This window comes from Saccopteryx leptura, chromosome 6 (assembly GCF_036850995.1).
Source record: "Saccopteryx leptura isolate mSacLep1 chromosome 6, mSacLep1_pri_phased_curated, whole genome shotgun sequence".
In the NCBI taxonomy this organism is placed as follows: Eukaryota; Metazoa; Chordata; class Mammalia; order Chiroptera; family Emballonuridae; genus Saccopteryx; species Saccopteryx leptura.
The window spans coordinates 23,986,131-24,546,470 of NC_089508.1; the positions used below are offsets into that span (position 1 = coordinate 23,986,131).

At 46.0% G+C, this 560,340-nt stretch overlaps 15 protein-coding genes and 3 non-coding genes across 24 annotated transcripts; 11 read left to right on the forward strand and 7 right to left on the reverse strand.

Annotated features, from left to right (window-relative positions):
• The first annotated feature begins 17,058 nt into the window (after positions 1-17,058).
• On the forward strand, positions 17,059-17,804 carry LOC136376966 (mitochondrial import inner membrane translocase subunit TIM14-like). The gene is made up of 2 exons (XM_066343525.1): positions 17,059-17,112; positions 17,595-17,804. The coding sequence occupies exons 1-2, from the start codon at positions 17,059-17,061 to the stop codon at positions 17,802-17,804; spliced, it is 264 nt and encodes an 87-aa protein (XP_066199622.1).
• A 17,806-nt stretch (positions 17,805-35,610) lies between these two features.
• On the forward strand, positions 35,611-66,221 carry SNW1 (SNW domain containing 1). Its single transcript, XM_066341629.1, has 14 exons — positions 35,611-35,678; positions 40,511-40,664; positions 44,142-44,303; positions 51,565-51,660; positions 51,935-52,041; positions 53,588-53,692; positions 54,785-54,854; positions 55,700-55,765; positions 57,590-57,706; positions 59,037-59,178; positions 61,140-61,236; positions 63,284-63,401; positions 65,311-65,474; positions 65,554-66,221. The coding sequence occupies exons 1-14, from the start codon at positions 35,665-35,667 to the stop codon at positions 65,750-65,752; spliced, it is 1,611 nt and encodes a 536-aa protein (XP_066197726.1). The 5' UTR covers positions 35,611-35,664; the 3' UTR covers positions 65,753-66,221.
• Positions 66,222-66,223: 2 nt separating this feature from the next.
• Positions 66,224-74,478, reverse strand: SLIRP (SRA stem-loop interacting RNA binding protein). Its single transcript, XM_066341634.1, has 4 exons — positions 74,327-74,478; positions 70,610-70,668; positions 66,939-67,046; positions 66,224-66,333 (listed from the first exon to the last, which is right to left on the reverse strand). The coding sequence occupies exons 1-4, from the start codon at positions 74,439-74,441 to the stop codon at positions 66,262-66,264; spliced, it is 354 nt and encodes a 117-aa protein (XP_066197731.1). The 5' UTR covers positions 74,442-74,478; the 3' UTR covers positions 66,224-66,261.
• A 50-nt stretch (positions 74,479-74,528) lies between these two features.
• On the forward strand, positions 74,529-99,514 carry ALKBH1 (alkB homolog 1, histone H2A dioxygenase). The gene is made up of 6 exons (XM_066341632.1): positions 74,529-74,711; positions 76,929-77,037; positions 83,325-83,487; positions 91,605-91,695; positions 95,831-96,024; positions 97,592-99,514. Exons 1-6 carry the CDS (start codon positions 74,529-74,531, stop codon positions 98,019-98,021), a joined length of 1,170 nt encoding a protein of 389 aa, XP_066197729.1. The 3' UTR covers positions 98,022-99,514.
• Positions 99,515-121,595: 22,081 nt separating this feature from the next.
• On the reverse strand, positions 121,596-121,671 carry TRNAI-GAU (transfer RNA isoleucine (anticodon GAU)). Its single transcript has one exon. It is a non-coding gene; the product is annotated as a tRNA-Ile (tRNA).
• Positions 121,672-147,183: 25,512 nt separating this feature from the next.
• On the forward strand, positions 147,184-249,326 carry SPTLC2 (serine palmitoyltransferase long chain base subunit 2). The gene is made up of 12 exons (XM_066344477.1): positions 147,184-147,475; positions 171,042-171,236; positions 185,884-186,038; positions 188,585-188,733; positions 189,446-189,570; positions 196,940-197,033; positions 200,444-200,549; positions 201,189-201,408; positions 203,612-203,738; positions 241,591-241,726; positions 243,736-243,865; positions 248,943-249,326. The coding sequence occupies exons 1-12, from the start codon at positions 147,338-147,340 to the stop codon at positions 249,060-249,062; spliced, it is 1,695 nt and encodes a 564-aa protein (XP_066200574.1). The 5' UTR covers positions 147,184-147,337; the 3' UTR covers positions 249,063-249,326.
• An 8,062-nt stretch (positions 249,327-257,388) lies between these two features.
• ISM2 (isthmin 2) lies at positions 257,389-285,640 on the forward strand. Its single transcript, XM_066343602.1, has 7 exons — positions 257,389-257,407; positions 263,014-263,492; positions 275,628-275,786; positions 279,321-279,684; positions 282,239-282,379; positions 282,580-282,660; positions 284,069-285,640. Exons 1-7 carry the CDS (start codon positions 257,389-257,391, stop codon positions 284,584-284,586), a joined length of 1,761 nt encoding a protein of 586 aa, XP_066199699.1. The 3' UTR covers positions 284,587-285,640.
• On the reverse strand, positions 265,866-265,941 carry TRNAD-GUC (transfer RNA aspartic acid (anticodon GUC)). The gene has a single exon. It is a non-coding gene; the product is annotated as a tRNA-Asp (tRNA).
• Positions 285,641-289,024: 3,384 nt separating the features above from the next.
• AHSA1 (activator of HSP90 ATPase activity 1) lies at positions 289,025-299,455 on the reverse strand. The gene is made up of 9 exons (XM_066341633.1): positions 299,226-299,455; positions 297,720-297,910; positions 294,736-294,818; positions 294,234-294,351; positions 293,120-293,208; positions 291,186-291,314; positions 290,645-290,746; positions 289,528-289,579; positions 289,025-289,414 (listed from the first exon to the last, which is right to left on the reverse strand). The coding sequence occupies exons 1-9, from the start codon at positions 299,303-299,305 to the stop codon at positions 289,242-289,244; spliced, it is 1,017 nt and encodes a 338-aa protein (XP_066197730.1). The 5' UTR covers positions 299,306-299,455; the 3' UTR covers positions 289,025-289,241.
• Positions 299,456-299,899: 444 nt separating this feature from the next.
• On the forward strand, positions 299,900-333,468 carry VIPAS39 (VPS33B interacting protein, apical-basolateral polarity regulator, spe-39 homolog). The gene is made up of 20 exons (XM_066341631.1): positions 299,900-300,017; positions 303,872-303,964; positions 304,619-304,721; positions 307,860-308,003; positions 309,113-309,151; positions 309,485-309,549; positions 310,260-310,316; positions 318,005-318,097; positions 318,558-318,591; positions 319,084-319,186; positions 320,662-320,689; positions 324,047-324,120; positions 326,444-326,519; positions 326,962-327,096; positions 327,672-327,713; positions 328,433-328,522; positions 329,802-329,888; positions 330,458-330,547; positions 331,393-331,497; positions 332,460-333,468. The coding sequence occupies exons 2-20, from the start codon at positions 303,872-303,874 to the stop codon at positions 332,478-332,480; spliced, it is 1,479 nt and encodes a 492-aa protein (XP_066197728.1). The 5' UTR covers positions 299,900-300,017; the 3' UTR covers positions 332,481-333,468.
• Positions 317,426-317,501, forward strand: TRNAP-AGG (transfer RNA proline (anticodon AGG)). The gene has a single exon. It is a non-coding gene; the product is annotated as a tRNA-Pro (tRNA).
• Positions 333,469-338,236: 4,768 nt separating the features above from the next.
• On the forward strand, positions 338,237-349,046 carry NOXRED1 (NADP dependent oxidoreductase domain containing 1). Its single transcript, XM_066343530.1, has 6 exons — positions 338,237-338,391; positions 340,530-340,735; positions 345,870-346,050; positions 346,646-346,797; positions 347,457-347,676; positions 348,589-349,046. Exons 1-6 carry the CDS (start codon positions 338,237-338,239, stop codon positions 348,764-348,766), a joined length of 1,092 nt encoding a protein of 363 aa, XP_066199627.1. The 3' UTR covers positions 348,767-349,046.
• Positions 349,047-351,221: 2,175 nt separating this feature from the next.
• SAMD15 (sterile alpha motif domain containing 15) lies at positions 351,222-367,211 on the reverse strand. 2 transcript variants are annotated; one of them, XM_066341539.1, is made up of 3 exons: positions 365,310-367,211; positions 363,799-363,897; positions 351,222-352,682 (listed from the first exon to the last, which is right to left on the reverse strand). In XM_066341539.1, the coding sequence occupies exons 1-3, from the start codon at positions 367,182-367,184 to the stop codon at positions 352,473-352,475; spliced, it is 2,184 nt and encodes a 727-aa protein (XP_066197636.1). In that variant the 5' UTR covers positions 367,185-367,211; the 3' UTR covers positions 351,222-352,472. The 2 variants fall into 2 exon arrangements, with proteins under 2 accessions (XP_066197636.1, XP_066197637.1); XM_066341540.1 differs by having other exon boundaries at positions 352,553-352,682; positions 366,245-367,211.
• A 139-nt stretch (positions 367,212-367,350) lies between these two features.
• Positions 367,351-403,797, forward strand: TMED8 (transmembrane p24 trafficking protein family member 8). The gene is made up of 7 exons (XM_066341541.1): positions 367,351-367,649; positions 389,224-389,305; positions 395,035-395,164; positions 397,475-397,601; positions 397,802-398,104; positions 399,608-403,325; positions 403,684-403,797. The coding sequence occupies exons 1-6, from the start codon at positions 367,532-367,534 to the stop codon at positions 399,823-399,825; spliced, it is 978 nt and encodes a 325-aa protein (XP_066197638.1). The 5' UTR covers positions 367,351-367,531; the 3' UTR covers positions 399,826-403,325; positions 403,684-403,797.
• GSTZ1 (glutathione S-transferase zeta 1) lies at positions 403,354-423,267 on the reverse strand. Of its 2 annotated transcripts, XM_066341543.1 has the most exons (10): positions 423,130-423,265; positions 419,609-419,697; positions 419,279-419,330; positions 417,610-417,677; positions 417,012-417,092; positions 416,527-416,652; positions 415,365-415,443; positions 414,544-414,596; positions 413,744-413,793; positions 403,354-413,009 (listed from the first exon to the last, which is right to left on the reverse strand). In XM_066341543.1, the coding sequence occupies exons 2-10, from the start codon at positions 419,624-419,626 to the stop codon at positions 412,883-412,885; spliced, it is 654 nt and encodes a 217-aa protein (XP_066197640.1). In that variant the 5' UTR covers positions 419,627-419,697; positions 423,130-423,265; the 3' UTR covers positions 403,354-412,882. The 2 variants fall into 2 exon arrangements, with proteins under 2 accessions (XP_066197640.1, XP_066197641.1); XM_066341544.1 differs by lacking the exon at positions 419,609-419,697 and having other exon boundaries at positions 423,130-423,267.
• Positions 423,268-423,509: 242 nt separating this feature from the next.
• POMT2 (protein O-mannosyltransferase 2) lies at positions 423,510-465,066 on the forward strand. The gene is made up of 21 exons (XM_066341538.1): positions 423,510-423,825; positions 427,727-427,811; positions 433,870-433,974; positions 435,962-436,070; positions 437,766-437,874; positions 439,417-439,576; positions 440,848-440,954; positions 441,808-441,890; positions 444,350-444,459; positions 448,389-448,455; positions 451,677-451,746; positions 453,799-453,877; positions 455,835-455,986; positions 456,399-456,490; positions 457,562-457,638; positions 462,104-462,175; positions 462,480-462,539; positions 462,629-462,734; positions 463,650-463,790; positions 463,941-464,055; positions 464,826-465,066. Exons 1-21 carry the CDS (start codon positions 423,578-423,580, stop codon positions 464,929-464,931), a joined length of 2,253 nt encoding a protein of 750 aa, XP_066197635.1. The 5' UTR covers positions 423,510-423,577; the 3' UTR covers positions 464,932-465,066.
• A 6,163-nt stretch (positions 465,067-471,229) lies between these two features.
• Positions 471,230-476,796, forward strand: NGB (neuroglobin). The gene is made up of 4 exons (XM_066341802.1): positions 471,230-471,536; positions 473,335-473,446; positions 474,064-474,183; positions 475,558-476,796. The coding sequence occupies exons 1-4, from the start codon at positions 471,448-471,450 to the stop codon at positions 475,690-475,692; spliced, it is 456 nt and encodes a 151-aa protein (XP_066197899.1). The 5' UTR covers positions 471,230-471,447; the 3' UTR covers positions 475,693-476,796.
• Positions 476,797-485,729: 8,933 nt separating this feature from the next.
• On the reverse strand, positions 485,730-559,379 carry TMEM63C (transmembrane protein 63C). 5 transcript variants are annotated; one of them, XM_066343111.1, is made up of 25 exons: positions 559,315-559,379; positions 541,988-542,172; positions 524,579-524,641; positions 520,692-520,866; positions 520,097-520,176; positions 519,570-519,651; positions 515,327-515,364; positions 509,422-509,564; positions 507,983-508,031; positions 505,758-505,866; positions 504,430-504,503; positions 503,740-503,820; positions 503,501-503,624; positions 502,613-502,746; positions 501,070-501,192; positions 500,475-500,628; positions 498,977-499,083; positions 497,928-498,014; positions 497,313-497,378; positions 495,350-495,512; positions 495,008-495,113; positions 494,421-494,588; positions 492,626-492,735; positions 491,066-491,134; positions 485,730-487,877 (listed from the first exon to the last, which is right to left on the reverse strand). In XM_066343111.1, exons 4-25 carry the CDS (start codon positions 520,851-520,853, stop codon positions 487,671-487,673), a joined length of 2,436 nt encoding a protein of 811 aa, XP_066199208.1. In that variant the 5' UTR covers positions 520,854-520,866; positions 524,579-524,641; positions 541,988-542,172; positions 559,315-559,379; the 3' UTR covers positions 485,730-487,670. The 5 variants fall into 5 exon arrangements, with proteins under 5 accessions (XP_066199208.1, XP_066199207.1, XP_066199206.1 ...); XM_066343110.1 differs by lacking the exon at positions 559,315-559,379 and adding an exon at positions 555,093-555,232; XM_066343109.1 differs by lacking the exon at positions 559,315-559,379 and adding an exon at positions 555,009-555,090.
• Positions 559,380-560,340: the final 961 nt, after the last annotated feature.

Below are 560,340 nucleotides of genomic sequence, written 5' to 3' on the forward strand. Positions count from 1 at the left end.
TTTCAAGGATTTGCCCTTCCTTCTATAGTCATTTATTATAAAACTATAAAAATTAAGACATGTAACAGTATAGGAGTAGACAGGGGAGGAAAATGATACAGCCTAGAGAGCCCAGAAACAGGTCAGATAGAGAGCTTCCCCGACCAGAGAAAGCTAAAGGAGCATGACCTGTGGTGGCGCAGTGGATCAAGTGTGGACCTGGAATGCTGAGGTTGCCAGTTCGAAACCCTGAACTTGCCTGGTCAAGGCAGATATGGGAGTTGATGCTTCCTGCTCCTCCCCCCTTCTCTCTCTCTCTCTAAAAATGAATAAGTAAAATCTAAAAAAAAAAAAAAAAGCTAAAGGACTTTCTCACACCAAACCAGTACTACATGAAATGTTAAAGGGTCTTCTTTAAGAAGAAGAAAAAAACTATAAAAAATATGAACAATAAGCCTGACCTGGAATGCTGAGGTTGCTGGATTGAGACTCCGGCTTGCCTGGTCAAGGTACGTATGAGAAGCAACTGCAAGCTGATGCTTTCATTCCTCCCTCCCCCCACCTTTCTCTCTCTCTCTCTCTCTCTCTCTCTCTCTCTCCTCTAAAATCAATAAATAAAATCTTTTTAAAATAGATGAACAATAAAATTTCAATAAATATATATCTATCAACAATTGAATCTAAAAAACAAAATAAATGAATAAGCAGAATAGAAACAGACTCAAAGAGAACGTTTTGATGGTTGCCAGATAGGAGGGGCTTTGGGAGGGTGGGTGAAAAGGTGAAGGGATGAAGAAGTACAAACTGGTTGTTACAGACAGTCATGGGAATGTAAAGTACAGCATAGGGAACACAGTCAATAATATTGTAAGAACTATGTATGGTGTCAGATGGGTACAAGACTTATCAGGATGACCAGTTAGTAAGATATGTAATATCTCATCACTGGGTTGTACACCTGAAACCCTGAGATAGTATAATATTGTATGTCAACTGTAATTGAAAAGCAAAACAAAAAAATGATTGAAAAATAAATAAATAAAGTTTAAAACTGGCAAATAAATAAGTAAATAAAAATGGACACTTTATTTTACTCATTTATTTTTTTAAGTGAGAGGAGGGGAGATAAGACTTCTACATGTGCCACAACTGGGATCCACCCAGCAACCTCCCCATCTGGGGCCAATGTTCACAACAGAGCTATTTTTAGCACCTGACGTGAGGCTTCATGAAGCCATCTTCAGCACCCAGGCTGATGCCTTGATCCAATTGAGCCATGGCTACAGGAGGGTAAAAGAGAAAGAGTGTGAAGGGGGAGGGAAGAAGAAGTAGATGGTTGCTTCTCCTGTGTACCCTGATTGGGAATCGAACCCAGGACATCCACACATCGGGTCGATGCTCTACCACTGAGCCAACCGGCCAGGACTATTTTTTTTACATTGATTTGTTTTTCCACTTATTTATACAGACAATTTAAAACCACAGAGGATATAAAGGTGAACAAAACAGACAAGGTCCTGGCCCTTAAAGAATGTCATTTGGCTGGGGTGGGGTAGGAGGAGACACACAATAGACAAGCAAAGAGATAACAGGATAGGTGCATGATATAATAAACCCTGTGAAGGAAGGAGGCTGGGGAAGTGGTAAAGAGTAACTGGACTGCCTGACCAGGCAGTGGCGCAGTGGATAGATCGTCGGACTGGGATGCGGAGGACCCAGGTTCGAGACCCCAATGTCGCCAGCTTGAGCGCAGGTTCATCTGGCTTGAGCAAAAAAGCTCACCAGCTTGGACCCAAGGTCTCTGGCTCAAGCAATGGGTTACTCGGTCTGCTGAAGGCCCACGGTCAAGGCACATATGAGAGGGCAATCAATGAACAACTAAGAATGTCATCACAAAAAACTGAGGATTGATGCTTCTCATCTCTCTCTGTTCCTGTCTGTCTGTCCCTATCTTTCCCTCTTTCTGACTCTCTCTGTCCCTGTAAAAAAAATTAAAAATAAAAATAAATAAAGAGTAACTGGACAGAGTAGTCAGACAAGGCCTTTTGAGGCTGCTATAACCTGATGAGTGAGGAAGTCAGCACTGGGAAGATGAGGAACCATATTGCAAGCAGAGGGAACAGCAAGTAAAAAGGCCCATGGGTAGGAAAGAGCTTGGTATGTTTGACATGTTTTCAACTGAGATGGGATGTGACCAGAGAAGCTAAATATAATCTGCACAGAGTATTCAAAACCATAAAGTGAAGCAACTTATTTCAGAACCTGCCAGAGTCCCAGTTGTGTTTCTGGGGCAGCAAGGTCTGGGTTGGTAAACTGAGTATTTGGAATACTGTCCAAGTAAGGTTTTCATGCAAGATACTGTATATCTTGTCCCAGAAGTGGACCATCTGGGAGAAAGTATCACATAGCAGCCAACCAGAGGAAAAACAAGAGAAAGCAAAGTACAAGGTTCATCCTTAAGGCAAGGAGAAAAGACCACTGCAGAGGAAATAATAAAGGAACTGTGTCCTATGCTGGAGGAAAAAGCCTGAGGCCTCTGGTAGGGGAAGCAGGAAAGCCGCATTTGGTTCCAGCAGCATCTGAAAGGTGAGCAACACCCTACAGGGATCGCAGCCTGTTGGGCAGATAAAATATATTATGCTCACTTTATTAAAGATGGCGCTGCCCACATAGAAGCCGTCACCCAGGTGATATTAATGTGTGCTGGGGGCAGGCTGTGGGCAGGCAGGATCGTTCCAGCCTGGGGCTTGGTTTTGGGATTAAGCCTTTCCTACCCTTTTTGATGTGGGGTGGTACAATCCAATCATGCTTCAGAGAAGTGACTTTGTATTAGAGCAGGGGTCCCCAAACTATAGCCCGGCCCCGCGGGCCGCATGTGGCCCCCTGAGGCCATTTATCTGGCCCCCGCCGCACTTCCAGAAGAGGCACCTCTTTCATTGGTGGTCAGTGAGAGGAGCATAGTTCCCATTGAAATACTGGTCAGTTTGTTGATTTAAATTTACTTATTCTTTATTTTCAATATTGTATTTGTTCCCATTTTGTTTTTTTACTTTAAAATAAGATATATGCAGTGTGCATAGGGATTTCTTCATAGTTTTTTTTTATAGTCCGGCCCTGCAACGGTCTGAGGGTCAGTGAACTGGCCCCCTGTGTAAAAAGTTTGGGGACCCCTGTATTAGAGACTTCCCTATTTTGTATATTGGATTAAAGGTTTTGAATCTACACTATAAAATGGGGGCAGAACAGGAGCTTGCGCTCTTGGTTCCTGAGATTATCATTAGAGGAGAGAGCAGAAAGAGGCCATGTGGCCAGGAGAAGCAGCCAAGATGGCAGAGTGCTGAGAGAGAAGCCAGTTTGGGCAGGGTTTGTGCAGGGAGAAGGAAGGATTGGGGAACAGAGGTGAATAAGTCTGGTGAGCTAGAAACCTTTGATTCTAGGAAACTCGGATAAATCAGTAGCTTTGTGAGCACTGAATGTGAGTGGGTTTTGGAACCCAGTGTGTGTTTTTTGCTTGCCCGCCGGGTGCAAGCTAGGATTAAAGACTATGGCCCATCGGTTTTTGGCTCCGTTGTTTCTTTACCGACTGTCCGAATCCAATACAAACCTGCATGGGCCTGGCTGCTGTGATAGTGGTGGCCCTGGCTACTGGCTTTACACAGCCATAGAAGCAGGAAAGGAAGGAATTATGGGCTAGAGACCAAGAAGCCTGTGTTAGCGCCTGCCAAGAACCAAGAATGTCCAGCAGGACAAAAGCAGTCAACTCCAGACTTAGGGCCAGAAGGTCGGGGTCCTGCTACCCCAGAGGGCCAGGTATCATTTGCCAGGGAATTGGCAGGCCAGTCCATATACCATATATACATCTGTGAGCCAGGGTGGAGGGAGAGAAGTGTGCTAGCTCTGGACACATCTCAGTTTCCATAACCATGACGTGGAAAATTGTTTGGCCTGCCCCCTGAGCTGGTCAGACAGGCCTGTACTTGATGAAAGGCTAAATGGAATATTTTATATCTGGGAGGAAGCAAGTCAAGGTGAGTTATCTGGAATTAGTTTGCAACCCAGGGCTAGAGTGATATGAACCACAGGGAATCTTATCTGCCTCTGACTGGCTGAAGAATCCCCCAAAAGACTCTTCACCCAGACCCTTCAGGGTGGTTTTTATTTTCATCTTTATTGAACTATAACTGGAATACCCTTAAGTTTTCTTAACTTCCCTAAGGGAGAGGGGAAAATCCTTATGAAAATCAGCTGCTATATCTCAGTAAGCAATAAAAACCATATGAACTCATAACCAGAATTCTAAATCAATTTATTAGAGATACATATATCCCATATGCATTTATGTACAAATAAATGCCTATATATGCTATCATTTATCAAGTACTTATTGTTTAAGTGCTTTAAGTATATTTTCTAATATAATCCTCATGAGCTATAAATAGATATCTTTATGATCCCCATTTTATAACTGAGCAAACTAAGGGACAGAGAATTAAGTCACTTGTCCAAGATCACTCCATAAGGGCAGAGCTGGGATTCTACCCCATGATTATGACTCCAGAGCCCATATTCTGGATTGGGCAGCCCACTCTGATCATAGATGTATTGAGAGAGGGCATCATTGGAAGCAAGTATCCAGGCTCAAAGTAAACGATACCCTGAGTTCTTTGAGTGATTTTAACAGGAAATAGGCAAGCTGGCTCAGCAGTAATCTTTTATTGCCAACCATTAATTGACCACGTCTCTCAAATCAAGAGGTAGGATGGACTGGGAGTTAGACAAGCTGGGTTAAAGTGCTACCTATGCTACTAACTGGCTGCCAGCCTCGGACCGTGGACCTGCTAGTCATTGTCCCTTCCTGGGCTTCAGGATCCTCCTTTGCAAAGTAAAGGGAGTTTGTTGACAGAATTCAAAGGGCTCTTCCAACTCTCACAGTCTGTTGGGCAGATAAAATGTATTATGCTTACTTTGTTAAAGATTACGCTGCCCACGAGGAGGCCATCGCCCAGGTGATATTAATGTGTGTTGGGGTGGGCTAAAGGCAGGCAGAATCCTTGTAGCCTGGGGCTTGGTTTTGGGATTAAGCCTTTCCTACCCTTTTTGATGTGGGGTGGTACAATCCAATCATGCCTCAGAGAAGTGACTTTGTATTAGAGACTTCCCTATTTTGTATATTGGATTAGAGGTTGTGAAGCTACAATATAAAATGGGGACGGAGCAGGAGCTTGCGCTCTTGGTTCCTGGGATGATTAGCATGAGAGAGCAGAGGGAGCAGAGCAGAGAGCAGAAAGAGGCCATGTGGCCAGGAGAAGCAGCCAAGATGGCGGAGTATTGAGTGAGAGGCCAGTTTGTGCAGTTTGACACTGGAGAAGGAAGGAAATAGGGAACTGAGGAGAATAAGGCTGGTGAGCTAGAAACCTTTGATTCTAGGAAACTCGGATAAATCAGTAGCTTTGTGAGCACTGAATGTGAGTGGGTTTTGGAGCCCAGTGTGTATTTTTACTTGCCCGCCGAGTGCAAGCTAGAATTAAAGACTATGGCCCATCAGCTTTTGGCTCCGTTGTTTCTTTACCGACTGTCTGAATCTAATGCGAACCTGCATGGGCGGGGCGGCTGTGATAGTGGCCCTGGCCCTGCCTACTGGCTTTACACAATCCCCATTTATTTTGAGTTTGTAAGCAGTGTCCTGCCTCCTACGGACTGACATGGAGGGCACACTGAGTAATTGCCTGTGCTAGTCTCCAGTCCATCCTCCCCAGGGCTCTCTGCACCCTCTGGGCCCTGCTGTGCCGCAGGACTCTGACTGGCACAGCTTGCTTCCCCAGGGTTCCCCTGCCTTCTGCCTCTAGTTAAGCCTGACCATGAGCAGGAGACAGGGAGGCCAAAGGAGCGAGAAGTCTAGATGTTTGTTCACACACACACACACATACACACACACACACACACACACACACACACACACCACCTTACTCTGTGACCTGCCCGTCCTTTCTGCATTGCACAGCTCCTGTCAGGGTACCTCTGCCCAAGCCCCAACCCTTCTTGCTGGGCTCAGGAACACTGTTCCTACATGCTGCCCCTTTAGACGTAGGGGTAGTGATTGCTTCCAGCTATGTTTGTGCCAGCTGCTTCCCCCACCATTTATGGGTTCCCTTAATTGCCCATACCTATTTATTCTACACAGTCCATTCATTCAACACTGCATTCCTGTGCGACCCTGACTGCCCCCTGGTGGTGAGATGGCTTTCCTCCTTGTTACTACTACCATGATGCTGAAAATCTCTCAACCTGTCACGAACCAACACAAGAATCCCAGACTTCTGGCAAGGAACCTATAAATAGGCACTTTAGGTCCTGGCCAGTTTGCTCAGTAGGATAGAACATCAGCCAGACATATAAATGTCCCAGATTCAATCCCCAGTCAGGGCACACATGAGAAACTACCATATGTTTCTCTTCCCCTCCCTCTTCCGCTTCTGTCTTTCTTCTCCTCCTGCAGCCAGTGGCTTGATTGGTTCGAGCATTGGCCCCAGGCACTGAGGATAGATCCTTCGGTCTGAGCGTTAGCCTCAGGCACACTGAGGTTAGCTCGGTTGATTCAAGTATTGGCCCCAGGTGGGGGTTGTCAGGTGGATCCTGGTTGGAGCACATGCAGGAATCTGTCTTTCTATCTCTCATCCTTTCACTTAAATAAAAATAAAAAATAAAAGAAGTCGGCACTTTCAGGGAGCAGGATTCCTCCATTTTCCCATAGTGGTAGGAGTATCAACTTTAATGTTCTATTAACTGAAGTCTATAAAAGCTTCTCAGGTTGTCTTGAGAGAAGCAACATGTAGTCAGACACACCTGGGTTTGGATCCTGGCTTCAATTCACTGGGTTTAAATCCTAGATCAGCTACTTATAGGTTGGGAGAACTTCCTGTGCCTTAGATTTCTCATCTATAAATTGGGGATAATAGTACCTGCCTCTCTTTGCTGAAAAAGATTGAATAGGACAGCCTATGTGAGAGCTAGTCCAATGCCTGGCACATATCAAATAGATGCTCAGTAAATGTTAATTCCTTCCCTCTCCATTAGGCAACTAGGAGGAGGAGAGAGGAAGTCATGAAAACAATTAGGTGAGGTGAGCAGCAACTCCAGAAGTACCACACCTTCTCCTTCAGTTCTCCAAATGGAATAGCCAGGGCTGGAATGGCAATGGACCAACGCGGAAAGAAAGAAAAGGAAAGAAGGAAGGAAAGAAGGAAGATGGAAAGAAGGAAGGAAAAAAGGAAGGAAGGAAGGAGGGAAGGAAAGAAGGAAGGAAGAGAGAAAGGAAGGGGAAAGAAAGAAGGGAAGGAGGGAGGGAGGAAGGAAGGAAGGAGGGAAGAAGGAGAAAGGAGGAAGGGAGGGAGGGCAGGAGGAAGCAAGGGAGGGTGGGAGAGAGGGAAAGAAGGAGGGAGGAAAGAAGGAAGAAGGAAGGAAGGAAGGAAGGAAGGAAGGAAGGAAGGAAGGAAGGAAGGAAGGAAGGAAGAAGGAAGGAAGGAAAGGAGAGATGGGGGAGGGAGGGAGGGAGAGGGAGGGAGGGAGGAGGAAGGAAAAGAAGAAAGAAAGAAAGAAAGAGAAAGAAAGAAAGAAAGAAAGAAAGAAAGAAAGAAAGAAAGAAAGAAAGAAAGAAAGAAAGAAAGAAAAGGAAAGAAAAGAACAATTCATCAAAAACCAGGCTTTGTCAAAAAAAAAAAAAAAAAAAGAAAAAAAACAATGCTCAAACCCAACTGCCGCAAGCAATTAGGGAACAATAGCTAAATACTTTCTATAATTAGAGAGAGAAACCATCGCAAGTGATCAGAGTGCCTTTGTCTGCACTGACCCTCTACACCCAGTGAAGGTCTTGGCTCACGTGTAAGATGGAGACTGGGGATCTTTGTGTCTTTTTTTTAGTTTTCTTGAGAAATTAAATCTCACAGCACCCCTTTTGTTGCCAAGAAAGGAGGGCAGAGGAGACACTGAGCACCCTCTCCTCAGAAAAGAAAGGCAATTGGAACTGTGACTCATGTCAAGGCTAATTTGATTCTGAAAGAAGAAAGGGTGTTGTAGCTTCCCCTGAGAGCTCCTGACAGACACCCAGGTCCTACCCTGCTCGTGGGCCAGGTGGGTGGGTTGGCATTTCTGTAGGAAGAGAAAGCACATGTGCTTTTTCATCCATTTATCATGCCTCTTTTGCTAAAAATCTGAGGAGGAGCAAATCCTTATCTTTAGCAATGGAAACTCTAGACTAAAGCAAAGAAGAGGATCTTCCCACAAACATTAGTGTGAGAGAATTGCTCTCTTGGTCTTCACAGAAGCCCCCTGGCCTGAACCTCTGCACCTGCCCAGACACTGAAATTTTTCCAGGACCCCCAGTTTCAAACTCAGGTCCTCCTTCTCATTCTTCTCAGTCCCTCATCACTACCGACCTCAGCCTATTGGCGCTTCCTGCTCTAGACCCTTTCCATCATCCCCTTCCTCCCATTCCTCTCACCACAAACATTGTCAAGCTCTCCCTACATTCATGTCTAGACTTTTCCACAGACTTCCATCCAATCCCCCTTCCTCCAGAATCCAGCTCCTCAAAAACATCTCACAAAACACCACCTATGCCATTCTCTATATGGGGACTTTCTAAACTATGGGTGAAGTGCCCCTGGAGGTACACTGGATAATTTTAGGTGGTGTGGTACACACGGTTAGTATCCTGCCCGGGTCGCCTTTACCAGGCCAGAACCCCACCATTCAGAGACTGTGAGTGTTGGCTGCTAACAGTTCACACCTGCCCCATTTTCTGGAAAACGGACCGGACTGAAGGGAGCTGTCTCCGCAGGATGTGTCTGGCCAGTCACACCCTCTCACATTCCCCCATTATGCTTTCAGGAAGACATTCTGATTCCTGAAGACTGGGATGCTACAAACTGTTCTTTTGGGAGGAAACCAGGTCAGTGTTGGAAAATCAAGGATACCTGCAATTCAGTTCTGTGAGCGGCCATACAGACTGAGTTGTCTCCCTGATTGGAAGGAGCAGTTATCAGGTGTCTACTATGTTCCAAGTACTGAGCCACTATTAAGCACCAAGCCTTGTTCTGAGAATTCTGATATAAACAAGATGATATCCCTGCCCTGCTGAGAAGCCTATAAGCTGGTAGACACAGATAACTTTTTTTAATTTTACAATTTCTAAAGTGCTGTATAGACATATGTATAAAGTAATACTGGGTGGGCGGAGGGATCTACTCTGTTCCTGAGTGTAATGAAGTTCATGATCCCACAGCTGGGGTCCAGTTTAGACTCTCCCAATTACTAGCTGAGAGACCCCAGCAAGTCACTGACAGTGTCTGTGGGCAAAAAGAGCAATTAAAATGCCCTTGAGAAGTCTGAACATTGTCTCAGGTTAATAGGATTGCAAGTGGTTATTATTTTCTTCTGTTTTCTTTTCTATTTTTAAATTTATTTTTCTTGACAACAGAAAGCAACAGAATAAATCCTTTCAAAAACGGGAAATAGGGAATCACTAAAATTTTTAAACATGGTTTAATTCTCAGAAGTATACTCCAAGGTCCACCCTATTGAAGCATACTCCTCCTCCCCAGACTCTGTCTGGTCACGTGCCTCAAAGGGTGGCTGGTAGGGTCACCATCTTTAAAATCACTTAGATTGGAGGGGAGCCCAGAAATCTGTTTTTTAACAAGTTCCCTAAATGGTTCTTTTCTGTACCCTAAGCCTGAGAACCACTGTGAAGAAGAATGAAGCATTATATTTACATTAATTTTCTGAGTAACTAGGGCTTATTCACATATATACCTTTTTGAAAGTTTTGCACATTTTTGTAAAGTTTGCTAAACAGCGTGTTTTCTTTGTGACTGGGGCTCATGCCCATGATATGGAGTGGACATTCCTTTTGAGTTCTATGGGACTATGTCCCTGACTCTAAAGGGGTCCTGGGCTATGACACTTTTATAGTTCTATGTATTTTTTACCGTTATTCACCATCCTGTGTCTTTTATGCTTTTATAAAGCATCATTTATTTATTGCCTCCTGGGACACAGATTGTCTCACTAGAAGAAAAGGGCACTACTTTGAGAAATGAATCATTCCAGATCTGAAGGTAAAATAACTACGATGGTCCTGGAATATCTCATAACAGAAAGCACGGAAGTTATCAAAGACAACTGGGGTTGGGTCAGAAGGACTCAGAAGGCAACATGAAGAGCCTCCCACTTGCTGAAAGTGGGACAATTTGATCATCAATCAACTGAAAACATAAATGAATTAAAGCACATCAAGTATGTCTAACTCCATGAGTTTATATTGATATTTCAAAAATAAGTCACTTATGAAGAATGCTAGGAAACCACCTACTTATTTTAAAAACTAGATATTAGAGAAAAAAAACAAGGCATTTATTCTCTTTGTTGTCTCTTCCAACTGGTAATCAAATCGTTGATGAAAGGAAAATCTCCTTTACAGAAGTATTCCAGCTAACAAATGAAAGAGAAATGATAGAACATCACCAGTTTGTAATTCCTAACGGTTTATGGTTGTAGCAATAAGCATAAATGGCTGCTAATGTCACAGGAAAGACTGCCAGACTTTGAAGCTTCCAGATAGAAGTCAACACGCTGTCTCTGAAGTTGCTTTATCCCTCCCACACCTCACCTCAAAAACAAAGCAAAATGAAACCCTGAATCTGATCCAGCCTCTAGATCTAAGGAAGAATTGACAGCAAATGACAGAGGAGGAACAACATCACACAGATAAAATCAAGGCTATGGAAAACCTTACAAGGCAAACAACCTAGCTTCTTCAATAAATTATTGCATGAAAAAAAACAGAGACAGATGGGAACCTGTAAAGTAAAAGGGTTATCAGACATATCAACTAATCACAATGATTAAAACTTACTTGGATCTCGATTATAGATGAATAGATATAGTTTTATTTATTTCATAGATACAGATGGATCGATAGATATATTCAAAAAGCAAAACCAAGAACACATCAAAATATATAAAACATAAAAATGTTAAGACAATCAGGAAAAAGCCAACACTGATTGGATATTTGATGATATCTCAGTGTCCAAGAATCAGAATGTCTTTCTGAAAGCATAATGGGGGAATGTGAGAGGGTGTGGCTGCCAGACACATCCTGCGGAGACAACTCCCTTCAGTCCGGTCCGTTTCCCAGAAAATGGGGCAGGTGTGAACTGTTAGCAGCCAACACTCACAGTCTCTGAATGGTGGGTTTTGATATTAAGGAATTAATATTTTTTTAATTTAGGTGTGATAATATAACTGTGGTGGTAGTTTTTAAAAAGGGATTTTTATCTTTTAGAAACACATGCTGAAATCTTTAAAAATAGAATATGGCCTTTGAGATTTGTTTCAAAATAATCTGGAGGAGGGAGAAAGAAAGGGTAATAATATAGACAAGATTGGCTCTGGGTTGAAAATTGTTATAGCCTGTGATGAATTTATCAGGTTCATCTTTCTAGTTTCTCTATTTTTGAATAGGTTTGAAATTTTTATAAATAAGATATTCTGCAAATTCATGGTTAAAGCTTAAAGATTTCAGAAAAGAAAAGAAAATATAAATTATCCATAATCTCACCCTGCAGAGATAATCACTACTATCATTCTACAGTATATTCTTCTAGGTTTTCAAATAATATGTAATAAAAATCCTGCTGTGAATATTGTTTTCTATCTGCTTTTTTAACTTAAGATACTATATTTTTCCTTGTTAAAAATTCTGAAACATTATTCTTAATAGTTGCATTAGTATTGTAGTTCCTAACATTTATTTAATCAAAACACTATCTTTGCTACTAAACATTTTACTGCTATGAACATCCTTGAAAACCTTTATTTTGGAGTAGGTACTACTCATTTTTTAAAAGTAGAGTTTAGTTGTTAAAGGAATATAAATATGTTTATAATATAAATATTTTAATAAGTACTGTCAAATTGTTCTCTCAAAAGCTTATATTCAGGCCCTGGCCACTTGGCTCAGCGGTAGAGCGTCGGCCTAGCGTGCGGAGGACCCGGGTTCGATTCCCAGCCAGGGCACACAGGAGAAGCGCCCATCTGCTTCTCCACCCCTCCCCCTCTCCTTCCTCTCTGTCTCTCTCTTCCCCTCCCGCAGCCGAGGCTCCATTGAAGCAAAGATGGCCCGGGCTCTGGGGATGGCTCCTTGGCCTCTGCCCCAGGCACTAGAGTGGCCCTGGTCGCAACAGAGCGATGCCCCGGAGGGGCAGAGCATCGCCCCTGGTGGGCAGAGCGTCGCCCCCTGATGGGCGTGCCGGGTGGATCCCGGTCGGGCGCATGCGGGAGTCTGTCTGACTGTCTCTCCCCGTTTCCAGCTTCAGAAAAAAAAAAAGAAAAAGAAAAAAAAAAAGCTTATATTCATTTATGTTCCTTCTAGTAGCAAGGTAGGATTCCCCTTTTCCCAAAACATGCTCTTACTCTTTTGAAAGCATTTAATTTTTCCTATTTAATAAAAAATTTTAAGTCAAAAACAATTGATAACTATGTTGGACTCAGACAGACCTATATCTGAATATTGTTAGCTGTGTGACATTGAGACTTACCTAATATCTCTGGTCTGGAAAAAGAATAATATTGGGAAGTCATGGACATTGACTAAGACAGGGGTCGGGAACCTATGGCTCATGAGCCAAATGTGGATGGCTGCATCTGGCTCGCAAACAAATCTTTAATAAAAAATAATAATAACATTAAAAATATAAAACATTCTCATGTATTACAATCCGTTTATTTTTTACTGCTTATGTTCATGGTTGTGGGTGGCTGGAGCCAATCACTGTTGTCCTCCGGGACAACACCAAATTTTTATTGGATAATGCATAATGTACACAGGTTGTTGTATAACTCTCATGGAATTACATTTTAAAATATGTGGCATTCATAGCTCTCTCAACCAAAAAGTTTCCTGACTCCTGGACTAAGATAATAAATGTAGAGATATATTATCTGTACATTTCTTTTTTTTTTTTTTTTTTTTTTTTTTTTTCATTTTTCTGAAGCTGGAAACGGGGAGAGACAGTCAGACAGACTCCCGCATGCGCCCGACCGGGATCCACCCGGCACGCCCACCATGGGGCCACGCTCTGCCCACCAGGGGGCGATGCTCTGCCCATCCTGGGCATCGCCATATTGCGACCAGAGCCACTCTAGCGCCTGAGGCAGAGGCCACAGAGCCATCCCCAGCGCCCGGGCCATCCTTGCTCCAATGGAGCCTCCGCTGCGGGAGGGGAAGAGAGAGGCAGAGAGGAAAGTGCGGCGGAGGGGTGGAGAAGCAAATGGGCGCTTCTCCTGTGTGCCCTGGCCGGGAATCGAACCCGGGTCCTCCGCACGCTAGGCCGACGCTCCACCGCTGAGCCAACCGGCCAGGGCCTATCTGTACATTTCTTAGCACAGTACCTGGCTTGGTAGATGTTAGGTATAACTATCATCATTATCATTATTATTCCATACTGCCTTCCTATAAAATAAAATTCATAGTGTTGGGGACAGCTATGTTCTTTTTCATGAAGGAGGCTTTTTACTTGCTTCTGCATTCAAGTTTATATGTAAGATAGCTTAAAGATGTTTTTGGTTGCAAATAACAGAAACTCCAAGTCAAACTGACAGAACTGCAGCACTCAGAAGTAAAAGGGACACAGAAGACCTGGTCTGACTCTGTTTTCACTGATTCCCTGAGCTCTGCCCTTCTCTGTTGTTTTCAAACCCATATTAATGTCCCTTGAATAAGGCAACTTTCAACAGCAACTAAATCCACATTCTTCTTTGTTCATTTCCAGGTGGCAAAGAAAGAGCCCCTTCCAAGTAGATGCTGAGATGTAGACTGATTGGGGAAAATATTTATTTATTTACCTATTTACTTATTTACTTATAGGGGTAGAAATTGATAAGCTGATTTTCAAAGTAAAGGGCCAAGACAAAGCACATTATTGAATAAGGAGAACAGGGCAGGAAGGGTTGCTCTAAGAGGAACCGAATGAAGAGGCCCCAAACAGATACGTACACACAGACACTTGCTACACAACAGAGGTGGCCTGCAGATCAGGAAGATAAGAGCAGACTTTATAATGAATGGTGCTGATAAAATTGAGAGTCCATGTAGGAAAAATTGAAATTACAAACCTATCTCATATCATACATAGTAGTCAATTCCAGGTGAAATTGACATAAGTATAAAAAAAAAACTATTAAACTTTTACAAGGTAATAGCTGGAAAGCATATTCAAGACCTTGGAACAAGGAAAAATTTCTTAATCAAGAAACAAAAAGGACTAACCATAATATAAGATTCATAAGTTTGCTTACTTAAGAATTAAAATTTTGGGGCCCTGGCTGGTTGGTTCAGTGGTAGAGCATCAGCCCAGAAGTCCTGGGTTCAATTCCCAGCCAGGGCACACAGGATAGGTGACCATCTGCTTCTCCACTCCCTCTCTTCTTCTCTCTCTCTCTCTCTCTCTCTCTCTCTCTTCTCCTCCTGCAGTCATGGCTCGATTGGTTCAAGCAAGTTGGCCCCTGGGGCTGAGGATGGCTACATGGTCTTGCCTCAGGCACTAAGAAGAGCTCAGTTGCCAAGCAATGGAGCAACATGCCAGATGGGCAGAGCATCGCCCCATAGGGGGCTTGCCAGGTGGATCCCAGTCAGGGCGTGTGTGGAAGTCTGTCTCTCTGCCTCCCCCTACTCTCACTTAATAATAAAAAAAAAATGATACTTGCTGTAGACAAAGGACTAGTTTCCAAATCACATAAAGAATTCTTACAAACCAACAAGAAAAAGACATTTAACCCATTAAGAAATGGATGAGAGGCTTGAACAGAAACTCCCCAAAAGATGAAATCAAAGTAGCTGCCCTCATTAGTAATCAGGGAAATGCAAATTAAAATTGATGCCACCATTACATACCAGATGTAAAACTGTACAAGATGAGCATATCACGTGTGTGTATGGGAGGGGGAGCTATAAACTGAATCAACTGCTCTAGAAAATGGTTTGACTTTATCTAGAAATAGGAAGAGGCCCTGGCCGGTTGGCTCAGCGGTAGAGCGTCGGCCTGGCGTGCGGGGGACCCGGGTTCGATTCCCCGCCAGGGCACATAGGAGAAGCGCCCATTTGCTTCTCCACCCCGCCCCCTCCTTCCTCTCTGTCTCTCTCTTCCCCTCCCGCAGCCAAGGCTCCATTGGAGCAAAGATGGCCCGGGCGCTGGGAATGGCTCCTTGGCCTCTGCCCCAGGTGCTAGAGTGGCTCTGGTCACAGCACAGCGACACCCTGGAGGGGCAGAGCATCGCCCCCTGGTGGGCAGAGCGTCGCCCCTGGTGGGCGTGCCGGGTGGATCCCGGTCGGGCGCATGCGGGAGTCTGTCTGACTGTCTCTCCCCATTTCCAGCTTCAGAAAAATACAAAAAAAAATAAAAAAATAAAAATAAAAAAATAGAAAAAGGAAGACCCGCAAACCCTATTACTCTATAATTCCCTCCTAATATATTGAGAAAGTGATGCAGAAATATTCAAAACCATATTATTTATGAATAATCCGAAATTTAAAAGTTTATCAATAGCAGAACAGATAAAGTCATGGTGTGTATATGGGTATAAAGACTCTTTTTTTTTTTTTTTTTTTTTTTTTTTAACAGAGTCAGAGAGAGAGTCAGAGAGAGGGATAGACAGACAGGGACGGAGAGATGAGAAGCATCAATCATTAGTTTTTCATTGCGCGTTGCAACACTTTAATTGTTCATTGATTGCTTTCTCATATGTGCCTTGACCGTGGGCCTTCAGCAGACCGTGTCGGGCCGTGCTGGAGGCCCACCCCTTGCTCAAGCCAGCGACCTTGGGTCCAAGCTGGTGAGCCTTGCTCAAACCAGATGCTCAAGCTGGCGAGCTCAGGGTCTCGATACTGGGTCTTCCGCATCCCAGTCCGATGCTCTATCCACTGCGCCACTGCCCAGTCAGGCTAAAGACTCTTCTTTTGGAATCCTGTATTGATGGGATTTTTGTGGTGTAGTCTCTGAGGGTACCTGCGTGTCTGGTGACTCAAGAAGAACCTAGGCATGTGAATGCAGCTGGTATATGGAGCTAGGAGGTCATTGAAGGTGTTCAACCATCTTCTCTATCGCAGGGACGAGAGAGAAAAACCACTGCCCTAGGAAGAAATCTGTGTAGGAAGGTCAAAGGCAGGTCAATAAATCAAAGAAGAGACAGAAGCTGCTGCTGCTGCCTCTGAGCCCTTTCCCATGCTGTTCCATCTGTTTACACAGCTCCCCCATTCCACCCACCACCCAAACCTCTGACACTGTCCTTCTGGGCCTCACCAACTAATGGCACATGATCGTGGTCAGGAAGCATCCTCCTGACGCCCCAGACTGGGCTGAATACCTCTCCCTGGTACTTCCAAAGCATCTTGGGCTTGCATCCAGCATGGCACTTAGCACACTCTGAGGTTATCTTTCTATATTAGGGTCCTGCAAACTCAAATGCCTACAGAAACCAAGAAGATAATAAAACAAGTAAAGCAGATCAAATATGAGAATAATCCTGGTTTTTAAACTAAAAATGTCATCCATTCTTGACCTATCTTTTGTTTTCTTAGGAGAGCATCATAGCATTTTATTTCTACCATAAGAAAAACAGTGCAAATGAAACAATGAATGGCCACCAGTGCCCCCAGCTGAGGAGTGGTGGAGACTGTGGTCCCATTCCCACATGGCAAACTACATTCCCTGAGAATGTAGACCAAGTGTTACCAGCTGTGCTGGTTTTTCTAAAGAAGCTGAAAGTCCAGATTTTTATTAACAAAATCTTTCAATCTCCCAACATTTAAATGTCTGCAACTAGGTCTGGATGTTTTGTCCCTGCTCATCACGGCCACATTGGTAGAAGTGAGGTGGTGACTGCGGTCTCTGGGCTAGCTGGGCTGACCTGCGCTCTCCGCAGAAACGGGGGAGCCAAGGCTGAGCTGTGGCCAGCACAGTGGTTGCAGCTGGACGAACCATTGCCGCTGCAGGATTTGCAAGCTGTTATGTTTTACAAGCCATGAAGCATCTGGAGCCTCAAGTCAAACAAGTTTTTCAAAGTCTACCAAAATCTGTAAGCCTTAGCAAACATTTTTGCTAATTCTTTGCTGCCCTTGCATGAAGTCTAGAACTCTACCTAAAGAGGGCCTTCTGGCCCTGGCCAGTTGGCTCAGTGGTGGAGCGTCGGCCTGGCGTGCGGAGGTCCCAGGTTTGATTCCCGGCCAGGGCACACAGGAGAGGCGCCCATCTGCTTCTCCACCCCTCCCCCTCTCCTTCCTCTCTGTCTCTCTCTTCCCCTCCCGCAGCCGAGGCTCCATTGGAGCAAGGGATGGCCCGGGCGCTGTGGATGGCTCCTTGGCCTCTGCCTCAGGCGCTAGAGTGGCTCTGGTCGCAACAGAGCGATGCCCCAGATGGGCAGAGCATCGCCCCCTGTTGGGCAGAGCATCGCCCCCTGGTGGGCGTGCCGGGTGGATCCCGGTCGGGCGCATGCGGGAGTCTCTCTGACTGCCTCCCCGTTTCCAGCTTCAGAAAAATACAAAAAAAAAAAAAAAAAAGAGGGCCTTCTGTGGTGGCTATTCCAGAGGTGACTATCACAAAATGATGAAATGGGAAGCAGCTCTGATGCTAGCTTTAAGTCCTACTGCCAATACAGGAAGGATAAGAGATGCTCATGGACAAATTACACTTTTAAATCACCCAGACCAGGGAGCTTCTCTTTATATAGCGGCCAAAATCAATGAAGCTAAAGAGTTCCTAGAAGGTTAAGCTAAAGAATGAAACAACTGTATGATGCATTTTAAGTTCTTATAAGTATATATATATATATGAGTACCAGCTTTTTATAATAAAATGTTCTGAAGCTACACATTTTATAAATGATTTAGCACAAACTAAATCACAGCCTTGGCATCCAGTTTCTTGTTTAAATTGGAAAATTTTAAATCGGATTACAGAATACTTCCAGATTAGTGCTCAATAATTATGGATAAATAACATATCATTTGAATAGAAATATCATGCTTTACTCGTTTAGCAAATAATTTGATACTTACTTCAAGGCAAAGTGGACATGGCAGTCCCCGATCTCAAGGAACCCCAGTCTAATGGGAGAACAATAAACTGGTAATTCAAACACAATGTCATCAATTATGAAGTAAATAAAGACATGTCTGCAACTAATTCAAAAATTGTAAAGCATGTGTGGAAGGAACAGAACACTTCCAAAGGCCAGATTCAGCCCACAAAGCCCAGATCTACCAACCCCCCGGCTTTAGGCTACTAGATGTGCAGTGTGCGACTCTGAGTCCACCCAAATTAGCACAGGATCTGGTACAGAAAAAGCACTTGAGAGATTTTTTATGTATTTTTGAAGAATAACAGCTGATATTTATTTAGCACTCACTGTGAACCAAGCACTTAAAGCACCTTGCCTAGAAGCCAGGGCGGCAGTTCTGTCTGACTGCAGAGTTCTTAGAAAGAAAGAATATCCCACTTGGAAGCCAGTAGGAAACTGTAGTTAAGCTCCTATTCTTGCCTGACCAGGCGGTAGTACAGTGGATAGAGCATTGGACTGGGATCCGGAGGTGCCAAGTTGGAAACGTGAGGTCCACTGGCTTGAGCACAGGCTCACCAGCTTGAGTGTGGGGTTGCTGGCTTGAGCCCAAAGGTCACTGGCTTGAAGCCCAAGGTTGCTGGCTCGAGCCCAAGATCATTGGCTTGAGCAAGGGGTCACTTGTTCTGCTGTAGCACCCCCCATCAAAGCACATATGAGAAAGCAATAAATGAACAACTAAGATGCCACAATGAAGAATTGATGTTTCTCATCTCTCTCCCTTCCTGTTTGTCTGTCCCTCTCTCTGACTCTGTCTCTGTCAAAAAAAAAAAAATCTTATTACTTGGGTTTCAGTTTCCAATCAGTTATTTTCTATTTGTCATCTTGGAAAATTATATAATATCTCTAAGCCTCCATATTTCAATCTGTAAAATGGGATTAATAAGAATTAATTACTCATAGGGCTGGTGTAAGTGTGACATGAGATAAACAAGCACAGAGGAGCTCATCAACAAACAGTAACTATTCTTATTGTCCCAGTATCTTCCCCCTTAGGGTTATTAAATCAGAGCCATCCACACCCACTGTAGCTTCTTACTCCACAAATAGGCATGCTCTGGTGGATATCTTGTTATTACAAAAAAGACAAGGGAGTCATGTAAGAAGTCACTTCAAGTATCAGATGGCTGCCATCTGAGCCAGTAGCACACTTGATAAGAGTGAAAATGATCAAAACAAATGACAGTGCACAAGGCAAGGGGCATTTGTTCCCCTGCCAGGCTGTTCAATAGAAAAAGGGATAGTTATCTTGGGTCTAAAGCTTCATCCCTACTGGAGCCTTATGTTTTAAATCCCCTTAAGGTTAGAACCCAGTTTCAAAAAGAATAATTAAATCTGCAAAGAAATAGGGTCAGCAGGTCTCAGAGTGCTTTTTAAACAGGAAGTGTCAGGGCTGGAGGAGGAAAGTAGCTGACCTCAAAGCTGCTTTCATAGCAGCAACCCGAAGAATTCCTCAGTCTCAGGAGGAGGATACAGAAACACATATCACCGAATACAAGCTGACCATAACTTTATGTCGTTACAATAAAAAAATTCATTCTACTCATAGGCACATTTCAGAACATTTTTGGCTTGCTTAATAAAAATTATTATTATATTTAGTAATCATATCAAAACAGAGATTGCATTCATGATAACAAAGAAATGAAATACCTAAGAATCAATATCCTGAGAAATGTGTACAATCTATTTAAAGAAAGCTTTAAAATCTTATTGAAAGATACGAAAGATTTTAATAAGTCAAAACCTAAACAGTGTTCCTGAGACATAGAATTGTAAAGATATCAGCTTTCTCTCTAAGTTAATTTATGATCAAGTCAATGACAATCAATATTTCTACAGGCTTTTTAAAAAGAACTCAACAAAATAACTCTAAAGCTCATTTGGGAAAAAAATGAAGGGATCCTTGATCATACTTTTTATCACTTATTTATTCACTTAATAAATTTTGCATTTTACTTGAGTTTGCTTTTATAGCTTTATTGAGATGTATTTCACACTCCATAAAATGCACCTTTTTTAAAGTATTCAGATCAATGGATTTTAGTATATCTGCAGAGTTGTGCCACCATCAACACCATATAATTTTTCAACACTCCAAAAAAAAACCCTGTACCCACTAACAGTCACTCACCTTTCCCATCCCCCCACCCTCATCCCATCCAGTGGCAGGTAACTATTAATCTACTTCTTGTCTCTATGGATTTGTCTATTCTGAAAATTTTACTTAAAGAGAATTATACAATATCTGTTTTTTTGCAACCAGCTCCTTTCACTTAGCTTAATGTTTTCAAGGTTTCTGTAGTAAAGAATTCAATCTTCCCCAAACAGAGATCTGGCCTTTGTCCTCAGCTTCTGGGAAGTAATCACTAAGCTCCTGAAATGTCATGCCTAATAAGTGTCTTTGTTTGCCTTGGAGCCTTGGGGCACCAGATAGTCTTAAAAATATGACTTAGGATGGCAACTGGCCACATCAAATAGTTTTAGGGTGGAAGCTGGCCAGAAAGACCAGCAATGTGATTTAGCTTGGGGGCTATAGGTCAGTAGATGTCTGGAGGGGCTGGAGACTCAGATCAGCCACATGGGCAGTCATGTCTACTTGATGGAAATTCAATAAAACTATGGACACTGAGGCTCAGATGAACATTTGTGTACAAGTACTTGTGCATAAGTTCATGTTTCCATTCTCTTAGGTATATATACTGATATATATGTATACATGTATATATATTTATATATATACATGTATATATTTATATATGTGTGTGTATGTATACACACACACACACACACACACACACATGAGTAGAATTACCAGGTCATATGGTAACTCTACATTTAACTTTTTTTTTTTTTAAGATTTTATTTATTTATTATAGAGAGGGGAGGGTGGGGAGGAGCAGGAAGCATCAACTCCCATATGTGCCTTGACCAGGCAAGCCCAGGGTTTCGAACCGGCAACCTCAGCGTTTCCAGGTTGATGCTTTATCCACTGCGCCACCACAGGTCAGGCTACATTTAACTTTTTGAGGAACTGCCAAACTGTTTTTCCAAAGTGGCTATATATACCATTTTACAATACCACCAGCAATGTATGAGGCTTCCAATTTCTCCACATCCTCATCAATATTCATTATTGTCTGTCTTTTTATTTTAGCTATTGTAGTGACTATAAATTGGTATCTTATTGTAGTTTTATTTGCATTTCTCTGATTGCTAATAATGTTGAGCAACTTTTCATGTGATTATTAGCTATATATCTTCTTTGAAGAAACATCTATTCAGATTCTTCATCATTCTTTTAATTGGATTATTTCTCTTTTTCTAGTTAAATTGGTTTTTTTATATATATTCTGGCTGTAAGTTCCTTATAAGATATGATTTGCAAATGCTGTCTCCCATTCTGTAGGATATCTTTTCATTTTCTTGATAGTGTCTTTTGAAGCACAAAATGTTTTAATATTTATAAAGTCCAATTTTATTTAATTATTTTAACAGCTCATGCTTTTGATGTCATACCTAAAAATCCTTTGCCAAATCCAAGATCATAAAGATTTACCTCTATGTTTTCTAAAAGTTTTATTCTTCTAAGACTTACAGTTAGGTCATTGATCTATTTTTGGTTAATACTTATATAAATATATGGTGTACAAAAAAAATTCAACTTCATTCTTTTGCATGTGGATATTCAGTTTTCCAGCACAATTTGTTGAAATGATTATTCTTTTCCCATTGAATGTGTAAGGCCAGAGCCATGGCCACCATCACAGCCACCTGGCCCATGCAGGTTTGGGGGGGGGGGTTGTTTTGTTTTATTTTTTATTGATTTTAATTTATTGTGTTTACATAGATTCTAGTGTTGCCTTGAATGCATCCCCCCTTCCCTGTATTCCCCTCAACATCTTTCTTGTCCCCCTCCTTACAGTGCCCTCCCCTCTTCCCTTCAGGTTTATCCCATCCTATCATCCCCTTTCCCTCTGTTCTGTTTTCCTCCGGTCCCTTTGATCTCTCCTCTGTCTCAATTCTGTTCCTCAGATCACATTGTTCATTGGATTCCTGAAATGAGTGAAGTCATATGATATTTTTCTTTTTCTGCCTGGCTTATTTTACTTAACATAATATGTATAGTTTCCAGGTCCATCCATGTTGTTGCAAAAGGTAAGATTTCCTTCATTTTCATGGCCCCATAGTATTCCATTGTATATATGTACCACTTCTTTTTAATCCACTCGTCCACTGACGGACACTTGGGCTGTTTCCAGATCTTCGCTATTGTTAACAATGCTGTGATAAACATGGGGGTGCATTTCGCCTTTTGAAATAGTACTATGGTATTCTTGGGGTATATTCCTAAAAGTGGTATAGCTGGGTCAAAAGGCAGTTCGATTTTTAATTTTTTGAGAAATCTCCATACTGTTTTCCACAGTAGCTGCACCAGTCTGCATTCCCACCAGCAGTGCAGGAGGGTTCCCATTTCTCCACATCCTCACCAGCACTTATTCTGTATTGTTTTGTTGATGAGCACTGTTCTGAGTGGTGTGAGGTGATATCTCATTGTGGTTTTAATTTGCATTTCTCTAATGATTAGTAATATTGAGTATTTTTTCATATGCCTATTGGCCATCTGTATATCCTCTTTGGAGAACTGTCTATTCATTTCTTTTGCCCATTTTTTGTCTTCCTGATATTAAGTTTTACAAGTTCTTTATAAATTTTGGTTATTAACCCCTTATCAGATATATTGTCGAATATGTTCTCCCATTGTATAGTTTGTCTTTTTATTCTGTTCTTATTGTCTTTAGCTGTGCAAAAGCTTTTTAGTTTAATATACTCCCATTTGTTTATCCTGTCTTTTATTTCACTTGCTTGTGGAGATAAGTCAGCAAATATATTGCTGTGAGAGATGTCGGAGAGCTTACTGCCTATGTTTTCTTCTATGATGCTAATGGTTTTATGGCTTACATTTAAGTCTTTTATCCATTTTGAGTTTATTTTTGTGAATGGTATAAGTCGGTAGTCTACTTTCATTTTTTTGCAGATAGCTGTCCAATTTTCCCAACACCACTTGTTAAAGAGGCTGTCTTTACTCCATTGTATGTTCTTACCTCCTTTGTCAAAATATCAGTTGTCCATAAAGGCGTGGGTTTATTTCTGGGTTCTCTGTTCTGTTCCATTGATCTATATGCCTGATCTTATGCCAATTCCAAGCTGTTTTGTGTACAATGGCCTTGTAGTATAACTTGATATCAGGAACTGTGAAACATCCCACTTTATTCTCCCTTTTCAAGATTGTTAAGGCTATTCGTGTTAATTTTTGGTTCTATATACATTTTTGGAATATGTGTTCTATATCTTTGAAGTATGTCATTGGTATTTTAATTAGTATTGCATTGAATTTATAAATTGCTTTGGGTAATATAGACATTTTAATAATGTTTACTCTTCCTAACCATGAGCACAGTATATGTTTCCACTTGTTTGCATCTTCCTTAATTTCCTTTATCAATGTTTTATAGTTTTCCAACTACAAGTTTTCAATCTCCTTGGCTAAATTTACTCCTAGATACTTTATTTTTTTGGTTGCAATAGTGAAGGGAATTGTTTCCTCAGTTTCTCTTTCTGACAGTTCATTGTTGGTGTATAAAAATGCCTCTGATTTCTGAGTATTAATTTTATATCCTGCCACCTTGCTGAATTCATTTACCAGGTTCAGTAGTTTTTGACTGAGACTTTAGGGCTTTCTATATACAATATCATATCATCTGCAAATAATGACAGTTTTACTTCTTCTTTTCCAATTTGGATGCCTCTTATTTCTTCTTTTTGTCTGATTGCTGTGGCTAGGACTTCCAGAACTATGTTGAATAACAGTGATGAAAGGGGGCACCCCGGCCTTGTTCCTGATCTTAAGGAGATTGCTTTTAATTTTTGCCCATTGAGTATGATGTTCGCTGTGGGTTTCTCATAGATGGCCTTTATCATGTTGAGGTATGTTCTCTGTATTCCCACTTTGTTGAGAGTTTTGATCATGAATGGGTGCTGGATTTTATCAAATGCTTTATCTGCATCTATTGAAATTATCATGTGGTTTCTCTTCTTCCTTTTGTTTATGTGATGAATCACATTGATTGATTTGAGAATATTGTACCAGCCTTGCCTTCACAGAATAAATCCCACTTGATCATGGTGTATGATTTTTATCATATATTGCTGGATCCGGTTGGCTAATATTTTGTTGAGGATTTTAGCATCTAGATTTATCAGGGATATTGGCCTCTAATTTTCCTTTTTGTGTTGTCTTTGCCTGGTTTTGGAATCAGAATTATGCTTGCCTCATAAAAGGAGCTTGGAAGTCTTCCTTCCTCCTGAATTTTTTGAAATAGCTTGAGAAGGAAAGGAGTTAGTTCTTCTTTGAATATTTGGTAGAATTCACTTGTGAAGCCATCAGGCCCCAGGCTTTAGTTTGTTGAGAGTTTTTGATAACTGTTTCATCTCATTTGTTGTAATCGGTCTGTTTAGGTTTACTGATTCTTCCCGATTGATTTTTAAAATATTATATATTTCAAGGAATTTGTCCATTTCATCTAGGTTGTCTAATTTTTTGGCATATAGTTCTTCATACTATTTTCTTACAATTCTTTGTATTTCTCTTGTGTCTCTTATTATTTCTCTGCTCTCATTTCTAATTTTATTATTTGAGTCCTCTCTTTTTTTCTTGGTGAGTCTGGTTAAAGGTTCATCAATCTTGCTTACCTTTTCAAAGAATCAGCTCCTGATTTCATTGATCCTCTGTATTGTTTCTTTAGTCTCTATGTCATTTATTTCCACTCTGATCTTTTTATTTTATTTTATTTTATTTTATTTATTTATTTTTATTTTTTTTTTTTTTTTACAGAGGCAGGGACAGACAGACAGGAACGGAGAGAGATGAGAAGCATCAATCATCAGTTTCTCGTTGCGTGTTGCGACTTCTTAGTTGTTCATTGATTGCTTTCTCAGATGTGCCTTGACCGCGGGCCTTCAGCAGACCGAGTAACCCCCTGCTGGAGTCAGTGACCTTGGGTCCAAGCTTTTCTTACAAGTCTCAGTGTGGCTTCTTTGATGTTCCTTGGTTAAAGAGTTCTCTTAGTTTAGTCCAAAGTTGCTTTTTCCAGATGATGGATCTTAAAATTAAGTTGTAATCCACTTTGGTTCTGGGAGGTGGAAGTTGGTACGTTCGCCTACTCCATCGCCATGTTGCAGTCCCCAGGTTTGCGTTTGATTCAGACAGACGGTAATAAGACAATGGAGCCAAGAACTGGTGGGCCATTACTTTTAATCCTAGCTTGCACCTGGTGGGCGAGAAATGCACACAGTGAGAAAATACTTCTGTTTCCATTCAGGGCTCCCAAAGACACTGACTCATCTGAGTATTCCTAGAATCAAAGGTTTCTACCTCACCTCTGTTCTCCATCTCAGTCTTTTTTTTTTTTTTTTTTTTTTTCATTTTTCCGAAGCTGGAAATGGGGAGGCAGTCAGACAGACTCCCGCATGCGCCCGACTGGGATCCATCCGGCATGCCCACCAGGGGGCGATGCTCTGACCCTCTGGGGCATCACTCTGTTGCATCCAGAGCCATTCTAGTGCCAGAGGCAGAGGCCACAGAGCCATCCTCAGCGCCCGGGCAATCTCTGCTCCGATGGAGCCTCGGCTATGGGAGGGGAAGAGAGAGACAGAGAGGAAGGAGAGGGGAAGGGTGGAGAAGCAGATGGGTGCTTCTCCTGTGTGCCCTGGCCGGGAATCAAACCCAGGACTCCTGCACGCCAGGCCGACGCTCTACCACTGAGCCAACCAGCCAGGGCCCCCATCTCAGTCTTATTCACCTCTGTTCCCCATCTCCTTCTCTCTGCACAAACTCCGCAAAAAACTGCCTTCTTCTTCAGCACTCCATCATCTTGGCTGCCTCTCCTCTGAAAAATGCTGATGACCAAATCTGAGCAAGTGAAAGCCCACTCCCCACCCCACCCCCATGTGCTTTATCCTATAGCAGTGGTTCTCAAAGTGTGCACCCTAGAAGATTTCCAGGTGTGCCCTATGGTGTTCCAGAGAAATATGTGCCCAATAGGGACCAAAAAATCCAACAGGGTTTTTGTAGTTTAGATTTTTGGGTGACAAAGGTGTGGGGAATTTGCTGTAAGCTGACAGTCTGTCCAACCCACCACCTCACTTGTCTGATTAGGTTGCAATAGGCTGTTAAGCTGTGGTACTGGATTGTTTACACTACCCCCCCATGTTCCCCAGAAAGACTGGAGGCAAGTTTCTTCTATCCTTTGTTTGGTGTAAAGTTAAGATGATATGTATGATGGGGGGTTTTTGCACAATTAAGAGTAAAGAGAAATTCTTCAATGTATTGATGATTGCCTTTTAAATTTATAACCAAACATTGAAGAAATCGCTAGGACACATCAGGCTTATTGTATGGCCAGTAGCTACGGCCACCATCACAGCCGCCTGGCCCATGCACATTTACATTAGATTCAGACAGATGGGAATGAAACAACAGAGCCAATAACTGGTGGGCCATTACCTTTAATCCTAGCTTGCACCTGGCAGGCAAGTAAAAACACACACTGGGCTCCAAAACCCACTCATTCAGTGCTCACAAAGTTACTGACTTATCCAAGTTTCCTAGAATCAAAGGTTTTTAGCTCACTAGCCTTATTCACCTCTGTCCCCCATCTCCTCTCTGCACAAACTGCACTAACTGGCTTCTCCTTCAGCATTTCACCATCTTGGCTGCTTCTCCTGGCCTCCTCCATGTGGCCTTTCTCTGCTCTCTCCTCTAATGCTAATCTCAGGAATCCAGAGAGAGAGCAAGCTCCCAGTCTGCCCCACTTTATAGTGAAGAAACCAAAACCTTAATCCAATATACAACAAGGAAGTCTCTGATACAAAGTCACGTATCTGAGGCATAATGGGATTCCTCATGAGAGTGCACCACCCCACATCAAAAAGGGTGGAAAAGGCTTAGTCCCAAAACCAAGCCCCAAGCTACAAGGATCCTACCTGCCCACAGCCTGCCCCCAACACACATTAATATAATCACACCCATCCCAAGCAAGAAGGGCAACCAATACCATCACCTGGATCCGTGATGGTGAACCTTTTTATAAAAACCACCCACTTTTGCAGTGCTGGTCAACCTGGTCCCTTCCACCCACTTGTGGGCATTCCAGCTTTCATGGTGGGCCAATCGTGGCACCATTTGGTTGCTCCACTACTGACCACCATGAAAGCTGAAATGCCCACTAGTGGGTGGGAGGGACCAGGTTGACTAGCACTGTAAAAGTGGGCGGTTTTTATAAAAAGGTTCGCCATCACGAACCTGGGTGACAGGCTTCCACGTGGGCAGTGCTATCTTTAACAAAGTGAGCATAATATATTTTATCTGCCCAACACTCATGTTTCTTATAAACACAAGAATGAAAAAACTTAACACATTCTTACCAGGACCTGCCGAATTTACTAAATCTTAATGAAAATGTGTGTGTATATATGTGTGTGTGTGTGTGTGTGTGTGTGTGTGTGTGTGTGTGTGTGTGTGTGTGTGTGTGTATAAAGATAATTTTGTCATTTTTTTTATTTTTTAACTACTCTTTTTTATGAATTCTAAAAAGCATAACTCAGAAAAATGTTTTTTAATGTCATAAAAGCACATTTGGACTTTATATTTTTTCTTTAATATTTGACTTAATTATTATAACATATTTCTCAGAAATTTGTATAAAGTGCGCCAATTATTTTTAGGATTTTAAATGCACCCTGACTTCAAAAAATTTGAGAACCACTGCCCTATAGTGTAGAAATTAAAGTCTTTAAGTCCATATACAGATAAGGACATCTCTGATACAAAGCCACCTATCTGAGGCATAAATGGGATTCCTCATAAGAGCGCACCACCCCACATCATGTAATAGTCAAGGGTGTGGGAAAAAGCTTAGTTTTGAGAAGATCTTAGTATTAGAAGAATGTTGAAAAGATCTTAGTATTAAATGGGTGAGAAAGGCTTAGTCATAAAACTGAGCCTTAGGCTATAAGGACTTTGCCAGCTTACAGCCTGTCTCCCATTCCCCATGCAAACTATAAGCGAGCAAACATATACAGTATATCATATTTACAAACTTATTTGACTAACAGGATGGCTTTGGCATCCTGTCTTAGTCCACATGGACTGCTACAACAAAGCAGTGTATAAGCTGCTACAACTAGCTTATAAACAACAGATAACTCTGTAGGCCAGGAAGTCTAAACACAAGGTACACTTTTTCAGTTACTAAATAATCAATCTGTAAGTCTAACTAACCTCTTTATAAAGCCAGTAGCCATGGCCACCATCACAGCCGCCTGGCCCATGCAGGTTTGCATTTGATTCAAACAGATGGTAATGAAACAACGGAGCCAAGAACTGGTGGGCCATTACCTTTAATCCTAGTTTGCACCCAGCAGACAAGAAATACACACAGTGAGAAATCACTTCCCTTCCCACTCAGGGATCCCAAAGCCACTGACTTATCCGAGTTTTCTAGAATCAAAGTTTTCTACCTCACCAGACTTATTCACCTCTGTTCCCCATCTCCTTCTCTCTGCACAAACTCTGCACAAACTGGCTTCTCTTTCAGCACTCAGCCATTTTGGCTGCTTCTCCTCTCCTCCACGTGGCCTTTCTCTGCTCTCCCCTCTAATGCTAATCTCAAGAACTAAGAGAGAGCAAGCTCCCAATCTGCCCCATTTAGTAGTGTAGAAATCAAAACCTTTAATCCAATATACAAACGAGGAAGTCTCTGATACAAAGTCACTTATCTGAGGCATAATGGAATTCCTCATGAGAATGCACCACCCCCTATCATGCAACAGTTAAGGGTGTGGGGACAAGCTTAGTCTTAAAACTAAACCTTAGGCTATAAGGATCCTGCCTGCTTACAGCCTGTCCCCCACACTCAATGCAAACTATAAGCAAGCAAACATATACATCATATTTACAAACTTATTTGACGAACACTCTTCCTAACTTTAATAGAAACCAACATGTTTGTAAAGCCAGTAGCCAGAGCCACCATCACAGCAGCCTGGCCCATGCAGGTTCGCATTGGATTCGGACAGTCGGTAAAGAAACAATGGAGCCAAAAGCTGGTGGGCCATAATCTTTAATCCTAGCTTGCACCCGGTGGGCAAGTAAAAACACACACTGGCCCTGGCCAGTTGGCTCAGTGGTAGAGTGTCGGCCTGGCGTGCAGAAGTCCCGGGTTTGATTCCCGGCCAGAGCACACAGGAGATGCGCCCATCTGCTTCTCCACCCCTCCCCCTCTCCTTCCTCTCTGTCTCTCTCTTCCCCTCCTGCAGCCGAGGCTCCACTGGAGCAAAGATGGCCCGGGCGCTGGGGATGGCTCCTTGGCCTCTGCCCCAGGTGCTAGAGTGGCTCTGGTCACAACAGAGCAACGCCCCAGAGGGGCAGAGCATCGCCCCCTGGTGGGCAGAGCGTCGCCCCCTGGTGGGCGTGCTGGGTGGATCCCAGTCGGGCGCATGTGGGAGTCTGACTGTCTCTCCCCGTTTCCAGCTTCAGAAAAATACAAAAAAAAAAAATAATAATAATAAAAAAATAATAAAAATAAAAACACACACTGGGTTCCAAAACCCACTCATTCTGCGCTCACAAAGCTACTGACTTTTTTCAAGTTTCCTAGAATCAAAGGCTTCTAGCTCACCAGACTTACTCACCTCTGTTCCCCATCTCCTTCCTTCTCCCTGCACAAACTCTGCACAAACTGGCTTCTCACTCAACACTCCGCCATCTTGGTTGCTTCTCCTGGCCTCCTCCACATGGCCTTTCACTGCTCTCCTCTCTGCTCTCTCCTCTAATGATAATCTCAGGAACCAAGAGGGCAAGCTCCCGTTCTGCCCCCATTTTATAGTGAAGAAATCAAAACCTTTAATCCAATATGCAAAATACGGAAGTCTCTAATACAAAGTCACTTATCTGGGGCATGATGGGATTGTACCACCCCACATCAAAAAGAGTATGAAAGGGCCTGACCAGGTGGTGGCGCAGTGGATAGAGCGTCGGACTGGGATGCAGAGGACCCAGGTTCAAGACCCCGAGGTCGCCAGCTTCAGTGCGGGCTCATCTGGTTTGAGGAAAAGCCCACAAGCCTGAACCCAAGGTTGCTGGCTCCAGCAAGGGGTTACTCAGTCTGCTGAAGGCCCACGGTCAAGGCACATGTGAGAAAGCAATCAATGAACAACTAAGGTGTTGCAACGCGCAATGAAGAACTAATGGTTGATGCTTCTCATCTCTCTCAGTTCCTGTCTGTCTGTCCCTGTCTATCCCTCTCTCTGACTCACTCTCCATCTCTGTAAAAAAAAAAAAAAAAAAAAAAAAAAGAGTATGAAAGGCTTAGTCCTAAAACCAAGCCCCAGGCTACAAGGATCCTGCCTGCCCACAGCTCGCCTCCAACACACATTAATATCACCTGGGCTACAGGCTTCCATGTGGGCAGCGCCACCTTTAACAAAGTGAGCATGATATATTTTATCTGCCCAACAATGTTGCTTTTAATTTTTTTTTAAGATTGTGAAAGCAAATGAAAGACTTCTAAAAAGGTAAAACAGTAAGGTGTGGCAGTGCCACTTTTCACCAGAGAATGAAGTTTTAAATAAAGCAGTAATAACTGAAGCATAATAGCATCAGAGCGTAAAACACTGGCTTTGCAATAAACAAAAACATACATTGTATAGGAGAAAAGAATGTTAGTTGGAACTTACCCTAGAAATAAAATTGAGTTCAATTGCCTTACTTTTCTACAAAAGCTGAAGTTCAGAAAGTTTAAAAAATATTATTAAGGCCAATTAAATGAAGTCCAGAAAATAATAGTTACTTTTTGAGTCCTTACTCTATGATGGATATTGTCCTAAGCATTTTACATGATTAACTCATTTCATTGTCCCAACAACCTTATGAGATCAGATTATACTGTACTTACTTTCCCCATTTCTTGGCCAGTGACAAAACTGAGATGTTGGGCAGATAAAATATATTATGCTCACTTTGTTAAAGATGGCACTGCCCACGTGGAAGCCTGTTGCCCAGGTTATATTAGTTGCCCTTCTTGCTTGGAATGGGCGTGATTATGTTAGTGTGTGTTGGGGATGGGCTGTGGGTAGGCAGGATCCTTGTAGCCTGGGGCTTGGTTTTAGGACTAAGCCTTTCCCACCCTTTTAGATGTGGGGTGGTGCACTCTCATGAAGAATCCCATTATGCCTCAGATAAGTGACTTTGTATCAGAGACTTTCTTGTTTGTATTATTGGATTAAAGGTTTTGATTTCTACACTATAAAATGGGGGCAGACCCGGAGCTTGCTCTCTCTTGGTTCCTGAGATTAGCATTAGAGAGGAGAGCAGAGAAAGGCCATGTGAAGGAGGCCAGGAGAAGCAGCCAAGATAGTGGAGTGCTGAGTGAGAAGCCAGTTTGTGCAGAGTTTGTGCAGGGAGAAGGAAGGAGATGGGGAACAGAGGTGAGTAAGTCTGGTGAGCTAGAAACCTTTGATTCTAAGAAACTTGAAAAAAGTCAGTAGCTTTGTGAGCGCAGAATGAGTGGGTTTTGGAGCCCAGTGTGTGTTTTTACTTGCCCGCCGGGTGCAAGCTAGAATTAAAGATGATGGCTCACCAGTTCTTGGCTCCATTGTTTCATTACCATCTGTCCGAATCTAATGCGAACCTACATGGGACAGGCAGCTGTGATGGTGGACATGCTTATTGGCTTTACACTGAGAGAAAAGTTAAGAGACTTGCCCAGGGTGCAAAACTAGTAAATTAGGGAGCTGGGAAGAGAACCCAGGAAAGCTGACTCCAGAATCTGTGTAATTACTCCACCAGACTACTAGATAGTACTAATGTCACTTGTGGCTGTGGAGCCACAGCTAGTTAGAAATCAAGTTAGACCCTCGGTTCTCTGAGGACAAATTCCAGCATCTATCAGAAATAACAAAAGTATAATGAGTGAATTGTTCCTTGCAACCTGGAGCAACACCAATTCTGGCCTACACTGGGCTCTCTATTTATGAGCAAGCAGCTGCTAATTACCTATGATAATGACAGATAAATGCTACAAGAAGAGTCAACACAGTTGAACCCAACCCCTCCTCCCAACATGAGTAAACTACTTAGCCTTGGGGTATAAGATAGTCTTACTTTTGCAGTAGATTTGCCTTCTTCTTTTTTTTTTTAGATTTTATTTATTTTAGAGAGAGGAGATAGAGAGAGAGAGAGCAGAAAACATCAACTCCCATATGTGCCTTGACAGGACAAGCCTGAGGTTTTGAACCAGCGACCTCAGCATTCCAGGTCAACGCTTTTACCCATTGCGCCACCACAGGTCAGGCAGATTTGCCTTCTTAATTATGTTTTGCTAAGATTGCTATTAAAGTCAGTTGCCATTCTCTATATACCCCAAGGACAGTGAGGGACCATGACTAGTTGAAATGCTTCACACAGATGTGCCTCTGTAGAAAATGAGAGTGAATTTTAAAGCTGTTCTCCACCTTTTTCTTTCAATCCTACATCCCAGGTCTTGGTCTGTATCTTACTGATTTTCCACGTTAATTATTTTAACGTTGTCCTCAGTGGGCTTGTCTCTCATTGCTATAAAAACCCATTCTGCCTTAAGAAACATCTTTCTTGCCAGTTTCTTGGACCTAGGCTCTCTATTTAAGTCTTCCTTCAGCTCCAAATTGCCTGCTGAATTAAATCTATGCTCCTTGATCTTGGCTTCTGGGACCTTCTCTAATTTGCTCTTCTTTCATTCCCTTTTCAGAAATAACACATTCCTGAAACAGAGATTAAAGCAGATCGCTGTCAACCAAAATATTAACTATAATAACTAATATATTTGCATACTTTAGAATTGTCATAATCACTCTATGATATATACATACATATATATAATGCTTATCATATTAACTGTCTTATATAAATTCAAACTGAAGCTATGACAGTTAATATTATAGTCATGTTAACTGCCATATACTTATATATATTTTCAAATACAAGCTATGGCAGTTAACATGATAAGCATTTTAAGTTTGATAAATTTGGGGCCAAAAAAGCTAAGTGTCTCGACCATGATAACACAACTTATTGGTGAAGCTATAGCTTGAATTTATATTTTTAGATTTCCAGATCATCCTTATTACCCTTCACAATGTGATCAATAATCCTGTTTTTACCCCCCCCAAAAAAGTCTTTTTTCATTTGGCTTATATCCTGTGACAGGCAGGATGCTAAGGCATCCCCCAAAATCTCTTTCCTCATCGCCCCCAAGTGTACAGGCCCTGCTAAATCCCTGGGGCTGTGCATGTGATGGGGTATCAGTCCCCTGATTGTGTTAAATTACAGTAGTCCCCCCTTATCGGTTTCACATACACAATTATGCCATGAAGTGCCAAGATTTTCAGAAGAGATACACATAAAATCAAAGTTAAGTAAAATCTATGTAATCCTATATCTGCAGTTTGGGAAATATTGGTATGAAAGCATGATGTAGTTTCTCAAAAAATGTGCGTGTGAATTTTTTAGTTCTGTCCACCGCCTTACAAACAATAATCAACCTAGTAACACGAGCACTGGCAACATCCAGATAGTTTTCTCTAAATACCACTTTCTTGCTTAAAGGAGGGTTCCTTGGAGAAATGACCAATTCCAAGTCTGGGATAGAAAAAGTACCAGATGAACCTGGCTAGAACATCTTGTCACACCATAAATGGAGTCATCCTGTGCGTGGGCGGAAGGGGCGCTTCCTCTGTTGCTCAATCTAGTGTGTTTGGTTGGGAAATTCAGACAGCAATACACTTAGAGTTCATGTACCTTTCTGTATGTGTGTTACACTGCAATTGAAAGTTTGTTTCTACCTTTTCTCATGGAAACATTTAAACATATACAAAAGTAGAGAGACCACAATGAAGACCCATGTCCCCATTATCTAGCATCAACAGTGACAAAACTCGGGGCTAGTCTCATTTCATCTATACTCCATCCATTTTACTCTTTCCAATATTTTGAAGCAGATGCCATTTATCCTATCACTTCATTAAAGATTATGTTTAATCTATAAAATATGTAAAACACAATCTATCTAAAACACATATATACATATATACATAAATAATATACAGGAGTGTTCTATCAACACCAGGAGTAATCTCTAATTTGGGATGCAGTGAACAAGGAAACTAGTCAGTACAAAACAGCTCAATTGCAACATAGTACCCACAACCCTAGGGCCAGGCCCCTCTCTGACTAGAAAGCTCTGCTCGGTTTCTTGCAAGTCTCCCTTGCATATTCTCAGAGCCAGAGGGGAGCTGGTTTACATGAACAGCCTCTGGTCTTGGATTGTCCTCATGCAAATGAAGCCTCCAAATCCTCACAGTTTGATTGGTCTAAAAGGCACTTTCCTGATTGGTCAGAATAGAGCCACTTTGATTGATCAGAGCTGCACAGCTCTGATTGGATGGGGAAAGCCTCAGTCCTATTGGCTGAAATAGTATTCTGGAACCTCCTTTATTTGGGCTCTCTGAGCCAACAAAAAGACAGCAAAAAGGCAGGTCAGTGTAGGTTTCATCTTTGTGAAGTGCAGTGTGCTGATAGAGCACTGTGTAGAAACGCTGCTAGCCTGTTTTGTTTAAATCTGAGCCCAGTTAGTCACTGTGAGGCCTTTGCTTTGTTTTAATTTGAGCCCAGTTAGTTTCTGGGCAAACCCTTTGGTGTCTTCTTTCTCAGGTTCACAGTTCTGAAGGTACCTTACTAAGCATCACACAATACGTCCCCAGGAGAATGTTTTAGGGGATTGGGGTCTGGTGGTAAGGAATAGCATTTAAAGAACAATTTTGAATGTAAATGTTTCCAGAATGTCCAAGAACTCTTCATTCACCACGATTTTCTGTTGTTTTAAAACCCCTCATCCTGGCCCTGGCGGCTTACTCGCTTGGTTAGAGCTAGTCCCAAGACAAAATTTCAGGATCCCCTGGTCAGGGCACATACCAGAGACAACCAGTGACTGCACAACTGGGTCTCTCTCCCCCCCCCCACCTTCTCTCTAAAAGCAATCAAAAGGAAAAAAAACTTCATCCTTTTATTTAACGTTGGTCTCTTGTATTTGGCACTCCTATAAAGGAAGTTGGACTGAGTAGGGAGTATAATAAAGCGGCTTAAAAGGCTGCTTCGTTATTTTGCCTAGGTAACGCCCTGTCATTTTACAGCAGATAAGTGATACATTAGCTGTCTGCAACTGAGTCCCCGTCCCATGACAACAACTTGGTCTGGTTAGAATAGAACCGAATTGTGGTCTTACTCGGAGAACTACAAATCCCAGAAAGCCCTACGGCCAGGGAGCCTACGTAATGCGCGCTTCTTCCTTTTCCTAACTCGTCTGGGAGAAACACCCGCCCCGCGTTGCTGTCGCTCGCGCTGGAAGCAAGCGGAAGAAGATGGCGCTCACCAGGTGGGTTGTTAATTCGAGCCCTCGATACGGAAGGGTTTGGGAGTACCCACTTTTTTCATTTCTCTGTCCACACTCTCCAAGCGATGACCCAGGCGCTGGCACCGAGCTACATGGGCCGAGATCACGACTAGACCCTCCTGCCGGCCACCGGAGCGACTAGGCCTCGCCGAAGCTGGGGTCTCTCCTAAGTGGCTTCCCGGGTTGTGTGCGCCCTCAACGAGGGCCGAAAGCAGCGGCGTAGCGAATAGTTCTCTGCCTTCAGGCTGCCGAGGAGTCGCACTTGTGTTTCGCTTAAGCATCGTGGCGGGTGTGGAGAGCGCTTCCCTCGGGTCCGCGGCTCGGGTGGGCGCGATGGTGGGGTGGAGGGCAGTGGTTTTTTGTGCGGAGTGAAGCCGGCGGGAAGCGACTGCCTTGGCTGAGCCGTTTGTCAGCCGAGGTGCGGGGCGGTCTCAGGGGTCTCGGGCCCGAAACCAGGACTCCTTGGTAGATTGTCGGAACGCGCGCTAGAAAGAAATTTTAAATTAGCCACAGTAGTGGCCGCGGTCCTACTAACTCGCGCCGCCGCCCCGCACTTTCACTTTATTAGGCCTTAGAATTTCTTCCGTAAATAGAACCACTTCAGATTTTTTGCTCTTCCGGGTTACCTTGGTAACCGCGGGTAAAACGGTCCCTGCCTTGAAGGAAAAGATGCTTGAAGTGGGATATTCCACGGAGTTACGTAACTCCTCCTAGTCCGCGGCCTTGCTGCCCCATCTGAGTAGAAAAAACTTTCCGCGCAAACAGTGGAAAAAGTCGAGAGTCAAAGAGGTGTTGTAAAGAGAGGAATCATTTTAGGACTTCGGCCTGAGCTCCCTAAACACGCTTCGTTCTCTTCACACACGTATTTCCTGTGCCAGTTACGAAGCCTAAAATGTTTGAACTTTTGGGGGGGAATTAATTTTTGGTGCTTTGTTCCATCCTAGGGCACCTTATGCATACATAAGGAAGTCTGAGGCTTTGGCTGCAGGGAAGGTGGTGAACAAGGCATAATACAGATATGAAATGGAGAACCCAGAGTGCTTATTTATGTCATATTAACCTTAAGTGTGAAAGAGTTAGGTGGAAGGAGCGGAATGAACTGAAGTTTTCTTTAGTAAATATTGTGGGCTTCAAACATTTGATTGAGTGCCCTCTGAGTGGGAGGCACTGGGACACAGACGAGTGGAGTTATGAGGAATGGTTTCATGGAAAAGGTAAAATTTGGAAAGGGCACGCAGGGAAAATACCAGAGATGATGTGGGCATTGTGTGCTTAAAATTGCAATGGCAGAGTGCAGTCTATATAGAGCTTGTCTTGGGGACTGCTTAAGCTTTCTGACTTTGTAGGGTTCTAATGGATTTGATTTTTAGAGATGGTCTCAAGTTTCCAGATGAAATGTTATTTCCAAGATCTACCCGGGATTAACAGCAGGGACTTGACATACTGATGTGTTAGTCTTGTTGTCACCAATGGTTGTTACTAACTAAAGATTTAAAGTCATAATGGTTTAATTGTCTAAATTCAAGTGTATTTAAGGTTATGTATCTAATATCACTTGCATAAGATGCTTTCTTAGCAAAGAGGAAGAGGTACACTAAAATATCTCAACATGGCACTGTCAACATTTGGACGGGATAATTCTTTCTTTTATGGAGCTGTCCTGTGCATGGTAAGATGTTTAGGAACATCTTTGACCTCTGCCCACTGAATGCGGGTGACAACCCTACCCTTTCCACCTCCAGTTCCCAAATCCTGACAAAATGTCTCCAGACATTGTCAGTCATCTACACTGTTGACATTTTGCCCCCAGTTGAGAACCACTGAGTAGACTTTCTGCTTGGGTATGCATCCCTCTATGTACCTCTCCTCCCCCTTGCCTGCCCCACACCAGGAGTGTGCTTCTTTGTGAGAACGCCCTTTACAGGGAACAATAAAGTTAAGACCCTCTGAAACGCTAGAGTATGTTATGATCGTGATCCAGGCCAGTTTACCTGTTTACTGGATTGTCCAGACTCTGCTTCAGCAGGCTGCCTGCATTTTGATCATTTTAGTGACCTGTTCTTCCAACAGAAGGTAAAGAAAACTGAAACAGTAAATATTTTGGCTTCTTTGTAACTGTCTTTGTATCCGTCCTATGTATTGAGTACATATGGTTTGCTGAAAATAACTATGGGAGAAGCCCCAAACTTTGGACTCCATTTGTTCATTCATTCATCCATTCATTTATTCCATTATTTGTTGAAAGTCTGCCATGTGCCAGGCACTATTGCCCGTGAAGGTTTTACAGTATTGAATCCATGAGGCAAACTTCTTGTCCTCACAGAGCTTACATTCTAGGAAAGGCAGCCAATATATGAATAAATAAATTAATAATGAAATTTTAGGTAGTATTAGCAATAAAATAAAGATGTCAGGTGGAGTGCTGTTTTGGATGAGGTGATCATAAAACAGCTCTAGGGAGGTGTAATTGATCAGAGACATGAATGCCAAGAAGCAAGCACTCAATGATCTGGGGAAGAGTTTTCTATAAAAGCACTGTACTATTCTTAGTAAGTAAATAGACTTTTATAGCAGAGGGCCTGAAATAGCTCAAACAAAGGCAGGAAAGCTATAGTGGCATAAAGATGGTGAGTATGAACGGTAGAGTGGATTTCTCCTGCAGACATTTAAGTAGCACCTGCTGTGAACTAGCCAGTGCCAGGAGAGTTAGGGATGAAAGAACTCAAAGGCTTGATTTCTGTCCTCAAGTTGCTTCCAGTATAGTAAGGGGGGGAAAGGGTAAATGAAGAGATGATTGCAAAACAGTACCGTAGATGTTATAATAGTGGTACCTAGAGGGTCTTGTGGGAGTACGGATGAGGACAACTAGCTCAAACTAGAAGAATCAGACAGCTCCAAATAACCAGATAATTACAGAACACAGTTTGAATGGTAACTAATGTGCCAAGTGGTTCATGAATTTTCTCATTTAATATTTATAACAACCCTATGATATAGGTAGTCTTTTTATGCGTGCGTGTGTGACAGAGATACAGATACAGAGAGAGGGACAGTTAGGGACAGACAGGAAGGGAGAGAGATGAGAGGCATCATTTCTTTGTTGTGGCTCCTTAGTTGTTCATTGATTGCTTTCTCATATGTGCCTTGACTGGGGGTGGGGGGGTAGGGACTACAGCAGAGCGAGTGACCCCTTGCTCAAGCCAGCAACCTTGGGCTCAAGCCAACGACCATGGGGTCATGTCTGTGATCCCACGCTCAAGCCAGCGACCCCACACTCAAGCTGGTGAGCCCACGCTCAAGCTGGCTTCTTCGGGGCTTTGAACCTGGGTTCTCTGCGTCCCAGTCTGATGCTCTATTCCCTGAGCCACCGCCTTGCCATCAGGCTGTAGGTAGTCTTTTGATCTGCCATAACAGATGAGAAAACTGAGGTTCAGAGATGTCAATAGCTTATCTAGGTTAGTAAAAGGCATAGATAGGATTTGGACTCCAAGCTTTTAGCCATCACAGTACCTGACATCCGCCCTCTGCACTGCATTAGATCCCTCTGATATATACTGTCATAGCACTCTCAACTTTTCCTTTCTTACTTAATATAATCTGTAGTTAAGGATTTGTGTGATTATTTGATTGTCTTTCTCCCCTGCAAAACTCTAAGCTGTATTTCTCAGTATAGTCTCATTGCCTACTTAGCACAGTGCCTGCGCTCAAGTCATCAATAAATATTTTTAAATAAATTAGCTGTACTGCTTATTCAGTTATACTTACTAGCCAAGAATTACAAAGGAACCTTAACTTTTCCATTAAACATATCACTTATCTGCTGTAATTCTTTTATGGTACTTTTGGTTATCTCTGTAATAACATCATACTTTAAAGTTGTTGGAAATGATTTAGTAGTGACTTTCAACTGATGTGCTGTGGAAGTCTCAGTAGTGTGCTATAAGAAGTTTTAAAACATGCAATACCCAACTGTTTCATCAGGAGCACTAACCTCTTTCACCTTAGGTTGTCGATAAAACAATGACAAGGGCCAACGCAATAATAGCTATCCAGTGTGCCTGAATCAAAATTATGCCTATATTTTGTCAGATAGGCAAAAAGTATATTTTTTGGTGTGCTACAGAATTTTATTAATTAGTTTATCTTATTTATGTGTACCATGAGATGAAAAAGGTTGAAAATTGCTGGTTTAGAAAGGCTGTTTTGAGTATAGAATGACAAATTACATCTTTAGGCTTTAAATCTTTGATCTTTTAAGTTTTAAGTTGCATTCTAAACTAGATACACTTGGGAAAGTACACTTAAATATGCAACTTGTGTTTCTTTCTCTTGTCAGCTTCTTTGTTAGATTCAGTTTTAATCTTTGTCCTTTTATATTGACACTAAAATAGTTACAAGTAAGAAACATAAGATAGTTACAGAGTATAAGACTAACAAAGACACTAAGAAAACCCTGTACTAGACATTTGGACCCTGAGTAATTAAGAATGATTATTTTCTTGTTACCAGAGAAGAAATGTGGAAGCATAAAAACTCAATAGTTTGTCTAATATGTGAAATTTGTTAATTTTTGTTTCTGGGCACCATTGGCCTGCATTCTAGTCTAATGTTTTTACTGTATGTCTCTGAAAACTTATTTCTTTCCAGGTATAACAAAATGACTGATAATGAATACATCCTTAGGTCATCAAATAGTTTGCTCTTTTGCTCAAAGGAAAAAGGCTTAAAGAAAAATAGTCTCTGGTAGCCAAATTGCAGTAATCAAATTAATTATGTTTCTTTTTAATTCTGATTTTTATTATCTTTGCTCATAGCTTTTTACCTGCGCCTACTCAGTTATCTCAGGACCAGCTTGAGGCTGAAGAAAAGGCAAGGTCCCAGAGGTCACGGCAGACCTCACTGGTCTCCTCCCGAAGAGAACCTCCCCCATACGGGTACCGGAAAGGCTGGATACCTCGATTGTTAGAGGTAAATATGGGTCTGCAGTTTGGATATTAAATTGTGCTGAAATTTATAGAAGTACCTTTATAAAATAAGTTTTTTTGTAAAATAAGTTTAAACCTTAGAATCTCCACGTATGGATGTCAGCATGATAGAAATTCTGGTTGTGAGCTCTCTGGACATGTACTTCCCTCAGAAAATATATCTTTTACTTTTTCTTACTTATTGTCTCTGCTGCGGTGTGATCACTGGAGAATTGTACTGCGAAGTTTCTCTTCTTATGTCAGAACATTAAACATGCACAAAAGAAACTAATATACCTTTTATAAATCTAGGGATTATAGCATATGGAAAATAATGGAAAGTAAGAGGAAAAGTGAAAGAATGATTTCATGCTTGTGTACTTTTCTCCCCGGGCCCACCCCTTTCCGGTATGCACAATACAGAACCCTGAAGAGAGCTCCCTCCAGGGAAAACTCCAGCAGCACTGTTCTGATTTCTTGCCCACTGGCTATAGTGGAAAGAGCACCAACCAGGAGTTTAAAAACAAACTGTTTGCATCATACTTTGCTACTTGTTGTTTGTGTAAATCCTAGCCTCTATTCATCTGTTTCCTTATCTTCATTTTGAGAGTGTTAACATATGCCTAATACATATATTAGATAAATTTTTAAGAGATATAAGAGATAGAATTTGATGGTTGATTTGGAAGCATGATGGGGAAGGAAAGAATCTGGAATGATCTTTTTATATCTTGAGCTTGTTCCCAAAGAACAAACTTCTTTGGTAGCTCCTATCCTGTTTACTCAGAACCCTATACATTAATTTGATACACATTGGAATTTCTTTCCCTAATTCCAGAGCACACTTTCCCATGACTGCCTTTTAATCTAGGAAGAAAAGTAAACATTTGAGATTTAATTCATTTTGCCTTCCCAAGACCTATCCTGTATCATCAAGCCTTTTCTCTACCTCTCCCAAAATTCATTCTGACTCCTACAAATTTTCCTCCACATTCCAAGGAATATATCTGTCCTATTAAAAATCTTTAAATGCCTATATCATTTATTTTTGCACCCTATGGTTTTCTCACTTTCTTATATTTGGTCATATGGTTATAATTTTTACTTTACAAGTATTAAGGACTCATGCCCTAACTTTCTTCACGGGCCTCCAAGGGTTGATCATTGGATTAAAACTTGTTGCCTAGTACCCTACAAGAAGCCATCTGTGTTCTCAGCATGTCCCATGTTTGTCGTTACCCTACCCACTAGAACTCTTCATAGTGTCTAGAGCAGCGGTTCTCAACCTGTAGGTCACGACCCCTGTGTTTTGGTTGTCGGACCCCCGCCCGGGGTTGCGACCCACAGGTTGAGAACCGCTGGTCTAGAGGATGAGCACCCAACTAGATCTTGTCTTCTTCTAACATATTCCCTATTTTTGTTTGTTTCTCTCAGCTATTCTTTGGTCCCTATTAATTCTAGCATGTGAAGACCAGTCTCACAACAATTATTAAAGGTTTTCATTATTGCTTTTGTTTTTGCTGGTAGTGTAATTTGTAAGAAACAGAGCCAAATAAAAGATTACCAAGGAGGCTTATCTGGGCTAAAAAGGTAGTGATTGTCATATCTAATAGAGGACTTGAGTGTCTCTTTTAAGATATTCTTCATTTGCAAAAAAAAAAAAAAAAAAGATATTCTTCATTTGGCTTCAAAGATTTCAGGTGGTAGGCATCATTTTACATACAACAGAAATCTCATCCTTGCTTCCATGTCTTCATTTATGACATTCAGGTACTATTAGCTTTTTAAAATCTTAACTTGACTATCAAAGGTTTCATATATCCTGGCAGAACAGAACAGTTTATTTGTAAATCATACCAAAAAAGCCAGCTAATCTGGAAATACCATGAATGCTTTTTGAGGGGAGTGAATGTTCTGCAGAAGAAAGCATTTTGTTCTAGTTTTCAAAGTAAAAGCTATGATTTTCTGGCACGCTTAATGACCACATAATGCCACATCTACAGTTCTGAAGTGCTTATTATACTTGAAGAACTCTAGCAAATCTGAGCATGTGACAGATTGATGGCCTGGTATAGGTAGCACTTTTCTTGTGACTGCTTTAACCATTTCTGCCTAATTCATAAGAAAATGTCTCCCTCAGCTTTATTGTTTGCTTAAAAAACAGTCAAGCCTTTCTTTAGCAATTAAGCATTTGATAACCTAGTAAATGATCTGTGCATGACTGAATGGAATAGTTCTTAAAGGGAGGGTCTTATAAAAGTGTTTATTTTCATAAGTTATTTTTATCAAACCACCCTAAATGATTCATTTTAATATGTTTCTTCTATCATTTCTCAGTAGCACTGACTTGCCTTTTTTTTTTCTTTTTAGTTAAAAGAGAGCTATTTCAATTTAATAGGAAATACACTTTTTTGGGAGTCAGAATACCTGGGTTCAAGTTCTGCATATGCTAGCCATGAGGCCTTGAGAAAATCCCTTAACTTTTCTATACTTGAAGTTTTTATATATGAAAATATGAGGTATTGAAGAATTAGAAGGATTAAATGAGGCCATGGCACATTGACTCAACCAGAAGAGCTGAAAGAGTGTCAGCTCAGCTTGTAGAAGTCCTGGGTTCGATTCCCAGTCAGGGCATACAGGAGAAGTGTCTGTCTGCTTTTCCACCCCTCCTTCTTTTCTCTCTCTCTCTCTTTTTCTTTCTCTCTCTTCCCTTCCTGCAGCTGTGGCTCAAGTGGTTTGAGCAAGTTGGCCCTGGGTGCTGAGGATGGCTCCATGGCCGCCTCTCAGGTGCTGAAATAGCTTGGTTGCTGAGCAACGAAGCAACAGCCCCAGATCGGTAGAGCACTGCCCTGTAGGGGACTCGCTGGGTGGATCCTAGTTGAGGTGCATGCAGGAGTCTTGTCTCTCTGCCTCCCCACATTGCACTTAAGAAAAAATAAATATAAATAAATAAATAAGTAAAAGAAAATTATTTATGTTAAAACTAAAATCTTTTCCTTAGCTTAAACATTTTGCTTAATTTTTTCCTGCCACTTATATAAAAGCCAGATTCCTTGCCATGGTCTAGAAGCCCTTTCGTGGTTTGGTGTTTGTCCATGCAACCATATCACCATGTGTCTGCCCCTGTGTCTTCAGTAAGCTGCAGCCCCGCTGGGCTCTTGTTTCCTAGAACATGCTAAGCTTACTCTTGCAGCAGGGCCTTCACATTTGCTACTTGATCTGCCTAGAAGATGCTTCGCTCAGATCTTCGCATGACTGATTTCTCGTCATTCGGGCTTTCGTTCTCATGTTACCTCTTCACAAAAGCAATGCCAGCCACACTATCAAAATAGCCCTTCAAGATCAGAGAACCGTTTTATTTCTTGTCATGTCTCTAGCTTCTTGCATAATAAAGGTTTAATAATTATTTGTTGAATGAATGAATATATCTTGAATCTCAAATTACTATATATATTTTTTTTTCTTTCTTTTAAATATATAGGATTTTGGAGATGGAGGTGCTTTTCCAGAGATCCATGTGGCCCAGTATCCACTGGATATGGGACGAAAGAAGAAAATGTCAAATGCGCTGGCCATTCAGGTGGATGCCGAAGGAAAAATCAAATACGATGCAATTGCTCGACAAGGACAGTCAAAAGACAAGGTTATCCTCTCAATGATTTTTCCCCATTGATAATTATTTTGTGAAGAATTTTTTTAACTGTGTTGAAATAATAAATCTCTGTTCATTTAGTTCATGTTAAAAGTAACAGTGAAATTTACTTAGGCTTACTGAAGATACAACTTCATAGCAATGTGAACATTACATTATGACTTCATAACAGCAATGACTTTTTCCTTTTAAATATCCTAAATTGATGATAGCTTATATATGCTTAGGGGTTTTTGCTTATATATATCTATATCTATAGATAGATATAGATATAGATATATTTGTGTGTGTGTGTATTTTTCTTAAGTGAGAAGCAGGGAGGCAGAGAGACAGACTCCCACACGCACCCTACCAGGATCCACCCACATGCCCACCAGGGGGGCGATGTTCTGCCTATCTGGGGCATTGCTCCATTGCAACTGAGGCCATTCTAGTGCCTAAGGTGGAGCCCATGGAGCCATCCTTAGTGTCCGACTTTGCTCCCATGGAGCCTTGGCTGTGGGAGGGGAAGAGAGAGATAGAGAAAAAGGAGAGGGGGAAGGGTGGAAAAGCAGATGGGCACTTCTCCTGTATCCCCTGACCAGGAATCAAACTCAGGACTTCCACACACCAGGCCGACACTCTACGACTGAGCCAACCGGCAGGGCCTTATTTTATATTGGTAGGACTTATTTTATAGTACTAACATTCTTTAAATGCGAGCAAAATTTTAGAAATATAAATCTTTTTAGTTTTGTTTATAGTCTCTTCTAATTCTCCCCCATGTACTTACAAAGATACTTGAATATAGTACATTAAACAAACCTCTTCTTTCCTTGATTAAGCATATAACTGGTATTTGTTATCCAGATTTAGGGTGGCTCTGCTTATAAAATAATCCAAAGACCAAAAATAAAACATACTTAAAAATATCACAGAGCAGCTATACTGAGAGCCAAGAAACTGTTTTTAAGAAGACCTAGTTTTTTCCTTATAAATAAATACTCCAAAGAGAGGTAAAAGATCTCTTTAGAATTGAAGATGTTGGGGAAAATACTTAAAAGCCCTCTGTAGCTGGCTCATTCTCTCCCAGTTTCATTTTACCCTGTAAGATAGCGCTAATGATAACCCATCCTTTGTTCTGGTCACGGCTGATGAGTTTGGGGGGAAACAGTCATGCATTCATGCACTTTATATCTCTGGTTCCATCTAGGCCCTCTTGCTTTTTCTCCAAGCTTTAACTCCTCCTCTCTGTCCCCTCTCAGTTTAACAAGGTGACTCCCTGTCTGTTTGCATATAAAGACTAAGAAAACTGTCAACTTTCTTTATCCTGCACTTGTCTTTTTGTCTTGACTTTTCCTCTCATCTCTATAAGAAATCTCCTCTCCTACCTAACATCTTGCCACATGTATTTCAGTGTTTTCTGGATCTCATCCCTTCCCTTTCCCTTTATAACGCCACATTTACTTTATTCTTCTTGAGGTTATTTATGCCTTTCTTTTTTCTCTGGCTGGCTCCTTCCTGTTAGTGTTTGAATATGCTTGTTTTTCTCATCTTTTTTTTTTTTTTTTTTTAATTTTTTTTTTTTTTTTTTTTTATCATTTTTCTGAAGCTGGAAACAGGGAGAGACAGTCAGACAGACTCCCGCATGCGCCCGACCGGGATCCACCCGGTACACCCACCAGGGGCGACGCTCTGCCCACCAGGGGGCGATGCTCTGCCCATCCTGGGCGTCGCCATATTGCGACCAGAGCCACTCTAGCGCCTGAGGCAGAGGCCACAGAGCCATCCCCAGTGCCCTGGCCATCTTTGCTCCAATGGAGCCTTGGCTGCGGGAGGGGAAGAGAGAGACAGAGAGGAAAGCGCGGCGGAGGGGTGGAGAAGCAAATGGGCGCTTCTCCTATGTGCCCTGGCTGGGAATCGAACCCGGGTCCTCCGCACGCTAGGTGTTTTTCTCATCTTTTGAAAAAGAAGTTTTTCCCTGACTATCTTCAAGATTCCCTTGAGCTACCACCAAATTTCCACCTGATTTTCTTCCCTTTCCTTCAGGAGTTGTTTTCTGTTCTTGCTACTTCTTCACCTCCCATTCACTCTTCCTTTCACTGTGCAATGGCTTCACCCCTACCAGTCTGCTGAGATAGCTCTTTGGTGAAGGTCTCTAAGAGTTTTTATTTTTCTCTTTAGTCTGATTTATTGCCTTGGATAAAATATCACTTGTGCTGATGATTGTCAAACTGTGTCTTAACCCTGTCCGGGTGGCTCAGCACATAAAGCATCATCCCTGCGCACCACATTGCAAGTTCAATAAACACATATGAGAAACAATCAGTGAGAACACAACTGAATGGAACAACAAAATGGAACAATGAATTGATGCTTCTCTCTCTCTCTCCCTATCCCTCCCCCTCCCCCTCCCCCTCCCCCTCCCCCTCTCCCTCTCCCTCTCCCTCTCCCTCTCCCTCTCCCTCTCTCCTCCTCCCTTTCCTCCTCCTTCTCTGCCTCTTCCCTCCCTCCCTCCCTCTTTTCCTCTCCCCCCTCCCTACCTTCCTCCCTCTCCAGCCCCTCTCTCAAATGGAAAAAATTTAAAACAAAAACAAAAAGACTGCCTGACCAGGCGGTGGTGCAGTGGATAGAGCGTCAGACTGGGATGAGGAGGATCCAGGTTCGAGACCCTGAGGTCGCCAGCTTAAGCGTGGGCTCATCTGGTTTGAGCAAAGCTCACCAGCTTGAGCCCAAGGTCGCTGGCTCAAGCAAGGGGTTACTCGGTCTGCTGAAGGCCGGCGGTCAAGACATGTATGAGAAGGCAATCAATGAACAATTAAGGTGTTGCAATGCACAATGAAAAACTAATGATTGATGCTTCTCATCTCTCCGTTCCTGTCTGTCTGTCCCTGTCTATCCCTCTCTCTGACTCTCTCTGTCTCTGTAAAAAAAAAAAAAAAAAAAGATTATATCTCCAGCCCACTTTCTCTCCTTGTAAGAGCAGACGTATCTCAATATCTACAAGTGCTGCTCAATCAAATCCAAAACTAAAGCCATAATATTTCACTTACTCTACCTTTTTGCTTTTTTTTTTTTAAGCAAGAGAGAGAGAGAGAGGCAGGAAAGGAAAGAGATGAAAGCATCAACTCGTAGTTGCAGCACTTCAGTTGTTCATTGATTGCTTCTCATATTTCTCATATGTGCCTTGACTAAAGGGCTCCAGCCAAGCCAGAGACCCCTTGCTCAAGCCAGCAACCTTGGGCTTCAAGCCAGCAACCTTTGGGCTCAGGCCAGCGATCGTGCAGTCATGTCTGTGATCCCACATTCAAACCAGCCACCCCGCACTCAAGCTGGCAACATCAGGGTTTCAAACTTGAGACTTCAGCATCCCAGGTCGATGCTCTATCCACTGTGCCACCACCCATCAGGCAGTCCACCGCTCTTATTCTCTAACTCAGTGATTGAAAGTGATACCTTCCTAATTGACTATGCTAAAAGCCTATGAATCCTTTTTTCTTCTTATTTTATTAATTTAAAAGAAATACACTAATACTGTATTTTTATGGTAAAAGATACCAATACTACATTAAGTATGTACAGTCCTGCCTACTTCTCCCACTTTACTTTCCAGAAGTAACCACTTATTACAATGCTCTATATCTTTCTCGAGCTTTGTTGTTGATTTAGGTATATATATATATATATATATATGTATTCCCACTTTACATACATAAACACACAAATATATATATACCGTTTTTTTACATGAATGAGATTTTAATACCCATAACTTCCATAGACTCCCCCATTGACTTAACCAGAAATACCTGTGGTATTTACAAAGGCCCAAGGAGGGGAATTGGAGGTAGCAGCCACACCCTGTTTTAAAACCACTGGTTTTCCTATTTTAGAAGAAGGAATTGGCTACTAAATGTGCAAAATGAGTTTTGTTTTGTTTTTTCCAGAGACAGAGAGAGAGTCAGAGAGAAGGATAGATAGGGACAGACAGACAGGAACGAAGAGAAATGAGAAGCATCAATCATTAGTTTTTTGTTGCAACACCTTAGTTGTTCATCGATTGCTTTCTCATATGAGCCTTGACCGTGGGGCTACAGCAGACTGAGTAACCCCCTGCTTGAGCCAGCAACCTTGGGTCCAAGCTAGTGAGCTTTGCTCAAACCAGATGAGCCCGCACCCAAGCTGGTGACCTTGGGGTCTTGAACCTGGGTCCTCCGCATCCCAGTCCGATGCCCCATTCACTGAGCCACCGTCTGGTCAGGCGCAAAATGAGTTTTTAAAAATGTTATTAGGAGGCTGATATGCAGAGTCCTTAACATAGAATGAAAATTGTTTATTGTATTTATAGTATAGTACAAAGATTTCTGATTTATATCAGAGGGATCATTCTTCAGAAACCAGGGAGTTTTCACTGAAATGTTAATAGTGAAAGAGCAAGAATGGAAAATAGCTAGCCCTGGGTAGAAGAGATGAAGAACAAGGCAGGATTGTAAGGGATAATACTGGGGTAAGTCTGAGGCCATTGAGCTCTACATGTAAGGTAAGTACTGTGTGTAGGACTTATTGGCAATATAAAATTAGAAGGGAAAAAAATTTTTTTTTTTTTTTTTTTTTTTTTTTTGTATTTTTCTGAAGCTGGAAACGGGGAGAGACAGTCAGACAGACTCCCGCATGCGCCCGACCGGGATCCACCCGGCACGCCCACCAGGGGGCGATGCTCTGCCCCTCCGGGGCATCGCTCTGTTGCGACCAGAGCCACTCTAGCGCCTGGGGCAGAGGCCAAGGAGTCATCCCCAGCGCCCGGGCCATCTTTGCTCCAATGGAGCCTCGGCTGCGGGAGGGGAAGAGAGAGAGACAGAGAGGAAGGAGGGGGAGCGGTGGAGAAGCAAATGGGCGCTTCTCCTATGTGCCCTGGCCGGGAATCGAACCCGGGTCCTCCGCACGCTAGGCCGACGCTCTACCGCTGAGCCAACTGGCCAGGGCAATCTTGGTAGTTTTACCAAGATTTATTTCAAGAAAGGCCCTGGCCGGTTGGCTCAGTGGTAGAGTTCAGCCTAGCGTGCGGAGGACCCGGGTTCGATTCCCGGCCAGGGCACATAGGAGAAGCGCCCATTTGCTTCTCCACCCCTCCGCCGCGCTTTCCTCTCTGTCTCTCTCTTCCCCTCCCGCAGCCCAGGCTCCATTGGAGCAAAGATGGCCCAGGCGCTGGGGATGGCTCTGTGGCCTCTGCCTCAGGCGCTAGAGTGGCTCTGGTCGCAATATGGCGATGCCCAGGATGGGCAGAGCATCGCCCCCTGGGGGGCAGAGCACCGCCCCTGGTGGGTGTGCCGGGTGGATCCCGGTCGGGCGCATGCGGGAGTCTGTCTGACTGTCTCTCCCTGTTTCCAGCTTCAGAAAAATGAAAAAAAAAAAACAAAAAAAAAAAACTACCAAGATTTTTTCAATTGTGACTTGAGTGATGAGTCTTGAAATAAAAAGCCTTGCTGTTTACATTTTTATCTCCTGAAATAGTTCCATAGGAAATGTTACATGATACTACCTGAAAAAATGCCTTCAGCCTCTCCTGCCCCCTCCCCAAATTCATCATCTTTAACCCCAAGATACTTTTATATGTTATTATTTATTACCTTGTTTATGTGATTTCACAAACCAGCTAAGCTTAAAGCTAGTGTTTTTTTTCTACCTCTGAAGTGGTGAATATGTTGGCAGGCTTGTCCTCTTAGTCAGTCTAGTTCTTTGCCCATTTTCAGTAATTAAAAAGAACAAAAATCCTGTTTCACAGATAAGTTACCGCTTTATCTTTTCACAAAGCTCATTTGTACTCTTGATGCCTTCGATAGTATATTGTATTTTTCAGATAACCCTCTCCAGCCCCCTTGCCTCTTGGGACATACTGATTTCTCCGGCAGACTTGGTTCTTGGACAATAAAAATAAGAAGTTTTAGAGTTAATTACCATGGAGGAATCTTGCGCTTCATATGTCCTTCACTTAGCTTTGTGAGATGCTAGACTCTTACTGATGCTCATTTAAAGGGTTATTAACTTTGGAATACCCAAATAAGAAGCAAATGGCTCTTGTATGCTAAATTAGTATTGAAACTTTATGTTGAGCATATATGACTGCTAGGGAGCCATTTACTTAGAATCCCTTTCTATAATGATTGCTGTGTAAAAGTGATTAAGATTATTCTTCATAGTCTTGGTATTATTTTCCTGAGAATTATTATATCATTTTAAATTCTTGTCATGAGATTTTTCCATCCTGAGAAACATCAGCTTTTTGAAAGATCAGTTCCTAGCTGCATGATCTCACTGCAGTGAGCCTCGCTCTTTTCACGAGAATGAGCGCTCTGAGGGTGGTGACACTAGTGCATGTTTTATGGCAAATCAGCTACATGCTTACCTGATCCCTTGTCGAACTCCTGAGAAAAACAAGCTAGAGATTTCAGGAGATAGGAATTGGGTTTCCTTTCATATTCATAAGCTGCCATTTCTATGTGTGTCAGAATTCCTGACTCAAGCAGCAAAATATAGAAGGCTGACTGTTATATTTCCAGTATCTCTTTTTTTTTCCTATAAAGTCTGCCATGTAAGTTTTTATGAAAGTATTTGAGAAGTATAGATGGGCATGAAAGTAACATTCAGTTTATTGTTGGAGCCTACCACATCAATGTCAGCCTGGTAGAAACCATGTTTGAACCTAGTAGAAATGAATTCTAAATCTGAATGATGAGTATGAAATAAGTTTTTTAATATATATTTTGAGGTGTTTTATGGAAGAACTGTTCTGAGATTTTTTAAAATGGCCCATGTTCCTTTTCTTAGTCTATGTTAATGCCAGAAAAAAACAAAACATTCTAAGTAGGGTGAATTTGTAAGTTATTTGGTAACCTGACTTAAACTCTGATGAGCGTGTAATCCAAGATAATAGTGCTAAAGCAATTTATATTATCATTAATTTCAAGTCCTAGTGAGCCTCAAAAATAAGGATCACTGATGCATAAGATTTTGTTGGCACAATTTATTTGTATGCTGACTTGATTAGAAGATTTAAAATAATTTAAATGCATGAGGTCAAAGGAAAATTATTAACTTATATGGCCAGGGCAGCAATTTGTACATTTCAAGGTTCTTTGGCTTTAAGATCTAGAAGACAAAACTTTTGTCCTAAATTTGTGTGTTTGCTGAGAGGACATGCTGACTTCTGAAATGACTTAATGAGGTTGCTTCTTTTCATTGTCTTCTCAAGTCTGCTTGTCTTGGAACATTTTAGGTCATTTACAGCAAGTACACTGACCTGGTTCCCAAGGAAGTCATGAATGCAGATGACCCAGACCTACAGAGACCTGATGAAGAAGCTATTAAAGAGGTAACTTGGAATTGCTATGTAGAATTATTTTATTTTTTTAGTGGTTTTATTTATTGATTTTAGAGAGAGGAGAAGGGGGGTTGGGGAAAGCACAGTGAGGAGTGGGAAGCATCTACTGATTGCAAGTCTGGGATTTCAACCCAGTGACTTCATCATTCCAGGTTGACACTTTTAGCCACTGCGTCTCCAACACGTCATACTATAGAATATCTTAGATGACTTTTTGTATCTTTATTAACTTCCAAACCACTCAATGTGGTGTTTTGTATTTCAGATAACAGAAAAGACAAGGGTGGCCTTAGAAAAATCTGTATCACAGAAAGTTGCCGCAGCCATGCCAGTTCGAGCAGCTGATAAACTGGCCCCTGCTCAGTATATCCGGTATGAATCCCCCTGGGAGTCTTAGTTCGGTGTCAGACATGATTGGGTTGAGGCCTGCTATTCTGTCACTGTCCTTAGTCACAGTTGTAAGTGCAATTTTTAAATAATGACTCAAAGCCTATTGACTCTGCAAGACAATTGAAAGCAAAAAAAATTTTAAGGTACCACTTTTTAAGATATTAGATGTTCTATTTTCAAAATATTTTTGTTTTTAGAAATTTACAATTACTTACATTATATGATCCAAATCACAATTATTTGTAGTTTTTCACTTATATGATAGTATATACTTGTATAATATTTATATAGTATAAAGATAACTATGTTGATAATGTTATATAATATAATACTATTATATCATAATAGTATGATAATGTGTTATATAATGTTGATAATTAACCCTTTGAGTAATGAGGGGGTTTTTTTGGGGGGGTTTTTTTTTCTGAAGTTGGAAATGGGGAGGCAGTCAAGACAGACTTCTGCATGCGCCCGACCGGGATCCACCCGGCACGCCCACCAGGGGGCGATGCTCTGCCCATCCATGGCTTTGCTCTGTCATGACCAGAGCCACTCTAGCGCCTGGGGCAGAGGCCATGGAGCCATCCCCAGCGCCCGGGCCATCTTTTGCTCCAATGGAGTCTTGGCTGCGGGAGGGGAAGAGAGAGACAGAGAGGAAGGGGAGGGGGAGGGGTGGAGAAGCAGATGGGCGCTTCTCCTGTGTGCCCTGGCCGGGAATCGAACCCAGGACTTCCGCATGCCAGGCCGACGCTCTACCACTGAGCCAACCGGCCAGGGTGAGTTTTTTTTTTTTTTTCAAAAAATGAAATTAGTTCCAGTTACAATTTTATTAACTTAAAATCATGTTTGATAACCAATTTATGGAAACAAGAAGAGCATACATTTGCCTTTTGTAAATGTTGCCTTATACATTTTTAAAATTAAAATTTTTGTGCGACCATACTCTGGATGTCAGAAGGCACAAGGACGTATGTGAACGTTCGTACTACTCAAAGGGTTAATAATTTATTAATATCATTTATATTATAGTAGGTATCCTGATAAAACTCTTAAATTTTGAAGGGTTTCACTGAACTAAATCTTGTGTGGAGGAATGATTCACAAATAGATGTTAAGAGAAAATTAAGAGCTGGTAGACCTGCTACCATTATTCTTTCCGTTTTGCAACCTATAATTAGTCAGAAGCTCCTGACTGTAAGTTGCCTGCTGAGAATATGGATCATTATTTTCTCAAATGCAGACTTAAAAGACCTCTTATCTGTGAAATTGAACACTCTGCCTTCCATGGTAGAAAATGGGCAGAGGTGGATTACTTACTATTATGAGTTTAGTTTACATTGTACTTATAACTCATAATTGCTGTTAGTTTCTTATCTCTACTGCATTCTGCCCTGCCTATTTTGCAATTTCCTGTTAATACTTTGTGAAAGGAATTGACTATACAGCCTAGTTTAGCATTATAATAGAAGAAAACTACCTATTGAAAACTTGAACTAGTTATACCTTTAGTTTCATCTGTACTCTTCAGATACACACCATCTCAACAAGGAGTGGCTTTCAACTCTGGAGCAAAACAGAGGGTTATTCGGATGGTGGAAATGCAGAAAGATCCAATGGAGCCTCCGAGGTTCAAGTAAGTAGGAGGCTTCGTGAAAACAAACCACTATTGTTAAAAAGGATGTCAAAGGAGAAAAATGTCTCAAATGTCCATTAACAGGTGAATGGATAAACAAATTGTAGGACTTCTAGATATGGAATACTACTGAGCAATAAAAGGAATAAAACCTTAGTACATGTAATAACATGGATGCATCTTAAAATATGTAATTATGCTGAGTGAAAGAAGCCAGATAAAATGAATTATACTGTATGGCTTATTTTCTATAAATCTGCAATGAAAGGAAATAGATCAGTGGTTGCCTGTGAGGAAGAGTGGAGGACAGAGAGATGATGAGAACTGGAGGGCATAGAGAAACTTTCGGAGGTGATGGATATGTTCACTCTTTCGAGTGTGATGATGGTTTCATAGGTATATACTTGTGTCAAAACTTGATCAGACTGTACACTTTAAATATGAGTAGTTAGTTGCATGATAGTTGTACTTCAACAAAGCTGCTTTTAAATAGGAAAAAAAGTATAGTGCCTGACCAGGCGGTGGTGCAGTGGATAGAGCATAGGACTGGGATGCAGAGGACCCAGGTTCGAGACCCTGAGGTTGCCAGTTTGAGCACGGGCTCATCTGGCTTGAGCAAAAAGCTCACCAGCTTGGACCCAAGGTCACTGGCTCGAGCAAGGGGTTACTCGGTCTGCTGAAGGCCCGCAGTCATGGCACATATGAGAAAGCAATGAACAACTAAGGTGTCGCAACAAAAAACTGATGATTGATGCTTCTCATCTCTCTCCATTCCTGTCTGTCTGTCCCTATCTATCCCTCTCTCTCTGACTCTCTCTCTCTGTCCTTGTAAAAAAAAATTTTTTTAAATAAAAATAAAAAAAAACCTCCAAAAAAAAGAAAAAAGTATAGTATCGTACTCTCTGAAATAATAACGGTATTGTGGCACTTAGTTGGGTAGTGATGATGACAAAGTTGCCCATGTTTTAAGATAGACTTTATTATAGATTCTCTGAAGCTTTACATAATAAAAAATGAGGAGGGGTGACGTGAGGCTTAACTAACCAAAAGGGGAAAAGTATATCACTTTCTCTGCTTTGATTTATACTTCAGGATTAATAAGAAAATTCCCCGGGGACCACCCTCCCCTCCTGCACCTGTCATGCATTCTCCTAGCCGGAAGGTAATCTTTACTATTTGTAAAATCTTATTTTGTACTCATGGTTATTAATTTTATGAATAACTTACCACAGAATAAAGTTTAGATACCTATATAATTCTATTTCACCACATTTATGCATTGTGGGGGTTTTTTTATTGTTTTTCAAGGTAAAATAGGGACCCACTCAAGACTATAATGTGTAATCCACAGTGTAAGAAAATGCATGTAAAATGTTAGCTATTTTATGATTAACCTACCCTCTGTTCAGTGGAATGAACAGGATCTACTATTTGACATAAAGAATGTTATCCTAAGGTTGCCAGTTCGAAACCCTGGGCTTGCCTGGTCAAGGCACATATGGGAGTTGATGCTTCCAGCTCCTCCCCCCTGTCTTTCTCTCTCTCTCTCCTCTGTAAAATGAATAAATAAAATAAAAATAAAAAATAAAAAAAAATAAAAAAGAATGTTATCCTACTTATAGGAAGTGAGAACCTGGGATAATTAGTTCTCTGATAATCTGAGTGACTTATTTTAGGTATGTTTTATTACACAATTAAAGAATAAGTATTCATCTGAAAGATGTCATATCACTTTAAATATAGAAAAATACTAACCAGCATTTTTTTTTCTAGCCAGCATTTTTAACTGTCAAGAATAATTTATAGATTTCTTTCCATTTTTTTATATTACCATTATTACTAGACTCTGTGATTTAGAGAAACATAGGATATAGTGCTACCAAACAAATGGAATTTTAGCCTTTGACTAAACTCATCCAAATATCTGCCTACGAAGAAAAAGAATACACTGAGTTTTAGCTAGACTGTAAATCTAAAAATGTCTTTTCTACTCTTTCTTCAACTCAGATGACTGTGAAGGAACAACAAGAGTGGAAGATTCCTCCTTGTATTTCAAACTGGAAAAATGCAAAGGTAATGAAGTTGTAAAATCAGTCTCTTAGAATTAGAACCTACTGGAAAACACTCAGGAAGGATAACTTTGGGTGAAACTTTAGGTGAAACCTCATTGATCTCAGCTGAATGTTTTCAAAAAGGAACACCCAACCTATATGACTTTTCTTCCTTTTTATTTTTTTTTAATGTAATAGAAATGTTAGTGTGCTAGGCACATAAATACCATAGATTCTATTAGAGAGTTGTAGTTATCAGGTGCACATAGAGAAGGAATAAATAACATATCAATGAAAAGGCAGCACTTTTTAGAAAACTCAAATTTATATCTGAAATTATTTTTGAAGAAAAATCAATTTAATTGATTATATGACAAAACACAGTAGATGCATAGATATATTCAGCTTTAATTTTTAAACTACTTGTTTCTCTTTATAACATTGCATGTATAAGCTATTTAAATCCTGTGTATCTACTAACTGCCAAAGCTGCTAGAAGTGACGAAGAAACTATAAAATGATGTAGAATAAACTTTCTAATCACTAATTCCTTTTTTCTCTCAAATCATATTTCATGATTCTGTTTTGGATGGGTGAAGGCCACTTTAACCCATGGATTATATATAAATTATTTTCTAAAGGAAATTATGTATTCATCCTTAAAAAATAAAGATTCTTAGGGATTTAATTGGGGTGATTAATATGTATGTAACTGTGATATTTGGAGCTGATTTTGTGACACTTCCTTGTATGGGAATAAACACCATGGACTAGAGCAGGGGTCCCCAAACTGTGGCCCCGTGAGGCCATTCATCCGGCCCCTGCTGCACTTCTGGAAGGGGCACCTCTTTCATTGGTGGTCAGTGAGAGGAGCATATTGACCATCTCATTAGCCAAAAGCAGGCCCATAGTTCCCATTGAAATACTGGTCCGTTTGTTGATTTAAATTTACTTGTTCTTTATTTTAAATATTGTATTTGTTACTGTTTTGTTTTTTTACTTTAAAATAAGATATGTGCAGTGTGCATAGGGATTTTTTATAGTTTTTTTTATAGTCCAGCCCTCCAATGGTCTGGGGGACAGTGAACTGGCCCCCTGTGTAAAAAGTTTGGGGACCCCTGGACTAGAGGTTAACATTGGAGAGTTGAGTCAGAAATCTGGAAAAATAAAGCTAAGCCTGAAAGTTAGTTACATGGATGTTCAAGCATATTTCTTGAATTGTTTAATGAAATAAGATGCAAAATTTCAGAACACAAAATCTAAGTTGTTAAACTTTATCTTTTCTCTGTGTACTAAAACTTACAAGGTTCCAAGAGTCTGGCAAGGTATTAAAACAGTACAACAGATTATACTACCAAAGATACTGTTATTTTAGTGATTTGTTCCACCTTTGTGTGACTATTATATTTACTTGAGGAACAAGTATTGAGCTATTTGATAGTGATTCCTTGTATTATAATTCAGTTATTCACATGAGAATCTATTTTCCCAAAACATGAGTTTTGAAATCATACTAAGTATAAATTCTAGCTCATCCACTTAGTTAATCGTGTGTCCTTAGGGATATAACCTAACCTCTATTTTAGCATCTTTATCTCTGAAATGGAAACAATAATGTTACCAGCCTTTTAGAATTTCTGGGAAGGTTAAATTAGACCATAACATGTGAAGCTCTTAAACAATCCTCCACACAAAGCACTCAGTGTTAGCTGCTGCTGTTGCATAATTGTGAAGAAAGATGTAAGGAAAAGAATTCAACTAAATATTGTCAGAATGGACATATTTAAATCTAATTTGAAAGGATCTGCTGTCACTTCTTTGGTTTCTCTGCCTGCTATCCCACTAGGGTTATACAATTCCACTAGACAAACGTCTGGCTGCCGATGGAAGAGGACTGCAGACAGTTCACATCAATGAGAACTTTGCCAAACTGGCGGAAGCCCTCTACATTGCTGATCGGAAGGTTGGTCTGTTACAATTTAATTGTTTAATGCTGTTGATAATTTGTAAATATAATACATTCTTGGTTACCTAAGATACTGTTATTTTAGCTACAGTCCTGAATACCCAGAGAGACTCTCACCTGTGGTATGAGTGTCTGAGATGGCAGGTGCGAGTTGCAGCTTTGTACGTGGTCCCAGCCGTTGTAGACCCTTATACTCACCTCAGTACCGCGGTCCAGTTTCCTCACACTTCAGAATCATAGTTTACTGTGCTGATCTCATTTTGTGAAGATTGCCAGCTGCTGTTGCGAGGTTTTGTAATTTTCCTCTATTTTAGATATAGATGTCCTCCCAGAGGTCAATAGCAGGGAAGGGCAAGCAAACATTTTGACAAGTTGAATGGTACAGAAAATGGCATTCATAGTATTGGCTGTCTGTTAATATTATGGTGTTAATATGTGACTTTGAAATTCACATACATCATGGCATATGTTTAGGACATAGAAAAGTGTATCTTTTGTATTGCAGTGAGCATTCTTATAAAATTATCTCTAGTAAATTTATCTTGAGGTGACTTGACTGATTTTAAAACATAAGCAGTTCCAGCCCTGGCCGGTTGGCTCAGCGGTAGAGCGTCGGCCTAGCGTGCGGAGGACCCGGGTTCGATTCCCGGCCAGGGCACACAGGAGAAGCGCCCATTTGCTTCTCCACCCCTCCGCCGCGCTTTCCTCTCTGTCTCTCTCTTCCCCTCCCGCAGCCAAGGCTCCATTGGAGCAAAGATGGCCCGGGCGCTGGGGATGGCTCCTTGGCCTCTGCCCCAGGCGCTAGAGTGGCTCTGGTCGCAATATGGCGACGCCCAGGATGGGCAGAGCATCGCCCCCTGGTGGGCAGAGCGCCGCCCCATGGTGGGCGTGCCGGGTGGATCCCGGTCGGGCGCATGCGGGAGTCTGTCTGACTGTCTCTCCCTGTTTCCAGCTTCAGAAAAATGAAAAAAAAAAAAAAAAAAAAAACATAAGCAGTTCCAGTTATGTTATTGATACTAAGAATTACTTTTCTGGAATCTTTTATTTTTTAGATTGTTTCTAAGAAAGCATTGGAGAACCACTGACTTTCAAGATTTGGGGGAGTCTATAGTTTCCTCTACTAAGACATTTCCCAGAGTGAAAAATCCAAGTGTGCAGTGCCTTCCAGTCAGGCTGTCATTCAGTGGACATGAATCTTTGTTTTAATCAACAGTAACAAATTTGAATTCTATATAACTGCTTTCTCAAGCCAGTCATTAGGGGCTTGGATGATAGCTGTAATTTATCCCCTGATAGTGTGTTATCTAACATCTGACTTCACTAACAGGCTCGTGAAGCTGTGGAAATGCGTGCTCAAGTAGAGAGAAAGATGGCTCAAAAAGAAAAGGAGAAACATGAAGAGAAACTTAGAGAAATGGCCCAGAAAGCCAGGGAAAGGAGAGCTGGGATCAAAACCCACGTGGAGAAAGGTATAACATTCTCCTTACTGAATTGAATTTACAATATGTATCTCATTTTAGAAAATCTCAGTTGATTTTTCACTGCATATAAATTAGCCTGTACATATAAAGAAAATGTAGCTATTTCAGAAAATGTATAAAAATGAAAAAGTAACTTCTCCCTTAATTAAGCTGAAGCAGCAAAAAATAAAGTATATATTTAAATGTAGACTTTCAGTATGGGGCTATGCTGGAAATTTTTAAAGTTCTGAGCCATATGCTTTTAAAAACTACATATTAGTCAAATAATAGGCTTGATTTTTTTCTTACTGAATTTTTCATGAAGCTGAGAAAGCGAAATGAAGTCTCCAAGTGAATAATTTAGCTACCCCACATGGTAAAATAACCCAGAATTTTTCTATCTTGTAGGCTAATATATCTCTAATCATTAAATCTATCCATACTTTTCTCTTGCCTTGTTTACTGGTCTATGCTGTTAATTCATTTAGCTGAGGAGAGTAATTTTAATTCAAGAAAATTGTAAGGGTGGTTTTTGTTAATAAATCCTTGTCTAATACTGGCACTGGTTGGTTGGCTCAGTGGTAGAGCATTGGCCCAGTGTATGGATGTCCCAGGTTCAATTCCAGGTCAGGGCACAGAGGAGAAGTGCCTATCTGCTTCTCTTCCCCTCCCCCTCTTTCTTCTCTCTCTCTTTCTCTCTTTTCTCCTCCCTCTTGCAGTCATGGCTCATTTGGAGTGAGTTGGCCCCAGGTGCTGAAATGGCTCTGTGGCCTCTGCCTCAGGCACTAAAACATGGCTCCTGTTGCAACAGACCAAGGGCCCCAGATGGTCAGAGCATTTTCCCCTTAGCGGGCTTGCCGGGTAGGTGCTGGTCAAGGTGCATGTGGGAGTCTGTGTCTGCCTTTCCTCCTCCCACTAAGTAAATTTAAAAAAAAAATCCTGACTAGTACTATTTTACTCATTCACTCAGTTCATACCAAACACCTACTACGTGCAAGATCCTTTTCTAGACAAAAGGTTTTCTGCTAGATAGGTAGGGGTTGGTACAGCAGTGAACAACATTCTAGGGAATGTGGACAGAGCAAAAAGTTAATTGTGTAGTATATTAGAAGGTAATAATCACTATGGAAAAAAATAAAACAGGAAAGAGGGATAAAAGTACCCACTTAGGAGATGGTAGCATTATCACAAAAACTTAAAGCAAGTGAGCCATGGGGGTATGTGGGAGAATAGCATCCCAGATCAAAGCAGCAGCACGTGCGAAGGCCCTGAGTTGGGAATATGCCTGGTGTGTTCAAGGAAAAACAAGGAAGCCAGTAGGGTTGGACGGACATGAGGAAGGAGAATAGTGGGACATAAGGTGTCAGAGTAATTAGGTTCGATACGAAAAGTACTGTCCAGATTATTTTAGCCACTTTAACAACATGGCTTTTACTTCAAGTAAGAAGGAAGCAATTGAAGGGTTTTGAGCAGCGTGACATGATCTGACACATATTAGAAGGTTGTGGAACCTGACCGGTGGTGGTATAGTGGATACAGCATCAGCCTGGGATGCTGAGGACCCAGGTTGGAAACCCCAAGGTCGGCAGCTTGAGTGCGGTTTCATCTGGCTTGAACATGGTCTCACCAGTTTAAGCACTGGGTCACTGACTCGGCTGGAGCCCCCTGGTCAAGGTACATTTGAGAAAGCAATCAATAAACAACTAAGCACCGCAACTATGAGTTGATGCTTCTCATCTCTCTCCCTGTCCCTCCCTCCCTCTCTCTTTCTCTCTCTCTCTCTCTCTCTCTTTTCCTCCCCCTCTCAAAAAAATTAATTGCATATAAAGTTAAAAAGACTGACTATGACTATAACAAAAATTGTATTTTTCATGGAAATTTTTTTGTGTAAGGTTAAAGATTATATTCTCTTGTTCAGAATATTAGTGAGTAATATAGTGATGAAGTAATTTTCAACTCTGTCCACACAGAGGATGGAGAGGCGCGTGAGAGGGATGAAATCCGGCATGACAGGCGGAAAGAGAGACAGCATGACCGGAACCTTTCCAGGGCAGCTCCTGATAAGAGGTAGGTGCTGTCTGAGATAAATACAAATTATGAACACTGGCCTTTGTGACCCTTTTAGAGAGGAGGTTTAGTCCACTAATCCCAGTTTTGCTTCTCTTTAGTTTGATAATTTAATAAATCAGCACTTATTTTCTTGCACTTAACCACTTACCTTGTCTTAGCAGAATTGGCTGTCCGTGGAAGTAATCTTTTCTTCCCTCACCCTGTAGCATCAACTAGAATTGAGAATAATGGGGATATAGAAAAGAAAATTCAGATCATGTTTGTGAAAAGAAGGTAATGGATAGGACTGTTCTGGTCTGTTCTTGCTCAGTTTCAGATGGAGAGACAAATTATGTGCCTGTTCCTCTAGACCAGAAATAGGCTGCGGTGCCTTTATTGAGATCCTTTTACATGCAGAGGACTCTAGAGTACAACGGGGGAGAAAGTGCGTTTTGTATGAAGTGAAAATCGGCCTCTTCTCATGAGCAGTTTCACTTAAAATTTAGAAAGGCAGAGCTATTATATAAAGTGACTTGGGAAAATCAACAGAACACTTTGTTTAAAATTAAATAGTTGGCATACAGACAAAAGCACTCTTAGTAAATACAGACTTGTATAGAACAAACTAAATCCACATATGAGGACTTGGAATAAAGTAGGGATTGGTGAAGTTTGTGGTTCACCAAAGGCTGAGGACTGACATAGCTGAGAAGTGCAGGTGAAATTCTGGCTGCAGATTAAATGCAAATGTGAAACCATCTTTCCAGATGAGCAGTAGCTGATACCATCTTTTTTTTTTTTTCTTTTTTTTTTTAAATTCAAGTCTTATACATGAAATAGAAGATTCCTGCTGGTGGGGCTCTTTGTTGTTCAATGGCATATTTCATCTCCTGGATAAGTGAAGGCATGGAATAGCGAAAATCTGAATTTAGAGTTGTGGGCAAATGTACAGTGTGGAAGGAAGAAGAATGAAGTGTGAAAGTGTGCAGTTAATGTACTTTTGGTCTGATTCCTAAGCTATAAAAATCAAAATGGCTCCTTACATAAATTGGGCCCTTAAAACTAGTAAAGTAGCTATGAGAATTGATAATGTAGAAGCTGTAAACCCGTGATTGGATGAAAATCAGATTGTCTATAGAAATCATTTTAAGATCTGACTTTCTATTAAAATAAATGAGGACAGTTACCATGGTTTCATTGTGATGTAGATTGCATTACATCCTGAAACAGCCAGGGAATTAATCTGAATGTCGAAATCGTACTGAGTAATCCTGTCATTGACATGTTTTCCTCACCATTCTAATAGGATAAACATACTAAATGTGGTTAGGTAAAAAAACCTGATTCTAGCTTATTGAAAGTGATTTATGTGATACATCTAATTTATATCTAGTTCCTCCCCATCCTCCTATAATAACAGAAAATAGAGAACATTGCAACTTCATATCTTAGCATGTGTTATAACAGGTGTCCCCAAACTTTTTACACAGGGGGCCAGTTCACTGTTCCTCAGACCGTTGGAGGACCGGACTATAAAAAAAACTATGAACAAATCCCTATGCACACTGCACATATCTTATTTTAAAGTAAAAAAACAAAATGGGAACAAATACAATATTTAAAATAAAGAACAAGTAAATTTAAATCAACAAACTGACCAGTATTTCAATGAGAACTATGCTCCTCTCACTAACCACCAATGAAAGAGGTGCCCCTCCTGGAAGTGCAGCGGGGGCCGGATAAGTGGCCTCAGGGGGCCGCATGCGGCCGGCCGTAGTTTGGGGACCCCTGGTTATAAGGTGATTGCTCGTATTAAAGACTTCTGTGTCAAGAGTGAGTCTCTTAATTCTTTTCAGACAACAGGAGGGCCTAATTATAAAACCCTATCTCTTCTAATCATCTATCGGAAATGCTATAAGGGCTGCATTATCAGGGGAATGTATGTTCACAAAATGTTAACAGGACATGTTTATTTCCTTTGTTTCTGAGATTAGTAGTATTTTTAAATTGAAATTCAGCTTGTCTGTGAAGAGTTTTCAGTCAGTGACATTGTATTTCAAAACAGGTCGAAACTGCAGAGAAATGAAAATCGAGATATCAGTGAGGTCATTGCTCTTGGTGTGCCCAATCCTCGGACTTCCAATGAAGTTCAGTATGACCAGAGACTGTTCAACCAATCCAAGGTACAAGAGAAATAGCTTAAGTGTTGATATGAATACCAATCCTGCCTGACCTGTGGTGGTGCAGTGGGTAAAGCATCCACCTGGAATGCTGAGGTAGCCGGTTCAAAACCCCAGGCTTGCCTGGTCAAGGCACATATGGGAGTTGATGCTTCCTGCTCCTCCCCCCTTATCTTTCTCTCCCTCCTCTCTAAAAATTAATAAATAAAATCTTTAAAAAAAAAAAGAGTACCAATCCTCAGGGAAAAGCAAATGAACATTTCATAGATATGTATCAACCTAAGGTATGCTGGCATGGAGACAAAAAAAATCAGAAGTCTTATGTTGTGACGTAAGAGACCAGTAAGATAGAACTGCTCTGATTTTGACCTCTTACTGTTGGCTAAAATTTGAGACAGTAGTAGAAAATGGAAGATACTAGGTTATAAAACTTCATTCTGGTATAGTATTCTTTTATTTCCAAAACAGAGCCAGTGACCTACTAAAGTATCTCTTGGGGTTTTTTTATTGTTGATCTTTGAAAAAAAAAAAAACATTTTTAATGCTATTGAAACACATAAACTTGGGATCTTTAAAAAATGAAACTGTAAAACTAGTCAGAAATCTAATTTCTATTGCCAGTTTTCACTAACTAGCTAGGACACATTAAGCCTGAAGAAGTACCTTTGTGTTTTAATTCACTTAACATTGATTATTTACTCTGCATAAGTGAGTGACATCATAGATGTGCCTTTGCCCTCAAAGAACCCTCAAGTCAAATGGAAAAGACACATATATAAATATAAATGAAGACAAGGCAGACTGTGGTAAGAATATAGAAGTATTAAGTTCTTTTGGCATACAGAGGAGAAAATTTTGACTTGCAGGTTTTAAGATCTGAAGGTAGCATTTGAGTAAGCTCTTCTAGTTAGTAAGTGACAAGGTGTGTTTTATATTCCCAGCATTGTTCACTGTATGGTCTTACTTAATCCTTACAAAAACCCATGAAGTCACACTATTATTACCTCTAAAGATGTGAAAATTGTGATGTAGAGGTTTAGCTAGTAACTGATGGAATTCAAATTTCAAACGTAGGCCATCTTAATTTCCAAAGCTTGTGTTCTTTTTTTTTTTTTTTTTTTTTTTTTTCATTTTTCTGAAGCTGGAAACGGGGGAGAGACAGTCAGACAGACTCCCGCATGCGCCCGACCGGGATCCACCCAGCACGCCCACCATGGGGCGACGCTCTGCCCACCAGGGGGCGATGCTCTGCCCATCCTGGGCGTCGCCATATTGCGACCAGAGCCACTCTAGCGCCTGGGGCAGAGGCCACAGAGCCATCCCCAGCGCCCAGGCCATCTTTGCTCCAATGGAGCCTTGGCTGCGGGAGGGGAAGAGAGAGACAGAGAGGAAAGTGCGGCGGAGGGGTGGAGAAGCAAATGGGCACTTCTCCTGTGTGCCCTGGCCGGGAATCGAACCCGGGTCCTCCGCACGCTAGGCCGACGCTCTACCGCAAAGCTTGTGTTCTTAACATTATGCAATGGCATCTTACCACTCTGAGCAAATGGTGTTAGGTATGAAAATTTCATATAAGTAAGTATTTGACAAAACCTCTTACAGGTTTAGGCTGAAACTACTTGAATGTTGTGATGAAAATTTTCCTGAATATATTAAAAAGTTAGTTTATGGTTAACTTAAGATTTTCATTGAGAGCCCTGTTATCTCAAACTATAAGTGATGTTCTCAAGCAGTTGAGAGGTATATTACTATTCTAAATGGCATCTGGTGTTTTACAGTTCTTCTTGCTACTATGTCTCTACAAATTGAAATCGTCAAGTACCTGCTTATACCAGTATCCCCCAGTTTTAAGTACTACTTTGCTAAAGTAGTCAAACTTGTTAATGAGCACCTATTGTCTTCTATTTTTCCACAGGGTATGGACAGTGGTTTTGCAGGTGGAGAAGACGAAATTTACAATGTTTATGATCAAGCCTGGAGAGGTGGTAAAGATATGGCCCAGAATATTTACAGGCCCAGTAAAAATTTGGACAAGGACATGTATGGTGATGACCTAGAAGCCAGAATAAAGACCAACAGGTACCAAGCAAACTGCTCAGTTTCAGTGTTTGCACCAGTGAAAACCAAGTAGTTCATAGTCCTTTCTTTTTTTCCCTAGATTTGTTCCCGATAAGGAGTTTTCTGGTTCAGACCGTAGGCCAAGAGGTCGAGAAGGACCAGTTCAGTTTGAGGAAGATCCTTTTGGTTTGGACAAGTTTTTGGAAGAAGCCAAGCAGCACGGTGGCTCTAAAAGACCCTCAGACAGCAGCCGCCCCAAGGAACATGAGCATGAAGGCAAGAAGAGGAGGAAGGAGTAGACCACACCCCTCCTCAGTGAATGGACGCTCTTCCATAACCCTAATGACGCAAGTCATATGGGGAACACTTTGTAAATGGGCCAGGTGAAACCAAATCTGGGTGTCAGACCCCAGCACTACTTTTTATTACAGGAGGAAGGAGGATGGAAACTTCTGCTTGAACTAGTTTTTTTAAAGAGCGGTTGTGTTTATCCTCCCACCTTTGGCATTTGTAGACCATACTGCCCCACACACGAAGTTATGGCCACTTCCTTTTGTTTGACGTTAGTACTCTGGGGTTAATATTTTATGTGAGAATGACTGCTTCTGAGTAAAGCCGCCCCACCCACAGTGTGTACAGGATGCTCCCATATTGGAACTGACCGGCCAAATGATGTTTGCCCCTGTTGTGCTCTGGTTCCATTTGGAGGGGAAAATAAGCGCTTGCTTCGTGCACCTATTTGTTTCAAATAAAAACATTTAGACAAAATGTTCAGTTTTGTGATTTTATTTAATAGGCAGTAAAAGTCTCAAAAATCTTTCTCTTCGTCAGATGTTTGATCCCCTTGTAAAACTTTGGGTCTCCGAGCTTGAACATGGAGCTAAAGAAAAATCAAATCAGCACGGTAAGAAAGGCAATGCTTGCAAAAACATTAAAACTGAACACTGGCTATTAAGGAGTCAGCACCAGTAAGTCAAGAGGATGTTCTTTGTAAGATTCCCTGACCTTCAATTAAGATTTGTAAATCAGGCCTGACCTGTGGTGGTGCAGTGGTTGGAGTGTCGACCTGGAATGCAGAGGTTGCCAGTTTGAAACCCCAAATTTACCTGGTCTAGCCACATGCGAGAAGCAACACTGCAGGTTAATGCTTCCTGCTCCCCCCCCCCCTTCTCTCTCCTCCCTCTAAACAAGAAAATCTTTAACAAAGAAAAAATTGCATATATGTCGGTTTGACCCCAGGTCACAGAGTAAGTGGAAAAGCCAGGATTTCAACCCCAGACTTGTAAGCAGACTACTGTTTCCAACGTTGGATGTTACGGATGCTTGCTAACCTTTACGGGGTTTTCCTTCCCTCCCAGGCCTTTTAGACCTGGGCACTCGACCACCACAGCCCTTAACAGATGTCCCCAAATCCCTTCCATTCCACGCTTCCGACCTATTTAACTGATACAGAAAGTTCATGACACAATACAGAGAAATATTTACCTTTACTCCATCAATAACATGATTGTCCTGTTGCAGTACATTCTGAAGTTCTTCTTCTGAAGAAAACTGAATCCAACCCATACCTTTGTGAAAGCCAGTTTCTTTGTCCTAAAAATTCAAAATTTAGGAAAATAATCATGAACTTTAGAAAGTTTCCGTGAGCTCCAAATGAAACTTAACCAACTTTTCTTTTGCCAAAACTGGATAAGACATTTTAATGAATGTCAAAAACCTTGCTTTAATACATATTCACTCCTAGTTACCCAGAGCTTAATCCTTATGTTAATCTCTTTTTCTGCTGCCATCAGAAAAAGTAAAATACGAGAAAGCTTTCTGTGCCATTCTTGATACAAACCACACTAAAAGCAACAGTCAAGGGAAATTCTGATCACATAAAGAAGTACTCTTCCTGTTTCTAACTTCCTCACTTCTAGAAATTTAAGCTTCGGAACCTTGTTATATCTCTGGTCATTTCTGAGACCAATTATCCTCATCACTACCACTACCATTATCATTGCTCCTAACAATATGAAAAAAGCCTGACCAGTGGTGGCACAATGGATAGAGTGTCGACCTAGACACTGAAGTCCCAGGTTTCAAACCCCAAGGTTGCCAGCTTGAGTGCAGGCTCATCATGCTTGAGCAAAGGCTCACTGGCTTGAGCATGGGATCATCAACAGGATCCCATGGTTGATGGCTTGAGCCTAAAGTTCACTGTCTTAAAGCCAAAGATTGCTGGCTTGAGCCCAAGGTCGCTGGCTTGAGCAAGGGGTCACTGGCTCGGCTGGAGCCCCCCGCCCCTCCCAGGGTCAAGGCATGTATGTATGATAAGCAATCAATGAACAACTAAAGCAGTGGTCCCCAACCCCCAGGCGGCAGACCAGGTACCGGTCTGCAGAGAAAGAATAAATAACTTACATTATTTCCGTTTTATTTATATTTAAGCCTGAACGATGTTTTATTTTTTAAAAATTACCAGATTCCCTCTGTTACACTGTCCAAGACTCACTTTTGACGCTTGTCTCGGTCACGTGATACATTTATCTGTCCCACCCTAAAGGCCAGTCCATGAAAATATTTTCTGACATTAAACAGGTCCATGGCCCAAAAAAGGTTGGGGACCACTGAACTAAAGTGATACAACTACAAGTTGATGCTTCTCTCCCTTCCTGTCTGTCTCAGTCTCTCTTGCTAAAAAAAAAAGAAAAATATATACTACCCTTATTTAACTAGTTCTAGAATTGTGGTTAAATAAGACAACAGTATGACGATTACTAGAGGGAAGGGGGGTGAGGAGGTAGTTAGGGGTAAAGGGGGCCAAATACATTACAATGGAAGGTGATTTGACTTTGGGTGGTGGGCAGACAATGCAATATACAGATTATGTACCACAGATATGTACACTTGAAATCTATATGCTCTTATTAAGCAATTTCACCCCAAAAATATTTTTAAAGAAAAAACAACTTTCCTACTTTCCTTTGTGTAAAAGGCAGATAATGCTTATTATTCGACCTATACATTAGCATATGTAGAAAAGAGATTGTAGTATGCTTGGATATACCCATTCACAGTCCCTACCAGCCCTACTATGTAAAGGACAGAGACCAAGATATCAGTTCACTCAACGTACATAATCAGTCTTGTTACAAAGTTTTATTTTACCATGCCTCCCCCCCAAAAAACCTCCAAATTCTTGGGAAGGAAGAGAGAGGTACCAAGCAAACTGCTCAGTTTCGGTGTTTGCACCAGTGAAAACAAAGTAGTTCATAGTCCTTTCTTTTTTTCCCTAAATTTGTTCCCAATAAGGAGTTTTCTGGTTCAGACCATAGGCCACGAGATCGAGAAGGACCAGTTCAGTTTGAGGAAGAGCCTTTTGGTTTGGACAAGTACTCCCCACCACCCGCTGAAAAGGTACGTATGAGAAAGCAATTAATGAACAACTAAGGTGCCGCAACTATGAGTTGATGCTTCTCATCTCTCTCCTTTCCTGTCTGTCCGCCTCTCCTCTCTTGCGCATGCAAAAAAAAGAAAAAAAATTAAAGTTTTTGTTTAAATCTAAGCTCTGTTAACTGCAAGTCCTAAATTACTTTGTTTATGCTTTTTAAGAGGGAAATGGCAACCAAGATACAGCTGTAATTTTTTTGGAGAAACTTTGCAAGAAATAAAATTTCATACTCTTCATAATTGTAGTTTTTAAACTTACAGAAAGAGTTTTATGTCCACAACACACATGCCTCATTCTTTTAAATCAACAGTATAAAAATCCCACCAATGGACAATTTATGTTTTTTCCAGTTATGATACTATTAAACAAAGCTGCTTTAAACATTTTGAGCACACATTTTTGTAGAATATATATTCCTAGAAATGTAACTGGCAAATCAAAACAAATGCAAATTCTTAATTCTGATAGATTTTGCTACCCTTCAAAAACGAAGGTACCAGTTAAACTGAATCTGAGTGCCAGCTGCCCTACACCCTCACTAGTACTAGATACGAATCATCCATTCGATTTCCGAATGCGAGTAACATTAAACCAAGAGTTAAGTACTGAACGTACTTTAGGTTGGTATTTTATCATAGGCTTTTTCAGTGCCATGTGCCATGTGCCATGTGTTAGTGAAGCACACGCACACTCACATCACACCCTGCCAAAAACAGTAATGCTAGAAAGCCCACAGAAAAAATATAGCCCAGGGTACAGAACAAATTATAGGTTGATGTCTAAACCTTCATGAGAAAGCACAAAAACTAAATATGAAAACACTTTTTTTTAAAAAAAAGTACCCAACTTAATGAGGATAAAGGTGAAAATAGATATTTTCTACCGATTCGTTTTGTGATAAAGTATCCTGTACTTTCTCCAGCCACTATTATAATGCTGTAGTAGGCAGAATTCTAAGATGGCTCCATGATCTCCATGTGTCCCACCATGTTACCCCTATATAATCCCTTCCCCTGAATGTGAGTGTGTGTGGGGGGGGGGGGGGAGTGACATTCTTTTAACCAATAGTATATAGCAAAAGTGAAGGGACATTGCTCCCTTGATCAGGTTATATGGCAATGGTGATGGGGTGTCACTCCCATGACTATGCTATGAGACTGTCTTAGCAAACTCCCTTGCTGACTTTGAGAAAGCTGCCATGCTGGGAAATAGCCTATATAGAACCCAGGAAACAAGAAACTGCAGGCAGTCCCTAGGAGTTGAGATCGGCCTCCAGCTGAAAGCCAGCAGGAAAGCAGACACCTCAGTCCTACAGCTGAAAGATGAATTCTGCCAGCAACCCCTTGCAGGTGCTTGGAAAGCAATCTCCCCACCGCGACCAAAGCCCAGGCTGACACAGGGACTGCCTCTATGTAGACTCCCGCGCAGAGGACCCAGCCAGGCTGTACCCAGACTCCTCACTTACAGAAACAGAGCCAGGACACATATGTTGGTTTGAGTCGCTAAGTTTGTTGTAATTTGTTATGCAACAATAAAAAACTAGTACAAATGCCTAAGACAAGCTTTTTTGGTTATTATTTTTGCTCAGTATCACCCATAATGTCATCAATAAAGACTGAACAGCGTTACTCCATTAGACATTCAGATGAGAGATAGGCTTTGACCAAAAAAAAAAAAAAAGAGGAATTAAAGGATAACACTAATTACTTAAAAAAATACTCACAAAAGGTACAGTGCACTTTCGTATATGGCCAAACTGTGCAAAGTGTTCTCTCAGCTCTCCTGTAGAGGAAAACATAATAAAAGTAAATGCACTTTGTATCCTCTACCCTAGATTGTAGCTAGAAACCAAAAGGGGTTCTAGGACCTCCAAACTTCTTGTGAACATGAGCTACTCTGCATTTCCTAAAGCCTTAACATTCTTAATATTTAGGAGGCAGCTAAGGTATTGACTATAAAGCTCTAATGTAGCAGATTTGGGGAGGTGACCGGGTGGGGACATGGACAGGTACACTGCTGAGTTGACTGCAATCTTCATCCTCAGCAAATATCGAGTATCTTCATCATACCAGGTAATGTACTAAGTGCGTGGATTATAATCCCTATGAGAAGATCACATAGAAGACACGAATTAAAATACAGTGTTGCTAGCTACATTAGAGATTGCCAAATAAAATCTCAATTTACCTGTCTTTCATAATTTAAAGTTTATACTAGGCTAAATAGTTGGTTTTCTTAAATCAAGTTGACCCTGCCTACCCTTCCAGCCTTATTCCCCATTGCTACACAGCAAAATGAAATTCTGTGTATGCATCACGTGGGTTTCCTTCTTTGCATGTCATTCTTTCCACCTGACACATCAGTAATCCTATCTCCTCCTGCCTAAATGGTAACTATCCTTCAAGACCCAGGCCAAACACACCCAATGATTATTTTTATTTTTTATTTTTTTTATTTTTTTACTTTTTCTGAAGCTGGAAACAGGGAGAGACAGTCAGACAGACTCCCACATGCGCCCGACCGGGATCCACCCAGCACGCCCACCAGGGGGCGATGCTCTGTCCCTCCGGGGCATCGCTCTGCCACAATCAGAGCCACTCTAGTGCCTGGGGCAGAAGCCAAGGAGCCATCCCCAGCGCCCGGGCCATCTTTGCTCCAATGGAGCCTTGGCTGCGGGAGGGGAAGAGAGAGACAGAGAGGAAGGGGGGGGGGGGGTGGAGAAGCAAATGGGCGCTTCTCCTATGTGCCCTGGCCGGGAATCGAACCCAGGTCCCCCGCACGCCAGGCCGACGCTCTACCGCTGAGCCAACCGGCCAGGGCCAATGATTATTGTTTTATTGAGCTTCTACTGTGATACAAGACAACATACTAGCCCTATGAGGGCTCAAACCAAAAAAAATGACATGATCTCTTTCTCTTCTGAACTACAGTGCTTGTACTTTCTGATTTGCATTCACATTACTTATTTCCCCTAGTTCATTTAATCTCATATGTTCAACAACCGCCTACACTTGTGTTTTGTAAGTCTCCCCTCCTCTACCACTACAGAGTAAATCCCTGAGTGTTGAATCCACCATGTCCACAGTGATTGATACACAGTCAGGCAATATTTGCTAAATGAATAAATGTCTAGTAATCCCTCAACAACCCACAGGACTAAAATTTTTTTATTTTTTTTTTTTTCTGAAGCCGGAAACGGGGAGAGACAGTCAGACAGACTCCCGCATGCGCCCGACTGGGATCCACCCGGCACGCCCACCAGGGGCTACGCTCTGCCCACCAGGGGGCGATGCTCTGCCCCTCGGGGCGTCGCTCTGTTGTGACCAGGGCCACTCTAGCGCCTGGGGCAGAGGCCGAGGAGCCATCCCCAGCGCTCGGGCCATCTTTGCTCCAATGGAGCCTCAGCTGCGGGAGGGGAAGAGAGAGACAGAGAGGAAGGAGAGGGGGAGGGGGGGAGAAGCAAATGGGTGCTTCTCCTGTGTGCCCTGGCCGGGAATCGAACCAGGGACTTCTGCATGCCAGGCCGACGCTCTACCACTGAGCCAACCGGCCAGGGCCTAGGACTAAATTTTTGAAGAGCTCTAATAGTTAGTCAAACCAGCTGGCAAGATCAGAATCTCACAGAGCATGTTACTAAAGGCTAAACAAAATAGTGTTAAATAGACATTAAATAAAAATAAACCTGATATAAAGTTTTAGAAAGCATTCACTTCCAAACCAACTAGCTCTGGAAGGTAGCCCTTTACCTACAAGCACCAGGAACAATGCCTACCACATAATAGATACTCCTTAAATATTTGCTGAATGAATGAATGAACTGAGACTATTTCTAAGTTGAATGTTATACAGACTCTTGTAGAGTTTTTTTGTTTGTTTTTTTTGTTTTTTTGTGTTTTTCTAAAGCTGGAAACGGGGAGAGACAGTCAGACAGACTCCCGCATGAGCCCGACCGGGATCCACCCGGCACGCCCACCAGGAGGCGACGCTCTGCCCACCAGGGGGCGTCGCTCTGTTGCGACCAGAGCCACTCTAGCGCCTGGGGCAGTGGCCAAGGAGCCATCCCCAGCGCCCAGGCCATCTTTGCTCCAATGGAGCTTCTGCTGCGGGAGGGGAAGAGAGAGACAGAGAGGAAGGAGAGGGGGAGGGGTGGAGAAGCAGATGGGCACTTCTCCTGTGTGCCCTGGCCGGGAATCGAACTGGCACCTCTGCACGCCAGGCCGACGCTCTACCACTGAGCAAACCGGCCAGGGCCTTGTAGAGTTTTCAATCAGTCCAAACCTTGCATTTGCAAAATGCTAAAGAAACCCCTGAGCCTTTCCAGTTTCACAGGGCCTACGCCAGACATTCTACTGGGCTTGGTCTTCACCTGTGACATACTAAGAAACTTATCTACACACAAGCTTATCTACAGTACTTCCCATCCTGCTATCATACCTGGGCCACAAAAGCTGAGAGAAGCATAAGTCCTGTTCTATTATTTAAGGAAGCTGATGTGATACATGGATTATCTCCACAAGTGACCATAAGCAAATGTAAAATTTTGAATGGTAAAAATGTAAATTGTGCCTAACCCAGTGGTGGCGCTGCGGATACAGTGTCAATATGGGATGCTGAGGACCCAGGTTCAAAACCCCAGGGTCACTGGCTTGTGCATGGGATCATAGACATGACGATCATCACTGGCTTGAAGCCCAAGGTCGCTGGAGTGTTCAAAGGGTCGCTGACTCCATTTTATAGATGAAATTGAAGCACAATGACAAGCCCTTTCCCCAGGTCACCTTCATTAGTCAGGTCACACAACTAGTCCTCTGTCCAACTGCCCAAGGGAGACCTAACAGGTTTTTCCAACTCAAGACGTTTAAACTTTACTCATCTCCTTTCGCCCTGCTTCTCCTACATTCTCACCACGAAATTCACCAACACTAAAAACCTAGAAGTCATGCCTCCCTTTCCCTCACTCTCTGCTCTACCCCCTTTCAAGGCAGTACGAACAGCTGTCGATTTTGTTGTGAACATAAATGGATTTAACCTCCCTCCACCACTACCCTAGTTCAGGTCCCCCGCCTTTGCACTAAATTACTACTGAAATGGCCTTTTTAGTTCGTCTCCTCGCCTTTAATCTTGCCACTTGGAATTCATTCCTGCATATTGCAAATTACAATAAACCCTTCTAAATAGTAAATCTTAAGGTTTCCGAGTAATAAGACCTTCCACCAAATCACCCCGAAAGGCAGGAGACCGTGAAAACATGCCCAAAATCTCAAGGGACGCCCCACAAGCTTCACTGCAAACAGAATTACTTTCTGCTCCACGGTGAGCTCAGAAGCGAAGCCAGCCTCCTACTCAAGCCACCACGCTGACTTCAGTGCTCCGCGGAAAGCAGAGCTCGAGGATCGCGTGGACCTGAACATTCCGCCCCTGCTGCGTCTCCATCACTCACTCGAGGCGGCGGTCCAGGGAATTTTTCTGACAAAAGCAACGGGCCGGCTCGTACCCGTCCGCAGTGCCATAGCGCCCCTTACCGCAGAAGCCGCCATCTTTAGAAAGATTGACATCCGTGACCTGTGGTCACGACCCCGGAAAAACCTGCCTGACGCGTAGCACAGAATCTGCTTCCGGGTCGCAGGGAGCCGGGCGGCGACATGGGGAAGATGGCGTCTGCGCTGGGTTCTGTGGCTGCGCTGGCGACAGAGCCGGGGGAGGACGCCTTTCGGAAGCTTTTCCGCTTCTACCGGCAGAGCCGCCCCGGGACCGCCGACCTGGGAGGGGTCATCGACTTCTCGGCGGCCCACGCCGCCCGGGGCACTGGGTCCGGGGCCCACAAGGTACAGAGAAAGGAGCGGCGCGCGCCTTCCAGTCGTGTTGCCTCGCTTCTTGAGTGTGCTCACCTCTTTCCGCTTCCAGACCGATTGTAATTAAGCGATCCCCGCCCTCTGTGGGCACGGAATTGAACTGCCCACGAGACCTCACACTTTGGCGATTAAGAGCTCTTTTGCTGGTTTCTCCACGCCATTCGTGGCTGCGCCTTTGGTCAAAAATTGGGAATTGGTGTTTATTCCTTCCATTAACTGTCCACTTGCCTTTCTACTTGGATGTATGTGAAACGTAAACCGTATCCGTAGACGTTAGGGTAGCGTTCTGCAGCTTGCAAAAGCCAGCTACCCGAGTAATCCGGACCTGAGAGAGGAGCGATGTGGTTAAGCTGTTGAGTTTAAAACTGGTGGCCTGTCTTGTCTGCGCCTTCTAGAAAAAAAGACATTGAAAGATTCTGAGTTAATCTCCAAATTGAAAGTAAAGAGCTAACGAATCCAAGCGTCATCCATTATTTCTACCTTTCCCCAGGGAAATGAAGAAAAGTAACATGAGGTGTGGAGGCACATGGGACACAAGGAGAATCACAACTATATAGTGCGATGAATATTTTCTTTACAATTGCTTTAACACTGAGGATATCTGATCCCTTAATTTGCCCTTAGTTTTGTCCACGGATGGCTAGATGAGTCATTCTTTCTAAGCTTAGTTATAGTTCTCAATAAAATTTGAATGCCATGATACCACCATATTTGTCTAGAACTCAGCTTTCTTAAGAAACTTCATTTGTTAGCAGAAATGGCTGAAGTATGCACCCAAGAATAATAACACTAGATTCATGGGAGAGCCTCTCATATCATCAATTCAGTTACTTTTGCCCATAGTTGACCATAATACTTAACATACTTTTAGAATGTGAGGCAGCTGAGAAGGGGACATTGTGTCTAACACATACCTAAAACGTAAGTACTCAATAAATACACTGTTGAGTACATACAAGTATTTAGTTCCCTGGCTCAAAACAGATAGAAAGTAGCAAATAGAGGGAAAAGTTACTATTTTACTATTAAAAGACACTTAATGAGAGCAGTGGAGAAAGTGATAGCAACAGTTTGGCAAGGGAGGCAACAGAGAAACTCTTTATAAAAGCTCAAACTTTGGTTCAAGTTAGCATATGATAGATTAGGTCCCCAAAACTCACTTTGAACGTGTTACTGAATTACAACGTACAGTTAAGTATGGTTCATGTATGAAACCGTCACAAAATGTTTAGAATAAACATTTTATCACCCTCTAGGTACCTGGAAAAGTTAGCTTAGTCATGACTCTCAGGAGAGTTCCAAATAGCCATTTTATTATGCAGACTAATTATGTACCAGGCATTTGTTGGTATATTGTCTGGAAATCTCCACAAGTGGTGAAATTAGTAGGATAAGAGATCATATCTCTTTGGAAGAGAACATTTGATGTATTCTAAGGCAAGCCAGACCCTGAGTTTATTTATGGAAGATTTAAGTTGGTGTTTTGTTTTGTTTTTCCCTAAATGTCCTTACTTTAGTGACTATATTGGATCTCTTCACCAATTTAATGAGCTATTTATAAGATGTTCTGCATGCAAATAAAACTTCATGAGCCCCTGAAATTTAAATTTCTAATTAATCAACAAAGGCAAAAAGTTCTGAGTTTCAGTTTGAAGTTTTATCTAAAAGAGCAAATATTGTACTTTTAGCAAACAGGGTTCCCAGTGTTTTATTGATACATTTTTTTCTGTATGGTTAAGTGCTGTCTTTTCATTCTCCCACCCTCCCTGGTGCTCCTCATCACTATGTTTAAACACCAACTGTATACAAATGCCTCAGAAGCATTGTTATTAGCCCTGACCAAAGTGAACAACATTGTAATGTGATATTCCAATACATCAAACAGCTTTCATGATCAGAGTCCTATAGGAAGTCACAAAGTTGTGGTATAAGAAGAGGTAGTCTTGAAGGCCAAAATCAGCCTGCTTCTCATTATTATCTTAATTTTATACTGCTCTCTAGTGTTTGTTAGTATATCGGTGAGGAAAACTGAGGCTCTAGGAAATTAAGTAACTGACTTATCTAAGTCTTACATGAAGTAAATGGTGGAACTAAGTTTAGGATGCCAGACTTATCTCTCCTAACTTTGCCCATACCAGAAATGTCAAACCTCTATATACTAAGCCCTCTGACTTGTTTCCTTCCTGCTAGGTGGTCAGATCTCAGCTAAGTGTGTCCTCAGTCAGTGACCATGATGCACATAGAGCGGGACTTCAGCCAATCAGCAAGTGGCAGGCTTATGGACTCGAAGGCTATCCTGGTGAGTACAGCTGACCTAGCAGATGAAAGCAGTCATTTGTCTAATTTCAGAAGAGGAGCTTGTAAGCTATTAAACAGACAGAGAAAAAAGGTAAATGCACAGAAATGTTCCACTCCCCGACCCCTCCTATATTCTACCTCATCTAAGATTTTCATTTATTTCTCACTCCCAATGGATAGAGCAGAAATCAGTAGTGCTGCTTATATTGCAGAAAGTGGCACACCAGATACAAATCAAAAACTGGGACATTGATTTTGGGCTCCCTACCACAACTCTCTGAACACCCACCTACTCTGGCTCTGAGAGAGAGAATAATTCATAATGGTCACTGCAGTCACAAAATCCCTAGATTCTCAAATGATATAACTTAAAACGTGTTGCTATCATTAAGATTGAACATTTGAAAAAAAGAATTATAGTTAATGAGATCAAAAGTCCTAATATAATAAAAAATAAAATAAAAAAATATGTAAAAAAATAATAAAATAAAATAAAATAAAAAAGTCCTAATAGACTAACCTAGATTTTTTTTTTTTTTCATATTTTTCTGAAGTTGGAAATGGGGGAGGCAGTCTCCTGCATGTGCCTGACTAGGATCCACCCGGCATGCCCACCAGGGGGTGATGCTCTGCCCATCTGGGGCGCTGCTCTGTTGCAACCAGAGCCATTCCAGCACCCGAGGCAGAGGCCATGGAGCCATCCCCAGCGCCTGGGCCAACCTCCCTACAGTGGAACCTTGGCTGCGGGAGGGGAAGAGAGAGACAGAGAGGAAGGAGAGTAACCTAGAATTTTTTTAAAAGATTTTATTTATTGATTTTACACAAAGAGTAGGAGGGAGGAGCAAGAAGTATCAACTCATAGTTGCTTCACTTTAGTTGTTCATTGATTCCTTGTCATATGTGCCTTCACCGGGCAAGCCCAGGGATTAGAACCAGCGATCTCAGCATTCCAGGTTGATGCTTATCCAGTGCACCACCCCAGGCCAGGCTAGAATTTTTTTTTTTTTTTTTTGTATTTTTCTGAAGCTGGAAACGGGGATAGACAGACAGACTCCCGCATGCGCCCAACCGGGATCAACCTGGCACGCCCCCCAGGGGGCGACGCTCTGCCCACCAGGGGGCGATGCCCAGGGCAGAGGCCAAGGAGCCATCCCCAGCGCCCGTGCCATCCCTGCTCCAATGGAACCTTGGCTGCGGGAGGGGAAGAGAGAGACAGAGAGGAAGGAGAGGGGGAGGGGTGGAGAAGCAGATGGGCGCTTCTCCTGTGTGCCCGGGCCGGGAATTGAACCCGGGACCTCTGCACGCCAGGCCGACGCTCCACCACTGAGCCAAACGGCCAGGGCCTAGAATTTTTTAATTTTAATGATATTGGGTATCTCACTTTACAGATAAGGTAATAATGAAGAGTGGGTAATGTTATTAATATAAAATAATTTAATATTTAAAATATATTTTAGGCCTGACCTGTGGTGGCACAGTGAATAAAGCGTCAATCTGAATGCTGAGGTCACCAGTTGGAAACCCTGGGCTTGCCCAGTCAAGGCACATATGGAACTTGATGCTTCCTGCTCCTCCCGCCTTTCTCTCTCCTCTTTCTCTTTCCTCTCTAAAAAAAAATAAAAAATAAAAAAAATAAAAATAAATTAATTAAAAAATAAAATACATTTTAAATGTATAAAATAATATAGTGTTAATGTTTTAATAAGATTAATAATGAGCCTGACCTGTGGTGGCACAATGGATAAAGTGTCAACCTGGAAATGCTGAGGTCACCGGTTCGAAACCCTGGGCTTGCCTGGTCAAGGCACATATGGGAGTTGATGCTTCCAGCTCCTCCCCAATTTCTCTCTCTGTCTCTCTCTCTCCCTTTCTCTCTCCTCTCTAAAATGAATTAAAATAAATAAATAAATATGAATAAAAAATACTTTTGAAAAAAAAAAGATTAATAATGAACTATTCAGAAAATATGGAAACACTTTGGCCAAATAATCTTACTTCTGTCATCCTGTTTCTTTCTAAAGGACATAAAGTTAACATTGCACTTGTGATTTCAATTATGGATTAAAGCAAGATATAGACCTAAAAAGAAATATTAATTTTTGTTGCCCTAAGTGCCAGGTCTGTGTTCTAGCTCTTAATACAGTCTAGCCGCTAAAGTATTGTTAATAACATGGGAAGGTGTAACAGCTTTAATACTTACATTAAAGGCCTCATGATTTTTGGTTCTGTATTAGAGAACTACAGACTTGAGGGGTTTTTTTGGTTGTTTTTTTTTACAGAGAGAGAGAGATAGATAGATAGGGACAGACAGACAGGAACGGAGAGAGATGAGAAGCATCAATCATTAGTTTTTTGTTGCGACACCTTAGTTGTTCATTGATTACTTTCTCACATGTGCCTTGATCATGGGGCTACAGCAGACCGAGTAACCCCTTGCTCGAGCCAGCGACCTTGGGTCCAAGCTGGTGAGCTTTGCTCAAACCAGATGAGCCCGCGCTTAAGCTGGCGACCTCGGGGTCTCACACCTGGGTCTTCCGCATCCTAGTCCGATGCTCTATCCACTGCACCACCGCCTGGGCAGGCCAGACTTGAGTCTTATGACTGAAGTCACAAAGGAAGCAGTTTAATGATGGTCTTTATATATGAAAGCTTGGCCCTCCATGAGTTTAGATAAATGAGTACATGCTTCACCATCAGTCTCTTAATCTCTTTGTTCTTGAAGGCAGCCCTGGACCTTTCAGATCTAGCTCCTGTTTTCAAGGCCGTGTTTCTGTTACTGTACCTTCTTCCCTAAACAGATTGTCCAGACTATAAAGTTATCAACCCCACTTTGGTTTTCTTTTGTTCAAATTGGTGCACTTGCTTTTTTTTTTTTTTTTTAATTGATTTTTGGAGAGAGGAGAGATAGAGAGAGAGAGATGGGGGAGAGCAGGAAGCATCAACTTGCCTTGACCAGGCAAGCCCAGGGTTTCGAACTGGCGACCTTGGTGTTCCAGGTCAATACTTGATCCATGGTGCCCCCACAGGTCAGGCTGGTGTACTTGCTTTTGAGGGTTTTCTAGGACTTTACATTTAAGCCATATCATTTGAGTGGGTGTCTCTCTGTGTCCTGGGGACTTTATTGTAAGCTGCATTTAATAAAAGTATAATGTCCAAAACATGGGAGATGACAGTCTTCTATTCTGACTTGAATGGAGGGATTGTGTTTAGTTGTGCATTCTGCTTCTTCTGACAGAACCTGGGTACACCACAAGCTGTCCTTACAAGAGCGAGCAGGAAGCTGATGGGTCTGAAGGCCAGAAACTGAATCTAGGAAAGAGTAGACTTAAAGGGGACATGATAAACATGATAGCATCAAACATTTGAAAAGTTGTGCACAGAAGGGATGGAAGGTAGGGCATATTAGTGGTTAAGGCCATGTCCTGGCTCTGTCATCTACTACTGAATGACCTTGGGCAAGTTTCTTAATCTCTCTTGGCTGTAATTCCTTGTATGTAAAATGTGTCAAAATAGTACTCACTTCATGTTAGCTGTAAAGCTAGAAGTATTTACCAAGAATTAAAAACTAATTTTGAAAAAACCCCCACTAATTTTGGCCTGCTCTATGTGTCAGAACTTAAGGCCAATGCTTGAAAATTTAAAAGAGGGAAATTTTAACAACAGTTGTCTGCAATGGACTGCCTGAAAAGTTATTAAATTTCTTGTCTCTATTCAAGCTTGGACTAGATCAGAGGTGTTTTTCCTTTAATCTCGTATTTTGAGGGTCATATAATCTTTATTTCAAAGAATAATGGTAGGCCCTGGCCAGTTGGCTCAGTGGTGAAGTGTTGGCCTGGCATGTGGAAGTCCCGGGTTTGATTCCCGTTGAGGACGCACAGGAGAAGTGACCATCTGCTTCTCCTCTTTCCCCTTCTCTCTCTCTCTCTCTCTCTCTCTCTCTCTCTCTCTCTCTCTCCTTCCCTCCCTTCCTCTCTCCCTTCCTCACTCCCCCCCAGCCATGGGTCAAGGGAAATGGTGTGCCATGGCCTCACCTCAAGCTCTGAAATGGCTCAGGTTACTGAGCAATGGAACAAGCCCCAGATGAGCAGAGCATCACCAAGTGGATCCCAGTGGGGACACATGCTGGAGTCTGTCTCTGCCTCCCCGCCTCTCACTTAATAAAAAAATAATAATAATAATGGATAGTTTATGGTAGATTATTGGGGAATTTTCATATCCTTTTTTTTCCCCCAAAATATTGACAGTCCTGTTGCTCTCCTAGATTAATTGAAGAATTTTACTGATACAGGACATGCGGTAGTGGCCTCCACATTTGTAAGCAAATGTTCTCATTCCTGTCCTTCAGTTTTAGAAGAAGAGTGCCTTCAGTTCCGCCAGCCCCTTCACTTTTGGATCGCCCTTCTTTCGCCTCTTCCAGCTTCCAAGACCTGGCTGTGTTCCTTTCCTCACTCTTACTTTCAACCACTTCTCTGCTAGCTCTTTCTCATCTACGGGCGTGCTTTGGTCTTTTTAAACCATAAAAACCATAAACTCTCCCCTTCTTTCTTTTCTTCTTTCTTTCTTTCTTTATTTCTTTCTCTCTCTTTCTTTTCTCTTCTTCCCTTCCCTCCCCTCCCTTTCCCTCCCCTCCCCTCCCCTCCCCTTCTCCCCTCCCCTCCCCTCCCCTCCCCTTCCCTTTCCCCATCCCCTTCCCCTTTCCCTTCCCCTTTCCTCCTCAGCCTTTGTTTCTTTTCACAGCCAGGCTTTTAAAGGCATTATCTGAGGGCCCTGGCCAGTTGGCTCAGTGGTAGAGCGTCGGCCTGGCATGCAGAAGTCCTGGGTTCAATTCCCGGCCAGGGCACACAGGAGAAGCGCCCATCTGCTTCTCCACCCCTCCCCCTCTCCTTCCTCTCTGTCTCTCTCTTCCCCTCCCGCAGCCAAGGCTCCATTGGAGCAAAGTTGGCCCGGGTGCTGAGGATGGCTCTATGGCCTCTGCCTTAGATGCTAGGGTGGCTCTGGTTGCAACAGAGCAATACCCAGATGGGCAGAGCATCGCCCCCTGGTGGGCGTGCCGGGTGGAACCTGGTCGGGCGCATGCGGGAGTCTGTCTGACTGCCTCTCCATTTCCAACTTCAGAAAAATACAAAAAAAGAAAAAGGCATTATCAGAGGGGAGAGGGTTGGAGGGCTAAGTGGGAAAAGTGAAGGGATTAGGAAAAAAAAAAACGTACATACAGACAACAGCATGGTGAATAAAACACCAGGGGGAGAGGGGGTGGTGGTAGGACAGAAGGAGGGATAGATGGTGATGGGAGCTGACTTGACTTGGGGTGGCAAACACACAGTATTATGGGATTGTACACCTGAAACCTATATAATTTTATTAACCAATGTCACCTGAATAAATTCAATTAAAAATTTAAAAAATAATGTAAAGCATTATCTGTATAACTCTCCTTACTGTCTTATCTCCAGGTACTTCACAAACCACAAAATTTTTCATCTTTTTATCTAATTCTTTTTTTTTAGACAAGTGTTTTTTTTTATTGAATTTATTAGGTGACACTGGTTAACTTTCTATCTTAATTCTCAAGAAAATACATAGTGTGTGTTTGTTGAATGCTGAATTAATCCTTACCGTGCATAGGATTCCAGTTAAATATTGTTATTCCTCTTTTACAAAAGAGAAAAATGAGGTGAAATTACTTTCAAGGTCACAAGGATCTTTTCAACACACACACTGTAGGTATTTGCATCGTACCATACTGAGCAGATGTACGTGTCGTGTTCCTTCCCTGCTATTTTAGTCGGGAGGCAGAAATGACAACAATTATTTTAACTGGTAATTTAAAGAATTGTTAGCTAGAAAATACACAGAATACTGAAAAGGCGAAAAGGGAACACTGAGATCTCAGAGGTAGTAACTGCAGGAAGCAGCCATCACCTCTGTAAATGATGACACCTGGGCAAAATTGGAGGCGTGGTTTTTGGCTGTTTGAATTCTAAAGCTTGCTTTGGGCTAACACAACTGACAGTTGTTGGAGAATAACCCCCAAAACCAAAGATATTTGCAGAGTGGTAGATGTCTGGTGTTCATCAAACTCAACCTTTTATTAACTTGAAAGAACTCTGAAATTGGAAAATAGGAAGAGAACATTTGGGAATGAGTGGAAGTCACTGGAAGCATGAGCAGAAGCAGCTGCAGAGTGAATAGTAAAGTAGAGTAGAAGGAAGTCAGCAGAAGTGACTTATCTGAATAACTGATGGAGAATTTCTCCTCTCCTTTCCTTCCCACCGGTCTTTTTTACAGGGTTTATTTTCATCCCGAATCCCTTCCTCCCGGGGTACCAGTGGCACTGGGTGAAGCAGTGCCTTAAGTTATATTCCCAGAAGCCTAATGTGTGTAACCTGGACAAACACATGACTAAAGAAGAGACCCAGGATCTGTGGGAACAGAGCAAAGAGCTTCTGAGGTAGGTTTTATATATCATAAAATGTTAGTATTCAGCTCAGATCATCACAGATCTTTAAAGGAACTATTCTATAAGAGTGCAGTGAAAGTAACTGACTTCTTTGTTTTTCCCTCATTTCCACACAAATGCAGCACAATTATATTCTTTCCCCTGAAACATTTGGGTAGATGCTTTGACAGTTGTATTAAATCAAGATCCACTTTAAAGATTTGCTCATCATAGCTTAGATATCAAGTTCATCCTCATTAATCACCACATGATCCGTTTTCATTCAGCTTCAGCCCTCTCCTTAAAATGTGTTCCTTTGAAGACGTGTGGTATCCTGATGAACAATAACACTGGAAGCTCTTTCCTTCTCTCCTAGGTGAAGTCAGTTCTCTTAGCTCTATGGTAGGTCAGTTGTTCGTCATGAGAACTGATGTTTGTTCCTTAATATCATTTCAACATTTGTTAATTCCACAAAAATTTTTATTGTGGGTCAGTTGCCGACCAGGCAGGATGCTGAACTTTGGCAATACAGAGATAAGTAGGCCCCTGTCCCTGCACTCAGGGTGCAGAGTCTGTGACAGGGACTCAATATTAACAAGAATGATGATAACAGAGCTCAGCAAGAAAACTGCTGTGGGCCCTGGCCGGTTGGCTCGGTGGTAGAGCGTCGGCCTGGCGTGCAGAAGTCCCAGGTTCGATTCTGGCCAGGGCACACAGGAGAAGTGCCCATCTGCTTCTCCACCCCCCCCCCCCTTCCTCTCTGTCTCTCTTCCCCTCCCGCAGCGAGGCTCCATTGGAGCAAAGATGGCCCGGGCGCTGGAGATGGCTCCTTGGCCTCTGCCCCAGGCGCTAGAGTGGCTCTGGTCGCGACAGAGCGACGCCCCGGAGGGGCAGAGCATCGCCCCCTGGTGGGCGTGCCGGGTGGATCCCGGTCGGGCGCATGCGGGAGTCTGTCTGACTGTCTCTCCCCATTTCCGGCTTCAGAAAAATACAGGGAAAAAAAAAAGAAAACTGCTGTGGGGCCAGAGGAAGAAATAATTCTTGCAGGCAGGAAGGAGGTGTCAAAGAAGAAAAAATGATTTTTTAATTGAGTTCATTATCTTTTTTTTTTTTAAACTCTGTCCATTTGAACTGAGTCTTCAAAAATGATTAGGCATTTGGACAGTAAGAAAAGCAAAACTGCTGTTTTGGGTAGAGAAAGCAGTCTGAGCAAAGAGGTAATATTTAAAACAGTGAGTTCTGTGAGATAGGAGCACAGGATGCATGCATTAGTCTATTTATTCAGTAATTATTTTCTGCTGTGTATCAGGTGCTGTGTTTGAGTGTTGGAGATTCAAAGACAGGTAAGACACAGTTCCTACCCTCTAGGAATTGGTAGATTAGTCAAGGGCAGAAACATAACTATATAATTATATAATTAAATACAGTCAGGCAGGTACAGGGATGGAATTTAGTAGATACGGGAACAGTCATTTAGGTGGCTAGACTGGAGAATGCTTCCTGAAAGTCATGGGTAGAATTGGCAAGAGGTAAAAGAGGAAAGGTAGGTTAGGACTAGACTGGAAAGGGTTTAGTGCTATGTAGAGCACTAAGCTCTAGAGTCTTGATTGCCTGGGTTCAAATCCCAGTTCTACCACTTAAAAGCTATGTCAACTTGAGAAGTTTCTTAACTTTTCTGTGCCACATTATAGTCCTTTCCTCATTTGATAGTGTGAGGATTAAATAAGGTACTATGTGAGAAATCCTTACAATACCTCTTAAAACCATCATACCAGCTGTGTGTGTTCTATTTGGACTTGGTGGCTCTGATGGTGTAGGTTGAGTGAAATTAGTCAGAGATTAGCATTTGTTATTAAACCATCCTGTGTTTTCAAGTAATTGATTTTTTTTTCTTTTGGACAAATGACTCAGTAGAAATTCCAGTTATCTTCTAAGCCAGATGATATTCTTTAATAGACCATCCTATAAACAATGGTGAGATAGGGGTCTCTTTTTCTAATATATTATCAAAAATAAAAAATGTGATACTCCTGCCTTCTGTTGTCAAGGGTTGGAAGAAATTGCTATGCTTAGACTGCTCGGCAGCATTGAGAATTGATTAGGGCCCAAGTTCTCCTTCTGTTACTACGTGATATGTGTTTGTTTCCTCATCTAGGAAACAAAGGGATTGGACTGGATACACCATTCAAGGTAGTTGGATCATGGCCTCCATGCTAGTCCATAGAAGCACGGACGTGCTCAGATTCTTTGTGCAAGCTGTTCCTTCCACCTGCAGAGCTTTTCCTTTAGGTCTTTGGTCTAACATCATTTAATGAGAGATGATTCTCTTGCCATTAATAATAGTCCTCTTTTCCTTCCCTCTTTATCCCCTTGTCCTATGTTTTTTATTCTTCAGTGCAAGGTATTTACCAGTTATTTGTGGTGTTAATTAGTTAATGGATACTTTCTTGTACCTTTTGGATTTTTCAAATGTATTATCTAATCAAAAATAACTTTAGCCTGACTTGTGGTGGCACAGTGAATAAAGCATCGACCTGGAATGCTGAGGTCACCGGTTCGAAACCCTGGGTTTGCCCGGTCAAGGCACATATGCTTCCTGGTCCTCCCCCTGTTCTCTCTCTCTTTCCTCTCTCTCTCTTTCTCCCTCTCTTATAAAAATAAATAAATAAAAGCTAATAAATAAATAATAACTCTAAAGGATAAAATAAGAGGAAATATAAATTTAAATAAAGCAACTTAACCTTGTTTCATAAGCTTATGAAATGGCCCTGTGCCCATTTTTGTATATGCATAAGTTTTTTTTTACTGATATCCTCAGTGTAGAGGCAGAAATAGTCCTTTCCTCTTTCTACTCCTTTAAGACTTATGGTGCTATTATAGCATTGTTTTGTGCTTTGTTTTGTTTTTTATCATAAGCAACTTTGGACTTTTTCTGTCTGAGTACCTTTGCTTTCATAGGGTTCACTAACATCCCTTGAGGAAGGAAAGAAAATACCAATGCTTAATTATGATACCCAGACTACGCATTGCACAGAGAGTGGACAAGCAGGACAGGAGTTCATTTCCACTAGCTAGAGTATGACTGGAAGCAGTGCTACAGAATATGACTGCTGAGAGAAATGCCAGCACTTGTATGTATAAAGCACCTCCCCCTGACAGAAGGCGAGCTCACGGCTGTGTAGACACAGGCACGGGGGGCCGGTGCCCAGCCCGCCCCGTGCTAGTGCCCAGGGCCTGGAGGAGAGCACGCTGCTGTTTGCAGTGAGAACCAGTAATTAGGGTCACACTTGCTTGAAAACATTCTTTTGGCTTGGCCTGCAGTGGCATAGACCTGGAATCCTGAGGTCACCAGTTCAAAACCCTGGGCTTGCCCAGTCAAGGCACATATGACAACCAATCAATGAATAGCTAAAGTGAAGCAACTAAGAGTTGATACTTCTTATCCCCCCCCCCTTCTCTGTAAAATCAATAAATAAAATATTTAAGAAAGAAAAAACATTCTTTTGGATCATTAGATAAAGATTTCAAATTAGGTTAGGTGCCAGCATATTCCCTGTATTCCTAAGGGTGGATCTGGCTGCTCTGTGAGCCCTGAGCCTTCTTGGCCTCTTTATGGACAAGCCAGATTTAAAAAGAGAACAGCTCACCCTCCCCCTTCGTTAATTTCTCAGTATTTTTGTTTGGAAATGGTCTGGGAGGTTGTTATACTTGGTTTTGGCCTTGTTCAGGGGTGAATTTTGGGGAATCTTTGTTATCCAAGAGCCCATGGGGCCCAGAAGCATCTGTAAGGTAGTGCTCAGACGAGACATGTCTGGTGTTGGCCAGTTCGCTCTCACATCTGAAAGGCAAATGTTAAAACACTTACTGCTGCTTTCCTTCCAGAAATTTTGTACAAAGGCAAGAAGTGAAATTGAGTTCTTAGAAGAGGATGTGAAATGACAGGGTGGAATCTTATACCTACGTGGTTTAACACATTACACAAAGGTGCATCCTATAAGTTCTCCTTAAAATGTCACAGACACTGAATGATCACAATTTTCTTTCACTAAGCAAGTCCTTAAGCTTTGTTTTTCCTTTTTGTTGTGAGGACTAGGTTTAATGCTCTTGAAAATAAGGCTTTTCTCTGAATTCTTTTATATCCTTGGACCAGTCCCTGTATTTAAGGCAAAGCCCAAAGCCTTTCTTTTTTTTTTTTTTGGTATTTTTCTGAAGTTGGAAACGGGGAGGCAGTCAGACTGACTCCCGCATGCGCCCGACCGGGATCCACCTGGCATGCCCACCAGGGGGCGATGCTCTGTTGCAACCAGGGCCATTCTAGTGCCTGAGGCAGAGGCCATAGAGCCATCCCCAGCGCCTGGGCCAACTTTGCTCCAATGGAGCCTTGGCTGCGGGAGGGGAAGAGAGAGACAGAGAGGAAGGAGGGGGGGTGGAGAAGCAGATGGACGCTTCTCCTGTGTGCCCTGGCCGGGAATCAAACCTGGGATTTCTGCACGCCAGGCCAACCGGCGAGGGCCCCAAAGCCTTTCTTATAGTGATACAGGTAAGGTAGAAAAAAGATGTTCTTTTTGTTTTTTAAAAAGGTAACTAAATTTTAAAAGGCATATTATGGCCCTGACCAGTTGTCTCAGTGGTAGAGCATCAGCCCAGCATGTAGATGTCCCAGTTTGATTCCCAGTCAGGGCATGAGAGATGACCGTCTGCTTCTCCACCCCTCCACTTCTCTCTCTCTCTCTCTCTCTCTCTCTCTCTCTCTCTTTCTCTTTGTCTCTCTCTTTCTCATAGACATGGCTCAATTGGCTCGAGGGAGTTGGCCTTGGGTGCTGAGGATGACTCCATGGCCTCTGCCTCAGGCGCCAAAAAATGGCTCACACTCAAGCCAGCAACCCCACGCTCAAGCGACATCCTCAGGGTTTTGGATGTGGGTCCTCAGTGTCCCAGGTTGACACTCTATCCACTGCACCACCACCAGGTCAGAGAGTGTAATCAATTTTAAACAGCAATGGTTCTTGAACACCAAAATATTATTAATTATGTAAATTATATAGAAAAAGATAAACTAAATAAAATGATTAGGCCTACCCTTCTTGTATTTTTAGATATTTATTTATTTATTTATTTATTTTTCTTTCATTTTTCTGAAGCTGGAAACAGGGAGAGACAGTCAGACAGACTCCCGCATGCGCCCGACCGGGATCCACCCGGCACGCCCACCAGGGGCGGTGCTCTGCCCCCCAGGGGGGGATGCTCTGCCCATCCTGGGCGTCGCCATATTGCGACCAGAGCCACTCTAGCGCCTGAGGCAGAGGCCACAGAGCCATGCCCAGCGCCCGGGCCATCTTTGCTCCAATGGAGCCTTGACTGCGGGAGGGGAAGAGAGAGATAGAGAGGAAAGCGCGGCGGAGGGGTGGAGAAGCAAATGGGCGCTTCTCCTGTGTGCCCTGGCCGGGAATCGAACCCGGGTCCTCCGCACACTAGGCCGACGCTCTACCGCTGAGCCAACCGGCCAGGGCGTATTTTTAGATATTTAGAAGTAAATTAAACAAGCTTCCTCTTTAGAAAAAGCAGTTAATCCCATAGATTTGATCAGATAAGCTATTAATGGCCAAAAGGGCAACTATTGTATAGAAATTGCCTGTGCTTTGGACAAGTGTCAGAAACCAAATTGCAGTGGTCCTTCATAGTTAGCTAAGCCTCATTTTTTTCAGCTTTGCTATATAGGTTCAAAGAAATTATGTTAACCCAGTTTTTGATTTATACTATGTTTTGCCAAACTTGCCCCAACCTGCAATTCCAGGAAGCCACCATCATTATAGACATAGTGTTAGCTGTGATTAATTGTGCACCACTTTTAGCAAACTAAATTGGATGTGTTCTGTTAGCCAAACTTCAATTACCCATGGTGCTCTTGGTTCCATTTGCTGTGGACAGGTGAAAACACTTCTGTTGCCATTCTTGTTTTATCATCATTGAGATGCTGGACACTTGTCATTTAAAACTGATCCCATTTAGCAGAGGATTTAGAACCAAGGATGAGAAATTAGAAATGCTATCATGTTTTGTAGTATTATTATACTCTCGGTCAACTCATTTATCTGTTCTAATTTCCCCTATCAAGATCTTGGCTAACAGCTTATACCAGTGGTTCTCAAACTTTTTTAAGTCGGGGCACATTTAAAATCCTACAAATGTAGGCACACTATATACAAATTTCTGAGAAATATGTTATAATAATTAAGTCAGATATTAAAGAAAAAAATATAAAGTCCAAGTGTGCTTTTATGGTAATTAAACAAAATAAATATGACAAAATTAAATTTATTCTGACATTAAAAAACATTTTTATGTTACATTTTTTGAGTTATGCTTTTTAGAATTCATAAAAAAGAGGGGTTAAGGCCCTGGCCGGTTGGCTCAGTGGTAGAGTGTCAGCCTGGCGTGCAGGAGTCCCGAGTTCAATTCCCGGCCAAGGCACACAGGAGAAGCACCCATCTGCTTCTCCACCCCTCCCCCTCTCCTTCCTCTCTGTCTCTCTCTTTCCCTCCCGCAGCCAAGGCTCCATTGGAGCAAAGATGGCCCGGGCGCTGGGGATGGCTCCATGGCCTCTGCCTCAGGCGCTAGACTGGCTCTGGTCGCAACAGAGCGACGCCCCAGATGGGCAGAGCATAGCCCCCTGGCGGGCATGCCGGGTGAATCCCGGTCAGGCGCATGCAGGAGTCTGTCTGACTGCCTCCCCGTTTGCAGCTTCAGAAAAATACAAAAAAAAAAAAAAAAAAAAGAGAGGGGTTAAAAAATTTAAAAATGACAAAAAAGTTATCTTTCTATATATAGATACATTCTTAGTAAGATTTAGTAAATTCGGCAGGTACCTGCGTGAATGTGTTAAGTTTTTTTATTCTTGTGTTTATGAGAAACATGAGCCTGATGTGTCCTAGCGATTTCTTCAATGTTTGGGCATATCTTTGAAAGGCAAACTCTCATTTCCTTGTCAATACATTGAAGAATTCCTCTCTTTTTACTCTTAATTGTGTTGAGGGTAAAAAATTCTAATTCACATTAATAGGATGTTGAAAATTGTAGTAAAATGTTCAAAGCTTTATAGATATTGCCACATATTCTTTTATAGAAATCCAAAAGGCTTCAAGAGACAATTCCTTATGTTTAATCATCAATCCATGATCAGTGGGTATAGCTGCCAGTTCTTCTTCATCTGTTAATGTTAAACCAAAATCACTTGAAGCTTCCATGAATGGGTTTCTAATCCAATCGTATTGTTCAGTGTTAAGTGATGGAAAATGCTATAAATTAAATTCTGCCATCAGCCTTCAAGTCAAATTTTATTTACACTTAACTTTTGCTCACTTCCAGAATAGGACTCTTCAATATCATACTTCTTTTTGAGAAATCTATCCATTTTATTTGGGTGTATTTATCTAAAAATAATATAATGATGTGTTTGTAATAATGATGTGTTAACAAAAAGAGCAGTATTTCCATAATGAAATGGTATATAATAAAGTAACTATATTTATTTTTATGTCTGGCACATGCCGCGAACCAGCGCAGCTAGTAATTCCAGGTCCTGAGTGGGAATAGTGCGGAATTAAGAAAATACAGGGTCAGGAGGGCCCTGTAATTGCTGCTGGCAAGAACAAAGCACACCCAAACCCGCATCTTGCTTTATTTATAGGGCAAAGTGAGGCCATTAGCAAATCTTAACTTTACACCAAACAAAGGATAGAAGAAACTTATCTCCAGTCTTTCTGGGGAACATGGGGGGGGGGGGGTAGTGTAAACAATCCAGCACCACAGCTTAACAGCCTTTTGCAACCTAATCAGGCAAGTGAGGTGGGGGTTGGGCAGACTATCAGCTTACAGCCAATTCCCCACACCTCTGTCCCCTAAAAATCTAAACTCCAGAAACCCTGTTGGTTTTTTGGTCCCCAACAAGCACATATTTCTCTGGAATACCATAGGGCGCACCTGGAAATCTTCTAGGGCACACACTTTGAGAACCAGTGGCTTACACCATGGAATACCAAATTTAGACTCCAGGGTCCATAGGAACAGGATGTTGCTGTCATTTCAGATTAAAAAAAAAAAAGATCCTCTTTTGTCTCTAATCTTTACAGACATAAAGAAGTGAATCAACGGAGACGGCGAAGCTTACTAGAGAAACTGCGGTGGGTGACTCTAGGCTACCATTATAACTGGGACAGTAAGGTATTTACATTTTCTTGCTAATTTCATTGTTTTCCATGTTTATGCTTCTTAGGCTCACATAGTGGGTTTTTTTCCTGGTCAAGCTTACAATGTATTATCCATTTGTGGAAGGATCTTTTTTATTTGTTTTCTCTTAAAATTCCCTTGATACAGAATCTCAAGAGGCATGGATAATTTATCAAGAGAAAATTTCAACCCTGGCCAGTTGGCTCAGCGGTGGAACGTTGGCCCAGTGTGTGGAGGTCCCGGGTTCAATCCCGGGTCAGGGCACACAGGAGAGGCGCCCATCTGCTTCTCCTTTCACTCTGTCTCTCTTTCCCTCCCCTTCAGCCAGGGCTCCATTGGAGTGGGGTTGGCCCAGGCTCTGAGGATAGCTCCATGGCCTCCACCTCAGGCACTAGAATGGCTCCAGCCCTAGCGGAGCGATGCCCCAGATGGGCAGAGCATTGCCCCCTGGTGGGCATGCCAGGTGGATCCCAGTCAGGCACATGCGGGAGTCTGTTTGACTGCCTCCCAACTTCTGGCTTCAGAAAAATACAAAAAATAAAAGAGAAAATTTCTTCTTCATATACCCTTATGTTATATTATTTTATCATAAGTCATCAGGGGCCCTGGCCAGTGGCTCAATGGATAGAGCAGGGGTCCCCTAACTTTTTACACAGGGAGCCGGTTCACCGTCCCTCAGACCATTGGAGGGCCTGACTATAAAAAAAACTATGAACAAATCCCTATGCACACTGCACATATCTTATTTTAAAGTAAAAAACAAAACGGAAACAAATACAATATTTAAAATAAAGAACAAGTAAATTTAAATCAACAAACTGACCAGTATTTCAATGGGAACAATGCTCCTCTCACTGACCATCAATGAAAGAGGTGCCCCTTCTGGAAGTGCGGCGGGGGCCGGATAAATGGCCTCAGGGGGCCGCATGTGGCCCGCGGGCCGTAGTTTGGGGACCCCTGGGATAGAGCATTGGCCTGGCATATGGACATCCTGATTCGATTCCTGGTCAGAGCACACAGGAGAAACGACCATCAGCTTCTCTCCTCCTTGCTATCTCCCTTCACTCTATCTTCCCCTCCTGCAGCCAGTGGCTTGATTGGTTTGAGCATCAACCCTGGGTGCTGAGGATAGCTCTGTTGGTCCAAGTGCATCAGCCTCATGCACTGAAAATAGCTCAGTACTCGAGCATTGGCCCCAGACAGGTTTGCTGGGTAGATCCTGGTTGGGGTGTGTGTGGGAGTCTGCCTCACTAACTCCTCTCCTCCCACCAAAAAAATAAATAAAATCATCAGTGCTTTCTCTAAGTAGGTTTCAGGGATACAGATTTTTGTATACTGCATTCAAGAGCAGTTGTCAGTTATGATCTTGATTTCCATAGTGATTGTTGAGCATTTATTTTCTATAATATCTGCCTGGAGTAAAAGCAGATCCATATACTTCTGGTGTTCTCATCAGTTCATTAAAGGACTTTCAGAATATAAATACCTCTGACTGCTATATGAGCAGGGCAGAGATTGGAAAGAATGTCCTAAAGTTAACAAAGGTCGGTGTGTGTGGGTGTGTGTTGTTTTTTATTTCCTGGCCTCTGTGCTTCAGAGAATGGCTCCTTTATCACTGACAGTGCAGTGCCTCTTTTTTTTTTTTTCTTTTTAGTGAGAGAAACAGAAAGACAAACAGGAAGGGAGAGAGATGAGAAGCATCAGTATGTAGTTTCATCACTTTAGTTGTTCACTCATTGCTTCTCATATGAGCCTTGACTGGGCAGGGCTTCAGCTGAGCCGGTGACCCCATGCTCAAGCTACTGAGCCAACCTGGGTACTCAGCTTCCCAGGTTGACGCTCTAGCCACTGTGCCACCACTGGTCACACGGCCTCGTGTCTTTATGAGATATTTACCACCAAGTAAAAGGACTAATTCTTAGAGTAAACGGAATAAAACAGAGTAGAATAGAGTAGACCATCTTGCTTCTGACCAATCACTTTCTATAAGTTCTATAGTTTTAGTCAACACAGCTTATTAACAAGTATATTAACTGATTAAAATAATGATGTGTTACCCAAAAATATTGATGATAAATTCTTATTTTCAGTGGTACTGATTTGATGGAAAACTAGGTATCTGCATTTGGGTAAATGGCCATGTGATTTTCTTCAGGTTAGACAGCCTAAGTTTGACTTATGCCTTCGATAAGGATCATACCCTCAGAATCTCAAGGCAAGCCTCGTTTGCTGAGAAAAATGTAAAGTGAAAATTATAAAAAGCTCTGAGTGATCAGAGAATTGTGAAAGAGAATTAAGAAGGGAGAGCAGTGCATAGACAGCTTGGAAAGGGTTCAAAGCCCAAAAAAGTAATTATTTTATTAGAGCAGAGGTGATGTAATGTTAGAATCGCAGCTTTGAGTGGTTTGATTTCTGAAACTTAAAATAGTAGAGAAAACCTGAAAGTTCTCTAACTGCACCCTTAGTTTTGAGGAGTTAAATAGGAACTCTTTTTATTTGCATTCAGAAAGAAGAGAGGGAAAAAAATGAGGAGATTTCAACTGAAGAGAATGGCCATAAAAGACTTCTTACAGAAATCTTTCTGAATCTGAAATTAATGCTCGCTTCTGGTCAAAGTAAATATACAATACATGATCTCCAGTGCTGTGAATCTGTTGCCCCAGCTAGAATGTTTCATGACACTAGAGGAGAAGTGAGACAAGTGTTGTTGATTTGCTAGTCGGATTTGAGGTTGATTGAGCGAGGGGAGAAGTGAGTGCGCACAAGGCTAAGAAGAGCGTCAGGCTGCTGCAGGGTTACGGAGCAGAACACCTCTCCAGGTCATCTACAGAGCAGGTTGCGGCCTGTCACTCTCGTCCAGTATATGGGTTTTGTAGAGAGTGAATGCTCTGGCCTTCGATACACACATGTATTTATATTTTTTTTTTCTTTTAATGAGAAAAAGGACATTTTTTATTCTTAAATGCTAAAAATAGAGGCAGTCAGTGAAATAAGTACTAAAAAATCACTTCCAATGTAAGTTCCTGACGTGATCATGTAATAAGTCAGTTTCATTTCAGATGTTCTGAACATGTAATCCCATCAGATTGACCAGTGAAATCAGCACTAAACCATGTTGTTGGCCGAGGGGTCCAAAACCAAACTGGCAATAGTGGTATTTTCTTTTTTTTTCCCCTTTTTCTCTTTTTATTTTTTTTAAGACTTTATTTATTCATTTTAGGGGTGGGGGGCAGAAAGTATCAACTCCCATATGTGCATTGACCAGGCAAGCCCAGGGTTTTGAACCATTGACCTCAGCATTCCAGGTCAACGCTTTATCCACCACAGGTCAGGCTCTTTCTTAATTTTTTTACTTATTGATTTTCCTGAGAGAGAGACAGAGAGAGGAACCACAATCTGTTCCTGTGTGTGTTCCCTGACTGAGGACAGAACCGGCATCCTCTGTGCTTCAGGATGATGCTCTCACCAAGTGGGCTACCTAGCCAGCGCAGCAATAGTATTAGAGTTGCCTTTTGTAAAAAATAAAATACGTAAACTTTGTATTTTAGGATAGTTTTAGATTAACAGAAAAGTTGAAATGTAGAATATACCCTATACTTAGTTCTCACTGTTATTAACGTCTCACATTACTATGGTACCTTTGTCTCAGTTAGTGAGCCAATCGTAATACAGTCTTATAATAGTGAAGTCAGTACTTCATTCATTCTAATTTTCTTAGTTTTTAACTGTCCTTTTTCTGTTTCAGGATACCACATTACATGTTGTCACTATGTTTCTTTAGATACCTCTTAGCAGTAGCAGTTTTTAGTTACCTTTTTACCCTAAGAGATTAAAGTATACTAGAGAGGTTGTAGAAATAGCTTCATGTGTAGACTCCCCGCAGAGTCAGTTTGTCCTTATTTATCATTGCATAACAGTGTCTGCCGTATCATAGGTGCTCAGCATTTAGAATGGCTCGTGATTAGGTCATTGGATGCCTCAAAAAAAGGGTGACTAAATCATGCTATGCTAATATTATTAGCTTGATGTAAGCAAGATGACTTTTAAGTGGTAATTAATCTTGCACCGCAGTTTTCTGTTTTCCTGAGATCATTGTTTATTTTTCTTATTTTCCCTGCTCTTATTAAAGAAATACTCAGCAGATCATTACACACCTTTCCCTTCTGACCTGGCTTTCCTCTCAGAGCAAGTAGCTGCTGCCTGTGGATTTCAGAGTTTCCGAGCTGAAGCAGGTATCCTGAATTACTACCGGTTAGATTCGACGCTGGGAATTCACGTAGACAGATCCGAGCTCGATCACTCCAAACCCCTGCTGTCATTCAGGTAACTTAGTTCTAGGGGTTTGGGATTACTTTTTATCACCTCATTCCATTTTCTAAAGCATTTTTAAACTCAACTGAAAAACATTAAACTCTAAAAAAAGTGGCTGGACTCTAATCTTTCACTTCTGGACATTTGGACAGTGTATCATAGGCAGAATTAGTCCTTGAAAAGTAGTGACCGAATTACAATTGATATTTCTGTTTAAGATGCATGGATTCTCCCTTTTGTAATGAGAGTTACTGTCAGTGTCTCTGGAATAGGCAAGTGGAAGGCCATACAGCGAAGTAAGTGTCTGCTTGGGAATAGAAGGTACTGCAGCTGTGTCTGACAAGGAAAGTGCCTGAACAGAATCTTGTATTATTACCTTACTTTAAAATGAACAAGTATGTTAAATACAGTAAAGAGCTTAAATACAATAGTCCCCTCTTATCCACAGGGGATACCTGAAACCACAGAAAATAGTGAACTTGCATATACTATGATAAAGTCAATTTATAAAACAATTATAACAATATTATTGTAATCAAAGTTATGTGCCTGTGATCACTAGTTTCAAGGGGTCCCTTGCTGAAGTCTTTGTACAGGCTCAGTGCTTTTTGGCACAATGCGCTGCTGTCAGTTGGAACGTATTTTGTTTGTCTTCCACCAATTTCATGCCCTTTCCATCTTAACTTAGCACTTATCATGCACAGTGGCTGTAACTTTTGCAGTTTGAGGTACAACAACAAAACCAGCACAAATGTCTTTTTTCTTCTTCACAAGTTCATAGATAGCAGATTCGTTCTGACTGTATACCTTAGCAACCTCAGTATCCATATTGTCATCTTTCCTTATTAATTAAGTCAAGAACATTCACCTTTCACTTAAAGGAACCACTCTACGGCTTCCCTTTGGCGTATCTGAATTACCAGCATCACTATTCTTACACTTGGGGCTGTTATTAAGTAAACTAAAGGTGATTGAACACAAGCACTTAGATTTGATAACTGAGGCAGCTACTACTAAGTGACTAATGCACGGGGAGTGTACACAGCATGGGTTTGCTGAACAAAGGGACAAGTCATGTCCAGGCTAGACGGAGCAGGATGCTAAGAGATCCCATCACTACTCAGAACAGCACAATTTAAAACTTATGAATTGTTTATTGAATATTTTATTTCTGGACTTATTAGTTCTATTTAATATATTTGGACCACAGTTGACCGTGGATAACAAACTGCAGAAAGAGAAACCATGGATAAAGGGAGACTTATTATAGTTTTCTTGAAAGACTTAAATATGCATCAGTAAAACATATATGGGTATTATTAAAACTAAATTCTTATTTGGCTATTTAACTGCTTCAGATTTTATTTTGCCACAGTCCTGTGGGCAGTGGTAAGTTTAAGTAACAGATCGTGAGTTGGTCACTCACAGACAAAAGCCAAGAGAGAAGCATCTTAGCCCAGTTAGAAAGGAAGGTTTGGGAGCAAACAGAAATTAGGAAATCATGCAGTTTATTATCAGTAACCTTGCCAACCATGACAGTAACAGTCTTCTGTTGTTCTGTTTACTTGTACTTTTGTAGCTTCGGACAGTCTGCCGTCTTTCTCCTGGGTGGTCTCACAAGAGACGAAGCCCCCACAGCCATGTTTATGCACAGCGGTGACATCATGGTAATGTCAGGTTTCAGTCGCCTGTTGAACCATGCCGTTCCGAAGGTCCTTCCCAGTTCCGAGGGGGATAGCCTGCCTTGTTGCCTAGAAAGTCCTCCGCCAGCTGTCCTCGTCAGAGACTCGGTCGTTGAGTGCTGTTCCGTGGAGGACTGGCAGGTGTGCGCCAGCTACCTGAAAACTGCTCGTGTCAACATGACCATCCGACAAGTCCTGGCCACAGACCAAGACTTCCCTTCGGAACCCACAGAGGAGAATAAAAGAGGCGTCGCCACAGAAGGTTTCTGCCATCTGGATGATGAGACTAGCCAAGTAAAACGAGCTAGGTTAAACCTGGACAGCTGAGACTTAGCCCCTTCTTCTACTTAGAAGAGGCAGGTCTTAGAGCAAGTGCCTGTGCTGTTTTGTATTGTCATTGTCTTGAGCACCAAGGCAAGACAAAAACAGGGAAAACTCATCATGGATCACACTGTTTGTTGCCTTGGAACCCATTCTGAAGATTATACTGGTAAAGACTATCTGACTTGTCACGTCCATTGCCTAACCAGGACTGGACCGGACAGGTGTTTGCCATGGTCTCGGCCTGCTTAGGCAGATATGTGTGTGAGAAGTCCCAGGAGATACAACACTCCACAACAGCCTTCCCAGCCTCGGCCGTGACCTCTGAGGGAGATGGAAGGCAATTTTCATGTCTGCGAAGCCTGTAACTACTTTAGATTTTATTAATGGGAAACATAATAGCCCTCCCACCACCCCATTAGTGATTTTGTGATAAAGTTGTAGTTCCATGAACCAACCATTAGTCTCACTTATTCATTCTTCCAATTAGCATCAAATCTTTTGATCTTGGCTTCCATCTTTTCTGGCCTTCACAGAAGATTCCTATACACATTAAGACAATGGAAATGGAAATCTCATCCCCTAGGAAAGAAATTAATCACAGCCATCTCTCCTGCCTAAAAGGTAAATATTTATAAACCCAAGGAAAGGGAATGGTAGTTTCTCCAGATGCTTTTTGTCTCTAAACTCTTGCTCATGGCTTTTTAATGCAGTTTTAATTGTTGGACTAAAGTCAGAAGGATGTTTTGTAACTGTTTTCTCCATGAATAAACTTACTCAGTTTTAAATGAAAGATCTGTATATCATCTTTCGGGGTCAGTGTATCTGAGATTAGTTTTTTCCTATTTCTTCTTGCTGTCTTGTTCTTGCAGTTGAAGTCCTCTAGCTGTGCCTGCCCTACACCATCCAGGTCTGCCCTAAGTATTTTTTGTGGTCGTCTCCGAGGAGAGAATATTCCAGTCATTGCTGTCTTTTTTGATTGTGGATAGCTTGGAAAACCCATGAAGCATCGAATTTCAATCTTTATTTCCCCACCGCCCCCTCCAGTTTAACTCACTATACCCTGAGCTAGGTTCCTCTACATTTCTCTGGACCTCAGTTTCCTCATTCATAAAATGAAGATAATACCTACTGCCATCATCCTACAGTGACATTGGTATTTCAAATAAAGGGAATTTAGTGCTCCTTTCTGGAAATGTCATGTGCCAGTATTTTATTTCTTTGGACTCTTAGAAACATTCTGGCTTACTTGTATGGGTAACTACCTGGAAGCCACTTTGATAACTGCTGCTTGCAACATGATTTGCTGAATTTTCATTTTTCTGCCTTTCTTTTTTCTTATGAACATTGAATATTGAGTTCATATTGTAATCCTTGTTAGGTTTTTTTATTTTTTTTAAGGAATAAAAAATAGAGTCAATCTTATGTGTAACTAAGTTCTAAAATTAGTACATTAGCCTGACCTGTGGTGGCACAGTGGATAAAGCGTTGACCTGGAGATGCTAAGGTCGCCGGTTCAAAACCCTGGGCTTGCCTGGTCAAGGCACATATGGGAGTTGATGCTTCCAGCTCCTCCCCCCCTTCTCTCTCTGTCTCTCCTCTCTCTCTCTCTCTCTGTCTCTCCCTCTCCTTTCTAAAAAAATGAATAAATAAAAAAAATTAAAAATAAAAAAATTAGTACATTATAGGAAGATTTTATCATTTAAATTACCACCGGAAAAATCCCATAAATTTTCCATAATGCAGATTATATGTGACCCACTGGAAACTAACATACTGTTTAGTAAATCCAACAGAGTCAGCTTATCCTTCATCATTACAGTAGCTTGCTCTGTGTTTGGTTAAATAGCATATAAAGGTAGTGACTTGTGTGTAGGGCAATGTTGCACGAAAGTACATATTCAAACTGTAAACTTGCACTCCGTGAAGCAAGATGCATGTGCCAGTAGAAGCATGTGGAAACTGAGGCCAGCAAGAGACTAGCAGATTCTTCTCCCAGCCCAGGCTCCCTTTGTTTCAGTTGTCTCCAAGATGTTTTCTAAGTCGGGCCTAGCAAACTATGACCCTCCTTTCTTTGTTGCGGCTCCTTAGCTGCTTATTGATTGCTTTCTCATATGTGCCTTGACCACGGGCCTTCAGCAGAGTAACCCCTTGCTCAAGCCAGCAACCTTGGGCTCAAGCCAGCAACCTTGGGCTCAAGCTGGTGAGCTTTTTGCTCAAACCAGATGAGCCCACACTCAAGTTGGTGACCTCGGGGTTTCGAACCTGGGTCCTCCTTGTCCCAGTCTGCCGCTCTATCCGCTGCGCCACTGCCTGGTCAGGCCCTCTTCCTGTTTTTGTACTGCCCACAGACTGAGAATAGTTTATACATTTCTAAATAGTTGTGAGGGGGATCAAAAGAAGAAGAATATTTTGTGACACGTACAAATATAATGAAATTAAAATTTGTGTCCATAACATTTTATTACAACACAGCCACACGAATTCATTTACAGATTATCTGTGGCTTGTCTCATGGTAGAAGGAATCATTGCAGCGGTGACTGTAGCCTACAAAACCTGAAAGATAATCTGGCCTCTTACAGAAAACATTTGCCAACACCTAGAAAGAAAACTAGAACCCCTAGAAAGGAACCTGAAACCAGGGGAAGGGACTGGGGTAATATTTCCCTTGTTCTTTATTATTTTATACCAAAAATGCCAGAGTATATTCATTTTGTTCTAGGATATATGTGGTGTTTAGTGGAGTCGCAAATGTTAGGCCTGCAGAAATTGGTGCTCTAGGGGAACGAATGTTGCTGTAACTTCTAAGGCAAAGTTTCAAAGTATGTTAACACGTGATTCTACATGCCAGCTTGACCAGGGCAGTGCTGAAGTATGTCCCCTTGTCCTCTCAGAAGTGATCTGGCTGATGATAAATTATATGTCATCCTAATTATATCTTAAAATGTGTACCGTTTGACCCAATATATTTTACTTCTAGGAGTTGAGTCTAAGGAGGTAATTAGAGCTGTCCACAAAATTTTTATGTAAGTTTGATGTAATAGTAAAAGTTTGAAGTATGTTCAATATCCAGCAACAAGGAGTTGATTGATTAAATTCATATATTCATTCAATAAATGGTTATTGAGCACTATTCTTTGTAAGAGACATTGTTCTTTCACTGCATGAAGGGCCTTTATGGTACCCACAGTCCCATGGGTATGACGTGAGCATTCAGTGGAAAACTATAGCCATTAAAAGTCGTGTTTTGGAAGAACAGGTAGAGATAGGACATAGTGCACAGTACTGAATGAGCAAATCCAATTATGAAACCATGCCTACTAGCCTAATTTTTTTTTTTTAATTTTTTTTTTTATTTATTCATTATAGCGAGAGGAGAGAGAGTGTGAGAGAGAGAAGGGGGGGAGGAGCAGGAAGCATCAACTCCCATATGTGCCTTGACCAGGCAGGCCCAGGGTTTTGAACCGGCAACCTCAGTGTTTCCAGGTTGACACTTTATCCACTGCGCCACCACAGGTCAGGCCCTAATTTTTTTTTTAAAGATTTTATTTATTTATTATAGAGAAGGGGGCAAGGAGCAGGAAGCATCAACTCCCATATGTGCCTTGACCAGGCAAGCCCAGGGTTTCAAACTGGCGACCTCAGTGTTTCCAGGTCGACGCTTTATCCACTGCGCCTCCACAGGTCAGGCTAGCCTAATTTTATATAGAAGTTTTACGTTTGAGAAAAAAACCCGAAGGCTATGTATACCAAAATGTGAATGATGGTGGGATTGTAGTGTTTATTTTATTTGTGCTTTTTGATATTTTTGATTTTTTTTTACAGTGAAAATCTTTTTAAATCATTGCTTTTTAAAATTTTTATTTATTGATTTTTAGAGAGGAAGGGAGAGAGACAAAGAGAAAAACATCGATTTATTGTTGCACTTATTTATGCCGTCATTAGTTGATTTCCTGTTTGTGCCCTGACCAGGGATTGAACTCACAAATTGGCGTGTTGGGACAATCCTCTAACCAACTGAGCCACCCAGCCAGAGCCTTACATCATTTTTTTAAAAGAATAAATGTTAGCCCTGGCCAGTTGGCTCAGTGGTAGAGCATCAGCCCAGCATGTGGAAGTCCTGGGCTCGATTCCTGGTCATGGCACACAGGAGAAGCGTCCATCTGCTTCTCCACCCCTCCCCCCTCCTTCCTCTCTGTCTCTCTCTTCCCCTCCCACAGCCAAGGCTCCATTGGAGCAAAGTTGGCCCAGGCGCTGAGGAATGCCTCCACAGCCTCCACCTCAGGCGCTAGAATGGCTCTGGCTGCAATGGAGCAACGCCCCAGATGGGCAGAACATCGCCCCCTGGTGGGCATGCCAGGTGGATCCTGGTCAGGCGCATGTGGGAGTCTGTCTGACTGCCTCCCCCCAAGAATAAATGAATAAATGTTACCATGACCAGGTGGTTGTGCAATGAGTAGAGCATAGTCCGGGGACGCTGAACACCCAGGTTCGAAACCCTGAGGTCACTGGCTTGAACACAAGCTCATCTGGCTTGAGTGCAGGGTCACACTGGCTTGAGCATGGCTCACCACCTCAGCTGGAGCCCCCCCTCTGTCAAGGCACATATGAGAAAGCAATCAGTGAAAACTGAGGTGCCACAAATATGAGTTGATGCTTCTCATCTCTCTCCTTTCCCTTATGTCCCTGTGTGTGTGTGTGTCTCTCTTGTTTAAAAAAAATAAAAGTAAAGAATAAATGTTGAGCCCTGACCTGATAACTCAGTTGGTTAGAACATCATCCTGAAGCGTAGAGTTTGCTGGTTCAATCCCCAGTCAGGGCACATACAGGAACAGATCAATGTATTCCTCTTTCTCTCTCTCTCTCTCTCCACCACCCTTGCTAAAAATCAATTTAAAAAAATTTTTTTAAATAATATTTGTTGTTTTTTAAAGAAATACTTTGACCTTGAAGTCTACCTCTACCTGAAGTCTCTTAAAATGCAAATCTGACATCAATGTTTTCTAACAAAAGGCTTATTTGATACAATTATTTTATGTAATAAAACATAATCATGTGGGTTTTTTTTTTTTGTTCCTTTTCTGAAGTTGGAAACGGGGAGGCAGTCAGACAGACTCCCGCATGCGCCCGACCGGGATCCAGCTGACACGCCCACCAGGGGGCGATGCTCTGCCCATCTTGAGGCTTCGCTCCACCGCAATCAGAGCCATTCTAGTGCCTGAGGCAGAGGCCACAGAGCCTTCCTCAGCGCCCGGGCAAACTGCTCCAGTGGAGCCTTGGCTGTGGGAGGGGAAGAGAGAGACAAAGAGGAAGGAGAGGGGAAGGAGTGGAGAAGTAGATGGGCGCTTCTCCTGTGTGCCCTGGCCGGGAATCGAACCCGGGACTCCCGCACGCCAGGTCGACGCTCTACCACTGAGCCAACCGGCCAGGGCCAATAACCATGTTTTAAAGATATATTTAGTAATTTAAAGAAATGCTCAGTATGTCAACTGAGAAAAACAGTTTAAAAACATCATGCACAGCAGCCTGGCCTGTGGTGGCACAGTGGATAAAGTGTTGACCTAGAACGCTAAGGTCGCCAGTTCAAACCCTGGGCTTGCAAGGTCAAGGCACATACAGGAAGCAACTACAATGAGCTGATGCTTCCTGCTCTCCGCCATATCTCTCTTTCTATCTCTCCTCTCTCTAAAAATCAATAAATAAAATATTTTAAAAAAGAAAACATCATGCAGAGCATTTTACCAGTGATTTTGTATGTAGTGTGCACATGCACAGAAAAGGTTGAAGGATCATAATATTATATATATATATATATATATATATGTATATATATATATATATATATGTTCCAGATTTTCTGTAAGCGAGCTTGAATTGCTCTTTGACAAAGGCCTCTGTGGTGTTTTTGAAAGGGGGCAGGTAAGGCACACAGCTCAGCAGTAGCATGTTTGTGAAGTGGCCACTCACCTTTCCAAATGCGAGCCCTCATCAGTCCCATTCCACTCAGGCCCTCAGGTCTCTCTGATCTTCCCAACGCTTTAGAACATGCCTGGCCAAGATGGACCCTCTCGCCACTCTGCCTGTTATTTTGCCTGCTTCCAGCACCTTACATCAGGAGCCCAGGCCCTCAGTGAGACTGGGGGATGTTGCTGAACAAGACAGACTCCGCAGGACTTGGCTCACCATGTTCTGGTTTTCCCAAGTCCTTTTTCACTAAAATAAGCTGGGCTTATCCCTTTTCCCTTAATCTAAAAGGTTGGTTTATTAGAGCAGGGAAAAAAACCCAAAAACCTAATACCTTAGGAGGATTCAACCTAGGCAAATTAGAATGGTAATGAGGCAGAAAGGAGCCCAGGGAATGGTTATTGATCTCAGCGTGACTGGGGCTAGAGGAGCCAGGCTGGAAAGATGCCTCCCCGTTTTCTGTTACAAAGGTTACCACGAGGAAAAGGCAATGCAGTCTATTAGCCTGGGTAGTGAATTTTTATTGACATTCCTTTTGATCAACTATTCTATCCAAATTTGAGCCCTCACAGAGAAGTGTTTGTTGAGTTTCAATTTGTTTTATTGGTATAAAACAGAGTTCTTAATAAGATAAAATAATACCATAGATGGAAAGTGAGATAAAGTAGTTATTAGGAAAGATGAATTTTAATAACAGCCCCAATACTTAACCTGTGTACCTTGAATAAGACACTCAGCTGAGCCTCACTTGACCTTTTTGAGCCACGGTTACCATTTTTAAGACCCAGTTTGCTCATCTGTAAGGAGGTTTTACCAAGTGATCCTGTTTCCTACCACCTTTGCGATGCTATATTTTTAAAATGAGAAATTAAACTCAGGATTCAGATAAATGACCAACAGAGCTACCCACCCAATGGGCAAGATTTTTGTTAAGAAAATCTAGCATTAATCAAAGGAAAGGAAAACCACAGCTGGAACTTCTCAAGAAAAGAATACAAATAGCCAGTAAAAATGTGAAACAACGCTGACCTCACTAGCAGGGAAATACAAATTAAAGCAAGGCGATGTAAATTTGTACCCATTCCCTTGGCAAAATGAAAGATTGTGATCGCTGGACTCCTCCCTCACACCCTACTTCTAATCCCACAGTAAATGCTGGCTCTATCTACCTTTCAAGCAGCCAGAATCTAACCACTTCCATTCACTTCACTGTTACTGCACTGGCCCACGCCACTGTAATCTCTCAAGTGGATTATTGCAATACACTCCTACCCAACTTCTAACATGCTTGTCCCCACCACCTTCCGCCAAAGTTTTTTTTTCTTTTGAGAGAGGGAGAAGAAGGAAGGAGGGTGAAGGGAGAGATAGAAGCATCTACTCGTTCCATTAGTTGTGCACCTATTGATTGCATCTCATATGTGCCCTGACTGAGGGTCAAACTCTCAACATTAGGGTCAAGCCAACAACCCCGGGATCAAACCAGCAGCATTCCAGCATAATAATGCTCTATCCACTGTGCCACCAGCCAGGACCATAGTTTATTCTTAACATAGCAGCCATAGACTGTTAACACCCAAGACAACCTGACCAGGCAGTGGCGTAGCAGATAGAGCATCGAACTGGAGCGTGGAGGACCCAGGTTCAAAACCCCAGGGTCGCCAGCTTGAAGGCGGGCTCATCTTGTTTGAGCAAGGCTCACCAGCTTGAGCCCAAGGTCACTGACTTGAGCAAGGGGTCACCCAGTCTGCTGTAGCCCCCCCGGTCAAACATATGAGAAAGTAATCAGTGAACAACTAAGGTGCTGCAACAAAGAATTGATGCTTCTCATCTCTCTCCCTATCTGTCCCTCTCTCTGTCTCTCTCTCTGTCGCACACACACACAACACCCAAGGCAAATCATGTCGCTCTTATACTCAAAACATCCTAGCATCACTCCTCAATCTGAGTTAAAGCTGAAGTCCTTTCAGTTGCCTACCAGTCCCTACCCAACGTGAGCCCCATTTCTTCTCGGTTGTCTCGCCAGCTCTATTCAAGCCACGCTTCCTCCTTGCTGCACCTCTGAGCAGACCAAGCATGTTTCTACCCCGAGCCTCTGTGCTGGACTGTTTCTTTTCTTTGCCTGGAACACCCTCCTCAAGGTTTGTATATGGCCAGTAGTCACCACCATCATGGCCATGCACATGCAGGTTCTCACTGGATGTGGGCAGATGGTAAAGAAACAGTGGAGCCAAAAAATGGTGTGCCATTCCTTTATTCAAGTCTTGCACCGACCGGCGAGCAAACACACAGAGAAAACACTTCCCTCTTCATTCAGAGCTCACAAAGCCCTGACACATTGTCCGGTTCCACAACCAGGACAGTCTCCAGTTTCTCCTAGAATCAAAGGCCCCTCCAGTCTCAGTGGAGCTTGCAAAAACCCCTCACCTCTGTTCCCCATCTCCTTTTTCCTTCTCTCCGCACAAACTCTGCAAAACCATGGCATTCTCTTTCTCCTCTTTTTAAAACTTTTCTGGTGCGAAAACCTCTCCTCCAGCAAACAATAGCAACACAATGGCCCTTCCCAAGCAGGAAGGTAATTTGCAGTTTCACAGATCACATACCTGGTGTTAGTTACCCAGTGCCATTTTTTAACACTTAAAAGTGAGAAAACTCAAAAAATACAAATTTTACAAACTCATTTGCCCAACAGTTCGTATTCCCTTCCTTCCAGAAAGTCTCAAATACTGACTACTCTATTCCAAACCTCAGTCCCACTGGCATTCCTAATTTTCTTTCTGTTATTTTTTATAGTATTTATGACAAAATTCTACATAATTGACAAAGTAAGAAAATATTAGATACATAGTCATTATTCATTGTTTCCCTCTAGTAGGCTATAAGTACCACAAGGGAGAGATGTGCCCTAGTTTTCTAGAATAGTGCCTGGCACATAGTAGTTGTTCAATATATGTGTGTTAAATGAATGGATACCCAGTGTTGGTGGGACGTGTGAAAATGGGCACTCAGTGATTAGCTAAATTTTGACCCGGCAGTTCTAGGTGTCTTCCCGATAGAAATGCCTACAGCAATGATATGTGTAAAAAGATGTTCATTATAATATTGTTCATAATAGTGGAAAATTGCAAACAACCCAAACTTTAATCAGTAGGAACAGAGTTATTTGAAATATGGCTCAGACACACTATGGAATATTAATACTCCGCAGCCTTTATGAAAATGTACTGACATAAAAAGAGCTGCAAGATGCATTGGTCATTGAAAAACAATATGATATGCAAAATGATATGCATAGTGTAAAAACTACCATGTTAAATTAAACTATTGCGTACATATAAAAAAGCTAATCTGTAGAAACTAAACAAGACTCCTCTCTGAATATTCACGTACATACTTGTAAATGCATGGAGGACAGGACACTTCCGAAGGTAACAATGGGGAGAGTGATTGGGAGGGGGTGGGAGGGACTTCTTTACTCTTCAAGCTTTTGTGTTGCCTGATTTTTTTTTATAAGAACATTTTTATGCATTACTTACATAAATTTTTTAAATTATGCATAGCAAACCCTATAAAGAATCAGGTAGTAATAAAAAGTGGAGGAAATTCATCTTTCGCCAAACTCTCTGAAGTTTCCTATTATAAATAAGATGTGGCACTGTGGGAAGTGATGCAGAACACAGCCCCCCAGTTCAGCTGCTGCGACGGAGGCTTTAGTTCTGGTCTCGGGGTTGGGTGCTGCGGAGAGCTGGGCACGGAACGTGTGGTCGTAATGTATCGGCAGGAGAACCAACCTCCATCATAGTTTTGCATATTCTAAGCTCGGGTGGCTTGCTGTGCCCAGAAACCTAGTTCTGCCTCTGCCATGAAAATGCCAGTGTGGGCTTTGGTTGCTAGGGCGAGAAATGGTCAACCTTAAGGCTGAACCAATTTGTGATGGCCGCAGTCCCCTGAAAAGAATTACTGTATTGTTTAGATACATGGCTGGGCAGATAGCCTGGAAGTCCACGTGGCCTGAAGACGTTATTTCTGTTAGCTCTGTGGTGAGGGCAAGACAGAAGGATGGCAGACTTCTCTGCTTCATTTTTAAGAGGTGCTCAACACCAAGGCTCCATTCTCACCCGCTGGTAAAAGAGTGAACAAACCTGTGAAAACCTCCTGGGTTTCTGGCTCTCTTATCTCTGAAGACAAGCGTGCAGTGTCTGTGTCATTAACCTACTACTCCTGCCTTTAGAGGGGTCACATGGTGGGAGAATTGCCTATGGTAGTCAAAGAAATACCAGCCTCCTGCTGCCTGTCAGGCAACAGCCCTTGTTACTGACTCATCCAGCAGCTATTGAGCATCTGTGACGTGAGTCGCTGTGTTGTGTGAATGTGACAGACAGTTTCTGCTCACAGGGCAGGTCCTACAGTGAGTAGGGAAACACCTACATAAACAGGCAGTGACTAGTGTGATGGGCCAAGGACAGGGTGTGACGAGAGGGGCACTCATCCCAAAGCTGGTAGGGAAGGCTTCCTGCAGGAAGTGGCATGAAAGCTGAGAAGGAGTGAGCAAGCGTTAGCTCCATTCCCCTCTGTCTGGCTCAAGACCTTTTATTGCTTCTTGTTGCATTGATTTCGTGGAAATAAACACACCTGGAAACTTTTGAGGGCTTTTTCAAACCTAATAGTTTATGATTCTGTACAATTCTTATTGAGAGATTTTCATTTATTTTGTTCGAAGCCCTTAGCAGTGTCTGCTAGCATATCTTTTGTTCACTCTATTATCTATATCCTCAAAGAATAAGTTCCCCAAGGGCAGGCATCTTTTTGTCTTATTCGCTGACACCTAGAATACTGCTTGATACATAGTGACTGCTTGATAAAACATTGGATGATTGAAGAAAGTTTTCTTTGTCATACTCTTAATGTGCTTTGGTGTATCACAAAAGTCCTTGGCAAATAGGGAACTGCAGAAAGTCAACAGCATCATTTTGCATAACCCTATGTCCAAGCAGCCTTCTCTGAGGGTTCACTGCTTATCCTGATTGGAAGAGTGGCTGGAAAAGACACTTCCAGCATCATCAGCCAAGCCCTATCTAAGGACCCCTCATCCCTGAACTAGGGATCATTCCATTACAAGACACACACCCATCAGATTACAAAAAGCGACCGAGGTCAGGAGGAGCACCCAGCCTCCTTGTAAACCAGAATCAGGAAGGACATCAGGACCGCGGCAACTGCCCTGGCTCCCTTCCCACCGTCCCCTCGCCTGGCCTTGGCTTCCCTCTGCCTGTGGCTTCCTTCTGCCTGGACCCTCTTTGCCGATGTGTCTCACGCAGGGCTGCCCCCACGTGGCGCCTTCAGTCCCTGACTCCCGGGTTGGTTGAGCATAGATCATTGCGGGAGGAGAATCAGCTTGGTATTCTTTAGGTCAGGCTGTCTAGCCCGGGCCAGTCAGCTGTGACCAGGGAGACAGGGATGCCTTCTTCACAACACCAAAGGAAGGACGGGGTAGGAGGAAAGGAAATGATTCGTTGAAGAAACAATTAGCATCCCTATTGACATATATTATACAGTTTTCCTTCTAGAATGAAGTGCTAAGAGATGTGAACCCCAGATCACTGGACCAGGAGATAATAAAAGTGGGCCTGTCCGTGGCTCCCCCCAACCCCCTTCACCAGAGGCTACTCCCAGACCCTCCTGCAAACAGAATTCATCAGTGTCCCGGCGACATCTCCCGCTCTTTCACCCCTCGGGCACTGGTGAAAGGCTGGGGAGGAGGGTGAGGCAGCTGGTGTCCCACAGTCCCATTGCTTTGGAGACCAGAGGCAATTGAGGCGCCCTCAGCCAGAAAAGTATAATTTAAGGGCTTGGCATCTGGCCGGGGGCAGAGAGCTGTGTTGCCATGGCAATGCCTCGCTTCATTTAACAGCAGCACATCCCTGAGTTTGGTCACATCCACACTCAGGCACATCCAGCGCCCTGTCAGCAGCCCCACGACACGCACACGTACCTCTGGCAGAAATCCCTCTGCAGGAGGGAAGCACGCTCTCGCCCTCTTGCCCAGCATAGACCCCCCTTCCTGCAGCGCCCTGGCCAGTCACGTGGACCCCCCAGAGCACCCCAGACGGCCCAGCACGCCAGGGAACCGAGGGTGCCGTTTGAGTGCAAACCCTGTGACAGGCTCACAGAGAAGCCTGCTGGGTCCATATGCTCTGCCAGCACTCCTGACGTGGCCGCATCCCCATCCTCCTTCACAGATCTCCTTAGTGTGTCCTCTCCAACCCTTTGATGACGCCCAGGATGCCAGGAAGGGGGGAGAGGCGCATAGTGGCCCTGCAGCTCAAGTGCTCTCTGTTTTTCGGAGAGGAAAGGGGTTTGGCCAAACCCTGCAGGTGCAGGTGCTTACCCAGAGGCCCCCCAAGCACCGACAGATGTTCTGTGCCTGCCCCCACCCCCACCTCCGGCAGTGGTGGGCAGGACGGAGTAGAGCAGGGAAGCAGGAACTCACAGGGATGTTACTGCAACACTATTTGTAACAGTGAAAAATCAGTAACTGCATAAATGTCCCTTAACAAGGAACAGGTAAATAAATGGTGGCACACACACAACGGAGAACTCTGTGGAAATTTAAAAGAGTTGTGTAATCTGTATATATCACACGAAAAGATGTCAGTATGTAAAGACACCCCACTTCCGTGCTTACCTTTATGTGGTTCTATACACACGGATATTTACCATGCGTGGGAAAGGGTCTAAGAAGAGTTCGATCAAGAGGTGGTGACGAGAGCACTTTCAGTTACCCTTTGCTGCTTAACAAACCACCCGAAAACTAGAGACTTAAAACAACAGTGTTATTTGTCCTCTTCTGTGGGTTGACTAGGTGACCCCTCTGCTGGGTGCCCCTGCACTCCCCAACACAGCTGCATTTGATCGGTGGTGGCTGCCCGCTGGGCTGCCTCCATCTCCACAGCCTCCTCCTCCGGGGGCTGGGCTGGCTTCCTTCGTGGTGTCCAGGCAGCATTCTGAGGGGATGAGAGCAGCGGCAGCAGCAAGACCTCGGGAGGCCAGGGCTCTGGAACCCCACCACATCACGCCTGCCACAGTCTATCGGCCAGAGCAGGTCAAAGGCCGGCCCAGCTCCAAGGCGTGAGGAAGTGGACTCCACCTCTTGATGAGATGAATGGCAGTTCCATTGCAGAGGCCGTAGGGATTGGGATGAGAAGAAATTGGAGCCTTTAACCAAAGGGCACCTTTTACTATTTACTCTACTTTTTTCCCCCCTAATGCTTTTAGAAAGAGAGAGAGAGAAGGAGGGTAGAAAGAGAAAGACAGAGGAGGAAAGCATGGGGGGGGGGGAGCATCAGCTTGTGGTTCCACTTAGTTTTTCCAGTTAGTTGTACCCTCATTAGTTGCTTCTCATACGCGCCCTGAGTGAGGATTGAACCCACGGCCTCGGATCTATCCACTGGGATACCTGGCCAGGGCTAATTTTTACTCTGTTTAATAATTCTGTGCTTTGTGTTCAAGTACATTTTTAAAAATAAATGAAAGGGTGAATTCAAGAGACATTGAAAGACTTTGTTGATACCTAATTCAGATAGAAAAATAAAAAATTACCTCAAGGTTACTAGTCTAGAATTTTAAATTGTGGCAAGTTTTGATGGCTAGAGATGTGACAATATTAACTAGTGAGTCTGTAGGCAAGAATCATGAATTTTAGAGAAAGCAAAAAAAGTAGCTACATTTCACTAGATTCCCAATGATAAAAAATAAATGTAATCAGACTTTGAAATAGTTGGACCTATGAAAGAGATGTACATATTATTACTGAACTATGAAAACAGATGACAGGATTTTCCACTCTCTCCTGGATTTCTGCCACCTCTCGCTGGTTATTAAGTAATTTGCAACCATGTTCCCACCCATAAAATGGACTGATTCTCTATGACATGGTCTTTGTGAAAGAGGAGTGATGGTTTCACATTTATGTGACATTCCTGTAAAGATGGTTGATCCATCAGCGTTGGTGATTTAACAAGATAGTACCCTGAAGGGCTGGGATAAAGAAGACAAGCTAAAGAAAAAATAAAACCCCAGTCTCAAAATGACAAGGGCGAAGCTTCGCAGTTCCCATTCTGTCCTGAGGAGGGAGAGTCTGGGACGTGCAGAGTGCTGTACGAAGTACCAAGTTAAACAAAGGGTCCCCGGGACACATAAGCAGGGGCAGAAGAATACGACTATTTATTAGGAAGCTGCTAACCCCACAGGGAAGACGGACCTTACATGATGTGTACAGGACAGGAACTCGGAGACCATCACTTCCATTTCATTGTTTAGAAGCAGCAGGTCTGGTCCAGAAGGAAAATGAGGCTCCATCTCTTCAGCAGGGTGACAGAGAACTTGTGGATCTTTCTTAAAACCATAGAGTCCTTACCAAAGAAGAAGGGACTCGGGTGTGCCACACAAGAAGCCGGTTAAGAATTGAAGAACTCGGCCCTGGCAGGTTGGCTCAGCGGTAGAACGTTGGTTGGCCCGGTGTGTGGAAGTCCCGGGTTTGATTCCCTGTCAGGGCACACAGGAGAAGTGTCCATCTGCTTCTCCACCCTTCCCCCTCTCCTTCCTCTCTGTCTCTCTCTTCTTCTCACGCAGCCAAAGCTCCATTGGAGCAAAGTTGGCCCACCTGCTGAGGATAGCTCCATGGCCTCCACCTCAGGCACTAGAATAGCCCCAGCTGCAATGGAGCAACACCCCAGAGGGCAGAGCATCGCCCCCTGGTGGGCATGCCGGGTGGATTCCAGTCCAGCGCATGCGGGAGTCTGTCTGACTGCCGCCCCACTTCTCACTTCAGAAAAATACAAAAAAAAAGACCCACAAAAACAACAACAAAAAAAAAAAAAAAAACAGCAAAGAGAATTTAAGAACTCATTTGTTTAAATAGCTTTTATTAAAAACCCATTAAGGCCCTGGCCGGTTGGCTCAGCGGTAGAGCGTCGGCCTGGCGTGCGGGGGACCCAGGTTCCATTCCCGGCCAGGGCACATAGGAGAAGCGCCCATTTGCTTCTCCACCCCCCTCCTTCCTCTCTGTCTCTCTCTTCCCCTCCCGCAGCCAAGGCTCCATTGGAGCAAAGATGGCCCGGGCGCTGGGGATGGCTCCTTGGCCTCTGCCCCAGGCGCTAGAGTGGCTCTGGTCGCGGCAGAGCGACGCCCCGGAGGGGCAGAGCATCGCCCCCTGGTGGGCAGAGCATCGCCCCTGGTGGGCGTGCCGGGTGGATCCCGGTTGGGCACATGCGGGAGTCTGTCTGACTGTCTCTCCCCGTTTCCAGCTTCAGAAAAATACAAAAAAAAAAAAAAAAAAAACCATTAATTGCTAGGCTTCATGATGGACCTAATGACAGCTAATGCACAACCCTTTCACGCAATCTGGCCTTTAACCATGTCCCTTCCTTTGAGGCGATCTGTCCACAGGACTGAGGGAAGTGCCTTCCCAGAGCCCTCAACCCCCTTCTAGACTGTGCTCTGAGCACGCAGGCCCCCAGAATTCTCTTCCCAGATGGCCCAGCCCACTCCCTGGGCCAGTGGAGCCCTCACCCTCAGGTTCATCTTCCTGCCAGTGTAGGCACCCCTTGGTCCACAGCAGCTATTTGCGGGCGTGAGGAGAAAACTTGGCCACACTGGCTGGGGTGTCCGCACGGCAGGTGTAGGCCAGCAGCAGGGATAGGAAGAGACGGAGGACCAGGTGGAAGGCTGACCGTGCGGTCAGTTGTTCGGTGCATGGAGGTCAAGGTTCCCGCAGCACATCAGGGTGTTTCTTTTCTTCCTAACTTGCCAGCGCCCTTGTCTGTAATCCAGAGAGTCTCTCTCGGGCTGTGTGGGGAGCCAATGGGAGCAGGATTTGGCTGCCTCTGTGGAGCCCCTTCCCAGCCATTAGGGACCAGCAGCCCCTCAACTACATGCAGGGTGGTGCCACTCCTGAGCCCAGGCCGCCCTCTAGTGACCAGTTCGGGGACAGCAGCCAGAGGCTCCCGGCCACTCTCCCAAATGAACACCTCTTCCAGATCCTACTTTCCAGGACACATACATGATCCTGTTGTTCTTTGCATAGAAAGCTCAAAAGCAAAGCCAGCTGAAATTTCTGGGGCCATTCAGAGCCAGCTTCGGCCACACACACCCGGCCACCACCTCCCCCTCCCACCTCTGCTTCCAGGCAGAACACACACCTACCTATGCCTAAGTCCTGCCGAACAACTTGCTCTTCACCGACACCATACGTATATGCCGTGCCTTTCGCTGGCAACAAACTGCCCACCTTTCCCCAACAAACAAACTCTTACTCTTCCATCAAGACCCCACTTCATGGTCCTTTGTGGCTTTCTCTGGCCCCTGCGGGAGAATCCATGGTCCCTCCCAGGGTTCCCCTGACCACGTGTGTGCAGAAGCACAGCGACGCTGTGCACTTAATGCCAGTCCCTCGCTGAGGATTCTGCTCATTGTCTCATTTCATCCTCACGCTAATCCTAAAAGCCAGGCGCTGTCATCCCATTTTATAGATGTGCAAACGGAGGTGACGGGTTAGACATGTGACCACAGTCACATGGCCAGCAAGTGAAAGAGCACTGTGGTCAGAAGTGCTCTCTCTCGACCTCCAAGCCACCTCCTCAACTGTGGCTCTTTTTCCTGCCTAAGAGCTCCTCCAGGGAAAATCCTGTTCTCTGGGCTCTGAATCCCAGTGTGGAGCACTGTGAGCCTGTGACTGGTGCCTGGACAGCCCTCAGTCTCTTTCCTGAAGGAAATGGCTGGCAGGGAGAGTCGATTTTCTACACTGCTTTTTAGATTCTTTGGGTCTAGACCCTGATTCTGCATCTCCACTCTTAGGGTAAAAGTCTTGCTCCTGACTAGAGCCAGTCACACATTCTAAAGCCACGAGGACAGGAGCCGTGGGCATACTTTGCAGTGTAAAGATTAACTAAGAGTAAGAATTAGGGTATAACTTTGCACTGGTGGCCAAAACAACAAATCCTCAGTCCCCCATCTCTAAATTAACTCACCCCAAACTGGCCAGGACGCCAGGGGTTGTGCTGACACACCCAGGTGCTCCGGCAGAAGTCTGTCCCCGGAGGGCTGCCTTCCCAAGCCAGGCCCGCAGTCTCTCTGCCCTCCCTCCCCTGCTGGGACCAGCCACTGCCCCTCTCCCTCCTCCCTTTCCACTGCCCTGCTGCCTTCCTCTACTCTCTTTTCTCTAATTTAGGCAACAAGCATTAAATAACCCCCTTTTTGTCCATCTGGCATGCTCAAGCTACTAGGCTGCATTCGTTTCTTCCTTCTTTCCTTCAAAATGGAAATACAGAATGTTAATCTTTCTTCCTGATTATGCAAGTAATACGTCGTCTTGTTAAAAAAAAAATGCAAACACATAAATGTTAAAACTAGAAAGTGATAGTTTCCGATCATGCCGCAAAATGACCACTGTTTTCAATTTGGTTTATAGCATTCCAGATTTGTGTGTGTGTGTGTGTGTGTGTGTGTGTGTGTGTGTGTGTGTGTGTGTGTGTTTTCTTTAATAGAGGAGCAGAGACTGTGAGACAGACTCCCACATGTGCCCCAACCAGTATCCACCTGGCAACCCCATCTGTGCCCAGTGCTCAAATCAGATGAGCTATCCTCAGCGCCCAGGGCCAACACTCAAACCAATCAAGCCACTGGCTGCGAGAGGAGAGGGAGAGAAGGGGGAGAGGGAGAGAAGGGGGAGAGGGAGGAGACGAGAACAGATGCTCACTTCTATGTGTGCCCTGACTGGGGATCAAACCCAGGACCTGCACACGCTGGGTGGACGCTCTATCCACTGAGCCAGCCAGCCAGGGCCTTTGTGTGTGTATGATTTCAATGCAAAAAAAAAAATGTACTACAAAGAGAGCACAAATCTGACTCCAAAAGCACTAATGCTGAAAGTCTATTTTCCTGTAGGTTTTATGGAAAATTTTTTTTTCTTTTTTTCTTTTTTTTTTTTTTTACAAAATTAATTACTGGCATCATTTCACAAGATGCCATTGACCTTAACCCAGATCATTAGCTCTTCCAGAATTATCCCTAACCCTGAAAACATAGTCCTTTTGTTCCATCTTTGTTTTGTGACTGATGTAATTAGTAATAGATTTCTTCACTCACATACCAGAGTAGCCTTTTGATGATAATCACATGCTGTTCCAACTAATCATCATGTACTTTTTTTTAATTCTTTTTTTTAAAATAAATTTTTATTTTAATGGTGTGACATCAATAAATCAGGGTACATATATTCAAAGAAAACATTTCCAGGTTATCTTGTCATTTAGTTCTGTTGCATACCCATCACCCAAAGAGAGATTGTCCTCCGTCACCCTCTATCCAGTTTTCTTTGTACCCCTCCCCCTTCCCCTCCCCCTCTCCCTCCTTCCCTCCCCCCACCCCCCGTAACCACCCCACTCCTGTCCATGTCTCTTAGTCTCGCTTTTATGTCCCACCAATGTATGGAATCCTGCAGTTCCTGTTTTTTTCTGATTCACTTATTTCACTCCGCATAATGTTATCAAGATTCCACCATTCTGCTGTAAGTGATCCGATGTCATCATCTCTTCTAGCAGAATAGTGTACCATGGTGTATATGTGCCCCATCTTCTTTATCCAGTCTTCTATTTTTTTTACAGTGATTAAAAGCCTTTAAGCAAACTCTTGGCCAATACAGCAAGAATCCATAAAAGAGTAGTGTCCTTAACATGTTCACCCAGTCCAAGTTGGCCCCATCACCATGCCAAATCCCTGAAAAATGCAACCCAGCCACAGTTCAGTCTGTTAGGAGCTGTCACAGGGAGCAGGAGTCCAAGAATAGTCCACATCCAGGAAAAGTCATCATGGCACTGGAATTGTTGTCACCATTCTATACTTTGCAGCTCATGTCCAAGTCCCAGTGACCGCTGCTTCTAGCTGGTAATGATTCAGGTAGACTGGAGAAGCCATTTGCAGCATGCGTGGATATGGAGCTTCTGTTCTCCTCTGCCTGGAGAGATGAGACCAGGTTGCTTTTCCCTGGAGCTCTGCGACTGTGGCATGGTAAAGAGAACCTTGGGATACACTAAGCTGGGTGGCAAAGGTAGATTCATAATAGAAGTCGGCAAAAGGGGGAAAGAGAGCTCTAAATTAGGAGTAGGTCCCAGCCTGAAATATGAGTGGGGCATTGAGGTAGGAGGGATAAAGGAAACACTATATATTAAGCAAAGCAGCAGAAAATAGGACTATCAACACCCACAACAGAGATCTTTGAGGGAAGAATAAAAAACCTGACTATTCAGGCAAAACATATTGTAGTTAAGTGGCCCTTGTGCAAATGAGACCAGTTTACCTGCTTCTTGGAAGAAATACCCTAGGCTCGTCCACAGTGTCGTAAATGGGGCCGACAGCCCTGGGCACCTTCAGCCTCCAGTGGCAAAACCCAGCATTCTGGGCAATGGAAAAATTTTTAAATGAAGAGATTACAGATCACAAAACTTTCTAAATATCCCATCCCAGCATCTCTGCCTTTTCCCCAGGTCCCTCTCGCTCTAGCAGCTGTCCACGTCCCTTCTCTCCTCCCTGTCTTCCCCACCCCATGTTCCTTCTTTTAGGACTCCTCCCCTACTTCTGTCCAGATTTCTCCTCCCTCCTCCAAGATGTGTACCGTGGTTACCGACCTCAGAGATGGGATTGATAACTCCAAGCACAGCCTACAAAAGTGTTTCATTTGGCCGACACTGTATTTCAGAAGTTTGAATGACTGCCACTATTTAAACTCAGCAGATATAAACTTGACTTGCAACATTTTTATTAAATTTATTTGGGTGACATTGGTTAATAAGATCATATAGGCTTCAAGTGTACATTTCTATGATATATGATCTGTATATTAAATTGTGTGCCTACCACCCACAGTCAAATCATCTTCCATCACCATGTATTTGTCCCCCTTCACCCTTTACTGCCCACCCCTGCCCTCTGGTAACAGCCATACTGTTGTCTGTGTCTATGAGTTTGTTTTATATCCCACATGTGAGTGAGATTTATATCCCACAAGTGAGTGAAATCATACAGTTCTTAGCTTTTTCAGACTGACATATTTCACTTCATGTAATATTCTCAAGGTCCATCCATGTTTTCACAAATGGCAATATTTCATCTGTTCTTACGGAGTGGTATTCCATGGTATATATATATGTACCACATCTTCTTTATCCAGTCATCTATTGAAGGACACATTTATTATCTCCATGTCTTGGCCACCATGCATAATGCTGCACTGAACATACGGGTGCATATATCTTTGCTAATAAATGTCTTTAAATTCTTTGCATAGGCCCTGGCCGGTTGGCTCAGCAGTAGAGCGTCGGCCTGGCGTGCGGGGGACCCGGGTTCGATTCCCGGCCAGGGCACATAGGAGAAGCGCCCATTTGCTTCTCCACCCCCTCCTCCTTCCTCTCTGTCTCTCTCTTCCCCTCCCGCAGCCAAGGCTCCATTGGAGCAAAGATGGCCCGGGCGCTGGGGATGGCTCCTTGGCCTCTGCCCCAGGCGCTAGAGTGGCTCTGGTTGTGGCAGAGCGACGCCCCGGAGGGGCAGAGCATCGCCCCCTGGTGGGCAGAGCATCGCCCCTGGTGGGCGTGCCGGGTGGATCCTGGTCGGGCGCATGCGGGAATCTGTCTGACTGTCTCTCCCCGTTTCCAGCTTCAGAAAAATACAAAAAAAAAAAAAAATCTTTGCATAGATACTCAGAAGAGAGTTTGCTGGCTCATAGGGTAACACTATTCTTAATTTTTTGAGAAAGCTGTCACACTGTCTTCTGTAGTGGCCGCACCAGTTTACATTCCCACCAGCAGTGAATGAGGGTTTCTCTCCTTCCACAGTCTCTCTAACACTTATTACCTGTCTTGTTGAGAGTAGCCATGTTAACGGATGTGAGGTGGTATCTCATAAAAAGTTGTTTTTTCTACCTAGCAACAGCTGGACAGCATCTGCTCCTTTTCCAAGTGCTTCAGATCTTCGTGCTTCTCAGCCTCCTCCCTTCCCTACAGCCTGCTGACCATGAATTTGAGGGTCTACGGCTCTTTGTCATCCTTTTTACCACTTACCTCACCAGCCTGGTCCCTCCAGGTACTGGAGTTTCCAAACCCTCTCTATTTTTGTATTTAGATACCAAGACATGATAACTAGCCAGCCAGGCTCCAGAGCAGCTCTTGGGGTGGGTTTTCCTGCCATGATTTTCGTGACTGATTAAGAAGACTGTAGTTCCAGGCCTGGTACCTTATCCATGGGGGGGGGGGCTCCCCGAGAGCACGTGCCCTCTCCACTCAATGGAATGCAGGAACCAAGGTCAGGTGTATCTTCTAGAAACATGTTCTTATCACAGGGTAGGAAGCAGTTGGGCAATGAAGAAGTGAATGCTTAACACATCACATGGTGATAGGGACCTAAAAAATTCAATACTTTTCCTAAGATGGTGCTTCTAGTCTGACTTTTATATTTATGATAAGGAATAACCTTAGTGCTTAGCAATTCAACTTTGAAACACACTTTCTCATTTTTATTGCAGGCTTGGGGGTTCATTTAATTAGAGTCCTTGGGATTGCCAGGTGAGCTTTTCTCATTCCTAACGATTTTCCTGTTAATCCCGATTTCTGCAGCCTATGGCTGTGGGACTGTATTGTTGTTTATTAGTATTGACTGCCTCTCCCTCAGACGGGATTATATTTCCTTGCCTTGTTGACATTGGGCTTGACCATGTGATCTGACAATAAAATGTGAGTGGAAAAGATGTTAGTGAGAAATTAACCCTTGTTGCATGTCTCTGAATTGCTGGGATCATTTGTTATGACAGCATAACCCAACCTACTCCGACCAAGACCTGTGAAAACACACCAAAAATAGTAAATTTGATGCTGAGGCTGATAGCCCAACTGATTACAGTAATCTCATTTATTCCCTATTTATCACAACGATATAATATTCTCATTGATTGAAATGTAAATGCCATCAGTTTAAACTCTAAATAATTACATACTAATAAAATGCTCTCTCTGTGCAATAGGATACATAAAATTATAAACATATATAATAATAATTGTATACACACACACACACACACACACACACACATATCAGATCACCCTCCCAGGATAGAGCTTAGATGGAAACTGTCAATGTTTGCTTTTTTAAATCTCTTTTTCTAAGCACCCATTGCTGACCAACCCCTTTCCGACAGACAAATTCTTTCTTGGGATAGATCAACGGCTTCTATCAAGCTACTGAGTCGGGCTCTGCTAACCTAGAAGGCATTCTGCCTCTTTATGATGGTTGTGTAGATCTTAGCTCAAATCTATTATGAGTGAAATATTTTTAAATTATTGCAGTGACACACATACTTGGCAAAAAAACCCAAAAACATCTGAGTATACTATGATAAATAAATTCTCCCTCCCTTCCCCAACCCCCACAGAAGTAATGACTCCATAGCAGTAATCATGTTAGAAGTTCCTTATCGGGGCCAGCTTCGTGGGCGTACTACCCCTGCCATCTCCCAGGCCCCCATGCTAGAAGGACTCCACACTTGGTTTAATGTTCTGCCGTTGCCATCCTGGAATTCCTCGTAATTTTTGAACAAAGGGCCTAGCATTCTTATTTTTCACTGACTCCCAAATTCTGTAGCTGGTCCTGCTTCTTAGGTATCCCTTCAGAATCGTTTCTATGTCTATACAAGCATGTGTTCTCTTACTTTTTAACGTAGTGGCTCTGTGCTCACCGACCCCATTTCTTCTTCCTGAGACTGCAGAAACATTATATTTCCCTGCCTCTCTTGTGACTAAGGTAGAAATCTGTGTCATGGGCCCTGGCCAATGGAAAATGGGCAAAATGATATATATCACTTACAGAAGAGTCCCTGAATGGGACCTGCCCCATCTCCTGCACAGGCCTTGTACTGTACTGTTTGTATGGCTTTCTGTGTTCGCATGAAAATGGAGGACTCTGAGACAGCCCAGCCATATGACAGGAGTATCCTAAATCCCCGAATCACCATTTGGGATCATATTATATGTGCCTTTTGGCACCTTTAAGAAACCAACATATTATAGAAATGTTTTCATCTTATGTATGGTGAATTTATGGTTTAACTCAGGGGTTGGGAACCTTTTTGGCTGAGAGAGCCATGAACGCCACATATTTTAAAATGTAATTCTGAGAGAGCCATACAATATGTTTAACACGAAATACAAGTAAATGTGTGCATTTTATGTAAGACCAATACTTTTAAAGTACAATAAGTCTCTGAATTCTTTTTTTTTTTTTTTTCTTTTTTTGTATTTTTCTGAAGTTGGAAACGGGGAGGCAGTCAGACAGACTCCCACATGCGCCCAACCGGGATCCACCCGGCACGCCCGCCAGGGGGCGATGCTCTGCCCATCTGGGGCGTCACTCCGTTGCAACCAGAGCCATTCTAGCGCCTGAGGCAGGGGCCATGGAGCCATCCCCAGCGCCCAGGCCATCTTTGCTCCAATGGAGCCTTGGCTGTGGGAGGGGAAGAGAGAGACAGAGAGGAAGGAGAGGGGGAGGGGTGGAGAAGCAGATGGGCGCTTCTCCTGTGTGCCCTGGCCGGGAATCGAACCCGGGACTTCCGCACATCAGGCCGACGCTCTACCACTGAGCCAACCAGCCAGGGCCTCTGAATTCTTTTTAATAACATTGTTATGCTGTTGCTAACCAATGATGAATAAAGTACTTCTTACCATTAATGCGACTTCTGATGCTGCATGGTTTTGCTGATGGCTTTGTAGTCTGGTTAGTACGTGGTGAGGTTAAGCTTCATGCAGGCGTTGAGAGTTCCATCCCTTAAACATAATCGTAGGTTGGTCTTAACGTTCTTTGCATGTGAGAAAGACTGATCACATGCATACATAGAGCCAAACATTGTCAGTACAGCAATACTCACATGCTGCAGTGTGTGGTATGTGACGGGAAGTGCGTTCCAAGTTTTGACAATCAGCTGGTCCACGGGTTGAAGTTTTTTCATTTCTCCCCACTTGTGTTTGCTCACCAACTCTGCTTGCTGTGATGCAAATCTTTCCAAATCTTCATTCAGTAACTTGAACTTATTCACCCACATGTCTGAGGCCTTCAGGTCAGCAGCTTGTAGCTCAAAATCTCTGACAGAGACACCGGGGAAGTAACTCAGGTTGGTGCTGTCTACTGCACACTCGTGTGGATGGGTGATGAACTTAAAAAGACGAGCATGCTCACAGAAGTCTCCAAAGCACACTTTGAATGACTGCAGGAGATTAGATGTGAAGCCTGCTAGCTGCTGGAGATCAAGATGTTGAGCAGGGTCACATGCTGTGCATGCATCTTTAAACTCTCCCAGTTTTTCAAAGTGTAGTAAATGACCTGTTTCAATGTCCGCGATGAAGAGTTCCAGCTTGTTTTCAAATGCAAACACTGCTTGTTGAAGGGATAAGACTGTATTTCTAACACCTTGCATTTCCACATTGAGCTGGTTCAGATGTTCAGTCATGTCCACGAGATAGTAGAACTTCAGGAGCCACTCAGTGTTAGCTAACTCAGGATGCTCGACTTTTTCATTTCAGGAAAAGTCCAGATTTCGCTCAAACAAGCCGCGAAATGGCTGAGCACCTTCCCTCTTGACAATCAACGCACATTGTGTGCAGAAGCAGACCAGGATAATTATTCCCAACTTCATCCAGCAGTGTTTTAAACTGGCGATCATTTAAAGCTCAAGCAATAATAAAGTTGACCACCCGAATGACCAGCAACATCACCTCACCAAGCTGCTCACCACACATCTGAGCACAAAGTGCCTCCTGATGAAGGATGCCGTGAAAACTTAGGATGGGTCTCTTTTCATGTTCATGAAGAAGCACTACGAATCCTCTGTTTTTCCCCACCATGCACGGAGCACCATCAGTACACACCGAAATAAGTTTATCCATCAGTAGATTTTTTTTCTTTAGCGAACTCAGTGAAAGACTTGAATAAATCCTCCCCTCTTGTTGTCTCTTTCATAGGCAAAACAGCAAGATTTTCCTCATGTAGTATGTCACCAACAGCATACCTTGCAATCACGCTGAACTGGGATAAATGGCTTACGTCTGTTGACTCATCCAAAGCGAGAGAAAAGAATGGTGCTGCATTTATGTCCTTCACTTGTGTTGCCTACAATTTGATTGTGCTATTCATGATCATGCCATCATGATGGTACGATCGTGAACAGTTCTTGCTGACAGAGGCATGTCTTTTATTCATTTGATTATCTTGTCTTTATCCAAAAAGTCGTCAAAAAGTTCATTGGCAACATCAAGCATGAATGTTTTGGCATACTCTCCATCTGTGAATGGCTTTCCGTTTCTCACAATTGCTAAAGCACCAGCAAAGCTAGCCGAATTCTAATCACCTTGTTGGTTCCAAACACGGAGTTGCTGCTGACTAGCTTGCACTCTTCACAGTAGCTCTTGACATGCTTTCTTCCTGCTGTCCCCCACTGGATATTTCCATGCAAATGTAGTATGGCATGTGTCGAAGTGCCGCTTTATATTTGACCGTTTAATCGATGCAATTTTATCATTGAATATTAGACACACTGCAGAACCTGCTCTCTCCACAAAGATGAATTCCTCTGTCCATTCCTGCTGAAAAGTACGATACTCCTCATCTTTTTTTTTAGCCATCTTCTTCGTCAAAAGGGTTTCTGCAATTAGCTAGCTGACTACTTGATTAAAAGGAGAGAAGTTTACTTCCTAACCTCACAACGACCCATGTATGTTACACATTATCCAATAAAAGTTGGGTGTTGTCCCGGAGGACAGCTGTGATTGGCTCCAGCTACCTGCAATCATGAACATGAGTGGTAGGAAATGAATGGATTGTAATACATGAGAATGTTGTTGTTGTTTTTTTATTTTATCTTTTTACAGAGACAGAGAGAATCAGAGAGAGGGATAGACAGGGAAAGACAGACAGGGACAGAGAGATGAGAAACATCAATCACTAGTTTTTCATTGCGCATTGTGACACCTTAGTTGTTCATTGATTGCTTTCTCATATGTGCCTTAACCGTGGGCCTTCAGCAGACCAAGTAACCCCTTGCTCAAGCCAGCGACCTTGGGTCCAAGCTGGTGAGCTTTTGCTCAAACCAGACGAGCCTGCGCTCAAGCTGGCAACCTCGAGGTCTCGAACCTGGGTCCTCGGCATTCCAGTCCGACGCCCTATCCACTGCGCCACCGCCTGGTCAGGCGAGAATGTTTTATATTTTTAACGTTATTACTTTTTTTATTAAAGATTTGTCTGCGAGTAAGATGCAGCCATTAAAAGAGCCACATCTGGCTTGCGAGCCATAGGTTCCCGACCCCTGGTTTAACTCATTGTGCATTCCTGCTAAGTTACTCACCACAGCCCTTGAGTATTGACAACCTAAATTATGTATGTCAAATGTAGAGCAGGAGAACTGTGAAACTTTTTGGGCCAGTCCAAGCCCACAGATCGATTTTCCTTCTTCCCCTGCTCTGTGTCAAAGTGGGACTGACTCCTAGAGACTGCACTTCCTTGGACTACCTGAGTCGGCTGGCTCCCGCTGCCTTACCCAGTGGACGATAGGAGATGAGAAGGCAGGAGGAAGGGAAAGCCCTGAGTATTTTTCCCCTTCTCTCTCTACCTTGGCCAACATCTTCAATGGCTACTGCATCTTTTCTGTGCCTCTAGCTCCTGCTAGACAGGTCCATCACAGTTCTGCGTACACCAAATACCCCCATCTCTGGGCTCCATACCACAATCTTCCTTCTTTACACTTCATTACAAACTAAATATTTGTGTCCTCCCTAAATTCACATGTTGAAGCCCTAACCCTCAATGTGAATGTATTTGGAGATAGGGACTTTATGGAGATAATTAAATGAGGTCATCAGAATGGGGTCCTGATCCAATAGGATCAGTGCTCTTATTAGAAAGGACACCAGAGAGCTCACCTGCTTCCTTGCTCATGCAGAAAGCAGAGGTCATGTGAGATGGCAGTCACCTCAACCAAGAAAAGAGGCCTTAGAATGAAACCTACCTTGCTGGCACATTGATCTTGAACTTTCCAGCCTCTGGAACTGTGAGAAATACATTTTTGTTGTTAAGCCAGTATTTCATTTCGGCCGCCTGAACAGACTAAGACACTTTTCTATCACCAGTTCTCTTCATTACGCTCCCTCTGTGTCAAGTACTCAGGATGATTTTCCTTTTCCTGCTGGGACCCTGGGTGATACACACTGTATCATTCTTGGGGACAGCACATGGACTAGGATAGATGCATCTCTGGTCCCTGGCAATGCAGTGTGCTGCCTAAAAAATGCACTATCGGCCCTGGCTGGTTTGCTCAGTGGTAGAGCGTCGACCTGGCGTGCTGAAGTCCCGGGTTCGATTCCCGGCCAGGGCACACAGGAGAGGCGCCCATCTGCTTCTCCACCCCTCCCCCTCTCCTTCCTCTCTGTCTCTCTCTTCCCCTCCCGCAGCTGAGGCTCCATTGGAGCAAAGATGGCCCGGGCGCTGGGGATGGCTCCTTGGCCTCTGCCCCAGGCGCTAGAGTGGCTCTGGTCACGACAGAGCGATGCCCCGATGGGCAGAGCATCGCCCCCTGGTGGGCGTGCCGGGTGGATCCTGGTTGGGCGCATGCGGGAGTCTGTCTGACTGCCTCCCCGTTTCCAACTTCAGAAAAATACAAAAAAAAAAAAATGCACTATCAAATTAGGCTGACCTGAGTTTGAGTCCTGACCCTGCCCACTTCCTTGTCCAGTCGTCATAGTGTGACTTAGTCTTGCTAAGCCTCAGTTTCTGCAAACTGGGGGTAAAGATGCTAAAGTCTATTCTATAGAGGAAATAATGGTCGAAAGGTATGTAGCACAGGGCCGGGCACAGAGAAAGTGTTTAGTAATTGTTAGCTAATATAATATAATAGGGGGGAAGGGTTTGGTGAGACACTGGCATTGTCAGCTATAATTACCGAAGTGTTCTTATATGTAATTTGCTCACAACAGTGAACAAGTGTGGCTGTGTACCAATAAAACTTTACTTATGGACTCCAGCATTTGAATTTCAAGTTATCTTCACCTGTCACAGAATATTTATTCTTGTTTTGACTTTTTTTTAACCATTTAAAAATGTAAGATAAAAGGCATTGTTAGCTCTCAGTCTGTGCAGAAATAGGCAGCAGGCAGAATTTGGCCTGCAGGCCATACTTTCCTGGTGGCATCTACTCTAGTGCCTGTGCTCTTTTTTTTTTGGATTTTTCTGAAGCTGGAAACGGGGAGACAGTCAGACTCCCGCATGCGCCCGACCGGGATCCACCCAGCACGCCCACCAGGGGGCGATGCTCTGCCCATCCGGGGGTCGCTCTGTCGCAACCAGAGCCACTCTAGCGCCTGAGGCAGGGGCCAAGGAGCCATCCCCAGCGCCCAGGCCAACTTTGCTCCAATGGAGCCTCGGCTGCGGGAGGGGAAGAGAGAGACAGAGAGGAAGGAGAGGGGGAGGGGTGGAGAAGCAGATGGGCGCTTCTCCTGTGTGCCCTGGCTGGGAATCGAACCTGGGACTTCAGCACGCCAGGCCGACGCTCTACCACTGAGCCAACCGGCTAGGGCCACCTGTGCTCTTTTAGTTGTTGCCTTCTTTCTTTCCTTCTGTGCTGTGTGACACTGAATAAATCACTGCCTCTCTGGGCCTCAGGGCTTATTTTTTATTAAATAATTTATTTCTTTCAGTTTTATTGAGATGTAACTGATATGCAACACTGTGTAAGTTTAAGGTGTACAATACAAAGGACATGCCATACATGTGTTGTGAAATAACATTACAGTCACCTTAGTTAATAACCATGTGGGCCACAGTTCTATTCCAGTAACCCTGGAATAGCAGCAGATGAGTGTTTTTGAACACCAGCCCTTTCCTGAGGATGAGGCAGAGGAGCACTGTTGGTTTTGTGTTGTTATTGGCTTTAATCTCTTTCATCTGTTTAGGCTTCCAGGTAAAATTTCATTTCACCAGTAAGTTCCCCTCCTACAATTTAGTCTGGGAAATTACTAATTGGCTCGGGGGTTCCAAACCTTTTTCCTGCCTCCTAAGCCTTTAGCAGGACAAAACAAATCCATCTGTAACATTTCAAAGGTAGGACTGAAAGGTTGTAGAGGTTTCTTTCCTCCCTGAGAACTCCCTTATTAGACAATCAGTGCGTTTGTTTATGTCTTTGGTCCTTTCTTCTAACGACAAGTTTTCGTTCACTGATTAAAGCGTATTTGTGGAGCACCTCCTATTCAAGCGCTGTACTGGCTGATCCAGCGCTGTACTGGCTGATCCGCGGTGGACAAAACGGGCCTGATCCCTCCAGGAGGAGCAGCGGAAAGCGCGTGTGCAGGGGCCACGTGCTGAGGGAGGGAGCGTTAGAGCTAGAGCCAAGTCAACCCCACCTTCGGTGTTCCAGAATCGCCCCACAGTTACCAGAGTCCCTGCTATCTTGCCTCCCTGACTTCCTCTAGGTGCTTTCTCCAAACACATCCTTTAGTTTCCGGGCCTAGAGCCAGTGCTGGGTCATCCTTTCCACCCGACCCTGCCCTGCACACAGGGGAGAGGAGAAAGAGCTTGGAGATACACCCTTCTCCCCTGCATGTCCCCAGCCCCCCTGCTCTCCCTTCTCAGGGTTGTTCCCTGCCCGGCCCTTGGCCTCCATCTGATCGCTGCCCTTGTCAGGTTGGGCTGTGTGGGAACATGGCGTCCCTCGGGGCAGTGTGCTGGACTCCACACAGTGTCCTTATCTCTGTGGGGAAACGCGTGTTCAGGCTGACCCCAATCTGTTTCAGTGAACTTTTCTAAAGAGAAAAGTTGCTGCCAGCAATTGTCAGGAAATACACACACAAATTCTAAGAACACTCCCTCTGTGGGAATTCAGCCTAAAATAACCAGAACTCTTGGCTTTCACTTTCTTTTTTCAACATGGTGGCAGGAACATTAGAAGGCTGGCTGGTTCTACTCTCTAATTTCTCAGGGACAACTTTTTTCTTCTCCAGGGCTACTTCTCTCTCTTTATTTGTTTATTTATTTTATTTTATTGGTGTTTTTTTGAAGTGAGAAGTGAGGAGGCAGACAGACTACTGCATGTGCCCGACCAGGATCCACCCAGCATGCCCACCAGGGGGCGATGTTCTGCCCATCTGGGGCGTTGCTACATCGCAACCAAAGCCATTCCAGCATCTGAGGCAGAGGCCATGGAGCCATCCTCAGCGCCTGAGCCAACTTTTGCTCCAATGGAGCCTTGGCTTTGGGAGGGGAAGAGAGAGAGAAGAAGGAGGGGGAGAAGGGTGGAGAAGCAGATGGGCGTTTCTCCTGTGTGCCCTGGCCGGGAATTGAACTTGGGACTTCCAGACACTGGGCCGACGCTCTACCACTGAGCCAACCGGCCAGGGCCTCTAGGGCCACTTCTTTTCATTGTTGTTATTCCTCTACCCATTTCTTTTCTATACATGCATTCAAGAAAAGTCCATAGGAGATGGAATTTTTACTTATTTTTGGAGGAATTTCTCAGCTACTCCCTGGAATAGATTCTACCTCTCCCAGCTTTTCCGCCTGTTGTTGGAGCCTGTTCCTCTCTGGCATGCTGGATGCCTGTTGTTGGAGCCTGTTCCTCTCTGGCATGCTGGATGCCTGTTGTTGGAACCCATTCCTCTCTGGCATGCTGGATTGTCCCTTCCACCACTCATGCCCTATCACACCTAACCTGACTTTATTCCTGCCCTTCTTCCTCACCCAATATGGTAGACACTTAGGGGTGTCTTTAGCCCATGCCTCCCCTTTCTCTGAGAATTACAAATTCATACATACACACACACACTCTCTCTCTCTAACACACACACACTGGGTGGGCCCTCAGCAACCTTATTTGAGCATGGGACCTTTTCCCCATGGTGTTAATTGGGCCAGGGATGTACACAGCTAACAACCGGCCAAGCCTATTTTCTCTCCTAGAGTTTGGGAATGTTAGTTGCAGCGGTGCTGGTCTCTTAGGTGCAGGAAATGCAGACTGGGAGGGTTTTTTCATGTGAAGGTACAGTCAGTGAGACTGATCTGTTGAGGCTGGAGGAGAGAATAGGACAGAGCAACTGCCTACGGGTGTGACAGCTTTCCAGTTCCTGCTTCCTGACCTTTCAGAGCAACTGCCCTTAGTTAGGCTCCTTGACATTCACTATGAATGTAGTATAGGTCTGTAAGAGTTAGGGTGTATTTGACTGCAAGTAAGAGATTGCCTAAATGGACTTAAACCAGTAGAATATGTTGTTTTCTTAAGTAGTCTGGAGGCAAGTAGAAGAAGTAACCTGTGTTCAGTTCAGCTCTATCATCAAAGACCCAGGTTCTTTCCATCTTTTGGCCACGCCTCTCAGCATCAGCATGGTGACTTTTTGTTGTGTGCTTGTTGCTTCATGGTCTCAATATAGCTGCCATGGCTCCAGACATCTTACATCCTGTCCTCACATCATTGTATCAAGTAAGAAGGAAGGGAGCAAATGGGAAAGAATTTTAATTTTTGTTAATAAAGAAAAATCCCTGGCCCTGGCCGGTTGGCTCAGTGGTAGGGCGTCGGCCTGGCGTGTAGAAGTCCCGGGTTCGATTCCCGGCCAGGGCACACAGGAGAAGCGCCCATCTGCTTCTCCACCCCTCCTCCTCTTCTTCCTCTCTGTCTCTCTCTGCCCCTCCCGCAGCCAAGGCTCCATTGGAGCAAAGATGCCCCAGAGGGGCAGAGCATCGCCCCCTGGTGGGCAGAGCGTCCGCCCTCTGGTGGGCGTGCCGGGTGGATCCCGGTTGGGCGCATGCAGGAGTCTGTCTGACTGTCTCTCCCCATTTTTAGCTTCAGAAAAAAAATACAAAACAAAAAAAAAAGAAAGAAAAATCCCTCATTTTCAGTCTCCACAGTAGATATCCTCTTATATCTTATTGGCTAGAATTGTGTCGCATTTTTTAAAGACTTTATTTTTTTATTTTAGAAAGGAGAGAGAGAGAGGCAGAAAGAGAATGGGTGGGGGATGAGCAGGAAGCATCAACTCCCATATGTGCCTTGATCTGGCAAGCCCAGGGTTTCAGACTGGCGACCTCAGCGTTCCATGTTGACGCTTTATGGAACTGTGTCACATATTTACTGTACCTGCAAGCAAGTTTGGAAAAGTGGGTGCCTAGCAAAAGGAGATTGGAGTGCCATGATTAGCTTACACCAATAATGATATATGGAGCTGTTGAAAAGACCATTCTGCTCCCACCCCTTGAATTGTCTGGGTACTTTTGTCAAATATTAGGGTTTATTTCTGGGTTCTAAATTGCATTCTATTGACCTGTATGCCTATACTTATGCTACCACACTGTCTTAATTACTGCAACTGTATAGTAAGTTTTGAAATCAGGAAGAGTGAGTCCTTCACCTTTGTTCTTCAACATTGTTTTAACTACTCTGGGTTCCTTATATTTTCATATGAATGTTCGGATTAACTTGTTAATGTCTTCAGAAAAGGCAGTAGAGATTTGAATAACGATTGCATTAGTCTATATATCAATTTGGGAAGCATTGCCATCTTGACAGTATTAAGTCTTGCAACCCCTAAATGTGGAGTATCTTTGTATCATAATCTTTTTCAACAATATGCAGTTTCAGTGTACAAATCTTACACCGCTGTTGTTAATTTTTCCTAAGCATTTTAGTCTTTTTGATGGTGTTGTTAATGGAACTGCTTCCTTAATTTTATTTTCAGAATGTTTATCACTAGAATATAGAAATATAATTGATTTTTGTATATTAATTTTATAACCTACTTAACTTGTTTACTGGTTTTAATAATTTATTAGTGGATTCCTTGGGATTCTAAATGCATAAGATCATGTCTGCAAATAGAGAGTATTTTACTTCTTCCTTTCTAATCTGAATGCCTTTTATTTTATTTTCTCACTTAATTGTACTGGCTAGAAGTTCCCGTTCAGTGTTGAATAGAACTGGTAAAAGTGGACATCTTTATGTTGTTCCTGGTCTTAAAAAGAAAGCAATTTCACCATTTAGAGTGATGTTATGATGTTAACTATAGGTTTTTTGTAAATGTCCTTTATCAGGCTGAGGAAGTTCTGTTCTGTTCCTAGTTTGTTACTTCTGTTCTATGCCTAACACTTTTATCATGAAATGTTAGACTTTTGTCAAATGCTTTTTTCATCTATTAAAGTAGGCATGTGGGCCCTAGCCGGTTGGCTCAGTGGTAGAGCGTTGGCCTGGCGAGCGGGGGACCCGGGTTCGATTCCCGGCCAGGGCACATAGGAGAAGCGCCCATTTACTTCTCCACCCCCCCCTTCTTCCCCTCCTTCCTCTCTGTCTCTCTCTTCCCCTCCCGCAGCCAAGGCTCCATTGGAGCAAAGATGGCCCGGGCGCTGGGGATGGCTCCTTGGCCTCTGCCCCAGGCGCTAGAGTGGCTCTGGTTGCGGCAGAGCGACGCCCCGGAGGGGCAGAGCATCGCCCCCTGGTGGGCAGAGCGTCGCCCCTGGTGGGCATGCCAGGTGGATCCCGGTCGGGCGCATGCGGGAGTCTGTCTGACTATCTCTCCCCGTTTCCAGCTTCAGAAAAATACAAAAAAAAAAAAAAAAAAAAAGCCATGTGCTTTTTGTCCTTTATTTTATTAATATGGTATATTAAGTTAGTTTTTTCAGATATTAAAACAACCTTGTAGTTCCACTTTGTCATTAGATTGTAATTATTATAATTATAAATGGACTCATTATTTTTAAAACTGAAAAGTAGGGGCCCTGGCCGGTTGGCTCAGTGGTAGAGCATCAGCCTGGCGTGCAGGAGTCCCAGGTTTGATTCCCGGCCAGGGCACACAGGAGAAGCGCCCATCTGCTTCTCCACCCCTCCCCCTCTCCTTCCTCTCTGTCTCTCTTCTCCTCCCACAGCCAAGGCTCCATTGGAGCAAAGTTGGCCCCAGGCACTGAGGATGGCTCCATGGCCTCTGCCTCAGGCGCTAGAATGGCCCTGGTTGCAACAGAGCAATGCCCCAGATGGGCAGAGCATCGCCCCCTGGTGGGCATGCCGGGTGGATCCCGGTCGGGCACATGCAGAGTCTGTCTGACTGCCTCCTGGTTTCCAACTTCAGAAAAATACAAAAAAAACAAAACAAAACAAAAAAAAACCCTGAAAAGTAGGAACACACTGAATCATCCAGAATTGTTAGGTCTGATTCTTTGGGATACAAATGCATAAAGAAACACACATAAATAACCCCACAAACTAAGCAGGCATTTTTCACTAGTTTCTATTTAGTGGATGAGAAAACAAACACAAATGGATACAGAAATATTTTGAATATAAAATGGCACATATTGCCTGACTGGTGGTAGCACAGTGGATAGAGCATTGACCTGGGATACTGAGGCCCCTGAGTTCAAAACCCCAACATTGCCCAATTGAGCACGGGCTTGTTGGTTTGAGTGTGGGGTCGCTGGCTTGAGCAAGGGGTCACTGGCTCAGCTTGAGCCCCAGTCAAGACACATAAGGCAAGCAATCAATGAACAACTAAAGTGAAGCAACTATGTATGAGTTGATGCTTCTCATCTCTGTCTTCTCTCTCTCAAATCAATTTATTTTAAAAAATGACACATATTGAATGCTCTCTTCCATTCTGGACTATTCCTCTAGGACTCTGTTCCAGAAATAACAAGTGGCTATGTCGTCTACCCACACTCTAGGCTGCTTTTGTTCACTTTGCCCCCAAATCTCTTCCCTTCTTTTACTACTTTTTTTCCTGTTTATTAGTACTGGAAGGACATACATCAAAATATATTGTTAGTGGTTTTCATTTGGGACAACATAGGTGGACCTAGAAGGTATTATGTTAAGTAAAATAAGTCAGACAGAGGAAGGCATAGGATTTTTTCTTACATGGAATCTAAAAAACAAAATAAATGAACAAACAAAACAGCTATAGACTCATAAATACAGAGAACAAACTGATGGTTGTCAGTCGGGAGATACTGGGAAGGCTGGGTGGAAAAAGTGAAGGGATTAAGAAATACAAAGTAGTCCCAGGGATGTAAAACACAGCACAGGGCGTCTAGTCACTATTGTAATAACTGTGTATGGTGTTAGGTGGCTATTAGACTTGAGGGGTGATCACTCTGTAAGTTAAATGACTGTCTAAACACTATACTTTACACCAGAAACTAATATAATATTGAATGTCGCCTGACTTGTAGTGGCGCAGTGGATAAAGCATTGACCTAGAATGCTGAGGTTGCCAGTTCAAATCCCTGGGCTTGCCTGGTCAAGGCATGTAGGGGAGTTGATGGTTCCTGCTTCTCCTCCCCTTCTCTCTCTCTCTTTCCTCTCTAAAATAAATAAGATCTTAAAAATATATATATTGAATGTCAACTATAATTAAAAATATTTTTAAAAGATATATTATTAGTAGTTTTAATTTCTTCCCTTTTTGGATCTATATCCTATTCTAACTTTTCTATATTTAAATATATGTTGCTTTTGTAATAGAAAAAAATTACTTAAAAGACTCTCCCACCCTGGCCAGATGGTTCAGTTGATTGGAGTGTTGTCCACAAAGATTACGGGATTCAATCCCTGGTTAGAACACATATAGGAACAGATCGATGTTTCTCCCTCTCTCTCTCTCTCTCTCTCTCTCTCTCTCTCTCTCTCTCTCCCTCCTCTCTCTAAAGTCAATAAAATATTGGAAAAAAAGAAAAGACCCCCTTGGGGACCCACTGGAGATGCAGCGGGAGTGGCCAACAAGCTAGGTGCCAGAGTGTGAGAGACAGACTGTGACTTGAGTGCGACAAATGAATGCACTGGTGGCCCTCAGGCACTGGTGGCCCCTCCTTGGCACTCTTCCTTTGTCTTAAACAAATTCCAGGGTTTCTGCTAAAATGACTAACTACCTCCCAAATGCTTCCCTGGCCACACTCCTGTGTTTTCTCCCAAAGGTATTTTCTCATTCTTTACAAAGACATTTTTAAATCTTTAAATTCTGCTTCTTTTTTTATTAACAATTTCATTTTTAAGTCATTTTTCTCTTCCTGCACTTTACTATACGATTCCAGAGGAACCAGACCACTCCTTCAACACTTTGCTTAGATATTTTTTCAGCCAAATGCCCAGTTTCATCACTCACAAGTTGTACCTTCCACAAAACACTAAGACATGAACACAGTGCAGCCAAGTTCTTTGCCACTTTATAAGAAGATTGGCCTTTCCTTCGTTGTTCAATAGCATGTGACTCATTTCCATCTGAGACCTCGTCAGAATGGTTCATATTTCTGTCAGTCTTCCGTTCAGGGTGCCTTGGGTATTCTCTAAGAAGACAGACTATCTCTGCAGTTCTTCTCGTTGCCTTCTAGGCTCTCACCAGAATCACACCTAACACTCCTTTCACGACAATGTAGGCTTTTTCTACCTTGTTCTGTGAAACTTTCCAGCCTCTACCCATCACCCAGTTCCATAGCTGCCTCCACATTTTAGCTATTTGTTATAGTACACCCCACTTTTGGGTATCAATTTTCTAGCTCAGTCCATTCAGGCTGCTATAACAAAATACCACAAACTGAGTGTCTTATAAACAACACAGATTTATTTCTCACAGTTCTGGAGCCTGGGACGTCCAAGATCAAGGCACCAGCAGATACAGCGTCTACTGTAACTTTGCATGACCACAGGGACAAGGGATGTCTCTGGGGACTCTTTTGTAAGGTCACCAATCCCATTCATGTTGGCTCCATCCTCATGACCCAATCACTTTTCAAAGGCCCCATCTCCTAATACTATCATCTTGCTGGTTAGGATTTAACCTATGAATTTTGGGAGGACAGAAATGTTTATTCTATGGCACTCTATTCTTCCATTTATATAAAATTCTAGATAATGCAAACTAGTCTATTGACAGAAAGTCGGGGGTAGGAGAGAGTGGTGGAGGAAGGAGGGTTCTTAAAGGGCACTGGGAATCTTCTGAGGCTGATAAATATGTTCATTATTTTGATCGTAGAGGTGATTTCACAGGTGTGTACATATGTCAAAACTCATCAAATCTTACACCTAAACATATGCAATTTACTTCATGTCAGTTATACCTCAATAATAGAAAGCAAGATTCTGCTGAAGGACTGTAAGAGTTAGGGTGCCTTAAGTTTAAATTCAAAAGAATTTCGGGTGGTGCTTGCTTCAGCAGCACATGTACTAAAAAACAGGAACTTAGCATGGCCCCTGCACAAGGATGACGCACAAACTCTTTTTTTTTTGTATTTTTCTGAAGTGAGAATGAGGGGGTGGGCAGATAGACTACCAAATGCGCCCCACCAGGATCCTCCAGGCATGCCCACCAGGGGGGCATTGCGCGGCCCATCCAGGGCGTAGCTCGGCCCATCCGGGGCATAGCTCCTCTGCAAACTGAGCCATTCTAGCACCTGAGGAAGAGGCCATAAAGCCATCCTCAGTGCCCGGGGCCAACTTTGCTCCAATGGAGCCTTGGCTGCGGAGGGGAAGAGAGAGACAGAGAGGAAGGAGAGGGGGAGGGATGGAGAAGCAGATGGGCGCTTCTCCTGTGTGCTCTGGCCCGGAATTGAACCCAGGACTTCCACATACTGGGCCAATGCTCTACCACTGAGCCAACTGGCCAGGGCCAAATTCTTGAAGTGTTTCATTCATAAATAAACAATTTCAACTGGCATAAACAGTTCAGTATAACTGCGCAGTCTAGAGGTAGGCCTCAGGTATAGTGTGAGCAGAGCACCACCTCCTTATGTTTGTAAGCCACTCTGCTCACTTCTTGATGTTAGCTTCATCCTCACTTGGGTCTTCCTTGCAGTAGAAGAATGGCTACAGGGGTTGGAAGTTTCACATTCAGGTAGCACACCTTCCCCCAACCACTGAACCGAAAATCTCTATAGTCTTTCTATGTTTGAATCAACTAAGCTCCGGTATGTCTGTCCCTAAACCAACAACTGTGGTGAGGGCCGGGCAGTAGTTAACTCAACTCTAAATATATGACTAATGGCCAGTGGAGGAAGAGTGGAATGGATGACAGAGAGGCCACCAGCTTAAGGGAGACATAGATTGCTGGATTAGTATGGGATGGTCAGCATGGGGAAAGACACATTTGGATTGAAACAGAAGGTGACTCTAAAGTTGTCGTTTATATGTTTTAAAAGGTGTTGATATAAAACAGAAGTGGCTATATTTGGGAATACTGGAGTGCCAGGGTTTAAAGTAGTTACAAGAAAGTTCCTTTTCCCTGTCACCAGTTGGGTGCCTCGTGCCATCCCCACTGCCTGTTCTCACTCCTGTGCTGTTCAGGACTTCTACTGAGAGAATTTGTGGCTTTTAAGATACTCTCAGAGATAAACAATAGAATAGCTCTCTGAGATACAGGTTTAAGTGGCTCTCCTAGACATTCGGCATCAGAAATAATTGTTTTTCGGGGTGGTACAAGATAGGAAAAAATGTGAGGAAAAAGTGCAGAAATATTGAGGGTAGGGGAAGAGCTCCAAAAGGCCATTCTAAAGGAAGTGAAGTGATTTTGTCCAAGAATATGTAGCAGTGCCAACTAAATATGAAGAGGGTGGTGGGGAAGGCAGAAAAGGGCTTTATGATGAAATGGGAAAGAAATGGCAGCTGCACCTTAAACCTGTACCTGTGATGGCGAACCTATGACACGTGTGTCAGCACTGACATATGTAGCCATTTTCGACAGATACCAGAGAAGTATGGGACTGCATGCAGAGAAGGATGTTTCATCCTCAGCTTCTGCATGGCCAGGTGCAGTAGCCGAGGATAAAACATTTGCTGTAGGCCCTGGCCGGTTGGCTCAGCGGTAGAGTGTCGGCCTGGCGTGCGGGGGACCCGGGTTCGATTCCCGGCCAGGGCACATAGGAGAAGCGCCCATTTGCTTCTCCCCCCCCCCCCTTCCTCTCTGTCTCTCTCTTCCCCTCCCGCAGCCAAGGCTCCATTGGAGCAAAGATGGCCCGGGCGCTGGGGATGGCTCCTTGGCCTCTGCCCCAGGCGCTAGAGTGGCTCTGGTTGCGACAGAGCAACACCCCGGAGGGGCAGAGCATCGCCCCCTGGTGGGCAGAGCATCGCCCCTGGTGGGCGTGCCGGGTGGATCCCAGTCGGGTGCATGCGGGAGTCTGTCTGACTGTCTCTCCCCGTTTCCAGCTTCAGAAAAATACAAACAAACAAAAAAACAAACAAAAACATTTGCTGTAGTGTAGACACTCTGTTGTAGGCCAAAACAACAAAACTCTGGCACAAAGCGTCTAGTTCTGGGACTTCCGGTTAGGCCGATAGGGGATCTTTGACCTCACTTCCGGCCAGCGAAGCAGGGAGCAGGGGAATGCTGCCAGGGAGGCATCTCTGGGGGCCCTGTGATCACCATTACCAGCAACCATATAACCACAGCAACCATCATCCAATCTACTGCTCTAGGGTGTCCTGGATTTCTAATTGACCATCATTACTGAGATAAGTGAGGGGGAGGCTGGGAGGGGCGAGGGCCTGTGCTATGGGTGCCATTTCCCACCATTAGAAATAGCGGCAGCCATCTTAATTTACATAAGATGCAACTTGCAGAATTTCAAGACAGCATCTGGGCTCAGGTGTTTGTCGACTTGAGGTCAAAGCTTGAAAATCTGGAAAGGTCCCGCTTGGAGAATCAAGAGGAGTGCCACTACGAACAGGAAATTTGGAGTGCCTGGAACCGATTACCAGACACTTTTAGCACCCTGAAAAATATAGCAATGGCTTTACTCACAATTTTTCCCTCTATGTACTTTTGTGAGACCTTATTCTCAGTGTTAAATAATATCAAAACCAACAAAAGAAACAGATTGACAGATGAAGTTAGTAGCACTTGCTTGGGCTTGAAGTGTACAAAATACCAACCTTCAATTGAAGATTTAGCCAATGAAATTCAGCAACAAAAAAGTCACTAATAGGCAGGTTAGTTAAAGAATTCCCCCTCCCCCTCACTTATCTTAGTTCACGGCACCCCACACAAGTTAAGTAATATCAAGACCAACAAAAGAAACTGACTGACAGATGAACAAAGAAGTCACTAAGCAGGTAAGTTAAATAATTAGTTTTTGGTTTATTAAATACATTTATATATTACAGTTATACATTTTTGTTATTTAAACTATAAATATCGCGAAATTATGGGTTTTTTTCTCAAAGTGACATACCACCTGAGTTATGCTCGGTTTTTTGGCGAATTTTGACACACCAAGCTCAAAAGATTGCCCATCACTGACCTATACTGTTTAAATATGCAAATCCTATCACTCCATAGAACTTATATACCACATTGCCCAGGAACCAATGAGCATTTTTATTTGTCATTTGCTAAACTATTTTTTTTTAATTTTAATTTATTTTTTACAGAGACAGAGAGTAGTCAGAGAGAGGGACAGACAGGGACAGACAGACAGGAACGGAGAGAGATGAGAAGCATCGATCATCAGTTTTTCATTGCGCGTTGCAACACCTTAGTTGTTCATTGATTGCTTTCTCATATGCGCCCTGACCGCGAGCCTTCAGCAGACCAAGTAACCACTTGCTGGAGCCAGCCACCTTGGGTTCAAGCTGGTGGGCTTTTCCTCAAACCAGATGAGCCTGCACTCCAGCTGGAGACCTCGGGGTCTCGAACCCGGGTCCTCCCCATCCCAGTCCAATGCTCCATCCACTGCGCCACCGCCCGGTCAGGTGCTAAATTATTTTTTATTGAGATATACATTATAGATAGTACAATTCAATTCATGTAGTTTAAACCATAAAAATGTTATATAACATTCAGAGCTGTTGTGGGTGTCTGTGAGATCTTTGTCATCATTATTAATCTTTTTTTTTTTTTTTTGACAAGACAGAGAGAGTCAGAGAGAGGGACAGGTGGGGACAGACAGACAGGAAGGGAGAGAAATGAGAAGCATCAGTTCTTCGTTGAGGCACCTTAGTTGTTCATTGATTGCTTTCTCATATGTGCCTTCACCCAGGGGCTCTAGCAGAGCGATTAACCCCTTGCTCAAGCCAGCGATCTTGGGCTCAAGCCAGAAACCTTGGGCTCAAGCCAGTGACCTTGGGCTTCAAGCCAGTGACCTTTGGGCTCAAGCCAGTGACCATGGGGTCATGTCTATGATCCTCCGCTCAAGCCAGCGACCTCATACTCAAGCTGGTGAGCCCGCGCTCAAGCCGGATGAGCCCATGCTCAAGCCAGTGACCTCAGGGTTTCGAACCTGGGTCCTCTGCATCCCAGTCTGATGCCCTATCCACTGTGCCACTGCCTGGTCAGGCTTGTTATTGCTCTCTTAAAGAGTAAATTCTCAGTCTGTAGAGATGAAATTTTTATTTTTCTTATACAACTACATACACATAGGATGTTTGTTAATTGCTTTGGGATGATGATTTAATGAAAATGAAGATGATACCAATCACTTTAGTCAGCATAAGTCAACATAAATTTGGGGTAAATTTTGGAGGTTGGATTTGAGGAAGGAGAGTCTTTTTTTTTAATTAATTAATTTATTTTTTTATTTTTCTGAAGTTGGAAACGGGGAGGTAGTCAGACAGACTCCCGCATGCGCCCAACCAGGATCCACCTGGCATGCCCACCAGGGGGCGATGCTCTACCCATCTGGGGCGTTGCTCTGTTGTAACAAGAGCCATTCTAGAGCCTGAGGCAGAGGCCATGGAGCCAACCTCAGTGCCGGGCCAATTTTGCTCCAATGGAGCCTTGGCTGCGGGAGGGGAAGAGAGAGACAGAGAGGAAGGAGAGGGGGAGGGGTGGAGAAGCAGATGGGCGCTTCTCCTGTGTGCCCTGGCTGGGAATCAAACCCGGGACTCCTGCATGCCAGGCCGACGCTCTACCATTGAGCCAACGGGCCAGGGCGAGGAAGGAGAGTCTTAAAGTATAACATCTTAAAATGTTGAGAATCTTCAAGGCATTCCTTATTATAATATTTAACATGTACAGTATAATAGGCATCTGTTATTTATTCCTGCTCAGCACCCTTTTTTTCTGGAAACAGCACCCATCTCTTCCATATGGGAAATCATTGATCTCCCATTCTCAGAGCCTGTGACTCAAAACTAGGGGAGTGGGGAGGCACAAGATCCAGGCCTGGCCAATCAGTTCAACATCTGCCTAAGGCACTCTCCCTCAGCTGAGGTTTTAAAGCTGGTTGACTACAAGCTTGCCAGCTGTGAGCCATCTTTACCATCGCATGGTGACCTCTTATCTGGGAATGAACACAATTTATTGGAAGACCAAACCAAGGATGGTGACATATATATATATATATATTTTTTTTTTTGTATTTTTCTGAAGTTGGAAATGGGGAGGCAGTCAGACTCCTGCATGTGCCCGACCAGGATCCACCCGGCACGCCCACCAGGGGGCGATGCTTTGCCCATCAGGGACATTGCTCTGTTGCAACCAGAGCCATTCTAGTGCTTGAGGCAGAGGCCACAGAGCCATCCCCAGCGCCCGGGCCAACTTTGCTCCAATGGAGCCTTGGCTGCAGGAGGGGAAGAGAGAGACAGAGAGGAAGGAGAGGGGGAGGGGTGGAGAAGCAGATGGGCACTTCCCCTGTGTTCCCTGGCCGGGAATCATACCCGGGACTCCTGCATGCCAGGCCGACGCTCTACCACTGAGCCAACCGGCCAGGGCCAGTGACAGATTTTTAATGACATACTTTGAGCACCTAGATCCAGTCAGATCTATCCCTACCTAGTCTTTTTGGTTATGTAAGCCAATAAAACTCTATGTTTAATTCAACTTGAATTCAGTTTCAAAACTTGCAACCGCAAGAGTCTTCTTGACTAATACTATCACCATCATAATTATCTGCAGCACCGCCTCTTCTCCTCCTTCCTGAAGCCAGAAGTAAAATCCCACTTCCTGAAGCAGAGGCTCAGATGATTGCAACAGTACTGTTGTGTGAGTACCCGCAGGAAGTCCAGGGTGGCAGCGTGGGGCATGGCGATTGAGTAGGAGGCTCCAAGATGCTTCTAGGGCAGAGGAAACACAAGGGAAGACACCTACCATCGAGAGACAGGCTCTAGCTACCTATTCTTGGAGAGCGCATCTGTTTTATCTCCAAGCTCCAACGCACAGATTAAAATCACTAGCGGATGCTCAACAGGCACCTTGAGCCAATCAGAAACCATCATGCCTCTTAAAGCTTTGTATTTGCAAACAATTATTCCTTTAAACAACTCGGGCCTCACAATGATATTGCCATTCTAACTCTGCTCCCAAGGTCGACTCAGTATTTTTTTGTTTCTTTTTTTTTAAAGAAGGGTGTTGAACAGAAAGAGTGGTTTGTTTGTTTGTTTGTTTATTTGTTTGTTTTTGTTATTGATTTGAGAAAGAGAAAAGAAGGGAGGGAGAGAAATACATCAATTTGTTGTTCCACCTATTTATGTATTCATTGGTTGATTTCTATATGTGCCCTGACTGGGGATCTAACCCACAACCTTGGTGTATTTTCAGGATGATGCTCTTAACCACCTGACCTACCGGGTCAGGGCCCTGATTCAGTTTTGTAGATGCAAATATTGCCACTGAGAGTGATCAAAAATGTATCCTAAGATATTCCAGAAAAAGTAGGGCCAGAAACCCCAGGAAAGAAGTAGACTCTTTAATTCATTGTATTAAGAGTAATGAATAGGGGAAAAGCAGATCCATTTCTTGTAAATCAACATGGTAGCTCCGTGGGAGTAGAGACCACGTTTTGTTGTGGTGGTGGTTGTTGTTGTGCTTGTTTATCATTATATTGTAGTACCTAACATGATGCCCAGAATGAATGAAGCCTGAAAGGTAAATGATGCTCTCAGGATCAGGATCAGATAATAGCTCCGAATTGCCCAGTCCTGGGTTTTGTGTAGAAGCGGATTGCCTCAAAGTCTGCTACCTTAACAGATATGATGGACCTTGGTCATTTTGCCTGTCCAACATCCAGTCCCTTTATCTATGAGGTCCTCAATTTCCTTTTGGGAAAGTCCTCTCATTTGTGTCCTCTATTTGGGAGTGTGAATCCTGGTAAGCACCTCCCACATGAAAGGTGAAGAAACTACATCCTTCTTTTATTTGCTTCCCCTTTCCCTCTGTCCCCCCATTTGGATCAATGTGACTAAATTCAGTCAATCTGATTATCTCTCCAGGACTCAGAACCTCGGACAAGTGGCTCAAGGACGAAAGGGCTGGTTGGAGATCATTTTGATGGTGAGCTCACCAGACAGTTTCTGCCACAGACTCTTGCTCAGGTCCTTGCTGCCTCGCCTGCTAGAACTTCTCTGGCTCCTGACTGTTTCTAATCCTGATCCTGCAGCTTCCAGCCAGGTATCTGAGTGGCTAATCACCTTCCAATGAATTCCCATTTGTGTAAATCAGCCAGTGTTAATCTGCACTGCATGCAAACAAGACCCCAATTTGATCATGCAGGTGGGCTGCTTCTCCAGCTAAATGGATGGTTTTCTCACTGCATTTCTCTTCCTAGGCTGCAATCCTGCACGTCCTTTTTAAAAATGCTATACTGGAAATCTCCTTCTTTAATATCCATTCCAAGTGGTGGTTATGTGTCCTTTCCACTCCCATTCTTTGTAAGGGACAATGATAGGGTTGTTCCTTCTCTGCAGTGAGTCCTCCTTCTCTGTAACTGATTCCTTACCTCCAGCAACCTGACCTTGTGCTTTGACTATCATTGATTGATTAGTCAAGCATTAGCCATCTTTCCCTAAATTGGGCCAGATTGCCCTTTTCAGGAAGTTTATAATTTTGACCTTGGAAAACTGTGAAAATTGTAGGTTACTGAGAGCCTCAGAAGTAAGTTGATGCTAGGAGGAAGGTCTATTTTGTTGCTGAGGTTTGAGATTTTTTTTTACAGAGACAGAGAGAGTGTCAGAGAGAGGGATTGATAGGGACAGACAGACAGGAATGGAGAGAGATGAGAAACATCAATCATCAGTTTTTCGTTGCGACACCTTAGTTATTCATTGATTGCTTTCTCATATGTGCCTTGACTGCGAGCCTTCAGCAGACCAAGTGACCCCTTGCTCAAGCCAGCAACCTTGGGTCCAAGCTGGTGAGCTTTGCTCAAACCAGATGAGCCCGCGCTCAAGCTGGCGACCTTGGGGTCTTGAACCTGGGTCCTTCCACATCCCAATCCGATGCTCTATCCACTGCGCAACTGCCTGGTCAGACTGAGATTTTTTGCTAAGTTACAACACTTAACTATTTTGAGTAGAGTTCTGATAAGCTTGCCTTTCTTGATTAAGTTTTCTATTATTGATTTATGTTATCTGCGATCAAAAGAATCTTAATCTCCATATGATAGAAGGCTCCTTGGAGGCAGGGCCAAGTTTTCATTCATTCACCCATTTATTAATTCATTATTTCTTGGGCAATTACTATGTTCCAGGCATTGTGCTAGGTGCTGCAAACCCAGAAATGAATTTGACAATTCCCTGAACTCAAGGAGCCTGCTCTCTGTCTAGTTGTGGTAAAACTGTATGCAATCATTCATTCATTTAACAAATAATTCACTTATTCAACTAATAATCACCAGCACGTTTTGAATATTATATGATAGAACCTGGTGCTAAATGCTTTTCTCGTTTAATTCTCATAACTCTATTAGGTATGTTCCACTTTACAGATAAAGAAACTCAGTCACAGAGAGGTTAGACAGCTTTGCCAAAGGCACAAGGCTTCTAAGTGCTGGAGCTGGACCTCCAATCTTGTCTAACTAGAGCTCTGGCATCTCACCACTGTGCAAGGTCTCTTTTAAAGATATTATTTTTATTTATTCATTATAGAGAGAGGAGAGAGAGAGAGAGAGAGAGAGAGAGAGAGAGAGAAGGGGGGAGGAGCAGGAAGCATCAACTCCCATATGTGCCTTGACCAGGCAAGCCCAGGGTTTTGAACCGGCGACCTCAGCATTTCCAGGTTGACGCTTTATCCACTGCGCCACCAGAGTTCAGGCTGTAAGGTCTCTTTTAAAAAACAATCGCAAAGCAATGTGACACATGTTAACATGGGTGTGTATTAAGTTCACAGAGAAGAAAGTGACTAATTTTGAGGGGAGGTTGGAGTTCAAGAAAGATTTCACAGTTGAAGTGGTTTGAGCAATCTTGGAGGAAGAGAAGAGTTGTAACCCTGGTGCCTAGCACAGCAGCACAGAACTTTGCATATGAACTCAGTAAAATGATGATCGGGCTGCTTATGCATCTGGAAGGAGTTGTTTTTCTGCTCACATGGAGCCTGGGGTGTTTCCTATTGTGTTCTGAAGCATCCCTTTTGTGATTTAGCAATGGTGTGCAAGGTCATCAGATCATGTGCATGGTATATTATTGATGCTCACAATAGCCTTGTGAAGTAGTAGCATTAACTTCGTAAGATGGATGAAGAAACCAAGGATGATGTTGCATGACTTGTCCAAGACCCCATGTGATGAGTAAGTGGCAGAACCAGACAAGGGCCTGGTATCCTGCCTTCCAGATGGAGGGATTGGCTAACAGGATTCCTCTAATCTAGTCAGGCTCCTTTACTCCTTGTCTCCAATTTAAGGCTTTGCTCTTTACAGCCTCCACACCTGAGCTTCTGAAGTTCCCTCTCCCAGGAGCATCCTCCCCTTCCCTCCCATTTCCACCTTTCGAAATCCTGATAATCCTTCAAGATTAAGCTCATCCAACATCTTCCTCTCAGGTATTCACCAAATTCATTCAGCTCACTACCTAAACTCAATTAAAATCCCTTAGTTATCTGACCTGTAGTAGCGCAGTGGATAAAGCGTCAACCTGGACCACTGAGATTGCCGGTTCAAAACCTTGGGCTTGGGCCTGACCTGTGGTGGCGCAGTGGATAAAGCGTCGACCTGGAAATGCTGAGGTCGCCGGTTCGAAACCCTGGGCTTGCCTGGTCAAGGCACATATGGGAGTTGATGCTTCCAGCTCCTCCCCCCATCTCTCTCTCTGTCTCTCTCTCCTCTGCCTCTCTCTCTCCTTCTCTCTCTCCTCTCTAAAAATGAATAAATAAAAAGAAATTTTAAAAAAACCACAAAAAAAAACAAAACCTTGGGCTTGCTTGGTCAAGGCACATATGGGAGTTGATACTTCCTGCTCCTCCCCTCTTCTCTCCCTCCCCCCACTAAAATAAAGAAAAAAGAAAAAAGTCCCTTAGCCATGATTCCAAAGTCTAGACCAGCCTTCCTCTTCAGAACTCCTGTTGCCTAATCTCTCCAGCCTCAGGACACCTGTTAGATCCTCTGAACAGATGAAGACATAAGAGGTCACTCTCACTCTGCTGCTAAGTAGTGCAGCCAGGATTCAAATCTGGCCTGACTTGAATCCATACTCCCTTTTTTTTTTTTTTTTTTGTATTTTTCTGAAGTTGGAAATGGGGAGGCAATCAGACAGACTCCCGCATGCGCCCAATTGGGATCCACTTGGCATGCCCACCAGGGGGCGATGCTCTGCCCCTCTGGGGTGTTGCTCTGTTGCAACCAGAGCCATTCTAGTGCCTAAGGCAGAGGCCACAGAGCCATCCTCAGCGCACAGGCCAACTTTGCTCCAATGGAGCCTTGGCTGCGGCAGTAGAAGAGAGAGAGACAGAGAGGAAGGAGAGGGGGAGGGGTGGAGAAGCAGATGGGCGCCTCTCCTGTGTGCCCTGGCCGGGAATCGAACCCGGGACTCCTGCACGCCAGGCCGACGCTCTACCACTGAGCCAACTGACCGGGGCCTGAATCCATACTCTTAACTTGAATCCATACTCTTAACTGTGACACTAAATTCTTTTTTTTTTTTTTTTTTTACAGAGACAGAGTCAGAGAGAGGAATAGATAGGGACAGACAGGAACAGAGAGAGATCATCAGTTTTTCGTTGCGACACCTTAGTTGTTCATTGATTGCTTTCTCATATATGCCTTGACTGCGGGCCTTCAGCAGACCGAGTAACCCTTTGCTCGAGCCAGCGACCTTGGGTCCAAGCTGGTGAGCTTCTGCTCAAACCAGATGAGCCTGCACTCAAGCTGGCGACCTTGGGGTCTTGAACCTGGGTCCTCTGCATCCCATTCCAACACTCTATCCACTGCGCCACCACCTGGTCAGGCGACACTAAATTCTTTATAGGTAACCAAAAAAATCTCTCACATCCATTGCCTTTCTTTCTAACCCCTGTAGGAAGATAGAATTAAAGGGGTGAGAAAATAATATAGCATTTATTATGCTCCTAGTGTGGGCCAGGTATGATAAATTCACCATGATATAATTCTTGCGATGAGTCTAAGAAGCAGGAAATGTTAACTCCACTTTAAAGAATTTGGCTCCCAAAGTTAAATATTCAAGGTGTATCTTCCAGTTATTGGCAGAATTAGAAGAAGGCCAGGTTCCTGACTTCCAAGGAAGTGCTCTTGAAAAGGAAACTGAACAGAAAGCACTGATAGGGGCAGTGTGAAGGGCAAAGAGACATTTGAAATATTATTTAAGAAATGTGTTAACGTATTGTAAAGTATATATATGATTGCCTAACCACTATGCTCTGCACCCAAAACTAATACAAAATAATATTGAACGTAAACTGTACTTGAAAAATAAAATTTTACATATGAAAAAAAAATGAGCCAGATGGAGAAAAAAAATGTGTTAATGTACACTGAATAATGGTGAGAGAATGTCACAAAGGCTAATCTATGAATATCCATAAAGAAATTAGTTAATTAAATAATGATCCCAGTCGTGGCCTGGGATTAAACCTAAGAATTTACCCAGAGGCAAGAGAGAGGGGGCAGCACCTGTCCTAGAAAACCGGGGAACTTACTCTAGAGAGGGGCTCAGCCTCTTTTTTTTCCCTCACATTCTAATTGGCTGCCTTTTCCTGAGCCCCTCCTCCTCCTCAGTGTGGACCATTAAACAGCCAAGCCTTACCAACGACCAGGGTTGGGCCTCCAATCAGGTGCCAGGTCCACAAGTCCCTCCAGAAGCCCCCTCCACACTTTATTCTCGCCCATGATTGGTCAGCCAGCAGTATGCGGTCCGCCTCCTCCTTTTCCAGATTGGTCAGCGGTCCTTAGGCTCACGACCCTTCTGCTGGTCTCCGCCTGGTCTTCCCGTGGGCGGCCGGTCCTCCGCGGGAGTGGGCCCCGCCCCCATGTGACAGCCGGGAATTGGCGGCAGCGTGCAGCCATTTCCGGTTTCGGGGAGGTGGGTGGGTGCGGAGCGGGACTGGAATCGCCGCCGCCTGGGCCACCGCCTACAGAGTCCGTCTTGCGCCTGGTGCTGCCTGGACCATGCGGCCGGAGCCCGGAGGGTGCTGCTGCCGTCGCGCGGTGCGGGCGAACGGCTGCGTGGCGAACGGGGAAGTGCGGAACGGGTACGTGAAGAGCAGCGCCGCTGCCGCTGCCGCTGCCTCTGCCGCAGCCGGCCAGGTAAGGTGGGACCGGGCGGCCGGGCCGGGGCTGTGGGCCGGGACCCCGCGAGCTGGTGCCCTTCGGGGGCCGGCGGAGGTTGCGGCCGGGCGGGGTGAGGCCACGATGACCGTTCACAGGGCGGTAGTCTGGCGCGGCTCAGGTGTACTGGCGGCGGTGTCCTGGTGCTGACCCGGCCTGCCCCGAGCTGGAGTCCCAGGGGCGGCACCGGGGTGGCACAAGGGTTCCCCTGTCTCTCCTCGCCTGAGGGCTTCCTCGGCTGTCCTCGGAGGTTTGGGGTGTGCTCAAAGCCCGGTGCTTTCCTCTGTCCGATCTGTTCAGAAATGCGGGCCGCCGCCCTCCAGTGGAGGCAGGGGGTGACTCCTCGGACCCCGGAGGAACCTTTCGGGGGCTGTTGATTCTCCCGAGGCTCCTTCCTCAAGCCCTCGAGATGGTTGCTTTCTCTTCGAGTCCTGGAGCCCTCCAAGGAAAACCATCCTGGGGTCCTCAGGTGGCAAAGAAAGTTAGAAGGTGGTACCAGGCGGAAGCGAACTTATAGTCACTTCCTACCACATACCCGACCCCTTCTGCAGGCGGGACGTTGGACCACAGATCTGTAAGTGAAGCCAGTTTGTTGTCTCAAAAGCATTATGCTCTTAGCCCGAGGCGAGACCCCATCCCGGGCTCCAGGTTGAGTTAGATGGTCCCTTTGACCCTTTGAGCAACAGTTCTAACACACAAAGGGTTGTTTAACTTAGTGGTGACTTGTGATGACTCTATACTAATTAACCAAGTCTGAATCACCAACCAAATCCAGGCAGTTCTGAAACATTTTGAAAAGTTCTCAAGAAAGTAATTGTTAAACTTTCAATTCCCTGGACTGACATAATCTGCAGAAAAATTTAAAGACAAACTGTTTAAAAGGATGCAACGTCAGTGTTGCTGGAAGGAGACTATGTATTGTGATATTTGCAATCGACTCTTATAAATCTTGTTCTGATAGTAAGGAAAACTTTTTTCCAAAGTATCTTGTTCCCAGTGTTAAGCTTGCAACTGTTGTGATTTAATTCGGTTTTAACATAAATATCTGGCAAGCTCCTCCCCCAATTAGTCAATATTATGGATAGGCCTGTTGTTTGTTGTGAAACAAAATAAAGCATTTCTCCATATCAGGTTGAGAGAGACTAAGAGTTGGGGGGAAATACATACAAGAGACTTCAACTCCCCTGAAGTTGAAAGACCTAAGGCCATATAATATACAAACTCTGATGATTTATTTTTGTTTTTAAAGAAATAATTGTGTGAAAGAGGAAACGATAAGAATGGGTCCATTATAAGCAGTGAAAGGAATTGTTTCCCAAGCCGTGTAAATGGCTAATAAGACAAAGTTGTGGTACAGAATGTAACAGGGAAACCTATTGGGGAGGAATCAGAAAATATGGTGCTGGTGAATGAGTGGGTTATTTAAAAGGGAAAGGACATCATGGGAAAGGTGTTCACACTTTTGAGGTGCTTTGTGCTTAAGCCCTCTTTTCATGTGACAGGAGTTATGTTTTGATTTAGTAGTAAATCAATCCCTCCCTTCCATGTGACAGGAGTTATGTTTTGATTTAGTAGTAAATCAAACCCCTTCCCTTCCATAATCCCTAACAATTTAGCATGAGTAAACATTTCTTAAGAGATTAATGACTAATATGATGAAAAAATATCAAGTATCTAAAGTGAAACTTAAAAATCTGTATGACTCAAGCATCTGGCTGACTTTTCCTAATATATTTTAGGGGTAAATTCCACTCAAGGCATTATGGTGGCATTTGGAAGAATGGTCTAGTGGAGTGTCCTAAAGAACATTTAGGGTTGCTTCTGGAAACTCTTTCACAGGTCTTTTTAAAACAAAGACTTTTTAGGTGTGTAGCTTTGTACCCTAATAAAAGGAATATTGCCTATAAGTTTGTTTGTTTTTTTCTCCTTTTAAGCAAAAGAATTTTGATAACTTCATTAGAGCAAGATGATCTTAAAAAATATTTTTTCAAGGTTTTTATTTTAATTAAAGTGATGCTAATGCTCCAATACCAATCTATTTCTTCACAGTTTGTATTTCTTTGCAGTTTCTGGGGAATATGTTTGCATGAAAATACACATAAGATGTACCCAATTGTGTGTCCTGCTTTTACTAAAATACAAATGTAGAGTATAACACGGTTCTTTTTTTTTTAAGTCTTATTTTTATTTTATTTTTTATTTTTTTTTATTTATTTTATTATTTTCCAGAGTCAGAGAGAGGGTTAGATAGGGACAGACAGGAATGGAGAGAGATGTGAGGCATCAATCATTAGTTTTTTGTTGCGACACCTTAGTTGTTCATTGATTGCTTTCTCATATGTGCCATGACCGCAGTCCTTCAGCAGACCAAGTAACCCCTTGCTGGAGCCAGTGACCTTGGGTCCAAGCTGGTGAGCTTTTGCTCAAACCAGATGAGCCCGCGCTCAAGCTGGCGACCTCGAGGTCTCGAACCTGGGTCCTCCGCATCCCAGTCTGACGCTCTATCCACTGCGCCAGCACCCTGTCAGGCTATAACATGGTTTTTAAATGCAAGATGCAAGTTCCATTTCCTTACATATTTCAACATTTGTTTTTCATGAACAGGAGGAGAGAAGTTAGGAACTTCTAAGATCTCTTTACACTCTAGAGTCTATGTTTCTGAGTCTGAAGGAATGAATGTCAGTACAGATGCTACTTTACTTAACTTACAATGGGATCACTTGTTATTTATTTATTTGTTTATTCATTCAGGTGGTAGCTGTGAGATAATAGGAAATATGTAGTATAAAGATCTGAGATTCCTGGCACAGAACTCCTTGAATCTGTGGCATTTTCTAAGTGATAAGAATACGTATTAAGAGCGTGTTTTGTTCTTTTTTTTTTTTTTAGAGAGAAAAAAGAGAGAGAGAGGGAAGGGGGGAGGAGCAGGAAGCATCAACTCCCATATGTGCCTCGCCCAGGCAAGCCCAGGGTTTTGAACCAGTGACCTCAGTGTTTTGTTCTGATATTTGGTCTCTGACCCTGATTCCCAACCAAATAGTACTTAAATCTCTTGAAGTGTTCTGGATGATTGTAGTATCTTTTGTCCTATTAGGTGACTCTTGGTTGGCTATTAGATGGGGGCTGCTCACCAGAAAGACCAAGCCATGATTAGAAGGTTGGAATTCTCAGCCCTACCTCCCATTTTCCAGAGAGAGGAAAAGGGCTGGAAATGGAGTTAATGATTGATCATGCCTACATGATGAAGCCTCTCCCATAAAAATCCCAAAAGTACAAGGTTTGGGGAGCTTTTGGGTTGCTGGGAGAGTGGCCTTGCCCTACGTAGCTATTCAGACCTGTATTTTTTTTATCATATCTTTTTATAATAAACTGGGAAACAGTAAGTAAATAGTTTTCCTGAATTCTGTGAGCTGCTCTAGCAAATTAATCAAACTGGAAGAGGGTGTCGTGGGAATCTGGTTTCTAGCTGATGGTGACAAGAGACAAGAACGGGTGACAACCTAGACTTGCATTTGGCTTCTGAAGTTGGGGGCTAAGGGATATAGATAGTCTTGTGGAATGAGCCCTTAACCTGTGGGGTGTGACGATACCTCCAGGTAAATAGCATTAGAATTGAGTTACTTGTAGGACACTGAGCTGTTGTCAAAGTATTACTTGCTGGTGTGGAAACATTCAAAGACTTGTTTTCATTTTTAAGTGAAAATGCTCTCCCTCCCCCCTCCAATCTGGTGTCTGAAATCTTGTGAGTTTGGTAATAGTATGAATAGAGGAGAAACATCACAGGAGTGTTGGTTGTTAGGTTTTTTGGGTTTTTTTCCAAAATATTTTTATTTCCTAATGTTTAGATTTTTATTATTATTTTTAAAATTTTATTTTTATTTTTACTTTATTCATTTTAGAAAGGAGAGAGAGAGGGAGAGAGAGAGAGGAGAGAGAGAGAGAGAGAGAAGGGGAGGAGGAGCAGGAAGCATCAACTCCCATATGTGCCTTGACCAAGCAAGCCCAGGGTTTCAAACCGGCGACCTCAGCATTTCCAGGTTGACGCTTTATCCACTGCGCCACCACAGGTCAGGCTATTATTCTTATTTTAGAAAGAGGAGGGGGTGGAGATTAACGGGAAGCATCAACTTGTAGTTGCTTCCCTTATGTGCCTTGACCAGGCAAGCCCAGGTTTCGAACAGCAGCCTCAGCATTCCAGGTCGATGCTTTATTCACTTCGCCACCACAGGTCAGGCACTAATGTTTAGAAAGAGAGGAATGGAGAGAGAGAGAGAAACATCCATTTGTTGTTTCCCTTATTCGTTCATTCATTCGTTCATTCTTGTATGTGCCTTGATCATTGATTGAACCTACAACCTTGGTGTATCGGTACAAAGCTCTAACCAATTGAGCTGTTCTATCCTTTACAGTAGCCATCCTCATGGGTGTAGACATGACTGTTTCTTAATGATGATAGTAGACACAGAGTTTTCACAAGGAAGAGTAGCAGTGAAGCAGTAATTTTTCCTCTCTGCCATTCAGAGGAATGAGAGGAGGGGTCAGCCTTTATTGGAGGTAAAGGGTGGCAGTTAACATTAGGGAAACTTTGAAAGAGAATTGGAAGCTTTGACAGAACTAGAGCCTGAAGGAACCTTTTAGGGTGTTATGTAATTCAGTCCCTTTATATTTTTGTAGGACTTTTATTAAAACTAATTTTGATAGATGATTCTATCCTATTTTTTAAAGACCTCTAGAGGATTTGCAGGAAATTGCGTCATCAGGATGTTGCAGAATTCAGTGATCTTAATTTCCAAGAGATTTTTTTTCAAGGGAGAGAGACAGGAAGGGAGAGAGATGAGAAGCATCAATGCGCAGTTGCATCTCTCTAGTTGTTCACTGATGGTTTCTCATACATGTCTTGGTGGGTGGAGGGGTTCCAGCTCAGCCAGTGACCCTGGGCTCAAGCTAGCAGCCTTTGGACTCCAGTCAGTGACCATGGGATTATTCTTATTAACCCACCCTCAAAATGGCAACCCCTCGCTCAAGCCAGCGACCTCAGGGTTTCAGACCTGGGACCTTAGCATCCTAGGTCAATGCTGCATCCACTGTGCCACCACCGGTCAGGCTGGGTTTTTTTGGGTTTTTTTTGTTTTGTTTTGTTTTTTTTATTGATTCATTTTAGAGAGGAGAGAGAGAGAGAAGGAGGGAGGAGCAGGAAGCATCAACTCCCATATGTGCCATGACCAGACAAGTGCAGGTTACGAACCGGCGACCTCAGCATTCGAGGTCAACGCTCTATCCACTGCGCCACCACAGGTCAGGCCCCAGGCTGGGTTTTTTTAGAGCTCCTAGTTAACAGATTTTTTTTTTTTTTAGATCTTTAATTTCTTTTAAAACTTGTGAGATGTGGATACACATTTTACCTTTCTTAGTTAATAAGTATAGAAGAGGGAAAAAGCTGCCTTTGAGACAATTTTGAACCTAACTTTCTTTAGTAGTAATTTTTTTTTTTTTGTATTTTTCTGAAGCTGGAAATGGGGAGAGACAGTCAGACAGACTCCCGCATGCGCCCGACCGGGATCCACCCGGCACGCCCACCAGGGGCAAAGCTCTGCCCCTCCGGGGTGTCGCTCTGCTGAGACCAGAGCCACTCTAGCGCCTGGGGCAGAGGCCAAGGAGCCATCCCCAGCGCCCGGGCCATCTTTGCTCCAATGGAGCCTTGGCTGCGGGAGGGGAAGAGAGAGACAGAGAGGAAGGAGGGGTTGGGGGTGGAGAAGCAAATGGGCGCTTCTCCTATGTGCCCTGGCCGGGAATCGAACCTGGGTCCCCCCCGCATGCCAGGCCGACGCTCTACCGCTGAGCCAACCGGCCAGGGCTCTTTAGTAGTAATTTTAATGAGATATTGGAAGGGCGACAGCCTTCTAACTACTGGAATAAATAAGATTGTATCTTAAGGAGGAATTGAGGTATGAATTACATTCTCATTTAAATAATAAGCCAGGAGAAAATAGGAAGAACAAAGTGCTGATCCTGGTACTTATACAGTACTTAGAAGGTTGCAGATGAATAACTAATGAAGTGAAGGGTGGTTTACTAAATATCTACTAGCCTTTGTTTCCACTGTGCGGAAACAGTAACTGAAAAGAAGTTATGAGACAGGAACAGGAGGAGTAGCTAGAATGTCCAGTATACCTATTCAGGTTTCACAGGGCTGATGAGACACAGGAAGACGTCAAGGCTTTGCAAAAATGTTGTAACTTTACAACTTGTAGGACTGGATTTTTGTTTCAAATGTTTTTGTTCCAACAGGAAGAACATTCTGATTCTTACTAGCTAGATTTGAAAGATTCCAGAGTCATTTGGGATACTCAGGAATTCTCTAATAAAAAAATTATTGGGAAATGAGACCAGTATTTAATATATAAACCACTCTTTTCTTAAGATAGTACTTTAGAACTTGTATATTCAAGGGAGGGAGACTTGCCTGCTTTTTAAGGGTGGCGTAGGTGCCCTAGGAACTTTGTAGTGCTCTGAGTAAAATTGTTAATTGGTTGAGATCCAATTAGAGTCAATTTTTGAAAGAAAGAAGCAGTGTCTATTGGCAGAATAGGCGATTGAGAGGGATGGGTAGAGGCTATGTTTGTGTTCTGAGTGGGTGTGCCTTCCTTGATTAAATACATGGTTTGTGGCCTCAGAAGTCAATTGCCTCCTTAGAATAGCTTCTAAGAAGCCTCCTATAATGTAATTTGTATTGTGTGACTGATTAAGCAAGTAAACCTTTTGCTCTTGACCCATTTAATTTCAGAAAATTTAGCTTATGTTTGTTGTTTTTAAGACTACTTTCAAGACCCATCGTAAATGATAAGGTGGGTGCTTTTCCTTTTATTTATTTTTTTGACAGAGACAAAGAGAGAGAGTCAGAGAGGGACAGACAGACAGCAAGGGAGAGAGATGAGAAGCATCAGTTCTTTGTTGCAGCTCCTTAGTTGTTCAGTGATTGCTTTCTCATATGTGCCTTGACCGGGGGGCTACAGCAGAGCGAGTGACCCCTTGCTCAAACCAGCAACCTAGGGCTTCAAGTCAGTGATCTTTGGGCTCAAGCCAGTTATCACTGGATCACGTGATGATCCCATGCTCAAGCCGACTCAGGCTAGCTGGTGAGCCTGTGCTCAAGCCAGTAACCTAGGGGTTTTGAAAATGGGTCCTCAGCATCCCAGGCCAACACTCTATCCACTGTGCCACCACTGGTCAGGCGAAGATATGTCATTCTGTATGTGTCTCTTTGCAACTTTGAACAGGATGTATCTGAGATTGACCCATGTTCATAATATAGATTGGTTCATATTTTCACTGCTGTATAGCACTTCATTCTATGACTATGACACTGTTGTTTGTTGATTTCTTTTTGCTATTCACCTACCAATTGACAACTTGGTTATTTACAATTTTTCAAATTGTATTTTTAAAGTAAACATTCTTAAATATTTCTCTTGTGCTCATGTTGACTCATTAAAATTCGTATGTTAGATTCCTAATCCCAATACCTCAAAATGTGACTGTATTTGGAGACAGGATCTTTAAAGAAATAATTAAGTTAAAAATGAGGCCATTAGGGTAGGCCCTAATTCAAAGACTGATTATCCTTATAAGAAGAAATTTGGAGACAGAGGGAAGACCACGTAAAGTTACAGGGAGAACAGCACCATCTACGTGTCAAGGAGAGAGGCATCAGAAGAAACCAACCTTACCCAAACCTTATCTCAGATTGTCTCCACAACTGTGGGAAAATACATTTCTGTTATTTAAAACCCCCAGTCTGTGGTACTTTGTTACAGCAGCCCTAGCAAACTAATGGGTTACATCTGTGGGTTACAGACAATCAGTGGTCCATGATATCAATTTACTGGTTTGTGATCACTGTATTTTAAACTTTCAGTTAAAAATTTTCATTGAGTAGTACAGAACAGACTATTAGACTGTGTTGCAAGGGTAAATACTGATTTATGAAACTTTGTTTCAGTTAATATGTGTGTGTAGATAGCCTGAGCAGGTGGTAGTGCAGAGAGAGGATAGAGCATTGACCCGGAATGCTGAGGACCCAGGTTTGAAACCCTTAGGTCACCGCTTGAGAGTAGGCTCATGAGCTTGAGTGTGGGCTCACTGGCTTGGCTGAAGCCCCCTGGTCAAAGCACATATGAGAAAGCAGTCAATGAACAACTAAAGTGCTGCAAATATGAGTTGATGCTTCCCATCTCTCCTTTCCTCTGTCCCTGTCTGTCTCTATCTCTCACTAAAAAAAAGTGTGTACGTAGATATAAAATATGTAAAGAACATAAAATATATACACATTATGTATGCACTAGGTTGTAATATAAAAATGTTATTTCTTTATGTGGGTTGAAATAAGAAGGTTTGAAACCCTCTGCCAGCACACATACTAGATAGAGACCTAGCAGGACAATCATTATAAATATGCATACAGTACTTTGGCTTCTCTAGAAACTGCCAAATAGTTCTCCAGACCAATTGTACCAATTTATACTGAACGCCCACATAAAAGTTCCCATTGCTAAAACACTGCCAACATTTAATACTGTCATATTTTAATAACTTTCAAATTGGAAAAGATGAAAACAGTATGTCATTGTTTTAACTTGCAATAACTTAAGAGCTAGAGAGAATAAACATATCCATATACATATTTATATCTTTTCCAATCAAGTTTCTTTTCCTGTGAATTGCCAGTTCCTATCTTTTGCCCACTTTTCTACTGGATTGCAAACTTTCTTTACTGTATTTAGAAATGATCAGAAAGCAGACTGATTTACACCAAATCACATTCAGAACTGAATCCCAACACAGGGGTTATCCCAACTCCTTAGGGCCATACAGTACACATATATTATTTCTACAGTCAGAGCAAAAAATTATTTTAAAACAAAAGGGCCTGACCAGATCGTGGCACAGTGGATAGAGCTTCGGACTGGGACGCAGAGGACCCAGGTTTGAAACCCTGAGGTCGCTGTCTTGAGTGTGGGCTCATCCAGCTTTAGCACAGGGTCACTGGCTTGAGCCCAAAGGTCGCTAGCTTGAAGCCCAAGGTTGCTGGCTTGAGCCCAAGATTTCTTCTCTCTCTCTCTCTCTAAAAAAGAGAAAAGAATGATATGTTTTTAAAGGATTGAAAACATTTAGGACAATACTATACTGTTCATGCTGTGTATTTATATAGTAAAGATATTTTTAAAATTCATGGGAATGATAATACCCCAAACAGAGGGTAACTTACACTTATAAGTAAGAAGAGAAATAGCACTTCCCAGGGCAAAGTTGTTCTTTTCTGGTTTTTTTGTTGTTGTTCTTTTTTGTTTTTTTAAAAAATTTTCCATTGATTTGAGAGAGAAGGAAAAGTAGGGGGAAGAAGAAGGGGGAAGAGAAAGAGGGAGAAGCATTACCTCATTCCACTTAATTCCATTTAGTTGTGCACTCATTGTTGGTACCTCATATGTGCCCTGACCCGGGATCAAACCTACAACCTTGGTGCACTGGGACGATGTTCTGTCCACTGAGCAACCCAGCCAGGGCAGCTTTCTTTAAAGGATTTGGGAACTTCTTAAACATAAATCAGATCATGCCTGACCTGTGGTAGCACAGTAAATAGAGCATCAACCTGGATCGCTGAGGTCGCCTGTTTGAAACCCTGGGCTTGCCGGTACCGGTACCATGGGCCATTTGGTACTGGTCCGCAGAGAAAGAATAAATAACTTACATTATTTCTGTTTTATTGATATTTAAATCTGAACGATGTTTTATTTTTAAAAAATGACCAGATTCCCTCTGTTACATCCGTCTAAGACTCTTGACGCTTGTCTCGGTCACGTGATACATTTATCCATCCCACCCTAAAGGCCAGTCCGCGAAAATATTTTCTGACATTAAACCGGTTGGTGACCCAAGAAAGGTTGGGGACCACTGGTTTATGAGACTGCCTATGTCATGTGGCTCTCCCATACCTTCCTGACTTCATATCCTTCCAGGTCACTGCACTCCAGTCAAGCTGGACTTTCTGCTCTTCCCCGAACTCAGCAAGCATGCTTGCCTCAGGGCTTTTGCCAGTACAGTTACCTTGGCTTGGAAAAGACCATTTTTCTTTAGGTCTCTCCCCCACTCCATGTAGGTCTCTGCTTACCCCTCACATCTGTCAGACAGCTTGTCCCTGTATAAAACGATCTCCTCTTCTTATGACTTTTCCCCTAATTGTAGCACTTATAATTGCCTGGCATTAAATTGTGTATCTTTCTACTTACTTATTGTCTGCCTCTCTCACTGGAGTATTTGTGTTATAGTACTCAGCTCATGCCTAGCTCATAATAGGGGCTCAGTGAGTATTAATGGAGATGAATGAATGAAAAAATGAATGGTAACTTCACTGTTTTATTTACTGGAAAAAATCTAAAGCATATAAGCTAATTGTGTATCTTAATAAATCTAGATGTTGAGTATGTTTTTATCTCTGTTTTGTTGAATTAATTATACTGTCCTATTTCATATATACTTGCTAGTTGATGAAAAAACCAGTTCCCCAAAATGTTAAAAACATAGGTGAAATGGGTTGTGGTACATGTACTAGTAAAGACACCACAGCATAATTTTTAGTGTAATGGATTACAGGTGGTTAGAAACAATAGGGGCTTACTGAATGTTCTTACTAGTAAGGATGACAGCTGGTGAGGAAGGGTAGGAAGTGGCCAGTGGCATTCCGAATGGTCTGGAAACGGCACAGACACACTGCACTATGTTTAATCGCCTCTCCAGCGGCTCTTCTAAGAAACAGCAATTTGGTGACTTCTGCAGCACCTCTCCCATTGTCTTACCAGGGGGTTGATCTGTGAGACCTGGTTGGTGCTTCAAAGGATAAGAAACCTATTAGCAGGGAGGGACTTCTGCCACACCTCCTTTTCTCACCTTGATTTGAGAAGCCTGGACTGTGATCACTGATTAGACTGTAATAGAACTACTTCTTGGAGACTTCTGCTGTATCAGCTGAAGGGTAGTATCTTTCCGCCTCCTATGTAGGCTTGGCTTGTGTATAGGCAAAGGAGGCATGTTATTTCCAGCACATCTAAATTAGTTCTGGTTTCCTAAATATAGACATTTTTTAGCAGAGGAAACTCATATAACACCATTTGTCTCCATCCAAGTATAGCTAATATGAATAGCAAAAATAAGCACAAAGAGTAAGTTTAAAGCGAAATTCTAACATTAAGCCATTGATGATTTTAAAACAATCATATTAAGTTGTAATGTCTCTGAAATAATTAAAGGAAAATTTGATTCATAGAAAAATCACAGGAATATGACTAAGAAATGGCAATAAATTGGAAAATGTAAAGACTTGGATTTTAGTCCCAACTTTGAATTAAACTTTCTTGTGACTGGACAAGTTGCTTAATCTCCTTTTCTTGACTTTGTCATTCAGTCATGTGAAGAAGTGTGAGACAGTTTGAGAATCTATTGCAAAAGAAAGGCTTCCCAAGTTGTATACATTTTTTTTTAAACAGGGACAGAGGGGGGGGGGGATGAACAGAGAGAGATGAGAAGCATCAATCATCAGTTTTTCGTTGTGACACCTTAGTTGTGCATTGATTGCTTTCTCATATGTGCCTTGACCCCAGGTCTTCAGCAGACCGAGTAACCCCTTGCTCAAGCCAGCGACCTTGGGTCCAAGCTGGTGAGCTTTTTGCTCAAACCAGATGAGCCCGCGCTCAAGCTGGCAATCTCGGGGTCTCGAACATGGGTCCTCGGCATCCCCGTCCGACGCTCTACCCACTGCGCCACCGCCTGGTCAGGCATACATTTTTATTTAAATATAAATCCCTTTAGACAGTAGTCTTTAAAATAGTTAAATAGTTTCATTATTCTCATCTCAAAAAGCATGTTTGCTCTTTTTTTGTTTTGAGGGTACGTTTATTAAAGCAGGAAACAGTGATACAAAGGAAGGGCTTAGGGTAGAAGGAGCAACAGGAGAGCCTAGGAGGAGCTGCTTTGCTCTCTAGAAATGTGGGCCTGACCAGGCGGTGGCACAGTGGATAAAGCATCGGAGAGGACCCAAATTCAAAACCCTGAGGTCGCTGGCTTGAAACCCAAGGTCACTGGCTCAAGTAAGGGGTACCTTGCTCTGCTGGAGCCCCTGGTCAAGGCACATATGGGAAAGCAATCACTGAACAACTAAGGTGCCGCAACGAAGAATTGATGCTTCTCATCTTCTCCCTTTGGGTCTGTCTCTATCTGCCCCTCTCTCTGTCCCTCTCTCTTTGTTTCTGTCACAAAAGAAGGAAGAAAAGAAATGTCGGAAAGAAGGAGGCAAGGTGGGGCTGCTTTGGCTCACTGAAAACCCAGAAAGAAGAGGGCCTTGGGGACAGGTCAGGAGGTTAGCTAGAGGAGCTGCTGCCACCGCCTCTTACTCCCCTGGTTGCCAGTCTCATGGGAACCCTTAGAGTGTAGGAGAGAAAGGTAAAGATGCATGCCTGAGAGGGAAGGAAGGCGTGGGCATACTCCAGACAGAGCCCACATGTTTGCATGTTTGAAAGGAGCTAGAAAAATGGATCTGGGAAGTTCTCATCAGAAGAAAAAAGTTTTATGACTTTGAATGTTGAGAGATGCTATCTAGACTTCTGTGGTAATCATTTTGCAATGTATAAAACTATCAAATCATGCCTTGTATACTTGAAACTAATATAGTGTCATATGTCAATTATACCTCAATAAATAAAAATGTTGATCCTTGCACCCTTTTTCTCAAAAAACCCTGCAGACTTGTTAAGACGATATTTATCTTTTATTTATATTAAATACAGAGCATAGTTCATGACATAGATAGGAATGAAATATTTATTGAATCAGTGAAAAGAATGACATTATTATGATGATTTTTTTAATCTTTATGGTAGACTGGAGCTTTGGGTTTCTAGGAGAGACTTGGATGTCTGAAAATTACTTTTGCAGTTTTGGAAATGTTAAAAAATAAATAGGAAGAATCTCTACTTCTACGTATGTGAGATTGCACAGATGTGGCCACCAGCCCTCACCCCCATGTGTCAGGCCATATTCTCAGAGAAGGAAAATTGGTGTCAACCGATTGTCTCGCCAGTTGGTGTCCCTTACAGACCTGAGTGGATGTGTGGAGAGGCTGAGTAGATGTGTTATAGGCCCAGAGCATGTTAGAAGCAGAAGAGCGCTCTGATGGAGATGCAGAATTTGTGGCAGAGCTGCCCTGGCACTTAGATCTCCTGACTCTTACATGGTCTGTTATACCATGATGCTTATCTGGGGATAGGAAAGTGCTGCAGAGGAGATGTGGGTGGCAAGTGAGTGTGGTCACACCCAGGCAGAGCAGCAGTGCGCAGAGTGCACAGAATGCCACTGAACTGCCATCTTCCAGTGCACATTGACTTCCAGGTCTCCATTTTTGGGTTTTCAAGAGGAAAATAGTAATGCAAAAATATAAATTTGTTTACAGATAGCTTTGAAAGTACTTTTCAGTTCATTTCATATGAGATACTTATTGCCAAAAATTAGGGAATTTATCCCGTTTGCAAGGCAAACGTGTGCTCCCTACTTTTCAAAATTTGCCTGCCCCAAAAAGAGGTCTCTTCTGAAAATATATGTTCAGAGCATGGAATAGCTTGTGAGACAGGCACAAAGCTCCCAACTACTTTCTCTAGTATGTATGGTATGCAGTAGGAATAGGCTAGTACATTGCAGTAAAATTCCAAAAAAAAAAAAAAAAAAAAAGAAAGAAAGAAAAAAAAAGGCCATTTCAGCAGAACTTCTGTTAAGGAACAACAGACTGTACCACTGGAGATGAATGGGGTTTATTTAATGGAAAAGGCATAGTAACAGGCCTTTGATTGTTGAAGAATAATGGGTAGTTTGTATTGGAAATTCTTAAAATTATTATTGATTGATTTTTTTTTCCAAGAGGGGGAGAGAGAAGGAGGAGGAGAAATTCACTGATTTGTTGTTCCACTTATTCATGCATTCCCTGGTTAATTCTTGTCTCTTCCCTGACTCCGGATCAAATCTGCAACCTTGGCATATCAAGACGAAGCTCTAACTAATTAAGCCACCTGGCCAGGGCCGGACATAAATTGTTTTTTTATAATGTTTCACATTGTCCACCAGGTGGGCAGTTTCTGTGGTGATAGGGCAGTCTATCATCTTATTAACACATTTAGCAAGAATGTATTTATTTGCTTTAAACAAAGATGCTTATATGGTTTTGTATTCATACCAGATATGGATGCTGTTTCCCAGTGTTTACTTCCCTGTTATTGCATCATTGCATAGTTTTATGTCCTTTTATGGGATTCTTGAAACTTCTGCTCAGGATCATTTCATCCAAGTCAGTTGATAGTACAGTCAAAACTTACCTCTTCCTTTTCTGAAACTAAGGAAACAGAATACAGTACGTGATCCAGGACTTCCTTTGCTGTAAAGGCCATCATTAGGACAGTTGGCAAGATTTAAATTAAGTCTGCAGGCTAGTTATTAGTATCCTGTCGATTTAATAATTTTGATAATTGTTCTATAGTTACGAAAGAGAATCTTTGTTTTTAAGACATATCTACTAAAGTATGAAAAGGTTAAGGTACATTATAACTGCAACTGACTCAAATGGTCCATGAAGAAAATTCTCGTTCTCTTTATAGATGCATACATGCACAAACACATGGTTATTTTTTCCTAAACCAATTGAGAGTACATTGTACACATTTGTCTCTTCACCTCTAATTTCGGTCTGCTGGAACAAAATACCGTAGACTGGGTGGCTTAAACAACAGACATTTATTTCTTCTGGTTCTGGAGGCAGGAAGTCCAAAATCAAGGTGCTGGCAGATTTGACTCTTGGTGAGGGTCCTCTTCATGGCTCTTAGATGCCCTCTCATAGTGTGTTTATGTGGCTTTTCCTCAGTGGAGATCTCTTCTTATTGTTCCTATAAGGGTCCGGATCATATCACCAGGGACCCACCCTCATGACCTAATCTGAATCAAATCACCTTCTAAGGGCCTCACATTCAGATATCCCATTGCGGGTTAGGGCTTCAACATATGCATTGTTGAACACAAACATTCCATAACATTCTGACCATGGGTTCCCCCAAATCATGTCCTTCTTGCATTCAAAATGTATCAATTCCATCCCAACAGCTCAGACAATTTTAACTCATTATGGCATCAACTCTGAAGTCTAGAATCTGAAGTATCTGCTAAATACCATCTAAATCTGATAATGAGTGAGACTTGAGATAATTCATCCTGAGACAATTCTTCTCCAGCTGTGAACCTGTGAAACCATATAAGTTATGTGCTTCCAAAATACTATGGTGGGACAGGCAGAAGATAGACATGTTCATTCCAAAGGGGAGAAATCAGAGGGCAGAAAAGGGTCACGGGTCCCAACCAAATCCAAAATTTAGCAAGTCAAATTTCGTGACATCTTAAGGTTCAATAATAATCCTTTTTGGTTTGATGCTCTATTCTCTGCCCTCTGTACCTATTGGACTATGGAGGTTGTATGTCTCCCCCCCATCGCTCCACCCAATCTTCCATACTATAGGCTGCCACTCTGAGTCTCTCAACTGTTAAATCTGAGGTGAGTTCCCCCTGGAACCCTGATGGTCTCTGAACTGCCTTTGGAGTCATTCCTTCCTTGTCTTGAAAATAGTGAGTATTCATAGCCAAAATAGCTTTATGATCCAGTGCTGTAGGACGTAAGAATTTCCAGCAACCCCTATCTGTAGCACTTGGTTTGAGGCATAATTCAGGCAGTTCTACAAGGTTTTGAAATATATAGACAACAGCCTGACCAGGCGGTGGCACAATGGATAGAGCGTCAGACTGGGATGCAGAGGACCCAGGTTCGAGACCCTGTCGTCGCCAGCTTGAGCGTGGGCTCATCTGGTTTGAGCAAAAGCCCACCAGCTTGAACCCAAGGTCGCTGGCTCCAGCAAGGGGCTACTGGGTCTGCTGAAGGCTCGCGGTCAAGGCACATATGAGAAAGTAATCAATGAACAACTAAGGTGTTTCAGTGTGCAATGAAAAACTAATGATTGATGCTTCTCATCTCTCTCCGTTCCTGTCTGTCTGTCCTTGTCTATCTCTGTCTCTGACTCACTCTCTGTCTCTGTAAAAAATAAATAAATAAATAAATAAATAAATAAATAAATAAATAGAATAGACAACAGTGTTCTGTTCTCTTCTACCTCCATTTTTTTTAAAAGAGATAGAGCGGGAGAGGGACAGACTGATAGGAAGGGAGAGAGATGAGAAGCATCAGTTCTTTGTTGCGACACCTTAGTTGTTCATTGGTTGTTTCTCATATGTGCCTTGACTGGGGTGGGGGGCAGGAATGGGGGCTCCAGCCCAGCCAGTGACCCCTTGCTCAAACTGGAGACCATGAGGTCATATCTATGATCCCATGCTCAAGCCAGCGATCCCTTGCTCAAGCTGGTGAGCCCACACTCAAGCCAGATGAGCCCACCGAGCTCAAGCCGCTGACCTTGGGGTTTCAAACCTGGGTCCTCACCATCCCAGGACGACGCTCTATCCACTGCGCCACTCCCTGGTCAGGCTTTTCTATCTTTTCTCCATCTTCAGAGGTAATGATTTTCTGTTTTAGTTGATTCGTTTGGAGTTTACCTCCATTTTCTAACATGCGTATATCACTGCTTGACTTTTCAGTATTGGACACTAGTCATTGACATCATTTTTAGAAGATTTTCACTCCTTCTAGCGGAGGATTCTTTTTGGAAATCCTGTGGCGTGAAGTTTACTGTGACTGGAAGGATACCTGAGAGATGAGGAGGGCCTTGGTGGCAGAGAGACTCGATGGGAAGGCGGATATTGCAATAGTCCACTGAAGGAAGAGGCACTTAGGTTTTGTTTTTAAATTGGGGAGTAACGTACATTCAGTTAGTGCATAAAATATGCTAGATGTACAACTTCATAATTTTTTTTTTTTGTATTTCTCTGAAGCCGGAAACAGGGAGAGACAGTCAGACTCCCGCATGCGCCCGACAGGGATCCACCCGGCACGCCCACCAGGGGCGACGCTCTGCCCACCTGGGGGCGATGCTCTGCCCCTCCGGGGCGTCGCTCTACCGGGACCAGAGCCACTCTAGCACCTGGGGCAGAGGCCAAGGAGCCATCCCCAGCGCCCGGGCCATCTTTGCTCCAATGGAGCCTTGGCTGCGGGAGGGGAAGAGAGAGACAGAAAGGAAGGAGGGGGGGTGGAGAAGCAAATGGGCGCTTCTCCTGTGTGCACTGGCTGGGAATCGAACCTGGGTCCCCCGCACGCCAGGCCGACGCTCTACCGCTGAGCCAACCGGCCAAGGCCAACTTCATAATTTTTTACCTGTATGTATATTATGTCTTTAGTACCTCTCTGAAGATACAGAGTAGCCTGACCTATGGTGGCGCAGTGGATAGAGCATCGACCTGGAATGCTGAAGTTGCTGGTTTGAAACCCTGGGCTTGCCTGGTCACAGTACATATGAGAAGCAGTTACTATGAATTAATGCTTCCTACTCCTTCCTCCTCTTTCTCTCTAATCTCTCTCTAAGATCAATAAATATAGAGTGAGCATTTTTAGCCTCCTTAAAATTCCCTGGTGCCCCATGAGAAAGTCTTGAACTAGGCATAAAAATTTATTACTAGTTCTAGATAGAAGCCAGAAAATAAGGTCGAGCCAAAAGATGATTCAAACTTGGGAGACTGGGTAGACTGGATGGTGATTGTGTCAACCAGCTGGGTGACACAGGAGGAGGGGAGGATCAGGTTTAAGTGAGGGAGGAGTTAAGATGGTGAGATAAATCCAGCTTCAGACTTTTAAAATTTTTTTGATAGAGTCAGAAAGAGAGAGGGACAGATAGGGACAGACAGAAGGAGAGATGAGAAGTATCAATTCTTCTTTGCAGCTCCTTAGTTGTTCAGTGATTGCTTTCTCATATGTGCCTTAACAGGGGGTGGGAAGGGGGGCTACAGCAGAGCGAGTGACCCCTTGCTCAAGCCAGCGACCACGGGGTCATGTCTATGATCCCACGCTCAAGCCATGACCCCTCGCTCAAGCTGGTGAGCCTGTGCTCAAACCTGATGAACCTGCGGGGCTCAAGCTGGCGACCTAGAGGTTTCGAACCTGGGTCCCCCGCATCTCAGTCCAGTGCTCTAGTCACTGCGTCACTGCCTGGTCAGGCAGCTTCAGACTTACTGAATTTGGGATCTCTAAGTGGCTATGTAGGAGGCAGGTGGAAATGTACGTTTGCCATTCTGGGGAAGAAACTGGGGATTGAAATGTAGATTTGTATTTACTTATCACCATATCAAATCCTTTTGAGATCTAACAAGTAGGTGAGAATTCTGTAGAGAATCTGTAGACTGAGATGACCTGAGGTTATGATGAGAGGTGTATGCCGCTTTAATTAACTCTGTTTTACTCCAGATGGTGAGCAACATCAGTGAGAAAATTTAGTTAAAACATTTAAAAAGTAAAACAATAAAAATTCAGTAATACATACTGTTAAAAATGAAAAATAAATCAGTTCAGAGGATTATAAGTAGGAAGTATGCATCCTTCCCTATTTCACTCCCCACTCCAGAGTCTGTGTCTTTTTCAGACAGTTTTACTGCATGTATATTAAGTTTATGGTTTTATGTTTGATTAGAGCACGCCCCGTTATTGCTTTGGTTGGAGTGCCCTTTCAGCTGCTTATAAGTACGGTTGGTAGCCTACAGGCATGTGAACAAAATGGCTTCTCAGTTTGATTTCTTCGCCTTCCCCTTATTCTCTTTGTGTTTTATGGTGATGTACTATTGTCTTGGCTGTTTCTTTTCTTCTTTTTTTAAAATTTTCTTGAAAAATAATGTTTAAGCAAGCCTATCTTAGTATTCTTTGGAGTTCTTAAATCTCTCCTTGATTAATAACAAGTGTAACAGTGTCACACTTTTGTCTGCTTAATGTCTGCAGGCTCCTTTTTTTAACCTTTAGGGAGTGATATGGTTTTTTTTGTTGTTGTTGTTTTTGTTTGTTTTTTACAGGGACAGAGAGAGAATCAGAGAGAGGAATAGACAGGAACGCAGAAAGATGAGAAGCATCAATCTTCAGTTTTTCATTGCAACACCTTAGTTGTTCATTGATTGCTTTCTCATATGTACCTTGACTGCGGGCCTTCAGCAGACCGAGTAACCCCTTGCTCGAGCCAGCAACCTGTGTCCAAGCTGGTAGCTTTTTGCTCAAACCAGATGAGCCCGTGCTCAAGCTGGCAACCTCAGGGTCTCGAACCTGGGCCCTTCCGCATCCCAGTCCGACGCTCTATCCACTGTGCCACTGCCTGGTCAGGCACTTTTATTTTTCTTGATTGCTTTGTTGATGCTATAATTTTCAAGTTAGAATGAATGAAAGACCCCTTAAGAGTTCTCTTGCATAGTGAATCCAGAATGTGAAATACATTGTACAACCTTCCGGCCCATGTTCTGTTTAGAGTGAACTTGATCTCCAGTCCAGTTGAGACTAAATGGTCTAGGTTATAGAAATGTCCTAATATTTCATTATATATTCACTCCAACTTACTTAACCCCTTCTATCATGGTACTTATTGTTGAAAGAGCAAAAAGCATAATGTATATTTTCATTCATTCAACAAACACCCTACATGGTGCTATTTTCTGCAATACCAATGGTAATAAAAGGAAACATTATTGTGTACTTACTATTTGTTAGCTGTTGGTCAAATAAGTTTGTAAAATATGATTTTTATGTTTGCTCACTTATAGTTTGCACTGGGGGCTGGGCAGCACCAGGTATCTATGGTCTGTGAAATTGCAAATTACCTTCCTGCTTGAGAAGGGCCATTGTTTTGTTAATGTTTGCTGGAGGAGAGGTTTTTGCGCCAGAAAGTTTTGAAAAGACCGAGCAGAAGGAGAGCAAAGAAAGAAGCCATGTTTGCAGAGGGAATGCAGAGTGCTGAAGAAGAAGCCATGTTGGTAGGGAAAGAGAAGTTGTCCATATGGGGAACCAGAGCTGAGGGGCTTTGCAATCTCCGCTGAGACTGGTGGGGCCTTTGATTCTAGGAGAAACTGGAGAAGATTCTTCTGGTTGTGGAACCAGAAAATGTGTCAGGGCTTTGGGAGCCTTGAGTGAAAAGGAATTGTTTTCCTTGTATGTTTGCTTGTCGGCTGGTGTGAGACTTTAATAAAGGAACGGCCCACCATTTTTTGGCTCCACTGTTTCTTTACCATCTGTTCAAATTCAATGGGAACCTGCATCTGAATGGCCACGACTGCCGTGACTACTGGCCCTACATTAAGACTTAATAGATACCATCCTGAGTGCTAGATGTGCAATAATGAGCAAAATAAACCTGGTGATTTTTTTTTATGGAACATTGTACATATAATGTCAGAGATAACAGCATCAGTACTTAAAGATCTGAAGATCAAATAATTTCGTTCTGAATTCTAAGACTTTTGTACCTATCACAGGTTTGCATATCAGTTGGCCTGTCCATTCTGACCTTGTATGATCAGAGTGACCTGTGGTTTCCACCAGAGCACCACTCACTCAACCTGCTCCACAAACGACCAAAGGGTAGACTCCAGCAGTCACCAGAGCCCCACTAAAGCGAATGCCACTCTGTGGGGTCAGCCCAGCATAACCGCTTGTCCCGGCTAGTTCTCACAGCCAGTCAGCCAGAGGCCAGTCCAACTCACTGATGTGCTAGCAGTAAGGCTCAGCTACAACAGGAGAGCACCCACCCCACACAAGCGATACCCCTGGAGCGCCTGTCTCAGGTGACCAGGGAGACACTCTGTGCCACTGGGCCTCACAGGACACCTGCTACATAAGGCCACTGCCAAGACTAGGAGTTGTAGCAATCTACCTAATACTTAGAAACAAATACAGAGAGGCTGCTAAGAGGGGACAAAACAACAATGCCCAAATGAAAGACTAGGACAAAACTCCAGCAAAAGAACTCATGAAATGGAAGCAAGCCATCTGTCCACCAGATAGAGTTCAAAACACCGGTTTATAAGGATGCTTAGTGAACTTAGAGGAAGAGTAGATGAATTCAGTGAGAACTTACACAAGAAGAGAAATCATTAAAAAACAATCAGAATGAAGAATATAGTAACTGAAAGGAAGACTACATTAGATGGAATCAACAGCAGGTTCAGTGAAGCAGGAGTGTGACCTGTGTTTTTAACTGAGACCCATTCCAAAAATTTATACTGTAGTTGAATCTCAATTCCTTAAAATGCATTTAATTTTAAATGTGGCTATGATAGAATCTCATAGCAGTTAAATTAAAAGCAAACTAATGGTTTAACTTCCTTCTTCTTAGTCCCACCAACAGTATGCATTTACTTGATCCTGCTGGTTTGGGTGTGTCTCAAATACAAGCAAATATCTTTTAAAGAGATCCATCCGCCCACAGCATTCCTGACTCATAAATCTGCTACACATTTGTTAGACTTGGGAGCTCTGAACATTGCCTCACTTTTTATTTTTATGTTCAATTCAGAGAAAATAGTTTTAACAATTTCAGCGTTTTGGAGAGTTGGATACTGATACATGACAAAATATTTTTAGATATAGTTCTTTAAAGAGATCACAGTGTTGTTTTTCTTGTGATTTGATTTTGTTTTGTTTAGCTTAATAGCATATTATAGTGTTAATTTTTTTTCTTTTTTTTTTTCTTTTTTTTGTATTTTTCTGAAGCTGGAAACAGGGAGAGACAGTCAGACAGACTCCCGCATGCACCGGACCGGGATCCACCCGGCACACCCACCAGGGGCGATGCTCTGCCCCTCCGGGGCATCGCTCTGCCACCACCAGAGCCACTCTAGCGCCTGGGGCAGAGGCCAAGGAGCCATCCCCAGCGCCCGGGCCATCCTTGCTCCAATGGAGCCTTGGCTGCGGGAGGGGAAGAGAGAGACAGAGAGGAAGGAGGGGGAGGGGGTGGAGAAGCAAATGGGCGCTTCTCCTATGTGCCCTGGCCGGGAATCGAACCCGGGTCCCCTGCACGCCGACGCTCTACCGCTGAGCCAACCGGCCAGGGCCTATAGTGTTAATTTTTAAATAATTTCCTATCTTCAGATATTGACTCGTTTCTAGCTATTTTCTTCAAAACATATTACAATCTTCTACAAAAAAGTTTTAAGTATTAAACATTGACACAAACTTACACCTCTTTGGGGAAGAGATTGATTACTTAAACCAGTTTTACAAGTAGTTTTCATAAGCTCTTTAGGCCATCAATTGAATCATTACCAACAAATTCCATGTATCATGCCTATCTGAATGTTTTCCTTTGTCAAATACTATTTTTTCCAAACTGTTCTAACTTACAGCATTCAGGTAGGTTTCCAAAACTAACATAACTAGGATACAATATTCTAAAACATATTTAACCCTGGAGTATGTGTATATATATTAGTTTCTATAGTTTTGTGGATTTTTATTAAGTTCTTATATCATATCTCTGATCAGGTTGCCTGAGAGCGGACAAATCTTTTATTCCTTTGGGACTTTCATAACTCTAGTAAAGGGCTCAACTGAAAAATTGGCTTCTGGTAAATTCTTTTTTAGTGGGGTTGGGAGAACTGAATTTACTTTGGGTCACCTCATTTATAAACTAATATACTATTATTTATGATAGGCTTTCTGTACATTGATTTATATGTTTTCTTTATTTTTTTTAATTAGTTTGAATTCAGTTTTGTTTTGTTTTTGTATATTGAGAGGCAGGGAGGCAGAGAGATAGATTCCCATGTACAACCTAACCATGATCCACCTGGTAAGTCCACTAGGGGGCAATGCTCTGCCCGTTAGGGGCCATTGCTCTGTTGATTGGCAACTGAGCTATTTTAGCACCTGAGGCAGAGGCCATGGGGTAATCCTCAGTGCCCTGGGCCAACTTACTCAAACTGCGGGAGGAAAAGAGAGAAAAGGAGGAGGGGAATGGGTGGGAAGCAGATGGTTGTTTCTCTACCGTTGAGCTGACTGGCCCGGGCCCCAGTATTATTTTGTTTTAGTTTCTGGTGTGCAGTAGAGTGGTTGGACAGTCATATACTTTACAAAGTGTTAACCTCCGATATTATTTTGTGTTAGTTTCAGGTGTACAGCATAGTAGTTAGACAGTCATATACTTTGCAAAATATTCCCCCCAATATTTCTTGTTTTCTTTTAGAACAAAGGAAATTATATATTCTCAAACCAGAGTATTTAAGGATCTAATTCATGAAATAAAATAATGATAGAATCAGTTAGGCATTGTTCTTAGGCAGTCAGTCGTTCTCCCTCTGTTTTTATTTGCTGTTCATCCAAATTATATATAACTTGCTTCTATTGAAAAGAATTATGCTCTCTTAGATTTTAGTGGATTATTTTTCAACTATCATTTAGAGAATTCTGAAGGCATAGTTATACAAATCTGTAAGGACTACTTAAACTTTTAAGTAGAAATCTGTTCCTTACTGTGATTGAAATAAGCATTTTAAATCTCCCTTTCAGATTCATCATGTTACACAAAATGGAGGACTGTATAAAAGGCCATTTAATGAAGCTTTTGAAGAAACCCCAATGCTGGTTGCTGTGCTTACTTATGTGGGGTATGGTGTGCTCACCCTCTTTGGGTATCTTCGAGATTTCTTGAGGCATTGGAGAATTGAAAAGTGTCACCATGCAACAGAAAGAGAAGAACAAAAGGTAATTGTTAGAAAACCTTTCATTGTGTAAATGGAAGCCTTTTAAAATAAAATTTTAGATGCTGTTAAATGAAAACACTCCACAAAGAAAGTTGAAAACAAGGTTAAAGGCATAGAGAAGCTAAAGCCTTTAACATATTTTAATTTAATCATCACAAGAACCTATCCCTATTTTATGGATAAGAAAGTTAGGTAGTGTTCCCTAAGATGCCTAGTTTCGGAGCTGGTGTGTGGACCAGGTCACTGAAGTGCCGAAAGCCACGTTCTTTCTGTTCACATACCATCTGGTGTCCCAGGTTGTGTCCACAGTCATCTGACAGATTCTGTTCTTTAGAACTCGTGATGTGCTTTCTCAGAGACACATTATACATAAATGACTGGCTCACAGATCAATCCCTCTCCCCAAACAAGCCCTAGAGCAGAATGTGGCTGAACTCCTCTGTTTGTAGTAGAAAATGATCTTGTGTTAGTAATGGTAAACAGCAGTGCTCGTGTCTGTGGGGAGGAGGACCTAATTCCCTTCAGTTTTCCCTGGATACTCCTTTGTGCTGCTACAATTTTGTACAGTATGCATATAATACCTGTTCTCAAAAATAAATGAAGTTAGGGTGAAAATGCCTGATTTTACGAAAAAGAGACTTGTCCTTGACATGTGAACTATGGAGAGGTTGTCCTCCAGCCCCGGGAATGTACTAGATTAGAGAAGGGAATTAGAATTTAGTTTCTTTTTGTTCATCATACCTCTCATTTCTGTGCGGTGTGAGAGGAGAGAGGCAGGTGTAGTGGCAGCAAGGTCACCTGTGAGAGAGGAGCCAGTAAACTGGAAATGGGTTGTGGTCACGTGGGGCATCTGGAAAGATGAGAGAGGAAAAGGACCTTTCCAGCAACTAGGAGACCAAAACCAATCAGAGCACAGTTGGAAGATTCTGGCCGTGGGAGGACTCAGGATCCAGGATTCTCTCGGCTCAGCCATTCTGCACCCCTGCCAGTTGTAGCAGCACAAGTTGGCCATCTTACTCATTGCCTTGAAATGCCTACAAGTTCATTTCATTTAGACAGTGGTTTTTTTGCAAGTAAAGCCTTGAATTCAGAACTTGATCCAGTGGGCCAAACTATTTTTTATCATTGAAACCAGAACAAATAGAAATTTCTTTGATTCTTCTCTTTTTCTACTCCTGTACACCCCAGATAGACTTTCTAGCTAGTGTGCATCTGTGGGGGGTTTTACATCCCAGTTATTGCTTACTTACTATAACTTCCCGCTTACTATGCACTTACTGTATTGTGTGATATTGCAATTACTGGTTTACAGGCAATATTTTGCTACGAGACTGAGTTGATGGCAGTTATGACTGATGGGAGCTAAAGTTTTATTCCATATTCAAACTAGAAAATCTTTATGTACAAGGAGTTCTCCCAACACATGAAGAGACATAACCGACATGCAGAGGTGGGGGTGGGGATGGGGGCGAGCTGGTTGTGGTGGAAAGAGCATTTCTGGCTGAGAGGATAGTGTATGCAAGGGCATGAGGAGTGTTTGGGGACCCGGAATGTGGGCGTGGGAGAAGTTTTGTTTTGAGTGTCATACTAAGAAGCTTGGTAGGCATTGAGGAGTCCTGGCCAAGTTTTGAGCAGAGTGACAGTTTGCACAGCTGGTGCTCTGTCTAGTGTGATGAATTGGAAGGCAGGCAGGAAGGGGCATTCATCTGAATTATTTTGTGAATGAGTACAGTATCCTTGGGAACTTGTTTTATGTTTCAGGATAAATTAACTGTTTTAAGTATTGGGGCTGTCAATGTGTACTTAACTCTTGGGTGAAAGAATCAGAACACACAGATTTTATTCTTAAGTAGTTTCTAATTTTGTTGAAGAAACATGAACACTTCGAACTTATGGGCCTTTGTAAAGCTCTGTACAGGTAAATAGTGCCTGAATTGTGTGCAGATTTAGAACAAAAAAGTAAACTGAGTGACATAGGTTTAATCAGGGAGTAATTCTTGGAGGGAGTAATAAGAAATATTATATACGAGAGAAAAAAAGGATCATAAGGTAGTTCCTGTTTATTTTCAGATTCTGGATTAGATGTAGTCCAGGGATAGGAAATTTTAAACTGTTACACTGGAAAGAGGTGAGGGAAAGTGCTTGCTTGGGATCATGAAATGCAAATATAGTTTCCACTTCCTCATTTCACTTAGTTGGCAGTGTCCATAACCACATCCTTATTTTCTTCCTCATTCCATAACAAAGGAGAGCCCATTTTAACTGTTTATGCCAGTTCTTAGTATGTTGCTTTGGGTAGAATTGAATCACAGGTACTACTAATAAAGATGAGTTAGCATGAGTTTGTTCTGTTTTATATACATTGCCTAAATTTTATAATTCTTTGCTGCTTTATCTTCTTTTTTTTTTTTTTTTTTTTTTGTATTTTTCTGAAGCTGGAAACGGGATAGACAGACAGACTCCCGCATGCTCCCGACCGGGATCCATCCGGCACGCCCACCAGGGGGCGATGCTCTGCCCCTCTGGGGCATTGCTCTGTCGCTACCAGAGCCACTCTAGCGCCTGGGGCAGAGGCCAAGGAGCCATCCCCAGCGCCCGGGCCATCTTTGCTCCAATGGAGCCTCGCTGCGGGAGGGGAAGAGAGAGACAGAGAGGAAGGAGAGGGGGAGGGGTGGAGAAGCAGATGGGCGCCTCTCCTGTGTTCCCTGGCCGGGAATCGAACCTGGGACCCCTGCACGCCAGGCTGACGCTCCACCACTGAGCCAACTGGCCAGGGCTGTAGCTTTTTTTTTTCAAGAGAGAGGAGAGAGAGAGAATGGGAGGGGAGGAGTGGGAAGCATCAACTTATAGTAGTTGCTTCTTGTATGTGCCTTGACCTGGCAAGCCCAGGGTTTCAAACTGGCGACCTCCACATTCCAGGTTGACACTCTGACTGCCTCACCACCGCAGGTCAGGCTAGGCTTCACTTTCTTTATTCGGCTTTTCTTTGCATTCAAATGCAGTTCAGAAACTTTTTTAATACTAACTGTAATGTAAAAGTGTAAAGAACTGGTGGTGTCCTGTCTGCTGTCCTAAGTCATTCCAAGTTTAAATGGAGTTGGGGTATTAAACTGGTAAACTGATTTTAATATGCTTATCAAAATGAAGAAAATAGTTAAAAATGATCATTGAATTCATGGTTCCCTGAGACTACCCATAAGCTCTCACTGGTGCTTTTAGCAGTTCTTACGTCCTAGTGTAAGAAAGCATGTTGAACATATTAAGCTATATTTTGGTTTATTTATGTTTCTCACTGAAGCATTTTGAAAATGCCATCACAACTTTGGTAGTAAATAACTGCAAATGTAAAAAAGTGATCTACTGTACTTAAATCTGACCATGCAGATGTAAGCTTGCTAGAAATAACACCTGGTGACTGGCCAGCACTCTGCTCCTGCTTAATACACATCCACTTTTGACTGTTAGGACTCTGATGGGTCAGTTTTGAACCAGTTTGTCTACTAGATCATTCCCAGTAGCAAAGACATACTATTACTCCCATCTTAAAAAAAAAAAAAAAAAGCCTTTTTATCCTTTCTATCTACTACTGTGTTCTTTCCTCTTTTAAGAGCAAAATTCCCTGACATAGCTGTTTCCAATGTCTCACTTTCCACGCTTTAATGAACCCACTCCAGGTAGCTTTTTGCCTCCACCATTCAACTAAAACAGTTCTTCTGAGGGTCACCTGTGATACCTATGTTGCAAAATCCTCCAAGTCCTTTCTCAGTCTTTACCTTGTTTTGGCCTGTCTGCAGCATTTGATGCAATACCAGTCTCTCTTGGAAGCATTTTGTTCACTTGGTTTCCAGATTGTTATACTGGTCTGGGTTTTCTTCTGCCTTTCAGTCTATTTTCTGTCCTTTTCTCTTGCTGGGTCCTCCTCATCTACCCACCTTCTAAATGTTGACGTGTGGTATCTGTACTCATTCCCTTGGTGACTTTATCCATTATCATGGCTTTCGACACCTTCTGTTTGCTGATAACTTCCAAATTTATACCTCTAGCACTGATTGAACTCTAGACCTTATATCTAGCTGCCCACTTGACATCTCCACATAGGCATCTCAAACTTAACACACCTAAAACTGACCTGACATGCCCCCCGACCAGCTAGTTGTCTTCTCCGTCTCCATGAATGAAAGTTCTCATCTGCCAGTTACTTAGGCTAAAAACCTTGGAGTTATCCTTGATTCTTCTTTATGTCACACACTGTGTGTGGCCTAGCTGATCCAGACCAACTGCTTCTTATTCATCTCTAATCTCCCAGACATTATCTCTACTGCGTAGCCCCTTACTTGTCCGCTCCAGCCACACTGGCCTCTGCAGTTCCTTGAACACACCCAGTCCACGCTGCCTCACTGCCACTGAACTTGCCTGCCCGGAAAGCTCTTTCTCCAGATAGAATCAAGGACAGTCCTCTCGCTTCCTCTTCCTTCTTTATTCCAGCCTGGCCACCCGAGCTAAATTTTAGCACGACTTCAGCATTGTACATCTTCCTTCCTTGTTTGATTTCTGATTCCCTTAGCATTTTTCACTGAAAACTTTATATTTTTATGTATTTTTATCATTTAGTGTCTATTGTTATTTTTTTATTTACTACTATATGCCTAGAAGAGTGGTTGGTGCATATTAGACATTCAGTAAGTGTTTAAAATATGAATGATATGGTGAGTGCTGGTAATAATAACAAAAAGTTTTGAATCTTTTGAAGTATTCACAGTCGTGTGTGTGTGAAATACATATGCACATAGGTAACTCAGTTTTAGATCTAGGGAAAACACGTATCTTTAATCTTGAAATCTCATTTTAGGCTTTCACGTACAGCATAGAAACAGCAAGGAAGTGGCTTCCTGTCTATAGCATTAAAAACAGGAAAGAACAAACAATAGCATGATTTATATGAATGGTAAGGGAAGCTCTTAATTAACTGTGGTTCAAAGATTTTAATCACCAGTCTAATAACCTTTCACAGGTTATTTCACATAATTTTTTTTAATTAAATAGAGGTAAAGACAACATTGTTGGTTTATAAAATAAATACTTATAGCTACATAATGCTTTTCAACCATAGGGGGACTCCAATTTTAACACCTTTTCAGGCAAAAATTATTTGGAATTTCAAATCCTCTAGCCTGTGCTCTAGTCAGTGGCACAGTGGATAGATTGATGCCTCAGAGCACCAGGGTCACCGGCTTGATCCCGAGGGCCCTGGCTCGATCCCCCTGCCCCAAGGTCGCGGGTTGGGCCCTGGTCAGAGCGTGTATTAGAAGGAATGGCACAGCTAAGTGGAACAATCAGTCAGTGCTTCTCTCTGTTCCTTCCTTGTCCTCTCTCTCACTCACTTTCTTTCTGTCTCTCCCCCTTCTTCGCTCTCTCAAAAAAGAAAAAAACAAATTCCCTTAGCCCTTCCTTAGAACATCCTCCCAATATTCCAAGGCTGCAGGTTCGATCCTGGGGTGGGGCACATACAAGAATCAACCAGAATGCATAAATAAGTGGAACCACAAACTGATGTTTCTCTCTTTCTCTCTCCTCCTTTTTCCTCTCTAAAATCAACAAGTTAAAAAATAAAATAGCCTCACCAGGTAGGTGCTGGCATAGTGCATAGAGCGTCAACCTGGGTCACTGAGGACCCAGGTTAGAAACCTCGAGGTCACTGGTTTGAGCACAGGCTCATCTGGCTTGAGCATGGGCTCACCTGCTTGAGCGCGGGGTCACCGCCTTAAGCATGGGATCATAGACATGACCCCATGGCTGCTGGCTTGAGCCCAAAGGTCACTGGCTTGAAGCCCAAAGTTGCTGGCTTGAGCAAGGGGTCACTGGCTCAGTTGGAGCCCCCTGGTCAAGGCAGGTGTGAGAAAGCAATCAATGAAAAACTAAAGTGATACATCTATCAGTTGATGCTTCTCATCTCTCATCTCTCTCCCTTCCTGTCTGTCTGTCCCTCTCTTGCACGCACACTAAAAATAAAATTAAATAAAAACTTCTATTTAAAATAGGCAACAAAAACAAAATTCTTTTAGTTTAAGTTTTGAAACAATTTTGTCATGTTTCAGCCATTTCTGTATATATTTTATGGAGTTACTTACTTCCTTCTCTAGCAAAGATGTTGTCAAAATAGAAGTTCAAACTCTAGACTTCTTTTCACTAGCCACGTCCAGCTTTTACTGCTCTACCCTACTGTTGAGGGTGTGTGTGTGCTGTTTTTAAATTGACTAAAACATTAAATACAAAATTTTCACTAATTGAATGTTCTTGTGGAGAAAGATGATTGATTGATTGATTGGTTGATCGATTGATTGGAGAATTTGTACATGTCATCGCCGCAAACCATTGCTGAATTTGATAATTCACGTTTCATTTCCAAAGTTGTGCTTTCTAAGAACCTTTTCTTTGTCACGTCTCATTTTCCCCGCACTGATGTTAGCAGCATTAGAGGAGCACTTTTCATAAAGAAATCAAGTTTTGGTTACGTATGTGGTGATTTCATGATGGGGAATAGACAGTTGGGAATCTAGTTGGATTGTTGATGCCAGGCCCACTTACGCTGCTCATTTCCCCCATGCTCAGTACGTGAGCTTCAAACCTGCGTCCTCAGCAGCACTACAGTGTACACAGGGGTTGCCAGCTTAATTGCCAAAATGTATGGAATCACCCATCCAACCTCCCACCCTCTATGACTTGTATTGGGGAACTTTAGTTAAAAGCCCTGAGTGAATGTCTCTTGGATGCAAACACCGAGAAAGCATGAGTGAGTGACCTTTGTGCAGACATAAAGGAATGCATGTGAACAGGCGTTAGGAAGTTTGCCTGCCCGTAGATTAGATTGCCCCTTTCTTTATGCTTGTTAATTAGCAAAAAAAAAAAAAAAAAAAAAAAAAGGAATGTACTGACCCAAATTAGCCCTTTCTCCATGTCAGCAGAATGGCCATTAGTCATTCTTTCCCCTTATCACCTGACCTCCCTCCCTTGTGATCCTGTTACCTCTGCGCTGCTTCTGATCAATGAAAGCTGAGGGAGAAGGAGCTTCAGGAGGTCATCTTTGCCTCCCTTGGCAGGTCTGCCCCTTTTCCTACTGACATAAGTTTGTGTCTTGAGTAGGTTTTTTCCATGCCACACCGGTAGTTCCCAGCGGGCTGGAGCACTACACCAGTAGTTGAAATTATTTATTATATGTCTGGAGCCTCCTCTAATATGGAAGGAGGAGCAGAGTTATTGAAAATAATAGAATCTTTTTTCTTTTCTAGTAGCTATCGAAAAGTATGGATAGATTGAATTTGAGATTAAATTATTTCTTATGCCTAATAGGGGATTTTTTTGGTTTACTTTTTGTTTTTGTTTTTATTGGAAAATATTACATAACTTAAAATTAACTGTTTTAAAGTGTATAATTCATGGGCATTTACTATATTTACAGTGGTGTGCAACCATTTCCTCTGTATAGCTCTGGAATGTGTCATCACCTCCAAAAGCCACGCCCATTAAGCCGTCATTCCCCGTTACCCTCTCCCCAAGTTCCTGGCAACCACTAATTGGCTTTCTGTCTCTGTGGTTTTAACTATTCTTTATATTTTATATAGATAGCATCACACACAATGTGACCTTGTGTGTCTGGCTTTCACTTATGTTTTTGAGATCCATCCACCTGTGGCATGTATCAGTGCTGCTTTTCTTTTTGTGATCCATTAAATGGGTTTACCACCTTTTGTTTATCCGTTCATCCATCGATGAACATGTGGAGTGTTACCACCTTTTGGCTGTTGTGAACAGTGCTGCTATAAACATTCGCATACTTGTTTAAATATCTGTTTTCAATTCTTTTAGGTATATACCTAGTAATAGAGTAATTGGGTCATGTGGAAATTCATGTTTACCATTTTAAGAAATTACCAAGTGTTTTCCACTGCGGCTACACCATTTTACATTCTGGTCAGCAGTGTATGAAGGTTTTGTTTATTTATTTATTTATTTGTCTTTTGTGCGCACACGTGCATGAGAGAGACAGGAAGGGAGAAAGATGAGAAGCATCATCTCCTAGTTGCGTCATTTTATTTGTTCGTTGATTGCTTCTCATGTGTGTTTTGACCAGGGTCTCAAGCTAAGCTAGTGATCTTGGGCTTCAAGTCAGCAACCCTTGAGATCATGTTGATGAATCCACGCTCAAGCAAGCCACCCTGTGCTCATGCTGGCAACTTTGAGGTTTTGAACCTGAGACCTTAGTGTCCCAGGTCAGTGCTCTATCTACTGTGGCATCACCAGTCAGGCTGAAGGTTTTTTTTAAGAGGTTATAGTTGTGTATTTTACATTTAAGACTTTGATTCAATTTGAATTAATTTCTGTATAAGATAAAAGATTTCAAAGTTCTTTTTTAAATTTTCTTTGTGGATATCCAGCTACCTCGGTGACAATGTTATTTTTCAAAGTAAGTATGCCATTTAAAAGGAGTCTGAAAGTATAAATGCCATATACGTACTCTCATTTGTAGATGTTTATTTGTTCTGCCATTTCTCTTTACTTAACCAATTTGAATAGAAGGAAAGCTATTTCCTGATTCTGATTTGTTCTTTCAGACTTCATACTGACTGCTAGAGTTAGTTTACTGTGACATTTTTCCCCATCAGCGGGCACAGTAGGTCTAAGGTAAAATTTTAAATCACTTTGATGTTGAGAAGGCACTGAAACATTTCTGAGCATGTTTTCCAAGCTTTACAACTGAACATGCAAATAGTGATTGTATACCTGAAATGTTCACTTTTGAGAGAGATTTTGTCCTTTGATATATTGAGATTTGTGCCTTAGACTCTGAAATAAGTAAAAGTTACTAAGTTAGAACTGGCATTTAGAATTCTGTTGGAATTAGAAGTAAGGTTCAGTTTGGAATAGTGCTAGAGTCCTAGTCTAGCTGTATCACTGAATTGTGACTTCAACAAGTTTTATTCTTTTAATCTATAAAATACAGGTAATACTGATTAAATATTTATTTCCCAAAAATAAGCATAGGGAATGTGCTTTTGAACCAGTCAAGTTCGAAAGGTATAAATTGGAATCACTGAAGGTTATTCAAGCAAACAGGGAATCAGGCACTTAGAGCATTGTGGAGGGTCTGGTGCAGTGAAGTTCAGCCTCCCGTCCCTAACTGAGCAACCACCCCAGATTAGAAAACCGGTCCTGCCAGGAGTGCTACCATGGCGGCCGTCACAGCCAGTCCTCAAGCACAAAGCTGGTGTATCAGCAGGAGGGTGTAATCTAGCTGATGCTGCCATCATGAAGTTCTGGTAGAACTCGTCTCCTTCACTGGTGTGGAACAGCGGCCTCTGCCTCCCGCCAGTAGAACCTACCCCACATCCATAACTCTATTGGCAGGGTATCTGGGAAGTACTGTTTTTAGCCTTTGAGTTTGTTTGTATATATACCTACGGACGTGCATACCTACGCACGCTGTTCTGATCAAACAGACATAGAAAGTGTGGGAAGGCCAATAGCACAGTGGTTGTCAAGTACATTGAACGGAGAATATTTCAGATTGATTTAGCAGCAGCAACAGAATGGAAGGCAGTGTGGCATTGGGGTTATTAGGAGCACAGACTTTAGAATCAAAAGACTTGGTCAGTTCCTGTCTGCTTTTGTCTATTTCGCTAACTGGGAAAGCCATTTTGCCTTTCTGTAAAATGGGAATTCCATATTTCCCCATATATAAGACACACCTTAATTTTGGGGCCTGAAATTTCAAAAAAAATTATATGACATAAAGTTATTGAACTCAAGTTTTATTCATCATAAAATTCATACAACTCCTTAAGCGAGAAATGCAAGTAAAAATATCTACAACCACTGTATAAGACATGCTCAGTTTTTAGAACCCAGATTTTTCGAAAATGCGTCTTATACATGGGGAAATACGGTAATACTTTGTGTAAGAGGGTACAGGGATTTTTAAGAGAATATATACTTAAAGCACTAAGCAGAAATATAAATACTAAGTAAATGGGAGCTCTTATTGCTATTGATGTGATTATTCATCACCTTTATTATCATCAAAAGTATTTGTACATCTGTGTTGGCCAGAATTGCTCTTAACAAACATGGACAGTTGTTCTAAAGTCAGCTTCTGAAAGTGGTAGGACCCGGCCTTTTCCCCCTGTGATGTTAAGGCCTACATGGAATAGATGGTACCTATTTATTTTAAACAATATAGGATGTTGTTTAAATAGACTTAAACAATAAAGGATATTTATTTGCTGATTATGAGATGACCCCAAACTATTTGGTAAGGTCTTCACCAATCCCTAATTAACAAATCCATAAACTTTATTTTTTCTTTTTGAGGCTAGAGTCTAGAAGTCACTTTAAACTGGAGAGTACTTCCGGCCCAACCGTCCAGCGTGTAGTCTCAACTAGGTATTGTTCGCTACTTTACCACGGATGTTACTTGGATAAGGGGGTTTGTGAAGATCTTCAGGAAAAGTGCCTATAAAGAGTATCCTGAAGGCTTGAACTTAACCTTGTCATTCCCAATCACCTACCCGTTAGGCACTTTCCCTGGGCAAGCATCCCTTTATAGTACTTGTTATATTGCATTGTAACTTTATATACCTCTCGGTGATTTTCAACCTTTTTCATCTCGTGGCACACATAAACTAATTACTAAAATTCTGCAGCACACCAAAAAATAATTTTTTGCCCATCTGACCAAAAAAAGGTACAATTTTGATTCATTCACATTTGATGGCTATTGTAGTGTTGGCTGTTGTCATTTTTTTTATTTGACAATCGAAGGGGAAAGAAGTCAGTGCTTCTGACTAAATAGTCAGGTACTGCATGTTTTAAAAATTCTTGTGGCACATCCGCTAAATATTGCTGTACTGCACTAAGAGATCCTCGGAGTGCAGCTGTCGTCTTACTCGCTTTCATCCCGATGCCTAGCTTTAGTGCCTGCAAAGTACTGCTCAGTAAATGTTCAGTGACTAAGCAAGTAGGTATTAGATTTGTCCTGACTAGAAGCATTTCACAGAGACTAAACTGAGGAGGAGGAAGAGGGGGATGGGGCGTGAGATGGAGGGGAGGGATGGGATGTGGAGGGAAAGGAGGGTAGGAACTAGTGGGGGTGTCATTTGTTGGGCAGAGAGCACTCTCCTGTCCTTTAATGTATCCCGAGGCCAACCAAGAATCTAACATATATTGAGTGTTCAGTAAAAGGTATTTAAATGAATGAATGAAAACTGGTTTAACCCTAGTCCTAGAATAAAATGTATAAGATAGTTTTAGAAACAGACATTCCTGTTGCCTAGAACTGGAACCCCAAATAGCTATTTCCTTCTCTGCTTTCTTTTCTTTTCTGTTTCTTTTCTTAAGTTGCCTTTTTTTTTTTTTGTAAGATTTATTGATTTTAGAGAGAGGGGAGGGAGGAACGGGAAGCATCAATTTGTAGTAGTTGCTTCTCATATGTCCCTTGACTGAGCAAGCCTGGGGTTTGAACTGAAGCCCTCAGCAGTCCAGGTCGAGGCTCTATCCACTGCACCACTGCAGGTCAGGCTCCTCTCTGTTTTCTTACTCCATTGCTAGGCTGCAGGGAGTTTGGCTAGCGCCCTTTAGCGTTCTCTACCTAGCTTGAACTGCTGTTTACGCTGCTATCCTGGAATTTAGCTGAGCAGGGGGGTAAAGGGGACCCTCTTTTCCACCATCCTGCCCACCTGCTTTTGGTCTGTAACATCCCTCCCAGTGACAACTCCTTCACTGTACAAGTCTGTTTTCTTCTACCATCTAAGAGGAGAGGGGGCGCTTCCTGATCTTATTAGGAGATTGGAGCCCATCCCTCCCTCCTAACCACGTACAGCTTTGTCCCTGGTTACCCAAAGCTCTGCTTCATTCTAGCCTGCAGTTCTTTTTCTGTCTTGCAGTTTGATAACCCTAATAGTAGATAAGATCAGACTCTTAAGTTTTTTCCAGTGTTTATATTGTAAAAACAAAGAATATTGCTCCCCCTTGATAATAAAAAGTTGTCTGTGAAGGAATATTTCTCCTAGGCATTTGAGTTAATACCTTTAACATCAATGTGCAATGTTTAGAAAGGTTATGAAGAAATGAGATCAAGAAGAGTTACTACTGTTTACCCTGTTGAGACAATACTAAGGATTGGAGACATTTTTGTTTTTTCTTTGGAAAATAAATGCATGGTGAATAGTAGTCAAAGGAAAGTCCTTAATTAGGATTTGGATGCCTCTGTTCCAGTTTTTATTCATCATATTCTCTTTTTTTAAAAAACAGAAATTTATTTTCTATTGTTCTGGAGGCTAGAAGTCCATGATCAAGGTTCCGGCAGGGTTGGTTGGTGAAGCCTCTCTCTGTTTCTAGATGGTGCCTTCTTCCATGGCTTTCTCTGTGCGAGTGTGCTGAGAGACAGCATGCTCTGGTGACTCCCTCTTCTTATGAGCTTGCCAGCTTATTGGATTAGGACCTCACCCTTAGAACCTCGTTTAGTTACCATTACTTCCGTAAAGGCACTAACTGCAATACAGTCACATTGGGGATTGGACCTTCAACATATGAGTTGGGGTGGGTGGAGGGAAGACATCCAATTCAGTTTGTAGCAGATGTGAAATATAGCAGTCTGGACATTTTGATGTTGTCTATGACTTGATAAAAGTTGAGAAACAAAGGATGTCAAAGGGAGATTTCTAAGAGAAGTAAGTGTTGAGATCTTAAAATATTGAGGATAAGTTAGTTACTTATCATTCGCCCTGGTAAGTCTCCAGTGCCAGCTGTGGCCTAAAGTGCTGGCTTGAGAGCAGTAAGTAGTGTTTCCTCACACGGACGTGCGCAACCTGCTTTCTGGTTTTAGCCTGTAGCTCCTATAGCTCTCCGTGTGGAGCCCGGTCATCAGATTCCATGTCCGCAGGCAGCCTTCTCTCCCTGCTCCTCCGTATGGATGTCACACATCCTCCACTGTCCTGGTGCACTCCGCTCCGGCCCCACCCCGCCCAGGGTTCCCTTTTCCCCAGCAAATCTATGCTCTCACCTCAGGCTCCTCCACCTGAGGGGCGAAGGCCAGTTCCCTTAGGATTTCATTTCCTCCTTCTTTCTCAGCCACCTGGGCTCATCATCACTTCTCATTTGCATCTTCCACTCTTCCTTCCTTCTGGATTGTTCCTTCCTTCTGGATGTAAAGCCAGTAGCCATGACCACCATCACAGCCGCCTGGCCCATGCAGGTTCGCATTAGATTCAGACAGACAATAATGAAACAACGGAGCCAAGAACTGGTGGGCCATTACCTTTAATCGTAGCTTGCACCCGGCGGGCAAGTAAAAACACACACTGGGCTCCAAAACCCACTCATTCAATGCTCACAAAGCTACTGACTTATCTGAGTTTCCTAGAATCAAAGGTTTCTAGCTCACCAGCCTTATTCACCTCTGTTCCCCATCTCCTGCTCTCTGCACAAACTGGCTTCTACTTCAGCACTCCGCCATCTTGGCTGCTTCTCCTCTCTTCCAGTGGCCTTTCTCTGCTCTCCTCTCCTACAGCATGGGCTCCTCCTAAGTCGTAATCACCCCCCCCCCCCAACAACATGATCTCTCTTCCTTTTAAAACCTTTTGGTGCAGAAGCCCTCCCCCAACACATTAACATAATCACGCCCATCCCAAGCAAGAAGGGCAACCAATATTATCACCTGGGCGACGGGCTTCCATGTGGGCAGTGCCATCTTTAACAAAGTGAGCATAATATATTTTATCTGCTGAACATTCATCAGATTGCTCTAGTCTAGTGTATTTATTCATTTATTTATAGTACAGTTTTGTTTGTTTTACTCTTTACCTTCAGGAGTTAAGTAGAGTCTACGTGGTTTGGTCGTGTGTTCTGAGCAGTAGTCAAACTACATGGGTCATAGCATAATTTATTCATTTTAGCTCCACTGTGATTTTATTTTTTATAGACCTAATTTTAGTATAACTTAATTTCAGGGAGGAATGAAGGGTTTTAATGTCCCTGGTAACAGAAATTCATTTTGAAAACATTTATTTATTTACTTACTTACGTACTTATAAAAACTCCCATCTAAGGAAGGATATCGGCAATAGGATCTTTCTATAAGCTACTTCTCATTGTTTCTTGTTTGCCATTTTTTAAAAACTTGTTTCATTGTAATGCTTGAAAATATGCTGAGAATGAAATTTTAATTTTGAATTATTTTTCTTGTTTGAAACAGAAATTATAGGGGTTTTTACAACATTTCCCCAGTCAGTATTTTACTTGGGGGTCAGGGGACAAAAGAGCAGTCTTTCTGAGTTTATTAGGAAGGAACCATCTAATGACAGAATTGAACACTTAAGTTTTATTTTTATGATGTTGACTTTATTAAATTCTTTGGCTCTACATTCATGCAGTGAGTTAGTTATTTGTGACCATTTCTTATAGGTCAACCATTAAAGCTAACCTGATGATTGTTTTAAAATAAACAGAATTTATGCTTTTCAAAATGTTTTCCGTTTTGGTTAATTCAGTATAACTGACCTCTCATTCTCAAGTGCTCTTGCAATATGAAAAGGGAAGTTGTAAATTTTTAAAAAGTAACTCAGTTAAATTTATGGTATTTCACCATTTGTTGGCAGGACTTTGTGTCATTGTATCAGGATTTCGAAAATTTCTATACAAGGAACCTGTACATGAGGATTAGAGACAACTGGAATCGACCCATCTGTAGTGTGCCTGGGGCCAGGGTGGACATCATGGAGAGACAGTCTTATGACTACAACTGGTCATTCAGGTAAGTCTGGTTTGGGTTTTTTTTTTTCTTTAGAGAGAGAGAGAGACAGAAAGGGACAGACAGGAAGGGAGAGGAATGAGAAGCACCAACTCATAGTTACATCACTTTAGTTGTTCATTTATTGCTTTCTCATATGTGCCTTGACTGGGAGGATCCAGCCCAGCCAGTGACCCCTTGCTCAAGCCAGCGACCCTGTGCTCGAGCCATCGGAGCCCGCATTCAAGCCAACCACCTCGGGGTTTCAAACCTGGGTCCTCAGTGTTCCAGGCCAATGCTCTATTCACTGCACCATACCTGGGCAGGTAGGGAAATTATTTAACAGAAACAGTAATTTTTTTTCACTTCAGAAAATATTTCATTGCCAATTTCACAGTATTTTGTCAAAACAGCAGTGGAAGCTGAAAGTACAATACAACATGATTAGTTTCCCTGAATATTGTTCATTGTTGCTGAGGTGTTTAAAATACATTTTTTATTAGTTTGATACTTACTGGGTTATAATTGAAAACAAATTTTGAATTATTAAAAGAGAACAAAAGAAAAAACAAAAACTACCCTTTCTGCAATGCCACTTCCAGAATCAAGTATCTGAGTTTATTTCTAGACTTTTTGATTTATCAGATGATACAAGGAAATACAGTGTTTTTACTTAAATGAATTGAATGATTTGAAAACTTTTTATAGTCACAAAATTTTATTTTGTTGTTTAGATTGCTGAACTATTACATGATTGCTTTGTCAAAGAAAAGACAAGCAATACAAATAAATTGTAAGTCCCCATTAACAGCTAACCCCTGTCTCTCTGAGTCCACTCCCTCACAGATCCTTACTCCCAGAAGTACACTGTTATCAACTTGTTATGTATTATTCCTCCAGATGTTTTCTGTGGGGTATGTATGTAATGTATCTACTAGGGTTACACACAGATAGTTTTAGACTTACAAAAATGGTATTATACTGGCCCTGGCTGGTTGGCTCAGCGGTAGAGCGTTGGCCTGGCGTGCAGGGGTCCCGGGTTCGATTCCTGGCCAGGGCACACAGGAGAGGCGCCCATCTGCTTCTCTACCCCTCCCCCTCTCCTTCCTCTCTGTCTCTCTCTTCCCCTCCTGCAGCCAAGGCTCCATTGGAGCAAAGATGGCCCGGGCGCTGGTGATGGCTCTGTGGCCTCTGCCTCAGGCGCTAGAGTGGCTCTGGATGCAACAGAGCGATGCCCCAGAGGGGCAGAACATCGCCCCCTGGTGGGCATGCCGGGTGGATCCCGGTTGGGTGCATGCGGGAGTCTGTCTGACTGCCTCCCCGTTTCCAGCTTCGGAAAAATGAAAGGAAAAAAAAAATGGTATTATACTATAGAAATCATAGTATGTCTTGTTTAGTTTTGTTTTTTTACTTGGCAACATCCTTCTTGGGTATATTTAGAGTGAGCTAATTATTTGTAGTGGCTACTTAGTATTCTACAATATTGATGTATGTGGTGTATACATGCAGGTTTGGCTGCATCAGCCTGTGTTAAAAAACCCCAAATCTCGCCCTGGCTGGATAGCTCAGTTGGTTAGAGCAGTGGTCCCCAACCCCCGGGCCGTGGACTGGTACCGGTCCGTGGGCCATTTGGTACCAGTCCACAGAGAAAGAATAAATAACTTACATTATTTCTGTTTTATTTATATTTAAGTCTGAACGATGTTTTATTTTTAAAAAATTACCAGATTCCCTGTTACATTCGTCTAAGACTCATTCTTGACGCTTGTCTCAGTCACATGATACATTTATCCGTCCCACCCTAAAGGCCAGTCCGTGAAAATATTTTCTGACATTAAACCCGTCGTGGCCCAAAAAAGGTTGGGGACCACTGGGTTAGAGCTTCATCCCGAAGCACAGAGGTTACTGGTTTGATCCCCAGTCAGGGCACATATAGAAACAAATTGTCTCCCTCTCGCTCTCTCCCTTCCTCCCTCCCTCTAAAATCAATAAAAAATAAACATTAAAAAAAAAACACACCAAAATGTCAAGTTAAAAGGTCAGCACTTTATTTCTTGTCTATGCTTAATGTCCATATTAGGTTGGTTGGGTGTCTGAAACCCACTTGGTTGGCAGACTGTCTGAGCTTCCACAATTTGGAATGTCAGTGGTTTTGTGCCTGAGGAAGGGACATGGTTAATTGTATAGTGACTCCCAAAGGCTTTTATGCCTGTCCTTTCACATGTGTGTGGACATTGCATTGCTGCGTCACAGAGTATGTGTATCTTTCTGTGGATGTATACTACCAAACTGCCTTCCAAAAAAAGTACTCGCTGATACTCTTATCCCATTGTCTGAAACTGTCTGACCAATCTGGATATGGTCAGTTTTTAAATTTTATCTGGTGAAAAATGGTATTTTAACTTTCATTTCAGTCACTGGTAATGAGTTTGAGCTGCTTTTCATCTAGACTATATTCTCTCTCCTTTCTGTAGGTGGTGCTTCCTTTTGTGTTGCCAGTATGTTTATTTTCACATGCAAATATTTGACTTGCTCATGGGTTTATGAACTTTCATGTTATTGAAATACAGGTACACAGGGAATACAATTAAAGGTGTAATAAACATGGGTTCGTACAACTATCTTGGGTTTGCACGGAATACTGGATCATGTCAAGAGGCAGCTGCCAGGGTCCTCGAGGAGTACGGAGTTGGTGTGTGCAGCACACGGCAGGAAATTGGTGAGTTTAGGCTGTGTTTGGCTAGGAATAATACTGATAGAGAACTAAAATATTAAGTGTCCAAATATGTACTTTATTATATAGTTTAGATCAGGTAAAGAATGCTTAATTTTTCTGAAATGATGGATGGTTTTAATGCTTTCAACACATTTTGAGATATATTTATCTTTTCCTTATGTTATATATATGGAATATCTTGAGAAAAATTCCATACTGTTATTTCATTTTTAACTTGAATATTGACTTCACTGACTTTTGCAAATGATAGCGGTTGAAGAGCACTGTGAGCATATCTCTAATATCTAAGCCCGTGAGCAGATAAGGGTTCATCTGTTTCTACACTGGTCATTTGGAGCTAATAAAAAATCCTACCTTTTAGGACTATTTTAAGAAATAATATGGTAAATACTTAGTAAATGCTAATTCTTTTTATTAGTGGTACAAGTCCATATAACACAAAGGATTATAAATTTATGTGAAGAGACTTAATTTATTTACTAAAAAGCAGATTCTAAATTCTTCCATTTTGTTCCAGCGACTGGTCGCCTTAGAAGTTATCAGGCATCTTGCTGGATATTTATTACTGTGACTCACACTGATACTTCGTGGATTAAAACAACAATTCAATTAATATGATTTATTTTAATAAAGTAATGAATGGTTCTTACGTTTGGAGTTTGGTAATATTCTCTCCATTAACTTATTCACACAGGAAACCTAGACAAACATGAAGAACTAGAAAAGCTTGTGGCCAGTTTCTTGGGAGTAGAAGCTGCTATGGCATATGGCATGGGATTTGCAACAAATTCAATGAACATTCCTGCTCTTGTTAGCAAAGTAAGGCTTAATCTGTCAGTAATGAAAACTCCCTCGTGTATGTCTTATTTGTTTTATAAAGCACTCAGAGCAAACCAGAAACTATTGTAAACTTTAGGCTAAACATAGTCTACCCAAAGATATTTCTATCACAAACTCTTGGATAAGTATATACGATAGAAATTTATATCAGTTGAAGCTTTCTGACAAGAATCCACAATCTTTTCCTCTTCTATTAAATTACTCTTGCCTTCTTCATTTTATACATTTGTAAAAGGATTCTAATAAATAAACCTTCATAAAAGGCTAAAATTATGGAATAAAGAATGTTTAGCCTGACCAGGCGGTGGCGCAGTAGTTAGGGCATCAGACTGGGGTGCAGAGGACCTCAGGACCAAAACCCAGAGGTCGCAGGCTTGAGCACAGGCTCACCAGCTTGAGCGCAGGGTCTCTGGCTTGAGCATGGGATCATAGACATGACCCCATGGTCGCTGGCTTGAGCCCAAAGGTCACTGGCTTGACCCCAAGGTTTCTGGCTTGAGCAAGGGGTCACTCACTCTGCTGTAGCTCCCCAGTCAAGGCACATATGAGAAAGCAATCAATGAACAACTAAGGAGCCACAATGAAGAATTGATGCTTCTCATCTCCCTTCCTATCTCTGTCCCTATCTGTCCTCTCTCTGTCTCTCTCTCTCTGTCTCTGTAAAAAAAAGAAAAGAAAAGAACATTTAGTTTGGAAAGTTATTTAACAGGTGGTTTTTTCTAAACAGAAGAATTTGAAATACTTGTTCTCACTGTAATATATGTTGCTCAGAGATATATGAGCAAATTGTGTGTCTGCATATATGTTAATAATAATGTAAGTTAAAAGTAATATATATGCATGCACATTTAGATTGTGTATTTTCTTTTCTGTGGGTAGAGTTTGTGAGGAGACAGTAGAAGAGATAAGAGACATTATAAATCACATTTTAGCAGATTGTCACTGTCATTTTGAACAGTTCCTCAAAATATTTATTCTCATTTTAACAATGATATTTATGAATAGTATATTGAAAAAAAAACAGTAGATTAGTCAGAAGACTTGAGTTTCTGTTAGGTTGGTTATATGGTTGAATTTAGCTATGTGGCTATGACCAGTGCCACAACCTTTCTGAGCCTCAGATTTTCATTTGTAAAGTGAAGTACTTGAATTTGTTTAATTCTGACATCCTTTTTGTTATATAAATGTATGGTTCCCCAGGGAACAGATTGGAAAAGAGAAAACAAATAGCAAGAGAAGAAATTTGAACCCAACTGTATTGCTATCACATGAAATGTAAATGACTTATACATTTTTGTAGAAGATAAGAGATTGTCAGATTAGACAAATTGAATACTATAGGTTTCTATCAGAATCTTAATTTAAATTTAAAAGCACAGATGGGCTAAAAGTGAAGGGATAGAAAAAGATACAGCATGCAATCAGTAATCAAAAGGAAGTTGACATGACTATATTAATATCAAGATTTCAGAGCTAAAACTATTTCTAGGGATAAAGGGGGACATTGTATATAGTGATCAAGGAGTTACTCTATTTGGAGGACATAACAATTTAAAATGTATAGGCACCTATTATCAGAGCTTCATAATGCATGAAGCAAAAATTGATGAGACTAAAAGGAGAAATAGACAAATGTAGTATTGTAATTAATGATCTCAATAATTGATAGAAGAATTAAAGTGAAAATCTAAGGATATAGAGCACTTGAAAAACACTATTAACCAATTCATTTATGAAACATTTAACCCAACAAAAGCAAAACACTTAACAAGATACACCATTTTCTGGGCCATTAAACCAACCTTAATAAATTTAAAAGAGTTGAAATTAATCAAAATATGTTCTTTGACCATAATGAAATTAAATTAGAATTCACTAATACAAAGATATCTGGAAAACCCTCAAATAATTGAGAAGAAAACAACACACTTTTAGATAACTAATGGGTCAAAGAAAGGCTTGAACTAACTGGAAATGTAATACAATTTGTGGGAAGAAGTTAAGCAGTTCTCAGATGGGAATATATAGCTTTAAATACTTACATTAGGAAAAAGAAGAGTTTCAAATCAATCATCTAAACTTCTGCCATCCTAAATTAGGGGAAAAAAAAGCAGATTAAACCCAACAATTCCAGAGGAAGGATACAATAAAGGTAAATGCAGAAATCAGTGAATTAGAAAATAGACAATAGGAATCACTTTTTGCAGATGATATGATCCTATACATCGAAAACCCCAAAGACTCCACAAAAAGACTACTAGAAACAATAAACCAATACAGTAAGGTCACAGGATACAAAATTAACATACAGAAGTCCATAGCCTTTCTATATGCCAACAATGAAATATTAGAAAATGAACTCAAAAAAATAATCCCCTTCACGATTGCAACAACAAAAAAATACCTAGGAATAAACATAACAAAGAATGTAAAGGACATATATAATGAAAACCACAAAGCATTGTTGAAGGAAATCGAAAAAGATACAATGAGATGGAAAAATATTCCTTGTTCTTGGATAGGAAGAATAAATATAATCAAAATGGCCATATTACCCAAAGCAATTTATAAATTTAATGCAATTCCCATCAAAATTCCTATGACAATTTTTAAAGAAATGGAACAAAAAATCATCAGATTTATATGGAACTATAAAAAACCCCGAATAGCCAAAGCAATTCTAAGGAAAAAGAATGAAGCTGGGGGCATTACAATACCTGACTTCAAACTATATTATAGAGCCACAACAATCAAAACAGCATGGTATCGGCAGAAAAATAGACACTCAGACCAATGGAACAGAATAGAAAGTCCAGAAATAAAACCACATATATATGGTCAAATAATTTTCGATAAAGGGGCCAACAACACACAATGGAGAAAAGAAAGCCTCTTCAACAAATGGTGCTGGGAAAACGGGAAAGCCACATGCAAAAGAATGAAACTCGACTACAGCTTGTCCCCTTGTACGAAAATTAACTCAAAATAGATCAAAAACCTAAATATAAGACCTGAAACAATAAAGTACATAGAAGAAGACATAGGTACTAAACTCATGGACCTGGGTTTTAAAGAGCATTTTATGAATTTGACTCCAAAGGCAAGAGAAGTGAAGGCAAAGATAAATGAATGGGACTACATCAGACTAAAAAGTTTTTACTCAGCAAGAGAAACTGACAACAAAATAAACAGACAGCCAACTAAATGGGAAATGATATTTTCAAACAACAGCTCAGATAAGGGCCTAATATCCAAAATATACAAAGAACTCATAAAATTCAACAGACAAACAAACAATCCAATAAAAAAATGGGAAGAGGACATGAACAGACACTTCTCCCAGGAAGAAATACAAATGGCCAACAGATATATAAAAAGAAGCTCATCTTCATTAGTTATTAGAGAAATGCAAATCAAAACTACAATGAGATACCACCTCGCACCTGTTAGATTAGTTATTATCAACAAGACAGGTAATAGCAAATGCTGGAGAGGCTGTGGAGAAAAAGGAACCCTCATTCGCTGTTGTTGGGAATGTAAAGTAGTACAACCATTATGGAAGAAAGTATGGTGGTTCCTCAAAAAACTGAAAATAGAACTACCTTATGACCCAGCAATCCCTCTACTGGGTATATACCCCAAAAACTCAGAAACATTGATACGTAAAGATACATGTAGCCCCATGTTCATTGCAGCATTGTTCACAGTGGCCAAGACATGGAAACAACCAAAAAGCCCTTCAATAGAAGACTGGATAAAGAAGATGTGGCACATATACACTATGGAATACTACTCAGCCATAAGAAATGATGACATCGGATCATTTACAGCAAAATGGTGGGATCTTGATAACATTATATGGAGTGAAATAAGTAAATCAGAAAAAAAACAAGAACTACACGATTCCATACATTGGTGGGACATAAAAACGAGACTAAGAGACATGGACAAGAGTGTGGTGGTTACCGGGGGTGGGGAGCAGGAGGGGGCATGGGAGAGGAAGAGGGAGAGGGGAAGGGAGAGGGCGAGGGTCACAAAGAAAACCAGATAGAAGATGACAGAGGACAATCTGACTTTGGGTGATGGGTATGCAACGTAATTGAATGACAAGATAACCTGGACATGTTTTCTTTGAATATATGTACCCTGATTTATTGATGTCACCCATTAACATTAATAAAAATTTACTTATAAAATAAAAAAGAAAATAAACAATAGGAGAAAACAAATGAAATTGATAGATCTCGAGCTAAACTGGTCAGGGTAAAAAGAGAGAAGACAAAACTTACCAGTAGCAGGAATGAAGAAGGTACATCACCACACATCCTACGGATATTAAAAGGATATAAGGAAATATTAAGAACAACTTTGTTTTGTAAATTCAACAACTTAGCTACTACAATGGACAGATTTCGTGAGAGACATAAATATATGATTCTTTGACTTCACATTGATCATAATACATTTTGGCATCATAAACTTGAGATTCTTATTTAGAATTTCTTAAAATTTTTCACACTAAATGGTTAAAATAAATCTCATCCTACTTCTGTGTGCTCACAAACTCTTTTAACAATCACTATCTAGAATTAGATGTCTTATATATGATATGGAATATACTACCTTAAACATTTATTTTGCAAATCAAACATTATAGTTGACATGTTATTAAATATAATTTAATTCAGTCAAGGCAGCACCTAATCCAGTTTTAATATTTCTTTAAATCTTGTACTGAATTTCTCTGTGAGATGATTGATGATTCAGCTGAAAGTCAGAGGCAGTGTATTAGCTAAGAGCATCTGTTCTGGGAGCAGAAGCTTTGTATTGAGTCACTTACATACATCTTTGTGACCTTGGGCAGGATATGTAACTCCTTAGTTTCCACATATGTAAAGTGGGGATAATAACAGTACCTACCTCACAGATCTGTTGTGAGGATTAAAAGTAATAATATGTTGACAACCTTTAACATAATGCCTGAAACATGTTAAGCATTTAGATGTTAACTGCTGACACTTTTTATATTTGAATAAAGAATACAATAGAGCCTTGTAGTATATTAAAAGGAAAAACAGATACACAGAAATTATCAATAAGGCTGTCTAACAGTAGGTGATAAACAAAAAGAACACAACTATATTGCAGATTTTGCCAGAAAAAAATCAGATGGAAAGAAAATAAAATTGTATAGAGGAGAAGGAGAGAGAATGCTTTCTAAGTTACAGTGGAATGCCAAGAGTGGTTAAGAAAAGGATTTGAAGACTTGCAGGAGAGGAATTCAGCCTCTCTTTATTTTTTCCCATTTCTCTCTTTTTTTCCATTTTAATACTTCTTTTCAAAGATAAATTTAGACTTACAGAAGAGTCGCAAGAGAGTACAGAGAGTTCCTGTATACCCTTCACTTAGCTTCCCTTTATGTTGCTGTCTTACATAACAGTGGACCGTGTGTCAAACCGAAGAAACTAACCTTGACACAATACTACTAAGTATAGAACTTATTCAATTCACCAGTTTTTCCACTGATCCCATTTTCCTGTTCTAGTGTCCAGTCGAGTATGTTTCTTGCATTTAGTTGTCTTTCCTTATCTTTTCTGACCTTGACTCTTGTAAAAGAAGAGTTGTTGTTCCTCCCCCATTTATTTATATCAATATGAATTCATCATTATTTTATTATTTTGGTTCAACATGGTTGCTTTTTTGCCTTTTATTGTTTTAGAGAGAGAGACAGACAGGAAGGGAGAGGGATGAGAAGCATCAACTCATAGTTGCATCAGTTTAGTTGTTCACTGATTGCTTCTCGTATGTACCTTAACTGGGGGGCTCAAGCTGAGCCAGCGACTCCATACTCAAGCCGGCCACCTTGGGCTCAAGCCAGCAATCCCACACTCAAGTTGGTGAGGCTACACTCAAGCTGATGACCTCCAGGTTTTGAACCTGGGACTTCAGCATCCCGGGTCAACACTTTATCCATTGCACCACCATCGTTCAGGCTCAACATTATTGCTTTTAATTTTGTTGCTCAAGTTTGTTCAGTTTTGGCCATTAGGAGATCTTTCAGGTGGGTTACTCTGGCCTTTAAATATGCCCCGTTTTTTTTAAAGCACTTTTCTTTGTAGGAAAACAAGATGTGCCAGGCTCTTTTTACCTATCCTACCTTTGGTCAACCACTTAGTTCCCCATTGAGCCCTGGTTCCTTTTATTGGAGGATAGTATTTGAAAACCAAAGTTTGGTATGTTTATTGCTGCTACAGTATCATTGCTTCTCTCCCCTCAGTGTCTAGAGCTAGAAAAATATAAGCATGTACACTACTCATGCATACACATACCGATTAGTGTGCATGTGTATAGATACATAAATTTTAAAAATTATTAGTCCATATTGGTACCTCCACCTCTAGTTCTCTTCATTTTTAATCTACACCTTTTTAACTAGGGAGCTTTTTAAAATCTTAATTAAAAACTTTACACACAGTAAAAATTTTACGCAGAAAATTGCTATTACAAGTTTCTTAAGTGTCCATCCAGGGATACCCTGTAATAAATAGGCGTATATATGTGTGTGTCCGTATATCTTCTCTCTTCCTTTTATTCTCCTGGGAGGACACTGATACTTTCTGTAACTTATGTTTTTCATCTAATTGGATATTTTGAGGCCATTGTTGACAGAAAAACCTGTTGCTGAGTTCAGATTTTATAGATTGGAGCCTCCATAAGATGTGGAAGAATAAGAACTGGGAAGATATAAAAATCCTGGGAGCTTTAGACTTTTCTTGTTGCCTTAGCAGAAACCCGTGTTCACATGGCTTTAAAATAAAGCTTACTCAGGGATTTTGAAGGCAAAAGTAAACCTATATACTCCGTGCCATTTTGGGAGTAGATTAATAAGTGGGTTCCTCATTGAACTCTCAATATGGTTTAGGAGTGAGAGGAAGAATGTGCTGTTTCCAAAGACATTATTACTCCCTCAGCTGCCTTCTCCCCCAAACGTGTTCCGTGGGTAAAATGGTACAGCTTACCAAAACTCAAGAAATGACATCAGACCGACAAAACTGAAACCCTATGAAGACTATCTGATGTAACAGATTTTAGGTATAGATAAAAACCTGTTGCTATATATCTGAATATTTATGTCCAGAAGAAATTAAATTAAAGGCTGGAATTTTACATCTTAGTTAATTTTGCCTCCCCCCCATGTATACTTTATTTTCTTCTTGAAATTGATAGCTTTACTGTTGTATAAGCTTTCCTTAAGAAGATATAATTATTAATGATTTTAGCATTTGGTGATCTGTGTAATGAACCTCTACCCCCCAGCTTCTTACTTCCTGTGCTTGTGGTTTTGCAGGGTTGCTTGATTCTGAGTGATGAGCTGAACCATGCTTCACTGGTTCTAGGAGCCAGGCTCTCAGGAGCAACCATTCGAGTCTTCAAACACAACAGTGAGTTTGTTGTGGAATTTGCTGCTGGCCTTAGCATTTAGTATGCTTTGAGTTAGTGACAGTGTTAACATTAGTTACAATAATAATAGGAAATATAAAGGAGTGAAGGAGCAACATTTAAAATGTCCTGGTTATTCTCCTCCTCATTTGTAGTAAAAATAAAGGCGGAAGGAAGCCTTTTGGTATAAATATGACATTCTCCTTTTATTTGACTTTACACTTTTTCTTGTTTACAAGTCACTTATTCTATAGGCATTTACTAGTCTGTGGTATATCTTGCCATAAACGCTAGGGGTATTGAGATGAATAAAACAGGATGCCTGATCTCAGGGACCTCTGATTAACGAAGAGACTATGGACAAACCAGTAGTTAGAATACAACATAGTTCCTGAGGTACAGTTGTGACCAGATACTATAGAAGCACAGACAAAGGTGGTACTAGGCCCAGGCTTTCTCCCTAAGGAAATAGCACTGTGTATTGTTAAATTATTTGCAATAAAAATGCGTAACTTTTGTAGTTAAGACACTCACATCTACGGAGGAAAGATTATCAAACTGTAGGTTTAATATCTTTTACCAAAATGTGTACATGTACAAGCAGAAGTCTAGGATATACACCTACATGTTAGGTTTGTGTTCCTAGTTGGGAGGTTACAGATGCTAATAACTTTATTCCTTTTGTCTTCGTCTTGTCCAAAATGTTTTGCAATGAGAATGATGCAAATACCATTTTGTTTTATGTAAATGGGACTTATTAAACATCATTGTGGGACCTGCTCTTTTCTTACAACACGTCGTGAACTTTGGCAATAGGTGTGCGTCTCCTCCTCCCTTAATGCCAGGGTGACGGGCAGTATCTGGCAGTGCTCTTATTTAGTCCCTCTCTCAGTCTGGACACTGAGGTGGTTTCTCAATTTTTCTACTAGAAATGGTCCTACCTATACCCACATTTTTGCTCAGTTGTTTGTTTAGTGCCTTAGGATGAATTCCTAGCAGTCTTAGAATGCCTGGTTAAAAGGGCACAAATATTTCTGTACTTTTCCAAAGTGCCTCCCAGCATTGCACAGAGTTTTTACTCAACAACATGACAGTGACTCACAAGCCAACATAGGCCGTTATGAATCATTTTAAATCTTTCCTACTCTAATAAGCCAATAGCATGTTAATTTTTGTTAATTTTTATTTCTTTAATAGGTGTTGAACAACTTTTTATACAGTATTATGCTTATATTTGTAAATTAGCCATTTCAAATGGTTTCTCCTTTTTACTGATGTTGCAGAACTTTTTAGTTTGCTTTTAGTGTCTTACTGTGCGGATTTATTAAAATGTTTATGTTTTCAGCCTGACCTGTGGTGGCGCAGTGGATAAAGTGTCGACCTGGACACACTGAGGTCGCCGGTTCAAAACCCTGGGCTTGCCTGGTCAGGGCACATGTGGGAGTTGATGCTTCCTGCTCCTCCTTTCTGTCTGTCTGTCTGTCTGTCTCTCTCTCTCCTCTCTAAAATGAATAAATAAATAAAAATATTTTAAAATGTTTATGTTTTCACATTTATTGTCTTATGACTTGGATTTTGGGTTAATGCCTTTCATATTTTAAGATAATAGGGTTATTCTCATTTTCTTCTAGTATATAGTTTTGTAGTATATTTTTTATTTAAATCTTTGTTTTTACATGGGATTCAGAGAGCATAATATGAGAGAAATACTATATTTTTCTGCCTTAATTAATAATATGGTTTGGTATTCTACAGATATTTCCTTTAATCTAAAATTTTGAATCCGTTTTTTTCTTCTTTTCTGTATGTAATAAACAGAGGAAACTAAAACAAAAAGTACATGTTTAGGTGGCTCTTGCCAATTGCCACGTCTGCGGTAGGACTGGCGGCCTCTGGTCAGACACAGACACACTCCTGGGGCAGCATATCCTATCTCCTGTCTCTGGGTCAGGTAGCAGACAGGTGTGTTCTGTGAGTAACTGAAGGTGCAAACCCAGTCACAGCCTATGGCCATCTTAATTTTGTTTGTGGTATGTGTTTTTATTACCTTATTTTTCTTCTCTACCAAAGTCCTTTTTATGAAAAGAACAAAATCATATAACTTAGTAACCACCTCCTTCTATGAAGAGCAATAGACTATAAAATCAGATTTTATGGTGGGGTGCCTCCCTCCCTTGTTAAAGACATCCCAGACTAAATGTTGCATAGATTTGGGAGGGGGATGGTTCTTAAGGACAGTGTTCTTAAGGGCAAAAAATTTAACTATATTAAGTCAGTAGTGGTGGCAACAATGGTCTTTAAAGCATCTATCTTTAACAGAGGGATTGTGACCCTCTTTAATGGTAGTACCAACCACATTGCTTCCTAGGTCTGCTAACCACCTTAAAAACCTACGGGGCGAGTTGGGCGGGGGGGTGAAAGAGGATGGAAGGGATAGATTGTGCACCTGAAACCTGTATAATTTTATTAAGTAATATCATTTCAATACATTCAATAAAAATGTTTTAAAAGAAAAAAATGTCAACAGAGACACAATAACTTGGCTGTATATAGATAGCAGATCAAATCAAACATGGGATGATCTCAACTGATTGCCAAGCTGCCTTACACAGAGATTCATGCATTCAGGAGTCATCCTAAGGCACTAACCGGACTGGTGTGTTTTTAACCCATTACCAAAATACTGTATTTAACAAGCATATATTAAGAATATCTTTGGTGAAAGGAAGTGTGCGTGTACTTGAAGTTTTCCCCCCATATTTGCTTTTTAGGAGGTGTATGTGTTTATAGTGGTTTTTCATACTCTTAGTCAGTATTCTTAACACACTGTTTTGGAATGACTCACTAGGTATTAAATCAAGATACAGTTAGTTTAATAAATACCAAAAATGCTAACTGAATCGCAAGGTATTTAACATGAACATAGGTCATTTCATAAGCATGCTAACCAACTGACTTATTTGTGTCACAGTCATTTATTGAGTTTCCGTGGTTTTGAACATTTACATTTTATTTTATTTTTATATATTTTTATTGATTGATTTTAGAGAGGGGGAAGATAGAGAGAGAGAGTGAAACATTGATTTGTTGTTACACCCATTTTTGCATTTACTGGTTGATTCTTACATGTGTCCTGACTGGGGATCATACCAGCGACCCCGGTGCCTGGGGGTGATGTTCTTTAACCAACTAAGCCACCCAGTCAGGGCATTTGTTACATTTTAGATGAGATTTTAATTCAAGCGAGCAGTAGCTCACTCATTCTGCCCTTTTCTGTCCAGTTCTGATTTTGTTCATGTCCTTTGCTATCTGAGACATACTTCCTGAGTAAGAAATGTATACTTGCACTTCTGGAAGACAGTCGGGAAAGAGGAAGGTACTGGATGCTGACATTCTTTTGTGTGTGCTGTAGATATGCAGAGCCTAGAGAAGTTATTGAAAGATGCCATTGTTTATGGTCAGCCTCGGACACGAAGGCCCTGGAAGAAGATTCTAATCGTTGTGGAGGGCATTTATAGGTAATCCTGCTTTATTCTTCTTCTCTTTTTGATTTGGCTCCATGAAGTCTTAGAATTTTTAAGTAATCTTTACTGCATTTTTAAGGTATCACTAATGTAGACCCCTCTGGAAACTGAGATATTGCAACTTATTAAATACCTGGAGCAGAGCACTAGAACACAAGTCTCCTTGTATGGCTCTTCTTATTCTTCCCGTCATGCTACATGGTCCCCAGGCCCCTCTTCTGCCTGGATCCTTTGTTTTTCTGTTGTAGAGGGAATTTATACCCAGGGTCAAGAATTGGAATGTTTTCTAATATGTCAAAACAAATCATACACCATTTAGTTTTAAGAAATATTTTATTTTGATTACCTATTTGCAGCCTTGTTGCAGCCTTGCATATATTTTCTTATCTCCTAAATTTTTTTTTTTGTGAGAGAGACCGACAAACAGACAGGGACTGACAGACGGGAAGGGAGAGAGATAAGAAGCATCAACTCAAAGCTGCGGCACCTTAGTTGTTCATTGATTGCTTTCTCAGTGCCTTGACTGTTTCAAAAATCAATAAACTTATGAAATTAATAATAATAAAGTGGCTAACTCCTAATTTTGAGAGTTCAGAAGTCTCAGTGTATATGGTTTTTACTCTGTTTTGCCAGCATGGAGGGATCTATTGTTCGCCTTCCTGAAGTGATTGCCCTTAAGAAGAAATACAAGGCGTACTTGTATCTAGATGAAGCTCACAGCATTGGGGCTCTGGGCCCTGCAGGTCGAGGTGTGGTCGATTACTTTGGCCTGGATCCTGAGGATGTGGATATTATGATGGGAACATTCACCAAGAGCTTTGGTGCTTCTGGAGGATACATTGGAGGCAAGAAGGTAAATGGGTCATGAGAATTGAGCAGTTAAGGTCCTGGCTGTTATATTTGGTGATTCATGGTTAGCAGACAGCATTTCGAAGCAGGATGTAGAGGTCCTGAATTTGTTTGGGGCTTAGGCCCATAGAGCCAGTGGGTTCACTCTTCAGCTGCCTGGGAGTGACTGATGCACTAAAGACTGGTTCTGTTCATTGTTTGTTGTTTTCTTGTTTGAGCTGCATTCTAAACTAATGCTGGTTTGAGATATAAAATACCCTCTTGTATGAAAGAACACACAGTGTTGCTGCCTGTCTGCCCCAGTCTTTTGCTGGATTTGAATTGTGCTCACAGTTTCAAGGTAGTGGGGTTGTCATGGGAGCCATTGGGAATAAAAGACCGATTTCCCTGCCCTTGGACTCAAATACATCTTGGGTAAGCCTAGAAAGAGAAAGAAAAAAATTATTTTGCTAGATCTGGTGTATTACAAGGTTTTGTGTTTTTGTTTTGTTTGTTTTGGTTTAAAAATTATGTAATAAACTCTGAGGCATTTGAGGATATGGCATGGTAGAAATGTTTGAACCGTGGAGATAGAGGCTTGGGTTTGAATATTTGCCTAACTGTGTGTGACCTTGGGTAAAGCATTTAACCTTCCAATTTCTTTACCAGTAAAACAGATAAAGATGCCAGCTTATAATATTATAGAAAGGGTTTAAAAAATAATAATGTATGGCCATGCTACAGTATGGATGAACCCTGAAAGCATTATGTTAATTAAAGAAGGGAGTCACAAAAGGTCGCATACTGTATTACATATTTCATATGATACATCAAGAACAGGAAAATCATAGGCAGAAAGTAAGGTAGTGAGTGCCAGGGGCTGGAAGGTGACTGCTGACAGGTGTGGGGTTTCTTTCTGAGGTCATGAAAATGGTCTAAGGTAAGATTGTGATGAAAGTTGTACAGCTCTGTGAATATACTAAAAAAAGCTGAATTGTACACTTAAAAAGTGAACACCATCGTATGTGAATTATATCAGTAAAACTTATTTTTAAAAACTGCAGTTATAGGAGGAAAACAACGTGTGTTAACTATATGTAGTTACTCATCTGCAGTTACTCATAAATATCCTTAATTCCTCTTTAAAACTTTGGAAATCTTAAAGCACTGGCATTCTCTTAGTAATTGATTGCCTCTTAGGGAATATGCGTTATCAGTGGTTTTGGTCGTTTGACAGATATTTTTTTACCGCTAGTTTTGTTAATGAGGCGAGGCTCACTTTGGAGAGTTGATTGCTTTTTGGTAAGGTTTGTTGCTAAAACAAAGGAAAGAAAAGTAGTACCCTGAGAGATCATTTAGGTACAGTACAGCGTAAGACAAAGGGCAGAAGTGGGTTTACAGTTGTTCAAATGGAAAATAATACAAGAATAAACTCGCATACTCACAACTACAAACCTACTTATGCCCCTGCATATTTATGTTGCTGTGAGTTTTATACAATTTTGAGTAGTTTGAAATGATGCACTGTAAAAAAGACATTTTGTGTCTTAGTTCTGATACATAAGCTTTTTGTGTGAATATTTAAAGATTTAGTGAAGTTAGAAGGTATCAGAGATTAGGAATAGACAAGTGATTGCTTTAAAAACCCTGTATCTCACATACAAGGTTGTTTAATATTCCTATTTGCAGACTTTAGTGTTCTCATGAAAGACCCAGTGAATTTCTGTCACATTTATATCAGTTTATAAATCTCTGCATGGAGGATATTTAATGCTTTTAATACTGATTTTAGAGAACTGTCTTTCTCTGGTTTAAGAGTGTAAAGATGGGCTTTGTAGACGTGGATTAAAATGCAGATGATATCTCCTATAATACTTATAAGTAAACCATTGTATCCAAAAGGAATCCAAACACATTCTTGTTTATTTCAGCATTGTAGATTTATTTGTAACACTAAATGGTAAGTTCTCCAAATTTAGAGGGCTTCTTAAAAACTAGTTTCTAATTCTTCCACGTTTTGGCATATTTTAAAAAACAACAGAGCCTAAGGATGTTGCCATGTGTCTGGTCCAGTCATTGCTGACAGTGTGCTTTGACCGTGTTGATTAGTGTCCCTATTCCAGTGCTGCTGACAAAAGGAGGAGTCTGCTTGCTCCTGGAAGGTAGGCAGCGGCATTGCCGGTAAAGTCTGTCGTTGCCTCTAATGACTTGCCTCTGTGGACTCCCAGGAGCTGATAGACTACCTGCGAACACATTCTCACAGTGCCGCGTACGCCACATCAATGTCACCGCCTGTGGTGGAGCAGATCATCACCTCGATGGAGTGCATCATGGGGAAGGATGGCACCACCCTGGGTAAGTCATTCTTTTCTTTGAAAATTGTCCTGGGCTCAGTGAATACTTAACAACCAAACGTCTTTTTTTAGAGCTTTATTTCCTAAAATGAGGAGCCAGGCCTCCTACTCAGTAAGCTGGCAGTTACGGGCGGCCTTCTTGTCTATTAACAACACTTCAGTGTGTTTGATACACATGCCGTGAAAACCAGCTTGGCTTGTTCCTATTGAGTTTTTTCCTCTATGGATGGTGAAGCTTTAATCTAACTATCCAACCTACCCTTATAAGTCACAGGTAATAAGCATCAGGGTTTTCTATGAACTGCACAATTTTATGAAAAAAAAAACAATGTACTGTATAATGGTGTTTCATTCCCATAGTATTTAAAAGCTGTTTCCGTGAATTATTGTCCTTGATTTAATGCCTTGAAAAGAGTTTATAGTGTACCACACAATAGCTAATAAATGTCATCCTGAATTTGTATAGTCTGTCTTTGGTGGAATTTATAGATTAGATGCCCTGACTTAAAATTAAACATACTAAAATGAACAGTAGTGCGGCCTTTCCTTTCTGAGAGTTGTCTTTTATTCTGCATCACTAGAGGGCAGTGTTAACTGCAGAAAGTGATAATAAAAAGGGAGCAGTTGAATTTTTTGTTTTGTTTTTTCGCTTTTAAAAATATTTCCACGGTGAGTAAGAAACATACCTTAATTGTACTTGTTTTTTAAATTCTTCTAAAATCAGTTTACTCTCATTAAAGATCTCACATTCTCAGTCTTGAGCTCTCTACTTTTCAGTTAAATAGCACCGGTAAGATTGATTTGATTTGCATTGAAAAATGAGAAAGAAGTGGTATGCCTGACATTGATTGATTTAAGCCTGTTTTCTTAAATCAGAATTTTACCTTAATATTATTTCTGGTCTGTGATACCTCCTTGTTATTTCTTGAACATTTCATTAATACGGTGAACAGTCATAACAATATCGTCTCTCCTTCCTACACAGTGTGATTGGAAATAGTGTGCTTTAATTTGGAAAGTGGGCAGTCAAGAGTTCTGGGAACCTCGTTTGCAATTTTAAATAGGTGGTCATTTGAAGAAATATGGTTTTAGCAAGTACTTAAAGAAGGTAAGGCTTTAGCCCTGAAAATCCGAGATAGAAGGCCCTCTGATGAAGGCAGCTCTGTCTCCCATACTTTTGTTATTTATTTATTTTGTTTGTTTGTTTTAATGACAGAAGGGGAGGCAGAGACAGACTCCCACATGCCCTCCCCTCACTGGGATCCACCTGGCAAGCCCACTAAGGGGCGATGCTCTGCCCATTGGGGCCCATACTCCATTGCAACCTGAGCCATTTTTTAGAGCCTGAGGCGGAGTCCATGGAGCCAGCCTTGGCACCTGGGGCCAGATTGCTCTAATTGAGCCATGGCTGCAGGAGGGGAGGAGAAGAGAGGTAGGGGAGGAGAAGAGAGGGAGAGAGAGAAATGAGAGGGGCAGGGGTGGAGAAGCAGATGGGTACTTCTCCTATGTGCCCTGACCAGGAATTGAACCCGGGGCATCCACACACCAGGCCAACGCTCTACCACTGAGCCAACCAGCCAGGGCCCATACTTTTGTACTTTTACACTGTGTTCGGGAATAGCAAGGAGGCCAGTGTGGCCAGAGCACAGTAGTGCAGGTAGAGTGAGTGAGGTGAGGATAGAGGTTGTGCAGAGGATAGAAGTGCTAACAGGAAGCAGTGTTATCTTGTAAGAGTATTAGGCTGACACAAACACAAACTTTTTGGTAGTACAAGGATGAAATGTAATAAAGTATTAGGAAATGCTGCTATAGAAAGATGGAGACTTAACCAAAAATGAACTTTCAGTTAATAAGCAGAAACACCAAAAGCCTGTTGGTCAGTTGGTATAGGATAGGCTTAGAGATTTCATTGTATGTGTGGAAGTATGAGTTATACCAACGCTAAATGTATGAAATTTGACTAACCACTAAAATTTTCACAAGTATATATTTTTTTCCCTGTCAAATTATAAGTTCTTTGAGAGCAGGGACCTATGTTTTGCTCCTTCTTTGCATCTCTTTTCTTTTTTTTTTGTGAGAGGAGGGCAGATAGATAGACTCCTGCATGCACCCCCACTGGGATCCATCAGGAATCCCCCTCTGGGGCTGATTCTTGAATCAGTCAATCTACTTTTGATGCCTGAGGCTGATGCACTCAGACCAACTGAGCTATCTTGGGTGCCTGAGGCCAACACTCAAACCGCTGAGCCTCTGCTGTGAGAGGGGGAGAGGGAGAATAGAGGGAAAGGGAGGGGTGGAGAAGCAGATGTTCGCTTCTCCTGTGGGCCCTGACTGGGAATCAAACCAGGGAAGGACATCCATATGCCAGGCTGATGCTCTACCACTGAGCCAACTGACCAGGGCTTCCTTTGCATCTTAAATAGTGCCTATTTCAAGCCTTAGAGTCAATAATTGTTTGACTTAATTCTCAAAATTATTCTCTCTCTTACCCAGGTAAAACGTAAACATGAAAAGAGTTTAGGCCATCTTTACTTTATTCCTCTGTTTAGAGCTATATTTGGCACAGAGAGAAATGCATTAAATACTTGATTAATAATTAAATGAATAATCTTTTGGTGCATTGAAGAGAGGCAATGTAAGACTTAGTGACCTATGATTTAGCCTATTATTATGTTCTTAAACTCTGAGAAGATAAGAATTGTATACTGTACATGTAAAGAGAAGGGTGAGCTCAATCATTCACTCTTTCAAGATTATTATTATTATTATTATTTTTAAGATACAGAGAGGAAGCTAGAGATAGAAAAAGCATCAACTTAAAGTTTGGCACTTTAGTTGTTCATTGACTGCTTTCTCATATGTGCCTTGGCCAAGCAAGGATCTCCAGACGAGCTAGTGACCCCCTTCCCCAAGCCAGCAACCATAGGATCATGTCTATAACCCCATGCTCAAACCTGAGACCCCCACACTCAAGCTGGCGAGCCTATGGTCAAGCTGGTGACCTCGGGGTTTCAAACCTGGGTCCTCAGTGTCCCAGGTCGACACTCTAGGATTATTCTTGAATTGAAGCCTCATGTATACTGACCAGTATAACTTAGGAAAAAAATATACAAGAGATTTCTGATGAATAATTTGTTTTTCTTTTTTTAATATAAATGCAACATTTGATTTGATGCTGTTACTTATTTTCTCTTGGTGGGAAAATCTTCCTACCTTTATGATACAGTTGTTTTGACCTTCACTATCTTAGCCAGGCCTCTTATAACCAGAAGCAACCATTTGTAAGCTAGCTTTCTGAGCCAGGGAAGCCTTGCTCCATCCTAACTTGCAGGTTTGTGTCTCATGAATGATACAGATATGGGAACTAATCCTTGAAAGAACATTAAGAATCAAATTAGGATAGAGATGCTAAATTTAGTTTCTTATAAATAAGACTTACAGATATCTATAAAGCAGGTTAGATTTGAATTAAAATATAAATATTTGCTTGTCATTAAATACTTCGGTTGAATTTTAGGGTTGTTTATTAACATCTATTCTTTTCCAACCAAAGCTATGACCCGTGTCAGATTGTAGGGTTTATGGCACTATGTATGTTCTTCACACATCGGTTGTTCTATCAGTTTAGTATAATTTTTCTCTTTTTCCCCCAAACCAGAATTAGTGGATCTGAAATAGTTACCGTTATTTTATAATGACAGTACTATGAGCTACGAAATGTTGAGCAACTCTTTGATTTAAGATGAAATCAAAACTAAAATGTGACTCGAGTTGTTGAGGAATAAAAAAAAGAGAAAACACTTAGCCTTGACACTTGGAAAACTTTCTTTTGTTTAACACAAATGTAATGAAATAATATTGTTTTTAATTAGTTTCTAGTGTTTAGGGTCAGTTATAGCTAAAGCATGGAAGATTTATGATTATAAAGCAGACATAAATATAAAAAACCTTGACAATGTAAAAGTCACTGCAGGAAGGTGTGAGATTTGGAAGAGGGGAAGGAAGCAAGGGGAATGCCAGTGTGTCCTGTTCTACCATACTTGCTGGGGAGTCAGTAGATACTATCAGGTTTATAAAGAATACATTTTGAAGTTAAGAAATAGTCTTTAAATTTATGAAGTTATGCAATCAGCCACTAGAAGACTTAAAAGTAGTAATATTACACAAATTGGCTGTGATTTGTGGAGGCAGCATGGAAAGTAATAGAAGTACAGATGCATCCAGTCACCACCTGCGGCTGGTAAACCAGAAGCAGAGGTGTGTGCTGCTCAGCAGTCTTGGTGCTAGCTCCCAGAAAGGCCAGAAGCAGAGCCTGGCACCACTTCCTGGGACCGGGAATGGAGGTAGCTGGTGGGAGGGGGAAACTTCTCGTTTTTAGTTAATACTCTGTACTAGAATTTAACATGTGAATATGTTACTTTTATGATTAAATTTTTTCTATTATATTCCAGAGTATGTTAATAACATGGAAATGAACTCTGCTTAAAACAAGATTGAAAGTAAGGCTTAAACATACATATACACAAATACTATGTAGTTGATTGCTAATAAGTGTTTTCATCTTTTTTGTGGGAAGACGTGTTACTCTTTGGGGCTGGATGGTAAAGCCTTCAGAAAAGCTGCAGCAAGCAAGGGAAGCCGAGATCTGTTCCCTACCTACTTTATAAATTCTTTTTTCACTTTCCTCCCAACCTTTTCCACATTTCCTCTCCCATTCCTGTCCTTTTCCCAAAGAGAGGGACATGTGACTAGGGACCAAAATGAGGGGATTGTGCTGCCAGCGCACTTGTACTTGAGTGAACATGAGTTAGAACAGACTGGTGGGTAAAAAAAAAGGAAACTGAGGAAATTCTGACAGATTTCTTTGGACATTTGAAATCTGACTTTTACTTCACACATCCACTAATTCACACCGATTAATGGAAATGTAGCTGTAAGATCTATTTATGAATCTAGGCAAATTGACCAAAGCAACTGAAATTGTGCTAGTCCATTTTTCAGAGCTGTGCTTTGATGTGTTTTATTTCTGGCTAAAGATACAGTAATATGTGTGGCGCCCAGGTCAATGTCTGACATTTAGTAACCTTTCAGTAAATTTGCAGATGAATGAATGCACAAGTGATCCAGAGATAGTGGATAATGAGTGAGTTCTTGTGTAGTTGAAAGTGAAGCACAATGGCCAAATGATGGAACAAATAAACTAGAGGAACCTTTTTACTAGATAAGTTTTAAAATGCTGACAAATGACTTTCTAAGTAGAAAACTGCTTTTACTACTTCTTAGTTTTGAAAGGAACTGGGCCCATTCAGGCAGTGTTGATGTAGGAGAAAAAAAAGAATAGTTGGGCAAATTGAATTGTAATTAAAATTTAGGTTTGGCTCATTTGAATTAATTCCAGTAATAAACTTGTTGATGAGGTGTTAAATGATCACCTTGAGAAGCCCAGAAACTGTCAAAAACAAATTTAGGAGAATTGAAGAACTTAAAAAAAATAAAAATAAGGCCTCCCAGGATTCCCATGCTGGAGGGGCAGAACTGTTCAAGAAAACAGTCATTTTGGGGTGGTGGTCATAAAGAGAATTTCCTGCTTCTCCGCAGGGGGCTGACAGCTTCTAACATCCACTTGTTATGTTTGGCAGGTGGAATTTTCCTTTGGCTGAGACTGAGTACCTCTCTCTGTAAGCCCTGTGCTTTCTTTGTTCTCTCTTTTTTAATGTTTATTTTATCGATTTTAGAGAGAGGGAGGGAGAGCGCTAGAGCGAGATAGGAATATCTGTTCCTGTATGTGCCCTGACCGGGGATAAAACCGGCAACCTCTGTGCTTTGGGATGAAGTTCTAACCAGCTGAGCTATCTGGCCAGGGCAGCCCTGTGCTTTTTTGAGCCCAAGAATGTTTGGGTTTCACTTTTTTCTTTATTATTATTTATCTCTTTTACATAATTTGTTTATTTTACTTTTAGAAATTTATCTAAATAAAATTCCAGTTTTCCAGGGAACAGTTTTATGCTTAGCCACAGTATAGTTTAGTAGTGGATCTGATGCTAAAGGTCAGATTAGATCTCTCCTGTCTTGTAACTTACTACCTACAACACTGTTAAAAAATATTTGATTTTATATTAATGAAACATATATTGGCCCTGGCCAGAGGCTTAGTGGATAGATCAACTTCCTGGGTTCAGTTCCTGGTCAGGACACACAAGAGAAGTAACCATCTGCTTCTCTCTTCCTCCCTCTTTCCCTCCTGCAGCCAGTGGCTCCATTGGTTCAAGCGTGGCCTCCAGCACTGAGGATAGCTCTGAGCCCTCAGCCTCAGGTGCTAAAAATAGCTCAGTTGATTTGAGCATCAGCCCCAGATAGGGTTGTTGGGTGGATCACAGCCAGAGCCCATGTGGGAGTTTGTCTCACTATCTCCCCTCCTCTTACTGGAGGGAAAAAAAAGTATCAAGCATCTACTCTCTATCCTGTGATGGGTATGCTGTTAACAACTGTGGACTTGAATACATGATTCTTGTCTAGTGGCAGGGGTAGGAGTAGGATTCCAAGGAAGGACTGATCTCAGAGCCACGGATACATTCTTCCTTTGTTCAGCTTCCCTTTTTCTCAATTTCTTCCTTTCTTCTGCCTGAAAACTTTCTTGCTCACCCCCCCCCCCCAAAAAAAACCTTTAAACTTTCTCAAAGCCAGCTAATTACTTGAAGCAAACTCAGATCTTAATGGTTTTAATGTTCCTTATCAATATATCTATGCATATTTTTTCTCCAGACAATATTGTTACAGGACAGGGGTCCTGGCCCTCCAGGTCTGCCTAGGCCCTAGGACCAGCCAGTAATATATACGTAGGTTCTTGACTTCTTGCTGAAAAAATTTCACAAGAATCCAGGTGATTGTGAGAGTAAGTATTTTAAAGCTGGGGACACTGACACAAGGAAGGGCCTAGAATAGAAGGAGCCACAGGAGAGCGAGGCGGGGCTGCCTTGGCTCACCAGGAAGTCAGAGGAAAGGGGGCCTTGGAGACAGTTCAGGGGTCAGCCCAGGACCTGCTGCAGCTGCCCACTGCTCATGAAGATCTTAGGGATGTCCCAGGGAAGGAGCTCAACAGAATATTCATGAGCTCTCCAGGCGTGTCTTTTTAGGGTCTTGCTTTCCACTGATTGGCACCAGAGCAGTGGGTCATTAGTCAGTGCAGTGGTCCTGAGATCAGCTTTGTCATTGCTTGTCTGGTTTTATTGCTTTTCTGGGCCTGCAGCTGAAGCACAACTGAGGCCTTGATATTGTTGTCCCTAGGGTTTAATGCTTAAGGACTATTCTCCACCTATCTCCCTTGTTCACTCCCCTGCTAAAGGGTTCTAACCCACAAGAGCAGCGACTTGCCAGAGGAGGAAAGGTCAGGGAGGGTCTGAACCAGTGACATGAAATCAGGGGGTCTAAACTCCATGACCAGCAATATGTTAGTAGAGGAAGGTTTACGCTGGGGGTGAGATCCTTGTCTTCCCAGTTTTGCCCATTGCTAGCCACCTGGGGCTTCCAGCCCTGGTGACCTTCTGTGCCTGGCCTACACTCCTTGCTCTGCTCATGTCTAACTGCCTACTACAATATCACTGTACTAAATTACTAGAAATCAAAGAAAGAAGACTTTTCTTTTGTAAAGTAGCTTCTTCATTATCTAGCTTTTGGGCTTTTTAACAAATGACATAGGCCTTCTGATATCAGCAAGCAAAATGACCATTTTACAGGTGGAGAAATTTGACCATACTAATGGGACCAATTTTCTTACTATCTTGTCTGTGAACTGAACTCCATCTGCTTCTACTTCTGAAGTTGCATTAATTAATGATATTTAATATTTTATTATAATAGACTTATTTTATAACCTACAATATTTCTAATTTTGATTTCTGGTCTGCTTAATTTTCCAAAAGACAGCAAAGTTGAGTTGTGAGTGAGTAATCAGCCCCACAAATGAAAGCCCTTTGGAATACTTGCCTGCCTGTTCCCTCTGTGGCTCAGTAACCCCGTTCACCTCCCTCTCTGATCCAGAAATTATTCTGAATACTCGTGAGCTTTTGTAGCATGGTCTGTTTCTTCTTCCACTCCCATCTCTTCCAAATCAAATGTTAATAAAAGGTTCTTGCCACAAGAGTGGTCTCTCCTTTTGTGTCTTGTTTCAGAGTTTGTTTGAAGCCAGCTATTAAGATGCCCACAGGCGGGAGATTGAAAGCTAACCTTTGAACAAATGTAGACTTATTCATTTAGTAAAATATTGTTCTTAATATATAACATAAATAAGGAGTTTGCGTCTGTTCCTGTGGGACAGGAAAGGATCCTTGAACTAGATGTTCCTACTCCAGGAGACGTGGTAAGATGACATTCTTTTTTTTTTTTTTTTTTTTTTTTTTTTTTTTTTTTTTTTTTTTTTTTTTTTTCATTTTTCTGAAGCTGGAAACAGGGAGAGACAGTCAGACAGACTCCCGCATGCGCCCGACCGGGATCCACCCGGCACGCCCACCAGGGGGCGACGCTCTGCCCACCAGGGGGCGATGCTCTGCCCATCCTGGGCGTCGCCATGTTGCGACCAGAGCCACTCTAGCGCCTGGGGCAGAGGCCACAGAGCCATCCCCAGCGCCCGGGCCATCTTTGCTCCAATGGAGCCTTGGCTGCGGGAGGGGAAGAGAGAGACAGAGAGGAAAGTGCGGCGGAGGGGTGGAGAAGCAAATGGGCGCTTCTCCTGTGTGCCCTGGCCGGGAATCGAACCCGGGTCCTCCGCACGCTAGGCCGACGCTCTACCGCTGAGCCAACTGGCCAGGGCAACATTCTTAATTAAAGAACTGTGAGTCAGGCTTTTTTTTTTTTTTTTTTTTTTTCATTTTTCTGAAGCTGGAAACGGGGATAGACAGTCAGACAGACTCCCGCATGCACCCGACCGGGATCCACCCGGCACGCCCACCAGGGGCGGTGCTCTGCCCCCCAGGGGGCGATGCTCTGCCCATCCTGGGCGTCGCCATATTGCGACCAGAGCCACTCTAGCGCCTGAGGCAGAGGCCACAGAGCCATGCCCAGCGCCCGGGCCATCTTTGCTCCAATGGAGCCTTGGCTGCGGGAGGGGAAGAGAGAGACAGAGAGGAAAGCGCGGCGGAGGGGTGGAGAAGCAAATGGGCGCTTCTCCTATGTGCCCTGGCCGGGAATCGAACCCGGGTCCTCCGCACGCTAGGCCGACGCTCTACCGCTGAGCCAACTGGCCAGGGCAACATTCTTAATTAAAGAACTGTGAGTCAGGCTCTTTATGTAAGATTGAAGTGGGTGAATTACTATAGTTTAGTTATTTATTTTTTTCATGATACAGTTTCTTTAAAAAATTAATTCTGCAATTTGGTATGTTCAGTTACTGTTTAGCTGAGACATGTGATCACTACTTCAGCCTGTTCTCCTCACTTCCAGTTTGTGAACTTGATAGCGCAGACGTTGTTTTGTTTGCTGAAGAATAACTTTCTAAACCTTAACATGGTTGGGTCTGCAGTTTCCCCCAGAATTACTTCTGAGGACTTTGGGGGACTTGATCCTAGGTTTTCATCAGCTTTATTACTGTTTATTGCTATAAGAATACGTAATGTGTATAAACAAGTGACAAGCTAGATAGACTCTTCTCAGTTAAGAACCAGATATTCTGATGGTTTGCCAGATTTGAGAACTTGCTGAAGAGGAATTTTTTTTTAATGGTCACCTATGGTTTTTCTGTTTTGTTTTGTTAATTAGAGTGACACTAGGTAACATAGCTATACAGGTTTCAGGTACCCAGTTCTACAGCACACCTCTGTACACCATATTGTGTGCTCACCCCCTCCCCAGTCACCTCCCCCTCCCCCTGCCCTGTATCCTCCACCTTCCCTGCTCCGGCCGTCACCACACTGATGTCCGTATCCATAAGTTTGGACATCCATGATGTCCCTAATAAAGGTTTGCTTTATTCCTCTACCTCTATTGTCCCCTCTCGCCCAGGTTTTCTAATTATCTAAATGTTTGTGTCTTCCTGCCATCTACTTTGGCAGTGAAGTGAGGTTCAGAAGGACCTCATTAGGGTGCCCTCTTTTAAGCCCCTGTTCTCAGACCATGTTCAGGGACCATTTGTGTCAGAGGTATTATTAGTATGGTGGGTCCTAACATTGCTCACACATAGGAAAGCTTAAAATTTGGTAAATGTGCTGCTGTCAGGGCCCTTCTGCAGACCCAGTTAATATCTGGGGGTGAGACACTGGGAGGGTGTTATTTGAAGGCACCCCAATAAAAAATAAAAGCACCCCAGATGATCTTATTGCTGTAGAGCTTGTCCACTGTACCACACCACTGAGTCTTAGTGGTCAAGGCCCTAAGACATATATTTTAAAGAAAACCTCAGTTAGTAATCAAACCAACTTTTAAGAGATTTAAGAGTTGTCTTGTCTTTTTTTTTTTTTTTTTTTTTTTACAGGGACAGAGAGAGAGAGGGATAGATAGGGACGGACAGACAGACGGGAACGGTGAGAGAGATGAGAAGCATCAATCATCAGTTTTTTCTTGCGACACCTTAGTTGTTCATTGATTGCTCTCTTGTATGTGCCTTGACCACGGGCCTTCAGCAGACTGAGTAACCCCTTGCTCGAGCCAGTGACCTTGGGTCCAAGCTGGTGAGCTTTTGCTCAAACAGATGAGCCCGTGCTCAAGCTGGCGACCTCGGGGTCTCGAACCTGAGTCCTCCACATCCCAGTCCGATGCTCTATCCACTGCACAACTGCCTGGTCAGGAGAGTTGTCTTTTGAGCTTGTTTACATCACCAAAAGCAGCTCTGTAATTGTTGGTAATTGGGGAAAGGGAAGGCAAGGTGTATGAGACCTTTTTAAAAAAGAAATAAGGGAAATGTTGGCTTCTGCAACAGGACTTTGGTGGTCAGGCTAAGTTGCCGATTTTCAGGCTAAATGCTTTGATACTGCCTTGTAAGGAGCCGGTGGTCCTTGCTGAATGAGTGAGCCGGTGGCATACATGAAGAAGTTCAATTAAGGGAGGGAGAAAAGAGAACTAAGGATTCAGAGACCCCCCGGTCAGGCTTCTTAAGGGATTACTTTTGTTTTGCTTTTTTAAATAGACTATTATCCAGAATCTCGAATTTTCTAGTACATAACCTACAAATGGCCTTGCTCACTTAAACGTTAAGAAATTTTTCAATATTAATCAATTTGTTAAACTTTTTATTGCTTTGCCTTTGACCTCTAAAACTCTTAGTTGAATTCCAAGCCTAGCCTTTATTGCTTTTTTATTTGCTTATAACCCTCTTCATCCGAAGGTGGGTGCTTGACAACAGTACACATATTTTCTCTTCCTCTGTGTTCTGTCTAAAAGTATCTTGTGATATGTTCCAGCATGGAGGGAGGATAGCAGGATGATCTCTGGACAGATTCAGGCTTTCTGTCCTGGCTGTGAGCTGGCTCCCTGTAAGACTCATTTTCTTAATTTTTCATAGGTACTTGGCCCCCTTTCTTTCTTTTGTTAAGAACCTCTGTTTCTGGCTGTGCATTAGCAACTCTTCTTTTAAACTCTTGATTATATTGAATCAACAACTGTAAGCCTCGGCCCCTGCTGCTTGTGGCACATCCTGTGGCTGTCCTCAGGAAATCCTAGTTTTTGGCATTGAAACTAATTAAAGGATTAAACTACTAAGGAGGGGAGTAATAATCGGTGCTTTGTGAGAGGAATTGACTGTGCAGAGCTCCGAGTTAACAAAGGCTGCTCTAGTTGCAGATGAGGGAAACTGCAATAGGAATATGGGCGAGTAGATGAAAATACTTCTTGTGCAGAGGTAAAAAAGAAACAAGGGCTGCTTTAAAACAGTATCCCTCGGGTAGGGAGAGGAGACTGCTTTGATGTATTACCTTGACAGTTGCCCAAGCTGAGCTCTTTTGTATTTGTCCCCAGTCTAGCAAAATCAGGGATGTCTCTAAGAGATGGTAAACTTAGTTCCCATTCATTTTGCTAAACTGTTATAAAGGTACTGAACTCTTGCTGCCTAGGAGTCCCTAATAATGCTTTTACAGGACAGTTCACTGAAGCATGAAAATTACCAGCGCCATTTAGCTGGTACTTAAGAGGACCATGTTATTAAAATCAGTCTGTTCTACTTCTTGACTAGTATTTCTTCTAGTTGTGTAAGTAAGCAGCCAGGTATTTAATAAGAGGTGTGTCTGTGAAAACCAAAGAAAAAAAGGTCAATGATCTGAGCAAATTGTAAACCATTTTCTAAGGCTTCAGTGGAGAAGAATTCTAGATGTAAGGCTCAAAGCTTCTGTGCTGCAGTGAATTCACACAGTGACCATCCTATAGGTTCTCCTGGCCTGCAGTTTGAATGTCTCTGATGATGTCACTATCAGAGGTAAACTCTGTGGCTGAGATTATTTAAGCACAAGCTGTGACGGTTTCTCTGACATTCATGTTATGTCAGCTCAGTATTTTTCAACTGCCAGTTTGCCAGAATTTTTTTTGCCAGTTCATGAAAGAGTTAACCACCCTGCTGTTGTATGAATGTTATAGACCCAATGATCTAGTTAAATCCACTTATGCTCAGAGTGATTGCCATTTATCAGCCTATATCATCGATGAAAATACTATTGAAGTTGGCTTAGGTGGCTTTGGAACTTGTAGGCTCATTCAACAACCTTTTGCATTGTGCAGAGCATTTACAAATCATGCACAATAGACACAAAGCACTCGGACAAATTTATGTAGTGTTCAATGTGTTGTACATGCGGAGTTCAGAATCAAGCACCAGCTTGTACCGTGTTGCACTGTTATACGCAGTATGATCAAACTTTCTCTGTCACGTATTTCTGTTTCCAGCCAGGTCCATCATCGGTCCCCAAGTGTAAAAAGGTCAAAAACTACTGATCTAGCTGCAGTTTGTTATTGCAAGGCTCAGGAAAAAAAGTTTTAGTTCTCAGTAATTCCAAATCAAAGGATAGGAGGAAAATGAAACATTAGTTCAGAGTTGCAGCCAAATTCTTAAGAAAACTAGAAAAATTTAGGTGACAAATGATTTTAAAGACAACTGAACTAAAATCTGATGTCCACAACTGTGCGTTATAGTTTCTACTGAAACATAATTTCTTCTCTTAAAAGCACTCTTATTTTATCAAAGACCCCCAAATTTACTGCACAAGTCTAGTTTCAATACATTTGGCTTGATTATTTGCATAAATATAACAAGAATAAGAAATGATCATATAGGCTGTATTAAGTCAGCTTTGCTGGAATTGCATAAGGAATCTCCAGATTGAATTTAGCCTCAAGGCAAAGAAGCCAAGCCACATCAGACTTTGCCTGTAATACCCTATAGATTTGGGTGAACTTTTCAGGTTCTCAAGGTCCTCAGAAATGTCTAGAAGTTTTTCTTTTGCTATCTCCCAGGAAGGCAACCATAAGTTCTTACCTGCTGTGAACCAGGAAAGCAAGGTACTAGGCTGTTTTTCAAAGGGGCTTATAGTGGCTTTCAAAGTCAATTGTAGTTCCTTAAAGCATTTCAAACATGATATTCTAGCCAAAGCCTTTATATTAACAGCAGTTTGCAATTGTGTCCTGTTATAAAGAAAAGAGATTCTCATTGCATTCATGCAAATAACCATATTGTAACTGGGTAAAACAACCTGCAGGTTCTGCTGCCTCCTGCAAAAAGCGAGCAATTGTGAAACAGGTGATGGTGAAAAGGAAAGAGGTTTATTCAAGTGCTGCTCGCCACTTGAGAAGATGGGGTGACTCTTGTCCTCAAAAACCCATTCTAAAAGTTCAGACACCTTGGCCAGATTACAAGGGATCGGGGGAATTTGAAAAGGGGAGAATTCATGGATGGAGGGCAATGTGCAGTCCCCTTGAGGTACAGAAGTTCTTTCTTTATGGCTGGCTGGACTTCTGCAGTCCTCTTGGCCTTATTGGAGAATCAAAACTCTAAGCCTCAGTGTGGTGGAAGAGAGAAGATTGGGCCTGAGGCTTCTTCATTCTTCTCACTCTGATGTGAACTCGTGATGTGTGTCAGCCTGAGGTCTTTGGCCAGTGTTACCTTTCCTTATTCCAGGAGGGGAACAGGCTCTTGAACTATAACAAAAACTCAGCCAGGGGTGAAAGCATAGGATCGATTATATACTTTTGATTTGTTACAGAATACGTAACTTTGATTACTAGATTATTAATATTAAATTGTAGTTACAGTTAGAATGACAAGGTGGGTTTAATATTTACTAAGATTAACTTGGGTGGCTTTGTATCAGTTCTTTAATAGGCTTACTTTATTAGTGTATTATTTTAATTCTGTTTTATGGCTAATAAGACTAATGTCACTAATACAGCATATTCATTTTCTATTTCAATATTGGCATGAAAATAATAATACTCATTAAGAGTTTCTAAATCCTGGAGGGATCAGGTAGAGAGAAAGATACTGCATACAGAGGTACAAGTTAAATACTTATTATCAAGGTAATTTACCAAACTGTTCTAAGAAAAACAAGCTTTCTTATATAAATTTGGAAAACAAAAGATATATATATATATATAGAGAGAGAGAGAGTGTGTGTGTGTGTGTGTGTGTGTGTGTGTGTGTCAGAGACAGAGACAGGGACAGACAGGAAGGAAGAGAGATGAGAAGCATCCATTTTTTGTTATGGCACCTTAGTTGTTCATTGATTGCTTTTTCATATGTGTCTTGGCTGGGGGGCTACAGCAGACTGAGTGACCCCTTGTTCAAGCCAGCGACCTTGGACTCAAGCTGATAAGCCTTGCTCAAACCAGAGGAGCCCGCACTCAAGCTGGCAGCCTCAGGGTTTCGAACCTGGGTCCTCTACATCCCAGTCCAACCTCTATCCACTGTGCCACCACCTGGTCAGGCCAAAAGATATTTTTAAATCAACAATATTTCAAATAAAAAGTTATAAAAATTATAACCATCCTCAGTTTATTCAGTTCCATATAATTAATTCTTGTTTATCCTGATCATTTGCCAATATGTTACGAATCCAGCTATTCCTTAGAGTTCTATAAATCTTCATCCACTTTAAAGATATGAGCTGAAAACTTAATCTCAGAACCTGTGTTTTAGAATAAGTCAGTCCTCCACATGGGTCTTTCTGAAGATGAAGCATATTTATAAAAGCATCTGAGTCAAATAATGATTGTAAATGACAAAAAAACCTTAAAATGGCAAGATTATAGATCTGATTATAATGCAGTTGACAAAGAACTTTGCTTTTCTCTTAACATTTTAAGATAATTAGAATTACAAATGAAATTCTATCAGGATTTGTAGACTCTTGGGGATTTTTGTATAATCCCTATGACAGTATTTTTCAACCACTAGTCCACCAGAAATTTCATGCTGGTCCATGAAAAAGTTTTAACCACCCTGATGTTGTATGAAGATTATAGACCCAGTGGTTTTAGTTGAACTTGCTTATGCTCAGGGTGATTTTTGCCATAGCAGTCCCTGAAATAATTCTATTTTCACCAATCTGCAAGTGTAAAATGTTGAACACCACTGCCATAGATGTCACTGCCTGGGCTTATTAACCAGGAATTAATTCTAAGGATAATAGAAGAAACACTGGCATTGCCAGAGTGTATCCGAGACCTCGGTGTTGTGATCTCGTCTTCCTGTGTATGCTGGCTCAAAGAAAGCACAAGCAGGAGTTTGCAGCATAGAAAGAAAAATAGCTTAACATTGAATTGGCCAGTCCATAGATGGGGAGCTAATGCTTAGCTCTGTAGGTTACAAATTATATAGGACAAAATCATAAGACACCATGGGTTAGGGGGTTCAGGGTTGTGCTGTTTGCTGATTGATCAGAGGTGATGTAAGGGTAATAAATCATGTCTTCAAGTTTTGAGATCAGCTCTGGGGTCTTTGCCTTGTACCTCTGTCAGGTCTCATGTAGCCAGGATTCCTTCTACCGTAGGGCTCAGGAGCTGAAACTTTATTTAGATCAGGATGTTACCTTTTAGGCAGGTCCAGGCTACTGTCTTCTGCTGCCTCTGGGGTTGCTGATTATCGGAGGAAAGACTGGGTCTCTGAGGGGTATGTATTCATAGAAAGATTGTAAATGACAAAAAACATTGTAGTGAAAGATTGTAAATGAAAATGATTTCTAGAGCTAGGATTTAATATTAAATTTCATCACAGTCATAAGGACCCCTGGTTTCAGAAACATGTCATGGCTATGTGGCAGTCAGAAGAAACAGCCTCCTCTGCTTCTTTCTGAAAGTAAATCTCCATAGGGAATGCTGTGACACATTTCCATGGAGACCCCACAGTCCTCCGAACGGGGTTGTGTGTGCTGATCATGAGTCTGTGTACATGGAATCTCTGCAGTTCTAAGTTCAAAACAGTAAAGTGAAAATAGGGCCTGGCCTGTGGTAGCCTGGTTTGCTGACATAAAGCGTCAGCCTGGAATGCTGACATCCCCGGCTCGAAACCGTGGGCTTGCCCAGTCAAGGCACATACCAGAGGCAACTATTGTGAGTTGATACTTCCTGCTCCTCCTTCTCTTTCTTTCTCTCTCTTTCTTTCCTCTCTCTAAATAAGTAAAATCTTTAAAATAATAAATGAAAATAGGCCATGATATAAGGCATTGCGTGGGAAAGCTTTTTTTTTTTTTTTTTTTGTATTTTTCTGAAGCTGGAAACTGAGAAAGACAGTCAGACAGACTCCTGCATGCGCCCAACCAGGATCCACCCGGCACGCCCACCAGGGGGCGACACTCTGCCCCTCTGGAGCGTGGCTCTGTTGCAACCAGAGCCACTGTAGCACCTGGGGCAGAGGCCAAGGAGCCATCCCCAGCGCCCGGGCCATCTTTGCTCCAATGGAGCCTCGGCTGCGGGAGGGGAAGAGAGAGACAGAGAGAAAGGAGAGGGGGAGGGGTGGAGAAGCAGATGGGCGCTTCTCCTGTGTGCCTTGTCTGGGAATCGAACCCAGGACTTCTGCACGCCAGGCCGACACTCTACCACTGAGCCAACCGGCCAGGGCTGCGTGGGAAAGCTTTTGACAGACGAGTGTCACTTTTGGTTTGTTCTTCTTTGTGTTTAAAATGATTGCAAACACACTTTCTTAGTGCTGATACATTTTTGCTTGCTCTTGAATTTTGCCTGTTACACATATTTTTGGTGCTCTGAACAGATTGTGGCACATTTGCAATCACAGTCTACCACTGAAACTAAATATGTGTATCAGTCCTTTCCCCTCAGTGGACTCGGCACATATGGGCTTATGCCAGAATTAAATGTTAACACTAAATAAATCTGCATTTAAAATAAGAAAATAAAAATAAATAAAAAATAAAATAAAATATATTTTAAAATCAGATGGACACTTTTCTTAATTATCTGGGCATCATTACTGCTATACTTCCCTCTTCCCCCATCTGCACAGTTAATTGAGAATGTGTTGTTAAATTAATTTTATTAGCAGGATAAGAGCTGTGTCCATTTTATATATATATATACAGAGAGAGGAGAGATGGGGGCAGCAAGAAGTATCAACTCATAGTTGCTTCACTTTTATTGATTTTAGAGAGGAGATAGAGAGAGAGAAGGTGGAGAGAGGAGTGGGAAGCATCAACTCTTAGTAGCTGCTTCTTGTATGTGCCTTGACCAGGGAAGCCCAAGGTTTCAAACCGACAATCTCAGCATTCCAGGTCGATGCTTTATCCACTGCACCACCACAGGCCAGGTGCGCGCATGCGTGTGTGTGTGTGTGTGTGTGTGTGTGTGTGTGTGTGTGTGTGTGTGTTTTAAGGCATATTTCTTTATTTGATATAAAATCTTTAAAACAGCCAGCACCTCCTGTATTTGGTCTGGCCTTTTATTAGACTGTTTTGTTGAAGCAGAAAAAATTTTTCCTCTATCCTTCTAAACTCTTCTGGCTGGTCTAAGAACTAAACTGAGAAATGAACAGGAGAAAGTGAAATTTAATCACATACATACATATGAGAAATTCACATAAACACGACAGATTCCAAAAGCAGTCAGGTAAAATGAGGCCCATAATGCCATTCTGAGCAAAGGAGAGCGGGTAGGAGTTTGGGACTTCAAAGGGAAGGAAGGCAGTTCACAGCAAGTTGAAAAGAGCAAATGCTTGGTAAACAGTGTTTGCTGGTCCAAACAGTAAACAATGGGACAGAGAGGAATTTTAACAGACCTGACTAGGTTTCTCCCTGGCTACTGCACCTAGTTTACATTATCCAGTTGACCCTTGAACAATACCCCATGCTGTCAAAAATCCACATACAACTTTTGACCCCCCAGAAACTACTGATAGCATACTGTTGACCAGAAGGCTTACTGATGACATAAACAATCATTAACATATTTTGTATGTCATGTATTATATACTGTATTCTTACAATACAATAAGCTAGAGAAAAGAAAATGGTAGTAAGAAAACCATGCCTGATCTGTGGTGTTGCAGAGGATAAGGCATCCACCCAGAATGCTGAGGAAGAAAAAAAAAATCATGAGGAAAAGCAAATACATTTATAACACTGTACTTACTTATTGAAAACTATTCGTGTATAAGTGGACCCCCACAGTTCAAACCCACGTTGTTCAGGGGTCAACTGTTCTTCTCTATGGTGATAGGCCCCTTTCTGGAGCAGGTCTTCTCTCTAAATTCTTTTACACACTAGGGGGAAGGTCAGAGGTTCTTCATGAATCTTTTGTTTCCTAAAGGTAATCAGCCTAAAATAATCCTCATGCCAAAGAGACACATCTTGGGGTGGCAGATTTTACCCCATCACAGCCACAATAAGAATTCCATTCAGCCTGACCCGTGGTGGCGCAGTGGATAAAGTATCGGCCTGGAATGCTGAGGTCACCAGTTCAAAATCCTGGACTTGCCCAGTCAAGGCACATATGAGAAGCAACTACCACGAATTGATGCTTCCTGCTCCCCCCCCTTCTCTTTCTCCTCTCTCTAAAATCAATAAATAAAATCTTAAAAAGAAAAAAAAGAATTCCATTCAGTCAGCAGTCATTTCTTTACTGTTTACCATACACCAGCCATGAAAAATGACATAGTATCTTCAAAAGCTTCTTAAGGTGAAGCATTCAGTTGTTTGAGTCCTCAAAATAACATTTCCTTAGTATTTTTTAATACCTCTTAGCCCCTTCTGTGTTTTATTAATGTTATTCTCGCTTTTCTTGGTGTCTGATTAGGCCTTAGAGTTACAAAAATCAATTGGCATGCTTTTTCTCTTTTTGCTAAAGATCTTTGATATCTCCTTAGAAGGAAAAGTATACGTATTTAGGATAATGCCTTAAAATATTATAAGTAAAATAATAAAAATAATAATGTTATCTTACATATGCAACTAGAAATAATGAGTTGTATTTTTTTCTTTTATTTACTGATTTGAGAGAGAGAGAGGAAAGGGGAGATAGAGAGAGAAACATAGATCTGTTCCTGTATGTGCCCTGACCAGAGAATCGAACCCACAACTTCAGTGCGTCGGGATGGCACTCTAACCAACCAAGCCAGCCAGGGCAGTAATGAGTTTTGTAAAAACCTTGTGTCGGGCGTTTTGTTAAGCACTTTACATGCTTTAACTCATTTAATCTTTAAAATACCCTTACAAAGTAGGTATAATCACAATCTTCATTGCCATTTTGCAGATGAGGAAACTGGAGCTCAGAGAGGTTAAGTGTCCCAGCTAAAGCCATACTGCTGGTAGATGATGGAACCAGAATACAAACCCAGATAGTCTTACTTCAGTAGCATGTGAACCAGCAGAGAACCAAAATCAAGTTATGAGTGGAATTTAGGAATATAGTGCAATTATTCCTCTTATTCTCAGACCTGCTTTTACTGCTTTAAAGTATTATATCCAAATGGCCATTTGATGGTTTCAGATTTCATGCCTATTGCAGATCACTAGGTGAGAGAATCATTTTAGCCCAGGTAGAGACAAGGGTCTATCCCTGTTACAGTAACTAGTTTGCAGAAAGAGAGGGCGTCTGCTTGTATCTTGAATACTCAAATTTGCAAAGGTAATTTTTTTCACCTGCGTGATAATTAGTGGCTGGTGTGATGATAGAGATAGTTGAAGTTGGTGACATAGGAAACTAGTTAAAACTAGCTTTGGAAATTGGTGATATAGTGAAAGGTAAAATATATGAGGCATATTTATAAATTAATTGCAAATCAGCAAGTTGAAGAATGATTATAGGTTAGTAATGTCAGCTGTGTCCTCAGTTAGGTCAGTTAAGAGTGTGCTAAAGAATTAAAATACTGATAACTAGAAACAATGAAGGGAAGTAAGAATAGTTTTTCTTTCATCTTTGAAAGCTAAGGCTAAGCCAGAAGGCCAGAATGAGTAGTGGAAGGTGGTATCAATGGCATAATTTTAAGGGAACAGTACATGAATGTGGGAGCTAATAATGGTGGACATTTATTGTGTTTGCTCTTTACTGAATATGATTCTTTTTTTTTTCTTTATTCATTTTTAGAGAGGAGAGAGAGAGGGAGAGAAAGAGAGACAGAGAGAGAGAAGGGGGGAGGAGCTGGAAGCATCAACTCCCATATGTGCCTTGACTAGGCAAGCCCAGGGTTTCGAACCGGCGACCTCAGCATTTCCAGGTCGATGTGTTATCCACTGCGCCACCACAGGCCAGGCACTGAATATGATTCTGAGAGCTTTCCGTTAAATTCTAAAAAAAAAAAAAAGACTTAGCTGGGTAGCTCAGTTGGTTAGAGCGTTATTTGGAAGCACAGAGATTGCTGGTTTGAGCCCCAGGCAGGGCACATACAGGAGCAGATTGATGCTCCTCTCTCTCTCTCTCTCTCTCTCTCTCTCTCTCTCTCAAATAAATCATAAATTTTTTTTTAATCTCAGAAAAAGTATTAGACATAATTCCCCCTGTTTTGCAAAGTGAAGCAGCTGAGAGGTTAAACTGCTTACCCAAGGCCATGATTTGAACCGGGGTGTCCAGTACCAGAATGCTTTTTGTGTGTTAGATATTTATTTATTTATTTCCTTAATGCAGTGAATATAAAGGTAATTCTGCTGTGGAATTTAAATTAGTTTGAACACATAAAAAGGTTTTTGTTTTGTCAGAATATTTCAGCTTCAGGGTGTGCTGTGTGCTGCTGGGGGAGAGAGGGACTAGAGAGAAGGAAGCAGTGTTTGCCCTTAGAGCTTGCAGCTTGTTTCCAGGGCACAAGACCACACATGAAAGGCGTTAAGAAGAGAAACAGGAATCACAAACCAGAGCAAATTAATGAAGTTCAAAGGAAAGGCATGTCTTAAAATGTGCCAGTTTTTCCATTGCCTTTTTTTTTTCTTTTTTCACCGCTATCCTTCATCTTTGACAATGCTTTTGGTTCTTTGGGAGCACCTGAAGATTAGAAATACATAAACATTAGTAGAAAATGATAAAAACAGCCTGACTGGTGGTGGTGCAGTGGATAGACTTGGGACACTGAGGTTCCAAGCTTGAGGGTGGGATTATGATTCCAGGGTCGCTGGCTCAGCTTGTCCCCCGCTCCCCCCCCCCCCGTCCCCATCAAGGCATGTAGGAAAAGCAATCAGTGAACAACTCAAGTCCTACAAATAAACAAAAACAAAATGAAAATGAAAGAACAAAATTGCTTGTATTTACTGATATGAATGATTTTCATCTAAACTGCAGAGAAATTGTCCATAGGAATTTTCATTAGTAGAGTTGTATCTTGACCACCCAGGTAATGGTAGAGAAAGAAAACTCTTGTCTCCAATAAAAAGGAAAAAAAAATATTGTTTTAAACCTGACATATAAGCTGGAAAGAGTGGAGTGAAATGGGGATTATTTTCTAATGGGTACACCTTTTTAGGGGGACTGGTGATGAAAATATCCTAAAATTAATTACTGTTATGAGGACACAACTCTAAATATATTAAGAAACTTGCATTGTATATTTTAAATGGGTAACTTGTATGTATCTGAATTATATCTCTATTTAAGAAAATGATCTCTACTGAGTGTACATTGTGGTAAAATATATATAACATATATATAAAATAGTATATAACATAACATTAACATTGTAGCCAATTTTAGGTCTATAATTCATTGGTATTAAGTACATTTTAAAGTGCTGTGCAACCATCACCACTATCTATTTCCAGAACCTTTTTTAAAAAATGATTTTATTTACTGACTTTAGAGAGAGGAGAGAGAGACAGAGAGAGAGAAATGGAGGTGGGGCAAGGAGCAGGAAGCCTGGGGTTTCAAACCCGGTGACCTCAGTGTTCCAGGTCGACACTTTATCCACTGCGCCACCACAGGTCAGGCCAGACCTTAAATCATCCCGAAAAGTAATTAACTTTTCATATGCAATCCAAATTTGGAAGCAGCAGGCTTGACCTATTTAATTTTAAGCCTTTGGACTCTCAAAAATACTTGATCCCCAAAATTGAGTTTTGTTTTCTGAAGTTTTTTGCCTTTTCCATTTGTTTCCCCTCCAACCTGAACCAAATCAAGAAATTCCTATTATATATATTTTCTCTCCTCCTTTATCCCCGTTTATTTAATCACCAGAGCTTATGAAGTGTTCCTCCTTAATATCTTTGACCCTGTCTACCTCTCTGTATCCCCACTGTTACTTAGCATGGACTCCTGTCTGCTTTCACCTGCATGTAAGTCACACGAGTCAAGCAAAAATGACTTGGAAGAGTTAAGATAAAAATTAGGAATAGAAGACATCCATGCACGGAGTTCCAGTGAAATCTTATGACTCCATGATGCCTTTCCTGACTATTCTAGGTGGTCTTTCCCTCCTATTCAAGATGCACTTCATCTGCTCTTGCAATCCAGTCATCCTCAGTTTCTGCAGGGTGTTGGTTTCAGGACCCCTGTGGATAACAAAATCTTCAGATGCCCAAGTCCCTCATATAAAATGGCATAGAACAATGCATACAGTTGGCCCTCCACATCCATAGGAGTCTGAGGATGTGAAACCTGGGGCTATGAGGGCCAACTCTATATTGATTGAAAAATATCTGTATGTAAGTGGACCCACGCAATTCACACCCATATTGTTCAAGGTTCAAGTGTTTATTCTCCATATACTTGTTATATCGATTGCTGTCACCCTAGTCCAGGCCACCATCATCTCTCCTGTGTTCTCTCTGCTTCTGTCTTTGAATCTATTCTAAATGTAGCACCCAGGGTGATCTAATTGAAATGTAGGATATCATGTGATTCTTCTGTTTAAGAACCCTCCCACAGGCTCCTTATGCTTCTTTTTTTTTTTAAATAATTTTTTTTTATTTATTCATTTATTAGATAAGAGGATAGAGAGAAAGAGAGATAGAGAAGGGTGGGAGGAGCAGGAAGCATCAATTCCCATATGTGCCTTGACCCGGCAAGCCCAGGGTTTTGAACCGGCGACCTCAGTGTTCCAGGTCGACGCTTGATCCACTGCGCCACCACAGGTCTTTTTTTTTCCCCCTGATGCTTCTTAAAGTCAGTCTTACAGTAAAGGCTTATGAGGCCCTTGTAATCTGGCGCTTTGGCTGTTCCACTCTCCCCTCCCTCCCTCATCTCCATCAGCGCCAGCTTACCTGCCCCTTGGAAATGCCAGTCGTGCTGTTGCTTCCAGCCTTGGTGCTTTGTGGAGGTAGCGTTTGGCTCTCTCAGGTCCTTACTCACATGCCACTTGAGTGAAGTATATATCTTTTGTTCATCTCCCACACTGGGGAGTAGGCTCTACTGCAGGCAGGGGCTTTTGTTGCTGTTATTTATTTATTTTAATTTTTCTTTATTGATTTGAGAGAGAGAGGAAGGGAGAGAGACAGGAACATCAGTCTGTTCCTATATGGACTTGATCCCATGGATCAAACCGGGCAACCTCTGCATTTCAGGACAATGCTCTAACCAACCGAGCTATCTGGCCAGGTCAGTTTTTGTCTCTTTTATTCAGTATAAAATAAGCTGTGTCTGACACACAGTGGGTGGGTGCTCAGCATATATTTGTTTGATGTCTGCTTGCCTAGCACACAATACACCTTCCCCTTTCTGTGTAGTCTTCCCGGTGAGATTCGTGCCTTTGGTGTAATGACCTTGAATACCGCTTTTGTATCGTTTGTATCTCTAGCAGATATATATGAAATAAATGAAATCTTCATTATTTAATTATTTTTGTGTACCAGATTTCTGGGTGTTTTTAAAAATAGATTTATATTTTAGCCCTGGCCGGTTGGCTCAGTGGTAGAGCATCGGCCTGGCGTGCAGGAGTCCCGGGTTCGATTTCCGGCCAGGGCACATAGGAGAGGCGCCCATCTGCTTCTCCACCCCTCCCCCTCTCCTTCCTCTCTGTCTCTCTCTTCCCCTCCCACAGCCAAGGCTCCACTGGAGCAAAGATGGCCCAGGCGCTGAGGATGGCTCCATGGCCTCTGCCTCAGGCACTAGAGTGGCTCTGGTTGCAACAGAGCAACAGTGGCCCCAGATGTGCCGAGCATCGCTCCCTGGTGGGCATGCCAGGTGGCTCCCAGTCGGGCACATGCAGGATTCTGACTGCCTCCCCGTTTCCAACTTCAGAAAAATAAATAAATAAAATAAAAATAGATTTATATTTTAAAAATAGGCTTCCTTGAGGTTTCAAAAATCTTAGTAGCTCCCAAATTTGACTTCTTTAGTATGTGTTTGGGGTTTTTATTTATTTATTTTTTTTTTTTTTTTTTACAGAGACAGATAGTGAGTCAGAGAGAGAGATAGACAGAGACAGACAGACAGACAGGAACGGAGAGAGATGAGAAGCATCAATCATTAGTTTTTCATTGCGCATTGAAACACCTTAGTTGTTCATTGATTGCTTTCTCATATGTGCCTTGACCGCGGGCCTTCAGCAGACCAAGTAACCCCTTGCTGGAGCCAGCGACCTTGGGTTCAAGCTGGCGACCTCAGGGTCTCGAACCCGGGTCCTCTGCATCCCAGTTCGACGCTCTATCCACTGCGCCGCCGCCTGGTCAGGCTAGTATGTGTTTTTGATCTTCTCTAAGAAATCATAAAGCCTGTAGAAACGTAATGTGCAGTTTTTTTTTAACTCTTATTTGAGGAACTTATTAACAAGATTGTCATCTGTTTCAAAGATGAGCTCTTTTTCTTTAATTGACGGTATTGACTTTGATGAAATACTTCATTAATATGGAGTAAAAATATGGAACAAATTTTTATGTAGATGTGCATATTTATGTTTTAAAAACTAGATAGCAGTTATAATGGGGATTTAGAAATTAATTGGTTTCCTCTGGGCTCCTGAAAACCCCAGAGACCTCAGAATATATATATATATATTATTACTGCTAGTATCAAATCTAAATGTTCACTTGTCAACCCACTTCCCCTTTCATGAGAAGAAGTAAAAGTTATTTTTGTAACTCTGATTTCCTGATTAAGTGGAATTAGGAATCCCAGCAATTCTCACTATTAAAGGATATACTTGCACATGTAAGGAATATTCTGTTTACGTAAGGTCTGTTTAGTTTAAGAACATCTTAAGCCTTGGTACAGTCCAGCCTTTCTTAAACTCTCTGTATACCCCTTCTGCTCAGTTTCACCTCTTTAATTTTTTTTAACAAATAAGTTTTTATTAATGTTAATGGGGTGACATATAATAAATCAGGGTACATATATTCAAAGAAAACATGTCCAGTTTATCTTGTCATTCAATTATGTTGCATACCCATCACCCAAAGTCAGATTGTCCTCTGTCATCTTCTATCTAGTTTTCTTTGTGCCCCTCCCCCCTCCCCCCTCCCCCTTCCCTCTCCCTCCTCCCCTCCCGCGCCCCCCCCCCCCCAACCACCACACTTTTGTCCATGTCTCTTAGTCTCGTTTTTATGTCCCACCAATGTATGGAATCATGTAGTTCTTGGTTTTTTTCTGATTTACTTATTTCACTCTGTATAATGTTGTCAAGATCCCACCATTTTGTTGTAAATGATCCGATGTCATCATTTCTATGGCTGAGTAGTATTCCATAGTGTATATGTGCCACATCTTCTTTATCCAGTCTTCTATTGAAGGGCTTTTTGGTTGTTTCCATGTCTTGGCCACTGTGAACAATGCTGCAATGAACATGGGGCTACATGTGTCTTTACGTATCAATGTTTCTGAGTTTTTGGGGTATATACCCAGTAGAGGGATTGCTGGGTCATAAGGTAGTTCTATTTTCAGTTTTTTGAGGAACCACCATACTTTCTTCCATAATGGTTGTACTACTTTACATTCCCACCAACAGTGAATGAGGGTTCCTTTTTCTCCACAGCCTCTCCAACATTTGCTATTACCTGTCTTGTTGATAATAGTTAATCTAACAGGTGTGAGGTGGTATCTCATTGCAGTTTTGATTTGCATTTCTCTAATAACTAAAGAAGATGAGCATCTTTTCATATATCTGTTGGCCATTTGTATTTGTTCCTGGGAGAAGTGTCTGTTCATGTCCTCTTCCCATTTTTTATTGGATTGTTTGTTTATTAATTGTTGAGTTTTATGAGTTCTTTGTATATTTTGGATATTAGGCCCTTATCTGAGCTGTTGTTTGAAAATATCATTTCCCATTTAGTTGGCTGTCTCTTTATTTTGTTGTCAGTTTCTCTTGGCTGTGCAAAAACTTCTTAGTCTGATGTAGCCCATTCATTTATCTTTGCCTTCACTTCTCTTGCCTTTAATTTTTTTTAAAACTATCTTGCAACAAGCACGTCTCATTTATTATTATTATTATTTATTTATTTATTTTTACAGAGACAGAGACAGAGAGAGAGTCAGTGAGAGGGATAGACAGGGACAGACAGACAGAAACGGAGAGATGAGAAGCATCAATCATTAGTTTTTCCTTGCGCATTGTGACACTTTAGTTGTTCATTGATTGCTTTCTCATATGTGCCTTGACCGTGGGGCTGTAGCAGACCTAGTAACCCCTTGCTCGAGCCAGCGACCTCAGGTCCAAGCTGGTGAGCTTTTGCTCTAACCAGATGAGCCCGCGCTCAAGTTGGCGACCTTGGGGTCTCGAACCCTGGTCCTCCACATCCCAGTCCGACGCTCCATCCACTGCACCACCACCTGGTCAGGCCAGTTTCACCTCTTTTAAAATGCAAGTCAAGCCCTCTAATTTCCAAATGAACCCATCCTTTGTTCCATTTCAGCACCAGTGTTAGTCCTAAGAAAATTATTACTTACTGTCAATATTACTACTGTGTTTGACCTTCGGAATTTCAGGTTCCAGACCTTTGGAATTTCAGGTTCCAGTCTTCTAGAAAACACTTTTTTCTATAGTTTCAGAAGAACTTTTGTTATTCATTGATACCATGCTCACCCAGAGATGTTTAGGCTTTTTAAACCCCAAACTGACATTTTCAGTGAACATAAAGCATTGATTCGTGCTTTAGTACTGTAACATTTCCATTGCACCCTACAAGCTTCAGTTATCATGTCTCGTAGCTCTCCTAAAAGGCGGTCTTCCAGTGGGCAGTCTGAACAAGATTTGTTACTAATACTGTTCCACGCTTCCATCAACATCTCCCTCTTGGCAGAATATGTACAAGAAAAACCTGGTACTAAAACATCCGGGGGGGGGGGGAATGATTTTATAGGAATGAAAGTAGATACACAAATAGAAAATAAATATTTTAATGGCCAGGCAGCATGGTCAGATGTGTGCATCATTTATATGGTATTTAAAAAAAAAAAACAGAGTAAGACCCAGCTCCTTTATGCTTCCATTTCCTGCCTTTAACTCTGAAGTGCTGTCTCATAACATTTCCCCCATCTTAAAGATTCCTGGAACACCCAGTACCAACAATTTTAATTTTTTTTCCAGTTTGTTTTAAACAACAAAGGCTAAGAGAATGCTTAAGCCTACCCCTATAAAATCTTTATGGTTTTATTTTGGTTTTTTGGTTTGTTTGATTATTAAATTGTGGTTGGTTGACTATATGTGTGTGTGTGTGAGAGAGAGGAGGGGGGGGGACAGACAGGAAGGGAGGAGAGAGATGAGAAGCATCAATTCTTCTTTGTGGCACCTTTATTGTTCATTGATTGTTTTCTCATATCTGCCTTGATCGTGGGGCTACAGCAGAGCAAGTGACCCCTTGCTCAAGCCAGCGACCATGGGAACATGTCTATAATCCCACACTCAAGCCAGTGTCTCTGTGCTCAAGATGGGTGAGCCCACGCTCAAGCTGGAGTCCTTGGGGTTTCAAACCTGGGTCTACTGCATCCCAGTCTGACGCTCTATCCACTGTGCCACTGCCTGATCAGACATGGTTGGATATATTTAAGATTATGAATTGAGAGATCAACAATTTAACTTCATTCCAGTTTTTTAACTTCAGTTGATTTCCCAAGTATTTAAATTTTTATTTCTACTGAAATGTTGACATTCATACAATAAAGTGTACAAATCTTAGGCACACAATTCAATGAATAAATGCACATCCATTTAACCACCACCTGATCATAATATAGAATATTTCTTTCTTTCTTTTTTTTTTTTTTTTTTTTTTTGCTTTTTCTGAAGCTGGAAACGGGGAGAGACAGTCAGACAGACTCCCGCATGCGCCCGACCGGGATCCACCCGGCACACCCACCAGGGGCGACGCTCTGCCGTGACCAGAGCCACTCTAGCGCCTGGGGCAGAGGCCAAGGAGCCATCCCCAGCGCCCGGGCCATCTTTGCTCCAATGGAGCCTTGGCTGTGGGAGGGGAAGAGAGAGACAGAGAGGAAGGAGGGAGGGGTGGGAGGTGGAGAAGCAAATGGGCGCTTCTCCTATGTGCCCTGGCCGGGAATCGAACCCGGGTCCCCCGCACACCAGGCCGACGCTCTACCGCTGAGCCAACCGGCCAGGGCTGTATAGAATATTTCTAATATTCCTGAAGACTGTCTTGTGCCTTTTCTAGTCCATTCTGCCTTATCAAAGATAAACTAGTATTTTTACTTCTGTCACTGTATATTAATCTTTCTCATTCTTGAACTTCATTTATATGGGATCTTACATACAATACTTTATATGTAATCACTCTTTAAAATCTGGCACATTGTACTCATCATTATGTCTTTGAGAATTACCCACATGTTTTAAATGGAACACTAATTCATTTATTGCTGTCTAGTATCTCATTTTTTAACTTTATTATAGTTTATCCATTCTGCTGATAGACATTTGGGTTGTTTACTGAGTTTGGCTGCTATCAAGAGTGACATTATGTGATTTCTTGGTCTTTTGGCTAAGATCAAGTGAAGAGTGACAGTCTTGGTACACAACTCCGCTGGGTATATGTACCTAGCAAAGAAATCGCTGGGTCGTAGAATAAGTATGTTTAGGTTCAGTGTATCTTTCTTATCCGGAGATAAGGCAGGTTAGTAGTTGACCTGGTAATGTATGTAGATTTAGTAACTGAAGCAAAGTATGATTTTCTCATGATTAGAAATTGCTTTACTGGAAAAGGGAAGGGAAGAAGCACTTCTTGAGACTGGCATTGTGTTTGCTGTATTATATACTTTCTTTGCCCTAAATCAGGAGTCCCCAAACTTTTTACACAGGGGACCAGTTCGCTGTCCCTCAGACCATTGGAGGGCCACCACATACAGTGCTCCTCCACTGACCACCAATGAAAGAGGCGCCGCTTCTGGAAGTGCGGGGGGGGGGGGGGGGGGGCGGGGGGCGGATAAATGGCCTCAGGGGCATGCTTTAAAGGGAGTTGTACTAAGAGCTTCACTAATTACTATGGGAATAGCCTATGAAAACATAGTTTGCATGTGATTTAACTTCTTACCTGATATTGTAAACACTTGTATAAGAGGTCTTTAAGATATAAATTCCAGTTTTAAATATCCTTGGAGCCTGACCTGTGGTGGCATAGTGGATAAAGCGTCAACCTGGAAACGCTGAGGTCGTGGGTTCGAGGCCCTGGGCTTGCCTGGTCAAGGCACATATGGAAGTTGATGCTTCCTGTTCCTCCCTTTTTTCTCTCTTTCTCTCCTTTCTAAAAATGAATAAATTTTAAAAAAATTAAAATAAATATCCTTGGAGACACATTCTTAACATAGGCACAGTAAACACTGAGGCTGTCTGGGCTTATTTTGTTTTTGTGCACTAAAAATTTTTTTCTCCCATTGATTGGATTTGAGAGACACAGAGAGAGAAAGAAACATTAACCTGTTGTTCCCCTTGGTGGTTCCATTTAACTGCACTAATTGGTTGCTTCTTGTATGTGCCCTGACCGGGGATCAAACCTGCAACCTTATATTTTATCCTTTGAGTCAGCATTTAATATGCTGAAAACTAACTGAAACCACTTTGGGGGCTATCTGTTCTATGAGGGTGACCCTAAATTAAAAAACCCTTATCTGCTCTAAGATTATGACCTTTAAGAAGAAAGGGAGGAGGGGAGAGAAGTGCTTTGATTTCAGATTTTTGCAGCCAATTAGAATTAACTGGAAAAAATAAGTGTGAAGAGTAGCAGTAATTTGTTTTTCCCAGGAAGGCAGGTTATATCAGCCTGTCCAGGAAATCTAAGATTAGGAGCTGGATAATGAAGTATAGTGTGAGTTAGGGGAGCAACTCTGGCCGAGCATCATTTATATTTCTGTCTTGTATTTTGAAAAATTTCAGTTAACACTGTATATGTTATTTTTCAAGTTGCAGACTCAAACACATTTTGTTGATTGTGTCATTTTATATTAAAGCTCATCAGCTAACTTGAAAATTGTACAGTATTGCTATATATTTAAGCAGGTTGAGTACATGCTATATTCTTTGAAGCATAAGTTGTGAGTAGATAGCACTAATGCCATTTAAGGGAAAATGGTGCCTTTTGTTTTTCTTTCTTTTTTTTTTCTTTTTTTTTTTTTTGTATTTTTTCTGAAGCTGGAAATGGGGAGAGACAGTCAGACTCCTGCATGCGCCCGACCGGGATCCACCCGGCACGCCCACCAGGGGTGACGCTCTGCTGCGACCAGAGCCACTCTAGCGCCCGGGGCAGAGGCCAAGGAGACATCCCCAGAGCCCGGGCCATCTTTGCTCCAATGGAGCCTTGGCTGCGGGAGGGGAAGAGAGAGACAGAGAGGAAGGAGAGGGGGACGGGTGGAGAAGCAGATGGGCGCTTCTCCTGTGTGCCCTGGCTGGGAATTGAACCCGGGTCCCCCACATGCCAGGTCGATGCTCTACCGCTGAGCCATCCGGCCAGGGCCGCCTTTTGTTTTTCTTACTTTGTACCAGTCCTGAGAGCTAATAGAACACTAGCTGTTCTAATTAATACCTGTCTGGGAGGAGTTATGGAATTTTATTTGAGTAATACTACAGTAGTTTCTTCAAACCTTAAAACTACATGGCTGAGCCTGACCTGTGGTGGCGCAGTGGAGAAAGTGTTGACCTGGAAATGCTGAGGTCGCCCATTAGAAACCCTGGGCTTGCCTGGTCAAGGTACATATGGGAGTTGGTGCTTCCAGCTCCTCCCCCCTTCTCTCTCTCTGTCTCTCTCTCCTCTCTCTCCCTCTCTGTCTCTCTCCCTCTCTCTCTCCTCTCTAAAAATGAATAAATTTAAAAAAAGAAAAAAACTACATGGCTGAAAATCCTGAGGATTCTGCATTAAGATGATTAAAATATTTCTCTCAATAATGGCTGAGCTTTGGCTGGTTGGCTCAGTGGTAGTGTCGGCCCGGTATGTAGATGTCCCTGTTTTGATTCCCAGTCCGGGCACACAGGGGAAGCAGCTATCTGCTTCTCCACCCCTCCCCCTCTCCCTTCTCTATCTCTCTTTCTCCTCTCTTCCTGCAGACAAGGCTTTAATGGAGCAGGTTGGCCCTGGGTGCTGAGGATGGCACCATGGCCTTGCCTCAGGCTCTAATATGGCTCCAGTTGCAACAGAGCAACAGCCCCAGAATGGCAGAGCATCGCCCCCTTGTGGGCTTGCCAGGTCAATCCTGGTCAGGCACATGCAAGCGTCTGTCTCTCTGCCTCCCTGCTTCTCACTTAAGAAAAATACAAAAAAAATAAAAAAATGGAAGGTTAAGGCCCTGTCTGGTGGCTCAGTGGATAGAGCATCAGCCTGGTATATGGACATCTCTGGTTTGATCCCCAGTCAGGGTACACAGGAGAAGCAACCATCTACTTCTGCCCCCACCCTTTTCTCACTCTTTCCCTCCCACAGTCAGAGACTTGATTGGTTCAAGCACTTCAGCCTCAGGCACTAAAAATAGCTTGGTACTTGAGCATCGGCCTAAGACAGGGTTGCTGTGTGGATCCTGGTTGGGGACCATGTGGTAGTCTGTCTCACTATCTCCCCTCCTCTCACTAGATAGATAGATAGATAGATAGATAGATAGATAGATAGATAAAAGAAAAAGGCTGAAATGCAGTTGGCACAACTTCAAAATCTATTTGGCAGTGGATATTAAATATAGTCTCTAAATATAATTCTACTTTGTAAAAGTTATTTAAAGTTATCAGTATATCATGTTTGTAATTGTGTTGCTTTTTCCGTCTCGGTCCTCTACTCTTTTTAGACTTTCTGTTTCTTTAAAATAATTTTATGTAATGATTCCATCACAACCTATTGATAACTTCATATTCATCTCTTCCTTTCTAAGCATGTTTATTTCAAAGAAGTTGAGGACTGAAAATGACCTATTGAAGATATCTGCTGCATTGTCTGATAAATTACACACGTTTATTTTTCTCTCTCATGCCAAACTATGGATTTTTATAGAAGAGATTCTTACAATGTTTTTATTCTGACGAAACATATTGATGAAATCTAAAAGGGCCACCACAGAGTGAGATTCATTTGTAAAGTTCAAGAAAAATCAACAGAGCTTTTCTTCAAATTGCTTTTATGCTTTTTATCACACTTAAAAGTAAAGATTTATGTTTGAAAAGTAGCGAAGAATGCTGACCTCTTAAGTTAACGTCTGTGTTCTTTGAGGAAAGGATCAAGACCTTTTAAAAGCTAATATTTTCTTTGAGGACCCAGGTTCAAAATTCTGAGGTCGCCGGCTGGAGTGTGGGATCATGGTCTTGAGCGTGGGATCATAGACATGACCCCATGGTTACTCACTTAAGCCCAAAGGTCGCTGGCTTGAGCAAGGGGTCACTGGCTCAGTTCGAGCCCCCAGTCAAGGCACGTATGAGAAAGCAGTTAATGAACAACTAAAGTGATAAAACTAAAAGTTGATGTTTCTCATTCTCTCCCTTCCTGTCTGTCCCTGTCTGTGTCTGTCTTTCCCCAGCCCCTGATGGTTTCTTCTTATCTGTCTCTCTCGCTTAAATAAATAAGAGTGGGGGGGTTTTTTTGGGTTTTTTTTTAAGATTTCATTTTAGAGAGAGAAAGAAAGGAAGAGGGAAGAGCAGGAAGTATCAACTTGTAGTTGCCTCCTGTATGTGCCTTGACTGGGCAAGCCCAGGAGTTTGAACCAGGGACTTGTGTTCCAGATATATGCTTTTATCCACTGCACCACCATAGGTCAGGCAAGTGTATTTTCTTAACAAGGCTAAACTTTCTAAAGCTTATTTTTTTATTGAAGTAACATCGGTTAATAACATAAATTTCAGATATAAACATTGTAATTTGATATCTATATACTTTATTTTCTGCTCAGCACAAAAGTCTAGTTTCTACCCATTACCATATATTTGACCTCCTTTATCCATTTCATATTCTCTTCCTCCTGCCTCTCACCACCTTTATGTTGTCTGTTTCTATGAGTTTGTTTTTATTTTATCTTTATTTGTTACTATTTTCTTTTTTCTTTTACTTAGCATAATATCCTCAAGATCAATCCAGTGTTGTCACAAATGGTAATTTTTCATATTTTTTATGACTGAGTAGTATTCCTCTGTGTGTGTGTGTGTGTGTGTGTGTGTGTGTGTGTGTACACACACCATATCTTTCTCCATGCATTCATTGATGGACACTTACGTTGCTTCTGTATGTTTTCTATTGTAAAGAATCCTGCATATATATATATATATATATATATATATATATATATGGGTATGTATATCTTTTTGAATTGGTGTTCTCATAGGGAGAGAATTATTTTTAATCTGAATTTATAGCTGCCAAAATGAGGGTAGATAATCTCAACTCTGATGTTCATTAACATATGAAGGAAAAACAAAGTGTGGTGTATCTTTACAAAGGAGTACTGTTCAGCACTAAGGATATACAACTTGGGGATTTTAAATGCCTGTTCCCAGTATCTTCTGGTGTTACTTTAGATGTATTTTCTTTTGGGATTCTTCCCATCAGGGAACAGATGGTGATGAATAGTGAGAGTGAGATTTCCACTTGCTTTGGAAAAGAAAACTTGTTTAAAATAATATAGCAATTAGTCGAAACGGTTAAGGTCTAAATCTCTTAACATTTCCTCTTTTTTGATAATTTTTCTTGATATTCTTGGAATAAATATCTTGGAATTTTTATTATTTATTTATTGTATTTTTCTGAAGTTTGAAACGGGGAGGCAGTCAGATAGACTCCTGCATGCGCCCAACTGGGATCCACCTGGCACGCCTACCAGAGGGCGATACTCTGCCCATCTGGGGCGTCGCTCTGCTGCAACCAGAGTCATTCTAGCACCTGAGGCAGAGGCCACAGAGCCATCCTCAGTGCCCGGGCCAACTTTGCTCCAATGGAGCCCTGGCTGCAGGAGGGGAAGAGAGAGACAGAGAGGAAGGAGAGGAGGAGGGGTGGAGAAGCAGATGGGCGCTTCTCCTGTGTGCCCTGGCTGCAGGAGGGGAAGAGAGAGACAGAGAGGAAGGAGAGGAGGAGGGGTGGAGAAGCAGATGGGCGCTTCTCCTGTGTGCCCTGGCCGGGGATTGAACCCAGGACTGCTGCACGCCAGGCCCATGCTCTACCACTGAGCCAACCAGCCAGGGCCTATCTTGGAATTTTTAAATAGAAGGTATTTGGTTCATGATAAGGAAATAGTTGAAAAATTATAAATAAGTGCAGGGAAAATTAATGTACACTAATATGCAAATGTTCGCTGAATGTTTTAGAAACCATCTTTAATGAGATATTTACATACAGTAAAATCCACTGATTTTAATTGTATATATCAATTGTTTCTTTTTATATGTTTTCTTTCTCTATTATGTTTTCTCTACCTTTCTGAATGTATAAGCATTTTTAAAAAAATTTTTATTGAGGCCCTGGCTGGTTGGCTCAGTGGTAGAGTGTTGGCCTGGCGTGCGGGAGTCCCGGGTTCAATTCCTGGCCAGGGCACACAGGAGAAGCACCCATCTGCTTCTCCACACCCCCCCTCCTTCCTCTCTGTCTCTCTCTTCCCCTCCCGCAGCTGAAGCTTCATTGGAGCAGAGATGGCCCAGGCGCTGAGGATGGCTCCTTGGCTTCTGCCTCAGGCGATAGAATGGCTCTGGTCGCAACAGAGCAATGCCTCAGATGGGCAGAGTATCACCCCCTGGTGGGCATGCCAGGTAGATCCCGGTCAGGTGCATGCGGGAGTCTGACTGCCTCCCCATTTCCAGCTTCAGAAAAATACAAAAAAAAAAAAATTATTGATTTTATGGAGGGGTGCGGGGAATGAGTAGTTGCTTCACTTTAGTTGTTCATTGGTTGGTTGTTGTATGTGCCCTGAATGAGCAATACAGGGGTTTCGAACCAGTGACCTCAGCACTCCAAGTTGGCTCTCTATCCACTGCGCCACCACAAACCAGGCAGGAGCACTTTTTTTTTTCTTTTCCAAGTGAAAGGAAGGGAAATAGATAGACTACCGCATGCACTGCGACCGGGATCCATCTGGCAACCCCCATCTGGGGCCATGCTCTCAAATGAGCTATTTTTAGCTCCTGAGACGGGGCCTCCACAGAGCCATCCCAATAGCACATTTTTAATAGCATTTTTACATCCTCATCTAATATTCTGTTATTTCTGGTGTATTTCTATTGATTGACTTTTCACCTAGTGGTTTGAATGCCTGGAATGTTTAATGAATATTACATTATTGGGTGCTGTGTTTTGTTGAATTCCTTTTGATAAATTTAGACTTTGTTCTTGGAATCAGTTGGATCCTTTTGAGACTTGCTTTTAAGATTTGTTAGAGTGTGTCCAGAGCAACTTTTTCATGTTGGACTGATTTAACGCCATTACTAGTGGGATACCCTTCTGAGGTCTTTGCATTTTGGTGGGTGAAAATATAAACTTTTGCCAACTCTGTATGAACGCTGGGAATTATTCAGTCTGCTGCCTACTGGTGGGTCTTTCCCCAGCCCCTGATGGTTTCTTCTTGTAGTTCTGCAGATCAGCACTCTGCCAAAGGCTCAAGGGGACCCCTCTGCAGATCCCCGAATTCTCTCTTTGCACCGCCATTCTCTCCTGTTTTCTGCCCAACAAATTTTAGTCACCTTAGCCTTTCCAGCTCTGTCTCTAGTGTCCTCAACTGACCAGACTAGGCTCCCCTCCCTGTGCAGCAGCCTGGGACTTGCTCTGGGCAGTACTAGGACTCGCCACAGGCTCACCTTGTTAGCCGTCTCTAGCAGCACAGTCCTGCCCTGCCTGTGGACCGGTGCCATAACACAATTGTTATATGGACTTGGTCCATTTTTTCGTTGTTTATAACAGGAAGGTAATCTGGTCACTGGTATGCTATCATGGCTGGAAGTAGAATTCTCTTCTAAGTGCAGAGTAAGCATATATTGCTGTTTCTCAGGGAGAAGTAGGGTACATGGCTCATCATTTCTCAACATACTTAAATATAACTCACTTGAATGTCTGCTTTTCATTTGTAATATGTATGTCATAATTTAAGTGATTTCTTCAGAGTTCACACTAAACTAATCTAAACTTGAGTGTTATTCTCTGGTCAACCTGAAATTATTTACATAAAGAGTATTAATTTGGGATTATCTATAGCAAACTTACCTAGAGTAATGGATATGTTACTATTCTAATTCTAAGGAAATGTGTAAGTTATCTGTATTTTTGGCTGATTGATTTCTCTTTTGAACTGTATGATGTTTGTGTTTCTTTAAATATTAATTTGCTGGCTTTCTAATATATATGAGGAAATGACTGCAACCTTTATTACTTGTGAGTATTCTTGGTAAAGACCATGAAACAGTTCTTAGTCTTGCTCTCCGTTACAGAACAATCTCTTCCCAGATTGACCGGCCGTAATGTCAGAAATGGGCCAAGCATTTAGAGAAATGTGTGTTTTCATCCATGTGTGTTATAGGGAAGATGAACACGGTGGGATTAAAAATACGGTCATTATCATGGACATGCCATTGCTATCTGGTAGGAGTTTTAGGGAAAGTACTATAAAATCAAACTTTTAAGATGAAAATTGAGGGCTCTAAATGGCTCTACCTCTGGTTGTATGTACAACTTATTAACAGCACAGTTAATTGAAATGAATATTGGAAGTTGAGGGACTGAAATTCTAGTCTCATTTGTGCCACTTATTACTATGTGACTGCAGGACAGTTCACGTTTTGTGAGTGTCTCCTGAGCTATAAAATGAAGGTGGAAAATTAATATCTCATCTACTGTAAAGGGATGGTAGAGTGTTAAATGAGATGGTATTGATGGAAATGTTTGAGGACGTTCATGTGCAGTGGAAATATTAGTTGTACATATTGTACATTATTATGAAATCTGCTGGCAACACCCAGGATAACAGAATACAAAGCAAGATGTATTTATGTTTCATACAGCTTGCTGTGCAAGAATATCTATATTGGAAGTGAAGAAACAAACCATAGGACTAATTAATAGAATGGAGATAGAGGAGATTGCTGTCTTTTTCTTAGTTTTTTTTTCTTAGTATTCTCTTGTTTCTTCCCCATGTGTTTCCAGGCAAAGAGTGTATACAGCAGCTAGCTGAGAACACCAGGTACTTCCGGAGACGTCTGAAGGAGATGGGCTTCATCATCTATGGAAATGAGGATTCTCCGGTGGTGCCTTTGATGCTCTACATGCCGGCCAAAATCGGGTACGTTCTGCTGCAGGGACAGACTGGTCTCTAGACTTAAGGTTTCCGTGCTGTGTGGCTGAGGTTATTGATTTTGTCAGGGAAAACTGTCTCGGCATCATTATGTTGACCTTTATTTGCTAGATGTGCCATAGGTTAGTCGGTTCCAATTTGTAAAACATGTTAACTTGTTCATTTTTCATTAAACAAACATTTGAGCTAATGCACTCTCCTAGTGGGATTGAGGTAAACCAGCAAACAAAACCCCCAAATAAAAATCTCTCTCCCACAGAACTTACGTTCTGGTGAGGCAAGAGTCAGACAAATGCAGTAAATAAGTAAATTATGTCATATGTTAGAATGTGTTTAGTGCTCTGGGAAATAGCAGATATGGGGGGACTGAGTGTGTCCTTTGCATGGGCGGTTGACAGTATGAAATGGGGTGGTCAGGGTGAGCCGCAGTGGGAAGGGAAGATGACATCTGAACTTAAAGGAGCTGAGAGAGTTAGCCACTTGGAGAAAGAAGTGTTTGTGCAAAGGCCGTCAGGCAGGAACATGCTTGGCCTACAGAAGAAGAGCGAGGAGGTCAGTGGAGCTGAAGTGTAGTGCCCAAGGCTAGTGAGCTGTGAGGGCAGGGCATGCTGTTGCAGTTATCAGATGGGCGGATTGCACCAGCTAATTTGACTTGTGCACGGCATATATAATGCAAAGTCTTGTCCCGGAATAGCTTCCAGTGTATAACAAAACCAGAAGCCATTTGAAAAGCAAATATGAAGTGAACTGGAAAAATTATTTGCAACATAATTACATACAAAATTTTACTGGAGGTATGAAATAATTCGGATTTGCAAGTTTTGACTGGATCTTAAATATAAAACATATTAAGGTTTAATTGAAGTCATTAAGAAGCAAATATTTTAATTCATCTTTGAATCCCCAGTGCCCACCACAGTCCCTGGTTTCCAAAGACCACTCAGTAAACGTTTGTTAAAGTGAATCAGAGAAAAATATAAAATAAAAATAACTTGAATGAGAGGGAAAATTCAGATTCCCATAGAGAGGCGAGGGCAGAATGGGAGGAAGCCTGGGCAGTGCGGGAGCCTGAGCTGAAGGTGCAGGCACGCAGGCTCCTTGTGCAGTGGGGCGAGTACATCAGAGACGATGTACTGGGACCAGAGGGCGTGGGAAAGCGGGTGCTGATGTCTTTAGTTACTAATGTAACTAAAACGTGTGAGATTTTAAATTTTTCAAACATACTTTAAACAGCTATGGGAAAAGTCAAAAAGGAATAAGGGAAGTCAAAAGCAGAAAAGATGAACATGTAACAAAGAAAAGAGTAAATGTAACAAAATGTACATAAAAGTTAGAACTGTTACTGAGACAAGATACAGTAGCAAAGTAAAGTCACATGCCACTAATTTGCCTTGGGGTGGGGGGTTAGCTGAGAACTGGGTACTCCAGCAGCTGAAGCCTGAGTGCGATGTGCTGGCTTCACAGACACAAGGAAACCTGAAATCCAAAGGCAGCTTGAGACCCGAGTCAGTCAGAGCAGAGCTCGGTACGGGGTCAGTCTGGCTGGCCACTCCGCCGGAAGAGAGATGTCTGGGGTGCGAAAGAGCCCCTGCGTGCTCACAGTCTGCAGAATGTTCTCAGCCGCCAAGCCTAACATCTCAAGGACCAGGTTTTCAACTCGAGCTCATTTTGAAGCCTCTGAACCACTGTTACATGTCTGGGACACTTTGAGACCACAATTGCAAATTACTTTAGGCAAGCCCTATTAAAAATTGATCTCTGCCAACTGTATTCTTGCACCTTGTGAAGGAAACCATTTGGGAGACAACCACTTCAAGATTGAATAAAAGAAGTCTTTGTGAACTGTCCATTTTAACTTTAAAGGGAGTTAGAGGAAATTCCTAGTAGAAGTCTCCGGTGCCTGTCACTCAGGAGTTGAGATCACTCCGCACTGCAAGCCCTTTGTACTGTGTGCTTTATGACTCTGCTTGGTTTCTTTCCCTCGTTCTCCTCGGCAGTGCCTTTGGGCGGGAGATGCTGAAGAGGAACATCGGAGTGGTTGTGGTGGGCTTTCCTGCTACCCCAATTATTGAGTCCAGAGCCAGGTTTTGCCTGTCAGCAGCTCATACCAAAGAAATTCTTGATACTGTAAGTAGATACATTAACCTTGATATAAATATACCTTATACTAAGAAGGCCTGATTATCCGATGAAATTAACCATCTGTTGACCCTCATGTTCTTTGAGCACCTAAGATATGTGTTTATAGAGGGAATATACAATGCTGTTTAAACATTATTAGTTACCAAAAAGAAGAAGAAGAAAAAAAGCAAAGCTGTTAGCATCCCCCACCAGACCCTGTGCGGTTGTCAGGGCTCAGGGGAGTTTTCCGGCTTCATCTTGTTCCACTGTCCCTCCTTATGGTCACTGTACCTGCACAGTTCTCCTTCTATTCTAGCCGTTTCTACTGTAGACTTTCTGGCATGTTTTTCAGTCTGTAGGTTTCTCTCTTGAGCCTTCTCTTCCTCTGCCCTGCTCACTCCTCACCTTTCCCCTCCCCTTCGAGGAACCCTGCTCAGGGGTGTTTCCCAACCCTCTGGCTCGATGTTTCCTTGGAACCCTGCTTTCCCCTTTAAATAAGTATTGCTTTCTGGGAGTTTATAAATCTTTAAAACAATATTGGCATAAAGTTCATTGGAGAGCTACTGATGCTAAAGAATCATTATAATTGACATTTTATATTTCCAAACAGCTGAGGATTGATTTTTTTTCCTAGTTCTACAAATATATTCTTAGTCACGTTTGGGCTCTGTGACATTGAAATCAGTTTATCAATACTAGCTTATTTTTTTGAGGGTGTGTGTATTAAAGCTGGAGACAATGAAACAGGAGGGCTTAGGCTAGAAGCAGCAGCGGGAAGGCCCAGGAGGGACTGCTGGGCTCTCTAGAAACCTTACGGGAAAGAAAGGAGCCTACCCTGCACTGGAAAGTCAGAGAACGGGGTCTTGGAGACAGGTTCGGGGGGAGACTGGGACGAGCTGCCGCTGCCATTGCTCCCAGGTTGCAGGTCTCCCGGGAGCCGTGGAGTTTGGGAGTGCACACCTGTGGGGGAGAAAGTAGTGCGCATGCTCCCAGAAGGGAAAGCATACAGCTCTCCTTTTTTAAATTTTTTGATTATGCCTTTCAGATGTTTTTTCAATAGATTTTCCCATTTCTCAAAAGTCTTACTGGTAGATTTCTGCATTGGCTTTTTTATTTTAACCCAGTGATACCAGCTTTTCGCCCATTCTACTTTATTTGGATGTTTAGGAGTTTTGACATGCCTTTGAAAAAATATTAGTGTGTGAGCCTGCCTCTGGTGGTGGCTCAGTGGATAGAGCATCGACCTGGGACACTGAGTTCCAGGTTCAAAACCCCAAGGTCACTGGCTTGTGCCCAGACTCATCTGGCTTGAGTACAGGCTCACCAGCATGAGTATGAGGTTGCTGGCTTGAGCGTGGGATTATAGACACAATCCCATGGTCGTTGGCTTGAGCCTAAAGGTCACTGGCTTGAACAAGGGGTCACTGGCTCGCTGGAAGCTCCTGGTCCACATATGAAAAGTAATCAGTGAACAGCTAAAGTGATGCAACTGCAGGTTGATGCTTCTTATCTTCCTTCCTCTTGCCTGTCAGTCTTTGTCTCTCAAAAAAAAAAAATCTGTGTATGATAAGCAGTGGCTATAGGAATACATTATGTCTTCTTTCTAACAACAGCTTTGACTGCTGAGAACTGTACAGATTCATGAAACAATGTAGATGTAACCAGGTATCTAAGCAGATTTCGGTTGTCAACAATTAGGCAAATTCCTAGTACAGAAAGTAGATAGGTGGTTATCAGAGCTTGGGGGAGAGGGGGATGAGGATTGATTGATATGAGTATGGGGTTTCTTTTTTGAGGTGCTATACCTTAAAAGTAGATAGTTCTACAATCCTGAGAAGCATTGACTTGTACACTTTAAAAAGGTGAATTTTGTGGTATGTGAATTGTATCTCATTAAAGTGTTATTTTTAAAAATGAGAAGGGCAGGACTGTTGGCTCAAGGGCTCAGCTGTCCTAAAATACTCTTTTACTAAAGGACCACACTCAACCCTCCACTTAACACTTTTCCCTAAGAACTCCATCTGACCCTGTGATCCAGAGGTTCGGTGTAGCTGTCAAGAAATGGTGGTCCTGGTCCTGGTTTCTTATTTCTAGTCTAACCAGGTAACTCCATATAATGGCCAGCAGTTTCTAGTTAAATTTTATTTTTTATGTAAATAAAACTTACTCATCTGAAATATTTGGTATGGGATCAGAGGAAATGTTGTTATCTAGATTCCTTTGGGCTACAGTGGGTTTATTTCTGTCTCTATTCATTTTCTTTTTTACGTTGATGAAAAAATAAGTTCTTCTGAAGTCAGAGTTCATAAATGTCCTTTACTCTGTGATCTTCGTAAGTTGTGTGTTGTTTTAAATTAATGAATCCTATATCAGAGGTCAGGAGCACAAATGGCTAATGGGTTCTCCCAGCTGAGATTCAGCCGTAAATTGTTTCCATGTGGAGCTTTCAATTAAACCTCTTCTCAGAGGTCCCACTGTTCTGATAGCATATTGAAATTCAGCCCCTATTTGCTTATATTTTTCACATTTAGAGTAAAGAATATTTTATCTTATGCAAGAATAAATAGGGAATACAATTTAATTGATTTTTTTTTCTTCTCTACAAACACTGATTTTTAAAAGTTAAGGACAGCCTGACCAGGTGGTAGCACAGGGGGTAGAATGTCAACCTGGGATGCTGAGGACCCAGGTTTGAAACCGCGAGGTCACTGGCTTGAGCTTGGGCTCACCAGCTTGAGCATGGGGTCATAGACATGACCCCATGGTTGCTGGCTTGAAGTCCAAGGTCACTGGCTCAGCTGGAGCCCCTGGGTCAAGGCACATATGAGAAGCAACCAAACACTGAAGTGCCACAGCTACGAGTTGATGCTTTTTATCTCTCTTCATTCCTGTCTGTCCCTTTCTCTCTCTCTCTCTCTCTCTCTCTCTCTCTCTCTCTCTCTCTCTCTCCCCCTCTCCCCCTCTCCCCCTCTCCCCCTCTCCCCCTCTCCCTCTCTCCTTCTCTCCCTCTCCCTCTCTCCCTCTCTCCCTCTCTCCCTCTCTCCCTCTCTCCCTCTCTCCCTCTCGAATGAATGAATGAATGTTAAGAACAGGGCCTAACTGTGGTGGCTCAGTAGATAGAGCATCGGCCTGGGACCTGGAATGCTGAGGTCCCAGGTTCAAATCTCCGAGTTCATCGACTGAGTGTGGGCTCCTCTGGCTTGAGCATGGGATCATCAACATGATCCCAAGATCACTTGCTGTCTTGAGTCCAAGGTCACTGGCTTGAGCAAGAGGTCATTAGTTTGGCTTGAGCACCCTCCTTCCTGCCCCCTGCACCCCCCAGTCAAGGCACATATGAAAAGCAATCAGTGAACAACTAAAGTGACACAACTATGGGTTGATGCTTCTCATCTCTCCCTTCCTGTCTGTCTCTAAAAAATAAAATTAAAATTAAAAAATAAAAATTAAGTACAAGTTTGAGCAGCTGAAACCTATATAATTTTGTTAACCAGTATCAGCCCAATAAATTCACTTAAAAAGGTAAGAAGAGGGACACGTGTCTTTTTACTAATGAGCTGATTCCTTTTTCTGAAAAGGTGTACATTACCATATGGAATTACAACCATGAGAGTGGACAGAAGATTTCTGTGCTGTGATGGGAATTTGGAGAGTTGCAGGGCTTCTACTGTCCTCCTTACTGTTTTCCTGTCTAATGAGGTAGCGGTGTAGGTAGAGCCACTGTTCCCAAAGCCAGGGCTCCTTCTCCTAGACTTGTTTCTAGACCTGCTAGGTCACATCCCCAGGTGTCTGGAGAGTGATAACAGGGCTGGAGAGCTGCCGTGAATGGAAAAGGCATTCTTTGATGTGTGCTAGCTGCTTCTATTAGGAAGCCTCAGAATCTAGTATTCAAACATTTTTGGTGTCTTCCTTGGATTTCCGAAAGGTATCTAGGGCTTAGAGTTCTCCTATCTTTCCTTTTTTTTCTGAGAAATTCTGAACACATATCTTTTTCCTATGTTGAAAGCCTCGACGTCGACTCTGTGTCTGCTGCCCTTTGGAAAGGTTAACACGTAGAGCAGAACTGTAATTCATCCTTCGCCGTAGGTGTGTTATAGGTCAAGAACTACTTATTTATTTATTTAGTACATATCAGAAACCAAGCTCAGATTGCCTCTACCAAGTAGGACTAGTGCAGCAATCAGGAAGACACTGTGTATCATAACTAGGTTTAGTGTTTGAGTTTTTATAAGAAACACTTTTTCTTTGAAAAGTAAAGGGCTAATTTTATAGCAAACAAAGTTATACTAAAAATATCAGAGTTTTGATGGGAAGACAAGGTAGAGATGATCTCTTTTTTTTTTAAATGTTTATTTTACTGATTTTAGAGAAAGAGGAAGGGAGAGAGAGAGAGAGAGAGAGAGACAGGAACATTGATCTGTTCCTATATGTCCCTTGACCAGAGAGTGAACCAGCAACCTCCGTGCTTTGGCACGATGCTCTAGCCAACCGAGCTATCTGGCCAGGGCGAGAAGGTCTTTCCAGGTTAGGATGTGGAGATTAGACCCCCCAGCTCTGTCCTTTCCTTGCTCCTCCCTCCCTGCAGCCCATCCATTACTCAGTCTCCTCCTCCTGGCTCCCTCTTTCCTCCTGAGTCTGTGCAGCAGTCCACTCTGGGGACTGTGTCCATCTGGCATCTAGGAAGCATCTCGATGCAGACTTCTCATCAGTTTCCTAAAGTGTGATCATGGAAAGAGCAAGTACTGAAGCAGAAAAGCAGGGATGACAAATTGTGGCCAGCCTGGCAAGTGCAGGCCAGGGTACATGTTCCTCTTGCTGCCAAGCGTGACGTACTTTGATGAATTATACCCTTGATCCAGCATACCGGCTCTTCACAGCCCTTTGTTCGCGGTCAGTCTGACGTCCTTGCTCAGAAAGCAGCTCTTTCGGCAGCTGTACTGTCGTCCGCTCAGAGCAGCTGCGCTAGGCACGAAGGGTCCCGCCAGAGGGTAACCCACTGTGATTGTCTTTAGAAAAATAAAGCACCAGCATGCCTGTATCCCACTGGCTCTGACTCACCTCTGTCTGTCGCACCTTTTTTCAGGCTTTAAAGGAGATAGATGAAGTCGGGGACCTATTGCAGCTGAAGTATTCCCGTCATCGGTTGGTACCTCTGCTGGACAGGCCGTTTGATGAGACTACATATGAAGAAACAGAAGACTGAGCCTTTTTGGTGCTCCCTTAAAGAAACTCTCTCGCCCAGAACAGTGTGTGGCCTTTCTGAGCCAGTGCCAGGAACCACATTTCTGTGGCCGTCACATGTGAAGACGTTTCCTCCACTGTTGACGGTGGTCACCTGCACTCTAAATGGCATTTTGTAAATAGTTTAAAAAACTGCTTCAGATCTTCCTTTGCTACATTTCACCTTTTAAAAAAGGTGACTCACTTTGCTTTTTGTCCATTAAAGAAATGTTTTATTTTATAACTATTCTACTTGTGAACTCACACTGAGCCCAGCCTGTCTGCTAGCCACGCGGGCCATGACCCTCCCCCAGCCAGCCCGCAGACACGGGCCCGTCCACAGCTCTGCTGGCCCCGGCGCTACAGCCTTGAGACGCACCTGGCCCACCTCCCTAGGGAGCAAGTGCCTTCCACTTACTTCCACTCCCCGTCTCGGAGGTCGCCAGCCTTGGAATCCTTCTTTAACCTGTCGAGGAACCAACCCAAGTGTTCTCCTTTTATATTAAGGTTAGCCCTTTAAGAAAAACAGTAAGCACTAACTCTGAAATTCCCCCTCGTTGTGTAACTACCCCGGGCTAGAGCCTCCCAAGGCTTGGTCTTGTTCCATTTTCTGGGAGGAATAGGATTTCTTCTTCACCATCAAATATTTCTTTCATGATGGTCACTGTCTAAGGGTATGTCCAATTTCTGGATTCTTCCCAAGCTCTAACGTAATAGCCTCGCCCCTATTTAGGACAGTTAAATTGTGTTAACAGCAACTACATCCCACCCTGATCAGACCTCTGTGGTCAAGCTGACTCACACTTCAGTTTTGTGTACAAAGCTGCTTGTGGAGGGACGTGCACCCCTGCTGGGTGAGGGCAGGAGCAGCACGGAGAAGACTGTTTTCAGAGAACATCTGTGGTTTGCTTCTTAACTGCTTTCTGCTTTTCAAAATTATGACAGCCTCTGCCTGGGTCTGGGTCCAGATTAGGATTTAAACTGATAAAGGAAATTGGTAAATCCTCTGCTCAGAAATCACTTGTCATGTTTCTATTTAAGGATTAAAGTTATTAACTTACCCTTTTTAGAAGCTGACCCATTTAAATGTTATTGTTTTGAGTGCTAGTTTTCTTTATTTTTGATGTCCTAAAACAATTCTAACCTGACATTGGGGGTTTAAGAGCTCCCTTGCCTTCAATTCTCTTTTTTTTTTTCCTTTCTTTCTTTCTTTTAATTAAAGAAATTCTGAACCTTTATCTCTTTGCCAAACTGGGATCCTCTATCTTGAGTCTTGTTTTCATCCCAAGGAAAGGGGACTTCTTTCCGAGAGCTTTATACTGCTTGACCAAAGAACAAATCTGAACAGCACCGTGTTAAACTTCTTACTTCTATTTTCTGTTAACCAAAGCTTAAGTGAACAGAACTCTTGACTCTGTATACGCAAGGTCAGCTTGTCTCCGTAGCCATCAGGTATTACAGGAAAGGATTGGGAACAGAAGGGAAAAGAATTCTGTGAAAGCATTTTTGCACATCTGTTTTTGAAACTACTCCTTTTACTGGTAAGAATTCTCAGCCCAGACGCTCTTGGGCATCTTATCATCAGCTGTGCTGTGTTTGTACCAGTCCCATGTAGTGGAGGATATAAACAATGTTATTGTTTGTGAAGTTTTGTTTTCATGTCGTAAGTTATCTTTGGTCACTCTCAGCATCTGAGAACTTTTAAGCCTTTAAAATATTCCAAGGTTCCATTTTACTTTTTAAAGAACAGCAAAGGGTGAATAAAAGAACCCAGCAGATAATGCAGGGACCATACTTCACATGTACAAGTTGCAGTAAGAAAGAAATCGTGGTAACCAGGTAACTAACCCTATATGGTCAAGTGCATTGCTACCGTTTCCTGCACTAGCTCCTCAGCATAGAGCCCCACTGGAGTACCAGATGGCTTTTGCCGTGCAGTTACTATGTAATGGTGTAGGGTTTGCAAAAGTCACAAACATTAAGCGATGGACTTACCAGCTAGTCTTTTTATTTTGGCTTGTGTGAATTCACTGCAATATAAAATATCAGTACTGTGGGCATTTCAAAAATTATATATCACTTTTCTGCCACAGTTATTTCAGGATAAATGTAGTTAAATTACAGGTTTATTTTGAAGAGACAAATGTCCTGTGATCTGTTCAGGACCTCTACTTCCTAGAGGACAAAACATTATACACAATGATTGTCTCTTGAAACTAATATAAATCTAGGGTTCAGTAACAGAACAAGTATCTTTATTTAACCAAGCACTAGGGGCATACAAATGGATATAAATACAGTCATTGGGAATGAACAGAAATCTAGGACTGTAAGTATTGTTTAGTACTTGGTTTAACAGCTTGATTCAAGAATCTAATGGGATCCAAACCAATGACTACCAAAGCTGAGTCAGTCCAGGTGGGGCTAATCCTCCTGTGTTCTCATCCCTCTTTATGTAGCCTTGCCTTGATCCAGTTCAGGTTTATAAGACCTTTTCCTGCAGATCACGTCAGAAACCAGGAACTCTATAACGAAGGGACGGAGATCTAAACCCACACAAAGAACGGAGCAAGTGGCAGATGGCCCTCCCACCTTGACTCCTAATGTGATGTACATTCTGAAGCAAGGAACTGTGGAAATGTCCGGGGGCTTTGGGACACTTGACTTTTTGCTTTGCTTTGGAAAATTTCTTCTTTTTTATAAAACAGTCTATTCTCCAGAACCCCAGAGTACTGCTTACTTGTTTGAAGAACTCAGCATCTTAGCCCGTTAGTCACTATCTTAAACTTTGATGATAGGGTGAAGATTTCATGTGGTCAGACACACTTCTTCCTCGTGTGGTCATCACATAAGGTGAACAAATATCCTACACCACTCCTGGGGGCTGTGTGTTTGCCTAATACCCTTTCAGAGGCCAAGGAAGTAAATAGTCTTCCAGTGATTTGTCTCTATAATCCCTCCCTCCTGTATTTGGCTTTTCTTTCTTTCTGTACCTTCCAGTTCTTGATTTTTAGAATTCCAACTCCAGAGAAAATCGGTCTATGGTGGTGCTGTGTTTGGACGGTCGCTAGATCAGACTCTGTTCTTGCACACTCGGCCTTACATTTCAAGAGGAGATGAAGAACTTCCCTACTTGAGGGAGCCTGTCTAGCTGAATTCTGCAGTGTGTAATACACTTCACTTCCTTCCTGTTAGTGAAAACCAGGAGGGAGAATGGCTTCCTGGTTTCTCAGCGAAGGGAAATAAAGTGATGATATCTACTACTACCTCCCTGTTTCTCCCCTCCCCCACCCGCCCTTTCCAAATGGATGAGGATCTCTCGCCCCTGGTCACCCTGGATTAGGCAGTAGCACGGAACTTCTAGTAATGCCACAGGCAGTGAAGACAAAGACTTTGGGTAATTCTTGTTTTAAGAATTTGTAGCGATGTAGCAAAACCACCTACAGAAAGTTAAAATACAATTGACTATCACTTTGTTCTCTTGTGCAAAGAATTGATGGCCCTGGCCAGTTGGCTCAGTGGTAGAGCATTGGCCTGGCATGTGGAAGTCCCCAGTTTGATTCCCAGTCAGCGTACGTAAGAGAAGCAACCATCTGCTTCTCCACCCCTCCACCCCCTTTTGCTCCCTCTCTCTCTCACTCTTCCCCTCCTGCAGCATGACTTGAATGGTCGAGCGTGGCCCTGGGCACTGAGGATGGCTCCATGGTCTCTCCTCAGGTGCTAAAATAATTTGGTTGCTGAGCAACAGAGCAGTGGCCCCAGATGGGCAGAGCATCCCCCAGTAGGGGTCTTGCTGGGTGAATCCCAGTTGGGGCGCATGCTGGAGTCTGTCTCTCTGCCTCCCCGCCTCTCAATTAAAAAAAAAAATGCTGTGTCCTAATTCCCAGGGTGTCTTTTTTTAATATAACCTGTGTAGTTAGGGAGGGGGGAAAGAGTGGTGGTTTTCCTTCTGTCTCTCTTCTTGAAGATCAAGAGGAACTATTGAGATGTCATGTGGGTGAAATCAGGATAGCCCACAGGGATTGTGAAGGAGGGGTTATGAAAATCAAAGGATTCATGGCTCTTGAGCAGCTATTTGCTTAAATGCAGCTCCAGAACCTATACATGTGCTGCTACCAGTTTATCACGGAAGCTCAGTGCCCGGCAGGCATCCCGATCCATTAAGCCAGTTAGTCAAAATGCCTTCCATGTGGAGAAAAGCATGTCCATTCTCCAGCTTTATCCTCCTGATATGTAGTATCCAGGCTCTTACCCAATTGCCTTGTTCCCAGAGAGCTGAATTATAAGGCTGGTTGCCTGCCTTATCATACTGACGAAATGCTAGGACTAGACAGTGATCCTTTTTCTTTTAATTGTATAAAAATGCTGTTGCCCCTTTTGTTGTTTCCAGTGACCTGTATGCCAAGCATCTTTGCTATGGATTGAGTCTTTTCTAGGGAGGAAACCAAAGGGATTAGCGGGAGCCCTTATTGAAAATGTTCAAGCCATCTGTGGTGAGTGCAGGTATCACATCTCCAGTCCAGCCTCGGGAGTGGCTTGGCTGGGAAGCTGTGTGGGCAACGTCTTGCTTACTGCATAGTACACATAATAAATGGCCTTAAACTGTGATTCTTTGTGGTATGATGAAATATAATAAACTGACCCTAAAGAATGCAATGGCTCTTAAACTGCACTTACTGTGTTTTTTGTTGTTGTTGTTTTTTATTTAAGATTCTATTTATTGGTCCTGGCCAGTTGGCTCAGCAGTAGAGCATCGGCCTGGCATGTGGATGACCCAGGTTTGATTCCCAGTCAGGGCACACAGGAGAAGCGACCATTTGCTTCTCCAACCCTCCCCGCTCCCTTCTCTCTCTCTGTCTCTCTTCTCCCACAGCCATGGCTCAGTTGGAGCAAGTTGGCCCTGGCCACTGAGGATGGCTCCATGGCCTTGCCTCAGGTGCTAAAATTAGTTTGGTTACCACGCAGTGAAGAAATGACTCCAGATGGGAGGAGCATCACCCCATAGGAGGCTTGCTGAATGGATCCCAGTCAGGGCATATGTGGGAGTCTCTCTCTCTGCCTCCTCACTTCTCACTTAAGAAAAAAAAATTTTTTTTAATGATTTATTGCCTGACCAGGCAGTGGCACAGTGGATAGAGTGTCAGACTGGGATGCAGAGGACTCAGGTTCGAAACCCCGAGGTCACTGGCTTGAGCGCAGGTTCATCTGGTTTGAGCAAGGCTCAATAGCTTGAGCCCAAGGTCGCTGGCTTGAGCAAGGGGTCGCTCCATCTGCTATAGCGCCCCCCCCCAATCAAGGCACATATGGGAAAGCAATCAATGAATAACTAAGGTGCCACAATGAAGAACTGATGCTTCTCATCTCTCTCCCTTCCTGTCTGAGTTCCTATCTGACTCTCTCTCTGTCACCAAAAAAAAAAAAATTACTGATTTCACAGAAAAGAGGCGAGGATGAGAAGAATCATTTCATAGTTGCTTCACTTTAATTCTTCATTGATTGCTTGTTGTATGTGCCTGGACCGAGCAAGCCCAGGGTTTCTAACCAGCAACCTCAGCATTCCAGGTTGACGCTCTATCCACTGCGCCACCACAAGCCAGGCAACAGTGTTACTGTATTTTTAATGAAGCAACACCCGAAGCTCTGTTCTTTGGAAGCAGTTGTGGGGAGGTTGAACAACAGGTAAAAAGAGCAGTACGTTGATATTGTGCTGAGTGTCTTGCTTGTTGCCGTCTGCCTGGATAAGTGGATCCTTCCACATACAAAGAACCTTGAGCCAAGTCAGTCTTTTCCCAACATGTTCCCACATTTCTTGTGCAAAGCTGGTCCCTTGGCCCCACCTTCTAAGGGAGTGTGGGACATGTCACTGACCAGGGTGGAACAGTATGTTGTCTGTACCCTAAACATTTCATCTTACTTCTGCGATGTTAAACCAAGGGTTGGAATGACAAAAAGCATCCTTGATAGTTCTTCACAGGATACTGGTGAAATCACTGTGTCGATCCAGTCCAGCCAGTGTGTCCACAGTCTTCATGATCCCTCTCTGTATAAAAGTCGCTAACATTGAGAAAAGAGGGGAAGGAGAGACTAAGAATAGAGAAATAGCTTATGGGGAGCTGAAGTCTTACTTGTTGGCCCATATTTTTTCATTGAGCAATTTACTTGTAACCTGGAATTTGTGGAGGTGCTGTGATATACCCTCTCCCTTGCTGCAGTGCTCATATAATCTGTTCAAGTCAGAGAGGGGGAATGTCAATAAAAATGTGTTAAAATGGCACTCTTTTTCCCTTACCTCGTCTCCCTTTTTTTACTTTCTCGGATGGCTGAAGCTATAAATAATGAGTTGGGATAGGTGTGTGAGTTTTAAAAGTGTATGTCAAGACCCGAAGGGTGTCAGAGGGGAAGAGGGTTGGGAGGCTGGGTGGATAAATGAAGGGATAAGCAAAAATAACCAAAACTCTCATAGACACAGATGATGAGGTGTGGTGATTACCAGAGGGGAGGAGCCATGGGTAAAGCAGGAGAGAATAAAGGGAGGATATATGATGAGGGAAGAGAAACGTGACCTAGAGTGGTGAACACACAATACAATATACAGATGATGTGTTATAAAATTGTACACCTGAAACCTACAAGTTTATTAACCAGTGTCACCCCAATAAATTCGATAAAAATTTTAAAAACTGAAAGGGAACTTCTTGAGATGACTTAAGAATCATCCCATACAAATATATACAGTGGTTTGCCCCAATAAAATATTCAGAAAGCTACCTCTGTGTTTATTCATCAACTAATAAATAGTGGTATTTGATTTCCATGCCGGGAACTGCACTGAGCATTACCGATAACAGCAGCCAACAGATAGGGCTCCTGCTTTCTAGGAAACAAATAAGCACAGGAACATACTGTTTCACAAATTGCTAAGTGCTATGAAGGAAAAGTCCAGAGGTGGTACAGGCCTGCTGCACTGATCTATTTTGATTGGTCAGTGCCAGGGGGTCATTAGTCAGTGCAGCTGGTCCTGAGGTCAGCCATGGTATCGCTGGTCTGGTTTTGCTGCTTGTCTGGGCCTGGAGCTGAAACAACTGAGGCCTAGATGGTATCCTTATGGGTTAATGCTTAAGGGCTATTCTCTGGCTCCCTGTTCCTCCCCCCTCTAAGGGGTCTAAGCTGCATGCCAGGGAAGGAAAGGTCAAGGAAAGGTTCAACCACATGACCAGCTAGATTAAATCGGGGTCTAAACTGCATGACCAGCAATATGCTGGTAGAAGAAGGTTTACGCTGGGGGCAAGATCCTTGTCTTCTCAGTTTTGCCCATTGCTAGACACCTGGGGCTTTCAGCCCTGGTGACCTTCTGTGCCTGGCCTACAGTCCTTGCTCTGCTCATGTCTAACTGCCTACCATATTCCCAGTGGGGAAAGAGACAACCTAATTACTGTGTATGTTACCCTTTGCCTAGTCAGACCTATATAATTGGTAGGCACATTCTTTTTTTCTTTTCCTTTTTAATTTGAGAGAGAGAGAGAGGTAGAAGAAAGGGAGAGAAAGAAAGAGAAACATTGATCCACTTATTTATACATTTATTGATTCTTGTATGTGCCCTGACCAGGGATCAAACCCACAACCTTGTTGTATTGAAACAACACTACCCAACTGAGCTACCCCACCATGGGGGGAGGCATGTTCTAAAGGATTAAGAGATGTCCCAGAGACATCCTTAACTTGGTCAGGGAACATTCCAGACCCACTACCCCAATTGGGCAGGTGTCTAGACTCTCTTAGATACCCTATTAACAGGGGAACAGAATGCCCTAAGGCAAGAGAAGAAGCATATCTACCAACCAGGGGCATAAGCCACCTCCAACATGGATCCTGATTGGGACCTTAGGGGCAATATAGGAGAAGACCGAGTTAGCCATTTTAGGAATAGTATCCTTAAGGGAATACAGGCAGCTGGCAGAAAACCTATTAATTAGAGTAAGATCCAGAAAATTACCCTGGAACTGAAAGAGAATCCCCAGTTTTCTCAGAAAGACTTAGGGAATGCCTGCACATCTACACCAGTACAGACCCCAAGTCTATAGAAGGAAATGCAGTAAGTAGCTCAGTCCCACTTGATATCACCAAGTGCTCCAGACAGTAGGAGAAAACTACAAAAATTAGTTATAACCTACCACCCCGACCTCCAGATCGGTGGATTTGACTTTCTGAGTGTTCAACAACCGAGACCTCAAGGGGAAGCCAAGGAGAGCCGAGAAAATAGCCAACATCTTGACCTTGGTGGCTCAGGGTCAACCAGGCTCCTGAGGACAATGGGGCCCCATAATACCAGTGAGTCACTCGAGTCCCAGGACAGGGGCACTCCAGGGGTCCTACAGACTTGTGCCCAACCAGCGCACCATACACAAAGAGGGGGACCACTGGAAAAGATGATGCCCCAAATGTTTCCAAAGGAAACTAAGTGGACTGCCCACCCTACAGGTGGCCGACAGGAAAGTAAGAGGAATGAAGGGGTCGAAGGACTCCTCCAAAGGCCCTGAGTGTTACCTTGAGGAGCCCAGGCTGACCCTGACCACAGGGGATAGAAAAGATCAACTTCCTAGCCAACAGGGGCCACTCAGTCCTGAACACTGAACAGGGCAATGTGACCAAGGAGAAAAACAAAATAGTGTGGGTAGAAGGAAAGCCAAAAGACAGAACTATCACTGAACCTCTAATGTATGCCCTAAATAAAAATAAAACAAGACAAACCAAAACAGCCCATCCCATACTCATTAAACTGGTACCTTCACCCTTCAGTTTATTATCTTTACTCTTCTTTTTTTTAATATATATATATATAATTTATTTTTTATTTTTTATTCATTTTAGAAAGGAGAGAGAGAGGAGAGAGAGAGAGAGAGAGAAGGGGGGAAGGGCAGGAAGCATCAACTCCCATATGTGCCTTGACCAGGCAAGCCCAGGGTTTCGAACCGGCGACCTCAGCATTTCCAGGTCGACGCTTTATCCACTGTGCCACCACAGGTCAGGCCATCTTTACTCTTCTTACAGGAGGACTCTGCCCTGAGATGTATTAGCTCATAACACAAGTCCTAAAACTGTGAATGTCTGAATCCAAACCTTCCTCATCACTCTGCTCTCAGTCATTATCCCCAAACTCCTTCTTGCAACCAATTTTAAACATCCAAGGGCCCTGGTCATCCAAAAGGTAGCACAGATAGGCAACCTATCAAACTGTTGGGTGTGCAACCAAAAGAAATTCCAAGAAGGACCCTTACCTCACAACTATACCCGTAAGTTTAGCTTCCCTAATACACAGCAATGGCTCATATGAAGGGTTTGACTACCCTCTATACACTAACACAACAAACAGTGGGTCTGGGGGGGGGGGGGCTACACCCCGTGGGTTAAAAAGGAAGAGTCAGCCACATACTGGGAGGTTGTTGGCATGCACAAGCCCATCCCTGTGCATTAGAAATCAATTTGGCTCAGGACCTTTTTTTTTTTTTTTTTTTTTTTTTTTTTGTATTTTTGTATTTTTCTGAAGCTGGAAACGGGGAGAGACAGTCAGACAGACTCCCGCATGCGCCCCACCGGGATCCACCCGGCACGCCCACCAGGGGCGAGGTTCTGCCCACCAGGGGGCGATGCTCTGCCCCTGGGGGGGGGGGTCGCTCTGCCGCGACCAGAGCCACTCTAGCGCCTGGGGCAGAGGCCAAGGAGCCATCCCCAGCGCCCGGGCCATCTTTGCTCCAATGGAGCCTTGGCTGTGGGAGGGGAAGAGAGAGAGAGCGAGGAAGGAGGGGGGGTGGAGAAGCAAATGGGCGCTTCTCCTGTGTGCCCTGGCCGGGAATCGAACCTGGGTCCTCCACATGCCAGGCCGACGCTCTACCGCTGAGCCAACCAGCCAGGGCCTCAGGACCATTTTTATGAGAGATTTCCCCCCTATGTAATAACACTGTAGAATACAGTACCACTGACCATAGATAGCCTCACCTCTGTGTATCACAATATTAGCTATGAAGTCAAATCCATTAATAGCTCAGTTCACTGGGGAAACAGATTACTAAATGGCCCTGGCCATTAGGAGGCAAATGTCCTACCATTAAAGGATGAATTTGGTAATATTGGGGTACTCTGGAAACTAGATAATAATGGCAGTTTAGCCAACAATACAATCTTACCCATTGAGCTATTAAAAACTTTTGGCTTGCCTGACCTGTGGTGGCGCTGTGGATAAAGTGTCAATCTGGAAGTCTGAGGATCCAGGTTTGAAACCCCAGACTCACCTGGTCAAGGCCATATGAATAGCAACTACCATTAGTTGATGCTTTCCACCTCTCCCTCCTGCCTTTCTCTCCTCTCCTCTCTCTCTAAAAAGTCAATAAATAAAATCTTAAAAAATAAAATAAACAACTTTTGGCTCACCTTATTAATACACAAAAGCCTAAGATGCCAATTTAATCCCTCATATAATCTTGACCAACAACTACCTAATTACCACCCTTATGCTTTCTATCAATACACCTGGTACAGTTTGATCAATGGGAAATAGCACCCTTTGGTAGAATCCTTGTCTGTTGACATTAACACCCAGCACATGTACGTATACTTGGATACAGGGATATATAGGGGTTGGCAAAAGTAGGTTTACAGTTATCAGTATGTGGAACAGAGTTTGCTCTTGTATTATTATTTATTAATTACTGAATTAATTACAACTAGAAATCTACTTTTGCCCACCCCTCTACAACTGCAGCCTCACCTAAGGGCACAGGAAATTTCTGGCTACGTAGTTCCAATCCTATCTTCACCTTATCCAATGGAGGCGAGGGATATCTTCCGTCTTTAGGGTAGTCCCTGAAGTATATATATAACGGACCCATCTAGGGTCCTCGGGAGAAATCCCCAATCTCACCTCCTTTCTGTCAACACTGCATTCAGAAACAAACAAACATGACCTGTGGTGGCGCAGTGGATAAAGCGTCGACCTGGAAATGCTGAGGTCGCCGGTTCGAAACCCTGGGCTTGCCTGGTCAAGGCACATATGGGAGTTGATGCTTCCAGCTCCTCCCCCCTTCTCTTTCTCTGTCTCTTCTCTCTCTCTCTCTCGCTGTCTCTCCCTCTCCTCTCGAAAATGAATAAATAAAAAAAATTTTTTAAAAAAGAAACAAACAGCCATGGCCGGTTAGCTCAGTGGTAGAGCGTCAGCCTGGCGTGCAGAAGTCCCGGGTTCAATTCCCGGCCAGGGCACACAGGAGAAGTGCCCATCTGCTTCTCCACCCCTCCCCCCTCTCCTTCCTCTCTGTCTCTCTCTTCCCCTCCCGCAGCCGAGGCTCCATTGAAGCAAAGATGGCCGGGCGCTGGGGATGGCTCCTTGGCCTCTGCCCCAGGCGCTAGAGTGGCTCTGGTCGCAACAGAGCGACGCCCCGGAGGGGCAGAGCATCGCCCCCTGGTAGGCAGAGCATCGCCCCCTGGTGGGCGTGCCGGGTGGATCCCGGTCGGGGCGCATGCGGGAGTCTGTCTGACTGTCTCTCCCCGTTTCCAGCTTCAGAAAAATACAAAAAAAAAAGAAAAGAAAAGAAAAAGAAACAAACAAACAAATGAGACCTGGAGAGAGAAAAAACCATGTGCCCTTAAGAGAGGTACACATGAATAACCCATTATTTTTGCATTCTGAGTTTGATGCAAAAGATGATGAAAAAACAAAATATTAGGTTAAGTTCAAAAACAGTTTTACAAAAAAAACACAAAAAAACCCTAAAACAAAAAACAAAGTGGCCTCCCATTTAGTCTGGAAAAGCACCAGGTGTAGCAGATGCTCAAATGCTAAGTTTCTTTTGGCTAATGTTAGAGTTTACCGTGTCACAGGCATCTTATTAGATTGAATTATATGAAATTGCCAGTATTTGACTTTTTGACCAAAAAAAAAATAGCAACTTTATATAGTTCATCCTAATATAAATTCTTAACCTAGATTCTTAGTTACTTCTCACATCTGTGAAGTAGTTACCCCCCCACACACACACCCATGCACACTTGTACAGATGACAAGAGCACAGAAAGGTCTTGCCTAATCATATCAACCTCTCAGTAAATGGCAGAAGCCGGATTCCAACCCTGTGGCCAATTCCAGACCCAGATTGTAATCCCTGTGACGCACACGATCCAATACACTGTGCTGTTGGGGCTAGCAGTGGTTTCTCAGAACTGCGCCCGTTCCCCCACGTGCCTCACTGTGACGAAACCCAGACCCCAAGTTTCACCCCTGTGGCGTGTTTCCTGGCTATCCTCCTCCCTGGCACTTCCAAGGATCTGCTATCCCTGCCGGGAAACCGAGGCAGCCTTTGTGTGCTCTCCTGTCTTCCTAAGGCCTCTGGCTGCTCCTCGCTGACCTGTCAAAATGCCACCAGCCCTAGCTTGCCCTGTGTCCCTGAGCTCACATTCCCTAACAGCCCCCATCCAAGCCACTAAAATTTTCACTGCCCCTCTGTGTTCCGAATCTTTAACATAAGGTTTTATTTCATTCCCCACATGTGAGAATCCCTGCGCAAGTGTCTCATTGAGGGGAGTAGTGGTCCCACTCTTACCCAGAATAAAATGAGGCGGTACCAGCAGGGCAGGGTCTTCTGACCCCTCCCTCAAATATGATTAGCAGCTGTCTTTCTGGGGGTTTTGGCACCCTGTGAGGGCTAAAAATGTATTAATACTTTTTCTCCCACTAAGTTCTTCCAGCTGGGCTAATAATAATCAAATTAAGCAACACTGGGTATATAAGACATTTTGGGCAATGGATTAGGGGTTGCGGGGGATAAGGTCTTAGATTTCAGAAGTGGGAATAGGTGATTTACAGGTAGTCGAGGAAGAGCTGAACACACAGGGCAGGCAAGTTCTTGCTAGATGATTCAGAAACAATGGGGCACAGCGGGTATCTAGCTCCTGCCTGAAGCCCTTTATCACACAAGTCAAAGTAGACTAAGGAAGCATCCTAAGATCTCCTTCCTAAAAGGAGTTTTTCTGTCTGGATCTCTTAGGCAGTAAAGGAGAGGGTCAAAGGTTCTGAGTCTCATTTTTATTTTATTTTATTTTATTTTATTTTGTATTTTTCTGAAGCTGGAAACGGGGAGAGACAGTCAGACAGACTCCCGCATGCGCCCAACCGGGATCCACCCGGCACGCCCACCAGGAGCGAAGCTCTGCCCACCAGGGGGCGATGCTCTGCCCCTCCGGGGTGTCGCTCTGTTGCGACCAGAGCTGCTCTAGCGCCTGGGGCAGAGGCCAAGGAGCCATTCCCAGCGCCCGGGCCATCTTTGCTCCAATGGAGCCTTGGCTGCGGGAGGGGAAGAGAGAGACAGAGAGGAAGGAGGGGGAGGAGGGGTGGAGAAGCAAATGGGCGCTTCTCCTATGTGCCCTGGTCAGAAATCGAACCCGGGTCCCCCGCACGCCAGGCCGACGCTCTACCGCTGAGCCAACCAGCCAGGGCCTGAGTCTCATTTTTTAATAAACAGTTTAAAATCGATATCCCCAAAAGGCAGCGTCAGGGTGACAAAACTTGGGTTCCCTTCAGTCCTCACATCTGAGTCTCAACGCAGTCTTGGTTTGTGACGTGTTCTAAGAACACCCTGAGAAAACCGGATGCGGAGTGGCAGGTGTTTCTCTGGTCTCTGCGCCTAGAAGGGGGGCTGGGAGAGCCTTGGGGGGGGGGGTTACTTCCAAGCCTTCTCTCCAAGCAAACCTACTCGGAGTCATAAATACACATTTGCCCAAGATCTTAAGACTCCCGCGCTGCGCTGCGGCGCATCCCTCACGCTCGAGGCCCCGGCTATCTGCGTGCCCCACTTGGCCGTCGGGAGTACCCGCGGGGAGGGTGACCCGCAGGAGTCCTAGGGCAGGGCTGCAGAGCGCCTGCTGACCGGCCGCAAATTCCCAATTACAAGAATTCGCTTGGGGCTGCGACGGCGACAGCTACGGGGACAGAGGGCGGGAGGGCCGGATCAAAGGCAGCACCGAGGGGCCAACCCTCCGGGGAGGGCGGGAGACATCCCCGGCGCAGCTGACCCGAGAGCAGGGCGGGCGCCCCCGCCGGGACTCAGGCAGGGGAGGGCGGCGCGCCGCGCGCCCCGGCCCGCGCGCGCCCCCACCCACCCGCGCGCGGCCAGGCCGAGCCGCCGCCCCGCGCTCCCCGCCCCTAGAGAGGGCGAGGCCCGGAGCCAACAAATTAGCCGGAGCGGTCGGGAGGCGCGGAGGCGCCGGTGAGCGGCTTCGGAGGGAGAAGATGCCTCGGCTCCCCGGCTCCGCGGGGCTCCTCTTCGGCGCAGTGCTGCTGACGGCGCTGCTGGCGGAGGGGCGAGGGCTTCCCCTGAGCAAGCCGCGGGGTCCCTGGCGCCAGCCCCGGAGCCACGCGAGGCTGGCGGAGGTGAGCAGCGGGGCGCGGGGCTGCGCGCTCGGTGCCACCCGGCCCGCCCGCTCTGGCCGCGCGGGGAGCGGGGCCGGACGCGAGCAGTGGCCACCCGGTGCGAGGGCTGGGCGGGCGAGGCCAGGTGCGCGGGGCCTCGGGAGCCGCAGTCGCAGGGAGCCCCTGTCCCCGGGCTGTGCGGCGCGCACGCCGGGAGAAGCTTCACTTCTGTGCCGAACGAGGGGCGTAGACCCCGGGGACGACCCACGTCCCCTCACTGCCTCTCTAAGCGCACGTAGCCCGCGCCGCCGGCCCAGGTGCGCTCCGAGGGTGCGACGGTGGGAGCAGAGCCCGGCGCTCGGCGCTCTGCCGAGTGCGGGCCGGAGTTGCTGCAGTTCAGATGGTCAGGGTGCAGCCTCTTAAGTCAAATCTGCGAAGAATTTGAGTCCCTCTGGGCATGAACGGAGGCAAGGTGAGTTAGTAGTAAGTGGGGTCCTCCAACTTGCTGAGTGTGAGTAATCTGCCAAGTTCCTCTTATTATGAACTTGGACAAGCAGATGAGGTCGCCAACACACGTCGGGGAGCACTTTTTAGGTGGTTTGTGAGTGGGACTTGGGGGTGGGTGTAGGACAGGAGTAGGACATTAAAGAGTGGCATTAGCCGTGGAGGGAAACCATAGTCTGTCAAAACCTGTGTCTGCTGTCATCAGGGGTCAACAGTCCTGCGGTCCCTCCCTGGACTGGACTGAAGTGGACATTCATCCCCATGGGGACAAAACCTGCTGGACTTGTTCCAAGGTATGCAGGACCAAGCCTGCGTGGTAGGGGGTCCTGGCCGGTCCCTGCACTTCTCCCGGGGAGCTGTTCTTGAAAGAGGTCAGAGCAGTTCTTCCCATTTTCCAGATGAGGACACTGAGGGGCCCACACAGAGTGCAGATTGGTGAGTGAGTGAGAGCCTAACTTGGGACATGCTGTTAATGCCCAGGCTTTTGAGACCCTCCAGAGAGGATGGGACAACAGGGCCCCAGGCTGCGCTTTAGGGGGTTTGTGTGGACCAGGGTCTGTCCACCGTTTTTCATTATTGCTCTCCTAAGGATACCCCTACCAATACCGTGGAATTTTATTAACAGATATATTGTTTATGCGCAATGGCCCTTTGGAGTGTGGCAAACCATTGTAACATCTATGATTTATTTTTTTGCCCCGAAATTTAATTTTTGCCCCTGTTGAGAGTACATTCTGTAAACTGGGGCTTCTTGGCCTCTGCACTGTCGTTTTGGGTCATATCATTCTTTGTTGTGCTTTGTAGGATGCTTCGCAGCATCCCTGGCTGTAGCTCCCCCTCCCTGACAGAGCCAGACTTGGCTAATACTCCCTGAGGAACGCTCCATCATTGAGAACCGCTGCTTCAGACAGTCCAGAGCAACTGAACAGCCTCGGGCCAGCCCCACCTCCTAATTGAAGTTGACAGTGGTCATAAAATTAATTAAATTGGCAGTTTTTTCTACTAGTTTGGCATAAATATTTTCTATTTTAGCACTGACCACTTTGCATTATAATTATTTTCGGTAGGTTTGCCAGATACTCTCCCAAGACCAGCCTAGACTCGGAGAATGAGTTATTTCAGAGCCGAAGTCATGTCCCCAGGCCCAGCAGTGCCTGGCTGAGCCCTCAACAACATGTTAAAGCAAATTAGTGCATGGGGGGAAAAAACAGTTTGGATACCAGGGCGTGTGGTTCTGGTCCTAGGCAGTCGTAATTCGTGTGTGACTCACCTTGGACTATTTCTTGACATTTTAAATGAGGGGTCTAAATCATCTCCATGGTCCTGTCCGGCTCAAACATTGTTCCATGGGTCGGTGGGACATGTGTTATAGTTGTTACATATCCAGGGTGTTAGTGAAGGAATTGTTGAAAGAATGTAGAGCCTGCTATTCTAAGAGCCTTAGGTGATATGTCAGAAATAACTGACCAACCCAAAGACCTTTATGAAGAAACTGAAGAACATAAAGCCCTTAGATCTAAAGGTATAGGACGGCTAAAGGGAAGTGAGCGTCTCCTGGGCCTTGCAGAGTCTGTACAAAGGCTTTACGTGATGTTATTTATTTATTTGTATTTTTCTGAAGTTGGAAACAGGGAGGCAGACAGACTCCCGCATGCGCCCGGCCAGGATCCACCTGGCATGCCCACCAGGGGGCGACGCTCTGCCCCTCTAGGGCATTGCTCTGTTGCAACCAGAGCCACCCTAGTGCCTGAGGCAGAGGCCACAGAGGCATCCTCAGCGGCCAGGCCAACCCTGCTCCAATGGAGCTTCGGCTGCGGGAGGGGGAGAGAGAGACAGAGAGGAAGGAGAGGGGGAGGGGTGGAGAAGCAGATGGGCGCCTCTCCTGTGTGCTGCCCTGGCCGGGAATCGAACCCGGGACTCCTGCACGACAGGCTAACGCTCTACCACTGAGCCAACAGGCCAGGGCCTGTGATGTTATTTCATTGTCACACCATTCTGACTTGGGCATTATTCCCATTTTCCAGATGAGAAAATTGAGACACAGAGATGCTACCCCTAGCTGGGATTGGGAGCCAGGTCTGTCATTTCAAGAGCTACACAGGCGACCCTGTGGTTTATTTATCTTTGCATGGCATGTCCAGCCCACTCATTCAAACCCTTGAAAAATCTCAAAATCATTAGCATCGCCTGACCAGGTGGTGGCGCAGTGAATAGAGCTTTGGACTGGGTCGCAGAGGACCCAGGTTCAAAACCCCGAGGTTGCCAGCTTGAGCATGGGCTCATCTGGATTGAGCACAGCTCACCAGCTTGAGCCCAAGGTCGCTGGCTTGAGCAAGGGGTCACTTGGTCTGCTGTGGCCCCCCGGTCAAGGCACATATGAGAAAGTAATCAATGAACAACTAAGGTGCCACAACAAAAATTGATGCTTCTCATCTCTCTTCCTGCTTGTTTGGCCCTATCTGTCCCTCTCTTTGTCTCTTTCTGTCTCTGTCACCAAAAAAAAAAAAAAAAAATCATTAGCATCATGGACAAAATATGCCACCACTTTTCTGGGCAGGTCTGTTGCTGAGCCTGTTTACTCCCACGGTCAAATGGAAATAAGAGAACCCGTTCTGTTGAACGGCATGCTGGGAATGAAAGCACAGTACACATACGTGAGTGGCACCGTCGTTGCGGGGGCTGGGACCAGGCAGTTTGTTACAAGGGTGAGGATGCTGGGCAGGCAAGGAATGCCAGCTCTGCCTTGGGTGTCTTTTTTCCTAGTTAAGATCAGATCATCATCACCCCAACAGCCTAGGTTTTGTGTTTCTTGTCTTGTTATCCTCATTTTAGGGATAAAGAAATTGACAGTGGATCCCATAACTAACCTGTAGTTACACAGCTAGTAACTGGTAAACCGGGATTCAAACCCAGCTTTGCTTAATTCTAGAGTCCTGGGCACTAATGCTGGCATCCACTAGCTCCTAGGCAGGCAAGGAAAACCTTGGGGTACAGGGGAGGGGTGTTGGGGACTTGGGGCAGAGCTTGGTCCATGCTGTGATAGAGGGTGATGGAGATTGGACTAGGCCAAGGAGAAGAACTGAGAGGACAGCTCTTCCAGGTACAAGGACGGCCCCTGTGAAGGAGTCCCATGCGGGGCAGAGCTGGGGAAGCTCCTGCTTCAGCAGCAGATTGAGTTGCCAGGGAAGAAAGCACTTTGAGGGACTGGCTGAAAGCAGAGAGCTAAGCACGGAGGATGGAGCCTTCAAGCCTGGGGCTGTCGTGCAGTGGGGTGGAGGCACTTAGCGCTTCAGTCCTGGACCATTTTTCAGCCAGTTGCCTGGCACAGGGGCTGGGTTGCAGGAGGAGCATTGTAGGTGGAAAGGTCACACCTGCCAGGTAGGCAACACTAAGAAGCAGGTATTTTCCTGAAGATTGGTCTTGTTTGGTTGGGGTCTTTCTAACGTAATTAGTGAGTGTCAGAAGGGGAACTGGAACCCAGGTCTGCCTGATGCCACCAAGCCTGTGACCTTGCCTCTTATCCTCTCTGCAGCTGGGCACCTCCCGTACCCTGACTATAACCACTGCTCTCCCTACAGACCTTTTTTCTTGCTCTTAGAGGTACGGAACCACTGGAAGGCTGGTTGAGGGAGAGAGGGAAGGAAAGGAATGGCCAGGTGCCTGGAGGCTTGACTGCTCATGGTCCCAGGCAAGCCCCCAACCTCACCGGATCTCAGCCTCCTAATCTCGTTCCTCCCCCTTGGCACCTCACTGGGTTGTTATGACGATCAAAGGGAAAGGTGGATGTGAAAAGTAGAACATCCTGTTCTAGTGTTTTGTTCATTCAACACACTTAGCACCTCAGAGTAGCAGGCAGTGAACCGGAAGGTGCAGCCCCAGCCCCTGCCTGGAGCTGGCAGAGCAGGGTCCAGCCAGACTACCTGCCTCAGATCCCGCTCTGCCAGTCCCCTTTGGGACCCCACGCCAGTCACTTCCCCTCTCTGATCCTTGACTGCCTCATCTCCGAAGTGGGGATAATTGGAGTCAATACATAGAGGGCGCTCGACAGCACCTGCCGCATGGCTGTGGGGCCCAGTGTGTGCTGACAATGTGGGGTCGCTGAGCATTTCAAGATGGCAACAGCAGAGCAGTAAGCCAGGCACAGGGCCCTGGGCGAGTACACAGGCCACCCAGCACGAGCCAGCGCTGGCACGTGCTCTCCCAGTGGGACTCTGACTACAGTGAGGAGCTTCGAGGTCTCCCCTGGGTGCCCTGGTGGGTGGGGTTAGACTGGTACCCGCCAGCAAGAAGGGTGAAGTCCAGCCCCGTCCCTCTGCCTGCGGTCCTCCAACCTGGCTGTTGCATGCTGGGTGTCCAGCACCTCCTGGGGGACCACAGTGACTGTGTGTGCAGCCCGGCTCTGTGTGGATGGGCCCGGGCCCCAGTGGCTGCAGCTGTCAGGGAGGGAAGTGCTGGCCTGCACCTGGCTACTGGATTTCATTATCCGGAACCAGTCCCTGACCCCAGGGCAGAGAGGAGCAGGGAGAATGGGGGAACCCTGAGGGACTGAAGCAGGGTAGCGGGCAGGCTTGTGCAGTGCAGGGTTTGTGGGCATGCGGGCTCCTGTGTGAGCTGGAAACACATGGGTCAGGGCTTCTGGCCAAGCCTGGGAGGGTCCCTGCAGGCCTGTGTGCGTGTGTGTGTGCGCACCTGTGTGTGACAGAGACACAGGGAGAAAATGTAAAGCTGCACTCTGTACAGGTGTGCCCCGCTTCTTGGAAGTTCACCTGACGCCACTCCACTTTGACTAGAAGACTCACGTAAGTCCCTGTCTGTGTGCTAACTGGAAAAAATCCAAGAGGAAAATTTCTTTTACAGAAAAAGGGAGAGAGATAGCAGTAATAAAAATATGGTAGCAGCCCTGGCCAGCTGGCTCAGTGGTAGAGCGTCGGCCTGGCGTGCAGGAGTCCCAGGTTTGATTCCCGGCAAGGGCACACAGGAGAAGCACCCATCTGCTTCTCGACCCCTCCCTCTCTTCTTCCTCTCTGTCTTTCTTCCCCTCCCGCAGCCAAGGCTCCATTGGAGCAAAGTTGGCCCGGGCGCTGGGGATGGCTCTGTGGCCTCTGCCCCAGGCGCTGGAATGGCTCTGGTTGCAACAGAGCAATGCCCCAGATGGGCAAAGAATCACCCCCTGGTGGGCATGCCGGGTGGATCCCGGTCGGGCGCATGCGGGAGTCTGACTGCCTCCCCATTTCCAACTTCAGGGGGGGAAAAAAAAATATATATATATATATAGTAGCAAATATTTTAGAAAGGATGGGAAGGAAGCAAAAAAAAAAAAATAGTGTCCCGCTTTGTTTTGCCCTGAGGTTAGAGGTAGCACGCACTGAGCAGAGAGCGGACACTGCTTTTCCTATGTTCGTGTTATTTTCAGTTTCTGTGTCATTTGCTAGGTTATTATGGGGGTATGGGAAGGCTCAGAAATGTTTTCCATATATGTCAATGGTCATCACTTCTTCGCTTTATGCATTTTGCCCTGTGAAAGGTTCTGTAGGAATGCCTGCTTTCGGATAGTGGGGGAAACCTGTGTACATCTCTACCCCGTGTCTGTCTGGGCAGGGACACCATCCCCCAGAAGAATGGAGTTGTATGAAGCTCCACGTGCAAGCTTCACAGATGGGGGCAGTGCTCCTGGGGGGGCACAACAGGTGTGCTTACACAGGCCCACCGGAGCCTCAGAATTCACTGCCGAACAACATGGGATACACCTGCTCAGAGACCCTGCATCAGTGGGGGTGGGGTGGGGTCTTCAGGCCAGGGAAGATGTGAAGAACGAACACAGTGCCTGGCGGGAGGGTGCTCTCCTCTCTCCCCCCTGAGCACCCTCCATCACAGGTAAGTGACCTTCATCTCGTGCTTGCCGCACCCGAGGCCCCATTGTAACGCAGCCGCCCGTCGGGACAGGGACTGCAGGTCTCTAATCTGCACAGGGAGGAGCCCAGGCCGGTAAGGAAGCTGCCCAAGGTCACACAGCCAGCGAGGGTACAAGCTGAGCTTTGAACCCAGATGCTGTGGCCTCCAGCCTGCACGCGTCACCACCACATTCGGCTGCCAGACGAAATGATGGCAGTGGGTGTGCTTTGCAAATGCAGAGGCGGTTGTACATGCTGGGTTATCCTCACGAGTGTCCGTCCATGCGTGTGTGCGTGCGCGGGTGCGTGGAGTTGAGCTCAGGCAGAGCTGAGTTTGAACCCGAGCTCTGATACTGAGGCCTCACGTATAGATCCCTTACCCTCTCTGCGCCTCCGCAGCCTCACCGTTAACACAGTCGCACTCGTTCCTCAGGATGCTGGCATTCATTTAATCACTCAGCAATGATTTATTGAATTCCTGCAATAAGCCACGCGTCGTGCTAGGCGCAGGACACAGTGTGAACAAAGCAGACAGATTCCTGCCTGCACAGCACAGAGCTGACGCTCTAGTTGGACTGGGTGACAGAAGGCACATAAAGGGCCTGGACTGGTATGGAAGATCGGCTCAGGGGTGGTCCCAGGTCGCAGCTGTGGGACTCTGTGTATATCCCTTAGGCCTTACTTCCAGTTGCTGGAGGGCGCCCACCGGCATTAGGGTCTGCTCTGAGCTGTCCAGACAAGCCCAAAGTACCTGCCTGGAGAGCGAAGCCCCCCCCCGCCTCCCCAGGCAGCCCTCAGCCAATGGCTGGCGGAGTTAGTCGGTAGATAGCCCAGCTCCGTCCCCTCTGGGGGATAACTGAGGCGTCCAGGGGGATTGAGCTCCAGTTGCCCACTGTGGTCACTAGCCTGATGGAGCATTCTGTATTAGCTGCCTCCCTTCCCTGACTTGCTCTCTCCACCGTCCCTGCCACCACCCCTGCCCCCCCGCCATGGTGTGTGTCTTCTGGGACCAGATCACCCTCTGAGGGAACCACTTGCCCTGGAATCCTTGAGTCTGTGTTGGCTTCTGAAGAAACCTAAACTAAGTCCAGATGTCCCCAGCCCCTGCCCTGTGCCCTGTCCACTCCCAGGAACCCCCGGGCCGATGCACACAGCAGGAGGATCCACGAGAGGGTGGCATGTGTGGCTGTGATGTTTGGCCAAGACTTCTATGACTGCTCACCCTCTGGTTCCGTTGGGCACCAGGGAGAACTAGAATTGAACATTCTCAGCACTCGCCGCCACAGTCCAGCTCTTCCCCATCACTGTTGCCACTTTATAGATCGGGACACTCACAGAGGTTATGTCCCCTGCCCCCTGCCAGGGTCCCACAGGTCAGATGCCTGCCGCTGCTTGGATTCAGATTCAGACCAGACAGCCTGACTCTAGAGCAGGGTAAGAAGCCTGAGCTGGCTAATTCCTGTTGTGAGGGCTGTCCAATGCATTGTAGGATCTTTGGCCTCTACTCCTGTACGCCCCTGTGGGGCAGCTGTGTTAGGCTTGTTCGCGGGGTTACCAGCTGCAGAGCACTTCGCCTGATTGGTATGTGAGTGTGTGGCTGCGCCATGCGTGTGTGGCCTGTATAAGGCTACGAGTGCTTGTGCTAGAGAGAGAGTGGGGATTATGGATACAGGGATTGCCTGCCCGCCACTGTGAGGGGCCATTTTTGCTGTTTGTTTCCCTGAGAGGCGGTTTCCCCTGCCTGTGTGCTTGTCTGCCTTTGTAAGACTATTAAAACAGAATGGAGCCCTGGCCGGTTGGCTCAGTGGTAGAGCATCGGCCTGGCGTGCGGAAGTCCCGGGTTCGATTTCCGGCCAGGGCACACAGGAGAAGCACCCATCTGCTTCTCCACCCCTCCCTCTTTCCTTCCTCTCTGTCTCTCTCTGCCCCTCCCGCAGCCGAGGCTCCATTGGAGCAAAGATGGCCCGGGCACTGGGGATGGCTCCTTGGCCTCTGCCGCAGGCGCTAGAGTGACTCTGGTCGCGACAGAGCGACGCCCCGGAGGGGCAGAGCATCCCGCCCCCCCCCCCCGTGGGCAGAGCGTCGCCCCCTGGTGGGCGTGCCGGGTGGATCCCTGTCGGGCGCATGCGGGAGTCTGTCTGACTGTCTCTCCCCGTTTCCAGCTTCAGAGAAATACCAAAAAAACAAACAAACAAAAAACCGAATGGCGCAACCCTTTCCGGCTCCACAGTTTTTCTACCGTCTGCCCAAATCTAGTGTGGACCTGCCTGGCCTTGGCCACCGGCATTACAGCCCCTCTCTAGTTGTGACAACCACAGATGTCTCCAGACGTTGCCAAATATCCCCAGAGGAGAACCACTGCTTAACCACCTGCCCAGGAGGCAGTGGAATCCAGATCCGCCAGAAAAGCTGCATGACCCTAAACTCTTGCTGCCTAAAGTCTGCTCGTTCGTCCCTGTGGCCCCACAGGCTGTAGACAGGAACCTCTGAGCAAAAGGGACATTAGGGATTCCGTGGAATTGTGGGTGGGAGCTGCCAGCAAGGCAGTGTGTGGAATGCTCCAACCTCCAAGGTTGGTGAGGGAGGCGCTCAAGTGGTTCCATTACTCATCTGTCCATCCTCGACTCCTCCACCCTGGCTGTCCAGACCGGGGCACCCTGACTCAGCGAGACACTCTGGTGCCAGGCTGAGACAGAGCCCTGCGACCAAGTGATTAGTGTTGGAGCCTTGGAGTTAGGCATCTGAGGACCACAGAAGGGAATGTCAGAGTGGAGAGACAGAAGATTGTGAATCTCTCCAAGAAAAAAGAGCCAATGAGAGTAGGAAACTAGACTGATGAAGCCCCTGGTTTGTGAAGGGGCCTCTCAGGACTCCCACCTGTAGTGTTAGAGCACAGTGGTCCAGATTCTGGCTCCACCACTAAATGTCTGTGTGACCTCAGGTTTGCCTGCTCGGTGCTTTAGTTTCCATTGTCAAATGGGGTTGACAGTTAGCACTTACCCCTGAGGGTTGTTGGGAGGATGATGCTGGGAAAACAGCTAGGTCAGGCTTGCTCTCTGGTATACCAGCTGCAAGGACTGTGCTTGATTAGCGCGTGAGCACGTGGCAGTGGCACATGTGCGCAGCCTATGTGAGGTTATGGGTGCTTGTGCTCAGGGGAAATCGCAGTGGATTGCGGATGGTGGATTGTGGATTGTGGATTGCCTCCCTGCCACTGAGGGGCCTGAGAAGAGGTTTTCCCTTGCCTGTTTGCTTGTCTGTCGTTGTGAGGATCTATTAAACGGTAATGGCACCGTGCTTTCTGTCTCTGCAGTTTCTCCACCATCTGCCCGAATCCAGTGTGGACCTGCCTGGCCTCGGCCACCGGCATTATAAATGAAATGGGCGATGAAATGTTTAGAGTAGTGCTTGGCACACAGTCGATGCTGTGGAAGTGTATGATAAATGAAATTCTGATTCCAAGGGACTGGGTAGGAATTATTATCCTCAAGTTACAGATCAAGTTGAATGAGCTAGTAAGAGGCAGAGCTGGGATTTGAACCCACGCTGATCTGCCTCTCCAGAAACCATGTTTTTTGCCCTGGCCAGTTAGTACAGTTGGTTTAGAGCATCACCCTGAAGCACAGAGGTTGCAGGTTCAATCCTTGGTCAGGACACATACAGGAACAGGTTGATGTTCCTGTCTCTCTTTCTCCCTTTCTCTCTCTAAAATAAATAAAATAAACATTAAAAAAAAAAAAAAAAAGAGATGAGCCCTGAGCTGTTTGCTCAGTGGTAGAGAATCAGGCCAGCATGTGGATGTCCCTGGTTCGATTCCTGGTCAGGGCACACAGGAGAAGCAACCATCTGCTTCTCCACCCCTACCCCTTCTCTCTCTCTCTTTCTTTCTTTCTCTTCCCCTTCCCCTTCCCCGTCCCCTCCTCCTCCCCCTCCCCCTCCCCCTCCCCCTCTCCCTCCCCCTCCCCCTTCCCCTTCCAAAGCCATGGCTCAGTTGGTTTGAGCACATTGGCCCTGGGGGCTGAGGATGGCTCCGTGCAGCCTCTGCTTCAGGTTCTAGAGATGACTCAGTTGTGAGCATGACCCCAGAGGGGCAGAGCATCGACCCCAGATGGGGGTGGCTGGGTTGCAGGGCACATGCGGTAGTCTATCTCCCCTCCTCTCACTTGCAAAAAGAAGGATAAGAAAAAAATAAGATTCATTTATGTTTAAAAAACAAACAAACATGTTTTTTCAGCCATACCACCCTGCCCAAGGTAAGGAATGGGACGTGGGGACAAGGCTGAGGTTCGTAAGTGTAGCTCTAAACCAGGGGTCTCAAACTCGCGGCCCGTGGGCCGCATGCGACCCGCCGAACAATGTTGTACTGATTTTTTTTTGTTTTCAACTGCAGTGAGAAAAGTGTTGCGTAACAGTTGCCTTTTGTAGACTTAGTGTGGCCCGCCAAACGGCTGTGATCTTGCTCTGCGGCCCACATGTTGAGTTGAGTTTGAGACCCCTGCAAACAGTGCTCTTTCTGCCCAGGCATGAAGACGTGGGCAATGGCTGCAGCCTGGTGGTCGCTGGGTGGCCGCTGAGTCCCCAGTGCCCCACTGTCTGAGCAGGGGAACCCTGGAGCAGGAGCCAGTGACAGCCAGGGTCTGCCTTTCGCTCCACTGTCTGTGCTGAACAGGGGAGGTCCCCGTGTGGCCCCAGTGAGCACTGGCTGGTGCGGGAAGTAGCTGGCCGGCTGTAGGAGCAGCCTGGGATAGGAAAGGGGCCGGGCCCAAGTGGGCAGGCGGAGAAAGGTAGCTGTGGTCAGATGCTAGGGGACACAGCCCCCACATGGACAGCTGGGGGGCCGGGGTGGGGCGCGTGCTGTGGTCAGAGACGCTAGGGGACACAGCCCCCACATGGACAGCTGGGGGGCCGGGGTGGGGCGCGTGCTGTGGTCAGAGACGCTAGGGGACACAGCCCCCACATGGACAGCTGGGGGGCCGGGGTGGGGCGCGTGCTGTGGTCAGAGATGCTAGGGGACACAGCCCCCACATGGACAGCTGGGGGGCCGGGGTGGGGCGCGTGCTGTGGTCAGAGACGCTAGGGGACACAGCCCCACATGGACAGCTGGGGGGCCCGGGGTGGGGCGCGTGCGGAGGGAAGGACCCAGGCCTGCTGCTGCCCGCTGGTAGTCCTTCCTGGGCCCGCCTCTTCTGACTCGTGGGGCTGGGAGGCTCAGCCTCAGCTCTCTGACCGCAGCCTGGGGCACTGGGAGGCAGCCGGCCTGCGCTGGGGAACCACGGCTTCACACCACGGCTTCCCTCTCTGGGCCTCAGCTGCTCCTTCTGTGCAGTGAGCAGGCGGGACTGTGTTTCTTCCGTGTGTAGAGCCTGATTTTAACCCTCCTCTCACGCATCTCGTTGGCACCACTTGTCCAAATGCTGTGTGGAAACAGCCTCACTTGCCCTCTGAGGCGCTCAAGCTGTCATGTTCGGATATACGGTCACAGGGTGGGTTTGTGATCTGGTTGGGCCCCAGGGCTCCCGATGCCCTCTGACCAGCTTTGTGGGGGGGGTCTACATGGGGCTGGCCGTGACCGCGGTCACCTCTCTCTCACCCTCCTTCGGTCTACATGGGGCTGGCCTTGACCGCGGTCACCTCTCTCTCACCCTCCTTCGGTCTACATGGGGCTGGCCTTGACCGCGGTCACCTCTCTCTCACCCTCCTTCGGTCTACATGGGGCTGGCCGTGACCGCGGTCACCTCTCTGTCACCTCCTTCCCCCTCAGGGAGCCTTTCCAGAGCCCAGCTCACCTCAGCCAGCAGCTCTGGCCCCGGAAGAGGCAGCGCATCCTGGGACCCAGCAGGACGGTCCCTTGCTGCTGGAGCTGCAGAAGCTGCCGGGATTGGCCAACACAGACTTGAGTACCCCGAACCCCAACATCCAGGTGAGAGCCATGAGGGCTCTGGGCCCAGCTCTGAGGCTCAGCTCTGAGGTCAGGGGTCCTGTCCTGTATCCCTCGGAGGGCCTGGTTCTGGGTGGGCTTGGAGAAGTTGACTCTGCACGCTGTGTGCAGTTGTTGGGGGAGGATCTGCTTCTTTGTTTTCGAGCTGCAGACCAGGAGCAACTCATGTAGCTCCCACTCATAGCAAGGGACAAACAGCCCCAACCTGGCCGGGCTGTTGTGAGGCCCAAAGGAGTGGAGAATGCGTTATCTCTTAAATTGACTTTAGAGAGAAAGAGAAACATCAGTTTGTGGTTCCACTTATTTATGCATTCACTGGTTGATTCTTATACATGCCCTGATCGGGAATCAAACTTGCAACTTTGGGATGTCGGGACGACGCTCTAACCGATTGAGCTACCTGCTCAGGGCTGCAGATAATGCTTCTTGAACTGCAGGGGATTCCAGAAATCTGGGGGGAGGCCTTGTGTAGAAAAGCCTGAAGGTCTGATCCCCACCCGGGCCCAGCCCCTCCTGCAGTCCCCTGAAGGAGCTGTTGAATCTGGTGGGTGAGGGCCTGCCTACCAGGGGACCAGCGGAATTCCAGTTCCCATACTCCACTGCCACTCCTGGTTCCCTAATGGCAGTGATTCTGCATTTCTGTATAGAACCTACAGTTACAAAACACTTCCACCAAAAGAGGAATGTGCAGAACATAACTGAAACTGTTTAAAAGTAGATGTGTGCATGTGATACCTGGAAAGCAGGTCCGCAGAGAGTTCTCTGTCAGTGATGGAAAGTGGGCGGTGTTCACTTGCTTCTTTATTTTTTTTTTATTTTTTATTTTTTCTGAAGCTGGAAACGGGGAGAGACAGTCAGACAGACTCCCGCATGTGCCCAACCTGGATCCACCTGGCATGCCCACCAGGGGCGACGCTCTGCCCACCAGGGGGCGATGCTCTGTCCCTCTGGGGCATCACTCTGCCACGACCAGAGCCACTCTAGCGCCTGGGGCAGAGGCCAAGGAGCCATCCCCAGCGCCCGGGCCATCTTTGCTCCAATGGAGCCTTGGCTGCAGAAGGGGAAGAGAGAGACAGAGAGGAAGGAGGGGGTGGGGGGTGGAGAAGCAAATGGGCGCTTCTCCTATGTGCCCTGGCCGGGAATCGAACCTGGGTTCCCCGCACGCCAGGCCGATGCTCTACCGCTGAGCCAACTGGCCAGGGCTGCTTCTTTATATTTTGCTGTTTGTTTTCCCCCCCCTCAAATACTGTTCAGTGACCTCAGGTTAATTTATAATAACCTCAACTGATGTGTTTCAAGTTTGTTTGTTTTTTTTGTTTGTTTGTTTTTTACAGAGACAGAGAGTGAGTCAGAGAGGGATAGACAGGGACAGACAGACAGGAACGGAGAGAGATGAGAAGCATCAATCATTAGTTTTTCATTGTGCTTTGCAACACCTTAGTTGTTCATTGATTGCTTTCTCATATGTACCTTGACCACGGGTCTTCAGCAGAGTAACCCCTTGCTGGGGCCAGCGACCTTGGGTTCACGCTGGTGAGCTTTTTGCTCAAACCAGATGAGCCCGCGCTCAAGCTGGTGACCTCGGGGTCTCGAACCTGGGTCTTCTGCATCCCAGTCCGACGCTCTATCCACTGCGCCACCACCTGGTCAGGCTCAAGGTTTGTTTTTACATAAATTATTTCCTAGTACCTATTTCCCCTCCACAACTTGGTGAAAGAATGTTCCCCCATGTCCCTCGGGGGCCGCACTGGGGACTTGCTGTTTTTGCTCTTGTTTTCTGGTTCTATAGTGAGAAAGTGGAGGCTCAGGGCTGTTAGTAGCCCCTGGAGCTCTGAAGCCTAAAGGCTGGTGGAGCCAGAATTCAAAGCCAGTTTTTCTTAAACTAGTCCAGGGGTCGGAAACCTTTTTGGCTGAGAGAGCCATGAATGCCACATATTTTAAAATGTAATTCCGTGAGAGCCATACAATGACCCATGTACGTTATGCATTATCCAATAAAAATTTGGTGTTGTCCTGGAGGACAGCTGTGATTGGCTCCAGCCACCCACAACCATGATCATGAGTGGTAGGAAGTGAATGGATTATAATACATGAGAATGTTTTATATTTTTAACATTTTTTTAATTAAAGTTTGTGAGCCAGATGCAGCCATCAAAAGAGCCACATCTAGGCCCTGGCCGGTTGGCTCAGTGGTAGAGCATCGGCCTGGCGTGCAGAAGTCCCGGGTTCAATTCCGGGCCAGGACACACAGGAGAAGCGCCCATCTGCTTCTCCACCTCTCCCCCTCTCCTTCCTCTCTGTCTCTCTCTTCCCCTCCCGCAGGGAGGCTCCATTGGAGCAAAAGATGGCCCGGGTGCTGGGGATGGCTCCTTGGCCTCTGCCCCAGGCGCTAGAGTGGCTCTGGTCGCAACAGAGCGACGCCCCGGAGGGGCAGAGCATCGCCCCCTGGTGGGCAGAGCGTCGCCCCCTGGTGGGCGTGCCGGGTGGATCCCGGGCGCATGCGGGAGTCTGTCTGACTGTCTCTCCCCGTTTCCAGCTTCAGAAAAAAAAAAAAAAAAAAAAGAGCCACATCTGGCTCGCGAGCCATAGGTTCCCGACCCCTGCACTAGTGGGTCCCCACCCTGGCACATATTAGAACCATCGTGCTGTCTGACCTGTGGCGCAGTGGATAAAGCGTTGACCTGGAATGCTGAGGTTACCGGTTCAAAACCCTGGGCTTGCCTGGTCAAGGCACATATGGGAGTTGATGCTTCCTGCTCCTCCCCCCTTCTCTCTCTCTCACTCTAACTCTCTCTCCTCTCTAAAGTGAATAAATAAATAAAATTAAAAAAAAAAAAAAAAAAGAACCACCATGCCTGGTCCCAACTAAGACCAGTTAAATCCATATCTGAGATTGGGTTGGGGAGTCAAAAAATCTCCAGGGGGCCTGAGCAGTCAGTGGTGCAGTGGATCAAGTGTCAGCCTGGGACACTGAGGACCCAGGTTCAAAACTCTGAGGTTGCTGGCTTGAGTGCAGGCTCACCAGCTTGAGTAGGGGTCGCTGGCTTCAGTGTGGGATCATAGACATGACCCCACAGTCGTTGGCTTAGGCCCAAAGATCGCTGGCTTAAAGCCCAAGGTCACGGGCTTGAGCCCAAGGTCGCTGGCTTGAGCAAGGGGTCACTGGCTCAGCTGGAGCCCCCTCATCAAGGTACATATGAGAAAGCAATCAATGAACACCTGAAGTGTCAAAATGAATAATTGATGCTTCTCTTCTCTCTCTCTTACTCTTTGTCCCTCTCTCTGTCTCTGTCGTTCACACACACACACACACACACACACACACACACACACAAATCTCCAGGGGATTCTGATGCACAGCCAGGTCTTAAGCTGTGACCCGATGTGCCCTGAGCGGCCCGGAAGATTGGGCCTCTCTCCCCCTGCCCCTGCCTTCACCCTCATCACCTTCCCTCTCCTTAGTGTCCACCTCTGAGCCCCGCCTCACTGACCGGCCTGGAGTCTGTCTCCCTGCAGGTGACCATCGAGGTGGTGGAGGACCCCCAGGCCGAGGTGGAGATGGACCTGATGGCCGAACCAAGCCATCGCTGGCCCCAGGTTGCCCCCAGCTGGCTCTCTGCCAGGAGTCTCTTCTGGCCGCTCTTCTGGGCCTACCCAGAGCACGAGGAGGTGGGGTCCAGTCTCAAGGGCAGAGTGCCAGGGGAGGAGGAGGAGAAGGAGGAGCTCTACCCTTCAAGGTACAGGAAGAGCAAGGACCAGGAGGGCAAAGACGAGGAGGAGGACGACGAGGAGGAGCCTGGGTTCAGCGGAGCCGCGGGCGGCTGGGAGCAGGGCTGGCTGTCTTCCAGGAACTGGACCCTCAAGGAGCTTGACAGTTTCGGTGAGCACCCCCTATCAGCACCCCCAACCGCTGCCCTTCGAGGTCTGGAGTGGAAGTGGGGGTACACAGAGGACTGAGAGCCTCCTGAGCCGGAGCAGCTGGGGAACTAGGAGCTTGGGCCTGTACAGACACTACCAACAGCTACATAGTAACATTACCCATAGCTTGCAAAATTTTTTTCTCCGGAACGTTTGGTCCTCACAACAGCCCTGAGATCCCCTAAGCAAAACAGAGATTTATCAGTTGCCAACCAGTTGGGAAATATATAAATCTCATCATTCACAACTGACCTCATTTTCAGACTCTGTGGGTTTGAATTCTGACTCTGCCCCTTACCAGCTGAGTGAAATGAGGCAAGTGACTTAACCTCTTTGTGCCTCAGTTCCTACTTCTATAAAATGGAGAATGGCACAATCTTTACTGCCTAAGATTGGGTGTAGAGGGTATTAAGCCAGTGAATACATTTAAAATGCTAGCGGTGTTGGCTATTTTTATTTCTTTTTATTAGAAAACACATAGTACAGTCTGTTCAGAAAATACTACCTAAAAATCCTGCCAGCCCCCCCCCCCCCCGTGACGGACAGCCATGTTTATTTTTGCGCAGGCAGTTCAGGGTTTCGCTGGGTGCAGACCATTTCATGCACATTTGCAACCTTTCTCCCAGAGCCCTGCTATTTTACCATTGGATGGAAGTGCCTATGATTAGTACTAAATCCTAACAGGCTTTTCTCAGTTTACCAAAATAATATAAACTAATAGGCAGAATGTTCATTACTTTCAGCTTTTCTTCCATTAATTATTCTTTTGTTTGTTTGTTTTTTTGTATTTTTCTGAAGCTGGAAACGGGGGGAGACAGTCAGACAGACTCCCGCATGCGCCCGACTGGGATCCACCCGGCATGCCCACCACGGGCGGACGCTCTGCCCACCAGGGGGCGATACTCTGCCCCAGAGGGTCGCTCTGCCATGACCAGAGCCATTCTAGCGCCTGGGGCAGAGGCCAAGGAGCCATCCCCAGCGCCCAGGCCATCTTTGCTCCAATGGAGCCTTGGCTGCGGGAGGGGAAGAGAGAGACAGAGAGGAAGGGGGGGGGTGGAGAAGCAAATGGGCGCTTCTCCTATGTGCCCTGGCCGGGAATTGAACCCGGGTCCCCCGCACGCCAGGCTGACACTCTACCGCTGAGCCAACTGGCCAGGGCTCCATTAATTATTCTTGAACTCTGGGTGCCAGCCTGCTTGGACCTGCCTGGGAAATGAGGGGAGCACCAGTTCTGTCGTTGCTTTGAGGGGTTCCACAGGGTCTCTGGCCCTGGGTCTCAGGCCCTGCGCAGCCAGAGGGCTGTGGGTGCTATCGTGTGTCAGTCTCTCGCTAAGACAGGCTTCCTAGCATGGGCAGCAGAAACAGTCTCTAATACCCCCAGTGACAGGGAAGTGTTACCACCCTGGGGTTTTTTGTTTTTTATTTTTGTATTTTATTTTTTCTGAAGTGAGAAGTGGGGAGGCAGACAGACTCCTGCATGCGCCTGACCAGAATCCACCCGGCATGCCCACCAGGGGGCGATGCTTGACCCATCTGGTGCGTTGCTCCGCTGCAACTGGAGCCATTCTAGTGCCTGAGTCAGAGGCCATGGATCCATCCTCAGTGCTCTGGCCAACTTTGCTCCAATGGAGCCTTGGCTGCGGGAGGGCAAGAGAGAGATACAGAGAAAAGAGAGGGGGAAGGGTGGAGAAGCAGATGGTTGTTTTTCCTCTGTGCCCTGGCCAGGAATCGAACCCAGGACATCCACATACCAGGCCTATGCTTGCCTGCTGAGCCAACCGGCCAGGGCCTGCCCTGGGTTTTGATAACAACACTATAGCTTAGGCCCTGGCCAGATGGCTTAGTGGTAGAACATCGACCTGGTGTGTGGAAGTCCTGTGTTTGATTCCTGGTCAGGGCACACAGGAAAAATGACCATCTGCTCCTCTTCCCTTTTCCCTCCTTCTCCCCCTTTTCTCTCTCTCTGTTTTCCACTTCCACAGCCATAGCTCTATTGACCCTTCATGGAAGATAGTTCCATGGAGCCTCTTCCTCAGGCACTAAATATAGCTCGGTTGCAAGCACTGGCCCCAAATAGGCAGAGCAGCAGCTCCAGATGGGGGTCACTGGGTGGATCTTGGTTAGGGTGTGTGCAGAATCTGTCTATCTCCCTTTCTCTCACTTAAAAAACAAACTAACAAACTATAGCTCAGAGATAAAGGGATACTTGCTCAAGGTCACACCGACAGTGGTCAAGTGACCTCCAGCTCCGATATCTTTTCCTCTTTGTTGCTGTATTGGCATAGAGTATGTGGCTGGGGGTTGTGCTGTCTCTGAAGGGTCATCCTGCATTTGCATGGGTGTTCCCTGGCACAGGGGGGTGAGTGGGGGCTGAAATCCAGCCCTTCGGCTGCTCGCTAGGCTCAGAGCCCTGGCACGTGCTGCCTCCTTCTGATGAATGGGTCCCTTTGGCTGGTTTTCTCTGGTACACCCTGTGGGCTATGCTCTCTCACCCCTGGCTCCCTCCCTTGACCCAGATCACGCGCCTCAAGAGGATTGGAGCCCCTGGTCTCCTTGCAGCGCAAGCTGTGGCAATGGCAGCCAGCAGAGGACGCGTCCCTGCGGCTACTCCTGCAATGCCACCGAGTCCAGTGCCTGCGACCTGCCCCCCTGTCCTGGTGAGACGAGCCACAGCACCTGCACAGGGGTGGGCTTGGGAGAAGGGATGCAGGAAGGTCACACACAGGGTGGTCCTGCTTTATCCCAGGCCTGTCCCAGATGCTGTGGGCACTGAGAACCTGGTGAGGGCTGGGCTTCCCCATCAGGAGCACAGAGGTGCCCTGGGGTGCCGTCAGCCTGGCCTCCTCTCTTCCTGAAGGCACCACGGACGTCCCCTTGGGCTCCCCCAGTGAGGGGTCACAGCCCCTGACCCACAATGCTACGGACACACTCAGCCCAGGTGAGTGGGGGGCCAGGCCTTGCCCCTGGGATGTGGGGGAGAACCTCTCGGGAGGGTGGAGCGTCATTGCACGGGCAGGAATCTCGCGTCCATCCATTGAGGCAGAAAGTACTTCTAGCTGGAAGTGTAGCCTCCCCAGCGAAGGGGCGCTAGCACTCTGAGCGCCCCCAGACAGGCCCTTTGCTCTCTCCCAGCCTGATATTCTTGCTGGGAAGATCATGGTGGGAGCCTTGGAGCTTGGAGATCATCCTGTGGGGCATATTCTTCCTGGCAGCAGGATGGGAAGGGACGTTCTGGCTTCCACTCCTGGGTCACCCTTGGAGACTCCTGGGGAGGCTTTGTCTGGGAAGGGGGTGCCGTCAGAAATGGGTCAGGGCCCAGAATACCAGGACGGCCCCTTCCAGCAGCTTGAAGCAGGCCATGCTTTCACCAGCATAGTCAGCATCTGTGTGACGTGGTCTCAACTGCATCTTGCAAGGAACCAGGAGGCCGCCAACAGCACCCCCCCCAACACCACGGAAGCTCACTGTGCACCTGGCACTGTGCTGGGTGGAGGTGGGGGGGGACCTGCCCTCAAGTACATGTCTTGTTGGGGGAGAGATACATGAGCAACTAGAGCACTGAACTGAAAAGTGTGCCCAGAAGGTCTGGAGCAAAGAGAAAGGAGCATTGTGTTCTGTGCAAGTGTCAGAAGCCACATGTCCCCAGGTAGAGCGATGAGGGGAGGGCAGCATAGACAGAGGGAGCCATTGGGAGTGCAGAGTGGCAGAGTGACTCACCCAAGGTCATAGGGCCTGAGAAAAGCAGTTAGGAACAAGAATGGGCCAGTGAGCAAAATACAGGGTGGGGCAAAAGTAGGTTTACAGTTGTTCATGTGGAAAATAATACAATAAATAACAACACAAGAATAAACTGTTTTATGTACTCACAACTGGAAACCTCCCTTTGCCCACCCAGTAGTGCAGCGACCCACAGGTTGAGAACCGCTGCAGTAGTGAAACACTTGCTTACCATTGGGCTGAAATGGCTCTCCTTGCCCAAGCGCCCAGCCCCTTCCCCAGGGTTTTCCGCACCACGCAGCATCTAAAGGAACAATGCCTGACAGAGCGGAGGGCTTCTGGACCCCTCTTCCAAGCCTCTTAGCCAGTGCCTGTTTTAAACCATGGCCTCTTGCTTCAGGTTGCCTGGGTGTTGTGTGGGGGCCCCTGTCTGTCAGCAGGAGAGGCCAGCTTGGACTGCCCCCTGCTCCAGTGTGGGACCCGCTGCTCCTGCCCCCAGGGCTCTGCTCGGCCACAGCTTTGCACCAGCTGGGGCTCTGGCCTCCTCTCTGCACATTGGCCCTTGACCTTCCGCCACCACACCACACCCAGGGGCTGACCAGACTTCCCCACTTCCCTGCCCTGTGCAGATGTGGACAGCTGTGAGAAGTGGCTGAACTGCAAGAGCGACTTCCTAGCCAAGTACCTGAGCCGGGCGCTGCGGGACCTGCCCAGCTGCCCGTGCACTTACCCGCCGGAGGCAGCGCACAAGGCCGTGAGCCTGCACGACGAGCGCCAGGGCCGCAGCTTCCAGTGGAAGGACGCCAGCGGCCCGAGAGAGCGCCTGGACATCTACCAGCCCACGGCGCGCTTCTGCCTGCGCTCCATGCTGTCCACCAACAGCTCCACGCTGGCCGCCCAGCACTGCTGCTACGACTCCAGCAGCCGCCTGCTGACCCGAGGCAAGGGCGCCGGCGCACCTGACCTCATCAGCACTGACCTCTCGCCCGAGCTGCACTACAAGGTGGACACACTGCCCTGGATCCTGTGTAAGGGAGACTGGAGCCGCTACCACACTGTGAGGCCCCCTAACAATGGCCGGGCCTGCGCCCACAACCCTCCTGAGGAGGAGTACCTGGCCCAGCTGCAGGAGGTCAAGGAGTACTAATGGGAGGGTGCTGTGCCAGAGACCTTCCGGGCAGGCCCTCCTCCCGCCCTGCCCTGGGTGGGGGAGCGCAGCCTGCCCTCTGCCTGGGAACCCCAGGCAGGCAGCGCCCAAGTGTCGGTGCAGCTGGGGAGAAGGCTGAAGGGTGTGCAGGGCCCAGGGTGAGGGGAACGTCCCCGGGGGATGCAGCGGGGACCTGTGTCTGTAGGGACCTCCCTCTCCTGCCTGCTAGAAGGCACTGTCCCAGCTGGTCACTCCTCTTCCTCCTCCCTCGGAGCTGGGCTCTCCTGCCTTGGGTCACACACAGGCGTGAGCCGGGCTGTCAGGCTCCCCACACGCAGCCCGATTCCCAGGACCTGTGGTGATCTCAGACGCCCAGACCATGGGCCAGTCCCCCCCTCCCTGGCCCTTTGTCAGCCCTAGGTCCTAGGTGACCAGCCTCCGTTAATTGAGTGGCTGCACATGGCCTGCTGGGAGCCACCAAGTAAAAGGGTTGTCTCAGCTCTCTGCTGCCCTTCAGGGGACACCGCTTTAGCCTAGGGCTGAGGGACAGACAGGCTGAGGCAGCCAAGCTGAGGCTGGCTCCAGGTGGGAAAAGCTCCCCTGATTCAGGTCCCTTTGTCTAGTCCACCTGTTTGTCCGGGTGTAGGAATGTGCAGGTCTGGGAGATGGCACTGCCCTGAGTGTGTGTGTGGGGGTAGCGGCTTGTCACAGCAGCCAGGCGTGGGGGGGACCCGAACCAGCTCAGGAGGCGTGGCATGCTCCTGTGGTGCGCTGGTAAACCAGTTCTCCGCGAAGGGGGGATGGGGAGCCCTGACTGTAGCATTTGGGCGATTTCTGTGGTATAAATACTCCCACCGTGGCCAGCTTCACGCTCCCATGATGATGTCACTGGATGCACTGAGTTCAGAGTGAGAAGAGGTGCACACAGTCCGCTTCCGCAGTCCACCTCGTGCCTCTTCCCGCCTCCCTTCACCCCATGATTTCACTCCTCGCCCCTAGCCAGCTGCCTTGAAGCTCTCTGGGATCCTCAGCAATAAAGCACTTTATTTTCCAATTCTGTCTGATGAATTTGGGGCCCAGCAGAGTGCAGGGCAGAGTGGGGAAGGGAGGCTTTGCTTGTAGCCCAAGCCGAGCTCGAGCTCCCAGCTCCCAGAGGTTGTTTGTGACTGCCCCACCCTGCTGGGCAGGCACGGCTCCTGGGTGCAGAGGCTCGACCATACTTGCACCTGTCAAGGGCTGCCTGGGAGCAAGTTCACTCTGAGTTTTTTGGTCAAAGAGGTAAATTGCATCTACTCCAGAGGAAGTGACCCCGCTTCCCTGGGTAACTTGCTGCAAGAGGATCCAACACAGTTGCCCCAAGGACTAAACCGGTATGATGGCAGAGGTGGGGCTGTTCCCCACCTTAGTTGATGCTTTTACCAGACACTCCACTCTCACTCCTGCCCTTTGGGGACAGAGAGAGACTCATCAAGGGAACGAAGCAGAATGAGGCAAGATGTGCGCAGAGCAGCCACTCGGAGAAGCCTAAAGAGCCACATGTTTCCAATTAGCATCATACGAAGAGGTAAGTTTATTAGTCTAGTCCTGGACCACGGTCTAAAAATACTCTGGTGCATCTAGAATGTTACAGGTCAGAGAGGGCAGGATCTCAGGCCGCCAGATGGAAGCCAAATCACTCTCTCTTGTCTGTCCAATTCAATACAATTAGTATGGGCATGTTTAAATTATTTTTAGCAGAAACACAAGAAAGACATTTTCATGGAAAACTGCAAATTCCCCTCCTTTTTTATGTAACTTACTTTGACACACATGCTGTCTAAATTTAATCTGTACGTAATGGTTGTTTATTACCTAGTAATAACGGTATTTCGCCAGTCCCTTCTTTTCTTTTTTTTACTGAGAGAAACAGGGACAGAGAGAGACAGAGAGGGATAGGCAGGCAGGGAGAGAGATGAGAAGCATCAGCTCCTATCTGCGGCACCTCAGCTGTTCCCTGCTTGCTTCTCATACGTGCCTTGACGGGGGGCTCTAGCCGAGCCAGGGACCCTTTGCTCAAGCCAGCACGACAGGGTCATGTCTGATCCCATGCTGAAACTGGCGAGCCTGCGCTCAAGGCGTATAAGCCCTGCTCAAACTGGCGACCTTAGGGTTTCAAATCTGGGTCCTCACTGTCCCAGGTCCATGCTCTATCCATTGCACCACCACTGGTCAGGCCCTTGATGGTTTGTTTTTTGTTGTTTTCTTTTGTTTTTTTAAGGTGTTTGTAAACAATACCTAAGGACTTCTTATAAGTACTATTTTCTGGAATCAGTAACTCTCCAGCCAGGCGTGAAAGGGCTCCTCTTTTGTCACTGGCCTCTGTTAGGAGTCTGGGTCTTGTTGATTTAAGCTAGAGTCCAGGCTTTTTATCAAAAAGTGTCTTTTTGCTTAATTAGATATGAATTAGTTCAGTCCAGCACTTTAGTAATTCAAGACAAAGGTGGCTTTTGGGGTTTAAATTATCCAGATCAGTGCTTATTTTCTGCTTTAACTACAACATTTTGGCCAAGTCATTTTGGTAGGATTAGCCTGCAGGCCTGCCACCTAATAAAGTAGGCAAAAATAGAAGAAGGAAAATTGCTTTAGCTGCAGGAGGTGGTGTCTGGACCAGCAGGCAGTGACTCACCCTGGGGCACAGGGCACAGGGCAGGCCGGTCTGGGGAAGTGACCCTTCCTGTCCAGGTGGTCACCTCCTGCAGCGCGGCAGCGTGAGCCCCACTACAACATACCCCCAGCAGCTGGTAAGTGCTCAGTAAGCTTGTTTAAAGGGAACAGATATTGCCTGACCAGGCAGTGGTGCAGTGGATAGAGCGTCGGACTGGGATGCGGAAGGACCCAGGTTCGAGACCCTGAGGTCGCCAGGTTGAGGGCGGGCTCATCTGGCTTGAACAAAAAGCTCACCAGCTTGGACCCAAGGTTGCTGGCTCAAGCAAGGGGTTACTCAGTCTGCTGAAGGCCCGCGGTCAAGGCACATATGAGAAAGCAATCAATGAACAACTAAGCTGTCACAATGCACAACGAAAAACTGATGATTGATGCTTCTCATCTCTCTGTTCCTGTCTGTCTCTTCCCATCTATCCCTCTCTCTGACTCTCTCTCTAAAAAAAATAAAAATAAAAAAAAAATAAAAAAATAAAGGGAACAGATATTTAAAAGTACTGTAACGACATTCATCTCTTCTGGAAGTACTAAGGCCTGGACTCGCCTACTCCAGGAGGGATGCCTTACATACTAGAAATGCAGCAGCTTCTTTGAGGAAATGAACCCAATGGCCAGGCAGCAAAGGGGCGGACTTAGCCTTGAGCACTGGCTCTGCTGGATGGTCCTTCTTCCAAACCCCCACTCTGCTAAGTATCAGTTGGGTCTTGGATGATACTTAAGAAATCCAAGGCTTGGGTGCTTGTAGAACAGAAATGATGGTAGTATCTATTTCTCAGGACTCTTGGGGGGGTTGAGCTAGCCCAAGGAAGTTACTTAGTGTAGTGACTGGTACATAGTAACTGCTCAATAAACAGAAGCTGTTAACCCAGGGCCTACAGTTCTCTGCCACAGGTGGGACTCTTCTTCCACATCTGGCACCTGGTGGTCACCTATTCTTGCAAGAGGTCAGGAAGCCACCAACAGTAGCGATGTCTGTTGGCACTGCTTATCCAGAGCGCCAAGCCTCTTTTACTTTTCCCAGTTAGGGAACAGAACCTTTCTGCCAGTCTGCAGTATCAGATTAGCTCAAGAATGCTTGGTGATGCCTGACCAGGTAGTGGTGCAGGGGATCGAGCGTCGACCTGAGATGCAGAGGACCCAGGTTTGAAACCCCAAGGTCACCGGCTTGAGCTTGGGATCATACACATGACCCCATGGTCACTGGCTTGAGCCCAAAGGTCGCTGGCTTGAAGCCCAAGGTCACTGGTGTGAACAAAGGGTCACTAGGTCTGCTGCAGCCCCCCCCCCCATGTCAAGGCACATATAAGCAATCAATGAACAACTAAGGTGCCGCAACAAAGAATTGATGCTTCTCATCTCTCTCCCTTCCTGTCTGTCCCAGTCTCTCTCTTGCTTAAAACAAAAGAAAAATGCTTGGTAAGCCTGACCTGTGGTGGCACAGTGGGTAAACATGGAATGTTGAGGTTGCTGGTTCAAAACTCCAGGCTTGCCCTGTCAAGGCACATACAAGAAGCAACTACTACGAGTTAATGCTTCTCACCTCTCTGTCCTATCTCTAAAAAATAAATAATCTTTAAAATAAAAATTTCTAAAAGAACGAATGCTTGGTGATAGGCAGGTTCCCCTCATGCCTCTTAATTACATACATTTCTCCAGAATGGAGGCAAGGCCTTATTCTAACTTTTTAAAAAATTCAAAACCTTTAAGGGCCACCCAATCAACACAGGTTCCAGATACATGCATTTTTTAAATTACGTTTACTTAGCATATGTACACATAAAAGAGAAATCGCCCTCTGATCCCACCCAGCAGAAAACATGCACAAACCCAAGGTATACGCAGAGGGAAGGGGCCCCAGCCCCGAGTTAGTGGTTGGGATGGTGCAATCCTGTGAGTCAAGCCTCAGGAGAGAGCTGCACGGACGCGCTGGCCAAGCCGAAGCCGCACCGCTAGCCCTAGAACAAGCGTGCGCCGTAGCCGAAGGTCTGCTTGATGCCCTCGAAGTAGTAGCGCTGCCAGCCCTGCCGTGTCCGCTCCTCCTCAGGGGCAGGGATGCCTCGGCCTTCCATGCACAGTTCAGTCTCTCCATTCTTGTCACTGAAGGTCAAGGTGATGGTGGCGAAGTGCCCTGGGGAAAAGCGGAGGGAGGGAGGCTTCAGATCCAGGGCTTCCACCCGGGTTTGAGAGGCAGGAGAAAGTAAGTTCCGGGGTGAAAGGCAATAAACAAACATGCTTGCTTACCTTCTGGCCAAGACTTAAACCTCCACTTCATCACAATATGTTTCTCAGGGACCTAAAATAACCGAAGAGGTCAATCTATATTATTGGTCAGAGCTTTTCAACCTTTTTCATCTCACGGCACACATAAACTAATTACTAGAATTCTGTGGCACACCAAAAATTTTAATTTTGATTCATTCACAACAGATGACTATTGTTGTGTTGGCTGTTGTCATGTTTTTATTCAATAATCTAAGGGAAGAGAGGCCAATGCCCCTGACTAAAAAGTCAGGTATTAAACGTTTTAAAAATTCTTGGTTCTACACCGGTTAAAAATCGTTGCTATGCCTGACCAGGCAGTGGCGCAGTGGATAGAGCGTTGGACTGGGATGCAGAGAACCCAGGTTCGAGACCCCGAGGTCGCCAGATTGAGCGCGGGCTCATCTGGTTTGAGGAAAAGCCCACCAGCTTGAACCCAAGGTCGCTGGCTCCAACAAGGGGTTACTCGGTCTGCTGAAGGCCCGCGGTCAAGGCACATATGAGAAAGCAATCAATGAACAACTAAGGTGCTGCAACGCGCAATGAGAAACTAATGATTGATGCTTCTCATCTCTCTCCGTTCCTGTCTGTCTGTCCCTGTCTATCCCTCTCTCTCTCTGAAAAAAATAAATAAAAAATCGTTGCTATAGATCGATGTCCAGAAGCGTAGCTAGATGAGCTATCTGCCTTTCATACACTCTACCATCTGTACAGTTATACCACTTATAATGGCAAAATGGACCACAAAGTGGGTAGCTTCTGCACTGACATTAGTTCCTATTATATCCTCTTACTCCTAAATTGGGTCTGGTCAACTGTGCCAGGTGAAATTTCACTGCAGCAAATGGAAAGCCATAAGTCACCAACATATACAATCTCTCTACCATTAGTTCTCTAGGAAGAACTAATTTTAACTCCATGAGGAAAAAATTCTTGGAAAGCATGAATTCAAATGGCAGCATTCTTTTGAAAACCAAAACAAGATGAGGCGTTGCTAACCAAAGCGATTAAAGCCTTCAATTTTATCCACAAGGCTAAAAAAGAAATGTCAGTCTTCTGCCCAGACAGAGGCTGCATCCTGGGGCTAGCAGGTGCTTACCAGATCAGTGAACTCCCCAGTGACGTTGCCATCTACCAGGTGAAACTTCCCACCTTTGTCTGCTTCTAACACTGCAGGAGCGTGGGTAAAGGCCTGCACCAGCTGGAGAGAACAAATGTGACAGGAAGAAGAGGCATGGCTCTCAGTGGGATCCGGGGACAAATGGCAACTGACACCTGCACACCTCACTCCCATTCCAAAGACACCCCTCGGCCCAAGGACTAGGTTCTGTTCTGTTCTGTTCCACTACAGACGGGGCTATGACTGGATTCTGAATCTATGACATTACTTCCGCCCCATTTTCTAAAAGAATGAATCCCAGTGGTTCCCACTTAGATGACCCCAAGCTGGTACAGATGAGGAAAAAGAGGGGGATACGCTTGGAGGAGTGGGCTGAACACAGTGGGTTCTCCTTTGCCTCCGCTTGTATGAGAAAGCCTCTGGCTCTCCTCTGCCCTTCCTCTGCACGCCGAGGGGGTGCCTGCTCCCCAAGTCACTGGGACCGGCAGTGCCCCGCGGCCAAAGGACAGACTACACTCACCTCCTGGGTGGTCAGCACTCTGTAGAGCTCCTCAGGGGAAGTCAGGAAGGTGTCTCTAAGGGTGATCTTACAGGTGGGGATTCTGACACCAACCGGTCTGGCCTGGGTTTTTGAAGGAGCAACTTTAGCCTGTGAAACAACAGTGAAAACTTCATTTAGAGCAGGGGTCTCAAACTCAACTCAGCATGTGGGCCGCAGAGCAAGATCACAGCTGTTCGGCGGGCCGCACTAGGTCTACAAAAGGCAACTGTTACGCAACACTTTTCAGTGTCACAAAACGACCAGAAACTGTAGTTCGTGGATTAGTCTGCGGGCCGCAAAAAATTGTTCGGCGGGCCGCATGCAGCCTGCGGGCCAAGAGTTTGAGACCTCTGATTTAGAGTAATGGTGAAACCTCAATTAACATGGCTTCAGACACAAACCTGCCATTTAGTCTCCAACTCTTTCACCTCCAAGGCTAATTATTTCAGGGGGTTGGAGAGAAATTTGTGTGTATGGGTATTTCAGTCACAAGGGAAACTTTTCCAGAAAATTCTCAATTCCCACTGGAAACAACCATTTTAGGTGAAGGAAGACTGATAGGGTTTGAGGAACCCATCAGCCAAAGGGCACATGAAGTCATTAGGCACTTCTGAAGAGCACAGTGTAATCCTCACACAGAACTTCTATGCTAAACAGAAGCAACACTCCCCAACCACACCCTAGCTCTAAATACCTTACTGTGCTAACACAGGGCAACAGCTGCAAACAGCACTGGGCCGAAACTACACAAGTTCCATTTCCAGAAAAAAAAAATCGCCCTGCAAATGGGGTGAAACAGATCAATTTCCTGATAGGTGTAGTCATCTAACCTGATACCTTGATGACACCTCTAACATCAAAGTATGAAATAACCCAGTTAGAAATAACGTTGAAAATGTATATGGGTGAAGACCATCCTGTGTTCACAACGTAACTGGTGTTAAATGCAACTAAGATTCAGACTCTGAAGTCTCAAATAGCTCCCTTTGCTCTAGTAATAGTTATTAATGAATAAAAACAGAGGAAAAATGGGTTGACAGACAACTACATATTACAGATCCTAAAAAGCACCATGAGCTTAGAGGCCAGAAAGAGCCGAAACGTGGAATTAAGGAGGAAGCAGCCCGACCAGTGGTGGCACAGTGGATAAAGCCTCGACCCCGGACACTGAGGTCCCAGGTGTGAGACCGCAAAGTCGCCGGCTTGAGTGCGGACTCATCTGGTTTAAGCGTGAGCTCACCAGCTTGAGTGTGGGGTCGCTGGCTTGAAACCAAAGGTCACAGGCTTGAGCAAGGGGTCACTTCTTTGGTTGGAGCCCAGCCTGCCAGTCAAGGCACATAGGAGAAGCAATCAATGAACTAAAGTGATACAACTATGGGTTGGTGCTTCTCACCCCTCTCCCTTCCTTTCTCTCTGTCTCACAAGCACACTTAAGAAAAAATTCTGTTGGCCCCGGCCAGTTGGCTCAGTGGTAGAACGTCGGCCAGTGTGTGGATGTCCTGGGATTGATTCCCAGTCAGGGTACCCAGGAGAGGCAACCATCTGCTTCTCCACCCCCTCCCTTCTCTCTTTCTCTCTTCTCCTCCTGCAGCCATAGCTCAAATGGAGTGAGCTGGCCCTAGGTGCTGAAGATGGCTCCATGGCCCTCGCCTCAGGCACTAAGAAGAGCTCAGTTGCTGAGCAACACCCTAGATGGGCAGAGCATCGCCCCCTAGTCTGCTTGCCAGGTAATCCCAGTTGCGGCACATGCGGGAGTCTGGCTCTGCCTCTTCTCCTCTCACTAAATAAAATAAATAAATAAAAAAGTAAAGATTCTTTTACATTAACAAATTTAACCAAAATAAAAAAGGAAGCAGTATCTCAACTCCCTTCCCAGAGAGCCTCCCATCCCACCACGTGGGAAAACCATTTACCTTGCGCTCCTCAGATTTCAGTGCTGGCTGACCAGTTGGTTCTACTGACTCTCCATTCAGTGTAGGCAAAATCATGCCCTGTGTGAACTCTGAAAAGATAAAAACCCCAGCTCTTCCAAGTTATTTCTTAGTAGCTGAGATTTGGGGCTTCAAGTAGCTTAACAAATATGGCCATCTTATACCAGAATGAGATAATGACCAGGAAAGGGTCTTTCTACTTTAGAGTTCACCTGTGGTCAACGCCAGACAAGTACCTGAGTGTGTGCTATAGAATGTAGTATGTTCACTGGGATTATTTTAAAGCCCTGACTCAAATGGAAATATTACAACTTGTTAAAATGTACATGAAGTCTATGAGGGATGTTAGCCAATGAACGTAGCTGCACTTCTAACGTGGGGCAAGATACCTACAGATGCACGCAGCACAGCACGCTTCCTCCACTCCGCCTTACCGCTGCAGAGCTGCTACCCCTAGCTATGGCATCAGAGCACTGGTTCCCACCTCTGTGCCGGTTCCCTCTGATGGTCATTACAGGTACTCCACCAAGATCAAAACATACTGGCAGAACTGGAGGGAATTCTAGGGGAGAGCTGAGCTGATTAGTATTCTCATCACCCTCTAAATGTCTCTGGGGAAGGCACAGCAGAGATACTCCAGGACTGTGCTCAAGTAGTGAGTCTGGGCCAGAGTCTTTAGATCAGTGCTGTCCAACAGAAATGTAACATCAACCTCAAATGTAATGTAACATTTCCTAGTAGCCACATAAAAAGGTTAAAAGGTAAAATTAATTTTAATATATATAATCCAATATAATTCCCAAACTATCACTTTAATACATTATATTTTACATTCTTTTTGTATCAAGTCTTCAAAATCCAATACATCTCTATTTGAACTAGCCATACTTCAGCTGCTCAACAGCCAGCACACCAGTCAATGCCATCTCTACGTCTTTCCCTTACTCAGTGTAGAGACTAATTTCAAGATGAAATAAGCCCCCTCCCCCCAAATCTTTACCCATTTGCCAAAGAAAGTACTGCCAAGCCCCTTAAATCAGAGTCTGACAGGTGGAAAACTAGCTCCTCAAGGCATAGGTAACTACTCAAGGGATACCTGTTTTGAGGGTGCTGATGTAAATTCTCATTGCTTCTCTGAGAAGTTTCACCCCTTCTTCTTTCATTAAGGCCACGAGATTTGTGTCAGGCTCATCTTTGGCAAGGCTCACACTAATCTGAGTGAAAAATCAGAAGTCGGTGGTAAATAACTTGAGGGGTACCTACATTGTGGAATGTGGGTGCTGAGCAATCGGATAACCGCCATTTCCAAAGGAAACGTGTGAGGGTGGGGTAGCCATACAACCCCCATGAGTGTTCCTGCTCAAGCTCTCGGGGCAAAGGCGCCTGTGAGCCCACATCGCTCGCTACAGCCTCGAACTGAGTGAGCACAGCTGCTCTGGGAGCCCCCAGCGGCACCACCGACCTAGGAAGGCATCTGCAGACCGGGGTTCTGAACGCCTGGGCCAAGCCTGGGCTTTCACGTTGAAGGATAGCTCACTTTTGTCATCTGAGAATAAGAGGATGTGGTAGGCTCAGACGAGAAGTTAGGAAGCACAAACCTCTACTTCGTCCACGCTGTTTTCATCAGACAAATTGGGGATCTCCACATGTCCCTTGTATTGTACTCCAGACTTAGACGTACCTGTCAAAAACAATGCAGAACCATTTGTCTCCTCCTCTTCAAGCCATCTGCTCTAGAGTCCTAACCAGTACTCTGCGTACACTTCTTTCAGACAACTGAACTGACCCTCTCTATTCTGAGAAAATGTGACACGCCAGATGCAACCAACCATCCCCCTCACAAGAATGCCTTTCCTCATCAAAAAAATAATTTTATTTTTGACAGAAACAGAAAGTCAGAGGGACAGATAGGGACACATACAGGAATGGAGAGAGATGAGAAGCATCAATTCTTTGTTGTAGCACCTTAGTTGTTCATTCATTGCTTTCTCATATGTGCCCTGACTGGGGGGCTCCAGCAGACCGAGTAACCTCTTGCTCAAGCCAGCAACTTTGGGCTCAAGCCAGTGACCATGGAGTTTCAAACCTGGGTCCTCTGTGTCCCTGTCCAACACACTATCCACTGCACCACTACCTGGTCAGACTCCTTATCAAATTTCTTGAATCCACATGTGTATTAGTGTGGGACCAGGAGCTGCATAAATTCTGCCAGAAAGGACTTGGGTCAATAGCCAATATAGTCAGTTCTACTAGAATGCTAATTTTGAAAATACAAATTTGTTCCAATGTAATTAATATATTAGGAAATGTTTGATCATAACATGAATTTCACATTTGCTTATGTGATTTCATCTATGAGAAACACAAGGTGAACATAAAAACCACACCCACCGAACTGAGCTGCAAAGGAATACACAAACCACATCTCAAACATCAGTGACCTCTGCTCGCTCTGCCTATTATAAGCCACGCCATCCACAACTGGTGTTAATGAAGTTCCTTCCGATCTCAGATGAGTCTCTCCTTCCACCACTTCACAGTAACGCACAAGCCGCAACTCCTCTGAGGCCCTCTCACAAGCAAACCTCATGTCTTTTTCAAGGTAAAGCACCATATTTATTGTATTATGTATGTATTTCTTATCATTTAACATGTTTAAAACTATGTTTTCAATCTTAATTTTTAAAAACGTGTCACTGATGGAGCTTTTGGGTGCTGTGTGGTGGCCTAACCCTCTCTTCCCAGTAAGCCCCGTGGTTGTCACTGAGTGATTTTTCTTCGTGCATTGTTTTTTTAGAAATACAAATGTCACATTATAGCAGAACTGACTTTCTAAAAAATTTTTTTAAATCTTATTTATTTATTGCCCTGGTCAGATGGCTCCATGGGGTAGAGTATTGCCCCGAAGCAGGAAGGCACAGGGCACACACAGGACAGATCGATGTTCCTTCCTGCCCCCCCCCCCCAGCCCCTTGCTAAAATCAGTAAGGCCCTGGCCGGTTGGCTCAGTGGTAGAGCGTCGGCCTGGCGTGCAGGAGTCCCGGGTTCGATTCCCAGCCAGGGCTCACAGGAGAAGCGCCCATCTGCTTCTCCACCCCTCTCCCTCTCCTTCCTCTCTGTCTCTCTCTTCCACTCCCACAGCCAAGGCTCCACTGGAGCAAAGTTGACCCGGGCGCTGAGGATGGCTCTGTGGCCTCTGCCTCAGGCGCTAGAATGGCTCTGGTTGCAACAGAGCGACGCCCCAAGATGGGCAGAGCATCGCCCCCTGGTGGGCGTGCCAGGTGGATCCCGGTCAGGCGCATGAGGGAGTCTGTCTGACTGCCTCCCCGTTTCCAACTTCAGAAAAAAAAAAAAAAAAAAAAAAATCACTAAGTAAAAATTACAAAAATTTTATTTATTGATAATTTTGGAGAGACAGGAAGGGAGAGGTGGGAGGAAGCAGACAGAGAAAGACAGACAGGAACATCCATGTGTTCCTGTATGCGCCCTGACTGGGGATCAGACTGGCAACCTCTGCGCTTTGGGATGAAGTTCTAACCACCCGAGCTATCCAGCCACCGTTGTATTTCAGGATTAACCAACAAAACATTTATTTTTACTTCAATGGGCCTCAGTTTTTCATCTACGAAAAGAGAACAGGGAAAGAGGATATCTAATGCTCCTTTTAGACTATGTGTTAGTAGTTAAACAAACCCAATATATCTACTTTTCCCCTTTTTACTGCACATTTAGTGAAGCACAAATTTATTATTTTATGCTTTGCCCGACACACATATTTCTTGAGCTTTGCTAATATCACAGAAGGGACATTAAAGTAGAAAATAAAACTGTCTCAAATTATTCACACGTGAGGTTCACTGGGCACAGTAGTCTAACCTGTTAAGATTCACACCCAAGGCCCTGGCTGGTTGGCCCAGTGGTAGAGCGTCGGCCCGGCGTGTGGAAGTCCTGGCTTCGATTCTCAGTCAGGACAAACAGGAGAAGCGCCCATCTGCTTCTCTACCCTTCCCCCTCTCCTTTCTCTCTCTCTCTCTCTTCCCCTCCCCCTGCCAAGGCTCCATGGGAGCAAAGTTGGCCCTGCCCGGGCACTGAGGACGGCTCCATGGCCTCCGCCTCAGGCGCTAGGAGCAACGGCCCAGGTGGGCATGCCAGGTGGATCCCAGTTGGGCATATACGGAGTCTGTCTGCTGCCCCCCCTTCTCACTTGGGGGGGGATTCACACCAAAGACAGTAAATAAGATCAAGACCAAAAAAATCCCCCTCCACACGTTTAAATCATCCAAGTGACAGAAATAGTTAAATCTAAATAAGTCACCTAGTGTGTACTGACACAAGCCAAGCCCCTGAAACACAGGGGTACAGCTGCTTCACTGGTGCCGATTCTGAGACTCAGAGGAAACCCACCTAGTGTCCCACAGTGGCAAAGAAGTGTCAGCATCTACCACTGCTTTCTATAGGGCAGCAAAGCAGCTCTAATTACCTCAAAAAGTTCATAAGCTCTCCAACACTGCTCCGCCCAGCTCCTTAACAGGTCAGTCAAAATGCAGTGAACCTTCTTCCTGATGGCCCAGCATGGACTTACCTGTCCAGTTTAGTTTGATATTCCACTCATAGAAGAAGATAAGTTTCCCTTTGCGATTGTTAATGGAAGCCTCTCCATCAAGCTTGTTCACTTCTGTCACCTCACACTTGCCTTCCTCATTTTGTGCCTGCACTGCCAGCAATAGTGTTTTTAGCTTCTCCGTGGACCAATTTGAAGCATCCCTCTCTGTCCTGCAAAACAGAAACAAGGCTATGGACCAGCAGCCAAATGGAGAGTGCTCTGCTGGCTCTAGCCAGGAGAATGCAAGGCTAAAGGAAGCCTGACAAATAGCTTGAAAAGAACAAAAAACCCTCAGTCCTACTCCAGTATGTCTACAATCATGTCGCTCTCTTTCAGAAAGACAAGGAGTCCCCATACTGTCAATAAAGACATCTGCTGTACAGAATGGTTACAAAATAAATCAGCATAACGGTGTGGGGGTCAGTATTCAACACCTTAACACAGCGTCATTTGACTGGGTGGAAAACGGGGCACAAACTGCTTAAGTCAGGAGCACAGTTGGAGCCCACAGAATGTAAAGAAAAGTTCAGGAAGAAATAAACGAATAATCTTGACCCCGTCAGCACAGTGTTCTGATCTGTCAAGTTCAGGCTGTGCTACAAACACACCGTGCGCCCTCCAGATGGCCATGAAAACAAAGTTAAGTGTCCAGGGCTTCAAAACAAACAAAAATCACGTCAAACACTCCGTGTATGTTAATATGAGAGGAGGCCGGCTGAGATACAGAGAAGAAAAATCACCATCTGCCTTCCAAGCTACTAACTAACTAGGTAAGAGAAACAGCAGCGTTGCAACAAAGTAAAAAGCACAATAAAGACTGTGAACAAAGTTCGCTGGAGTTGAAAAACAAGGAAACGACTTCTGGAAGACTTCATGAAGGAGAAGAGGCTTTTTCAAGAGTAGATAGGTTGTAAAACCTTGCTTGCCCGGCAACCCCTGGTTGCAACACAACCAACTTAACAGTTAGTTCCCAGCGAGAGGCCGATGCGCTGCACCCACTCTGAGCACTGGGAGAGCACGTTACAAACTTTCGCTCTCCGGGCTGAGGCCGAGTTTCCTAAGACTTTTAATTTCACCTGTAGGCGGCAAAACAGGAATTCCAGCCCCCTCCCCACCCCCACCCTGGCCCCCAGCCTCACAGCGATCTCCCAACACAATCCAGGGCCGCGTCTGGGGCTCCCTGGCTGCTCTGACCACGTGGGGGGAACAGCTCTGTTCGGGCTGCGGGCAGAAGCTACGGCGCTATGTTTGCTCCGATCTGAAACCCCCCCTCTGGGGTCAGCCCTCCACGTTGCCCCTGGACCCCTGATCACTGAAACGGCGGCCGGGGGAGGCCTGAGGCTACCGACTCCGGCAATGAGAAGAACCCACCCCCATCTCCGGGCCAGGCCGGAGGGACCCAGCTTTGTCCCGGCCGAGGCTGCAGGGACCCGGTAACCCTGGCCCAGCCGCACAGCTCCCGCGGCCGTGCCCGCTAGTCCTCACCAGTGCCAGTTGTTGACGTTGGTGGCGTCCGCCCGCTCCTCCACGATCCAGCGTGGGTCACCCTCACCCCACTTGGCCATCGGTTTTCCAATCGCGCCGGTCACCAGGTCCCAAGCAGCCACAGCAACCACCTAATGTACCACTTGGTCCCAGCCGCCCGGCAGCGCCTGGAAACTACTAGAAGCGGCCGCAGAACCTTCTGGCTTGCTTTTCCCTCCACCCCCCACCCCCTCCCCGCCTTAACTTCCGGCTCCTCCTCACTCTCACCCGGTACTTCCGTTCCACCTCGCCGGACCTTGGCTTCCGCCTGTTCCGGGGTTCTTAAGGGCTCCTTTAGGTTATCCCCTAAGGGCCCTGAAATGCAGCCCTTCATTCGACCATTCCTATTCCGTAGAGACACAAAGAACAGATCTCATTGTTTCCTCGGCCCGAGTGGGCCCTGCTGAGCCCCCTGGGAGTTGTAGTCTTGTTGTGTGACCGGCTGGATAACTACGGAAGGTCGCGCTAAAAGTGAAGGAAACGACTTTAGACGCCTTGCAGTAGAGATTCTGGGAGTTGTAGTTAATAAGCCCCGGGCCCCTCCGGACACCTCCTGATGCCAGCGAGGGAAGGAACTACAAGTTCCAGCATGCCCTGCGGCGCCTGCCTTGCCACAAGGTTCCCTTTTGTCGCTACTCCTGGCGACTATCCTCTTCCGCCCCTATTCGGGACCGCAGAGCCAGTCTAGAAAGGCTTGTGTAGCGGCGGAAGAGTCTGGCGCTGTCCTGATTGGGAGGGCTCGGTGTGGAAGAGGTGAGGGTGTCCCAAACCCCTTGGACTAGTCCAGCCTCTTCGCACCCTGATCCTTTCTCCCTATTGTCCGAGGCGTCCGGAGAGCCACCCTCCCCCACCCAGGGCTGACTCTTTTTCGGTCCGAGCGACCCGGGCCGGGAGACCGAAGTACGCTCGGGGTTGGAGCTGCGACCGAGCCCCGACGTTTGTTTTTAAACGAGTATTTAGTCTCTCGAGGATCCGCCGGGCTCTGGCAACTGCGGTAGATCCGTGACTTCCTGGACGTTGCCCCGTAGTTTTGACTCACGTTCCCTGGTCTCAGTTCATAGCCTCGTCCATGTAGGCCTGGCTTGGAAGAGGACTGCTGAACCCGAATCTTAACTTCTCAGTAGCTGGTTTCTGGGAAGCGTGTTGGTTGTGGTGTTTTTATTTTTTCTTTTCTCTTTATTTTTGTGTGTGTGTTTTTTTTTCTTCGTCATGTTCCTTTTCTCCCATTGTGGGCTCTTACTAAACAGGTGACGATAAGGACAAGACTGAAGTATTTTAAGTCATGTTGAAACACCTTTCTCAGTCACTCTTAACATTATACCTGGTTGCTTTATAACTTCTAGAGCCTTTAAATCTTTACCTCTTTCCTTGCCAAGTAAATCTAGGTTCTGATTTGGCAATAGGCAAGTCAAATATCCATCCAAGCTTCTTGGTTAAAGATTCCAGAAATCCTCTGGCGTCATATTAGGTTAGACATAGTCTCTGCCTGTCTGTAGATGTGTACAGACATTTGTCTACTGTGGTGAAGCACGACCTGCCCTAGTTTTTCCTAGAGTGAAAAATAGAAGGACCATGCAAGTCAGAGTGGAAATGATCGAGGAGGCAGCAAACCAGGATCATAGGAGCACTTAGCAAGGTGGCTTTGATGTTTAACCCTTCTGTATCTCATTTTCCTCATCAGTGAAATGGAAATGCAATTTGCCGGGCAGGGCTATTTTACAGGGTTGTTCTGAGGATGACAAATTGGGTGCTCTATAAGGCACCTGTGTCAAACATTTACCCTTTATGCTCTATGCACACCTTCAGTGTTTGTGATGGTCACTCCAGAATTTTTGTATCAAATTAATTCTTTTAATCTTTAGGATTGCTTAGAGATATTTTCTTTCTAGCTTATTGCAAGGTACCACAATGATTTGCTAATAATAAAAGTTAAAACTGAGCATTAATTTTGTGTCAGGCATGTATTAACTGGTTTAAGCCTCACAACAATCTTACAAGGTAGGTTTCTTTTCTTCTTTTTCCACGTGAAAGGAGTGGAGATAGAAAGACTCCTGCGTGCGCCTGGACCAGGATCCACCCAGCAACCCCCTTGTGGGGCTGATGCTCTGCCAATCTGGGGCCATGGTCACAACGAGCTATTTTTAGGGACTGAGGTAGAGGCTCCGTGGAGCCATCCTTAACACCTGGGCTGATGTACTTGAACCAGTCAAGCCATGGCTGTGGGAGGGGGAGGGATGGAGAAGCAGATGGTCGCTTCTCCTGTGTGCCTTGACTGGGAGTCAAACCTGGGACATCTACACACCAGGCCAATGTTCTACCACTAAGCCAACTGGCCAGGGCCAAAGGTTTCTATTATTAACGCCCATTTTCCAGATGAGGAAACAGGAAAATCTCTGTAAGAGATCCTGTACTAAAAGGAACTGTTTCCTGGCCAGGTAGCTCAGTTGGTTAGAGCGTCATCCCTATATGCCAAGCTTGTGGGTTCAGTCGCAGTTCAGGGCACATATAAGAATCAATCAATAAATGTGAATAAGTGGAATAAATTGATCTTTCTCTCTCTCTTCCTTTCTTCCTCTCTCCCGCTCTTCCTCTCTCTTTCTCCCTTTCCCTCTCTCTCTCTCTCAAAACAGTAACTTAAAAAAAATAAAAGGAAAGAAACTAATGTTTAGTATTTACTTCCTGCTTGGCACTTTATTAGGTATTTCCTGAGTCCTGTTTATTCTTCACTGCTGTCCTGGGTAGGTAGGTTATCATTTTCCGCAAGGCTTAGAAGTAAAATTGCTTACCCAGTTTATTTAGAATTGAAAAAACCAAGATTTCAACTCAGGGCTACCTGTCTCCAAAGCCTATGTTTGTACCACTACACGAGATGATTTATTTCATTGTCTGCCAGCTTCTTTATTTGGTTTTGACTTCCTTGAATTAAGCATACAAAGGAATTTTTAATACAGCTGGGTTCGATAGAATGGGAAGGGATCAGGTAGTAGAAAATTCTCAGTCATACCTCTTTACCATCCGTATATCCCCTGAAATGCAGAAGGGGAAAGTAGAGTATGTTAAGGGCCATCAGAAGCCTCAACAGGACTGACAAGATGAGCATTTCTCAAGCTTGTATTGAGAAAGGTGCTAATTGAAATGAAAAGCAATGTGTATTGATCCTTGAGAATTTGATGCTATGGAGCCTTTGGAGTTATTTTTGATGCTGTGGACATTTTGGACCTAATTTTTTTGATTAAGTCAGTTTTCTAATTCAGTTGGCATTGATAACTTAGTTTGTAATTCTTGGGCACATTATTTTTCAGACTAAAATCTAATTTTAGAGTAGTTATGAGAGGGATTTGTGATTGTTTGACTGATGCTGTTTATGTTTTGTTTTTTGGCCGTGCTCTCATTTCCCAAGTTTGAGCAGATACTTATTAATAAATGAATGAAGATTTGAAGATGCAGGCAGGGTAATTCTGCGGGAGAGAGGAAGAAAGGAAGAGAGAGAGAAAGATCAATTTGTTATTCCACTTATTCACATTTATTGATTGATTCTTATATGTGCCCTGAACTGAGACTGAACCCACAAGCTTGGCATATAGGGATGACGCTCTAACCAACTGAGCTACCTGGCCAGGAAACAGTTCCTTTCAGTACAGAATCTCTTACAGACGTTCTTCGTTTTTAAATTCTGTTTCTTTTGCTTTTATTCTTTCAGACATTTAACAAGCATACATGAAAGCTAGATATTTGTCAGTTTTATTCGCTGTGGTATTCTCAGAGCCTAGAAGAGTGTTTCAGATTAGACAGATGTATGTTGGCATTCGATAGATGTATGTTGGACCCATGAATGTAGTTATGATCTTTTATGCTTTGATTTTGTGTATTCAGCAAAGTTGGCAATGCATTTTTTTGATGCAGTCTTTTTTTTTAATACATTCTTAAAACAGTTGTCTGCCCTGTACTGATACCACTCTACATACCTGTGTTGAACACTCCAGTTCTGTTACAGGGTCCTTCAGAGAGGAGCTGTGTCTTGTACTGTTTAAATATCCCTTATAACACCCGAGAGAATGCCTTGACCAAAATAGGTATTCTAGGTATGAATGATTACTTGTGGGTAATTAGAGGATCAGTTGGTTTTACATGACAGGTTAAGTATGATATTTGCTATACCAGATTCTTTTACTACTTATTTATTTACTTTTTTTAGCGAGAGACATAGGAAGGGAGAGAGGTGAGAAGCATCAACTGTTAGTTGCAACACTTTAGTTGTTCATTGATTGCTTCTCATACATACCTTGACCAGGGGGCTCCAGCTGAGCCAGTGACCCCTTGCTCGAGCCAGCAACATTTGGGCTCAAGCTAGTGACCTGGGCTTCAAACCAGTGGCCATGTAGTCATGTCTATGATCCCAAGCTCAAACCAGCAACCCCATGTTCAAGCCACTGACCTCGTGGTTTTGAACCTGGGTCCTCAGCATTCCAGGTTGAAGCTCTATCCACTGCGCCACTGCCCGGTCAAGCTTTACCAGATTCTTATACTTCCCTGGTTACTGCGGAGAGTTTGTGGTTTTGGGGTGGGAATCTAAAAAGGAACATTTATCGGTCTTCCTCTCACTCCAGATGAATCGGACAAAGGGCGATGAGGAGGAATATTGGAACAGCTCCAAATTCAAAGCTTTCACCTTTGATGATGAAGATGATGAGCTCTCACAGGTAGGTTCCCATGAAGCTGGTGAAGGTTACACCCTTCTCTCCGGTACCTCTGAAATTCCTTACCCTTGGCATACCTGGTAACCTGGTTTTGACCAGGTCTCCGTTAGGCTCAGAAATGTTTTAGGTCAGATCTTCAGAAAAATGTTCAAAGAGAAAAGCCCTCAAAAAAGAACCAGAAGGATTATAAAAACCAACTCTCTGCCCTTCTTACTTTATATTCATAAGTTGATTCATTTCTTTGAAGTATTAATTTTTTTCAAAGAACTCCCAAGTCTTTTATCATGTGACATAATTTATTCTATTTGACAGATGTACTGAATTGGAACTTCTGTGTTTACTGTGTCTGTTTTACAAATGGGGGACATTCATTCTTGGAGAGGTGGATAAACTCCCGCAGGTCCACACAGCAAGGCCTTGCTGGGAATACGGTTAGAACTCAGAAGTGGCCCTGATTCCTCCCAGCGCCGTTGCCCCTGGACTGCAGTGTCGGCTACAGCAGTTTGTTTTCTTGGCGAATATCGAGCAGGCTAGGCTTTCTATAGCAGAGGTGAAAGTGTTGGTCTTCAAGTTCCAGCTCCTCAGCCTTCTTGGTTTTCAAAGAGAAGGGCGGGAACTGCTGATTGCCTGAGTGGCCTCCCTCGTGTCCCTCTCCAGCTAAAGGAATCCAAGCGGGCAGTGAACAGCCTTCGGGACTTCGTGGATGACGATGACGACGACGACCTGGAGAGAGTCAGCTGGACTGGGGAGCCTGTGGGGAGTAAGTAGGAAAGGCCCGACAAGAGGATGCTGTTCAGGGTTCTTCTCATTGACGAAGGCTGCACTTGTTTGTCTCCTCAGTGCTTCAGGAAAGAGGATGAGGTGGGACTATTTTCAGATGGGTACGTCTGGAAATTTAAGCCCCAGAAAAGATCCTTGGGGAAATATACCGTATGGCTGGGTCTGCAGTCCTAGAGCTGACACTTGGCTGGCTATTTTAGACTCGTTTGGGGGCTTGTTAAAATTAGCCTCCTAGGCTTCACTCCAGAGACTGTGATTCAGTAGGTGACGGGGTAGGGTGGAGGGGATATCACTGCATAAAGAGCACTGCAGATACTCTAATATGCAGTCATGTTTGAGAACTACTGGCTCCAGTGCTCTAACTGGTGGGCAGCACTGACTTCCTCGGCCACCGAATCTGGCTCCCTAGCAGTTAGGTAATACCACTTAATACCTCTGCCGAGTCTACCTGATTTTTAAGAATATTTTAAAAGTTTTTTTAAGTAGGGAATACAGTCTCATGATTTAAAAATAAAGTATTTAAGGCATATAATCAAAGGTTTCCCTCCCACACTGTCAGGTAGCTACTCATTGGAAGTCCCTGCCCTTCCAAAAAATAACTGCTATTGTTTGCTTCCTGTGTATTCTTCAAAAGATTCTTTTCACATATATTCTTACCCCTTGTTTATATAGGTGATAGCATACTTTATACCCTGTTCTTTTCACCTAGTGATACAGCTTGGAGATCTTTTCATTTCAGTACATAAAGAGCATTCTCATTCTCTCTTTTCTTAAATAGCAGTATGGTATCATTCTATCTGGATTTACTGTAATTTATTTAATCAGTTCACTACTGATGAAATTTATATTGTTTCAAATCTTTTATTTATTTATTTATTTTAAATTTTTTTTACAGAGACAGAGAGTCAGAGAGAGAGGGATAGATAGGGACAGACAGACAGGAACGGAGAGATGAGAAGCATCAATCATTAGTTTTTCGTTGCACGTTGCAACACCTTAGTTCAGGGGTCCCCAAACTTTTTACATAGGGGGCCAGTTCTCTGTCCCTCAGACCATTGGAGGGCCGGAGTATAAAAAAAACTATGAACAAATCCCTATGCACACTGCACATATCTTATTTTTAAGTCAAAAAACAAAACGGGAACAAATACAATATTTAAAATAAAGAACAAGTAAATTTAAATCAACAAACTGACCAGTATTTCAATGGGAACTATGCTCCTCTCACTGACCACCAAGGAAACAGGTGCCCCTTCCAGAAGTGCGGTGGGGGCCGGATAAATGGCCTCAGGGGGCTCAAGCCAGCGACCTTGGGTCCAAGCTGGTGAGCTTTGCTCAAACCAGATGAGCCTGTGCTCAGCTGGTGACCTCGGGGTCTCGAACCTGGGTCCTCTGCATCCCAGTCCAACACTCTATCCACTGCACCACCACCTGGTCAGGCCTTTTTTTTTTTTTTTTTTTTTTATACAGAGACAGAGAGAGTCAGAGAGAGGGATAGATAGGGACAGACAGACAGGAACGGAGAGAGATGAGAAGCATCAATCATTAGTTTTTCGTTGTGACACCTTAGTTGTTCATTGATTGCTTTCTCATATGTGCCTTGACTGCGGGCCTTCAGCAGACTGAGTAACCCCTTGCTCGAGCCAGCGACCTTGGGTCCAAGCTGGTAAGCTTTGCTTAAACCAGATGAGCCCGCACTCAAGCTGGCGACCTTGGGGTCTCGAACCTGGGTCCTCCGCTTCCCAGTTCGACGCTCTATCCACTGAGCCTAGTCTGTTTCCAATCTTTCTAAAAGAGTTTTGAATTTATTGGGGTGACCTTGGTTAAAAACATTATACAGGTTTCAGGTGCACAGTTCTGTAACACATCCTCTGTGTATCGCATTGTGTGTTATCCACCCCCGGTCAAGTCTCCTTCCGTCACCATTTCCCCCCCTCTACCTGCCGTCCCTTCCCCCCACTACATTTTCCTCCTGCAACCCCCACACTGTTGTCTATGTCTATAGTATTTTTTCTTTGCTTAATCCCTCACCTTTCCACCCAGCCCTCCAACCCCCATCCCCTCTGACAGCTGTCAGTCTTGTGTTGTTATTTTGCTGTCAATAACCTTGTACTCTGCCCTTTATGACTATATGAAAGATCAAGTCCTAGAGTGAAACTATTGGCAGAGGGTTTTGCATCTGTATTGGCTCGATATTGCCAGTTGCCCTCCATGGCGTTGCACCAATTTGTACTCCCAACCAGCAACGTCAGAGGGTTTCTGTTTCCCCACAGCTTTGCCAGCACCAGGTATTATTAAACCTTGGGACCTTGGCCGGTCTTAGAGGGGACTTAGTGTATCTCAGTGTACTTTAAGTTTATGCAGTTACCTTATTAGGATTGAGATTAAGGCCCTGGCTGGTTGGCTCAGTGGTGGAGAGTCAGCCCATTGTGTGGATGTCCGGGGTTTGATTCCTGGCCAGGGCACACAAGAGAAGCACCCATCTGCTTCCCCGCCACTCCCCCTCTTGCTTTTATCCTCTCCCTCTCTCTCTCTCTCTCTCTCTCTCTCTCTCTCTTCCGCAACCCAATCCGACGCTCTATCCACTGTGCCACTGCCTGGTCTCTCTCTCTCTCTTTATCTCTATCTCTCTTTTCTTTCCTCCTGCAGCCATGGCTCGATTGGCCCTGGGCGCTGAGGCTGGCTCCGTGGCCTCCTCCTCAGGAGCTAAGAAATGGCTCTGGTAGCAATGGAGCAAGGGCCCCAGATGGGCAAAGCATTGCTCCCTACTGGCTTTCCAGGTAGATCCGGTGCGGGCGTATGCAGGAATCTGTCTCTGCCTCCCCTCCTCTCACTAAATATTAAAAACAAAGAAAATAAAGTAAGGTTAAGCATCTTTTTATGTGTTTAATTGCTACTTGGATTTCTTTTTCTGTGGTTCATTTATTCCTTTTCTTTGCCCATTTTTGTTGATTAATCTATTTGATTTTATCCTTTCTCCCTGCCCTGATTTTTGACATCCATGTCTACCGAAGAACTAAGGCCTCCGGTAAAAAGCTTTTAGAGTTTGCTGGAATGCTTGTTATCTAAGATTTTTGGGGGGATGAGAATGACTGATTTAGTTCTTAATATCTCACAGGTATCTCCTGGTCTGTCAAAGAGACTGCTGGTAGTAGTGGGTCAAACCAGGAGGGGCGTGAGCAGCTCAAGAGCCGAAACAGCTGCTCCTACACACAGCTACCCAAACCGACTTCCACCTACTCCCTGAGCAACTTCTTTAAAGGTAAAAGGTGATAACTAAAGCCACAGGGAGTTCTCCTTTTCCTTTCTTAAAAAAACAAAACAAACAAACAAAAATACCACTTGGGCTATAATTTTATTTACTCTGGAAGATTATTAAAGGAAAAAGAATTATCTTTGGAGTGGGCAGTTGGGGATCAGCTGTGGGAGAAATGAGTGAAATGCAGAAGGGTTGCTCTGGGTTTCTAGAACATGAACAAAGTTGGCATTATGCCTATGACAGGTATTGAAGAAATGTGCCTAGATCCAGATTCCTCCCCTGTGCATTGCTGTCGAGAGCCCTTGTGCCCTGCTGGTGGGAGTGAACAATGGTATAACCCCTGTGGGAGACAGTGTGGAAGTTCCCCCCAATTAAACTCTTAAACATAATAACCAAATGATCCTGCAGTCCACTTCTAGGTGTACCAAAAAGAAGTGAAAGTAGAGACTTGGACAGATATTTATATACCAACATTCATAGCATTATTCAGAATAGCCAAAGGTAGAAATAACCCAAATGTTCATTGACTAATGAATGGATAAGCAAAATATACATTCAGTGGAATAGTATTCAGCCAAAAAGGAATGAAATTCTGATACATACTGCAACATGGATGAACCTTGAAGACTATGCTAAGTGAAGTAAGCCAGACACAAAAAGATAAGCAGTGTATGATTCCACTTATATGTGGTATCTAGAAAGGTCAGAGCCATAGAAACAGTAGAGTAGTGGTTACCAGGGGCTGGGGATGAGGAAGGTGGGGAGTTATTGTTTAATGGGCACATAGTCTCAGTTTGGGAAGATGAGAACGTTCTGGCGACGGACAGTGGTGGTGGTTGTACATGTGAGTGTTTTCACTGAACTATGTAGACTTAAAGATGGTTAAAATGGTAAGTGTAATGTTATGTATATTTTACCACAATTAAAACATTTTCTTCCATGCTTTTTTTTTTTTCATGGCATCTCAAATTTCTGAAATTGAATAAAAGCTTTTTAAAGCCTAAGTTCCTATATTACATAGTAAATCTTCATACAGGCTGCATCTTTAACCAAATCTGAATGGGTCTGACTTGAACTGTTCACCTCTTCCCTCATGTGTTCTTTATCCTTAGGGAGAACTAGACTTGGAAGTTTCCAGTCCCTTTCTGATGGTAGGCACGGATCCTCTCTTTTTCATTACTTTGGGAGGTGTTACTGATCTGGGGACAGTATGGGGAGTCATGGAGGAAAGTGGTATTTAGACCATTTGATAAAATTGCTTCTGAATCTATCACCAGTGTTAGAGAACTTTTCTGATACTGAGTAAGGAGGCATAGTCTGGTTACGGGGGAAGGGATGACTTCTGGGATACTGGCTTTGGGGAGGAACTGAGATCTGCTTTGGGCCCTAAAAAATACCTTGGGAGCCTGTAAGTCAAGAAGGAAGCGTCGGGGAGAGGAATGACAAGAAGATGGTGTCCTGAACAGCTGCCTGTTCTCTCTCAGCCCTTTCGGACACACCTGCCAAGAGCTATGCTCCGGAGCTGGGGAGACCCAAGGGAGAGTACAGGGTGAGTGATGTCTTACTTGGGTTTGACACGTTACAGTTTCAAGTGCTTTCACATACATTATCTTGATTTTCGCGATTTTTTGAGCACCTGTGATTGTAAACCTCTTTTATAGATAAGAAAACTGGATTTCTAGACATTAAGGCTTACCTGTGGTCTCAGTAGATGGTGGAACTTGGACTCAGAAGTATCTGTTTTCTGATTCAGTCCTAGCACACTTTCCTTCCCCCTTATGCTGCCTTTTGAGGCTGTACTTTGAAACTTCTGATCATCAGTGTGGTCTGGAAATATGGAGTTCATATTCCCATGAAGCACATGAAAAAGCAGATTCATAAGGAAGAAACTATATCATAAAGTCCGGAAAGGAACGTCTCCTTCTTTCCTTATGCTGGCATAGCCATTAATGAGTCTCAAAAACGGGATTGATTGCATCTGGGGGTTGAAATCCTGAACCAGTAGGCGTAGGGTTACTGATGTTGTCAGTTGGTTCATTCCCTCTTTGAATCATCTCTTCCTCCTTGTATTGCCCCTGTTCTAGTTTATTCAGAAACTCAGAACAAGACTTATCCCAGTTCAATTTTTTCATTCATTCCCTCCCATACAATATTTCCCCTTTAGGGACTAAGACAGTGAGTTTGAGGTGAGGAGCTGGTACACTGGTAATTCTGATCTCTTAACTTCTCGGGATTCACGAGTTGTTGCTAATATTCCAGGACTACAGCAATGACTGGAGCCCCAGTGACACGGTGCGACGCCTTCGGAAGGGCAAGGTGAGGTCTTCTCTAAGGGAGAAGTCTTCGAGTTTTTGGGAAGCTGGCCAGCTTGATCCTATAAGGAGGATTTCTTTTTTTTTTTTTAATTATTGATAAGAGAGTGAGAGAAAGAGGAAGAGAAAGACAGAGGAACGGAGAGAGAGAGGCATCAACTCGTTCCACTTAGTTGTTCCATTTTTAGTTGTACACTGATTGATTGCTTCTCGTATGTGCCCTGACCAGGGATTGGATCAGTGACCTCGGTTCACAGGGACGACACTTTATCCATGGAGCCACCAGCCAAGGCCTAGGGAGGATATCTTGACCTTTCTCTTCAGTTCTATATGTTAAATGAAGTGGTTTTCAGGAGGAAAATAAATACACTGAGATGGAAAGTCAGCTGCAAAATTTGAGATTCTCCAGAGTTTAGTGTTACTTTAGTAGGCTAATGGGGAAAGAAGGATGGATGACAGGGGAAAATACTTTTTTTCTTTTTCTTAAGTGAGAAGCAGGGAGGCAGAGTGACAGACTCCCACAGGTGCCCCATCTGGTATCTACCCAGCAAACCCCCTATGGGGTGATGCTGTGGCCATCAGGGGCTGCTCTGTTGCTCAGCAACTGAGCTATTTGAGCACCTGAGGCTAGGCCATGGAGCCATCCTCAGTGCCTGGGGCCAACTTGCTGCAACCGCACAATGGCTGCTGGAGGCGAAGAGAGAGAGAGAGGAGAGGGGGAGGGGTAGAGAAGCAGATGGCCACTTCTTGTGTGCCCTGACTGGGAATTGAGCCTGGGACTTCCACATACTGGGCTGACGCTCAACCACTGAACCAACTAGCCAGGGCCCTTTTAAGAATGAAGAACAGTCTTAGATGTTTAGGTCTGTGATCCATTATGAGTTAATTTTTATACAGGGTGAGGCAAAATTGGGTTTGCAGTTTTTCATATGGAAAGTAATTATAATAATACAAGAATAAACTCTATGGTTCACATGCTCACAACTGTAAACCTACTTTTGCCCCACCGTGTATATGGATTGGGGTTCATTTTTTTCTCATGTAGTTCTCCATTTCTTCCAGCTTTATTTTTCAAGAAGACTGTCCTTTCTCCTTTGAGTGACCTTGCTGCCTTTGTCTAAAATCAATTGACCATATGTATGTAGGTCTATTTCTGGACTCTTGTTTTTGCTTCATTGATTTATTTGTCTGGCCCTATCCTATCACCACAGTCTTGATTATTGTAACTTTGTAGTAAATCTTGAAATCAGGTAAAATAAGTCCTTCAACTTTGTATTTCTCTTTTAAAATTGTTTTGGCTATTGTAGAACCTTCCTTTTTTTTTTAATTTATTTTTTAAATATATATTTTTTTTTTTTTCATTTTTTTTTTTTTTTTTTTTCATTTTTCTGAAGCTGGAAACAGGGAGAGACAGTCAGACAGACTCCCGCATGCGCCCGACCGGGATCCACCCGGCACGCCCACCATGGGGCGACGCTCTGCCCACCAGGGGGCGATGCTCTGCCCCTCCGGGGCGTCGCCATGTTGCGACCAGAGCCACTCTAGCGCCTGAGGCAGAGGCCACAGAGCCATCCCCAGCGCCCGGGCCATCTTTGCTCCAATGGAGCCTTAGCTGCGGGAGGGGAAGAGAGAGACAGAGAGGAAAGCGCGGCGGAGGGGTGGAGAAGCAAATGGGCGCTTCTCCTGTGTGCCCTGGCCGGGAATCGAACCCGGGTCCTCCGCACGCTAGGCTGACGCTCTACCGCTGAGCCAACCGGCCAGGGCTTTTTAAATATATATTTTTAAGATTTTTATTTATTGATTTGATAGAGAAAGGAGAGTGAGGTGGGGAGGAATGAGAAGTATCAACTCATAGTTGCTTCCCTTTAGTTGTTCATTAATAGCTTGTCATATGTGCCTTGACCAGCTAAGCCCAGGGTTTTGAACCAGTGACCTCAGTGTTCCAGGTCGATGTTCTATCCACTACACCACCACAGGCCAGGCTAGAAACTTTTTATTTTCATATAGATTTTAGTATCTGCTTGTCAGTGTCTACAAAGGAGGTTCTGGGATTTTGATTGAGATTACATTGAATTTATAGATCAATTTTGGGAAAATTGACATCACAATAACTAATGGGTCAAAATGGATCATAGACCTAAAGTTAGTAAATGCTAAAACTATAAAACCACGCCTGACCAGGCAGTGGCGCAGTGGATAGAGCTTCGGACTGGGATGCGGAGGACCCAGGTTCGAGACCCCAAGGTCGCCAGCTTGAGCGTGGACTCATCTGGTTTGAGCAAAGCTCACCAGTTTGGACCCAAGGTTGCTGGCTCGAGCAAGGAGTTACTCGTTCTGCTGAAGGCCTGCAATCAAGGCACATATGAGAAAGCAGTCAATGAACAACTAAGGTGTCTCAACGGCAACGAAAAACTAATGATTGATGCTTCTCATCTCTTCATTCCTGTCTGTCCCTATCTATCCCTCTCTCTGTCCCTGTAAAAAAATAAATAAAATAAAATTATAAAACTTCTAGAAGGAAATGTAGGTGAAAATCTTTGTTATCTTGGGTTAGGCAAAGATTTATTACTAGGACACACACACAAAAAGAAAAATAAAGTGGTTAAATTGACTTCATCAAAATTAATAATTTTTGTTCTTTGAATGCACTGTTAAAAACATGAAAAGAGAGAGAAAATATTTGCAATATATATATATATTATGGAGGGTTTCATCCAGAATATATAAAGAACAATGAATTATTTTTAGTTTAATAAGAAAATAAACAACCTAATAAAGAATTGGCACAAGATTTGACCAGTTATATCATAAAAAAGTACATGAATGCCCAATAAGCACTTGAAATGATGCTCAACATTATTTAGTTATCAAGAAAACTGTAAGGAGGCCCTGGCCAGTTGGCTCAATGGTAGAGCGTCGGCTGAGTGTGTGGAAGTCCCGGCATCAATTCCTGGCCAGGGCACACAGGAAAAGTGCCCACTTGCTTCTCCAGCCTTCCCCCTCTTCTTCCTCTCTGTCTCTGTCTTCCCCTCCCGCAGCCAAATATCCATTGGAGCAAAGTTGGCCCAGGCACTAGAATGGCTCAGGCTGTAGCAGAGCAATGCCCCAGAGGGGCAGAGCATCGCCCCTGGTGGGCTTGCCGAGTGGATCCCGGTTGCGCGCATGCGGGAGTCTGTCTCTCTGCCTCCCCACTTCTCACTTCAGAAAAAAAAAAAAGGAAAACTGTAAGGTACAACTATCCAGCCACTAGAATGGCTCAACTTAAATTTTTTTTTCTTTTTTGTGAGAGAGACAGAGAGGGACAGACATACTGGAAGGGAGAAATGAGAAGCATCAATTCTTCGTTGCGGCTCCTTAGTTGTTCATTGATTGCCTTCTCATATGTGCCTTGACTGGGGGGCTACAGCAAAGCGAGTGACCCCTTGCTCAAGCCAGCGACCAGGGGGTCATGTCTATGATCCCACACTCAGGTTGGATGAGCCCACACTTAAGCTGGTGACCTCAGGGTTTCAAACCTGGGTCCTCTGCTTCCCAGTCCGACACTCTGTCCCAGGGGTCGGGAACTTTTTTGGCTAAGAGAGCCATGAACGCCACATATTTTAAAATGTAATTCCATGAGAGCCATACAATATGTTTAACACTAAATACAAGTAAATGTGTGCATTTTATGTAAGACCAACACTTAAAGTACAGTAAGTCTCTGAATTCTTTTTAATAACGTTGTTATGCTGTTGCTAACCAATGATGAATAAAGCACTTATTACCATTAATGCGACTTCTGGTGCTGCATGGTTTTGCTGATGGCTTTGTAGTCTGGTTGACATGTGTTGAGGTTAAGCTTCATGCAGGCGTTGAGACTTGCATCCGTTAAACATGATCGTAGGTTTGTCATACGTTCTTTAGATGTGAGAAAGACTGCTCACATGCATACGTAGAGCCAAACTTGTCAGTACAGCAATACTCACATGCTGCAGTGTGTGGTATGTGACGGGAAGCGCGTTCCAAGTTTTGACAATCAGCTGGTCTGCGGGTTGAAGTTTTTTCATTTCTCCCCACTTGTGTTTGCTCGCCAACTCTGCTTGCTGTCATACACGTCTTTCTAAATCTTCAATCAGTGACTTGAACTTATTCACCCACATGTCTGAGGCCTTCAGGTCAGCAGCTTGTAGCTCAAAATCTCTGACGGAGACACCGGGGATGTAACTCAGGTCGGCGCTGTCCACTGCACACTCGTGTGGATGGGTGATGAATTAAAAAGACGAGTGTGCTCACAAAATTCTCCAAAGCGCGCTTTGAATGACTGCATGAGATTAGATGTGAAGCCCGCTAGCTGCTGGAGATCAAGATGTTGAGCAGGGTCACTTGCTGTGTGTGCATCTTTAAACTCTCCCAGTTTTTCAAAGTATAGTAAACGACCCGTTTCAATGTCGGCGATGAAGAGTTCCAGCTTGTTTTCAAATGCAAACACTGCTTATTGAAGGGATAAGACTGTATTTCCAACGCCTTGCATTTTCACATTGAGCTGGTTCAGATGTTCAGTCATGTCCACGAGATAGTAGAACTTCAGGAGCCACTCAGTGTTAGCTAACTCAGGATGCTCGACGTTTTTCATTTCAAGAAAAGTTCGGGCCCTGGCCGGTTGGCTCAGCGGTAGAGCGTCGGCCTGGCGTGCAGAGGACCCGGGTTCGATTCCTGGCCAGGGCACATAGGAGAAGCGCCCATTTGCTTCTCCACCCCCCCTTCCTCTCTGTCTCTCTCTTCCCCTCCCGCAGCCAAGGCTCCATTGGAGCAAAGATGGCCCGGGCGCTGGGGATGGCTCCTTGGCCTCTACCCCAGGCGCTAGAGTGGCTCTGGTCGCGGCAGAGCGACGCCCCGGAGGGGCAGAGCATCATCCCCTGGTGGGCAGAGCGGCGCCCCTGGTGGGTGTGCCAGGTGGATCCCGGTCGGGCGCATGCAGGAGTCTGTCTGACTGTCTCTCCCCATTTCCAGCTTCAGAAAAATACAAAAAAAAAAAAAAATAAATAAATAAAAAGAAAAGTTTGTATTTTGCTCAGACAAGCCGCAAAACGGCTAAACACCTTCCTTCTTGACAACCAACGCACATTGCTGTGCAGAAGCAGACCAGGATAATTATTCCCAACTTCATCCAGCAGTGTTTTAAACTGGCAATCATTTAAAGCTCAGGCAACAATAAAGTTGACCTCCCGAATGACCAGTGACATTACCTCACCAAGCTGCTCACCACACATCTGAGCACAAAGCGCCTCCTGATGTAGGATGCAGTGAAAACTTAGGATGGGTCTCTTTTCATGTTTACGTGTTCACGAAGAAGCGCTACAAATCCTCTGTTTTTCCCCACCATGCACAGAGCACCATCAGAAATAAGATTATCCATCGGTAGATTTTTTTCTTTAGCAAACTCAGTGAAAGACTTGAATAAATCCTTCCCTCTTGTTGTCTCTTTCATAGGCAAAACAGCAAGACTTTCCTCACATAGTGTGTCACCGACAGCATACCTTGCAATCACGCTGAACTGGGATAAATGGCTTATGTCTGTTGACTCATCCAAAGCGAGAGAAAAGAATGGTGCTGCATTTATGTCCTTCACTTGTGTTGCCTCAATTTGATTTGCCATCATGATGGTACGATCATGAACAGTTCTTGCCGACAGGCATGTCTTTTATTTGTCTGATTATCTTGTCTTTATCCAAAAAGTCATCAAAAAGTTCATTGGCAACATCAAGCATGAATGTTTTGGCATATTCCCCATCTGTTAATGGCTTTCCGTTTCTCACAATTGCTAAAGCACCAGCAAAGCTAGCTGAATTCCAGTCACCTTGTTAGGTCCAAACACAGAGTTGCTGCTGACTAGCTTGCACTCTGCACAGTAGCTCTTGACATGCTTTTTTCCTGCTGTCCCCCTATGGTGTGTGTCGAAGTGCTGCTTTATATTTGACTGTTTCATCGATGCAATTTTATCATTGCATATTAGACAGACTGTAGAACCTGCTCTCTCCACAAAAGCGAATTCCTCTGCCCATTCCTGCTGAAAAGTATGATGTTCCTCATCTTTTTTTCTTTTAGCCATCTTCTTTGTCAAAAAGGTTTCTGCAATTAGCTAGCTGACTACTTGATTAAAAGGAGGGAAGTTTACTTCCTGACCTCACAACAACCCGTGTATGTTACACATTATCCAATAAAAGTTTGGTGTTGTCCCGGAGGACAGCTGTGATTGGCTCCAGCCACCTGCAACCATGAACATGAGCGGTAGGAAATGAGTGGATTATAATACATGAGAATGTTTTATATTTTTAACATTTTTTTTATTAAAGATTTGTCTGCAAGCCAGATGCAGCCATCAAAAGAGCCACATCTGGCTCACAAGCCATAGGTTCCCAACCCCTGCTCTGTCCACTGTGCCACCACCTGGTCAGGCTCAACTTAAAAATTTTGATCATACCAAATATTGGGAGGATTTGGAAGGACTGGAACTCTTGTACACTACCAGCCAAGAAGTAAAATGGTAAAACCACTTTGGAAATTAGTCTGGCAGTTTCTTACGAAGTTAATCATACATTTAGTTTTATTCATAGACATTTACAATCCAAGATAAACAAAAACATGTCCACACTAAGACCTGTACACAAATGTTCATAGCAGTTCATTTTGGCCCCAAAAGTGAAAATCCAAATACCCACCAGTAGCTAAATGGATAAGTAAATGGTGGTATGTTCACACAATGGAAAACTACTTAACCAGTAAATAGGAACAAATTGCTAATACTCATGACAACATAGATTCATCTCAGAAACATGTTGAGTGAAAAAAGTCAGATATTAAAAAGTACATATTGTATGATTCTGTTTTTCTGAAATTCTAGAAAAGGTGTAATTTTAGTGACTGAAAACAGTTGAGTGGTTGCCATGGCTGGGGATCGGAGGAGGGTATTGACATCAAAGAGGACAAGGACACTTACTGGGGTGATGGAAGCATTCTGTATCTTGATTGCGGTAGTAGTTACGTGGAATTATATACTTGTCAAAACTCATTGTACTGTATGCTGAAATAGGGTAGATTTTGTTGTATGTAATTCATAACTCATTAAAGAAGAAGGCCCTGGCCAGTTGGCTCAGTGGTAGAGTGTCGACCCAGGGTGTGGAAGTCTCGGGTTCGATTCCCGGCCAGGGCACACAGGAGAAGCACCCATCTGCTTTTCCTGCTCTCCTTTCTCTGTCTCTCTCTCTTCCCCTCCCGTAGCCAAGGCTCCATTGGAGCAAAGTTGGCCCAGGCGCTGAGGATGGCTCATGGCCTTCACCTCAGGCGCTACAATGGCTTTGATTTCAGCAGAGCAACGCCCCAGATGGGCAGAAGATCACCCCCTGGCGGGCATGCCGGGTGGATTCTGGTCAGGCGCATGCTGGAGTATGTCTGACTGCCTCCCCACTTCTAAGTTTGGAAAAATACAAAAAAAAGAAGTAATTGCTACCTGTTAACTTTGTCAAGACTTCATCTAGAAATAGCATTTTAGGGCATAAGGCCAACTAGAGAGCGTGTAGTAGGACCACCGTGTTAAACTAAAGTGGCTTTCTTTGGGGACATTTCTTTCATTCTTGCCTATTCTTCGGTATCCAAGGACAAAGGAATATAGCAAAGGGTCTTCCTTGCACACTAATTCTGTTCTTCTTCTGCCAGGTCTGCTCACTAGAGAGATTCCGCTCCTTACAGGACAAGCTACAACTCCTAGAAGAAGCAGTTAGCATGCACGATGGCAACGTCATTACTGCAGTGAGTTGGGGGTTTTGTTTGTTGTTCGTTTTTGTTAGTTTCTGAAAATCCAATCAGAATAGACGAACATTTTATGTTAAATGTCAAGCAGAGATCCTGGATTTCCTTTTGATGTGTAGGAATCTCAGTAATATGCGCTTTAAGGCTCAGCTGGGAGGACATGCATTGTGTGTGAAACTCTTGATTATAACCAAGAAGCAGTAGGTTGGCTACTGTAATTTGCCGGAGAGATGTGAGAGCAGGGAGGCATCTCTTGCCAATATGGGCACGGGCATCCCAAGACACAGCTCAATTCCAGATGCCCACCACCTGTCCTTCTATCACAGAGAAATGCGTTGTCTGGACCTGCAAAGATGCCTGATGAGTTGCTGACTCCATTCCTAGACAGCAGGTGCTCAAGGCTGGGCTTTGTATTTGAAAGATTGCACAGGGTAATTCATTCTTGTTCTCTTTTCTCCAGGTTCTGATATTCCTGAAGAGGACACTCAGCAAAGGTGAGCATGGCTTGAGGGAAGTCTTCACTCAGCATAATATTTGCTACATTTGAGGGGAGAAGGGCATTGTGGCTTTTATACCAGAATTCAACAGCATCAAGTCTGCTTCACAGACAGCTGTACTGGCCTGAGACCTCAGAGTACACATCACATCTCGGAAGGCAGTCGTCATTTATTAGTGTGATAACTGCAGGAACTACAAAGTCCCCTCTATTTACTGGACACACAGATGACTGTGTTACCGTGAGCAAGTCAGAGTTGATGTCTGGATTGGTGAGAACTGAATACTGACTCAATGACTAAGAGTTGCCCTGAGCCAGGCAGTGTGTTGATGGTGGATTTAGCCATAGGGATAGGTACCAATTAAAAACTATTCCTAGCTTCTGATTACTTTGAGGAATTAATGTTTGGAGTGTGTGAATAGGGAGACCAATTTCACTCTTGAGTAATAGGCTTTAATCTTTCTCCACCGAACTTTTTCTTGCCTGTCAGAGATCCTCTTCCGAGAGCTAGAGGTGCGACAGGTCGCCCTGAGACATCTCATTCACTTCCTTAAGGAAATAGGGGATCAGAAGATGCTTTTAGATCTCTTCAGGTAAGAACTGATCCTCTGGGCCATAGAGTAGATTAAGCACTTTGTTCAAAGCACTCAGGAGGATACAAAGAAAAAAGACAGTTTTTTCTGTAAATGCTTATTAGACAAGCTGTGGAAATGTGATGGGGTAACTAGTAATGCAGCACAGCGGTATGATAAAGTGACAGTGTAGCAGGTGGGTCAGGACCGGGCTCTGGAGGCAAGCATACCTGTGTTGAATACTGGCTCCACATTAATTCATAGAGTGACCTTAATCAAGCAAGTTAGCGAACCTCTCCAAGTACCAGGTTTCACATCGGTATAAGGGAGATGGTGATACCCACCCCACAGGAGCACTAGGAAGATGAAAAGAGTGAGTGTTGTGGAAGGCACTTAGCATAACACCTAGTCTGTAGTATTCATCTTTACTAAGCAGTTTTTAACAGAAGGTCTAGAATGAAGGTCTCTTTGATTACTTGGTCCCCAGTGGTGGTAGTGAGAGGTGCAGCGGAAGAGTAGAAGAGGCAAAGGAAATGTTCAGCCGGAATACCCAAGGATAGCCTTACGGAAGCAGTTAGGGTTGAGCTGGGCCTGAGACCAGGGAGGATTCTGATTGGTGGAGAGGTTAGAAGTAGGCGTATCTGCTGCGGGCTTGGGAGTGGGTTGGGGAGGGGGGTATCTTCTATCATGTTTTCCTTTCCTATCTCATTCCAATCAGTAGGGCTGTTTCATACCTTTAGATTAAACTGTGTGTATATTATGTTCTTTCTTCAGTGTCAGAGAAGGGGTTGGAACCTCTGTTGAGGCTGACATGTGGCCTAGGGTAACTCCAGTTACCAGTGACTCCAGCACAGTGATGAGCTGCCCCAAAGACTAAGGTGGGGAAAGCAGGTGACCTGGTTAGGGCCAAGATGACAAATGGTTAGCCAGGACTTTCCAGAGGACAGAGTTATCGAGGCAGGCTGTTCTCTCCCTCCTCCCCAGTAAACAAGGCTTTGTTAGCATCACCTCTGTGCCACAGCAGTGATCTACAGTGGACCCTTCAGAGTAAGGGGAATCAGGACATAAAAGTCCAAGGCCTTACCACATTTTGGGAGAGACAAAACACACTTTGCATTGTAGAAAATCTGTCAAGTGTATTGACAGAGAAGAAGAGAGCTTTAATTTTTCTCAAGAAATCCATTCCATTCCTGTGGGCTGGGGTTGTGTGGAGGCGTTGAGCCTTCCTGCCGGACCTGTTTCCAGTTATTAGTGCCCTGCAGCGCCTTCTTGTCCCTGCTTATTGCTCAGCTAGAAAGACCGGGATCAGTGGAGGCTGGTGCACCATGTGTTTTCAAAGGGTTGGTGACACAGAGTTTAAGAACACAAGGGTTTATCTTGTGTATGGAGGCAGAGGAGTTGGAACTGTTTCTCCTCGAGCAGCCATCTTATTCTGTGAGGTTATACTGCCACACGTCAATAGATAAAAATGCCCTGCTCCCTCTGCTTCTTCCCAGGTTCCTAGATAGAACGGAAGAGCTCGCGGTAAGTGTGGCCTTTGTTCCAGTGGGGACCCATTTAACAGAAGTCTAAGCCAAAACCTAGTCTCCAAGGTACCAGAACAGCTGAGCCCATTTCTTTTCCATTGGTAATGATTATATCCAGAAGAGAGACATCTGGGAATCCTGAAAACCTAATCCAAATGATGTACTACTTTATGATACCTCATGTTTTTGGTTTGTTTTTTCTTCCTTTTCGAAGTTGAGAGAAGGGGAGATAGAGAGACAGACTTCTGCATGCTACCCAACCAGGATCCACTTGGCAATCCTGTCTGGGGCCATGCTCAAAACCGAGCTATTTTTAGCAAGTGAAGTGGAGGCTCCGTGGAACCATCCTCAACACCTGGGCCAATGTGCTCTAACCAATTGAGCCATGGCTGCGGGAGAGGAAGGGGAGGCAGGAGGAGGGGTGAGGAAGCAGATGGTCGCTTCTCCTGTGTGCCCTGACTGGGAATAGAACCCTGGACATCGACATGCTGGGCAGGTGCTCTACCACTGAGACAACCGGCCAGGGCCTATTTTATTGTTTTTTATATGTTCTTTTGACTGGGCTGTGAATTTTTAATTTTTTTTAAATGGGAATGAAAAATGGCTTTATCAACTTATAATATGTTTTTCTGTTTGTTTCTAGTTGTTTCATCTCCTGGTTTGTAGGAACTTTTGGGTTTTGGCTTCTATACTAAAAATGTTGAAAGCCAAGAGGGATAAGATAGCAGATAAACATCAAGAAGGAAGCTCGGTCAGGCTGCTGGTACACCCAGTACACATTTTGGCTGAGAGCTCAGTGACCAAATGTTACAATAGATTGTTGAGAGATTTTCACCATCATAGAATGAACTCTTAGATTATGAGAATAAATCCGAAATTTTACCAAAAATTTAATTGTATTATTAAAACTTTAGTGATTCATTTTTAAAAGTTTGATATAGTGCAGGGGTAAGGATTTGCCAGCACCATCAATGGCAGCATTGTTCCTTCGGTCACTGTGCTGCACGTATGTGGTGACATCAGGGCTCACAGCCAGCTGGCACATTTAGTAATATTGTTAAACTTGTTTGCACAACAGAATATAAGTCAGGAGAATGTTTTTTAGTAACTTTTTAGCAAGAAAGAGAGAAAGAGAAAGACAGGGAGGGAGAGAGATGAGAAGCATCAACTCGTAGTTGCAGCACCTTAGTTGTTCATTGACTGCTTTCTCACATGTGCCTTGACCAGGGGGCTCCATGTGAGCCAGTGACCCCTTGCTCAAGCCTTGGTTTTAAGCCACTGATCTTAGACTTCATACCAGTGACCTTTGGGCTCAAACCAGCGACCATGGGGTTATGTCTATGACCGATGCTATTCACTGTGCCACCGCCTGGCCAGGCAGTAATATTTTGTAAAAGGAATATGAACTTAATATTTAAGGCAGGGTAAAATCTCAAAACTGTTTTTATCTTAATCCACTGAAAATGATTGGCAGTCTGTAGTAATCATTATGAAAGCTTTTATTTCCATTTTTAATCTCCTAAAAATTTCTTATAGAAATTGAACCTAAAAAATGCAGACAGAAAAAAAAATGGAGACAGCATTCTTATAAAGTTTGTTGTTTTGAAGTTTGATTAGTGAAAATAAGTGTATTTGGGTAACTTGTTTTTGTTTAAACTTAATTTTTTTGCATGTTCACTATTATGTTTTGTTTTGTTTTTTCACTATGTTTTAATTGAAGTCGATTTATCATGCAGGTTGCTGTATATAAGTTTGGAATTTTCCAACCTTGTAAATTTTGGAAGTGGCAAAGCTGATAGTCTGCTTTTAATTTAATCCTCATAGAATATGAAGATTTCCCAAGTAGAACCTTTTTTGAAAGATGTAAGGCCAAAAAATTAAAGCTCTTTAAAGGTCACTTTCTTTAATATTAGAAATGATTATATAATAAATATGTCAAATAATTTAAAGATTAGATTATGATAAAATCTCTTACTCTGTTTTTATTTATTTCTAATTTGTGTTTACATAGATTCAAGTGTCCACCAAATATGTCTTCCCCCACCCCCTATTCCCTTCAGCTTCCCCCCTGTTTTTTATTATTATTTACATCCTTACATATATAGCTGTTGGCTCTAAAAGAATAAGCTGTCCTTCCTAAAGCCGGTTTATTCTCTTAATATTCATATTAACTGTCAATCTGTTTATTTTTTAATTCTTTGAAGTTTTTAATAACTATATACAAAATTACATATTGCATCATTTGTAATTGTTAATTATTTTAAATCTCAAAATAGAAAGCACATAAGATTTTCTTTCAGAGTTGCATTTAGAACCCATAGTATTTGAATTGAGTATTTAGCTATCAATAGTGAATCAATGACAGGCCCTATTTTTGTTACTGACGTTGTTAGCTACTTACAGCATCGTGCTACCATTGATCAAGTCCAAGGTCAAGGATGCCAAAAATAACGTTGAAGTAGGTGTTTAGTCCTTCAGCCTTTCAAAGGCTAAAGCTGAAGCAAAAGCTGGTTTTGGTTAAATACTGAAGCTGCAGCCAATCTTCTGCATGAAGCTAAATGCTCCATCTATTCAGTGCTTCCTTGTTGGTCAGCACTGTCCGGTAGACCTTCCTGCGGTGATGGGCAAGTTCTGTATCTGTGCTGTCCAGTGTGGGAGCCACTGGTACGTATAGCTGTTCAGCACTTACGAGTGTCTAGTGCAACTAAGGACCTGAGTTTCTTTTTAGTTAATTATTTTAAATTAACATGTGAACAGCCAAATGTGCCTAGTGGCTACCATGTTACATATTGCAATTCTAGATAATAAAGAGTGAATCACTCGGCTCTCCCCCATCTCCACATCCAACCCATATTGAGAAGGAATCTCTGATAATGAAGACTCTAGTTTTTTTTTTTTTTGTTTTTTTTGTTTTTTACAGAGACAGAGAGAGAGTCAGAGAGAGGGGTAGACAGGGACAGAGGGATAGACAAGGACAGACAGGAACGGAGAGATGAGAAGCATCAATCGTTAGTTTTTCGTTGCGCAATGTGACACCTTAGTTGTTCATTGATTGCTTTCTTGTATGTGCCTTGACTATGGGCCTTCAGCAGACCGAGTAACCCCTTGCTCGAGCCAGCGACCTTGGGTCCAAGCCAGTGAGCTTTTGCTCAAACCAGATGAGCCCACGCTCAAGCTGGGGACCTCGAGGTCTCGAACCTGGGTCCTCTGCATCCCGGTCTGACGCTCTATCCACTGCGCCACTGCCTGGTCAGGCAAGACTCTAGTTTTTAAGCATGGAAAGTCTACTTAAGTAGCTACCTCCCCCTTTGAAGGAGACGAACTAGCTCAAAACCTTTCTGTGTTCTTTCTTTAGCTGTCCCATTATCGAGAGCACTTGAACATTCAGGACCCTGAGAAACGAAAAGAATTTCTTAAGACCTGCATAGGGTAAGTATGCGAGAAAAAAAATATATATATTTTGTATTTTTCTGAAGTTGAAAACGGAGAGGCAGTCAGACAGACTCCTGCATGCGCCCGACTGGGATCCACCCGGCACGCCCACCAGGGGGCGATGCTCTGCCCATCTGGGGCATTGCTCTGTTGCAACCAGAGCCATTCTAGTGCCTGAGGCAGAGGCCACAGAGCCATCCTCAGCACCCGGGCCAACTTTGCTCCAGTGGAGCCTTGGCTGCAGGAGGGGAAAAAAGAGACAGAGAGGAAGGAGAGGCGGAGAGGTGGAGAAGTAGATGGGCACTTCTCCTGTGTGCCCTGGCCGGGAATCGAACCTGGGACTCCTGCACGCCAGGCCGACACTCTGCCACTGAGCCAACCGGCCAGGGCTGAGAAAAATATTTTTAAGTATAAAAACTCATGCGGAGGAATGAAGAGACCAAATGAGGGTAGAAAGGATAGATAGTTAAAGGGAAAGGCCAATACAGGATCATACAAGTGTCATTAAAAGTTGTCTTAATCAGTGGTTCAAAATACTAGAATTTTTCCCAATAGAATTTTCATTGGTAAATTAAGAAAAATAACACAATGTAGAGATCTTTTCCTAAAGCAAAATGGATTTAATTGAAGGACTGCTTTTTATTCTTGGATATTTTCCCCCTCCACTCCTCCCACCCCAGCTTTTTAGTAGTAATATTGGTTCTAACTCTTTTTTATATCCATATGTATTAAAATAAAAAGTGGGCAATGCTATACCTTATATATTTTCAATGTTATTGGTCCTTGAAACCCAATAACCACTGATTCAGTACAGGCTTTGACCCAGAATACAAGTTCCTATAAAAACGAGCCCTGCATATACCTTACTGGTGGTGGCACAGTGGATAGAGCATCTCGAACGCTGAGGACCCAGGTTCGAGACCTCGATGTTGCCAGCTTGAGCACAGGTTCACCAGCTTAAGCATATGGTCACCAGCTTGAGCATGGGATCATCAAAATGATCCCACTGTCACTGGCTTGAGCCCAAATGTTTGAAGCCCAAGGTCGCTGCCTTGAGCAAGGGGTCATTGGCTCTGCTGGAGCCCTCTGGTCAAGGCACACATGAGAAGCAATCAGTGAACAGCTTAAGTGCTACAACTATGAGTTGATGCTTCTCATTTCTCTCTCTCTTCCCCCCTCTCCCCACCCTCGCTAAAAAATTTTTTTTTAAAAATCAGCCACACACATTATTCTTCCAACAGTTGGGCACTCACCGCTCTCGGAAGTAGCTTATTTTATTGTTGGACACGTTCATGATTGGAAAGTGCTTCCTTATATGGAGCTGAATCTTGCTTCCTATATTTTTGAAGACAGGTCTACCCAGTGATCTTGCTTCTCTAGGTTCAGTGTTCACAGTTGTTATAGTCACTCCTCATGTGACATGATTTCCAGCTTTCACATTTAGACATTTGTTTATGTCGATGCAGTCTTTACTTTTTAACATTATCGGATCAAATACTGAGTTATGTCATATGGCCTCTGGTAAACAAAGAGAAAAGCTAGAGTAATGAAGTACCTGGAAACAGAATTGCCATCTCTGTTTATCTCTTCTAAAAGTTGAATTGGCCATGGCTCACACTGGGGTACTGTAGTTGAATCTCAGAATTTTTCCTGGAATGAGTGGAGTAGGGGAATAAGGCAACAGTGACTGAAGGATAGATCTGTGAACTGGGAGTTTAAAATCTAGGTTCTATTCCTGGCCTTACCCATGACTTGCCGTATGAGTTCAGCTTCTTCATGCGTGAAAATATAACGTCATGTTGAAGATGGGACCTTGGACATTTGTGTAGATCTTTGACATACCACCATGCCATGTAATTTAATTTTACCTTACATCTCTGCAATTTTAAAAAAATGGCTAACAAATGTAAGTGCCTCTTAAGGAGAACTCAGCATTGATTTTAAGCAGTGACATGAACCACAGTGCTTCACTCAGATGTAGATGGTGGGCAGTTGGCTCGGCTCACTCATTAGCTGAGTGATTCACCAAACAGTACAACTCCCACAATAAGAGGATTCCAATGATTTCTCAACAAAATCACTAATGTCTATATATATTTTGTCAACTTTCAGGATCCCCCTTCAAATGGCAAAATCCCAGCCAAAGGTCTATATACTTTCTGGTTTCTCTCTCTGCCTCTTATGGATATTCCAAAGGTGAACTGAGATCAAATTTGTGAAGCACCATGAGCCTCTTATGCTTATAGTGGTGATTTGGTTTAGTTGGTTTGTTTCCTGTTTGAATAGAGAAAGAAGAACTAACCTTCTGGCTCTCTACCAGTTTACCGTTTTCAGCAGAAGATTCTGCACACGTACAAGACCATTACACGCTCCTGGAACGCCAGATCATTATTGAGGTTAGACTCATATGCATGCTGTGCCAAAGCTCAGTGCCTTCCAGCATCTAGGAGACGTCTGTGCTCGGGCCTTGTATGTCACTAGGGGCATGTACTGCAGGCCTCTAAGAGCCTTTCATTTTCTCCCTCTCATGGTGGCCCCTTCCCTCCATTGTTCTCAGCATCCTTTTCTTTCCACCTGCTGTTAACCTGGAAGTATTGCCTCTTCATCCAGAATGCCCATTTCATTGCCAGTTCTTTGGTCTTCCTCCATTCAGCTTGGATCTGTCGTCATTTTATGGCTTTTAAACTCCTTTGGGTATTCCTAGGCAATTTCTATTTCTCTTCCTTGCCTGCCTCTTTCCTAGGGTAGGAAATACAGCTACTGTGGTATTAAAAGTTTCTCTCCTGCTTCTACTGCATGGACACTGTTCTTTTTTTCACTTGGCTCACTCCACCACAGGCAAATGACCGCCATCTAGAATCAGCAGGACAGACTGAGGTCTTCCGGAAGCACCCTCGCAAGGCCTCCATCCTCAACATGCCACTGGTGACGACCCTTTTCTACGCCTGCTTCTACCACTACACGGAGGCCGAGGTACAGGCAGCGTGAGAGACCGCACACCCTCCCTGCACAGGAACGTAGTGGAAGTCAGCACTCTATTGATGTACTCTATTAACAGCGGGCGTGTGTAGTTCTTGGAAACCCACCTGGAGGCTTTCCTGTGCCTCTGCAGGGGTGAGCCAAGAGACAGGGTTTGTGAGGGCTGGTGCGGCTGTGTGGCTGCCCTGCGGCCTGGCACGTCCTGTCTCGCCCGTCTGGCCCCACAGCAGTCTCTGCTCCGAGCAGATGGATTGGCACAGTGTGCAGGAGAGCAGCAGGGGGCCAGGGAACTGCGGATGTTTCAGCAAATTCTTTTTAAATTTAATGATCACAAGTGGACATTTGGATTTAGCATAAAATTAGGGAAAACACAATACTTACTAACTCAGTCTTAAGCTGGATTGTGGTGATACCCAATTAAATCCGATGGAGTTTTTCGCTTAAAATAATTTCTGGGCTTAAATGGTTAGAGTAAACCATAGAAAGTCTAGTTAGTACAAAAGAAAATGGTAGATTGGGTGGTATTTGAGAAAGTTGGCAACACTAAAGTTTCTTCTCTTTCATCCTAGGGGACGTTCAGCAGCCCGGTCAACCTGAAGAAGACATTTAAGGTAGGTATAAACTGGTCAGTGTTTTGGAAAAGTAGTATCAGCATAGCTCCATGGAGTGGATGTTGCTTTGTGACCTGCACAGTAAGTCCCTTGATGTTCAGGTTAAGGTAGAAAGGACTATGTTTGTGTAACATGAGATAAGGCTTTAACTGAATGCCCTGCCACAGTACTGGGGCTTGGAAATTAAGGGGTTCTTGATGATCCGATATGAATTTTTTTTTTTTTTTTTTTACTTTTCCGAAGCTGGAAACAGGGAAGCAGTCAGACAGATTCCCGCATGTGCCCGACCGGGATCCACCTGGCATGCCCACCAGGGGCGATGCTCTGCCCATCTGGGGCGTCGCTCTGTCGCGACCAGAGCCACTCTAGCGCCTGGGGCAGAGGCCAAGGAGCTATCCCCAGTGCCCGGGCCATCTTTTTGCTCCAATGGAGCCTCGGCTGCGGGAGGGGAAGAGAGAGACAGAGAGGAAGGAGAGGGGGAGAGGTGGAGAAGCCAATGGGCGCTTCTCCTGTGTGCCCTGGCCGGGAATCGAACCCGGGACTCCTGCACGCCAGGCCGACGCTCTACCACTGAGCCAACCGGCCAGGGCCTGATATGGATTTTTAAGGGGCAGAATCAACACTACGGTGTATTTTTGCCTGTCTTATCCAGAATTCTCAAGTACCTCCCCTGGTGCATTTCTGCTTCCCCTTAAATTCCCCTGCTCTCTGCTTTTCAGATCCCAGATAAACAGTACGTACTGACGGCCTTGGCTGCCCGCGCCAAGCTTCGAGCCTGGCACGATGTGGATGCCCTCTTCACCACCAAGGTGGGTGCCCTGGGACTGCTGCGTGCTGCCTACGCCCCGGACATACCATCTTGTTAGCCCAGGCCTCACGGAGCCTCGAGTTCTAGTGACCGGCTTGCGTTTCTCCTGCAACTTTCTATTTTCCAAAATTTCACACCTAAAGAAAAGTGGAAAGAATAGTATCATGAACACTAATAGTCTTTATCTACTTCTCTAATTTATTAACATTTTTGCCAAATTTGCATTCTCTTTTTCTGTACACGTAGAAAAAGAGGAAGCAAGTGTGCTTTTTATCTTTTGGTGAACCATGTGAAAGTAAGTTTCAGACACCATGACCCTTCTCCCTTACACACTCAGGTACTTGTCTCCTTTGTAGCTGCCTGAGAAATTGAACATTAATGTATTCAATTACCGTATATATAGTATCTGTACAAATGATCTCTTTAAAGCTGTTTTTGTTCGTTTTGTGTTTGTTCCCCCTCAGGATCCAGTCAAGGGTCTTGCATTATGTTTGGTTGTCATGTCTCCACTGGTTGCTCCATTGATTGTTTTCATTATGGGCTTGAGAATTTTCTGGTTTTTCTCTTTCGTAGTTATTTAATTAGCTGCATTAACTACCAGATCAATGCATGCCTGTGTCCAACCCGAACACTGCGTGGAGGTATAAAGTCAAGAGTGATCGTCCCCAGTCTGCCTGCTCCTGTCTTACTCCCTTCCTCACGGCAGATCCATTAAAGGTCTGCGGGCACTTTCCAGATCTTTCCTTGTGAATTTACAAGGAGGTATCTTTATATCTATGTAAGGATGTGGAGGACAGGATATTTCTACCCAGATAATGTTCACACCACAAGTGTTGTTAAGTAAAGTACTTACTTCATTTAGCTGTATTTCACAGACTTTTCTGCATTAATGCTTATAAATCGAAGAACTTACTTCATTCCTCTGACTCTTTTCTGCCCTCTCAAGTTTCTTGACTTTTCTGAAAAACTCATCTCTCTTCATTTCTCTGTCCCCCAACCCAATCCGCCCACCCTCCCCACCACGTTACTCTAGTCCAGGGGTCTCAAACTTGCGGCCTGCCGAACAATTTTGTGCGGCCCGCAGACTAATCCATGGGTTTACTTAATTTTATCCAAAATATTTTGAACTTTGTGGATTAGTCTGCGGGCCGCACAAAATTGTTCGGCGGGCCACGAGTTTGAGACCCCTGCTCTAGTCTGACCATAGATGCAGGGAGACTAGCTCCGAGTGTGCTGGGTTCACTTCCGGCCCCGCCACTCCTGGCCTCTTCCTTTTCCAGAACTGGCTGGGCTACACCAAGAAGAGAGCACCCATTGGCTTCCATCGGGTTGTGGAAATTCTGCACAAGAACAGTGCCCCTGTCCAGGTAATGGCCCCTAAAGAGATTTGGGGACCGGATACGTAGGAAACCCAACTTGTAGCTGCTTACCCGTCAGTGTTGGGAGACCTGGGCTGTTCTGTTCTTCTTTTAAAGGCAACATAATGGCTGTATTGGGTCTTGAGATAGAAAAGGCCGGGGAGAGAAGTTCTCAGCTTCTTAGAAGTAATCTGTCCTCTCTGAGGAGCATCTCCTGTGCTTGGCCCTGCGGGGTGTGGCCATGCTGGTGGAATGATACGGGAGAACTCAGTGAGAAGGGGCATCGGGGCAGCGGGCTCAGTGCTGGGTCAGATCTGGAGCATGCCCGGTGCTGGCACGGGCACCCAGCTCTGAGCTAGGCAGGAGTGTGCGCTTCTTCCCTGGGGAGCACGGAAGTGCTGCGTGGGGTCACCTCACTTTCCGTGGCAGAACTGGTCCTGTGGTTGATGATAGGAACTGTAGGCAACAGATGTTCTAGACGAACTCTTTTCCCTTCTTCAAGATTTCTTTTTCTACTTTTTAGAGTTCCGTGTTTTATGGGTCTGAGAATTATTAATCAGAAGTACCTCTACCCACAGATATTACAGGAATATGTCAATCTAGTGGAAGATGTGGACACAAAGTTGAATTTAGCTATCAAGTTCAAGTGCCACGATGTCGTCATTGATGTGAGTCCCCAAGAAATAAGAACCCTGAGTTAGCCCCTTAGTGGAGAGTGTGCAATTATGATATTCTCTGTGCTGGATCCTGAGATACCACCATCACTTTTGACTGAATGGACAAAATGGTTGGGCAGAGTTAGTATGGAAGCCAGCACGCCTGTGTCATTTCCCCAGCCCGCTGACTGGCTTCTCCGTGCTCTTATAAATGGTTTGGAGAATCCACAGAACTAAACTGAGCATAAGCCCTGTAGAACCTCACTCCAACATGCAGTTCTGTGGGGCTTGACCCCCTCTCATCCCAGCTTCTTTTTTTTTTTTTTATTTTTTATTTTTTATTTTTTATTTTTCTTTTTCTTTTTTTTATTTTTGTTTTTTTTCTGAAGCTGGAAACGGGGAGAGACAGTCAGACAGACTCCCGCATGCGCCCCACCGGGATCCACCCGGCACGCCCACCAGGGGCGACGCTCTGCCCACCAGGGGGCGATGCTCTGCCCCTCTGGGGCGTCGCTCTGCCGAGACCAGAGCCACTCTAGCGCCTGGGGCAGAGGCCAAGGAGCCATCCCCAGCGCCCGGGCCATCTTTGCTCCAATGGAGCCTTGGCTGAGGGAGGGGAAGAGAGAGACAGAGAGGAAGGAGGGGGGGGTGGAGAGGCAAATGGGCGCCTCTCCTCTGTGCCCTGGCCGGGAATCGAACCCGGGTCCCCTGCATGCCAGGCCGACGCTCTACCGCTGAGCCAACTGGCCAGGGCCCCAGCTTCTTCTTGAACCTTGGCTCAAAGTGGGAGTAACAAAGAGGAAAAGACCATTATAGAGAAGGCTGATGGGGGTTTCACTATCTGTTTTGGTGGCCAGACTTGCCGGGACCTGAAGGATCGTCAGCAGTTGCTAGCGTATAGAAGTAAGGTGGATAAAGGCTCTGCGGAGGAGGAGAAGATTGACGTCCTTCTCAACAGCTCGGTGAGCAGCCCCAGCCCCCCCTCCCGCAGTCCTGGCAGACAGGTCACAGAGCAGCATCAATATATCTAAGGGTCATCGGGGACCTCTGGCTGAGACTTAATAGTAGTGCTCTGATAATTGTTAAATTTAGCAGGTGGGAAGGACTAACTACTGGCAGTAAAGAAACAAATTCAGACTATCCTGAGGATGGAGATGGCCTTCCTGTTGGAAGTCAGAAGAAAGTGAAATAGACTTTTTTTTTAATTTAGTGAGAGGAAGGAAGGCAGAGAGACTCCTGCATGTACCCTGACCAGGATCCACCCAGCAAGCCCACTAGGGGGTGGTGCTCTGCCCATCTGGGTGTTGCCCCATTGCTCAGCAACTGAGCTCTTCTTAGCGCCTAAGGGAGAGGCCATGGAGCCATCCTCAGTGCCTGGGGCCAGCTTGCTCCAGTTGAGCCCTGGCTGCAAGAGGGGAAGAGAGAGAGAGAGAGAGAAAAGCGAGAGAGGAAGGGGTGGAGAAGCAGATAGGCGCTTCTCCTGAGTGCCTTGACTTGGAATCGAACCCTGGACATCCACATGCCGGGCTGACGCTCTGCCACTGAGCCAACAGGCCAGGGCCGAAATAGAGTTTAGCTATTTGGGGAACACAGCCCACTCCTCTCTCCTGGCATGAAATTGCTGAGTTTTTTGTGAATTTTTATTTCATTTCCCTGGGACTTATTTGGGTTATCAGAGGCTAGTGAATCTTTGTCCTGGGGAGGGCAGGACCAGAACAAATGCCCAAACTCAGGCTTGCCAGATAAGAATAGGTGTCTAATTTGTATCTGGGTGATGAACTCCACCACTTGTGTTTAAGAGTTTCTCGCCCCCCCTCTCCATTGTCTCTTCCTTCACTACCTCATTGCGAGTCTCGTTTTATTGCATTCGTACTGCCTCTCTGTAGGGATCAGTACAAACTGATCACTGTTTCTTCTTCCCCAGCAAATCCGATGGAAGAATTAAGTGGCCTCACATACCCTGAGGCCTGCCTCATTTCTTCCCTTCCTGCCTGTGGAAGTAGAACACACTCTTCCTTGGGAGACTTACAGCATCACATCGCTCGGGCCTGTCATCAGCAGGTGACACCTGCTTCTCTTGGGACAGAAAACAGCACGTGGGCACAAACAGCTTGCAGCTGCTCCTCTCTCCAAGGGTCGTCATCTAAGGGCCACGATCTAAAGCTTGGACTCACGAGATAGATTCTCTCCACCCGGTGCTCACGTGAAGGTGGGAGTCGTTTCTAGACTGGGCCCAAAGTGGGCAGGATCGCTCTCGGCCTGAAGAGAGTGACTGCTCTGCAAAAGAAGTCTCCGTGACCAAGAGGTGCAGGTATCGGTATCATGGGGTGACCACTCAGTGCCGCCCGGCCGGTCATGACCCTGGACTTGGTGCTGGACATAGGCAGTGCTGTGAAAGAAGTCAGAACAGAACCAAAGTGGTTCTCCCCCAGCGGCCTCAGGAAGCGCTGTCAGTGTTGCTGGAGGTGCCCTCACACCAGACGGCACAGAGCTCTCCACATTAGGACTGATGGCCCAGACGTTAGCTTTCTCCAGCCAGCGTCCCTCTGCTCCCCCACTCCAGCCTCTGTTCAAAACCTTGTGGGTCCTCTCACCTGCAGACCGAGGTGACCTTGTTGCGTGATGAGAACATCCCCCTTGTCTCTTCCTCGACTTCTCCCGCCGCAGACCGTGGCCTTCTGTGAGGCTTAGATTCGGCAGGACTGGAGCGCTCCCTGTAGGCACGGATCTCATTGTTTCACCGGGGCTGGACTCGGCAGCATTTCTGGCTGTTTGGATATTAAGATGGAGGTGTTAGTTTCACACTTGTTTTTAAGAGGATGCTCTGTTATGCTAGATTTCTGCCCTGTATCAATATTAGCCTCTCTTCTCTGTGACTGAACAGGGTTTCCCCAGACATGCCTAGACTTCTAATAAAGCTGTTTCTTCCTTGGTGCCTTCTCTCTCCCTCCATTCGTTTTGTGCAAAACAAAGAAGTAATTGCCCAGTTTCTTGGGACCACTACAAGTCTGCCTGAGTGACTGCAGTCAGCAGCCTGGCCACACGTGTCAGGTTACAGAGGAATGGTGCTTAGAGAAAGCAGGGCTGTGTGGTTAACAGAAGGAGCCCAGAGCAGGGAGACAGGACCGGGCCCCTTGTCCCAGCTCGACCACTGACCAGCTGCGTGATGCTGGGTGAGTCCCTTTCTAGACTCATTATCTTAATCTGCAGTAGGAGGCAGATTCCGAGAGCTTGTAGAAGTCCGCCCGTGACTGCGGAGTGGAGGGTGTGGCAGGAGGAGGAGATGCTTGCCCGGAAGTCCGCCCGTGACTGCGGAGTGGAGGGTGTGGCAGGAGGAGGAGATGCTTGCCCAGAAGTCCGCCCGTGACTGCGGAGTGGAGGGTGTGGCAGGAGGAGGAGATGCTTGCCCAGAAGTCCGCCCGTGACTGCGGAGTGGAGGGTGTGGCAGGAGGAGGAGATGCTTGCCTGGAAGTCCGCCCGTGACTGCGGAGTGGAGGGTGTGGCAGGAGGAGGAGATGCTTGCCCGGAAGTCCGCCCGTGACTGCGGAGTGGAGGATGTGGCAGGAGGAGGAGATGCTTGCCCAGAGGCACACCCCACGCTTGAAGGCAGGGTGGTTCTCAACCAGGTGCAGTTTTGCCCCCCAGGAGACCTGTGTCAATGTCTGGAGACACTTTCTGTTGCCACAAGTGGATGGTGCTGCTAGCAGACAGAGGCAGGGGACGCTGCTAAACATCTTTCAGTGCACGGGACAGTCTCCACATCAGAGAATTCTCCTGCGCAAGATGTCAGCAATGCCAACGCTGAAGTCCTCTAAGGAGACTGGCCTCCAGCGTGGGCTCCTCCACTCTGCAGTCCCCTCAGCAGTTCCAGGGAACTCCATCTGCAGTTCTTTCCGAATCAACTCTCTTGTTGTTGAAGAAACAAATTTAAATTGCTAAGTTGTGCTAAAGTAACTGGCTGCTACTCAAACAGTCTTAGCTTTATTTACTAGGTTAGCATTCATTTAGAGAAGCAGACCGTGGGAGTAGACAGTCTGTATGTCCGTCTTTCTGTCTTGTCTATGTGTGAGACTCATTACAGGGACCTGACTTGACTCGAGGATGGCAGTTAAACTGTCCTGGAAGGTTGTCCGCATGGCCGGTGGTAGAGCTGGAGCCCGTGGGGCAGGCAGTGGGGCAGGAAAGGTGGGTGTGGGGGGCGGGGGGAAGCAAAGGCAGGCTGAAGCCCCCGGGGATGAACTGGACCCTGTGTCGGTTCTCGCTGCTCCCAGCCCTGGTGAAGTGAGTGTCCTGCTGGTGGCCTTAGTCACGGAGCTGACTAAAACAGACGTGGCCAGGAGTGCGAAAAGCTGCAGGAGGATCCAGGGAAAGGTAGAGCGGAAAGCGCAGGAGGATCCAGGGAAAGGCAGAGCGGTAAGCGCGGGAGGATCCAGGGAAAGGCAGAGCGGAAGGCGCAGGAGGATCCCGGGACAGGCAGAGCGGAAGGCGCAGGAGGATCCGGGGAAAGGGAGAGCGGAAGGCGCAGGGGGATCCGGGGACAGGCAGAGCGGAAGGCGCAGGAGGATCCGGGGAAAGGCAGAGCGGAAGGCGCAGGAGGATCCGGGGAAAGGCAGAGAGAGCGGAAGGCGCAGGAGGATCCGGAGAAAGGCAGAGCGGAAGGCGCAGGAGGATCCCGGGAAAGGGAGAGCGGAAGGCGCAGGAGGATCCGGGGAAAGGCAGAGCGGAAGGCGCAGGAGGATCCGGGGAAAGGCAGAGCGGAAGGCGCAGGGGGATCCGGGGAAAGGCAGAGCGGAAGGCGCAGGGGGATCCCGGGACAGGCAGAGCGGAAGGCGCAGGGGGATCCGGGGACAGGCAGAGCGGAAGGCGCAGGGGGATCCGGGGACAGGCAGAGCGGAAGGCGCAGGGGGATCCGGGGACAGGCAGAGCGGAAGGCGCAGGGGGATCCGGGGAAAGGCAGAGCGGAAGGCGCAGGGGGATCCGGGGACAGGCAGAGCGGAAGGCGCAGGGGGATCCGGGGAAAGGCAGAGCGGAAGGCGCAGGGGGATCCGGGGAAAGGGAGAGCGGAAGGCGCAGGGGGATCCGGGAAAGGCAGAGCGGAAGGCGCAGGGGGATCCGGGGAAAGGCAGAGCGGAAGGCGCAGGGGGATCCGGGGAAAGGCAGAGCGGAAGGCGCAGGGGGATCCGGGGAAAGGCAGAGCGGAAGGCGCAGGGGGATCCGGGGACAGGCAGAGCGGAAGGCGCAGGGGGATCCGGGGACAGGCAGAGCGGAAGGCGCAGGGGGATCCCGGGAAAGGCAGAGCGGAAGGCGCAGGAGGATCCGGGGAAAGGTAGAGCGGTTGCAGGCCCAGTGGCTGCCCCACAACCGACGGCCACCAGCAGACACCAGAGCGCCCGCCCTCCCTCACAAGCACAGACAGCTGGCTGCCACCTCGCTTCTACCCCCAGATCTTGCACAGAAACCTCTCCTGTGGCACACCCCGACTGGAAACAGACAGGAGGGAATTCTGGAAAATGTCAGTCGGCCTAGCCACCTACATGGTACAAAGCCACAGGTGCTGGATCCCCAGTTTTGAGATTGTGGAGGGGAGGGTGGGCCTAGCACCCACGCTTCTGCAGGTTAACCTGTGCTGCAGGGTCATGCCGAGCTGGCAGGCTTTGTGTTCCTCTCTCCTTCCGAGCAGGAAACATCACTTGCAACGTTAGATGGGACTACCCACTGTTTTGGTCTAAGGAATGTTTCTTGATGAAATTTCCATGCTCTTCACTTCACATGCTGGAGACTGCTTTTAAAGAGATCGAGAGAGTGACGTAACAACCCTCCCATAAAAAGCCAGACATGTGATTCCATTCATGTGAAATATCCAGAAATGGTAAATCCATAGAGACAGAATGGTGGTTTTCAGGGGCTGGTTGGGGGTGGGGAGGACTTGTGGGGGATGAAACTGTTTTGGAACTAGAAAGGGGTGGAGGGCACACAACACTGAATGTACTGACTAGGTTATGTGGTTATGTGAATTCCACCTCAATAAAAATGTTTAATTTAAATGCAGACTAGGAGATGAGTAGTTTTTTTGTTTGTTTGTTTGTTTTGTGATAGAGCCACAGAGAGCCAGAGAGGGACAGATAAGGACAGATAGATAGGAAGGGAGAGAGATGAGAAGCATCAATTCTTTGTTGTGACACCTTAGTTGTTCTTTGATTGCTTTCTCATATGTGCCTTGACCGTGGGCCTTCAGCAGACCGAGTGACCCCTTGCTCAAGCCAGCGACCTTGGGCTCAAGCTGGTGAGCTTTGCTCAGACCAGATGAGCCTGCACTCAAGCTGGCAACATTGGGGTCTCAAACCTGGGTCCTCCACGTCTCAGTTCGATGCTCTATCCACTGTGCCACCTCCTGGTCAGGCTGAGATGAGTAGTTTTGAGTTCTGGTTGCACTTTCTCCATTATTATAAAATAGAGTTGAATAGCACTGATTTTTTCCCAGCTTTATTGAGGTATAACTAAAAAAATATACATATTTAAGGCATACAACATGATAATTTGATACACATTGTGAAATGACTACCACAGTCAAGTTAATTAAATCATCTTTATTTTGTAGTGAAAACACATAAGATCTACTCAGCAAATTTCAAGTACACAATACAGTATTATTAACTATAGTTACTATGATGTACATTAGATCAGTGGTTTTCAACCACTGGTCCACAGACTGGGGCCAGTCCGCCAGAAATTTTGTGCCAGTCCACAGTGGGCTGGTGCTTGAAAACACTGCATTAGATCTCCAGAACTTACTTGTTGATTTCTTGAACATAAAAAGAAGGGTTTGGAAAATAACTCCATGAGTAGTGCTATGATCTGAATGCTATCCCAATCTGCTAAAATATCTAGAAGTCCAGAACCTTCTGTTGGGAAAAGGAGGATCCTGCCCTGCCCTGGTGTTGTACTTCTGGAAGCAGTGAAAGGAATTTGGGTCCTCACACCGAGGGTGGGGAAAAGCTCTCGGTGAGGCTGGCCCCTTTAAGACTGAGACAAGTCATTTGGTAGCTAAGGAGTCATAATGACAACTTTATTGGGTAGTTCTCCCTGGAAATTAGTTCTTACCCTTGAGGACCAGATGTAATGAAGAGTAGAGCCATCTTTTCAGTTGGGTTAGTGAGAGATATATGTAAATGGGTTTCTATTTTGGTTTCATTTTCTAAAATCTAGATGTCCCTGCTCTAGACAAGAGACCATGATAATTAGTCTGGGCTCCTTTCTACTCTTGGGGGAGGAGGGACAGAGAGTTGAGTGAAAGGAAACATTTCTTTGAAATGCTGTCTAAAGTGTTCAGTCCTATTTCTAAAACAGGAGGGGACAGGAGGGAGAGGTCCTAGCCCAGCAGCACCTGTGAAACTCACTGCTAATGTAAACACATCTGCTGGAAGAAGTGCCCATGGAGGAAATTACTTTGGATTTTTGTTCAGGTTTGTCATGAATCCAGGTAGTCTTGATTCACGGGAAGTCAGTGCTTAGGAATTCTCCAGGACTCACACTGAAACCAGTGGGTGAGAGCTGCCAGTTCAGAACCGGGAGGAGAGATGCTGAAGCCCCCCGCCATGAGAGCTTGCGACTGGGTACATACACCCTCCTACACAGACTGTTCTTCAGGACAGGGAGTCAAATTGCTTGCTATTTCTTGCTGCAGGAGACGGTGGCATGGAAATGGACATGCTAGATAACCTTGAGTCCCTGCAGTTCGAGCCTGGGATTAAAGAGGAAGACCGCTGCTGGCTGTATTTGCAGGGTCGTTATCATGGACTGATGATCAAGGCCTGTGCCCACGCAACCTTCTTCTGCAAGCTGCTCCATCATCTGAGGTAAGTGAGATCTCCAGGATCAGGCAGACTGAGAAGAATCTCACTGCAAAGAATCCAAGTTTTGGCTCTAACTTTTTACATTGGAGGATAGCTTTGGTAAGTATCCTTTCATTTTCCAACCCACAGTCTGTTACTTCAGGTCTGAAAACACCAGAGAAATTCAGACTAGGGTCTCTGAGCTGAGGTTCTGTAATAAAGCAGGGACTAGGTAGTGATTTCCTTTCAGTGGGTGGACTGATTAAATAATCCGTTCACTCATCCATCTATTCATTGATTCACTCATGGAAATGACCAGCTCATCTTCCACAGCTACCAGTGACTTGTCATTGCATGAAAATGGGGTCAGTTCCTCTTTGTGGGGCTAGTACTGGAATGCTCTCTCACAGGAAAGCCATCTGGGACTTCGGGGGTCCCTGTGGCCATATGGCTTGCTTGAAACCAGGAATACTGATTTGCAGAGAAGTTCGCAGTCTAGTCCTGGCTTCTGATATGTTTGTATAATGTGGCTTCAGACACTTAAGTAGAAGTCGTAGGAGAGCCAGTATCTGGATTCTGTAACTCTAGGTCACTTGGAGTATTTGATCCCCCGACCCATTCAGTCTACTTCTCAGTTTGCTTTTCTCTGAAATAAGATGAACTCCTTGTTGACGGAGCCAGATCTGAATTGAACATGTTATGGATACAGCATATACCCAAGAAGGCAGGCAGCTCAAAGAGCTTGCTGATTGGCTGACTGATAAGGATATACAAACCTGTTGGTTGAATCCAAGATGAGTGGTGAAAAACCAATAATATAAAACTTCCAGGAGGCATTTTACATTTGAAAGGCTCAGGCACTGGGAGAAAATGCTCTTCTTCCAACCAAGAGAGAAACATGAAATCGAATGTGGCTTCTGATGCTTATGTGGAAATTCCAGAGCTTTCATTTTAATTTATTTTAGGTTTTGGAGCTTTAATTTTTATTGTTTTTTTCTTTTTCTTTCTTTTTTTTTTTACAGAGACAGACAGAGAGTCAGAGAGAGGGATAGATAGGGACAGACAGACAGGAATGGAGAGAGATGAGAAGCATCAATCATCAGTTTTTTGTTGAGACACCTTACTTGTTCATTGATTGCCTTCTCATATGTGCCTTGACCGTGGGGCTACAGCAGACCGAGTAACCCCTTGCTTGAGCCAGCGACCCTGGGTTCAAGCTGGTGAGCTTTTTGTTCAAACCAGATGAGCCCGCGCTCAAGCTGGCGACCTCGGGGTCTCGAACCTGAGTCCTCTGCATCCCAGTCCAACGCTCTATCCACTGCGCCACCGCCTGGTCAGGCTGGAGCTTTAATTTTTAAAAACTCCAATTTTCACAGAAATACAGAACAAATATAAGGTTGTCAGATAACAACATAAAACAATGCCTTATTAATTCTGAGGTCAGAATTGATCTTGGGCCAAGGAAATACATCCAGAAGCAATAGTAAGTGAACCGTGAACCTCTGGAAAGAGAGGGCTCAAATCTTTGACCCTCAATTTCTCAGGTCTGTTTTCCCTTATGATAAACCATTTTCTTTTATAAATCATATGTTTGGGGGAAAAAAGCAAGCAAGCAAGCAAGCAAGCTTAGTTACCTGGTTTCCCGGATCTGTGCAGAACTGAAGCAGCCGGCAGGAAAGAATAGGTGTGTGGTAGGAGACAGGTGCACTCATCCTGATGGCAGTGAAAACGGACAGCTGTCTGCACAGGAAGCAGGGAACAGGCCCTCAGGGCTCCGGGATGATGTATAAATGTGGCCATTCACAACGGTGGTCCTGAGTCAAAAAATGGTTTAATATTCAGACGTTGCATTTAAGAAAGGAAGAAAATGCACAACACACGTAATAACCAAAAAAAGTTTATTTATAAATGTTTTAAACAAGTTTTTGTCCTTTACAGGGGTATGCTTTACTTTGCAGAAAATTCACTCAGGAAGAGCATTTCATTTCCTAAGGGATGCTGCTCAAGTGGCACATAATTGGAATGCCTTATCTCTGAACTGCTTACGGTGTCACCAGGCTGCGTATGAGGAAGTTAGAGCAGAGAACGTCAGAGGTCGACTGTGAAGAAGAGCTCCAAAGTGAGCATGTATTTACGTACCTATCTGTGTGTTTATTCTCCAGAAAGTCATTACATGAGAAGCAAACTTCTAGAGTAGCAAAGATCCATAGGATCGGATTGCTTCCCAGCACTCCCGATGAAGATGGGTTAAACGTGGGCATCATCGGCGGCGGCCACCTTGGGAAGCAGCTGGCTCGTGTACTGCTTCAGCTTGTCCCCATCCCTCCTGAGAGGCTGCAGATCTCTACTCGGAGGCCAGAGGCTTTGGGTGAGAAGCAGTGGGCCGTAGAAAGGGGGCTTGGGTGTGCTGTTTAGGTGCTGACTAGGCCATTGTGAAAGGGCCCCTGGAAATGGGAATCCTAGCGCCTGACCTGTGGTGGCGCCAAGTGTCAACCTGCAGTGCTGAGGTCCCCGGTTTGAAATCCTGGGCTTGACCAGTCAAGGCACACAGGAAAAACAACTACTGTGAGTTGATACTTCCCACTCCTCCCTCCCCTAGCCCCTCCCCCTCTCTCCTTTCTCTAAAATCAATAAATAAAAATTTTTTTTTTTAAAAAGAAAGAAATGGGAACCCTTGCATGCAGCATGCTGAGTTCTCAGCTTTCCAGTCTTGAGAAAAGCCAGAAAGATGGTTTTTAGTTTAACTTGTTCTTTAAAACAACTTCCTTCTCCACTTAGATGTTAGACGATAGCCCTCTCTCCTTCCGTGTGCCCAGGGGGGTGAGAGTTCTACTGGGTCTTTGATGTACAAAAGCTTTCCAAAAAGAGTTCAGATCTAACTGGGCCAGGCTAAGTCGGGTGCTTGTTAAGCAGTTCCAAACATTTGGCCTTTTTTTTTTTTAAACATAACATTTCCTGAATTTTTAAAAATGTTTTCTACTGATTCCATTTACTAACTATGGTGATAGAATCAGAGCAGTTCCTTCCAGGAAGATTGCGAATAGGCCTGAGGGAACTTTCTAGGGAGATACAAATGTTCTAGATCTTGAAAGGTATGGTATGAGTTACATGGCTGGATGCCTTTGTCAAAATGATCAAACTGTATACTTTAGATTTGTGTGTTGCGCTCTATGTAAATTATGTTTCAAGATTTTTTTTATAAATGTAAACTATCACATGCATATTATAGAAAATTTAGAAAATTACTCCGTAGAAAAGTAAATAATAGCTACCTATAATCCCCTTACCTGGGATTTCATTTCCTGTTTTCTTCTCTGATTATATGAGATTATATCAGTAATCGATACTATAAAAAGTTGTTTATAGTCTTCTTTTTCACTTAATGTATTATGATAATCTCATATTATTTAACATTCTTCAAAATCATGATTTTAAGGTTATATAGTATTACAGAGTATGGCTATATGATAATTTATGTAACTGCCTTCTTGGATTTCCTTGTACATAATTTAAAAATGAAGTTACTAGGTCAAAGAACAGGTGATAGCTTTATTAAGATATAGTTTGTAGAGAATAAACTGCACATTTTGATGTTGTACAATTTGATGTTTTGAGATGTGTATACATGAGAAACCATCAACACAGGTAATGAACTTCTCCATCACCCCCCACAGTTCCCTCCTAATTTCTATCTCTACCTTCCTGCAGCCCCCCCCCTCCCCCCCCAGGAAACCACTGATCTGTTTTCCTGTCATTATTGATTAGTTTGCATTTTCTAGAATTCTGTACAAATGGAGTCAGTTTGTACTATTGTTTGGTCTGACTTCTTTCACTTTGCATAATTATTTTGAGATCTATTTGAAGATCTATGTTGTTAATACTCCAGTTTATCTATTGATCAGGTCGTTCCCAGTTGTAGGCTATTAAAATAGTAGTCTGGACAAATGCTTTAATTTTTCTTGGGTAAACGTGGGAGTGGAATAGATGGGTCATATTATAGGAATATTTAATTTTTAGAGACACTTCTAATACATTTTTTTCAAACTGGCTTCCAAAATGGTTTTAAGGTATAAACTTTTACTAGCATTGTGTAAGAACACCCATTTCAATACACTTTTTAAAATTCTGAGCTTTTTAAAACATCACTATTTTAATATGCCTTTAAATTTTCTCTTATTTTTAAATTTTTTTATAGGGACAGAGAGAGAGTCAGAGAGAGGGATAGATAGGGACAGACAGACAGGAACGGAGAGAGATGAGAAGCATCAATCATCAGTTTTTTGTTGCGACCCCTTAGTTGTTCATTGATTGCTTTCTCATATGTGCCTTGACTGCGGGCCTTCAGCAGACCGAGTAACCCCTTGCTGGAGCCAGCGACCTTGGGTCCAAGCTGGTGAGCTTTTTGTTCAAGCCAGATGAGCCCGCACTCAAGCTGGTGAGGTCGGGGTCTCAAACCTGGGTCCTTCCGCATCCTAGTCCGATGTTCTATCCACTGCGCCACTGCCTGGTCAGGCAAATTTTCTTTTATTTTAATATGTCTTTCACTGACCATTAGAATAGTTGAATATTTTTAATAGGTTTATTGTTATTTTGTGTTTATTGAGTTCTTTTTGTCTAATTTTTCCATTGACATGCCTGTATTTTTCTTATTGATTTATATATAAATATTCTTTCAATATTAAGGAAATCTTAAAAGTTGATCATTCAAGGCAAATTTTGAAAAATCTCATCAATAAGACTAGTATATATTTCAATAAAGTACATATAGTCTTATTTTATTTATTTTTATTTATTTATTTTAAGATTTTATTTATTCATTATAGAGAAGAGAGAAAGAGAGAGAGAGAGAGAGAAGGGGGGGAGGAGCAGGAAGCATCAACTCCCATATGTGCCTTGACCAGGCAAGCCCAGGGTTTTGAACCGGCAACCTCAGCATTCTAGGTCGACGCTTTATCCACTGCGCCACCATATAGTCTTTTAAAATATATTTTTTAACTTATTGATTTGAGAGAGAGAGAGAAACACTGATTTATTGTTCCACTTACTTATGCATTCATTGGTTGATCTTGACTGGGACTCAAACCCACAACCTTGGTGAATAAGGATGACGAACCAACTGAACTATCTAGCCAGGGAAAAGTATATACATTCTTTTCTTTCTTTCTTTTTTTAAAAAGACTTTATTTACTCATTTTAGAGAGAAGAGAAAGAGACAGAAAGAGAGAGAAGGGGAGGAGCAGGAAGCATTAACTCCCATATGTGCCTTGACCGGGCAAGCCTAGGGTTTTGAACCGGTGACCTCAGCGTTCAAGGTTGATGCTTTATCATATGTACATTCTTTGGGAAGTAATATGCTTATTAATAATAAAGTCACAGTTGTAAGGTATTTTTCCCCGCCGAGAAAGAAGGAAGGGGTCGGAGCCACAAAGTGTGGAATAATAAAAGGCTTTATTGAGTACAGAGCGCGCATCCTGCCCAACGAGGTTCCCTGGCCCCGAGGAAAGATGGAGGCCAAGGAAGTTGCAAGTGGTGACCCACGTGGGAGATATTTAAAGCAGGGGTCCCCAAACTTTTTACACAGGGGGCCAGTTCACTGTCCCCCAGACCATTGGAGGGCCGGACTATAAAAAAAAACAAACTATGAACAAATTCTTATGCACACTGCACATATCTTATTTTAAAGTAAAAAAACGAAACGGGAACAAATATATTTAAAATAAAGAACAAGTAAATTTAAATCAACAAACTGACCAGTATTTCATTGGGAACTATGCTCCTCTCACTGACCACCAATGAGAGGTGCCCCTTCCGGAAGTGTGGCGGGGGCTGGATAAATGGCTTCAGGGGGCCGCATGCGGCCCGCGGGCCGTAGTTTGGGGACCCCTGATTTAAAGGGTCCCTAGGGTGGTCGAGCTAATATGATGTGGTGAAATCTCACTGGCTGGCAGACGTCACTGTTTTCAAAGGGTTCCTGGGAAGTTTCTTTTGGCGCATTTGGTTGTGGGCGGTCCTAGCCAAAGTTCCTGGGCCTGAACTTTCCCCATTATCCACCGACCTTACAACAGTTTCAGAATATCACTGCCTGTTGTGTAAGGAAGCAAAAATTCAAAATGCTGAGCATCAGCTTCTATATACTTTTGAGAACCACATATGAAAGAAGAATGGATGTGCATGTTTTCTAAGCTTACTCTATAGTACCCGGGAGTGCCTGCGTACCTGAATAACCTCCACACCAAATTTATCATGTACTCTCGGTAGGGAAGAAGTGAACTCTCAATGCCTACTCATACTCTCGTTTCCAATAACATTAAAACATATTACCAAACGTGACTTTACATTTTTACTTTTGAAAATACGTATTGCAGTAAGTACAACCAAGTGATTACCAAGGGGTGTTTTTATGCAACTATATATTTATCACGTTTTTACCTTATAAATATCCTAACATTAAATTGTATATACTTTACAGAAACTATTTTCCCACACTCCTCCCAGCTATCCTCTTCCAGTCTTAGTCTTTCCTACCAAATCAAGGCTGTGTAATTTTGGCCCAGTTATATAACTTCTTCAAGACTGTTTCCTTGTCTATAATATAGGAACAGTACTAATCTCTGCCTCATTAGGTCCTTAGAGGATCCCCTTAGGCCAGTGGTCCCCAACCTTTTTTGGGTCATGGACCAGTTTAATGTCAGAAAATATTTTCACGGGCTGGCCTTTAGGGTGGGACGGATAAATGTATCACGTGACCGAGACAAGCGTCAAGAGTGAGTCTTAGACAGATGTAACAGAGGGAATCTGGTCATTTTTAAAAATAAAACATCGCTCAGACTTAAATATAAATAAAACGGAAATAATGTAAGTTATTTATTCTTTCTCTGCGGACCAGTCCGCGGCCCGGGAGTTGGGGACCACTGCCTTAGACAATGCGTATAAAATACTTTGTATGGCCTGACCTGTGGTGGCGCAGTGGATAAAGCGTCGACCTGGAAATGCTGAGGTCGCCGGTTCGAAACCCTGGGCTTGCCTGATCAAGGCACATATGGGAGTTGATGCTTCCAGCTCCTCCCCCCCTCTCTCCTTTCTCTCTGTCTCTCTCTCCCCCTCTCTCTCCTCTCTAAAATGAATAATAATAAAATAAAATACTTTGTACGTTATCTGGCACATGATAAACCTTCAGTAAATCGGAGCAGAAGGCTCCTTTCAGAACCCCCCCCCCCTACACACACACACACACACAAAATCTGCAAACCTCAGGCATTTGCTATAAGGATTGTAATTGCAATCTTGTCTTGTAATCTCAGGCACGGCTCCTTTGGCACCAGCTGCTTTAGCCATGGGGTAGGTAGGGCATTGCTGTGTGGCTTTCAGAAGGCATGAGGGAATCTCTTCTGACTTATGTGACCAGAACTGAGATAAAATCATTGTCTTCTTCTCCCTCCAGTTGATGCTGAGGTCCTCATACTCTGTACTGTGATCTTTCTCTCCTCCTTTATTCCTCCCAGATGAGTTCCAGAAACTGGGAATCAAGTGCTTTTACCATAACTCTGATCTGGCGAGCTGGGCCAACGTGATATTCCTCTGCTGCCTGCCTTCTCAGCTTCCCAATATCTGTGTAGAAATACAAGCCAGCTTGGCGAAAACCTGCATTGTGTACAGCTTTGTAGCTGCCGTCCCACTACTCAGGTATCTTGTTATGGGGAGCACAGACTGACAGACCTGCCCTGGCTCCTCAGCTCTGGCTTCTGCCTCCCACCTCCACCCAGCTCCTGCCTGTTGGAGGTGGTCATTCCCAGGAGCAGGGAGGTGGAAGCCGCTTCAGCTGCAGAAGGACCCAGCCAGCCTTTCTAGTTGTGGCTTCCTCACTTCCCTGCAAACCACACCTGTAGGTGAGATGTATTCCTTGCTGTGCAAACATTTCCAACTGCAGGAGAGCACTGCCTCCCACTACCTGAAGTTGGCTCACGTTCCCCGTGTGCATCGGTGAGAACGGAAACAACCACCAGTCAACAGCATAAAGAGTGACTGAGAGCATGTGTCAAATGTTATTTTTGTACCCCTAATGTCTAGGCCAGTGCCTGGCAAGTGATAACATCAGTAAGTGTTTGTTAGGCAAATGGCTAAACAATACAGCTGAGGAGCTGTGCCCTCAGTGCTGTCCCACACCGGTGCTGCGCGGGGTGGGGAGGGGACAGGATGTCTATTCTTGCGAACTCAGTGGGTCATGTCATTTATTTCGGTCCTGGCCCTGCACTCCCTATCTTGGTGGCTTTACTTTCAGGTTGAAAAACCTACTGAACCACACCAATATCCTGCGGCCTCAGTACCAGTTTGGTGAAGGTTTTGACAACATCTGGGGAACCAATAAGGACATCACAGATGCTCTTCAAGATCCTGTGCTTCTTCTGGCTAACTGCCCCTACAATCCTGCTGGTAAGGCCTCACTCTAGTTTTGGCACGCTTTCAAAAATTACCTTCCCCTTGGCCTGTTGCTATCTTATTAGATTCCTGTGTGTGTGTGTGTGTGTGTGTGTGTGTGTGTGTGTGTGTGCGCGCGCGCGCGCATGGCATGCGGGGGAGTACAAACTAGATACATTCCCAGCTATTTGTTTTGTACAGAAACAGCTTTGGTGGCAAAAAGCAGTCTTTATTAGGGAAATCTGAGAAGTCTGCTTCTTTGGACTTTTTAAAGATGACTTGGAAATGATCACAGGGGAGAGCCTATTTAAACAGGAGGATGCAGTGTCTGGGACTGAGTGGTTCTCCCTGCTCCAATCTTGCAGCGTTCCTTAGTCCCTTATTGGCAAGGACCATCCCAGAAATTCCTAGAGATGCTTTTGCTATTAGCAATGCCCATATTAGTTATACCTGTCGTGCCATGGCAGGTTCAACATATGATGTGTTATCAAGATCACAAACAGGGTTCTTGAAACAGGGAAGGGGAGTGTTTGCTTATCTTGAAGTTCATATGACCAATCTGTCTTGGAAGAAAGGTGGCTGTTCACTGTCTGGGGTCTATTCTTGGCTCCCTGCAAACCTTTTTGGTGGCGCTAACGGGTCTTGAACAGGTCTTTCCCTTGTCATTGATGTAGGTGGAATAATCCTGAATAGCAAGTGGGTGGAGGGAATACTCTATGCAGCCCTAAACACCTGCACAACAGAGGCCATGCCCTGCTCACAAGCGCTGAAGCTGCTGAATGAGCTGTTCTCTGCGCACTTCGAGGACTGTGGGAAAGATGGAGTGTCTTGCCCAAATTTTCAATTACAAGACTTTGTCAGCAGAGTCTATGCTCGGTCCCTGTCTCATAAAAGGTACAGTATAATGCTGGCCATTCTCATTGCTCCCACACTGTTGTCTTTGCAGCTGCTTTTTTCCATTCATGTCATCTTTGAAAATTTATAAAAAGAATACGTTGAGGATGGCTCCCTGGAGCCTCTACCCCAGGCACTAAAAATAGCTCATTGGTAGCAAGTGGCCCCAGATGCCCAAGATGGGGATTGCTGGGTGGATCCTGATGGGGGCACATGTGGGAGTCCATCTCCTGTATTCTCACAAAAAAGAAAAGAAAAAAATATATACTGAAGAGGGTGTCAATGTCACTATTATAATCATTCTCTAATTATGAATTCCTCCCAAAACACACTTAGAGAAATGTACATAAGAGTGAAAATGCATCAGAAGCACAATTAAATCCACATATTGAGTAGTTTCAGTTGAATTTTTGATTTAACTATGAATTTTAATTAGTTTGATGTAGAAATTGAAGAACCTATTTCCCAGTGGAGGAAAATTTTCTTTTTTGTTTTGTTTTAGGTGATAGGAGGGGAGATAGTGAGGCAGACTTCCACATGTGCCCCAAACGGGATCCACCTGGCAACCCCATCTTGGGCCAATGCTCCAGTACTGAGCTATTTTTAGTGCCTGAGGGCCTTGCTCCAAAGAAGCGATCCTCAGCACCTGGGACCTCGCTCAAACCAGTCAAACCATTGGCTGTGGGAGGGGAAGACAGAGAGAAGGGGGAGAGGGAGGAGGAAAGAAGCAGCTGGTCACTTCTCTTGTGTGCCCTGACCAGGAATCGAACCCAGGGCCTCCATACACCAGGCTGACATACTATCCACTGAGCCACTGGCCAGGGCTGAAAACTTTTGTTAAAGAAAATGTTCACAGCTAAATCAGATGTATTGAAAAGACAAAAAAGTAACAATATATTTTTTTCATGCCAGGCCTTTCCCTTGGTTCGATCTGATTGCTGTACAACTCAAAGACACTCCCTTTAGCAACCAGCGCTTAACCAGTACTGCTTTCCAGAACCACCTTACCCATCTATACTGTGGCTTATTTGGCATCTCCCTAACCAAAGAACAGCAGCCAGTGGTTCCCACAAGCTCTCCATCCCAATGAGAGAAGAGACCTCAGGAATCACAAATCCTTCTCCGTCTACATTGGTTGTACCCTGATCATCACAACTGACAGTGGGAAGGCATGTGACTGTATGGTGTTTGCCATACATTAGGCACTAAGGAATTAGAAAATTATACTGATGGTCCTTTAACACGTAGACTAAAACAAGTCGTCCTTTACATTGGCATATATGTGTTTATTTGGCTTTTGGAAGCAACCAAATGAAACTACATAACTCGGCATACTTAAATAAGCTGCTTCCCCATGAACCTTGTTAATATAAATTCTCTCCTCTAAAAGCTAAATTTAAGAAGGTATAATATCATTATTAGCTTCTTTTCCTATAGCAATATGTAGCTGACAAATGATACAGCTTCATTTTCCTACCATGTTAGAGAAATAAAATATGTGGTAAACAATTTATGACTCATTTCATGCTTATTTCAGCTATCTGTGATTGTTTTAGGACTATCGTATTTAAAGCTGTTCCCATTTAAAGCATTTTATTTATTTATTTTTTTACAGAGACAGTGAGTCAGAGAGAGGGATAGACAGGGACAGACAGACAGGAACGGGGAGAGATGAGAAGCATCAATCATTAGTTTTTCGTTGTGCGTTGCAACACCTTAGTTATTCATTGATTGCTTTTTCATATGTGCCTTGACCGCGGGCCTTCAGCAGACCGAGTAACCCCTTGCTGGAGCCAGTGACCTTGGGTTCAAGCTGGTGGGCTTTTTGCTCAAACCAGATGAGCCCGTGCTCAAGCTGGCAACCTCGGGGTCTCAAACCTGGGTCCTCTGCATCCCAGTCCAATGCTCTATCCACTGCGCCACCACCTGGTCAGGCTAAAGCATTTTAAACCATACAAACATTTAAAAAAAATTGTTTATATGATTTACAAATTTTTTTAAAGTTGATTTTAGATGGAGAGGAATGGGGAGAGAATGAGACAGAAACATTGATCCATTTCTGTGAGTGCCCTGACCAGGGATTGAACTTGCAACCTTTGCATACCAGGATGACACTCTACCAGGGGTCCCCAAACTTTTTACACAGGGGGCCAGTTCACTGTCCCTTAGACCGCTGGAGGGCTGCCACATACAGTGCTCCTCTCACTGACCACCAGTGAAAGAGGTGCCCCTTCCGGAGGTGCGGTGGGGGGGCTGGATAAATGGCCTCAGGGGGCCGCATGCGGCCCGCGGGCCGTAGTTTGGGGACGCCTGCAACCGAACTGTCCGGCCAGGGCACTGGCATTTATATTAAATGGTTAATAATTTTGTAAAATATAGATCTTATTTCTATAGTGCAAATTTATTTCATGTTTTGCAAATACTTTTCTTAATTGGTTTTAGAGAGAGGTGAGAGAGAAAAACATTGATTTGCTCTTCCACTTATTTATTGCACTCACTGGTTGATTCGAAATTGCAACCTTGGCATATGGAGATGACAATCTAACCTTAACTGAGCTACCTGGCCAGGGCTTGCAAATACTTTGTCAATTGTAACACAGTAGAAAACAACAGCAGTGACCATCAAGTTGAGGAAGGATGACAATGACCATGACCTGTCATTGAACAGAACCATTGTGTACTAACTGCTAATGTGCTTTTGAACAAATCCATTCACTATATAAGTAAATCACCATGGTCCTAGGTTAATTATTTACATTTTTCTTTTTTTGTATAATTATGAGTTAGACAAACTCAATGGTACTGAATGACTTGAGATAAAATTTTGTTAGTCCAATTTGGGAAAAAAATAGGTTCATCACCAAATATTAACACTCGGTACGAATACTAATTTGAGGCACTTCTTTGGCTATTCATTCAGGTGTAGGGAACTGGACAGGACACATGCTTGCCTCTGGATCCCAGCAGCCCTGAAGTGGTTTTTCAGACTAAGAAGTGAGAGTGGCAAGAAAAAGAGCAGTTAAATCTCTGAAACTAGAGAAGAACTGGAGTTATTCAAGCAACAAGAAGTGTTTTAGAATATTTTTAAAAAAATATTTATTGATTTTTAGAGAGAGGGGAGAGAGAGAGAGAAGGGGAGGAGCAGGAAGCATCAACTCCCATATGTGCCTTGACCAGGCAAGCCCAAGGTTTCAAACCGGCAACCTCAGTGTTCCAGGTCGACGCTTTATCCCACTGTGCCACCACAGGTCAGGCATTTTTAGAATATTTTTTTGAGCAGTCCAGTCATGGGTAACTCTGGCCTGAATTTCATTTTATAAAGATCTGGCAGGTACCACATAAAAGAGCCTTGTGAACAAGCCTCAGACCTTACTTCATAAGAGTACAAGCCATGCTGTTTGTAAGGACAAATACAAATCTAAAATATATTTAAAAAAAACATTTCTCTGGTGTCAAAAGGGAAAGAGAACTTCCCCCTTCCTTTTCCTTAAAAATATTTTCTTTAGAAAACTTATGAGACTGACCAGGTGGTGAAACCCCACGGTCGCCAGGTTGAGAATGGGTTCATCCGGTTTGAGTGCAGGCTCACCAGCTTGAGCACGGAGTTGCTGGCTTGAGCATGGGATCATAGACATGATGACCCCATGGTTGGTAGCTTGAGCCCAAAGGTCGCTGGTTGAAGCCCAGTGTCGCTTGAGCAAGGGGTCACTTGCTCTGGTGTAGTCCCCTGGTCAAGGCACATATGAGAAAGCAATCAATGAACAACTACTAAGGTGTCGCAACCAAGAATTGATGCTTCTCATCTCTCTCCCTTCCTGTCTGTCCCTATCTGTCCCTCTCACTCTCTCAGTCAAAAAAACCCCCCAAAACTTAATGAATCCTCTTTCTGTTTTCGAGACATATATAAATATTTTAAAAAGCTGAATAAGGCTTCTGCCAGTTTTATACTGTATTCTGGTACTGACTTTTTTGGGAGCCTTGGAGTTATCTCTGAAATGTGAGCCTGCAGGAGGATGGCACCTGGTCTCCCTGAATCTGTAGGAGTTTATCCTCAGTGTCTGGCTCCAAGTACCGTATTTTTTGCTCCATAAGACGCACTTTTTCCCCCACAAAAGTGGAGGGGAAAATGCCTGTGTGTCTTATGGAGCAAAAAATATGGTACTCTATTAAATATTTTAACACTATTTGGTTCAGAATATTTTTTTATTTTCCTCCTTAAAACTCTAGGTGTGTCTTATGGAGCGAAAAATACGGTAATAACTTCCTGTTTGCTGTAGAGATGTGTGAACTTCTACCTTTGGATACAGACAGCTAACATGTATGTAGTGGATTGTGTCTGCCTGGCTATATGAAAGCGGGAGAGTTCCTTGCTGCTTTGCAATCTCCTTAGTGGCCTGCCTGTGATGGGGATCACAGTCTGATTTAATGCTGATTCAATAATAAAACTGTTTCTTTTTTTGTATTTGTGGAGAGGACTACTGGGTTAGCAGAAGACCTAACATATTCCTACTACCAGATGCATTACTAGAATTTATCAGGAATTCTTACAATTACCCAGAAAGAGATACACCGCTATCTTGGTTTTAATGAGATGCTAAATTGAAACACAAATAGAGGGAAGGCACTGCGAGTTGGCGATGGAACCAGGAATAGAGCCAGGAGTTCTAACTCTGACCCTTAATGAAGAGGAGAAAAAGAAATCCCCCAAAGACTACACTTCTTCCCCTAAGTAATTCAGTGTGCTCTTTCTAGCTAAGTGAAACGGCCTTTCCCTATGGCTCAGTGGAACACAGGCCTCATTCGTCAGGGGTGGTTATTTGCAGCTGGTAATTTTGTAATCCTGCTGCTTGCACAAATTCAGATAAGGTCAAGGAATCAGATTTTAACCCTGTATGACATTTTTGCTCTAAAAATAAGCCAATATTGTCCCTATAGGGAAGGCTGATGCAGCGTTTAAATAAGGGTTCTTCAATTCCCAGTAGCTCCCGCGTGTGCCGAGAAATTACCTGAAATACAAGGATAATTTTTTAATGGGACTAACCTGAAAGTATAACTAAATTAAAGCTGTTTTACTTAGTTTCCTAGACCTCTTGAATATAAACCCCTTAAGTTATTTCTCTGGGAAAATAAAATAATGAAATAACACTTTGAAACGTTTACCGGCCTGGCTTATCAAAACAAAACTCTTCAGAGAAACAGAACGTGATTTATCTTTTTAAAAGTCCCACTCAAGGATGTTTCTAGGCCTTTGCATCAGATGGCCACGGACGGGTTCATTTCTTTCTATTGGCTGAACAATCTGACCAACCATATGAGCCGATAATATGTTCAGATTAGGAGCCATGACTATCTCTGGGAAGGTTAATAAATAACTTGTCTATAAGAAGCTCAGCTAATTGCAACTAAAAAAAATTCTGATGCAAATATTCAGTTTGTTTGACTAAAAATAAATCTTAACCACTAAAATATTTTTTTAAAGTTCCAGCTGTTTTATTAGTACCTATTCTTGTATATTCTTTTTTTTTTTTTAAATATTTTGTCTTTGCATTTTATTTATTTATTTATTCATTTTTAGAGAGGAGAGAGAGAGAGACAGAGAGAGAGAAGGTGGGGAGGAGCAGGAAGCATCAACTCCCATATGTGCCTTGACCAGGCAAGCCCAGGGTTTCGAACCGGCGACCTCAGCATTTCCAGGTCGACGCTTTATCCACTGCGCCACCACAGGTCAGGCATATATATTCTTTTTAAAGCATCTTTTGCCACAGTTTTCAGTGTTCCTAAAACATAATTTGTATTCATTGAGCACCATGCTGCTTGATATCCTAGATTACGCTGTCACTGTGTTTTCAAATTTTAGTTTTGATCATAGATCTGTTATTAACTCTGCTACTTGAATCCATATTCTGCATCTGGATGAGTTTGTTGTCCATGAAGTTGCTGCTAGGACACAGTCAAAGGAGTATGTGGAATGGATTTTTTGTTTGTTTAAAACTACTGGCATAGTTACAAGACTATGTAAAATTCATGCCACAGACAACTCTAAACCTGATACAAAACTGCCCATTAGCCATGTATTTTAGGTAGGAAAGATACCTTCTGAAATTTTACTTGAATTGGTTTTGCTTAGACTCTAGAAATGGTTTCTGGGTAAAAGACAGTTGTCTTGCATTTCCAGTGGAAATACTAATCGAGGTCTCTAGTATATAATAGAGATTTCTAAGAGCTGAGATCAAAGTTACCATAGGCGGCACTTAAGAATTCTCATTTTCAATTGATGTTGTTATATTGAGCACCACGCTTGGTCGGCACCTGACCCTACTCTCCTTCTGAATGTCCCTTATCAGAAAGTATTTCACAATTCACTGAGGTTTACACCCCAGGAGGGACCTTGAAGTCACAGACACATTCACTATTAACCTAAAGAGCTATATGCCTACTGTAGGCCAACGGGGTCCAGTACTATTCAATATTCTAATGAAAAAATTAAAAGTGTTATAAACCAATAAGTTATATGTAGAATCAAGAAATATAATATAACCATCCCTCCTCTAATTTAGTGATTCTTAAGGTATGTCTGAGATTCACTGATGGACTGTTAGGGTCCACTTATGGGTTATAAATTTATCTAAAACTGTAAGTTCTTTCTTTAATTCTGATGAATAACAAGCAATTATTTTTGTATATTATTTTGTATATTATTTTTGCCTCAGAGAGCATCTTACTAGGGACTTTCCTGAGTTAGTAAGGATTATTAAAAATAGCTATTCAGGGAGATTAATATTAGTTTTCTAAGAGCCCATATTTTAGGTTGGTGGCCCATACTCAATGCTCGGCAGCACTGCAGAGCACCTAGTAGGTATTTGTAACACCGATAGTTTTTAAAAAGATTCTACTATTACTGTATCATCATTGTATCTTGCATTGATCATGATTTTCCGAGGCTATTTTTGCTCTTATTTGTAAACTACTGATGGTTTTGCTTCATCATTATCAATTTATTACACACTGCTTAGTTAGATTGGAACCTATGATTTACTTACTATATTTAAACCTAAAGACATAATTTTTGTTGTTCAAATATAAGTGATCTATGTCATCATTACTAAAACAGATGTATGGTTTCCTTAAAAGTCTGCTTGTTGATTCATATAACAATGTAGATTGATCTTTAATGCATTGTGCTAAAGGAAAGAAGCCGGACTCAAAAGCTACATATTATTGGATTCCATTTATGTGACATCTAGAAAAGTTAAAACTAAGGAGGCAAAACATTACTTGTAGCCAGGGATTAGGGTGGTGGAATGGGCTGACTATGGAGGGGACACAGGGAATATATTAGGGTGACAGAATCGTTCTGGTGTGCTACAAGAATTTTTTTTTTATGATAGAGAGAGAGAGAGAGAGACAGACAGACAGACAGATAGGAAGAGACAGAGAGAAAGCATCAATTCTTTGTTGCAGCACCTTAGTTGTTCATTGATTACTTTTCCATATGTGCCTTGACCGGGGGGCTACAGCAGACCAAGTGACCCCTTAATTAATTTTTACAGGGACAGAGAGAGAGTCAGAGAGAGAGATAGACAGGGACAGACAGACAGGAACGGAGAGAGATGAGAAGCATCAATCATTAGTTTTTCGTTGCACGATGCAACACCTTAGTTGTTCATTGATTGCTTTCTCATATGTGCCTTGACCATGGGCCTTCAGCAGATCAAGTAACCCCTTGCTGGAGCCAGTGACCTTGGGTTCAAGCTGGTGGGTTTTTGCTCAAACCAGATGAGCCCGCGCTCAAGCTGGCAACCTCGGGGTCTCGAACCTGGGTCCTCTGAATCCCAGTCGGATGCTCTATCCACTGCGCCACCGCCTGGTCAGGCTACAAGAATTTTTTTTAATTTAGAAATTAAATTTGCCTGACCTGTGGAGGCACAGTGGATAAAGTGTCGACCTGGAATGCTGAGGTTGCCAGTTTGAAACCCTGGGCTTGCCCAGTCAAGGCACATATGGGAGTTGATGCTTCCTACTCCTACCCTCTTCTCTCCCCCCCCCCTAAAATGCATAAAATCTTTAAAAAAAAAAGAAATTAAATGTAATGGGGTGACATTGATCAACATGAGTACATAAGTTTAAGGTGAACATTCCCATAGCATTTGAACTGCTGACTGTGTTGTGTGCCCATCGCCCAAAGTTAAATCATTTTCTGCCACCGTATAACAGTCCCTCTTTACTTCCTTCCCCTGCAACCTCATTCCCTGGTAACCACTTTACTTTTATCTGTGTCCATAAATCTGTTTCATATCCCACCTATGTGGGGTATGTAAAGAATTTTTAAAACATGCAGTACCTGACTCGTCAGGGCACTGACCTCTTTTCCCTTAGATTGCCAAATAAAAAATAGACAACAGCCAGCACAACAATAGCTGTCCAGTGTGAATAAATCAAAATTATACCTATTTTTTTTGTCAGATCGGCAACAAATATATTTTTTGGTGTGCCACAGGATTTTATTTTATCATTATTTTTTCAGGTGAGAGGAGAGGAGATAGAAAGACTCCCACATGTGCCCCAACTGGGATCCACCCAGCAAACCCTATCTGGGGCTGATGTTCACAACTGAGCTGTTTTTAATGCCTGAGGCTGACTGGCTCAGACCAACTGAGCTATCCTCAGCGCCTGGGCCCACAGTCAAACCAATCGAGCTCCTGGCTGTGGGGAAAGGAAGAGGGAGAGAGAGGGGAGAGGAAGTGAGGGAGAAAGAAGCAGATAGTTGTTTCTCTTGTGTGCCCTGACTGGGAATCAAACCTGGGATGTTTGTATGTGGGGTTGATACTCTATCCACTGAGCCACTGGCCAGGGCCCCCAGATTTTTAGTTATTAGTTTATGTGTGCCATGTGATGGAAAAGGTTGAAAATCACTGGGCTGGGTAGGGTAAGGCTAAAGACAAAACAACTGTACACAAACGCTCTCCTCTATTTGGCAAATGTGTGTTTCAAAGGGATACATATTTACAGATAAGGAGAGCCAGGTTTCTCAGTGTAAGAGAAAGAAGTTAAAACAAAGCAAATGGCCCTGGCCGGTTGGCTCAGTGGTAGAGCGTCGGCCTGGCGTGCAGGAATCCTGGGTTTGATTCCCGGCCAGGGCACACAGGAGAAGTGCCCATCTGCTTCTCCACCCCTCCCCCTCTCCTTCCTCTCTCTCTCTTCCCCTCCCGCAGCCGAGGCTCCATTGGAGCAAAGTTGGCCCGGGCGCTGAGGATGGTTCTGTGGCCTCTGCCTCAGGCGCTAGAATGGCTCTGGTCGCAACAGAGCAATGCCCCAGATGGGCAGAGCATCACCCCCTGGTGGGCATGCCGGGTGGATCCTGGTTGGGCGCATGCGGGAATCTGTCTGACTGCCTCCCGTTTCCAACTTCAGAAAAATACAAAAAAACCCCACAAAACCCAAAAAACAAAGCAAATGAAGATGGGGAATAAGGAGGATGGGAAGGCTAGAATGAACCCTGTTGTGAAAAACTAGAGTCAGAGATATCAGTATGAACTCATGGTGCCAAAAAGTAGTAAAAAAAATAAGCAGGGGGGGGGGCATGTCTAAAGGACACAGGAGCCAATGGGAAAGAACTCCCAAATGGGGGAGGAGGGACACAAGTACAGAAGAAGAGTTCTTTAAGAAGAATTCCAATTAAACATGGAAGGATGAGGGAAATAGAAAATCATCACTAGAACAACATAGTAACAACTGCTGCGGGCTGGATCCATCGATGAATGCTAAAATCAGTGGACAAAACTTTAAGGAGAAACAGGTTATCTCTATAATCTCAAACTATCTCCTCCAATATATTAATTACAGTGGTACTTTTACTCAATGTCCATACATTCTGTGATACTCCTCCCTCCAGAAGGTGGAGCTTAATTCCCTTCTCTTTGAGTGTGGCTGGATTTAGTAACCTGCTTCTAATGAACAGAATATGAAAGGGAAACACAGCAGTGAAGGAACCCGGCACCTGCACCAGTGATCAAGATAAACATCTCCAATAATAAGTTGTGTGGATATCATGTACTGCCTGATCTTATGAGATGAGAAGGGCTCATCACATTTGACACTCTCCCCCCAAAAGCATAAATAAACTCATGGGAAACATGAGACAAACCTAAATACCTGACCATGACTCTTCCAAGTGTCAAGATCATGTAAGACAAAGAAAGATCAAGAAGCTGTCACATATTGGAGGAGACCAAGGAAACATGACAGCTAAATGCGAGGTGGTGTCCCTGACCGGATCATGGCACACACACACACACAAAACGACATCAGTGGGAAAATTGCAGAAATCTGGATAAAGTCTGTAGTTTGTTTAATAGTGCAGTACTGATGTTATTTTTTATTTTATTTTATTTTATTTTTTGTATTTTTCTGAAGTTGGAAACAGGGAGGCAGTCAGACAGACTCCCGCATGCGCCCGACCGGAATCCACCCGGCATGCCCACCAGGGGGTGATGCTCTGCCCATCTGGGGCGTCGCTCTGTTGCAACCAGAGCCACTCTAGTGCCTGAGGCAGAGGCCACAGAGCCATCCTCAGCGCCTGGGCCAACTTTGCTCCAATGGAGCCTTGGCTGCAGGAGGGGAAGAGAGAGACAGAGAGGAAGGAGAGGGGGAGGGGTGGAGAAGCAGATGGGGGCTTCTCCTGTGTGCTCTGGCCAGGAATCGAACCCAGGACTCCTGCACGCCAGGCCGACACTCTACCACTGAGCCAACCGGCCAGGGCCCTGATGTTATTTTTTTTAGTTTTGACAAATGTACCATAGTTAAATAAGATGTTAACATTAGGAAAAACTGGGTGAAGAGTATACGGGAACACTCTGTATTATCTTTGCAACTCTTTGGTAAAATTAAAATTATTTGAAAATTAAAAGTTAAAAAAACTTTTTGTCTAGTGATAGTTTCTGACATGTCATGAATTTGTGCTGACACTTTGCAACAAGGCAAGGATAGTAAAATTGCTGAGATATAAAACTTACATGGCTATACTTCGTAATACAAAATCATGCATACAAAAGGAATAAGTAATTCATCTATGTTCTACAAATATTTATCACAGAGTTTTGTTCACTTGATGGAGAGAAAAGTTAAAAATATTTTGAGGCCCTGTCCAGTTGGCTCAGCGGCAGAGCATCGGCCTGGCGTGTGGAAGTCCTGGGTTTGATTCCTGGCCAGGGCACACAGGAGAAGCGCCCATCTGCTTCTCTACCCTTACCCCTCTCCTTCCTCTCTGTCTCTCTCTTCCCCTCCCACAGCCAGGGCGCCACTGGAGCAAAGTTAGCTCAGGCGCTGGGGATGGCTCTGTGGCCTCTGCCTCAGGCACTGGAATGGCTCCAGCTGCAAGGGAGCAACGCCCCAGATGGGCAGAGCATCGCTCCCTGGTGGGCATGCCAGGTGGGTCTTGGTCGGGCACATGCGGGAGTCTGTCTGACTGCCTCCCCGCTTCTAACTTTGGAAAAATACAAATAAATAAATACATAAATAAAATAATAGTAAAATAAAATTCAAGACATATTCTAAGAGAAAGCTGAAGTATCTTGCCTAGCCTATCCCTAGAATAACACTGACTTTCTTACCCCTTTGCCAAGGTAATGATTCCCTACAAACGGGAAAGACAGGATAGTGGTTTCTAGAGCTCCTATGATCAGGTGAAGAGAAGAATTAGTGTTCCTTTCCTCCCGCACTCCTCACCAGTCTCACCTCTTCTCTTTCATCTCAGTATGTGGTGTAGGAAGGGCCAAGAGAAAGGTGAGTTATTTCTGCAGGTGAAGCATGAATAACTGCAAAATTAGAAAAGTTGACTAGAAACTGGCCATAAATTAACTGGAAGGCTTATAAATGGGGTGCACAGTTCAAATGAGCTTCGATTTCTTAGCAGCACGTCCAGAATTCTGTACTCTCAAGAAATCTGCTCTTCCCCACCCCTCGCCTCTCCCAAAGCCCATAAGTAGGAGAGAGAGGATGAAAAAAGATAACTTATGTCACTGCTTAGGTGTTGTTATGGGATAAACTGTGGGTGTACTAAGTGCTATAATTACAACAATGGGATTAAACAATGCTGTAAGGAAGGTAACTATGGCATACTTAAGTTTATGTACAATCTCTGAAAAGTTACTTATGTCATAGTGTATAATCAGCTTTTTTATGTGAACATAAGTGTCAAGCAAAGCTTGTCTAGCATACCTTTGAATGTCTTGATCTTTATGTTACTCTGTTGACCTCAACTAGTGGCCATATGTGTCTGGTGACTTTGATAAAAAATATTCTGAAGTTTGCTTTTTCTAACTTCTCAGCATATAAGATTAGAACACCACCGGGTTCATCATTTACTTTTAAGGATTTCAGGAGATTTTAAAGACCTCTTGTTTCTTGCAAGACCAGAAAAAGCCTAATTAGAATTTATTTTTTTAGAGGGAAGGGGTGGAAGGGAGAAAAATGAGAAGCATCAACTCATAGCTGTGGCACTTTAGTTGTTCATTGATTGCTTGTCATATGTGCCTTCATGAGGGATGGGGACTCCAGCTGAGCCAGTGACCTCTTGCTCAGGCTAGTGACCTCTTGCTCAAGCCAACAACCGTTGGGCTTAAGCCAGCGACTATGGGATCATGTTGATGATCCCACACTCAAGCTGGCAATCCCACGCTCAAGCTGGTGATCCTGTGCTCAAGTTGGCGACCTCGGGGTTTCAAACCAGGGATGCTCTATCCGCTGCACCACCACTGGTCAGACTGGGATTTTTTTAAAAAAATAGATTTTATCTATTGCCTGGCCTAAAATCTTTTAAGATTTTTTTTTTGACAGGGACAGGAGAGTCAGAGAGAGGGACAGCTAAGGACAGACAGCAGAAAGGGAGAGAGAGATGAGAAGCATCAATTTTTCGTTGCAGTACCCTAGTTGTTCAATGATTGCTTTATCATATGTGCCTTGACCAGGGAGAGGGCTACAGCAGAGAAAGTGATCCCGTGCTCAAGCCAGCAACCCTGGGCTCAAGCCAGTTACCTTGGGCTTCAAGCCAGCAATATTTGGGCTCAAGCCTGCAATCCTGTGCTCAAGCTGGTGGGCCTGCGCTCAAGCCAGATGAACCTGCACTCAAGTCAGCGATTTTGGGGTTTTGAACCTGGGTCCTCTGTGTCCCAGTCCGATGCTCTATCCACTGCGCCACCACCTGGTCAGGCTAAGATTTTATTTATTGGTCTTCCAGAGAGAGGAGAGAGAGAGCACATGAGAGAAAGGCCGGTGGGGGTAAGGTTGGGGAGGAGCAGGAAGCATCAATTCATAGCCACTTCTTGCATGTGCCTTGACCAGGCCAGCCTGGGGTCCCAAACCAGTGATCTCGGTACTCCAGGTCGGGGATCCATTCACTGCACCACCACAGGGCAGGCAGAATAATTGGGATTTTTCATATTGCATGTTGACATTGTACTTTTGGAATCAGAATGTCAAGGAGGTGAAATGAATTGGCAGACTTAAAAATGTTTTTCCATGATAAAAAGCTAAAATTCTTGGTACTTAAATGTTTCAGGAATTTGAATTACAAGTTACTATTTTGCTAATTCTATTCCTTATTTTTATTTAGAAAATTGAATACATTATAAACATAAGTAGAAACTAGAGCTCATAAATATAGTTGTGATCTTTGAACATAAAAATATAAGATGTATTGCCTGACTGGTGGTGATGCAGTGGATAGTGTGTTGACCTGGGATGCTGAGGTCCTAGGTTTGAAACCCCAAGGTCGCCAGCTTGAGTGCGGCTCATCTGGCTTGAGTGCAGGGTCGCTGGCTTGAGCAGTGAATCATTAACATGGTCACTGGCTTGAGCAAGAGGTCACTGGCTTGGCCGGAGCTCCCTCCCCGCCCCACCCAAGTCAAAGCACATACGAGAAGCAATCAATGAACTAACATGCCACAGCTATGAGTTGCTGCTTCTCATCTCTCTCCCTTCCTCTCTCTCTCTCTCGCTAAAAAAATTAAATAAAAATAAATAATAAAACGTATCTGGTAGTATTTGGTAGCTATGGAAATATGAATTTTTCCTATGTTGTCCTTTTTTACATATGTACACAGAGGTTCATGGTTACAAAATTGTTCATTCAGCTAGGCAATATATAAGGTCTAAAAGAAAGTTCTGTCCGTTTTTGGAATAAAACAAAATACAAATTTTTCTTACCATCAGTAAACTTTATTAAATAATATAATTGCCATTATTATTAATGATTTCTTGCCAGCGTGAGGGCAATTTTTTTGAAAAATGTTTTATTTTTTGATGTGAAAAATTGAACCAGTGCTTGTTTGATATCTTCTTCATTTTTGAATTTTTTTCCCTTCAAAAAATTTTGTAAGGACAAAAACAAGTGATAGTTGGAGGGTGCTAAGTCCGGGGAATATGGTAGATGCGACAGACATGCTTCTGTAGCATTTCTTCCTTGTTGAAATTCATATCAAATACAGTGGCGTAAATGAACTTTATCAGTAGCCATGGGTACACTATCGTTTCACACATAAGACTAACGTGAATCAACTTTGTTTTAGTTAATTTGCTACATCAGTAGGTATACATTAGAGATGCACACATGCGCCAAATAAACATGTGCTTATGTGTTGAAACTTGTTGTGATAGAAATGGACAGAACTTTCCGGTAGACCTTATAGGATTGTGGTTTAAGTAGAGCATGGATTGGGAAGTCACACAAAATAGATTTAAATACTGGCTTTTAAATTCACTATCTGGATAATCTTGTGTAAGTTGCTTCACTTTTCTGGGCCTCAGTTTTCTTTTCTATAAAATGGGGATTAAATGAAATAGTGTATGTATGGTGCCCATCACATAGTAAGCACTCAGAGAGGATATCTATTAGTAGAGTTCAAGAAAGTAAATGTTCACTTAGAACTATTTGTTCAATAATTTAAAGGATTTCTTTCTATCTTGTTGCCAGGAAAGTGTTAGGTATTAACAACTATAATATTCTTACTCTCTAAATCATATCTTATGGAATTACATGGTTCTAAGACTTAAGAGTCACGTAGGCAGCAAATTCCAGAATTTACCCTAGATGTAATCTGTCAAAGTTTCTGGAGTGTGGAGCCTAGGCGTCTTTTTTTAGAAACCTCATCTGATTTCAAAGACTACCCAAGTTTGAGAACCATGGAGGCAGAACTGTTTATGGGCAATAGTACGGAATGAAACCAGTGGTATGTTGGGGCGGGGGTAATTAAAGGTTATAAATGAGATTATGTATGTGAAGCTTTGTAAACTATTAAACACTGTAAATGGAGGGTACTGTTATGCAAAGAAGCATGATCAAGGACTGCTGGTGCTGGAGAGAGCTTAAAAAACTGAGGTCCAAAGAGGTTAATAAACTTTTTTTCAAGTGGGTAGCAAAGCAGGCAAAACACACATGGTGTTACCTAAGTGCCAATGGGTATTAGAGACATAACATATATGAGAGCTTGGGAGGAAAGGTGACTGTGCCCTGAGAAGGTCAGGAAAGACTTCTTGGGGAGGTGAAAATTGAGCTGGGTCCTAAGGATGATTAAGATTCATATTAGTCATGCAGGGGAGGGGGGATCTGCTGGGGGAGGAAAGCAAAAGAGGTTCGGGAGGGTGCGAGTTAGACCTGTGAGGCTGGAGCAGAAGATTCATATAGAAGGGTAAAGGAGAGAAGGGTGGTTGGAGGGAACTCATGGAGGGCCTTGAATCCTAAACTAAGGAGTTGAGACTATCTTGTAGGCAGAGGGGATCCAAAGAAGGTTTCTGAGTAGTATATGAATGGTTGGGAAGGGAGGGTTAAAAGCAGTGTCTTGAATACAAAGGGCCTATAGATAAGAGGCTAAAAGCAGGAGGCTACTAGAATGTACTAAGTATAAAGCAATAAGGTCTGAACAAGCAGGAATGGAGAAAAACAGATGCTATAGAAGGAACTGACAGTTCACGTGAACTTTGTGGGGATCAAAGGAGAGAAAGAGGAAGAAACCCCTGTGAGCCTGGGAGTATAATAACACCACTGGGGGTAAGAAAAAAAGGTTGGTTTTGAAGACAGATAGTAGCATTATTACAGTGCTCTATGGGGAAACTTGATACACAACTCACCTTCATGTCCTCAAAATCTGTTATTCCCATCTGAGGGAGGTTTGAGCAGTTTACATGGATGAGTTTTCGGCCACTGATGAAGTTGGTGGTAAAACACTCCTGTCAGTACAGTAGGGAACATTACTCAAAAGATGTACAGCAAATGGAAGTGAGGGAGGGAGGGAGGGAAGAAGGAAGGGGAAGGAAAGAAGGGATTGAGAGAAGAAGGAAAGCAATGAAAGAAGGGAAGGAAGAAAGGAAGGGAGGGAGGGAGAGTGGGTGGGAGAGAGGGAGGGATGAAAGAAGGAGAAGGAAAGAAGGGCAATGAAGGAAGGAAAAAAGGGAGGAAAGGAGGGAGGGAGGGAAAGAGAGGAGGGTAGGGAAGGGCGGGAGGGATTTAATTGTCTCCTGTTCTATACTGAGCAATTTTAAATTAAGTTTAAATTCAGTAATAAACCAAATAACCCCACATATTTTCCATCTAAACTTTTGATAAAATATCATACTACTCCTTAACTTTTTTGGTGAGAGGATTATACAAAAAGTAGTTCTTTCATATATTTTTAAGTACAGGGTTACAAAAGATTTCAGAACTTGTTTTGTGGTAACCTAAGAAATAGTTGGCATTAATGAAATAAAAGGATTCACTCTCTCTTTTTAAGAAAACTACTTTTGGTTAAATGGCTATTTAAATTAGTACTCTTAGGTGCTCAAGATACATATGATATATTTGGGACACTTACACTTAACAATTAATAATACAAGTCCAAGTTAGAGAGCTGAAACAACTTGACAAAATACCAAAAAGTCTACCTTGGGTGAAATCTATTTTAAAAAATACAGTTATTTTGGCCTGACCTGTGGTGGCACAGTGGAGAAAGCATAAACCCAGAATGCTGAGGTTGCTGGTTTGAAACCCTGGGCTTGCCTGGTCAAGGCACATATGGGAGTTGATGATTCCTGCTCTTCCCTCCTTTCTATCTCTCTCTAAAATGAATAAACTCTTTTTAAAAATACAGTTTTCTACAAAAAGAGGCCTATATAAATTCCTTAGTCTTTATTCAAGGATTGCAGAGATATAAAATCACTGTGATGAATAGGAAAAACTTACAAATGTGGCTCTCCCTTTCTCTTCCAAAATGCAAATATACATCACTGGCAAGGCCAAAATTAAAATCCAAGTTACCTCTACCATTGTCCAGGACTTTTCTATACTCCTTTTAGAAAGGAAAAGGCAAGAGCTCAGGTAAGGGTAGAGAACTATGAAGGAGAAGGAGAATATGATTTCAAAAAATGTTATTTTTGCCTGACCTGTGGTGGCGCAGTGGATAAAGCGTCGACCTGGAAATGCTGAGGTTGCCGGTTCAAAACCCTGGGCTTGCCTGGCCAAGGCACATATGGGAGTTGATGCTTCCAGCTCCTCCCCCTTCTCTCTCTCTGTCTCTCCTCTCTCTCTCCCTCTCTGTCTCTCCCTCTCCTCTCTAAAATGAATAAATTAAAAAAAATTAAAAAAAAATGTTATTTTTGTATACCTTGTATTGAGGGAAACCTAAATTGCTAATCCACTCTGCGACTTTCTCTGGGTTCCATTTAAGAAACTCAAACTGTAGTTCAATCCTTTCTTTTGGCTTGATTTCTTCATCTTCACATACTAGTTTCATCAACTTTGGGGACACATCTGTAACTTTCTTTTCAATAAAGGACTCTCTTAAACCCAGTTTTGACTCTGAGGGATATAAGTCACTACTGGTATCAATATACTCATTCAGGATTGGGAGTTCTTCTGAAGACTTATAATCTATATTTATTGAGTCTAATCCTCTTACTGTGAGAGACCCTAAACTAGAGTCTTTCATAACTTCTCTAGTTTCTTTCATTAACAACTTTCCTGTTTGATAGTCGGAATCCTCTATCTCATCTTTGTCTTTAAAATGCTTAAATTTGATTGGTTCTGGCCTATCTTCCTTGGCAAATTCTTGATATGTCTCTCTTCTAAGTAGTGGTTTGGCTTTATCTGGTAACTCTAAATCTTTTTCCTTAGTTGGCTCTATTTGTGTCTTCTCTTGAACCTCTGGTTTGGTCTTCTTTAGTAGCACTTGACCTATGTTTTCAGTTGATTTACTTTGTATCGTTGGAAACTCTGGTGTCTGTTCTGGAGGTTCTAGACCTTTTTCTTCAGTTGACTCTCTTAGTGTATCCTCTGCTTTGAACTTCTGTGGTGATGCTAGTCCTGCCTCCTTAGTAGATTTTCTCTGCTTATCTTTTTGAACTATTGGTTCAGTATCTTCTGGTGGTTCTAGAACTTTCTCCACAGTTGACTTTCTTTGTGTCTCCGCTTTAATTTCTGGTATGATCTTTCCTGATGACTCTAGACCTGTTTCCTCAATTGGTTTTCTTGATTTTTCCTCAAGAAACTCTAATTTGATCTCTTCTAGTGGCTCTAGAATGTTCCCCTCAGTTGACTTACTTGGTTTTGGGTCTGGAAACTCTGGTTTAGTGCGCTCAGGTGGCCTGGTCCCTTTTTCCTCAGTTGTTCTTTGTATCTCCTCTGGATCCTCGGGTTTGGTCTCTTCTGGAGGTTCTAGACCTGCATCCTCTGTGGACTTTCTTGGTTTCTCTTCTGTAAACTCCAGTTTGGTTTGCTCAGACGGCTCTGTCTCTTTCTCCTCCTGTGACTTTCTTTGTGTCTCCTCTAGAAGCTCTGGTGTGGTCATCTTTGGTAACGGTAGATCTGCCTCTTCAATTGATTTTGTTGGTTTCTTACTTAGAAATTCAGGTTCGGTTGGCTGTGGAGGTTCTAGACTTAAATTTTCATTTTGCACTCTAAGTAATTCCTCTGGAATCCCCAGTTTGGTCTCCTCTGGTAACTTGAATCTTATCTCACTGATTGTGGCTACTGGAACCTCAGATTTGCTTTCCTTTGGTAGCCATTCATCTGTTTCCTTAGCTGACTTTATGAATATGTCCTCTGTAACATCTGGTTCGGCCTCCTCTGCTGGCTCTAGGTCTGTCTCCTGCTTTTCATCCATTGGAACTTCCAAATCCTTGAAAAGCTCTTCTGTCATCTTGCTGGATATCTCTAACATGATCTCTTGGGGAATCCCTGTCTCAGTGCCGCTAGAAACGTCTATCTCTGACTCCTTGGCAACCTCTTCCTCGGATGTTCCCGTTGGCTGTAGGTGTATATTCTTAGCCCTCTCTGGTGCCTCGTCTTTGAAGTTCTCTACCTCGGTCTCTGGCTGTGGCTCTGGGTCAAGGTCTTCAAGTAGCTCCGGGCCTGCCTCTGCCGTGGTGTCTGGTTCGGCATCTTCAGCTAGTTTCGAAGGCCCGGGCAGTTGTGGTCTCTCAGACCCCAGGTCTTCATCTTCTCCGGGGTCGGAGTCGTAATCTTCCGGGACTTCAGCCATGACGCACACTAGCCGACGCGCGCAAGCCTCCTAGCAACCCCAACTTCCGATAGCGTCTCTATGGATACCACGATTTCCGGCCGGGTCTTCCTAAATTTTCCCAGGTTTTGTTTGTTCCTTCAAGCCCTGACTTTAAAAACCTGCCGTCGGAGGCACGCAGTAGTCGTCCCCACACCCGCGTCGCCAGTCCGCGGCGGCCAGAGCCCCGGCGAGCGCTCGAGGGCCGGCGCGCTGCCCCTTCCGGCCGGCGGGCTCCGCTCGGCTGTTCCCGGCGCGGGCGCTCTGCCTTCGGCTCTTTCCGGAGCCGTTCGCGGCGGGCGGCGGAGGCGCTGCCGGCGCGGCTGCAGATGTCGGACCCGCAGGCGCCTGAGGGGCCGGGTTTCCGGAGCGCCGCAGCCGGTGGAGAGCCGGCGGGCGGCGTCGGGGACGGCCTGGGAGTGGAGGGGAGCCCGGCAGCCGCCTCAGGTACGCAAGGCCGGGTTGCCGGCGGGTGGGCGCCGCCCGGCCTCGGGGCCCCGCACCGCGGCTCCGGCTCCCGCCTCGGCGGCGCTCTGCCCCGCCCGGGGGGCCCCTTCGCGCGCGGACCCCTGTCCTCGCTCCTGCCGGGGCCCCGTCCCCCGGGCCGCCAGTCCCGGGCCCTGGGCCACGCTCGAGGTTCTTTTCCGCTCCTGTTTCGAAATGCCTCGGCTCCTGGCCCGCTTCCTTTCTCGGAGCAGCCCGGACGGCAGTGACGGGCCGTCCCGCCCGGGCGCCGCTTCGGCTTCAGCTCGGCCGCCCGCCCCCAGCTCCCGGGCCTCGCTGTCCCGCTCGGGCTCCCACCCGGTCCCCACCCGGTCCCCACCCCGGTCCCCACCCGGCCCCCGCCTGTGCGCGCGCCGCTCTGCCCCTGTCCGGGGAGGCAGCCCGGCTCGGCTCTCGCCTCCCTGCCCGAGGGCCCCCGCCTCGCCTCCGTCCTCTGCCTCTCGGAGTGGGAATGGGCGGGCGCGGGGCTCCTGTGAGGGGACGCGGTGGCCAGGAAGTTGGGGCCGAAGCGGGCACTTGGGGGACCTCCCTCATTCTCCAGGACCCTCCTCTTCTTGTTCAGGAGACTTGTCTCCATTGCTACAAACCGCGCAAGTTCCTCCGTGTGGATTTACTTCAGAGTCCAAGGCTTTAAAAGGGTCCGCGCAATTCTCCTTTTAAGCTGTCAGGCCTCTTTATGTTCACCACACACGCCGCAACTAAAAGGATGCCCTTGTGAAATACAATAGGGGGAGAGCGCTGGTCTCAGTAAGTGGCAAGTAGAAATTAATTTTCCAGGTCGGAAATTAAAATAGACACGGGAAAGACTAGCAGTCGAAGTGGTGCCACGGCGTCCGGGTTGGAGTCTGAAGTTTTCAATTTCCTAATTATGTGACCTTGTGTAAGTCACTTCTGTATGGCTCAGTTTCCTCCTCTGTAAATTGTGGGCCTAATACGATTGCTGCGTTACATGAGCCCGTGTGCATGAGGCACTTGGTGCCTAGCTCGGGGTACACACCAAACGGGTGTTGTCCAGTATTATGCGAACAAGGTCTGTTTTTCCTCATCTAAACCGCATGTGCTGTCAGCAGTGTTCCTGGCCGTATATGTCCCAGCATGACGACTTCTCCTGTCTTGAACCTGTATCCCAAATATCTCCCATCTCCTAAAGATGCTGCGGTCAAACACACACAAGCATCTTTGAATCACCTAGCTTTTCCCGGTGACTTTATAGTCTCTCTTACTTTTAAACGTGTAACAGTTTTTGTCATTATTTTTTCCTTTTTATGAGCTCTATGCCTTGTAGTAAATTCAAAATTCATGGCATGTATTTAACTTTATAGCAATAGAAATTTGAAGCGCAGTTTCTAAAAGGTGAATGAACACTCAAAAATCTCAGAAACATCTTCCCCTTGCATGTGTCAATATTTATTTAGAAAAGATTGCTTTTTACTTACTTCCTCTTTATGTCCTTGGGTGCTTATGCAAACACACCCAAGCATGTAAAATAGAAAGGTCCTAAGAATAGTTCAGGATATGGGTGCCCGTCTGTCTGTCTGTTGTGCCCCCCCCCCCCCCCCCCCCCCCCCCCGTTCCTGCATTTACTTTTTCCTCACAGGACACTGTTAGAAGTACTTATAGTTACTTTCTCCCTCTTGCCCTCAGAAAGCAGGGTGAGTGTTGATTTCATATTTCATGTAGGAATTTGTTATTGTATTCTAGAGCAGGGCCTTCCGCTTGAGGTGGATTTATTGCTAATAAAAGTAAGGATAGCTTGCATTGCTTGCTCTGTGCCAGAATGTGGAAAAAGTTTACTTGTATTATCTGTCTTCTGTCAACATTTTCTCCTCATTTTGCCACTGAGAGATGTTATTGCCCAAGTTAGCTGTGGAGTTGATTGTCCATATGAAGTTGTGACTTTGTTACGATGAAGTTTACAATAGCTTATTTTTATTTTTATTGGCCGTTAGTCAAGTAATTAGTACTCCAGGACAGGTATGGTCTTTAACCTTAAGGTGTTTTTTGTTTGGTAAAGATGAGAGTACCATTACAGGAAGAAAACCCAAGAATTTTAAACATTATATGATATAATTAGGTGTCTTATTACAACTCTTGATGTACTCCCTCCCCCCAAGAAATCTGTTTGAGGTACATAATCTATCTGTGTGTCTCCTAGAGCCCTTAATGTTGTGTCGAGGTTTTGTAAATATTTGCTAGACTGGGAAACAATCTCAACAGAGAGATTTGGAGGATCATCAAATGATTATGAGGAATTAGGGTTGAGATAATCAAGAATGACTGTGGGCCCTGGCCAGGTAGTTCAGTGGATAGAGTGTCATCCTGGCACACCGAGGTCATGGGTTCAATTCCCTGTCAGGACACATACCAGAGCAACTAATGAGTGCACAACTAAATGGACCATATAAATGTAGCTATGATTTGATGCTTCTCTTCCCTTTCCCTCCTCCCCCTCTCTCCCCCTCTTCCTTCCCACCCCCCTCACCTTTCCCACCTCCTTTCCTTTCTTTCACAAGTCAATGAAAAACTTTTTTTTTTTTGATATTTTTCTGAAGCTGGAAATGGGGAGGCAGTCAGACAGACTCCCGCATGCGCGCGACCGGGATCCACCCGGCATGCCCACCAGAGGGCGATGCTCTACCCCTCTGGGACATCGCTCTTTTGCATCCAGAGCCATCCCCAGCGCCCGGGCCATCTTTGCTCCAATAGAGCCTCGGCTGCAGGAGGGGAAGAGAGAGACAGAGAGGAAGGAGAGGGGGAGGGGTGGAGAAGCAAATGGGCGCCTCTCCTGTATGCCCTGGCCGGGAATCGAGCCCGGGACTCCTGCATGCGGGGCTGATGTTCCACCGCTGAGCCAGCCGGCCAGGGCCTGGAAAACTCTTTAAGAAAAAAAAAGAATGTTCCTTAGGTTAAAGAAGTGGATCTCAACTAGGATCAATTTTGCCTCCCCCAGAGAACTTTTTAGTTGTCACAAGTCAGGGCTGGGGAGGAGGAGGAGGGTATTACCAACATCTAGTGGGGTAGAGGTCAAGCTCTCCAGTGGTCATACTGTTCTTATTATTTTATTAACTGTAATTGCTTTTAATAGTCTTTTATTTGGGGCACCTGGGTCCTACAGTCCCCAAGAGGAGAGAGCTATCACTCATTATATAGTGAAAGCCTCCGAGGCATACATGTTGCATCAATTAAGAGCAGGCTTTTTTTTTTTTTTTTCCTTCAACAATTAGCTTTGGGAAACAAAGAACAAAGTCTGTCATGACCCTGAAAACATCAGTAGAACTTGGTTTGGTGTATATGACCCTGAGAGTTATCAATGCATTTAGACATTAAGGACTAGACACAGGTCAGGTGAACTTGTTCCTAGTTCTTATGCAGGACTTAGAACAGTGCAATAAGTCTTTCTGCAGTGATGAAAATGTTGCATTTCTACACACACGAGAGAGAAAGAGGAGAGAGAGGGATCGGAAGGGAGAGAGATGAGAGAGCATCAACTTATAGTTGCATCATTTTAGTTGTTCATTGATTGTTTTTCATATGTGCCTTAACCTGGGGGATCTCCAGCCAAGCCAGTGACCCCTTGCTCAAGCCAGCGACCTTAGGCTCAAGCCAGGGACCCTGGGCTTCAAGCCAGTGTGACCTTTGGGCTTAAGCCAGTGACCATGGGGTCATGTCTCTGACCCCACGCTCAAGCTGGCAACCTCAGGGTTTCAAACCTGGGTCCTCAGCAACCCAGGTTGATACTCTGTCCACTGCGCCACCATCTGATCAGGCTTTTCTTGTATTTTTATGTCAAAATGCCCTAGAAATTTGTCTGCCTGTGGTTTATATTTTATCTTAATGCAGTTGTGTTTTTATGGAGTTGAGATAACCAATTAGTCCTGTCATAATTCGATCCATAACATACAATGTAAGATTTATAATCTGACCACTCAGGAACATGCCCCACTAATAAGGGCTGAGGAGAAATCGGATCACATGGTCTCTGGATTTGGTTGGAATATAAACTCGGTCAATTTATTTTTTTTGAGCCTCTTGAGTCTATAACCACATAACTCGCTTTTGATTCCTCTGCACTTGAATCTAAGAGCCCAGGCTAATTATAGCCTGTTTAGTGAAAGGGAAGTCCTATGAGACCAGTTCCAAAGAACTCTGACCTGATATTTAAATGACTTAGAAAAATCTTCTTTTTGGTTCTCTTTGTAGGAGAAAGTGTAAGTACTCAGTAAGTTTAAATCTGTAACATTATCAGAATGTCTGAAACTATATTCTGGTTACATAGAAAGAAAACATATTTTAAAAATTGAAATAATTTTAAGGAAGATTATTTTATTCCCTTTCTCCTTTGGCCATGAGTTATGAATTGAGGTATTCTTGAGCTTTCATTTACCCTTCTCTGTTTATTGGTTTTAAGACCTTGGCCAGCCTGACCAGGCGGTGGCGCAGTGGATAGAGCGTCGGACTGGGATGCGGAGGACCCAGGTTCGAGACCCTGAGGTCACCAGCTTGAGCGTGGGCTTATCTGGTTTGAGCAAAAGCTCACCAGCTTGGACCCAAGATCGCTGACTCGAGCAAGGGGTTACTTGGTCTGCTGAAGACCCATGGTCAAGGCACATATGAGAAAGCAATCAATGAACAACTAAGGTGTCGCAATGCACAACGAAAAACTAATAATTGATGCTTCTCACCTCTCTCTGTTCCTGTCTGTCTGTCCCTGTCTATCCCTCTCTCTGACTCTCTCTCTGTCTCTGTAACGAAGAAAAGAAACAAAAAGACCTTGGCCATTCAAGTAGCACAGTCATGATTTCTGCCACTTTAGAGAATATAGTCCCATTATTATTTAATTATTATTTTTTCTTTAAATTGACATTTAAAATTTTGTTATTTTAAATACTATCTGGGATTTAATTGATGGATCAGTTTTTTCTAATACATTAAAACAAATACATACCCATTAAAAGAAAAAAAAATATTTTCCCATGTATCATCTAAATTTGCAGAACTTATACTGGTTTCTCTGGTCTCTTCTAGGAGTACTTGTAGAATTGGTCTATATTTGGCTAACATATTAAAATCTATACTATAGAAAAATTGGCTTTTGCTTTTTTATAGTAGTCTAAATTTCTCTAAAGTTTAGGAAACCTAAAAAGCTGTGTTTATAATTGTTTTCTATTTAAAACAAGACTGCATCTTCTTTACTTTCTACTTCTGGAAATAAACTTATGTGTTTCTTCTTTTTCTCTTTCCTGCCTCTCTGAATCCAGTTACAAGTTGTTGTTCTTACAGTTCAATCAGCAGTTCTTACATGAGTTAGCAGTATATACCTTTAACCTTAAAAAATCAAAAGCAGTGTCTTTACACTTTTTTTTCCTGCATACATTAAGCTGTTAAGATGCTATAAATGGCTTTTAACATATGAACGATGCTCAGCCTAACTCATGATAAGGGAAATAAATCATAACTATACTAGGTATAGTTTGATATTTCACACTGTTCATAAATGTGTGTAGAAACAAGCACTTTCATGCATTGCTGATGGGAGTATTAATTGGTACAAATACTATGAGGGCAATTTCTCAATATCCATCAAAATTATCTTTATTATATGCGGCTTACGTGTCTGTTTGTCGCCGATAGCTTATTGGTTGCTTGCGTAACTGTACTAGCCAATGGGGTGAAGTTGCCACGGCTGAACGCAAATTGAGCGGGTCAGGGGGAAGGTGAACATTTGTTTGCATTGGCAATCATATGTTTTACATAAAAACTACGTCTTAATTTCTTTTAAGAATGCCTCCTAGAAAATACAGCACTGAAGAGGAGAGAAAAGGAGCTAAAGCTGCACAAAAACGGCTTTCTCGACAAAAAGAAACCACTGAGCAGAGAAAGACAAGGCTTGCTTCAGTCGCAGAGCAAATGTGTCTTTCTTGGCAAAATGAGACTGATGAGCATAGAGAAACAAAGCTTGCCTCAGATGCAAGACAAAAAAGCCTGTCTCGACAAAATGAGTCCCTTGAACAAAGGCAGTAGAGAAATGCAAAGAAACGACAGAGTAATGCTGACCGAAATGCAAAAAGGATTAAAACATATTTAAATCACCTTTATTTATTGAGCTAGCGGTTTCCTTCATTGCGCTCTACTTTAAGCAATTAAGCAAGTAGAAGGGGGAAACCCCGTGGGGCACTAAGCAAAGGGGCGTCCTAGCCGCCTGCCCTGGGTAATTCAGTTTGAATTAGCAGACACCTTTGCACAAATCATTTTAATTACAATTTATAATATCTAGAACAGCGGTCATTTCGTATGACTGCCAGGCTTTCTAGTAATATATGCCCTCATTGATCCATTCCTTTCAGGAATTGATCCTATAGATTTCTTTATGTGCCTATTGAATGACACAGATACAAGGTTGTTATAGCATTATTTGTTTTGTTTTTTAAGTATATATTTTTTAGTTTTTTTTAAGCATTTTAATTTTATTTATTATGTGACAGAGAGAGTCAGAGAGAGGGACAGACAGGAATGGAGAGAGATGAGAAGCATCAGTTCTTCGTTGCAGCTCCTTAGTTGTTCAGTGATTGCTTTCTCATATGTATCTTGACCGTGGGGCTACAGCAGACTGAGTGACCCTTTGCTTGAGGCAGTGACTTTGGGCTCAAGCTGGTGAGCCTTGCTCAAACCAGATGAGCCTGTACTCAAGCTGGCGACCTTGAGGTCTCGAACCTGGGTCCTCCGTATCCCAGGCCGACGCTCTGTTCACTGCGCTACCGCCCGGTCAGGCTGTTATAGCATTATTTGTAATGGGAAAAGATTAGAAAGGACATAAGTGCCCATCAGTAGGAAATTGGTTAAATAAGTTATGGAATATCCAGTGAATGAAATATTAATCAAATGTAGAAAAGAATGAGGAACCTTTTCACATACAGTTATGGAGAAGTATGAGATGTAAGTAGAGAAAACAAAGGGCATAGTAGTATGTCTAGTATTTTCATTATTTGTGTAAAAAATGTGTATACACACACACACACACACACACACACACACCCTTTTTATATGCATAATATATCACTGGAAGACTACATAAAACCTAGTAACATTTGTTGCTTTTGGAGGTGGGGACTAAGATGGGAGAAAGTTTTCACTATGTATATGCTTTTTAAATTTTGAATAATATGAATATATTACCTTTTCAGAAAAAATACACATACTGTTTCATGAGATTCTTCACTATGTTTATATTGTTAGAGCCATTCTGTACATCTCTGTTGCTGTTCTGGTCATCAGGAACTGACTTTTTCTGTGCCTTTTTCTCTCAGGCAAATTGTTTATGAAATGCAGATTATAAATCTTAGGGTTTAATTTTATGTTATTCTTTAAACCTACTACTGTCTTCCATTATTTTTGTGCTATTTTATTTCTTTCTAAAAATTCAACCTTACTGAAGTCTTCTTTATGATCTAAGTCAGTGGTCCCCAACCTTTTTTAGGCCACGGACTGGTTTAATGTCAGAAAATATTTTCATAGACCGGTCTTTAGGGTGGGATGGATAAATGCACAAAATAAAATTATGTGACCGGCGTAAAAACTGTGGTATTTTAAAATATAATTGTTGAACTTACGAAACAAGCGTCAGGAGTGAGTCTTAGATGGATGTAACAAAGGGAATTTTTTAAAAATAAAACATTGTTCATACTTAAATATAAAGAAAACGAAAATAATGTAAGTTATTTATTCTTTCTCTGAGGACCAGTACCAAATGGCCCACAGACCGGTACCGGTCTGGTACCGGTCCGCGGCCCGGGTGTTAGGGACCACTGATCTAAGTGACAGAATAAGTCAAGGGTAGAATAGCACCATTACCTAGATAAGCTCATACTGTTAGCCAATGACAGAAAGTACAGTTAAAATTTGTTTTGTTTCCATTTTATTCACTAAGGTATCTTTAAAGAGGCAATGCAGGTTTCTGTTTTGAGTAAAGGCAGACTAGGTGATTAAGATCAGTTCTCCCTACTGGAGACAATTAGAAAATAATTGTTGAAATATAAACATCTTCTTGAAGATCTTGGAAATCTAGTCAGATAATGAGGAATTAGCCATGTGGGGACAGAAGTGTGAGGCAGAGGTCCACGTCTAAGGATGAGAGTCCATTGTGGGGCTCCTTTCTCCTCTGAAGGCATTTGCTGGATTCCTGAGTGGGGAGGCGGGCAAGGCTGTGAGAGAGCCTTTCTGGACTAAAGGCACAGGTATTAATGTTCAGGACCAGTCAAGCAGGGGGAACTCTAGTGAATCCCCTTTCCTTTGGATTAGGACCATGAGAGGCCGTGTTCTAGAAGGAAGGGTAAATTAGAAATAGGCTACTGTAGAGACTGCATGTCAGCTTTAGAAACATTCAAATTGTGTAATTGGATTAGGGCGACTCTAGGGTGCGTGTGCCCCTAGGTATGTGGAAGAAGCAAGGCAAATCTCTGAAGGATCATTGTAGGCTTCAAATTACTAATACAAACAGTTTTGCAGGAAAAATTTCTGCCACATAAACAAAATGACAAGATACATGAGAAGAGACTGTAAACAAAAATCAGAAATGACAGTAAAAGTGGATCTATACAGGTACCAGATTTTGGAGTTACACATAAGACTTAAAAATAATTATAATTATGTTCAAGTGGAGAAAAATTTGAGAAAGTTGGCAGAGAATTGAAAATTTTAAAAATAGAACCAAATAGAAATTCAATAACTGAATGAAAATTAAGAACTTCAAGTGGCATTATATCAACAATTTATTACACCTGAAGAGAGAATAGTGAACTGGAAGAAAGGTCAGAAGAAAATATTCAGAAGGAAATATGTAAAAATACAACAATGAAAAATTCAGGAAAGAGATAAGAGACATGGAAGATATGGTGAGAAGGGCTAATGTTTGTATAATTGGCATCCTAGAATGGATAGAAGCAATATTTGATGAGATGTAGCTGTGAATTTTTCAAAACTAATGCAATCTACAGATTCAGGAAGCTTTATATACCCCAAGCAGTATAAGTGTAATAAAATCCACAGTAGGTATGCATTAAGTTAAAACTGCTATAAAACCAAAGCAAAAAGAAAATATTAAAAGTAGCCAGAGCAGAATTACAGTTTGCCTTTAAAAGAGTAGTGATTGAGACAGTCAAAAAAATAAAAATAAAAAAATAAAAGAGTAGTGATTAGGCTGAAAGCTGATTTTTGCACAGAGCAATGAAAGCTAGATTATCTGTGAAACAGTGAAAGAAGTAACTATTGATACAGATTGTTTTTCCAGTGAAAAGTCTTCAAGGATGAAGGTGAAATAAAATATTTTCAGACAATCAAATATAGGCTTTATCACCTTCCTTCCTGCACTAGAGGAATAACAATCTTTCAGGTAGACTCAAAATTATTCCAGATGAAAGGAAAATTGCAATTTAAGCTTACTCAGTAACATAGATGTAAAAAAAAAAAAAATCATCACTAAAATATTAGCAACTGAATGCAGGAGTATATATGAGATGGGTTTTTCCAGGAATGAAAAATTATTTTAACATTTTTTTCAAGAGTCAGTGTAAATCACCATCTGAATGTACTAGAGGACAAAAAATATCAGTTTAGTAGATATAGAAAAAAGTGGTAAAATTCAACCTTCAGTTATGATTCAAAACTTTTATCACACCAGGAATAAAAAAAAACTTCATTATTGGATAAAACATATCTACAAAAAATAATCTACAAGTAACATTAACCTTAATGGTGAAACAAAATCTTTGATTTGCAACAAAGATTGTACTGTAGAATAGTGGGGAAAGAATGGTAAATGTTGCTGGGACACTTGAATATCCTAAGAGAAAAGAGAGAGGAAAGAAAAGAAATTTGATCCTTGTCTCACAGCATACACACAAAAAACTCTAGTTGGATTGTAGATCAAAATGTGAAAAGCGGCCCTGGCCAGTTGGCTCAGTGGTAGAGTGTCGGCCTGGTGTGCAGGAGTCCCGGGTTCAATTCCCGGCCAGGGCACACAGGAGAAGCGCCCATCTGCTTCTCCACCCCTCCCCCTCTCCTTCCTCTCTGTCTCTCTCTTCCCCTCCCGCAGCCAAGGCTCCACTGGAGCAAAGTTTGCCCTGGCGCTGAGGATGGCTCTGTGGCCTCTGCCTCAGGCGCTAGAATGGCTCTGATTGCAGCAGAGCGACGCCCCAAGATGGGCAGAGCCTTGCCCCCTGGTGGGCATGCCGGGTGGATCCCAGTCGGGCGCATGCGGGAGTCTGTCTGCCTCCCCGTTTCCAGCTTCGGAAAAATACACACACACACAAAAAATGTGAAAAGCGATGCAATAAATTTCTCAATGTGGATTATATAGGAAAATAATATCTTGGTCTCAGTGTAGGGAAAGACATCTTAAACAGGATATACAATGACTAATAAAAATATTGATAAATTTTTACCACATTAACATTTAAGAACTTTGGTCCATCAAAGAACATCATTAAAAGAGGAAAAAGGTAAATTACAAGAGTGTAAGCAGGTTGACAAAACATATAGTTGACAAAAACTTTGTTTCTGGAACTCCTATAAATAATAAAAAGACAATCCAGCTTTTGGCTTTTATTTCAGAGGAAGCCAAGGTGCAACTTTTTTTAGTCAATCGGTTCATCTGATTCCATCCTCCACCATGCCGCTTAAATTTGACCCCAGTGAAATCAAAGCCATACACTTAAGGGGCACTGATGGGAAAGTTGATGCCATGTCTGCTCTGGCCCCTGAGATCAATGCCCTGAGTTTGTTTCCAAAAAAGGTTGATGACATAGTTAGTCAAGGCACTCAGTGATTGGAAGAGTTTGAGAATTACAGTGAAACTGACCATAAAGAGAAGATGGGACCAGATTGAGGGTACCTTCTGCCTCTGTCCTGATTTTTAGAGAACTCTGTATATCCATTAAAGAGATCCTTTGGACTACCTACTCTGTGCGCTGCAATGTTGATGACTGCCACCCTCATGACATAGGTGACATCAACAATGATGTGTTGAAATGCCCATCTAGTTGACGACTACAAAGGAAAGTGTTTCAATAAAGGATTATTTGACCAAAAAAAATTAAAGTCCAGTAGTAAAATAGGCAAGGGACCTGATCTGACACTTTACAAAAGAGAAATTCTGAATGGCCAAGAAACAAGTCATCAGTAATAATGCAAACTAAACGAGTATACACCCACCAGAATGGTCCTGATAAAAAAATATTAATATGACCCAAGTTTCAGTGAGCGTACAGAGTAATGGTAAAGCTCCTCAGTGCTAGCAGGAGAGATATTTGATACCACCCCTTTGGGAAGTATGGCATTATCTACCAAAGTTTATCATTCACATTTCTATGACTTCCCCATTCCATTCCTAGGTTTGTATTCAGTATTAAATGCATGCACATGTGTACCAAGAATGTACCATAAGCATATTTTAGCAACTTTACTCATAGTATCCATAAATGAGAAATAACCCAAATTTCATCAACAGCATATTGATAAATTATAGTATACTCATGGAGTTTATACAGCAGTGAAAATGAACTAACTTAACCCACACCAACATGGATGAATCTTTCAAACTTAATGTTGAGTGAAAGAAGCTGGACTTAAAACATTTTTATCATTTGCTTTTATATAGAATTTGGAACATGAAAGTATCACTTTCCATGGTTATGCAATTCAGTAAGGTTTAGGATTTAATAAGATGATGCCTTGGCCTGACCTGTGGTGGCACAGTGGATAAAGCGTCGACCTGGAAATGCTGAGGTCGCCGGTTCGAAACCCTGGGCTTGCCTGGTCAAGGCACATATGAGAGTTGATGCTTCCTGCTCCTCCCCCCCTTCTCTCTCTCTGTCTCTCCTCTCTCTCCTCTCTCTCTCTCTCTCTCTCTCCCTCCTTCCTAAAATGAATAAATAAAAAAATAATTAAAAAAGAAAAAAGATGATGCCTGCCAAATGCTAGAAAGTAATTGGCATTAGTAAGTGATCACTAAGTCTTCTTGGCTAGAATAAGAATAATAACACTGGAGAACAATTTTTTTTTTCATTTTCTGTTGCATGAAGTTTTAGAACTGTTTCTATATATTTCTGCATCGCTGATTCCAAATCTGAAATCCGTTTTTTGGTGCATGCTCTAGTGTTTATGCAATTTTAATTTCTTTTTGTTACAGTTAATGGCATGCATTGGTTTTTTGTTGTTTTGTTTTTCTGAAGTTGGAAATGGGGAGGCAGTCAGACAGACTCCCGCATGCACTCGACCGGGATCCACCCAGTATGCCCACGGGGGAGTGATGCTCTGCCCATCTGGGGCGTTGCTTTGTTGCAACCAGAGCCATTCTAGCGCCTGAGGCAGAGGCCATAGAGCCATCCCCAGCGCCCGGGCCAACTTTGCTCCAGTGGAGCCTTGGGTGCGGGAGGGGAAGAGAGAGACAGAGAGGAGGGAGAGGGGGAGGGGTGGAGAAGCAGATGGGCGCTTCTCCTGTGTGCCCTGGCTGGGAATCGAAACTGGGACTCCTGCACGCCAGGCCAATGCTCTACCACTGAGCCAACCGGCCAGGGCCCATGCATTGGTTTTTAAATTGGAGTTAAAGAGCAACAACTCTTGGATTGAACATAACCACAAGGCAATTAATGTTTTACAAACATCACTTTTACATAATTGTAGTTGTTTTTAAATGTAAAAAATTATTATCTGATAAAAACACCCTCTTATTTTGTTTTAAGATTGAATTATGGTTTCTTGGAGTAGGCGTAAATGTAAGAATAGTCCTGACACCTTCTGTTATATATGTGGCTGTTACACACTTCAACGTCAAAGGTGCAATATTTTATCATTTGTGACATGTACATATATTGCCTATTTTCAAGTTCCCCTTGGCAATCAAGACAAGAATTGGGCTCCTCATATTGTGTGTCATAATTGTGAGGAAATGCTTTGTGACTTGACAAAAGGAAAATGCAAAGGAATGCCTTTTGGTATTCCCATGGTTTGGTGTGAACCTAAGGACCACAGTAGTGACTGTTATTTCTGTCTGATCCATACAAAGGGCATCGGCAAGAAAAAAACGGCATATAATCGCATATCCTAATATTCCTTCAGCAATATGACCTATCCCACACTCTCAGACACTCCTGGTTCCAGTTTTCAATGGTTTTATTTCTTCTAAGGACGGAGAAAGTCAACATGGTGATCAAGTGTATTTTGATAAGATGCATGAGGAAATGGATGTAGAATCTGAAGAGTCTTCTTCTGATGCCAAGCAGTCATTAACCCCTCAGCAGTTTAGCCAATCTGAATGACATAAAAATTGTCCTTGACTTTCTGAAGTATGAGGAGCATAACTGGATCATTTGTGTGGATCTTAAAATGGTAAGTTTCCTGCTAGGACAACAGAGAGGTTTCCCGAAGTATCCTTGCTTTCTGTGTTTGTGGGACAGCCGAGCTCGGGAGGAACACTGGACACAGAAGGAGTGGCTGAAACGTGAAGCTCTGGAAGTAGGGATGCAAAATATTGTGAATGAACCTGTAGTTAATCGAGACAGGATCATTTTTCCCCCACTTCACATCAAACTTGGCTTAATGAAGCAGTTTGTTTAGGCTTTTAATAGAGAAAGTGAATGCTTTCAACATATTATTTCTACTTCTCCTGCCTTGTCGTTTGAGAAGATAAAAGCAGCTGTATTTGATGAACCTCAAATTCAAACCCTCATATGTGACGAAGAATTTGCCAGGAAGATGAATAAGGAGGAGAAAGCAGCATGGCAGTCTTTTGTGGCAGTTACAGAGAACTTCCGTGGCAACAAAAAAGCAGAAAACTATGAACTTCTGGTTCAAAGGATGCTGTTGGCTTTCCGTGACATTGGATGTAACATGAGCGTTAAAATTCACTTCCTGAACAGTCACCTTGATATGTTTCCCCAAAATCTTAGAGCTGTTAGTGATGAGCAGACTACTGCCAGAGCATCAAATAAGATTGTCCTCAACAAGTACACAAATGCAAGAGCTACAAATGCAAATTTTTGCCTGAATAGAATTTAAATAAGTTTTGCGCAAATTTTATGATTAAAATAAGTGTTTTCGTATGTTCTATTTCAAAATTGTAGACAAATTATGATGCAATCATATTTTTTAGTGTATTAGTGTATTTACTGCATTATATAAATTATATTTTCACAAAGATGATGCCCAAGAAGCCATTCTACTTCATTATGTTAAACTAAATGTTGAAAATTTTACAATAAGATGAAAACCTAAAATCTTGAATTGTAAAAAAACTAGCTTACAGAGAAAAACTGTCAGATTTGAGATCAGCACACTCGAATTAGGTGAGAAAAGTGTTTTTGTGGATGCCACAAAAATTTTGTTCCCCAGTGTATTGATTATCAGAATGAAGATGGGATATCTAGCTACTTTAAGTTTAGATTTCTGGACAGAGGCAAACTCTATTTAGGTATTTTGGTCAAAGTTCTTGGTTATAGACATCAGAACTGATTCTGGTTGCAGTAAACAAAGAGGATTGTTGGAAGGATGTAGGAGGGTCACCACGTTGTTGGAAGGCTGAGTAGAGGTTAGGCAACAACTTTTTTTTTTTTTTTTAGTGTGTATGAGAGAGAAGGACAGACAGAAACAGGCAAGGAAGGGAGAGAGATGAGAAGCATCAATTCTTGGTTGTGGCACCTTAGTTGTTCATTGATTGCTTTTTCATATGTGCCTTGACCGGGGGGCTCTAGCAGAGTGAGTCACCCCTTGCTCAAGCCAGTGACCTTGGACTCAAGCCAGTGATGGTGGGTTCAAGCCAGAGACCATTGGGCATGTCTATGATCCCATGCTCAAGGCAGCGACCCTGTGCTCAAACTGGTCATCCCAGGCCAATGCTCTATCCACTGTGCCACAATCCTGGGCGGGCAGGCAACATTTGGTGAGGGCTCTTAGCCATGAGATAGATTCTGTCTCTTTTATACAACTCCTATTTCAAATTACTGGGAATATTTTTGGACACGTGCCTGTTTCCTAACTTCCTGGGGCTGATGAAAGGAGGGTCTTCCATGCCGACTTTCACTGTGTACTCTTTGCAATGTCAGTCCCCTCCTCTGTCAGGAGGAGAAGGTTAAGTGTTTGAAAACCAAGATTTGCAGGTCCTGGAAGAACCTGCAAATGGAATGTGTGTGTCATCCTCGAGGGGTGTCAGGGACTTGAAATGAACCAGAATCTGTAAACCATTAAACTTTATACAGCTTCTCAGCACAGTTCTAGAATATGTCACAGATGGTTTGTGAACACTTGGCAAAGAAAATAAGGGTTACTAGGAGCCAACATAGGCATATTGCACATAAATTTGTCCATCTAATTATTTTGTAATCAAGTCCTCTCTGTCTCAACTACCACTGAGTCCTCACTATCTCTCTCCTGTGAACTTCTGCAGAGGCCTCCAATCTGATCTGGTAAAAATCCATCCTACCAGCAGCTTTCATAGAATTCTACTAAAGAATAAAATATGACGTGTCATTTCCTACCTTAAAATTCTTCATCACCTGTGAGATAAAGGCCCTTGACAGTCCCTGGCTAGACTGAAAGCTTCATGAAGGCCAGAACTGTGTCTGCTTTAGTGCATTATCTCCAGTACCTAGCATGGGGCCAGGTGCTAGTCGGAGTTTGGTAAGTATGGAGTTAAACTGACAGACCTTTTGTCTCTTGGCTCTTCTCTGCACTCTTCTAAACACACTGACCTGGCATGGTGTTTTGTTTGTTTTACTGATGTTTACTTTTTTTATTTCCATGCAATGCCTTTGAATACTTTAAAACTTTTTATGTATACAATACAGTATTATTAATTATAGAGACAGTGTTGTGCAGCAGATCTCTAGAACTTTCCCATCTTATATAATTGAGAGTTTATGCCCATTGATTAGCAACTCCCTGTTTTCCCTTCCCCCAGCCCCAACCACCATTGCACCCTATGAATTTGACTGATTTAGGTGGGATGAATTCATGATTTTGTGTGTGTGTGATATTTTACTTAGACTGTTTTCTGAATGCTATTTTTCAAGAAAAAGAACTAAGACTCCTTAGAGAAATGGCTGGTTCCAGGTCTGGGGCAAGACATTTATAAGAGGATCTTGGAACTTATGCTATAAGCAAAACTACTGTGTTCATGTTAAAAGGACACAGGAGCTAACTCTAAGGAGCTTCTGGCCAAAAGTAGGAAAACCTGAAATATATAAAAATATTAGAATTGTGTTTCTAACGCTTCTAAATCATGTTTCTAACACTAAAACCAAATAATTGTTTAGAGGTTGCTATGATTCTAACTCAGTATTCTGAAAATTGGTGAAGACTCAGTTCTTTATCCTGCTTCTCAGAGTAACCATTTAGAGTTGATATGAGGAAGTTTTTTAGTAGAAGAATTCTAACTAATAAATGGAGGAAGTGCTAGAATTAGAAATATAGTTTTTATCCTCTAATGAAGTGATGGATCTATTTTAGACAATGATCATGAATGGCTGCTAAAGCCATCAGAGGCATTAGGCTGAGCATATGAATCCAGTGATCAATGTTTGCATAATTAAAGTTGTGACAAGCATATATTAGGTTCTTTCTGATGTGATGCAGTAGGGAACTACAAGTATTCTTGTGAGAATGAAACAAAATCCGAATCTAGCTGACCCTCAAGGTCAGCACTGTCCAATAGAATTTTCTTTGATGATTAAAAATCTTTCTGTGCTGTTCAGTACAGTAGCCACTAGCAACTGTGGCTTTTGAGTACTTGAAATGTGGCTAGTGAGACAGGGGACTGAATTTAACATTTCATTTACCTTTAATTAATTTGAATTTAACCACACAAACTAGTGGCTACTAGTATTAGACAGCACAGCTCTAGAACTATGACCAGTTTACAGGTAATACAGGGGGTAGAAGAATATCAAAATGACACCACCAATTGCATAATTGGCCAAATTTAGAATATGTGAAAATCTGCATGTCACATGATCTTGTTAAATTTTTATTTCAACAAGTATGTTGTGTGAAAAACAATTGGGTGAAGATTGATACAGATTAAGAAACTTAAGATACATATAAGCTAAATTTAGTGTTGAGCCTTATTTAGATCCTGATTCAAACAAACCAGCTCTTAGAAAAATCTTTGAAACAGTTGGGGAAATTTGAACATGAACTGGGTTTTAAATATCCTGGACATGGCAATTTTGTAGGAGTGATAATGATACTCTAGCTATGTTGAGAGCCTTTTCCTTTAGAGATGTATTCTAAATGGATATAATGTACCTGTGTATGTGGTAGGGGGATAGGGAGGTGCTGAAACAAGATGTAAGATGAGAAGATAGGTAATAGTACCTGAGTCTAGTCTCTAGTTTTGTGTATATCTAAATTTTTCTAAAATGAAATTTTTACACAACAGTAATTCATGTAATTAAAAGTATAAGGAGTAACAAGGGAATAATTTACTCAATTCAAAATAGAAGGAGGAGATCTGTTTGGCAAGGGGCATTAAGCAAGGGACCTATAAAATACTAATAATTAACCTAGTTGGTGAGTACGCAGGTATTGGTATTATTATTAACATTTTTAGCTCTGTGCCTGCTTCTCATATAGTGTTTAATATGTAGGATATGTTTTACAATAAAAAGTAAAAGCATAAAAGAAATTGTACAGAATCCACTTGGAGGAAGCACAGTTGGGCCTCATGGTAGAAGGTGTTCAGGTAGACTGTGTATCTGTTTTCTTCCTGGACCCCATGGTTTCTTGTTTCTTCTCTTTGCTTGAATGCAGCATTTCCCCATCTCTGACAACTGTCTTCTCTGCTTAGTTATCTGCTTTTACACGGCCTGTGAAGGCTTCTTCAAGTGGCAGAACCAATCCCTCACCTCACTGAGGCTCTTTAGTCTGTTGTGCTCTCTAATACCAACTCCAGATATTTGGGAAGAGAATTGGACTGACTTTTGGGCAGGGGCTCACCCAAAAGCAATAAATGTGCTATGGCCAGCATAGTGCACCTTGGTCATAGGGCCTGCCCCTTCCAAGGCTATTTACAGGGGAAGTTCTTAAGAAACAATTATAGATTGCTCTGTTTAACATCATAGTCTGTAATGGTGAAAGCTTTGAAACAGTCTCTATCTCTCAAAATAGAGGCTTAGGGATTGGTTAAAGAAATTATGGTATACAGTGGTAGAGCGTCGGCCTGGCGTGCAGGAGTCCCGGGTTCGATTCCCTGCCAGGGCATATAGGAGAAGCGCCCATCTGCTTCTCCACCCCTCCCCCTCTCCCTCCTTTCTGTCTCTCTCTTCCCCTCCCTCAGCCAAGGCTGCATTGGAGCAAAGTTGGCCTGGGCGCTGAGGATGGCTCCATGGCCTCTGCCTCAGGCGCTAAAATGGCTCTGGTTGCAACAGAGCAACACCCCAGATGGGCAGAGCATTGCCCCCTGGTGGGCATGCCGGGTGGATCCCGGTCGGGTGCATGCGGGAGTCTGTCTGACTGCCTCCCTGTTTCCAACTTCAGAAAAATACAAAAAAAAAAAAAAAAAGAAATTATGGTATAGCCTTTGAGATAATATGCAGCCATTTTGATTCTGAAAGATGTTCATGAACAATGTTCAATAATATTTGGTGCATGGTCCTTTAAGAAAAATAAATATATACATTTGTGCTGAGCCCTAAAATGAGTGGAAACTGTAAAACATTAATGAATAATTAATGAAAACTATATTTTGGAGAATCCTGAACTACTGAGTTTTCTAGTTCAGCTGATCAGCTCATGGTATAATATGTCCAGTAGAACCTGTGGTCTCCATGCTGCACACAAAGTTGATGCCTGAGGGAAAATATGTAAATATATTTATAAACATATAAATATATTTCTGTAATGATATACACCAACATGTTAACAATGGTTATCTTTGGCTACTACAATTGTAGTTTGTAGTTGTTTTTTCTTTTTCTTCATCTTTTTTTTAAATTTTTTTATTTTGCTTATCTATGTTTCCTGATATCTTTTTATACCGACTAGTAGATTATTTGTATATTAAAGTCTGGATGGGTAAATGCAAAATGTTTTCTTATTCATATTTAATTTGAAATAATATGGATGTTTAAAGTCCTGCATTTAAGTTAAAAACTCAGTTATTTCCCAAATCTGTTTCAAAAACAGACCGTATGAGAGACTGGGCTTGGAGTACGTTTATTTTTATAAGTCCTGGAGATCTTGATTGACTTATGTAGGCCAACAGTGTAAGTTTTCAGTTAAAAAAATTTGAGTGTCATCTTAGGATATTACATCAAGAAATATTGTGTCCTTATGAAGAGATGATTGTCTCAGTATACTGTGCATGGATTTGAACACATTTGAAAAAGTTGTTTGTTTTAGCTCCTTACTTTAAGCAGGACAAAGTGGAACAGCTCTGGCCAGCATGTTCTGGCCAGCAGGGTCAGAGAGCATCTCAGGGATGGTTGAGAGGACTGGAGGAGGTCAGCCTGGAAGGGGACCTGCAGGAAATGTGATAGCAGGCTGTAAATATCTGAAAGGATGTTGTGGGAGGATTGATGGAATTGCGGAATTTATTAGGAAGCAGATTTTACTTAGGTCAACACAGGCAAGAACTTTCTATGCTCATTATCTCTCACTGTAAAGGGCCTCTTCACAGAGTGGCAGAGACTGGGGAACATCTGGCGATTATCTTAGACTCGGTTCTTTTGTTGATATGTGTAAATTAAACCTTAGTCTCCTCCTGTGTGTCTCATTTATTCACATCTCTACCACACTCGCAACACTGATACCAGATATGGGGGGGGGGGTACCCACACCAAGCAATTCTGTAACACCAGCTCTATGTCCTACAATTTAACTTAATTCTGATACTGTACTTGAAGATAGGCCCAGTCCCGCAAGACTGTCTCCCCCACTTCAGATGTCAGTGTGAAAGTAGTAGGTCTCCAGGTTACCACAACTTCTGTCCTCCTCGGCTACAAATTGGAGGATCCCATGACCCACTTCCCTCTTGGATTTGATTATGTGTTAGAACAACTCACAGAACTCAGGGAAACATGTTTACCGGTTTATAAAAGGCTATGGTGAAGGATACATAGAAATAGTCAGATGAAGATGAAGAGAAGATACCCAGGGCAAGGCCTGGGAGGCTCCGGAGCCCAGGAGCTTCTGTCTCCATGGAGTTGGGAGGCGGTGCTCTCCTAGTACATAGATGAGTTCACCAACTTGGAAGCTCCTGTACTTTTGGATTATTATGAAGGCTTCAGCACACAGGCATAGTAGATAATTACCGGTAACTATTTCCAGCCCCACTACTCATGCTGAAGAATGGAGGGTGGGGCTGAAAATCCCAAGCTTCTAATCATGGCTTGGCCTTCTTTCTGGTGACCCTTCCAGGAGCCCACCAAGAGTCACCTCATTAGAACAAAAGACATATCTATCACCCAGGAAATTCCTAGGGATTTAGGAACTTGAGTCAAAGACCAAATAGAACAAAAGATGTCCCTAGTACTCTTATCACTTAGGAAATTATAAGTTTTAGGAGTTCTGTGCCAGGACCCAAGAGCAGAGACCAATATATATATATTTTCTATTATCTTACAAGAGGGAAATCTCATGGCATGAAAAGAAAAATAGATCTTAATTTACATACAAAGAAATGAGACTAGATTAAAATTGGATCACAAATATTTGCCTATCATTTACCATTTTTACTTTGCTACCAAACTCCGAGGTTTTCTTCAGTAAGTTATATTTTGAATTGAGAAATGAACTTTGGGTTTCAGTTTTTTGCTGTCTTAGCTAGAGGAGGTTAACCAGGGGTTATCTAAACACGCACTGAACTGTATGTTTATCTGAGCGCTCAAGGAAAGGCTAAAATAATAAACCACAAAATTAACTAGTACCTAATGGTTATCAGCATGACTGCCTAGTTTGAATCTTGTCTCTATGCCTTATTTTTCTTGCCTGCAAAATGGTAATGATAATACCAGCCATAGGCTTGCTGTGAGCTTGGAAACAGCCTTCAATATGCATTTCAACCTGTATACCCCTTGAGGGTGCCTAACAGTATTCACTAAGTCATTGGTGAGTGAGTAAGTGAATGAAATGACAAAAATCTTTTACCTGATGTTGGATACAGTGATCTGAGCTTATTGACTAGAGAGGTGGCACTCTACTTCGGCACTGAATTCCAGCTCGCTTCATTGTACATACATCTCACTCTGCGCTGTATTTTCTGCCTAATTTAACCAATTGCTTTCTGAGAAATAATGATTCTTGAATTAGGATTAATTCTGTAGGTACTTGTTTTGGAAAATGCCTTTTTTTAAATAAATGGGTAATGACTATCTGAGAATATTTGAATGACTTGAATAATTTATATACTGGGCCTCCTAGAATATTTTTGGAAAGGGAAAGTGTTTGAAACTGCCAGATTTTTAAAAAAAGATGCAAGATGATGATTGTGCTTACTCTTAGATGTTGAATTTTTCTTTCCATGGTTTTCTAGAGAATGCAGGTCTAGAAAACACGAAGGTCACCTCTCCAGTGGCTTCTGCCTCAGATCCAGAGCCCCATTCCTCACCCTACAGGTAGGGACAGCAACTGCTTTGGATAAAATTCTTCTAGACTTTTTCTCTTCTGAGAAAAACAAATAGTGAAAGAAGTGGGCAGCAACTTTAAGGAGAAAGACAAGTTGAAGTGAAAGGTATGAATGGTTTTGTCATTAATTAATCAACTCTTAAATGTATTTAGGGGAAATGTCAAATCTATTTCAAGTTATAAAATGTTCTTTTACTCACAGAGACTAAAATTATAATGAATAGTGTAGTGTCTTTATGTTCTCCTGAAGACTAGGTTCAAATGTGAAGACATCTGAAGTGGACCCCAGATGGACTTTCAAGAAAACATTTGTTTGCCTGACCTGTGGTGGTACAGTGGATAAAGCGTCCACTTGGAAATGCTGAGGTTGCCGGTTCGAAACCCTGGGCTTGCCTGGTCAAGGCACATATGGGAGTTGATGCTTCCAGCTCCTCCCCTCATCTCTCTCTGTCTCTCCTCTCTCTCTCTCTGTCTCTCCCTCTCCTCTCTAAAATGAATAAATAAATAAAAAAAAAGAAAACATTTGTTTGATTTTTACTCATAAAATGTGCACACACGCACACTATTAGAGGCAGATTTTATTATGTAATTTTCAGACTAAATCATTATGATGACCTTCAAATTCTCACTTTAATTTCCCTTTCTGTCTATCTCATCCCCCCATCATCAGTGAAATCAGAGTGTCTAGTAGAAAGGGAAGAGTTCTACTGAGCCCTAGAATGAGTGGACACATGAAACCTTAATGGAATAATTAATGAAAAACTATATTCTGGAGAACCCTGAGCTGGTGGATATTATAGTCCCACTGATCAGGGAATAGTATAGTGTTGACAAGCAGAATCTATGATTTTCATGTCTCACACAAAATTGATGGCTGGGGAATATCAAAATATTTTTTAAAATCTGTTCTTGAGTAGAAGTTCTTTCTTCTTACCTTTGTATATGAAATACAACTCTTTTCTCCCAGAATTCAGATGATGGAAGAGAAGGATTAATATAGTTGGTGATACAAAGAAAACCAGTTAGAAGGTGACGGAAGACAATTGGACTTTGGGTGGTGGGAATGCAGCATAATCAAATGTCAAAATAACCTAGAGATCTTTTATCTGAACATATGTATCCTGATTTATCAATGTCACCCCATTAAAATTAATTAAAAAATATATAGTTGGTGATAATAATTTAAGCCACAGTTAATAGGTTTCTCTGTAATAATAATAAAATTGTTACTTTTTATTGAATATTAATATTTGCTCAGTACTATTCCAGGTGTTAAAATGTGTTATCTCACGTAATCCTCATAACAATCTTCATTAAATAAGTATATATCTACTGTTTTTTTTTCAGATGAGGAAAATTAAACAGTGAATTCAGTAATTTGTCCCAGTTCACCCAGCTGTAGGCTGTTTGACTATAAAGCTTAGTCTCATAAGTAGCAACAGAAGAATTTTGAGTTCTGTGCTTAGAGCTACTATGTTACTATATATAACACTCCTTTTAGAAGACATAGCCTCCTGGAGGCTTTGGTTATTTGAGACAATTCATGTCATCAAATCCCCTGAGGAGCATTTCCATTTTTCTGCCATCACCCTTTTTCCATTGATTTTGAAGGATCTTTGGGGTATGGGTTTTGGCCCAGAACTGATTTTTCCTCCTAATACATTTTTTTTGAGTGAGGAATATAGAACATTCTTAGAAAAAAGGAGATTTAATTTTAAAGTGTTGTTTCTAAAATCTAGTGTGTGAAAAAAAAATCAGTGATCATGATGTTTAGTGCCTGTAGTTTAGTGTTTGTGTTTTGTGTGTGCTGGAAATGGAAACAGCACAACTCTTATCTTTGCTAGTAAGGCTGGCCGCTGGCTGGCCAGGCAGGCCCCTTCCTTTGGGATGGCCTCCCTGTTCCGGGTCAGCACAGCCAGAAGGCTTACAGTGGGACTTTTTCCTTTATGTGCTTTATCATCATTGGCATTGAGTGATTTGCAATTTATCTTTCCCAAAATACCCTTCACTGATTCTTCAGAGCATGAATTGCTAATGCGCATATGAAATTTATGTGGCTATTGCATGTCCTGTTTAAAATATTTTTTTAATAAGCAGAACCATATTTGTGTAAAGTAGCATGCAGAAAGACAAAGAAGAGACTAAATCTTAGATGCCGTGTACAGTAAGGGCAGGCTAATGGCCTGATTAACTGTTGTATTCTCACATTCCAAATATTCCTCTGTTCCCAAACAAAATGAAATGACTTATTTATTCAACAAATAATTATTGGGTGTCTACTATTTATTCATTGAACAGATAGTTATCGAGAGTTTGCTGGGTAAGCTGGCACTATTCTAGGTACTGAAGATGCCACAAATGAACAAGCAATCCAAGTCCCTGGTCTCATGGAATTTATATTCTAGTGAGGGAGGCAGACAGAAAACAAGTCTGCATCGTAAATAAGTTGCTATCAACTGTAGGATGAACTGCTATTTTATGTACCAGCAAGAAACAAAATAATACCCAGGATAGTGAGTCTCATAATGGCTATACATGGAACTCTGGTTCAACAAAAGTCTGTACCTTCAGTGAAAAGATAAACAAGGTGGGGAAATCGCTCTATACAGCAGAGGACAGCCAGGAAACGTGAATGTCTCAACCATGGCACTGTACGAAGGCAGGGCAAAATACTATGTCCCCTGAGAATGCGAACTACAAGTTTGTCGTCCCCAGTTTGTTTTCTAAATTCACTCTGCCAGTGTGGTCTAAACCAGGGGTAGTCAACCTTTTTATACCTACCGCCCACTTTTGTATCTCTGTTAGTAGTAAAATTTTCTAACCGCCCACCGGTTCCACAGTAATGGTGATTTATAAAGTATGGAAGTAACTTTACTTTATAAAATTTATAAAGCAGAGTTACAGCAAGTTAAAGCATATAATAATAATTACTTACCAAATACTTTATGTGGGATTTTTGCTAAGTTTGGCAGAATAAATCTTTATAAAAGAACTTACTCTAGTTAAATCTATCTTTTTATTTATACTTTGGTTGCTCCGCTATACCCACCATGAAAGCTGGAATGCCCACTAGTGGGCGGTAGGGACCAGGTTGACTACCACTGGTCTAAACGAAGCCTTAAACAGAACTTCCAGTCGACTACATTGGTAGCACTCCCAAGCACTGGCAGAAGCAAATGTAAATCTGTGGACGGACTCCATGCAGTCCAGGCCTGAGGCAGTTTTAAGACACCACTGATTTTTAGGACATCTCATATTTCAGTTGTACTAAAATCTGAAAACAAATATGCATCTTGCAGTCAACAAAATATAGTATGTAATATGATATGTCAGGCAGTAATGGGTGCAGTGAAGAAAAGTGAACCGGAGGGAGGGTAGAAAGAGGGCTCGGGCCAGGGAGGGGAGAGCCACTCTATATTTAGGCGCCTAGAAAGCCTCCTGACAGCCATGGCTGCACAGACACCTGAAGGAAGGAAGCCAGAAGGTAGCCGTGGAAAGGGGATTTCTAGGCAGAGGTGATGGCAGGCACAGAAACCCTCAAGTGGAAGAGTGCTTGAATTGTTTGAGGATTCTCTAGGGCAGGGGTCCCCAAACTTTTTACACAGGGGCCAGTTCACTGTCCCTCAGACCGTTGGAGGGCCAGACTATAAAAAAAACTATGAACAAATCCCTATGCACACTGCACATATTTTATTTTAAAGTAAAAAAACAAAATGGGAACAAATACAATATTTAAAATAAAGAACAAGTAAATTTAAATCAACAAACTGACCAGTATTTCAATGGGAACTATGCTCCTCTCACTGACCACCAATGAAAGAGGTGCCCTTCCAGAAGTGCAGCGGGGGCCGGATAAATGGCTTCGGGGGGCCGCATAGTTTGGGGACCCCTGCTCTAGGGATTCAGAGGTCCTTGTGACTAGAGTGGACTGGGCAAGGCGAGATGAGATCATTCTAGGAGAGATAGGGTCAGAGTGCAGAGGGCCTTAGGGTTCCATGTGACAGGCTTGGCTGCAGATACTGTCAGACAGAGGGTGTAAGGCCCAACCCAGGCCATCAAACTCACCTAATAGACAGATAAATAGTGTCAAGAAACAGAAATGGACTGTAATTTCTGGGTTGAAGAGGATAGAATAGGCTTACAACATGGATCAGTTTATAATTTACACAGGATTACCCAAGCAAACCCATAAAATTCAACAGTATTCCACAGCTCTTAATTTTAGTAACTCTCTTGTTCTGAGGTAGGTTGGAGTTACTTGGGTATTCTGAAAGATGGCTCTGTTTTATCTGAAGAAGAGGTGATTTATAAGCTACGACTGTTTTTTTCCTTGTTTACATTGAGAGAAAGCAAGAAAGAAGAAAGGAAGGAAGGGAAGGAGGAAGGAAGGAAAAGAAGTAACTGACAAACTCCCAAACAAGCCCTCTGTTCCCCATGTGGTTTAGAGTACTGTTCCCCAATCATCTACTCGGAGGAAATGATGCCCTAAAGCAGCAGTTTTCAAAACTTTACTCCCCAAAGAATTTTGTTGATGTGGGTTATATCTACCAATGTTTGCTATATTAGAAATTAAAACTGAAAAAATTAAAAATTGTTATTGATTCACTTAAAAAGAACAATACCAAACTCATTACATGTTAATATATATAAAATGTTTTTAATGAAAAACAATTATTTTCTGAAGCAAAAATACTTGAGAGAGAAGTGATGGAGTAAATCTCTTTAATGTCTGTCTTAACAAAAGACAGTTGGATTCTCAGATCTGCTTCTGTATTCATTCTGTTACGATAATATCACATGTAGTCTCTGGAAAACTCCACCGTATATACTTGAGAAGATGAGAAAAGACAAATCTTATTTTAAAATTATTATGAAAAAGTTTGACTTCACTCCCCTGAATGACTATTAAGGACCCAGAGGTCCCAGGTGATACTTTGATAACTGCTGCTTTGAAGAATCCATGCCACCTCCTGTCGGAAACAGGGTCCCGAGGCCTGGGGGTGTTCTGCAGCCCTGGCACTTCATGGCCTTTCTAGTCTGGAAGCCAGGGGGAATTGAAGAGAGCATAGTCATTCCCTTGCTTCTTTAAAATCAACCTTTCAAATGGATGGTGTTTAAGTCACTGGGATAGTAGATAAACGTGCTTAAAGAGGAAAGAAAGTGATTACCTTTTCGTATTATTACCCAGTGAATTGGGTGCAGTATGGATATTCGTGATAGGGTTGCGAAAGGTGATATGTGAAATGGAAATGCTGGAAGACTGCTCCTGGGATAGCTGGACAGAGAGCACCCTGCTAATCAGTTTGTACTGCCTTTGTTTTGGTGATCAGTTTCTTTGCTTCTAACAAGTGGCTTTATGTATATTGGGATTCTAACTCTTGTTGAAATTCTGTGTGGAATAAATGGCCTGGGTTCGAGTGAGGAATTAAAGCCATTCCTGCAGTCCACCTCAGATGACTGAGCTATGTATTTAACATGGTTCTTAGAGCCTGGAATGTGGCTCCGTCAGTCTGGGGGCCCTCACATACTGTCACCACTTGACTGTAGGCCAGCTCAGCCCTGGGCAGTGGTCAGCTAAGCTGACAGTAGACCTGAATGCCAGAGGAGAGTAGGGGTGGTGGGGTGTGTCCTGTGAAAGTTGTTATATTTCTGAGTTTCTCCAGGGTTCTTGTGCCTTTTAAAAGAGACTTTGAACTGACACGCTGTCTTCCTCCGAGAGGCCGCAGATGGTGTCTCCAGTGAGTGAGGATGCCCAGGAAGATCCCCGGAAAGCAGCCAGGGCCTTGGAGGCTCAGGCCTTGGTGGAGCAGGGAGCGCGGCCTGCAGACCAGGCCCAGGACCTCAGCAAGGTACGGAGCTCATTCTTGCTCTCTCTTTGAAAAGGAGGAGTTTATGGCACCAGAATTTAGATACATATGGATGGGTTGGAATTACAAGTCACTGTGAGGGTGGCTCACAGAATTCTCTGCTCTCTTTGGACATCTGACTTTTAATTATTTGGAGAATGATCATGTGTATCTTCCACCACAGGGCCCATCACTGTACCAGCACCCAGCAGGCACCTCGTTACAAAATGAAGTGTTAGAATAAATGTTTATATGTTACCTGAAATCCTCTCAATGTGAGGAGCCTTAAGCCATTGGACTGTGTTTTAGTCTCACTTTTCTTGTGGTAGATCTGCTCAGTACTTACGGTAAAGGGTCTGTAGAAATGGTATCGATAGCTGTGGCCTGCCTGACATGGAAGAAAGAGTTGTTCGTATCATTGTTAACATACATATTATAATAAGAAATGGTATTAGTGTCAGTAAAGACAATGCAAACATTATAATGCATTTGCATAATACATTAGAGTTTATAAAGCTTTTTTTTTTGACAGAGACAGAGAATCAGAGAGAGAGACAGATAGGAACAGACAGACAGGAAGGGAGAGAGATGAGAAGTATCAGTTCTTTGTTGCAGCTCCTTATTTGTTGAGTGATTGCTTTCTCATATGTACTTTGATGAGGGTGGGGGGGCTACAGCAGAGTGAGTGACCCCTTGCTCAAGCCAGCGACCTTGGGCTCAAGCCAGTGACCATGGGGTGATGTCTGTGAACCCATGCTCATGCTGGTGAGCCCGTGCTCAAGCCGGCGACCTCGGGGTTTTGAACCTGGGTCCTCCACATCCCGGTCTAATGTTCTGTCTGCTGCGCCACTGCCTGGTCAGGCTGTAACGCATTTTATCCACAATATTTATTTACTCCTGAGAATAATCCTGTGAGACAGGTACCATTTTGTTCCCATTTTACAGATAAGAAAACTGGATTAAGAGCTGTTAGTGACTTTACTAAGTCTATGTAGCTAATAAGTTACAAGGTAATATTTTGTTTAGCCTTCTGGAAAAGGAAAGACTGATTTAAGCAAGTTAGCCACAGTCTGATTCATCTCATTTAGCAATGGAATTAAGAACCAAAAGACTTAATTCTTCAGAAACAGGCTGTATGAGAATACAGTCTGGGAAGATTACAAATTGATTTATTTATTTCTTGCAAATATAATCTGGCTTTTTTTTTTTTCAAAATTTTTTTATTTATTCATTTTAGAGAGGAGAGGGAGAGACAGAGAGAGAGAGGAGAGACAGAGAGAGAGAGAGGAGAGACAGAGAGAGAGAAGGGGGGAGGAGCTGGAAGCATCAACTCCCATATGTGCCCTGACCAGGCAAGCCCAGGGCTTCGAACCGGCGACCTCAGCATTTCCAGGTCGACGCTTTATCCACTGCGCCACCACAGGTCAGGCTAATCTGGCTTCTTAACTGGACTGCTGTCTTGCTGATACGCTCTCCCATGTTGGTATACTTCTTGAGTTGCCTGCCGACTGCTTGGAGAAGGAACAAGAAATTAAAGCATAATAGTGTGAAACAGAGGAACACTAATCTGAGTGATCTGAAGAGAAGCCCACTAGGGAGAGACTGAAGGACTTCCATGGGTTTTCAAGGGCTTTGAGTATCGTGTGACATTCATACTCTTCCATGCAGGTTAGGTGTCGGGCAGCAGATATACTGTTTAAATACATATCCTGGGAAATTTAAATTATTTATAGAACACTGATAGTGGATGAGACAACTAATAGTTTACGACATCTAAGGTGTGCCATGGATGAGAGAGAGAGGGACAGAGACTGGATTCTCTCTCTGCAGTGCTTTGGTGAATTGATAGACAGTGACCTGGAAGTAACCTTTGACTGGGAGCTGTAGTAGGAGGATTGTGTGGCCGAGTGGGAGCTGAGCTAAACCCCGGGTGCAGGAGCTGTCGTGAGGCACGACCTGCAGGGAGGCTGCGCAGACCAAGGCGGCCTAGAAACACTGCTGGTGCAGAAGTCAGTAGCAAGCTTTGAAGATGCTTGTGGGCAAGGATTTTATAAAGTGTCTTGAACAGGAAAGTTGCAAAAGGTAGGAGAGAGTAAGAAAAAATCTTCAAAGTAGGCAACATTTTGGTAGCCCTGAAAAGTTAGAATTTATTAGCAGCCTATACCTGGAGTAAAGAGAGGGAATGGTGAATGGCCCTTAGGCTTAGAGTGGGAGAGTGGAGGTAAGAAGGCAGGGTGGGCAGCCTTTGTTTGGAAAGAGGCTAATTGGAATCTGCCGCTCTAGTATTCCTCTAACCGGAATTTTATTGTGCAGATGGCCAAGTATCAAGCTCCACAGAGGGCTGGGGACATCGTTATGATCCAGTCTGAGCACACAGGAGCTGTAGATGTTCTTTCAGCTGACTTGGAGTCTGCAGACCTTCTGGGGGACCACAGGAAAGGTGAGACCTTTGGGAGTACGGAAGGGATTTTTTCTGTTGCCAGTGGGTACTTAAAGAAAGGCAGGCAGGCAGATGGAAGGAAAGGAAATCAAGAAGCCAGTAGAAAGAATGTCTTTGCCTGGGACACCTCCTTAAGCAAAGTGCCAGGGGTGGCAGCATTTCCTCTTGATTTCTCAATAGTAAGCTGCCTGTTCTTTCAGTCTCCCCACCTCTGATAGCTCCTCCATGCATCTGGACTTTTGCCAAGATGAAGGAATTCAAAAGCAAGCTGGGCAAAGAGAAGAACAGCTGTCTGGTGGTGAAGCGGGGTGAGGTAGTGACCATACGGGTACCTACCCACCCAGAGGGCAAGCGTGTCTGCTGGGAGTTTGCAACTGATGACTATGATATTGGCTTTGGAGTTTATTTTGACTGGACCCCTGTAACAAGCACTGACATAACTGTACAAGTCAGCGATTCCAGTGAGGATGAGGATGAAGATGAGGAAGAAGAGGAGATTGAAGGTAAATTTAACTTTAACTTGGTTTGCGGTTGCCTTTCCAGGCTCAGCCTAGTGACCACTGTCTGTGCTGTACCAGCCCTCCTCTTCCTTAGAATGCAGGTGAGGAATCCCTTTCAGCACCCCCAGCTGGGTTGAGCGATGCAGACCACAGTCAGACCCTCAAAGAACATTCTGCTGGGATTGGTCGAAAGCTACTTTTCCTTTTAATCAGTACCTGCTGTTTCCAACACTTCCCTGGGGACAGGGAGCAGATGGGTCAGTGCTGTTGTATATAGAGGCAGTGTTTTTCAGCTCACGTATAAACCTGAGATGATTCTTCATTTCTCTCTTAGTTTTACGATATTTACATTTATTCTTGGCCTGGAACCAAACTGAGTGATTACAGTTCACTAAATGTACCCATTCTCACCCCCCCCCCAAACAGTCGCTGCTGGCTGACTACTGTTTACTTCTTTATTTTAAGCCTAGAGCAGTTTTGTTTTGTTTGTTTGTTTTTAGAAAATTAAATTTAACGGGGTGACATTGATCAACAAGAGTATGTAGATTTCAGGTAAACATCTCCACATCATTTGAACAGTTTGACTTTCAGTGATGGATATGCAACATGATCAATGTTGCATATCCATCACTGAAAGTCAAATCATCCTTCGTCACCTTATATTTGTCCCTCTATACCCTTCCCCCAACCCCTTCCTCCAAGCCCTTCCCCCCACTCCTCCCCACATCACCCAACCACTGCACTCTTATCTATGTCCATGAGTCTCAATTTTGTATCCCACTTATGTGTGGAATCATACAGTTTTTAGCTTTTTAAAAGTAGTTTTTGTGCTCTATATTAGTTGTTACTTGCAACACCTTCTCAGGATGGCCCTGAGGCATTATTTTCTGTGTGTGTGTGTGGGGGGGGATGGAATATAAGAGTAGCTTCTAAGCATTAGCTTTATTCCTTGATTTTTCTATGTCATCTTAAAATCAATTCCTTAACTTGCTTCTTTATGGACAAGCAAGACTGCAGGGAAATCTTGAGGTATTTAGGGAAGAGGAGAACCTTATATCTTGTTTGCTGCTCTTTAGGAGACCAAGTGGAAGTTTTAGGTCACTCTGGACACTGTTTGCCTGCATTTCCTGCCTCCATTAGCTAGTTCTTTCTACTATTGAATGAAAGGATGTGAGAGTCTTCCCTTCTAAATATTGTTTTCTCTCCCTTGGAAATGTTCAGACACTCTGGAGCTAGGGAGGCTCTCTAAGGCTAATCCTTGTTTCTCAGTAGAGGTGGTACTGGCATTTGGGGTGGGATGCTTGTTCACTGAGCAGGTACTGTCCTGATGTTTAGCAATTCTGGACCCTTGGGTCACCCAGACATTTCCATATTCCTGTAGGAGGGCAATAGCATCCCCCTGGGCAAAAGCCCATAGTTTACCCGGTCCATTCTCTTACCTTCAGGAAGAACTTATGTGTGGTCTCTGAATTCATGTCCAAACACTCTGCCATTTTGCTCATGCAGACCCTGTCCCAGTCGGAGATGTGGAGAGAGGCTCCAGGAGCTCCCTGAGGGGTCGCTATGGGGAGGTCATGCCTGTGTACCGGCGGGACAGCCACCGAGACGTGCAGGCTGGCAGCCACGACTACCCTGGTGAGGGCATCTACCTGCTCAAGTTTGACAACTCCTACTCCCTGCTACGCAACAAGACTCTCTACTTCCACATCTACTACACTAGCTGAAGGCCCGTTGCCCTGGGCAGGCAGTGTTCGCCGGCTGGAACGGGCTGCCGGCTGGTGCCTCTGGTTTTGGACAAGCAAGAGCTTGAAGTTGAGCGTGAGGCTCCTGACCCTCACGCCCTGCCTGGCACGCCTGCCCGTTGATCCGCATAGCTTCTCCCCTCCTTGGCTTCTGCAGGTGGTGATGCGCTGCCTCTGTTCTGTGGTGCCTGACTCACTCTTCTTGCTTCAGACTCCAGCAGAATCCCTGTATGAAGGTGCCCATCAGGCAAAGGCCTAAAAGCAAGTTGGTGTTGTCTTTTAAAAATAGGTTTGTCTTGGTACAAGGTGTATTGTTCCATTTGCTGCTCTCTCTTCTCCCAGAGCCTTGATTGCAGATGTGTTCAGTGGTACCCATTCTCTTTTTGGGAGTGTTGGAAGAGGGAAAAGCACATTGTCCATGAAGGAAGCCAGGTTCTTGGCTGGAGAAAGCTCTGTCCAGCCTCTCACCACTGCCATATTCCCGCCTGCCAGTTCTCTGTGGTCTTGAGCACAGGCGGGGAGCCCTCACTGCCTTTAAGGGGTGTTATCAGTCCTGATGGTTCGCTTGTGTATTTGCCATTAGAGTAGAACTTCCATGCAGTCTAAAGTGATAATCAATGTAACTAGGATTTCTGCGAAGAAAAACTAACGCCATCACTTCTTATTTCAACAGGTAGTCCCTCACCAAGGACACTGGTGGTGGAAGGGGAAAGGGTGGCAGTTAGGCACTGGATTGAGGCCAGAACCCACAATCTTTAAAAGTTAAGTTCTATTAAATTTTTTTTGTAATCAAAGAAGGGGGTATCATCTGAGAGAAAGTTTGGAAAAAAGGAAACAAAAACAAAAATTCCAGATTCCCCACCACTTTTTTTATTTCTTTCGAGTAGGAGTGTTATTTAGAAATTTTGCTTTGGAACCAATCAAACTTCCAGAATTTCTGTAGTTTAGCTTTCCTGCATTGAGGGCTTAAAGCTTTTGGTGTTCACAGTCTCATGGGAAAGGTGATAATGAGCTTCGATGTTGCTGCCAGTTTGATCTGCTCTTTACCAGGCCAGACCTTGCCTTTCCCTGGCAGCGGCCTTTCCCACTCTGACCCGAGGCCGGGAGCGCACAGGGTGCTGCAGCTGGTGGGCACCGGGCGCAGGGCGGCCCGGCCTCAGGCCGAGAAGGACCACTGCAGTTGTCGGTACTTCCTTGTTGCTCATTCCTTGCGACCAGTCTGTTACTGCCTTAGAATTGTGAGAAATAATTAGATTTATTTATTACCTTATTTATTTTTTTAGCACATTTCATTTTGTCTTTGAAACCATTTCCATATGTTACTTAGAAGGCTTCTGTCTGCTTTGAGCCATTGAGCCACCTCTTCTGTGGAGATAATGATGATATTAGGAGATGCTGGGAAGTGATAATGTTTCATTCCTGCAGGTCACTGGTTGATGCTTTGGGAGCTCTGTGCCCTCCTGAGATGGATGGTGCAAACCCACCCCAGCATTCCCTGGGAGGAATTCCAGGTTGTGAGAAAATGCGCCCATTTGCCCAGATTGAGTGGAGAGGACTTGACTAGTCGATGAGAGATATCCTGTGATTCCAGGATGTCAAAGTTTTTTGCCTCCTCTGAGGAGACACCTTCTTCATGCTTTGTCCTCCGGCTTATTCCTTCCTTGTGTGGGTGCCTTGCCCCAGGTGTCCCCCCGCATATAGGACCAGAGAATGGAAGAACAGGGCTCCTCACACAGGTCTATGGTAGCATCTGCATCATAAGCGATAGGCGATACAGCCTGCACCTTCTTTCTGTTCCCCTGGGAGCAAAGCCCAAACAAAGTAGGGTGGGATCTTGTGGACTGCCATAGTGTCCCTGTTCTCAAGTGGCATCATACCGCCATTATTTATATTTGAGTGAACTTTGTAAAGGATTTCACTGGCCAAAATTTACATACCTTGTACAAAGTTAGAAATTATTTTAGTGACTATTTGGGCAGCAAAAAGCCAAACTTGCTATGCTTCAGCCCATCAGATAGCTGAGTGACAACTCTTTCATTGCTAAAGTTGAATCATGTCTTTGCTAATATAATCTTTATAAAATAATTTTCTACTTAGCTTTTCCTCAGTCAGCTAAAGCCTTGCTTATTATTCCTGCTTATTAACTTCTGACTTTCTCTTAAAATGGAGCTGCCAGGCCATATCAAGCTTCCTGGATAACACTTACTATTTTTGCTGTGAGAGTCTCAGTACTTATTTTCTCTGGAATCCTATCTGTTGCATCAGGGAAGCCTGAGGGACTTGTTCCCATTGCCTCTGTGTGCCTCTTATTGTCTGGTCACTTTTGAAGGCCTGGACATTGCTACATTTCATTCTGTACTGGAGTTTCACAGTCAGGGTTTCTCTGTTCCGTTTGCACAAAATAGCTAAAAGAAGAGATTTTCAAATTCGTTCACTGTTCTCATATTAAATTTCTGAAATTATTGAACTTTAGGGACAAAATATTTATATTATTTACTGAGGCATAGGTCATTACTGAGAATTTCATAGCCTAGCAAAAATTCTAAGTCTCTCCCTGTCCAGAACCAAACAGTGAAATGAAAGCCATTTGTTTTCACCCTCACCCTGTTCTCCAGAGCACAAATAAATGTTCACAAACAATCAAAACAAAGCATTTCATCATAGGAGAGACTGGAATTCTCTACATAGAGTGGCTGAGTCCTTGAATGTGTTCATTTGTTTAGTTTGGTACTTTGTTGAAAGATGGGGCTTTTGGAAAGGAAGACACATTTAAAGGGTTAATTTTTTTTCAACATTTTATTGTGAACAATTTTCAGCAAAATCTTTAAAAGAAATACATAGTAAGCACCTTTATGTGTATCACCACATAGATTGTAAAATTGTAAACTGCTAATTTTAAAAAAGATTCTACTATTATGTTCCTTTTGATAAATATCCAATTAGAGTATGTTCCCTGCAGACATCAACTCTCCTATGTCAAAGAGCACCTGGATTTTTGTAGACTTGTTTCTGTTTCGTTCAGCGTGAGTTACCTGGGAGGTGGTCCTCATAAAAGTGTCCTGGTCTCCATCTTTCACACTCATGCTGTGTGTATTTCCCCTCTCCCTCAGACCCGGACTTCTGCTGTTTTCTTCTCCAACGGGCTAGTGCTGGAGGGAGGGTAACTGTGAAGCTGCCGTGGAAGGACTTTGATCTCTTTTGCTTTATAAGACATCCTCAGGATTCTAAAATGAAAACTCAATCCTCAGACAATATGTAGCTTTATAATGGAAGTAGGTAGCAACTTGAAATGAGGCCATTCTTATTTTTTTTCTTAATTGATTCATGCACTTTAAAAATATTTGTTACTTAGGAAAGCCTCAGACTTTTAAAATGTATATATTGTTCCCTGTAATGTGTATGTGGAAGAATTAAATCTGAAAGCTCGTTTTATATTAATCAGTGGGATTAGATATTGTCTGAATTGATGTGGTTTTTTGTTTGTTTGTTTGTTTTTACAGAGACAGAGAGAGAGTCAGAGAGAGGGATAGATAGGGACAGACAGACAGGAACGGAGAGAGATGAGAAGCATCAATCATTAGTTTTTCATTGGGACACCTTAGTTGTTCATTGATTGCTTTCTCACATGTGCCTTGACCGTGGGGCTACAGCAGACCGAGTAACCCCTTGGTCGAGCCAGGGACCTTGGGTCCAAGCTGGTGAGCTTCTGCTCAAACCAGATTAGTCGGCGCTCAAGCTGGCGACCTCGGGGTCTCGAACCTGGGTCCTCTGCATCCCAGTCCGACACTCTATCCACTGCGCCACTGCCTGGTCAGGCTGAATTGATGTGTTTTTGATGAGCCTTCCCAGTTTCTGTTTGGAAGAATTAGGAGAAACCCATACCCATACTGTAATCTTATATTTATTTTTTAAGAACACTTTTCTGCTAAAGATTGCCTTTTAACACGAAAGTATCTGGTTCTAAGGTACACTGTTGAGTGACCCTAATATTTACATAAAAGACTTGTTTTAGAGGCAACAGTGTGAGTGAAACAGTTTTGTACAGCTTTTTAAATTGATAGTAAGGAATGAGAATAAAATGGGAAGAGAGAAAAGCTACTGAACATACCTTGGAATTCTGTTCATATCCTGGTTTTGATGAATTCTTTAGTTTGCGTTTCATTAGTTTGAATTGTTTCAGCCAGAAGCCTCACTGGTTCTCATTGTTCTTGTTCTCGAAATCCCAAACCCACTTTGCTGTCTTTTCCAACATATTGGATTGAGAAATATTTTTTTAACTAGGTCTCCCATGCTAAGTGTAATCCTGGCCTGAGGATTGGTTTCATCTCTGTATTCTCTGGGATTTACAAGTCCAGTGCCATGAAAAAAGATGGTGAGTTTAGAAAGAAGCTAGGCGGAGTTCCAGCTGTGTCACTGTAGCTCCAGTTGGCTTTGATTATGGCTAAGAAAGGGATGAAATAAGTTTTGACCAAGCTGTAGTGCTGTAGGCTGACCTCCTGTGAGGTGGAGGACTCACCATCTTTAATGACACAGTAGTAAACGGAACAAACCAAATAGACACAGTTTGTACTCCCTGTTAGAACTTCTATTTAGATTTTTCTCCTGGGTCTCAAAGATCTACATGACACTCCTACGTAGATAAGAGTCTTAACCAGTCTCTTTCCACCTGGCCAAAAGCATAGAACTCCTGAATCTACTAGAAGAAGCAAGAGCACCATCTCTCTAGCATCTCAGTGGTTGAAAGGAGTTGGATAGTGAGTTTCTGTCTGAAGGAAGGTGATTTCATTTTTGTTGTAGTGAGGGGTAGCTTGTTAAGGAATTTATGCTCTTTAGAGAGCAGCTCATTCTATTCATTGTGTTTGTGCTCAGGGAGCCATGATACATGGTTCTTTGGGTAGTAAGTGGAGAACGGTTTTCTGAAACCAATCACAAGCTGGTATTTTCCAGCAAATCCAGTGTGTGGTGAGTATCCACATGGCCAAAGTTCAGTCTTCTCGCACATGGGGTCGCATCCCTGAACTCTCATTTCCACACAGCTGAGAGACAAAGAGAGGGATTAGCTTCCTCCCATTTCTTTCTGATGTGTTGATTATTTCTGGTATTCAACACTGGCAGCGTAATATCCAAGACCTCAGTTTACCTGATTAGCCAGAATTAAATAATAATAATAATAATAAAGTTGAGTAGATAAAGCAATCAGTCATGGTTGGAGTAGGGCTTTCTTTGTTCTTTAAGCCAGAAGCCTCACTGGAAGGAGGAATTATGACTTCCGGTCCCATATTGGGATAGCTGAGTAACTCATGTTTGCCTGTGCAGTCGGAGCTCTTGTTAACCTTACCCAGTGAGTGAAGAGGATATGACAGTGCTGTACTGAAGGACAATAAATTAATTGAGTTGGCTAATAAACAGAGCAAGCCCTCCATCTGTGGGAACTGTTGTGTTACTGGCTGTAAGTGTACTATCAGCATGTGCTTGCAGCTCCTCGGTGTTCTCAGTCTGACTCGAGGGCCCCTGAAGGAGCCAGTCTCCTATGGGCAGTGACTTGGGCATTCTGCAAAGGAGAACCTGCTGGGAGTTGGTCCCTGGTGTCCTCTTTTCTGGGAATAGGGGAGGCCCTTGGGCAAGAACCTCTTTGGCTGTTGGTACCTGGTTATGGTCAGTATCACTTCTTTGCTCTAAGCAGCGTAGCACCTGTGGACACTTCTTAGCCATCACCCTAGTTATGTATGTAATGAGGTTAGGGCAAGATTTGGGACCCAAAGGGTGAGAAAAACTTTGCTGTGGAGCCAGATTTCAGAAATCACTGCTCCCTCTGGAGTGCCCCATTGTCCCTGCCTGAGCCCTTCCTGTCGGGATCTCTGGTCACTAAGCTAAGAAAACCCAATTAATTGCCTAAAGCCTTGAGAGTGGGATTCATTTATGAAGTCATTCTCACAAAAACTAAGTGCAAAGACGTGACTCTGGCTTTGAAATTATGTATCGTCCTAGGTACCGATTTGAATTTAGGATTTCTATTATATATACTTTGATTTCTCTTAGGCCCCAGGCATGTGGACCAAAGTTAATTTCATGGCTCTTCTTCACTCTAAGAGAGGAAAAGGTCCCCAGTAATCAAGAGATGTGGACTTTTTAAAAAATTAAATTCCATAGTTTTATGTTGCTTTAAAGAAGTAGGTTCGGCTTATCTAGGGGTTAAATGTTATATGTGAAATGATTTGTAGGGGACCAAGTATATTTACTAAGAGTTCTGATACAGGGTCATGAACAAGTCTAAAGTTTTGGCTTGAAATATTATAGTATATGGGGTTACAGAGGAACCCTTTGCTGACTGTCACTTTAAGGAGCCCTTCCTGAACACTCATCCTCACTGGGGTTTGAATGCCTTGTCTGTGATGTTCCTTGTGATCTGTTGTTATTGTTGGTTTTTAGGTTCAGACGAGAATCATCTGGAAAACATTATCTTAATTCCTTATCTTACATCCTAAACAGTTCACTAACTAAGAAATTATATATTAAAGCTCCACCAACATCCCTTTTTGAGATTATTGTCACATAATTGAATTTTTTTTTTTTTTATTGCTTGAGAAAGTTGACTTATTTCCAGTTAGCCATGTTCAAGAGCATGTAAAGTCTGGAGAAAGCAATCCTGTAACCCATGACTGGTGTACCCATGTTCGCTTAATAATGGGAAGTGTTTTGAAATTTCTAGAAGAAAGCTGCTTTGTAATTAAAGTGATGGGTTCCGAGAAAGCCAGACTCTGGGTAAGGGTAATGGGAGTAGAGGAAGGGGCTTGATTTCTTAAACTACGTTATGCCGGTTAGCTTATTTCTGAAAGGCCTGCTTTAGTGCCGTGCACTGAGCTCTGTCAATTGAAAGATGATTATGCTCTCTTGGTAAATATTTAAGCAATTGGCAACCACAAAGGCATTCTTTCTTCATGTTCTATGTCATAGAACAAAATCATCACTGATGCTGACATTACAAAAAGAAGTCTGAAAGGGAAACTGTCTTTTATTTGAAATACAAAAGTATCTCAGCCAATCCTTTATTGCTGTCAACTTGTTTTACATGCCTCCCACCCATCACGGGAAGTGCTGTCAGCGTCTCTCCTGTGATTTCTAAGTTAAGCGCTCTGTACCAAATTGTTATTTAGTCATTATGTCCTGCTGAGTGGTTTTTCCTTTAAAATACCATATCTTACCACCCTGTGGCGCTGAATGTGTCGTTGTGATACACAGATGATCCTGAGCTACGGTTTCTTAAGTAGCTTAGTTCTTGTGTTTTTATATTATATAACAGTTTTGTGATGCTTTTGTGCATTCTGTCTTCTCTTCCAAGTTTTGAAATCTGTCATAAATAAACTTTTTCACTATGCACCTGAAACATTTCAGTTACATTTTAATAAACCTGATTTATATTAAAAAATTTCTTTTTGAGAGAGAGATGCTTCAACTCTTTGTTCCACTTAGTTGTGCAGCCATTGATTCCTTCTCATATGTGCCCTGACTGGGGCTTGAACCCGGGGTTTAGCTGGCAACCCTGAGGTCGAACTGGTGACTGCAGTGCTCTGGGATGACACTCTATCCACTGCACCACCGGCTAGGGCACAGATGACATTAATCTCTCCTCTGCATCTTAAAAGGAAAGGTATTCTATTAGTTTAATCTATTGAGGTTATAAAAATTAAGAAAATTGACAATTCAGAAAAAATTGAGAATGAGGTTAATGATAGCTCTCTCATCTACATTTAAATTCATGGCACTGTATTATGAACTGGGAGCTGGTTTGGGCTGAAGAGTGAAAAATCGAGTTCAGAGTAATGGTTACTAAATAGAACATTACTGAGTTTTGTCAGTATTTGGTCCCCAGTGATGTTCATTTTCCAGTGTATTTACTTACTCTGTTCAGATTTGGAACCAGTACTTTGGACATCAGGGTAATCATGAACTCAGCCTGGGTGATACTAGCCTATTTTCATTTACAAAAAATGAAACCATAAGATATCTTTGACATCTTTTATAATGCTGCCTCTGCACATCCCTGGAGTCTATTTCAGAATGAGAAAGACTCACATCTGAGCAGGGAGAGGTGCCATTTAAATATTTTCTTCAGTGACATCTGTGGTTCTAAGGGGAGTCTGTTAGATCTGTCTCTGCTTTCTTTTGCAACATATATTAGAGGCTGTTGTATAAAGGAGGAAGAGGTCTGAAATAATTGTGAGTTAAATGATGTAATCTCACCAAACTGTACCACAACCAATAATGAAAAGCCCAGGTAAACTGTATGTAGGCAGGGTCCTTGAATGAGTAATGTTTGGGTATGCTGGGTATGTCACAACATACTGAAGATTACTTACTAATTTTTAATGTCACGCATATCACTGACCCTGACACAAGGTTATATAAGGCAGCTCACACTCTGCAGCTCTTGACATTCAGCCCGGAGTTCTTTAACCCATGAGGTTCTAGCTAAGCTCAGCAGCCATCTTAGCTCAGGTATTCTCCCAAAGTGGAAGAATGCCTGCTATGACCTTGGAATCAAGAATTAAATAAGTTGTGTTTAAAGTTAGTAGGAGCCAATAAAATGAATACTTATGAATATGTGTATTCACCTGTTCGTCCAATCAGTTTCCTATTTTCCTTAATGGGTATGTAAAATTGCTTTGTAACAAAATCCTGTATTTCTTTGCTCTGTTCTCAAGTCCTTCCTGCTTTTATCCTTCCAAAGTATTTGCCAGAACTTAACTATTTCCATCTAATTACCAGTATTAGGCCACTCCAACATGTGTTCTTCATCCAGTATGGCCACTCGCATGCGGGAAGACCAATTCATGTCTCCCTGTGGCCCTAGTGTACCGGGAAGAGGTGCCTGCTGACTGTTCATCACAGATCTAACAACTGACGCAGAAATGAAGAAGGACTTGACTTTTACCACCCACTCAGCCTTTGGGAAGAAGCCCCTACTGGAAAATATCCCCTAAGTAGGTGATGGTTTTGGATTGAGAGACACATCAACCTCTGAAAATAAGAATTTACTTGCAAACTGGAAAGAGTCGCAGAGAAGGTCATCTTCAAAGCCCTTTATAGAGGCTTAATTATTGGCAAGCCTTGGAGCCATCTGGTCTGACCTCTAGAGAAAAGTCTATGCACTTGGGGAAATACTATTTGCTCCTTCATGACCTTCTAGAGCCCTGACAGACAGACAGACAGACATCCAGGGAGGTGACCCACGGTTGCACAGGAAGGACATCTTTCTTTTAACGAATAATTATGGAGTAAGGCTAGTCACCTTGCTTGTACTTGGGGAACAGAGGTAAGATGGGAGTGCAGCTCTAGGGGAGCTTAGGGGAACTCTGCCCTCCTGCAGGGAAGATACACTCCCTAAAGCACAGCTAAATTCTCAGAATAGAAGAGAGGGTTCTCCTCTCTCCCACGCAGGCAGCCCCAGGTCCCTGGAGGATGGTTCCCTAAGGGGAGGGGCTGAAGCTTGCAAAATCTCAGGTCTCCAGCCAAACAGCAAACCGTGTTGATGACGACTCCATGGAGGCCCCAGGTCTGGGGATACATGACAGTCTCACTTTGATTCAAAACTGCAGGCCCAGAAACCAGACAGACTGCCCTCCATTCCCATTAGCAGTGTTTACTCTGAGGCCACAACCTGACTCATCCCACTGGCCCTCTCCTTCCCCCAACACACACTTTTCCCTCCTTCAGTTGACCCTGAGCTGGTGGCTCTCCTGGGCCTGCCAATTCCGTGTCCCCAGTTTTCCTCACAGCCCGGTCCCTGAAACCCACAGGAGACATTGGAAAAGTTGTTGCAGGCCCTTGAGAGCTGAGTTGGTCCTGGGTTGGTTCTGTCTTTGGTTCTAGGTGAAGAAGGCAGTAAGGATGGTCCCAGCCCTGGCCTTGAGACCAGCTTGTGTTGCTACAGGAGATGTGCTATTTTCCTCCTAAAGCCAGTGCAGCCAAGAACTAGAAAGGTTTGGTCAGTCCTTTCTCTGGGTGGCACAAGTAATTGGCATGGGAGTGCTTGCGAGAACCCCACACTTCCCAGACGAGTCACCTGAAAGGAGCCTAGAGTAAATTACTTTGGCTTAGATGTCTTTCTGTTTGTGGAGAAGGACAAGTCTGTCTGGGTTTGGGGGAAACCAATGAGAAAGGAGGGCCTCAGAAATGTCACGGACTCCAAGGATCTCTGCTGAGCCCAGAGGAAAAGCCACAGCATTTGTTCTCCCCACATGCCCAGGGCAGATGTTCACGTTTCATTCGACACACAACAGGAAACTCCTGAACTGGGGGAACCATGGGGGAAGTATGTAAAATGAGTTTTGTGCATTTGGTGAGGGATGGTTTTTAAGTGTTTGATAATAGAGACTCTATGGCCTCTCTCTCCCTGATTTAGATTTCCTTGAAATCCATTGAGCTTGTGCGATCAATTTTAGGATGGCTAATGGAGTGCCAGGTTAAACAGGTTAATATTTTGATACTGTCAGGGAAGAGACTTGAGTTAAAAATATGACAATTCTTAGAAGTCATCTTGGATCAGATAAGCAGATATGCAATAATGAGTGGTAAAGTTAAAGCCAGCTGATTAAATTTCAAGAAGTAGAGGGGGCCCAGGCTGGTTGGCTGAGTGGTAGCATGTAGGCCTGGTGTGCAGATGTCTTGGGTTTGATTCAGGGCACACAGGAGAAGTGACCATGTGCTTCTCCACCCTGCCCCGCCCCTCCTGCCTGTCCTGCAGCCATGGCACCATTGGTTTGAGCACATTGGCCCCAGGCACTAAGGATGGCTCTGTGGAGCCTCCTCTTCAGGTGCTAAAAATAGCTCGGTCGCGAGCATGGCCCCAGATAGGCAGAGCATGATCCCAGAGGGGGATTGCTGGGTGGGTCCCGGTTGGGGCGCATGTGAGTCTGTCTCTCTACCTCCCTTAGTCTCACTTGGGAAAGAAATAGAGGTCTGGAAGCTCAGTGTGAGTAGGGGCCATGTCTGCCATACTCCCGGCCAGACACCCACAGAGCCCAGCTCCCAGCTGTGGGGGTGACCTGGGAGGGCTCACTGTGGGCTACTGGACTGGATAGAGGGAAGTGGTAAGTCCACTGCCAGCTGGAGGAGGAGTGATGCGAGATTGTTTTCTTCTAGGAAAAATCCTAGATTATACCTAGTTCTCTCTAGTCATTCAGGGCAGGGGGAGTGGTCTCACGGTGTCTTGTTTGTTCCCCTTGACCTAGATGTGGATTCTATTTCCCTCACTTCCCAGAAGTCTCTTGGGCTTCTCTGTTACCGGAGATGAGGCTGGGAGGAGGAAGGGGTGGGGGAACCTTGTTACCTCAGCAGAGCTGAAAACTGGTTCATATCATTTGGGCTCCCAAAGGCCTGGTGGTGAAAGGCAGAGCCAGCTGCCTCCTTAATCCCAGGCAAGTGGCAGCAGCGCCCCATCTGGCCAGGCTAGCCCCTGAGGCTGGCCGGCTGCTGCTTGCTGGTCCCTTGTCCCTCCAGGGCCGGGGAGGCACCCTGCTGTGGGAGTTGCAGGAACACAGCCTGAGTGTGGGGCTGCCTCTTTCCTCGAGTTCATTCTGTCTAGGATCCACAGGAGTTTTCTATTTCAAATGCTCAAAGCAGGTGATGACTCCTGATAAACAGGCTAAGATTAGTCTCTTGTCTCACATAAAGGTTTCTTGGAGAGAGCCGTATCCAGCCAGGCAAGTCCAGAGTAGCCTGAGAAAAGGGCCCGGATGGCAGCAGAGTAGAACAGGAAGTACCACTGTGTCTCCCTTGTCATCGCAGTGTCTTAGCTACTTTCCTCTTATGCTCTCTGACTCGACCAGGACAAGCGTACCCCGAAAATGAGAGTGGCCCATTTTGGTCATTCTAGAGCCTAGAGCCCAGGTCATCTAAGAGAGAAGGAGAGGCCACGGAGGAGCCCAGAAGGGGAGAACTAGATTCCCAGGGTTAGGGCTAATGAAAAGGGACTCATGGCAGAGAAAGGTGGCTTCTGTTTGAACCAGACATATATATCTTAGTTCCCTGTTGAAACCTTAGCCATTCAGCAGAAATGCAATCTCAGGTGTGGGACATAAAGGTCATCGTGTTTCACTCCCATAAGGGACCCCAGTCTCCCTACAATATCTATGCCAAGTGGTGATCCTGGTTCCAGCTGAATGTTGCCAGGCATGGGAGCCAAAGGTAAACTGGTTGGCCTCCTGAGCTAGCCTGGTCAGTAGCTGTTCACAGTGCCCACGGAGGAGGCTGCCTCCAGCGTCCGGACAATTCATTCAGGACTGGATTTATCCTCAGTGCCTAATCCTGGGACTGGTCCAGAGAAGGCTGCCTCTGCAGATGAGGGGCTGGGTCGAAGGGCCAACCCCACTGTCAGTGCTTAACAAGGGACTCATTCCTAGCCCTGGTAACAGATGGTCACAAATGCTTTCTTTCCTGCTTTTTGTATCTGGTCTCTTCTGGATCTTGTCTGATTCTCTCAGGCAATCTTTTGGGTTTAGGTCCCAGGGGCCAGGCCTACCAGTGTGGGAAAGGGGCTGGCTGGCTTCCTCACCTGGGTCAGACACAGAGGAATCCCAGCTAGAAGGAAGGTTCACCTTCTGGACCTGCCTTAACTGAAAACTGAACACCTCAGCCTTATCTTAGCCACCTGGAGGCCTGGGCTTCAGTTTATCGAATTGCAGTGTGGGCATTCTTTGGAGTCAGGCACGAGGGTGGGGGTGGGGGGGCACACAGACCTCCTTACGGTTATGGAAAGCTTGCCAGGCATTTTAGTCCGCATTCTCACTTCACCTTAATGACTGCACCGTGACAGAGGTTACAGGTAATGTTCTTGTCCCTTCCCTTCCGGCATCCTCCCACCCAACCCTGATCACATTTGACAGCTGAGGGGACAAAGGCAGAAAGAGGCAGGTCCAGGGCTACAGTTCACGGGCTAGGAGTGCAAGTTTCCTGCTACTCCAGTGAGGGCTTGCTCATTTCCAGGCCCGTTCAGCCCACCCAGCTTCGGCTCCTGCACCGGTGGGGCATGGTTTGAGAGCTAGGCCCTCAGCTCCGGGGGGGTGTCTGGCTGCCGGCAGGGGTGAGACACTTGGAAGGCCTCCAAGGCCAGCAGTGACTTGTTGATGCGGCTGATGGTAGGGTAGGGAGTGAGATCCACCTTGAACCTGTGGCAGAGAAACACCCCCCTCAGCCAGGGTCTGCGGGGAACAGGGAGACTGCCCTGCGGGCCAAGAGGGAAGTGCAGAGGCAGGGCTGGAGGAGGCCCCAGGGGCTGGCCAGGGAAAGGCTAGGAAGGTGGCACTGACAGGTGGGAAGTCTTCTTCACAGATAGTGCTCTGGGGAGGGTAGCTCTTGTGAAGTATCAGCTGATGTCTCTGCTGCCTACTGTTTCTATTCCAAGCACTGGCTGTTGAGAACCTACTATGTGTAAGACACAGTGCTAGGCCTTTACGTATACAGATGATCTCTCCACCCATGTTATAAGCTCCCTGGGGGCAGAGGTTGTGCCATACATTTCCATATCCCTAAGGGACCCTAATACAGTGCCTTCCATGGAGAGGTTCTCATTCATGCTTACTGAAGGGCTGATGGAGGAAAGCAGAGGTAGAGCCCGCTGCAGGGCACAGACACACCATGTCTGGATAGCGGGCCCTTAAGTGGTTCCTTCTAGGGGTGTCCACGAGTTGAGCCACCTGTTCTTAGGAGCAGGGGCTATGCAAGACCACCTGGGCTGCAGGTGAGCACGGTAGAGTGTCCCACTGAGTACCTCTGCCTGAATACCTGGGCCAATCAGGGGGAGTCTCTGCATGAGATTGGGGGGGGCTGACTGTGGGAGGAGGCTGGGTGTTTTGAAGGGAGGAGCCAGGGGAAGAGGGAGGGTGGCAGAGTTCTCTTTTACCTTTCAGCATTTGCCACCTGAGGCACTAAGCAGAGGTCAGCCATGGACACCTGAAAGACAGTTGGGTGTGTCTGCATCAGGGTGTGCTCTCAGACTCACAGGCTGGGCCGGGTGTGTCTACTGGTGACAGTACTAGGGCGCCAGTCCCTGACGGTCCCATTTGCTTCTGGCTCTTTCATCCATCCCCACGGCCCCAGCGCCCTCATCTTCCCTGGGCCTGTCTCCGGAGCTGAGGGCTTCTCCCAGGGCATGTTCCCGTTGCCCTGACAACCAACTCTGTGGGCAGCCAGAGGAGGTTTGACTGCCGCAGTGGTCACCGTGCTTGTTCAGAAAAGCCATCCTGGGCCCTTAATGAGGGCTCCCAGAGGGAGGGGATGGCTCAGGCTGGGGTTGTGGGCCCTGGAACCGAATTATCACAGGGCCAGGGCCTTAGCCTGTGGGAGTCAATGGTACCTAAGCCCTAGCATCTCAGAAGTGGGAGGGAAAGGAGCAGTCTAGTCTCATCCCTCATCTGATGCCTAAACTGCCTCCTCATCTCAGAGATGAGTCTTCAGCTTGAATACCTCCAGGAATAAGATGCACTTCCTGTTGAGGCAGCGGACTAGGAACAAGCAAAGGAGCTCCCCATGAGCTGCCTCCGCTTGGCCCAGGGAGGATGACCTTGGTCCCCCCCCCCCATGCCTTCTCGGGAAGCTCGCTGGACGGAGCCTGCCCTGGGGTGGAGGGAGATGGCCGAGTGGAAGTGGGAGAGGGTCAGCAGGAGGCAGGAGGCCGCTGTGGGCAGGACTGGGAGGGCTTACCTCGTCTCCCACACAGTACTTCCCCGCTGTGCCCTGCAGGATTTGCTCCAAAGCTGTGGGGAGACCACAGAATAATCTTACTCTGGGAGATAAGCCTTTCTGGGCCTCGGCCTCCATAGTTCTGAAATGGGCGGCTGAGTGACAGGCTGGGGCAGGTGTGCCGCAGGGACATGGATGGCAGCTCAAAGAGGGTGAGCTGATAGGCACAAGGGGGCGAGATGATGTTTTCTCAGGCTTCTCAAGTCCAGCGGCCATTCCCAGAGGGGACAAGACCTGCCACTGGCCAAGGCAGCAGTTCTTCCCAGGTCTGGATGCTGCCCAGCCCACTACCTCCGCAGCCCTGCCCCCACCCTTGGCTTTGTCAAGACCAGGGGTAGTCAACCGTTTTAGACCTGCCGCCCACTTCTGTATCTCTGTTAGTAGTAAAATTTTCTAACCGCCCACTGGTTCCACAGTAATGGTGATTTATAAAGTAGGGAAGTAACTTTATAAAATTTATAAAGCAGAGTTGCAGCAAGTTAAAGCATATAATAATAATTACTTACGAAGTACTTTATGTTGGATTTTCGCTAAGTTTGGCAGAATAAATCTTTATAAAAGAACTTACTCTAGTTAAATCTATCTTTTTATTTATACTTTGGTTGCTCTGCTACCACCCACCATGAAAGCTGGAATGCCCACTAGTGGGCGATAGGGACCAGGTTGACTACCACTGCTCAAGACCAAAAAGCCTGGAGAGCTATTTCCAATACTCGGGGCCATGGGCACAGGGTGATTTCTGAGAGGTCACCTTGGGGAAGCTTGCAGGAGTAAAGACTCACCATTAAAACCAGAATTGATGGCCTTCTGGGCCCAAGTCAGCTGGTTCTCCTGTCCCACTTGCTTCAGGACAGACAGGTTCTGTGCAGCTCAAGGGAAATCTGTGATTGGCTTTGGGAGCCCTGGGACTGCTCAGCCAAGCCCTCAGGGAAGCTCGGTTCCCAGTGCCCTGGCTATTCCCCGTCCTCCCCTGACTCCCCAGGCCCCAGGAGCCCTTTCCTCCCCTCAGGGCCCTGAGCTTAAAGGGAGCCGGCTACCCTCTCAGGCTGCCCCAGGGCCCTGCAGTCTGGCAGCCTGCCCACTCTCTGGCAGAGATGTGCAAGGGGAGCCCTGGGACACTGCCATGCTGTGACGAGTGTGGCCATAACCTGGGGCCGTCTCCCTTGCATCCCTTCCCCCTTACAAAGTGGCTGTGAGGAGTGGGAGTGCGATTGGAGGGGACGGGGACGGGGACGGGGACGGGGGAAGGCACATAGGATTAGCTTTCTGGAGAGCTGGACCCTGGTTCTATCCTTGCACCCATGGAGCCACTGCACTTCTGCCTTTGGTGTCCTCATCAATAAAGTGAGGATGACTGTCTTCTACAACCTCCTTTGTTACAGAAAAAAAAGGACATGGGGTGGCAGGACACAGGCACATGGCCAGCCCACTGGTCATGGGCTCTGGTCCTTGCTCCGCCAAACTTAGCTGAGTGATTGCAAAGTCACAAAATCACTACCTTTCTAGGACTATTTCCTCATTTGCAAAGTCAGGGGTTAGCACAGATGAATTGTTTTATTACTTTTTTTTTTTAAATCAACGATAACTTTATAAAAAATAAAAATCTTATGGGAATCGTAATCTATGATACAGAACAGATGAAAGAGAGGCTGCGCTGGTTAACGGGGGAAGGCCTGCACCTGGGCAGCTCAGCCCCTCCCCACCTCCAGCACCTCTGGATACATCTGGAAACCCAGGACTTCTGCCAGTGTGCTTGGGGACCCAGCGGAGTGGATGATTTCTGGGATCCCTCCCCTTTCCCCCACCCGGTCCCACCCCATGGTCTAGGTCTAAGTTCTTGAGAATCCCTCCCTATCTTGCTGCCACCCTCAAACCCAAGCTGGGCACCTCACTGTGGGCTCTGCACAGTCAGCTTGCGCGCACGCAGGCGCACAAGTGCCGCACCTGCAGGGGCTGGATGCCGCCGGCGATGAGGTTGGAAATCACGCGCACGAGGGCTCTCTTCTTTGGGTCCTGAGGCAGGAGCCGTGGAGTGGGCCGAGTCTCCTCCAGGTACTCGATTATGGCCAGCTGTTCAGAGCGAGCAGTGAGGGGCCCGAGGTGAGGACCCAGGGCCCCTGGCCCAGAGGGGACAGAGCCTGCAAACCCCTCCTCCTTCTTGCCTTACTCAACTTGAACCCCGCGAAGCCAAGAGGCTCCTCAGGGGGTTGAACTCCTTTTGGACCCTCATCCTGCAGAACTTGGTTCCCCATGTGCTCGAGTCTCTCTTCACTTCCCAAAGCTACCAACCACCCTTCCTCCCACAGACCAAGATTTACTGTGCCCCGACTAAGAGCCAGGTGCCTTGGCCATACACAGGCAAGGAAGAGCTGTGAGGACCCCTCCTTCAGGGAACCACTCCCACGGGCGGCCCCAAGCCCTGCACTCACTGACTGGCCAATGGTGACACCATCGATCTTCAGGGCCGGCACCTGCTTCATGGGATTGAGTGCCTGGAATTCTTCGGAGAACTGTGGAGAGAAGGCCCGGGTGGGCTGGGTGGCCTGGCCTGAGTTAGCTAAAGCAGAAGCAGGCAAGCAGAAAGAGCCTGGGTCTGCTGCCCAACCTGACCTCCCTCCCCTGGGGAAGGCCCTGGCTCCCAGGCCCAGGGTGACCTGTGCCCTCTCCCCACCTCCAGTGGCTGCTGAGCTACAGGCTTCATCCCAAGGGCCTGGCTCTGTGCACCTTACACACTGGCCACCAAGGTACAACCAGAAGGCCCAGCATGGAGCAAGGACCCACTGGCTACCCGCCCCCCTGGGGTCAGGCATTGAGAGGCCAGGCTGTGGTATGGAGTCTGAAGCTTGGGTTCTTCCCATGACTCCTCTTGCTGCATTGCTTGCCACCTATTCCCACGGGGGGGGGGGGGGGGAGAGCCCGCAGCCTCTTCTGCCAGGGGACCTCTTGGGGGAGAAATCTGCACCCTCTGATGGATTCCACTGCAAGGCTTCACACTCCCACACTGTGGCCAGCAGGCAGCCTCCTTACCTGCTGGCCCCCGTCCTTTATGAGGTTGATGGGCACTGTTTCATAGTCGATGCTCTTCAAGGCCAGAGCTAGGAGAGACAGCAGACAGAAGAGTCAGGGGACAGCCTCTGGCTCCACTTCCCAGGGCGACATGAGGTTGTAGAGGGAGGCTTTCTCCACACTGCTAGGTAGTGAAGGCCCCGCTTGGCCCTCTCCCCTTCTCTCTGGCTTCCTTGGTCACCACCCACTCCGCTAGCCCAGGTCCATGACACTCTGGCTCTCTGGCCTGGGCACACTATAGGCTCTGGAGGGCAGCAGAGGCGAGCAGGGCCTTGTGTTGGAGACATGCGTCATTCCCTCATGAAGGCATCTAAGGGCCAAGGGAAGGGGCTCCTCAAGTGACCGTAAAGCACGTGCACGGGCAGCTGACACTTTAGAGAAGAACCACTTTGTAATCCGTTTTCACTGCTCTATCATTACTACGGACACTCTTTAGAGAAGAACCACTTTGTAACCCGTTTTCACTGCTCTCTCATTACTACGGACTACAAGCAGAGAGCATCAGGTTCTTTGGTGGTCTTAGAGCATCTGCTGCAGCCCCAGTGACCAGATTTCCTCTCCATTCCGTTTGATGATTTTCCCTGGCAAGGTAAGGGTAAAAACCCTCAGCCAACCCTAGTGTGTGAGTGTGTGCATGCATACTTCAGCATTAAAATGTGGTGATGACCAGTCTCAGGCAAGGGCAAAGAGCCAGGGGAGAGGGATGGTCTCAGGAAAGCCCAGGAGACAAGGGGCTCCCCCTCAGCACTGGTCAGCTCCGTTCTGAGGAGTGCAAGTGGCTGGGGCTAAGTGGGAGAGACCAATGTATGCCCTCATGTTGGTGTGGCTTCTGGCTCAGCCAGGCCAAAGGCTCTGGGCTCAGGGAAGGCATCTTCTTGGAGAAATGTGTCCTCCTGCTCCCCGGTGCCCTTGCCTACTAATTCCAGCAAATACCAAATACCTGTGGGATGGGAGAGGGGTCATGAGGGATAGCTTCCCAGTTAGGGACAGCTTCAGATTTCATTATATTCATTTGCTAGCTTGTGAAGCCTTCAGCAAGTAACTTCCTGTGGTTTGAAGCCTCAGTTTCCTCATCTGTACATTGGGGACAAAAATAGTACCTCCCTCCTAGGGTTGTTGAGGTTTAAATGGAATTATGGACACAAAAGCACTCAGCACATTCTTCCCCAGTATGAGCAACTAGGACTATGACCTTTGCCAAGGACTGTGTTAAAAGAGGGAGGGAAGGATTAAACTGAATGCACATGGCCAGTTCTGTTTAATTTACCAGATCAAATAAGATAAGGATTGAGGAAGGCCAGCTGTTTCCTGCCAGTTACCAAGGTCCTCTAGATTTTGTGAGCCTGCTTTAGGCATGGTTGCTAAGGAGATTTGAAGGGCAGGGTGGGAGAAGTGGCGGGCCCAAGAGGAAAAACAACCCACCCCCACTCTCCTCTCATTGGACTTCCTAAGTGGAGGTGCCATTCAGTGCTGAGGGCTCCAGGAGACCAGGGATGCCGGCTGCTGGGGGTGAGGATCTGCCTGAAGGAGCCCCCCTCTATCCCAGGCCATCATTCTCACCCAGGGCTTCCTCCGCCCTAGCCCGCCCTAGCTCACCCTGCCCAGGCTCCTGGTGGAGAGCAACTCTTACCAATTCGAACTCTCCAGGAGCAGGAGCTTCGGAAATAGGAGTAGAGGAGGGGCTGAGGAGACAGAAGAGATGTATCCTAACCGTGCTCAATAGGTTCCTGGCTCCAGAAGCCCCTGGAGAGGAGGCACCACCCCGCAGCCAGGGCATCCAAGCGAGCCCTGTTTCTTCCCATCCTGCCAGGCCTTCTTCCTCAGGCCAGACTCCGAGCAATCCGGCTCAGAGGCCTCAGGAGTCCTGCGGCGTCCCTCAGCTCCGAATTGTGCTGTCGTGCGTGCCGGAGGTCTGACAAGTCCCCCGACAGGGCAGCCAGCCTGAAAGGGCCCTCCTTACCTTGCCAGACTCAGTCATGGTGCTGTGGTGACCCTTGGCCTCCTGAGGAATGTCCCCTGTCACAGAGCAGCGGGGCAGGGGGAGGGATCCTGAAAGGGTGGATCCCATGAGCCAATGGGGAAGCTGCACCAGGCAGCCATCAGGGGAATTTTGACTCAGGACAGAGGGGCATCTCTTCCCAACCTGTGAAAAGTTTCCTATGCTCCTGGTGGAGCTAGGGTTGGTGTCCTGGGCAGACAGAGTAGACTGGTTTTGAGGTAAGCAAGTTCATGTGGTGCAGTGGGCCGGGGGCTGGCATACCGGGATCTGATCCCAATGCAGGGACCAGCTCTGCATGACTGGGGCAAATCCTTGCCTTCTCTCGTCTGCAGCTCCCTCACCAGTAAAAGGAAGACTTGCCCTAAAATGCTGGCTTAGACACATTCCTTCCAGCAGTAGCAGAAAGACCAGGAATTCTAATTCTTGATGCCTTGGTGCCCACTGCTTTCAAACCCGTCACCCACCAGTCCTCCAGGCTGTCAGCTGGTGTCATAAAAATAGCTGGGGTATATGCCCATTCACTCCAAAGCTGGGGCTGTAAGCTAGCAGCCTCGTGTTCTGTTAGGTCTACACAGTATTTAAAAAACATTTCAATCACACTTGGCTCTCTGCTTATTTGCGGGTGTCGATTCAACCAACTGCAGATTGGAAATATTCAGGAAAAAAAGTTACGTTGTTATTGACGTGTACTGTGAACCACGTAGTTAAGTCTATGACTTGCTTTGGTTGGGTCTGTACTAAGTATCGTATGTGCAGATACTTTTTTCTTGTCATTATTCCCTAAACAATACAGTAGGACAATTACTTACATAGTAGTTATGTTGTATTAGGTATATTAAGTAATTTAGAACTGATTTATGCCCCAACCGGGATCCTCCTGGAAAGCCCACTAGGGGGTGATGCTCTGCTCATTTGGGGCCCTTGCTCTGTTGCTACTGGAGTCATTTTTTTTTTTAGCGCCAGCGGCTAAGGCCATGAAGCCATCCTCAGCGCCTGGGGCCAACTCGCTCCAATTGAGCCATGGCTGCAGGAGGAGAGAAGAAGAGAGAGAGAAAAAGAGAGAGAGAGAGAAGTGAGAAGGGGAGGGGTAGAGAAACACATGGGCACTTCTCCTGTGTGCCCTGGCCAGGAATAGAATCCAGGACATCCACACACCGGGCCAATGCTCTGCCACTGAGCAACCGGCCAGGGCCTACTATGCTATTTTATATAAGGGACTTGAGCATTCTTGGATTTTAGTATTTCTGGTGGGGAGGGGTCCTGGAACCAATCCCCCATGGGTAGTGAGGGATGTTTGTAGTTGCCAACATTAAAAAATGAGGATGTGGCCCTGGCTGGTTGGCTCAGCGGTAGAGCGTCGGCCTGGCGTGCGGGGGACCCGGGTTCTATTCCTGGCCAGGGCACATAGGAGAAGCGCCCATTTGCTTCTCCACCCCCACCCCCTCCTTCCTCTCTGTCTCTCTCTTCCCCTCCCGCAGCCAAGGCTCCATTGGAGCAAAGATGGCCCGGGCGCTGGGGATGACTCCTTGGCCTGGGTGCCCCAGGCGCTAGAGTGGCTCTGGTCGCGGCAGAGCGATGCCCTGGAGGGGCAGAGCATCGCCCCCTGATGGGCAGAGCATCGCCCCTGGTGAGTGTGCCGGGTGGATCCCAGTTGGGCGCATGCGGGAGTCTGTCTTGACTGTCTCTCCCCGTTTCCAGCTTCAGAAAAATACAAAAAATATATATATATATATATTTATTAAGAAAGGTTTGGGAGGATTGTGTGCATATACAAATCCTGCTGTTTTTTAAGAAATCTGGAAACAGTGGACTTGGCTTCCTGAGCAGCAATTGATTGCAGCCAATTAATAGCACACTTAAGTCAGGGGATACCCTCTCTTATCTGCCGTGGCCCCCGCGTGGCCAACTTCTTTTTTGGTGTGTCCCAGCCCCTGGAGGCAGCTGAGTGTGTGACCTCTCCTCTAAAGTATAAAAAGCTCCAAGGTGCTTCCTTTGGTGCTTCTTGGGTAACCTGAACTTCAAAGCAGGATCCAGGACAGAGGTAGCAGTAATTAGTGTTCTGGCAGACACTTGAATCTGTATGGATGAAGGAGAACTCAATAGAATTTGTCTACTATCTTTCTGCCTACAGACATTTCACCCAAGTTTCCTCTCCCCTGAGTATCCCCCAGCGCAGCAAGCTGCTATCCTAACCTGCTCGCACCATTCCTGAACTACCAACTCTGTCTTATAGGTGGGCAAGGGCACAAGTGACAACTCAGGCCCTCCCAAGTTGGTTCCTGAGTCAGGAGTTCCTGTCTGTATTGAGGAACCTTTTGTGGGGAAAGTGAAGGTGGTCCCGGCACAGAGGGCAGGTGATGAACAGCAGGTGTCCTTAGAAGGGCAAGAGTTGGATGGCTACAGTTCGATGTAACATATTTGGAGGTGCATCCCTTTCTTTACCTGGCCAGGCTAGAGGGGGCTCTGGGGCCAAGACAGGGACAGCTGGTGAGGGATGGGACCACTAGAGAGTGGCAGACATCAGCTTAGAATACTTGAAGAAATGCCTTTCCTGATTACTACATGTTACACCTTTGACCTGTATGAAGGGTAACCAGTCATTGTAAATGCCACTGCCCTCTGGTTTTCCACTGATGGGTCATCAGAAGACACACTGAAGGGAAGTTTCTAGTCTTTCTTTTATTGATAATTATATAAACCACCCCGTGTTCCTTTTCACACTTATAGAGCTAAATTTTAAGCCCAAGTCAAATATCCATCTCATCATTCTCGGAGAAATTTTATTTCCAGTTCCAATATAGATTCTGACCACTCGAGCAGATTTTATTTCCAAACCGTCTCTTACACATGATTTAGAGAAGGATTCCTAAAATCCCATTTGGGAGTGGCAGGACTCTATATTATTTAAGTGATGCTGTATCCCACCAGATGGGCCTGCCACCTTCCTTTGAGCTACAATAGCGGTTCTCAAACCTGAACAAGACTCATCTGGGGCGTGTATTCAGGTAGATCCTCGGGACTGATAATAGTGGCTCTAGGGTGGGCCCAGAAACTCCTCGGGTGACTGTGAAGTGCCACTGCCTCCACTCGCCCCTGGTGATCTCTCAAAATGCAAACCACCCTGTTAGGCCATATGTTAACTGTTAGGGCCTTTCGGCCTATCAGCCGGGAAAGGAGCACGCAGGGCTATGCAGAACAGGTAAGCGAAGCGACGACATTTGTGAGCCCCTACAGAGAGGTGAGGAATCAACAGCCCGACCAGCCCAGCACGTCGCCGCGGTGGTCCCAATTCTCCCACGACCACAGATCCCAGCAAGCGGCGCGCGGGCATAGCACGAGGCCAGCGCGGCGGCGCACTGCATGCTGGGAGTCGTCGGAGCTGTGGGCGGGGCCGAGAGACTGCCTTTGATTCCTCGTCCCGCCACCGCCCAAGTTTCTCTGTGTTTGAGTAACGCCCCTCCACCGGGATGCGCGGCACAGACCTTCCCCGCTTGCATCTCGCACTTCGGGCGGCCCCTCGTCCAGGCCGGGAAACTTCGTGCCTAAGACTCGCGGACTGGTACAGGACTGAGGCTCAGTGAGACACCGACACGTCAGAACCGTGTCTTGGTAGAGCGAGGGGTGGGACCGGAATGATTTTACGGTCTCGCCTCGCTCGCCCCGCCCTGCCGCCACGCCCCCAGGCCCGGCGCTGCTGGGAACTGCAGTTCCTTGAGCCCGTTTTCCCTCCGGCCCGGTCCGCCGGGCCTTCGCGGTCTGTCATGCTCTGCGCCACTAGCCGCCTCCTAGCGGCCGGGGTCCGCGCCCACTGCCTGCGCAGGGGACTACATTTCCCAGGGCACCCCGAGCTCCCTTTTGTGGCTTCTTGGCAGGACAGCCAGCAGACCTAGCGTGCCCACGGGCCGGAGGGCGATCCTGAGGAAGGGAAGGATGCCGTCGGCGGTGGGCGGCGGCCTGGCAGGGTCCGAGCTACGTCCCCGGAGGGGCCGCTGTGGGTCCCAGCCTGCCAGGGCCGCGCGCCCGGAGGGGGCCGCCGAAGCTGCAGCGCGGATCCCCAAACGGCCTGCTCGGGGCTCGCAGCGCTTTGAGACGGCCTGCCGGTGGGCCCTACTGGCCCTGGTGACGCTGCTCGCCTTCGCCACACGCTTCCACCGCCTTGACCAGCCACCGCACGTCTGGTGAGTGACGGGAGGGACTCGGCAGGCACCTTGGTAACCGGGGAGGGATGCGTCCCCTGATTGGCTCTAGGGCACGGAGGGGCGGGGCTCACAAAGAGAGGGGCGGAGTCGCGGTGAAGGGGAAACTGAGGTTTCTGGTGTTTGCCTGTAGCTAATAGCAGTCTGAATCTTTCCTGTGATGGGTGGCAGTGGGAGTCTTAGGATATGAGGAAGCAGTCTTTGTGCCTTCCAGGTTATGCTGCAGTGTCTCACCTGGCTCTCAAATTGTGGCCCTTAAAGGTGCTTTGAACTTTCCAAGGAGAATCAGAAATTCTGAGTACTGAATTTACTGAGATCGGAGTTCCCAAAAGTGCAGAATTTCCAGGCATCAGTGAAGGGGAAATTTTTTAATTGGGTATCTTCTTAACAGGGACAAAGTGCTGCACTGACATCCATTCGGTTTCTCTGTTTGGTTTTCATTAGTGCTGAAAAAGTCTCACACAAGTAGGTAGTAGAAAATATGATTAAAAATTTAATAGAAATACTATTAAATAATAGAAATAGTTATAACTAAGAAATGGATATTCTTCTTCCAGTGAACTTTGCAAAAATTGTGACAGTGATTGCATTGTTTGGACACCAGTGACATCAGAAGATAAATCTATCAGTTTTTCTTTTTGACAATGATTAAGGGAGGAGTTGATATCTATGAATGGATTATTGATCCAGAGGTTACCTTTATGGGGGTCATTATTTTTAGGGTAATAATGGTAAATAACTTTCCAAGGAGAATTAGAAATTCTTAGTACTGAATTTCCTGAGGTCCAACTTTCTAATCTGCAGAATTTTTTAATTTATCTGCAGTTTTGAACTACACTCTTAAATGTTTGATTTATTATCTGAAATATGAATTTCCAGTTGATGTCTGCAACAATAAAAAAGTCTTGGAGAAGTGGAAACATTTCTACATCTTCCTGTATGTGACTTTCCTAAAGAACAAGTTTCTTTGTGAATGCATCTGTCTTATTTCTTAATGTAAAAATGTTTGTGTTAAACTCCTGAAGAGAAATATTTATTTTGTTGAAGAGGCTAAACATATCTGCCATATATACAAGCTTAGCCATCATTCTTCATCCAACAAAAGCTCTACTAATGGAGAGTTTCACTCTTGCAGAAACTCTTTCACTTTTCTCAGCTCGAAAAGGCATAACTGAACCCTTCCTGTTAAGAGAATCCATGCTTTAATAGTGTTCTGAACAGTCTGTAGTTCAAACCTAGATTGCGAATATCATTAACGATCTTCATTGTGTCAATCATAATTTTTAAATTATCATACAACCTAAATAGCCTTAATAAAGCATGGTTAAAATTACTTAAAGCCCAAGAGTACGAGTTTCAAGCAATTAATGAGAATTTAAACTAAAAAAAAAAAAAAGCTTTTGACATAAGTGATTTGAGGAAACAAGACATCAAGCTTAAATTTAATCTTTAGATAAATGAGAGGTTAGCAAGCTATCATAAATTTAAGTTACATATATATTTATTCTGTATCTAGAGTTTCTATTTATTTAAAAAGGGCAAAGAGGTTTCCTATAATAACAAAAGATTTGTAATAAGGGTTTTTTTTCAAGGCTGCTAACTTCTAACTCTGAGACGTTTGTTACTAGAAACTACATTTCATTGCGGCACCTTAGTTGTTCATTGACTGCTTTCTCACTTGTGCCTTGACTGGAGAGCAACAGCAGAGCAAGTTGACCCCTTGCTCAAGCCAGCGTTCTTGGGCTTTAAGCCAGCGACCTTTGGGCTCAAGCCAGGGACCATGGGGTCATGTCTATGATCCCAGCCAAAGGCAATATGCATGGGGCTGCTAAAGTTAGGGGTCTCTAAAGCTTACATAAATAATGCCAGCAGGTGTACGTCTCAGGGATTAGACATTATATAGCTTGACTCTATACATAGTTATTAGAATATTATTGACTGTAGTCCCTATGCTGCACTTTATACCTCCATGACGATTCTTTACCAATTCCAGTTCCAATATAGATTCAAATTACTAACCAATTTGTACTTCTCAATCCCTTCACCTTTTACAACCATCTTCCCAACCCCTATCCCATCTAGCAACCATCAAAATGTTCTCTGTATCTATGGATCTGTTTCCATTTTGCTTGTTCATTTATTTTGTTTTTTAGATTCGATTATTGAAAGGTACATATTTATTACCATTTAATTGTTCGCATTTTTTTTTTTTTTTTTTTTTTTGTGTGTGTGTGTGTGTGAGACAGACAGAGAGAGGGACAGACAGGCAGGAAGGGAGAGAGATGAGAAGCATCAATTCTCCATTGCGGATCGTTCATTGTTCATTGATTACTTTCTCATATGTACCTTGACTGGGGGGCTACAGCAGAGTGAGTGACCCCTTGTTCAAGCCAGTGAGCTTGGGCTCAAACCAGCACCTTGGGCTTCAAGCCAGCGACCATAGGGTCACATCTATGGTCCTACGCTCAAGCTGGCAACCCCACGCTCAAGCTGGTGAGCCTGTGCTTAAGCCATATGAGCCCACGCTCACGCTGGCAACCTCGGGGTTTCAAACCTGGATCCTTTGCATCCCAGTCCAACTCTCTATCCGCTGCGCCACCACCTGCCTGGTTGTTCACGTTTTTTGTTGTTTTTTTTTTGTATTTTTCTGAAGCTGGAAACGGGGAGAGACAGTCAGACAGACTCCCGCATGCGCCCGACCGGGATCCACCCGGCACGCCCACCAGGGGCGACGCTCTGCCCACCAGGGGGCGATGCTCTGCCCCTCCGGGGTGTCGCTCTGCTGCGACCAGAGCCACTCTAGCGCCTGGGGCAGAGGCCAAGGAGCCATCCCCAGCGCCCGGGCCATCTTTGCTCCAATGGAGCCTTGGCTGCGGGAGGGGAAGAGAGAGACAGAGAGGAAGGAGGGGGTGAGGGTGGAGAAGCAAATGGGCGCTTCTCCTATGTGCCCTGGCCGGGAATCGAACCCGGGTCCCCCGCATGCCAGGCCGACGCTCTACCACTGAGCCAACCGGCCAGGACCTGTTCACGTTTTTTATCTTAAGAAAAACTTTTAACATTTAATATAGTACTGGTTTTTGATGATGGACTCTTGCAGCTTTTTCTTGTCTGGGAAGCTCTTTATATGTCCTTCGATTCTAAATAAGAGCTTTGTTGGGTAGAGTAATCTTGGTTGCAATCTGTTTATTTGTATTCTCTGATTCTTCCTGATTCCCCTTTTTTTTTTTTTTTTTTTTGTATTTTTCTGAAGGTGGAAACCGGGAGGCAGTCAGACAGATTCCCACATGCACCCAACCGGGATCCACCCAGCATGCCCACCAGGGGGCGATGCTCTGCCCATCTGGGGTGTCGCTCTGTTGCAACCAGAGCCATTCTAGCACCTCAGGGAGAGGCCACCGAGCCATCCTCAGCACCTGGGCCAACTTTGCTCCAATGGAGCCTTGGCTGCGGGAGGGGAAGAGAGAGACAGAGAGGAAGGTGAGGGGGAGGGGTGGAGAAGCAGATGGGCGCCTCTCCTGTGTGCCCTGGCTGGGAATCGAACCTGGGACTCCTGCACGCCAGGCTGACGCTCTACCACTGAGCCAACCGGCCAGGGCCCCGATTCACTTTTGAAAGATTGTATGTTTTTAGGAATTTATCCATATCATCTAGATTGGTCAGTTCGTTGGCATATAATTGTTCGTAATATTTTCTTACAGTGCATTGTATTATTGTCTATTGTTACTTCTGTTTCATCTCTGATTTTATTTATTTGGGTCCTCTCTCTTTTTTTTTCTTGATGAGTCTTATTAAAGGTTTGTCAATCGTGTTTATCTTTTCAAAGAACCAGTTCTTGGTTTCATTGATCTTTTGTATCTCATTTCTCTTTTTGTTTTTCCTTTAGTTGGGACGAGACTCACTTTGGAAAAATGGGAAGTTACTATATCAACCGTACCTTTTTCTTTGATGTGCACCCACCTCTGGGAAAGGTGAGCAGTGTGGTGAACAATAGCGCCCTCCTAACGGTTGGAGCCAAGACTGGGTTTTGGATTTAATTCTTGACCTCATAGAAAAAAATTCCTGACATTCCAGACCAATTGTTTTCATGGAAAATCTTTGGTATTTTTAGGGGTCCTCTGGGCTCAGAAATGGAGAGGGAGTCCATCAGCTGATGGATGGATAAGCAAAATGTGGTATTTCTATAAATTGGAATTTAATTCCACTATTAAAATAGGATGAAGTATTGATACATGCCACAACATGGATGGATCTTATAAACATGATGCTAAGTGAAAAAGCCAGGTACAAAAGGTCACATATGGTCTGATTCCATTTATATGAAAGGTCTCAAACTGACAAATCCACAGAGACAGAAAGATTCATAGTTGTCGGGGTCTGCGGGGAGGGAGTTTTGGGAAGTGCCTGAATGGGTGCAGAGTTTCTTTTTGGGGTGATGAAATGTTCTGGAACAAGGTAGTGGTAATGGTTGCATAACCTTGTGAATAAACTAAAGAGCACTAAATTGTATACATTAAAATGTTGAACTTTATAGTATATGACTTTCAGTTGGAAAAAAGAGCCTTTTTGGCTGGGTGGCTCGGTTGGTTAGGGCCTCTTCCCAAAGAAGCACAAAAGGTTGCCGGTTCAATACCCGGTCAGGGCACATACAGGACTCATCTATGTTTCTGTCTTTCCCTCTCTCTTCCCTCTTTTCTCTCTGATATCAATAAATAAAAAAAAATATATATATATATAAAGAAATGGAGAGAAGGAATATGCTGCATAAAGCTCAGGGAAGCTGATGTCCTCGGGGAGTGAAACCTGTTTCCCCCTCCTTCCTTCCAGCACATACATTGTTTGACCTGTTCTTTTCACATGTTTTACAGTTAGAGATTCCACTAATGAGAATTCCTTTTACTCTTTTAAAAACAAACACCTGAGAAGGGTAGTGGGTTAGCCCTGCATTCACTCGGGCCTTGTTTCCTAACTGGAGGCTGAGATCTCAGTGCCAAGGGGACAGGAATTTGCCTGTGATGAAGTGGGGGGTGATCCCAGAGCACGGTGTACTGGGGAGGCAGGCGTGGCCGAGGTAGTCGGGATGGACAGATGGGCTTCGGAAGGCACGGGAGCTAGGGCTAGGGGCCACGGAGAAGGCCCTGGCAGGTGGGGACGTGGGATAGGCGGCCTAGTTCAACTTTAGCTCTGAGCCCAGAGCAGAATTATTATGCCTTTTTCTGTCTCATTTATAAGATAACAACAGTAAACATGAGAGCAGTTGAACACTTAGTTTATTCTAGTCACTTTAGACGCATGATCTTACCTAATCATCAGACCCTATGAAGTAAAACCCTCATTTTACAGATGGGGAAACTGGGCTTGGAGAGGAGAAGTAGTTTGCCGTAGGCAGCAAAGCTAGTATGTGACAGTCAAGGTGCAGACTGGCGTCGAGTCCGCCCTCTCGAGCATTACGTCACACTGCCTCGTGAGCTTGCCTGGCTTCAGCGCTCAGACTACATCTGTCACTAACATAGAATGAGCCCTTTGAGTAGTACGAACTTTCATGTACGTCCTTGTGCCTCCTGACCATCCAGAGTACGATTGTACATGTGTAAGGAAGGCAACATTAAAAAAGGCAAATATATGTTCTTCTTGTTTCCATAAATTGGTTATCAAACAAACATGATTTTAAGTTAATAAAACTGGAACTGGAATTAATATCATTTAAAACAACAACAACAACAAAAAACTCACTCCTAGAGTTAGCAAGCATGAAAACAACTACGCAAAGGGTGAAGCAGCAGAAGGTGTTGAATGTGTGCAGTGGGCCAGCCCGGGAACCAGGTCTCTGGAGAGGAGATTTTCATAAGAAACCCAGCCTCACCTCACAGTTGGGGACTGCCTGTTCTGGGAATCCCCTGTGCTCAGCACAGTGAAGATGTGGAACACGCTGGCTGCGTGTTTTCACTGAAGCCTCCCCTTTCGCACATCCTGCCCGTGTGTGCAGGGAGAAGTGGGGGCTCCTAAGGCTGCCCCCAGGGAGCGCAGTCCATCGGTTCCTCTAACTCAGGGGTCTCAAACTCGCGGCCCGCCGAACAATTTTGTGCGGCCCGCAAACTAATCCACGAAGTTCAAAATGTTTTGGATAAAATTAAGTAACTTGTATTTTTCATTTCTCTAGCATCCTAGCTAGATATTAGCTTAGTTAACAGCAGTTGTGATGCGAACTACAGTTTCTGGTCGTTTTGTGACACTGAGTAAACTGCATGTACAATTGTGCTTGTTGTACTGATTTTTTTTTGTTTTCAACTGCAGTGAGAAAAGTGTTGCGTAACAGTTGCCTTTTGTAGACCTAGTGCGGCCCGCCAAACGGCTGTGATCTTGCTCTGAGGCCCACATGCTGAGTTGAGTTTGAGACCCCTGCTCTAACTGTCTCCTAGTGGTCCTGTGCTCTACCTGGCGGAAAGAGAGTCAGCAGCAAAGCAGAAACCTGGGAGAGAAAGCAGAGTACCTTGCCCAGGTTCTGAGGCCAAGCCCGTCAAAGAATCAAAAGCCTCTTTCACTGGCGAGCCAAGAGTTTTCTCCGGCAGTACTGAGTCCCATACCTGCCGCTTCACACGGGCCCCCAGCCCTGGGCACTTGGGGGCTCTCGAAGAATAGGTACTTTTAAAGAAATTAAAATGCCTGTATAGAGTAAAAAATTTGATCAGTGTAGAAGGAAAGAGATTAAAAAACTCCTTTCCCTCACTTTTCTGTTCTTCAGAGGTAATCGGTCACCTTTGTTAAGTTTCTTATATATCCTCCTAGTAACTTTTTAAACAAATATAAGTGTGTAGATATTTATACACACATTAATACTAGTTTACATGAACAACACATTATACAAATGGGATCAGACTAAAATTGTTCAGCAATTTGTATTTTATTTTTTTAAATATTTTATTTATTGATTTTAGAGAAAGAGAAATGGAGGGAGGGGAAGAGTGGGAAGCATCAACTTGTACTGGTTGCTTCTCCTTTCTGCCTTAACTGTGTAGCCTGGAATTTTGAACCAGCAACCTCAGCATTCTAGGTCAACGCATTATTAACTGTGCCACCACAGGTCAGACAGCAACTTGGAGGGGAGATAGTGAGGCAGACTCCTGCATGCGACTTGACCAGGATCCACCTGGCCACCCATTCTGTGGCCAGTGCTCGAGTACCAAGCTATTTTTAGTGCCTGAGGCCAATGTGCTGGGAAAAACTGAGCTATCCTTAGCACCCAGGGCATTGCTTGAACAATCAAGCCACTGGCTGTAGGAGGGGAAGAGGAGGAGAAGGGGAAGAGAAGCAGGTGGTAGCTTCTCCTGTGGGCTTTGACTGGGAATCGAAGCCAGGACATCCATATACCAGGCTGATGCTCTATCCACCGAGCTTCCAGCCAGGGCCAAAAATAGTATTTTAAACATGATGTATCTTTACTTCTTTTCACATTAGCACATAAAAATGTACTTTATCCTTTTTAATGACCATATCATTCCGTTATACATGTGCATAAATTATTTTATCCCTCTTCAATTGTGAGCATTTATGTTAGTTCCAATTTTTAGTTATAACAAAAAATGTTGCATGAACATCCTTGAACCTGTATCTTTTCATAGTTGTATAGGTGTATCTAAAAGAATCTTGGCAGGCAAACTAATGAGTCAAATGGACATTTAAATTTGTGTTAGAGTGTCACCCCAATAAATTTAATTAAAAATTATTATATATTATATATTATATTATATTATATATTATTATTATATATTATATATATTATATATTATATATATTAATTATAAAAATTATTATATATATTATATATATATTATATATTATATTATATATATTATTACTATGATATTTTTTTCAGAAAAACTTAGTAATAGCTAATGTATTTACTAAGTTATACATTATGTATAAACTTAGTATAACTAATGTATTTACTAAACTTAGTAATAACTAATGTTATTACTTAGTTATACTAAGTTTTTCTGAAAAAAATATCATGGTAATTAATATATAGTTCCACCAATATTATATGAGGGAGTCCACTTCCCTGACACCATTGCCAGCACGGTGTAATTAGATTATATTGTCAAAACTGCCGATTTGAGAGTAAAAATTGGTATATCACTGTTTTCATTGCATATCTTTTATTAGTTAGGTTGAACGTTTCTTTTTGATATATTTATTTGTATTTTGTTTTCTATGAATTTGCCTTTTTTCCTAGTAGGGTGTTCTTTTTCTCATTGATTTGAATGAGGTAGTTAGGAAATTAGCTCAGTGCTACTTATAACCTTGAGGGAACTGAGGGTAGGAGTTCCGAGTGCCTGCTAAGTACTTGGCATAGGGCCAGGTGTTTTGCCTGCAGCATCACGTCTTACCCTCACATCCCTTGTTTTATGACTTGTAGCTCAGAGATAGTAAGTAGTGTCCACGATCAGGGAGCTAGCACGTGGGGCACTGAGGTCCAACCCGCCTGTGCATTTCCTTACTGTCCTGGACCAGCCAAGCAGTCTGGGCATATAGACCAGCACCAGGCAGATTTGTCCTCTGAGAACCCATGTGGGAAGGAACATCCATTTTGATTGTCACCTGTCAGTTTTAGTTCTGGACCATGGGATTTCTCTTTTTTTTAATTTTTAAAATTTTTATTAAAACAAGGTATTATAATCAATTACTGCTGAACTCAGGCTTCTATACCTTGACATAGAACTACAAAGAGTGGGCGCTGGCTGGTTGGCTCAGTGGTAGAGCATTGGCCTGGTGTGTGGATGCTGGATTTGATTCCCAGTCTAGGCACACAGGAGAACTGACCATCTGCTTCTCTACTCCTCCCCTTTCTCTCTCTCTCTCTCACAACCATTTCTCCACTGGTTTGAGTGCATCAGCCCTGGACACTGGGGATGGCTTCGTGGTGCCTTTGCCTCAGGTGCTGAAAATAGCTTGGTTGTGAGCATGGCCCCAGATGGACAGAGTATCGGCTCCAGACAGGGGTTGCTGGGTGGATCCTGGTTGGGGCACATGTGGTGGGAGTCTGTCTCTGCATCTCTTCCTCTCACTTGGAAAAGAAGTAAAAAAAAAGAACTACAGAGAGTGGCTCTGTTTATAACAACTAGAGAAAAGAATGAGCTGGTTAGTGGTCCAAATCCAAGTGCCACAAGCAGTGTTGCTGGGAGGGGCTTTCTCTCTACACAGCCTAACCGGAACACAGGTCAGGCTGGGCAGCCCGGGGCTGTGACAGACACTGGCATTTGCTGGCAGTTTTTAGGTTTTAGCTGCTTCTGATTGCTTGTGTGAAAAGAGAATTTTACACTGTTGATGGCCAAGGGAAGATAGAAATCCTCTCAAATGATCCTCTCAAATGTTGTGAAGGATTTACGTCTTAGTTTATGGCTCATTTGTTCTGGTTTGGGGTGTGCCAGGGTTGCCTCCCTTTGGAATCCTGGAAAAAGGAGAAACCAAGTCTCTGGCCTATAGGCATTTTTTCCACTGGATGTTTCTCTTCCTCTCTAGGGAAATGCAACAGTCTTTTCTCTTTTCCATTTTCTTCCCTTCTCTCTATTCCTGGTGTGTAAAACTGTGGCCTCTTTTCTCCCTCCTCATTCTGACTGGGAGCCGCATTTCCGTTCAGTGGGCCGACCTCCCAGGAGTCAGCCCCGCCCACGGCCTCCCCCAGGAGCTGTCTGTCTGATTTCACAGCGAATGAAGGCAGGCTGAATGAGAGCCCCTCGCTGGCCCTGCTCTTCATGTTGTGGGATTTTTTTCTCCCTAAGTGTTCGGTTTGCACTTTTCTCAAGAACTTGGCCTTAACACAAGAGAGGATTTGTTTCAAGCAATGAGCTCTGTAGACAGAAGATTCTTTGCTTTGCAACAGCTGCAGGAGAAAATGTCACATCGTCAACTCCTTCTATGGACAGTTGTCAAGGGAAGCCGAAGTCTGGGTACAGTGAGAGGGAAATTCAGGGATGGAGGAATCTCCTTTCTAAGATCTCTCATTTTTATTGTTTGTTCCTTTCCTCTCAGATGCTGATAGGTCTTGCTGGCTACCTGAGTGGATATGATGGTACCTTTATGTTCCAGAAGCCTGGGGACAAATACGAGCATCACAACTACATGGGAATGAGAGGAGTAAGGCCTCCCGACTGTAGCCTCCCCGCACCCTGGGCACACTCAGTCGGAAGTGTTTCGGCTGGAAGCCCTGGAGTGCGGGCGGGTGTAGATAAACGGGCTGTGGGTGGGGAGAGGATGAAGGGACTCACACCTGTACTAGAAATTCAGGTGCAGAGATTCAGAACTGGTGTGGGGAAGAAGGGGCGGGGAGGCCACAGATGATGTGGAGGTTACAGAGATAGGAGCAAGCCCACCCCGTCACCTGTTACCCTGCCCGTGCGAGATGTCAGGCGACAGGCAGGAGAGCAGCCTGGGATCCTGGCAGCCAGGAGTCTCCTGTGGTCCCAATGGGGGCCTCAGCACATCGGCAGCTCCACGTCCTTCTCTCTCAGACCACGGTGGCTGGAGTATTGCCTAACTCTGAGGGCCTTTCCTTAAGATTTCAGCATCCCCGCCCTCCTGTCACCAGGTCCTACTTCTTTCCTGGGAAGGTTTCAGGCACACGCAAGAGGCTTTCCAGTCTTTGAAGGGAGGCCATGTGTGTGCTCACTCCCTGTGTGCCCTGAGCCCCAGCACCAGCTTTGATGGAGCATGGCAGGGCCTAAACACCCAGCTCTGGGGACACCGTACCTGTAGCTAAATGAAACCTGAAGAAACTGACTGTCATTGTGGAGCTCTCAAAGCAAGTTGCGTTACAAACCCCTTCCCTTGAGGAGCTCAAACACTTTAGGTAAATGCAAAGTGCTTATTAGGGTTAATCATTGGGTAATTTCATGGTCATGTCATGTCATGTGAAACAAGAAGTGTCCCATACCTTCAAGTTTATGTTCTAAGTGACCCTGTGTTTTCTTAATGACGTTTGAATACCACACAGCATGCATTACTGGATATAGGCCTGACTCACTGTGAACTTTCTGTGAGGATTGAGAAAGCCAAATATAACAGCCTTGCACCCTTTCACACTAGGGCACATTGCTTTCTGTTGACAAAAAGTGACAGCCCAAATGTGAGAGTTTCCATTTCCCTGGGCTTGTCTGTTTATTTTTGATGGACAGTGTCGGGAGGTACAGAGAAGGCTTGTGGTTCAAAACAAAAGAAAACAAAACAAAACAAAAAACAACCCTCCAGATACTGAAATGTGAAGCCATCCTTTTTCTAAAATCAAAATACAACCCGTCGATTCAAGAGTGATTCTTGTTATGATTGAAGAAAAGTGCCAAGGGAGAAATCACAGAAATAACATTAGAATTCTCTAAAATGGTAAAACACCTTCAGAGAGGGCTTTCTTAACTTGTACCCACAGTTTTGCAATAGAAGCTAATGTTTATCAAGTACTTCCTGTGTGTTAATAAACTTGAGGTCATTTACTCTTCAGAGTAAACCCTGTGAGGTAGGAACTCCTGTTCTTCACATTGCACAGAGGGGAGGCTGAGGTGCAGAGAGAGATGTGACTTGGTCACAGCAAGCAGTGTGGGGCAGTCCAACTGAGGCACCCCCCGCTTGAAAACATTGTGCCACCCTGCCCACACCTTCCTGGCTGGACTTTGCTGATTTTGTGTCAGTGCACAAGTCGCAGCTCAATGGGAACATAAATGTTGCTTGACTTGATGCTTCACTGTTACACCACCGCTTTCTCCTTTATTCATATTCCAGGTGATTTTATGTCACCATGTCATGCCTCATTAGGATCCCCCATCTTTTTTTTCATACATTTTTTTTATTATTATTAATTTTAATGGGGTGACATTGATAAATCAGGGTACATATGTTCAGAGAAAACATCTCTAGGTTATTTTGACATTTGATTATGCTGCATTCCCATCACCCAAAGTCCAACTGTCTTCTGTCACCTTCTAACAGGTTTTCTTTGTGCTCTGCCCCTTCCCCAACCTCCCCCCTCCCCCCTCCCAGGATCCCCCATCTTAAACCTAAGTTTGTACCAAGTCAGATGGGTCCCTGGGCTTAGCTTAGCTGGTTGTTGGACTGCTTCTCCTTTCCTCCGCAGTTCTGCGCGTTCCTGGGCTCCTTGCTGGTCCCCTTTGCCTACCTCACTGTGCTGGAGCTGTCCCAGTCCCTGGCGGCGGCGCTGCTCACTGCCGCCCTCCTCACGTTCGGTGAGTTGTCTTAGACCACAGACCTTTGGGGAATTGACCGCCACACTGTGAATGTAACTAAAAACCAACAGGCTCAAAGATCCTGTCTCTGGGCCCAGTTCTTAAGTAACTTATGATTGAGTAAATATATTACAAATCTCATTTTATTCAGTAGTAATACTTACATGTAAACACTTGTATGTTGCAAGCCTTTACCTTATTGGAAGGGAGAGTTGGCATGGGTAACCCAAGGGGGAATAGATGATCTCTAGGTTGCCCAGGTTTGAGGTTGAATTGGATGAGAAGATAAAATGTGTGTGTGTGTGTGTGTGTGTGTGTGCAATTATGCTTCTGTTAGATACCTATCAAGATTAGTTTGTACTCCTTGAACTAATTTTAGCAGAACACAAGGGCAGATGCCTCAGAAGTAGCTAGGTAGCAGGGGATAGCGAAATGGGGACTTAGGTATTTTCTGTGGATAATCCTCACTTGGCTGGTTGAGAGCTGATCCGCAGAGATCGATCTGTTGCTAGCCTTGCTCTTCTGAAGGGCATTCATGCCCTGATAGAGCTTAGTGTGTAAAGAAGTCCAGACCACTTTAGGTGGGTATTTTAGGGGTGGGTGATTCTGGCCATGTTTTGATAGGTATGCTTTAAGATTATAGAGCTTTTCTGTAGAGGATTGGTGGCTTTTTCCTCGTGTCTTAAATTTCCCCTTTCAGTTATTCATTCAGCCATTTATTCATTTTTCATTCAAGTAAAATCTCTCCTCTGTGCTAGGCCACTTTTCTTGGCCTCAGGAGATGCTGATGAGACACTGTTATATTGGAGCTTGCTCAGTAGTGGGGCAGACAATAAATAAGCCAGTAAATTACTAAGTCTGTGAGGTGACAGCCTAAGCAGCAAATGCAGTGTAGAACATGGCAGGTAAGGAGTAGAGACCTGGAGTGACTGTGTTTTAGGAGGGCGTTCAGTGAAGAGCTCCCGGGGTGGGGGGTGGGGGGCTTGAGCAGAGACCTGAGTGAAGCAAAAGATGAAGCCATGTAGAGATGGGAGGGAGGGAAGAGTGTTCAGGCAGAGGGAACAGCATGCGCGCCAGTCCTGGTACAAGGCAGCCTTGATGGATTCAGGGACTAGCAAGGCTGGTGAGGCAGGGGATGCTGGGAGAGGAGGCTGAGTAGGCAGGGAAACCAGCAGGCCTTGGCACCGGCATGCGGAGGTTGTTAGTCTGAGTGAGATGGGAAGACGTTGGAGAGTTTAAGCAGTGGCATGTGGTAATGAAATTGTTTCAAAAGATCACTTTGCCTCCTGTGTGGAGAATCAACTCCCAATAGAGACTCATGTAAAAAGGTGATACTATCTTAGGTGTAGGTTGTTCGTGGCTATATAAGCAAGGTGGCAGAACTTCCTCTTTGATGGTGGAAATGAGCCGGAGCCCTTGTCCGGGGACTGCTCTATTTGAATGAGTGACATGATCCTTTCTTGGGTCAAGGGCCTGGAAGCAGTGTGAGATTCTGTTTCCTGTCATTGGGCTTGGAGTACCCCCAAGCTGTGGCCTTCCACCTCCCCTGTGCCTCAGTGGCCCATCTAGGCTTGACTGCTTACATTCTTATGTGCAGTTCAGTTAAGCACAACAGAGACTGTTCCTTACTGCTGGGTGTTTGGTTCTCAGGCCCCTCTGATTCCACCGTTTGACCACTGAGCTCATGTTTTTCAGACACAGGATGCCTCACTCTGTCCCAGTACATCCTCCTTGACCCCATCTTGATGTTCTTCATCATGGCTGCCATGCTGAGCACGGTCAAGTACAACTCCTGTGCTGACAGGTCAGAAACCCCGTCTTTGGGAGTGGGGGGCTCAGAAGCTGCAGTAGCTCCACAGCTTCTGTGATGGCTGGGGACAGGGTGGGTGCCTAGAGGACTTGTCTTGAAGCTGAGTTTAAGGCAAGCCAACTTTTTTAAAAACTTAGATTGCCCATTTTAGATCATAAACATAGATTTAAAAAAAAGTTTTCTGTAGATAATACTTGGTTTTGCTTTACATAAGACTAAGAAAATGTTAATTGTAGTTTTCAAGAATATTATCATTTTTACAGGGGGTGAATTTAGGTGGGGTTTGCATATGTTACGGAGGGGTCCTAATGCCTTCCCACCATCTTACAGGCCACCCTTCGGTATAGGTGCTGGTTGGGAGGTCCCAGGACAGCTCCGCCCTTCACGCCCTCCACGCTGGAGGGGAGAGAACTAGAATAGCTACTGCTTGGGAACTGTTTGTGCCCTGCCCCCAGTCCTGACCTAACCATGGGAATTATGTATACCAAGCTTGGCTTGGGTGGTCTCTAGCATCCAGAGGATCCCTGCAGACTTTGCTCAGTTCTAAAGCTGTTCTTGAGGGCCAGGATAGTCTTTTCCAGATCATTCTTCTACCTATGAGAGAATAGAATGGGTCATTCATTCTATTCAAACCAAAAGAACTGGCTCCGCCTGGGCACTTCCAGAAGTCAGCCTGGTTTTACCATGGCAAAGCTCATAAAGTCATGTTATGCTAATACAGCCTGATCCGGTGGCCACCAGCTCGCTCTGGCTTTGAGTTATCTTCTGTTTCCTTCACATTCACTTCCACCTGCGGTTCTTGTGCATACCGTGTGTCAGGCACTGTGCTAGGAGCTGCAGTCCAGGCGTACTTAGGTCCGGGTGTTAAGCAGCGTTCACTCTGGCAGGGAAGGCAGCAGATGATAAGAAATTGGCAGTACAGAGTGCTAGGTGCTCTAAGTATAGCAAACCTTGGAACCGACTGCCGGGGTTGGAACTGTGCTCCACGCTTGCTAGCCATGTTACTTAGCCTCTCTGTACTTTGATTTCCTCATGTGTAACAAGAGGATAATAATGAGATCTACCCCATGGGGTCAGTGAAGGTTAAAGTGTTCATGTGTATAGACTGCTTGGAACAGAGCCTGACTCATAGTAAGCACTCGATAATGTGGCTTTTACAGGGTCCCGAGGTGACACGAAGGAGAGGGCTGACTGAATCCAGTCGCTTCTCTGGATTTTCCTTTGACTTCCGCAGGAGTGGTTACTACAGCAGAGCAAGCCTCTTGCTTACTTGAAGTTCTGTGCTTAGCCAGGAAAGCGGTGACCCCTGTCCACGGGCAAAGACCCTGCTCACCTCACACTGCGCTCTGCAGTTTCGAGGGTTTCGCAGACCATTCCCTCCCTGGAGCTACATGGTCCCGTGGGGCTGGGAGCCCTCAATCAGAGGGCCCAGCTCGGCCTCCCGAGTCAGGGAGCCTCTGCCCTGCCCGCTGCTGCCCTTGCTCTTGGGACTGCTTCCAGATGCCAAACTGAACTCTGTGTCTTGTTGGTTTTCAGGCCCTTCTCTGCCCCCTGGTGGTTCTGGCTCAGCCTGACTGGCATTAATCTGGCTGGTGCTTTAGGGGTCAAGTTTGTTGGCCTCTTTATCATCCTGCAAGTGGGGTGGAACACCGTATCAGACCTTTGGCACCTGTTTGGAGACCTCAGTCTTTCGCTGGTGAGAACCTGAGTACTTGTCGAAGGGTCTTTGCTCCCCAGTGTTGCTCAGCAGAGCCAGTGGCCTGTCCCTGCCTCCTGCAGGCGCGGAGTGGCTGTGTCCCTGGCTGAGGCAGCCGGACCCAGCCACCCTCTGTTGGCAGCAGGCCAGCAGGGAGCGCCTTGCAGCTACGGAGGTTGGAGAACTGTAGAGGGGAGGGTGGCCCAGCATTCTTGGAACTGTCTTTTGGTACTTGTTTCTGCAGTGATTTTTAAATGTTCTGCAAACTACCCAGCCAGGGGATTCTGCCAAATATATTGTAGACACTGACTGCATGGGACCTTAAGTGAAATGGTTAGGGGGACCTTCTGAGCTCACAGTTTTCTTTTTCTGACTCCGGGTTTCCAGATTTGGAAGCCAGGAAGGACCATTAGGGTTTCTTACGATATTGTTTACTAAGGGCCGTTTTTGTGCCAGGCACCATGCGAGATGCTTATCTCATTTTCTTTCTGTCACAACCCTCTCTTTACAAATGAGAAAATCAAGCCGTAGCGCGGTGATGACGTCCCAGGTCATACAGGTAGTAAGAGGCAGGTCCAGGGTTCACACTGACTGAATAAACCCCTGGCTGACTCCAGGCCTGGACTATGTAACTGTGATGCTTCTCCATTACCTCTGAACCAAGTCCCAACAAGTTCATTTATTCATTCAGAAAATACCGACAGGCTCTCCACTAAGTGCGGCACAGTGTGCAGAGGATGAAACAAAGATCCCTGTCCTCTAGACAGTGAGAGAGGGAAGTAGGTAAACAGGCAGTTGTGACTCAGCAAACAGGTTCTGTGGGAGAGCAGAGGAGGGCAGGAGGGCTCCAGGGGGTACGCTGAGGCCTGAAGTTACAGCAGGAGCAGTCACATCGTGTGCTGGGTGGGGCTGGCACAGGGCAGGGAGCACGGGGAGACTGCAGGGGTCGGTGTGGCCGGGGTGTAGAGGGGACCGATGAGAGGGTGCTGAGGAAACGGGCAGCGCTGTGCTGGTGGTGCAGTGACAGGGAGGTCCCCGCTGAGGTCCAGGACAGGCAGCAGAGGCTGGCTTGTGGTCAGGGCCCTGCATTGTTTCAGTGGTGGGGTGTTATGGGAACAATAAGGGTTTCCACATACTCCTTATGGCCATTCGTTTTTTAAGTTATTTTTTATGATTGTGACTTATACATAAGCTCTTATATATAACGCACATAGAATGTATCAGAAATAACAGAGCCCCGTATGCCCACACCCCACACTGGCTGTTTGCAGGTGACCGTGGGGAAACACCTGACCGCTCGCATCCTGTGCCTCATAGCGCTGCCGCTGGCTCTCTACACGGCCATGTACGCCGTTCACTTCGTGGTGCTGAATAAAAGGTACAGCAGAGCCTTTCTAGCCTCTCGCGGCTGCTGAGCCCGTGGATGGCCGTGTGGTTTCCTGGGCCTGTGGTTGGGATGGTAGGACGGGGACCCAGTGTTTTTCTGTTTATTTGCTCCTACATTCTGTCTTTTGGATTTCTAAAATGTTCAGAAAGGCCAACACCCTTAGTGAAAGGTTTCCCAGCAGCTCCTTATACCTAAACAAAGCCCCTTGTGCTTAACAGGCACGGGCCACCATAGGGTGTGCAGCTGGGGCGAGGGTAATAATAGCAATAACACCGGCAGTTCCTATTTAATGAGTAGCTACTAAGTGCCAGGAACAATGTGCAGTGTTTTGTACCCATTATCGCATTTCATTATAATCATGTCTGAGTATTGATTTGCTTAAATCCCCAGTTTATGAGTGAGGAGCTGAGGCTAAGCAGAGCTGGGTCCCGAAGTGCCCCTGGCTGGGCAGTGGCTGAGTCGGGGTTTGAGCCCCCGTTTCTCCTGCTCCGTCACCCATGTCTGTCTCAGGGTACCTCACTGCCACTCTGCTTGTACTTCTTCTTTTTATAATTTTTCCATAGATTTGGGGGTGGGGTGGAGAGAGAGAGAGAGAAGCATCAACTCATTGTTTCACTTAGTTCCATTTAGTTGTGCACTCATTGATTGCTTCTCGTACATGCCCTGACCAGGGGTCAAACCCGTGACCTCTGGCACACCAGGTCAGTGCTTTATGCACGGAGCCACCTGGCCAGGGTGTGGTTGTCCTTCTTTTAAACAAACCGAGAAGACTCTTTCTAGGGCTCCTCGGAAATCATGGTTTCACCCCATTAACTTGGCGTTCTTCTGCTCCTCCTTCCCACAGTGGTCCCGGCGATGGCTTCTTCAGTTCCGCCTTCCAGGCCCGGCTTTCAGGAAACAACCTGCACAATGCTTCCGTCCCTGAGTGTGAGTCTCTCCCGGCCTCCAGAAGGGGCAGAGGGCTTTCCGGGAATTGAATTAGAAAAGACGAGTATGATAGCTTGAGTTATTTTAGCCTGTAGGTGGCAAAGAGGGAGAAAGATGCAGTTATTTCTAGTACAGCTCCTCAAGAGAATGAGTTGGGAACACAGGAAGTGCAGAGGTAGACATCCTGAGCAGCAAACTCTTTGACCCGAAAGAGAAAGTTCTCCATTGCACCTGTGAAAACTTCCACACCAGCTGTGTGGGAGGGCCTGCCGAGGGAGCCTGATGGAAAAACAAGGACCTTCAGGGCCACTGGTCAGTCTGCACCACGGTGTTCTGTGACTCACGCATTCACGTATTCACAGATAGTAGCTGAGCAAGTGTTAGCTATGCTGCAGGCTGTCGGTGGATGTCCTCCAGAGCGCAGTCTGCTGTGGGGCTCTCTACTGAAAGACTGCGTGTTAAGTCTATATATACAGAGGGAACGCAGAGCGGTGGGGATGGGAGGGTGCAAGGGACCACCAGAGCTGGCAGTGGAAGGGCACGAGAGTCCACAGAGGGAGTTGCCTCGGAGTCACGCCCTGGGAGAATGAGTAGATTTCAGCAGATGGAGACGGAGGAAAGGGCATATTGGGCCGAAGGGGCAGCATGACCAAGACCAAGGACCAGGCAAGCTCAAAGCACAGGGTATATGCAGAAAAGTCCTGGAAGACAAGGTTGAACAAATAGGTTGGGCCAGATTCTGAGGGTTTGAAATGTCTGCAGGAGGTGTTTGACTTCATTAAACAGGCACTGGAGAGCCAGTGGAAGTGTTTAGGCAGAAAGCAGGCCAGAAAGCCTGCCGCAGGGAGGTGACACTGGTGGCCAAGTGCAGGGTGGCAGGAAGAGGCTGGGGTGGGAGGCCGGAGGTGCCCTCTGGAAAGCTGCTGCAGGCACTGAGCTGGCACCGAGCCACAGAGGTAAGGCAGACGGGCATGCACACGGGAAACTGGACAGCGTGAGGGAGGACACCGACGTCGCTAAGGACTGGAGCCCAGGAGATTGTTTCCTGGAGCAAGTACTGTGTCTTTAGTCTCTCTGGCGCCTTTCACAGTGCCTGGGACACAGCGGGCCCTCCGAGATGGTGGGAAGAGTGAGAAATGGGAAAGCAGACAAAAAGTTGGTTTGGAAAGGCAGATACTGAGGTCTGCGTTAGGGAGGTTGACTTTGGATGCTTGGGGCAATCCATGCAGTGGGGCTGGGGGCTTGGGCTGGAGCTTTCAAAGGACTTGGCCAAGTGAAGGGTGATTGACGCTGTGGCAGTGAGTGTGACGGTTGGGACCTGGAAAGAGGGGGAGAACAAGGCTGAGGTCAGGGCCTTGGGGATGCAGGGGGAAGGGGACCTCGGGAAGGAGCTGTGGAGGAGCGGTTCACGAGGGAGTGTGAGGTTCAGAAGGAGGGACAGAGAGCGTCTCGGAAAGCCAGGGCTGTCAGCCGCGTTCAGGGCTGCGTATGTCAGCCCGCACTGAGAACTTAGGACCCGAGGCTGTGGGGGTTCGCAGTTGCCCATTTGTCATTTAAAAAGACGAGCTCAGCTTTGTTCTCTTCCATCAAGCCATCCTCTTCTTACTCCCTGGGCGAGAACTCATGTGACCCCGCTCTGGGCTCCCACAGTGTCACACATTGTCACACCTTTGCTGGAGCCCTTGCACATTCCCGGTGCTCATCAGTTCATCATGAAGCCATCTTCCCCAGGATGGGCTCGCCATGGCTGCAGCCAGGCCCTGCTGCCTGTGATCGCTGTGTCCTTGGTGCAGCCTGTGGACCATATGAGTGAGCAGAAGAGAGGAGGCCAGCTCTGGGTGGGGGGGGGGGGGCTGTCTCAGCAGAGCGGGAACGGCAGGGCAGCCAGACTTGAGGGGACTGAGAAAAGGGGCAGTAAAAAGGAAATGAGACTTCTAAAGAGCCAGCCCAGGGCCTGCAGGGGAGGGGATGCTCTGGGCTTTATTCTGTGTGTTGTGTGTATTTTTTATTCAGAGTAAAAGAAAATTTTCCAAATATCATCAAACAGTTACTTCATATGGTACTAGATTCAGAAGCACAAAAGTCTGTCTTAACCTCTATCATAACATTATACCTTGGAGAACATTCCAGTTCAAGACATAAAATGCTTCTTTGTTTATTCCATTGAATGTGTATCCAGACCTTGCCTGAAGGGCAGGTTGTTTGTAATCTTTTGATATTACAAACAGTGCTTTAATAACATTGTCACTACCCAGCTTCTCTGAAGCTCTTAGGAGGGAGGGGCGGGGAGGGCACCTGTAGGAGCTGAGGTCAGCTGTGCACGCTGCTTTAGGCAGTCCCTGCACCGGTGCAGTCTGCGAGCGGGTTAGTGAGCCCTGTGGTTTGGGAGGCCCCTCTCCGTCAGGGGCAGCTTCCAGCACTGGGCCTGTGCACACCCTCCACCGCTGCCTTCCTCCTAGACCTGGCCTACGGCTCCGTGATCACCGTGAAGAACCTGCGGATGGCCATCGGCTATCTGCACTCCCACAGGCACCTCTATCCCGAGGGCATCGGCGCCCGCCAGCAGCAGGTCAGTGAGCCTTTGGTGCACTTGTATTGCAGCAACACCACACCTTTGCGGGACTGAACCTGTCCCTTTCTTGCTTCCCATCCTTTGCCTGCGCCATTTCCCATGCTTGAAACATTCTTCCTCCTCCTGCACCCTTTTCCTCTTTCCTCCGGCTAACCCAGGTTTCCTTAGGTTTCAGCTCAGCTTTTCCCCTCTGACCACCTGAGCCACCACTGCCTGGTCCTGGGTTAGGTCCTCTGCTATGAGAGGCCCCATTATAGGCCTGTGTAGTTTTCATATTGGATTCTGAGTCTGCCTCTCCCCCATCTCTTTGCTCCTCGATGGTTAACTCCTGAGAGGCCCAGGTGCCTAGCACAGTGCCTGGCGTAGAGTAGATGATGAGTCAAGTGCAGTGGCTATAAACACAGACCTGGGAGCCAGACCAGATTATCTGGGCTTCAGTCCTGGTCCCACTAAAGTATGAGGATACCTTTCTGTGTCCTCACCTTTAAATTGGGGAAAAGAAATAGTACCTCTCTCCATCATCAGATTGTTGTTGTGAGGATAAATGGATAGTCCATGTAAAGGGTACTGTGGAAGGTTAGCTGTCAGTATTATCTCCTGAGTGAGCGATACTGTCCATGTCCCTGCAAGGAGTGGGAGGCATGCTTGTGGTGGACGGTGCCTACAAGGGAGAGCAGGATGTTGGAGAGGTCGGTGGGACCAGATTGTGCGACACCTTGTGTGTTACAGTAGATCTGACTGTTCCATAGACACCGGGGAGGCACTGAAAGTTATGAACGGATGACAAGATGTGGTTAGATCTCTGGTGTGGAAAGATAACTCCAGCAAGAGCGTGATGGATTGAGGGGGCAGACCGGGGTGAGGAACCAGTGAGGAGGCAATAGCCGGAGCAAAGGATGGTGAACAGAGGATGGAGGTAGGAATTGATTCAGCAAACGCTTCACAGGTCAGATGTCGGGGTCCAGGAACTGATGGTTGCCAGCAGTGAGCTACGTCCAGGTGTGTAGCCGGGAGGTGCAGGAGTATGTGTGCTAATGCTGCTTCACCACATCCAGAAATGAAGGAAGCAGAGTGACTTTGAAGACGGGAGAGTTTCTTTTGTGTATTTTAGATCTGGGGCTTGTCACAGGAGAAAGCTCTGAGCGTGTAGCATCTGGGTTTAGTGACACAGCAGGATTGGGTGACATGCCCAGAAAGGGCGTGGAGAGGGAGAAGGGCCAGTGAAGGAACCCTGGGAACAGCAACGTTGAAGGTAGCGTTAAAGGTGCTCAGAGTGGCGCAGGAAGAGGCTGACAAGGAGTGAAGGGGACGGTGGGGGGAGAACTGGAGGAGAGCGCACAGGGAAGTCTCCAGAGGAGACGAGAACAGTTCCAGTGCTGCAGAGACCTCCCAACGCTGACGAGGGTGAGGGCAGAAGTGCGCGGTGAGGGCGGAAGTCTCAGACGCAGGGACGAGTGGAGCGGATGATGTGAGGAAGTGGAGGCTGGAGGGCAGGCTGTTACTCTCAGAAACTTGGAAGTGAAGCCTCTCTTCTTGCAAAATGACCAGTGTCTTTACTTTGCAGAAACGTTTTGCTTTTCAAAGTATTTTATTATTATTTCCTTATTTACTCATACTAGAAAGTTGACCCAGGGCATTCGGTTTTATACTCAGTTTCTCATCTCTAGTCCTGTGATTTTCAGCCCAGGCTGCACTTTAGAATCCATTGGAGAGCTTCTAAACAGGCCTGGGCTCCACCCCAAAGATTCCGATTTGCTCGATGTAGGATGTGCATGCACTGTGCCTTTTTGTTTGGACTTGAAGCTCTGCGGAAGAGGCTAATGTACAGCCAGCGCAGAAGACCACGGCTAGCCGTGCTGTGGCGATACCTACCACAGGTGTCATGTAGAAGATAATAAAGTCACAGGGGTGGTGACCAGGAATATCTACACTGTGCAAGGGGAGAGAAAGGCCAAGTTCTGAAGGACCCTATCAGCTAGCCTTAGTGTGTACACTTGCAGCCCAGGTGTGGAGGCATGGGGGATGGTGGTATAGAGAGAGAGCACGTTGGGCCAGGGGACAAAAGAGTCTGGCTTTGTCATCGCCTGATGTGCCAGGCCTTTCTCAGCCATTTCCTCATCTGGAAATGCTGGTGGGGGGTGTGGAGCGGACTAAATAACCTCCAGTGGCCCTCCCCGCCCTGTCGCTTAATGTCTTGTCAGTGTCTCTAGGTCTCAAACTTAAGTGTTTTTAAAGCATTACATTTACAAATAAAATTAGAAGACACAAAAAGTATAAAAAAGAGAACAAAAGCTACATGTAATCTCAGAAACTCAGTGTTTCCCCATAGAGTGTTCTGCACAGCATTCTGCCGAAGCAGGAACCCTGTGTTCCTAGGAAGCCGTGTGCTGTAAACTACTCGACTGTGAAAACAAATGTTTCGATGGGGAAAAAAGGCCATGGACCGTACTCAAAGAAGTAATTTTTAATAGGAATTTTAATAATAATGATTTGTCAAAAAAAAAATAGAGAGTGCACATAGGAGCACCACAAAACTTGAACGAGCAGAGCAGAGCGGGGCCGTACGCAGCGTTGGCTCAGGAGTGTGGCCGCCCCCGCCGTCCAGCTTCCTGTGTGTCAATGCCATCAGCCCTCATTCTTTCCTGAGAAAGCAAAGCCACTGGAATCAGCCGCAATACCTGCATAACTACTTTCATAATATTAATTTCAAATCTCTTTGCAAGTAAATCAGTCATGTTTTGACCAACTGGAGTTATAAATGGTTATGTTGTAAGAGAAATGCCCGTGTTTCTGTTGTTCCTGGGAGTTTATGTTCTTGGTCACATAGTTAGCATGATTGTGTGTGTACAGTCTCCATCCCGAGAGCGCTGGAGTTTGCTGCCTCAGCTTCAATCCTGACTCTTCAGCCAGTAAGTTGTGTGACCTTGGCAAATCACTCAGCCTCAGTCTCCTTGTGGGCAAAGTAAGCACAGTGCATACAGCACAGAGATAAGACCTGCTCCGGGCTTGGAACGGTGCCTGCTGATAAATGGTAGCCATTTCAGCACCAGCATTTTATAAGCCGTTTCCTGTGCTGGTAAAAAAAAAAAATGCTGGCCTGACCTGTGGTGGTGCAGTGGATAAAGCGTCGACCTGGAAATGCTGAGGTCGCCGGTTCAAAACCCTGGGCTTGCCTGGTCAAGGCACATATGGGAGTTGATGCTTCCAGCTCCTCCCCCCGTCTTTCTCTCCTCTCTCTCTCTCTCTGTCTCCTCTCTAAAATGAATAAAAAAAAAAAAGAATGCTGTGAACCATTCGTTGCGGCTGTGTAATATTCGGTCCTGAGGACACACCATCATGTTAACTAGCCCTCCACTTTGGACATTTCTACTGTTTCCAGACTTCTGCTGTTAGATTAATCACAGCATTACATGCAGGTGTACACACATACACACATATGTAAAAATCAGTGGATATACAATGGCTCTGGGCTAAGACTTCAGGTTTCCAGGATGAGATATTTATGGAACTTTTTAGTGTCATTTGGCCACGTTCTAGAAAATATAATAGCATGAATTTTTCATTTAGAAAATTTGAGGCGTGGTCTTACTCTTTAAAATGAACTAAATCCTCTTTGTGTACTGGAGACTGTTCTATAAGTTATTGTGGTTCTTCCTTCGGGGAGGCTGGCACTGAAGATGCAGGTAGATACTAAAGAGACAGAGCCACAGTCTGTGGTGGGAAGAGTCCTCTTGACTGCAGAGGAAGGGGAATCTGCCTCACCAATGCTACTGCCGAGTCCTGCTGGGAAACTCGGCCCTCGGCTTGGTGGCTGGGGCTTCTGAAAGGCTTCAGCAATGTCAGTTTGCTGTCGATTGTCCTGTCTGTGCTGCTAGTGATGGTATTCTCCCTCCCACCCCTTCCTCCCTGCCCCTACCCTCACCCAGGTCACCACCTATTTGCACAAGGACTACAACAACCTGTGGATTATCAAGAAGCATAATACAAGCTCAGGTAATGTGATAAGGAACTGATGCTTCTGGTGTTACTACTTACTCCGAGCTCTCCTTAACATCCCTCGTGTCTCCAAAGGAAGGGTATCGAGATGGGCTTTCCTGAGCATTCTTTGACAACGTCTTTCCTGTCTCAGTTATCCTCTCAACAATTATTTGTTGAGCAGTTACTATTTTCAAAGTGCTGTTGTCAGTAGGGGATTAGCAGTGAGCAAGGCGGATAAGATCTTGCTCTTGGAGCTTTCATTTTGAAGCCAGAGAGCAGGGCCAGGGCTCAGACTTAATCCAGAGGATTACCTGGGCATGCCACCGAGGGCTGGTGAGTAGCCCCAGCTGGGGCCCATGGTGGCTGCTCTCATTTCCTATTTAGAACACTCCACGCATTGCAGACCCTCGCATATGATGTAGCTCAAGTTGTTTTCATATGATAGAATGTTGTTCTCCACTGGTCATCCCTGGACTGACATCTGAGGGCCTGCCTGCCAGCCCTGTGCCTGGGCTTGTGTAGGCTGGCATCTGGTACCTCACTCAGTGCCTGCTGATTTGCCTCTGCCTGGCCTGGGCAAAGCTGCTCTGAGGCATACCTGTCTGGCTATATCTGGTCAGACAGCTAGCTGCCTGCAGGCTGCGCCTTCCGCTGCAGCTGTGAGAGAGCAGAGAACATCTCCTCCTCACTGCCTGGGCCCCTGTAGCTTGTCCTGTGCCATAGGCATTCTCCGTGACTCCCCAGCAAACGCCGCCTGGCTCAGCCTGTCTCGAGTCAGCTGCTCCTGAGCCTTCGAGGGGAAGTGGCGGATGCTCATCAAAATTCACCTTCTTCGTTCCTTCCCTACCTCCTCCTCTTGCCTTGTTTTTGGATTGGAAATGTGGCCTACACAATCACTGTCTTGGCATCCTATTCTTCAGTATTATAAATGATGACACTCTCGGGCAGGGTCTGTCTTTATGCCTTTTTAATATTGGTATTGATTGTGTTTTGATTCAACATGCCAAACTTAGGTGATCTATCACAATGAGGTGTTACGAGGGAAGACCAGCTTTACTTTGAAAGTTATGGGGCACATGCCAAGTCTTTGAACATCCCTGGTCTGTTATTTCATTGTGGTTTCTAGGTTAAAGTAGCTGCATTTCACCCAAGCAGCTAGGGATTTGTGTGAAGGTGGGTAGCTACAAGCACTGTGGGAAGTGCTTGTAGTATGGACTGAGGTCTTTGAGTTCTAGAATGCCTCCCAATTCATACGAAATAAAATTTTCCTCTCAATTAACCTTTTTAATTTGTCATCTTGCTGATTAATCTTTTAAAGAGACCTTAAACGCCCACATTAGTTCTCTAATTCTCCTGAGAGCCAGGGATTTGTGCTGGTAAATTTGTCTTCCTGACCTTGAGTGCTAGTGTCTCACTGTTTACGAGAGAAATTTGCACGGATTCTTCTGTGTGGCTGTGATGACTGCAGATCCTGTTGCCATTGTCATCACCTTTCCGGGTCCTGGTCAGTATTGACTTCTAGATGGTGCAGAAATAGAGTTGACTTCTGAACAATGCGGGGTTAGTGGTACTGGCTTCCTGTGCAGTCAGAAATCCACATATAACTTTTGACTTCCCCAGAACTCAACTACTAATAGCTTACTGTTGACCAGAAGTCTCACTGATACACAAACAATTAATACATATGTTGTATATTATATATATTCTATACCAGTGGTAGTCAACCTGGTCCCTACCGCCCACTAGTGGGCGTTCCAGCTTTCATGGTGGGTGTAGCGGAGCAACCAAAGTATAAATAAAAAGATAGCTTTAACTATAGTAAGTTGCTTTATAAAGATTTATTCTGCCAAACTTAGCGAAAATCCAACATAAAGTACTTGGTAAGTAATTATTATTATATGCTTTAACTTGCTGTAACTCTGCTTTATAAATTTTATAAAGTAAAGTTACTTCCCTACTTTATAAATCACCATTACTGGAGAACCGATGGGCGGTTAGAAAATTTTACTACCAACAGAGATACAAAAGTGGGTGGTAGGTATAAAAAGGTTGACTACCCCTGTTCTATATTGTAATCTTAGAGTAACCTAAGCTAGAAAAAAGAAAACATCATTGAAATAATCATGAAGAAGAGAAAAGATTATTTCAATATTTATTGAAAAAAACCACATACAAGTGGACTTGTGCAGTTTAGACCTGTGTTGTTCAAGTGTCAACTGTAGTCCCGTTTTACTTTTTTATCATTTCATCATTTATTTTCACTGCACCCTTAGCAAGTATATTCCCAGGCACATGATAATCATTGGCCAAATTTGCAGGGTTTAACGTTTGATGTTGAGGAAAGTTGGGAGAATGGTAATTTGCATGGAATCAATTTTCAGAAGACTATATTTTTACTACTAAAAGGAAAAATCTTTTTACTTGGCTTCCTGGCTTAAAAGTCTTCCAGTAGGGGCTTCAGTGCCTGTCATATAAGGCTCACTTTCTAGTGTGGCGTACACAGTCTGCCCCATTTGTTCACACGCTCTTCTATTCTCATTCATCTTGCTGCCTACCCACTTTAACCATATGGAACCTTCAAATGAGTTGTGTTTGTTCATACCTCTGTGCCTTTCCCCACTTGTTCACCTGGCCAAACCCTCTCTCTCTCTCTTTTTTTTTTTGTATCTCCAAAGTGAGAAGCGGGGTATGGGGGAGGGGGTCAGCAGACAGACAGACTCCCACATGCACCCGACCTGGATCCACCCTGCATGCCCACCAGGGGGCGATGCTCTGCTCATCTGGGGTGTTGCTCTGCTGCAATTGGAGCCATTCTAGTGCCCAAGGCAGAGGCCATGGAGCCATCCTCAGCACCCGGGCCAACTTTGCTCCCATGGAGCCTTGACTGTGGGAGGGGAAGAGAGAGATGGAGAAAGGGAATGGTGGAGAAGCAGATAGGCACTTCTCCTGTGTGCCCTGGCTGGGAATCGATCCCAGGACTTCCACAGGCTGGGCCGATGCTCTACTGCTGAGCCAGCCGGCCAGGGCTCCCTCCCTCTCTTTTAAGAGTCTTTTCAAACATGATCTTTGGGACACCCTTCTCTAGTCCTCTGGAACAGCTGGCTGCCTCTCTGTCTGGTCTTGTAGTACCCTGACAGCACCTGTAGCACATGCCCATACTCTGACTCTCCCAGCAGGCTTGCACTGCCAGCCTAATGGGAATGGTTTCAGATATCAGTGCTTGTTTCTCCTGGCAGATCCCCTAGACCCTTCATTCCCAGTGGAGTTTGTAAGACATGGAGACGTCGTTCGACTAGAACATAAAGAGTAAGTAAATGTGCTGTTTGGGATACACGAGTGGAATGGGCACCAAAGGAAGGGAGTTCTTTTCAAGCTGGAAATAAACAGAAGTCGGACTTGGATGAGGCTCCAGTAAATGGATCAAAGCTGCTATGCTCGGATGGCCGAACCGGTTTATGGAGGTTGGTGAAAGAAACATACCAGCCTCTGCCTAGTTTGACTTTGGGGAGCTTTGAAGGTATTTTTTTTTTTTTTTTTTTTTGTACTTTTCTGAAGCTGGAAATGGGGAGAGACAGTCAGACAGACTCCCGCATGCGCCCGACCGGGATCCACCCGGCACGCCCACTAGGGGCGATGCTCTGCCCACCAGGGGGCGATGCTCTGCCCCTCCGGGGCGTCGCTCTGCCGCGACCAGAGCCACTCTAGGGCCTGGGGCAGAGGCCAAGGAGCCATCCCCAGCTCCCGGGCCATCTTTGCTCCAATGGAGCCTTGGCTGCGGGAGGGGAAGAGAGAGACAGAGAGGAAGGGGGGGTGGTGGTGGAGAAGCAAATGGGTGCTTCTCCTATGTGCCCTGGCCGGGAATCGAACCCAGGTCCCCCGCACGCCAGGCCGACGCTCTACCGCTGAGCCAACCAGCCAGGGCCCTGAAGGTATTTTTAAGTTTCCCTTTCTTAGAGGACAAAAGAAAAAATTTCAGTTGCCCAGAACTGCTTCTTAAGTTGCTATCTTTAGAAAGATGTAAGTCTACTTTCCAAGAATATGGCAAACTAGTTTATTTAACCAGTGTTCTCATTGAAAATGACTAATGTAAAAACTGAAATATAACTATAAAACTGGAACAATAGGTAGGCATCTTCTAAAAAGCATCAAAGAGCTGACAAGATAGTAAGGAGTTACCACGCCAACCTCTACCATATTTCCCCATGTTTAAGATGTACCCTAATTTTGGGGTCTGAAATTTGAAAAAAAAAATATTGAAGTTATTGAACTCAAGTTTTATTCATCATAAAATTCATACAACTCTTCATCACTGTCAAAACTCTGATGCATTAACTTGTCTTCATCTGTGTCTGATGACGAATCACTCTTCATATATTGCCTCATCCTCAGTTCCATCTGTGGCATTTGAAATGCCACACTTCTTAAATAATTTGACAACGATCTCAATCTTGATATTATTCCAGGATATTTTCACGATTTCCATTCACTTTTGCAAACTGGATCACTTTTAACTGTACGAAAATCTTTTCTGAGCCATTTCTAGGCAGAACATGGCAAAATGTAACCTACTGTAATTTACCAGTAACAAGTGCGAAACAATGAGCGCAAAGACAAGTGTGAAAAAGCGGAAAATGCAAGTTAAAAAAATCAACAATGAGCACAAAAGCAAGCATGAAAAAGCAGGAAATTCAAGTAAAAAAAATCTATAACCACTTTATAAGACACACCCAGTTTTAGATCCCAAATTTTTTTGGAAAAGGTTGCATCTTATACATGGGGAAATACGGGACTTCTTATTATGGATTAAAGTAAGCATACAAAGTAAATAAAAGCTAAATTAAACCTCCACTTTCCCCACAGATCTCCACTTTATAAAGCTGGTGATGGGCACACAATACAGTGTACAGAGGTGTGTTGTAGAATTGGGCGCCTGAACCTATATAATTATGTTAACCATGTCACCCCAGTAAATTCAGTGAAAAAGAACTGGTGATGGCGGTAGAAAGAGCAGATGGGAGAGAGGAGGTTTGCTGTCTCAGGCTTATGTAGAGTACAGGTTTTCATTTTCTGCTCCCCATACCTGCCCACTGAGTGCCTCAGAGCCACCAAATGTGTTGTCACCGCTCCCACCTGCAGCTGGCCCCTTTCTGGGCATGCAGTGCCGGGCTCCTACCATTTGTCTTCCTGGTTTGGGCAATTCTCCAATTATTTGCAAGAAGTTCATGATATGTTGAATTTAATATTCTGATTCTATTTTTTTTATCTTAATAGAATGACTCTAAGTATCCTTAGTTAAAGAAGAAGCATTGCACACCTTTTTTCTTCAGGATAATAGCACTTCTCTCTTTTAACCTCTAGGACTTCTCGGAATTTGCACAGTCACTATCATGAGGCCCCCCTGACCCGGAAGCACTATCAGGTCACTGGCTATGGCATAGTAAGTGAGCAACTGGAGGGTGAGCAAGATGTAAAAAATTTGGGGACTTGGGTCATGGCCATATGGCAGAACACATCCTCCCTAGAATTCTGGCATGTTCCTAAGGATTGGAGGCTGCACAGGGACTCGGAACATTTGGGAACGTTTTGGCTAGGCTTGCTGTGGGAAAAAGCAGCCCATCAAATCTATTTGTCTCCATTTCTCTCCTTCCATAATAACCAGGCCATTTTTATGTTCTGACACTTAATGTCAAATATGAATACAATTTGGGTCCCTTCTAAAATCACATTGAACATAGAAGTCACAGACCCACAGTGTGACCCAAGATGAATAAATTAGTTTATCCTTTGCCAGGTTCTAAATTCCTATTTGCCTTATTTATTATTATTATTATTACTATTTTGTATTTTTCCAAAGTGAGAAGGGGGAGGGCAGAGAGACAGACTCCCACATGTACCCGACTGGGATCTACCCGGCATGCCCACCAGGGGGCGATGCTCAGCCCATCTGGGGTGTTACTCAGCTGCAATCGGAGCCATTCTAGCACCTGAGGTGGAGGCCATAGAGCCATCCTCAGCGCCCAGGCCAATTTTGCTCCAGTCCACTGGAGAGAAGTCCTAGAAGTTAAAAGAGAGAAGTGTTCCCTTGGCTGTGGGAGGGGAAGAGAAAGATAGAGAGAAAGGAGAGAGGGAAGGGTGGAGAAGCAGATGGGTGCTTCTCCTGTGTGCCCTGGCCGGGAATTGAACCTGGGACTTCCACACACGGGGCTGACGCTCTACCATTGAACCAACTGGCCAGGGCCCTATTTACCTTATTTTTAAAGATGACTTTCCTGGTCTGCAGGGGATATTAACCATGTTTCTTTTGGATTTCCCCTGTATTGGGATGATGCACTCAGTAGAAGCAGCTCAGTGAGCACTTATGGCTTGTGGAGTAATTTGAAACAACAACAACCGGTGGATAACTAGACTTACGACTGGCAGTTACGTTCGCCTCCAGGGGCTTTGGTGTATCAGTAAAAATGCTGGGTTTCATGAAGTGGACTTCCCACCCTCCCTGTTTGCTCATCCCAGTATGTGTAGAGCCAGGAAGCCGACTTTCACCTTTTTCTTGTGGGGATCTCCTGAGGAGACTTACACAAAATGTCATAATTTCCCAAGAGCAATCCCCAGGCCAGACCTTTCTGGCGTAGATGAGTGATGGCCAATGTAATGGATGCAAATGGCCCAAATCTATATCTGTTGGCGCAGGGCAATGTCTTGAGTTTGCTTAAAAACAGATATTTAGAATTTGAACTCTTCCTGTGAAGCGAAGGATTGGCCTTCAGGTCCCAGGAGTCACCTGCACCTTTCCCAGGGGTACAGTGAGAGTTGGAGCGGTCCCTTACCTGGAATGTTTCCGTGGCCCTCCTGTTCCCTTTCCCACTGTAGTTATTGAAGTCAGTCGGTTTAGTCTTTGACCTTTTTTTTTTTTTGGTATTTTTTTTTTTTTCTGAAGCTGGAAACGGGGAGAGACAGTCAGACAGACTCCCGCATGCGCCCGACTGGGATCCACCCGGCACGCCCACCAGGGGTGACGCTCTGCCCACCAGGGGGCGATGCTCTGCCCCTCTGGGGCGTCGCTCTGTTGCGACCAGAGCCACTCCAGTGCCTCGGGCAGAGGCCAAGGAGCCATCCCCAGCGCCCGGGCCATCTTTGCTCCAATGGAGCCTTGGCTGCGGGAGGGGAAGAGAGAGACAGAGAGGAAGGAGAGGGGGAGGGGTGGAGAAGCAGATGGGTGCTTCTCCTGTGTGCCCTGGCCGGGAATCGAACCTGGGACTTCCGCACGCCAGGCTGACACTCTACCACTGAGCCAACCGGCTAGGGCTAGTCTTTGACCTTTATAACATGGTGGCATCTGAAATGTCTTCTCTAAAGTTATGTTAACTTTCTTTTTTCCCCCTTGATTTATGCGGCAGAATGGGACAGGGGATTCAAATGATTTCTGGCAGATTGAGGTTATAAACAGAAAATTCGGAAACCGGATCAAAGTGCTGAGAAGCAGAATTCGCTTCATTCATCTGGTCACAGGTTGTGTCCTGGGCTCCTCGGGAAAGGTTCTGCCCAAGTGGTGAGTGGGGTTTTGCTGTTCCACCTGAGCCTCGTGCTTTTCCTCTCGCACCACCGGCGTACCAGAGGCTTCCGTTCCCCAGTGTCACTGTCCCTTGTTAGTGGTAGGGGGGGAGGTAGGTGGGAGAAAGGCCTCGGGTGTGTCGCAGCACACAGAGTGCCAGGGCTCTTCGTGCTGTATGTGTTCTCATAGTTGAACATTTGTGCATGTGATCTGTGACAACTCTCTGATCTAGATGTCTTTCTAAAATGGTAATGCTGTCTGCTAGACTACTCCCAGGGTAGCTTAAGGTTGAACAAAGCATGGCCACTGGGTTGAAAGAGAGGAGCTCCATGGATTTAAGGGCGTGGGCCACGCTACTCTCTGGTGAGTTTCAGGTCGCCTGAGAGAAACCCGTGACTACTCTCCACAGGGGCTGGGAGCAGTTGGAAGTTACCTGCACTCCATACCAAAAGGAAACCCTCAGCTCCGTCTGGAACGTGGAGGACCACATCAATCCCAAATGTGAGTGTGGTCGCTTCCTGGGCTGACTCAGAAGGGAACATTTATAAGTAACTGTTATCTTAGAAAAATATACTTTTATAGACTGCTGCCACTTTATCTTATTGTTTCCACTTTCTTCTTTAAACCAACTCTCTTCCCATGAGTTGTCTAGATAGATGGGTGGCTCCTTTTTCTTCTCATCTGCTTGAGCTGCCTCGCATTGAGATGCCCGATGACCTCACTTGAGGCCAGAGCTGTTTGTCTCTTTTCATTTCCTTGCCTTTCACGGGGTTGGACTCTTCTCCTTGGCGCCTGTAATGCAGGCCCATCCATCCCATCTTCTTCACGGCTCCTCTGTCTCCTGCGCCCCGGACACCTCCCCACCCTCAAGGCTCAGTGCCGGCTGGTGCTTTCCCTCCGTGCCCCTGTGTGCAGCTCCTCCCTGCCCCACAGCCACCAGCACGCTTACGGACAGTGGCAGCACAGCCCTAGGTCTCAGCCCCATGGCTGTACTCCAGGCTCCGATTCGACGTTCCCACTGCAGCGTCATCTTCAGCTCAGGGAGCCTTTGGGCTCATCATCTGTTCTCCTGGACTTCCCTGTTCTTGCTTCTGCTTGATTTCTCCTTTCCATGCTTCCCATTTCATTCTTTTTACATCCTAATTTAACCAACCAACTAATTATAATAGTTAACTACACAACTCTTTATTGAGTATGACAGAACCGTGCGGGGCCCTGGGGATGGACATACTGGTGGAGGGACAGACGTGGTCCCTGTGCCGACAGCCCTGCCCAGGGCGGGAAGGCAGCACTGCGCCAGTCCCAGGACGAAGGGCACCGAGAGCCACGGGAGCGCCCGGGGCAGGTGGTCGGCCATTGCCTTTGTGTTCCTCAGACACCTGGCGAGGGCTCCTGCCAGCCGATGACTGCTCGGCACTGGGCCCGGCCTCCTCCCTCCGCTCAGCGCTCGCACCTGCACCTGCTCGGTCAGCCTGGGTGGAAGGCAGCGCTCAGATGCCGGCGGCAGTGAGGAGCCCAAGGACCGCTGTGGGGGAGCGTGTGACGAAGGCCTTCTCTGTCATTGCTTTTCAGTGCCGAACATCAGCCTGGATGTGCTGCAGCCCGGGTTTCCTGAGATCTTGCTGGAGTCCCACATGGTGATGATCCGGGTACTGTGGCCCTTCCCATGCAGTGGCTCCTCTGAGGGGCTGGGCCACCCACAGACTTGATCTCAAATCAGCAGCCATGGTGTAGAGCCACTGCCCCTCATGGAGGACTTTGAGAGTGTCTTCACTTCCTTAGTGGGTCTTCAAAAGCGTTTTTCCCTCCATCGCAGAGTGAGGCAGACAGAGATGATGGCAGTGGCAGCAGCAGGAATGCCAGTGAAACCATGTGGCTCTGAGGTGCCAGGCGCTGCTCCAAGCCCTGTACATGTATGAACTCACACTCACACAAGCCCCTGGAGATTGCTGTTCTCAGTTTACAGATGAGGGATCGAGGCCCAGAGAGAGGAAGAGCTTGCCTAGAGTCACACGGCTACGTGTCGGGGGGATCCAGGCCACAGTGCCAGGCCGGCAGGCGTTCAGAGTCAGTGCTGGTGACACGGCACTCCTCTGCCTCTGCCTGGTTCTCCCCGAAATCCCAGCTGAAGATCACAGGACATTGATAGTTCATTTATATGGTAGTTCTTTCATATGTGATTCATTTCATATGATCAATTAGAATGAATAGCTAAATTGAGTGTGTTGTTAACATGCAGCATAAAATCCCAAACCAGAAATTCTTTTTAAGGTTTTCTGAGACTCATTGTTTGTGTTCTGTATCATTAGTAGCTGGCAGCAGTTGTAGCATCAAAGGTTTAAGAAAATTGAGAGAAGAAATCCTTAAATTAAGAAATTCTGGCCCTGGCTGGTTTTCTCAGTGGACAGAGCATTGGCCCAGCATGCGGATGTCCCGGGTTCGAACCCCAGACAGGGCCCACAGGAGAAGCGACCGTCTGCTTCTCTTCCCCTCCTTCCACTTCTCTTCCCCTCCTTCTTCTCCTCCTCCTTTCTCCTCCTCTTCTCCTCCTCTTCTCCTCCTCTTCTGCTCCTCTTCTCCCACAGCCAGTGGCTTGGCTGGTCTGAGCATTGGCCCCGGCTCTGAGGATAGCTCAGCTGATTGGAGCATGGGTCCCAGACAGAGGTTGCCAGTGGATCCCGTTTGGGGCCCACGCGGGAGTCTGTCTGTCTCCCCTCCTCTCACTTAAAAAAAAAGAAATTCTATGAAACAGTTTAACATTTCCACTGTGAGTAGGAGAAACCCTGCTGTAGTTGTTTTATAATTTTTCCAGTGATTTGTGGGGGAGAGAGGAAGGGAGAGAGAGAAAAACATCAACTTGTTTCACTTAGTTGTTCCATTTAGTTGTACACTCATTGATTGCTTCTCCTACATGCTGTGACAGGGGGCCACACCTGTGACCGCTGGTGTGCCAGGTCAATGCTTTATCCACTGGGCCACCCAGCCAGGGCCAACCCTGCTGGAGTTATGTTTAGGGGGAAACCCCTTTGCTCTGGCTTAGGGAGAACCAGTATTCTCTAGGGACAATGTTTCTGAGTCACTGTCACAACCCACAGGGTTGCAGAGCTCCTATAGCAGCTGCTTTTCCTGGTGAGCCCTTGGCAGGTGGACTTTCCTGGAAGTGATTCTGTAAGCAGCATCAGTAAATACAGTTGACTTAAATCTCCAGATTAAATTTAAAAATTCAAATTTTGTCATTTCTGCACAGTGGGAGATGATGAGTTGACAGGAAGCAATCTCTGGGTCACTTCTTCTCTGACTCTCTGCTTGTAGCTGTCACTGTGGCCTGATGACATAGTTCTTTCGAATATGTGCCTGTCAGTCAAAGTATCACTTGAGGTCTGGGTAGAATTTTAAGACTAAGTCTAAATAGTCTCATTTCTTCCTTCAGTACCAAAGCGGTAGAATCAAAGAAGAAGAGGGACACAGTGGACCTTTCTTACTCAACCGATGTAGAGTCAGGAGAGAGGCACGATAGTCTAGAACAGGGGTTGGGAAACTATGGCTCGAGAGCCAGATGTGGCTCTTTTGATGGCTGCATCTGGCTCACAGACAAATCTTTATTTATTTATTTTTTTTGTATTTTTCTGAAGCTGGAAACGGGGAGAGACAGTCAGACAGACTCCCGCATGCGCCCGACCGGGATCCACCTGGCACGCCCACTAGGGGGCGATGCTCTGCCCCTCCGGGGCGTTGCTCTGCTGCGACCAGAGCCACTCTAGCACCTAGGGCAGAGGCCAAGGAGCCATCCCCAGCGCCCGGGCCATCTTTGCTCCAATGGAGCCTTGGCTGCGGGAGGGGAAGAGAGAGACAGAGAGGAAGGAGGGGGTGGGGGTGGAGAAGCAAATGGGCGCTTCTCCTATGTGCCCTGGCCGGGAATCGAACCTGGGTCCCCCGCACGCCAGGCCGACGCTCTACCGCTGAGCCAACCGGCCAGGGCGCAGACAAATCTTTAATAAAAATAATAATAACGTTAAAAATATAAAACATTCTCAAGTATTACAATCCATTCATTTCCTACCGCTCATGTTCATGGTTGTGGGTGGCTGGAGCCAAACACAGCTGTCCTCCGGGACAACACCAAATTTTTATTGGAGAATGCATAATGTATGGCTCTCACAGAATTACATATTAAAATATGTGGTGTTCATGGCTCTCTCAGCCAAAAAGGTTCCCGAGCCCTGGTCTGGAACTTACAGAGGAGAGGGACTTTCTGCCAGTTCAGTGGAGGGGCGCAGGCCTGGGAGGGAAAGGCCGCTTGCCTGGTGCGATTAGCAGGAAGAAGCCCACTCTAGATTTGAAGCATAGAGAACAATGTACAAATGCATATGCCTATAATGATTACAGATTTTTCCTTCCTCCCATTTCTCGGTTTAGTAAAGGAGCTGGATTCTTCAGAGTTTAATGCAGTGAATAGGATGCCCTTGGCTTACTATGGCTCTGGCTGGAGTCCCCAAGTTTGGGACTGGACTATACAGCTTTGAAGGAATTGATTTCCCTCAGCAGACGCTTTTGGGTCCAGAATGATTTCCTTGTTCATTCTGAGCCCCTTCAGATGGCTGTAGTGGTTCAGGGGCTGTGCAGCTAGCCCCGTCGGGTCTGACACTGCCCACAGCGCTTTGACCCTGGAGAAGCAACCCAGCTGTCATAGGGAGACCTGCAGGTGACTCTCAAGCCCTCCGGCAGTGGGATTAGTAAGGCACTGGGTGGTGGTTCACTGAATCAGACCCTCTGGGTCTTTCTCGGTCTAGACCAGTGGTTCCTCAGCAGAGGGTGATTTTGCCTCCCAGGAATATTTGCAATGTCTGGAGACATTTTTGGTTGGCATAGCTGAGAGGTAGAGCACCTTCTGGCATTTACTGGGCAGAAGCCAGACATGCTAAACACCCTACTCTGCACAGGACAGCCCCTAGCAAAGATTCTGAGCCCCAAACGGCAACAGTGCCGAGGTGGAGGAGCCCTGACCTCACTCACAGCCCCTCACTGCTCTTCTGGGAAACACCTTCACAGCATGTCCTGATGACGGGGCTGATGCCAGCCCTGGTGGTTGGCATCCAGGATCCTGACCCCTTTCCTTCTTGTTTTAGCAAAGCCCTCTTTTTCTCTGTAGACACAGGCTGTTGGATATTCATGGCTCCTGGATTGAAGGAGCGGAGTCAGGACCCCTCAGGCTAAGTGCATTCTCAGATGGAGTGATGTCACTTCCTGTGGGTAGAATGGTTCTTGAAGGGCAAAACCCCTTAACTGTTTAATCTATAAAGTACAGGTATTCATACAGTATATAAGAAGACTTGTAGTCTAGCTATGGTATTACAATGTCATGGTGGGGCGGGGGTGTATAGGAAAAAACAATGCCTACAAGTCTGGGAGTGGCAATAATTTAAAAAGTTGAGAACTCTGATCTAAAGTAACATTTCAAAGACCAGGCACTCATCAGCCTTCCTGGCTTTGGGTTTGGATTCGCCTTCCAAGGGGACAGATAAGTCAGCCCTGATTTTATATGCTCCCTCCTTACCTTCTTGATACCTAACCTTGGCCGGCAAGGTGGGTGTGTTTTGTGCCCATAGGAAGCAAAGCCCTCGTTGCCTTTTCTCTCAGGTGGACAGGGTCTCAGGTGGGAGCGGGGAGCTTGCTTGTGGGGGAAGTAAGGCAGCTGCCGCAGGATGGTGGACAGGGTCTGACTGCACCACCTCAGGTGGGAGCTGGGAGCTTGCTTGTGGGGGAAGTAAGGCAGCTGCCGCAGGATGGTGGACAGGGTCTGACTGCACCACCTCAGGTGGGAGCTGGGAGCTTGCTTGTGGGGGAAGTAAGGCAGTTGTCGCAGGATGGTGGACAGGGTCTGACTGCACCACCTCAGGTGGGAGCTGGGAGCTTGCTTGTGGGGGAAGTAAGGCCGCTGCCGCAGGATGGTGGACAGTGGCCGAGCACAGTACCAGCTTCTTCCTGCAAGGGGGGAGCGGTGCGGAGAGGGGCTTTCTCCTGCCGCCTGGCCCTTTACTGGGGGACCTGTTCTGCATGTTTCTGTGGGCCCTCTCTATCTGTCTTCACTAGCTTTTCTTTGCCACTTTCCTGCAGGGGAACAATGGCCTCAAACCCAAGGACAATGAATTCACATCCAAACCCTGGCACTGGCCTATCAACTACCAGGTAGGGCCCAAGGGCTCCTCCCAGGAAATGGAGCCACAAAAGAGACCTACTGAGAGTTGGTGGAGGTGGGTTGTGCTGGGGTGACATGGCGAGGCCTCGCCACCTGGCACAGGGTGGCCAGGGACGGGACTCTGTGTTTTGCCCTGATTTGGATCCCGCCTGCCCACGAGGCTCACCCAGCATTTGTGTTCTGCACCTCCTGCCCACGCTTTCTGTCTGTGCAAGGTGACCAGTCTCCCTGCCCCTGGAATGCGTGCAGCGGGGGTGAGCTGGGCCCCAGGTTAGCGTGTCCTCTGCTCCACAGGGCCTGCGCTTCTCGGGGGTCAATGACACGGACTTCCGAGTGTATCTGCTTGGCAACCCGGTGAGTGGCCGCGCGTGCCCAGTTTGGACCCTCAAGCCGGGCCTGTGGAGAGCTGCAGTTTTGCTCACCGTCCTGCTGTTCCCATGCAGGTGGTTTGGTGGCTGAACCTGCTGAGCCTCGCCCTCTACCTGCTCTCAGGGAGCATCGTGGCTGTCGCTGTGCAGAGAGGGGCACACCTGCCCTCGGAGGTTGAAGGTCAGGTCCCTTGGCCTCTCCCGTCCCTGCCCTGGTAGCTGGCAGGGGAAGGCCTGCCTGATGGGCCACTCTTTCCCTTCTCCTTTGCTTTTTAAAGCTCACAGTCACCAAATGCCCGGTGCTGTGCTAAACACTGTCTCCTCCCAACAACCCTGTAGGGTAGGGATTGTTACCCCCATTCTATGGGTCCGGCAACCAAAGCACAGAGGCTAAGAAACCTGGCCCAGGACACATGCTAGTGGTGCTAGAGCTGAGGTTCCAACCCGAGCAGCCGAGCTCAGATTCTTGTCATCTCTGAGCTCTATACAGAGCTTCCATCTTTTCTCTTCTGCCACTCCTTGTTCTTGGCCCTGTCCTCCAGTGGGGTAGAGAGGAGCCCCCAGGGCACGGTCTGTGGGCTCCCATCCTAGTGCTGTTCGCGGTAACTTGAGCTGCCAGGCCACGGACCACAGCGTCTGAGACATTCACGTGGGCTGTTCTGGACAGCCGGAACCCAGACTCCCTCCTGTCCCGTATCCATCCTCTCTGACCTCCCCTCGGCCCCGTCTGCCGCTGCAGAGATCTGTGCGGCTGCAGAGCTGTGGGAGGCGGAGGGCGGGAAGCTGTCTGCAGGGGGTGCAGGATTTTTGGTTCTTTGGAGGCCGTGCTGCCTCCTGCTGGTGTGTGGGGCCCCTGCCCCGGGAGCTGTGGCCGCACTGGGTGGTGGGGTGGGTAGTGGGCAAGGCTCTGAGAGCCGGTGGCTTCTCTCTTCTGCCAGCTGCCAGAGGGTTTTTCGGCTTGTTCCAGGTGAAGGAGGGCTCAGTTAGGTGATGTGACCTGTTCATGTCACTCAGCAGTTAAGGAGCAGAACTGGGCCAGAGCCCAGGATCTCTGCCCCTCCCTGCCTGCTGACTGGGGCTTGCTTCTTGGGCCCAGGACTGTCCCAGGTGCTGCTGCGAGGAGGCGGTCAGCTGCTGCTTGGCTGGGGGCTCCACTACTTCCCGTTCTTCCTGATGGGCCGGGTCCTCTACTTCCACCATTACTTCCCAGCCATGCTCTTCTCCAGCATGCTGACAGGTCAGCACCGCCCCCCTGGCCTGGGCGGTGGGGACGGGGCGGCTGGGGGAGGAGGCACCAAGGAGCCGCAGCGGGAGAGGGTATCGCTGCTGCATCCCATGCCCGGAGTCGTCCTCCGGCAGGCTGTGCGAGGTCTCTCTCTTCCACCAGGCCTTCTGTGGGACACTCTGCTGCGGCTCTGTGCCTGGCGCCTGGCTCCCTCTCCTCTGGCCAGTGGCGTCCACGTGGTGGGCATCCTGAGCCTGCTCCTGGGGATTGCCTACAGGTGAGCACACCCAGACCTTGCGTTGCTGCTCCCGCCCACCCTGCTGCCTCAGCCGGATGCATTGTGGAGTCCCCAGGGTGCTTTCAAAGCACGCTGCTGCCTGGGCCCCCTCTCCAGAGGTCTGATTCACTTAAGCATCGTTTGGACTCAGCCAGCCACAGTTTTCAGAGCTCCCCAGGTGACTCTAATGTGCAGTCAAGTAGGGGATAGCTCTGCGTTCTTTCCTGTGCCAGCAGCGCCCAGCGTTCATGCCACCAGCGCGCCTGGAGGGTACCCGTCTTTAGTCCCCGCGAGCCCTCCTGGAACAGCGCGCAGTGGGTGAGGGAGAGGCTGGGTCCCAGGTGGGGGTGGCTCAGAATAATCGGAAGGCGGGGTTGTTTCAAAAGGCCCCCCTCCCTCCCCCACCCTGCAAGTCTCACAGCTCCCCTGTTGAGTCACTGGCCTGCTAGGGCCAAGGGAAGGGGGCCACATAAATACGTGACTAGGGAGTGGTGGCCCATGACCCGAGAGCACTCTCACACTGTAACAAACACTGTGGGCCAGGACGCCCGCGACCGGACCCCTGGCCTGGGCCCTCCGGGGCCTCTGGGGAAGAGCCCTTTCCTGTCCTGTCATTGAGTCAGCATCAGCCGAGCTCTCCGGCCACAGTGTGCCAATGGCGAGCGCAGACGGACGTGGGGACAAGGGTAGGCTCGTGGGTGGAGGAGACCGCTGCGCCTGGCAGAGGGGGCGACTGGGGCGCCGGTGCCACCCCCTCTGTTCTCTCGCAGCTTCCACCTCTTCCACCCCCTGGCTTACGGGATGGTCGGCCCCCTAGCCCAGGACCCCCGCAGTCCGATGGCAGGACTCAGGTGGCTGGAATCATGGGACTTTTGAAGCCACTGCAAGGACCCAGCCTACTCCAGGAGCGTCCTGGGGACAGCCAGCTGTGGGACCCGTCCGGGAGCCTCCCAGCTGCGAGGAGGCTGCCCGAGCAGCCTGAGGAGTTCTGTCGCCGGAGCGGAGCAAGCTCGGGGAGCAGACCCGGGACTGAGCCCAGCACGGAGCGCCACAGCTCCGTCTGCGGACGCCACGCGGGGACGGCTCGGCCTCAGCCAGCACGGAGCACCACAGCTCCGTCTGCGGACGCCACGCGGGGACGGCTCGGCCTCAGCCAGCACGGAGCGCCACACAGGGGGCGGCTCGGCCTCAGTCCACATCTCTCAGCCCATGTGCCCCAGTGTGCGGCCTAAGGAAGGAGGAGTGTGCCAGGGAGTGAGGCCCATTTGTCCATGTCCTGGTGGATAGAGACAGTGACTGTGGACTGCTGAGTGTCATAAACTCGAAGAAATAGTCTGGATTTTTCACACTGGATTTGGTTAGTAAGTAAAACCCAGCAACAGTCTGACCCCCAGGAGGGCTGAGAGTGCCGCCCGCACCTTGGGACCTCAGCAAGGGCAGCGCAGGTGGGACTGTGCTGCCCTTTGTCCCACAAGCGACCGAGTCTGGCTGAGCGTCCCCGACCTGGAGGGCTGGCCTCCCAGCTGCTCCGCACATGGCTGCTGCCAAGAGATCCCCGTGTGGCAGCAGGTGCCTGGCCTTGCTGCCTGCCGCGTGCACGGAGGGCTGGGCTGCAGAGGGGGTCACCAAGGCCCGCCCAGCCCTGGCCCACCCTCCTCTGAGAATGTCACACGAGATCGGTGGGGGGAATGGCGTCCTGTCCTTGGGTGCTCTGTGTCCCGCGCTCGGTGCCAGAGGCGGCCTCTCGCTGCCCACCTTTCCCTCCGCCCTGACGGCTGGGCGAGCCACTGGGCCCCGTGCTTAGCGGCCGCGGCAGCTGTGGTGCTGGGCTGGGGTCTCAGTGTCACTCAGGACCCGTTTTCCCTTCCCGAGTCCTCCCCGCTGATCCCCCTCACTCCGCTTCATTTCCCTTTCTCTGTGACACTGTTGCACCATCTTTTTCCTCAAAGACCCGGAGCACCTAGAAATGCATTCTAGCTTCTCCTCTATCACTTTGACGCCCGAGCGGGAGGCTCAGAGCTGTTCTTTCACGTCCTCCCCAAATGAAAGGGGTTGAGGAAACCCTGGGGTCTCAACCGCAGGCGAGCCCTCAGCCGCCTCCCTCCTCCCTGTGCGTGACAGAGTCTGTATTTTGTCTCAGGGGACTGTGATGCTCCACGGTTAACGCTGAGTCTCTGCCACACTCCATCTGCCCTCCTCTCTAGCGCCTACCAACTCCGACAGGGTCAGAGCTCTTTAGAGTGTCTTCGGAGGCGGTTGCCACGGAGACTGGAAATTGGTCCTGGGGACAGGCTGTGCTACCTACTGGGTGATGGGGAGGGAAGCTTCTGGCCACATTTGGACGTTCAGACCCACCCTCATTAATGCTAATAGAGGAAATACAGCAACATCAAAAGCAAGGCAGGTTTGTTAATTAGATCTGGGGCCTGATGACCTCCCTCTCCCAGGGCTACAGCCCTTTTGACTTCCCCCAGCAGGAAGCGCTGCCTGTGTGCAGAGCCTGGGCTGCTGCTTAATTGCATTCTGGAAGGGAAGGAGAACAGGATGGAGAACCTCTGCTCACCCCTTCCACCCCACCACGGCCTCCTCTCCTTCCCAGAGCAGGAGTTGCTTTCTTCTGAGCTGGCTGGGGGCAGCCATCTGGGCGGCTCTCCTGGAGGTAGAGTGCAGGAATGCTTGGCTCTTAGCAAAGAGCACTGGCCCATAAGGACAACCAGGAGGTGGCTGTTGTCCCCTTGTGCCTTGTAGGAACTCGTTGGAAGGGAGGAGCTCTGAGAAAGCCAGCGGGGCAGCCCGTCTGAGTGGGGGCGAGGAAGGAGGGACCTCGGCAGCTTCCTGCCCGTCTCGGCTAACGTGGCCACACTGGGAACCAAGGCTCCGTCTGCCTCTGCCACTGCTTTCCGAGGAGGGAGAAGTGGCTGCCCGCTCCCTCCTTTCTCCTCGCCCAGGCTGGCAGATCTGCTCTGAGCACAAGGCCACATGGCTGGGTGCAGCTTCAGGAGCTGACGTTCTGTTGGAAGATGCTGGGGAGAGGGGCTGTCAGGGTGGCGCTTTGACAGGAATTGGCAGAAATGTGACATGTCCCACACACTTGCTTGTGGCGGAAGAAGACATTGTTATCCCAAATCTAGTGAGCTTTTTGAGCCACATTTTGTATTTAAAAAATGTTTCCACAAATAGAGGCCATTTACTTTTGTAATAAATAGCTCATATTTTGAATGGCATGTTGTTCTTGTGCTTAATTGAACCTGATTTGACCTTTCCTCCCTGAGAGAGAAGAAGACTGTTTTGGGTGCAGGAACCGTTCTATTGTGTCTCGTGTCTGTGGCCACTGCAATTCCAGCAGAGGCCCTGGGCATTTGGGCCCTCCCATGTATGGGTTAAGTAAGTAATGTTGGTTATTTTGTTTTATTTAAACTTATTCCAAAATAAGTAGGAAGCTGGACCTGTTTTTTTTTTGTCTTTTAACCTGTCCACACAAGTGTAGAAAGGGGTGAGAGTAACAGTCATCTACTGAGACAGCTGACTGGCCCAGCATGATAGCAATTTCATTCTGTCCCCGTTTGGACAGGGGTCTTCTGTTATCAGCAGTGATGTTAAGGACCCCAGGCAGGTGAGAGCTGACTTGAGTTGGACAGCAGGTGGGGGAGGAGAAGAGCAGCACCGCGCTGTGAGGTTGGGGGCCTTCTGGGCTCACTGACCGCCTCCTTCTCAGGACGAAGAGCAGGTGAGAGCTGACTTGAGTTGGACAGCAGGTGGGGGAGGAGAAGAGCAGCACCGCGCTGTGAGGTTGGGGGTCTTCTGGGCTCACTGACCGCCTCCTTCTCAGGACGAAGAGCAGGTGAGAGCTGACTTGAGTTGGACAGCAGGTGGGGGAGGAGAAGAGCGGCACCGCGCTGTGAAGCTGGGGGTCTTCTGGGCTCACTGACCGCCTCCCTCTCAGGATGAAGAGCAGTTGGAGGTGGTAAGGGCGGGTGTTACGCAGACCTTCAGGAGATGGGGCATGCCGAGGATCTGCAGGTTAGAGAAAGACCAAACACTTCTTTTTTTTTTTTTTTTTTTTACAGAGACAGAGAGAGAGAGAGAGGGATAGATAGGGACAGACAGACAGGAACGGAGAGAGATGAGAAGCATCAATCATCAGTTTTTCATTGCGACACCTTAGTTGTTCATTCATTGCTCTCTCATATGTGCCTTGACCGTGGGGCTACAGCAGATGGAGTAACCCCTTGCTCGAGCCAGTGACCTTGGGTCCAAGCTGGTGAGCTTTTGCTCAAACCAGATGAGCCTGCGCTCAAGCTGGTGACCTTGGGGTCTTGAACCTGGGTCCTCCGCATCCCAGTCTGACGCTCTATCCACTGCACCACCACCTGGTCAGGCGAGACCAAACACTTCTTGACTGGCACAGCTTAGTTTACCAAGTCCCAACACATCTGCGACAATCCTATGAAGGCTCAGTGAACTCACTGCTGTTTTTGTCCTATTCTACCCATGAGAGATTCCGTTACTTGCCTAAGGCCCCACAATTAGTGGAACTTGAAATAGGCACCAAATTGGATATTTTTCTACTTCTCCAGCCTGGTCTTGGGACTAGAAGCACCTTTTCAGAACAACCTGGCAGACCCAGATCCCCTGGGGAGAAGGCCTGGGCTCGGTTCAGATGTGTCCAGATCCAGCCTATTCCTCTATGCATTCTGCTTAACGCACTGACAGCTCACCAGGGCCCGGGACCTCCTGGTGCACTCAGTGGTCTTCTGGAGGAAGAAGCCCTGCTTTGTAGCATTGGTCAATTCTCATAGTGTAAATACTCCTACTGTGCCCCGTTTCAGTCTACCGACCTGATGTCACTGTATAAGTTGGGAAGATGCAGTGTGCTCTCACAAGCCATCTAAGAGCCAGCTCCAATGCACCATTGACCCAACCTGGTGGTGTTGGCTTGGTCTGAACTGGGGACATAGTTTTTAGTCACAATTCATTAAAGTAAGGGAGGCAGTGGAGCATGGAGGCCTAAGGATGGGCCAGAGTGAGACCTGAGGTCACATCCTGTCTCTGCCACTTATTAACTATGTGACCTTGAGTTCATTACATAACCTTTTGCCTCTGTTTTCCTCAGTGGTCAAGCAGGGGTGTAATAAATAGTACTTGCTTCATAGAGTTTTCATGAGGATGAAAAGAGTTCATGATGCAAAAAAAAAAAAAAATTAATGATGCAAAATGCCTTGCACAGTGTCTGGACATGAATGCTCAGTAAATGCTAGCTCTTTATTATTATTGGTGGTGATAATTGATCCCAATGGCAGCACTGGCTCTAGATAGTATTTGAGCTCTCTCCTTGGTTAGAACCTCCTGCCCGTGCTGTTGGCAGATACCAGGCAGGGAGGGAGCTCCAGTGCCCTTGCCCCAGGCACTCAGATATGTATTCAGACCGTCTGTCTCTGGTTGGAACACATGCCCTTGACTGCTTAGGCCCGGCCAGCTTCTCCGGCCTTTTCTCCCAGGGGAACGCAGGGGAATGGAGGTTGGAGGGTGCCTAGCTCTCTCCTGCCTCCTCCTGGCTCTAGAAAGACAGAGTAACTGCTGACTTCACTTACTAGCAAAGGCCATTACCTCCCATTAAGTCATCAGACCAAGACCCTGTCCCAAGGACAAAGGGACAAGAAGGGTCCCATGTGTAGATGATTGCAAATTGGGTGGAGTGGGAAGCCTTCAATGAGCCAGGTGGCCTGCAGGGAGCACTGGGCCTCTGGGCACTAAAGAAGGAAAAGCTCACTGCAGATGTGACTCCCCCTTGTGACCTGGCTATAGGCCCAGGGGATACGACTGTGGAAGTCTAGTTCCTGGGCACCCTGCCTTCTCCCTTCAGCCTCCTGCCCCTTTGTGCTCTTATGTGAGGATATTGTGGGCTCGAGGACATGGCCTTGCTCTCCTACTCCAGCCCAGAGACCGGGATGTGTGGAGAGCTGGAGAGGAGAGGACCAGGGGCACGCAGACTCCTGGGTCCTTGGAGGAGGGAGAACAGCTAGATGGTTCCATTGGGCTTGGCTGGATGCAGGAAAGACGAGTTCTGCTGAGGCCCTTAGTCCTGATCCAGGGCCAGAAGGAGTTCTAGAAGGCAAGGATTAAACTGTTTTCTGTCTCCATGAAAACAGAGGAGGTGGACTGAGAGGCCCCTGGGACTTCAGTACTTAATCCAGCTGTGCGCTAAGTACAGCTGAGGAAATGGAAAGTGGATAGAACAAGAGGAGAGAGGTTCAGACACTCACAAATGAGGGCAAATGAGGGTGAGCAGCATGCTTGCTCTCCCGAACCCGGACCGCTAAAATGGCTGGGCTTGACGAACTTTCATGACTGAAAAGTTCAGTTCTAATTGACAGATGACCAACTTTACACCCTGAATGGCAAGCATGAGATCCTGTGCCTGAACTACTAAGAACATACATAGTACTTCTAGTTAACCTTTTAAGAGTCTTAAAAATTGTAGGATTGTGGAATGTTCAAGCTTAACTTCCTCAAAGTCCAGGTAAAGCAATGCTCAGTGCTGCTGCGCCGGAGACCCCGCCCCCACCCCCCAGCCAAGCAGCCTTGGGGCTAGGATTGGAACCCATCGGTTTCTAAAGACAGAGGCTCAGGAAAACAGCCTAGTTGGAAACGGCTGCATCTTGGCCCTGTCCCTAAGGTTGAGAGCCCTGGTGGCCCCCAAGGTGTGGGGGAGCCACAGTCAGACCCAGAGCTAGGGCAGAGGGCACCACAAGCCCCAGCCTGGTCATACAGGTAGGCCCCCTGGCATTCCCAGGTCTGACCCTGGGGAGGAAGGAAGGAGACCCTGCGCCAAGGGGGTGACAAACGCAAATGCTTCCAGGCAACGTGTGAGTGAGGCTTGTGGAGAGGTGGCTCCAGCAGAGGCTACCTAAGGCGATCAAGTTCAACACAGTGCCCTACCTAGTAAGTAGGTGGTAATATTATCACCCGTTTCCAGGTAAGAAGCTGAGGCCGAGAGAGGCCAGACAATTTCTGTTCAGCTCTGAAGCCAGGCATTTCCCCTGCCACCAGGTCGTCTCCGGCCAGGGCCGGTTGCCTAGAGATGTTCGCTTTGATGGACGGAGGCGGGCGGGGTCCGCGGTTGCTTTAAAGCGCGGGAGTCGGCCTGCTCCGGGCTGTGCGGGGCGGGGCACTCTCCAAGCCGCGAGGCGCAGGGAGCGGGGACCTGGAGGGCCAGGGCGCCTCCACCTAGGGAGGGGAAGGAGCGGTGGCAGAATCCTTCCCGGCCGAGGCCCAGGGGGGCTGCAAGGGGTGCGGAGTGGCCCACGTCGCCACAGAGATGGGGCTGCACGTGCGGTGACGGTGCTCGCCCCCCGTGAGTCCCAGCCTTGCGCCCCTAATCCCTGGGCGAGCATGGAGCGCCCAGAGCCAGAGTTGATCCGGCAGAGCTGGCGGGCGGTGAGCCGCAGCCCGCTGGAGCATGGCACAGTCCTGTTCACCAGGTGAGGGCGGCCCGGAGCCCCGGGGATGCCGGGGTGCGGGGGACGTGCGTGGCCAGGAATGGGTTCGAGGCGGCTGGGCCGGCTCCAGAGCAGGGAGAACTGACCCACTGCCTCTGCGCTGGGGCACCTCCAGAAATACACCGGAGGAGCCGGGCGCGGCGACCCCTCTCCTCTTCCCGGGCAAGGAAGCATCTTGCTTCCAGCGCCGCACATCCGTCCTAACGACGCTCTGGGGGCGGGAGTGGGTCTTCACCCGGATCTCGGTACACTCGGGTCAGCAGACACCACCCCGGGCGCTGCGTCCCCCACCCCCGACTCTGTGCCTCCAGAGTGTAACTCAGGGGTAACTCCAGCGGTGCCTACTGCTGCCAGTAAGGGGAGACCGCGCCCCCACCCCACCCCCACACCCCGCCCGTCCGAGGAGGGTGGGCTGGATACCTGGCTGCAGGAGCCAAGGGTCCAGGTCCCAGGAGAGTGCACTTCTAGCAACTAACAGAAAGACAAACATTTCCGGGGAAAGGACCAAGCTAGGACAGAGAGCCACCAGAGAAGGATGACAGACGCCCAACTCTCACCACTGGGAAGAGGGAGGGGTAAGAGAGAGACAGCCCCTAAGCGGGCGGGAGATGCCAATCTTCAGTCTCAGTTGAGGGTCTCTCCTAACCGCTCTGCCATCATTGAAGAGCCAAGGCCCTCTTCCACCACAGCTCGTCTGTGCTTGGCTCCCTACGCCAGCACAGCACTTCTGAGGACGCTTCTTAAACCCCACCCCCGTGTCCCCCTAAAAGGAAAAGAAATCCACAGAGTTACACAAAACCCTGATGAGCCGTCCCAGATGTTGCTGAGAGCTTTGGCTTTGTGTCTCTGGGCTTTTCCCAAGCCTACTGTTTATTGAGGCACCTTCTGTGCTTCCTCTACTTCCAAGCTGTGTGATCTTAGGCAAGTTACTTAACCTCTCTGTGCTTGTTTCCTCTATAAAATTGGGATAACTGTGGTATCCACTGTGTAAGATTGTGAGGAATAGACAGATGAGCCATGTGTAAAGTACTCAATGCTCAGTAAGTGTAAAGAGTTCTTAATACTACTATTATCACCACTGGCCAGAGACCCTTCAGACATGGTAAGACTAGGACAGGAGTTGGGAACCTACGGCTTGTGAGCCAGATGTGGCTCTTTTGATGGCTGCATCTGGCTCGCAGACAAATCTTTTAATAAAAAAAATAATAATAATGTTAAAAATATAAAACATTCTCATGTATTACAATCCATTCCATTTCCTACTGCTCATGTTCATGGTTGCGGGTGGCTGGAGCCAATCACAGCTGTCCTCCGGGACAACACCAAATTTTTATTGGATAATGCATAATGTACATGAGTTGTTGTATGGCTCTCACAGAATTACATTTTAAAATATGTGGCGTTCATGGCTCTCTCAGCCAAAAAGGTTCCTGACCCCTGGATTAGGAGATTCTGACCCAAGTCTGAGAAGTCCTGGAGGGTGGGGGAAGGGTGCGGGAGAGGGGGAGAGAGGTAGGCTTTCTGTTTGAGGATCCCTTCCTGCCCCTGTAACTGTTCATGGAGGGGCTGCTACATGCTGGGTCCTGTGAGTGGCCGGGGGACACATACCCTTTCTGGGAAGAGGGTCCCAGCAAAGCTGAAGGGTCAGCTCCAAGTTGGAGCTATAAGTTGCTATAGCTTATGGCCAAAGCTCGGGCTCACCACTGTTGCCGCCACAGGAGCCAGGGCTCGTGGGGCTCGCTGGGCCTGCAGGCGCTAACACCCGCGCCTCCTCCCACAGGCTGTTTGACCTGGAGCCTGACCTGCTGCCCCTCTTCCAGTACAACTGCCGCCAGTTCTCCAGCCCGGATGACTGCCTCTCCTCCCCTGAGTTCCTGGACCACATCAGGAAGGTGAGGGGAAGGCCCAGGTGAGGTGGCCTCTGGGATCCAGCAGAGCGCCTTCCTGGGAGCAGAGAATGAGGGACTTGGGAGAATGAGAATTACTTCGTTTTCTGCCCCAGGCCTGGTCTTCCTCCTGCTCCTTTCTTCTGGCTGACCTGGGCCCAATCCGGGCCACCAGAGCCACCCTTCTCCCCCACCTCGTGCTCAGTCAGCTGGTCCCAGCTCCGTCAGTGCCCTTGGCCTTGTCCCCTGGCTCCTGTAGGTGGTGTTGGTGTTCATCTATTAGGGGCCATCTGCCTATGGAAACCAAGCTGGGGCTTTCTTAGACGTTCTCGCAGGGCCTCAGCTTCCCCCGGCCCCAGGCAGACAGCACTGTCCCCTGTCCTGCAGGCAGGTTAGAGCTTTCAGCCCTTCAGGAGAGAGAGGCGTCTTTCATGGTACGAGTCCAGTTCAGCCATCACGCACTGAGTGCCTAGTGTACGCTCACACAGGTGCTTTCTGTTTCCGGTCCTCAAAACGGAGGGTCCTGGTGACCTTTCTTAGCTCTAGCTGGGACCCCTAGGTTCTGGACTGAGCAGGGAGATTGCTCTGGCCTCTCTGTCTCACTGCTGCCTTGGCCTTGACAGGTGATGCTCGTGATAGATGCTGCGGTGACCAACGTGGAGGACCTGTCCTTGCTGGAGGAGTACCTTGCCAGCCTGGGCCGGAAGCACCGCGCAGTGGGTGTGAAGCTCAGCTCCTTCTCGGTGGGTAAGGGGGCTCACCTCTCTCCTGAGCTCCTGACCTGAGGCCACCGCTCTCTCGGGGTCCTCCCTTATCTCCCCATTCCTGTACCCTCACATGACTAGAGCCGGGGACCTGCATCTGTAACCTACTTGCTGTGTGGCCCTGGCTCTGCCTTGACCTCTCTGAGCCTTCAATTTTTCTTCTCTTAGAACCATAGAAAGTTAAGGAGCCTGTGGAATTAGCTGGTCTGCTCCGTTTCCTATTGCTCTATGTAAGACCATCCTAAACAAACAATGATTTCTAATTTCTCTGGGCTCAGTGGGGTGGTTCTTCTGTTCTACGTGGTGTGGCTAGAGTGACTCATGCGGTACATTCAACTGGGAGCTCAGCTGGGGATGGAATGTCCAGGGTGGCCGGTGGTCCTTGGGGCTCTCTCCCTGTAGCCTCATCATTCAGTGGTCTCGCCGAGCTTCTGTACAGCGTAGCGGCTGAGTTCTAAGAGGAAGTGTTCCAAGAGGACAAGCCCCGCTGTGCAAGTGCTTTTCCATACTCTGCTTGCATTACTCTTGCTAACATCCCATTGGCCACAGCGAGTCACACAGATGAGCCCAATGTCAAGGTGGGGGGCCCCTACGCAAGGTGAGGTTCACTGGGGGCAGTCTGCCACTTAGTCCAGTCACCTTGCCAGATGGTAAGCACGTTGGAAAAGGGGCGAAATGTGTCTTGTCCTCTCCATCCCCAGTACTAGCCCGGTGCCTGGTCTTCAGTAGTAAATACACGTGAAACAAATAACACATGAGAGCCGTATTATTGCTGAAGGCTTACTGTGTGCAGATGCTATGCTAAGAGCTTTTTATAGAGGACCTCATTTAATCATTCAACAAGCCAATGAATTAGAACTTTTTTTTTTAATCTTTATTTAACTGATGAAGCAACTGAGGTGCAGAGAGGTGACATAACTTGTTCAAGGTCACAGTTCCTAAATGGTGGAGTCAGAAGTGAACTCAGGTCCATCTGGTTGCAGAGCCTGGATTCTTAACACCCTGAAGGCTGCCTGGCAGAGGAGGAAACTGAGGCTGCGGGCAATGGCTTTGCTTGGTTTGAGCTGGAGGTCCCAGGCAGTGCCTCGGCCTCTCTCATGGGGTGGTTGCAAGACTGGGAGTGGGGCAAAGTGATTTGTTCACTAGAAAACCTCCCATGTATGGTAAAAAGTAGGTACAATGTGGTCCCCAAGAATTGGGACAGAATCTTGCTTGGGAAGCATGAACCCCATGCAGGAGAGAAGAAAAAAGGCCCAGGAACCCTTACCAGCCCCAGGCCTCAGTTTTCTCACCTGTGGAATGGAGCGATGCTTCCCTGGCTCCGGAATGACCAGGTGCTGCTTGCCTCTGCAGACAGTGGGCGAGTCGCTGCTCTACATGCTGGAGAAGTGCCTGGGCCCCGCCTTCACACCCGCCGTGCGAGCAGCCTGGAGCCAGCTCTATGGGGCCGTGGTACAGGCCATGAGTCGAGGCTGGGATGGCGAATAAGGGGCCGCTTCTGCTCAGCAGCCTCCACCCGGTGGCCTTCATCTGTCTGTATCTGTCTGTTGGTCTGGGTCTGTTGTAGCCCAGGCTCCCCTAGACCTGCCTGCCTCTTGGTCCTTGTCCCCTTGGCCATACCAGAGAGGTGATGGAGCCGGGCTGGGTCTCCGTACCCTACTCACCCCCACTTAAATACGGACAGGGTAGCTTTTCCTTTAGGCAATGGCTTCTGGATTTCCCTGCATCCCCCGTGGCTTCTTCCCTGCCTACCTTCTTTCCCCTCTGCTGTCCCCTCTTCTTCCATGAGGAGGAGCAGCATTGGTGGCCACGATGGTCTGGGGCGGGGAAGATACAGGGCTTTGACAGACGGGCTCCTCTGTCAGCCTCCCACCCCGGGCGAGTCTGGTCTAGGGTGGGGAAGATACAGGGCTTTGACAGACGGGCTCCTCTGTCAGCCTCCCACCCCGGGCGAGCCTGGGCCACGTCGGGGAGTGGGATGGCCAAGCTCCAGGCTCCATCTCCAATGCTTTTTTCTCCCAGGGTGTTTGCTCTTCACACGCGAAGCGGAGGGACAGCTTTAGCTCTGTAGTGGAATCACAGGCAGGCCATCAGAACTGCTGAGGGAGTGGGAGGTGACCTGGCTCTGTGAGGGGCTCATCGGGGTCTCAGGAGCCCACCGCGATGTCACCATGTCACTGACAGTCTCTCTCTTGCGGTACCTCCCTTCCCCTCACTCAGCACTTCTGGTGGCAGCTCCCTTAGTATTGCTCTGCAGGAACCAGCTAGCCACCCAGGGCGGGGTAGGGCTGCAGAGGCCAAGGAGGGAGGGGTGACTTCATTCCCAGGGACAGAAGCACGGGCGGCTCTTCCTCGCCACCTGTTCCCGCAGGCCTGAGCTGCCTCTCCCTGACCCTCCTTTCTGCCTCGGGCTGCACCAACGTGGGCCCCCAGCTCCCCATCTTTCAGACCCGGTGTGTGCCTGTTCTCAGGCGGGTGGATAGACGAGGAAGCAGCAGGAAAGGACCTCTACCCTCACCCCGAGCTGTCTGCACTTTTATCTTTTGCTCCGTGCCGTGGTTGTGTAAATTCATGATGAATAAACCTCCTCTGTGTGCCTCTCTGACCCTCTGGGACTGGTCTTTTCTTGGGTGTCAGCTTGTATCAGAGGAAGCTGCAGAGTGCTGGATCTGGGGCCGGGCAAGAGGAGGTGATCAGGGTCAACGTGAGAACAGGTAGGAAAGAAGGGAGAGGACTGGGGAAGCCAATGGTGGAGATGGAAGTAGGGGTCTGCGGTGGACACTGCCCAGCAGGGCACCAAATCCAGTTTCTCTTCCGCCTGGGCATAGAGCTGGACTACATTTCCCAGCCTCTCTTGCAATTAGATGGGTCATGTGATCAAATTCTGGCCAATGGAATGTATGGACATGTATGTATTCCCAGACCTGCCTTCTCCCCAAAACTCCCACATGCTCCTCTGTGTTCTGTCATCCTTCTGCTGGCTGGATACAGACCTCACAGTGACCTTGAGGGCATGTGTTGAATGTGGCAGAGCCACTAGGTGGAAGGAGCCTGGGTCCCTGAATCCTTGCTTGGAGGAGAGAGCCCATGCATCAGAAGTGCTTGGTGGGGCCCAGGTCCTCCTCCAGTAGGTAGAGCAAGGACTCGCCCATTTTGAATTTTACAGGAAAGAGACATAAACTTCTATTGTGTTTGTGTCATTATACATTTGTGGGTTGGTTTGTTACAACACATGTCCACTCTAATCCAGAGTCTGAAGCAGTTCATTGGTCAGGGACCTGGCAGCCCACTGCTGGTGCGCAAGGTGAGGCCAGGGATAGGATTGGGCCAGGGGTCAAGACAGTGCAAAGGGCACCAAAGACTGACGAAAGCTTGTAGGTCCTCCTTAGAGGAGAAGGTACCAATCCCAGGGCGGGCTTTCTAAGGACATTAAACAAGTTAATCTGGAGTCTACATTAGAGTTGAAGAGCAAGTGTGTGTGTGTGTGTGTGTGTGTGCATGCGTGTGTGTGCAGGAGGATAGGCTGACAGGTAGAGAGACCGCCAGCGCCCTGGGGAGGGATCAGCATCAAGAGTGGGCATCATGTTAACGGGCTTGGGTTAACCCCCCATGGGCCGTGGGGCCCGAGAGCTGGGCAGTGAGTGGCTGGAAGACTGTGGCTGGGCCACTGCCCTCACCCCAGAGCTTCCGTTTTCTCAGCCAGGACCATGTTGCCGGTGTCGGCACAGCCTCCTCGGCTCCCACCAAGCTCAGGCGCCCAGGCCTGCCGGGCTGTGTGACTGATTCATTGGGTCAGGAGCACGTTAAGAATGCTTTTCCCACTATGGGACCACACACTTTTTTTTCCTTGAGCCCCATAGTCTACATCGAGAGAGGGCCTCTTCATTGTGTGATCTGATAGCGGCTCAGACGCAGGAGGCCACGCCTGGCCTGTGGTTCTCAGATGCTGGACAACCACTCAGGTGACCCAGGTGACCTGCTTGGGAAAGTCTGAACACCCTCCTCTGACCTGTGTCTTGAGACATCCTAAGCACGAGTGCTTTTTACCTCTCTTGCAGGCTACCCTCTGCTTGAGCACATGTGCATGTGCGCGCGCACGTGTGTGTACGTGTGCTTGGGGGGGGGGGGGTAGCTCCTCCCTTTCCTCAGCCCTGTAACCCTCTCTCTCTCCTGTGTTCCTATCAGTTCACATGTCCACCTTTTATAAAGAGCTGCCCAAGCCACACCCCTCTCCTCTCTCCAGCCACCACCCTGTTTCTTTACTTCCTTTGAGAGCAAAACTCTTCCAAAAGAATTGTCTTTCCTTACAATTTTTCATTTCCTCACCCATATGAGAAAACAGGAGCCTATTCTAACCAGGCTCCCCCCACCCACCCCTAATCTGTTACCACCAGGTCACCAACAACCTTTGTCCTGAGAAATTCACGGTCATGTTTCAGTCCTCAACTTGCTCTTCTGCTCAGTGGCACTTGGAAGAGTTGATTGTTCTTGCCTTTATTTTTAAACTTGATATTACAGAAAAGATGTTGACGTACACAAAAATCAGAGCCCCGTGAATGTCCACGCGCCCTTCACCCAGCGTCTAGTCGAGCACTCAGCTTGCCCCTGCCCCTTTTACTTTGCTGGATGGCTTTAGAGCAAACCCCAGACTTCCTGTTCTTTCACCTGGGAAGTCTTCCATGTAAACTTCTGGTCCTTTTGTTCCCTTATAGCCCCTGCCATCTACACACCTACCAAGACGAACAGTGTCTCCTTAACCCCACCTCATGCCCAATTCATGTTTGAAATCCGCTGATGTCTCAAAGATGTCTTTCTGCAGCTGGTTTGTTCAACTCAGGGTGTGACCAAGGGCCACTCATTGCATCTGGTTGTGTCTCTTATACTTTTCATTCTCTATAGCCGCTCGCCCACCCCTATACTTTTGATTTGTGGGAGAAACCAGCTCGTCTGTCTAATGGTGTGTCCAGCCTTCTAATTTGGCTGATGCTTCTCCGTGGCATCTTTGAATTCATTCTTCTATGCTTTGTGTTTACTGTCAAGTGTAGTTAGAGCTGGGGGCCCCTCCTTCCTTTTGGAGTTGCTTTCTTTTCTGGGCTTTAGGGATACCAGTCTCTCCAGGTTTTCCTCTTTCCTCGCTGCTCCTGCTGCTCAGTCTTCCTTGCGAATTCTGCTCCCCTCCCCCTTGGACCTCCCTGGCCTCCCCTCGCTCCCGCAGAGGTCTCCACCAGTCTGTGCCTTGAGCACCTCCCATGTGCTGCTGACTCTGAAGTTCACGTCACCTCCCTAGCTCTCCCTTATTCCAGACTCCGGTCTCCAACCACCTGCCCAGCATCCCCACGAGGCATCTCAAATGTGACAGGACCAAAACCGAGCTCGGTATTTTCCCCAGACCCACCCTTTCCAGCATCCTCTGGAGTGCACCAGTTTACCAGTTAGTTGTTCGGGCTGAAGAACCGGGAGCCATCCTTTCTTCCTTGCTCTCCCTCATACCCCAGATCTAATCTATCCCTGGACAGCACTCTGGATTTCTCCAGCTCTTGACTTCTGCGCTGCCCTGCCCTTGTCTGAGCTGCCACGCCGTTCCTCCTGGACTTCTCGAGCAGAGCCCCCGGGGGGTTTCTGGTCCCGCCTCATCCCCACCACAGTGATCGCTTCATCACTCAACAGGACCGTGTCGCCCCAGGGTCAGAACCCCCAGCAGCTGCCCACACGACGAGAGTAAACCCCGGAGTCCTCACTGTGACCTGCAAAGCCCCGGTGCCCCCCGCAGCCCGCGCCTCCCTCTGCTCCAGCCAGGGGGCCTCCCCTCACCCTCGGGGGCTCCACTCCGCCCCGCCCCTTCACGCAGCCTCTACCTGCTCCTGTCTCCCCGCTGAGCTCGCCCGAGACTCCCCACGTCCCATTGCTCCCCTCCCCCCTCTCCTGCTTTATTTCCCCTCCAAAGCACCACTCATCCCTACCTGACATCCACTATTTAAATTTATTGTGCTTATGGCCTATTGCATTTGAAAAGAGAAGGCTGACAGGAAGGACGCTGTGAGTTCTGTGTTTGGAGGGAAGAGGAGATACTTTAAAACCCTCGCTGAAGGTGATGGGGTAGCGGGAAGCGATTGCTGAGGCCTGGTGTGTGTGTGTGCGCCCACACGGCAGTGCTTACTGAAGGGAAGACTACAGCAGAAGCTGTGCTAGTGCTGGTATCAATCCCTCATAAGCCAGAAAGCAAATGCTTGCTTGAGCCTAACCTTTGATTACCCACCAGGCACCTGACATCGGAGCCTCCTGGAAGCAGCGTGGAGTGAGGTTTCCCAGCCCATGGACCTGTAATTACAGTGATACCTCGGTTTTCCTCAGATAATCTGCCCAAAAACAATTGGCAAATCTGAAACCAGTGAAAACCGAGGCAGTTATTTCCATATGAATCAATGTAAATCCAATTAATTTGTTCTAGACACTCCAAAATACATACCAAAAACACATTTTATAGAGAATAAACATAGCATTTAATACTAAAAACAATAAGAAATTAATAGTGAATATAAAAGACTAACGTAAAGAATAAATGAACATTTAACACAGCATTATTAGCAAGGGAAACAACAGGGACAGTGAGATTTGAGCACATGTGATTTTATCTTACATGTGTGTTATGTATATTTTGAAACTGAAAAACACAGAATAAACACATTACACCGAATTCTGTATACGCAGTAATCACTCACATGTAATTGTAGTATTAGCACTCGCAATCAATAAAAAAAGCACAAAAACACTGGAAAGTAATGGAATTGTTTGGCGAGACACGTGGGGTGACGCTCACACAACAAGAAACACCACCACGCTGAGCAGGAGAACGCGTGGGTCGCCCCTTGTTTCCACAAAATTAGCAGCGAGGTCAAGTGGGCACGCCGACGAAATCCGAGGCAACTGACGAAAACCAAAACTGATGACAGCCAAAGTCGGCGAAAACCGAGGCATTGCTGTACTTACAGGCTGCAGGTGAGACACAGTGTGAGGCTCTGAGACCAGCTTCCCCCATTCCAGGGACTGGAGGCTGGGTTTGGTTTCCTTATCTACTCAATTTTCCCTGCACACAAGAGTCACCTGGCGGGCTTTTGTAAAATAGGGGTCCCCAGGCCCCACCCCAGAAGGTCTGCTTTGTCCTGGGGTGGGGCACGGACACTGAAGTTGTTGAAAATCTCCCAGGAGATTCATTTGCAGCCAGGATGAAGAACCCCAGCACCGGAGGCTCGAGAGATGCTGGGCCGCTGGTTGTCAAGGCCGAGGGGTAGTCAAGTATTTGGAAGCATCCTCTGCTGAGAGCGGCCGTGAACCGCCTTCCCCTAAGCCAGGCCCCCGTGCCTGCTGCAGAGTGGACCTAGAAACTGGAGCTGGGCCGCGATGGAGGTCGCTTAGGACAGACCTGAGCCTCCACCCTCAGCTGCGGGGGAGGGGCAGAGAGCTGGCCCTGGACGTGCTTGGCCTCCAGGCAGAGCCTCCTGGAGCCCAGGACTCTCCTGCTTCCTCCCTAGCCCGACAGAGCTCCAGAGCCTCCTTGGGCAGAGGCCATCAAGCCGGTGTCCTGGCCTCCCTGGCACCAGGCCTCCCTCTTGACCTGTCCCTGAGACCCGTCCCCCGCCAGTCCCACCCTCTAGGCCTCGTCTTCCCGGCCGGCTGAGGATAGAGAAGACTGACCAACCTTATTCTCCCTTCTGGACCTCACGCTGAGGGACCACAGCCCTCCCTCTTGGGCTTCTTAGTCTGTCCTGTGTCTGTCTCCGCCTGAGCTACGTCCTCTGAAAGGTCTGCTGCACCGAGGAGGGGCCTGGGGCCAGTGGTCTGGGGGGCTGTGCAGCCTTCTGGCCCCTGGAAGGAGACTCGGAGGGGCAGCTGTCCAGTGGGAGCCATGGATCGTAGGAAAGGTCCCTTGTTTCTACAGCAGCCATCAGCCCGACGCCGTTCCCAGGCCGTGGGGCACAGTTCTCCCAGCCGGCCAGGCTCATCGCACTTCTCTGGCCCCTGAAGCAGCCCTCATGCATTTCATCTGACCTGACGTGGAAAACGCTCACTCCGAGGGGAGAGGAATCAAGGGCATGGGCCCTGGCCTTGTCCAGGCTCATGCCAGGAGGGGGTTTAAGCCTACGCCCACTGGTGGACTATGACAGCGTGAGGAGAGGGCCCAGGGAGGGGGTGGGGAACAGGGCAGCTTGCCCCTGAGCTTGTCCTCTGTCCTAACGGGAAGCAGTGGGGAGGAAGCCTTCCCACCATGCCTTCTGTCCCTCACCGAGCCCGCTCTGTTCAGCAACATGGCGGAACAGTCAGCCTCATGTCCTCCTACCTACTCTCCGGATGGGATGACCGTTCCAGGGTCATTAAGCTGGCTGGAGGGAGGCCAGACCCCCAGGGTCCTAGGCCAGGACACATGACCCCCAGCACAGGGAATTTTCCCCTTCTCTCCGCAGTGCAACAGCAGACACGGCTAGTCTTTGCTAGAGGGCGTTTCTTATCCCATTCGGGCCTGACCTGCCAGCCCCACGTCCCGCCAGTGCCCAGCCTCCCCTCGACCTGCCCTGCCCTCCCTGCTGGCTGAGGCTGGCGCAGACCTGAGCCCTTTCCTGTCTCCTTTCTGGAGGCCTCCACCTAAAATCTTCATCCTGTCCAGTCCGGCTTCTTGTCCGGCCGACAGCCTGCTCTTGGGGCCCCGCACTCAGCACAGGGCTTCTGCTGCTCAGGGAGGTTGCCCCCGTGGCTTCCTGGGTAGCTCACAGACCAGAATGTTCTCCTTTATTGCTCAGGAGCTCTTGGGGTACCCATGGCAGAAAGAACGAGGCAGAGTCACTTCCCTTCTCCCCAGCAGACCAGCAGCACTCGGCAGGCCTTCCCCTGTGAGGACAGGGGCCGCCAAAGGCCTCAGGGGTGAGAGGACCCCAGGAGCCAAAGCTATGAAGGGTGGTGCTCCAGCCCAGTGACCTCAGGGAGGGTTGTCTCTTAGCAGCGCCGATTCCAACCAGGCGGAGAGAAAGCCCTTCTGGACGGATCCAGGTGCAGAGGCTCAGGCCAGCAGAGGTTGGGAGGACTGTTTATTCAAGGCACGGTCATAGCATTAACAAGGTTCAGCATTCTGGCACATTCCTTTAGTGATGGTGGCCAAGGGAAGTCCATACCCCTCACCCCAGTCCCCATAGGATGCAGTGCTGCTGATAGGCACTTGGCTTCCAGAAGCATCTGAGGAAGAGGCGGGCAGGCATGGAGTTGCTCAAGGCCTGGTAGGGCACTTCTCGAAGGCTCTAGCCAGTACTGGGCCCCCCGCCCCAGAGGCAGTTCCCTCCAGATGGATCAAGTCTGAGAGAAGGTGCTTCGGTGGACAGACAGGGGAGAGGCCGCTGGGAAGTGGGCCCGTGGGGTGGGGCGGAGGCCAGTGCGTGAGGCAGGTGTGGGCCGAGAGCAGGCGGGGGGGGGGGGTGCGCCAAGATGTGGGTGTAGGGAGCCAGAGCACGCCCACACCCCTCACAGTGACCGAGGGTGGTCGAGCAGCCAGGGTGGGGCCCTGCCAGGTGCCCTGAGTCTCCAGAGAGGGTAGAGAAGCGAGTGGACTCTGGAACCTTCCTAACATTTGCACTGCCTTCTCAGAACCAGTCTGCACTTGACCCAGATTCAGAGGGTGAAGCCCCCAGACCTGCTGCCGTGTCAGCTTCTGGGACCCTTTCCATCTGCAGCTTCCACAGGCTGCGGGGGCAGGGGGGGGGGTCAGGGGGAGGAGGGAGGAGAGCTGGCAGCAGAGGGGGGGGCCCAGGGGGAGGAGGGGGGGGAGCTGGCAGCAGAGCGGGGGGGGGGCCCAGGGGGAGGAGGGGGGGAGCTGGCAGCAGAGCGGGGGGGTCAGGGGGAGGAGGGAGGAGAGCTGGCAGCAGAGCGGGGGGGGGGTCAGGGGGAGGAGGGGGGAGAGCTGGCAGCAGAGCGGGGGGGGTCAGGGGGAGGAGGGAGGAGAGCTGGCAGCAGAGCGGGGGGGGTCAGGGGGAGGAGGGAGGAGAGCTGGCAGCAGAGGGGGGGGGCCCAGGGGGAGGAGGGAGGAGAGCTGGCAGCAGAGCGGGGGGGGGGTCAGGGGGAGGAGGGAGGAGAGCTGGCAGCAGAGGGGGGGGTCAGGGGGAGGAGGGAGGAGAGCTGGCAGCAGAGCGGGGGGGGGTCAGGGGGAGGAGGGAGGAGAGCTGGCAGCAGAGGGGGGGGTCAGGGGGAGGAGGGAGGAGAGCTGGCAGCAGAGCAGGGGGGGCCAGGGGGAGGAGGGAGGAGAGCTGGCAGCAGAGCGGGGGGGGTCAGGGGGAGGAGGGAAGAGAGCTGGCAGCAGAGGGGGGGGGCCCAGGGGGAGGAGGGAGGAGAGCTGGCAGCAGAGCGGGGGGGGTCAGGGGGAGGAGGGAGGAGAGCTGGCAGCAGAGGGGGGGGGTCAGGGGGAGGAGGGAGGAGAGCTGGCAGCAGAGCGGGGGGGGGTCAGGGGGAGGAGGGAGGAGAGCTGGCAGCAGAGCGGGGGGGGTCAGGGGGAGGAGGGAGGAGAGCTGGCAGCAGAGCGGGGGGGGGGTCAGGGGGAGGAGGGAGGAGAGCTGGCAGCAGAGGGGGGGGCCCAGGGGGAGGAGGGAGGAGAGCTGGCAGCAGAGGGGGGGGGCCCAGGGGGAGGAGGGAGGAGAGCTGGCAGCAGAGCGGGGGGGGGTCAGGGGGAGGAGGGAGGAGAGCTGGCAGCAGAGGGGGGGGGCCCAGGGGGAGGAGGGAGGAGAGCTGGCAGCAGAGCGGGGGGGGGGTCAGGGGGAGGAGGGAGGAGAGCTGGCAGCAGAGGGGGGGGTCAGGGGGAGGAGGGAGGAGAGCTGGCAGCAGAGCGGGGGGGGGTCAGGGGGAGGAGGGAGGAGAGCTGGCAGCAGAGCGGGGGGGGTCAGGGGGAGGAGGGAGGAGAGCTGGCAGCAGAGGGGGGGGTCAGGGGGAGGAGGGAGGAGAGCTGGCAGCAGAGGGGGGGGGCCCAGGGGGAGGAGGGAGGAGAGCTGGCAGCAGAGGGGGGGGCCCAGGGGGAGGAGGGAGGAGAGCTGGCAGCAGAGCGGGGGGGGGGTCAGGGGGAGGAGGGAGGAGAGCTGGCAGCAGAGGGGGGGGCCCAGGGGGAGGAGGGAGGAGAGCTGGCAGCAGAGGGGGGGGCCCAGGGGGAGGAGGGAGGAGAGCTGGCAGCAGAGCAGGGGGGGTCAGGGGGAGGAGGGAGGAGAGCTGGCAGCAGAGCGGGGGGGGGGTCAGGGGGAGGAGGGAGGAGAGCTGGCAGCAGAGGGGGGGGCCCAGGGGGAGGAGGGAGGAGAGCTGGCAGCAGAGCGGGGGGGGGGCCCAGGGGGAGGAGGGGGGAGAGCTGGCAGCAGAGCAGGGGGGTCAGGGGGAGGAGGGAGGAGAGCTGGCAGCAGAGGGGGGGGCCCAGGGGGAGGAGGGAGGAGAGCTGGCAGCAGAGGGGGGGGTCAGGGGGAGGAGGGAGGAGAGCTGGCGGCAGAGGGGGGGGTCAGGGGGAGGAGGGAGGAGAGCTGGCAGCAGACGGCAGGAACAGCCCTGCAGGGGCTTGGAGGCCAGAGGTAGGTGCCAGCCAGGTGTCCGGGGAGGCCTGCCGGCCAGCTCGGTCAGGACTCCCCGCACCCGGGGGTCAGGCAGCACCTGCAGCTCCCTGCTGGGGCCCTGACCACCCTGCTCTGGAAAGGACCCCCTCCCCCACTGGCTGGTGAAAGGCTAGGGAGAGGGGCCCCAGAAGGGCCTTGGTGTATGAGGCTGGCCAGATGTAGTTCCCCCTTTTCCTAGCCAGACAAGTAATGGGAAAGGCTGCCTCCTCCCCAGCAGACCCAAGCGCTCTGGAAAGATCCCTCAAGTCAAAGCCTGGGCCACGGAGGATCTCCGGGGTGAAGCTAGAAATTTCTGGAGCCAGGATGTGGGCAAGGATGAAGCAAGAAGAAGGCCTGGGTGACCTGAGTTCAGAGGTACCTATATGCCTGGGACCCAGTAAAAACCCCAGGTGAGGGGACCCGGGCCCGCCTTTAGCAGGATGGTTGCAGGGACTCTGACCATTGAAGGAAGGAGCTCAGGGCAGCTCTAGAGCGTGCAGGCCCCATGGACTCGGCTCGTTCTGGTCCACTGAGGCCCCAGCTAGCCCTCCTCTGTGATCTCCCTTGCCAGACTGCCTGGTAGACCTCGTGGAGGCCTGTCCCCCAGGCAGTGGCCTGCACCCCCTGCCTGCGGCATTGTTCCTGCTCAGAATTGGCCTCCAGGCCTCCTCAGGAGCGGCAGTTCTGGGGGGGACAGCCCAACACCACCGGATAGAGCTTCCCATCGAGGGCCACAGCCCCTCCCAGCCCCGCCCCTCGCAGGGCATCCACAGTGTCACAGCCAGGACGGCCCTGCAGACCACCTGACTGGTCTTTAGCCCAAGAGTAGAGGAAGGTCTTACTAGGAGGGCAGGGAGTAGCCAGGGCCTTCAGTTTGAAGCACGGGCTCCTCACCCTGAGCTGCCGCCCACCCTGGCACACTGGGGCCCGGGCACGCAGGTAGGTCTGAGGCGGGAGCAGCTCCCAGCATCCACACCCTTGGCCTTGGGGCTCCTCTCATTAGGCCGTGGGGGTCGGGCAGTGGCTCTGGTTTCCCATCGCCCAGTGTTTTGAGAGAAGAGCCTCCCCCCATGAATTCTGCCTCTGCCTCTCCCACCTTATAGTAACAGTGGAGGTTTGCCTTCATCAAAATGCACACAGGTCCCGTTTAATGCCTGATCATATCTCAGCTACCCTTACAGGAATAGAAAGAAGATGTCCCCTGCTGCCTCTGGGACATCTGTCGAGGGGCAGAGGAACAGAAAGGGCCTCAGCCATCTTCTCTCAGGTCTATGGGCTCAGCCGCCCCTTGCTCTGGTGGAAGCAGAAACTTTCTCTTTGTAGCTCCCCACGCAGGGAAACCTGGAGGAGGCGGCCATCCATGTCTTGTTGACAAGGCCCAGCACATGTCCCTGTGCTTCCTCGGACTGCAGGGGAGGTGTGGGCCAGGGAAGGGAGGGTGTGGGTAGGAGCAGCAGAAGCTCCTGGGCAAGGCAGCTGGCAGAGGGTGGAGAAGACCCAGAGAGCCTTCAGTGGGCTTCTTTCTGCCTCTTTCCTTATGCACACAGTTCTTCTTGACCCAGGAAGGTCCCCAGCCTTCAGTCCCTGTGCCCAGGGCTTCAGCCACCTCTCCTGAGCTGTGGTGCTTGCCTGTGTCCTCTATGTCATCCTGGGGTCCTGTGCGCTGCCCAGCACCTCCCATTGCAGCTGGTCGGCAGGCCGGGTCCTCCACGCGGCCAATGGCCAAGTCGGCAGGCGTCTCCATTAGGCCTTTCTAAAGTCTGCAGGAAGTAGTGGGGAGGTCCAGGCCGCCCTCCTGCTTCTCCCTGCCTGGCCCTCCCCTGGCCGCCACTCCTGCTGGAGTCGCCAGGGGGAAGCCTCGGGTCCTGGTCAGTGGTATTGGCTCTGGCCCTGCAGTTCCAGGCCTTCCTGGAACTGGGCCGAATCCAGCTCCCTTACAAAGCCCCTCACATTGCTCTCCTCCTCTTCTTCTTCTTCTTCTGGCTCTGTGTTCATGGTGCCATAGGTGTGCCGGGCAGGGGAAGAGGCTGGGGTCAGGTTCATCTCCAGGTCTTGCAGCACGGTGGCCACATACAGCTGCTCAGGACAGAGAAGGGAGATCAAGGTGATGTCACATTTGTGGCAAGGCCCTGGACACAATCTTCCCCCTTACACCCTACCCCCAGAGCCTCTGCCCCTCCGAACCACGATCCCTCTTCACCAGCAGCTTGAGTCCCGGCCATCCTGCCTGCTTAGTCACTCCTGGTCATTAATTAGCATCTGCAAGCTCTCTGTACTAGTTAGTGCAGCTCTCCTAACTTAGAGTTCATTGTTCCTCCTGCACAGATGCCGTTCATTCTTGGTTCCAGGTCGGGCTGAACCCAGGGGGGATGACATTAGGCTCCCCTCTGCCAGGGTCTGGAGAGACCCTCCCCGCGTTCCTGAGCTAGTGCACTTTCTAACAGAGCTTCAGAGGCGTATCCACAACTCCCTCAGGCTGTGTCACTGGTTGGCCTGTGGGTCAGGATTTGAAGCTGAGACTGCTAGCTGAGGTCCTGGTCATGTGACCTGTCAAACACAGGACGGTCCCGGGAACGCCTGGGAGGACAGCAGAACAGAGAAACACAGGAAGTACTGGGGACAGCACAGTGTTCGTCTTTCCTTGAAATGGCTTTAAAAAAAAAACTCCTAATTTTGAAAATAGGTAATTACGGGATAGAATTAAACTTTTCTTGTGGGAATTCATTTCACTGAAAGCTAACAGCTCTAGCTGATGAGGGAACAATGTTCCTACAGGAGAATCTAGACATTTGCATAATGCCAAAGTAAACCCCATAGATGACCTTTCAGTTCAAAGTGGAAGAATTGTAACCGAACAATGGAAGAAGCCAGCTGCCATCCCCCTAATCAGGGAGTCATCTTAGCATCGTTAATTGGAATAAACGGGATATTATACATCCCCTGGTGTGATGCACAGCACTACTTTAATGTCTAGCCCTGAGTGTTGAACTTGAATCTATCAAGCACTTGGATCTAGCTTCTAGTTTTTAGAAACTAGTAGAATGTGCTATAAGACATCACAAAGAAACAGTCATCAAAACCCAGAAGGTGGGCCTGACCAGGTGGTGGCGCAGTGGATAGAGATTTGAACTGGGATGCGGAGGACCTGGGTTACCAGCGTGAGCACGGGCTCATTGGGCTTGAGCAAGGCTCACCAGCTTGAGCCCAAGGTCGCTGGCTCGAGCAAGGGGTCACTTGGTCTGCTGTAGCCCCCCGGTCAAGGCACATATGAGAAAGCAATCAATGGACAACTAAGGAACCGCAATGAAGAGTTGATGTTTCTCATCTCTCTGCTTTCCTGTCTGTCCCTATCAGTTCCTCTCTCTGACTCTCTCTCTGTCTCTGCCACAAACAACAAAAAACCCCAGAAGGTGGGACATTCTGCAGGATCACTGGCTTGGTCTCTTCAACGAGCGTTAAAAAGAGACAGTGCCAGCCTAACCAGGTGGTGGCGTAGTGGACAGAGCATTGGACTGGGATGTGGAGGACCCAGGTTCGAGACCCCGAGGTTGCCAGCTTGAGCGCAGGCTCATCTGGTTTGAGTAAAGTTCAGGTCACTGGCTCGAGCAAGGGGTTACTCGGTCTGCTGAAGGCCCATGGTCAAGGCACATATGAGAAAGCAATCAATGAACTAAGGCGTCACAACGAAAAAACTGAGGATTGATGCTTCTCATCTCTCTCCGTTCCTGTCTATCCCTTTCTCTGTCTGTGTATAAAAAATAATAAAAAAAGAGACACTGCCAGAATTAAAGGGACATGCACAGGGGCCGGATTAATGGGGCGCAGAGACGGAATGGGATCTTGCTTTGGACAAATTTTAAAAGGTATTTCTGGAATACTCAGGACAATTTGAATATAGACTGGGTATTTAAAGAGGTAATATTTTATAGGAAAAGATGGAGATTGTTAATGAAAAATGCAGGTTATAAAACAGTATGCAGTGTTATTTCATTTTAGCAAAACTTTTATTTATATGGAAGAATAGAACTTAGGCTTCAATGGTCATCTCTGGGTGGTGAAAATATTATCTATTTTCCCTATCATCTTTACAGTGTCCCTATACCACTGCTATAACAATGAAAGATTTAAAAAATTCATTCCAGTAATTTTTTTTAAAGATCAGGCTTTAGAGTCAGACCTGGTTCAAACCTTGTTCTGCCACTTCCTTACTTAGTAGCACCCTGGGGTCTACTTGACACCAGGCCATTTTTGAGCCTCAGCTACCTCATCGAGGATAAAGATTATTACTGTGTGGGTTTGTCATAAAGATCAGGAGCGAGAAGGGCTGAGTCCAGCGCGCCGAAGTGCGCATGCCCAGCTTGGTGCGTCTGCGCGGTCACCCGACTCTGCCACGACTAAGAGCCTGCTCCCCACCGGTCTGCCGGGCATCTGCATCTCCACCAGGCTGTCTTCGGTTTCCTGAATGCTCCTGATCATCTCTTCCGGACCTTTGCACAGGCTGAACCTCTTCCCCGAATGCTTTTCCCTCGTGGGACTCTATTCCACTTGGCAACCCTGACTCCCATTTCTGGAGTTGGATGAGATGCTCCCTCCGCTGGGAAACCTTCCCTGAGCGCCCTTTTCCGTGTTCCTCCAAGGCGCCGGGCTTCCAGGCATGAGCAGACGTGGCACTCAGCTCGGTGCACGCATCGGTGGCCCCGCCTCCACACGTGGCGGGGATATGGGTAAGGGCTCATGCCTCTCTAGGCTGAGCCCCGACGTGGGAGCCAGTGCCCAGCCTGCTGGAACCCTGCACGCTGAGTCTGGCCTCCTCTCTTCACAGGCCAATGGGCTCACTCATCTGGTGCCGCCCCGGGCCTTACCCTTCAGTCCAAACCACCAATGCTCCCTGCAGCTCTGTCTGCGCACCTGTGCCCTGGAGGCAGCCTTCGGTCCGAGGCCGAACCCCAGCACGTCCCTGCGTCTACTCCACTGAGCTCGCTGTGGTTGGGCTCTCCCTGACCTTTCTGCTCCTCTCTGAGCTCCTAGAGAATGTCCAGTTAGATCTTCTCTCTTCCCACCTCTTCAGCCAGGGCCACGGCAGCAATTGGACCTGGGCCAAGTCCTACTGCGTCAGAGGAGGGAGCCCCGGGAGGGGGCCCGCCTCCTCCCCGATACCCAGAGAGGGCACTCAATGCTGGTGCCCCCACGATGCCGCTAGAGTAGCCCACCCCTGTAGGCACCCCCCTCCTGGCCTGTCCCCCAAGGTGAAGGCTCTGACTCACAAGGGAGGTGGGCGTGGAGGAGGTGCTGTTGGGCTCCACGTCAAACACGGTCTCCATCTCCTCCTCCGGCTGCAGCGTGGGGAGAGAGGCAGAGGGTCACTGGGCGGGGTATCTGCTCAGGGCCTCTCTCTCCCCACCCCCAGAGGAGCCTGGGCCCTGCACCTGGAGCCTGTGGCTCCCTTTGAACTCAACGGAGCTTCTGTGTTTCCAGACCTGCAGCCCAGCTGGCAGAGCTGGAGCCCAGGGGGACAGAGAGATGACTAGAATGCTTGGGTGACCCTTCCGGAATGTTCCACCCTCAAGGACCATAATGGGGGGGGGGGAGTAAGCAGATTTGGGATCGGGGTTCAAAGATGATCCTGCTTTGAGTCTAGGAAATACCTTGACTGCAAGTCTTTCTTCTTCCCTCCCGGGACTGGCCCTCTCTGTTTAGAACAAGTCCTAAACCACTATGGCTCAGGTTCCCTGCCACCTTCCTTCTCCAGAGTGGACATTTGGACAGCCAGGTCACGCGGCACCATTGCCTCGGGAATGACAGAGCCAGAGGTGTCATTCACTCTGCCCCTTCACTAGCACGGCACTTGGCCCAGGGGATGGAGGAGGGGGCCAGATAGGGAGCACCGGGAGGGCCTGTGCCCAGGGTCCCAGACGCAGCGGAGTCACTAGAAGACAGAAGATCTTCTCCCAAGAGACTCCCTGCTCTGACTCAGCTGGTGCCAGTACTCCAAATCAACGTACCTTCCTTTCCTTATACAAATTCATTTAAAAAGGAAATACTGCACTGTTATCAACAGGAGGCTTGTGTCAGTTGCTATTAGCAGAAAAATAAATAAATATGAACCAATAGAAAAATAAATGTGTAACTAAGAAATAGAATGTTTTTGTCTGCTGGAAATCATTCCAGTATGCCTACACAGGCGCTTCACTTTGGAAAAGGCTGGTCGGGAGCACATGGCATTGTTGGCACAGCTCTCAATGGGCATGGGCCGGCTCCCTTCTCTAAGGGTGAGGCTGGGCCTCCCTGGCAAAGAGCAGAAGGAGTCAAGAGGCTCAGAGAGCCAGGCTCCCCTCCAGACTGTTTCAAGGTCAATATCCTGGAACTCCTGAAAGTGATGACTATCGCCTCTTCCCCAGGTCACTACCTGTTACGACCCCCACCCTCCTACGTTACTCCAGCCTCTCTCGCATCCCTCCATCCCTTGGAATGGTGCTCACAGCTCAGTGGCTAAACAGGCTCACACTGTAGGAGGGACGGGCCAGAAGCCTGTGTTGGCAGGAGGTGTCAGAGGGGAGAACCGAAGAGGACAGCTGTTATCTAGATATCCCGACCTTGTGAGGGGAGCGTGCGTGGGCCAATGCAAGGGACTCACACACACGTGCGTGGGAGTGTGCATGAGCGCGCATGCACACACATACACATTGAGTTTGTAGCCCCATCAGAGAGAAAGGCAAGAATCTTTCAACTGCGAGGTGCTGTGGGTGCCCAGGAGGGTACCCTCGGGCTCCGTTCGCTTCCTCGGGGCCGAGAACCAGTGGAGGAAAGGCAGACTGGAGACTCACCTCGTAGCCGGGTGCCTTCTGGAGCTTCCCCATAAAAGTGCCCAGGAAGGCGATTATCATGCACATGATGAGGGCGGTGAGGGAAAAGATGGTGATACTGTGGAGCAGGCCTGCCAAGGAGGAGAAAAGGGACTCGGTGCTTGAAGACCAGACCTGTGAGCAGGTGTCTGTCAGTCCCACGGCGCCCGAACTGACAGATGCCTGGGGCGCCCCTGGGAACCTCGTAGGGGCCTCCAGCCTAGAGCAGAGAGGCCCTTGCCCATTCTCTCCCCAACAACTGGGATCCATAAGCTTGACACAATATCACCCCTTGGTGCTAGGTGACCAGTTTACTATTGGGCATCTTGTGGATTCTATGGAAAAAAAATTGATTGACTCAATAAGCATCCGCTTAAATGCCCATTAACCATGCCCTTCTACCAGCATCATTACGTCCCATGTCACAGTCCCTGGGAAGTATCTCTAATTACTCATTTGTGCCACTGCCCCAAAGTACAATCTCACCCACACCTTCCCTGGCTCTTCCAGTGACCTATGCTAATGGCGCTGACAAACAGTCCAGAATTGAAAAGTCATCTATGTTTCTTTCTTTTCTTTTTCTTTTTTGTATCTGTTTCACTTAGTGACATTTGGTCATTTTTCTGGGGTAGTAGTTTTTTAACCAGGCAGATATTAAAAATCTGTCTTTACATTGTCACTGCATAACTCCACTTATACATCATGTTTTTATAATAGCAAAAAAGGGTAAGCAAGACTGATAGCCAACAACCGAGAACTGACTAAAACTGGGAGCACTTAACGCAGCCATTGGAAGGCATGTGCTCAAGCAGGGTTTTCATAACACAGGAGATTGCTCAGAACATAATGTTCAGGGAAGAAACTTAGGATACAGAACCGAATGTTATAAAATTAATCTCGCAATTTCAAAAAGCAGCAATAAATCAATGAACTCCCTCTGGCTTTGCCCTCCCCCACCCCTGAAAAACACATGTGCACAGAATGTGGTCTGGGAGTCACTGACCTCAGGCTTCAGATGATTCAAATTTTGATCTATTTTTGATAATAAATGCGGAGCCCTTTATATTTAGGAGGAAGAATTATAAAATCTGAAATCTGTGAGGTGGCAGGGAAAGACTAGGGGCTTGAGAAATTGGGGTGACAACAGATGGGGAATGCATACAAGTGCCTGGGAGCTGAGTGCTTCAGGGAGAGTCAGGGAATGCGGACCTACCTTCCGGTCTCCATCACGGAGAAAGCTAAGGTCAGGTGTCCCTGAGGGAAGCCCCGTGTCGGGGGAGGCAGAAGACAGTATGGGGGGGGGCAGAAGTAAAGAGGATGGGAAGGTCAGTGGGAGCTTCCGGCCTCAGAGGGATTTCCAGTCTCTGGGCCGTGGGATCTAAGAGCAGAGTAAAGCTGGCTGCAGAGGCGGACTCTGAATCCTCCTCTGGGTTTCTGGCAACTCATAAGACCAGGCATCTTGTAAGATCCCCGAGGGAATGTCATGGGAATTGAGCCTGAGAGCTAACATCTTATTTCCTGCCAGCCCCCAGTTAGAATGAAGAAATAGATATTTCTTGCCCTCAGGGTAGTAAACCAAGAGGTATACGATTTGGATGGCACTGGTCCAAGCCCTCCCTTTATCTTCAAAGGGCTCTAAGACAAGTCCCCGAGGCCCCGGGAAGCCAGGCAGGGGACTCAGCAGTGCCCCCGAGCAGCGCCTTGCTCCTCCAGAGCTGCGAGGGGGGCTGCAGAGCAGCGGAGGCCGGCAGGGAGCCACGGCAGGGCCGGCACCTACCCAATCGCAGGAAGGAGAAGAAGAGCATCCAGAACAGACCCAGCAGCGGCGCGAAGACGGCCTGGTTGACGGCGGCCATGTGGATCTGCTCGTTGAGTTTGGTGGGCGCGTAGGAGTAGTACATGTTGTAGCGGTCGGTGATGTGCTTCATGCACAGGTACAGCAGCCCTGCAGGCCGGAGGACGGAGGCACGCTCAGCGGCCGCTCCCTGCTCGGTGCCTGCACTGTCCCCAGGCCCCCACAGAACTGAGACCTTGGGTTCAGGGTCTGTCAGGGCAGCAAGGACAGGCTGTGGCAGCCCTGTGGTGCCAGCCTCTGGGACCAGCCTCTTCCCTTGAGCCCCCAGAACCTAGGTTGCCAGCTTTGTGAAGGGTCATTCACTCATGCATTCACTCAACAAGCATCCTATGTAAACAGCCATGCAACTTCAGTCCCCTGCTCTGGCCCTGGCCCTGACACGTTGCGCCCTACCGACAGGCCATCCCACGTCTCCTCCTGATTCAGGATGTGGCCTGGTGTGGTGGGGCTCAACTCCTCCTTCCATTCTGAGCGTGTGCAGCCTCGGGTGTGCCTTATGGAGGACTCACCAAAGGGGACGATGATGGGGCAGGTGATACTGTACGCCATCACCACACTGAAGACATTCATCATCCATGCGTACTCTCGCCCATACTGGAAGTCCATGGCATGATCCTAGGGCAGAAAACAGAAGTCACCCTAAGGTGGCCTGGTCCCCTCGGCTTGGCTGCTTCTGTGGCTCCTTATCCATCCTCTGGGAGCTGGTCGGCAGCCTGCCTTCTAACCCTGGAGCCCAAGAAGCATTCCCCCAGACCACGCCTCCTACACTCAGTGCATCCGGTAGGCCCCCCTTCCGGACACCTTCCCGAGGCGGACTGAGGGCAGCGCTTAGGGAAGAGCCTGGCTCTCACCCTTCTGATGTGGACTCTCTCTGGCTCCGACCTGGAGAAGAAGAGGCGGGTGATATACAGGATGAGTGAGCCCACGCGCATCAGCTCCATGCCTGTGCCGAGCAAAGCCGCTGTGATCACGTAGTTGATGAAGAAGGCCCCATTGTCCGGCAGGAACACGCACCTGGGCATGGGAAGAGTGGAAGACAGCGGTGGAAGCCAGGGCAGGGGAAAGGGCAGACGTGTTGTGAGGGAGGAGGAGAGAGTGAAGAAAAGAGCCAAGAGGGGGTGGGATTACATATTTGAAAACTGGGACTTTCAACGTTTGTAACCCTGAAAATAAAAACGTCAAAATTGGCTGGCTATCTTGTCTTGTTAGGACGGGGAGAGTAAGTTTCATATACATGTGTTCCCAGCCCAGTTTAAGTCAACGAGGGCCCTGGAGAGCAGGCATGGAGACGGTCTACAGAAGCGCAGACACGTTAGGGATGCCTGTGCTGGCTCTCTCTAAAGCAGGCTGTGTGACCTGGACGCACATGCCTTGGAAAGTCCACGGGTAAAACTGGGGTGGGGGGTGTCTGTGACCTCGAATGGGGATGAAATTACATCTTTATTCCACTAACCTCTAACTGCAATTTAGCATTTCCTTCTGTTAAGAACACGGGCAAACAGCCGCAGTCATGTCAGTCATGGCTGTGGGTCCGTCACCCACTGAAATAAAATATTTTAATGCCATGCTGCAGACATTGCTGACATGTTACAATATCATTTCTGCTCACTACCACTTTCAAATGATGCTCATTATCTGACAGGCATAACTGAAACTATGCATAGTTGAACATTTCCTCTCTGTAGGTGTGCATTTGGTATAGCTGGCCGGCTTTATGAGGCCTCATTCAGCCACCTCTTGGCTAAGCTGCCTGTTCTCACATTGGTGACCCAGGCGTTTTTTGCTTCTCAGTGTCCCCATCTACACGATTCTGTCAACCCCCTTGAAAAGAGAAATCTGTGAGCCCTGGACATATTTCAGAACGCCTTCAAAAGCTGTTCTTGATGGCATCTGAGCTGAGTCATGGACTCCCAACTGCGTTTCTTTCTCATATTTAAACTGATTCAAGATATTAAATAGCCAAAGACGAACTCATTCATCTCGGGGAAAGAACACATGACTTATTACAATTGTTATTTGCAGAAAGCGCAGAAACCTTGGAGAATCCTGGTCCTTGCTCTACAGAGCAAGCTATGGAAGCTTGCACGTCATTTGCAATGTTACATCTTTGAAAATTGGGACTTTCAACAACTGCAACCCTAAAAATAAAATAAATCGCAATTGGCCGGATATCCAACACGACCTCCTGTTGCCTTGTCAAAGATCCCTCTCCCCAGTTTAATATTCTTCTTCTAGCTGAGCAACATCTGCTTTCACACCGTGCCTCTGAAACAATAAAGCGAACTTGAGCTTGCCTCATTGTCCTGTTATTGAATATGTTACAAAGATCGTGCTACAAATTTGATTTTAAAAATATTTGATAACTATTTCAGTACAGTTGGTGTTCTTTGTGATCCAGGTATTTTGTGTATTTAAAGACGTCTACCCAGAGCGTAAGTAAAACTGGCAAAATCTAAATAAGCTCAGTGTATTGTTTCGAAGTCCATTTCCTGGTTATGATATTGTACTAGAATTATGCAAGATATTACCATTGGAAGACACTGGACGAAGGGTACAAAGGACACTTTTGGGGGGCCATTTCTTGTGAATCTACAATTAATTCAAAAACTTCAGAGAAGGGGTCCCTGGATTTTACCAGATTGCCAAAGGAGTCCACGGCACAGGAAAGGGTAAGAGGCTGCCTAATGAGAGTGTGTGCGTGCACTCAGCTCTACCTGGGTGAGCAAATGAAGGACACACGTATCCACCTTGTGCACCCACGAAATCCCCAGTGTACGCTGGGAGCACACCTGGAATGTGCACTCGAGTACTCACTGGAACCTGATGGATCCCTCGTTCAGATAGTAGATGTCATAGAGCCAGCGGAAAAAGACATCCAAACTAGAAGCAAGAACAAGGCAGGCCCTTTAGCTGATGAATTTATGAACTAAGGCCTAGGGTTCAATTCTTCTTGGACTGCCTTCCCTTGCCTAAGCCCCAAAGACTCTTGCACCGTAATAGTCTAGCTGTTGGTCCTCTCTGCCTCTCTTCCTTCTTAATGCCGGGCCATCCTGCCCCTAACTCTTTGGCCTCTCAGCTCAAGGCCACTTCCTTTAGCAAAACGTCCCCAGCCACTTCTCCCCCGCTGCTCCCTCCTTCTGAATTTCTACCGCACACTGGCTGCCTTCCCCCAGGCTGGGCTTTCAGTTAGCTGGTAGGTCTGACTTGTGACCCCAGCTTGGTGACAAGCTCCTGGAGGGCAGAGCTCATGGCTGACATCTTAGAGTTACCATGCTACCTGGGACATGCTAGGCTCATGACAGGCACTGGACTGCCATTTGAGGAAAGGATTTGCAGCAACCACAAGTAGACCTACAGTATCTGACAAAGGAGGTTCCAAGTCTGAGGTGAGCCTGGCTGAGAGAGAAGATACAATTAGAGGTGAGGTACCTGGTCAGTCCCATAGACGGAAGAATGACTACCATGAACACCAGAAAGATGTAGCACTTATGCACTATGATCAGATTCTGATTTGATCTGGAAGGAAACAAAGAAAGAGGTTCGTCAGTGAGGGAGACACGGCAAGAACCAAAGGCCTAAAACTACAGCATGAAGAGCGAGAGACTGCTACCTGGCCTAGAAAGTTGATTTAACACTGCATACCAACACCATCTCCACGGAGCACTCGGAGGTGTGTGCTGTGACTGGGAGCAGCAGGAATGACTAGCATGATCAACTAATGATGTCTGCTCTGGGCACAGGAAGGGGAGGCATATGTGCCATATACTTGACATCTGTTAAAGGGATATTACCAATGATACTTAGAATCCCTTTAGAGTTTCAATAATCAATATAAGCCATGGTCTTGGCCACAGGAATGACCAATAAGGATTTGTTAGGACAAATCTCTTAGCTTGCTGCTTGGTAGGATTGTAGGAACTTGGTACAGAAATATTTTTTTACCCCCATGTAGCCTTCGGGCCAAAGCAGGTCCACCTGCCCCAGGATATAATAAATACTTTCTATCCAATTAGCCACCATAGAACTACTAGGGCTAACAAAGGAGAAGTAGCTCCTGATTGTTTAAAATGTGGGCACTAGATGGGCTATATGGGCACACAGTCAGTTTGAGTTCACCGGCTCCTCTGCTATGACCACAGCAGCCTTCCCGACAGTCTCCAAACGTGTCCTCGTTCTCCCTCTCATCCTGTGCCCTCTGCCTGTCTCTGCCCACAGCTCCATCCCCTCAGTACAGGACTGGAGGCTGAGGGAGCTGCCCAAAGACACCTGGTTTTGGTCCCAAATCTCATGTGGCGGCCCTGTGTCAGCATCCCTGGGGCCAATGGCCCAGAGGTAACTCTGTCCCACCTTTGGGGATGGTGTCAGGTATCTAATTCTATTCCTTAAGCTAGATGAGAGGAGGAGTACCAGGTGGCTGGGAGGGTGGGTGCAGGGGAAGGGCTAGGAAGGGCAGGCCTAAGAGAGAAGCCCCAGCTTACCTGGTCCAGTGGGCCTCCAAGAAGGCGGAGAAGTAGACGATCAGAGGCAGGATCACTGTGAAGGCCCAGAGCAGCAGGGAGGGGAAGAACTGGGTAACCACTGGGCTCTGCAGGGTGGAACAGGGGAGGACAGAGAGCTGTCAGCACGCAGGCCCCTCCCCCTCCAGGCCACCTCCCTTCTCCCACGCACCTGCGCACCTGCGGGTCTCCAGCTCCGCCCCAGGGCAGGCCCAGCTTCCCTGGCTGCGCAGTGGGCCTGGCCTTTCTCACATGCCTTTCTGCCCAGGGGTCTGCCTGGGTGGGCGGGCAGAGGCTGGCACCTAAGGTCAAGTGGCATCTCCAGGGGTGCAGACATATGCTGAGGTCACTAGAGGGTCAGCCCTAGGTGAAAGCCAGCTACTGTCACTCAGGTCTCATACCTCAGGGTAATGACAGTGTCTTTAATACAATACTAGAGGAGAGGAGGTGAGGGTGGGGGGGTGGGGGGGTGAACAAAGAACCCCCAGGGGGCAGGGGGCACTGTGGAACTCCTGCCTGGAGCCTGCTGTGAAGATGACAGAGGAGGGCAAAACCAGGAGTGTGTGTGTGAGTGTGTGTGTGTGTGTGTGTGAATATGTGAGAGTGTGTGATTGCATGTGTGTGTGCTTGTGTACATTAGTGTGTGTGACTGTATGTGTGAATGTGCATGTGTGTGTGACTGTATGTGAGTGGTAAGTGTGTACATGTGTACGTGAGTGTGTGAGTGTGCGCACGTGAATGTGTGAGTGTGTGCACGTGTGTGTGTGTGCATGTGTACATGAGTATGTGTGAGTGTTGCTGGAATACGAATGAGGATAATCTGGAAAGAGAGGCCTTCTGGGCCCAGGGTGACACCCTGGGGCTTGTAGATTGTAGAGTGGGCCAGGCCAGTTTCTCTGGACCCCCTGTTAGTACAAAGCATCCTCCGGCTTCAGGAATGGTTCTTGGGGGCCTGGTATTCCTATCCTGGGTGGGCACGTCTGGAGGTGAGGGGCCCAGAGCCAGATCTGGGGGCCTGCTTCTCCCAGAGGGCTGTGTTGGAACTGACCTCACTCTTCCCCACCCTCAACCCTATCTCTCAAACATGGACCCCGGCTCTATGGAACGTGGGAGAACAGAGCTGCCCCTTGCCACACCCACTGCTGCCCGTTCTGTACCACTGGCGGGCCTGGGTGGCTGATCTAAAGGCGCCTTCAGAGCCTATCATTGATTGGACCACCCTGCCCCCCAAACTCACCCCAGGACCTGCCCACAGCTCCCCCTCTCCCTTTGCTCTCTGGTCCCAGCCCCTGACACGGGCGGTGACCTACCTCCACCCCCTGGAGAACAAAGGAAACCCCACGCCACCATTTACACCGCTGCCACCACCACCACCTCGGGAGCACATGGGCCCTGGAGCCGTGTCTCCGTGGGCCCCCATTCCATCCTCGCCTGAGGTCCCCCCTGGGCGCCCCACGCCTGGCCTGAGCAGAGGAGGTACCTGCAGCCTCTCGATGGGGCGGGTGACGTTGTACATGTCGATGGTATTGATGATGATGGCAGGCGTGGTGAGGAAGAAGAAGAGGAAGAAGAGGAAAGTATTGATTGCGATGAAGCGGGCCCACCAGCTGAACTGGCGGATGGACAGGTGTTTCCTGGGAGGGATGGAGGAGGGGGATGCATTTAGGACCCGGGGTTCCAGCCTTTACACAAAGCCCATGTGCTGTTTCCTGCGGGCCAACTGTGCACCTGGGCAGCCCTGGTCTAATCCAGCCTCTTGGACCTAGACCTGCATGCACTGGACTTTCCCTTAATCACACCATTTGTAAAAGCTCGGAATATATCGCATAGGAGAGCCAAAAAGTAGGTGAGTTGTTTCTTCAGAAAAAACCTTTTGCCAAAGTGTTGGTGTGGCGGGGTGGGTTTGGGGGCTGGCAGAGGCTGCAACCAGGAGAGGACACGGCCCAGCCCAGTGGGGGCCGCGAGTGGGCAAAGAAGTGGGAGGAGAGGCCCGGTTTCTCTCTCTGTCCCATTGCCCCCTGCCTTCTTCCGTTCAGGGAAGCTCCGAGGAGAGGGGAGGGACGGAGGGGGCTTACCAAATAATGTCTTTGGGGTGTGGGGCGAGGGTGACCCTCCAGCGGTGGGATTTGACGATGGTGGTCACTGAGGACTGTTGGGGGTGCACACCACACTGAGTGTACTTGTAATCTTCCAAGATGCTGCAGAGATGGGGAGGAGACAGAAGTCTCAAGGTGAGGATGACGGGCTTGGGGGGGGGGGTCTCAGCCAGAATTCCACAGGTTGGGGCTCATATACTTCCTGGGGCCCCTTGAAGCCTTGGAGATGTCTCCCAGGACCTTAGGGGTGGGCAGTACTTGAGGTCTACTCTCTGGAGGAAAGGGGCATTAGAGGGAGGGACTGCCCAGGAAGGGAGGGACCACATGGTTCTCCGTTAATTTCTTGGCCCCTTAACGGCAGTGACAACACAAAGACATGCTCTTTCTCTGAGCTTGACAGGGGAGGTACTAATTTCACCTTCATGTCAATATTAATATCTACCAATCACTGAGATCTTTCTGTGTGCCCAACACTTCTAGTTGGTAAGTGCAATCCCAGTAGCACAGATTAGTAAATTGAAGTGCCTGAAGACACAACCAAAGAGGGGCAGCTGTTGGCACCAGAGCCCCATCTTCGGTTTTCTCATTCACACTTCTGCTATAATTAAACTTCGTGTCCTCTCTACTGACCCACGACGTCTCAGAAATGAAGTGGTATTTTCTGGTGTCGCTGTACTGCTTTACATAACACACACACTAATTAGAACATATATCCCTTCTTATCCCTCTGGGAGGTGGACAGGGAAAATATAAGTAACCAAATTTGACAGATAAGAAATTCGAGAGTGTAGGTGACTTGCAAAATTGCACACAAGTGTTTGCAACTAAACCGTAGGCTCCGCCACCGTCCCTCGGTAGGGTCTGTAGGGCGGGGAGACCGTGTTGTGCAGGACCAGGCTCCTCAGGTAGAGGTGGGCCCTCACAATCCTCCAGGCTGATATGAAGCTCTCATCTTTTACCCAGTCCTAAGGATCTAAAGATCCTTCCAGAACATTCCAGAGTGGACCTAATGCACTCCCTCTCAAGGTGGAGCAGAGGAGAGAGGAGGTCGTAAGGCTCTGAATGAGGGGAAATGGCAAGCGGAGCTTCTCTACCCTGATTCCGTCTGTCACTTACGGTGAGGAGAGGGGTGATGTGTGACGAGGGAGAAAATGGGTATCATTCTTGTCCCAGAAGAGGAACCAAGAGTTCAAAGGCAACTCTGACCACCCTTGTGCCGAACGAAGCAAGGGCGTATGCGAATGAGGTGCTCAAGGCCTGGGTGCCTCTGGAGACAAGCTGAGCCTGGCATCCCAGGGTGGGGGCGTGGCCGGGGGCGTGGCCATGCCCTGGAAACAAGATGGCGCTGCCCGTGAGGAGCGTGGGGGGACGGAGGGGAGGTCAGGATATGGCAAACGGGGGGCGGGGGCTCTTTCCTCCTTCCCTTGGCTGAAATGGGGGTGAAGGAGGGTGGCTTCAGAGAAGCAGAGGCCCACTCTTGGGGCTGGGCTGGGTGTAGCAAGTCGCCAGCCCTGGCACTCACTGCTGCGTCATCTTGTTTTCCTGGAAGGTGACGAACATCAGGTCCAGACGCTTCAGCCGAACGCGGTTGAACTCAGCATTGAACTCATCAGTCAGCTGTTCCTCCAGCTCACTGTAATACTGCTCTGCGTCTACCTGGGGTGAGAGGTGGCCCTCAGGGCTGGACAGGCGGCGCTCCAGGAAGGCCCCGCCTGCACATGAGGCCTCTGTCCGCTGGCCAGCCCAGGGCCAATGGGCCCGAGGCAGCCGTTCCAGCCCCAGCTCCCTCTGAAGCCTGGCACAGGACCCCAGGAGGGCTCCGAGAACCCAACTCCGGAACAGGAAGAGGCTAGGACCCTAACTGAGCTCCCTGCTCTTAGATCTGTGGCTGGGGGTGCTTTCAGACTTGGGGTGGGCTCCAGGGGAGTGAAGAATGTTTGCAGCACTTTCAGGAAAGGGGGTGATTTTTCTCTGGACTAGAGGTCAGTGCTTCCCTGAGGCAGGTGTTCGAGCCTTGAGACTGCCTTCTAGCCACGGTGGGCGGGCGATAAGACAGAGCCCCTGCCTTTCAGAGTTCCCGTCCTATCTCTCTGAAAGCCCGAGGCCTGGCAAGCGGCAGCAGCCTACTGCGTTCTGTCTGGTCCTCCCATCTAAGAGGGAAGTGGGCCGGAGCAGACCCCTCCCCGGGACGGCTCTAGGGGCAGCCCAGAAAGGCTTCAGCTCCTCTGCATTCTCACAGGGAGGCAGGGGCGGGATGGAAGGGAGGAACGGGGCCTGCACCAGAGCGGAGCGATGGGGCCTGGGGCCTGAGGGTGCAGGCGAGGGGCACTGCCTGAGCCCTGGGCAGAGCCTGGCGACCCAGGGCCCGAGTCCCTCCTCTGCTGTGTCCCCAGACACCGGTGCCACTCACCTCTTTGAAGCAGGTCCAGCACTTGCAGAAGCATAGGCGGGAGCAGGGGTGGATCTTGATCATCACCTTCCCGTCTTTCTTGGCCTTGGCCGTGTAGTAGAGCCGGCCCCGCATTGCATGGCGCCTGTCAGCCGGCAGGCAAGGGGGGTGGGGAGGATCTTGTGGTCAGGGGCCAGCAGGGCCACCTCCTCCCCTTCTCCTCCCACCCCAGATCCAGACAGGCCCGACTGCAGCCTCACCTCTGATCGTCCAAGTCAACCAGGGTCCTGACGTCATAGCAGAAGTGGACTCTGGTCACTACGCACCCTGGATAGGCCTCGCTGTGGCCACAAACATGGATGCTGAGCAGCTGTGGGGCTGGGGTTGAGCCACCCTACCCTGTGCCCAGAGCTACAGCCCACAGGGCTGGGCGGCTCAGCTGCCTGTGGTTCCTGGTTCTTGGGTGGAGAATCCAGCTCTTGCTCCTAAAGCCAAACTTCAGGGTTGATCCCTGGTAATCTGAGTTTTAATCCTTCCCAGATGACCCAGAACAGGGCCAAGGGGCAGAGCTGGAAATTGCTGCTCGTGGAGAGATAATTAGCTCCTGGGGCTGGGAACTTAGGTCATAAAAGATGTCTCAGGATGACCTATTCTAGATGACTGTAGTCCAGGAGTCTCCTGGGTTCATAGTCGCAGCAATGAGGGAAAGGAAAACTAGCTGCTCCCCCGACCCCAACACCCATACCATGCAGGGAACCCCTGACTTTAGACGCCCCGCTGCGGCTCCAGGACTCCCCTATTCTGAAAGGCTGATCCTTAGCCTAGTCCAGGGCCAGCCACCACCTGGGGTGCCCCTCACCCACCCCCCTGTGCTGACTCTCTGCCCACATAAGAATCCAGGCAGGTTACCGGGAGGAGGTAATCCATGCTCAGATCACCCAACCACTTACTGAAAATGCTTAATGATGATTTCTGGATCTTGGATGTCTTTGGGGGCATAGGTGATCATCAGTGTCCTTGTGACCTAGGTGGGGAGGGTAAGTGGAGAAGGGAGATTGCTCGCATGGCACTCTTGGCTGTCTGGGTCTCTGGGTGGCCCAGAAGCGTCTGGAGCAGGCCTTCTACTTGCCACACCTGTCAGAAGCATTTGGGTAATCTTTCAGGTGTACATGGGTTGGGGTTCTAGGGTGAGGTAAAGTCAACCAGTTCATTAGGATCGATGGCCTTGAAGGAGCTGATTTCATTCCTTTGAACCATTAAAAGGCCGAGGACGGGGGCCAGGGCTCCTCCTTACTGTTTCCCATCCCCACCAGGGCCGGACAGCTCGCACGCCCCGTCCCTTGTGGTGCCTGTCCCCAACCCCTGGGTGCTTATCTGAAACCCAAAGACGCCTGAGCACTTCCAACCCCAGGATTCTGCCTGAGTCTCCTTACTGACCTTGCAGCATGGCCAGCCCACATGCAGAGCAAGGAGTGGAGAATTAGAGCCCCGACCAGGACTGCAGCCCTCAACCAGTGACAGAGAGGGAGTCAGAGGGAGAGTGCCCTGACTTCTCCGCATGAGGCTGGGAAACCCCGGGGCACAAGCTCTACTCTGATTCTCAGAGCTCCCCGGAATTAGCTGTGGGCTCCCACAGTGGTGAATTGCCCCTTGCTGCCCTTCTATCAGAGGTCTTCTCTCCCAGTCACACTGCCTCCTCCGGTGGTCCTTCCTGGGATCACCTCCCAGATACACCAATGCTACTCAAATCCTTGTCTCAGGGTTTGCTCGGGAGATGGGGTGGGGGTAACCCAAACCAAGACAGTGGGGAGACATGGGGCAGTACATGGGGTCTCTGACCTCAGGAAGATTCTGAAACGCCAAGAGCTTGGGCATGGCTGGAGTGGGCTAGTGAAAATATTGGCCCAGTGGTTCAGCTAGGGGTACTGGCCTCTTAGGATGCAGGACCCTGCTGGTCCAAGGGTCTCTTAACTTTTGAGTTTTCAGATGGTGAGGAGGTCCAGAGGTCCCCGGAGAGGGGACAGGGCAGCAGGGGTGGGAGGCACCTGGGCATGGCTGTTTATCTACAGATTTGGAAGGGATTCAGTGGCCGACCAACCGGGGTGGCTGTGCGGGGGGGCGGGGGGTGCCAGGTCAGGATTCAGAGGCTGAGTGGAGACTGCCCCGCGGGTGCGTAGAAGGTGCCCAGCTAGGAGGCCGCTGAGGCTGGGAGCAGGAAGGCCAGCTGGGGAGGGGCTCTAGCTGGCAGGGAGCAGTTCTGGCAGCTCATCTCACTCACCTTGGAGCTCTTCTTGGGCACGAACTCTAAGCAGTGATGAGCCATGAAGGCGAAGTTGGTGAGGAAGTAGAGCAAGGACAAGAAGCTGTGGAGCCACAGGACCTTACTCCTGCCAGGAGCAAGACATGGGAGGGTGAGACCCCCTCTCCCACCCACAAAATCTTCCCCAGGACCCCTCTCCCACCCACACAGTCTTCCCCAGGACCCCTCTCCCACCCACACAATCTTCCCCAGGACCCCTCTCCCACCCACACAATCTTCCCCAGGACCCCTCTCCCACCCACACGGCTCCCCAGGACCCCTCTCCCACCCACACAATCTTCCCCGGGACCCCTCTCCCACCCACACAGTCTTCCCCAGGACCCCTCTCCCACCCACACAGTCTTCCCCGGGACCCCTCTCCCACCCACACAGTCTTCCCCGGGACCCCTCTCCCACCCACACAATCTTCCCCAGGAACCTTCTCCCACCCACACAATCTTCCCCAGGACCCCTCTCCCACCCACACGTCTTCCCCAGGACCCCTCTCCCACCCAAGCAGTCTCCCCCTAAACCCCGTCTTGTGCTTCCGGACACTCAGGCGCCTTGGAAGGCATGGCTGTGGTGACACAGGGTGTCCCACTCCAGCTAACAAAGGCTAACATTTATTGAGTGCTTACTATATGCCAGACCCAGGGTGGACTAGAGGCTTTATGTACATTTCCCCACTAGACTGTCACACCATGTGACTATCTTCATTTTAGCTCCAGGGAAATGGGGGCCAGGGTGATAGGGGACTGCCTGAGGTCATTCCCAGCCACAGCAGAAGCACAGAGACACTTCACCGCTATGTCACCATGTCACGTTGCCAGAGGCTGCAGCTCAGACCCTCACAGCTGCCTGATCTCAGGGATGAGGGACTCTGGGGTCATACGCAGGCCTCAAGGAAGGAGGGCCCAGGAAGTCTGTGACATCTCCCCCCCCCCCCCGGGGCAGGAAGAGTGATAGCTCTTGGGCTCTCGGGTCACGTGATACTGTCCCAAGGCGCCTGGCCAGGATGACTGCTCAGAAATAGGACCCACCTTATTTGGAGCGATTTGAGGAGAGGAAGGCTGCCTCACTTCAAAATATCTACTGACCACTTGTCCCCGTGCCTGACATTTCACCCAACGTTCCCATCAGGCTGGACGCCTCAACCCGCGGCTTCCGCAGAGGGGGCAAGGTTACATGCTCTCAGGAACATTCCAGCTCTCTGCCAATATGGCTTTATGGACACTGAAGGCTCTTGGGTGCCTTATATAAAATTGCTGGGAAGGGGAAGTGCCTCACCCCAGTGGGGCCTGGGGGGAAGTTGGGAAGCTCTGCCCTGGGGTTGATGGCACCCAGGAGGAGTTGGCTGAAAGGGAGGTGAGAGGAGGCCATGGCTCCATGTTGCCGATGGGGCAGTTTGCTGGATTGCAGGGGTGCAGAGGCGGAGGGGTGGAGGCAGGAGTGTGTGAACCCCCACTCACACCTGCTCGAACTGCTGTTTCTGCTTTTTCAGGAAGTTGGCCAAGCCTGGCCAAGATACCTAGTGGGTCTGTTTTCTCAACATGGACCAGTAGCTCCACCTGGCCCAGCACAAATTGATTTGGCCACCCGTTGGGTTGGCTGATGTTAAAACCCATGGTTCCTGGACCATGAGGGCTGGAGGGAGCTTAGAGATAGTGCCCAACAGCCTCTCTCCCATCACAGACTAGGAATGAAGCTAAGAGAGGTGGGCACTGTCCCAGACCCAGGGCCAGCTAAAGGCAGAAGTGGGGCATGAACCCAGGCTTCTCCATCCCTCCACTGTGGGTAATCAGGTCCATGCTCCCCTCAAATACCCGGCCCTGTTTTGTGGGCAGGGAAGCAATACCTTAAACCTCTACTCACTATGGTTTCTTTGCTTGTTGGGAACTAGACATACTAAGCAAATAGGGCCATCTTTCCAAGTCTTCAGGAGTGGCTGGCTTGGGTAGTTTCATGCATTACAGAGACATTATACAGACATCCATTACAGGGAACACTGAAGCACAAGAGCTCTGTCCCACCAAGAGAATACCATTTCTGGCATTTCACTGACGGCCTGGGCTCCCATGGAAACCAGGCTTTTCTTAGCAGCAAAGCAGTGCCCATGTTATGGACCCTCACGTTGGACCTTCTCTCCCGAATGCCCCCAGCCAGTACAGCCAGTAGAACGGGAGGTAAGAGGATCAGGTACCTACTCTGTGGAGACATTGGCAATGGTGGTCCGACCAAAGTGACTGTTCCATTCTGAAAGAGAAGAAAGTTGCTGGCCGCGAGTTTGGCCCCTTGATCACTGCGGGGTGCCAGGATCCAGAGTTCTCGGATGGGTGCCCAGGGTCTAGAGCTGCTTGCCTACGCCTGGCTCTTCCTCCTAGTTCCCTAGTGCTTGTTCCCAACTTCCAGCACAGATAGCAGAGGCCTCATCTTCTCCTCTTTTCAGACATGAAGCAAGACCCAGTCTTGGTGTGGTATCCCTGGTACACGACTGGCACGTAATTGGCACCCGTTAAATGCTTGTCGAAGGAACCTGAAGTCCCGCCAGGAGTGGAGTGATGAAATTAGCAAACCCTTTGCCACTGGCAGCAGTGACAAGAACCTGAAACTCCAGAAGGTGGGACGCTCCCTCATTCGGATAGAGCAAATCCTTCAGGCTAAGTGTATTAGTTTGTCGGTTTAGGCATCTCAGGTTTTGTGGAATGTGTCTAGAAATCCTGTGTTATACTGTCATTGCCAACACACTAGCTTAGGATGAGAATCTGGAAAGACACGATCAGAAGGTGTTTGGTAGTGGTATTTGGTGGCACAGACACAGTGCTACACTGAGCTCACTGGGGTCTACCTCTGGCTGGAGGAGGAGGAAGGAGAAATCTGAGCAATCACAGTAAAGCTGGCTGCCACCCGGGCATCGAAGGTGCTCTCCTACACCTCCAAGGCGCACAGCCTCCGTGCAGCCCTGGCCATTTCCCTACTTTTAAGTGAAGACGCTGTTATCACTAAGCAGCTACATCAGGCACCCAACACGTCATCTCTCAATCCCATGACAGCCAAGGAAACCGAGGCCTGGGGAGACTGATTAAGCAAATACGAGATTAAACTGTTTGCTAGATTGGTCAAAGGTGTTTTCTGGGAAGGAGATAGGGGTCAAAGTTGGGGAATCAAGATTTTTCTGCCTTTGAAACCCAAGCCTTCACCCACACTGCAATTTTTTTCAAAAGGACTTATCCTTTCATAACAAGTGAGGAAAGATGCCTTATGAGACAAATTCTGCACTTACGATCAGTGTCTCTCAGAGTGGGTACGGGACAAAATCAGGTTCATGGCCGTTACATGTTATAAAAGGGCCTCTGGGAACACCCGGCCAAGTGTAGTATGGGGTCATGTTCAGTTCTAGACTGGATTACGACTAGGTGTCTATTTGGTGCCAGGCCCTGGGTTAAACGTGTGACAAAGGGGGTGTCATCTCTAGTCTCCAAGTGAGAAAACTGAAACGCATGTTGCTTAAGGTTGCATAACTAATTATGAGAAGTGGAACTGAAATGCAGATTTCTAGACTCCTAGGACCCAGGCTCTGTCCCACCCACCAGGCTGACTCTCAGGTCTAGAGGCCGGGGCCCAGGGCCTGCTGAGCTCTGCCTACCCAGCACGTTTCCATTGTAGTTGATGGGCAGAATGACGCCCAAAGAGGGGAGGCAGAGGATGAGCACAAAGATGATGAGATGATACTGGAACATGATGTAGATGCGGGCATCATTTCCACATTTGCTGATCAGATCTTTGTTCCTAGAGGAGATACAAAGACATTTCTCAGGAGCCAAGGTGGCCACAGAGTAAATTGGGGTGGGGAGATAGGTAGAGGAAAGGGACAGATTACCACCTTAACCCCAAGTTTGAATTTCTCAAAGAAATATCACCCTCTTTTTAAAAGCCTCTGTTATGCCTACGTATTCCACTGGCTTTCACAGGCATATCAGAGACAGAGGCAGGGTCACACTTAAGAATACAGAAGCACTCTTTAAATCAAGCATCCATTTGGTCTTCTGCATCTTCAAACATTGCTTGCCGTGGTGCAGGCAATGGACAAACCACTAGTGGCATCAAGAGATGCATCCTACTTTTAAAAGTTGTTTCTTTTAATTCATTAAATTAAAAAGAAATACTTAAAATCGCAATGAGATGTCACTCCATACGGCCAGATCGGCCAGGGTTAGAAAGCCAGACCACAGCAAGTGTTGGGAAGGGTGTGAGCACTGGGAGCTCTCCCACACTCACGGGTACATACTCTGGCACAGCCGCTGTGAGAGCAGTGGGCATTATTTATGGAAATTGAATATATGCCCACCCTATGACCTAATGATTCCATTCTTAGGTTTATAGCCAACAGAAATATGTGCACGTGTGCATCAAGAGACATGTATGCTTATAGATGCATTATTTGTAATAGTCCCAAACTGAGAGCAACCTAAATGTCTCTTAAAGATGGAATGGACATAAAAATTATGAGATATATATGTAGTGATACATCTGTCTGTTGTATCTCTCTCTTTCTCTATCAACAGATATATATATGTGTGTGTGTGTGTGTGTGTATATATATATAACATATTATGTAGATATAAAATAAAATGGAGAGGGGGAGGTGCTAGGGGCTGGAAGGGAACAGGAGAGGACTTCTGGGCTGTTGGTAATGTCCTAACTCTGGATCAGGGTGGTGGTTGCATAAGCCTCATGCTATGAAAATCGAGCCAACGTTTATTTTTTGTGTGTGCTTTTCTGTGTGTATGTTACACTTCAATAAAAAAATTTCTAAGTAACATATACTTATAGAAGCTATGGAAAAGTACAAAAGAGAAGAAAATCATTCACCTACAGTCCCATCCAACCTGAGACAAACACTATGAGCATTTTGGTTCATTTATTTTCTTGGGTTGCAGAATAAACAGCATTTAATAAATGGTTCCTTTGCTTAGCATTTCATCTTACACTCGCCCTTTCTGGCTATTTTACATGTTTGTCTGACTGTTTTCATGGTTGCATAACAATAATGGTGACAGCGGCCTCCGTTTACGGAGCCCAGCTCACGGCCAGTGACGCGCTGGCCTCTCCACTCCATCGGTGGACGTACCGCCGTTGACTACCCCTTGCCCTGTGGCCAGGCTTGTCAGTTGTACGCAACTTCTAACATCCAGTCCAGGATCGCGCTGTATTTTTAAACAATAATACCAAGAATGTCTCTTTAAGGCTTTCACCATCCCCATGTAAGGAATTATTTAGAGCTCTTGATTTTTTAAACGGCAAGTGGTTAAAATACTTCCTGCCCAGGACTGGAGAATTCAGTCCTAAGGATGGAACTGGTGAGAAGGCTGCAGGTTGTGCTGGGAAAACGGGGGAGTGTCCTGCTGCGGGTTAGGGTGGCCTGGTCTGGTCACTTGACAGACACAGTGTGCCTGCAGCAAACTGGGGTCCAAGAGAGCCTCCCATCCCGTGGAGGGACAGAGGGGGACAGGCTCAGGAACACAAGACTTGCCTTCCGGGCGGGCCGCATTGCCTGGTTCCCCCGCTGGGCCCCTGCTCACTCTCCACCTGAGGCCCACGTTATACTCAGACGCTGAAGCTTAAAGGAAGCCTGGATATTTGAGGCTGTTTCTGCCCCTCTACTCAATTCTTTCCTCTTCCCACCCTTCTTTAAAGTGCCACCACCATGAGGTGCGAGCCATTACCCTTTCCCCTCCGCACAGTGAATTTTCCTCTCTGCTCTGGTCCTTTCCCCAGCTCTTCCTCTTTCTGGTCACTTGCTGTATCCGGCGTCCTTCTCTCTCAACTTTAAATCAACGTCCACCTCTCTCTCCACCTGTCCACACTTCTTCCCCTTAAACTACAACCAGATTGGAGTGCTCACGCGTTACTCTAAAATCAAACGAGAACCCTCAAGTTCCATTCAGTTCCTTCACCTCCCTCCTCTCACCCACCTCCTGGAAAAATGTGACCTTCCTTCTCTGCCTCTATGTCTTAGATATCTCCTTATCCTGGAACTGCCCTCCTGACGGGGACCCAACAAGTCAAGGCCAGTGTCCTCAGCTTTCACTCCACTTGGCCTCCGAGTGTCAGAGGCTGCCGGCCACACCCTCTCTGGGGCTCCAGGCGCTTGCCTGGCTTCCATGAGCACATGCCCGGGAAGCTGCCCCCTCTTCTTCCTGCTCCGACCACGCTCTTTGTTGGGCCTCCTTTGAGCTTGTCCCCTTGGGTGACCCATCTGCTCCCAGGACTTCAACTACAGTCTCTGTGCACCCATCTAAATCTCTAGGTCTGAACTTTTTCTAAGTTTTAATCCTGTTTTTGCAATAGCTTGCTGGTCAACTCACATACTTGCCCTGGCCATCTCTCATTGTTTTCTCACCTCACCATAGCTCATCGTCTTTACTATTGTCCCCAGAAACAAAACCTTGATTTCTCCCCCTTTCTTAGCCACGTGGAAGCCAGGACCCATTGACTACAGCCCCTGATCTCTCTCCCCTCTGCCTCTCCCCACTGTTGCCCTGGTTACCTCCTCCTTTCACCGGGACACCAGAAAAGCCCCCCTTGCTGCTCTCCTTGCCTTTGGACTTTCACAGTCCACCCCTTCCCCGTCCTCCTGTCCATAAGCAAACACTACCCCGAGGTTCCTGCTCAGAAGTAGTACCTGGCTCCCTACTGCCAGTCTCAGAACGGCAGTCGGTCCCAGCTGATCCTTCCAGCCCAGAGCTCCTCTCGTGCCATGTACCCCTGCTTCTAGCCGCATCAGAATTAACATTTATGGGACACTCCCTGCTCACCTCTGCCCCAAACCCTTGCTAACACAGTTCTTTATCTCTGATGGGCCCTCCACATCCCAGCAGTCGAAATTCTTCCCATCTTTCAAGGCCAGCTCAAAACTAGTTTCTCCTGGCCCTCCCGGTTGGAATTATTTTCTGCTCTCCCAAATGCCCTGTGCACAGCAATTATAACCTCCCCATTATAAATTATACGTAGTGAGTCTTGTTGACCCTTTGCTTCTCCAGCTAGACTGCAAGGCTTTGATGCACTGCGGCTCTGGCCCCTGGTCCCTCCCTGCTCAGTGCATGCATTAAGCTGCCTTCTAGACAGTGTTCTCAAAGTGAGCAGGACGCGTAGTGCAATGTCCAGCTTTCCTCCCTTCCTGGATAATGCGTTCCTGATGGACAGGCTTTTGGGTGGGGTGGAGACAGGGGGAAGAGGATTCTCACACAGACATCCCCCCCGTACACACTGACTTCCAGGCCCAAGCATGCCCCCATGTGCACACAGATGAGCACCAACATAGCAACCTGCATCTTTAATTCATATTCACATGCACACCACTGAGACCCCCACGACATGAAGCGTTACATGTTGCATATGTGCTCCCCCCACATACAGGCACTTTCTCCCTTGCCCTGTGTGTATCCATTGACATGTCCAGCCCTGGCCGGTTGGCTCAGCGGTCGAGTGTCTGCCTGGCGTGTGGGGGACCCAGGTTCGATTCCCGGCCAGGGCACATAGGAGAAGCGCCCATTTGCTTCTCCATCCCCCCCCCCCCCTTTCTCTCTGTCTCTCTCTTCCCCGCCCGCAGCCAAGGCTCCATTGGAGCAAAGATGGCCCGGGCACTGGGGATGGCTCCTTGGCCTCTGCCCCAGGCGCTAGAGTGGCTCTGGTCACGCCCCAGAGGGGCAGAGCATCGCCCCCTGGTGGGCAGAGCGTTGCCCCTGGTGGGCGTGCCGGGTGGATCCCGGTCAGGCGCATGCGGGAGTCTGTCTGACTGTCTCTCCCCGTTTACAGCTTCAGAAAAAAAAAAATACAAGAAAAAAAAAAAAAAAGACATGTCCGCAGACAGCGGAGGAAATCTGGAAAGTCAACCTCGAACTGTCCTGCGGGTGGGTTCCTTTCCTCCCAGACCTGAGGACGTGGTCAGCACGGGCAGGCCCTTTCACCCGGGCTTTCCCTCCTCGTTCCCAGGCAGGGGGCTGGCGAACCTCCATCACGCCCCGCCCATCATTCATGAATTTGCTAAACCCAGGAATCTAGCGCCAGCTCGTACAGCCTCCCAGGGTCAACAAGCTCCAAACGTTCACATGCGTTATTGGTTATTTTTAAAATGCAAAAATAGTAAATGCTTGTCAAAAAGAAAATAAAATTCCCTTGAAGCTGAAGACAGGGATGGTCTCGGCAGAGAAGGTCCGTGAGGAGAGGCGTGAGAGACCAGAGGTGGACTTTTATGCTCCTCTTAACGAAGTGTATTTATGTGCGCTAGTGCGTGTTTTAAAAATTAACAAAGCAAAACTAGAGATGGTGCCAAGAAATCAAAGTCTCCCCTCTGCTCCTCACACATGTGGCTAAGCTTCCTGGGCCACACATAAATGATCACTTTCTGGGGACGCTGTTGAGTCATGAAAGATGGCCAGAGGTCAAGGAGTGGCCAGAGGTCAAGGAGTGGCCAGAGGTCAAGGAGTGGTTCCCCACCGGTGGGGCCGGGGCTCAGACACCGGAGGTCACCGGTCCTAAGACTGCGTTGGATTTCCAAGCCCAGTCTGGTCAACCTGTGCTCCCACAGGGTCCCGGGCCCTTCAGTGGCTCTAGGGAAAGAGAATTCAACCCTGGCGTGGCTCAAGCGGCTGGGGTCTTGGGACGATGTGGGAATGCTCCCAGAAAAAGCCCTTCAATGGTGGGCGTGGAGGCACATGAAAACAGAGTCTATGAGCCTTTGCAAACAAGCAAATGAACAGGCCCAGCCAGGCCCCCGGGCGCTGGCAACCTCACCCCTAAGACAAGCATCACCAGGAAAGACAGGGCCAGGCGGGACGGTTTGAAGGGTGGGCAGGGCAGGGTAGAGGGCGGATGTTTGGGGAGAGCTCAGGAACATACAGGGCTCTGAGGTGGAGGCAGAGCTGTGTGCACCCATGTGAGTGTGGACATGTATATACACATGCGGTGGGCCACAGAGCTTAAGTATCTGCTTGACAGAAGTGTTTGACTGGTATGAGGGAATCAGGACAAAACAGGTGACCGGTGGTCTGTGTGCTCGCCAAACGGGGTCTGGCACCGGAGAGGCCCAGAGGGGAGGTGGGCGAGGGGCTGCCCCTCTGCAGGCAGTCGGGCGCCGAGCTTGAGAGACGAAGCCTACACTTCTGCCCAATGTTTGTTTTTCCATTTTGACAAATATGATGAATTATGGTCACAGAAGTAAAGAAAACAGCATGCAGGAAGGATTTCTTTTTCCTGGTGTGGAGCTCATGAAAGCATTTTTATAAGCACATGAAACGGGTTCTTTCTTGAGGGCTGGGGCAGAGATAAAGCAGGCTGTGGGCCACGTCTCATTCCCATGTCGCCAGCCATAACCCCAGAGAGCACCCTCTTCCTGAGCCGGGGAGGTGGTGAGTGAGGAGTGGGGAACGGGGAGTGGGGGTGCAGAGTGCAGGGTCAGACCCAGTCACGCAGGGGAGGAGTCTCGCCACACCCCCTCCCCCAAATAAGGCAAGTCTGCGGCCACAAGCTCGGAACGTGCAAGCACTTACTTCATGGTGACGGTGTTGAAGAACCAGGAATAGAAGCCCTGGGGGGGAAGGAGAAGCAGCGTGAGAAAACCCAGGCCTGGGCCTGCCCCACCCAGCTCTGGGAACCCAGGCAGCCGGGTGTGCGTCATCCCAAGCAGCGAGGCAGTGTCCACACAGGGTCTCCTTCCAGGCGAGAGACATCCAGAAAGAGCCCGAGTCCTGGGAGGAAGCTGACTCAGTCTGGAGTAGGTAGTGACTGCCGAGAGAGATGTCAGCAGCTGGTTAAGTTACTCTGGTGCTCGCTTCTCTCTGGGATTCCAGAGGGTTTAACGAAACCCTGGAAAAGGTTGCTCTTGATTGACCCCATTTGGGTCACGGGCACGTCAGTGAACCAGGCAGGTCAGTTGGTTGACGGTCCCCTGGAACCACACTACCTGGGGAAGGCGTATGTCCTAAAAGGAAGCAATGGAGGACAGGCAAACCAAGAAAGGAAGTTCCTTGTCCCCATCGACAAAAGGCCCACCTTCTAAGTCCCCCTCCCTGTGCTGGCTTGATTGACAGTGGGAATGTCCACTTGGGGATTGTCCACTGCAGGGGGGACCATTTCCCCAGCTACATCCTGGGGAACCGAAACAAGGTCTGGTGCCCAGGAGTGAGGCAGAGCAATGATGAGGAATCGCGTGACGATGGCAGCAGCAGCTGGTAAAGTCCTGGGGAGGGTGGCGAATAGCTGGACAGGAGTTGGGTTGACAGGCCCGCTGCCACCCTGCCCTGCAGCATGAGTCTTTCTCCACCTCTGGGCAAGCAGAGCTGTAATTTCCTAAGGGACTGTTGATGGTCCCTAGTGAAAATGCACACTTGAGGGCACACCTTCACTGGAATCACTTTCACCACCTTTGCAGACAGGTGCACAGGCGTGGAGGATACACACGTGTCCTAGAATTCGCAGAGGACAGGACACAGGTGTATATCACACAAAATACATACATGTCCTGGAATTCACACAGGACAGGACCGTCATGAAAGGGCAGAGCTGGTGAGTAGAAGTGTGGCCTGTGTACCCATGAAAATCACACAGACACAGATGTGTCAGTAAGCGTATGTGGACCCATCTCTCTCTCTCTCTCTCTCTCTCTCTCACACACACACACACACACACACACACACACACACACAGACACCTGCATGTATAACATAGCTCTGAAAGTCATAACCCATTCATAAAATTTAGCAGCTGAAGAGTGTGCCTGGAAAGCTGATGCCAACGGCCCTCTTCCCCCCACCCTGCAGGAAATGGTCACAAGTTCCCAGGATCAGCTCAGCTGACAACACGGGTGACAGCAGCCAGTTCCCTGCGCCCATCTGGGCGGCGCCACCCTCCCACCCCACCACATGGGGACGACAGCTGCCCCAGCCGGCTCAGCTCGGGGCACTCTGCTGAGATCCCAGTGCCTCCCACCCCAGTCAGCCCGGCTCAGACGCACCATCCTGCCTGGAGCACTCTCCCTCCTGGTTGAATTTCTACTCTCTTCAATCTGACTGCTCCTTAGCTGCCATAATGATTTCTTTTCTTAGATACTTTTAAAATAAAATGATTTTCTTGCTCATTGCACAAAAATTTAAAAACCAACCTAAGTGATGTTTCTAAAATCAAACCCAAGCGCCACCTTGCAAGGTAGGTATGACTGACCACATTCTGCGGAGGGAGAGCTTGTCGGGGCTCCTTACTCTGACTGAGAGCTCCTGGCAGCGAAAGGGCCTGGTCTGCTGGAGGGATGGCCATGGAAGGAATAGGGCTCTCCTCACTCACCCGGCCCAACAGATCTGAGTCAGATGCTAGTTACAGACAGGCTGGACAGGGTGCTGGGACAGCAGTGAGCAAGACTCGGCCAGCACTGGCTCTCACTGGAGAGGCAGATACATTAAACTGGTGGTATAAATGTATCATCACAGACAGCCTTAAGAGCCCTGAAGAAGAGGGATGCTTTTTCCATGAGTACATAACAAAAGACCGGGACCCAGATGGGGTGGGGAAGGGATGCTTGAGCTGGAATCGGAACAAGGGGTAGGTGTGTTGGCTCAGAGAAAGGCCAGTGGGGAAGGGGGAGAGGAAAGAGCAGGGGAGGGAAATGGTACTTTTGAGGATCTAAAACAGGGGTCTCAAACTCAACTCAGCATGTGGGCCGCAGAGCAAGATCACAGCCGTTCGGCAGGCCACACTAGGTCTACAAAAGGCAACTGTTACGCAACACTTTTCAGTGTCACAAAACGACCAGAAACTGTAGTTCGCATCACAACTGCTGTTAACTAAGCTAATATCTAGCTAGGATGTTAGAGAAATGAAAACTACAAGTAGGCCCCTAGGCTTACTTAATTTTATCCAAAATATTTTGAACTTCGTGGATTAGTCTGCGGGCCGCACAAAATTGTTCGGCCATCTTTTAGATCAGGGGTCTCAAACTCGGGCCGCGAGTTTGAGACCCCTGATCTAAAAGATGGCCAATGGGCCAGGGGTGGAGGAGTTGCAAGGAGAAAGATAGACTGACAGATGGGCAAGAGGCCAAACCACGAGATCAAGGCTTATGCAATTTATACCCAGCACATTAGAAGGCCCCTGAACGTTTACGCAGGGGAATGGGTGTCTCCGCTCGTGAGGATCACTCTGGATGGGGGGGGGGGGGGCGCAAGTGAAGACCCAAAGATAACTTAGAGCCCACTGTAATCACCCAAGCAAAAATCTGATGGAGGCCCAGATGGGAGATGGTGCGAGAGATGGAAAGAAACTAAACTGAGAAGGTAAAAGCAACCCAATGTGGTCACCAACTGGCCATGCCCAGGGGCCTGGGCAAGAGCAAGGGAGGGTGCCCCCTGTGGGTAGTGGGAGGGGTCCGAGACCAGGGGTCTATGGAGGGAGATCATGGCAGGGTTTGGACATCTTAAATACAACATGCCTTTACAGTATCCACGTGGAGATCTTTTGAAGACCATTGCATAAATGGGGCAGGACCCCAGAGGAAGGTTTAGCTAGAGATAGAAACTGAGGAGGGATCCATGTAGAGGTGGCAATTGAAGTCATGAGTGTAGATGACATTGCTGGGGAGAGAGGGAATGGAGGTTGAGAGAGAGAACGTCTGGGGTCAGCTGTGGGGACCTCCAGATGTGGAGGAAGAGCTTGCAAGGGGGCTGGGGAGGAAGGGAGAGGTAGAGGGGAAACTCAGAATGTGACACCAACAGAAGCAACTGAAAGTGTCTGTTCAAGAAGGAAAGATGGTCCACGGGGTCAGCTGTTCCTGAGAGCTCAGATGAGATGAAAACTGAGGAAAGTCCACTGGGTTTCGTGGCACTGGACCACTGATGACCTTGGGGGCTGCCTGGAGACGTTAGCCATAGATGGAATGATGTGGGTGGAAGCCACTTCTGAGGGATTTGAGGAGCGCCTGGGAGGTGAGAGAATGAAACAGCAAGCACAAGCGGCTGACAGGACAGAGGGAGACAGGAGTTGTGGGGGGTGGGCAAGGCCCTTCCCCCTCTGCATTTTGGTCCCTGCTCAAATGTCATCTATGCCCCAAACCATCCCTGACCACAATCTGTCACACTTCGGCTCAGTTCCATCGTTGCTGAAGGCCTCCTCGTCCCCTTTCCCTGCACACACTTATTGCTGTCCTAGATGCATCTTTCTGGGTGTCTCATTCAGGAAGAAAGTCCTGTAAGGCAGGGCTGGGATTGTTTTATTCACCACCCAGTGCCCAGACCAGAGGCTGGCACATGGCAGGTGCCCCTTTGAATGAACAAACAAGCCCCCTTGGAAGACTGCATTTCACCGGAAAGAGAAGGGAGAAGACCACGCTCTTCTCAGTGGATTGGATGGCAGGAAGTGGAGGGAGGCCCTGCCTGATGTCTAGAATCTTCTATGTGAAGAGGAAGGTGAGTCGCTGGCTCAGAGTGGGAGCTTGGGGGTAGGGCTGGGGCTGGAAGAAGAGTTGGAGATTTGGGAAGAGTAGACAAATTAGTTCTTAAAGTCCCTTTAAAATATGAGAATTAGCTAACACTTCGTTGGCACTCTGGGGGTAGGTACGGTCACTATCTCCATATTTACGATTTGGAAACTGAGATTTGCCAAGGCTCAGGGATGAGTCCATGGTCACATTGCTGGAAGTGGCAAAGCCCCTAATGATGAGCATGTTCCTTCCCGCACACGGCAGGGCTGCTGCCCAGAGCCAGGACCCCACCATCCCCGCCCGGCCCGGGCCTGCTCAGCACTCACCTTGTCTTTGTGCTCCATTTCCAGGGAGATGTCGGAGGGAGATGTCTTCTCACTGTGCTCCCCATAGATCAGCGAGGTCAGGCTGTGGGGCAGGAAGCGTGGCGGGGGCGGACAGGAGAGAGGGGCTCTCAGGGCCTGCCCTGTTTCTCTCCTGCCCCTGGGCCGAGGGCTGCAGTTGCCTTCTACCCAGCAGCACACATGCCTCAGCCTGTCTGCTGAGCACACAAGCTTTGGGTACAAACGGCAATCATCCCTGTTGCCAAGTGCCCAACAGATCTTGGGAATCACAGGATCCAGAAAGCCTGGAGTTTGAGAAAAAAGTGGCCCCGTGCCCAGAGATGGCTGCCCTCCAAGTCACCTTCGTGTAGAAAGGGCCCGAGCAGGGGAAGGGATGGGCGATGAGCTGCCACCTGCAGACAGGACGCCTGCTGCGGCCTGGGCACTGGTCAGAGCTGTGTCCTGGCTGCTGCTCATTCCCCACGGGAGCGAGAGCGAGCAGCTTTCAGCCTAACCCAGCCTCTCCTCACCTGTCGTTGTGCATCAGCAGAGCCAGGCGCCCATAGTCCCACGCGGCTTTGCGGAGGAATGAGTAGATCAGGACGATGAGCTGTGGGCCAGGAAAGGAGACGTGGGGCAGGAGAACCAGCGATGCCTTCCCTCAGGCCGCCTGCACCGCCCCCGGGAGAGACCGTGTCCCTGAGGCCCCAGAGGCTCCCCACCGGTCGGCTAGTTCTCTCAGGGTAGGGGCCAAGCCCAGCAGCTGCTTGTCACAGAGTGGATGTTTAGAGTTTGTTGAATGAAGGTGCTAGTAGCTTACTTACAACTGTTGCGCAAGACAGTCTGTGAGAAAATCATTAGGGGGAGTGGAGGGTGCCCAAGGCCACTGGTCAGGCAGACGTTTGGACAATGGTGATTGGAAAACTGCTTGGTTTTCCGGCCCCTTCTTCTCCAAGGCCCACCGACCCAGGGCCACACTGGGTAGGACCATCATTCAGGGAGACCCCACCACTGTGGCTGGTGTGCATTTGAAGAGCAGGGGCCCCCGTTGCATCACTCATGAAAGTTCGCTGTCCGCCGCAGCTGAGACCTGACGGTCTGCCGCCCACGGTGCCCAGGACTCACCACCCACAGGACGATGTTGATGACCAGCACGGTGGGGATGCCCCCGAACGGCTGCCCCCGCAGGACAGTGCTCCGAGACTGAAAGCAGTCGGTCGCCGTCATGTTACGTGTCATGTTACGTGTCTTTTCCACCACATTCAGGTCGCCTGGTGAGACAGCCATCTTGCCAGGCTCCCTGGTGAAAAAAGGGGTGTCCAGGTCAGACATGGGGAATTTTCTCACTTTGCAAAACACAGGAGGCTGCCTGGGAGGTGGGGGGGGGGGTTCGGAGGAAGGAGTCACCGTGTTCACGGGACACCGATGCAGACAGGGCTCACTGGTGCTCATCTCTAACATCCTGCCTTGCTCAGTTCCAGTGCCCAGAAGAGGCAATAGTTGCTGAAACTAAATTAGGGAAGGACAGAGAGTACCTGGCACATAGCAGTGACACAGTAAACGTCACTGTCTAACGTGGCACTTGAACCAGGGAGATCAGCACCTGCCCAGGGACCCGAGCCATGCCAGTCAGCCCAAGCGCTTTGGGAAGACTCAGCTGCAGGGTTTGTGGGCACTGGATCAGAGCTGGTCAGGCGTGGGTAAGAGTGGGGAGCGCGGGGGGGGGGGACCGGAAGCGACTGGTAGCGGCTCGGGCTTTTCTGCAAAGCTGTCCTGGTTCCAAAAGAGCATTTGTTTTGGTTCTAGACCTCGTCTCACCCTTGAAACTCTTCATTCCCACTCAGGACTCAGGAAAAGGAGGCCCATTCATTCAACAAATATTTAGTGAACTACTACTGACTGCCTTGTGCCAGACTAATGCTGGTGATGTATCAGTGAACAAGACAGATAAAACCCCTCCCTCGTGGGGTCCTGGTGGGAAGCAGTGCAAGGGTGAGGGTGAGTTGCCATGGGGCAGAGCAGTGTGTGTGTGTGTGTGTGTGTGTGTGTGTGTGTGCACGCGCGCAATGCTGTCTGAGTGCTGAGGAAGAGCAGACAGACCAGGGTGGCTGGATGGGGGAGAGTGCAGAGCGCAGGTAGGTGGAGGGGGAGGGGTGAGTTAGGTATTAAAGGGTTCCCTTGGATCCTTGTACGGGGAATTACTGGGGGTGGGGACGAGCAGAGAAGCAGAAGCAGAGAGGTCAATTAGGAGGAAACCGTAGCAACCTAGGCAGAAGATAATGGTCTCCTGGATCAGGACAGAAGCAGTGGAGGCAGTGAGATGTGGTCAGGTATTGGAACCATTTTGAAGGTGAAGCCAACGCCGTGTGCCGATAGACTGGATGGGGAGTGTGAGAGAGGAGTCCAGGACAGCTCTGGTTCTGGAAAAATGCAGGTGCTGCTATTGGATGGGAAGACAGGAAGTGCAGGCTGGGAAGTGAGGGCTGGTGGGGGGACCAGGAGCTGGGCTTGGACAGGCGAAATGGACAGGGGGAGCCGATGGATGGATGGATGCGTCTGCAGTTCGGAGGAGAGACTGGAGACACAAACATGGGCGTCACCAGCGTAAAGATGACTGTTAGAGGCAGAGGACTGGATCACGGAAGGAGAGAGTGCAGAGCGAGGTCCCAGACCTGCGCCTTGGGGTGCTCCCGTGAAGATGAAGAGGAAACAGAAAAAGAGACTGCAGCCCGTGAGGAAGGGCAGCAGCGGGAGAGGGTGGTGTCCTGGGAGCCAAATAAAGAAAATGTCTCCAAGAAAAGGGAAAGGCCAGTTGTGTTGATATGGTCAAGTACGGTGACAACCGAGAATTAGCCGCGATTGAAACAATGTGGAGGTTGTTTGGTGGCCAGTCTGGAACAGGAGAGAACGACAGGGGACGGTTTGAAGCCAGCGGGCATGAACAACTTGTCTGAAGAGTAATGAGGTGGAAGTGGTTAGGATGGGAGAAATGGCAGCACAGGGAACGCTCTGGGGATGATCCAGTAGAAAATAAAACTCTGGTGATGTAGGAGAGAAAGGGAATCATTGGAGCAATGGGGGGGTGTGGGAGGGGTGGGGGCTGGTGCCCTGGTGGAGAAAGTGGCCTCGCCCCGAGCCGGAGAGCTGACCCGGGAGCAGGAGGGGAGGCAGGTGTGTTGGTAGAGTCTGTGGGCATGCTCTCTTCAAGCTGTAGCCATCTGTGCGGCTGCAGGGGTGGGAGAGGCAGACGGCTAGATTCAACCAGGCTAGAGGTTTTCCCAGGCAAGTATGGGCATAAGACCAGAGGACTGAAGTAAGCAAGGGAGTGATTTTCATGCTTGTCATAGAATTTGAGCCAGGCCAGGAGAAACGGGACACAAGACGGATGAGGAAGAGTGAAAGGTGTTGGAGTTCCATTGGGTAGAAGACTGCTGAGTTACTAGAGGGTGGGCACTGACAGATGGGAAGTGGCTGTTGGACAATGAGCAGGGTGACAGTGAGACTAAGAAGGGATTGCTGTTGTTGGGAGTGATCAGGTCCAGGGCGAGGCCATGGAGTGAGTGGCATCGTGTCAAGGCTAGAGTGTTGGGAGGATCATCTTTGTGGTCAAGTGGAAACTGAAGTCAGTAAGGATGGAGAGAGGAGTAGTACAGGCTGACAGTGAGGCAGGGAAGGGGCAATGACCTGGGGGGAGGAGCCAGTGCCTGTGGCCAAGGGGAGAGGAATGTCTAGGCTAGCATCGTGGGTCCAAGATGAAGGCTTTAGTGGGGAGGAGAGAAGAAGGTCAGGAAGTTGCAAAGAGAAGCAAGAAAGATATCTCCCCCATCCCCAGGCTCGTCGCATCGAGGGGGATACAGAAGTGGGTTCTGGGGAGTCTGGGGTTCCTGTTCTCAGTGAGAAGGTGGGATGCTGGACAGCTGGGAGTGTTTCTCCCAGGGTACCACGTCTCCATGGCACTGAACCTCAGCTCCAGCACCTACTCACCAGGCGTCCTCTACCGGTCTGCACAGTGGGGGTGGTGCTAGCAATTAGCACCCACTTCAGTGCTGTGACGGGCAGTGAGTGGGTTAAGGTTCGTCAGGCATGGAGAACAGTGCCCGGAACACGGGGAGTATCCCAGTGACGTTTGTAAGATGAAAAGTGGCCTGACCTGTGGTGGCGCAGTGGATAAAGTGTCGACCTGGAAATGCTGAGGTCGCCGGTTCGAAACCCTGGGCTTGCCTGGTCAAGGCACATATGGGAGTTGATGCTTCCAGCTCCTCCCCTCTTCTCTCTCTCTCTGTCTCTCCCCCCCCTCTCTCTGTCTTTCTCTCTCCTCTCTAAAATGAATAAATAAAAAAAATTAAAAATTAAAAAAAAAAAAAAGAAATAAGCATCTTTGTTAAAAAAAAAAAAAAAAAAAAGATGAAAAGTGGACGCAGAGTCCCAGGGGGAGGAGTGGGGTGGGTTCAGCAGCTGGGGAGTGGTAGGAGGTGGGGTTGGAGGGAAAACAAAGGGGAAGGGACCGGCACGCAGGAGCCGGGAGGTGGCCTGGAGTCTGGGGCTTATTGTACTAACTCACAGAAATAGGGGGAAAGGGAATAGTGAGATCAGCCCCGGAAAAAGGGAAGGGAACACAAAATTCACCCTCCTCCCTTCCAAATTGGCCTCCAATAGGAGTGGGAGCCTCTTGCTTATCTTGAGTTTCCCTACTTTCTGTTCCCCTCTCTTTCTGCCTAGGCTGCCTACAGTTTTATTATAACCAGGTCACTAACATGTTTAGTAAAAATGTAAACTTATTGGAACATGATGCGTTCTAACAGCCTTCTGCCAGAGGGTCAGAGTAGCAGGGATGGCATTTCTGGGGTCTCTTCATGGATGGGGCAGGCATGCAACCTCAGGCTGTCCATCACCTGTGGCAGGAAGCGACAGTTCTGCTGGTGGCCACTGGGGGGAGCCCGCGCCGAGGAAGCAGGTGGGGAACGGGGAGGGAGGCGAATCTGAGGTCTGAAGGCCTTGGCGAGACTTCCTACCTGAGTCGGTTCTCCGGTGAGGGTCCAGCGCAGGCCTGGAGGCCCCACTCAGTCACCCCGGGGCTGCAAAAGAACAAACCAGGTGATGTTCTCTGGCAGCGACATCCCCCAGGGCCCCTTTCCTCATCTCTATGCTCCGGAACCTCCTTCTTTATCACGAGTGTGTTTTACAGAGTTTTCTCCAGTCTCTTGCCTGTCTTTTCATTTTCTTTATGTTAATCTTTTGAAGCATCAGAGTTTTGAAGTTTTACAAAGCCCAGTTGAGGAACTTTTCTTTTATGAACCATACTTTTGGTACTGTATCTAAAAAACAACAACCTTCGCTTGACTCGGGGTCTTAAAGACCTTAGCTTTTACATTGAAGTCTAGGACCCATTTTGAGTTAATTTTTGTGGATGGCGAGAGATAGACTCCAAGTTCATCTTCTGGCCTGTGGCTTGTCCAGTTGTCCCAGCACCAGTTGCTGAATGCTCACCTCTAAAATGAGGCACACAGCTGAGAAGCCCCTCAGGCCTGTCTGGAGGCTGGAACCAGGCCCAGATGTGAGAGCGCTTGGGGAACTGCTACCCGACCATGAGGACTTGGGACTGCTGTTACCATTTGGTTAATACTATGCGTGAAGAGGAAGGAAGGAAGGGTCCTGGGCTGCGAGGAGCTCTGGGCATCCGCCTGGCTCGAAGAATCCAAGAAGGAGGTTCGAGTTCTGGATGCTGCTTCTTTCTTTCCACTCAACTCCCACTCCCTCATTCTCTCTCATTCCAAAAGCTCCTCTCCTCTCCTCTCCTCTCCTCTCCTCTCCTCTCCTCTCCTCTCCTCTCCTCTCCTCTCCTCTCCTCTCCTCTCCCTCCCTCCCCTCCTACCCTCCTCTCCTCTCCTCTCCTCTCCTCTCCTCTCCTCTCCTCTCCTCTCCTCCCCTCCCCTCCCCTCCCCTCCCCTCCTCTCCCTCCCTCCCCTCCTACCCTCCTCTCCTCTCCTCTCCTCTCCTCTCCTCTCCTCTCCTCTCCTCTCCTCTCCTCTCCTCCCCTCCCCTCCCCTCCCCTCTTCTCCTCCTCTCCCTCCCTCCCCTCCTACCCTCCTCTCCTCTCCTCTCCTCTCCTCTCCTCTCCTCCCCTCCCCTCCCCTCTCCTCCCCTCCCCTCCCCTCCCCTCCCCTCTTCTCCTCCTCTCCCTCCCAGAAACCCTCCCTCCCTCCCTTCCTGGCTCCTGCCCACACGAGCCTCCCAGACTCACTTAGGAGACACAAGCACTCAGGCACACACCATCACACACTCCAATAGCTGGGGTGAAGGGAGCCACGGGGAGGAGTCAGAGAATCTTGCAAGGAGGTGACCTCCATGCTGAGCTGTGAGCAGGTGCTAGAATCAGCACAATGCGGTGGGAAGCGTGGGCAGAGGGAGCTGTCCTGGCAGAGACCCAGAGGGCAGACCGAGCATGGCGCTGTGGGAAAGTGGAAATGAATACTCGTGTCTAGCGTGTAAGATGGATCATTGGTTTGTTCTTTCATTTGTTCTTTCATCCCTTCAACAAGAACTCAGAGTATCTATCTTGCCAGGCCCTGACTAGACCCTGGAGGTATAAACAGAAGGCCCTCTTCACGGAGGTCGCAGCCTTTGGGATTTGGGAAGAGGATCGCTGTTGAGAGGTCTGGCCTAGCTTGCTGTCCTGCCTGGGAGGACCCCCAGCTACAAGGTCGCAGCACCTGAGCTCGGAGTGGGGTGGAATCCATCGGCAGGGTTGGGTCGGGCACAGGATTTCGCTCACCTGGCCGTCTAGCCTGGAGGGGAGGTGAGGAAGGAGAAGAGAGGAGAGAGTCTCACCCCCTCCTTACCACCCTCCTCAGCTCTCTAGCAGCAAGCAGAGGCTGTCATGAGGGAGACTGTTGCCATGGAAACCTAGACGTGAAGAAACCGCCTTTTCTCTTCACCCTTATGCCATGCTTTCTGAAGGGAAGGCTAGATTGTGGGTGTGAAGAAAGACATGGAGGACCAATCTGCCTGGTGCAGGCGGCACCAGGGAACTCCTCTCTTTGGCCATGAACTTCCTCCCATCAGAGCACAGGGAGGCTGCACAGGGCGTCAGGGAGACAAGGCTCTCTGGAGCAGATTGTCTGGGCCTCAGTCCCAGACCCTCTCTTGGAAGCCCTGTGTGACCACAAACCGTCAGCAACTTCGCCTCTCTGAGCCTGTTTCCACCTCTGGAAAGCGGGGATGACACAGTACTGCCTCACAGGGGAACTGTGACCATGAAATAAGATCATTCATATAAAGCCCTTTGCACCGTCCTTGAGAACTGTATGTGCTCAATATTAGGCCAGACTGGGCCATTCCTAGTCTCCTTCCACCTGCTCTGCCCGGGAGCCGGCGAGCAGAAAGACGCGGAGACTGGGAAGGCATGCCCAGTACCCACAAACCGGAGCCGGGGGCAGGCTGCTGCCTCCGTTCCTGTTGTGCTTGAAAAGCAAATGTCAGCCTTGCTTTTGGGGCCAGAGTGGGGCAGTGAGAGACGGTGTTAGTGCTGGTGGGTGAGTCAGGACGCTCAGGGCCCTTCCTCAGCTGCAAGGCTCATCTGACGGGGGAGTGCACGGCCTTCCTCCCACCCGCTTCTCCCCGCCCCAGTCTCGTGGCAGAAGCTGGAGGCTCGCAGCCCTGGGCCTGGGCAAAGTTTTCCTCAGCAGGTGGGCAGAGGTTTTGAAAAGAACTTGCTTTAGCCTGACCAGGTGATGGCGCAGTGGATAGAGCGTAGGACTGGGATGCGGAGGACCCAGGTTCGAGACCCCGAGGTCGCCAGCTTGAGCGTGGGCTCATCTGGTTTGAGCAAAGCTCACCAGCTTAGACCCAAGGTTGCTGGCTTCAGCAATGGGTTGCTCGGTCTGCTGAAGGCCTGCGGTCAAGGCACATATGGGAGAGCAATCAATGAACAACTAAGGTGTTGCAACGAAAAACTGATGATTGATGCTTCTCATCTCTCTCCGTCCCTGTCTATCCCTCTCTCTGACTCTCTGTCTCTGTAAAAAAAAAAAAGGAAAGAACTTGCTTTGTCTTTATTACTTCTCTGGCCCATCACTCACACCCCTCCTTCCAGATGTCGCCTGATTCCAGCTGCTGTTGCCCTGTCCTAACTAGCAGGCCAGCACTGTGCTCCCCACTGCCCACCTCAAGGGCAAGTCCTCTGCGTGGGAGCCCATGTCCCCGAGCTGGGGTGCTCCAGGAAGCCCCAGGAGGGCAGTCTCATTATTAATTATAGGATAAATACTTCCCATTTAAGTACTAGCTCAATTAATCGTCACACTTACCCTAGGGTACTAGAATCATCCCTAGATGCAAAAGAAAATTAAGGCCAGAGAGGTTAAATAACTTGTCCAAGGTCATGGTGCTGGTAAGTAGCAGAGCTGGCCCTTGAACATGGGCAGTTTGTAAGCCTGACTTGCTACTTCCTGCTCCTTCTGGGCCTCTGCTGGGCTGGCAGTGCCGGGCAGGGGGTAGTGCGGGCAGGAGGTAGTGCCTGGTAGGGGGCAGTGCCGGGCAGGGGGCAGTGCCTGGGAGGGGGCAGTGCCAGGCAGGGGGTAGTGCCAGGCAGGGGGCAGTGCCTGGCAGGGGGCAGTGCCAGGCAGGGGGTAGTGCCGGGCAGGGGGCAGTGCCGGGTAGGGGGCAGTGCCGGGCAGGGGGCAGTGCCTGGGAGGGGGCAGTGCCAGGCAGGGGGTAGTGCCGGGCAGGGGGTAGTGCGGGCAGGGGGTAGTGCCAGGCAGGGGGTAGTGCGGGCAGGGGGTAGTGCCGGGCAGGGGGCAGTGCCAGGCAGGGGGTAGTGCCGGGCAGGGAGTAGTGCTGGGAAGCCTTCTAACCCGAGTCCAGGGGTAGAAGCTTTTCCAGCCTTTCGGGCTGTTGCAGTGGAAACTGCTGTGGACGGAGGGACTCAGGAGAGTGGGGCTCTGGGCCACCTGTGTGCCCTTGAGCAGATGCCTTCTCTTCTTTGGGTCTCCTGTCTGTAAGATGAGGGGTTTTGGTGGTCGGTCTCTGAGGGCCAGGCTGGAGCGAGGATGCCAGATGTCTCAGAGACACAGTCTGAGCCACACAGCCTATATTTCTTGGCACAGCCCAGAGCTCACTTGCTCCACCACCACCACCACCATGAGTTCTCAGGGGCTGGTCCACAGGGACTGCATGTTAACTTGGAGGAGCAAGTCACTGCAGTCATAAGCCTTGTCTTAGGAGGAGAAGCTGTGGGTGGGGAGGCCACCCCCTCATTCTTCCCTAACTCTGTCCCCACCCAGCGTGCACAAAGCCAGAGCACCTGCATCCACCCCCGCCTCTGCCATCTGACCTTCTCAATCTCTTCAATAATTCATCACCTTTTTGTTAACAACAGGAAAGATTATTTCCCATGGCTCCGGACCTCGAAAAAGCAAAATGGAGTTCCTGGCCATGGGCACCCTCTCCCATCTCCCCTTCTGCTCTCTCTGCCCCGTGCTCTCTGCTCTCAGATCTGCCCACTGACCTGGCCACGGGCACCCTCTCCCATCTCCCCTTCTGCTCTCTCTGCCCCGTGCTCTCTGCTCTCAGATCTGCCCACTGACCTGGCCACGGGCACCCTCTCCCATCTCCCCTCTGCTCTCTCTGCCCCGTGCTCTCTGCTCTCAGATCTGCCCACTGACCTGGCCACGGGCACCCTCTCCCATCTCCCCTTCTGCTCTCTCTGCCCCGTGCTCTCTGCTCTCAGATCTGCCCACTGACCTGGCCACGGGCACCCTCTCCCATCTCCCCTTCTGCTCTCTCTGCCCCGTGCTCTCTGCTCTCAGATCTGCCCACTGACCTGGCCACGGGCACCCTCTCCCATCTCCCCTCTGCTCTCTCTGCCCCGTGCTCTCTGCTCTCAGATCTGCCCCAGCCCACCCCCATTTCCAGGACAGCGGATCAGTGGCCCAGATCCAGTCTCACTGCTAGGAGACCAGGTCCTTGGGCAGAGGGGAGGCGGGGAGGGGGTGTTACTGTAACGAGGGTTCTGGTTAATGTCCTTTCCCACCCACCATGCCAGCTGGCCTGGAATCTTCTCTCAGTAAGCCTTTCCTTGCTCCAAACTGCCGAGTCTCAATCCCCTCACATCTTCACGACAGAGAAGGGTATGCCGAACTTAACACGTGAAGAAAGTGGGCTGCCAGCAGGCTAAGAGATTTCCTTCAGGCTCGGGAAAGTGGTGGATTTGGGATCAGAACCTGGGTTTTATGGCTTCTCATTTAGTATTCTCGGGCTTGGATCAATGGCTCCTCTGCCTGGGATGGGGTGAGGGCACTGGAGTCACCGGGAAGGTGTGAAGGAGCTCCAGATACCTGCCCCACTCCAGACTCGAAGAATGAGAATATCAGGTCAATTCTTATGTGCAGCCAACAGAGAGAAATACCAGCTTCAGATTTCCAGGGTTATTTTTATCTAAATAAGGAGTTCTTAAAGATCCAAAATATTTTCTGACTCCCCCTAAATGAGGAAATCAGTGTCCCTTAAATCATGTTGCAATGGGGCAGGCAGCACAGGAGACCTGTCCTTACCGTCTCCTCTCAGGCGACCTCCCCTCCCCCTCCCAGCTCATTCTGCATCTGAGGCGAGTCGGCTGGAGACCCACAGAGGCCCACACCACCTCTTTACTTGAATCCCTAAAACCTTGCATTTCTCCCTATGCCAGAGGCCACTGGCATGGCCAACTCTTCATGGGGCACCATGCCGGCCCTCTGTCCTGTCTTCATGTCTCAGACCTGCTTGTCCTGCCCCGACTGAGCTCTGAGCCACTTCCTCTTGGGCTAGGCTGGGATCTTGGTCTCAACAGCATTCATACCCCTGGATCCAGCTCACATCCTGTTCCCTGGAGCCTTTCGCCAATGAGCAGCCCCGTCTGTACCCTGTCTCCACCCTCTTCACACAGCTGGCCTCTGCCACCACTGCCTGGCACTATTCTCCTGTTTTTGCATGCACATGAACAGCCAGTTCCCCAGCACATCTGTGCACTCCTTGATGGCGGGGCCATGTCATTTTGTTCTCTTACAATGACTGGAATGTGGCAGGCCTCAGGGAAAGATAGATGGTCCTTTATCTAGGGCTACACTCAGGAGCAGGAAAAATAAAATTTGGGTGTTTTGCATCCATGTACACACACTTATGTTTGTCTCTCCACAGCATATTGTTGATTACTACATCTTGCTCCCCGTATCATAGCAGGGAACATATGATTTGGGGTCAGGAGATTGGATGTAAATCCAGATCTATTGCTTTTTAACTGTGGCTTAGCCTCTTGCTGTTTAATTTCCTCTTTTATAAAATAGATATAATTATATCTGCCTTGCCTATACCAGGGTGGTTGTGAGAATTAAAGGAGATGGTATGTGGAGACATTTTTGTAAACTGGGAGAACACAAACATTGACTGTTGCCTTTGTTATCTTCTTCCTAGGACTGAGGTCAGCCTTCCTTCTGAATCCCTGAATGGGCCCCTAAGATACCCCTGAAGGCCCAGCATAGGGCGAGTGGATTGGGGCTCCATCTTGCCATCTGGCTCTCTAAAGTAGTAAGCCAGGCAGCCAGCAGCTGGGCCAGCGAACACGTGCTCAGCACCACGGACAGCACCACACATCTGCGGCGGCCACTTTCCTCACCTGGGTTCTGTGGCCAGGACCCGGCAGTATGCGCTGATGCCCCTGGCACAATAATAAGAACTGCTAACATCTATTGAAATATTTCTGTGTGCCAGGCACTGTGCCAACTTTCTAACACACCATCAGATTACGTGTTGGATCTACTCAGTGGCCTGTATAATGTGCCTTCCTATATTGCAGAAGCTAGAAAGCTAAAAACTACATTTCCAACACTCCATTGCAGTGGGGGTTTGCATACAGATCAGGTTCCATCAGCTAGATGCAGTGGAGATAGATTTATAAGGCGGAAGGGAGGAGGAGGCCACCTTCCTGCTGATGGGCTGTGTTCTGCTGATAAGCAGTGTGGAGAGAGGAAGTTCTCTGCAGCAGATCGATGCCCAGTCCCTGGTTCCTGGAGGGTGAGGGTGGGGTGAGGGGTGAGAAGCAACAGTGGGGCTGGCTGCAGAGGCTCCCCGACCCCTGGCTTGCAGGTGAGGCCCCAGCAGTCCCGTCCTAGCTGTGGTGAAGGAGCAGTCAGTTCTGCTCTGCCCTGAAGACCCAGATGTTAACCTTTCCACTGATTTTTGTGAGCACGTAATTCCCTATGTTAAATTCTGTTTCGGCCCTGGCTGGTTGGCTCAGCGGTAGAGCGTCGGCCTGGTGTGCGGGGGACCCGGGTTCGATTCCCGGCCAGGGCACACAGGAGAAGCGCCCATTTGCTTCTCCACCCTCACCCCCTCCTTCCTCTCTGTCTCTCTCTTCTCCTCCCGCAGCCAAGGCTCCATTGGAGCAAAGATGGCCCGGGCGCTGGGGATGGCTCCTTGGCCTCTGCCCCAGGCGCTGGAGTGGCTCTGGTCGCGGCAGAGCAAAGCCCCAGAGGGGCAGAGCATCGCCCCCTGGTGGGCAGAGCGTCGCCCCTGGTGGGCGTGCCGGGTGGATCCCGGTCGGGCACATGCGGGAGTCTGTCTGACTGTCTCTCCCCGTTTCCAGCTTCAGAAAAATACAAAAAAAAAAAAATTCTGTTTGGTTTAAAGTTCTTGGAGTGGTTTTTACTTCCCTCACCAAGAGCAGGTCAGGTCGGTTCTGTTATTATCCTATCTTAGAAATGAGTAATTTGGGGCACAGAGAAGTTAAATGACTAGTCCAGGTCAGGCAGCCAGTGACAATGGGACCTGAACTCAGGCCATCTGACTCCCCATCCCCCTTCAGGACTGATGCCCGCAGGCTGAAGACAGAAGCAAAATGGAGAGAAGTCAATGCTGACGGGAAATTCTGGGAACACACTGCAGGCCAGAGCAGGCGCAGCCCCTGGAAAGGCCTCAGAAGAAGGTGGAGAGGCCGCGGACACGGCCATGGGCCCGGCATAGTGCCGGTGCCTTTGTGTGGTTAGCCCGCCGTCACTGACACCTCACGAGCAAGCTAGGAGGGAGCAGCCTTAGAGGTGAGTGTCAGTATCCCCACACTACAGGTAGAGAAGCGGAGGTTCGCAGAGGTTCAGTAACTGACCAGAAGTCACACTGCTGGAGAGACAGGCAGGACTGCGATCTACGCTAGGCGTCTGGCTCCACAAACCCCCGGGGCCTCTGAGGCACCCTTTCAGCAGGGCTGTATTTCTGGGCTGCAGGGAGACAGGCTAGAGTCCAGGGGTCTCAAACTCAACTCAGCATGTGGGCCGCAGAGCAAGATCACAGCCGTTCGGCGGGCCGCACTAGGTCTACAAAAGGCAACTGTTACGCAACACTTTTCAGTGTCACAAAACGACCAGAAACTGTAGTTCGTGGATTAGTCTGCGGGCCGCAAAAAATTGTTCGGCGGGCCGCATGCGGCCCGCGGGCCGTGAGTTTGAGACCTCTGGTAGACAGATCTGCCCTACACCTGAGGGACTCGGCCCTAACGGGGAGGCAGGGCTGTGGGGCGGAGGGAGCTCGCTGGCTGCAGCAAGGGGAGAGGGTGGCCGCTTGGCCCGGGCGGGAAGCTGAGAGTGCGGGCTTCCCCTTCGCTCCTCTCATCTCTGGGACCCCTCTTCTTGCCGAAAAGGTCCCTTTTTTTGTCCTGAAGACCCTACACCCCCACCCAGGGACCCATGCCTTTCTGCCCATGGCCCCAAGTCAGCAAGTAGCCATAATGGGGCCTGACCAGCGGTGGGATTCAGCCGGTTCCCACCAGTTCGGCAAACCAATACCTAATTTTTTGTTGAGTTCAGCTAACTGGTTGTTAAATGGCACTTGTCATCAAGGTTCTCTCTAAGGTGGGCACCTGGGCAGCCACCCAATGTGAAAATCACAAATTTACATTCCTTACTCCTTTTTTAATGTTCGTCTGCGCAATAGCGTGTTCTAAGCACCGGTATTAATGTTCGTTCCATCCATAGGTGAAAAGAAATTGATGGAACTATGCTTGTAATATTTATTTAGTCATTTCATAAAACTCATTATACCTTTGCTGAAATACTCCATTTTAATTTTGTCACGTTTGTTACTTCAGGAAACAAACTATAACATAAAGAGAAAAAGTGCCAAACAACCAGGGGTGACAAGCTGTCATTGGAAACATCTTCAAGAACAGTTTTATTGTTTTTTGGCAGGTACTACTTAATATTTTTTCATTAATATTTTAAAACTCTTTCCTATACCATAATCTAGTTTTGTGTACCTTTTTTATTGTTCTTATTTAAGTATTAAATGCATGAAATAATAAACTACCTTTCGGTATAGAATTTCTTATACTTAAAATGGCCATTAGGGCAGAGAACCGGTTGTTGTTATTTGAGTCCCACCACTGGGGCCTGAGGCGGGAGGGAGAGGCGGCCTTGGGCAGGTCCCTGGGAGCTGGGCAGTGACTCAGAGACACCAGGCGGGGGAGAGGTGACTCCTTGCTTGTGTTAAAAAGACAAAAAAAGTAAGAACAGCAAGAGATAATGTTGGTAAACTAGATGATTTCAATTCTAAAAATTAAAAAAGGGAAAGAATAAAAAACAAAATTATATCTGTAAGAAAAAAAGTCTATCTTTGGGTGGTGACCTGTGGTCTTTTAAAAACCTTTTTCTGAGTTTGAAAACCTGTTTAATAGGAGCATGCATTATTGTCTGCAATGAGAAAAACTCATATTTAGAAAGGAAGGCTTGGTATTTCCAGGCATGTATCTACTCATCCTTCCTTCTTCCTTTCATACGGAATCTTCCTTCACTCTTCAAGTGCCCTCATTCTGACCAGCTCCCACCCAGGCGTGTGGGTGGAGTGGGGGGAGGGGCGGGCCCTGTGGCTTCTGCACAGGCTGCCCACTCAGGAAGAGTCAAGGCCTGACTCTGATGCCACCTCCTCCCTCCACCCACAGAGTCTTGTGGGCCAGATGCAGGAAGATCAAGGTTTGAACCGACACCACGTAGACCAAGGTAACCACCAGACCCTTGGGGGTCTGCAGGAAGCCAGGGGCACCCTCCCTCTCCTTCGCCAATCAATAACTCTCTCCACCCCACAGATCTGGTGCGGGGCTGACCGCAGCAGCACGACAGGCGGTGATCAGGGAGGGGGCTCTGTGCCCCTCCCCCAGCACAGCTCTCTGTTGGGCAGGTGGGGGCCAGCCTGCTAGTGTAGCATTTAAGTGTGTCTTCTCTAAGAAGAGCTCGACTCCGTGGGTCCAAATCCTGCCTCTGCTACTTCCTAGCCACATGTCTTTGGGAAAGATTCTTAACCTGTGCCTCAGTTTCCTTACCTGTGAAATGGAGATATTAATAGCATCCATCCTTATTGGGTAAATACGAGGATAACATGAACTAATTCACATGAGATTCTGAGAACAGTGCTTAACACACAGCAGTGGTTCAATATATTTAATAGTTATGTATTATTTTCCTTGTTGGTACCTAGAACATTTGGTGTTCATTTACGGGATGACGTAGCAGATGGCTGACGCCCCCAGTGGATAGAAAGCTCCTTGATGACAGAGCCCAGGGCTGCGTCTACTCATTTTTCTGCTGTGCCGGGCAGAGCTTAGTGCTTTACAAATATTTGTTGAAGAAAGGAATGATTGGCAGTGGAGCTAGGAGGGGTCTCATTTGGCCCCCAGGATCTCAGACCCAGTGTTGTGGCTGGAGGGGCTCTTACAGTCCTTTAACGTAAGCCCCTCCTCCCACAGATGAGCAAAGGTTGCTGCTGCCCGTTTCCTTGGCTTCCAGTCGCACAATGCTGGGCAGCCCTGCCTACCTCTCTCTCCATCTCCCCTGGGGCTCTGCTCATTCACACATGGAGGGCATGGTGAAATCTTGAACAGAGGCAGCCATTTCTGTCTTGATTTAGAAAAAAAAAAATGTGGCACTTCTCATATCTGAGCGTTGTGGAGCAAATACATTCCCAGCAGAACTGGGTGTAGCTGCAGCTGCTGGTTCGACCCTGAGTTATTGTGGTAATTCCCGTCTCCGTGGTAACCAGTCCAGCTAAGCCTTCAGCTAGCAGAGACTGGGCAAAGGGCTCACTCAGCAGCACAGCACTCCTTCCACCCCCCATAGTGCTGCTCTCTCCCCAGCCTCTTCCCTGCCAGCTTTCCCCGCAGGAGTCCCACGTGGATTGAGGGGAGGGAGGGGGCAGGGCAGAGGAGATGCAGCCACAACAGGGGCCCCGTGGATCTCAGAATCAGCCTCAGTTAGAGGGGGGGATGAAGGCATGTAGCATCAGGAACAAACAGGCAGCAGGATGCGGTTAGGGGCCACGCCACCCCCAGCAACTCCTGCCGCTAGGACGGGCTCTGGCGGAGAGTGCCACAAGCTGGGGAGGACAGAGGCCCAGACTGCAGAGCCAGGAGGCTGAGCCCTAGCCTACACAGACCCAACCAGCTGCTGGGGACACATTGAGGTGCAGATAGAACCAGCCTGCACTGAACACTTGCTCTCTGTTGGCACTAGGCTAGGAAGTGGGGAGGAAAGATAAATGGCAGACAGATCTGCCCTCGGTGAGAGCACAGTCAGGTGGGGGAGACCCAAACAATGCGAAAGCGGCCAATCAGAATAAAGAGTAACAGATGCCTGCTCAGTGAAGCGCGCGAGAAGCAGGTGGCACACAGAGAAGGCCGCCTCCCGGGAGCCTGCCTGTGTCTGGATTTGCTCTGGAAAGGGACCCGAGAAACTCTTGATAGTAGATGCCTTCTGGGAGAGCAAGCAGGGAAAGGCTAGGCAGGGTGAGATGACTTCCTTCCATTATATTCTCTTTTTTGCTTTCTGAATTTTGTACTATATGCAGGTCTAACCAAACCAGCCAAACAGACGAAAGCAAAGCCAAGATGAAAACAGGACCATGTGACAGATACCATAACAGGGTGTGAGCTGCTTGGTGCTGAGCCCAGAGGAGGGGAGGGCAGCGCTGACACTGGGGACGTTCCTGCCCTCAAGGTCTGAGAGCTGCCATCTGCTAGGGCCACGGGTGCGTCTGTCCCTCTGTCCCCACACCTGTGTGATTTGGGATGTACAGATGTATTTACTGGGTTGAATAGGGTTCCTCCAAAATTCATGTCCATCTGAAGTCACAAAATATGACCTTAATGTAACTATGTGTGGTGAGGGGTTTGACTGAACTTACTGTGGTAATCATTTTGCAATATATAAAATATCAAATGATTGTGTTGTACACCTGAAACTAATGTTATGTCAATTATACCTCAATTAAAATATACATACATACATACATACATATGCATACATATATATATAAAACCTTATTTAGAAATGGGGCTCTGCAGATATAATTACTTAAAATGGACTCATACTAGCTTGACCTATGGTGACGCAGTGGATCAAGTGTCTGTCCACCTGGAATGCTGAGGTCACTGGTTCAAAACCCCAGGCTTACCCAATCAAGGCACATTAGAGAAGCAACTATGAGTTAATGCTTCCTGCTCCGCCCCCCCTTTCTCTCCTTCTCTCTAAAATTAATAATAGAAATCTTTTTTAAAATGAAGCCATACTAGATTAGATCTAGGTGCTTACTCTTTTAGCCATAAGATTCTAGTGGGCACACTGACCCCCAAAGAAACCAGGACAGGCCTGCATAAGTGCATTCCAGCAGCCTGGTAAGGAGAGGGGGGAGCACAAAGGGGGAGCACTTGACTGAGCCTGGCAATCTGGAAGGCTTCCTGGAGGAGGTTCTAGCCAAGACAGCTCTTAGAGGATGGATCGCAGCAGCCACGTTAGTTAAAGACCCACTGCCAGGCACTGTGCTAAGACTGCGAGCGCGAGCTCTTTCATCCTCACACAGCCCCACGATGGGACGGTTGTGACTGAAGAACAATCTGAGCCCAGACAGTCTGCTTCCAGCGACCACGGTCCCAGCTCTGAGCGCACATGGAGGAGCTGCCGTGGGAGGTCAAGGGCAGGACATTCCAGGAGGGGACCGCGCGTGCGCCCAAGAGGAAAGGGAAGTGGACTCAGACTGAGCTAAGGCTTTCCCCGGAGGGAGTTTGGGTCCCCCAGAGGGGACCGAGCCACCCCTGGGGCAGCTGAGATGGGAAGCACACCAGGCCCTGGCCTCATCTGTCTAAACAGGGCAGGAGGTGCTGGCTGCCAAGGTGGAGAGGAGGGATTGAAGAGAGATGGAGAGGGGCTTCTCTGTGTGCTCAGCTGCTCCGGCAACGGATGGGAGCCGGATGACAGAGGCTGTGGGGCTGGCTTACACGGCTTCCAGGGCCTGCGGGGAGAGTGAGCCCGGAACACAGGGGTTGAGAGTCGCAGTGCCTCTGGGGTGGGCACTCTCTACTTATGGGTTTGCTTATAGGAAAGGCTGGCTCTGAGGAGAGGCTCAGGGATGACTGGCTGGCACAACCTCTGTGACCTATGGTGTCCTCCACACGTTGGCCCCAGGCAGTCTCTGTGTGGCTCTAGGGGTCACTGGCCTCCTCAACTAAAGCACAAGTCTCCAGGCCAGGGGCCAGCTTCATGATGACCCTGTCCCTGCCTCTTGGGTTGGGGGTTCAGGAAAGCCTCTGATTCATGTTGAAAGAAGACTCAAAATAGAGATATGAATCCAGAAGATGGAACCAGAGGAAATGAGCTCGAGCTGCAGCAAGAGGTATTCTAGTTAGATACAAGGAAGAACTGGCCTATGATGCTGATGGGGGAGTAGTAGCTGTTTCTGGGGGAGACCCATCCCTCTGTCTCTGACAGTCTGTCTCTCAGGAGGAAACTTAGAGGTGTTTCCTCTCTTCCCTTCCTTTGCCAGCTCCTTCGTCAAGTCTCACCTACATTTCAGTTCCTTCTCTCCTTTCCTGTTGGCCTCCCACTTCTGCCCCTTGGTCTGAGTGGACCAGAGGCTCTCCCCATCCTGCTGTCCCAGTGTGGTTTGGGGCCTTGAGCTCAGGCACACTCGGGTTGGTCAGCCAGTGCTTGCTGAGCCCTGACAGACCTCCGGGCCCTGCCCCGGGCACCTCTAGCCCTGTGGGGAGATCAGACAGTTAAACCAGTGGCTACACCCAGGGCAGAGTGAGGGCCACTCGGTGAGAAAGGTATAGGCCACGGTGATGGGGCCCAGAGACCGCACCCCCGGGGGGCCAAGGAAGGCTTCCGAGAGGGACAGGAGGATTTCTGTGCTGCCAGAAACCAGTGGGAGCAGGCAAGGGGCCAAATGAGTGGAGCAGGGCAGCAGAGGGTGGAATGTTTCAGAGACGGCAGGTTGACTGGCTTGGCTACAGAGGAAGGACCAGAGGGATCTGGTGAGACAATGACAGACTGGGGCCAGATGCGGTCCTGAGTCTCGGGCTGAGTGATTTACATTTACTCTGCAGGAGTTTGGAGGGAGGGCGTGACATCTGGGCTGGGAGTAGCCCGGCTTCTCGAGCTTGCTCCTTTCCCAGGATCTAATGAAAGGCACTCGGCCCCGATTCTGAGCCCACAGGCTTTCAGGGATTCCTCAGGGGAGCAGATAATGCATGTCTCAACTGTCCCCTTTCTGTGCAGCCTGTCCTGCTGACACTGTTTACAAGCACAACTCCCTGGCACTCCGGACCCCTCTCCTTCAGTTCCGCCGCTTACGGCCTTCCTTCTCGCGTCCTTCATCTACAGTTTATGCCGGTTACCGCCGCCTCCGCCCTCACGGGGCTGAAGGCACCACGAGGGCAGGTCCACGTCTGTCTTCCTTGCTGCTGAGTGTTCCAGTGCCTAGCGCAGTGCCTGGGATCCCAACAAACTCATTCATTTGTTGAATGAATCAGGAGAAAAATATCACCCTGCATGAATCAGCAGGGTCTATCACTTTACTTTTGGCTTCCTGAGCTTGGCATCACCCAAGTGGAAAAATCTCTGGTAAAATCAGACAGAATTCCGCTTCCCCCCCTTGCTGTGCCTCTCACACTTGCCAGGAGTCTGGGAAGATTTGGACAGTTCCTTCCCCCTCCTCTGCCAGAACACCACCACTTTCTTCCATCTTGGAGTGGAGGCCAGGCGAGGAAAATTTCAGCTAAGGGAAGCAAGGGGCTGGCGGCTCCGCCAGGCAGCCTGGAGAACAACTCCGACGGACCAACCAGAACATCTGCAAGTTATCGTGCCCACCCCACCTGGGCACTGTGCAGGTGCTCTGGGCATTCGTTCTAGTCCTACAAAAAAATAAATGGGCATTATCCTCCCACTTTACAGATGGAAAAATAGAGGCTCAGAGAAGCTAATTGACGTGGCCAATTCTCCCCGCCAGGTGAGCAGTCCGGTTTTAACACGGACTTCCTCCATGGCACACGGCCTCCCTTCTGCCACAGAAGCAGCTGAGATGCAGGTGCGAAGCTCGTTGTGGTTTCTGTTCAAGGTGCCGGATCACAGGGGTCTCTGCGGGACCCAGGCGGAGGTTTTGGTCACCTCCAAGGGATGAATGAGGATAATGATGTTACATCTGCCACCTAGCTCGAACACACCAGAGAGTATACGTTATAACTGCGGTCACTGCCTGTTCTGGCTCGTGGCCAGGCATCCTGTCCTCACTCTGATGCGAATGAGCCAGGAGGGCTGGAGTCTAAAACAGGGCTCCCTGCATCTGAGGCCCCAGCAGAACCAAGGGGAACAAACCAAACCTCCCCCGTGGGCAGATACAGCACCTGCCGTCCAGGGCTGTCACCTTGGGCGGCTGGGCCGTCGCTGGGGAGGCAGGAGAGCTCGATCGACCCCCCAGCTGTGGGGCTGCAGGTGGCTGCATGCCCATGCCTGAGGGTCTCAGTCCTCCCATCCAGAGTGTGGAAACACTCTCAACAAAAATCGATGATTCTTTATTATGTGCAAGGAAAACGATAGCGTTTTGGCCTTTGAGGCCCTGAAAGGGCAGGATGGAGAAGAGTCATTCAATATGCCATGGGGAGCCATGGGTGATTGTACAGCAGGGGTGTGAGGTGACTGCACTGAGCTTTAGGGAGCTTACTCAGACAGCAGGGTGTGGACGGGGAGAAGAGGCTTTTCTAATGACCAGAACTAACACAGTAAGCACGCAGGAAGTGCTTTCAAGCACTTTCCAATATTAACTTGAATCTTCACAGTCCCCCTGAGTGTAAGTTATAACTGTTGTTATCCCCATTTTACAGATGAAAAGACTGATGTGCACAGAGATGACAAGGCTAGTGGGTGGTGGAGCTGGGAACTGCACCCTCCTGGCTCCCGAGCCTGAGTTCTTGACCACTATTCGGTGCTGCCGCTTGCAGTCAAGTAGGCTGGAGGAACCAGCGTTCAGCACAGGGCCAGGGCAGGGGGCATGGTGAGGGACAGAAGTGACATACTGCCTGTGGCGAACACTCTTTGCCCTGGAGGACTCTCGCGGGGCCTGACCAGGAAGTTATAAGGGGGATGTGAACATCAAGCACTTTGATCTGCACAGAAAAGAACAGTATCTAAGGTTACTTGTATTGATAATAACAACAAGTGCAATGTTCTTGGCCAACAGCCCACACAGGATAACTTCTTTCATGGAAAAGAGATTTTAGAGACACTCTCAAATAAAGAAATCTTATCACAATCATAGCTTTTCTTGACTAGCCACTCTTTTCTCGATCTTACGAACTTGTTTACTGAATAGGGGGGAAAGCCTCGCTTAGATGCTAACCTGGCTTTAGCACCTTCTGGCTTTGGATGTTTCATCACCTCCAGTGTCCCTTTCACAAAGTGGGGGTTTGCTAGGAGTCACCAGGTAGGTGGAAGGAGAGGAAGGGGGCTGGGACAGAGGCTGGGGGCGGGGCAGGGAGGAGGCGGCTGAACCAGGAAGGGCTGCCTGAGATCCACAGGCTTCCTGTGCTGTTCCAACCAGATTACACCTGACTCCTCTGAGCGTTCAGTTACAACATCATAAACAAGAGGACTGATATGAGTAATGCTTGAGAAGAAAACCGAGATTGAGGCTGGACGGTATCACTAAGATCCTTCCCAGCTCTGAGAGTCTATGAAGAAACCATTTGTCATGACACCTTCTCAAGGAGAAAGCGTTGAGAGGCAGGGAAGTCTGAGAACAGCCGTGTCTGGCTGGATTCTGGGCCTGTCCCAAACAGGGGTCAGCTGGGCAGGAGCCACTTGAGGAACCCAGCTAGCAGCCCAGCCGGGGCGTTTCCGTGGAGCAGTGGCATCCCGACCACAGCCAGAGAGTCTGGCTCCCTCCCTGGGCCTTGGGAGCCAGGGTCGTCTGGGACAGTGTCCCGTGAAGACTGGATCCTTCCTGCACAGCCCCCAACAGGTTGTGGGGCTAGGAGGCTTAGGGCAAGCACAGACTGGAGGACCACAGGCCACGTTTCCAGGCTTGAGGAAGGAGCTGGTGTGGGGCTCAGCCCTGCTGAGTGGGAGGAGGGCAAGAGCACTGACCTGGGCAGCAGGCGAGGTCTGGGGCTCAGCAGAGGGTCTGTCACAGGCCACAGGCGAGGTCCAGGGCTCAGCCAGAGGGTCTGTCACCAGCCGTCTCTCCTCTCGGGTCTGTTGTCAGATGCTTCCGAATGGCCCAGCCACAACCCTGCTCGACTCCTGACCACAAAGGTGGCTGGTCCAAGGCTCTGTGGCACAGGAACAATGAAGCAATCTCAGTGCACACGGGCATGGATCCCAGCCCTCCCCTAGCCTTCCTATGGCTCCTCCCCCCGCCCAAGGAAGCCAGGGCCCCCGCCAGGTCCAACATGCTGGTCAGCATCTTTCCCCAAGGCCTGCCTCAGCGGAGCTCTGATGGGGTGAGGGGCACCCCAGATGCAGCTACGGTTCTCAGTCTGCCCCCCACCTCCACATCCAGCTGCCTACCTCTGGGGTGAGTGAGCAAGGGGCCACCCTTCATCTCAACTGAGCAGGAGCCTGAGCAGAGGGACCATGGTGGAGCACTGCCTCGGGAGTCCAAGCACCTGGGTCTCTCCACCACTTCCACCGAAGCACCCTACTTTCCCTCGCTGGGGTGGGGGACTTCAGCCTAGATAGGCAGACACTGCAGCAGGACTGAGCTGGGAAGGTCGAGGGGCCAGCACCAACCAGTGACTTCAAGTAGGACTTCAGAATTATTTAGCGGGGGACATTCCTAAAATACAGCTTTAAGGTCCTTACGCTAGCCCACTGAATTAGATTCTTCTGAAAGGTGCCCAGGACTATGCGTTTTACCAGGTCCCCCACATGGATGCACATGGAATAATACCCAATGGACTGTGTGCTGGGAAAAGGCCAACGCCAAGAACGCAGCTTTGCTCCTATGCATAAAGGCTCCTGTCCGTCTCCTGAAAGCAGCCCATAGGAGCCCAGCCTCTGCAGACAGACCGGCCGGGGGACCCGGGCAGCTGCTGAAACCTCTCTGCGTCTCACTTTCCTCCCAGACAAAATAAAGATTGGAGATGGGCTCTTGGGCCCTTCCAGATATAACATTTTAATGTCAGAACTGGTGAACCCACTGAGAAAAGAATTTGAAAAGAAAGTTCAGGGTGAGGCATTTTAAATAGTATTTTCCCTTATAATTGGTTTCTTCTTAAATATTCTTTTTAAATTCTGAAAATAACATGCTTATGAAGAAAGAATAAAACCATTCAAAATAATGCACAATGAAAAGTCTGCCTACTATCCCAGGCCTCTGCTCCAATCCCATATATCAACACTGTCAAGTTTCTTGTTTGCTTTCTTCAAAAATTATCCATAAGTATTGATAAATATTAATCTATATCTGTGCTTGTATTTTTATAGGAAAGTTTTATTCTTTTCAAAAATTTAAAAAATCTTATTATTGATTATATAAAAAGAGGAATGGAGAGAGGGAGCAGCATCGATGTGTTGTCCCACTCACAGATGCATTCATTGATTCACTCCTGGATGTGCTCTCACTGGGGATCCAACCCACAACCTTGGCGAAGGAGGATGATGCTCTAACCAACTGAGCTATCCTGCCACGGCAACCTGTGGTTTTATTTTAAACCCAACCCGGAACAAATTCCTGGTACTCTATCTTTGTTTTGTTAGTTAGTATACATCACACATCTATGCACAGCACATAGATCATTCATGTAGTAACTCAGAGTGTTGCATTGAAATAGGCATTATAATTTACACGAATCTATCCTGTTAACGGATATTTCGGTTGCTTCTACATTTGTGCTGCACAAACAAAGCAGCAGCGGGCACGTTTGATGACATATCTTTGTGCCTGTGTTTGAGGTTAGCTGTAGAATGAATCCCGCGGTTAGGACTCAAAGGTTAGGTGTATCTAAAACTCTGATAGATGTTGCCGAATTGCCTCTGAAGAGGCTGAACCAGTTTGCACTGCCCAGCCATGCATGAGAGTGCCTGTTGCCTCCGCCCTCAACAACACTGCATTATCATGTTTTTAAACATTGCCAATACGAGTGATGAAGAGTGATATTCTGTTTCAGTGTGTAATTCTTAATTATCAGAAAGAGCGGACATTGTTTTTATGGTCTTGATCAGTTGTCACTTGCACTTGTTTTTCTTTGAACTGTCTGTTTATACCTTTTCTAATTTATCTTACTGAGTGTTAAGAGGTTTCTCTAAATCAAAGCCATTAACTTCCTGTCATGTGTATTGCAAATTGTCATTTGTCTCCCCCTTTCCTAGTGTTATTTATGGCATCATTTGCTTACAGAAATTTCAGATTTTGCTGTAGTTAAAAATATTTCCTACTAGAGGATCCTAAAAATATTTGCTCGTGTTCTTCACTAGTATTGTTAGGGTTTTCTTTCTTTTTTTCTTTAATTTTAATCTTTCCTTCCTTCTAATCTTTTCCCTCTAGAATTTGCTTTGGTGTTAGGAGTGTGGTAGGGTCCAGCTTTGTTTTTTTCCCCAGTGGGCTTGATAGTTGTCCCAAACTATGTCTGAATAATCCATTTCCTTCTCCCACCATCACCCTCCCTCTAGATTCAAAATCTCAATTTAACTATGTAATAGGATGGGTACAAAGAGCATGACCTGTGAGTCAAGCGCTAGCTCAGATTCCAGTTCCACTAGATCTAGAAGAAATCACCTAACCTTCTTGGACCTCAGTTTCCTTATCTAAAAATGGGGACAACAATAGCACTGTCTGTACAGGGTTATTGTGAGGAGTGAATGAGTTATTTTAGGTAAAGGATGGAGAAAGATGAAACTATGTGCTGTCTACAAGAGACTCACCTCAGTTGTGAGGACACACATAGGATGCAAGTGAAAAGATGGAAAAGATGTTCCATGCGTGGTAACAAAAAGAGAGCAGGGATGCCCATGCTTACATTACAAAATAGACTTGAAGTCAAATATTGCCACAAAAGACAAAGAAGGATATTATATAATTATAAAAAGGTCAATTCTCTAGGAGGATATAACAATTATACATACATATGCACCTAAGAGCAGAGTACTCAAATATATGAAGCAAACATTGACAGAGGTGAAACAGTAACACAATAATAGTAGGAGACTTCAACAAACCACTTTGAATAATGGGTCGAACAACCAGACAGAAGATCAATAAGGAAAAAGAGGACTGAAACACTATATATTCAACGTTATAGACTGACTGGACCCCCCCCCCACACACACACACATACACCACTCCACCAAACAGTAGCAGAACATATGTTCTTCTTAAGTGTACATGGATATTCCCCAGGGCAGACTGCACAGTAGGCTCCAGCTGAGGGGTGCAGAACAGTGCCTGGCATATGGGAACTACTATATGTTGGTGATTACTATGATCACCACTGCATAGCAAACATGCTTTGTCTTTGCCTAATACACTTTTCTGTCCCATTGATCTGTGAGCCAGTTCCACCATTGGACAAATATCTACCAGGTGAGCCAAAAGTAGGTTTACAGTTGTTCAAATGGAAAACAATACAATAACTAATAACTAATAATACAAGAATACACTGTGTTTTGCGTACTCACAACTGTAAACCTATGATACTTTTGCCCCACCCTGTATTATTCTGGGTCTGAGGAGCTGGGGAACCACTAGTGAACAGTACTAATAAGAGCTATTCTTGCCAACTCTGGTTAGACTTACTTCCCGTTATGTTTAGTACTTTTACTGATGTAAATATTTCCTTCTATTATACTTTAATAGAGGTAATGTTTTTGTATAGAAAAGCTATATATTTTTGTTTTTAATACTTATTAGTGGTCACCTTAGTGTGTGTGTGTGTGTGTGTGTGTGTGTGTGTGTGTGTGTATATATATATATATATTTATTATTTTTTTTTTTTTGTATTTTTCTGAAGCTGGAAACGGGGAGAGACAGTCAGACAGACTCCCGCATGCGCCCGACCGGGATCCACTGGGCACGCCCACCAGGGGTGACGCTCTGCCCACCAGGGGGCGATGCTCTGCCCCTCCGGGGCGTCGCTCTGCCACGACCAGAGCCACTCTAGCGCCTGGGGCAGAGGCCAAGGAGCCATCCCCAACGCCCGGGCCATCTTTGCTCCAATGGAGCCTTGGCTGCGAGAGGGAAGAGAGAGACAGAGAGGAAGGAGGGGGGGGGGGATGGAGAAGCAAATGGGCGCTTCTCCTATGTGCCCTGGTCAGGAATCAAACCCGGGTCCCCCGCACGCCAGGCCGATGCTCTACCGCTGAGCCAACCGGCCAGGGCTCACCTTAGTATATTTTTATTATTTATAACAGTTTTTTTCAGTGAACTGTCTTGTTCTTTTTTATTCCAGGGCATCAATCTTATCACCTGCAATTTTAAATTTTTTTTGTGTGTGACAGAGACAGAGAGAGAGACAGAGAGAGGGACAGATAGGGACAGACAGGCAGGAAGGGAGAGAGATGAGAAGCATCAATTCTTTGTCGCAGCTCTTTTGTCTCCTTAGTTGTTCATTGATTGCTTTCTCATGTGTGCCTTGACTGGGGGGCTACAGCAGAGTGAGTGACCCCTTGCTTAAGCAAGCGACCTTGGGCTCAAGCCAGCAACCATAGGGTCATGTGTATGATCCCACACTCAAGCCAGCAACCCTGCGCTCAAGCTGGTGAGCCCACACTCAAGCCAGATGAGCCTGCGCTCAAGCCAGCATCCTCAGGGTTTCAAACCTGGGTTCCCTGTATCTCAGTCCGATGCTCTATCCACTGCGCCACTGCCTGGTTAGGCTGCAATTTTAATTGATAAATTGGACTTGTTTTATCACTTCTACTTTCAAAATTTGTGTTGGCTAGTACTTCTAGAAAAATGTTAAAGGATAAAGGGAATGGTGGTTATTTTTTCCTTGTCCATGTGTATGTCTGTATACCACACATATACACATACACATACATACAATCAAGTTCAGCAATATCCATCTATTCCTACTAAATAAGAGTTAAAATTAGAGGCATGTGCTGACTTTGTCAAATGCCATTTAGGCATTTTTAATATTTATGGAGTTGTTTATATAGTTTTTCATCTTATTTTAACTATTACTTTGTTCAATTATATTAATAATTCTCCTAATATTGAATCTATATTTCTGGAAGATAGCCTCACTTGCTTGTGATGTATTTATGTTTAAATAGAATGCTGTGTGATTCTATTTGTTCTTATTAATTCATGAAATTTGCACCAATATTCATAAATAAGATTTTTAAGTCAATTTTCTCTTTTTTGTGTCCGTGTTATTTTTGTCAGTACTATGCTCACTTCATAGAACAATTTGCAACCTTTCCTTGTCTATGATCTGGTATAGTTGGTTCAGTTGAAATAACTAGAATTGTCTCTTCTTTGAGGGTTTGATGGAAATTAAAGCCTAACTAAAGGAGTTAGTTTTTGGAGTGGAGCTTTATGAAAACTCAGTTTCTTCTGTGATTATTGGCCTATTGGAGTTTTCTTTTCTTCTTTTCCAAGTGAGACGAAGGAGATAAAGAGACAGATTCCCATATGCACAATGACCGGGATCCATGAGGCAACTGAACTATTTTTAACACCTGAGGCAGAGGCTCCATGGAGCCATCCTCAGTGCCCAATGGGCGCTTCTCCTGTGTGCCCTGACCAGGAATCTAACCCAGGACCAATGCTCTACCACTGAGTCAACCAGCCAGGGCCTATTGGAGGTTTTTAGTTCTTCTGGGACCAAGCTGATGATTTATATTTTCTCAGAAAACTATCAGTTTTAGCTGGTTTCCAACTGAATTTGCATTTGGTCGAGTGTGGTATCCTCTAAGAATCTTATTTTCCCGATATCGGCAGCTATTTCCCATTTTAATGTTCAATTTTATATATTTAGCTATTAGATTATCTGGACTTAAAAAACCAACAAATGACACAAGATTCTCCTTCTTTTCTTTCTTTCTTTCTTTTTTTTTGAAGAGCCTATTCACTATGTTCATAGCCCGGAAATCAAGGACCTGGAATCAGAGAGAAGGATGAGGAAGGCAGCAAGGGAGGGGCAGCTTGACGACCACAAGTCATTCATCAAACATTAACAAGTGCAAAGAGCCTGCTCACACATCCCCTGGCCTTGAGCCCCTGCATCTCCTTTCCCAACGCCCCCACGCCGGGTCCAACCCGCCAGTTCCTTCGACACCCAGCTGTCGCCGTCTCAGGAAACTTTCCTGACTTCTCAGGCAACAGTCGGCTCCCTTCCTGGGATACCCCAGGTTACGTTTCTGTTTCATTTGGAAATAATTTCAACATTATAAAGTTAAAAGTACAAAACCAATGGAATTGACAAATGCGAACATTCTGCCATTTGGGCTTCAAATGTTTTCATTTGTTGTTGTTAAAAGAAGTGTTACTGACAAATCAGAAGGCCTCTTTTCCCCTGGCAGCTCCTCTCTCCCCTCCGCTGACCACTGCAAGCATACACCTGGTGGTGGTAGGCACATCGCAACACGTCTGTATCCAGAAATCACAGGCAGTCTTGTTTTGTCATTAACATTAAATTTCTGCTAATGGTATTATTCTGCATTTTCCTTTTTTTTTTTCAGTATTTTTGAGATTTATTCATGCTAATACAGAGTATGTGTGTGTGTGTGTGTGTGTGTGTGTATATATATCAGCTCTTCTGAGGTATAATTTACAAAAAATAAAATTCTATTTTTAACTGCTGTTTAACATCCCGTTTTTAGTTGTCGACTCCATTATTGTAGACTGCGAAGGTACTGAGGTTGAGACCTCTTTCTTGGGTCTCAAACGTTGCTGTCCTAGATATCCCTGGACCTGCCTCCTTACGCACACGTATGAGTTTCTTCAAGTGGTTATACACCCAGATTTGAAACCGTTGGTCAAAAAGTATGTACATTTTCAGCTTTAATTGCTACGGCCTCTGGTGCTTTGTAAAGCAGCCTTTACAGCAGCATTTCTGAAGCTGTTGTCCTTATCTGTTGACTTGCCTCCCACTCCTTCCCCATGAATTACCAGAGGCCATGTGTGTGACTGGCACTCAATGAACACTTGATAAATGAAAGGATGAGCTCACTGTCTAGCAGAAGAGACAGATTCGAATGGGACAAGTGCAAGGGGATCTGATCCACCCCCTGCCCACCCAGGAAGTGCCCCTGAGCCGGGGCAGAGCGTGATGGAAGGGCAAAGGAAGCAGAGGGCAGAGTAGAAAAGTTAGCTTGGGCTTAATCCCAAACGAGCCTCAATGGCAGGCTCTGGGGAGCCAGCGAGCAGCGACCGGGTCGGAGCTGGGCTCAAAGGAGATTGATTCATCAGAGAGTAGAGACCCCCGGCCCCTGGGTGAGGCATAGACTGAGAGCCAGCTCCTCCCGATGCCTTTCTTTCCTCTGTCTGGGGAAAACACCTGAGCTGCCTGGCCTGGGTCTCCTCCCAGACCCGCAGCAGAACACTGGGACCTGGGCCCCCTGCCCCTCCGCTTCGCGGCTCTGTGAGCCCGGGGCCAGGGGCTTGCACACGGCTTCCTGACACTCCATCCCGCTGCTCCATGCAGGTGCCTGGGCCAGAGCCCCAAGGAGCCCCCTTCATGAAGCATGGAGCTGGGGCCTGGCTGCCCCGCACCCGTCCCCTGCCGTGGCTCAGGCTCAGCAGCGCGCTACACACAGCTTCAATGTGTCCCAGGACGTGGGGTGGGGGTGGGGGTGGGGGTGGGGGACATCCTCTCCTTCAGTTCCCTGCTGTCTGTCCTTTAGCAGGTCCCAGCTCTGGGCACCCTGCCCAGAGTGGAGGGGAAGGGGAGAAACACACGACCTTCACTTTCGAGTCCTTTTGTTGTGAGCAACTTCAGCAAAACTGCCAGCAGCACAATAGCAGGTGAGCCGAGGATATGTGTGTGTGTGGGGGGGAGTACGGGGCAGGTACATGCCTCTGAACTGGGGGTATGGGGCAGGTACATGCCTCTGAACTGGGGGTACGGGGCAGGTACATGCCTCTGAACTGGGGGTATGGGGCAGGTACATGCCTCTGAACTGGGGGTACGGGGCAGGTACATGCCTCTGAACTGGGGGTACGGGGCAGGTACATGCCTCTGAACTGGGGGTGTGGGGCAGGTACATGCCTCTGAACTGGGGGTACGGGGCAGGTACATGCCTCTGAACTGGGGGTACGGGGCAGGTACATGCCTCTGAACTGGGGTGTGGGGCAGGTACAAGCCTCTGAACTCGGGGTACGGGGCAGGTACATGCCTCTGAACTGGGGGTGTGGGGCAGGTACATGCCTCTGAACTGGGGGTACGGGGCAGGTACATGCCTCTGAACTGGGGGTACGGGGCAGGTACATGCCTCTGAACTGGGGGTACGGGGCAGGTACATGCCTCTGAACTGGGGGTGTGGGGCAGGTACAAGCCTCTGAACTGGGGGTACGGGGCAGGTACAAGCCTCTGAACTGGGGGTACGGGGCAGGTACAAGCCTCTGAACTGGGGGTGTGGGGCAGGTACAAGCCTCTGAACTGGGGGTACGGGGCAGGTACATGCCTCTGAACTGGTCTGGATTCTGCCACTTCTGAGCCTGTGTGTGGCTGGGGCTTCTACTACCTCTCTGGGCCTCAGCTTTCCCACCTATCGGGAGCACTACTCACACCCGCTCTGCCCTCCTCTGGGGTGTGCCAAGGATTAAGAAGCAGTGATAAGGAATGTGAGGTGGCTGAGTGGCACCAGGACTCGGGCCAGTGACACTGTTCAAGTTGTTCTTCTGGTGCCTGAGAGGGTCTCCCCAAAGCCTGGCCTGGTTCGCAGCCAGGAGGGATCCCTGACTCAGCAACGCTTGTGTGCTGGACCCCATGTTTGCCAACCCCCTCCGATTCTGAGAAGACACCCCTCTCTGCCAGGTCTTCAGGCCTCGGAAGTTCTTTTGAAGGGAACAGCTCAAACAGTGCTGGAGCAACCAACAGGCACTGCCAGCCAGCCCAGGGACCCCGGACTGCCCTCTACCGAGCAGGTAAAGGAGCGAGCAAATAGGAAGGCGGGCGCTTCAGTCCCTAAGCACATGCTGGGCACCTTCTGCATCCTCCCATTCATCCTCCGGATGGCCTGTGCGGGGGATTAGTTCGCCACGCTGTGAACAGAAGGCTCACAGAGGAGAAGTGGGCAGGTAGTGAAGCGGGTGGGAGAGCTCCTCAGTGCCTCCCGGGCCATTTGTCCGTGTGCGTCCTGTCCTCCATGCTCCCATGACCCCCCAAAAGCACAGCTGGTTCCCCCAAGAAGCCCAGGGCGAGTGTCCAGTTGCTCTTTGTGGCATTTCCACTCAAGACACCCAAAGGGATGAAGTCTCCACATTGAAAACCCAATACACAGCCGTATCCCAGGCTAAGTGGCCACATGTCGCTCTCCAAAGACGTCCGAATGCCTTGTTCTTTGCCAAGTCCCCATGGCCTGGGCCAGTGCCCCTCTGATTGGACACCATTGTGAGAAGACTCAGTCAAATTGGGGAGAAGACTCCTGTCCCCAGGGCCACCTTCCTTGGTGAGGCTATTATTCAGTGATGGGGAAGGAAGGCTCAGCTTTATGATAGAAGCTGGTCTGGCCCCCCTGCCTCTGATCCTCTGAGGATGGCACAGCCTGACTTGGCATGAACTGGAGTCTGTAAGTATGGGGCGGGGTTGTATCTCTGCCACGCCCCACCCAGCTCTCCTGATCACTTCTGGGGGGTGCCTGAGCACAACAGCAGAGTGGGAGGGTAGGAAAAGCAGACGGTGGGAGCCCAGGACACCTGGGTCCTGGTTTTCCAGGTGGTCCAGGACTTATTCCCTCTTGGAACATTACTAATCACCAGGAGGGGGCAGAGGTGACAAGGAAGCACCCCCCATCCCCCCGCCTCTGCACGTTTCTCTCAGGTGCTCAGCCTGCCCTAGAAACATAGGGTGCAGAGTTCTGGTCACAGCTGCTCTTTTAAAGAGCCACCCTCGGTTGGCCCAGAGCCATCAGACAGATCTAGAACAAGGACACATCATATCTCTAGAGCTGCCCGTGTTCTCATCTCAGCTCCCTTTGAGAACCTATGTTGCATGAGTTGCACCAGCCAACTCATGGGCAAGCTCAGGAGTCTGGCTGACACCACCCATGCTGATGTGTGAGCGGCAGAAACCATTGCTTTCTCAGGACAGGGAAGAGGTGCAAATGCTGGGCCCACCTCAGGCCAAAGAGTGCACACTAGCAGCTGCTGATCTTGCTTGAAGTTGACACTCCTCCTAAGCACTTTTGTTAAAGCCTTTCCCAGAGTGAGTCGGCCCATGGCCCTGAATACTCCACGGACTCCCCCCACCCTGGACGGTCGGTACAAAGAGTGCTCAGCGCTTTATGCTCATTATCTCTATGGTTCTTCCACCAGCTGCTTTTCAGGGAGAAGCATAGAAGAAGAGTCCATGGGATTCAAGAACCAATGGGCCTAAAAGGGGCCCACTGTGTTGCCAGTCACCGGCACTTTATGGGAATCCTATTAAATATCACAGGCAGTGAGGAGGAGAGAGAGGAAGCCCTCAGGGCCAAAACCCAACTGGAAGTGGGCTGAGGAGGGACAGCCTGCCTTCCAAGCCTAGAAGGGCGCCCTGGACTGGCCGTGGGGGTCGAAGGAACAGCCACAGTTCCCCTGTGGAGGCTGGGAACAGATGGCTTCGGTTGAGACCAGAGTCTCCAGGAATAACATTTCCTGTCTATAACAAACCCTTGACATGTTTCCAAAGTCCTCATATCCATCTGGGAAAGGTGTTTGCATGCCCAGCTCTCAGGTAGGGACGCTGAGAGCAGAGTGCCAGCCCCTACAGGCTCTGGTCCAGAACTAGCTGCTATGTTCTGCAAGAAGTTCTCTTTCCATGACCCAGGGGCCTCTCCGAAGCCTGCTGCTGCATCTGCTAGTGGGAGGGACACACCACCACCTTCCTGAGACTGTGAGGAGGGGGTCTTCGTCCCAGAGAAGGGGCCTTCTTCCCGGAGAAGGGCCGGCAGGGACCCCAGTGGTACCCAGCAGAGGAGCCCGACACATGGTGGGTCCTTTCCCCTCTCTGGCAGTGCACGGTCAGCCGTGGGCATCCAGTTCTGATTTGGTTTCCTGGGAACCCCACGCTCCCCGCAGGTCACCCCATTACGGGGTCCTCATGTAGCCAAGGCATGCCAGGGTCACGGGAGCCAGCTTCAGGGCTCTGTGCTCAGAGGCTGTGTCTGAAAGGCAGCAACTCTGGTGCCAGACACATGGTAACTCCCTTCCAAGCTGGACAGAACCTCCCATCCTGCAATGCTCTCAGGGAGGTAACTGAAGTCCCTCTGCCATGGGCCCCCTCCTGGCTGTGGTCATGGCTGCTGGCACCCAGGCAGGAGGGATAGCTGTTTTTGGCTCTGAGAAACTCAGAAATCATGTGTCCCCTGTGTGTGCATGTGTGTGTGGGGGCACAATGAGAAGGCAACCAAGTGACTTTGGCCCACTTTTCAAGTTGCTTCTTTTCCAAGTCACTTAAAGACGTAACTTAAAGGAAGAGACAATGCTAGAGCCATTGCCATCACTGACCCCACTCCACCCACTCAGAACCTCCCCTTACCAGGGCTGGGGACTGTGGGGGCGGGGGGAGGGGAAGGGGCCTCGTCTGGTCTGCCCTGTGCTGGGCCAGGAGGGCAGGAGGCCTGTGTGTAGGTAGGAGACCTGGAGCAACTTGCTGCACCTTCTGTGCCTCAGTTTCCTCATCTACACAATGACGCTGGCAGGCCCCAGCTCTAAAATATTGCTCTCCCCTGTCTCAATTTTCCTTTCCCCGTGGAGAAGGACAAGGTGAACTCAGGAAAAGTTCACTCCAAGGGCAACAGATCCGATGTCGTACATTTCTTCTGGGGACAGGAGTTGGGGAGAGAGCAGAGATAAGGTGACAGACCACCAGGGTGATGCTGAGAGAAGAGGGGCTCACCAACATGGTTCTCCTGCCTCTTCTCCAGCACGTGTGGTTTGTTGAAGGAGAAAGGCCCTCTCCTCGTCCCCCATCCTTCCCCAGAGACCTAGGAACTTCCACGTGGCTTCCACCAAGGCTAGTAGGAGACCCAAGCCCAGAACTGGGCTTCCTCTCCCCGAAGCCAACTCTCATGATCTCCCTGAACCCACGGATAGCAGAGGCCCCCAGGTCCCTCTGCTCAGACGAGAGGTTTCCATGAGCAATTTTTTCCTGTCCACAGACAATTCTGATCCCTACAGTGTTTACCCCTGACATCCGGGAGCCCCATGCGGAAGTTGTGACTCCTTCCATTCTCAGGGAGGAAGAAAGGGGACTGGGTTGGGGAGTCTGACCCAGATCGGACTAGCGGTCTAGTTGGCCCCTGCCCCTCCAGAGAGCATCAGGTCAAGGCAGTGCGTCTGAGGCCGGCTCTGTAGGACCTGCTATGGGATGTTGGTGAAGCCACAGCGCCCCCGGATCTCAGTTTCCCCAGGTTCATCATCGATATCCAAACTTTCTCTCGCTAGGCCAAGGTGAGGATGTAGGCAAGAAGCTTTCTTTGAAAGTATAAGAGAAAAGGAGGCACCCTTTGCCTCTGGGGGCCCAGGAGTCCAGCACGCCCAGCACAGAATGCGACCCCCAGCAGCAGCCGCCGCGCGCAGTGACGCTGTCGTAACTCAGCACGGTGGAGTAGACTGCAGAGGCAGAGCGCACCCCTCCCAGCTCAGCCCAGAGAGTGGGCGGCACAGCCCGGGGGAATCCCTGGGTGGGGGTGGTCCAAGGAGGCAACTCCCAGCCGGCTGTCAGGCAGGCGGCGGGGAACCCCAGGCAAGCCTCTCGCCCACCCTCCTCCCCCACCGCCCACTACGACCCGGCCCTCCCTAGTCCGCGGCCCATTCCACCCTCTCCTGGGTCCAGGCTGGGCCATAGCCAACGTGGCGAAGGAGTGTGGCGCAGTCTCCCCCACCCCCACCCCTCCCATTCGGAGGTGCCTGAAAGCTCGGAGCATGCAGCCCTTCCCCACCCTCCGCTGTCCAGGACCCGGATTCTGCGCTCCTTCTCCGGGCTGGATCCGTGCTGGCTCAAACCACCCGCGTGCTCACCACTTCCGCGCCCTCCGCGCCGGCCCCAGCCCCAGGCAAGGTGCTCAGGCCCCGAGATGCGGTGACAGACCGCACGCTCCCTACCTGGGAGGAGACTGCCCGCGGGTCCTCCTCGCCGGCTTGGTGATGCCAGCCCCACCTGCCAAGGGACTGTCAGCAAATTCCCCCCCTGCATCTCCGCGGGAGCGGCATCCCGGCTCCTCCCCGGCAGGAGCCAACCATGGCCCCGCCCCAAGGCTGCTATGACTCGCCGCCGGGGAACCCAGGCGGGACTATCTTATCCAGAGGCCCAGGCTCCGCCTCAGAGACCTTGACCAGGAACCTTCTGCAAATTACCACCGCAAACGCACAAGGCTGCCTGCTGGTCCTTGGCAGACTAGCTCCAGCATCCTCCGATGCTCTGGGCCTCGCCTGCTGTCTTTCTGCTCTCTGCCTACCCTAAGCGCTCACCTCACCCTAAACTGTCCACTGAGACGTCCCTTACGAACCTCCCAATCCTATCAGCCAAAGCATACAAACAAAACAGAACAAAACACCAAAAATACACAACCCCACAAAGATAGCAGCAGTCTGCTCCACCCAGGGACCAGCTCCTGGCACCAGCCCCATGGCTAGTTCCTAGTTTGCCTCCCTTTTCCCCAGCAAAGGAAAGATCCACCAACTGGCCATAGTAGTCGAAGGGAGTGGACTGTGTCATTTCCAGTTTCCTGTGGGGCACAGTCCTACAGGTCTCCAGTTTCATCAGAGTCTTGTTTACTCTGCTAGAGAGGACTAGTTTGGAGGCAGCAGCCAGTGTTTGAACCCCAGGCAAGCCTCTCGCCCCAAAGGTCAGTATGAAGAGTAAGGGGCAGTAGGAAACAGCCACTCTCACTCCCCTGTAAGCAGGGGCCTGGGCACGTTTATTAAGTAGACATTTTCCAGTCCTTGCTGTACAAAAGCTAAGGGCAGAGGAGGGCTGCTAAACAGAATCTGGAAGTACTCTCAACAGTTTTATAACGGGAAGAAATTTTTAGAGTTGTTAGCAATATTATAACAAGGTGGTAGAGGAAGAAGCAGTGTGAATGCAATGTCAAAAGAGCGTGGGAGAGAGCCAAAGGGTAGCTATGCTTTCAAGGGTTGGTTCCTCATAACTGGCCGCACAGTGTCCCTTCCAGGTGGGTACACCCTGTTGTGATTCTCTGCCGTGCACCTGCCTCCCACTCTCAAACCCCAGCCTCTGGCTCTCCTGTGAAAACCCAGAGTGAGCCACGAGATACATTCTGTCAAGATCTGTCCATTTCTTCTCTCACTCACCCATTCATTAGTTTATTCTTTCATAGGACAGGAAGGCTTTTGGATGTCTACTGTACAGGACAAGAGGGCATCAGGGGTCTGGGTTCTAGCCCTGGCTCAGCTGTTAGTGTGCTGTGCATCTTGGGTAACTTGCTTGATCTCTCTGTTTTTTCTCTATAATTTCAAAAGCCTGGGCTAGTTGGGTTCTAAGGTCCCTCCAGCCCTAACATTTCTATGACTCTCTTCTAGCATGAGGGCTGGCAGGAACAAAGATAATCCAGATAAATATAAGAGTAGTGTTTAAGAACCTTGATCTGAATCACAGCTGGGTCACCTAAATATGAGACTTGATCTCTCTGAGCTTCATTTTTTGCATATACAAAAAATAGGGGAATTAATAATAACAATCCTCAGGTGTGATTGTGTGAATTAAATGAGATATTATATACAGAGTAGATGCTCAGTAAATATTAGTTGTTGTTGATGCTACTGTTATGGTGCTGGTGGGAGAGAGTAGAAGCTGGACAGAGGCAGTTTGTCCTGTCACAGTGAGGAAGGATCAAGGGTCTTGTGCATGGGATAATTGCTGTTCCTTTAGAAGGGCCCTATGTTAAGTGGAAAGAGCATGGTCTTTGGATCCAGTTGAACCTTGGTTTAAATCTGGGCTCTGCCTCTTACTAGCTGTGTGACCTTATCCTAGTTACTTAACTATTCTGAGATTAATTTTCACATCTGTAAAATGGATACCATATGCAAATGAAAGGAGGTACCCACCTCATAATGGCTGTGACAAAGTTTTAGTCAATGGATATTTTTTACTTCTGGACAGAATATGTTTTATTTCTGACCCTCATTTTCCAAAAAGAAGCTGCACGCTGTCCACCTCCCTTTGTGCAAGCAGGGCCGTGGACATGGGGATGAAGGTGAGGGCAGCTTTGATGAGTTGATGAGTTTGATGAGTTGGCCACTCAACAAGACACAAAGAACCTGAGTTTCACGCTGACCTGGAGGAGAACAGCCCTGGACTGCTGACCACCTTGGTCTCTGTGACAGCAGCTAAACCAATCATCTCACTGATAAATTTAGTTTCCTCTTTTTCATGCCCACAGCAGATGAGCAGGAACATATTGGAAGAAGAAAGGACATAAAAAAAAAAAAAAACAATCACAGTCAAATCAGCAAAAGTCAAGAGCAAGAGGAAATAGAACAACCATAAAAACCCAGCAGTTTGTGGCTGTTGGGTCCAGCTCTCTCCAAGAGGCCTCGGGAGCATCATTGTATTACAAGCCAATGTGGGAAATACACCAATGACAACAATCCGGAATCGTTATAATAAATATAATGTTCTGAATGAAATGTCATTTTAAAAGGAAAGCAATTATATGATAGATTTAAAAACGATTATTGATCAAAAATGGTTAACATAAAATAAAACTTGTATGCTTACGGGTAAAAACCTTTAGCATCTTAAAAACACTCACCCATGCAAAATGATACCTTCTTCAAGGGTAAGAAAGCAGAGACCTTGGCTCATTGATATTTATCTTCTCCTCCACTAGATTATAAGTCCTGCTCCTGGCCAGTTGGCTCAGTGGATAGAACATTGGCCTGGTGTGTGGACGTCTCAGGTTCGATTCCCGGTCAGGGCATACACGAGAAGCACCATCTTCTTCTCCCCCCTTTTCTTTCCTTTTTCCCCTGCTTCTCCTCCCACAGCCAGTGGCTCAACTGGTTTGAGTGTCAGCCCTGGGTACTAAGGATAGCTCGGCCAATTCAAGCATTGGCCCCAGACGGGGCTGCCGGGTAGAACCCAGTCGGGGCACATGCGGGAGTCTGTCCCTCTATCTCCCTTCCTCTCAATGAAAAAAAAAATTATAAGACTTATTAAGGTCACATTGTATCTTATTTTTCTTTTTATTCCTAGTATCTAGCACAGTGCCCTGACTCCATAAATACGTCTTCATGGTTATGAGAAGTCTGTGTTACCTTAGAGGCCAGAGCTTAGCGGGGACCCAGTAGCTGATTTGAAATACTGATCAGTGAAATTGCTTGAGGTCCAAGACCGTTCTAGTGAAGAGCTGCCGAGGCACAGCCCTCGCTGCCAGGAGTGTGATGAGCCCACGGTGGCCCCAGGAACTTGCCCTGGTTGTCTAGAAATCATTTCATCAGAAACTCTCCCTTTAGCTCACTACATGCACAAGGATATTCACTGCAGAACTGAATAAAATTGCTTAAAACAAACACAACTGTACACAAGCTACACAAGATACGTGGCTTTTCTGTACTGCCCAGATGTGATGTTCAAAATAACCCAAAATGAAAGGAAAAGGTGGGAAAGAGTCAGCTAGGTGTGCTCACTGTCTGTTTCTCGTTCAACTCCAGTGGTTTTAGGCTTTGAGGCAGGAGAGCCACACTAGTGTCCCACCACTCCAAGGCCTGGTGCTGGGTGAGACGGCTAGGTGGCAGGAGGGGGGCTAGGGGAAGGGCACGAGACTTCACAGATTATGCTGTAGTATCCAGAACGCAAACTTACGCCACTGACAGGGACAGTCTTTTCAAGGCAGAACCACATCACTATTCATATGTTAAGTGGCAATCCAGATACTTTGGGGTGTCCCCTGTCCCCAATAGCTAAACCAAGACTTTTCAAGAAAGTGAGTCCATTTTGGGAGCTTGGGCTTCTGCCACACCCTCTAATCTGCCTTTCAGAACAGAAGGGAATTTGATTTCCTGTACAGAATGCAGAGGAGCAATGTATTGAAATGGGAAACCTATTTTTCCAGTCTCCCCTGTTTAACCAGATCTGGGGCTGTGGAGTTCAAAAGAAGACAGATCTCAGGCTTAGGGTCCAGAACACAGCACAGACCCCTCATTAGAAGCTGGTATTTCCCTAGGTCACTGGGGCTGTAGTGGAGAAGTCAGGGTCCTCTAGACACTTGGCCCTCTATGGCAGAGAACCTGGGCCTCCCCTGGGCTGGCACAGCCCCGGCCTCCCTGTCCCCCCTTACCCGCCTCGGCCTAGGGCCCCACTCACCAAGGACCCAGCAGGTAGATGCTCTTAGCTTGCAGAAGCCTCTTATACTAGCACTTCTCTCCTAGAAGAGGGGAAATCATGATTGGTGAGAGGTCCTTGTCATCCACCACCACCAGCCACCACCAGTTATCAATATTGCAAACTTCTAATGGGCCAGGTCAGAGGCAAATGTTGATGACATCACAAAGAAAACTCCACTGTTGTGTTGGAATTCTGAGGACACTTAAGAGGAGGGTTCCCGGTGCAGAATTTACCTAAACAGCATTTCCAGACAGATCTGTGGGTTTGAGGCCGTGTCACCCCACTTCAGTTTTTTCTGGAGCCTGGCTGATGCCTGCAGGATTAGGTCTCTAAAAAAAATACTTGGGTCCCTATGTTGATATTTTATTGAGTAAGGAACCCCTTTTAGTTTTCTAAACTATTAAAACTATTAACTTTGCGAAATATAATACACATACAAAAAAGTATATATAAAACACAAATGAGCACTATAATGACTGCTCATAAAGCAAGCCCTGTGTAAGCACTACCCAACTCAAGAAACAGAGCATCGTCATCAGACATTTCCTTGTTTCCCAGTCACACCCCTTTCTCCTCCACCTGTCCCCCGCTTAGAGATAACCCTTCCCTGAGCTTACCGGGAATTTTCCCTCCTATTCTTTGTCATTTTATCATCCCTAATCGATATTGTTTGGTTTGGTCTGTTTTTTAAATGGAAATTCATGGAGTCAGAATCTATATATGCTTCATGTTGAGCTTTTTTAATTCTCTCTCTCTCTCTCTCTCTCTCTCTCTCTCTCTATATATATATATATATATATATATATATATATATATTTCATCTTCTTTTCCAAATGAGAGGAAGGGAGATAGAGACAGACTCCTGCATGTACCCTGACCAGGATCCACCTGGCGACCCCCATCTGGAGCCATGCTTGCAACCAAGCTATTTTTAGCACTTGAGGTGGAGGCTTTATGGAGCCATCCTCAGTGCCCAGGGCCAATGTTATTGAACCAATCAAGCCA

What these genes read in the sequence shown, in the direction of transcription:
- SAMD15 (XM_066341539.1), bottom strand. Translation starts at nt 367,184, where the DNA reads ATGGCTGAAGTCCCGGAAGATTACGACTCCGACCCCGGAGAAGATGAA. An exon ending in TAGGTTTCCCTCAATACAAG is followed by an intron (nt 363,898 to 365,309) that starts GTATACAAAAAT and finishes CTGTACTGACAG; the next exon opens with GAGTGTTTTACCACCAACTT. An exon ending in CAGATTTTGAGGACATGAAG is followed by an intron (nt 352,683 to 363,798) that starts GTGAGTTGTGTA and finishes CTTGTATTTCAG; the next exon opens with GTAATTTCTCGGCACACGCG.
- SNW1 (XM_066341629.1), top strand. An exon ending in GGATACCTCGATTGTTAGAG is followed by an intron (nt 40,665 to 44,141) that starts GTAAATATGGGT and finishes TTAAATATATAG; the next exon opens with GATTTTGGAGATGGAGGTGC. An exon ending in CAAAACCCACGTGGAGAAAG is followed by an intron (nt 59,179 to 61,139) that starts GTATAACATTCT and finishes CTGTCCACACAG; the next exon opens with AGGATGGAGAGGCGCGTGAG.
- SLIRP (XM_066341634.1), bottom strand. Translation starts at nt 74,441, where the DNA reads ATGTCAATCTTTCTAAAGATGGCGGCTTCTGCGGTAAGGGGCGCTATG. An exon ending in TCCCTGGACCGCCGCCTCGA is followed by an intron (nt 70,669 to 74,326) that starts GTGAGTGATGGA and finishes TTTCCTCTACAG; the next exon opens with GAGAGCTGAGAGAACACTTT. An exon ending in GAAAGTGCACTGTACCTTTT is followed by an intron (nt 67,047 to 70,609) that starts GTGAGTATTTTT and finishes TTGAATTTTTAG; the next exon opens with GACAAAGAAACTGGCTTTCA.
- ISM2 (XM_066343602.1), top strand. An exon ending in CAAGGAGCTTGACAGTTTCG is followed by an intron (nt 279,685 to 282,238) that starts GTGAGCACCCCC and finishes CCCTTGACCCAG; the next exon opens with ATCACGCGCCTCAAGAGGAT. An exon ending in CGACCTGCCCCCCTGTCCTG is followed by an intron (nt 282,380 to 282,579) that starts GTGAGACGAGCC and finishes CTCTTCCTGAAG; the next exon opens with GCACCACGGACGTCCCCTTG.
- POMT2 (XM_066341538.1), top strand. Translation starts at nt 423,578, where the DNA reads ATGCCGTCGGCGGTGGGCGGCGGCCTGGCAGGGTCCGAGCTACGTCCC. An exon ending in AGGTCACTGGCTATGGCATA is followed by an intron (nt 453,878 to 455,834) that starts GTAAGTGAGCAA and finishes TTTATGCGGCAG; the next exon opens with AATGGGACAGGGGATTCAAA. An exon ending in ACTGGCCTATCAACTACCAG is followed by an intron (nt 462,176 to 462,479) that starts GTAGGGCCCAAG and finishes TCTGCTCCACAG; the next exon opens with GGCCTGCGCTTCTCGGGGGT.
- AHSA1 (XM_066341633.1), bottom strand. Translation starts at nt 299,305, where the DNA reads ATGGCCAAGTGGGGTGAGGGTGACCCACGCTGGATCGTGGAGGAGCGG. An exon ending in TATCAAACTAAACTGGACAG is followed by an intron (nt 294,819 to 297,719) that starts GTAAGTCCATGC and finishes TGTTTTTGACAG; the next exon opens with GTACGTCTAAGTCTGGAGTA. An exon ending in TGAAATCTGAGGAGCGCAAG is followed by an intron (nt 291,315 to 293,119) that starts GTAAATGGTTTT and finishes GTTGTTTCACAG; the next exon opens with GCTAAAGTTGCTCCTTCAAA.
- NGB (XM_066341802.1), top strand. Translation starts at nt 471,448, where the DNA reads ATGGAGCGCCCAGAGCCAGAGTTGATCCGGCAGAGCTGGCGGGCGGTG. An exon ending in GGCACAGTCCTGTTCACCAG is followed by an intron (nt 471,537 to 473,334) that starts GTGAGGGCGGCC and finishes CTCCTCCCACAG; the next exon opens with GCTGTTTGACCTGGAGCCTG. An exon ending in TCCTGGACCACATCAGGAAG is followed by an intron (nt 473,447 to 474,063) that starts GTGAGGGGAAGG and finishes TGGCCTTGACAG; the next exon opens with GTGATGCTCGTGATAGATGC.
- TMEM63C (XM_066343111.1), bottom strand. Translation starts at nt 520,853, where the DNA reads ATGGCTGTCTCACCAGGCGACCTGAATGTGGTGGAAAAGACACGTAAC. An exon ending in CTACAATGGAAACGTGCTGG is followed by an intron (nt 508,032 to 509,421) that starts GTAGGCAGAGCT and finishes CTTCTCTTTCAG; the next exon opens with AATGGAACAGTCACTTTGGT. An exon ending in GCCCCATCGAGAGGCTGCAG is followed by an intron (nt 499,084 to 500,474) that starts GTACCTCCTCTG and finishes TCCACCCTGCAG; the next exon opens with AGCCCAGTGGTTACCCAGTT.
- TMED8 (XM_066341541.1), top strand. Translation starts at nt 367,532, where the DNA reads ATGTCGGACCCGCAGGCGCCTGAGGGGCCGGGTTTCCGGAGCGCCGCA. An exon ending in CCCCATTCCTCACCCTACAG is followed by an intron (nt 389,306 to 395,034) that starts GTAGGGACAGCA and finishes TTCCTCCGAGAG; the next exon opens with GCCGCAGATGGTGTCTCCAG. An exon ending in AGGCCCAGGACCTCAGCAAG is followed by an intron (nt 395,165 to 397,474) that starts GTACGGAGCTCA and finishes TTTATTGTGCAG; the next exon opens with ATGGCCAAGTATCAAGCTCC.
- GSTZ1 (XM_066341543.1), bottom strand. An exon ending in CTCCTGGAGAGTTCGAATTG is followed by an intron (nt 417,678 to 419,278) that starts GTAAGAGTTGCT and finishes TGTCTCTCCTAG; the next exon opens with CTCTGGCCTTGAAGAGCATC. An exon ending in AGTACTGTGTGGGAGACGAG is followed by an intron (nt 413,794 to 414,543) that starts GTAAGCCCTCCC and finishes ACTGTCTTTCAG; the next exon opens with GTGTCCATGGCTGACCTCTG.
- VIPAS39 (XM_066341631.1), top strand. Translation starts at nt 303,872, where the DNA reads ATGAATCGGACAAAGGGCGATGAGGAGGAATATTGGAACAGCTCCAAA. An exon ending in TTTCCAGTCCCTTTCTGATG is followed by an intron (nt 309,152 to 309,484) that starts GTAGGCACGGAT and finishes GTTCTCTCTCAG; the next exon opens with CCCTTTCGGACACACCTGCC. An exon ending in ATGGCAACGTCATTACTGCA is followed by an intron (nt 318,098 to 318,557) that starts GTGAGTTGGGGG and finishes TCTTTTCTCCAG; the next exon opens with GTTCTGATATTCCTGAAGAG.
- ALKBH1 (XM_066341632.1), top strand. Translation starts at nt 74,529, where the DNA reads ATGGGGAAGATGGCGTCTGCGCTGGGTTCTGTGGCTGCGCTGGCGACA. An exon ending in CTGGGTCCGGGGCCCACAAG is followed by an intron (nt 74,712 to 76,928) that starts GTACAGAGAAAG and finishes CCTTCCTGCTAG; the next exon opens with GTGGTCAGATCTCAGCTAAG. An exon ending in AAACCCCTGCTGTCATTCAG is followed by an intron (nt 96,025 to 97,591) that starts GTAACTTAGTTC and finishes GTACTTTTGTAG; the next exon opens with CTTCGGACAGTCTGCCGTCT.
- SPTLC2 (XM_066344477.1), top strand. Translation starts at nt 147,338, where the DNA reads ATGCGGCCGGAGCCCGGAGGGTGCTGCTGCCGTCGCGCGGTGCGGGCG. An exon ending in TCGAGTCTTCAAACACAACA is followed by an intron (nt 197,034 to 200,443) that starts GTGAGTTTGTTG and finishes TGTGTGCTGTAG; the next exon opens with ATATGCAGAGCCTAGAGAAG. An exon ending in GTTGTGGAGGGCATTTATAG is followed by an intron (nt 200,550 to 201,188) that starts GTAATCCTGCTT and finishes CTGTTTTGCCAG; the next exon opens with CATGGAGGGATCTATTGTTC.
- NOXRED1 (XM_066343530.1), top strand. Translation starts at nt 338,237, where the DNA reads ATGGACATGCTAGATAACCTTGAGTCCCTGCAGTTCGAGCCTGGGATT. An exon ending in AAGCTGCTCCATCATCTGAG is followed by an intron (nt 338,392 to 340,529) that starts GTAAGTGAGATC and finishes TTTATTCTCCAG; the next exon opens with AAAGTCATTACATGAGAAGC. An exon ending in CTGCCCCTACAATCCTGCTG is followed by an intron (nt 346,798 to 347,456) that starts GTAAGGCCTCAC and finishes TCATTGATGTAG; the next exon opens with GTGGAATAATCCTGAATAGC.
- LOC136376966 (XM_066343525.1), top strand. Translation starts at nt 17,059, where the DNA reads ATGAAGCATCTGGAGCCTCAAGTCAAACAAGTTTTTCAAAGTCTACCA. An exon ending in TTCAAAGTCTACCAAAATCT is followed by an intron (nt 17,113 to 17,594) that starts GTAAGCCTTAGC and finishes AAAAAAAAAAAG; the next exon opens with AGGGCCTTCTGTGGTGGCTA.